Consider the following 576716-nt stretch of genomic DNA (forward strand, 5'->3'; position numbering starts at 1 on the left):
TGTACTGCTGGCTTGATTTTAGCAAGGCCAACATGGTTGCTGAAAATGGCAAAAGGTTTAAAGGCAAAGCAAAGGCGGTAGGTATTCCTCAGGATAGTCATTTCTCTAAAGAAGTTAAAACATGTCATAGCAACAGGAAATAAACATAAAAGGGTGATGCAGGCTGACTGGCCAAACATTGTTTAAAACCACAGAATTTTATTTTAAATTCTAGTGGAGGTCCCAAAATTACCCAATGTGTCAGGCTGAATTTTGGGATTTGTGTATAAAGTGGTGTATAATATTTGCTAGTAATCGAAAAGTGTTTTAGGACTAAATGTTTCACTCAGTGTAAACATCAAGTAGCTTTAATGAAGAGTTGGAACAAGCTGACAATTAATATATATGATGGTGCAAGGCAGTGTGGAATAAGATCAAAAGATAAAGGGGAAACAAAAAAGGGAAAAAGCAGTATATTAAGGAGTTCACACTTACGTATCATGGTATTAAAAACCAAATTTGACCCCATATTAGCCTATCAAACGTAGGCTGTTAAAGACAAATGATTCACAACAACTAAAATTACAATCAGCTCTTTATATGTCACCCACTGAGCACTGTAGCCTTTTTCCTCCCTCTTTCCCAACTCCCACCACACCCTCTTTCTCACACAGAATTTCACTTGGTCACATTGTCCTCCTCTCCTTTATTGTTTATTTTCTTCATCTTTTGCGGTTTTTACACCATGTACCACCCTTCTGTCTGTGTAAATACCAGTAAACAATGTTACAGCGTCTTTGTCAAACCTCTTTAACCCCACAGACATTTTGGTGAATTCATCACCACAAACATGCAACCTGGTTTTCAGTTTAAGTCAAGATTTCTATAGATAACATATATTTTAGGATGATCGTATCACACATAAAGCCATAAACAACTACATCTTGAATTGAATACTATACTATATTATGTTCATATGTTAGCATTATATATTTATGTGTTCTTAACAGACAAACACATACCCGAATATCAGCGTATGTGTGGTGGGAAAAAAAATGTTGAATCTAATTTTGAGCCTACTTACAGTAAAAGAACATTTAAGGGGAGGTGAGTGGTCAAGTTATAAATCAAGTTGTTTTTTCGCCTTCTCTATACTTCCTTCTTTCCCAGGTCATGGCGTCTGTAACTGTGGCTTCTGCCAGTGTGCACCAGACTGGCAGGGTGAGAGCTGTAACTGCTCCAGACGTACTGACACCTGTATGTCCAACCTGGGTCTGTTGTGCAGCGGAAGGGGCCAGTGTGTGTGCGGGGCCTGTGAGTGCACCCAGCCAGGTGCCTATGGGGCCACATGTGACAAGTGCCCCACCTGCCCTGACGCCTGCACCATGAAGAAGTCAGTCTGCACAGAGAGTTCTCATATGCAGTGTCCAGAAAGCAATTTGAAATGAGCTGATGGCCTGATGTATGTTTTTCTTCATATAGGGAGTGTGTGGAGTGCAAGCACTTCAAGAGGGGCAAGCTGTTTGATGATAACACCTGCTCTCGAATCTGCAAGGATGAGATTGTGCTTGTGGATGAATTAGGTGAGATATCCAGCTGACCAAGACTCCAGGCAGAAAAAAAATTCACTGAATGTTGGTACTACTTTCTGATAAGGCACCTGTTTGTAAGGGGTTTGCATCTAATGGCATGATTAATGGTTAATAAAAAATTTTATTATGCTTCATAGATCTGTGAAACGCCATAAATAAGAACAAGTTTTGGGTTGCCAGGTTGTGAAAAAATACTTTTAGTTCTTTGATCCGTCTTATATGGTAATAATGTAATTATAAATTTTGGTAAACCATGTCAATAAGCCATAATGTTTGCAATTATAAAATTTATATTTAATAAGTGCAGTTTCTCACTCAGCCAGTGCCATCGAGTCTGAAGCCATAAATGTAATAAGTGGCGAAGGTCTAGATGTTCTGAAAACCTTTCCAAGAAGGTAAGAGGTGGAACAGTCAAATGGAGCGATCTTCCTGATTTTTTTATTTTCATTAAAACAATCCAGTGTAACTTTTTCTGAACAGTAGTACAAAAAAGTCAGCAAACTGACTTAGTAATGTCAGTTACATAAAAATATCTATGTTTCCCTGTGTTAGTTAACTTTAGTCATGAGCTACTGGCCATACCAGACCAAGTAAGACTGTAGAAGTAATAAACAATATGTGATTTCTTATTTCAAATATCACATCCCTTTAAAGCTGGCTAAAATGTTAAAGCAAAAGTCATCATGCTGGAGGAGGATAAACACCAGCCAAAGAGGTTTTTCACAACTCTGCATCTCAAATGTTAATATGTTAGTGGCCTATAATGGATCTATGAAAGCAATTATTAAGCAATGACAAAAGCCAATAGTTACAACTTCTAAACCAGCTTACAGGTTGTCCTGCTGATTCGTTATCATTCAAAAATGCCTCCTAAATGATTACGTCAATGAAAAGAGTGTTAATAAAGTTTATGAAAGTTGCTCTTTGAACTTCAAGACAAGTTTTTATAGAATTACAAAACTCAGTTTACATGTCACAAACTAGACCAACAAATCTGTGTGTACATGTCTTGATTAATTGATTCATCCATTTTCTCTTATATTTTCATGCAGTGCTGCATGATGCAAATGCTGTGAACTGCACTTACAAAGATGAGGATGATTGCGTGGAGCGCTTCCAGTACTATGAGGACGCCAGTGGCAAATCAATCTTGTTTGTCGTCAAAGAGCCAGGTAAGAGAGATCCTGATCTAACAAACAAATATCTAAATCAATATTTTATATTTATTTAATAATAGCTCAAACAACTACGTGTAATGTAAACGTTTTCGCACTTAGTGATGAACCCAAAGGGGATTAGAGCCTATGCTATTGAGCATTTTATTGTCTTTCAGCATTCATTGTTTTGGTTTTACTGCCTCTTTCCTTTCTCATGAAAATTGTTTCAAGGCATTCTTTCAGCAGTAAAGTTCTGAATAACTTACTGTACACTACCTGAACTGAACAATACAAAGTGGCAAGGTGTGGATATTGGACATAACATTTGTTGGTGGCTACAAACACAACTCCAAATGAATGCTAATGCTACTCCATGTAAGCAATCAGGAAATTGTTAAGCGTTAGCCGTAACAATGTTATACAATGACAATATGTCAGTGTTGTGTTTACAGGTTGTTCTGCTGCTCCTAAGGAGCCCCAAAAAACATTTATACTACTTTAAGGAAAGTATCTTACTGTATACATGTGATTAAGATTATACTGAGGGAAGCCACAGTGACGAACAGTAAAAAGTAAAATCTACAAACGCCAATGCATCTCCACTCAACCAATATTAGTTCTAGCAAACTTCTGAAATCAGTGTGTTTTTCTTCACCCAAATACAAGCTGTCACTTCCCTACTGCATGCCCTTCATCTGCTTGTTAAATGGCCAAATAGAAAGAGTATGGGGCAGCAACACAGCCTTTAATGACCACCAGTGCCCGCAGAGAAAGTCTGTCCCTGGGTCTGCCTTTAATGAATGTGTGTGTTTAATTTAGGCACAACTGGGTAGCAGAGAAGTACACCAAAATTTGCCTTGAACACATTGCACCCCGCCGTGTCAAAGAGGGTCGTAAACAGCTGCCCAGGTCCTCTTGGAACCCGCTGACTCTACAAATCCTCAAGGGGCAAGCAGGAGAGGGAGAGAGAGAGGAGACTAAGTAAGCAAAAGAAAGGGATAGGGAACATTTAAAAAGGAAACATGAAGCTGTGTGAAGGAGAAAGAGAGGAGAGGAGGAGAAGATGGGATAATAAGCTTGCAGCACCAATCAACATAATATATGCATCAGAGGGGACAGTTGAAGAGCAGGAAATAGAGGAAAGCAGGAAAGAGGAAGAGGAGTCAAGCTTTGATGTCGGCTGTAAAAGTTCACCCTGTTTGCCCCACTACGTTTCCCAACAGTACTATGTATGTGCATGCAAAAACACTCTCACATACAGGCAAAATGGCTAGATATACAGACAAACATCTAGCCTACCAAACAAACAAGTACACACACAAATATGGACCAGATCTCACTTTGGCTACAAGTGTAAAGGTAAGGCATTTTTGTCAACAATGTGGAATTGTGCAACAATCAAAATCAAAGCGGCTATGATTAATATTTTTATATAAACAGCAGATCAGATCAGTACTTGTATGTGAAAAAGGTCACTCGTGGTGACAACCCTACATAGAATTACCACCCCTCAAAGCTCTAGAGAACTTAGCGACTTTCAGCTAATTGTTCAGGTTTTCCAGGCTAAAACTTTGCTGTTTTGCTTCACTCTCACCCCTCTTGTGTCTTTCTTCGGCCACAGCAGGTAGCTGTGCTCAAAAAACCCGCTGTAGGCCACCCTGCATCAAACGGCAGATGGGCAGTGTTATTGGCTAGCTGTTGAATATAGTGGAGCATCTAGCACCTAAAAGAGACAGATATTTCCCTCAGGATTTAAGGGCTGTCCACACCAAGAGTGATACTATAACGAAAACGATAATAATGTGAGCATCTACACTGATGAACAATAACATTCTGTAAACAGTGGCCCCAATAGGGAAAATGGAATTTGATGACCTGTTACTGCTGTACGTTGCTCAGAAAAGGATATGGGTTCAGGAGTTAGAAGAACCCATGTGTTACAAGAGTTGCACGTGAGAAATTTTTTTTCATACTTCAGTAAGGACTAAATTAACTTCAGAGATCCCATCAGCTCCAAAAACAGTATGTCTCAGGAAAAATGATGTTCTTTATTTTATTTTGACTGACTTTCAGTGTCATTCATCAAAATGCTCTGAAAATGATCCCAACGATATCATTCACCACTGTCGTTGTGTAGTTGTAGTGTTGACTCCGTTTGCATTAAAATGATTTTCAAAATGATATATGTAAAGTTATCTTTCTTGGTGTGGATGCACCTTTAGTGGGGGCAAAAGCTGACCTAAAAGAAGAGTGAATATTAGACTTACATTTATCAGGAGGCTAGGAACATGACTGCAAATTAATGTTGCTTAGTATCTGCTGGATGTGTAAATAGGCAACCAATTGCGATATCTACGTAAATGTAAAATATGTCAGTGTTGCGTTTACAGTTTGTTTCTGCTGCCCTCAAGTGGCATGAAATATGTGTTATAACAGTTTGAAATTTTTTAAGTTTAGGAACATTTCTGATCGGAATAAGATTTCCAACTAAGTGACTTAGTAAGAGGGGCTCAGACAAAACAAAATAAGATTTATATGAAATGATCCAAATGGTTGGAACTATGGTAGATGATGCTGACTGTGAAAATACTTTTCAGGGCCTTTACTTTCATTCTCCTAGTCTCACAAAGAAAGATTTCAGTTTAGAAAACATCCGTTTAGAATCAATTAAGACTGGCATCCACAAGCCAAACCAATCAGTGAACTAATAAGAGTGTTGAGATGATGTTGTGACTTGTTTCCTCTCAAAACTTCTGAACCTTGCAAACAACTATTTAATCTTGAAGTTGCAGACATAAAATGACGAGTGATTCAGCATTGCCTGGCCTGTTACCCCCCTCAAGTTTATTCAGAAACATATTTGATGGTTAAGTTTTCCAGAACAGCTTACGATGGGAAAAATGACTAAGGAGAGTACAACAAGTAAATGTTATTCCAGTCCATTAATGACTCTTTGAAAGAGAATACTGTCAGTCATCTATTGTACAGCCTTCCTAAAACTGTGTAACTCAAATTGCTGGTGAGTTTTGCCAGACCACAATGAGGGAAGGGAGATTTGTGGCCTGTGTGAGGTTGCTATTTTCCACTTCGGCCCATCCTCCTCTCTGCTCTTTGGTATTTAAAAGTCCCATTGCCTTCGGGTCACCACCGTTATGTTACTCATTCTCTAGCATCACTTCACACATCTGATAACCTTAATAAAGCACCTGTCATTCATGCTAGAAGGAACCACACCACCTGGTTTTATGCCAAATGCTACCAGCATGACAGGTGTGACTGTTCTCTGGAATCCAAAAGCACACTTCTGAATCTGAAAGGTCATAGCATATATAAGATGAGTGAGGCGCAACAAATGTAACATCACATCCTTGAGGAAACAGCTTTATAAAATCAGACTTCCTCTGGCCTGTAGCTCTTGGCCTATCTTCTCTTCTGTGTGCACAACTGTATCTCTTCCTCCTTCCATCCAGACTGCCCCAAGGGTCCAGACATTTTGGTGGTGCTTCTGTCGGTGGCAGGAGCCATCTTGTTCCTTGGCCTGGCAGCTCTGCTTATCTGGAAACTGCTGGTCACCATCCACGACAGACGAGAGTTTGCCAAATTTGAGGAAGAACGTGCTCGTGCCAAGTGGGACACGGTCAGTGAATATTGCACGAGGCGGCATGTGCCTGTAAATGCTCCGATCTGCTGTGTTTGTCCGGTACTAAGATAGAAATCAAGTTACAATCAGCATTCATTTAGACTGAGGCAGTGGTGCTACTAAATCCCCCTTCCTTGGACTCTTTTTTTAAACATGGCATGACACACACACGCTCAATCATTCCTGCATCTTCATACACACACACGCACACACAAAAGGCCACACGCAGTCTTTTGCTCTCGTTTTCTGAAGATGTTTTTTATTATTTTTGTGGCATGCTGTTACTCCCAGCAGAACAAAAGGCAGCCAACGGAAGGGCTGGGTTTAAATGAGCTAATGCTAATTAGCCTTTTACTGGTAATAGGCCTCTTTGTGGCCTCAAAAGCACACCCAAATCCCATAGCCCTGAAACCACAAAGAATCAGATGTAGTTTTAAGATGCTCACTGAGTAAACACACAAGGTTAGATTCTAGAAAAGGAGGGGTGTCATGTATAACCAATCATGTGGAGTTGCTATTTTAATTTTTTACTTTAATTTTCAACAATTCCTTAAGGACCAATGGAAGTGCCTTTTTAGAGCATGGCTAATTTATTTTGTGTCTGTGGAACTTAACTTACAGTATGTCTCTTTATGTGTACTTGACCAACAGGGACACAATCCTCTCTACAAAGGAGCCACATCTACCTTCACAAACATCACATACAGAGGAAAAGACTGATGCTACTGAACAAGGACGAAGATGAAATAATGGACATTTTTACTGTCCTCTGCGGGAAGGCACCAAATCATGTGCAGGCCTCTACTGTCACAAGACAATAATTAATAATTATTTGTATTTGTAAATATGTAGAAATCATTCTGTGGACACATTTTATCAGGGATTTGTCATAAACACCAACACTGATAAATAAGGTATTGTTTTAATTTTGTGTGATGGACAAAGAACTTGTGTTATGCAGGTTTACCCAAATCAAAAAAAAAATGATTATTTGTAACGTCTCTTTTCAGTCACCAATATTCTGGATAACCCACAGACCTTACGGCAGACGTCAGAGAAAGAACAAAAGGGCAGATATTGTTACGCAAAACAAACTTCACTTCCTGATCACAATGTTGGATTTCCTATTCGTGGTACTTAGTGGGCAGATAAGCTGTCTTTAATTCAGTATGGAGCCAAGTGCTGAAGATATGATGTGGTTTGGAGTAAACTGTCAAATTCCTGAAAACTGTTGCAGTTTCTTGTGTGGACTCCCATGTTGCATACAGTTTTTAAAACAGAACTTCATTCCATAATGGATAATTAAAGATATTCAAATGATTTTGGGAGCATTATTAGTGTTTGATACAATTATTTTAAACAAAAGAAAACATTACATTATTCTAAATGACATGTGTTTTTAAAGGTGCAATAGTGACTAATCATTTATGCTGTGTTTTTATTTTAAATGTTGAAAAATTATTTGATAATTTCAGGCTGAGCATCCTGAAACTCAACTTCACCAAGAAATATGTCAAAAGAGATAAGTTGTAGTTTCCTGCAATATGCATTGTTTTTACAGTCTGCAGTTACACTGTTACCTTTAATAAGTGTTTGTTACTCCATGTCAATATTTCATGTAGGCTACATTTTGCTGCCTGTTAAACATTGGCCTAGTCAGGATGCACATCACTCAACATGGGGTTTAATGGCAACAAGGATTTTCGAATGAATGACCAAATATAATCATTCCAAATTACATTACAAGAATGTACTAGACAAGATAGATTATGAATACTTGTTTAAAATGATTACAGTTAGATTTGTAGCTAATAAATGATTGTGCTGCTTCCTGATGAATTTCACTTAAGTGTGCAAGGCTTTTTGTCTGCAATGCTCTGCTTCCACCTCCTGGATTTTAACTGTATTGGTGGTTCTGCATAACCCCAAATTACATAAGACCAATTGGACGGAAGGTTGCATTTTAATGCAAATTTCAATCTATAACAGATGCAAAATTGCAATGCAAATCACAAAAGAGGGCAAAATTCAATATACTAAAAAGTTATTTAGTGATTTTGAAGTGGTATTGGTACTAAAATGTGGGAAAGAAGCTTGGCATTTAAATGTTATCCTGTGGGCAGAGGAACATATATATTAAAGCGTTTAGTGCAAGATGTATCATATATTCCTTTCCTTCCTACTAATAAATAGTAATGTCAAAATGAGTTTATGTGATTAGTTGACACTGGATGGACAATGTTATCTCACAAATACTTCATATATTAAAAATTTTGCTAGCAAATTATCCTAAATCCAGATATAGGAAAGGACATTTCAGATCCATGCATTTGATGTAGCATCATTAAAAAGTTGTACTGAACAGTGACACAAATACAATCCTTGATGCATTATATGACCATCCTGCATCAAGGCTTCATATACACGGGTGACTTGACACTTGCCACACCGAAGTTTACATGGGATTCTTTTGTTTCTGCAGGTCAGGTGAACTGGAGAGTCTATATAGCCTGCAGGTGTGAATCTGTTTTTGATTTAAAATATATTTTGTTACTGAGAGTAAATTGTATTGACAGTAAAATGAATTCAATTCATAGGCTACTGCTGTAACTACAGCATGCAGTGAGGCAACCCTTCACCAAGGATGACCCTTGCTATCTCCAAGTCTATTAGGGAGAAAAGCAAAAGAAAAGGAACAAACAAACTCCAAAAATGTTTAACACAACAACAAAGTTGGTTTAAAATAATAAACATTTATGAATTTATATAATTATTTGAATTGTATAAAACCTTCAGGAGTGGGTTTATGTTGGCCACAGGTGCAGTTTAAACTGCTGCTTCTGAGGACAGCAATGGGGTATTAAGAGAACATGTGATTTTGTTTCAGACAACAGAAGAATAAATCCGTCATAAACTTGAATCGCAGCTAAGCTAATGAAAGAGCAACAGACCCCAATGGTTGACGCACACAGGTGTTCTCACTTTTAGCCTCTTCTTGGGACTGTGTAGATGTTTACCGGCTGTGAATTCCTGACTCTCCTGGCTGACTGATCCGGCACCTTTCTAATACCCATGTTTTGTTAATTCTGTTAAAATGGGACAATTTCCATCTATACAATCATTTTCTGATTATGGAGACTTCAGCAAACTGCATCCACAGCTCCACCCAAATTTAACAGGCGAAGGCAATCAGCCTATCACTTCGTCAGTGCTGAACATGGTAATTCAACAGGTTCCAGTGGTGCAAACAGCCAGTGGGTGGCACTTATAATGTATCACAGTGAGACTGTGAGCTTGAGCCTCATGGAGAGGAGCAGAGATTTTCCATGGGGTTGAGTAAAAATAATTAACTGAACAATGCATATATAAATGAACATTTGAAGTAAATGTAAGTCAACATTCATTATGTGATGAGCATTAACTAATCACACATGGTGACTTCATTTCTTAATAGAGAGCTAAAAGAATTCATGGTACCCACTGCATAAATCCATGCATTAAATCATGAAGAATAAGAAGAAAAAGAAGACATACTTACTTAATTTTTCACACTGTTGTAATTATGCATTAAGCATACTTTAAATAACAACTCTTTAAAATATTGCACAAATACCCAGGATCATTATGAATGCAATAATACCTGGGACTTCTTGTGGCCCCTTTATGTCTGGGGCCCGGATAGTTACCAACCTTGCCTACAGTATGCTGTCTGCTTTTGGGTGGTTCTGACCTGAAGAGCTTACATTATCTGTTAAACAAGCGCTTAGGAAGCATCACATAAAGCGCTCCCTGGAGCCCCGTGCGGCCCTGCTGCAGGGGGCAATGATCTTTTATTAACAGTGAAAGAATGGAGGCTGAACTTCTCCCGGTGTAAACGCTACATCGCTCGATAATGACAGTAGAAAGACCGAGTGAAGCAGAAATGTAACAACACTTGTAAAGAAGCTCCAGAGCATTGACAGCTCCAGGTTTGCCCGTGCAGGGGCTTCAAGACGGACGAGGAAACCCCGAGGATCAGGGCCTCCTGTCCGGATGACACCAGCAGGAGCCAGCCTCACCGCTCTCCTTAGCTAGCATTAGCTAAGCTACCAAATGTCTTCCCTGTATTTGAAATAATTGCAAATGGAGAACTTAATTCGAACAACTTTATTTGAGGTGCGTGGGACTGGGAGTTGTTAAGGAGTTTGCTGTCGCCGGATGGACGGACAACATACTTTCTAGGACTGTGAGTGGCTGTGAAAACTGCGAAAGGTTCTCCAGGTGAGACTTATGTTGCAGCTAATGTTAACGTTAGCTTGCTAATACAGATAACTTAACGCTAGCTAGGCAAGGTAACCTACCATGTTGCCTTAGCTGTTATTTAGTCATCATAACGTACTAGCTAAAATTGATCACATTTATTACATTACTATAAATTGGTACTTGCCAGTGCACGCCTTTCTTTTCTAAAATGTTTGCAAGAGTTTGCATTTTGCAAGTAACGTTAAGTTAATAGCTTTTCCCAAATGCTAACTAGCTCATTAGCGTTAGCCGAGTTTGGCTTCAACGTTGGTCAACATCTTCTTGTCAGTCAATAACAACACCGTTGTTCCACCAACTGCCATGAAGTCAGTTTAGTTGAAACAGTTATTTAACTTAAATGAAGTTGAGCCTATCGTTTGTCATGAAAGCTGAGATGAAGCTACATAATCTTTCTTGCTAGGTAACGTTTGCTGGATGGTTTTGATATGCTTGTTGGGTAAAATTAACTCGCTAACGTTGGGTGTCTGGACAAAACTGTAATGTTTACTATTTGTTTGTGAAACGTTATTTAGTTTGGTTTTGAGTTACTGTCATCACTATGAAACATCGATCATGTGCTCTTCTATCGCTAGTTGATGGATACCTTGTCAGGTAGGAGTTTCTAATGGCAAAGGGAAGTCGCGCCCTGCCATTTCATATGGTTATAACCATTTAAAAGAAGGGGAGAACCTCAAAGATATATTTTTGGTCTCTCTGCCTTATTGTCTTTCAGATATAGCTGCTAAATTTGTATTTGGTGCAACTGGTGAAATGATGAACTTCACAGGAAATAATAGACATTAATGACCAACAGTATATATGTACCACAGTCTGTCAGCTTCAGCAGCTTTGTACTGCTAGTCCAGTTGTTTAAGTTAACCATAAAACTACTACTATAAAGTTTCTAAATTCTGCTAGGTGTCCGTCTTGCCTGTCAACTCTTGTTACTTCAAGAGGCAATGTAGGAGAATATTTCTGTGAAAGATTGTTTTTCTTTCTTTCACATAATGAAATTGTGATTAGTCATTGAAATTGGTTCCTCAGGAAAAGACAATAAGCTCAGAAATACAGCTACCAAAGAAAGTTTGCTTCATGTCAGTTTGAGCACTGGTTCACTTTGGACAGTGGCCTGTCAAATGTACTGATCCAACATAGGCCCAGGCTCCCAAGCAGGGTGCACAATTTATTTTTTTGTCCACCAGCCAGGTGGCTAGTGAATGTTCATAACATGCCAGCCATTCAGTAGAATACCACTGTTTTTTTCTGGCTGGTGTGTGAAGCAAATCTACCAGCCACTTGCATATTATACCAGTATTTGGCTAGTGGCTGGTGCAGCTGTGTTGAAAGGTATTAGATTGTGCTGATCAGACCTCAGAATTGACTAGATTGTTACCTGCCCCAATAAGAAATAATATTTTACATGCATTGTTAGTGGGTGCCAATGTGCCACTCCCTGCTTATTCGTGTGTGGCAATAACCCAACCCAGCTAGTCCACATAAGTAAAATAAATATTTTATTGTTTGTGTCTCTCTTTCTAGGCATGATGGAAGGACTTCATAGCCAGGCTATAAGCCTTGACCCCCGCAGGCAGGAACTGCTTGAGGCTCGCTTCACTGGAGGTGGTGTGACCAAGGTTGGCAGATCTTAATAGCATAATAGTTGTTTTGTTGCTCACAATGTTCAGCTTTTCTGCATACAGATTGCTCATGAAGGTGTTGCATGTTAGATACAATGTAATGAAAGTTCATTTGAATTTATCTTGTTGTTGAGACATTTTGTTTGGAAAACAAAATGGCTACTTTTTTTAGACCTGCTGAAATAAATGTGGAGATACAATAGAGTAGCTCCCAGTTTTCCTGCAGGCAAAACATCCCACAACCCGAGCAATCGGTCAGCTCTCTTATGTCAGCCCTTCGGTGTAGAAAAGCAGGGAAGTCTCCTCTATTTTCAGTATTGACTGATGCTCTGTGTTCAGGAGTTTGCCCCAGTGGAATGATCTTGTCTCCCTGAACTAAAGCTAAAACAAGCCAAGCTCTGTCTTGGCTGACATGGGAGCTGGCCAGCAGCTCTTTGTGTTAGAGGAGACTAGTGACACTGAAATAGCACTGCAGCTGAAGCTCACAGCATAGCCCGCGTGCTATACTGCAACCCTGCTGATGAACTGGGTATTACTGTTTGTAGGTGCGCATTTTAGAAAATGGCAACCCCTTAGAAAGCAATCGCTATCATTCATGCTCCGGCCTATAGTGTGCTCTGAAATAAATTGTCAGGCCTGCTCACTGTGGTATTAGAGTGTGAATGATTTAAGTCATTACAGTGAATATGTGCAGTGTACATGGTAAAATATTCTTGGTTGTTTGTGTGACCTTGAGCAGCAGAAAACCAGCAGGCCTTAAAAGCATTAGCCTTCTGCTCCAATTAGCCTGCTTTTTCTTCTCATCAGGCTGTATGGCTGGCCATGTATGGTATGCATGACACCAACAACTGATACTAATTATTACCACAATTAATTTTAAAGCTCTAACTTTTAGATGCATGTTAAATTATTATTATGAAATCATTACAAAAATATGATGCAAGGAGTGGAAAGAAAATAATGTCACGCATCAGTGTGAAAGGTTTTCAGATTTGAAGTAACTTGTATTACAATTATACACAAAGGTTGGTTATATATTGAATTTCAATGCCAATTAGTATAAGAAAGATAGATGTGTAAATCTGCATTGTGATTCAATTACATTTTATTTATATAATGCCAATTCATCTTAAAAGTTATCTCATTGCACCTTTCATATAGAGCAGGTCTAGACCGTACTTTTTGTAATATTATTTACGACCCAACAATTCCCACCGTGAGCAAGCACTTGGTGACAGAGGTAAGGAAAAACTCATTTTGATGTGAGTTTACTTGCATGAAAATGTCAGACCACAAGAGAGGCCACCATCCTTCATTGGTGTATATGTGTACACCTTCCCCATTTTAGTAAAGAACAGAATAAGTCATTTTTACTAGATATTGCCATGTAAATAATTTCCACTTCTAAATCACAATAGTCTACTTATAAGAGTAGCACATGACTAGTCAGTCAAGTCTAATGTGTGTGTTCTGTTTTCCAGAGTTCAGCCAACAGCGAATCATCCAACCAGTCACTGTGCAGTGCCGGATCACTCAGTGACAAGGAACTGGAGGTTGGTTGGGGGAGAGAGTCAATCAAAATTGCCTGGCTTTTAATTTGATTGTTAGTGATTTGGACAAGTGGCCAAGTATTTTCTATACAGTGGTGCAGGCTAAGGATACAGTGCAAGAGACACCATAAACACCAGAGGGCAATTCAGGTTATGTGAAAGGCATGTCTTGGGATTTGTGGAGAAAAATGGTGCAGCTGGAGGAACCCCACACAAACACATGGCAAACCGCTCACAGAAAGAACCAAGGAAAAGGGCAAAGCAATGAGCCAGCATGGCGAATTTCTAAATTTAGCTTTGCATAATTCAGAATAATACATAATAAAGTTTACAAAATACTGAACACAGAAAAAATGCTGCTGTTAATCTAATTACTTTATATTATTGTTATATTTTAGCAGAGAGTGCAGTTATTCCCATATAATTTAAAGGCTTAATTTAGTCAATTAAGTTTATTTACCATTATGTTAATGTGGTTAATGGAATAAACTTAATGGAGTAAAATCTAAGCTGTGCTGCTCTTCTGCTTATGTCAGACACCAGAGAAGAAGACCAATGACCAGAGAAGCAGGAAGAGAAAAGGAGACATTTATGACAGCAACAGCCAGGGTAAGTCCTTCCTCCTTAATGACAGAGCTCCTTTGTTGGCACTTTCCAATAGAAACCACTCCTTTTATTCAGAAATGTTCAGTTGCCCTGGGTTTCTCTCTCATCACTGCTTTGCTCTTGGCTCTAAATATTCTTGGCAGTGAATTTGGAAAAACTTAGTTGTAAAAATAAAATCTGGGATTCAAATCATATTATATGGCATTTCTTGGTTAGCCATTCTTATGCTTTAATGTAATTTAAATGTATATGCTTAAAAACATACAGATGCATCTAAAAAAAATTAGAACGTCGTGGAAAGGTTAATTTTCTTCCATAATTGAATGAAACTTTCATATATTTTATATTCATTACAGATGAAGTTAAATATTTCAAGCTTGTTTTAATCTTGATGATGACAGCTTACAGCTCATGTAAATTAAAACTCCAGTGTCTCAAAGGCTACGTTCAAACTGCAGGCCTTAATGCTCAATACTGATTTTTTTTTCCCAGATCCGATTTTTTTTGTTTGACAGTTCACATTATTGTTTAAATGTGGCCCATATCAGACTCCAGTGTGTACTGTCCGCGGCCTGAAAGTGACCCGCATGGGTCAAGAATAACATGACGTCACACACTGCACGCTGGTGTAGGCTACAGAAGTAAACAAGGAGCAACAGAGGACAGCTCTGGTTATCTCACAGGAGACTCCTGTTTTCATTGTCCTCTCACGGGTCACATTTCTCCCGAATTAAGTCTACAGCAGAACTGTGACAACAGCTGCTCTAGAGTGACGTCAAAGTCGCATCAATTCCCACCTGAGAGTCAAGACTCAGGTCTCATTTAAAAAGATCCTGTCTGTATTGGATTTGGACCATATATGAAAGTGGCCCAAATGTGAACTGGAAGAGATCAGATTCCATGTCACTGTTCAAAAGATCAGATCTGAGTCACATATGAGCAAAAAAATCAGATTTGGGTCACTGTGGCCTGCAGTCTGAATGTAGCCTAAATGTATTAGAATTTAAAATACAGAAATGTCGTCCAGAGAAGAGCTCTAATCAGCTAATTAACTTAAAACACCTGTGAAGGTTTCCTAAGCCTTTAATCTCTGTCTGGTTCTGGTCACAATAAACTTCTCCTTGATATTCAAATTGGTGACGCACCTGTAGTATAGGATCAAATGATTAAATGTTCTTACTTCTTATACCTGTCCTGTTTGTTTGTTTGTATTTAGGAAAAGGGAGAGGGCACAAAATAAGTGATTATTTTGAGGTGAGTACAAACTGACATCCTATGCCTTCTTTTTGCATTCTAGCCACTTTCCTGTGCATTATTTCAAAACACTCTCCACACTTTAGTGTTCTGTCTTCACCCTCATGTTCCGACTTTGCCAGTGTGGTCCTTCATCATATTCGTCTTAAATAACAACTCTGTCTCTTTCTTTCTGTCTTGTTTACACTCTGTCACCTGCCCTGTGACCAGTTTGCTGGTAGCAGTGGCTCTGGCACCAGTCCCGCCCGGGGCATCCCCATACTGGTGCGCTCCTCTCCACAGCACTCACTGTCTAATCCACTGGTGAGCACCAACATCCATCTCCATAGTGCTTCTCCTGCTTTAGCTGTCTTTCCTCAGTTGTCTTACTGTTGGTTACAGTGTTAAATTCATCTATTGGTTATGTGGGTCTTTGGCTATTTTCTCTTAACATCAGTTAATTAGACAAAGTTGGTGATGCATGGAGATCCCTAAGATTCAGTTTAGTCTATTTTGCCAAAGTCTAATTTATTTGGGGGTAAATAGACATGTGTTTGTCTAGATCAGTTCAACCAGTGGAAGTAACAAAACACTCCTTTACCCAGTGAGTTTTTAAAGATTTAGTTACTGAGATGTTTCCTTTTTAGTTTCAATTCAGTGGGAAGTGGAAACAAGTACAAAATGGAGTGAGTCTGATTGTGTGCGTTAGTTGTACTAGAAGGTTGGAAGGATCAAGTGAAAGAAACTGTAGCTAATGTTTTCAATGCTGGTGTTGTCATGTTTCCGGATGTTGTTTTGGTTGTAGGCAGATAGCAGTACAGGAGGACCATGTGTACATTATGTAAAATTGGTGCCTTGTAGTGGTTGTTGATGACAGTGTCATTTATTTAGTCACTGGAATAATGAAGCTTCTGTTTAAGAATTTCTTCACCTGCCATTGTCATTCATCTTGTGTTAAGATAACATCTTTCCTTCTCACATCTACAAAACCTTGTTCACCACCTACCAAATGGCATATAAACATAAAGTGACTGCAGGATTAGCTTGAATCTAAAGCTTGATTAGTTGAAATGTATGGCTTTCACAACTCACTTTCCGGTTCAAACTCTCTGCCCCAAACATATGTAACCATTTTAATTGTTATTGGGCATTCAGACAAGTTTGTAGGCTGATCAGACACCAAAACACTGACTGCGTAGCAGTTAGTACTATGAGACATGATTTTACAACTCAAGAAAGTCATCGCGGCAGGCATCATTTTGTACTTGGTTGCAACGTGTACAAGCTAAACAGTAGAATTTCCTTGTTCACTTTACAAAGTAATCAATTAGGAATGTGTGGTTGCATGTATTTGATTGGCCATGTGATTGGTTGCATGTATGTTGCCCATTGAAGTTACATTTTGTTGCAGCAACAACAATGACCCAAAAGTTTTCAGCCGCAGCTAAAAAATTAATGAGGGCTGCCGTTTTTCCCCACACAGTGCTAATGTGGTTCTAAACAGAGCTTTAATAATGGTTAATAGAACTATGAAATTTTAACATTGCCAAAGTGCTTATTTGAAAATATAACTAAATAACTGATTACTTAAATTTCAAAACGAATGCGTTACATTACTCATTACAACAAAAAACTAATCTGAATTCTCTTTGAAGTGCTACTTTGTAGCGTGTTACCCCCAACGCGGTTGGGTGGTGTTGTCAATCTCTAATTAGCATGATTACTTTGTGTGCAGAGATAGTAGTAATGTATTGTTTGAGTAGTCTATCAGTTGTATGTACCATAGTTTTTCAAGAATTCTCCTGGGAAACAGCAGGTTTGAATTTGGTTTATGAAAGACCAGCATAGTGAAAGAAATACAGATCTTACTAAGTGTGGCAATGTCATACCATTTTGTTGTTGTACTGCAAACTTACTGGAAATATTAACTTTTGGATGCAGTTTGTTTTTATTAGTAATAGACATTGTAAAATACATTTGTGAACTGGTAAGATTTAAAAATAAGAATGATAGACATGAAACAATATTTCTATCCAATTAGTGTAACATCAAATCCTGTAGATTTTTGTGTTCATTTACAGGAAAAAATATCTCCCCCTTCATATCTACACTATTTTTTCCTTTTATTTAAATATTTTTTCAACTATGTTGTAATCTCGCTATGCAGTATTATGTATTACATAATTTTTTAATTTTACCCCCCTGTGCCTGTCTCTTTTTCGGTCTCTCTGGGATGCAGTTTCAGCACGGCAGTCCTTCGTCCACAGGCTCAGCCCACACAGACTCTTCATCTTGCAGCTCTGTGAAAACAGCCCCCACACATTCCTGCTCACACAAAGCAATCCAGGTGACTGGCCGACTGACCTTAAACTCCACTTCACACCAACTTTCTACTTAAGCATATTTTCACTCACGGGCGGCGCGGTGATGCAGTGGTTAGCACTGTTGCCTCACAGCAAGAAGGTTATGGGTTCAAACCCCGGTTGTCCCGGCCTTTCTGTGTGGAATTTGCATGTTCTCCCCGTGTCAGCGTGGGTTCTCTCCGGGAAGTTCCTCCCACCATCCAAAGACATGCAGGCTAGGTTGATTGGTGTCTCTAAATTGCCCTTAGGTGTGAATGACGATGGATGGACATTGGGGTTCAGAGGGCAATTTGCATCTGGCTCAGCTCTGACATTTACTTTTTACAAGAAGCTTTGATTTTCTCTATACTGTAGCCGGTGTTTGATTTTATTATTGTTATTGTATGAGTAAGCACATCGTGAGCAATGTACAATCCTGAGTCAAATTCCTCGAATGTGTACACATACCTGGCAAATCTGATTCTGATTTTGTTTGTTTATTTTGCATGGTTGAAAAGTGGATTTTGTTATACAGTCTTCAGAATAATCTTCTTTAGAAAAAGTGTCATCTCAGCCCCCATTAGTTGAGTTTGACAAAACGTGTACGGATGGATGTAACTTCACACCTTGTTCTAAACGTGGATGTTAGAATTAAATGTCAAACTTTTAAAAGCCCTTCTACCCACACTGCAGTTTATCTGACATTACTTGCAACACACACCCAGCTACTTACACTAATTGGCCTACTTAAAGGTCAACATTTTGCATTTCATTTTACATCTAATATCCAAGACACCAACGTGTCTGATTTTTATCAATTTAAAGTGATGTTTTATTACTGAATGGCCCAAGGGGTGTCTGCATCATTTGAGTGGGATGAGATGTTAACTGTTGGCTTGTTGTTGTCTTTGCCCTCCTTCCTCAGTCAGAACTGACACTGCTGAAACTGACAGCACTGGAGAGGGACAAGAACTCTGACCTGGAGAAGAAAGAGGGGAGGATAGACGACCTGCTGAGGGTAAGATGAGTTCAGTTTGAATGTAGTTTGGAGCATTTTAAACATCTGAAAGGAGAAGGGAATGATGATGGAAGCTAGCTATTTTATTCCTCATAAAATGTTGTACTTTGAAATGCCTCAGAAATTTATATTTTAGTTGACTGACTAATGTCACACACAGTCAAGGATATGTCTAAATTTAAATGCATTTATTATTATTCACAAATGTCTGACTTGACAATCTTTATATATCATATCTTATCTTATCATTTATATCTTATTAAAGTGTGCCACCACTTGTCACAACAACCCCAGTATTAACCTGCACCAGTCTGGTTGCAGCTCATCATGAAGGATGTGCTCGTTAACTTTCAAATGCCATCGTTGCTTAACTTACATTTGGTGTAAATGTCAGCAAACCAAGCTGACACGCTGATAGTTGTTGCGTCGTGTCACGAAACTGCCTTGAATCCTTGATGTAATAAGAATTAGACGTCAAGAGTGATGATGTATGTTCTGGCAGGCTAACTGTGACTTGAGGCGGCAGGTAGATGAACAGCAGAAGATGCTGGAGCGCTACAAGGAACGGCTTAACAAGTGTGTGACCATGAGCAAGAAGCTCCTTATTGAGAAGGTAGGTGTACAAATATGTTTCGCTTGAGAGAGTCAGCTTGTCTTACTTTGTTAAAGTTAAATGGTAATTTGGTTTTAACAATGTGGAAACCAAAACTATTACCTTTTTTATTATTGAGCACTTGACTCATCCAACTTTTTACTAGTTAAGTGTTTCATGGTAATTACGGTGGACATCAACAGTACTGTTATGTTATTTACATCCTCCGAATAAAGCCAAGTGTGCACAATTTTCAATTAATCTCTTTTTTTAGTCAAAGCAAGAGAAGATGGCTTGCAGGGACAAGAGCATGCAGGACCGCCTGCGTCTGGGCCATTTCACCACCGTACGACATGGAGCCTCCTTCACTGAGCAGTGGACAGATGGATATGCCTTCCAGACCCTCATCAAGTCAGCATGCAAATAGGCACAAACATATGTTTGCATTTTGTCCGATCTGCATACCGGAATGTTCACACTAGATTTTTCTTGTGTTGTAGGCAGCAAGAGCGAGTCAACTTGCAGCGGGAGGACATTGAGAGGCAGAGAAAGCTGCTGGGAAAGAGGAAACCTCCCTCCATGGCTCAGACACCCCCACTCAGCCTTGAACAGAACAAACGAAAAAGCAGGAGCAATGGCCAGGAGAATGAAGCGTAAGATTACAAACAAGAAATAAATTACTTCACACATGTTTTACATAGACAAAGTATACACTATGGCAGAAATTAACACTGCAATGTATTGCTGCAGTTTTCTGAACTTAATTAGTTGTCCTGGCTGAGTGGCGTTAATGTAATTTCTTAACCACTTTTGGACTGTTTGTTTGGTCAGTTTTGTTGTTTTATCGTTTCATTCAAAAGCAATTATTCTAAAATATATCGTGATAGTAATAAATAGTAATATAGTGTTGATTTGGACACATGAAGCTTTATTTTAACAGTAGAATATCAAATTAACACAAAATCTGATTGTAAAATTGTAAGAATATTTAGTCAGACTTGACTATCTATAATAACCCTTGGTTCAAATTGTGTCTTTGGCATTTTATATGAAGTAAGTGTGTAGCTAATTTAGTTTTTCTCACAAGCTGACCTGTTTACATTGTTATAAATTACAAGCTACTGCTTTTGCTTTATCTCATGCAGGTTGTCACTGGCAGAATATCATGAGCAAGAGGAGATTTTCAAACTTCGAATTGGCTATCTAAAAAAGGTGCCAGTTTACCACTTAAAGTTTACCACTCTTTTTTGTTTTCTTGCTATTTGTTCCTGGGACCTGTTACTACCTAGTGGCCTATATACTTGGTACTGTTGTTACTTGTTCCTGTTAATCAAGGGTTGATGTAGATGACACATTTGTGTGATTGAATGCAGGAAGAAGCAGAGATCCAGGCAGAACTGGAGCATTTGGAGCGTGTAAGAAACCTGCACATTCGGGAGCTGAAGAGAATCCATAACGAGGACAGCTCGCAGTATGTATTATCTCAGCCTAATGTACAACACACAAGTTCTGCACTGTGCGTTTAATTTCAAACAATGCTGTTTGAAAAAGCCAAATGATTTAAGAAAGTGTTCTTCTACAGATTTAAAGACCACCCCACGCTCAACGACAGATATCTGCTGTTACATTTACTTGGAAGAGGTGGCTTTAGTGAAGTTTTTAAGGTAAGCATGTGCCAATTAGTTGGCTTCCATACATGGGAACCACTTTATAATCTTTTTTATTATTATTATTTATTATAACTATGCTGGGTCATTTTGAATAACATAAGGCAAGGGCACTTCACTTGTCAGGGTGGTATTGTAGTGAGACTTGCAACACTCTTCTATCCTGTAAATGGCTCCCACACATTCAGTGTAACTTTCTGTTTAGAGAAGGCTACTCCAACTTTGCGTGTTGATGTGTAATGTTTTGTTCTGTTTTGCAGGCTTTTGATTTGACAGAGCAAAGGTATGTGGCCATTAAAATTCATCAACTCAACAAGAACTGGAGAGAAGAAAAGAAGCAAAACTACCATAAGTAAGTTTGCCCCTCTGTTACATCGTGGACCTTCAGGCTTAAAACGGTCTTTGAATGTTCGTATTTGTGATGCTTTTAAAAAGTTACAAAATGGTCTTTTCAGACACGCCTGTAGAGAGTACAGAATCCACAAAGAACTTGACCACCCCAGAATAGTCAAACTCTATGACTATTTCTCACTCGACACAGACTCGTAAGTGAATCCTTCTACATAATACAAATATATAAGTTGTACGTGCCACGTTTAAGTGCTAAACATCACGTAGTGCTGAAAAGCAGGCAAAGTCTTTAAAGCGACTGTAATCGATATTTTTATAATAACAATGTATAAAATGACAATGTGAAGGGGGTTGCTGGTAGGGATGAACCTATAGAGAAATATCTGCAGCTGCAGTTATCTGTACTGAAAACTTCCCAAATGATCTGTTGTATTACCTCCTGTAGGTTCTGCACAGTGCTGGAGTACTGTGAAGGCAATGATCTGGACTTTTACTTGAAGCAGAATAAACTGATGACTGAGAAGGAGGGCCGCTCTATTGTTATGCAGATTGTCAACGCCCTCAAATACCTCAACCAGATTCGCCCACCCATCATCCACTATGACCTCAAGCCCGGTATTCTCACAGTTTTAGTTTGTCATGTTGTGACCCCCCTTTAGTTACAGAAGAGAGAAAAACTGCACTACTGTTGCAATCGGAACCAAATTTGGTAGTTACTAGTGCAGTGCCCATTCACAGAGGCTGATGTGACGCCTCCCTGCGCTTTTTGTTCAAAGGCTGTTTACAGTCATGTTTGCAATATTTACATTTGCTGTTTACTGCTCTGATCTTAGGTAACATCCTGTTGGTGAATGGCACAGCTTGTGGAGAGATTAAGATCACTGACTTCGGCCTGTCCAAGATCATGGACGATGACAGCTACAACTCTACAGATGGCATGGAGCTGACCTCACAAGGAGCAGGGACCTACTGGTACATAGAAGCACATTTCACTGTGTATAATAACCAAGCAACAAATATGGCTTCACAAGTTTTTAGCAGAGGAGCAGTCTTTTGAGTGAAATGTTGTAATGTGCAAACTGAATCTCCTCTTCTTTCAGAAAATTGTGTAAATGAGTACAGATGTTAAGAGAGTAAACCTATTTCAGTCTCATTGTGATTTTGTGGCTTACAGGTACCTGCCTCCTGAGTGCTTTGTGGTGGGCAAGGAGCCCCCCAAAATTTCCAACAAGGTGGATGTTTGGTCAGTAGGGGTCATCTTCTACCAATGCTTATATGGACGCAAGGTAACCACTAACCTGCATTCTTTCACGAGGATTTCTCTTTAAGTCCGTGTGAGGAAAAATGAAAGTAAGCTGTCTGTCTCGCTTTTGTATTTTTCCAGCCGTTCGGTCATAACCAGTCGCAGCAGGATATCCTTCAAGAAAACACCATATTAAAAGCCACTGATGTGCAGTTTCCCCCCAAACCTGTGGTCACCACAGAAGCAAAGGTGTGGTACTCATGTCTTGTCAGCTATAAACTGCACTGCACTGTTCCCATCAAACTTTATACATGTATACAGTATCGCTCACTCAATCACTCATGACATGGTATTCTCACTTGAGATACACTTCCTGCTCAAACAGGATGTTGGGGTTTAATACAATAGTAAGGGATCCTTTGAGGCTTTTTGATTTGATATAAGGGACAGAGGGGTAGTCCAGTATTGGGTCACAAGTAAAGCATCACTGTTGTCCAGAATTGTCAATTTATAGGGTCTGTAAGCACATAAAGTAGAGCTGCAACAATTAGTCAATGATACGATTAGTTGTAAACTATAAAATTAATCACCAAATATTTTTGATTCATTGTTCTGAGTAATTCTTTAAAGGGGGGGGGGAGGCAAAATTCTCTGATTCCAGTCTCTTAAATGTGAAAAATTTCTGTTTTTTGCTGCTCTATGCAAGTAAACTAATTATCTTCGAGTTGTTGACAAAACACGACATTTGAGGACATCATGGCTGACATTTTTCACCATTTTCTGACATTTTATGGACCAAACAAGATAATAGAGAAAATGATTTTCAGATTAATCAATAATGAAAATCATTAGCAGCCTTAATGTAGAGTGCCATAAGCAGCTAGTGATTTAAGGCTATCTGTTTAGATATATAGTGTTTGGAAGGAACTTGACCCAACATTTGTAATGGGCAGGGCACAAAAGTAAATCAAGAGTTTATTATGCAAATATGTGGAGGAAAAAAAGGTATGAGCAGAACAGCAAGTAGCCCAAGAAAGGGAAAAAAGTGGAAGTAGGTTCAGAAATAATCAGTCATTTTTGTCCCCCTTGTCCCTTCATAGGCATTCATTCGACGTTGCCTGGCTTATCACAAGGAGGACCGTGTGGATGTGCTACAGTTGGCCAGTGACCCCTTCCTAATGCCACACATTCGCAAAGCCCTGGGCAGCAGCACACCCCTGGCACCTCCTCTTCCCTCCACCTCCAGCTGCTACAGCAGCAGTGCCTCCGACTGAAGCAAGCTGAATGAAAGTGGAATTAAACCCCAGTGAGGACAAACCACAGAGACGTGGCTCACTTGATGAAACTTCTCCTTTGCTTTCTTGATTGCGGGAGAGTAGAGGGCATGATGGGATGTAGGGATCCTAAAAGAGTGGATGGAACCAAAATTGATGGATGACACCGTGATGTAGTTGTAAATGTGCCTACCACCATCATCCAAGTGGTAAAAATGAAGTGCCAGTCTCTGGCTGTGGGCTCAGTAGAACCCAAAGATTTGCCCATATGCATGCACTAACACTTTGGCTCATTTCAAGGGGCTTTTTTACATGATAAACCGAAAAAAGCACCTGAAAAATTGCACAACTGACCGGCCGAGATGTATGCATGTGTGGAAGGTCACCTGCCTACTGTGGAAGGTTTTGAAGAAGCGTTAGACATTTCATCGCATTCTCCTTGAAATGTGTCATCTATAACTATTTTGCAGAACTACAGTGGTCAGTTTATCCCTATAGGTTTGAACCTGGGACTTTTAAGAAGGGCTTCTACAAGTAATAAGGAACGACTGATGACCAAAGTTCAAGGCCTGCCTTGTTGATACGGCACTATGCGAGGTACATATGACTTGACACAGAAGAGGGATGATTCTGGAAAGAGTAACTGGTTTTGACCTATTTTAAATATTTTACTGGATAAGTGGAAGTCAGCTTATTATTTTAATTGTTAAGTCCATATTTTTCCATTAATCCGATCCCCTGTAATGTTTTTGTTAACCTGATAGGGGGGCTGACTATGAGTGAGTGTTGTAATGAGTTAAGATTCAACAGAAATACTTATGAAACCATTAAAAAAAATAATTTGGTTAACTGTGGTGTCTCAATTGATTTGGGGAAATCAGTGGTCAAATAATACAAAGATACTTTGAGGTGCACTGTTTTTTTGACCAAGAGTATTAATTTATGCCATTGTCATTAGTATACCATGAAGCATTAATACTTGTGTCAAATACATTGAATCTATAAGAAAGACTCTCCACACTAGACATTTTCACAGCAATAAATGTTTAAGTCAAACTCCACCATTAAAAGTATCCATATCTAAAATGGACAAAATCACATGATAGTGCAGAGTATAAACACAAACGCTCTGTATCAGTGTACCTCTAAATACAACAGTTTACCTGTAAAGTGTGTATGTAACTGGCAAATGTGATAACTGCATTCAAGGTTAATGAAATACTGACACTCTTCTGAATACTAAACCGTGTTAATGTATTAAAAATCCTACCTTGACCATAATTATCACATCATATTCTTACTGCCTCTGTAATTGGAATATTGAAAAACAATGTTATACAGTGATTTCAAAGGTGTGCAGTGTGATGAGAGCGCAAGGATACCTTGAACTTCATAAAGTGGTTACAACTGAATTTGGTTGAAGATATTTTTAAAATTACATTCTCGTCTGAAAGCTTTTCAGAAAAAGCCAGACAATTAGTGAAGCAGGTGATAAAATAAGCATGTAATTATTTTATTCTGCCTGCTTTAAGGGTTAGACGACAACCTGTACCTGTCTTCAGTGCTTCCACAGTGGGTCCACCATTAATGATTTCCCCCTTTGCAGCAAAATAGATACAAATGATCCCGTCTTTGTAACATGTAAAAACAGACAATGGGGACTGAAGATCTAGACATTTTTCCATGCTTTTTTTTTGTACTGAAAATACTTCCAAAATGGTGCAGACAACAATTTCTTTTCCTTTGGCCATGTAAGATTCAAACGAAATCCATTTATCAGAGGGGCAAATGACTATGCAAAACTCCGTATCATAAGGCATTGTTCAGCAGGTTTATCGGTTGTAGAACTGCGAGGTGACCCAGGCCAGTCCCCACTTCAGGTTGGTGAGCATAAACTTGAGCGCCTTGGTCCACTGCTCCTCAGAGTTGAACTGGGTTTTGATAGAGTAGGAGCCACCGCTGCCACCTGTGTCCTCGATCTTGCCTTTTTCCACATCCATCCTGAGATGTGGAGTAAAACATGAATTACAGTCATCAAATAAGGCCTCGGTGGAAGTACTGGTGTCAATATTATAATCTGGCATTATCTGGATAGGCACATTAGTGTACATACTAAACAACTCTTGATCTTGTGATTAGAGGCTGAAATGCTCATTACACCCAGCATACTGAAGGTTTTGCTATTAGGAACCTTAGAAGTAAGTAAAGTTTGTTCTGAGGGTGAAAATAGAGGGTGTTAAGTCATTTAAACTAAAAAGGGTTATTTCCCCTGTGGGCATGAATGTACTGACAAAATATTTTTGCAGTTTGCCAATAACGATTATGAAATACCTCTTGTGCTTAGCTGACGTTTGTGCTTTAAGGCAGAGAAATAGGAAGGTTCAGAGTCCAGGAATCATCAGTAGGAATCATCCTTTTGGGATGCATATCTTTATCATATGACATAATGGCAATCCAAGCAGTAATACTTAACATGTTCATCTAGATCAAAGCTTTGGACAGACCAGAAAATATGCACTAGAATATGAAGATATATAACTGTTTCCAAGGTTTGATGGCAGCTGTTTAAATCAGATTTCCCTCTAACTAATAGCCATATTACTATGTCCTGCAGTATGTGTACATACTGTATTACAGGGTTTTACTTAAGGTCTTACAGTGGTATACGAATAGTTAAATGAACATGAAAATGTAATATTATAATTATAACTTTGTTGGGACTCAGTAGAGAGTTAGTTTAGGCTGGCAGAGGTGAGTGCTGGAGGTACTGTGAGCTTTATAAGCCTAGTTACATAAGTAAGTGTATTAGTAAATGTTATACTGGGGGGCACGCTTTAATAATTCAAAGGGTTCTGGCCAAAGCTTTCCCAAATGTCCCTTATTTGCCTACACTAGCATAATCAAAGAAGACAATCCCCCACCCCCTCTAGAATAAGTTGAGGTCATTTGCATTCAGACTTCATGAATATTTACAGCTTCATCTTAAATTGCTGCGATGACACCTGGGATAATGAGCATAAAGAAGAATGTTCACACACTGCTGGTCTGCAGGGATCTGACCTGTATGGAAGGCAGAAGCCAGTGTCTCCTTTTTCCACCTCCTCTTTGAACTGCTGAACACAATCCAGGAAGGCCACCATGGCATGGTCAAATTTATTGTCCCAGAAGAACCTCAGGCCACCTGAGCAGTATAGAGGAAGTTCCTGGACAAACACAAGACAGAAAGAAAGACTGGGCTGGAGCCTGGGGGTGTATTAAAATAGTGATGTGGGACCAGGGCTGGAGAAGACTGCATGTATTACCTTGGACTTGTCTGTCAGTGACTCTAAGTATGAGTGGTTTCCATATGGGACAAGACGATATCTGAAGAGAAAAGAGGAGTTTAGTTTGAGCTTAATTTGATCTTGACTTCCGGAATAACAATACTAAAAAACTACACAATATTTGTAATAAAGCTTAAGAGATCCATTCATACTAAACAGCTGAGGTAAAATCAAACAAACAACAAAGCAACAGAAAGCATATGCTAAGATACAATAGCACTGAATAATCAAATCTAAATAACCACGAGATGGAGAACCAGGTAACAAAAACAACACCTGTAAACTACCAAAGAAGATGAATTAAAGTAGCCCTTATTAGTTCAAGGGCGTAAATGTGTAAGTGAGCAAAATACAAACCAAAGGTTATTATACTAAATATTTTTATGGACACACGACTAAATGAATATATGCGGATGTAGATTCAACTGAAAACACATTTTAAACTTTATAGTCAGCTAATTCAGTGCTGAATCCAAGTGTGTGTACCTCTGGAAGCGCAGCCCCATTTTGTTGGCCAGAGCGTGCAGCAGCAGCACCGTCTGCCCCCAGGCTGCGTTAATCTCATTCCACTCCACCGGGACGCTGGGTAGTCGACCCAGTCGGAAGTTGTTGATGGTACCAAACTGCCCACTGTGCCTAAACACAAACAAATGATTCTCAGCCAGTGAGGATTGTTTCTTTTTTACCTGGGGGCCTGTGTGAAATATCTGCTAAGTCAGAGTTGACTGGTCGACATTTTAAATTATTTATTAATAGCACACATTATTTGTGTGTGTATGTTTACCAGATGTGAAATGTGGCATTGAAGACATTGGTCTTTTTCAGGCGATCTAGCTGAATCTGGCAGTAACGCATCTGGTTGTCAACACTCTTTAGCTCATCATCCAGCTCCAGCTGTTGCCGTTTAAACTCGCTGTACTCCTTTTGGTACCTATTAGCACAAAGCAACAGAAAGACATGAGCCGTTAGCTGCCGCATCATTTACTATATAGCCCCGCCACCTGTTTACATCGCCCTCGCGTCACTCACTGTAGCTCCTCTGTGTCCAGCTGTTGAGAGTGGATCCTGCTCTGGTCCAGGTCCTGGGCCACAGCAGCCCTCTGCTCCTCTACTGTCTCAAGCTCCTGGACCAGAGCCTCCTCCTCCTCCTTCAGGTGCTGCAGCTCTGCCAGCAGGGTCTCCTCTCCCTCTACCTGCAGGTGTGAGAGCAGCTCCAGACACTGTCTGAAAACACATTACAGCATATGTTATTAAATACACAAACTGCTCATAGCAGACATTTGGATTCAGTCCTTTAACCTAACCAGGTTTGTAGCGAGTAACAAAAACCACAGGTTCTGTCTCTTGAAAATCTCTTTGATTGAAAAGCTCACTTGTAATTCTGGCATTCGTTCTCTGTGATGTTGAGTTGCGTGTCCAGGTGGTCCAGCAGGGTGTCAGTACATTCCTCGCACAACGGATGGTCCACGTCTGTCTGGCCTGACATGATGTCAAACAGGTCGCTGGTCACCTAGGTGGGACAGGATCAACGACAAAATTGTCACCTGGTCATGTCACTAAGTCCCACTTTAAGTCCCATCCCAACATAGATCACAACCTGAAGTTCAGCCAAATGAACTGTTCTGTCAACAGCCTACGTGTCTGCTATTCTTGTCAAAAAACACCATCAGAGTAAAGTGACACAATAGAATTTCAATTTTACCTTACCTTCAGTCTACGACTAAGATTTTCCATAGTGCCACCATCCGATGCTTCTCCAATCAGTGTGAAGCTATTGGCACTCTCTGTGGACATCATCCTGTAGGGGAAGTTTCAGCAGTTCAGTCAACTTTGTACGATATGTCTGTCCATGCATACCTCACTGGACAAAGGAACATGTCAACAAAGAGACAATTGACAGATATAAATTGTAGTCAGTATTCAGTTCCGTTTTCTGAATAAAAAGATGTGAGCGCTCACCGTGCAGGAGGGATGTATTTTCTCGACACTCCATCTTGCTTGTTTTCTACAAAGGTCTCCTGGAAAGAAGATGTCATTCTGAGACTCCAACATGCTTTGTAACAAAATATTTTCACATGCTGAAACGGAATAATGAATTGTTTTAGTCTTATGTCTTCTGAAAGTTTTGTCAGATTATATCGGGTTTTTCAAAACAGAATCAAAAAGAAGTTTGGTGTTGTCCCATCACATCAGTTTACTGTATATAGGTAAGGTACATACAGAAACATGATGTTTACAAGGAAAACACTGAGCACTGCAGGAACTTAAATTCCTCCCAGGATTTCTGTAGTTAAATAGGTATGGATTGTAGTTATTAATGTAGTTGTCATAGTGTCCCTCAGGTGAAAAAACTTTTTATTTTGTCAGGATCATTTTTTTCAAGTGTTGTTGTAATACTCATTTTGGCCACAAGAAGCTGAAGAGCAGCACTACCCCATGTTCTGAAAAGGACTATTAGCATTCATGTTGTCTTCCAGGTGAGTTTTAATGTCTCCATGCACTCTAAACACTTTTATTGTGTGTTAAAAATTTGTTTTGTTTTGTATTATGTCACGCTACACATCTGTCACGTCATTCTCTTGACCAGAAGTGTGTTTTAATCAGTGCTTCACCTGGAGGAAAAACATGAATCCTAACTTAGATAAGTAATCCATTCAAAACTTTTTTCCCCACCTGTTTCACAAATTAAAAATATTTTTTTTAGGAACTAAATTTTTTAATGACTCTCCTGGCAAAACCTGCACCCCGCACAGTTTTATCAAATAACTTTCATATGAGTAGATATAGTGGTTATACTCAACAAGAATGATGGGTTGCTGGTGAAAGTAGCTGCACAACACAACAGCCTACATGAATGCCAGTAACTTAAGAACCAGGATCAGCTTTATTTGCCAGGTATGTGTACTTGTATGAGGAATTTTAATCTAAACTATATACTGCTCACGATGTTCTTACTCATACAATCAATAATCAGACACAGACTACAGAACACACATATACTCACCATTAACCAAAACAACAACATTGTAGACAGATCGAGACAACAGTGCAATGAGCAGAGTGCGGGAGTAAATTATTATTCCCTATGTTGAAGGTGGATGTGATATATATACATACATACTTGTTGTCGCATTCAGTGTAATTGTGCTGTGTGTATCCTCCTGACATCCTACAGAAGGTCGTGAGAGCATCACAGTTGTAGACAACTAACAGTCGCATATATGTATGATGTATGTTTTCTGCTGTACCTAATTACCTCTGGTGCTGCCCCCCCCTCAGTGCTGTCAGCCTGTTTACTGGGGGTCACAGTGACCAACGGAGCTGAGGAGGACAGAGGGACATACAAGACTGAGCACTTTAAACGCCATTACACTAACATCTTCTAAACGTTGCGTACATTTCACAGCACCCATGGTTGGATCGTGTGGTTATACATACCAATAAGTTCCTGGATTGTGACCCGATCGAGCACATTGAAGGACGTGTCCAGTTTGAGTGGCTGACAGCACCGCTGACACACGAAACTGACCTGCATGGTTGTGCTCGACGACTTGGAGCCCTCCATTGCTAACTTAGCTACAAGAAGACACGTAAAGAAATAAAACCACGACGTAAACAGCTAAAACATTTGTTTTAAAGTCTAAAAGTTAACGCAACACAGTCTATAACGTTAGCTTGCTAACTAGATAGCTGTTTGGCTAAACTGCTAGCATTAGCCTTGCAGCTATCTTGTGCGTTACGTTCGTGAACGGCGTAAGATGGACTCACTGTCGCTTGTGAGGAACGAAAATTACTGTATAATAGGCCCGCTTTGCACACGTTGAAAATAAGAAATACTTCTAATCTATTTCGCGTGACTGCTCCATTTTGCACCTCGGGACTTCCTTATTGTTGTTTACGGCGGATGTGACGACAAATTAAAAGCTTGACAGTCACGTGGGAAAACCCCTCCAAAAGACCAGCTTGGAGGAAAAACATTAGTTTTACAACACAGAAAGACAGGAACGAATAATATATGACACTTGTGGGATTTTTCAGGCACATTTAAACTAGTGTTACGCCTCATTCTGTGACCTATCACACAAATTTTGGTAACAGCTTTAAAAATGCAGTATATGCTAATAAAAACATTCGAAGTGGCAGTATAGTTAAAAAATCTAGCTCAATCAGATCACAGAATCTGATAAGTCATAGAATTTGTTGTAACACCTGTTGATCTAAATTGTTGCATATTAGTGTACTGGCCCTTAATCCATCAGAGCAGCATTAGCTTTGTACATCTCATGCATATTCAGGAACTTATGCAATGGACCCACCAAAGATGAAAAACTAATTTAAGCTCTTTCTGCCACTTAATGTTTTTAAGTCTCCCAAAGTCCAGTTTTTAGGTTCTTGAAGATCTAAAAGAAGGTGATATGTGATTGATTGATCTTGCAGTTATTGCACTTTAAAATTAACCCTTTGAAAATTCCAATTAACATTTAATCTGAGCTTTACTGGTTGATCACTATAATCACTATATAATCAGACTGTGTACTGTATTTCAATTTGTTTCATGTTTTGTTGTGGCCTTATGTTATTTTAATACAGGCCTACAATTAATTAGGGCCCGAGCACGAAAGTGCAACGGCAGAAACATGGCAGAAACAGTGTCCTAGCACAAAGTGTAAGGAACCTATTGTTTTTGCTCTGATTTTTATTAGGGCCCGAGCACGAAAGTGCAAGGAACCTATTGTTTTTGCTCTTCTCCACGGGATACTAATTTTTCATGGTCTTAGGATACTCGAATCCTCACAAAATTTTCACACAGCTTAGTTCTGGTGGGAAATCCAATGTTCTGCAGTGACTGTCGGGCGTGGCCAGGGGGCTCAATAGCGCCACTAAACAAACACTATTGATTGACTAGATTTGGTGGGATTACTGCCTTTATTACAAAGAACACATTTCTGTTTCTGTTATGAGATATTCCTCAACAGGAAGTCAGCCATTTTGCACTTCCATCATTTTCAATTATTTAAACAGATGTTTGAGGCACTTCGGATGCTCAAAGAGCCACAAAACTTTGCAGCTACACTCAAACTGGTAATGTTTCAAACAAGAATGATAGTCGAACCCTCACGAGACTTAGCATGTTCGTCAGAAGGATTGTTTTGTATTAGCTGATATGGTTTGGGGGTGTGGTTGTGGAAAATTAACTCAATAGCGCCCCCTACAAAATTTCAACAAAGCAGCCCCTGCTGTACGTTTTAACTAGCTGTACGAACCTCAGGAGACTGATGTATCATCTCTAGACCTAAAAATAAGCCTTTTGGAGCCATACCCTAAACCCAACAGGAAGTCGGCCATTTTGAATTATTTTTGAAATGTTATCCATTTTAGACTCTCCGTACTTTAACAAACTCCTCCTAGAGCTTTAACCTGATCGACTTCAAATGTGGAGAGCGCCATCTTAAGAGACTTGCGATGTTAAATTGCAAAGCTTTTTTTGATAGCTCAAACGGCATGTCCAGGGTATGGTGTTGAATTTTGATGTTTCGCCATAAAAAAGAAAGTGGCATGTAAATGGCCTAGACACGGTCAGAGTTGTCCCAAACTTCACATGTCAACCGCTTAGAGACTTACATGTCAATGTCCGGTCACAGTGATAGTGCCAACTACTGGCATCAGGAAAGGACATGTTTCAAACTTTACCTCTTATGCCTCATTTATATTTATACCCCACATAGCGCATTAGGACAAAAATGTCCATAGTGACTTCACATGGCTAGGGATGTACCTCACAAAACTTGGCACGCATGTCAGAAGGGGTGTTCTTTGTTGTCTAATATGGTTGCGCTGCAAGGTTGTGAAAAAATGGCTCAATACGCCTCCTACAAAATTTCAATGAAGCAACCCTTGCCGTATGTTTTACGTAGCTGTACGAAATGTGGGGGGCCGATTTAAGATCTCTCTAACTCATACCCTAAAGTCATCAGGTAAAACTGTGTAAAACACAGTAATCAGATTACTCTCTAATTATTAGGTTAGTCTGTGTGAAACACAGTAATCAGATCACTCTCTAGTCATCAGGTTACACTGCTTGAAACACAGTAATCAGATTACTCTCGTTATCAGGTTACACTGTGTGAAACGTGGTAATCAGATTTCTCTCTAGTCATCAGGTTACAGTGCGTCAAACACAGTAATCAAATAACTCTTTAGTTATCATGTTTCATTGTGAAACTAGTAACCAGATTATTCTAGTCATCAGGTTACAATGTGTCAAACACAGTAATGGGATTACTCTCTCATTATCAGGTTACACTGTAAAATGTAGTAATCACATCACTCTCTCTAGTTAGGCTCTCAGGAATGTTGTTTTCACAGAAATTTCCTCTGACTCGGAATGATGGGGAAATGAAATGTCCATAGGTTGATGGATGTGGACCAGTCGCTGGTCTCTTCATTAGAACTTTGTTGAAGAGTATTATGAAAAAGATTTAAAACAAATTGGACTTTTGCGAGGATCAAACCCACAACTCCAAGAGTATGAGACTCGTGTTCTTCCCACTTTGTTCATTTATGTATCGCTGTGCCCCCCAAGCTTACACTTTCTGTATGTGGAGAAACCCAAACAACAGTAGGATGAAAGTACATTGTTAGACAGTTCTGTGCAGTAGATGTTTCACTCTCCGGCCCAGAAGGCGGCGCTGTGACACTAGATGCCGCAGTTAAAAATAAGTAGAAGAAGACGATAGTTGCGGGAAAACTGAAGCGGATGGCCCCTGAGTTAACTCCAAAATCTAAGAAAACAAGGTACATTTGGAAATATATGTATAAATATAATTTTACAACTAGTTATAGCCATTAGAAATGGTGATGTACTGATGTATTGGTCTGCCGAAGTTTCACGTCGATTGTCTTAATCTGAGAAGTCAGAAAGTCAGGAGGGCTGTGTTGGTTGTGGAAGTTAACCTCCCAAAACAAATCTTAGCAGCTGAGTCTGCATGATGTTTAGTTAGCTGCCAACTTAAGATACTTACACTAAACTCTGTTTTGTAACTGTACAATATCCTTACCAAACGTTGCCAATGTGTGTTAATGCTGACTGATCTCGGCGTAATATTAATCTTCATCTGCTTTAACGTTACTACCAGTGTTGATTATCAGTAACGTTATCAGCTAACGATATCCACAGATACGCTTACAAGACCCCTACTAAACATTTGCATTTATGAAGCTTATATTATCCTATTATAAATAATGTGTAGACATTATTAACGTAATGTGTTTCAGCAAGTAGGACGTAGTACTGTATAACTAGTTTATGAGCATAAGCCAGACACATAATAGCTGGCTACCTGGATAACAATACAATATGTGTGTACAATAGATGTGACATGACCAAAGTACACATAACTCATAATTTTACTGCAGCGGGTTGTCATAATCGCAAAGACATGACAAGGTCAGATTGAGTAATTCACCGTTCAGTCAACAATAGGACATATAACCGCAATAAAAAGACCAACGTCTATTATCAGCTTATATATTTAAGTATTGGTTCAGGTGTGTCATGTTGATGCCAGTCACATTACAGTGCTCTGTATAGTCATTTTTATTTTTTTAATTTAGACAGCAAAAACTTTCATCTCTGAATTAAGTTGTATTTCGTATAAGGATAGCTAAATAGTATAAAATCCCGACTCTACCAGTAACAGGCTCACTGTGTTTTGTTGTTGGTTGTTAAAGCCTGTAAAGTAGTGTATTGTTTACAACCTCTGTGTTTTCCTTTGTAGCTTTTTTCCAAACATCACCATGAAAACCCCAAACGCCACAGATATCAAAAGGGGGATTTCAGTCCTTTGGGAGACTCTGCAGTGTCCCATATGGTGAGTCATTCACACCAAGAAGTTGAAAAAGCAAAATCTGTTGCATCTACATTATTTTTAAGTTTGTTTGTCTACTTACTTCATACTGTCATTTACATCTAGCTTGGATTTAATGACTGCACCTGTGTCTACTAAGTGTGACCATCAGTTTTGCAAGTACATAACGTTTGATTATTCCTTATTTTGTTAAAGAAACTGATATTTTAGTTTGGTGTTTTTTTGCATGCACTCACAAACAGTATGTGTGTTTTTTTTTCTTTTTCTTTAGATTTTGTATGATGAAGCTTTTGGAAAACACCAAACAAAACAGGGTTAACTGTCCAGTGTGTAAAGCCAAGATAACTAAAAGGTTGGACAAAATCAATAAGATGATAAAATAACACTGATTTGTTGTTTTTACTTATACTTGCATAAGCATAAGTGTGTTTTTTCACTTATACAGGAGCTTACAGGAGAGCCCTGGGTTTCAGAGACTTGTAGTAGGATTGCAGGACATGATACAGGCATATGAACATGACACTGGCACAAACTGTAAGACTATATCACATCACAGACCTCTTAAAATTAGTTAAAATGAACTTACAGTACATCATCTAATAACATCACTTTTATGATTTCAGACTTAACTGGTATGCCCCAGCAAAACAGACAAGCAGGGTAAGACATTTGAACAGTAACATTTAAGTTTTCTGTCATCTGAAGTACCACAAATGCAAATTTATTCACAATAGTAGCTCCCTTTGAATTTTCACCTGTATTTTTCTCTACGAAGAGCCACAAATGCTGAAGCTACTAAAAACTGTCATGATGTGTCATCTGGAGAGACACCTGGCCTTTACTGGGACAATGCGGAAAACAATTATGATCTTCCAAGGTCTTGCTCCTCAACTGTAGCAGGTAAAATCTTGACGCCTTGTATGGTGATGCATCTTTTCATCTATTAAATTAATATCAAATTAATTGGCAGATTTACCCTTATTTAAACTGACTGTATGCGGTGGTAAATGCGGTACACATTATTCATATTAAAAGTGTGTTGTCTTCCAAAAGGTTAATTATTTGTCATTTCCCCATTCCTCTTTTAGCCCAGAATGGGTACGCAAGACTTATGGAGCTTGAAGACACAAGTCCTTTGACAACAGAAAATGAAGGCCTGGACAGTGGCCTTGGAGAGGCGCCGCCAACTTCTGACAAGAAAATGCACAGCCCTTCATCAATCCCAGACGAGACTGAACACAGACCTTTAAGAAAGTCCTTAAGGAAGAAACCGAAAAAGGATAATGACAAGATTCTTGACCACAAACAGAAGAAAAGTCTAGAGAAAGTCGCCGAGTGGCTCATGAAAGTTCCAACTGAAGGAAGTCTCGAGTTAGAGAAACCCAACGATGACGCCGAGGACTCTGACAGCTGTTCTTCCTCTTCAACAATAGATGTCAAGCAACACAATAGTGATGTGAATCCTAGGAGAGCGGATCGGGCCAAAGCCCTTGAGGAGCAGGTGTTCGGGGCCGTCTACAAACGAGAGCGAAGAGGGAACAGGAGCGTCTCTCTTCCGCTTAATGTATTTGTTGAACCACCAACAATTAAAAAAACCCAGACAGCTTCCAAAAGAAAGAAGAAAAACACTCTCACTCCTGCTAAATCCAGCTCTGGAGATAAAGATGAAAGTGACATGGAAGAAGAGCAACAAGTGATAGATGAAGTAAAGAACACCAGCAGTGACATTTTTAAAGAAGCAGAGGAAAATGGCGAAGATGAGATTCTGTGTCCCTCGTCTGATGTTAGACAACAGCAACCCGAAGGAAAGTCAAAGAAAAGGATGTGTGATACTCTGCAGCAGTTCGACAGCGATTTGCAAGAGCAAGCTAAGGCAAAGTCAGAAAGTACTGAGGAAAAGAAAAGTGACAAGAGGAAAGGTAAAAGCATAAGGTCACAAAAAGGCAAGCCTGCTAGAGCGCCAAAACCCCTTGTTTTGGTTGGAGTTCAAAATGAAGAAACTAAGACTAGACCAAGGTCAGAAGAAGTCCAAGTTCATATTGAGAATTACCCTAGCAGCGAGGACCAAGAAATCCCTGTCACAAGGAGCAACAGGAGAAGTAGAAGACTTCAACTCTTCGCAGAGGAAGTCCAGGAAGGACACAAGAAAGCAAATTTGAGAGGCGATATACCTGAAAAAGACAGAAATGCTGCAAAGCAATCTGAGGATGCCAAAGGTGGAACATTGGATAAGACGGCATCACCTAAGCATGGAAACATGACAAAGGGAGCTGAAAGAAATGGATGTATTTGTGATCAAGACTTAGGAGGAATAGAAAACATGGACTCTGGTGTGAGGACGTCTTATTTGAAATCAACAGAAAATGCTGAAGTGCCAAATGCTGAAACTGTGTCTGAAGCTAGCGCTGCTTGTTATGCCTCCGTGGTCCCAAATTCTACAAGTCCAACTGAAGCAGGTGTGCTAGATGCTACGCTTGAAAGTGACAGTCCAAAGAGTAATTTCCCAAACAATATTCAGCTGGAGACCTCCGCTTGTGAGACTAAATGCGCTGGAACAGAAAACGAGGAGGAAAAGAATGACAGCGAGGTGGACACAGAGCAACTGCTGTGGAGCTTCAAAGCCACTAAACGGAAATCCTTCCACCTGGGAGGTCCAAATGTGAAAAGGAGCCGTAGCGTAGATGAAGAAAACATGCAGGGTGCCAAAACAGAGGAGAACCAGCGCGTTTGTTCTGGTGTTGGATCTGCAAAAAATCAGATCCATAAAAAGACATCTAGAATCACAAACCAAGAGGCATTGAGAGACAATGAAAACTCATCTTGTAGTGATTTGATCTCCCCTTCCATCTCACCCGGCCTGACAAGAAAAAGATTTGTTGAGAAACCAGATCAAGTTGTGGTAGAAGCCTCGATCCCTGAGAGCAGTTGTTCAAGTCAGGACATTGCTGGTGGTCACTGCATCTCCAGGGATAGCATTAGCAGTGCCCTTACTCCAAATAAAGTCTCAAAGTGTGAAAGAGAAAGTCCTCATCTTTCTGTTGTGCCTCAGGTAGTAGATTCTGGGCTGCTCTTCACAGCCGTTGAACACGAGAAGCTAAATGCACCCTCAAAGTATTCTACAATCACAGAGAATCGCCTTGATTGTACCGTGAGAGACGCTGGCAGAGTGGAGGAGATGAGAGACAGCGTTTCAGCCGCCAGTGGGAAACACTCGGGCAACGCCGCCGAACAATCTTTAAACACAGAGTCTTCTTTAACCCCTGATGGCCTTGGAATACCAGTTGTACAAATCGTCCACGAGGCGAAATCGTACAGCGGCAGTAGCGGACAGCTCAGCGCCCATTCCTCCATCAAGAGCATGCCCAGGAAGAGGACAAGGGCCCAGAGGCTCGAATCCTCATCGGAGTCAGATTGCAGCGGAGAGGGATTACCGACATTGACTGAAATTTTTGGAATGTCAGCCCCTCCCTCTGCTGTTACCCAGGATCAGGGAGACTCCGGTGAAGCTAACAACAGATGTGGGGGCGTTAAAGCTGATGCGGCGGAACACTTGAGCCGTCCACCTGCGTGCCCCAGCCCTGAATGCATTGACAGCAGCCAAGCGTCTGTGGACTTGTTTGGCACGCCAGATGAATGTAAGTTCATTCTCAATAACCGAAATAGTTTGAGTTTTTTTGTTTGTTTGTTTGTTTTGGGGTTTTTTTTTGTTTGCAGCCTGCTGAGATTACGCAGTACAGTAAGTCTCCTCTTTTGTTACTAATCTGCCAAATATGTGCTTGCTCTGTTGTTTCCCACTGTTACAATGTGTGTGTCTGAGGGATGTGGGGGAGGAAACTCATTCTCAAGCAGTTAGACACAAAACAATTGGATTATCTTTTTCTCTCTGCAGGTGATGTTCCAGTAAATGACACCGGCGTTTCCATGGAATCGTCACAATTTTCAAGCGAAGTCCTTGTCACACAGGTAAATATGATTATGTTCTCAATTACTTTGTTTTTTTTATACATGGCTGTGAATAAATACTCCCTCTATTGTAGAAATAGAATATAAATGAAATGTAATTCTATTCTATGTAATAAATTGAACTCTGTCTGGTTGCTAACAGTGATGCACTGTCATGTTACGCCCCAGAGAGGGCAGCCACCACACTTACCCAAACCAAACTGTCAGCTGCAGGATGACAGACTACCTCGCTCAGTAAAAAATGTCCCCCTCAGCAGCTTTCTAAATTGCATTTCATTTACGTTGGAGGAAATGCTGCCTAGGAGATGATTCTTGTTTTCTACCTCATCCATCTTCCAGCCCTCTCACTTTTATCTGTCGACTATATTTGACTGGGAGTTAAAGTTTCACGCCCTTGGGTTTAGAAAGGGCCCCAGGATTGCACACATCTGAGAGTCCGGAAGTTTTTGCATTACTGTGAGGCGTGTTTGTGTGTCTGTATACATAATCAATGCACTTGGTGCTGCTAACTCAAAGGATGAAATTCAAAGTATTAGTCCAGTGAAGCATTGAAACGCACACTCACTTTTAAAAGAATGGACTCTGTTCTTCCAAACCAGCACCAGATGAAAAAGCTGTTTTCACTTCTTAAATATTATATAATCTCTTTCTCGCTCTCTTATTTTGCCATGCGTTCTCCTCACTAAGTGCTGTCTGGCTGCAAAAGCACACATTTTCTTCCAATAATGACCAGCTGGCTTCAACTGGTTCCTCCTCACTGATGGACAGTTGTTATTGTTTCCATATGTCAGTGCAAGAAACTAAATGGGCAGCCAGTATGTGTCCCCTATTTTTTTGTATTCTATTAAAGTGTATGACTCATTTGTGATTATATGTGTGTCTACTTTACTTGGTTGTCTTCCTCTTTCAGCAAAAGATAGCAATGCAGAAGGAGCTGGTGAGGTTGGAGAAGTTGATGGCTCTGGTGTCAGAGGTGCTTCAGGAGAAAGAAGAAAGTCCCACCAAAGAAGTTCCCTCAGAAACAAAGCAGAGCAGCAAAACCACAGGTGAGCAGATAAGAAATTTTGTTTTTGGCACGACTAGACAATTAAACTTAGTAAATGACTGTTTAAGCCAAAATTCACTGAATATTTTCAGATTTTATTACCGTAGTTTTACATGATGTTAAACTGAAAGTTTACCCAGTGTTCCAATTTAATATGAAGTGCAGGTCAAAGATGCTGGATTACTACCCTTTTCTTCTTCTTTGAGGAACATACCTCAATAACCCCAAACTGAAGTCTTTTCTTTTTAGTTCAGCTTATGTATTGGCTTGGTGAAAGTACTGAGAGCTGACGATTGTTTTGTATCCCCAGGCCCAGACACCCACAGACCCCTCCCGTGTGACCAGGGCACAGTCCAAGGATCAGACCTGTAAGTAAAGCTTTTCGTAATACTGGCTAGAAATTTTTTCTATGTAGACATTTTTACTCTCCTGATAAGATGTTCTTGTTCTCATAAATTAGTAATTTATTACTTTGAACTACAACATTTTTGAAAGAAAGAATAGTTTGACTGAATACATTCTGAATAGGTAATACATAAAACTGAAAATATAATAATATATCAACGCACAATAGCACAATATTGTTAGCATAAAAAAGTACAAAAATAGTACATACAATGGTACATCTGTGTGCTTCAGTTTGTTTAATTGCTTAATATCTTTTGCAAAACAAAATCCGACAGAAACAACAGGCATCACATACAACTATATTTCAAGCTACGAATGAATGCTGCCTGTCCAAATTCCCAACATGAAGTCATTGTTTGCAGTATGCAGGAAATAATTAAGAGCTGAAGATATCACAGCTAAGTGATTCCCAGGAACTGGACAGGTTGAAACCAGTTTTACATGGTAACCGTCTTCATTCCTACAGAGAAGATATTCTTGATGTTGGCAACTCTCTGTATTCATCTTACTGATAGTATCATTCAAAATGTTAGGGGGATTTGTCTACGTGCGACTTTAGATCTTTCCAGGCCTATCAGGGGCATCAGTGTTTATTTGGGTAATTGTCAGTGCCGAAAAAGTACATGTAACTTTAAAGCAATAGTTGGACTTTTGGGGAAATATGCTTCTTCATAATAGATGAAAAGATTGGCCATTAAATATAAAGCTGCATTCGGTTAGTTCAGCTTTTTAGAAGCAGCTAGCCTGATTGATAGAAAGTTGTTTTTTGGTCAGTAGACCAGTAAACCAGTCTGCCATGACAATCCTTAAAGTCCAGCCTGACGTCAATTACAAATCGAATGAAATAATATCTGCCTCAGCGTGTTGTATTTCTCCCCTCTAAGGATTGTATACATTATTAATACATTTCAGATTGAGCTATATTTCAATACCACCATATTAAGCAGAACAATAACTGGAGCAAGTGGCATGTAATTGGTCTCTTTCGGTCTTTGACTGAAGGAGAAAGTTAGCGTGTGTGTGTGTGTGTGTGTGTGTGTGTGTTGCTCGTCTTGTTCTCAGAGGGTGATGCATCTCAAGAGGACAGGCGGATAATCTCACTAATGAACCCAGAATCTGCTTATGCTGTGGAGAATAAAAAAGTCATTAGTGACTCCTTCTTATATGTCATTTAGAGCACTTAGAGGGAAACTTGTGTTGCCACAGTAATTTATCTCTACCGCTTGACTGCCCTCCCCCAACCTCTCGCCTTGCAGGGTTCTAAGTGCTGTCCTCCAGGCAAGAGAGAGGGAGAGATGGAAAAAGACAGCAGATGAAAACACAGAAGGCCTCAGATATACAAGTTCTGAATTAAAAAGCATATACTCCATGGGCATACTGGTGAAATTGGGCACTGGAGTATATGACGAGCGTTCAATGAGCCATTATCACTTTGGTACAGAGAATTGAAATGGAGGCACGCTGCCAGTTGTCAGTATTTCAGGAGTCTTTGAGTGAAGAAATGAACCCAAAAGAAAACAAAGGAAGACAACTTCCAAAACTTGAATCATATGAGATATGAAATAGCCTCTAATATACTAATAACAAAGGACATATTATGGATATTGAGTTTCTGTCAATACCGAGTTCAGTGCCGAGAGTGTAAGCATATTTGATTTGAAATGAAACATTTGACTGGGTTTAAATAGCTGCTATTCAGCAGGATAATTTATTCATTTGGATCTCCTGTAGCTACCACTACCATGGTAGCATCTACTCTTCCCGGGTTCACATAATGTAAAACAAAACAATGAATCAGTAACAATAAAACCCACATTATATCGAGTTAGTCGGTAAAATATTTGATACAGCTCAAAAATAAGAGTACCACTATAAACACCCTATACAGTGACTGAAAAATATAATAAATGAAATAATATAAAATTAATAAATAAATAAAAATGAAACTACACCAAGAAAGTTCCTTTTAATGATCATACAGTGGATAGAAAAAGTCTACAAACCCCTGTTAAAATGCCAGGTTCTTACGATGTAAAATAATGAGGAAAAGATAAATCATGTCAGAGATTTTTCCACCTATAATGTGAACAATTTAATAACAAACTGAAATCTTCGAGGGGGAAAAATGAAAAATAAAAACCTTACCGTAACCTGGTTGCATAAGTGTGCACACCCTCTTATAACTGGGGATGTGGCTGTGTTCAGAATTAACCAATCACATTCGAACTCAGGTTAACTAGAAGTCATTACACACCTGCCATCATTTAAAGTGACTCTGATTAATCACAAATAACATTCAGCTGTAAGATTTTCCTGATATTTTCTTAGTTGCATCTCTGAGAAAAAGCCATGGTCCGCAGAGAGCTTTCAAAGCATCAAAGAGATCTCATTGTTGAAAGACATAAGTCAGGAGACGGGTACAAAAGAATTTCCAAAGCATTAGATATCCATGGAACACAGTGAAGACAGTCATCATCAAGTGGAGAAAATATGGCACAACTGTGACTTTACCAAGAACTAGATGTCCCTCCAAAATTGACGAAAAGACGAAAAGAAAACTGGTCAGGGAGGCTTCCAAGAGGCCTACAGCAACATTAAAGGAACTGTAGGAATTTCTTGCAAGTACTGGCTGTGTGGTACATGTGACAACTATCTCCCGTATTCTTCATATGAATGGGGTAAGGTGGCAAGACGGAAGCCTTTTCTTACAAAGAAAAACATCCAAGCACAGCTGAAGTCTGCAAAAACAAACATCCCCCAAAAGCACGTGGGAAAATGTTTTATGGTCTGATGAAACCAAAGTAGAACTTTTTGGCCATAATTCCAAAAGGTATGTTTGGTGTAAAAACAGCACTGCACATCACCCAAGGAACACCATACCCACAGTGAAGCATGGTGGTGGCAGCATCATGCTTGGGACTGTTTTTCTTCAGCTGGAACCAGGGCCTTAGTCAGTGTGGAGGGAATTATGAACATTTCCAAATACCAGGCAGTTTTGGCACAAAACCTTCAGGCGGCGGTTAGAAAGCTGAAGATGAAGTGGAAGTTCACCTTTCAGCATGACAACGACCCAAAGCGCACATCCAGATCCACAAAAGCATGGCTTCACCAGAAGAAGATTAATGTTTAGGAATGGCCCAGCCAGAGCCCAGACCTGAATCCAATTGAACATCTGTGGGGTGATCTGAAGAGGGCTGTGCACAGGCGATGTCCTCGCAATCTGACAGATTTGGAGCGCCTTTGCAAAGAAGAGTGGCCAAATATTGCCACATCAAGATGTGCCATGCTAATAGACTCCTACCCAAACAGACTGCCTGCTGTAATAAAATCAAAAGGTGCTTCAACAAAATATTGGTCTAAGGGTGTGCACACTTGCAACCAGGTTATTTGAGGGTTTTTATTTTTCATTTTTCCCCCTCAAAGATTTCAATTTGTTTTTCAATTGAATTGTTAACATTATAGGTGACATTAAAGGTGGAAAAAGTTCTGACATGATTTATCTTTCATTATTTTACATCAGAAGAACCTGGCATTTTAACAGGGGTGTGTAGACTTTTTCTTTCTACTGTATAGTCGGATATTATGTGCCAAAGTGTGTCCAATTTGGAGAGGGGCCTGTGTTCTGTGCCGTTAGGCGTTTATCTTTTTAAAAAGAGTTTAACTTGTTAAACGTGTCTTTTAATAATAACCCTAAACATAGAGACAATACAACCCATTTTTCTTTTTACTGAATCATTGACTTGGCAAAGGATTTGCAACCATGGTGTATGTTGCCTTGACTACTTACTTTCTGCCCCTTACAGCAGGAGGCTGTATAAAAAGGGATACGATTTCTACACTGATATCTAATGTGGATGCAAACACCTTCAACTTACAGCTGAGTCAGCACTTTAATCATATAGTTATTGTTTTATTTTAGATTTTCTGCAGGAGCCACCACAACAGCAGTGTGTCACTGTCCTAATACTTATTGCCTGCACTGCACCATGTTTCAGTGCTCCACAGAAGTTAATGTACACGTCTCTGTCTTGCAGCAAAGCTGTGCCTGAAGCAGAACGAGAGCCGAGCACAGGACCGTCTGATGGCAAAGGGGCCCCCCAGCCCACCGCAGAGATGTGTAAGGATGCAATGTTGGACAGAATGTGACACATGCAAGAAAGTTTAACATGTGTAACTGTGTTTTTCTATGAAAGATTAAAAACATTTCAGTCATCCAGGAGCACATGAGCTGAAAGAAACATTTTTTTTTGATAATCTCATGATTCCACACTTGATCCTCCACAATGATTCCCCGAGTACATAAATGGAGGTCTATATATGGCAACTGCCTCACTGCTTCTCAAAATGTTTTTAACATGCCAGCAAAGATTAGTTTGACTGAGTTGAGGAGAGTTCTTTTGAACTGAGAATTGGGTCAGATTGGATTAGGTTTTGTCTGTATGTGACTCTTTTTATTTGTTTGTTTTCTCTCTCTCTCTCTCTCTTCAGCCATGCAGCGATCCACGCACAAAGGAAACAATGTAACAGGCACCGGAGCCTCCAAGACACTTAGTTCAAGTTCAGCAGTCAAAACTTTAAAGAATGATGGTTCACCATCAGATGCACAAGAAGACAAAGAAAATAACACTCCTCTAAGAGATAGAAGTAAAGCTAAGATGGTGCTAGTGACATCTGGGTTAGGCCCCAATGAACAGGTGGGCATTCACCCATTCAATCAATGAATGTGTTTATTTTAGTGCCTTTGCATGGTAGGATACATTAACCAATCAGATGTTGTTGCCTATAGATAATGGTGAAAAAGTTTGCCAAGCGAGTTGGTGTCCGTGTGGTTTCCCAGGTGACTCCAGAGGTGACCCATATTATAATGCACACAGGTGAGTATGCTCACGTAGAGGAAGCGTGAAGATATGACAATAATGTACTTTTAGTGAAGACTGTAACTAAGTGGTTGATATACAGTGAATCTATTAAATTGGCTATTGAAAATTCCACTTTTAATCTCCCAAGGTCCCGTTTTATATAATATATAATATTTTTTCTTGTGCAGGAACATTTGACTTTCCCCAAGTACATTTTCTTTTTACATGTAGTTGCAGCTTGTTTTGTGCGTCTTTTTAAAGCGCTCCTCAGAGATAAGCTCGCCGTTTCTGTCTCACCCACTCACTCTCTCCTCCATTCATCCGCTTGTTGCTAATTACCCTCTCTGATAGATTATTTTTAATTTCAGAGCTCGCTGTCTCCAAAGCACCACATTAACTGTCACTGTTTAAGAAGCCCTTTTTCTAATGGCAGCTGTTTCCCGGGTAACCAAAAAATGGGAACATCGGGCCTCTTGATCTTTGTGGTTAAAGGTTGGAAAGGAGCAGGAGGTGTCCCCTTCTCACCTTTAGCAGAAAATAATAATCATTTGAAATGAAGTTATGTTTGAGGTGCATCGATAACATGCACTTGACTTTTGCCTGGAATACAAATCAATAGATAATTAATATATTTCTTGACGGAAGAATGTCTGTGAGGGTATTCACTCTTTTAGTGTTCATTCCTAAATGGTTTGATGCCATTTAAAAGAACTGTTGATGCTTCAAAACCCCATTCCTACACAAGAGTACATTCTTGACGTTCTCTGTATTCATCCATCTGATCATTGAAAATGATGGGGTGATTTGTCAACACCCATGTTTTGATCTTTCTTGTCTTATCGTGGGCATTGATTTTGTATTTGTGGTAATGGCCACTGCCTACAAAGTACATGTAAACCGCTGTACCACTGTAAAGGTTGTTGGTGTGGAAAAGCACGTCATTCTTTACCTAAGTAATGAAAATGTAAAGGGTAACTTTGGTATTTTTAATTTAAGTCAATAATGGGGACAACTATTTTTTTTAAAAATTGGTCTAGTATTGAGCGAGCGCTCTACAGTTGCCAAACCAAAAAACCAAACCCTTTAAAATACCAAAGTCATACAATCACGAAAACTAACAGGCCGAGGCAGCGGTAGGCCAACAACTCCTGTCTCTGCGACCAAATTACTGATCAAGAGCGTCTGGTAACTTTGAACAGAGATATATCGCGGCTGTTTCTGGTTAAACAAAAAGGATCTTACTCTTTAAAATAAAAATAGAAGGAATCCTTCCCACAATGTTGACAGACACTTATAATAACAATCTGAGCCTGTCAGTGGCAAAAACAAGCACTTTAGTGGACGTACTTTGACGGCACCCAATTTCCCAGAGGAATTACATTGCTTCCCTGTCTTGCTTCAGCCGACTGTCTTGATCAATACTGAACCAATTTCAACAAAAATATTGTCCCCCATTAGTCACATCACATAGACATAAAAACATGGTAACATAGGGTTGAAAAATAGAGAAATTACCCTATAAGTAGCATAAATGATAACAGTAAAAAAGTAATTTCAGGGAAGAGTGGGCAGTAGTTACAGCTGTATAGTTTGTGCTTTATTTTGCATAGCATTAAAGCTTTCAGCGTGGTCTCTAAGAGGATGCATTTATTCTTTTCTACACATATTGTCTGTTTGTGTCTGCATACTACAAGATGTGTTCATTCTGTAAAATAAAAATGAGTATTTCCTAAAAGTAAGACACATGCTAAACAAGGATTGACCTCAAGGTTCTCAACCTCACAAACTAACTAACTAACTAACTAATGGACCATCTGTAATAGGAACCATTATACCTCATTTATCATCATTTCAACTCAAGGTGTGTTTATGTACGTACGTGTACTACTAGCACATGTTGTCACACATCTGTTTCTTTTCTTTTCTCTGACAGATGAACAACTGGTATGTGAGCGCACGCTGAAGTATTTCCTTGGCATTGCAGGCAGGAAGTGGGTGGTGAGCTTCCAGTGTAAGTCCTGACTCACTTTACTGTCAAGCTCCATCGCTGATGAGCTGCCAACAATTACTCTAAATACAAAACAGCATGATGTGGAGGCATAGGCTGGAATAAAAGGAGCGTTACATAATACAGTAGCCACCAGAATAGTGTTTGTGCTTCTGACAATAAGCTCATATGTTTCTTATTTCCTCTCCGCAGGGATATCAGAGTGCTTCAAACAAAAGAAGCTCTTAGATGAGGTACGCTCGCCGTTGATTTCCTGCTACATCTCTGTATGTCTCAATATTGAATTAAGGCTCCTGCGTGATGAATCTCTCCATGTGGTTCCCTGTGATACCTCATAAATTATTTGTCATCCATTTGCTTTAGCAATCCCTGCATCTGGGTCTGTGCTATGCAAGTATAATCCTTTGCCAGGCTTTGTTTAATATCTCCATTAATTTAAAACAATTGCTCCGTCGTCCATGCCAGTTTATAAGCATTTCTATGCATCGTATATTGTATGTATCAATGGACTCCACACAATTATAAGATGAACTCTGTCAAACTGAAGTGTGTTCAGTGTACTCTTAGGACCGTATTTGATCCTTAAAACAAATCAAATATTATTAGCTTTTTGAGGGTGAATAACTGCTTTATTACTTAAAAGCTTATAGCTACAGGAAAGGTGTTATACCATTGTGATTGAGGTTCACTTACTTAATTCACATATGCTGAGGTAATTTTGTTTTTTATTCTTCCCCAAACAGAGTCTCTATGAAGTTAAAGGTGATGTGGTGAATGGGCCAAACCACCAGGGCCCCATGAGAGCTCGCACCACTAAAGACAATAACGTGAGTCCCTTACACACTGAACAGGGTGGCAATTATACACTTGTTTATTTGATTTAAATAGCCTCCAAAGGTAAAAGCTAGTCAGTGAACTCCCCAAGGTTTCACTTTTGGAAGGTGTGCATGTAAAAAAAAAAAAAAAAAAAACTAAACAAGGAAACATGTTTTTTTTCTGTTGCCAGCTTGCGAGTACAATCTAAGCTACAATATTTTACCTTACAAACCCCAGAAAATGTTAGATACATTTAAATTTACATATAAAAGTATTTCTCAGCAACATTAAATATTCATGACTAAATTAGCAATCAAAGTTTAAGAAAAGATTATCCTTAAATATTATTTATTAAAAATTTATTTTAAATTAAAAATATGCTTCATCAAGACTGTGTGGGTGTGGTTTGATCTGATTTGACTCATGGCAGCCTGGAAACATGAGCAAACGGCCCCACAGGCGTTATCACAGAAGTGTGTGACGTCCCCTTTTTCCAGATGAGTTCTCCCACTTCAAACCAGTGAGAGTTACTCTGACAAAAACACATCTACAGAAATCTGTCATGTAAAATAACCAACGCTGAAAATGACGTTTTTATGTAGGGCCCCGTCGCTTATAGTGAAAAGCTGAGAGTTGAAGTTGTGAGACATCAACTAATTCATTGATTTAATGAAGTTAAATTCATACAAGTACTGATCCAATCAGCAAACATTTAAATGATGATGGGGTTACAGCGTCTACAGACTACAAGAAAATGTTTAAAATATTCATCTGAAGATTAATGAGATTGATATGCATCGAAGGGTTCTTGCAAGAGTCAAACCAGCGACAGTGCAGTTACATAGCAAAGTTTACTTGTTGAACTCTGGACCACGAGGATGCCCCCATTAAAGAGTAATTTAACAGTTGGTGAAGCAAACAGAGCAATACATACACAATCTAGTGAAGAGGGCCCTCTCTTTTTTTCACAATATAAATGCATTTAAACTGCTTGCTTTTCATTTTATTCACCCTTTGGCCCCACAGAGGCCTTTATTAGAACATCAGTCCATTCTACAAGATTATCATCACACTACATACTGTATATTATAGGTCTGAAGAGTGAGCCAATCACTCAGTCTGGTTTCAACACCTAAAACATGTCAACAACTGTCTTCTGTGTTACTAAAGAACTGACTGATTACAAAAAAAACAGTTTCAGTGAAAAAAAGAGAACCACAAATCAACACATTAACTGTTGCGATTATTGACAATTATTGCCACCTCTATTGTTTGTGAAGGCACATTGTCTGACCACAAAGAGTAGCCTCATTCTGTGAAGAAAATCAAACTAGGTGTCCCAATAACAAACAGCATTTGAACCTGTTTCTTCCTATTGCGCCAGCCTCTTAGCTCAGGCCGTGTTGTAAAAAGCTAATTGTAATTTTCCTCTTGGTGTAAGGCCAGGAGGACCGGTTCCGTTGCCACTGAGGGGGAAAATTAGAAATGGCTAGATGTCATGTTGGCCGTATCGCTGCCTTTGAAGAACCTCCGCTAATTGAATTAGCTAGTAATTTCAGGCTTATTTAAGTGGCTTCAGCACAGCACTGGGACTTTGATGGAGACAGACAGATTGTCCTGTTCATACTCACTCTCTGTCACCTGCGCCGCTGTGACAAACAGATGAAGTGCCAGGACTCGGGAGTCTGTCACCAGAATGTAGATTCCCAGAGAAATCAGTTGAAAAATACTCGTGGGGGGGGGGGGTTTGCATGTTATCACATCACGCACTTTAATACCTCCTGAAGGACATTAGGTGTTGTCTAAATTAAAAATCTGTAACAAACACTTTTTCATCTCACCAAGCACCTCTGGCTAATGATCATTATAGACGGACAGGAAGGTGTGAGAAATTAGTATTTCTCTCTCCAGCAGCTCGGACATTAATCTTTCAAACCCTTCCATCCAGCCACGCACTGTAGATGAGACTGTGATGTGAGTTGCACATTTCCTTTCTGTGGTTATTGTGGTTCAAGGAAACAATTTCACATTCCCATTTCAAGCGAGCTTATTGGCCCTGAGTGCAATAAAACAATGTGTCCCTGGTGTCGGGCCAGTCGTTTTTCTTTGCATGCTTAAAGCGTGATATTACCTCAGTGAAGGTGGCTCTGTTTGCTTTTTTCTGTTGGACTCATCCCTGAATTTACAGTATTACAGTGAGAGCTAAAACTGAACAAGGTCTTGAGGTTTATTTTATTACACAATAACAGAGGAATACATGTTATAAATTGTAAGATGTGCTTGATTTACTGTTTCGGCTCTCAGAAACATACTCAACTGGATTGTTACGGCTGCCCTTTTAACAGTATTATTGAAATTGTCCGAAGGTTAAATCCACTGAAATGTCCTCTTTCGTTTGAATGTGGACATTTTGCAGGACATCTGACCCTAGATTCTTTTATCCTTACTTTGTATGTTCTTTTTCTCTTCAGTTACTCATGAAGGGCTACAAGATCTGCTTCCAAGGGCCTTTTACAGACATGACTACAGGTAAATCACATCAACAATGTCACATGTTCAAGTAAAGACTAGAGAAGTTTTTTTCTATGTGAGAGCAAGGGCTGAAATGTAACATGCAAAGTAGATCAAGGAATTGCTGAAGTTTTGAGGGTGATGTTGTTTATTAATAAAATTTGGTTGTTAAAGAAATAGTTTGACAATTCGGGGAAATACGCTTATTTGCTTTGTGACAGTTAGATGAGAAGAGTCATCTTTACACTGGTCATGTCACACTGTTGCACTGCGTTTTTTTGTACGGATTACACAAACTAGGTAAAACATGTTGTAGTTGTGAGCTTAAGAGCTTGCGACTGATAGACTGAATTTGTCACCTTTGCACCAAGTCAGGCTAGCCGTTTCCAGTTGTTTTGCTAAGCTAAGCTAACCAGGTCCTGGCTGTAGCATCATATTGAGCATACAGACATAAGAGTAGTATCGATCTTCTCACCTAACTCTTGGCTAAAAAACAAAAAATGTTGAACTGTTACTGTCATTAAAATTGGGACCAAAATATGTTCTGGAGATAAAGTGTATTATGTGTATGCTATTTGCTCTGTAAGCGACAACACTGAGCGGTCTAGGGAGGGGTGTGAAATGCAGACTTTTTACTTTTTTAAGGGAGTTTCATCCAGGTGTTTCTCACTGTAAGACCTGAAACTTCCATTTTTTGAATACCACATAATGTATGTAATGAGTCTAGCTAAGACAACTCTGTAGGCTTAGACATACACAGCATTCAAACACCACAGGAATTGAAGAAGCTGCTGTTTGCACTGTTGAGTTTTCTCAATCAAGAATACTTAGCTCAACCCGCACTTCTTCAGTTTTATTGATGTCTGTGTTCTGTAGAACTCCCGCCTTGCTTTCAAGAGATAAAGATGGGGAAAATAACAATAAAAAAAGGGGGGGAGTTAAGGAGGCAGTTAAAGTGATTTGCACAGGGTTTGACTGACACAGCTCGAAACCTGTGCTGTCTTTTAAACCCTGTCATTTCGGTACTGGAGAACAATGACGAGTTTCCCGAGTGTGTGGGCGGATTCACTATAGACTTGGGAGGTTGCTATGGTGTCAGTTAGCTGCCTGGAGTTTTTTTTTATTATTATTATTTTTCGGAGAAGAAAGAGGAAATGAGCCTTCAGTCGTGGCCAAACTGCTTTTGCTGAATCTGAAACTGGTGTAAATACCCAGTTCTTTTTTTGCAGTTTCTGCACCAGCCTTGTTATTGAACGTTGATGCAAATGATTTAAACTGTTGATGACCTCCATTGAAGTTGTAGTTCAATGTAGAGAGGAGTTTAGTTGCCCTTCAAACAACATACTTTTTTTTTTGCTTTACCTCTCCAGCATGAATGAATTGACAAATAGATCGTGGGTGAAGGTCTCAGGGGGTACATTACTTAAAAATCCAAACGGCAGCATTCTTTGGTTTCCGTCTTCCTGGGGCTCTTAAAGTGCTCCTGCAGCATCCTCCTGCTGCCTGCCGGATCGATGAAGCTTTGCTAATGGCTCGACATCTGCTAGCTAGCGTGAGGACTTTCCTTAACATGTCACAAACATGAGGATGGAGTCTGTTTTCTTCACCCAGTGGGATTTCATCCATTATTTAATTGCTCCCATTTGTTTACATGTTAAATTATGAGGTTATATACAACTTGTACTGCAAGTTGAATAAAGTTTTCCTGACATGAGCGTCCTCACGTTAAAGGCAACAACTAAGTGAAGCTGTTGATTTAGATATTTTTTTAAGGTGTGTTTGGTGTCTGATATGAAGTGTTGAAATATGAACAGATGTTTTCCAAGCCATGTTAAATGTGTGTTGACTGATTGCGTGAGATGCACATATTGATTTGAGTGGAGACTTAAGTATTGACTTGCTTTCCATCCTTCCGATCAAAGGAAGTCTGAGCTTGAAATGAGTCTGCTCGGTATCCCCTTGGGGTTAAAGAGGTGAAAGTGGAGAGAATTGAATTAAGGTGTGACCAAGGATACTTTATCAGAAACCCAGTCCAAAAAACAGTCAGTAAACCTTTACAGCCAACTTGTGTGTGTGTGTGTGTTGTAGATGAAATGGAGTGGATGGTGGAGCTCTGTGGAGCAGCTGTAGTCAAAGATCCACTTCTCCTCGACAGTAAACAGGTAAGTGTGTAAGAGTGTCTAGTCTCTCCCATTTGAACAAAAAAATAAACTAGAAAAAAGTCAGTTATTTTGCACACACATTCAGAAATTATTTCTAGCGCCACCATCAGATCAATATGTCTAATACTTTGGTTGATGAACAAGTGCCTGCAAAACTAATGACATCCCTATCAGCCTCAGCTGTTCTTGTGTGTTGTGCTAACTTGAAAATGTTAGCATGCTAAACTAAGATGGTTAACATACGGTAGTGAACATTATACCTTCTTAACAATGTTAGCATTGTCTTTGTGAGCATATTAACATGCCACCGTTAGCATTGAGCTCAAAGTACAGCCTCACAGAGGCAAGGCAAGTTTATTTGTATAGCACATTTCAACTACGAGGCAATTCAAAGTGCTTTACACAAAGCATAAAAGCATTATAGGAAAATTTTTAAAAGGGTGAAATAGAAAATTAAAACAGGATAGTAAAAGTTACAGTGCAGTGTAAGATATGAATCTACAGCCTTAAATTTGATTTAATTAAAGGAAGTGGTAAAAAGAAAAGTCTTCAGTCTTAATTTAAAGGAACTGAGCGTTTCATCAGACCTGCAGTTTTCTGGGAGTTTGTTCCAGATATACAGAGCATAAAAACTGAATGCTGCTTCACCATGTTTAGTTTTGATCTTGGGACAGAAAGCAGACATGTCCCAAACGACCTAAGAGGTCTAGATGGTTCAGAACAAATGTATTTTGGCTCTAAACCATTCAGTGCTTTATAAACCAACCAATGTGGCTGCTTAAATTCAGGTCTGAGTCCGTGACTACGCCAAGATTTCTGGCTTTGGTCTGTAGTCTTTAAAATTACTGATCACTATGATGGGATCATAGTCCCCTGGTGATATGGTTATGTAAATCTGTGTGTTATCTGCATAATTATGGTAACATATTTTGTTGTTTTTCATAATCTGAGCCAGTAGTGTATCATGACTGTAGACTCCTAGTCTTGCTTTTGCAGTATATAATGTTTTAGTTTTAATGATTCCAGTTTGCTCAAGATTCCTGTGACTCATATTTATACCAATATCAGCAAACTGTTACCTGCAGGGACTATGTGGCAGTAAAATGTATGGCTCCCCTACTGAACAATTCTTTGACTCATAAAGCCACAGCCACCATAACAGTTCATGTCTGTCTCCTGGGTTTGATTTTTATTTTTGAAAATGGCTCATGAATGCAGTGTTTAGCAAATGGCACATTATAAATGAAAGAAACTGAGTAATGCTGAAAATCCCCAGATCAAATATCCACCACATCAACAATCCTTAAACCAGCAAGTGTCAGCTGACATAATAGATAATCTGACATGCAAAGGTGAAAATGGAATTTCTTTCCAATTTGGCTGGCTATAAGTATATATGTTATACATATTGCTAATTTTGTAATCAGGCATAATTTCTATCTTTTTGTTACACAGAAGTCCCATCAGCTGGTCATTGTACAGCCTGGATCAGAGTCGTCATCATCCACATCCAGCAGTGAGTCTGAAAATAAAATGTCATTTTCTCCATCTACTTTTATAATACTTTCAATCATATTAATTGTAGTTATTTTCACTCAAGCGCTCTCTCCGATTTACTTGCTGACACAGAGCACATACAGAGTTCATAAAGATTGGAATTAGACTGACAGCTGCAGCTGGAGCTGATTACATAATTCATACCTGGGTTCCCTCAAGGGTTCGAGCCTCACACAAGCATAAACCCACACAGGAATTGTGTGTGATGGACAATTTGCCAATAGATATTTACATTATAATGTAGTACTACATTCCATTGTTTAATCTTGATACTTGTTGTCTACATGTTCTCAATGCAAAAGCAACTTTCTTAAAAAACACAAGGTATTTTTTTGTAGAATAATTGACAAAAGCGTTCCTACCACCGTCTATTGTTGTTTGGTTTTTGTAAAAGGTTATCAACACTTACCAAAAACACCACAGTGATGTTATTTTTTTTATAAATTTAAGGCAAATTATCGAGGCAAATAGTAACATTTAATGAAGACTGCCTGCTCAAACTAGCTTGTAGGGCTGAACGATGACATCGTTTTCAAATCGAAATTGCAATTTGATAGAACGTGATTAGCTAATCCTGAAGACGGGGATTAAAATGTAGATTAATTATACATGCATCTGACCCGTTTTAACCTCTTAACATGCCGTCAGGTCCTGGCGGCAGCTTTCGGTATGTGCACACAACTGCTATGTTAACTTCATACTCATGATACACCGCTTGAAAGCTAAAATCCTCGTGATTTGTCCAATGCAAACCATTTCAAGATACAATCAGTGCTTCTGTCAGACCAACCAGTACAAGCAAAATTGAGGCGACTCATCTATGAAGCCTCATAGTAATCCACCAATCGATTATATTCCAACAAAAATGGTCTTGTTACGTTGTCAAAGGTGCAGATGATCCAATCCAGTAAAAATATTTAGTCCAAAATACATTATTCCATCAATAAATCCCCAGGGACTGCTGCCGCATCATTTCATATTTGCCGGCAGACGTGGCTCATATGTCATTATAACTGTAATAACGCCGATTTGAATGTAAACTACGATAGCTTGTATTCAAAACTAACATAGCCCAAGTAAAAAAATTTGTTCAGTTTTCCTTGATTTTTGTGCTTCTACCATTGTTAAGTAGGCTACGTAGTTAAATCGTTTCTTTTGTCTGTTTTAACTGTGTTTATTGGTGATATACGATCCGGAGTCTGCAAAGGGTGTTTTATTTTGAAATCGACCAGATTCTCTATGCTGTCCTGTATCTGACTTCCTGCCTGGTTCATCTGCTCTGTGCTGCTTGACGTGGCTTCAGTCAAAAATAGACTGGCTGTGTGTATCGAACAAATCTTCAATACTTCAATAAAAAAAAAACAAGCAAATTGAATCGCTAAATCTGGCAGAATCGGCCCTGCGATGGACTGGCGACCTGTCCAGGGTGTACCCCGCCTTTTGCCCGATGTCAGCTGGGATTGGCTCCAGCCCCCCGCGACCCTGTACGCAGGATAAGTGGTTGACAATGGATGGAATCTGGCAGATCGTTCAAACCTACTAGCTAGAATTCAAGTGTTGTTAAGTATAAGGGCTTATGCAAATGGTTATTTTCAAACTTGCTAATAGTTACTTAGTTTATTACAAACTTTAAAAAATGAATTTCTAATTTTTGTAAATTTGTTATTTTTGTAGTGTTTTCTATCATGAAACAAAAATGTAACTAAACATTTGTCATGATATGGTGACCAAAAATGGAAAAAAGAAGCAGGTTTTTAATAGCAGCTAACAATGTTACCTAACGCAGCTTGCTCGCCAGGCTAGCCAGCCAAATGTTGCAAGGTATCTTCATTAGCTTGTATCTGCTAATGTAAACTATTCTCTCTTAGTAAAGAACAAGATTGTGATTTAGAAAAGGTGGTTGAATTTAATTATGTTTAGAATGTCTCATTCTCACGCTAGTGAATATTAGCGAAAGCAACGTTTTTTGAATCGCTTGATGAAATTTGAGATGGATGAAGCTATTAAGAGGTCTAGCTCCAGGCTGGCATTAAAATTATTAGTTTTTCTAGACTGTTCTCACTCACTAAAATAAGAAACTCTTATCTTTTTACCTGTTTGTAACCGTATCCACATTATTAATTACCATTTCACAAAAATATCTTCACATTGTCAACAAGGTTATCACAATGTAGTTAGTTTTTTCTTGTGTTTGTTTGTTTTGAAAAGAGATATGGGCAAGGTCTTTGGCTAAAGTCAGTAAATATGTGAATACACTGGTAAACTAAGGATCTGTTTACTGTAATGGTGACTGGTTGATGGTTACATTTATTGTTTGATTTCTTATCTGAATTCGCTGTAGTGAATGCATGGTCCCCACAAGCACAGAAATTTTGGCTGGTGTGCGTGACTGTGCACCTGTCTGTCCTTTAGTACATGGATTTGAATGTGTTTGTGCCTGTGTGAGGACCAGTTGGAGGGTGACAGAACGGTGAAATGGCTGAAATGATGCTGCCAGCCAAAATGAGACAGTTTCCCAACAAGAGCGACGGGAGTGACGTGCCAGGCAAGCAAGTGTGAAGGAAGTTAGGCAGCAGAGAAATGGACAGGAGAAAATTTCAGGTGGGGGGGGGGGGATGTCAAAACAAGCTGGCCACAGAAGAGAGAGGCTGCCATCACACAAGGAGAGCTGACAGTTTGAAACAGAAAGGGAGCAAGTGGCTCTGAGTCCTGCCTTCTCCTGGCATCCTAATTTGCACTGCTGCATATTTAATGCAGCTTTTCCTCCTCCTGGCACTCATAGCCCACGTAAAAAAAAAAATATATATATATATATATTATGGAAATACTGTACATACATATGATTTTGTCATTTGTAAACTCCTATTATCTGCTCAACAGGTCTTTCTACACAAGCCACAGTTGTGACACGTGGTTGGCTGTTGGACACCGTGGCAACCTATACCCTTCAAAACTACAAGAAATACACAACATGAGTAACCAAGTGCATTAAATCCACAGCCATGCATTGTCTTCCATCTGTTTTTTTGATTAGCTTAAAGCTGTTTGTATTGTATGTGCATGGCATGATGTATATAAAGTTAACAGAAGATGCTTGAATTGAGTGTTTTCTTCTTTTTGTTTTTTAGCACTGGAATTAGCACACACAAATCTATCACCACTACCTACCATAACTATAAACTGTATATTAAAAAAGCCTGTAATCAACTAAATGCTAAAGACATGATGCAAAATGAGGGAGTGAGATAACTTGTCAGTGCATCGGGTACTTAATTATGGACATAATAATATCTATGAGCGTCTTAATTAAGATACTTAAAACTGTTTTTTGGGGGGTTGAATGAGGATCTATCTGAGGTAAGCTGCCTTTAAGACCAATTAAGGATATTAGTACAGTGGACCCTCACCATGCTCAGCATCATCCCAGAGGATTTCATAAAGAATCATTTAGAGTATTAATACTTGATGTCTCCTATCAGATTTAATGTATTTTAATAAGCTCTTGTCATCCCTGCTCTCCAGTGTTCCCACTGCTGTTTTATTGTGCTGTGATATGTTTGTAAGTCCATGGTGTATGCCAGGTTTCTGGTCAGAGGAGAAAGCCTGAGCCTGAGTTTTCTTTAATTATTGAACAGCAATTTTGTGGGAATAAAATGAGAGCGAAGATATGTACAGGAATGGGCAACATATTGGCACACAAATTACCCCTCTGTGTGTATAGTCTACACGCTTCCAGGTAACCTTGACAAGATAAAATGTACATGAAAGATTAGGCCATATTAACATATTGCTGTAGTAGAAGATAATTCAGCTGTTTGTGTGCAGTGGTTTGTAGGTAGAAAGTCTGACAAAGGTACAATCTTTACATTTTCTACTAAATTTTCTTCTTTGGGAAAATAAATTGAAATCCTTCCAGATTAAAATATGATGGTGTTGCTGTAAATCATGGATTGTTTTCATTGAGTAATTGTTCGGTCAATAAAATCTCCCCAAATTCCAAATTGATTTCTTCAGTGTGCTAGTTTTATCCTACCAACAGCCTAAAATCCAAAGATATTAGGTTTTCCATCAGAAACAATAAAGAAAAGCAGCAAATTCTCAGAATTGAGCTAGGTAATTTTTATTGAATATGTGTGAAAAGTGACTTAAACAGTTGGCTGATTATCAAAATAGTACATTTTCTGTTGACTAAGTATTCAACGAATTGTTACAGATCTAGTTGAAGTTTTAAGTGAAACCAGTTCTATAGTGTGGTTTTCATGTGCTCACAGTATATGGAATATGTGTTTTATAATGTCTAAATGTTAAATTAGACTGGGCTGCCACTTTGTTGAAAAGTACTAACCTGAGACACTTTCCATTTTAAGAGGCCAATGGGTGTGAAATATAACTTCTTCATCACCCACACTATGCTCAAAATGTACAGTGAAAAAAAGAAACACTAAAAAGACACATTGTAGGAGACTTAATGCAGTTTATCCATAAATAATTTAACTTTATGTGTAAAACAGTAATTTACATGATTCATTTATGTAGAAGGAATAATTACAGTATCTACAGGCTGATGCAGTTAATATTTACAGTAATGCAAGGGGTTAATTGTTTGATTACTTGCACTTAAAACGTGCTTGGATAATTTAGAGTGCACTTATATTACGTTGGCAATATTTTGGGAATAGAGGACTGTTATCGTCTTTTCGCTTGAACTGCACGCACCTTAAATCATCTCTGACATCTGTTTTTTGTTGTGGTGATTCACCACAGTCAGTCAGTGTGGAAATCCAAAACTGAACCCAAATACACGTAGATAAGCCTGTCTCTTGTAAAATAGTTTGAAACCTCAAATGTGGGAAAAGTACTTTCACATAATACTTATATTATGTTTATTACTTGCATGCTCATAACAAAGTGTGAAGTGTTTAGCTATTGAAGGGGGGAAACAAAAATAACTTTTCAGCGTCATTACATGCCCACTTTCTTTAATGCGTGACTGCTTCTGCTTGTAAAATATTAGTAAGAAATCAATGGCTGGCTATGAAGTTTTGAGAGACGTTATAAACTGGTCTTAAACTCAGCTTCACTGCCTCCTCATCCAACGCTCACTGCTTTCACGCTTGCCTCACCAGCTCCTATCACACTCATGCCCTTCCAGTAATATGAAGCTTAAGCTAACAGAGGGTTAGCTTAGCTTAAATACTGATGACAGAGGCTAGTCTGGCTCTGTCCAAAGATAAAAGACACTAATTTACTTTGTATTATTATTGTATATCTTATTTGCTAATTAATGAGCTATATAGGTGCTTGTAGGTGGATTTTGTCCCCTTTCTCTGTTTCTAGATTTTGTGCTCAGCTAAGCTAACTGGCTACAAGCTTCAAATTAAACAGTCTTTACAATGGTAACAAAATATCCCTAGCATCTCTAAATGTCAGTAATGAACAGATTACCTTATATCACATTTATTTAATCCATAAAAGCCTCTGGACAGAACCACGCTAGCTGTTTCCCCATCTTCAGTCTTTGTGTTACATTAAGCTAACCAGCTACTGGTGGTAGCTTCCAGTTTAATAATACAGATACAAGAGTGTATCAATCTTCTCATCTTCTCATCAGACCCTCAGTAAGAAAGCAAATTAGCGTATTTTCCAAAATATCAAACTATTCCTATAAGTTTCAAAATTCAATGCTTGTTTTATTCATAAATTCAGGTCTTCTCTCTCACATTCTTAAAAAACATTAGACCACAATAAGACAATGTTTTACATATGGAAAACATACCACCTTAATGTATGTTTCTACTTATATACCTCAGGGTGTGTTGGTTAGCTGCACAGTTGTGATTGTAATTTATTGCAATAACCAGAATTAATGTTGTGGGGAAATCGTATCTGCAGAACCATAAAAGTATTGAAACTGTGTAAATGAGTGAGTGTTTGAAGGGCAGCAATGTTGTAGAAAAACATATTGCTCCCGCAGCCACTCTCAATTTTTCTAGCAGAATGGGCTTGGAACAATTATGCCTCAAGGGCATGAGTCAACTTGAATGGCTGTACCCTATATCAACCCCATGTAGATGTTGGTTTGAAGGCCAAAGGGGTAATTATAACTTACTATGTTTTCTTATGGATTTTTTTTACTGCTGAAAGAGTTGGTCATTTTAAATACATCTGATAAAGAAAGGGAACTTTAAATGGAAAAAATGTGCCTCCACACACATTAACACACATTAGTTACAAGACTCCTTTAACTGCAGGTTTTTTAAATTTGAACTCCCAAATCATATTAAACATTTTAACTTCTGCAATTTGTTTCAGTGGCATCAGGTTGCAGGATACACACAAATCCAGTCTCAGTGACAACAAAAGATATCAAAAAGCAGGTGAAAACAGATAAAGAGCCCACACAAAACAGTAATGTCAGCACGGTTGATCCGAGGCCTTTTGAATGCCAGATGTGCGGTGCACACTGCCGAGCTGCAGCCAAGCGTGCATTCAGCTCAGTTACTCTGTATAGGAGCTGGGGTTACAGCATGATACGGAGCAGAGGCTCACAATGCAATCCTGTTTGCTTTGTTTTGTTGTACAATTAACGGAATGGTTTTAGCTTGTGTGTTTTGCACTCCATTGGTGAATCTTGGACAGTCGGATCCTGGTGACAAAAAGTTGATGTTTCAACGTGCAATAACCTGAACCCATGTCTAACAGTAATTGAGGCCAAGACTGTAGTGGCTTTCTGAGGCTGTACAGCAGTGCTTTGAGCTAAATGATAATGTTTACCAGTTATACCGTTTAGCATGTTCACCATCTTAGTTCAGCATGTTAGCGTGTTTGTTAATTAGCACTGAACACAAGGCACAGCTGAGGCTGAGGGGAATGTCATTGGTTGTGCAGGTATTTGGTCATTAACCAAAGTACTGGACAAATTAAAATGGTGACCCTATGGTGTCACTGGGAGAAAAGTTAAGGCATCACCAGTTATTCATCCTGAGTCTCTTCGTAATTGTGTGTACTAAATTTAATGGAAAACAATCCAGTAGTTGTCAAGACATGAACTTTGAGCTGCTTGTAGCAAAAGCTTAAAAGTCAGGTAATCACCACGGTCATTAGGAATCCATCCCATAGTTACAAAGAAATTTCACTTAAAAAAACAAAAATGTCAACCTAATGCTGAAGCTAGTGAAAAGCCCAAAGTACCATGAAAGTCAGTGGACTTCATCTTCTGTGAATAATGTATGTCTGTACAAGATTTCATAGTAATCCATCCAGAGGTTGTTGAGATATTTAAATCTGGACAAAAGTGGTGGATAGACTGACTGGCATTGCCAACCCCCGAAAATAACATGAAGTCAGAAGATTCAAATCAGAACTAGGTGGTCTGAAAAAAAAAATACAACACTGTCAATTTGTCAGTTTATTTATAGAATAGGAAATAACCAATTTAAGCACAATTTATTGGTCACACGGTGTAGTTTCTCTTTGGAAAGACAACTCTGTATTAGAGCCTCTTCAACAGTATAACTGAGTTATGGTTGTGTGTGTAGGTCTTTATGTGAAAAGTAGGTTGCTTGTTGGATGCCGGCAGTTGTTCATTCTTAATGCTTCGGTATGGACCGGGGTATCCTGCCGTGGATGATATTTCTGTTTAAACCTTTAACTGGGGAAATTAACACAAAACAATCTGCTTGGCCATCTGGAATTTTTCAGTGTGCTTGTTTGTTTATAAAGCTGCACATCTGTGTACGTGTATGCAAACATGTACAAACAGATTGGCATTTGTTTGAAGGCACTAATTTGCCCCCAAGCTAAATTTGGCATAAGCACAGTGATCGCTCCTGTTTTTCCACAATGACACAAAGACATGTGTTTGCTTGGGATTGTTCTGTACCTCATACAAGAGCTGAAGCAACAATCCAAAACAGTGTGATGAGAGAAACTGTGCAGAACCACTGGAAAGACCCAGCTGCGGTGTTGTCATTTCTCCTCTTATAATTTAAAATGCTATGCCAATTAATTGACAGAAAACAAATGTGCAACATTTTTGATAATCAATTAATTGTGTAAGTACTTTTTAGCCTCATTAGCAGTTTTCTAGAAGGCTGGCCGACAATGGCAAATCTGCAACAATGACCCAAATATTTCCATTAGGAGAAACTTGCTGCAGAAATGACGCAAATTCAAAAACACACGAAAATCCAAAACAAATACAATATCGGAAAGTGGTGCAAATAAATAAATGTGTTGCAGAAAGCTGAAACAAATACATTAGCAGCAAGCATGCTGCAAATACAGAAACAATGCAAAATCCAAAACACACAAACCGAAAAAAACACAAATGCAACAGAAAAATGTTTCATATCCAGTCAACGTAATGGAAGCCAAAGTGGAACAGCTTCATTTTAAACCTGAGAGCGAGAGACCAGACGTGTTTCTGCGTTCCAAATCACATACGTTTTCTTTTTACTTTTAGGATGTCTATTGAATGCAATAGGCTTTACATTTCACAGTACATAAATGAAGACATACTAGTTCAACATTAAGCCTTGAACTTTGACTGTCTTGCTCATACTCATGCTGCGCAGGGGATTGTGGGTCAGAATAACAAGAACAGCAGGTTTGCATATTGCCAAATGTGATCAGATGCAGTTGGATATCCTGATATTTTTGGCATATTGCATTTGACGTGCTGTGTACTTAGACATCTTTTTCTGGCATACTAAATAGCATGGTAGTATGGGTATTGAAATGGACCTTGTTTTTATGGATCGAAAATTTGTTTTGGCTTTCTGCAGCACATTTTATTCTTTGCAGCACATTTCCGTTTTGGATTTGTTTTGGATTTTTGCATCTGTTTTTGAGTTGGCACCCTTTCTCCTAATGGAAAACGTTGTAGTGCATTTGCCCTCATCGGCCACCATCACTCTAGGGTTAGTGGTGTCGGTCATTTGGTTGATAGGTCCAACACTTTGGTCCAGACTGAAATTATTGGATGAATTGGCATGAAATTTTCCATTTCTTTATAACCACATTCATGTAAAACTAATGAGCCTCAGATGAGCTTTTTTTAAAGTGTTAATCAACAATGTTAGCATGCTAAAACAATTAAGTAAGATGACTAAGGTAAATGTTATGCCTGCTGATCATCAGTACATTAAAATTGACACTCTGAACATATTAGTATGCTCACGTTTAGCTCATAATACCGCTGTGCTTCTGACATTTTATGGGTCAAAAGATTAACTGATTTATTTATAATGGAAATAGTTATTACTTGTAGCCCTACATTCCAACTCTTGGAGTATCTTGTCTTGATTGTGATGTGTCATAAGACTTATTTTTGGAGTCATCCCAGGTCAGCATTGCACAACATGGTGGAAAATGTCAAAACGGACCCCAATACAGTCGTTATTCTAAATCCAGAATTATGTGTATTTCTTACAAGAGCAAAAAAATAGTGTTACACCTGGAAAAACTAAAAAGATAAGTTGGTGCAAACTGTACTGGACACATGTTTGGTCAGAAGTTTGCTTTTGTTCAAACCTTATGATCGGGCAAAAGACTAAAATAAACCTCTGACTCTGACATTTTTGTCCATGTAAAAGACATCCCCACTGTCATTCTTCCAAATTGGTAAACGATTTTAATTCAGCTATTTTAGATGTTCGTGTGTCAGCTCTCTGCAGTCAAGGTGCTGTGACTAATGAGTGTACTTGTCCATGATGACCCTGACTACTCTCACACTTTGCTGCTGTGATCCTCATTAGTTGCTGGCCTGAAGCCTCCCAGAGTATTTTAACAGTATTTTGGTCGCACCCCTTGGGTTACAGCCAAAGGGTGCGACCACTGTCTACAAGTATCTCTTCAGCAAAGTCCTTAAAGCTGGGTCATGAACAAGGAAACTATCCAAAAAACAAAACCAACCAGTTTGGTTTCCTTGCTAGTAAGTCCATTCATACTGCCTCTAAAACTTTCTCCCTTGTAGAAAGAAGAGTGAATATGTTTGGAACAAGCTGTTTTTTAACAAGTCAGCCCTTCCAGTATGAGCTTTATTTACTCCTGGTTAAATTTGCAGGAGTTCCGCCATAGTAAAAATCCAATTTCAGAAACATCACCCTTTTTTATTTTTGTGTGTGTGCCATGTGCATGCTTGTATATGCCGCCGCATTTTTTTGTGTATGTGCTTTCCCTTGTCGTGACTCCACAAATTTGCCGCCTTCATTGTTGCGCAGAGAGAACGGAAGGAAAAGCCTTAGCCCTCATGAACGCAGGGCACATATATTTTTAATCTGCTCAATTTTACATACTGTTTAAATGGGTCCTGCATTTTTAATGACTCACTCTCTCCCGCTGACACGGCAACCATTATCCTGACATTGCGATTGTTTTGCTTGTATTTGGTGGTTGATGCTTGTTGCCAGCCTTATTTAATTTAATTCCCTTTCGTTGTGATGTTAAAAGCAGGGATTTGAGAAAAACTGAACTCATAGAGCAGAGCTGTCAGCCATCCTCCACCCTCCGAGTATTAGGGTGTAGTTTTATTGCTACTGACACTGTGCAAGCAGGAAGGGCATTAAAGATGCAGAAGGGTTGAGCCTCAGTGGTCACTGATCAGTGCTACTTTATGGAGGAATTAAAATGACAAATGGACCTCCTGCAAAGTGTGTTTGTATCAACATAATGGTGCATATAATAATTATAATGCTGGAAAAGCAATATATCCGGATAGATTCCTGTCTCGCTCAAAAGTGCATAAACAAACTTCCTTCCTTTATGAAACCATAATAAATTTTACATTTCACAATTACCATAATTGCATGTAAAATTTTCACATGACCGCATGTGGCTTGATTTTTTTTTACAAGTGCCGGACTCATCTTGCAAGGGACTTATAATACAGGTCAAAAACTGGATATGAAACCTGAAAGTTGTTGTGAGAGTTGATTGTTACTTCTCTGTAGCACATTAATTCACATTCCAGGTAAATGCTCTGTGATTAGATGATTAGATTGAAAAGCAGCAAGACAGAGAACCACTTGTCTAGTTGATGGTGGTGTCGTCCTCCTACCTGAGAGCAGTGATTTAATCCCGCTGAAGCTGTAACTGCTGAAGTATCCCTGAGGACGCTACTGAAGTACTAACCTGCATCCCAACTACAAAAAGTAGAATTTGCCCCTAGGAGAATAAAACATAAATGAATTAGGTGCATTCAAGTGCTATAATTTTAGAGATGATTCTGCACATTTTATGCATGAGTTACACGCTACAGTGCATTTGTTACATGTATAGAGACTTTTGTTTTGTTTTTACTTTTGTTAGGTTTGTGGTTACATCACCTTGAAACAAAGAATCTTCATTTCTACAGTACTCTTTAGTTACCTGATTTCTCCCCTTCGGATTTACAGTATCAACCACTTGAATTCACTCTGTGTGTTGTAATTTCTGAAAAGCCATATCTCCATTAGGGAACCTTTAGGTCTCATGTTCAGGTTCTTGTTCTTTGATTACTTTGATTTGTCAACACAACTTCCATTAGTATTGTAACATTCAGATTGAGGAATACATCTCTACTTGCTTAGCTGATATTTTCAGTCAAATGTCTGCATGCTGCCTCAAACTAAAACTCACCTAAGACAGGCAGAATCTTTAGCTATGCTGGCTCTAGAAATCATACAGATGACGTAGATGATGTAGACTGACCTTTGTGATCCCCTGACTTCTCTAGCAGCACCATGAGGTTGACATTGACAGTGTCTCAACAGCTGAGGCTAATTGGGAATTTCCTTCGTTTAGCAGGTATTTGGTTATAAACCAGCAGTTTGGACGAATTAAAATGTTGACACCTGATAAATGGGTTAGATTAAAAGTGAAAAGTTATTACTTAATTAATCATGTGGTGAACACAAATGTCTATCAAATTTCATGGCAATTCATCCAATAGTTGTCAAAATATTTCACTAAAATTGAAAAAACGTCAACCTCATCGTGGCACTAGAGGAAAAGTCAGGGGATTACCATGAGTCAGTAGGATTCATCCTCTGGGAACCATGAATATATAAATAAACAAATGTACAGTGAAAAAAAGAAACACTAAAAAGACACATTGTAGGAGCCTTAATGCAGTTTATCGATAAATAATTTAACTACTAAAACAGTAATTTACATGATTCATTTATGTAGAAGGAATAATTACAGTATCTACTTTTATTGCAATACATCCATTAGTTGTTGAGATATTTCAGTTTGGACCAAGTACCAGGTCATTGTTCAGCCGATGGTCAGGGCTCTGTAATTGCTGGCTGCTTAAGTAAGTTAATCTTCACTACACCAACCTCATCATTTCATATACCTACATGCCCCTCAGTTTATTGAATTGCTGTCTCACTTTCAAGAATAAAGTGATGTCACCCATTGAAAACTTTTCAAAAATTACTTCATATCTTGTGAGCTGCAAGTTGTTCTCTCTTCCAGCTTCCTCCTACATTTGCTCTTGTATTGAATCCACTCTGCTCCTCCGCTCCACCAAGGACTCATCATCAAGGAGTTGCATTATATTCTACTCATAATAAGTACCTCTGGCTAAGACTTGCTAAATGTGGACAACACTACAGCCTATTCTTGCTTATTTAAACTGATCACTACATCTCCCATAATCTCCCATAAATTTGAAGAGGACACATACAGAAAAGTACTTTAAGAAGAAGAGGAAGAAGACACGTTCAAAAGGGGAAAAATGCCACTTTCTGTTGAGGCCTTTTTGGAAGTTTGTTTTTCTCCCCCTGGGATGTTTTAAGTCGGACCTTGAACTTTGATTTTGATTAAAGACATAACCTGAGTTGCCTGTTGATAACCCGTGGACTAAAGAATATAAGTATTTTTGTTTTGTTTTTCAGATATATTGCATTGCTCCTCCCTAGCCTGCCCTGGTGACCTCATCACATTACAATACTATACTTACTTACAATACAACACATTACCTATACACATAAAGATAACATGTAAAGCTGGAGGTCCTTTGTGGTCTTTAGCAATGGGGAAAATGGAACATATATCAGAACATTGTCCATGTAGGAGTCCAATGGTCTTTTTTTCTCTGTGTGGTCTCACATCTTACACCCTCTGGGTGTTCATTTTTCCCCATACTTACTCACTTCAGCTGCTTTTCTTGCACCGATCCCCTCGACTAAATTGGAAGCATTTGACAGTGGCTGAAAAATTGTTGCTATTAATACACTAGAAACCTTTAGCTACTCTGTGTTGTTCCAAAGTATTACTTAGCCGTTGAGTGGAATGTCACTGAGCCAGGTGAGGACACGAGGGATAAGTGTTTGCCAAATATGTTTGCTCATTTCAGTTGGAGGCCACAGAGTTCACATTCTCTGTAGCATCAACAAATATTTCTTCCACCAAAGCAGAGGCTGAGGTCGCACCCAGCCTGCAAGCTTCTCTCCTAACTTTTCCTTCACAGGGCTGCAGCAGGTCTGTATCAGAGTTGTAAGTTGTAAGTAAGTTATGTCCGCACAGTGAGCCAGCCAACAGGCTTATTATTTCTACAGTAACAATAACAGAGAACATGACTTTGAATGTGGATAATAAACTAGTATTTCATTCACTACATTCAAAATTACACCACCCTACTGAGGATCATTATCCTTGAGTCTGACCAGCGATTATTAACTGCCACTAGCATGCGTGATCAAATTACTATGCAGGCGTTGTCATATACTGTATATATGCAGGATTGTTGCGACTCCATCTGTGTGGATGTCCTCTCCCCCCTGACTAGAGGCCTGCCCTGGTCTCGCCCCGGGCATGTGGTGCGACCTTGGGCTCCCTGCATGGCAACATGGCAGTGATGCTGTGAAATGTCACTTTAGCGTGAGCTCACAGAAGCAGCAAGTTGCTGCAGGCCCTTATCCATGGTGATGGGAAGCAAATGGAGTCACAGTAAAAGGTCAGACTACAAGCCTCATGAATACAGTCTGGAACAGCTGTATTCATTTTAAATTTGAGGGGAATATATTCATATTATATATGATTTTTCAGAATGCTGAACTGTATTTCTGTCAGTGCGAAAATAATGGTAGCATGATCATTTTGATTCCAATGGGCTACTGTTGGCTGTTTTTTCAAGAGCAAAGACAAGCAGAAAGTTAACCCTTCTGAAAAACCCTGTTGACAATACATTCTGTCACTATGCCAATTTAATAACGCAAATACGTGAATTTTGTAAGTTCCAATACAACATATACAATATATTACAGCTGGCTCCCTTTCAAAAACAATCGCTCAGATGATCCTCTGAACTGTGAAAGAGAATAGGTCAGGACTGATCACTCACAGAGAAAGAATACACTGCCAGCTACTGCGGTGTATTATGAGCCCATAGAGAAAGAAGACTTCTTTCCGAGGGGAAATATAGCTGTGTGTGGCATATGTGGCAATGAGACATTACATTAGATCCCCTGCAGCTTACATCCCAAGTCACTATGATGTAGTCAGTTTCTTAGGAATGGAAGAGACAGTAAGCATATATTCAATAAAATAGAAACCATTACCTGTCAAAGCATTACCTTTCATTCACACAGAGCAGTACAGTGCTTCCTCTGCATACTTGAAATCCATAACTTACATAACTTGTTGTGTTGATACATTTTTATTTCTTGATCTGTGTGACAAGCCAGTTGTCACCTTCATGTAGAGGCCAGTCAGTCCCATATTACTTTGACACACAAGGATGGCATTGTTGCTCTATGTTGGCTGGTCGGTCCATATTTTGTCAACAATTATTAGATAGGTTGACTTTGAAACTGAGTACAGAAATTCATTGTCCCCAGAGGATGATTTGTTATAACTTCAGATATTTCATCTAGCACCAGCATCAGGTTTTAATTTGTCCAAAACTCAACCTTAGCTGTAGCACATATACTATATAACTATAAAATATGTTCTATTTCTCTGCTGTCGATTCAGTGTAGGCATTTTTTTAAAGTAAAAAGTTATATCTTACCCAACAGAAGAAGCCGTTTCAAAGAGAAATGTTCTTGCCTGAGACAAAATGTTCAGAGCTGGAAACTACTGTGTTCTCTGGTCCAATGAAGTGAGATGTAGTGAGAAATATTCTTGCTAAGACAAAAGTATAATGAATCTAAGATTCCCCATTTATACACTTGACTTTTCTTAGCACAATAATTCAGGATCAAGGCCAAATAACATTCAAATGAATAAGTTACATTAACAATGTTTCACCGCTCAGCAGAGCAAGTTTTTTTATTTCATCATCACACACGTACAACATAACAGTCACCCCTTTTAGTCCCTTCGTGACTCTCCTCCCCACTGTGGATTATTAGAACAATATTAATTTCACAACACTTCAGTATTATGTGGCGGGTGATTATTCAGTTTTCAATATTAAAAGCACTTGTGGTTTAAGAAAATTAGTGTCATCTCAGCCCACGAGTTTTTTTTTTTTTCCTGGCCAGATTTTCTTTTCAATTTGTCATGTGACGTGGAACAGAAGAGGTCATTCCCTGGCATTTACAAATGACTTGGAACTGCGTGCATCGTATTGTGCTTCATTTACTTAAACATTTAAAAGAGAGAATAGCATTTCAAAACAGTAAACGACATAATAGAGTTCAAGACCAGCACTGTTCCTGCTGCTCCCTCCAAGGTAATTTTTCAAATGATTATTTTCTCCTTTAATATCTATACTCACTTTTCTATAACACTTTTTGTGTTTCATTTGCTAACCAGCCTGTTTGTGTCCCGGACCATTTTTGTCCACTTGTTCAAGTAAAAGCGTTAAAGAAAAAATAGCTACAATAGCCACAACAATGACCTCCCCGGATGAAAACATGGTCACAGAGAAAAATAACAAGGAGAGTTTAGCTAAAGATGGACAAACAGTTTCTCAAAGAACTCCACAGAATAGCATTCGTTCTTTTTCATTATTTTCATTAAATTGTCCTTTATGCAGTGCAAAGATCTGACAAGAATTCACCAATAAATTAAGTTCATGTACATCAGCACACATCGGTCAGGTTGCTGGTAGACTCTGGTCCTACATGAGCACGCAGCTTTTGGCCCGGTCCTTTCTAATGGCAGGTGGGTGCTCATGAATCTCAGTCCGGGGCGGCTGCTGGGAGACCCGCTTGAGGCCGCGACGTGAGCCAGCACGTTTGAGCTGAGGCCGATGGATGCGGGACACAGATGACAGGGTGGTGACATGGAAAACATCACGGACGCTGTTCTCTGAATACTTTGAGGTGCACTCTGCGTAGGCCACTGCACCGATCTGCTTTGCCAAATTAGTGCCCTGAAAACACAGAAAAATACAGAATGTGGGTCTGTTTCTGGTCACCTGACAAATGCAAGTCCAATATTCACTCTCCATTTAAGCTCTGTTTTTGGTCTCCACCAACTCGTGAGTGAAATATCTGGCTCTTTGAACATGCTCCACTATGTTCACCAGCTAGTTGCTAGCCTTGTCTGTTTGTCATGTGGTGTGGGGTAGCTGCTGCTGCTGCAAGAAAGGTTGATGAGAATACTGAGACTGAACCAAAACAGTACATTTATGGGTGGTAAAACCAAAACAATGAGCTTAACAACCTTAAAATGTTCCTCAAAGCAGAGGGGAAGTGCAGACACTAAGAGCAGCGCCTTATGTTGTGAGATCCGTTACTATAAAAAAGATTTGTGCAGCTTTAAAATTCAAACATTTATTTAGCCATATGCTTATGTTTGTAGTCCAAAAGCCGGTGACTCACCTAGAGAGCTGCTGAGAGATAGTACTTAAAGCTATGGCAATGGCACATTATGTATGTGTGTGGGAGAAACAGAAAGGCCGTGTGGTGGAAAAATGCTTTTTGCATTCTTAAATGTCCTTAAACCATGTTGAGCCTCTAATATACTGACAGATGCCTCATGTAATTCAATACAGTCTAAATTAAGCACAACATTACACTTGGTTTTTGAAAGCCATACAGTACTATGAGTGGATAAATGCAGTGGACTTTGCAACACAAGTTTATTATTATCACCATGTGTTACATGCTATTAGATTATCCTTCCAGTACCTTATCCTTTTGTGGACATCTGACCATTGGTCTTGGGCATGTAGTAAAAAATTTCCCTCTTAATAAAAGCCTACACTCTCAGAGGCATGATAGCTAGCTGGGGCATACATAAAGCTAAGATCCTCCACACAGCTATGAAATATTTAAGGTCTATCTGTGCAACTGTAAAACTTAAGCGTAAAAGCTCAGCTTATTCCCAGGAGTGTTTGGCACCATCTTAAATCTGGACTGGTTGAACTTACATGTATTGTGCATTCATTTTGCTTCCTTGTTCTCCAACAACACTGACTCTGTGCTTGGGTGTATTTTCTGATAATAAAGGGGGAACCTGGGCCTCATAACCAATCCTTCTTTACGTCTTAAAAATAGCTCTTCTACTCGGTTGCCTTCTGACTATCTCTGCTTAAAGTAGATAGGATAAGGACACGTTTTGTCAGTTTATTCATTCTTTCCTTTTGGAACGTGGATTCATCAACTTGTTTGGCAATGAAACATCTACACTGTGTGACAGCATAGGTGTTCAACCATCAGTCTTAGAGATATTCCATATTGAGGGAGTATCTAGCAGCAGGATGTTCCTCCTGTATGAAAAATATTCAAGACTTGAGCTACCAGGGAGGCTGCAATATTTTTGTAATAATGGAAATGTTCCAACACTTCAAGTCTCTATTTCGATGCCCTTAAGCCGATTACAGTAGTCGTCACACAGTTCATGTGTGGTTCATTCTGGTGAATGTACTTCCCCCTGGGGATCAAATCAAGTGGCTGAAATGTAAAGGTCCCTGTTTGTGGCTGTTTGCAGTGCAGCCCTTTGAATGGGGCCCATTAAGACAAGCTCTATGGCTCCACTTTGAAGTACAACTATTTTTAACCTTTCCTCTATATGTTCCATTTTATTTCCTATTATATTGATCTAGTCTGACCACGGTGGAGTCAATTGTTTGACCACAGAAGTACTGTGTCTATTTTTTTCAAGATTAAGGGCTCTCTTGTAAAATACTATAAAGCCAAGAGACACACGATTTACCAAGAATCTAGGTGTGATCTTCGACAGTGCTTTTAAATTTGAAAAACAGATTAGTTCTGTTGTAAAAGCCAGTTTCTTTCAGCTGAGATTGTTGGCTAAAATCAAGCCCTACCTGCCACGCAAAGACTTTGAAAGAGTAATCCATGTATTTATAACATCTTGACTAGACTGCTGTAATTCTTTGTATGTTGGAGTTGATCAGTCATCTCTGCATCGGTTACAATTAGTCCAGAATGCAGCAGCTCGATTTCTAAGTGGAACTAAAAAGCGTGAGCACATTACCCCTGTTTTAGCCTCGCTCCACTGGCTTCCTGTCCGCTTTAGGATTGATTTGAAGATTTTATTGCTTGTCTTTAAAATTTTCAGAACTTTTACATGTACACACTCCAGTCAAAGCACTGAGGTCAGCCAGTCAGATGCTCCTTGATGTCCCCAGATCCAGGTTAAAAACTAAAGATGACTGAGCCTTTTCAGTAGCTGCTCCTAATCTTTGGAATACTTTACCTGTTGAAATAAGAATTGCCCGGACTGCTGACACTTTCAGATCCTTGCTAAAGACCCATGTCTATTTATTGACCTTCAAACATAGTGTGTATATTTGTTGTATATTGTGAACCTGGAAAGCAATTTGGTCAACTAGGGTTGTTTTTATAACACTATATAAATAAACTTGAAACTTGAACTTGAACGATTCAGTCTCAGATGCACCAAAAGTGTTTTTCACTGTTGATTGTTCACACAGGCAAAAACAGGTAATTATGTAAAGTCAATTTTCAATGCAGCTAAATATGACAAATATAAGACATGCTTTTGGTGCCTTTGGGATGATTACTTTTAGTGTTCTTCAGTTAGGACTGCACTAGAAAGTATTCATCCAGCCAAACAAGGTAAAAAGGGGCCTCACAGTGAGGATTTCAATCAGAGCGGATGGGACAGAAAGAAAGAGTTTCAACTGCTGTTACAGTCTCAGGAAAACATTTGGTGTGATCAAAGGTTTCTGTTAATTTGGAGATAAATCACTTTATGCAGAAAAAACAATCTCAGATCTTGATGGACCAATTTTGAGGCCATTACTGACAGGAAAATGAGGGTGGTTACCTCTGCTTTGTCGGGGGTATGAGAAAATATTAATATGTTGACAAAAGGCTGCCAAGAAGTGGGAATTCAAATTTACATGAAAATAAGCTATTAAAATTCATGCATGCCACTGTTCATCGCTCCAAGACACAAACAAAACAATTGTATTATCGCACATCCTGCTGTTTGTCTCCTTCTTTGTTCAGTCCCATCTCTTTTATACTCCTTGTGTTTCCATATTTGTGGAAGTTATGATCTGAAGCAAATGTCATCTTCCGAATTCATTTTCAGAACTTTTGTTTGTGTGCACAAGGGAACAAAGTAATAGGTGTCATTTCTCTCGGATGATACAGTTAAATTTGTACGTAAATCAATAAATGAAAATTGCTGCAGCAGAAAATTGCAATGGACCATACATTTAAAACCATATGTCATGCATGTTCCAAATATTATAATGTTAAATAAATCAAATAAATGAATGCTCAATTATTCACATATGCAAAATTACTGTGGCGTAGTTCTGCTATGGTAGCAGGAACAGCAGTTGATGTCAAGCTAGGTTTGACAGTGTTGATGCTTGCAGATACTGGCTGGGCTTTTCATGGAAAAGAACACAACCAAGTAATTGACAAGATGAGTGGCATATTCTCTGCACTTCTCACCTGTTCGTGGGTGACGGGAATGAGTCTGTGTTTGGAAAGCTCTCTCATGACGTTGAGGTCCGTCCTCATGTCCAACTTGCAGCCGACCAGCACCACTTTGGCATTGGGGCAGAACTCCTGCGTCTCTCCCTGCCACTGTGTATCAACAGACAAACACATGAGTGCACAGGGCCATTACAAATCAAAACTGAAGATACTTAACGATGTGGTCAAAAGTATGTTGACACCAGAAAATTACCATCATATGTTGCTGTTGAGCATCTCATTTCAAAACCAGGGGAATTAAACTGCTGCTTTAAAAGCTTCCACCCTTCATTGTATGTTGTAGCATTAAGATTTGCCTTAAGTGCAAACCCTGGAAAAACCCAGTTATGTGGGGTATGTAGGGGTGTGAAAAAGTTTTTGGCCATATAGTGTAGCTTTCAAAGTCTATATTTATTTAACTTTGCATATGAAATCTATTTAACCTGGAAACAGTTTATTTCAAATTTCAATCAGGTCACAATTTATGATTAGGGTATCTGAACACTACCTGAAAATCTTGTTTTTGCTACACTTCTGTAGCAGTGATGTACAGGTGTACTCCAGGACCACTGTGACATCACTGGTGGGTGTGGTTATAGGTGCAACAGAGACATGCAACAGTTCTGTGTGGTCAGAGGTGAATGCCCATCCTAAAATGGGCATTTGACAAAACTATATTCAGACATAAAACCTGGCCAGGACAGATGAGAAACAAATACCAAAACAATATAGAAGCTTTGTTAGCTAAAGCACAAGCTCACAACAGCACGATGCTCATGGTCATGAATGCTGGAAGACAGACAGAGAGACAGAGGCAGACAATACTCATTACAGACCACTGACATGACTCAAACTATTAAATTCTTTCTCTCTATCGTTCTCTTTCTGTCTGCAACTCTAGTCATTATCTCCTCACACCATGGCACAGGCAACCACTTTGCACAGTTGCTCCATTTGTTCTCCCTTACAAAGAGATCTTTTCTCCTGGATGCCTGTGTCGCTGCTGTTACGGGCTCCAGTGTGTTGTGCTGTTGTGCAGAGTGAGCTGTTGCCTTTCAATAGGCCCCTCCACTGAACAGTGTGCAACTGGTGAATAGCAGCAATTTAGATGAGTCACAAAGGGCCCATGGGAAGAGCAGCTTATTGTTTGTGTTAATGTTAAGAATTGGTGAGAGTTTTGTCCCAGATAAAGAGTAGAATGCGGGCTGTCAGGTGGCTGTTGGATAACTTCAGCTGACAATTCAGTTTGAAAATATATGTGCAAACCAGGTAACTGCACTAAAAAAATCACATTTCAAAGCCACCAGGAAATGCTGTAGCTATGTTTGAATACACTGATGTCTTGTCCTCAGTTATATTTCTGGAAATTTAGATGGGAATGACCTGAGTCGGAGTTTACATTATATGGTTACACACATATTATACATGTTGGGTTTTTAAGGCTGATCCTTATATTTGTAGCCATGCTAGCATGAATTTTGTATACACATTCGTGGTTCCCAGACAGTGAATCATAATGACGTTGGTGGTTCTCTGACTTTTTAGCGCCAACATGAGGTTGACATTTATGGTTTTAAGTGAAATGCCTATTGAATAGGATTGCCATGAAATTTGGTACAGACATTCATGTTCCACTCAGGATTAATTGTAATAACTTTGGTAAACCCTTAACTTTATCTAGCACCACCATCAGGTAAAATTACCTTTTATTCAATACTTTGGTTTCTGACTAATTAGTCATTTTGAGCATGATAGCATGCTGACATTAGCGTTGCGCCCACGTACAGTCTCACAGAGCTGCTAGCATAGCTGTAGACTCTTGGTCTGGTTTAGACTATCTTAAAATGTGATTGTTTTTAGGAAAAATATAATTGAAATTATGGATTTAGTGATCTTCACCACAATTACATATTATACATGGCAGTGTGGAGGAGGATTTGAAATATGTGGACCATAAAGCAGCAGATGCAGGAATGCTGGCAGGTTGCTGGTCAGAAAGCTGAAAAGGTGAGAACATTTGGGTTTATGCTTTAAAAAAGGTGATAGCTGGATAGAGACTGGGATAACATCTTTTGGTGGATAATGCTAGATGAGAGAGATATACAGACAATCTAACATTGGAGATTTGAATGAGCACTTGAAGAGAAATTGGACTGAAGAGAACAAAACATACAAAAAGGAAATAGGGAAGTAATGAAGAGTCAAGGGGTCTTTCTGTGACTAAGCAATGCTGAGAAAGAATTGTCCCTCTAAAAGGAAAATTGGAGGGCACAAGAATTGGTTAGGCGGAAGGCTGTCAGAAATGGCAGAAGAAAGAGGGTTATGTACTGCAAGGGCACTATTTGAGAATAGAAGCTTGCAGATGAAAAATAAGCTAAAAACACATGCCAAAATAAATGCACCGAAGACATGATGGCACATTGCCATACTTATGCACTTAAAGTAGATGGGATAAGGATAAGTTCCTTTGTTTTGTCTTTTTTTTAATACAGTCAGGTTTTGTCTCTAAACTTTGAATAGAGTGACCCCTCAACATGTCACTTTGGCATCCCGCGCATGCATTGTGAGATCACTTCATTCACCACTATTACTCAGGAACGTCTACTAGGTCATCTAATAAGGTCAAAGTTCAAGTTAGTTCTCAAGTGGACCCACTGAAGGTGTGAGAATTTGTCCACCATAAAAGATATGTGTTTTCTCTTGTATTGATGATGTCATTGATGAGTGACGGCACCAACTGCAGGAATGTCTGTGTCTGTGTGTGTCAGCTATCCCTTAAAGCTGCTCTGTTTTCTGCTGTCCTGAAAAGAGACTAACTGTTCCTCTAAAACAGCCTCAGCTATGTTAGGAAAAAACTATTAAACAGATACATTCACACTTCTTTTAATGTGACACTGACCTTTTTCAGCACGCTGTCCAGTGTTTCAGGACGGCTAATGTCAAAGCAGATGAGTACTGCGTCAGAGTCAGGATAAGCCAACGGCCGCACATTGTCGTAGTAGGCTGAACCTGTGGGCGAAAAATAAACACAGTCATGACAAATGTTTCCAGGTAGATTATATGCTATTTAGTTTTAACTTTAACTTTTTTTTTATCACAAAGTGAGCCGTTACAGAGCACCTTCAGCAGTAATAACTATGATTAAATGTAATTACCATGAACTAAGCCACTCTGCAGATGACAATGAGTGGGTGTGATTCATTGCTTTCGAAGTGAACAGAAGGGCCTCGTTCACAACCCCTGGTCTGTGCGTCTGACAATCTTGAATAAGCCAATAGACAGACGTGTGACAATGATATAATGAATGGCTCACACAAAACGTCACCTGGTATTTCAGAGTGGCACGTTTTTTTGCCAGGGGCCCAGCCTGAATTGAGCATTGTGACCTGGGTAAGGGGACACATTCCTATCCAGAGGGGATAACATTCCCTCTCCATTTCCCTCATTGTCTCCAACACTACGTGCTTTTGTCACCACACACAGGGCTTTGGCAACTTCACAAAAATGTGTTGGACAGAAAATTCCCATATAACCCGACTGAATCTGAGTCGCTGCCACACACATAGCTCAAACACAAAAACACACTTCATAATGATTCCGTGTCTCATTTGTCGTGGTTTTTTCAGCCCAACGTTTAATTTGAAAAATACTGAAGGAGACTCTTATTTCACAGGGTTTTATCCTGTGTAGCTGGATTAATTGTTCATTTAACTGGTATATGTCAAATATATGTTAACCCCCCCCATCAAAATACCTCTTAGAACAGGTATGTGTTCAAATTTCAGTTGGCAAAAACGTTTATTTCATTTGCAATCATGTGTAGAGGATATATAAGTTTATTAATTTCACTTATGAGAAAGGTGAACAGTTCCAAATGACTGTGGATTTTGCAGACATGCTTGCTTAGACCAACTTTGCATATTTCATTTTAATCGTATGTACAGTATAAGTATGTCATATTAGAAAAGCTAAAGTTGCTGCCATTTGACTTTTTCTTAATACCTTATTTTTGTATTTTTGACCATGTTTTATCACACGTTTAACTGTGTGACTATTTACTTTCTGCTTGATGGCACAACGTTACAAAAGAGTCCAAGTTGTAAACAAATCCCCAGTTAAACTTTATTATTTATATAAAATGGTTTGGAGGTTAAAATAAAGATGAACACACCAAATATATCCAGCACAATTGTCCATGGCATTGCAAATACAGCATTCAACAATATACTGTTTGAGGTACTAATTCTTACACTGTTTTCACTCTCAAATGAGTGATTTGCAAGAAAATAACCTGTTCAAATTGGGGATTTGTTAACTTTAATTTGTTAATTTGTATGCATGAATGTATGAAATGACTTGTTCTTATGTCATTTATTTGTAGCTTTGGCAATATTGTTGTTATACATTCATGCCAATAAAGCTGAACAGCCTGTCTCGTGTTGTCTCCACATTTCGTAAGTTTCGTACTTAAATTAGAAAGTAAAAATGTTATCATATAAAACTCGTTTTTAATTTTGATTACACAACATCAACATACCTGGAAGGAAATATACAGGTACAGTACGTTTGCCCAAAAAAGCAGTTATATTTTACCCTAATTTATGTCATGCTGTACTAATCTGGCCTCCAAGCAAAACACGTGTTAGCGCACGTGTGTTTCTGTCAAGAATTTGAACACATACCTGTTCTGACAGAAAAATGTCAAAATAAAGGCCACAACCATTTTCCCCTCTCTCTCCGACTAATTCCTGCTCCTGGGTTTCACACATGCTGCAGTCCATTCTTACACACTATCTCACTTTCCCTTTTGTGTTTCAGCATTTTCTAGGTCCAGTTGAAGTCATAGAATATGAGGATGATTAATTCAATAAAAGGCGAAGGGGGCGGGGGAGAGTGGAAGTGTATCAGACAGTCGCCACAAACCACCCGTAGGTCTCCACAGCTTCCACACACACCCACAGGCATTAGTGAACTGACAGCTGTAGCTCAGCTTCACACTGTCAGCTCCACCGCTGCATCAGATGGCATGCTGTGATCAGCCATAGTGTTAAAAAGTCTTTTGTCTCCTCTACGAGTCTAGAAAGTTCAGAAAAAGCAGCCATTTTCCAACATTTCTTTTTGAATGTTAATGATAGTGTTTTTTCATTAGTTTAAGATGATGCCAGACATACAGGTCAAACAGACAAGAAAAAAATACCATAATGTCAAAATTAGTTAGGGCTCCTACAGTAAAAGCTCATTAAGTCTGTGTTTCTGCCTTCGTGTAAAACAATAACAGATCTTCCTCAGCCCACCTGAAGCCATGCAAACTGTATTTATGAAATACTGCTGGCCTAATCTGGGCAATAGAGTGGGACGCTGTAAAAGAAGTCATTTGCAGAGCTGCATAGTCAGCACTTTTGCAAGTACACCAGGCCTATGTAGGCTACAGCTATGCAGAGTAATGTCTTTTGGTCAGCTACTATCATTAGAACTCATGCAGACTATGGTAAAATACTTTAACAAATGATGTATTTACCCACACACCTAAAGTTATTACACGTACAGAGGCAACCAACATAAGATACAAGTTAGTTGTTTCCAATTTCCACATTTAAACATATGACTGATTGGCTCTTATGGCTGTGCACCAGCATGTCTCTAATTGGCTGAATGTCAAAGACAAGGACAGGACAACTAATAAATCAGAATATCAGAAAACAACAGCTTATTGCAGATATGTCAGTATCTGAATATATGTCGGCTGATAAGTAAGAAGAAATTGATCCAGAAATGCCAGAGAAATGTTTAATATAATTTAGAAACAGTGTCGCTGTGACATAGTTTTTGCTTGAGAGATTATTTATTTGAAACTGTGTCAGATCTTGATCATCAATTCTTCTTACCATTATGTGTATATAATATATCATCATCGGTTTAGGCAAAAGGGCTGGTTATAATAACAATTTAAAGGTGCCCTGGGGAGTTTCAACAAACATGCTTCATTTACATTTACATTTACCTATTTGGCAGACGCTTTTATCCAAAGCGACTTACATTTGAGGAACAATATACAAGCATTAATAAATGCTGACTGTATTTCCTTCCTCATAAAACACTTTCAGAGCTTCATTGGAAACCAGCAGTCTTTACATCTATGTTAACTAGCTAGCATTCGTCTTCTTCTGAGCCTTTGCCAGGACATTGCTGTATTTCCTGGCACATTACCAACAAAAATGTAAAGTTGTGGAATAGTTCAAAAACTGCATGCTTACACACATGCATGTGTGTCCCCGTGGGGACCAAGCGCTTTGACCATGTTTAGTAAGTAAAGGTAACTATCAAACCCTACAACAGATAAATGTCTTCATAAACACTACCCTTGTTTAGTTTTACATAACACAAACTAATGATACTTCATTTTACAGGCAGAGGAAAAAAATTAATTCAACCACACATTCAGATTATGCACAAAAAAACAAAGCTTTTGTTCAGAAGAAAATAAGAAACAATGACCAAACTAAACACCAGGCTTACGCCGACTCATGGTTTACTGTGCTGAGGGATTATTAAACAGCTATGCTGTCTACAGAGACATTAACTGATCAGATCCTCGACAGAGGCTCCTGGGTACAGACACACGTATTCGAGTCGAACATGGACTTTTACGCTGCGCAAATCCCTTGTTAAAGGCAAACGAAGTGGATGATTGCCACAACAAAAAAACAAAATGGTGACCCACACTTAAAAACATTGCTCCACAGCCCTAGTGGTCAAAAACTGCACAGGGCTTCTTTAAGGTGATTAATGTATTATTCTCAAGCAAGGAAACAAGGAAGAAATATAATTACTCACAGTGGTGAAATTCCAGTTCAAGCACTTTTTATATATTTTGTTGAGAGAAAAAGTTTAAAGTTCAATGAGGATAAAACATTTTCAGTGTTGTCAGAAAAAACCTCAGATCCAGGCAATTAAGTTTTTCCCAATCTTTCCCCAAGGCCTGAAAGGGTGAAAAAACAGCACAGCAGAATGCTGAACATTAACAATATGAAACATCCATTACGCTTTAATGTAATCTGAAAAAAAACCAAAACATTTTACACAACCTTATTCTACTCTTCTACAATTTCTCAAGCAGAAATAATGGAGGTGGAAATCTATTCTTCTTTATAAAAGTTAGGACACATAACAGAGTTATACAACATTACTGGTAAATTAGATCACATATGGTTTGATTTACAAGAACTGTCCAGGGTGCTGATCAGGTGGCGCACTCTGCAACTGTCACTGCATCAAAGAAATGCAATCTCCTGCAGGCAGGTAACCAGGGATCCGACTAATCAACAGAAACATCTCCCACTGTTAGTGCAGCTGTGTGGTACGCGCTCCTCAGTTTGCTTCCGCTTAGGACTGACCGTACATTACGACAACATGAGCTGTTTATTTAGCCGCCTGTCTATCTAGTTTAGCTGATTGCTTTTCTCTGGCGTGTTCAGTTTGTTGGTACTCCTTCTGCATTAATATAGTTGTTTGTTGTTCTGCCAAGTCCTCCTCTATTCAGTCTACCTACCCCTGCCAGAATAAACAAGCATCAAGACTCCCCTGAGATTCAAGTCCCTCTGCACTCAAACCCTTATCCTCCTCTCATCAGTGCTTCCAAATACAAACGACTTCCAAAGCCAGCTTTGAATAAAATACTTTAAATTAAGCTGTCAAAGGCTCTTGGTTTGTGTCATCAACCACCCCGACAACATCCAGGAGGTTGTACAGATAATACAAATGTTTCTAAAAGGAATAGTTATGTAATAGTACAACTTGGGAAATACCTTTATTTGCTTTCTTTCCTCAAGTTAGATGCAAAGATCGATACCACTCTCATATCTGCGGTTAAAGCAACTATAATCAATATTTTCATATTACAAATGGATCACATGTCTACTTGTAAGTGAAAGAGGTTGTTCATAGTGATGAACCCACAGAGAATTATCACCCAACTCTGCAGTTTTCCTCAGCTCTGCAGAGTGTTTCAGCCGCAGCAGGCAGCTGTCTACAAAAAAAGAATTTTAGAAAAAATTTCTAAGAAACCCACTGTACACTGCCTGCTGAGCGCCACACAGCAGTATATCAGTATTATGTTTACAGCTTCTTTTTGCTGCCCCCAAGTGGCCCAAAAGTCAGGGGAAACAGCTAGCCTGGCTCGAAGGAAAAAATCTGTCCACCTCTGAAGCTCAGTATTAACACATTTTACAGTGAATGACAGCTGTCGCTTTTGCTTTACTACTTGTGTCGGATTTAACAAGATAAGCACTTGCCTGTGTCACCAAGTGCTTGCTCATGGTGGGAATTGTTAAGTGTCTGTAAATAATATCACAGAGTACACTCTATATGAAAAGAGCTATGAGATAACTGTTGTGAATTGGTGCTATATAAATTGAACTGAATAAAATGTGTAATTAATAAACTTTAGAATTACTTGTACTGTATTGTATATGCATATTTTTGAACTTCAGAGAGAGCCAGTCTAGCTGTTTACCCCCATTTCCAGTATTAAACTAAGCTAATCACATCCTTGCTCTTGCTCCATACCTAATACACAGACAGACTAGAACAGACAGAAGTATTCCTTTAATGCTCCAGCTGATTTCATTAAAGGTCTATCTTGATGCCACTAAGGTTACAGCATCATTTCATATCTTATTCATATATTATATCTTATTATTAGATATGTTTTATACAGTATATTAAGTACTTCAAATGTAGGAAATCAAGAAATCATTCTTGCTGATAATTTAATTCAGGTGGATTTGTCCTTATAAAACTGGTATTAACATAATCTTGGGAAAAGGTAGTGCTTACTTGACTCTCTTGACACACACACACACACACACACACACACACACACACACACAGACTGCAAGCCTCAAGGTTTCATGATGTCAACTAATCTATGTTCAGCACTCGAGCAGCAGCTAATGTGTATTGATCTGTGTGCTTTTTTGATCCTCTCTGGGACCTGTAGTATGATGCCCTCAAGGGAAGATTTCTGCTGCTGTAGAAGCAGCACAAAGAAACTTCAGCCCATCTGTCTCTGTCAAGAACAAACTCAAAAAGACACTCAGCCACTAGAGTCCTGAATGTATTTAGCTTTCTCAAATGACAATTTGAGTCTTATTTAAAGCATTTTAGAACTCATTTATTTCAGTTTTTGAAATATTTACGGGGAAAAAAACAACAGGTCCTCATATCTAAACGTTAGACTCCCAAAACGACATATATGACCACTGACTTAATACACTGCGCAGACTACATGCGCTTATGTGTAGGAATATGGAAGTACTACGGTTGAGAAAATGCAGTTGCAAAATCCGCTTTGCTGCTGACCCTGTTCCTGGCAGTTCAATTTCTTAGCTTCTGTGCTGGTACCAAATATGTGTTAGTTGTGTGGCTGTTGCACAACCTTTGCCTTTGAAACAGTGATGCACAACAGTCGGGGAAACAGCAATACCATGCTGAGACTCGGCATGGGGTTGTCATGCTTTTGATGCTTCCAAAAAGCAGTGATTCCTTTTTTTCTCTTGTCTGTCTGGTTGCTCACAACAGCACACTGGTAAGCATGCACAGTCCATACCCATTGCACTGTGCTGCTTTTGACGGATACATCTTTTAGATTTAGTGGCTGATTAAAGAGGTTTGTCCTCCCTAAAAGACTCATGTAATGTTGTCTGAGTTATATCTTTTAAGAGAGCCACGCCATGTTTCTTACAGTAATGTGACACATGACACTGAGCTGCATTAGAGGAGTGGCCAGGTTAGTATATCCTGTCCCTGTAACATATGATCCCTTGAATGAGATCCTTTAAATTAGCTTCATGCACTTAAAAACACAAGTGGGCTTGAGTGCAGCACACACCATGTTACAAAGTGTTACGTTCCCACTGAACACATCATTTGAGAAGCTGAACTGACTGGATGATAAATCCAAATTTATCACACTGTGAATCTCTAAAGGCGTTCAGTGAAAACAGACAGCTCAAATTGGCCAGAATTTGTGACTGGTTAAACTATAATTAACAGACTTACATGTATTGATGTACTGAAAAATACATTTATCATTATAAATTGTGAAGTGACTATATGTATGTACATGACTATATGTATGAATGAATGAATAACCATGCATATGACTATGCCCAGCCTGCATGGGTCTACAAGACAACAGAAATGAATACAAGCCAGAATCAAAATACAGCCCATACATTGTCAAACGTGTTATAAAGATTCCAAAATTAATGACAAAACTTTTAAATCACAACCAAATATTTTACTGTATATTTATAATAATGGAGAAATATGAATGAATACAATTGTCCAACTTGCCTTCCTTTTGAAACCAAGTTATCAAACTTACATCAAAACCAAACAACTTTTATTTTCTATACACTAGAATCATCCGAGGAAGTACAATACAAAAGAAAATAATTATCCAGCACTAAGTGGATGCAGGCGAGGACTCATTCTACACTCGAGACACAAGTAACCAGAACAGATTCACATCATTTTCATACTCATCAAACCTTTCAGTGAACCTCATGGCTTGTGTGGAAGCGTCTGCATTTGTTATGTTTCTCCACTCATATATTCAGATTCTTTCTTTCATTTGTCCCCCGTCTATATATTCCAGACTGTACTGCAAGTTCAGCTTAGAGGAAAAAAAGCTTTTTATGAAATAAAGTTTCTTGATGAGCGACCTTTAATGAGCCCCACTGGGCAGGTTTCTTAATTACGAAATGAACAGAGGCATATTATCTATTCTATGTTAAATATGTAAATCTTGCCAGTGATTTTTTTAATACTCCGGAGATATTTTCTTTTTCCTCATTTTGTCTGAACTCATTATTAAACATCCACTGTTGTATTTTCGGAAACGTCTTTGGTTAGTCAAGCTCAGAGCTGTAAAGTGTCTGATAAGACTGCATGTCGTATCTTTCAGTATTCATGGTTCTGCATGATTCAGAATGAACACAAACACACCTTGAGATGTTTGCACAGAAAATCTGTATTAATCCTCTCTTATGACATTTTTGTCTGCCAACTTCCATCACGGCGCAGTAAAGTTCATTAATTTAAAAAAAATCCTGTTCGTCCCAGTCATGCCCTTCTGAAGAAATAGCGCCTTTTCTGGTATTTCCTCCAGGTCTAAGTCTCTGAAATACATCCGGAGAGGAAAATTTTATCCTGTTGATTAATGTATTTTTCTTACACCACCTTAACACATAAGTAATGCCACCCGCAGAGATGAAGCCTTACTGCTATATACATGCTGTGTAAAATGTGGGGATAACACAACTGTCTGGTACATAACAGAAGAGGAATCAGTCTGTACGTTCAGATGATTATCATAGAGTAATAGAGTCCACTCAGGAGACACACACACACAAACACACACACACTCAGCAGATAATCACTCAGTGTATATGCATAAACACTTTGAGGCACCGTGCAGAGCAGACACTGTGCTGCTGGGTCTCTCTCTGTACAGGTTTAACGCCTGATCTATTTTTGTTTGCCATGTGATTAAAACAAGCCACTGATTGAGCATGAGAGATTGAGAGATCAGATAATATACTGGATTTCTAATAATTGTTGATGAAAATTTTTTAATACAATTGGGGGACTGTTTGTTGTTTATTTGAGGTAATCAATAAGTGTCTTGTTGTTTCTTCTCAGGAGTGGAACTAAAACGTTAAAGTCAAAGGAGCACTCTACCAACTGTACGCATGAAGTTTACTAATTATGTAGGATACTTACTCAACCTGTGAAAGCAGTGTGTGATGTCTTCTGTGGCTTTAAAGGAGCTTAGTCAAGCCTGAAATACCACCACCAAATAAACAATTAATGTATTTAAGGTTATGCCAGCTCGGGGAGACATTGGCTTCAACCAGACCAGAAAGGTACGACAAAATATGCTACTCAATTGATCCAGTGTTTGTTTAGCTTGACCCTTAGGGACTAAAGCAAGTGTTTAACTTTCCGCACCTGCAAGTACGCCACGAACCGCTGGGGTCTGCGTGACAAAAAAGACATCATCAGAAGTTCTACGCGTAGGCTCTGTGCGGACACCCGTGCCCCCCAATTTTTGTGACCATGCAGACGAAGTCCACTAAGCTACCAGGGCACCAACTGATCTGCTGCGCATGTGTGGAACGAGTCCGCCAAGCTGACTCCAGAAAGTAGTATAAATAGAAGTAGTCCGCATCCATGGTTTCCGCAGCTGCCTGTGTACATGTCCGCTCCAAAGAATATTCAAGGCTTAAGTCTGAAAATCTTGAGCTCCTCTGATTTGATTTTATCTTGATTTCTTCTTTTGGTCTCTTGTGAGCCCCCAAACGTTGTGGAAATGCAATCCTAAATCATTGGACTACAGGAAAATGACATAATGATCATACATTCTGCATCTGTTAAGTGCAAAATGTCATTCTTCACCTTGAAAATAATAATAATAATAATAACTTAAGGGCCTGAAGGAGTCGGTAAAGAGGTGTGCTTTGAGATGCTTTTTGAAATAGCTCAAATAGCAGTTAGACAAACGTTTGCTTATGGAACTCGAGGTAACAGGTGGTCGTATATGAAGACTGTGAGATGTGGTTTAAAGCTCTGGGGAAAACTAGTGTGTGAAACTTATTGCACCTTGAGTTAGGAGTCTCTTTGTTACATTTGTGCATCTCATCGTGGAATTAGTATATTTCCCGATGCAGAATTGAACAAATAAATGGATTACAACAAACTGTTGTATTTTGGTATTTATTAAAGAGGTATTATGCTTTTTGGCTTTTTCCCTCTCCTTTATTGAGTTATATCTCTTTTTTGTGCATGTAACAGGTTTGCAAAGTGAAAAAGCCTAAAGTCCAGCCCAAAGGGAGTTCCCATCTCCCACAGAAAGCTCTGCTCTGAACCGCTTTAAAACAGCTCGTTTGTAGTCCAGCCCTTCACTTCTTTTACTTGAGACGTCACAATGAAAGCGTAATAAAGCTCGCCAAGCAGCTAGCGGGGTCAGGCACGCCCTCAAACCAAGCTAGTCTGAGCAGAGGCCCTTTGGCTCCACTCGCCTTTGTTTGGTTTTCCATTGTAGAAATGTTGCACCTGTACCTGCTTCCAGGTACTTTTTTGAGGGATACTAAAATGTAACGTGAAAACACAACAGACTCTTGATTGTTCAGAGAGAATCTTCACTATTCACTGCATCATCATTGCGTGCAACAGAGGCCAGCAACAGAAAGTTTTATATTTTACAGTTTTCGTATGTAATTTCATCACTAAATCCACTTCTGAGAAGTTTTGAGGTGAGAAATCAGCTGCGAATATTGACAGATAGTGATGGCGGAACAAAAATGTGCTTGAATATTTTCGGAGTTGAGGAGCTCCGCAAGTGGCTGCGGGGGAAGGCTGTGCCAACCCGCGGGAGGAGCGTGTGAGTCCGGCCAGCCGCCCGCTCACAGAGCCCTCTGCTCCCGCCGTCATACAGACCGCTGCAGCAACAACGCAGCTGGAAGGTTGTCATAACGCTTATCTGTCTTTACATTCTGAGGAATGTTTAAACTTATTGCCTTAAAAAATAGAAAGCTGTGTGGGTCGCTGGTGTGTGTGTCGCATTGAACATTACGATCTGGGTCACACTACCTTGTTTCTTACGACCCACCCTTCTCTGCTTCTGATTGGCTAGTAGTCCTTACCTGGGAACTGCGTATGTGCAACTCCCAACAAAGATTTTGTACAAGTAAGATGCATCACTCTGTAGCTCAAGAGCAGAGAACACATAGGGTGAAAAGAGGAGCTGTGCAGTATGAGAAAAATATGGTGTTTTTTGAAAATTAAACAATGTAAACCTGTTCTGGTACAACCCCTAAATAAGATTTTGAATCTAAAAATGAGCATAATACCACCTCTTTAAAGGAAGAAAGAAACACGGAAGTGCAAAAAGGATTCAGCTGGATCAGACGTCTACCACGTAGGGCAGTATCAGATGATATCTTGCCCCAAGCACGGGACAAACATAACATATAAAGTTCCCTCACACTGTGGCCTTGAAAACTCCACTTCCAATGGGAACGGAGAGGCATAACAATTTCACAGATGTGCATACACACACACAAACCATGGCATATAGTGGACAGTAAACTGCCAGAGAAGGTGACTATAAGCGCATAATGTTAGTTATATAATTATCAGCATAAATATAAGACAGATTTTCTGCCACCACACATCTGATCTATAGTGTATAGAACCACATTCATGCATAAGGGGCATTATATAGATGAATGCAGTATTTTAATGTCAAAATTTCTATTTTACAGGAGATTATTATTTCTCATTAATTATCTATTCTGTTAAACACATCAAACTCTATCATGTTTATCCTATTCTGACAGCAGTATTTTTTTTACAATGTAATTATGATATGTTAAACAGTAGCACTACATATGAAATGTCAAATAAACAATAGCATGCTTACTAAACTCAAGAGGATAAGTACTTAATTTAGCTCAAAGTCTGATTGAACTTTATTGTGAAATTAAACAGTGTCTCTTCTATGTTAAGATACATGCCACTGGAGTACACTGCGCTTGTTTTCATGCATACTCCTCTGCTTGAATACCAAACAACAGTCTGAAAAGCAGCGTGGAGGAATGAGCGAGAATGGTGCTGCCAATCGCATCAAGAGTCAAAGAGACTTTGCACAATTTGCTTGTCAACAATGTAACAACAGATTTAGATTTTCCATAACCCCCCCCCACACACACACACACACACACAAACACACACACATTTTCCATAAGTTTGATTTAAATCACTGATGAAAACAGCTGGACAGGTCTTTGGCGGGAATGTTCAGGTTACGATATTGTTGTTTGACCGGTTCACTAAACTGGTACTGAAATGTGTTTACTGAAAGTGTTGAATCAGCCACTTACAAAGGGTTATCAGGCTCTGACTTGAGTGTTTAAAGATTGTTTCATTTAGAGTGGGACTAGAAACAGAATACCAGGCTTTATTTCAGTGAAATATTCTACGTGATGTTTCTAATACAGTGGGCACAGAGGGAGAGCGCTGCCAGTGCGCAGGGTTTTGCCTGAAATCAGCAGTAATGCTGCAGGATTCCTTAAAATTAATGACAGAGTGAACAGACTGACATCTGGGCATCTCCCCTTCACATTAAACCTCCCAGTTCCTGTTGTGATTTTATATGCTGTCTGAGCAGCCTTATGTTTCTGTTCTGCAGCCCTAATTCTGAGGTTCAAACCCAGACAATACACGAACCTCTGATCCATTTGTCTTTTTTAGTGGAAGCAAACATTTTGATGAATGTAATTAATCCAGTCCCTGGCTGCGACATGGGTTTGTTTGTGATCAGTGAATCCATTTTCACCATTGTGGTGGACTGAAGCCATTTCCTAACAAAAGTATAGAAAACATAAAACCAGAACACACTAGAACAGTAAAAATTACAGTATATCACAAAGCAGTAGAAATAGGGTCACCAACATCCAGCCATCTCAATAATGGCTAAGGTGTTGCAGGTTGAATGGAGTGGTCATAGCTACGTCTTGCATTATAGATAAGGGACAGAGAGGGTCTTAAGTGGATGGATAAACCCCTTGAGTGCCCTCTGTGTGTGTTTTTGTGTCTAAACAAAGTGCGCTACAACATGTAATTACTTTTTTCCAGTAACGTAATGTAACATTTTTTTAGACCACTATAAAACATGATGAATGACATTCTGTTTCATTTAACCTCCTTTTTCTTCACAAATGTTAGCATTAGCAAGGGAGCTATTGCTAGCTGGAGACACGTCTTAGCAAACATGAAGAGTTTTGTTTTGGGTTTTTTGTGGGACTTTTGTTCTGAGTTTGTTATGTCTGTTGTCTTTTTTCACAGCCTAACTATTTCTATTCTAAGATTTGAAATATTATCAAAGGAATAATAAGGTTTTTTGAATTTCATGAAAATAAGGTTAAGCAGAAGCAAACACAGTGCCTTATCACCTCTACATTTCTGACAGATAAAACGAACAGTCTGAATGGACAGAAAAATACAGAAATTATTTTCTGTATGGATGATTGGCTCTGAGAGTACATGGAGTTTCTATCAATGTAACAAGCATGTTATACTCCACAGCTAAATTATACTGGACAAAATGGAACTCTTGGTATAAATAAATATATGAAAGATATGATATGATTTAGAGAGATGGTTATTTCTACATTGTAACACCACCAACACCCCACTTGCCCACTCTAAATGTGTATTACTGTACCTGTATTGTGTGAATGTGTGTCTATACATTATGTGCTGTGGTATATGTCAGGTTTGGTTGCTTATTGTCTGCTAAAAACTGAAAATTAAAACATGACACACATGACACAAGATGGTGACAAAACAGTATCCAAATCTCTGTATCTAAATGAAAATGTAAATGACACTGTTAGAACGTGGAAGATGAAGATGCTTAAACTTCCTGGTAGAGTTTAAATAAATAACTGAATATGTTTAAAACAAGAAGAATTTTAAATTATAAAATAAATACACTTGTCTGTATTTTGATGACACCAAAGAGCCTCATGCAAAAGTCATATCTAAAAGTTAGCCTTACAGTGTGCATGTTCATCCAGACTTGCTGTCTCTCTTGCTTAGTTACACATGCACCAGTAGCTGAGAGACAGATCGGGCATCCCCTGGGAATGAGAATGGAGACGCATCTAGGCCATTGATTTTCTATGTACCCTTGGACTTCTAATGGGGCTGCATGAGCAGAGGACAATCAGACCTGGATGACTGGGGCACTGGCTCACGTCATGAAAACCTCCTGACACTTATTTGGTCTACACTCAGCCTGCTTTCTCCCATACATGATTCTGAGCACTTAAATCCCAGCACTCCACTTTGACACCATATCCCACTGCCTGTCTTTATATATTTTCCCACTCCTCCAATCTCTCAGAGCACTTACTTATATGCTTATGGACACTCATACATACACACAAACATGCACAGCCCGGCACATGTTTAGTAGAAAAACCCAGTTCCCCCGCTATCTGCACTTCCCCCGCTATCTGCACTTCTATCCAAAAAAGCCTCTGATACGCTCCAACACTTTTTTCTCCACTTGTTTCTGTCATGGAGCCAGGTGCCACTCACACACAGATACTCGCTCACAACACATCTAGGTAGTGCTTTAAAGGAGCCGACATGTAATTGGGGTCATAAAAGCTGCTCATGAATGAGTGATGGATTGTTAAAGCAATCTCAGCCACAGACTCCATCGACCCGGGATGGATGGATAGATGCAACAGGGTCTTTAAACGGCTTCCAGCACCAGCAATGTTTGCACAGCATGTGACAGAAAGAGCAGCATATGCAAACTGAGTGTGTGCGCAAGCGAGCATCCGTGTGTTTAAAAGCTGAGATGTTCCTATTGACTTGTCAGGCCCTCAAGGAAGTATCACACAATTCAGGTAGCATGCCTATGAACAGGAAGCTGCCTGGAGACAGAGTTCAAGGGGGAAAAAACCTCAGTACATTCCTCTGTTGCTCACTGTTTCAAGGTGTGACACTACAGGTTGTTTTGTCGGCTCTTACCTGACACTCTCACATGCTCAGCTGTGAAACCTGAATGTTTTGGAGGCGTGTGTTTTCGTGGCAAGAGTATCCTGCAGGCAACAACAACAACAACCACTGCTTCTTGTCGTCAGCCAGCCAATGAGGGAAATAAATTAAACAGAAATGTAATTTGTATTTGCAGCAACAGCCAAATGCACTGGTTCTTTGTGACTCCAACCAAGATAACTGACAACTGACCTTCAAACTCTAATGTTCAAACCCTGTTATGTATGTTATCGCATCATGAACACAGTTGTTGTGGAGAACTTGCTAATCATTATGTAATTACAGATTGTTTTGGTGACTTTTGGCAGTGGAAACAAGCTATAAACACAACATTGATGTATTATCACCTGAGGTTGATATGGTAAACATAGTATATGGTAAACAGCTGCCTATTTACAAAACATGGCAACATTAGCATTTGTTTGTTTTAGCTCTGTTTAGCTCTCCTGATTCAAACATCTGCCTCTTTAGACGCTTAATGCTCCACTTTGTTCAAATCCACAGTTAAAATCTACAGTTTCTCATAACTTGTGAATCAGTTAAAAGCTACAGCATACCCACCGGCTCGTCATCCATTTAGAAATAACCTCACACTATGGCTCCCTTTCCGCACATTTTAAAATACTCAATCATTTCATTGTACAATATGCTCTGCACAAAAAATTGTTATTCCACCTATATACCTTCATGCTTGACAAGTCATTTACATGCGCACTCAAAGTTAGAAGGTGAGTCAGGACAAAGTTTAAGTTTAATAGTATTATATAATATGTAATTACCTTGGATTCAGGAAAAAAAGTGATTTTAGGGCATATTCATAATTACTACCAGATGATTAATTAAGAATGTAAAGGTCACCCCTGGAGTCTATGTATTAATCTAATTTATGACCTTTTTAAGCCTTACATTGGCAAATTGGTTGATAATTGAACCGATGGTTGTGAATAGCAAATTTCTTTGGGCTAAATTCAGAACCGCTCTGATTCTAACAAAGACAGAGGGCAATCAATGCAGGAGGAAAGCATATGGTTAAATAAATAAATAAGATCACACCGGGAGACTTAACAGAACCAGCGGCACACGGTCGGCCGCAAATCACCTCATTCTTGCATGCTGGATAAAGATCATTTGTTGCTACGTTGCAGGATGGTCAGCTTGAAACAGATCAATCGACGGCGAAATTATACTCTGCAGCAAGTCTTTTCTTTTTTTTTGTCACAGAGGAAATGAGAAAAGGACTGAGTGAAATTTGGAGGACAGACATGAAGACAGATTGAGAGAGAGACGAAGAAAGCGCAAAGGTAAGCTTATCAAGTGCAAGAGTGCTGAGAGGGCAGTGCCCCAGCACAGAGGGACTCCTGACCTTGACTTGTTGGAAACTGAGAGAGAAGAAGAGCCTGGTGATGGGTTGGCAGCCAGAGTGGATATTAGAAAGAATGAATGTGAGAGAGGAAAAGGAAAAAGTGCAGAGAAGGGCAAATCGAGAAATGAAAACTGAAATCAGATTTGAGTTTTTCATCATTTGGAGACCAAAGATCCCTCACTACACAACTGCTGTGTCATTATAAGCAACAATGCTTGAAATCTGAGACTAATTTGTTTTTTGTTCTTTGGTGAGTCTGCCTTTTTAAGGCTCCACAAGGCCCATCGCACATTAAAAGATTGCAGAAGCTTCTTACAAAGGAGAATTTGACTTATTACTTTAGCAATTTATTTTGAGCAAAAAATAAATGTTTCCCAACAGGCTTTTGATTTCAAATACACTTATTTTTCATCAGCATCAGCACCATACAACACAGAGCAGTACAGAAGGGAAACTTAAATGCAAATACAAAGTAAAGCAGTTCGATTTATGGTTTTTAGGAAGAAGTAATCTCAATCACCACTCACATCTTAGATTTGTGTGATTTGTGTGTTATGATCAAAAGCTCCAGAATAGCTTCCAAATGGACCTTGAGGTGAGGCTGGTGTGTCAAATGCTGTTTCCAAGGCCAAGGCAGCACTTTGAATATCGACTTGCACTGTTCTGATCTTAATCTTGCCACCGTGTCACATACAACACAGCATGAAGATGGCGGAAAGATTGACAGAAGAATAGAGGCTAACAGAGACATGCACAGAACAGGCCTGAGGGGGAAATTAGGTTTGGCAGGAAGTAAGTAAAAAGAGAAATCAAGTTTCACCTCTGATGCAGGGAGTCTCAAAACAAGTGTGTAAGGATGTGGAGGAAAGAGGCAAGAAGTTGACGAGGCAGTGGGTGGTGTAGTGAGATGAAGAATGAAGGAGACAGGGGGCAAGTGTTTGGTCACACAGCAAGTGCCTGATTAATTAAATCCACTGTTTGGTTATGCGCAATGAGAGGGCAGCTCAGAGGCTCGTTCTGGCACCTTGCCTAACACTCTCTCCTCAGTAAGACTGAACAACACTCAGCTGGCTCTTCTCATCTTATCTGTTATCCACACAGAAGCTTGGGCCTTATATCTTTGAATCTGTGATGAATTTGTGCTCTTTTATTATCTGTATTTGTGTCCTTTGGTGCACTGAAACCACTAACAACAAGTCTGCCTTGTTTAAAAGCACCTCCTTAATGAATTTGACATTCAGTTGGTCTGCCAGCAATATGAATCCAGCTTTCTCAATTTAATTATATATGTCTCAACATTAAATGTTATGATACTTGGTGATGAGAACACAACAGCTTTTTCTATAATTCTTGCTCAATGTCTGACATTCAACCACAGCCTCACTCCCACTGGTTACTCTTTCAAACTGCACACACTGCCTGGCTGTGTCTTAAGCATGTCTGCACATGCCTGTGAATACACACGCCAGTATAAGTACATACATACTCAAACAAAACTGTGCTTGCATAAGAAATAGCAAATGTAAGTAAGAACGGAAGTTAAAATCTCAAGGGTATTACAGCCACTGTTACAGCAGCACACACACAAAACCATGCTTGTAAGCATGTCAAGTGACTGTAATTCCACTATTCATTCATTTGTAAGAATAGACAGGTACCAGGGGGAATTGTGGTAATACTGATGTACCGTAGGTGCCAATGCTCCTGTCTCCTGAGACAGACCCAGAATAACTAGCAGGGACGCTGAAAGGCAACGCGCTCGTCTCCTCTCTAGTGCCTATAAAGAGCTGGAGAAAGCCAGCTCAGGTCAGACATGGATCACCTTCTATAATAACGATCATTCAAAGTCTAGTTTTTGATAGAAATACAATAAATATTAAATAATAGAAATAGTTTGTTACTTTGGGAAATGCGCTTATTTGCTTTTCTTTCAGAGAGTTAACTGAGATGTTTGACACTTGTGCATACAGTAAAAAGTACAGCCAAAAGCTAGTTAGCTTAGCCAAAAGGAAACGGTAAAATAGCTACCCTGGCTCTGTCTAAAGAAAATCCAGCTACCAGCTACTCTAAGGGTGTTTTCAGACAGAAAGTGAAGCAAATTTTCACCTTGCATTATTTGACGACTAAGACCTTTATTGTCTAAGTCGACTTAGCCGCTAGCTAGCATTCAATGGACACCTGTATAGGCAAGATGTACTAACTATATCTGTGGGAGTGTGCCTTTGTGTTTGCGATACGCTCTATTCTTTCTGTTCTTGTCTCTGTATGTTTAGGAAGTAGATTCAAAAAGCAATGGGATACACTTCAATGTGCTGCTCAGGTTAAAACATCTTCAACTCACAGAAACACGGAGTAAAGCTTACTGTACTATTTTTGGCTATATCTTGTGTCATGTAAAAACAACTACCACAAATTGTCTTTTACACTTGAGATTTTTTGTTATAATATTTAACAACAATATAACATGATAATTTCTGAGGTGCTGATTGGCAGATCTGTAACTTTAGGACAGAGCCAGGTTAGCTGTATCCCCTTGTTTCCAGTCTTTATGCTAAGCTAAGCTAACTGGCTGAGTATATTTTTCCAAAATCATAAACTACTCCTTTGAACCTTGGCACCAAGGTCCTTTCTTTACCATTATCTCTACAACTTTCAGTACAATTAGCATACTTTCTAAGATATAGTGAATGGTTATAAAAACAGTAACAACTCACTTACTACTGCCCTATAGATTAATAATAATAATAATAATAATAATAATAATAATAATAATAATAATAAACCCTTATTAAATCCTTATTAAAAGTAAAACCTAGTTTTCTTTCACAGTAGCACACGCTCAGATAGAAATAGATTTTTGTTAAACTTATTTACAAAGACGGTTTAGTGAAGCTTTTGCTAAGAAGAGAGCTTACATCTTAAAAGTTACAGATATTCACACCTGTGATCACTATGTCAACTATGTTCAATCTCTATTGTACACAATGAGATTCCATCAGTATGGAATGATAAAGTCCTGAATGGCACATGCTTCACACAAAAAGAGGAACTGGACTGTTTTGCGTGGTGGAGTAAATTACTCCAATGGATCTGGAATCCACAACACAACTAAGTGGGGGAAAGGTATATGTGTGTGTGTGTGTGTGTGTGTGTGTGTGTTTGTGTGTGTGTGTGTGTGTGTTCGTGTGTGTGTGAGAGAGAGAGAAACAACCAGCAATTTCAGAGGGTGTTGTTGATTAAACACAGTGACGTGGCCTCACCCACTGCAAACCAAGAGGCAACACCAGCCTCAGCAGCTGCAGCTCTTAATCTCCAGCTTGTCTAGCTGGTCTGTCTGTATGTCTGCCTGGGTGTAGGTTAATGGAACGCTGCGCATTTAAGCTGCTCTCTGTGGCTGTGTGAGAACAAGTTTTCAGGTGCTGTTATGTGTGGAAATGAAATGTCAAAGTCCCAGGTAGAAAGGTAGCTCACATCCAGCGAATGAAACAATCTGCCTGTTCCTCCAACTCTATTGAAGCAGCTGTTTTAGTGAGCTGCAAAACACTAACTTTGTGAGCCTAAAGAAATCTACATTATGACATCAGTCCTCACATATTAAAATTAAATTCACAGTTTTGCACAGCTGCCCCAAAGCCATATCAGCATTACCAGTGGACAACTCTATTCAAAAAAACTCAAACTAACGAAAGCAATGTGCCATGGTTTTGTTCATGGTGCCAAATTGTCACAAAGTAATGCATGCATCCAATTTTACAGTGTTCATAAGTGAGGAATATGCTGTGACAGTTGTTTATTTTCTCAGAGTTGATATAACTCTGAAGCAGCTAATGGTGACTCTACATCTAAGACAATTAAACTGGTTAAAAATATTTTAAAAATGTCACTCAGTAGGCTACTCCCAACAGATTATCCTGACACACTCTGGCTATGGTTGCTAATGTTCTTGGCCCACAGCCTGGATGTTGTTGAAGGCTCCAAGGAATCAGCTGTGTGCCAATCTGGAGCGCTGTTACAGTAACTTCTTCATGGTGGTGGTGATGATGCGGCTAGCCTCTCATCACATTGGCATGATAATTTCTGCCGCACAAAGGATAAAACCAAACCCAAACTCGTCTCACCTGAAGTGTCCCACATGTTGAGCTCGATCCTCTGTTTGTCGATCTCGAAGCTGGCTGTGTAATTCTCAAACACCGTGGGAACATAATTCTGAAAGGAGACATATGCGGCTAAAATTAGATCAAAGCTCAGAGGCCGTGTTGTGTACGTTCTGAGATCTAATTTAAATCAAGATAATGTAACACAGTAATTATTTCAGTCAGCTGTAGTGCAGATGATAGCACACTCATGAACATCAGAGACATATGAGTGTGTGTGTGTGTGTGTGTGTGTGTGTGTGTGGATAACAGATGAGGCCAATTCTGAGCTTTGACCTATTTCCAAATTTAGGTCAACAAGCTTTGATTTCATTAGTCTCAAGAGTTCAAGAGTTGCAACTGAAAAAACAAACTCTCCAAGTAATTTAGTCCATCACAACTGGTCTTCTTTTGGGCAACATCCCTGTATTGTAGCCTATTATTTACTGTGCTCCGACATACAGTAAGCACAGGCCAAACCGCAACATATAGGCCTATGTGAGGAAAATGACATGTGCTTGTACTTATTAATTGGAAATCTCAATTGATATTGTCCAAAATGTCTGCTGCTCACTGAACAGTGTGTGTTAGGCGCATTGTTGAATACTTAATTGTAACTGATAACTTCTGATTGATTATCTTATGTGTTGTATTATTTGTATGCCTTATAGATTAACTCGTCCAGCAGATTATTTTGTGAATAGCTTTGTCTTGATCAATATCATTAGACACTCCCATAGTCCCATATGAAAACATTATAATGGCTCATTCTTCGTCAGTCAGAACGTGGAAACACACAACCTAGACAGACGGGTGGTGATTCAGTGTGTTGCTTAGAGCCACTCACTGTTGCGGTAGATGCGGTCAAACTACTGATGTTTTACTATTTACAGACACGACTTCTCCCACACAGACCGGCAGTAACAGCTGCTGAAGCGCGCGCGATGCGCAAAAGCGCACAGAGCCCGTATTTCTGTAGCAAATGTGCACTGAAGGTGCACGAATCTGAAGCCTGAAAGAGTCTTGATTTAATCTAGTTGTGTTTTTTTTTTTTTTTTACATTTTAATAAGCCGCAAAGATTAAGCAAAATGCTATTATAAAAAAGATAAGCTTTTGGGCAGCATTCCGGTCTGATTTATGGTACGTTAATAAGAAACGAGCAACTCCTCATTAAATAAATACATATAAATAATTAACGCGTCATCAGTCAGTTCCCATAATTTAGGTGGAGCAGATTTTCGAGTTTTACTGGAGATTCCAGGCTGGATGGAGACTCGGTCGTGCCATATGGTTTCAGGGACTTTACGCGTGTGCTACACTCATCGCTCATGTGTTTATCTTTCTGAAATACTGTCTCTTACCTCTGGGTACGAGTCTTTGGCAAAGACGTGAAGGAGAGCCGTCTTGCCACACTGCGCGTCGCCGACCACCACTATCTTACAGCGAAGTAATCCCTTGCTCTCCATCGTGTTCCGAGTCTCACTGAGTGCTCCTGTTTCGGTGCCTCCTTGTCATTTAGCTCCGAACAAAGTAGAGTGTCGAAGAGCAGCTTTAAATGTAGTAAATGTTTCTCTCTATATATTTCTGTGAAGAAGAAAATCACTTCACATCCAAAACGGACAAAAACTTAAGCACCACAGTCTGATTTAGTTTCGGCTACATACTCTGCGCAATGCTGAGCTCCTCTGCTCCACCAGTGTAGAGAGGCGCACTGACAACACCTGCCAAGGAGTGTCTCTAACAGCTGGTTTCCTGTGATATCTTTCAGAATAAAGGTTTGCGAAGAACTAAACTTTATGTATCAAGATGGATACACCATGGGCGACATGGTAGATTAGAGGTTTCGCCCAATGCCTGCTATGTTATAAAAAACCTTTTAAACATATATTGAGGTTGCCTGATTGCAACAAAACAATCAATAGCAGAAAGGGTGGTGTGGCATAATAACCAACGCTAACCACAGAGCCAGGATTAAAGATAAAGTGTCTTTAAGAAACAGACTAACATGCTTTCAGGATTCAATAACTCTTCAGCTAGGTAGATTAGGTAGATAAGATAAATAACGTAACATTTATGTTGTATGTTATTACTTTGAAACCAAAACCCCAGTAGCCTACTTCCGGTCTTTGTAAATTAATTTAGGCCTACCACTTTTCGTAAGTCATCCTAAATTACAATGAATTTAAAAATGAACACAACAGAGAAAATCTGAGTGAAACCTTTAAGAAATTCTTGTAAAGTGTAGATCCCAGTGCTTTCATTACGGTCGCACAGTACAATGGGCTAGTCATCAATACTTCGTACATACAATGAGTTTTCCACACTTCGTTTTTCAAGCTGTCAAACTCTCTATACAGTGGACAGCTTTTAAAACTCCGTCATGTGATGTGACCCTGCACAGAATCTTGGATCCTGGCCAACTCATTCAACTAGGACTATTATTCACTTTATTATAGGCTACTGTCACAGACGGTGTAATACAGAGAAAACTGACTCTGCACAGTAGAACTAACGTCATGAAGTATTTTAGCTCCATCTTCTGGACAAACCGAAGTATTTTCCACAAGCTACATTGTAAGTGTAGGTGTAGTATGTCATTCAGTTGTTTATTTTATTATTTTACTTGATAATATACTTGATACTTGATACCACACACACAAAGCAAATTATTCAATTCCTTGCCCCTTTCACCTTTTTATTATTAAGTTAAATGTTTCTGCAATACTGTGTGTAAAATTAATCAGAACTAATTTATATAATAATCTGACTGTAATATTCCTGGCAATGTCAACAATATAATAATATATATAGTGCTGTATTCAAAATGTACTTAAAGTGTCAGAAGAAGAAGTACTCATTATGCAGCAGAATGGCTCCTCAGTCCTGTCCATGGCATAACAGTATACATATTATTGCATTGTACATTTAAGCATAATTTTAATTTGAGGCAGGACTAGATAGTTTAAATACTTAATATTCTTTTGGTTTGTTTAAGTCAAAACAATTCATCATATTTCATAGGACATCACAGATTTTGTGTGTAAAATCTTAATCTGCAAAGTAACCAGTGACTTAATGGCAGATAATAGCAGTGGAGTAAAAAGTAGAGTAAAAATATTATACACTGGAGGTGAAGTATAACGTAGCAGGAAATGGAAATAGTACCTCACCATTGTGCTTAAGTACAGTACTTACGTTTGTAAATGTGATAAAAAGGTAAATGGTGTCTAGGTTATTATAGCTGGAAGCTTTGAGGTGGTAATGTGGCAGACAGCAGCTGTAATGGGGTATAAAACCTCTGTTCACCAATAAGTGGTCACATTCAAAAACATCCTGAGAGAGAGTAAGAGAGAGAGTAAGAGAGCATATCATATGTGGCTTGAATATGTAAAGGATGTGAGAACACTTAAATTTCCATCAGACGAGAGTTATTTACCTTTTTTTCCTAACAACATGTTTTAGCAGCTGTGTGATGAGTGTGTTTGTGTGTTTACCAGAGTACATATGTATGCAGATGTACTCCTCTCTTTGAGTCTCTGTGCCAAATTCCTCTGAACTTGAAGAGGGGTGAAAGAAATTTAAAATGGCAAATTCTGACCTTACATGTGTCTTGATATAAAAAAAAAAACCCCATTCTCTATCTTTCTCACCATCATCCTTCCACTTCCTGTCTGACAGACTCAACCACCAAAACAAAATGTGAAAGCAGCTTCAGTTGCAGGGTGCAAGAATCTTTATGCACAGACTGTGTGTGGGCACATGTTGGGTGACTGAAACAGGTCACTGCCATTATGAAGGAAAGGACCTTAGCTATAAATATATCACTTGAGTGAGTCCTAACAACAATTTTCCAGGTGTGTCAGACTGTAAAGGCATTAAATACATCAAAATTCAACATACTTTTCTATTAGAATAATGGATTGCAATGTCTGCGATGGACTGGCGACCTGTCCAGGGTGTACCTCGCCTTTCGCCCAATGTCAGATGGGATAGGCTCCAGCCCCCAGCAAACCTGTACACAGGATAAGCGGTTGACGATGGATGGATGGAATGCAATGTCAGATTACATACTTTTGTGACTCTTATTCTAAAATGAAACTCTTGTATTTAATTATTTTGGGGGGAGTGAGGTTTATTTATCACGAATAACAAATAAATGTCACAGACTTAAATGGGCACATAAAGGGGGTAAACCCACCAAAATCCACTAAATACACATTATATATAACTTTTTAGACTTTAAATTGTTTTCTTATGATGGTAAACAACTGGAAACAATAATAATTTATCAGTATATACCAGATTATCATAATTTTAAATAACCTGTGAGCACTGAGTGGGAGATGAACTATATGCATTTCCTCCAGCAGCTGTGACCTTAAATAATCCCATTTCTTCCTCCCAGTGCTCCAGTGTCCAGGGTTTGAAGCTCCCCGAAACGCTCTGACTCTCATTTGGCCAACAAAACGGATCGGTCAGTTTTTCAGCTACGTCAAGCATCCCACAAACAGGTAGAGACACCCCGGAAGTTACAAGATTTGGAATTTAAATAAAATATTTTTTTATTATTATTATTATTATTCTTTTATGTTATAAAATCCCATCCGTGTTGATAATTCCAATATAATGCATGATACATTTTTGAGTACATCTGTAACTAGACAGAAACACGATCCACACAAGTATATGAAAATGAAAATTGGATCATTGCATTTTCATTTTTACTCAAATAACACACATGTGGAAAAGTATAATGCTCTTGTTGAATTACATTTTAAAATTTGCATGATAATTTGAATAAACTGCCATGAAAACTACCACTGAGTAGGCTAATTCTATGTCAATAAGCTACCTATGTGACATCTAATTTGATGTGAGGCTGACATCTGGTTATGCAGAATTTATGTGGCAGATTCAGATTAAACGTACTAAATAAATCTGATTTCTTAATTATATTATTGTTGAAAAGTAAATACACTAATAATATTAATAATAACTTTATTTGTAGCACTTTTCAATACAGGTGACAAAATGCTTTATAGTCAATGTAAAACATAATCAAGTTGACCTAAAATGAGCTAAAATAAGATAAGGACATACAGTGGTTTATAATAATCAATTTCTAGACACACAAAATCAAAATAAAATAAAATAAAAATTGGCTTCACACAGTAAAAAGCTTTTTTGTGTAAAACTAGCCCAGATTTCTGGGGTCAGGATGACCTCATGGCATTACTAAGACTGATATTGCTTATTTTGACAAATCATATCATATTGCAATTAAGTCACAGGCCAAAAGAATTTACGAACTCGCAAGAAGTTGACGTATTTTATTGTGAAAATCCAAACCGGAACTAATGTTTTAAATGTGTCTGACTTGACATTGGTCACTTGTTGAGCGGGGCGCACACACAGGAAACCACGCAGCAATAATCTCATTTTACAAAGGATACGACTGTCTTCGGGGACACCTCTTTTATTTTAACCAGAAATATTTGTTCCTTTTCCAAAAGAAACGCCCAAACAGGCTAAAGTATTGATCTGGACTGAAAACCTAGAGGGGGCGCATCACAAGTGCTTATCATGTCTGGCGAAGAGGCTCCAACTCAGCAACAGCAGCCTGAGCAGGAGAAGAAGCCCGACGACCCTCCGCCGGCTCCTTCTGACGCAGAGCAGGATCCAGGGAGCAGCCCTGCGGCAGCCCCCGAGAAGGTTCAGTCCTTCCGCGCTCTGGTGCTGACGGGCTACGGGGGCTATGACAAAGTCAAGCTGCAGTTGAAGACGCAGAGCGAGCCGCAGCTCAAGCCGGGAGAGGTCCTGGTGCGCGTCAAGGCGTGCGGGCTGAACTTCGCCGAGCTGCTGGGCAGACAGGGGTTGTACGAGCTGCTGCCCACCCCGCCTGTCACGATGGGGATGGAGGGCTCCGGGGTCATTGAAGCAGTCGGGGAGGATGTGAAGGACAGGAAAGTGAGTAAAAGGCTTGCCGAGTGCACTCACACACCCACAAAATGCCACTATGCACATGAATAATGTCAAAGTCACGCGCTGTAGAGCTACTAAGGATGTGGTGTTGATAGGTTACCTACATCAGCTGAGTTCACTGACAAGTGTTTCTTTAGAGAAAGTGTGAAATCCGCATCCTATTGGTCTTCAGTGGCACATGGGTTCTCCTTACTGGCCAAGAAATGCTAGTAATCTTTTTCAAACACTAAACCAGATTAGTCTCCCCACTTATTTTGTGAAAGTTGAAGAGAAATAGCCTACAGAAAACCTGTAAATTTGCCTTTGATGCCTTTGATGAAAACAACAGCCATCACTTCACTGTTGAAGAAAGTCTATTAAAGATATTGTGCTATTGTGCTATTTTGAAAAAAGTCCAGCCCAAAAGGAGTGCCCATCTCCCACAGATCTGCTCTGAACTGCCTGAAAACAGCTCGTTTGTTGTCCAGCCTTCCCTGTCATGCCTGTGAATAACAACACAGCAAAATATGCCTCATAATGCTCGCCTAGCGGCTAGTCCGACACGCCCTCAACAACACCGGTAGAAAAACACACTGAGCTGCAGCACACAGTGACAAGACGTCCGCCTGCTGCCTCCCCTCTCCCTTCCAAACATTAGTTACCCTCCTGGCAGTCAATGGACATAAAGTTGTTACTCTGATGTAGAGACAGAGCTCAGTTAAAACTTTATGTCTGAAAGATAGATTTGTTACAAATGAATAACTCACAACTATTGCTCCAGTCTATAGCCCCTTTTCCACTGCATGGTACCAGCTCGACTCGACTCACGTTAGTTTGGTTTTCCATTGTGGAAAGGTTGTACCTGTAGGCTACCTGCCTCTAGATAGCCTACTTTTTTTCTATCACCTCCGTCGAGGTTCCAAGCGAGTTGAGTCGTTCCAGGCAACTCGGAACTGGGAAATTTCCGACCTCCAACTAGAAAAACTAACCTAGAACGCCACTTCAAGTCGGATTTCCTACTTTCTAACTCGGAGAAAAAATATGTACCCGGACTTGACGAGTAGCAGCCGAATGACGTCACACAACAATAGCAACTCCCATGGAAGCACACATTGTAAATGGTAAACCATAAACGAAAAGGCAAGTAAAGTATTAAATTAAAATAATACACGCTAGTATCAAATAGTAAAACTGTATCATGTAAAATAATGTAGAAATATTTTGTCAATGTTATTAGGTAGCTGGTAACAAACAATCTCTGAAAGTCATCTCTACCCAAAAGTTATTCAAGAAAATGTTAAAAATGCCTAAACATTTGATAACTTTATGAAGTATAGGCTAATTTACAACGTTTCTTCTCTTTTAAGGATTACCACTTCAGTTCATTGTTTTCATTAAAACGTCTCTAATTTTAATGAACACCAAGGACAGAGGGTGAAACTGGGTGTACACTTGACAAAGAGTTTGTCACGGTCAGTCGCTGTGGTTGGAAGTCAGAGATTTCAACTTGGACATTTTCCAGTTCCGAACTGGAAAGCGGGGTCTGGAGTCTGGAAAGCGGCAATAAACTGGCCAAAGAAACATAAGTTTGTCATGGTCAGACATGTTTATTGTTTACATTTAGCGTCATGCACCACCATGCAACTGAAAGCTATGAGGTCGGAAGTCGGATATTTCAACTTGGAAATCTCCCAGTTTCGACCGTGGCATAAAATGTGACGTGAAAACACAGCAGACTGCTGATTGGTCAGAGAGAATCGTCACTATTCACTGCATCATTATTGCAGGCGCATGGACAGAGGCAGCAACAGAAAGTTTTATATTGTACAATTTTCATACATTATTTCATCACTAAATCCACTTCTGAGAAGTTTTCAGGTGAGAAATCAGCTGTGTAGATTTCCAATATTTACAGTTTCAGGAAAAGTGATGGTGAAACAAAAATGTGCTTGATAGTTTTTGGAATTGAGGTGCTTCGCAAGTGGCAGCGGGGGAAGCCTGCGCCAATCGCGGCCACACCAGTCAGTGGCAGCGAGTTGAGCTGGTACTGGTAATGGAAAAATGGCACAGTTGATAAGCTGGTGAGGGGAACATACAGCTGAACCAAAGCTGTGTTTACCGGCTTCTCACGACCTGCCCTTCTCTGCTTCTGATTGGCTAGTAGCGCATGTGTAACTCCCAACAATGATCATGTAGAGGTAAAATACATCACTCTATAGCTAAAACTAAGTCTTCAACACACAGGGTGAAAAGAGGAGCTACAGCAATGTGCAGTATGACAAAGAATATAGTGCTTTTTGAAAATGAAAATTCTGGTACAACCTCTAAATAAGATTATGAACCTGAAAATGAGCATAATATGACCTCTTTAATAAGTTCCTGTCATGCCTCAGGTCACAGTGGAAACAAGATTAGATGCATATGTGCTAACACCAAATAATTGATAAAACATAGTTATTTTTATATAAAACTCTCACAATTGCAGGGACCAATACGCTTTGCTAGAAAAAATACCTTTTAACAATTGATTAATTATGAAAAAAATTGCTTAATGCTTTTCTGTGGATTGACTCATTGAATCAATTGTTTCAGTTCTGTATCTAACAATGCCATCTATTTAAGGCACTTATATTTTAAAACATCTCAGTGGACCTATATGTTGTATACACAGAATGAGAAAGCAGAACCCCTTGATCAATAACCTCCATCAGTCTAATGCATTCATGTAATGTGGTCTCATTATAAAAAAAACAGTGAGCAGAGCTTTCTTGCTTCAAAACGTAACATTCTGCATTATGAATGGCAACAGTGTTTGATTTACTCTGTGCCCTTGAAGTGCTTTTACATTCTTCTCTTTGATAAGAGCTTTCCAGAGGTCGACTTTTAATCTGCCAAGTCTGTTGAAAAAGTGCAGAATATTCATATGCTGTGTGTTGTGCCTCCTTTAAAGCCATAAACCGATTCAAGAGCCTTTACTTTGGTTGTTTTTGTGCAATTTCTGCTTTTTGGGGGGTCTGAATAAAATTAAATCCAGCTTAAGTCAGCTTCAGATCTATTCAAAACCTAAGGTACAAGGTCGATCCTTTTACAACACAGGTTTGTATAACGAGATTAAGTTGTAGTTTCCTTTATTCTAATTACAAAAAGCAAACATTATATACAAAAATGATAAACACTAGATGGGTGGATAAATAACTAGTCATAGAAATAAGTACCTATTCCCTGCAGTTAAAGCACATTTTCCTAAGATACTGCAAGGCTGATCCCAGAGCAGCCAGATGCTAAAGGCTCCACTGGGTATGTGTTCTGCGTTTTTTATAACAGCATATCGAGGATAAAGCCATAGTGAGTCATTGCGAGCCTAAACCTCCACAACCTCTTGTCACAGCTTTTGCATAAACTCTCTAGTGCGATTTGGCACCCCTACTGTTTTAGAGCGTAATTCACCGAACAGCTAAACAAGGAAAAGCTCAACATCTGTCTTGCATCCTTTCAGCTCTTTTAGCTCACGCCAACGAATAAAAGCTAATCCGATATTTACTCTTGTCTGGTCTCTTGCTCGGTCACTCTTTCTTTTTCTCTTCCTTGCTTCCTTTGATGTCTTCTTCGGTCTCCTTGCAGGCAATGCCATGATATCCATACTGAGAATACAGAGCTTTTTCCTTAGAACTTATATTGTGTATATAGTATATACTTTTTCTTTTTTTTATAGCTAGCTTGCTTAAGAGTTTTGTTGATTTTGATTTTGTTGAGTTTTGTTGTGGTGCCTTAAAGCATTGCGCTGTTCTTGCGATAGATGTCCTAGCTGGGATATTATATAGTGCCATAACCAAGTGCTCCGGGTCAAGCAGTAATGACAGAGACGCCATTCACCCTCCTACAAGTCAGCATGCCATCAAAATGAATTTGAAGCTGTTATTTTAAGATAGAAATACTACGTTAATTTAATGTTTTTATATGTAAATCTACAACGGATGGCAATCCTCTCAATTCCATCATTTTCAATAATTTCTTATCTATGTTTTCATCCTTCCACTTGGTAAAGGACCTGAATAAGTTTACGTATGATCTGCTATTCTGGCCTCCTATCCCACCCTCCTCTCCATCCCTGACTCTGTTTTCGGAGAGCAGGAATCCTATAAGGGGAGTGGTGCGTTCCGACATCTCTTCTGTTTTTGGGGGAGAAGGAAGGAAGCAGCAAAACACAAGACACACGAGACGTGGGTGGGGCTGCAGTGGGATACACATGTTCACAGAGCAGTAGATAATATCATAAAGGGAACTGTTGTCAGAACGGGGCTGATCCTGTTTTGATCGAGTCGGTCTAGAGCAGCAAGGCTTCTCCAGACGAGGACAGGAGGGTGTGCCTGTTTCATAAGATACTTGGGAAGCAGACAGACCAGACCCCTCAGATTTATCTTGTGACCCTTGGAGGGGTTGGGAACCACTGGACTAAACTACCGAAGTGTATTTACAACTAGCTCCAACTCAAGCTACCACATTAAAATGCTGATGCTTACACACTGGTGCATCAGTAGTAATAATCCAGTAATGTGTAATGTAGTGTAAGTGACACACTTTACCATAATAGGTTTTGTAGTGAAATAAACAGTTTGTTTCCACGCTAACTTCACTGTCACGTCACTTTAAACATTTCAGTTACCTCAGTTCATGTCAGCTGTCCAGGAACTGAGCTCAGCCTTTTTTAGATTGGCTATCATGCGTTTTTTCGTTCATCCAGCATGCGTTTCACAAGACCGTGGGTTGAGAAATTTAATCAACTGAAAAAACAAGCATCTGAGGTGGAAGTTAAAGCATAAGAACTGCAGCTGTTGGAGTTATCTCACTACAACAGACATGTGCAAAATGTGTTTGTGTGTAAATATTTGTGTGTGTCATTTGTGTATTGTCATGGGTTTGTGTGCATCAGGAAGTGGGTGTGGCTCAGAGCTCTTGAGGCTCTTTTAACAGGAAGCAGTGCAGCATTTACAATCAGATCAGACTTCTTTCCTGTGCCCTTCACTTTTTTGGCTTTTTTCGCAACTCTCACATCTGTGTGGAAGCAAGCAACACACAACATTTCCAATAAGCCGCCTTCTCTGAGCTCGTATGAACAGGAGGTTTGATGTAATCTTGTTAAAAATACATGGACCGTGTTTGAGTCATGCGTGAGGAAGCCATGTCTCCAGAAATACATTTCTGGACTAAAGACTTAAAAAGATAAATTTAAAATAAAAAAAAACAAAATAAAAGCCAAAAAAACTGAGTGCATTTAATTAATAAAATTTTATCTCACAGCTTGCCTTTAGAAATAATCCATTTTCAATATGCAGCCAAAGCAATGTATTTTAGTATGACCTGAAACAATCAGTCAGTCAAAGGAAAATTAATCTTCTCAGTAATTTTTGAAGCAAAAATGAAAAATATTTGCAGGTTCCAGCTTCTCAAATGTTTAAAATGTTGCTCAGTGTTCAATGTTGTCCACTTGGCAATTTTAAAGGGCATTTAATAGGTATATAACAATCAGTCAAGAAATTATTCATCGATAATGAAAATAATAATTTATTGCAGCCATAATTTCAGTATGTAATGAACCTATTAAACATTTGAGTTTAGTTGCCTGCCAAATATCACAAGGTTACTACTGTAAAATCCTTCCTTCGTATAGATGAATGTGTATGTTGGCAGAGCACTAGTGTAGTAACTGGCCCTCATGTCATTCAACAGCAAGCATACATCAGACTGCCTGCTTGACCTAAATTTTTCCCATTTGACTGGATGCACAAGACAAGGGCAACGTGGCAGTGGCACAAGAAATTGAGCTCATGGAAGAGGCAGTTACTTCTCTCTTTCATCTTTACACAACATCTGTTTTATACTCTTCCCTTCGCAGTCTTGAAGAGTCAGTTGAAATCATGTTTTCACATTACCTCTAATGGCCATGCAGCTATTTTTGGTTTTATTTGTCCAGGTTTTGAGATATCTGTCTGAGATTTTTCCCTCCATCCTAGTACAACAGAGGTGATGGAAATTTTAATTTTATCTTTTCAACTGAAGAAATAGTAGAATAGAAATTGTGGATTATCCATCTAGCAAGGCTGAAGACTGTTTAAATATACTTTTTTCAATATTGCAAACACCACAAATAAAATTCCATTTGACCTCCACTGTGCTGGAGTGAAGACAGACATCTCACAGACAGATAGAAAACTCTCTGTGTGGCTAGATACCATAGAAGTAAGTGAGAAAATGTGTTTTACATATTTGCTGTTAAGGTGATGTCAAGAACTTAAGGACTTTAGGAAATAAACGTTGTGTTTTAGTTGGACAAACACATCATGACCACCAAGATCCTCTCAGTAACTTGGTAGCCCCCCTCCCCCCCACACACACACACTACCTCTCTTCCTCTGTCCTCCCTCAGGTCGGGGATCGTGTCATTGTGATTAGCCGCAGTGGCATGTGGCAGGAAGTGGTTGTGGTGACCGCTAACCACACCTTTCCCATGGCCGAGCAGATGAGCTTTGAGGAAGGGGCTGCTCTTCCTATTAACTACATGACGGCCTACATGATGCTGTTTGAGATGGCAAATTTGAGGCCGGGCAAGAGCGTTCTTATCCACATGGCAGCAGGTAAGACACATACAATGCAGGCTGAAAACCTAATGCACTAAGCTGCATCAGTGATCAAATGTTGAAATGCCCTTTCCCTAGGTGTTGTTTGAAAATATGACAGTATAATAATGAGACTCTCTCAAGTCGGTGAAATCTAACAAGTTAAACATGTCTCCAGTTTTGCTTCTGCTCACTTTTGCCTTTTTTGCTTTTGTCCCCTTGTCACTTCTAAAGAGTGTTTTTTTATGTGGCAAAGCATCTAAAGTGTTGCTTTTTTCCCCATAGGTTTTTGAAGAATCAGTGCCATTTAGTGCTGAAACCATTAACCAATTAATCAAATAGAAAAATGTCATGTGAGGAATAGGATTTGCCACTTTTTCTGTCTTATATGATTGAATTATCATTGAATTGAATATCTTTTCATTTCTGTTTGTTGGACTAAACAAGCAATGTGAAGACCTTAGGCTAATTGAAATTGGGATGGACATTTTTCTGTGTTTTTCATATATCAAACAATTAATAGGTTAAAAAAATACATCCACAGATCAATCAATAATTCAAATAATTGCTAGTCGCAGCCCTGTATTTATAATTAAAATGACTTATTAATCAAAACTGTAATTTTTAACACAATTCATCTCCTCAAACTAGATCAGTGATCTCCACCATGTTGTACGGTCGGATAGACACTCTCCCCGGTTATTTAATTGTGAAGTATCTCCCCTTGTCTCCTCGGTAACCTGTGAAGAGTCACACAGCTTGTTCACTCCAGGTCACTAATCACTTCTCTGAATGCAGTCGCATTTCAAGAATTATCAACCGAGAGACCAAAAGGTCATAGGTGAAGGTATAGTGTGTGTGTGTGTGTGTGTGTGTGTGTGTGTGTGTGTGTGTGTTTTATTCATAGAATGACAAACAGGATCATTATCAGGCATGGTTGCTTTGGCAACACCTGACATTGCAATAAGGGAGTCCAACACTGTAACAAGCAATTATGTCTTGTTTATTGTAGAGGATTGACTGTCCAGTATTGCAAAATTACAGCAGGATGGAAATAATTGATATCCACTTTTAAAAGGCCCTTCTTATTATGAGTGATGGGCTCCAATGTATGTATGTATGTGTGTGTGTATATATTTAATCAACATCCTTTACCTTTTTAAAAAGTCAATGGTTCTTCATGTCATCTCTAGCTTTTGTTTGTCTGAATTCAGGATGCTGCGGTAACTCAGATAGCTCATTATTTGTCAACCACTCTGGAGTCTAAGTGGTCAGTTACTGTCAGCATCCACCATCGCGGTCTAGTGCTCTCTTGCATCCCCCCTTTCAGAGGCTATGTTTCAGTGTTGAGTGGGCGGGTGTCTGTCAGCTGACCTGTATGAATCAGACACATGAGGCAAGGGTGAAGAAAAGGGCAGGAAGGATTACTGGTGAGCCTGCAGCCAACATTACGGAGAACCTTTCACTGTTAAACAGTACAATGCCATAGAGACCAGAAAGCACTGCTATTTCAGTTGTTTGTTCTTTGGTCTTCCAAGCTTTCAACCACCCTGAAATCACATCACCAGCCACTGTAGACGTGAGTGTAATGCCACTACTCAATCCGTCAAACCACAGGAAGTCTTTTCTACCAGAAACTATAAAACTGAATAACTACCCCCCACCCCACCCTTTGCATGAGGAACAGCTGAAATCAATATCATGTGCAATATTACTTTTCAATATCATTGCCAATGCTACTTTTCAATTTTAGTTAACTTATTTTACTAAATGTATCTTACTTTTCTTGTTGTTTTTTTTTAAATTAGGGACTGGTGTTAGAGTTTTGCTCGTTATACTTTATAGTTACAACTCTTCTGTTCTTATGTTATTGTAATATAGAGCAATCTCTGGCTAGGGTCAATTGATAGCAATAATTATCATGATAAATGTCAAATCATTATTTCTTTCAAATTTAAAGCCAGATTTTTTTTAAAACAAATATGCATGAGTAAAATTAAGTAAAATCTTTTTTCAATCCTGTTTCCTCAACAACATAAATATCTTAACAGAAAAATTAAGTGCTAATTTGTTCATGATTCAACTGAATTAAATCATACTTTTATTGAACATTTGTTATATTGTTATTGATGAAAATTACATCACGACAATTATCATTATTGTTTTATTGCCCAGCCCTATCTCTGGCACAAGAATTTCCTTTGGGATTAATGAAGTTCTATCTTTTTATATCTTACTGAATGAATCTGACCACAATCCCACCACTTTTAAAGTTGAATCTATTGTACAGGTTAACACCTTAAAATCCAGTTCTCCCTTATTCATTTCTAAATAAGAATAGCTCAAATGTTGAAAAACCATTGTATTATGACTGTCTGACAGTAACACACGCACTGTATATTCTGTGTCAGCTTGTTCCAACACTAAATTAGTGAGTGAAATATACCCATTTCTCATGGCTGCCATTCCATCAAATTGAAATATTTGTATTGTATGTGCATCATTTTATTCATATTTCCCCAAATTCAAGTGGATGTAACAGATATCTTTAGAAGGTTTGGTGTCTCCACTCAAATTTTAAAGAAATTCTGTGGGTTTTGAATGACTGAGGCACTGGTGGGGTTCAGCACTGGTGGGGTTCAGCACTGGCATTTCACAGGTTTTAGTGCAAAGTCAGACAAGGGTTTCACCTGCACCCCAACTGCAATCCACAAATATCACTATCGGAAGACATTTCAATCACAAATAATCTGGTAAAAATGGATCAAAACACTGACTGTTTCTTAAAAAAATCTAATTTGTGGGTGAGTTGATGTGCAGTCACTACAGATACTGTTGTCACAACACTGACTGTTAATAGCCTTGCATGTATAGTGCATAACTATACTCCTTTATGGTTTGTATGTCAGTTTTTTACAAAAGGACATGACAAAAAACTGTATTAAAAATAACTCCAGTCAAATCTGGATGCATCTTTTGGTGTTTGTGTAGTTGTGGCAGATCACCTGTTCATAGCTTATGTCTGACCTGTTGAACAGCATAGTAATGGAAATTGAAACCTTTGTCCTCAAGATCATTTTAGAAGAAATCTGAGTTGCGTTAAAGTCTGGATTTAGATAACAAAATAGTGTAACGATTAATAATATTTTTACAAATCTGCAAAACCCAGATAATTTTTGACAATAAAAAATATGGTTATATTCACTATATTCCACACCAACAGCAAAGCAAACACGTCCTTGGTGCTGGTATCATGAGTGATATTAGATCCTCTCTAGTATTTATTAGGTGCTTAATAAAGCACATATGAGTCAGCCAGGAAGTAGCTTTGTTCGCTGATTCTGTCTACTAGGTCAGCAGTGTGCTAACACAGAACTTATAGCCATTCATTGTTTGATGATTAAATCTCTGACTGTTTCAGAGAGGGATCACATGTAGGTTGAAAAGCTTTATTCTGAAAATAATAATAAATCCTAACCCTAACCCTATTCTCATTTCTCTCTGTGTTGCTTCTCTGCACATCTACAGGTGGCGTTGGTGTTGCTGCTACCCAGCTGTGTCAGACGGTGCCAGATGTGACCATTTTTGGCACGGCATCAGCCTCCAAACACGAGACCATTGCCCAAGGCGGGGTTACTCACCCAATCGACTACCGCACCAAAGACTACGCGGAAGAAATACGCAACATCAGCCCCAAGGGTGAGAAAACACTCACACATAGAACACTAATCTTTGCTATATATAGTATTTCAGTGTCTTTTTTGAATATCAAAAGCTTTTTATCTTTATTTTTCTGTCCCATCCAATCCCTCTTTTTATTCTGTTTCTCTGCAGGAGTGGACATTGTCCTTGACCCACTTGGCGGTTCAGACACCCAAAAAGGATTTAGTTTGTTAAAACCTCTGGGCACACTTATAGTCTTTGGTAAGACATTTGGAAAGAGAAAAACAAGTTTTAATGCATTTGTTGAATCTGCCTTAATGTATGAATTACTTAACTCTTAATTGTAATGATGCTGATTTGCATCTTTTTATCAATGTGAATGTTCTTGAAAGGTAGCTAACAGGTAGGAAAATACATTCATTCAAGTAAAAATGTAAGATATTGTACTTTACATGAATGTTTCCATTTCATGCTACTGTATACTTCTGCTCCACAACAGTGCAGAGGGAAATGGAGACCAGTTGCAACAGTGAAATTCTACTTATACATTAATGGATCAGTAATAATAATATACTGTAATAGGTACTTAAATAGCACATCTGTAGGGGCCATTTTTCTCCACTATGATTACTTTTACATTTGATACTTTAACTACATTTTGCCAATAATACTTGTGTACTATTAATATTTATGGCCAAAAATGTTTTCCAGATAAAAAAAAATTCATATTATTTGATATTGATAATTATCACGATAAATTTCAAATCATTATTTGTGAACTTTGCTCCTGAGTAAAATTTGAAGAAACCAGATGGTAAATTGTGGTTTTAAAGTATTCTCCATGGTCAGAACATGACAAACACTCCTCAACAAAATAAATATCTTAATAGAAAAATTAAGTGCAAATCCGTTCATGATTCTAATTAACTAAACAACATTTATTGAACATTTATTGAGGAAAATTTTAGGATCTAAAAACTTTCCTCATCACTGGCAGACAATCAGATACTTGGTGTGAGGTTAGACATAGTAGCCTACAACTCTCACACCTCCCAAAGAAATCTCATTTGAAATTAAAAAGGGAACAATATTATTCCACTGGAAAGAAAAGTGTGAATTATGTTTTTTCCTTTCTCTTTGTGAGGTCAAATTGGAATTCATTGGTTGCAATTTGATTTACATCTGTCGGTGCACAATGATTTCTTGTATACTAACTAAAAATATCATGAAAATAAGTAGATAGTACACACTGTTATAAGTATACTCAAAAAAACTAAATCCTGGTGCAAAAATTTAATTGGGAAACAGCTGAAAGACATCTTCATCATCTAATTTTCTACAAGACAGCTATTTAAAATAAATTATTTTCTGCATGATTTTTAATCTATTCCTTTGTCTGTTATTATAGGTGCGGCCAATTGTGTGACAGGCCAGAAGAAGAACCTATTGGCCATGGCAAAGACTTGGTACAACCAGCTCTCTCTCACTATGCTGAAACTGAAGCAGGCCAACAAGGGCATCTGTGGCTTCCACCTCGGCTACATCAATGATGACGAGCTCCTGAGCAGGACTATGTACAAGCTGCTGGAGCTCTACGGGCAGGGAAAGATCAAGCCCCGCATTGACTCATGCCATCACTTTGAGGAGGTACGTTTGATCGTGTTTTAAATAAAATGTGAAAGATTTACTACTTTTTAAGGCATGCATGATTGCACTGTTTGGGCTGAGGTGAAACAGCATCTGACTCCACTGCTCTTTGCTGTTCTTGTCAATTAAAGGCAAACAAAATATCTTTAAAAATAAAAATAAATAAACTTTTAGTGTCATAGTGTATCATATAGTGTAATCACTTGAATTAGATGAAAAGATTGATACCCCTCTCATGTCTGTAAGCTAGGCTACAGACAGAACACGGGTAGCTTAGCCTAGCATAGAGACTGGAAACAAGGGGACAAAGCTTGCCTAGATCTGTCCAAAAATAAAAATCCATCTTTCCATCACTCTAAAATTCACTATTAAACATGTTATATCTCCTTTGTTTAACCTGTAAAAAAACAAAGTGAAAAAAATGATAATTCACCATTTTATGGTGGATTATCTAGCAGAGTATTTCTTGGCAGGATGCAGCAGCTTCTGGAGTCTCCCTGCAACTGTCCCTTGCCAAGAAATAGTCTGACACATAAGCGAACCCCCCCATAAAACAACGTGTTGTTTTTATACTTTGGTTTTTGCACAGATTAAGCAAAGGAAAAATAACATATTACTTAGTAAGCTTTAAATGTGCTTGCAGGCAGATTTAGTTAACTTTGGACAAAGCCAGACTAGCGGTTTCCTCCTGTTTTCAGTCGTTATACTAAACTAAGCTAACCAGCTTCTGGCTCAAGCTACATATTTATCGTTCAGACATGAGAGTGGAATTGATCTTTTCATCTAACCCTTGGCAAGAAAGGTAATAAGAGTATTTCCCAACATGTCAAACTATTTCTTTAAGGTTTTGAGTTTTAAAAAGTACTTAATCTCAGCTGCAGGTATTCAGACGTGATGAGTGTAGATCCACTGTGGGACTACAGCCCAACTGAAGCTTCTTGTGCGTCCTCCTCACTCTGTGTACGGTAGATGAGGAAACTGCCATTCCCTCATCAGATTAGTTTGTGCTTAAGGTCCGTTGCTAGGTGACATCCACTACTTATGGGGGATATCTTTGTTTTGAGTTTCTCTGGCTGGCTTCAGGGACAAGCAGGAGTGTGATGCAAGACAATCCTGGCTGTGTTGCAAGCCGGAAACAGACAATAGCTGAGGCAGGAAATAATACCAATGGCAGATGGCAGCGATACATAGCATAGAAACCCATTGACATTAATCTTCCTTCTCATTTTGACCAGTATTAGCGTGTGCTCCTATAGGCACACAAAAATTGTCTTAAATAAATAATAAAATATAGTCTGTAGGAGATTATCTTTTATTTACCAAGAAAACAAATTCTGGTCATGCTGCTGTTTTTGATGGATTTGATTTATTTATGGTCAACAAGACACATAAAATCCAAGGGATAACACATATTTCCACCATGATCCTAAGATTTTAAAAAGCAAGACAGAAAAAAAAATTTTAAAGCACAAATGACATCACACTCAATTAGATAGTTTGTTATTGCTGTATTTTAGCATTTTGAAACAGATGTTTTTGAGTTAAGGAACCTGTTTTTGTTCACACTTTTCTTAAAGTGTTTTAGCGCCTTTTAGCTAATTTTGGGGGTTTTACATCCCACAACAGAGCTAAAAAGAGAGTGAATATTAGACTTATTTTCATCAGGTGGACACAAACACAACCATCTCTGCTCAATGTAAAAAGAAGCAACCGTTAAAGTTATAAACAATTTTATTTACCGCTTGTGTTGTGCTTCCCCCAAGTGGCTTAAAAATAAATAAATGCAGGTTTAAGCGTTTAGTGTGACACCTTCGACATGCCCATTAAAATTGTAACATTCTGTTGTTGCTGACTAAGAAAACTTCAGGGTTTTAGTGACGCACTTCATCAGAGATTTTTGGAGACGTTCAAATGACACCTGCACTATATTTTAGGAAGAAAAAGATTACCTATTGTGCACATCTGTTCTACTCCTGTCTTTTCTCAGGTGGCGGATGCCATGAGGCGCATGCACGAACGCCTAAACATCGGGAAAGTCATCCTTCTTCCTGAAGCTAAGAAGGAGGAAGAGAAGCCAAAGTCCGACCCTGAGCCGGTAGAAAATGTGGAAAAAACTAAAGCTGCCGCCAATGAGAACAAAGAAGAAGCTACAGAGGAACTTAAAGCAGAGAAAGATTGAGTAAGAGTGTTTATTTGAATGATATTTTCATGCACTTCCTCAGTAAGTTCCCTGTTGTTAAATTGTCAAAAAAAGGAAAGAAAAGATAAGAAAAGCAAGATGCCGTGAATTCTTTGACTGTGTCAATATTTACAAATGTTTATGAAGGTTTTGTTTTCCAATATGTCTATAGTGTAGCGTCTATGTTGGGATACTTGTGATTTAAATAAAAATAAACTGTATTCTGTCACATTATGTGAGGAATAATGTATTCTGATTACAGATGGTTGTTAAAAATGACATAGCAAAGGGGTATCTTAGGGTCCCCATGACAACAGCTCAACAACAGCTCATAATATTTGTAATGATAGCAAACCAAGGCCAGTATAGCTTTGTAGAAGCTAAAAGTAATGCATCAGATTGGTCAACACACCATGTCATGATTTAGATTACCCATCATGCATTTTAGCCAACATTATATATACTTAATTATATTGCAGCATGCAAAAGGAAAGCCTATATCAGAAATTTTCCCTGCAACTATTTGGGATATTATATTGTTATTCTTATTATTATATTATTATTAAAAATTAGTTAAAGATGGATATAGTAACTTTTTCAAGTGAGGACCATCTGTAGAGGTGCTATAAAATGTTATTCAGTGATACGCTTCATTTGTGTATGCTTTTTCCAAAACAAAGAACACAAAGGTTGAGCTAAATGAAACATTTCCATAAAAATGTTACTGGCAAGTTTATACATTAAAAATCAGTTTTATTCTTTCTTTGTTTTGTTATTCAAAATGTTTATATTTCACAGCTCTATTAATTTATTTGGGAGCTGATGTGAGGCACTTATTTTCTATTGTAAGAATAAGAGCATAATTGTGTAATTTGTAGAATTTTTATGCATTTAGGATAAAAAAGTACTCTGAGCTGCTTCATACAAACCGGCCATGGTTCTGTCTGAAAAAGATCTGTCTACAAACTAACCTGAAATTAATTTCCCAAAATTTTGTCTTTTTTAGTTTCAGGCATCATAGCTCAAATCAAAGTGATTTGAATGTAATCAGAATACATTACTGCATTTTGGTATTTCCTTGTTATAGATTATTAATTTGATGAAGTAATCCAAGCCTGTTTCATCAGTAAATATAAGTGTAGTGATCTTTAGTCAGGTTTCATGCATTGTGATGCACTACTCAAATTTAAGTGTAATTACGAGACGGAAGTGTGTTTGCACATCCTCTCCTCTTTGATGAATGTTGTTAGACCATTGTCTCTCTTTGGAAAGCCCAGGTCAGTATTGTATTGTAGTTGTAATTGTTGTATTTTTCTTGCATATTCGTGCCAACTTTCACCACTGCCATCAAGCCAACTGTGAATAACAATTAGTGGGACTTCCCTGCCTTGGCAATTACTCGTAGGTTTTCTTCCAAACGATGTCATGCTGAACTTGAGCTGAAACTGTTTGGCAAGCCATGTGGCGGCTGGTTTTCTCGCCTCGATTTTTGTCCTATGATTTAGCTGCTTTCTTAATTCCTACATTGCCTCTTCAAAATTAAAGTGATTAGTGCCAGGTTTACAGAGCATACAGAGAGTAAGTGTCTTAGTGATCCTTCCTGTATATACAGGGAGTAGGTTAAAAAGTTTTGAAGAAAAAATCATTTTATTAAGCTTCAGTGTTCTCCACAGTAATCATTTTATGTTTTTTTTTTTATGTATTGTTGACTGGATGATCTTAAATAATGGAGTTTGGGGTCAGTAATTCATAATGTTTTGTCCAGCTGTGGGTTAAATTCAGTACTGTGACACAGAAGACGCTACCAAAGCAAAAGGGAAAGTTTTCCCTCCCTCCACACCAGAGCACATTCCTCTCCCCACCCTCTCAGTCCTGCTTTCTGTCTCTCTCTGAAGCTGAACTCTCTCAAAACACCCTCCTTCTCCAGCATACATTGTTTTGATCTCTTAAAAAGCACTTGTAACAAAAGTAATGCTTTATGTTATTTAGATTAGTGACATGCTTTTATTTCTTTTGGCCACTTGGACAAGTATTGGCCAGGTTTCTATCTCTTAGTATGATGTAAGTTCTGGTGTGGATTGTGAGTGGGAACTGGAGTTGTCTCATTGTGATTATGTGAAGTTCATCTTGTTACAAAACATCCTGTGGGAGAGTTTTAACTCTAAACTAAAATTTGTTTTGGGTGTTTCTGTACTTATTTGTGAACCCACAAGCCTTATGTTTGCCTGCATGGTTGATGGAAATGTTACCAACATTGAGTTTCAATTTAACCACTGACCCAAATAGAGGATTTTGACAAATGAGTGTGTTGACAAGTAAGCAGATTGTTCTCCAGATTTGAAAGAGCAATTGGTGAAGATAAAACATGTAAAAACATATTGGAGCCTGCCAATTCTTCTTTGCAAATATGTCTGTAATGCTAAAAGATTTGCAGATTGCAGTGACTTCCAGAGAACATAGCAACAATACTACATTGTGCTTTGTAACCACTGACCTTCAAAAATGGTTGTCTAAAATGTGAGAAGTGTCATGTTTCTCATAATGATCTGACAGCAGTAAACTGATACAGTATTCATGCAGCCAGGGACATCTAGTGGTCGGTGAAGAATTGTGCCTTTGACAAAATAATACTAAATACTTTCTACAATGTTCCCTATGAACAAAATGTACTGTAGCCTTGTCAAATGTAAAACATCATGAAATAAGCTCGTTTACAGACACAAAAAGCTGAATAGAATTCCATACTAATTTCAAATGAACCTCCTCAGTTGGACAAATGTTTTATACATCAAAATAAGACATTACATTTTTTTTAATGGGGTCAGAGTCCTTCACGTAAAAAGAAAACCTTAAGCCATGTTAACACCATTCAAAACAATCACAGCCCATTCTGCTCTCAGAACATTCTGAGCTTATTCAAGCACACTTTATCCCCCATTCACGCTAAACATATGTACAATAACCATAATTTGCAACATTATAAATCTGATTATGACTAGTCTTTGTGCTGTTACTTAAAGATTTAATGTGTTATTATATTCATGATGGTGATGGAACAACTGCCTTTTTCATTTTTATACCCTACACACTTTTATGCCTTTTGTGTTATGGCACTCAACCTGTATGTTAATAAAGTGTTCCTCACAATGTTCCTCTAAGCTTGTGAATTACTAAACTGATAAAAGGGACCTGTTAAAGGGATAGTTTGGGTATTTTGTAGTAAGGCTGTGAGGTACCTGCAGTAAATGGCCACCAGCTTGACCCCAGTTGGTAGGGAAGCAGATCAATGGCCTGATGTGGATGGGGCAGCAGAAACGGTGCACAGCACATTTGGTCTTATGTGTAGGAATACAAAAGTTACATGTTAGTACAAAGAAACTGTCCGACACTTAAACTGATTTTTTTTAGTTTTAGGTGGGCCTTTTATATGTGGCTAAAATATGTTTTTCTGCTGCCTCTGCCCATTGCTCTGCATCCCTGGGTAGCCAAAAACACTTCAAATGCCCAAACTATTCCTTTAAATTTACGCCTAAGACTGGGTTTAGTCTAATCAACCTAAACGAAACCAAGAAAACAAACCAAAGGTGTGACCATACTGTAGTTAGTTACATTTAAATGTACCATTTGTAGTATATTTTATAATTCTTTGTTTGGCAGCCAGCAGGGGTCCTCATCTGATAATGTTTGAGGAGACACTGACAGCTGCTCAACAAACTAATGGACCATGCCAGTGTTTTTGCAAGTTATAAATCATTTACTAAACATCACTTAGTTTGTTACCATTTTACCAACACAACTAGCTATCAACATTATCTTTTGACCTGTTAATAAAACTGGTTTGGATTGCAGGTTATTGGCCTTACATTGTCCATCCAACCATCCATCCATCGTCAACCACTTATCCTGTGTACAGGGTCGCTGGGGGCTGGAGCCAATCCCAGTTGACATCGGGTGAAAGGCGATGTACACCCTTTTATTTAGGTTTTGTATATATAACAGTGTCTGTGTTGCCACTGTCAGTACATAAGAACTAGGTCTGGCCTATTCTGAGAAAATGGAGGCTCTTTGGCTTCACATCTGATTTCAACATGTCTGCTTAGGTCAAGCATCTCTGATTCAGCTTCCTGTTCTTCTGTCCAAGAAACCAAAACATGTGAGGAAGTTCCCGTGATCATGGGTGACTGATGTGGAATTTGGTGACCCGTGCTCTGTTTTTCAAACATGTTTTCAGCTAACCCAACATTTATTTGTAAATTCTCACGCAGCTAATTTGGTTATTTGAACACATTTTGAGGGTTGATATATTCATCATGGATGAGGCTGATTGATTTGTAACAGATGTCATGAAGTAGGTGTGTTGAGAACCCACCCAGCATGAACTGGGGCAAAATATTTGGGGGCATCTGGATCTCTTTTTACATATCTTCCGGCGTTGTTATTGGTGTTACATTAATTAAATCAGTTTTAGTGTCCAAATGACAGATTCTCATATCAATGTCAAATTAAAAGGAATTCAAAATCTTTTAGTTGAGTTTATAACTTTTTGCTCAGTTTCTGAAACTACTTTTGATTTGGTTCTTTTTTAGTGTAAAAACTTTTATACTGTTGTAGGCTTATATGTTGTTGTTTTTTATATTTTTATTGCAGGTTATTATTGGATACAGTCCACATTAGAACATAAAACATAACAGCGGCATAAAATCTTGAATGCATCAATGGGTGAGGTAAATAAAGAGCAATCCTCATGCTAGAAAACTAGAGAACAAACTAAGGGAAGAAAACTAGAAGAACAAAAAGAGAGAATTTAAAAATTAGATAAATAAACACATATAAAACTACTACATTAACAGGATTAATTTTGTCAGTCGTTCATCCTACGCCCTCACCCTCCCTCAGGCCTCTTTCACTGACTCTAACTCTTTCATTAGGAAAATTGAATTGTGATATTACACTATTACACTCTGTTATCCACGTTTGAGGAACGAGGCCCAGTATTTTTGTCTGAACATGTTAGTGTTTGTTGACTTTTTTTAAGAAGGACAATTTAAATGCCATAAACGCCTAAGAAATCCAGGGTTAACTATTTCTCTTTTTAGCACTTTTCAAAACAGAAAACATTTTTTGTTATTATAGGTGCCATTTCAGATTGCTATTCTACAAAGGATCACATTGATAAAGTGCAGTTTAGAATTAGATGATCATAAATGCAACTCAGTTTTCTTGCATTTGGAAAGATTGTCACAAGATAAATTAATATCCTTATTTAAAGTCTGTAGTATTGCAAACACTATGTGCAAAGGTCAAAAGTAGATTGTAATACATTGCAACAGTGTACTTCCACAGCATACATGTAAAGTACCGTACATGTGACTCAAACATCAATTTCAGCCTTTTTATATACAGTCTATAGTTTCATTTACATTTTTATCCAAAGCGACTTACAATTGCTATATATCTCAGAGGTCACACACCTCTGGAGCGACTAGGCATTAATTGTCTAGCTCAGATACACATTGGTGTCTTAGTGGATTCGAACCCGGGTGTCTCACACCAAAGGGTTTGTGTCTTATCCACCCCCCCATCACCACCCCATCACCACCCCTTTCTGTGTACAACTCAAAAGGGGCGGAGCCATGGTCAGTGGAAAGTCTCCCAGCTGGTACTCCTGAAACATTAATGGGTGCTCTGCCTCCAATACCTGTGTGATCAACATGATGGCGGCTAGAGTTACCTTTTAAATTAAGATGCAGGCAGACAAAAAGTTGTACATTATAAGAAGCACTCACATACAAGTCCTCTGCAGTCCAATCAAAAGCCATAAAAGATGAGGGGTACTGAACATAACATGAGCTGAGAGGCTGCGATGTTCTGATTCAGTAATAGCATAATGCTTGTTATCCCCTTTCTCTATCAGCATAGTATGTAACTCATGTCACTTATCTTACTAAGAGGTTGTCCAGCCCTTTGTACAGCAGATACTTAACACACGGTTGGGAAATTAGTGGATTACCCTTGGCTGTCTGCCAAAGAGTATTAGACTTGTAGCTGCAGCTGAATTAGGCCAACAGAAATGACTCAATTTATTTTTAGACGGACATTCCACCACACGGCAAAGTGACATACAGAACTAAAACACGTGTCTCTTCCACAGTGTAACACTCCAGACACACATGGAATCATGGCGTTGCATTTACTCTTTTTTTTCTTATCACCTATATTGTTGGTGTTCTTCCTGGATCTTGTGGTTGTTTTTACAATGGTCCAGTTTGAATATCCACAGGCTGTGACTGCCCTCTTCAGGTGTGCTCATTCTCTTGGGCTTGGGCAGTTGTTGGTATGTTGTCAACACAGTGGTGCAGGGTTCTAATTATACCTAGCTTGTGCTAGTAAATTATAGTGTCTTTGTGGGGGTTTCCTGTATACTCCAATTTGCAGGCGCCTGTCTTCTTAATGTGTAATGCACAGTCCAAGAAGACCAAACTGTTGTTGCTGAAATCCTCTTCCACAAAATTGATGGGTTTGATCTATGGGTCGTTCATATCTGTCTCAGTCCTTTTTCTCTTAAGGCGTTCATGGTTCTGCTTTCTACTTCTTCCATGTAGATGTTGCCCACAATAGGGGGTACTGGTGAGCACATTGCACAGTCATACTTCTGTCTTTCGTATATCCCGTTGTACTTGAAATTGTGTTCAGGCATGGCAGTCCATTGTGTTCATACTACCGTGCATAATCCTTTATCAGGAGGAAGGATAGGAATGTTTTGCTCAGTGTTGTCATAGCCTTCTTTTTCTGGATGGTGAGGTTGGAAGGGGGTGCCTTTGCGTTGGGATGCCAATACTTTCAGCCTAAGCTGCTTCTGTTTCTGTTGAGTTGTTTTTCCTTGTGGCTAGATCTGTTGCCGTGATAAAGACAACTACTGAGCTGCTATGGAGTGATGGTGAAGTTTAATACTGGACAGAACGTCTTGCTCTGGTTGGATAAGTTCCCTGTCTGACAGGTTCTTCACAGTGTGCAATCATCTTTCTTTTGCCTCCAGGTAAAAACTTACCTGGAGAATTCTAGATAATTCTACACTGCACAAAATAGAGGACAGATGGGTGAAGAACCTGTCAGACCTGTTGTACATATTTTAGACCAGGAGGACAGATGGTTCAAAAGAGGAGTGAAACAGGCCATTTACACCAGAGAGGCCATTGCTAAACAGAGGAGGAGGGCTAAGACAATACTTAGAAATTACGTGGATGCTTGACTTGACTTGAATAAATAAATAATAATAATAATCATTTCCTTTACTCCACTACATTTGGATCGGTTCCAAATGTAGCGGAGTAAAGGTAATGCTTTTATGATGCATTAAAACTAATCTGACAAGTACAATTGACTCAAAAAAGTTGCTTGAGTACATGTAACAGAGCAAATGTAACTCGTTACTACCGTCCTCTGTCTAGCAGTCAGTCAGAACTGAAGAAGCTTCTTGGATGAGAGGCAAAACATCTTCAGGTGTTTTCAACCAAGTCCAGCTGCCCTTGGTTTTAACCTACACTGGATCATTATGAAAGTGTTTACTGAGGTAATAAATCAGGTGAGAAGTCGGGTAATGTACTCATAAACTTACATACAATCTGACTTCTTTTCACCACCAGTGGAATTGCCCCCTGCTGACCACTAGAAAAACTACTGGTGACGAGCTTGACTGGTGAAACTTTCAAGGATGACAGTCTTGTTTCCCAGGCAGAAATAACTGTTGAACCTCTGGCTCCCCCATTGAATTCTAATGTCTTGGATGGGTGTCTCCTGGCCCGGGTCACACATCAGACATGTCCGGTGCTTCTCATTCTCTTAGGAAATCATCAAGAGCAAATCAGGTTTCACCTCATCTTGTCTCCCCTCACTTCTTGGACAGCTCTCGCTCAGATTGCAAAACCAAATCTCCTCCGCTCACTTTTATGTTATATTATTATATATAATAATATTTCAAATACACATTTCTTTAAATGAAGCTAGCTCTGTCTTTAGACAAAGTTTGTTGGTCAGTGACACAATCGCTTTCTGTTGCCACAAGATAGCAATGCACTAACAATGGACCACACCTAATTTTAAGACCACCACTCCCATGGGGGCAAGTACCCTACATTTGCTACCTACACAACCTGGGCACTGGGCATGAAAATTGTAACTGCAATGACTGGAAACTAGCAATGACACTTGTGTCTGCTGGGTGCAATAGTACATGAAGTTACTTTTTAAATTTTGAATGCAGGACTTTTATTTGTATTATTTTTACTATGTTATTTTGAGCTTTATTGTTACTTTACTTAGGCTAAGTAAAAGTACTTCTTCCACCACTGGCCATGTCTAAAACGTCAATCATAGGAATGTTACTCTCTTGGGACTTTTAATTTGACAGGTTTTGGCGGAAGTTCTGTGTTCACGCTGGCTGACTTGACAAAGTGGCTTTAAAAGGGAATACCCTCTGTGCCTTGGGGGGAGTCTCCTTTAAAAAGCCTTACCGCGTCACTGGGATGCGGTCGGCGGAGCCGGTCACCTCGCCTACCATCCCTGCCTGCATGCCCACCGCCGGTAGGCCTGATTTTTCGTCTTATTCCGCACAGGCTTTGTTTTTCTGTCGTTTTTTTGTCTTTGTATAATTTCACGGTTTGAATTTGACTTTGAACCTTTGCCGCTCGGACACACCCGGTCAGCCTAACGATTCCTGACAGAGCCGCGCTAATGACTTTCAGCGGTAACCTCTCATACAGAAATAGCGCTCCAGGGTTAAAATTAGATAGCCTAGCTTAGTGTGTAAACATGTGCTATTGAGTGCTATGCTCACTTGGCACTATGCTGTCGATGCAGCCAACCTGCAGATTGCAGGACATTAGAATACTGAGCACCAAACCAACTGGTCTTATGTTATTACTACGGTAGCCCTGAAAGGCAAGTGAGAAAATCAATTCTGGTGATCCGTTTTCTAAGTCTGATCTAAATTGTTTTTTCTTCTGTGTTAATGACGTAAGGCAGGTGGAAAAACATTTTGGTGTAATAATATATAATAATTAAATAATAATATTAATAATTTAAAAATAAATAAATTATTATTATTATATTTAAACATAATGTAAGAGCTAAACTCTTTATGTAAAGAAGGACAATTATTTGTTTGATGCTGTGTATTCTTTTGGCCCAAAGTGGTTTTGGTCGCATTAATCATATCAAGTTTCACTCTCCATAACTCCATTACTACTGTGGTCTGTATTTATACACTTTGTGTGTGTATATATTTAATATGGGGTTGTGCAAATAACCCATCACATCAAAAACTTGGTGTGGCTATTCTGGCATATGACCTTATATTAAAATCTTAAACATTTCAGGGCATGTAGTCCTTGTTCTTTTTCAATTATTATTACATTGCATGTTATTATTATTAATATTAATATGAATCAGTAAATATCTGCAATTTTGTACTATATATATATATATATATATATATATATATATATGTCTTAGTTATATAAGGGGTTTGTCAGCCTCATACACCCAGTGGCGGAAGAAGTACTCAGTCCCTTAACAATAAGTAGAGACGCAATGTAAAGTTAAAGTGAATCAACAAAGTGTACTTAAGCATCTACAGCAGAGTTATTATTATGCAGAACGTTATTATACCATTGTTTAATTTTTGCTCACTAACTGATGTGCACATAGCATTTAAATGTCATAGCAGGTGGAGTTAATTTGAACAAGTTATTCTGCTAGTGTAATCTATCACAACGCATGTTATTTATAGGACAGTCATGTGTTTTGTATGTGAAGTCTATATATCTATAACTATATAGGCCTGCTTTACAAAAGGAGAGAGCAGTAACTACAGAAAGTGAAGACTCTTTGCTAGACTGAGTTATTTAAGGTGCAAATTAATGTCTCTATTAACTATTGTCACAGACTTAAAATCTGAATATACAATTATCTACAAACAAAACCTGTTCTTGTGTTTCAACAGGGGTTTATAGATAAAACGCAGGGGAAACAAAAAGGCTGACAATCCTGTCCTGTCTAAACCTGTTCTTCCCTTTTTCAAGACTTCATAAAATTGGCTGGAGTGCAGCCGAAGTGCAGGCATTGCAGTATGATTTTTATTTCTGTTTTCTAGTTTACAAATTAGTTTACCCCAAAATAACAAATTTTATGCCATAATATTTTTATATAGTAAAACAGATGTCAAAAAGTATTAAGTATAAAATAGCATACCATGTAATTACAACATTATAGTAATTGTACAGTAGATTTACTTTTTAACCACTCTCACATCTCTCTCACCATTACTGGTTTGTCACATTACCAATCATATTTGTAGCATTTTTGGTAAATGTATGCTGTACGGCTCTCTCTCTTCACTCAAGTTATGGCATGCATGCAACAATGATAGAATTGTGCAACATAAACAGTATATCAGCTATTTAAATAGAGCTAGATCTGACATGTATAAATAGTCTGAGTGAGTTTTGTTCCCTCAATCTTACAGGAATGAAGGAATGTCTGTCTGAAGAACTGTGATGAGATTAGGAAGTGTCTGACTACGTGTCCAGTATCAGAGGTGACTGCTGTGATTTAAACAAAGACTATTTGATTTCCCAAAAATGAGCATGTGTGATGATGAACATCCTGTTTGTGTTCCTTTTGTTTCATTTAAACTCTGCTCCCCTCCTTTCCTCTTGTAAACATATGTTTCCCCTACAGCTTATGGCCTAATTAAGAGTATTTATACATTTTGATGTTTCCTGAGTGCAGTTGCTGCAGTTTAATTGAACCCCTTACACAGTGTGATGTCAAACTGGCATCCTGCATTAACATTTTTAGAGTAGGCTGCAATAAGAGTGCTCCTCTGAATCTCTTGTCCTTGACAAAGACAAAAAACATGCTGACATTTTTTCATTCCCCTATGTCCTTTTCTTAGAGAGGGACCACTTGCCATTTTCTCCACACATCAAAGATGACAGCATCATTGAACCTAACCAATTCAACGCCACAGCAACAGCGTTTCTTGGTGTTGTTCGACTTTGATGAGACCATCATCAATGAGAACAGTGATGACGCTGTGGTGCGTGCTCTACCAGCCAAACAGCTTCCTGACTGGCTGAAAAACAGCTACAGGGAGGGGCACTACAACGAACACATGCAGAAGGTCTTGGCTTACATGGCAGAGCAGGGCGTGTCTGGGGACTCCATCCGTTCAGCGGTGGAGAAGATCCCACCCACACCTGGCCTCCTGAACCTCCTCCAGTATCTGCAGAGCCACCAGCAGGACTTTGAGCTGGCGGTTGTCTCCGACGCGAACATGTACTTCATTGAGACGTGGCTGGAGCGTGCTGGGGTACGCCACCTTTTCCGGAAAATCTTTACAAACCCGGCCAGTTTTGATGCAACTGGCCGGCTTGTGCTGCTCCCTTTCCACTCCCACTCGTGCTCCCATTGTCCTGACAACATGTGCAAGCAGGTGATCCTTCGGGAGTATCTGGCGGGCCGGCGAAAGGAGCGTGGAGGTGCTCCCTTCCAGAAGGTATTCTATATCGGAGATGGGGCCAATGATATCTGTCCTTCTCTGGCCCTGGGGCCCCGGGACACAGCCTTCCCGAGGAGGGACTTCCCCATGCAGAGGCTGCTGCTGGAGATGCAAGAGTCCCAGGCGGCCAAGTTCAAGGCAAACATAGTTCCTTGGGTCAGTGGCGAGGACATAGTGGACTGCCTGAAGAAAATAATGGAGGAGAGATGAGGTGTGTGTGTGTGTGTGTGTGTGTGTGTGTGGTGAGTGGCAGAGTGAGAGAAAGACGGGGGCAAATATAGCGAAGTTGCACCAACCCCATTCCTGGTGAGCTGCACGATATGCATGATTTTACCCCAGCCACACTGTTTTTAGATAGATCGATAGAGACTCGTCAACATATATGGACACACAACACCAGCAAACAGAAGACATTAAACAGTGCACAGAAATACAATAGACATATTACAAACGTAGAAATACAGAAATTCACACCGTGAGCCATCAATCAGTTTGTGGTTTTGTACTGCAGTACAGCCTCCTTAACATCTACTTATTTTAAGGCTACTGTTTAAATTAATTTAAAATTCAAAACTCATACGGGCAAAAAGGATTTCTTAAACCAATTCACTTTACACCACTGAGCTCTGTATCGTCTGCCTGATGGTAACAACTCATTTTGAGAGTACAGAATATGGGTTGAAAGACTCTCTTTACCTGTTTAAGGTAAAGTATGCACTGGTCAGGCAAAGATAATCCTTTATCCTAAGAGAATTTAAAGGAATGGTTTGACATTTTTGGAAATACACTTATTAGCTGTCTTGTGAAGAGTAAGATAAGAAAATCAATGCCACTGTGATGTCTCTCTAGTTAATATGTAGTTGGAGCCACAAGGTTAGCTTAGCTCAGCATAAAGACTGGTAATGGGGGCCACAGCAAGTCTGGCTCTGTCCAAAGATATCCACAAAAAAAACTACCTATTATTTCTCCTTTTTGTTTAACCCATACAGACTGAGGTAGAAATTACGGTTTTATTGGGGGGTGCCGGACTTTTTCTTAGTTGGGAGCAGCCAACCGCTGGAGACTCCAGCCGCCTGTTGAACCAGCTGTGTGTAAGTTCAAATGTAGTCTAGTTATAGCATAAATTATTACTAAGTTGTGATTTATGCATTACTATACTATTAATATAACAATACTGTTTCAACACTGCCTGGTTTTACAGTTTGAATTAGTTTTTTGAGTTGAGAGCGAGTCGCATTTATGCAAATTCAGAGACAGTCCACTCCTGCTCTCCATAAAAAATGAATACGTTGACGGATGTCAAGTCAATGGATCCAGTGCATCTGCACCTTTTAGATATGACTTTACATCCAAGCTAGTTAGGTTGTGCCCTAAGCAATCATAGTGCAACCAATTTTAGTAGCTGATTCAGTTACTAACTAGTAGTTACCAAGCCTCTAGCATCGACTTTACAGACTAATTTAAAGGAGAACTTAAATACATAGTTGGTGCAATTCAGTGCAGAAGTCACTGCTAAGAAACAGTCTGGTACATAACCCACCATAAAAAGGAAAATTATCATTTTTTACCTCATTTTAGGTAGGTGAAAACCTTGGTTTTTGTATTTTAAAGACATAAGATATAATATGTTGATTAGTGAGCTCTAGAGGTGCTGAAAGGCAGCTTTTTTATATTTGGACAGAGCCAGGCTAGCTGTTTCTGCTTATCTTTATTCAGTCTTAGTGCTAAGCTAAGATAACTGGCAGCATATTTACAGTACAGACGTGAGAGTGGTATCTAACGCTAGCAAATAAGCGTATTTCCCAAACTGTCGAACAATCCTTTAATGCCGACCTGATATAAAAGCCTATTTCCATTTTAACTGACAGTTTTTAAGTGTGTATGCAGCATTAGAAGTTGACTCCCATTGGAATGCAAAATAAACAAGCTCACAGGTCAAGATTATATTGATCAATAATGGAGACATGCAGTATTGATGATGTTCTGGTTTTCGAGTATGACCATGCGCTTAACCATAGTTATGTCTAGTGAGTTCTGTAGTGAGCTAAATCCAATGCAGTTGGCTCATTTAACGCAACATCCTCTTCAATGTGAATGTAATTTACTTTACATGAATTTCTCAATGTAACGTACATTTTCAAGCAACCTTGAACATTTGTGTCACATGTACTGTAAGAAAGATTGTAGTGACCAGAACAGAATCAGAATCAGCTTTTATTGCCAGGTATGTGTACACATACAAGGAATTTGACTCTGGATTGTACATTGCTCATGATGTGCTTACTTATACAATAATACAATAATAAAATCAGACACAGGCTACAATATAGAGAACAGATATATACATATATACACACTATAAACAAAAACAATATAGACAGATTGAGACAATAGTGAGAGACAAGAGTGCAAAGGATGCAGGAGTAAATTATTATTACCATCCATCCATCCATCCATCTTCATCCACTTATCCGGGATTGGGTCGCGGGGAATTATTATTATTATTATTATTATTATTATTATGTACATGTCGGGGGTGGATGAGATATACATGTGCACATACATGTACACATGTACACAGTAGGATTGAGCATAGTGCAAAGGATGCTGGAATAAATAAGTATTATGTGTGGATATTATGAATTTGAGGTAGGTGGATTTGGTATACAGTATAGACTATATGAACAGTATGAACAGCTCTGAAATAGAGAACGAGAGAATGAATAATAAGTGGTAACCAGTAAACAGGTGTCTGACCAAGAACAACAGCTTACTATTCCACCCTAGGGGGTTTCTTCAAGACAGGCGTCTTTTTAAAACATTGCAGTCAAGGCCTCAATGACGGACACATAAGTAGGATAAGATGTTAAAGCACTACCTGTGACAAAAAGAGCACACGTGGTGTCAGGCAGGCACAAGGACAGCGTAGAACAGGTATATGGTGACAGATATTCTTTCCCAGTACCTGTGCTCTCTCCTCCACTCACTACTGATACCTAATCTAGCTCTTGATTATACAATGGTAATCTACACCAGCATGAGATCCAAAGGGAACGCTGTAGCCACATGCCTGCACTTTGGCCCAACATTATACCCTGTGACTCTGAAACAATGAAAAAAAGTGTAATGCAAAGTACCAATTATATTATATATATAGTTATTAGCTAGCACTCACTGCACTTGTACCTCATTAAAACTCCCAGTGAATATTAGTATTGATAAAAGGCTCTGTTTAGGTTGAGGAAGATATTTATTATCTGAACAGTCGAATACCTTCTTTATGTTTGATCCCAGTAAACTACAGTGTTGTGAGTGAATGATGATGAGGGCTTCAGCTTCTTTAGTATATTTGTATAATTAACTCAACATGTAACCTCATTTTGCCTCACTAAATCCATGACTGAGACAAAAAATATATTTAAAAGGAACATTAATATTCTGTTTAAATTCAGGAAATTGTTATGTCTTGTAAGTGAAAACCTTTTGTTTTTCCATTCTGCTTACGATAAGCTGTCGAAATTCTGATACTAATGGAACATTAGTGGCTACATTTATTGATTTTTGCAATCTATGGTATGCACACAAGTAAACACTGACTGATGTCTTGTTTAGTAACTTTAGGTCAGAGAATAATTAAGTGTATAATTTTGTATTTTAGATATTTCAAAAAAGGAATTCATATCCATATAGCCTACTGTAGATCTTCTTCATTCAATTACAGTTAACAGTAAGAAAGTTTGGGTGCTGGTGAAAAGCAGTAAAAACAGATAAATAATACGTTTGTTAATTGATGAAATTCTTCTAGCCTTAAAAAATAACATTATGCTGTAGAAGTGCTGGAAATTTCTTTTAAACCAGTATTTTAGTTTCTCAGGGAGTAGAGAAGAAAGTGTTAAAAGCTAACGTAATAATACATGTTTATAAAAACGCACTTTCAGATTTGCTGCTCTAAGAACAAAAGGTTCGTTACAAAAGTATAGATGTTTACAAGATGTAATCATCGCAGCTGGAGTTTGATCCTGGAATCCTTTAAGTTCAAAACCTAATCCATTAATGCTTTGTGATTAGGAGACTACCATTCTGTGAGTTCTGCTCCTTCTGATGCTAATGGTAGGGTATTTTAATTCACTTTAACTGTCAGTGTACCTGTAAAACTTCCATGGAGTTTTGTGCAATAATTAAATGCTGTTTACTTGATATGATATAAAGATATTTAAGGTTAAATGGAAAGGAAAGTTGGACATTTTACATTTTCAGGGATGTGCATTGACCCCACATCACCAAACTATAGTGTTTTTAATGAAACTTTAAAATGGTATTATGACTTCACAATAACCAAATAAAATGTCTTGTTAGGAGTCTGCTCATCTAATATGCTCTTTTTTTCATTTGTTGTGGTATGCTGTATTTTGGGAATGTGTGTGTGTGTGTTTAATCAAAATATGAATTATTTGTGTAATGCATCAGTGTAACAGGAATATAAAGCCATTATCCAATTAACCTGTTTCTGTTGAGTGCTTCACTGCCATTACCTGTAAACTAATACAATCTAGTATCTTAGGTATCAACTAGGCTCATCATAATTTATCAGCTGGTTTTGTAGAATCATATTGACTAAATAATCTCACCTTCATTTAATAGCTGTGTGAGATTTCAATCATATCACATGATCTACATCAGTTTTGCCCAGCTTTCACAGAAATTTGCATTTTTAGCACTTTAGATGAGCATAAAAACCTGAATATAAAATAAAGATATATTTTCTTTTATAAAAAACTATAAAAATAGAAATTTGAAAGGTTACATTCACTTGACAACTGGCCATATTTTAATATTTTAAAAGATGTATTTTTAAAATACTAATAACCAGATATTTTATATGAGAAATATATATTAGACCTGTAATGAATTGAGATAAGTCAGTCGACAACCAGTTATTTAAATAATTTCTTCAGGCAAATACAAAAAAAACAATCCCTAGTTGCTTTTCAATTGTTTTTTCACTGTTTTAGATCACTGTAGATACTGAGATGGATATTTCTCACAGTTTTTTGACATTTTATAGCCCAACTGATTAATCGTTTCTAATCAAGCACATTATGTGATATCATACAAAGATACAGTAGATGTGATTGTTTTGCCAGCAGTCGTTTCAATATCAAAACTGTGTTGTGGGAAAGGGTCAGTGTAATCTTAAAAATAGTTTTAGATGTGTCAGTTGAAGCTGAGTTTAAAGGAGCCTGATGTCATAAAAAAGAAGAGTTTTATTTAACTCTCAGTTGAAAGGACCATCCCTGAGCCAGTTTGTGCCAATCATTTTGGAAGGAAACAAATGGAGTAATACTGGTATGTATTTGTAGATGTCTGTGCTTTTAAGTTAATGTTTTGGGAGAGACAATGTCAAGTCGGTGCCGAAGAAATTAGAAGAGAATGGGGAAGTGATTTAGGGGAACGGACAGTGTGTCCTCTCAAAGTAGGTGACATGTTGATTTGGCAACGGAGGCAGAAGACGTGAAAGGAGGACAGAAGAGACCCTGAGTGAGAGGAGTCATCTAAACCACTTTCTCAACTTGCACGACATCAGACAGTGAAGAGAGAAGGCCAGGGTTAGAGGACAGTGGAAGAGAGTGTAGACAGAAGAGTGGAGGTGGCAGGGTCAGAGGAGAGAGAGTCAGACAGCACCACTGAGCTGTGATGAGATGAGAAGAAGTTTGAGATGAGTATGAATATATATCACGTGCCACAATCATGGCCATGATAGTGACCGGAGTAGAGTGCAAAGGGTGTAGAAAGGAGGCGGGTGGCTACATTAAAGGGGATCTACGCAAAGTCTGATAAATTGCCTGAAGTGATGTCGCTCAAGCATTGTGGGCAATGTAAGAGCCATGTTTTGACAAGAAAAAAGAATCTGTGGAGTAAAAAGAACTTGGTATGCAGTTATTATAACTAAGGTTCAGGAACAAGATTAAGCCTCTCTCTCTCTCTCTCTCACTAATCTAATCTTCTCTACCCCTTCATCCTTCCCATCTCAACACATCCGATCCTTCCTGAACCTTCTCACTATCCAAATAAACTACTTTTATGCCTCACAATTGTCGTGGTTTTAGTTAGAGAACTGCTGCATTGATTTTAATCCTTTTTTTAACTGTACATAGTAAGTTAGACGATGGTATAGGTTAGCAATGCTAAATGTAGTATTTCAGCCACGCTTTAAACATTTTATTAATTAACATTGAGTCCCATTAACTACATACCTTTTACCAACAGACAATAGTTTTTCCTAGTAATGCACTTGTACCACTTAAATGTGTTGTTTGTTTCTTTTAGTGGGTAACATCAACCTGGGACTGCAGATGAAAGGGGAAATCCAAAGTATTTCAGCAAACAATTCAGTACTGAGTAGACAGACTCAAGCAAATGAAAGTGAAAGGATATACTTTTAGCTCTTGGGGAATCTAAAAGCCCTTGAAATGAACTGTTAATAGCTCATGTCCACAATACGATCATTACTTGTGACAAAGGGTTGCAAAATTTGAGAGGTAAAGAAGTTGGTAGCCACCACAGAACTACTGCACACATCTCTTGACCAGAAGATGGCACCACGTCAACAACGTATCCCTATCAAAACTGCTCGGGAGTCTCCTGTGAGTAACAGACTTTTGTCAGTTCTAACAATATACCAAACTAACGGGGTAGTTGTGTTGCACTGGATTAATGAGAAAACCCATGTGACAACAACAGAATGAGGATTCCTTCGGCGTAAACAGTAGTGCCGATGTGAATTCATGAAAGGCCTCTCAGAGAAAATGACAGCAAAGGCTCAAGGCTGTGGTGATGGGGGTGACGTGGTGTTTGTGCGTGCTGCATGTCACCATCAGCATGTGAGTTTGAGATGCTGCTGAAGTCAGCCAAGTAATTTGTTGATTCAGCTTGTACAGAATGCAATCGTTTTTGTGTCCATTTCTCCTGCCTTAACCTTGTTTCTGCTTTTAACCCCTGTTTTATCTCTTCCCCTACACTGCCTTCAGTCTCTGTAGTTCGACTTCTGTCAGATCAAATAAACACATTCCACATGCCTGTCCTTGCATCGTGTATAATCTTTCCAACATTGTTCACCTCCACATCTTATTCCTTCTCTCTGATTTATTCTGTCACTCCATCCCTCGGGTGATTTCATGTCATTGTTGTTGTCTACCATTATATTTTCTGTTGTCAGTCCAGGACCCCTAATGATAACATCACCAGCAAATGCTGACTGTACAGTCACACTTGTAGCCAATTCTTACTTTGCTTTTGTTACTTATGCGTTGCCTTCTTTTTCCAATTTAATTTAGCCCTCGCTCTTTGGAAAACCTCTCTGTTAGCTCTGGAGATTTGCAACTCTCAGCTCAATCGATCCTACCAGAATTGATCCTTCAATTTAGGTCATATTGAGGCTGACGTTGTTAGGGAAAGTGTACATGCTGTGTCTGTGATTAAATAGGCAAAAGATAACTTGCTGTCCAACTCCGTTTTCAGTGACCTCCACAGGTAAGTGAATGGATTGAAAACCCAATTGACGTCAAACTGTGGAGAATGGTGACAAATCGTATTTGAGGTTCTCAAACTCGTCAATGACAGCCTCGCTGCCTCCTGTTGTACCTCCCTTTCATATCCACATGCCAGCTGATACAGCCCATCCCCCCACCAATAACAGAACACATTCAACTGTTAAAATGCTTTAAATTGGTAGTGCAGTCCGATGATTGCTTTTATGGATACCCTCATTGATTTTTCTCCATTCAATTACTCCTTCCGAGGTGAAAGATAACTCAGTTAAGGGACTTGGGCCTTGTAAGAGGTCACTCTAAATTAGGATGGGGACTTCCTCTGCCAAAACGCTATCAGGCTGATTACGTTTGTAAGTGTTTCCACTCCTCTGCATTTGATTCTTCTGCTGATAGTTTAAGAATACAACGCCAGACAAAAGTCAAGCTAATAGCTTGAAACAGTCAGTTAGCAACACATAGAGACGGAAAGGAGTTGGAAGCGTGGGCTGCCTGAGTTGAAGTTCGTCTATGTCCTTGAGATGAACATCGGTGGAGATAAAGATTGGTCATCAGAAACAGGAAAAAAAACCTATGCTTGAATTGTATCTGCATGTCCTTGAGGATGTTCAATGTCACAAAATAAGCCTGTCTGCATTGTGAAAGGCTTTCATTCTATTCATGAGTTATCTGCTGAAGATGTAGCAGTTCAGGAAACTGAACTGAGGCCATGCAGTTTCTGATATAACAGAAAACTGTATCTTGTGGGGCATGCAAATTGAATTATGTAGTTTAAAATGATCACAAATAAATGTAATGCAAAAGCAATCCATGGTGTTATCAAATGGGTACTCCAGCAACTTAGTACTGCACTTACATGAAGTTAAGGGACTTGCAACAGACAGATTTTAAAAAGTGTCAAAATTGAAGCAGCAGACACAGAGATATCCTTTGTTTTATTGTTGTCTTTTAATTTTCACTAATGCTATTGCTGGACTATAGTAAATGTATGTAAAAAGTCAAGTCCTAAATGATTGACACAGCCGATGCTAACTTTTCAGTAAGAAGATTAAAAAATCAAGAATTATGTTAATAACTTATATTTACATTTTACTTGGCCAAATGGGTAAAATGTAAATGCAAGTAATTAACATATTTTTTAAATTCTTCAGAAAGGATCCCTTTTATAGATAATATAATTTGGAATACTAATACCAAATAATAAGACCATAGTAGTGGAAACGTGGACTGTGTGTAATAGTGTAACTAACCAAAAAAGTCTCCACTCTGACCCTGTGTTTTGGGTGAGGAAATATTGTATTAGTAACAATCAAGAGAGACAAGAGAAAAATAATGATCCACTCCACAAGATCTGACCATTGGTCACTCATCTAAGCAAAACTGACATAAATCCCAATGGACGAAAAGCTGGCTATTGATAAGCAGATGGTCCCATTTAAGGGAAGAAAAAGACTGAATCAATACCTGCCAGCAAAACCAAAGACTTGGGACTACAAAATACTCATCTTGGCTGGCTCTGATGGTGTCTCACTCAACTTTGAAATCTATACAGGGAGAGTTGTAGAACCCCCTGAGCTGTTGGAGCAAGTGGGAGGTAGGATCGCAAGCAAAAGATGACCACCAAAGTCCCCTGCCCTGCTGTGGTAAAAGAATCCAACAAGAATATGGGTGGGGTGGATCTGCTTGACTCACTGATAACATTGTATCAGAACAAAATCAAATGAAAGAAGTGGTACTGACGGGTTTATTTGTGAGAACCAGAGAGAGTGTGAAGGCAATGGCATGAGAAAGATAAACAAAGCTTTATTCCTTCAAGTCATATATCGCTGAAGTGCAGAAAGGTCGTCCCAGTTCCACAACTGCTAGTAAATATGAGGAGAAGAGGAGAAAAGACCCGCTGCTCCAATTCCAGTCACTTATGTGCGCCTGGATGCCACAGCACACTGGATGATAATGGCTGAAAAGAAGGGGCAATGCAAAGTACTATGGTGCACAGTTACACCAAAAGCTGGAAATGTGATGTCCACCTCTGTTTCACATAAACCAGTAACTGCTTCCTGAGCTTTGACACAGAATAGAAAATAGGAGAAGAGAAACACTAATAACAAACAATAACTCACACAAACACACATACAGATCCCCGGAAATACCCGTCCACACAGGCTAACCCCTAAATATATATTTTCCCTCAAAAATAAAAATTCATGCCACAGAAGGTTATATCAGTAATGTGACCAGCTGACGTTTGTCAGATTCCTTCAGAAGAAAGTCTCTTATTTTCTTCCTTCATGCTTTACTTTAGATTATGAAACAGGTCAGATATTTGGTGTAAGGTGGTCACAAGCAGCAGATGTTAACACATTTTCATGTCTGGTGTAGACCGGAACTTAGAAGACAAAATGATGGAGTCAGAGCACTTTCCTTTTCCTCAAACGCTTAAGGTCTGGATCAAAAAACACTGGATCTTTTAATTCCCAAAAGGCAACTAGATAGCATCTTCCATTAGAGCCTCAGTGCCTGTTATCTGCCATACTCTTTTTAAACTTCACACTCCCTGTTTGTACACAGGCTCTTCATATCATCAGGGACTTTAAAGCTCCCACCAGAACTACAGATGACATTATACAGCAGTTTTTACAGGCTGAATAGTATTCTCCATGACGAGTAAACTGACCTTTATGAGTAAAATTCATGGGGTGCCCCTTTAAGGCAGCTTGTTGAGGACTTGATATAGTAGAAGGCAAAAAGCTCTTGACAAAACACAATTTACTGGCCCACGATTTGTATCCAAAGCCTGATGGAAGAAGATGAAACAAACTATTGGTGTCTGTTCAGTCTCAGACTCTGTCTGAAGACAACAGTGTGGTAAATATATGTGCTGTGTGACAACTCTGGTCTTTGCCCCTGACTCATGACCAACTCTTTCTACCGTTTGTGCAGCCAGAAGTAGAGGCAAATGGAGGAAACTTTGAAATAAACCTCAGCATTCTACTCAAAAAGATGTAGGAGCATCGACATGATTAACAACACATTTTTGACTAAGCTAATAATAAACCCACTCTGTGCATTGTTGATTTAGCAGCACCTGTGTGTGTGCCCTATCTGGAGTAGATAAATCTGCCATTTAAAGACAAAGTCCTCATTTGTCACTAGATAATCGTCCATAATGACAGATAGACAAAGACTAGGTCATAGGTCAAAGGAAATAGGTCATAACCTTAGAAAATATGTGGCTACAGAAGACTGTGGCTGTGCAATGTTTATACACAGCAGTAGAACTGGTATTTCCTACACCAGTGGTTCTCAAACTTTTTCACATCAGGGACCCCTAAACTAACACAAATTAGACCATGGACCCCCGTTTGATAAGATTTTGTCCCAGGGTCCCCTATCTGATAGGATTTTTCTTTTATATTTCTTTTTTTACAGAAAATATATGAAACCCATGACCAAAATATTCATACATTCAGTCACTGTCCTATGTATGGATAGAATTATAACAAAAATAAAGTATTCCCCTTTTTTGCTGGGGACCCCCTGGAACCACCTCAAGGACCCCTTGGGTTCCCCGGACCCCACTTTGAGAACCCCTCCCCTACACATCATCAAGACTTCTTTGGCATTCAACAGCAGATCCAAAAGGTGAAGTATGCAGTCAGGGTTGCAGTGAGAAACAAATGCAGGTGTGCCATTGATTAGAGGTCATAGATTGCATGCATTTGATCATGATATAAATAGTTTTCCTTAAAAAAAATTGCCTTTTATAACAATGTTAATAAGGAAAATGCCTCCTGATGCCTCCCTCTCTCTCTTTCTCTCTCTCTCACACACACACACACACACAAGCCCCTCCTTGCTTGGCACCAGCCCGTTTGTCTTCCTTCCCTCATACAATCAAGCCCTCTCCCTCTCCAATTCCAGTCTCCGGGATAAAAAGTCAATTTAACACTCAAATTAGTAAGAATTTCCGTCACTTTAAACTTTGACTACATTTTTGTGAGTGAACGTCAATATCATACTTTTTGGTGTAATTCGGCATCAGCACAGAAGTACCGTATCTTTCCGGTTGAGTTGTGAACGTTGATCCGTCTTTCTCGAGCGGAGCGGCGCCAGATGTGCGTCTGAAAAGGTGAGGATGCTGTGGTTTATATATGTCGGTCTACTGTTCATTGTCAAGGCGTGTTTGAAGAAAACTTACTCAAAGATTATACCATACGATTTGCCTGTTTTCCAGGTTAACTAGGATTAATTTTAACTAAGGTTAGGTTTGTAGGTTTATTAGCTGATTTAGCTAACGTTAGTTCAGTTAAAGATAATGTTACTAATGTTTGCTAACAGGGTCAGTTAACTTACTTAACTGCGAATTAACTTTGTCTATTATGTTTTACAGACATTTTAAATTACCGTAACATAACAAATGTACTTGATAATAACTGACAGGCATTCATAAACATTATTAATACATATTTTCGTCGAGGTTAAAATAAAAAAAACCCACAACGTTTTGCTCAACGTTAACGTTGCTAACATCCAAAATGATGCTGCTGACCCCCGTTTGTGGTTTTAAAGGTCTAGGGGGTTGAACGTATGTTGTGTTTATTAATCATTTAGTCTATAAAATGTCAGAAAAAAATTAAAAGCGCCATCATAATTTTCTGGAGCCCAACTTAGATGACGTTAACGTTAGCTCTTTCTTTCCAACCAGCAGTCCAAAACCCAAAGATACCTCATTCAATTAGCTAACATTAGCTAGCAAAGTTAACAATGACACAAAGAAGAATTGTGTAGAATAAACTACCTATGTTAAATAATCTAAATCCATTGCTGGCAATTAATTTGCTGTTCATTTAATCAACAATTCATACAGCTGGCTAAAGTTCTTTAAGCTTCATCGGGAACAAGTACAGCACAACATGTTATTTCATTTATCTGGGTCAGTGGCATGCTTTTCTATTTGGCATCTTTGATTTGAAGAAGATGTGCAAACTTTATATTTATGTTATTTTTTCAGCACTAAATGAGTTTTGTGATGTGAACGGAAGAACATACAGGGTTAAACTTAAATGTTCAGTTTCTCTTCTACAATGAAAAGCATTTTAGATTTCAAACTAACATTAGAGTCAAAGCTTTATGTGTTAAAACTTGAACAAAAAAATGATCATACCTGTGCTATTATAAATCACCAAACATCTGCTAATTAACAATTCTCCTGTCAAATATAAAAACTGAGAAATTTGATTAAACAGATGTTTGTTGCGTTATCTCTGTTTTCTTTGCAGGCACATGGGGTTTGAAATATCCCTGAATTCTGGCCGTGAAAACGAGAAGGATACGAAGGATAAAACAAAAAGAGGTAATAAGACTCACTTCAATATGCAAAATACATAGAATGATGATTGAAAGTGTTTTAATATATATATTTTTATTAATTTTTGTTAATTGTAGTAGTCGAGAAGAAGGAGGGGAGTAGCTGGTGCCGGTTAATGTAAAATAAGTGTTAGTACGTCCAGATATGCTTATTTATAGTCCCAAAAAGATTTAGCTATTTACACTAATATTACAGGAAATTGCAGAGGAGGCACAATAGTAAAATAAAATATGGTGAAATGTGAAGGTATAGACAAAATAGGCTTCTCATTGAAAAGTACTAATTACTACTCAAGGAGATAAAGGCACTAATTCTAATGCTGGGTGTTTACTGCTCTTTTTACCTGGATAGTTGATTTCTTATGCAAGCATGGCATACTTGTATGGCCTTCTTCAGCATGTCAGATAAGCTCTTCATGCTTAGAGGCTTGAGTCTAAATCATATTATGTTATACTGCATCTTCTGTGTGTGGTTTGACATCTTTGAGTAGATGGGCCCTGCACCCTGTGGGCTCCATGTGTCTGGATATACAGTGATGGGAGATGCTGAAGCCAAAGTTTGGGTAATTACACTCATTGTAGCATTTCCTGTGAGATTTTTTTTATTTAAATAAGTATGCCATGATGTATGTAACGTGGTGATTATCTGCCTGTTTTATTTTCGATTCGGTCTTCATTAATGCACATTGTCTAGCCCGACAATCCTGCCTTCAGCTTGTTTGTTGGTCTGGAGCACAGTTGTCTTTGAGTGATTGGGTCCCAGGCCCAACATTAAATTTGCTACTTCCTCAAGAGGCAAATCACAAGACTCAGATCTGCTAGTTTTTACCACAAAGGTGAAGTCGTAGCAAACTGATACTAAGCTGTGCTCCTATTTATGTATAGTAAGGGCAACACACAGATGTATGTCTAAACGCTCACACCATTTTTTTTATAAACAAGCCTACATACTGGCACTGTCAATGTAGATTGATGTGTGTCCCTGCATCAGCACAAAATGCCATTTTCTTCTGCTTGTACGACATGGTAGGTGTTGCATTTAAGGTGCTGGCCATATTGATTACACCAAACCTGGTTTGAAACCAGTCCAATCAGGGACCGTTTCATTCCCACCTCATTTCCGTTTTTTCCTCGTCAGCTTTCTAGCATGTAGAATGTCTCTAATCAAAAAAATGCCCCCCAAAATATGCTTTAAAAAAGAAAGTGTGGTGTCAGCAAACTACAACCTTTTTACAGTTGCCACTGAAGTTAATAGTGGTGTTTTAAACTCAAATTATAGATTTTGGGTGGAGCATCACTTGAAATGCTTTGAAGGAAACCACAGACCTTCGCGTTCACAGCTTGAAGCCTTCTTAGATAGGCATGTACAAGGCTGGCAAATAGTTCTTTTACTGGCACTGTAGGAAGCTGGAGGCTGTTGGTCTGGGGCTGGGAGACATCTGGGGAAAAATGCACTGAAACACCTTCGGGCATTCAATGTGGCACTAGCAACTTGTTGGAGCTGTTGCTACATTTTGAGACTAGGCAGGTTTCTTTTGTTTTGCAATGAATATGAATGGAGGTTTTATGTAGAGACATATCTGTGGGGTTTATTTTTTGTTCACATACAGTTACATTCAGTGGTTTCACACAAAAGAGTTGACAGCAGGCTCTGGTTTTGTGTATATATGTTTGTCAAGAGAATGGTGTGTTTGTTTATCAGAATAATCTGGCAACAAAAACTGAAAGGTAATCATCTTAACATGTGTTCAACTTATCCAACGAAGGTTAAAATCAAGGGCAACTGAACTTGGTTGATTTCAACCAAGTCTAGTTGCCCTTGATTTTAACCTTCGTTGGATAACTATGACCTGGATGACTGAGAATCTTCATAGACATGTGTTCAACTTATTATTCCATTTGTTGAGGGTGAGGCTTCTTTTCCCCTTCAGAATAAGTATGGTAAAGTTGGGGGATTGTTGCCTGGACCCTACCTAATGGTGTCAGCTAGGTTGGTGAGTAAAGTTGGAAGTAATGTTGAAAATGAGTCTTAGGCTTTTAAAAAATGCATTTGGCAGAAGTATATAACCTCCACGGTTGTGGCACAAAATACATACATTACGGGGAATCAAAATATCAAAGAATTGATTGGATGGCTTGTTAAGAACTAAAATGTATGATTTTATGGCTTGCAATTAAAGTTGCTTTACTCCATTACTGTGTAGCAGTATGATTTGTTGAGCTGATGAGCTGAGCTGAAAGTGGGCAGTGACGGAGGAGACTTGTGTTTGGGTGGTGATAGCTGTGCTGCTGGGCTACTACATAGTACATTACACAACATGGCCAGATGTGCAGTTTTAGAGGGCATGTGACTCTTAATGAGACAGTCACAACCTTTGTTTTCTTGACAGAGACATGAGGAAGCATGTTTACAGCAGCTGGACTTTGTTTCATGGGAGTTTATTTATTTATTTCTTGTTATTGGATACAATGTCACACTGGCTCAATTTGCCTATTATAAACAAAGTGTCAGTGATATAAATTTTCAGTGACTTGGCATCAATAAAATTGTGTTGAGCCCTGTATATGCATGTGTAAAATTGTCTTTGCACTTGTCACCAGACAAACAACATTTGAAAATCACTGGTATAGCCTATCAGGCATCATTGTTGTATTATCCAGGAGAGTCATGTGTTTATGTGTTTAGCAATATTGAAGACGATGTTGAAAGAAAACATTTAAATGGGAATACAGAATGGGTGAATGATATATAAAACAAAAATATCCACAATGTGTATGTAAATGTGCGTTGGGCAGATTCTCAGATCTCAATTTGTAATGATTAATCAAAACAAATTTGGGCAACAAATTGACAGTAATTTTCATTGTCCATTATTGTTTTCATTACTCTTGTTTAAAAAAGCTGGAACCAGCAATTGCTTTTTTTCTTGAACAGTTTAACATAAATATACAATTATTTAAATTATTACTGCCTAATTTTCTTGCCATTGATTAATCATTTCAGTCATAAAACAAATAACAGCCAAGCCTGTTTTATTTTTTCATGTGGTCATGCACACAGGGGGACAAAATAATGCCCTAAACTCTAAACGGTAAAACAAATGTTTTTTTAACATAACATTGACTTCATACAGTGACAGTCCCAAAACAAAGGTACTGTATCACTGGACCTTGTTTGCCTCAGTCAGTGTCTCCTGTCTATAGATGGATGTCAACTGCATGTTATTACAAGCGACTGTGCAGGAGCCTTGGTTGCTGCAATATACACTATCCTAAGAAGTGAACTCATGAACTAATACACTCACAGAAAACACACATGCAGACACAGTCTATCCCATAGAAGTGAGCTGAACCTTTTAGATTTCCTCTTGCATGAGTGACTCGTGAAAATGTGTGCAGAGTAGGTTTTGGGCAGATGGATGTCTGCAGGGGTTAAACGGGTAAAGTTAGGTACAGTATGAGGTGGTCTAGTTCACCAGAGGACAGACAGAGATTTTATCATCTAAATTCAGGTGAGGGAAAGAACAGTTTCTACAATACAAATTTCAAGCAAACCAGAGTGATTTCATTTTTTGCTTTTCATCTTTTTTGACAATAGTGCGTGTGTGTGTGTCTCTATATAGCCAGTTAGCTAGCCATCTAGTATGCTACTACCTCAGAGCATCTCTTTACCCCAGCCTTGTGTAGCTAATTACAGCACAAAGAAATGTCAGTAAGGAGCTGAGCCACATTTAAAGCTAATAGTTGTCCATATTGTAGTTGTGTTGTTCCGTCCATTAATTATAAAAATGCTGTTCTATGTCTACATTATTTATGAAAACCAATGACTGTGAAAGGAAAAACACATTTAAAACTGGGTGCTATTGTCACATATTTAGGTGTTGAAATGACTAGTAAGTACAACATGTTTTGGAATCTGTGCTTCAACCAACAGCCATCAAACCGGCTGCAGTGGCTGCATCATTTTCCTTCGGGGCAGTTCTGCCTGTCAAAATTACGTCCACAAAAAGTGCTTCTTTTAGCCACTGACAGACTCTTATACCAGGTGTCTAACAACATAATGAGTGACCCCGGTGACACCCTTTGTTTTTAACAGGAAACAGAAGTCTCACTCAAGGAAAGTTGTCGCTCTGAAATCTCATGAGAGCCGAGTTATTGCAGGAAATGCCAGTGGAAAGAAGGGAGAGGAGTTGTGTTGTGTACGTAGAGGAACTGCTAGCATGACTTTATTTCCCAAGTTACTAACTCTGACTCATGTTTCCAATGTCGTCTTCCTGCAGTACTTGATATTAATAATACTTATGTGACACTGAAGTAATTTAGCTGATTCCTCTTTTAATATTTGAGTTTTTCTAACACAGACACACACAAGATTTTATTTCTTAAACCAGATGAGAAAGTTTTTAGTTTATCTGAATGGTCAGACATAGTAATGACCTAATGTAAAATGTCTATTAGGGACTTTCGGTTAACAATAGCAATTATGGTTAGACATTCCATCATTGTCATTACTCTTCCCTTTGCTTACTAATGCCAAGGATGTGTTTAGACATGAGCTTTGGGGCACAGCTATTAAAAGAATCAAGGATAAACATGTTGTTTTTGTAAAGAAAAATTTGATAGCCATGTATACTGTAGGAAAGACAAAGTGCTCTGAGCTATAATACTTTGTGAATACAGCATACAGAGAGTGTGTGTGTTACTACTTACTCTTTTTTGTTTTTATCTCCACATATCTGACACTGTTAAGAAGGAAGGAAGTGTCCGTAAAGTAATTTCTTCTACTAAGTTTGGGGCATTTTACTGTAAGGAGGTATAAATTAATAATTAGTATTAATGTGAATGCTTTCTTTAAAGTTTTGCATAGAGTTAATCATTTCTGCTCTCTCCACAGCGGAGTAACAGGAGGTGTATGTTGCCTCTCACTGTAGTTTCCCTGCCACTACCATGAGTTGGAGTTTCCTGACTCGGCTGCTGGAAGAAATCCACAACCATTCTACATTTGTGGGCAAGATCTGGCTCACTGTGCTCATCGTGTTCCGCATTGTGCTGACAGCCGTGGGCGGTGAGTCCATCTATTACGATGAGCAGAGTAAGTTTGTCTGCAACACAGGCCAGCCGGGCTGTGAGAACGTCTGCTACGACGCCTTCGCTCCACTCTCACACGTCCGCTTCTGGGTTTTCCAAATCATTCTGGTGGCTACACCGTCGCTCATGTACCTGGGCTACGCTGTCAACAAGATTGCTCATACAGAGGAGCAGGGAGGCAGTGCAGGAGTGAGTGGATTTTCACGGAAGAAACTCAAGAATCTTCCAGGCAGAAAGCAGCACAGGGGCATTGAAGAGGCTGAGGATGAGGAGGAAGACCCCATGATCTATGATATGGCTGAGGGGGAGAGTGATGGCGGTGGAACAGCAAAAGAAAACAGCGGTGATGGACAAGCGAAGGTCAAGGTGCGCCATGATGGGCGCCAGCGTATCAAAGAAGATGGACTGATGAGGATTTATGTCCTTCAGCTCTTGGCCCGCTCCTTGCTGGAGGTGGCTTTCTTGTGTGGACAGTATGCCCTGTATGGGTTTGCTGTGCCCGCCACCTACGTGTGCTCAGACCTGCCCTGCCCTCACAGCGTGGACTGCTTTGTGTCACGGCCCACTGAGAAGACTATCTTTCTCCTCATCATGTACACAGTATCTCTGCTCTGTCTGACACTCAATATATGGGAGATGCTTCACCTGGGCATAGGGACCATCTGCGAGATTGTACGCTCCCGCCGGATGCAGCTCCATGACGATGAGCTGTACAGGCTGATGCGGAGACAAGGGGCCCTTAATGATGCAGGATCGAGCGGAGAGGATTACAGCAGCTACCCTTTTTCTTGGAACGCGCCATCAGCCCCACCCGGGTACAACATCGGCATCAAGCCTCTTCTGGTATCCACAGGACACCACAACCAACCACTACCCATCACAGATATCTCTAATGCCAAGAGGGCATGCCGGCAGAACCACGTGAACATTGCCCAAGAGGAGCGTCAGCAGTACACCAGTAATGATGAAAACATGTGCAGAGCAGGGATGGCAGATACCCCCAGAGGTGTTAATAAGGACATCCGTCAGCTTCAGAACAGGCTGGAGGCTGACAGTCAGGCCTACAGCCAGACACAGAGCCAGAGTAATAACCACAGCAAGCTTCACCGTGAACGTAAACACCGGCAGGCGTCCAAACAGCCCTCGAGCAAGGCAGACGCAGACAGAGGCAGCAGCAGTAGTAGCAGCAAATATGGAGTCATAAAGGGTTCTGAGTGGATCTGAAGTACAGTCGGTGACTTCTGTTTTTGTTAGTTTTAAACAATGCAAATCCTTCACAGACAGTATTTACCTTTGTGTGGCAATACCTTGTATGAACAAATGGACACGGCCTGGGTTTACATTCTTTTCAGTAGTTTTCACACCATTAATAGTTTTATGTGATGATTAGTGTCAGGGTCTACCTTGTACCAGTCTGCTGATAGCTGTCCAATGAGGATCAAACACTTTGTGCGTAGACAAGATCTGAAAACTTAAAGAGCCAAGGGATATAAATGGTACATGTTCATGCAGATATATTTCAGATTGTGACTCGAATTCAACATTTTGACATTTTGACAACATTAATCGATTAGTTGACGACAGAAAAATAATCTTCAATAATTTTGATAATTTATTGTAATTTTTTCAAGCAAAACTGATAAATATTCTGTTTTCTGTTCTCAAAATGTGCGGATTTGCTTTTCTGTTTTATATCAATGTAAACTGAATATCTTTGGGTTGGACTGTAACCCTAACCCTAATTTTCGTTGGACAAAAGTTATATTAGTATTCAGGTTTAAGTTGCCTTAAAACTTAACAGTGCAAGAAAGATTCTGTTACTAATATGTAAATAGCAACTTGTAAGAAATCCATTGAAGATAATCACTTAGTACATTTTGTTAAATAGCTTTTGCAGGAAGATGTTGGTGCTGTCTTTGATTCCCGGTAAATATGCAGAGGCCTCTCCACTGTAACCTAAGGTGCCTTACTTTTACAGTCAAAGTGCTGCTTCCTGTTAACTCTGCATCACGGTTAAGTGCAACTGTTAAATAAGTATTTTTTTTTCTACTAGTTAAGTTCTACTGTCTATGTGACTAGTTTCATTACCATCCAGAGGCCAAGCTTTGAACAGTTTTGTTGTTTCTGATAATACCACATTTATTTTTTATTTTCACTAAACCAGGTTTGATGTGGATTGGTTTTTCCAGCCATAAAGAAATAATGAGAGGCCTGTTCTAAGGAGTTCCTTGTCATTAATACATCTTTTTATTTGCAAATGTTCAAATTGAAATGTCATTAAGGCTAGTACTTTGCACTGTCCCTGTGTTTTTGTGGATAATATTTTTCTAAACAAAAAGGTTTGTTGGCATGTTTTGAATAAAGAATTCATATTCGTCTTGTGGTCTCTGTTTTACATTTAACAAGTTTGGTGTCATGGCAGTATAAATTCAAATCATTCACTTTATTAGTCTGTCATGATTAGGCTACACTTTTTGTTTTGCGGATGATAAGTACATATGATAGTCACTTTTATAAAGAACAACCTATGTTTCATTCTTCAACCATCTCTGTGCCTCAGAGGTAAGTCTGAATGGATCATACCATCGTTGTACAAGTCCAATTCAAGTCTCAAGTCAAGGACAAGCAAGTCCAAGTCTTAAACTTTGAGTTTCAAGTCCTAAACAAGTCAAAATGCGCTCTTAACACAATAAAAAGTTAAAAAATAAAACGATGTATTGAATGAAGCATTAGCCTGTACAGAGAGAAGGCAGAGGTGTAGTTTCACACAACAAATTTCATGAATTAAATTAAATGCTAATTATTTTGGTCAATATTGAGATCACAATTATTTAACAGGATTACTCATTGCCTTAGGAAACATAAAACTTTTGAAAAATAATACTTTCTTTTTAAAAACTAGGCTACTATGTAAACCTATGCATTACTCCAAACCCCCATACAAACCATGAAATAAGAAACAATAATCCAACATTATTAACTTTAAACAACATATACAGTGCAACAGCAGCACAGTTTCCCCCAAGTTGACAGATTTGGGTGATGGATGGGTCACTGGCACACTGTGTGCGTGTGTGTGTACGTGGAGGGGAGCAGAGCAGGTGAACTACTCGAGTTGACGAAGTTACGTTACAGAACGCTGAAATAAAACCGTGGTGTTTTGTCGAGAGATGTAGTGACAGAAACCAGCAGTGAGAAAATTATAAATCGCTATTACGTTAGAAGACGCAGACACAGTGGATATTTTACAAGAACCAAGAACCAGGTAAAGCAACACTGAACACACCTTTTATGGAGGAACGAGAGCCTCAGCTGTGAAGGAAATGGGTGCGCTGGATTTATAAAATAAAACGAGCGTAGTTGTGAAACGGCACCCGGCGCTATTATCGTTTTATCTTTATTAACTTGTTTTGATAATTGGTGAAAGCAGCTTCACGCAACAGCTGCAGCAGTATCTCTACACTGTTTCGACCTGACCTTTCTTTTCTCCGTGAGGTGGAGGAATTTAGAAAGTTGCGTGGGGCTGCGTCAGGCACCCAGCTGTTGTACATGGATTAACCTATGCGTTAAATTCCTCCAGACAGAGGGTCACGATCACGAACCGTTCACAGCCCGCCGGTAGTAGGCCTACTGGCTACACAACCCATTGTAGGTCCCCGGAGAGGGAGTAGGTCGCTGACCGCAGAGTTAGTAAGTGTTGGATCAGCTGGACGAAAATGACAGAGGCCTGATCAAATGTTTGTGTTTGTTCCCTTTCTAAACTGCAAAAGCATATATTTGTATATAAAATAAATTATGTCCATAAAATGGGGGGACGGTCTCTATATTGCCGCTACATCCTTTGTGCTGCATTTAGGCTACTGTCAGAATATAATGTACCACTCAATATTCCAGCAGAGCGCGTCTCATTGACTTTGAGAAAGAAGTACTTTGATGCTGGAGAGGATGACTGTAAGAGGCTGCCTGATAATCCGACTGAATTTCAATTTCGTTTCACATAATTGCAAAATTGCAAAACAATTACTCCGGACATATGGGCTGACACTCAGAGGTCTGTTGATGTGAAAAGCACGTGAAGGCAGCGTTTCACAGGACGTGACGTTGACGTTATGTTCACGTCTTCGCCAGTGTTTTTAAAAAAGCGGCGGTTGCTTCTCGGCCACCTTTTAGTTTATCAATAGAAACAATTTCTGAAACTTAGTTCTTCAGCACAGTAACAAAACGTAAGTAGGTAGTCCTTCTCTCTTTTTGCCGCGACGATGTTGAAAATGGTTTAACACACAATTAATTCTCATTAAGAACCAGCTAAATGTTTTGTTGCCCAGGCGTTGTGTATTTCTAGGAAAGCTAAGCTAGCTAAGGTCAGCTAACGCTAACTAGTCACAGCTACATTTGCTAACTAGGAAGGTGGTTAGGTTAATAATGCGTGTACTACGCTGTTTGGTAGTAAAACCAAAAACTACATGACATTTTCAAAACGTTGTTTTGACCTAACTTAAAATCTACCTCAATCTCACATTTGACAATAAACGAGATGACCTTCAACATGCAGGCACTAGAACTTGTATTAAGTTTTGCACACATCATTGTCCAAATAAGTTAAAATTAAGTTATTACATTTAAGAAATAAATAGTATTCGTACATCATGTGTTTATAGATAGATATAGCCATTAATATAGGAGATTTTATTTTAAGAATGCTTCCTGTCAAATGTTTAACTTATGCATTTAACATTTACAAACACATGTGCTTCTCTCTCTTAAGCAGGGTCCTGGTGTTTTTCTGTTAAGTTGAAAGCTCCTTTACTGCACCAGGATCATGCAGCACCGGCAGTATGCAAAGGAGCAAGGCCTTCTGGGCTCACTGTGTCCTGGACAGAAGAAGCTGGAGGGGAAGACTTTTTACCTGGACAGTGTGAAGAAACGCTCAACAGCTCTGCTTTTGGAGACCATATATCTTCTAGGAGGGGTAAGCTTGTGTGTAGATGAAGGCAGTATGCCTGTGGATCCTGATTAACAAATTAGCTTTTGATTGAGCATTTACCTGCTGTGACAGGTGTTTTTTTTTTCTTATTCTGAAGGGAGTTGAGAGTTTCCTTCACAAGGATGTGAGCTTTGTTGTGACTGGAAGCCAAGAGTGCCTGAAGGACATGAAGTGTACAGATTCCAAAGCAGGGGCAAAGGGGACGAGTGAAGAAACCCAGCGTCCTATAATGACGCGAGACAGTGACAAACAGCAACAAGCAACTCCAAGACCAGTGGTACTAAGCATCACCCACACATGTTTTAAAATCTTTTACAGCTAACAAGTGTGTAAAAATAAACATTATTACATATTTAACCTGAGTTTTGGCAATAGAAAGTCACAAAAGGATGAAAGTTTAATATAATTGACGTCAAATCAATTTTACCAAACAGCTAATTCTTTTAAATTAATATATATGGTCTGTAATTTTCTTTCCTAATTAATGTATTTTGACATTTGCTGAACCCCTTCTGTTTCAGTAAATGTTTTTGAATGAGTGAGAAAATACCTCCTGTATATATTTATTTATAGCTTATTGTATTTCTTGCTGTAGAATTCAAATAATGATACTTACTATTTAGTTCCCTGATACAAATTAATATTATTATTATACTAATGGTGTAAATTATGTATTTATATAAGAAATTTGGAAATTGCTACATATATAACTATTCACCAACTCATTTGCACAATATCCCAGTGGATTTTATAATGTATATAAGCTGTAATTAAATTTATGTGTCCTGTTTCTCTACAGGTTTGTGGCAGCCGTGGGAAGGCCCTGCTTGAAAAAGCCATGCGCAACAATGTAAGTCAGTCCAGCTAAAATATGGTTTATTGTGCAGACCTGTGGGCTTTATTTTATAGTTTCTGGGTATTGGTGATATACTGAAGACTGATGTGGTTTGTTATTTGGCTTGAATCTGATGATGTTTTGTAGGAACGACTGCAGAGGAACAGTGTTTTGTCCAATGCCCGATCATGGGGAGTGAAGATTTTGTATGCTGATGGTATCCTTTTGACCATGGTCATGAGAGATGAATTCCTCATCAAAATAATAACATTATTTGACATTTGATTTGGCTTGTATGTGTTCACATCTGTAGTGCATTGAATCTCTGCTCACAGCAGATGGCGCCATGTGAGCGTTTGTGTTTTGTTCTATGCTGCTGTGTCTACAGATACAAGCTAAAGAAGTTTGTTGTTAACTAGTAAAGAAATGTCATGTTCTTAATCACAGAACAGTGTGTGAAAGTCTTGTATTGTTCCTTAATGTGGTATCAGATGTCATTTTATATTTGAAACAGTTGACTCGTGAGAGCTTGAGTGCGATACATGAGAAGCCAGAGGTAAGATGTTTGGGCTGAATGTCTTTTCACCAGATAGCCAAATGTATCAGTTTTACAAAAATAAAGTGAGTACATCATTTATGAATGATTCTGGGGGGAAATCAGAATGGTTCTGAAATGAATAGGGTTTATGAAGGAAAAAAATACAAGTATACAACTATTGAAATTACTGTGATATGATGTACATCAACCGTTACTCTAAAATATTAATGCGTCTTATTTATTACTTTTTTTTAATACAGAGGACTTACACCAAACAACAAGGTGCTCATGTTGTCAAAGGTTAGTTTTTGTGTTTGTGCTGCTAATCTGTTAATTTCCAACAATACTGTATTTCTGTGATTGTAAAAGTTTTGTCTAATATAATTGTTTTTCTGTTCATCCTCACTTCTCCTGGTCTATAGCTGCAGCTTTGAGGTCGCCTTATCTTAAAATTGAAGACTCGAGCAGGTGAGTTTGGTCCCTCATTTAGTGCTCTTTGTTTGTTTTTATTATTTATTTTTTCATCTAGCAAGGGACAAGGGAATCCAAGAGTACAGTACACTTGGTTAAGATAAAAACTGCCTGTCCTTTCTCCCTCACAAATCTTTCTTTGAACCCCCACTTCCAAAACAAAGACTGCCGAATTTATTTTGTACTCATGGGGGCTTTGAAATTGTGAACACAGGGTTGGCATATAATCACCTTTTCAGTTTATATGGCAAACTTGTTAGCAAGCAATTGTGTATTTATACATCCAGTAGTTATGGAACAATTTAACTTTCAGTTGTATTGGTGTTTTGGCCACCTGTCTAATATTCACTCTCTTAGCTCTGTTTCCACCAACTTCTGTCTGTACGTTCACCAACCAATCTCTAACTATGTTGAGAGCGAGAGAGAGAGAGAAAGAGAGAGATTTTTTACAATGAGCTAAAATTCGCTGGAAAGCCGAGTGGCGCTACAGATTCGGATGGTAAATACAAGTGACCCCTTTCACATTCAAACATCATTTTCACATTGTCATTTGATACAAAGGGAAGGTTTTTAGGCCTGCCCAGGTTAAGCTTAATGATAGTGGAACAACAACGGGTGGCAGCGACCTGTCCCTTTATCTGCCTTTCCTACCCCACCGGGTGCTAGTTGTGGAGGTTTGCATTTCAGCCCAGATGCTTTTCTTAATTGAACCTGTTAAGGAGTCCCATCATGTAATGTGACAAGCCCCCCTTGTGAAGCCGCTCCCCTGGAGGCCAGAGCTCAAGCTGGTACGATTTCTATTCGATGAGGCTTTGCAAGCTCCATTGCCTGTTCCTGCAGGGGATCTCTATGTGCGAACAGGTCTTTTCATTTGCCCTCTCATTTAATTTAATTGAAGTGCTCTGGTTAATGCATAGGCCTTTGCTGCGAACAAATGAAACCCAAGACATCTGAAGCATTTGAATATTCTTAATGTGTATTTTCACATTCAGTTTTGCAAAGGCGTTTTCCATTTGAAAATAAAATAATGATAATAATCATTCTATTGTATCTGCTTTAAGATGTCTATTGCATTGTATTTTTTTTTTCATGCTTAAACATTTTTATTTAATTAACATTTTGTGTATTAAATGATGTTGTTTTGTTCTCTAACCAGGAAATACAAGCCCCTGCATATGCAGTCTTTGACCTTCCCCACTTTATCGTACTCGGGCAGATTTAGTCCCTTTGAATCTCCTCCTCCTCGGTTTGAAGTACAAATTGACCAAGGAGAAAATAAAACAAGGTTTGTTTAACTGGCATTATTTGAAGGATATAGACCATTGTCTTGCTAACACAGTGCTTGGGTTCAAGTTTATTTCCTGTGTTGCATTGATGGAACACAGTCAACAGGAAATAAATTGCAATCAAAAATGATCATAATTGGGGTTTGTCGTTTGTTAGGGAGAAGAAAAAGGTTGGAAGCAACATTCAGGACAAATCTCAAACGCCACTCAGCTGTAACCCTACACCTTGGCGGCCTCGCAAAAAGGACCTGTCTTACTGTGAATGCTGCCATCAACCCTTCACTAATCTGGAGGAGGTGGAACTCTTGTATTACTTTATTACTATTGGCATGGAAAATATTTTTTTGGCTTGTATGTAACTGTGACTTGTGGGTTTTGTTGGCCCTTGCAGCACTTGCAGTCTGATCAGCACCGTGCATTTGTGCTGGATCTCTCAAACTACACTGCGGTGGACCAACTTGTGGCAGAGATGCTTCCAGGATTCGACCCCAATCCACCTCAAAAGTCAGAAGAAACACTGAACCGGTGGGTTTTTATTTTTACCTAGCAATATCCTGATGTTGTGATTTCCTGTAATTTGCTTTTTCAGTGTACCACAATGGGATTTCCGTGTTTAAATAGAGGGTTTTAAGTATTGTCTCTGTTCTCCTTACAGACCACCATCTCCTTTGCCCATCCAAGATGTCTGTGAACTGGAGCCTCTTACTGATGTTGAGACGGAGCATGCTGTTCAGGCCCTGCAGACACAAGGATCAGTATTCATTGAGCACATCTCCAGCCCTACTAGGGGTCCTCTTTCTTCTGGACCAGCCAACCCATCACCAGACACTCCACCTGCTGACATCCAGCCTTTCATTACTAACCCAGACTGCCTGCTCCCTGGCAGCTATCATCGTGCTTCAAGTCCAGCCATGCCTGTTTTGGATGTTGAACCACAACCCTACGACCCAGTCAGCCAGCAGCCTGATACTCAACATGTCTCCCCCTCCCCTGACAGGCCATGTCCATCTCCCGACCCTTACTTCCTGCCTCCAGTCCTAAGCCCACAAGTCCCTTATCCCCCCTATATTATGGAGCCATACTGTCTGTACTCTGAGCCTCCTGTCCTCAGTCCTCAACATTACACTGCAGAGGAGGCTGTGGAAGGACTCATGTGTGAAATGGACACTGCAGTAAGTGTGTCTCAGTCTGTCCCAGCTGTCACAATTCCCATCTCCACCCCATTTATTCCTTCTGTAGCTTTGTCAAATGAAGAAGGAGTAAATGGATCAAACCAGGAAAGTCTTTTAGGATTTAGTGGGATCATATGTCCCACTAATGGTTTGCAGAGTTCTGCACTGTATCCACGTAGATCTCGTTCTCTCCCTCGACAGTCGGCGACAGCACCAAACCCCAAAAAGCGCTGCAGATCAGCCAGCCCCGAACACAGCCAGTATAAAAGGAGGAGGATTACGTCTAAATGTAGCTACAGTGGTAGCTGGACTAAACATGGGCATAACACTGCAAAACTAGAAAGTGACATTATGGCAAAACCTGAGGATTGTTTATTATGTGACAAGATCTCTTGTCAGATAATACAGTCTTTTCCTTACCCAAAGGATTCTTCAACGTGCAGTGTAGAAACACTTTGTGTAAATCAGACTTTTACCACGTTTTGTGTTCCTACTGCACAGAATTTCACTCGGGCGCCAAATCAATTGGACATTTTGCCACTCTTCTCAAAAGCAAAGATTTTTGATCCTCCATTTCACTTCCCCAATAATAAATCTCATAGTACGTTTTCCAGTCAAGACTCTCAACGTTCACTATCCCACTCCACCTCAGTGTGCATCGAGTCGGCCCTCATCCCTGACTTAGCCACGCTCTCTCCATCATCATCAGACTCTGACTGGGACTGTGACCTGCTGTCACGGCTGGGACCGGCCTTGGACGCTCCCCTGTCGCCCACCGTGCAGAGCTATGAGCTCGACAAGGAACTCCTCCACAGGCCGTGCACCTGGATGCACGACACCAGCTATGAGTCACGTCTACACAACGCCCTTCAGCCGTCAACCCCAACGACCTCACTGTGTGGGGAAGAAATGGACCCCTCAGCGTTTTCCAGGACTGTAGTACAGATTGTTGAAGTTCAGCACTGATGATTATTTTCTAGACCATTTTCAAAAACTGGAAGCCATGTAAGGCACCTGGAGAACAGTCTTTGACTTTGTAGCTGCATATCCCACCCTAAGAAACAGTAGGATGCACTTAAACTCATCAAAATAAGTCAATGAAAGTTGATAAATATTTAAAACTTAGTGTAATAACTAATATGTGATATTAAGCTGTTTTAGAGATGCAGATTGTTATTTTACTTTAATTATTTTGTTGTAGTAGATGTTACTTGCATCTTCCCACAAATTTGAAGAGCATCTATTATGATTTTTCCTCTCAACCCCTAATCCTCCTTGTGCACAGGACCCCTAAGCAATATTCTGTGTGTCGTGCTGACTGCAGTCTTTCAGCAGCTATGTCCGGAACACGTGGCGGTATTGAGAATTTAATGAGGCTTTTCTGAAGGGGGCATTACTCAATTACTGTAAGTGCTGCTGCATCTGGATCAGATCCCACTTGCACCGGCATTGATGATGCGTTGGTAGAGTGTAGGACTCTCGCAACCTGTGAGACAGAAAACTGTCCGATGAATGTCAAATGGCCTTTCCTGCCTTTTGAAGGTGAGCCAAAGAACTGGCTTTGTGAAGGAGAGACAACTGCTTCACAGTGTGCTGCAGCCACAGGGAGGTTTATCAGCTCACTTGTCAGTTTCTGCAGTGTTGGGTCACCTAACATTGAAAACGTGTCATTGCTCCTCATAAGTCAAAGCCCCACGTTGTCAAAAAATTGCACCTGAATATCTTACATGGACTTTTAAAACAAATGCAGAAAGCCGCAAGAAACACCACTTGATGGATGATGAATAGTCCTCTTAGGAAAATGTAAAGTCAATTCTTGTACGGTGTTTTTTAAATAAATGCTTTTAACCATTAACATTTCCTGCGGTGTAGTTTAGAAAAAGTTGCTTTTTGGGTAAAACAAAAACTGTTGCTGTATGCTGAAGGTAATTTTTCCCGCTGTCTTTAATAAATACTGACTCTGCATGTGGGCTAAGGGAGAGCTAAATGGGGAGGGAAGGGTGAGGCAAGGGCAACAGTGGGTCGATGTGTCCTGTTAGGCTCATCAGCCCAGCTGACGAAAACAATATTTGATATCTAATCTCCAAGCCTTGTTATGTAACCCTTCACTACCCGGATTTGTTGGAATGAAAGGGATTCTTTAGTAGAAGTGGCCCTCGCCAAAACTGCAGTAGCTTGTCACTAAAGAAGAGAACACAATCCCACCCTTTAACTTACTACATAACCACTAAAAAGTTTCCTATGTAGATTTTTTAAATTAATGTGGGGATTGTGTTTTGTGAGGCTAGTTCGGGGGGTGGAGGGTTCAAGTTCAAGTGAGATACACAGCCTAAAATTCTAAATGTTCTGGTAGTACTACCATCAACAGGCTCCCATTTCAGAAGTTTGTGTGTGGAGTTGATGTCTGACTTCCTCGACAGATGGAGTTGTCATGATTTCTCCAAGCTCTTTAAGTTCTTTAAGTATGCTCTTTCACTGGACCAAATGCAGCACAAAGGTTAAGGCTTGTCTTAAATCTGTTAAAATAGTCAGGACAAAATAAGCAACAGTCTACTTTTATAGTTTGGAAAACAGCATCCTCGGGTATAATGTTCTAAGATTTTACCAGTCAAAAACTCACCTGATCGGCCTTTTCAGTGCGATTTGACTGATGGGAACTCAACCCACTAACTTATCAGATTCTGATTCAAATGTTAAATTCTAATTGGTGCACTAAAGTATGTGAAACGGTGCTTTTGAATTTGAGACACGACCACCTTATCGAGAAGAGCACAGAGGAAAAACAAAATATAGGAAGCTGATTTAAGGAAATTTGTTTTCAGGGCCTTTAACAGTGGTTGACCTCTCATGACCTCAGTGTGGACAAGCTGTGAGCAGCTTAGCCAGAGAGTGATTTAGCCCTTCTAGAGGTCTGAAAAATATCCTGTATTTCAAAAGAACAAAAATCAGTAAAGCCAAAAGCAGGTTTGATTTTGGGGTTAGTATAGTTTTTTTTATTCCTTTTTGTAACCTAATCATCTTGTGACCCTTAAATTTTATCCCGGGACTACTTTTTTTAGGGTCCAGAACACTGATCTTCAGTTAGGCATCAAATGAGAAAAAAACAATAGCCTGCCCTTAGGGCAAAATGTGACCTCAAAACAAGCTTAAAAAATATTAGGCTATTAAAAAGAAAAAAGCTGATTAAATCACCAAATCAAATGCTTTTAGAACGTGCATTATTAATTAGAAACTTATTTTCCATTAAGGAATAACATCTATCTTAATGCTGAGAGAAATACAATATTGTATGATTTACAGTTTATTAGATGTAGATGTAGCTATCAGGTGTTACCCTTGGGTCCCCGGACCTGGGTTTTGGACCCATCAGGTCTCATTAAAAGAGCGTGGGTGGGCCAGTCAAGCCCCACGTGCTGCTTGTTTCCATGCTTTTCGCGCAGCCTCATTTATTGCACCAACCGAGCCCAGTAACGTTGAGGCCGAAAGGCGAGGGTGTGTGATCGCGCCGCGGAGCTCTGTGACACCGACACCCACCCAGCATGCTGCTGGAGCCGAGCAGAGGAGCCTCCTTTGTTTGCGTTTAACTGGCGCGGAGAGGGAGGTGAGAGATGCGAACCCCGCTGCTCTGTTTCTCTTCACTGTCAACAACACTCCCGCCGCAGCTCCGCGCACGCCTCTTTTCAGTTCATTTAACGGCGCTGCACCGAGAGGAAATCACTAGGACTATGTGAGCATCATGCTCCCTGTGAGATGCCTGCTGTTCGCTGCAGTGTGTGCACGGTGCGCCGTGACAGGTAAGAGGCTCTGCTTTTACCTCACGATTTAGTTAATTACAGGCAAGCCATGCTCAGTGATGCATCAGAGTTTTGGTCAATTATTTCTTCCACTTAACCCGCACCCTCTGAGAACAAGGACCGTGTTGCCTCGGTGTCAGCAAAGCAGATCACCATCAGATGTTTAATCCCACTGCAGAAAATACATTTAGAGCTCTAATACGCCTCATCTGTCATCAGGCCCGGGCGCTGATCCGCCTCTTGTGTCCTCTGCAGGTCTGAGGGAATGGGTGAGTTTGGAGGGAAGGCTGCCTCCTGCAGAGGAGGTCGTTCAGCCCAAGAGGCTGCTGCAACAGATCCACTCCCAGGAGGAGCTGCTCCACAGCCACCTGGACACCCGGGTCAAGAGCAACGCAGCGGGGGTGCAGGTGGGTTTAGACTTCTAAAGTTTATATAGCCTACAGCAGTTGATCAGTGTCTCCCCTAGTAATGCATCCTTTGTGAGAATGTGTAGGACTGAAGAGTAAACCTCAATTAAGGGAGCATTGTTACATTACGTTTATTCATTTAACTGACGCTTTTATCCAAAGCGACTTACAATTGCTATATATATCAGAGGGGGTATATAGAGGGGTTAAGTGTCTTGCTCAAGGACACATTGGTGGATGTTTCACAGTGGGGAATTGAACCCGGGTCTCTCACACCAAAGGCATGTGTCTTATCATCAAAGAATGGCTGGGTTCCTCCAAACATTACATTTACAAAAGCTGACACTTTTATCCAAAAGGACATACAATTTACATGTCAGAGGTCGCACGCTTCTGGAGTAACTAGGGGTTAAGTGTCTTATCCATTGCGCGATCACCACCCCAGTAAATAAAATGAGATTATGATCGATAACATTCAACTGTCCAACATCTTCTCTAAGAACATTTTAATGAATGATTTGAGAATAAAATTAAATATACTCTTTTTACACCCTTGTATTCATGCTGGGCTGTTACTTCCATATTAAATGTCAATGTTTTAGTATTCCTTTAACTGTATCCTTCAAAGATGCATACTGTTGTAGTGCAGCAAGGACCTATAGTATAGCCAAATATCAAGTGTACAGTGTGCCTCCCATTTTTCCAACGTAATTTTTCCCCCCACCCTGTAACTTAATAAATGTGTTGAAAAAGGAAAACGGAGAGGAAAGATGTTATATATTCAAACAAGTGCCATAACAGATTATTTCTAAAACTGTAACCATCATCTGCTCCCATCACCTGATTCACCCCTGTTTGTCGTCTCTCTTGAGGTCATGTGTCTGTCACTCCAACTCCACCCTGTGACCCCCAAGCTGCCTCCTCCTTTCAGTCCATTAGATAATATTTCACACCGCTACCTGTGCTCTCTCGTTACCTTCACTATGAACAGTGTCTGTCAGTCGGCAGCTGGTCGGTCAGTGGATATGACACAGGTCTGACCTTGAGCTACCCTCTGTGGTCAGCATCTCATTATGTCTTTGCTTTTTTTTGTTTTCCTTGGAGAAGTCTGAGTGCTGCCACACTTCAGAAAGTGGCTTTAGATGTAGAGTTGGTAGAATTGGCAGAGTCCTTTCAGAGTCCCTCTAATAGCTGTACAAACTACACATTTAAAAGGAAATTAATCCCAGCAGCCATGGTAAGCTTTGGTGTGAATTGGACATAGAAAGTATTTAGCTGTATATAGATTCTCATGTGACCCACCCAACGTGCCTTAGCTTTAAGGTAATCTGTCAACAACAGCCTGATCTGTGCCTGGTGCTGCAAGTACTGTGAACTTTTCAGTCTGTTTCCTCTTTGAAATCGAACACTGATGTTCAGACCAAAGGGCCAAAAAACAACAAAATTAAAGCTCACGCCAACAAATAAAAGCCAGTCTGATATTTAGGCTACTCTTGTCCGGTCTCTTGCTCAGTCTCTTTCTTTTTCTCTTCCATGCTTCCTCAGACGTCTTCCTTTGTCTCTTTGCAGCCTCTACCATTATATCCATACTGAGAATACCGAGCTAGCTTATTACAAAGAACTTACATTGCACATAATGAACTTTTAACTTTTTCTTTTAACAAACATTGTTCGTGCACAGGACTCCATAGCCCCAATTTGCATCCACCTCCTTTTTTCATAGTATTTATGAATGTTGCCTCCCGCGAGGTACATGCAGTTCTCGAGAACTTGGCACAGCTTGACACAGAGTGGCAATGATGCCATTCACCCTATTACAAGTCAGCTGTTATTTTAAGATAAAATTACTACATAATGTTTCTTTTAAATGTGGAGTGGGTAATTTAGGAAGTACTGTACTGTTTTGGTGCGCTGGGCTGTTCCGATTGGTTGCAGTAAAACCAACCTGTCGGCAGGGGTAGTCCTTTGCCACAGTACTTTGCTTTGAAACCACCTTAGAACCTTAACTATCACTTACAGGGTTTATTATTGATGAATATTTCATCAAAATATCAGTGGTTTTGCTGGATATAATAAATAAAAAATGCTGTTGCTATAATCACTTTTTATATATAGAAATGGATAAAATTACAAAACAGTTAAACTGAGTATTTCATCATCTTTCAGCTTATTGTTTTGTTTTTGCGACACGCAGCTTTACTGTTTTGATTCACTCTCACCATTTCTAGCAAGAAGAAGCTGTTTTAAGTGAAAAGGCTCTGATAAACCTACAGTACAGTATCTGCCAAGCAGCAGGTGGACACAGTTAGCAACTAACTGGTGAACAAAGCTGCACGTTTAGCCACTCAAGAGATAGATATTTCCCTTAGGAGTTGGTGGCGACCAAACCAGAGTTAAAAGTAGAATTAATATTGGAAATACATCTGTCTGGCTTCCAGAAATATAACTACAAAGGAATGCTAATGTTTCTCCGCATCTCCTCTGGTGTAAATGGGTAAGTTGTTTGTAACAAGTAACCATCTCAACTTTAAAAAGTGCACATACGTCATTTAATGCAGGTTTTCAGTGTGTGTTTTACTAGAGATACAATGAGATGGTCTTTCTCGTGACCTCAAAAGCAAAATTGAAGATGATCACACTTATGCTCATTTAACAGGATGTGCAGCTGTAAACTAAGATTAAAGTCAATCTCTTTCTTAAAACAACCAGGGTTTAAAATTTTTGGTTAATTAGCCTGTTTTGTTTTTAATAACCTGTCAATGTTTTATCCTTTTTAAAATGTCAACAAAGAATAACTGTCCAACATAAATCACCAGAGCTAGCTTGCTTCTTCCCAACAGCAATAAGCTTATACAGGAAATATTTTGTTTTTATACCAAGACTTTAGTAACTAATTTTTTTTTTAATTGTCAACCTATCCTGTTAAAAGCTAATCAAACCTATCAAAATGTGATATTTGGGATATGATGTTAAAATGAAAATGCAATCACATATCTTTACAGTCTGGTGCAGCTTTCTTATCTCTGCTCACAGGGACTGCTGTGGGCTTTTTTTTTATTGTGCATATGGACCCAGTGGAGGTTCAGATTGATACTAAGTGGTTTGCAGAGAGTGCATGGTAATACTAATGAGATCTGCCTTGCAGCTGGCCAGTAAGTGTGGATGAGAGCCACCGCAGCGCTCTGTCTTCTAATGCGGATGGGACTCACCTTCGAGTAAGGTTAGACGGAGCTGATGAGCCCCAACACCCAGTTTTATCCAGAAAGCCTCAGGGATGGATGAGGCTGTCTAACCTTCAGGGAGAGGATACTAGAGGAGGACGCCCCTTTAATATCTGAGTCTTTGTTGCTTCTGTCTCTGTGCACACTTAAATGATTTCATACTGACATCCATAAATCTTCTTCCCTCCTCCACTCTCTTTATCATGTTCTGTCCCTCTCTGAGAGCATGAAACACTTGGCAAATGAGTGATTCATTAATTTGAGTTGGTGTCTGGGGAACACATAATGCAGGGATATGAATTAGAGAATAGAGAGGCATGGTTTATTCATCTAAAAGTAAGCCTAAAAGTAAGCTTTAGACATCTAAGCCCTTATTTATGCTTGGTTTCTGTTCTACCGCACATCATTGGAAGTCTTTATGCCTTCCTTGCAGACAAAGCCGCAAGATATAAATTAGCATTACCATACCACAAAAATTAGACATATCGACATTTTCCATATTGTAATTTGACTACTGCTTCTTCTGTCTAATCTGTACATGTGGCAAGGAAAAACATTTTGCTGTTTCTTGTTTAGTGTAATGGAAAGTAGATTTTTAAGATCGCAGTTTGATTGACGTCTGATAGCTCAAGTATTGTATCGTTAATACCCCATTTATCTCTGGCATTAAAATGCAATCTGTATCTGGATTAGGAAAATGCATGTTAATGCAGGTATGAATACATGCAAAGAGCAGTGGGATCAGAATGCGATCAGATCAGCCAGACCAAATTTTAAGAAAAAGATCAGCCCAAATTGAAAGGTCACCTACTGTAATTCTGCCTCTTCCTGCTAGCATAAGCAAGCCAGGCTTAAGATTTGGTAATGAATGAAGCTTGTGGCATTTCTTTCCTTGACCTGAGATGCACTAAGTCTGCCAGCCCTGTCAAAGTAAAGTAATTTGCTATTATTGATATCCGATCACAGTTGATTAGATGGCATTATTCAGATAATTCAGAGAGCCGTTATCTATATATATATATAAAAAGTGTCATCCTCAAGCTCGGGTCCTCTACGAGAGGCCTGGGAGTTTGAGGGTTCTGCGCAGTATCTTAGCTGTTGCTGTTCAACACGATGTCTGGTTGGTTAGCTATTACCAGTTTGTCAGTCTGGATCTTGAAGTCCCACAGGTGACTTGTGCAGTTGGCTTTGAGTTGGCTTCCAGACTTGTTTTCCACAGCCCCATTGAGTTCTTGATGAAGGCTATTGGTGTCCTGTTGATCTTGTACATTTCCAAGCATTCCAGTATCCATGTATGTGGCATTGAGTCGTAGACTTTCTTGTAGTCAATCCAGGCGGTGCCCAGATTGGTCTGCCTGGTCTTGCAGTCTCGAGTGACTGCTCTATCAACCAGTAGCTGGTGCTTGGCTCCCCTGGTATTAGTGCCCATTCCCTTCTGGGCCCTGTCCATGTATTGAGCCATGTGCCTACTCATCTTAACCGCTATGAAGCCTGACAGGAGCTTCCATGTTGTGCAGTGGCAGGTTATTGGCCGGTAGTTGGATGGGATTGTTCCCTTCTGGGGATCCTTCATGATCAGGACTGTCCGTCCTTGGGTTAACCATTCTGGGTGAGTCCCATCCATCAGCAGTTGGTTCATTTGATCTGCCAGGCGTTCATGGAGTGCAATTAGTTTCTTCAGCCAGTAGGTGTGGATCACGTCAGGGCCTGGTGCTGTCCAGCTCTTCATACCTGCCACTCTTTCTTGGATGTCTGCCGTTGTAATGGTTACTGGATCTTGTTCTGGGAGATTGCTGTGATCTGTTCTTAGATCCACTAGCCACTGAGCATTGGTGTTGTGGGATGCCTCTTTCTCCCATATGTTCTTCCAGTACTGTTCAGATCCCTGGGTGGATCTGATCTTGTGTTATTACCCTGCCACTGAGAGTACACTTTGGATGGTTCGGTGGAGAACATCCGGTTTATTCTCTTGGCTTCTCCAGTATGGCTGGTATGGCTCTTGTATTTGCGGTTTCACTCATGCCTGAGGTAGGCTGGTAGAATTAAGGACCTTGCCTATCGGTATGTCAGGGTATGTTACACCCAGCCCTGACCGGGAATCGAACCCACGATCACCTGTACCAAGTGGCATTAACCAATGACCTATCCAGGAACTCTCGTGTGTGTACGTGTACGTGTACTCTCTCACTATAGCGCATACTGTATAGTTTGAATCAAGACACAACATAACAAACTTGAAAACTGCTCAATTAAGGCCATTGATTTCTAATGATTACACTGAACAATTGACACAAGTGAACAATATTGGTGTCCACTTTTCCTATAAACTACTATTAACAGACACCTTTAGTTTCTCTCTCTCTCTTGAGTTTTTGTTGCTACGTAAATCAGTATGTTAATAGTAAATTAATAAATTGTAAATGTATATCTCATTCCTGTGGGGTTTTTTTGTTTGTTTGTTTTTTTTTTTTCTTCTCTCTCTTCTCCAAACTTCTCCTCCCTCCCTCAGCCTGTTCATCTGGCCCAGAGCAGCTTCCTGGTGGAGGCCTACGGCACATCCTTCATCCTTGACCTGGAACTCAACCAGTAAGTCAACACATGCCTGCATAGCATTCACACAACCACACCACACAGGTGCAAAACAATGTTCAGTACATTATTACAGCAGTCACTGACATGACCGTACTTGCATGCACACTTCTACTACCTATCTTCATCTGCGCTCCCACTCACCTACAGTATTGTACTGTATGTCCTGTATGTGGCATTATACGCACTGGCTGTGAGCTAAACAACACTGACAATGTATACTTATATACCCTCCTCCTCTTCTCACCTGACACACATTTTGCTGTACTGTAGAGCATTTATGTAATACTTTTCACATTTATAATAAATTAATCTTCACTCACATTTTGGTTTTACTTATGAATCAGTCATTTGTTGATGTAGACTCATGCAAGTATGGAATTTAGGTTCAAACTAAATGTTAAAAGGATTATTGTTCGTCTCAATTTTTTTGTTTTCTCTCCAGCAACCTTCTGTCTACAGACTATGTGGAGCGTCACTATGACGAGAACGGGCAGCTGTTGCAGAATATGGTAAGAATATCTTATCGAGATAGTTTGACATTTTTCAAAGAAATGAGAAGACCATTATCAGTCATGTGTGCACACTAAATATGACTCTAATAGACTGTCTCAATTTGGAGACTTCCGTCACTAAACTTACATGCGGTACACTGCGTGAACTTACTTCAATTAAATTTGATTAAATATTAATAAAAATAAATGTACTTTTGTGATCACAACCGCTGCAGCTTCCTTCGCCACCATTTTTACAAGTTTGAAAATAAGTTGGTGGTCCCTCCCCTTCCGCTACGTCTGCGAAGGGGAGGGACCCCCAAGTCAGTGTGCGTTCCACACTCGACTTTATGAGCGTTCCCTCCGGGTACTCCATAGTGCAATGCATTTTGCCATACTTTTCAGTGTGAATGAACTGAAAATAGTAAGTGTAAGTATGGAAGGGTGCGAATTGAGACACACTAAAAGGCTAGCAGATGAAAATATCTGAAAATATCTTTCTGTCAGTATAATGAGGAGACAAAATATTACAGGCCATATTTTCTCCCTCTAAATTTTCACTTGAACAGTGTTCATTCAGCTGTAGCCAACCGGGTTGACGCCTGGTGCACGAGTAAATAATTACCGTAATGTGGAGGATGTGAACTCTGGTGATGTACACAACATGCAAGGAAAGGAGGCACTTAGATATTTGGTCCCATTTCAAATACAGTGAGGCAGACAAAAACAGAGTGCGTAATTATATCGGACGGCAAGCAATGTGGTTACAAGATTTTTTGAAAAAAACACTACGAACTTGAAGCGCATATCAAGGCTAACCACCGGGAATTGAGACCAGTTAATGTCTCCTTTGCAATAAAAATGAGAACAAAGCTAACATTCAAATTTTACAGAACATTTTATCTATATGTGACTAAAATGATAAACATCTCTATTTTAGTTAGAGCAGATTGACAAAAATGCTAATCAAAATTATACAAATGAGTTAGAAAAGACTAAAATGATGGTTAATGACTAAAACTAGAATAAAATACTTTTGATTTTCTTTCTTGATTTTTTTTTTTTTTTTTTTTTTTTTTTTTGACTAAAATCAGACTAAAATACCCAAACATTTAGTCAACTAAAACTTGATTTTAAAAAAATTGTATACAGTGGACTCAATATGACAAAAACTAACAAGGACATTTGACACAGGACTAAGGCTAAATTTTAAAATTAACACTAATGCTAAGTGAAGTTGTAGCTTCATATTTATACAGAGTTGAGACTGGTATTGATCTTCCCATGTAACTCATGACAAGAAAATGTTGGCATGCTCCTTTCTATCAGACTTTACTAGAAGTCAGTGAGCTTGTTCTCCATCACAGCCAATTTGATATAAAATTGATTCTGTGCCAGTGCCTACAGGAGTGTAGCTTTTATGTCCAGTGTGTATTAGAAGATGTTTCCAAAGGCTGTATTCCCTCTGAGTGAAACTGAACAGAATAAATAACCAATAACAGCAGCACTTATTTATCTTACCCTTCATTCATGTGTTTTGCTTCCTACTTTGGTTTCTTCAACACATCATGTCTTCGGAAATGTGTCCAACAGCTGCAGTTTTACACTTTGATTGAATTGTCGATGCTGCCCTCTCTGACATGCATTTATACATTCGAGCAAACCGCCCTATAGTGATGTGGTGGTGGATCTAGTTTGTTTACACTCTGTCTCAAACAGGCAATAAAAGCAGACAGCTTGACTCTCACCACCATCTAGTCTCTTTTTGTCTGTATCCTCTGCTTTATTTCAGTCACTGTCCCTCCCCTCTTTCTGTGCTTGTCTCGCTATCGCTCCCTCTCTTTCACTCTCTGCCAGAGACCACCTGACCAATCAGTAGATGGTTGCTATGGGTACCAGCAGTCAGTAGCAGCAGTGCGGGTATATTTTGTTGTGTCGTGAGGGGAATTAAAATCATGTCCATTTCCAGAACCAACTTAACCAAATCTAACAACCACCCTCTGCCCTGACCTTTGGAACCAGATGTGTAATGTTGGAACTATCATTGAGTTAGAGATTTATTTGCATGGGATAAAATCAAACAAATGACAAAAATACATTAAACAATATGGAATGTTGTGTGCAGGGAAAGGAAAAAGTCCCAGATGGATTTATTCATTATCTCTCTATGTTATAAAAAAATAAAATAATAATCACATTATCAAAGATATATATGTAGATTATGTAACAAAAAACATGAAAACTCAAATATAAAACATGAGTGAAGTATGTACTATATGTTCTCTGAGACTTGAGGGAAGATGTCATTTTGAGAAAAAGAGCTCCATAAATTAGTAAGATGCCACCAAAGAGCACAGTTCTTTTAACTGTAAAATGGCCAACTCAGATTTATTTCTTGGTTAAAATTCTTTAATAACCAAATTAAAGGATCCTTGTGAAAAAATATTATAAACCAATGTACTGAATCCGTATTCCCAAATATTGATAAAGGTGTTGTTGGCTTAAAACATCTGGCATGCTAACCTGTACATGTTTGCAGTATGTCCTTTTTCCACTTAAAATAATGAAGTTGGAGCTGATGTTAGGGGCAACCAGGAAGATGCTATTGGACACATTTGGCAAGTCATTTATATAATAAGTTAGAAATAATAGTACCCCAAGAATGGATCCTTGGGGCGTACCATAGGTAATCACATGATGTGAGAATGGCAATTCTTTAATCTAACAGATAGTTCTGCGTTGGAAGTATTCATTTTTAACGATAAATACACACATAAATACATAAAATACACAAAAGGATTTTAATGCAATTTATTTATTCAATAAAGTGTCCTTATTCTCTGTGTCAAAAGTTTTAGAAATATTGCACAAATAAATTGATTAATATCAAAGGCTATAGATATTTTGTCCATCAGGTAAAGCAAACTACATAGTATGTGGAACGGGTTTTACAGAGTCCATACAGGTGTCTATAAAGAATAGAGAGAAGAAGTTAGATTAATAGTCTAGAATTCAGTAGAAGGGGAAAACTAAATCAATCAATTGTAAAATCTTTAGTTTATGTAGTTGTTACGACTGAATGATATATAGTATCTAATTCTTGGGATGAGTAGTTGTATCTTATTGGCTTGGATGTACCATTTATACTATGACTATGAAATGGTTTGCAGACATCAGTAAACATTATATACCGTATTATATTTGTATGTCTGAACTGCCACAGGAAGTATAAACTTATGTAAGTACCTGCACATTTTATGATGCACATGCAAACACCTACATGCACCTATGGAGAAATTACACAATAGACTGCACAAATTGCTTATATCGACGTTTCCTTTTGTGCATGCAAGACTAAGAACCTGGTGTGTGCATGCAGCCCCCTTCCCCCGCTACGACCACCATCTCCATGTTGATTTATTTAGTTTTATTGAAGTGCCAATAAAAAGGCTTCTGCCTTTATGTGTCACTTTTTTATTGGTCCCTCTGGATCCATGCAATTGCATTGAACTGGTGACTGGCTCGTTCGGATTGAATCTCAATGGCACACAACTAAAAGAGTAATTAAAGTAGGGATGAGGATAAAATTTAGATGAGCTGGTTTATATATCTTAAATATATTAATGTTTTCCCTATATAGTTTCACTGTTAAGTTATTCAGTCTTGGGCTGCCATAGAGGTTTTATCATGTGAAAAACTCTTTGGGGGGAGATGAATACAATGCAAACAAGGTTTTTTTTTGTTGGTTTGTTTTTTAGTTCTTCTGGTTAAAATTGCTTTCTTGAATGCTAGACTTTCCATTTTTGTTGCAAGATTACCCTTACCTGTTTCCCTTTTTACCAAAAAAAATCACCAAAAAGTAGAACGTGAACATGTAATACTGCACGAGGGACAATGGGAGTTGTTCACCCACTGCCAGATGCTGCTGCTAGCCGTGACCAAGCTAGCATGAAACGAGCTTCCATATATTTGGCAGAAAATATCAAAGAAGCTCTTGCAGTCCTTTTTAACAAGCAATAAAGCAAGTTTCTAGAGTTTCCAGAATCAACCCAATTGGCCTCCAATCAGATTCCCAAGCCGCTAGGGGGATGACAACTTTACCAAGCTGGTAGTCACCTACAGGGCGCACTGCAAACAACAGAAAGAGAAAGATTCTGCGAGGGCCTACAACTAGGGTTGCCATCTTCAGTGTGGATAAATAAGGGACACCTTGCCAGCCGCCCCAGGCCCGGGGGACACAAATCAGGCAGGAGGTCCATCATCTTCCCCAGTTAGATTTTGAGTGTCAGATACTTCTTGCATCCTGGCAGATCACAGAGAAAAAGAAAATAAAAACTCATTTGGGATTTAACATGCTTCTCTTACTCACTGAGGAAGTCTAATATTCCTTACTGATGCGTTTGTTCTATCTTGTCTCACTTTGTCTTCCTTAGACTTTACATTAGCTGCTCTTGTTTTTCTATCTTTCCTCTGATCCTCTCAGCTAGAAAGTCTAGACATCACGTAAACTCCAGCTTTTCTAATTCAGTTAGATTTTATAATGTCAAATTGAATCCTCTCGTCTCTGTGGGACGTAACAGTTTATTTGCCTCCATTTGTGCCTGCAAGCACTTTTTATTTCATTGCTATAGTCACTCACTTCTAATATAATGTCCTGCTTACCTGTCCCTGTCCTCCCAGCCCTGATAATATTTCACCATCAATCTACAATTTCTCATACAACATGGTTTATTTAAATGTCAGTGACCATTATTTAAAGCGTATGCATCTCCTATGAAAAGCGCACTCAGTCCTTCAAAGTCAGTGTGTGTCTGCTGTAATAGGCAATTTGATTTCCTCCATTTAGCCATGTAATCCTAACTTTTATTTATTTATTATTGTGCCCTGGACAAGTGCTGCGGGCTATCTCACTGTTCAGTATGAATGATTAAAGTCCAGAATCTAAGTAAGCTCTTATACTGGGACTAAATTTAAGTGCTTATTATTTCTAGTTAATAGTCAGACTCTATGTGGTTCCACAGCTTTGAACTGATGCCTGAAATAATAAAGTGATGTAGAACTGATGATGTAGAAATAACATTTTGATGTAGAACTTAAGATTTTCAAAGTAGTAGACTTAATTAAGCTGCTACTTATTATTAGCCAAACAAGCAGCATGGCTCTAGTGATGCCAATGTCGGTCCATCACCAAAATATCTGTTTATTAAATTATTTGTCTAATACTTTGGTCAAATTCCTTCAAAACTAATGAGCTTCCCACCAACCTCAGCTGTGCTATGTGTTTTTGCTAATTAGCAAATGTTAGCATGATAACAAACTACATTAAAATGGTGATTTTGGAAAACATTATACCTGCTAAACGTTTGCATGTTAGCATTGTCATTGTGAGCACATTAGCACGCAGATGTTAGCATTTAGCTCAAAGCCCTGATATGGCTATAAACCCATAGTCTTATAGTCATAGTCTTTATTTTAGCCAGTTTTTATTATAACTTAGGTTGTTTGTTAATTTGGATTTAGTGTATTTCTACTTATAACTATATATAATATAATGCATTAACACCCCTTCCCCCAAGTTTCATCAAAAGCAAATCAGCACTGTGTCCTGAGATCTGAGACATCATGTCTGACCGATGGAAAGACTCAACTTCATCTTCATCTTTCTCTCAAGGCTGTGTGTGACTGATGTGAGGTGGGATGAGGGAGCCATAGTTGACAGACCTCCAAGTCAGCCATTGATTTCTCATCAATAGGAACCTGTCTGGCTATGTGTGATTTAGTCCACCTTGAAGCAAATACAGTATGAGTCCATTTGTAATGGGAAATATGTTTTTGCGAGATCGTACTTGACTTGACAGATGTCTCAGAGTTTTTTCAGGTTTAAGTTGAAGCTCAGAGTAAAGGTTGATGATGCATAAAGAACAGAAGCTCCACGTTGCCTCTTTTCTTTTGGATCTATTGACCGTGCCAGACAACCGCAGGCTCAGGTGGCAGACATGACTTAGAGGGGTTCATTACAAACACCTGAAACTGACCCTCTCTTTCACACACACACACACACACAGACACACACACACACACACACACACACTCATGCATATGCATATACACTCTCTGAAGTAGCTACAAACACAGACCCATAACTATAATCTCCATCCACTTAGATGAAGACTCCTTTATTATATAAAAATCCACTCCTGAGTGTAATTCTAACTGCCATGCACAGTTTAGTTTCTTCTCAACAATTTTTGTTTTGTTAAACACATGCACGTGCTGCTTGAGTGACAGTGGCATGCCTTCTCTCTAATTGTCGTAATGCGATCATTGCTGCTCCGTGAGAGGCAGTGTGGAAACACTATATTCAAAACATGATCATCCAGTTGGAGCCTTTCAGGGGATTATGAATAATCTGGTGAAGGTATCTGGAAGCCAGGTGTACAGCTAACACCTTACAGCAGTTCTGCCAATCTGAAAGTGTCAGCTGGCACACTCATCCTATATTAAAGGGGCACTTCACAGATTTTACATGTCAAAGTGAATTTACTAGTCAACCTTTATAGTTGAGCTTTTCAGAACTGTTTTATAATGTCTTCTATAGGTTTTGGTTGAGTCATGTAAGCATATAATTTAACATATCTCAATATAATCTTTTTTATTTGTGTATCCTTAACTATGTAGTATATGGAGATTCATTTATCTTACAGATAGCTGACTTCCCCCTGTTTTGGAATATAAAAATTGCCCTACTAACAGGTTAGTTTTCAGTTACAACCCATTTGTTTTCAGATTTAAAAATACATTGACCTCTACAAGAAAACATTATAGTCAGGTTTTTGTATAATGTAGGGATACAGTCATTGTTTGAGATCCAGTATCCTTCATGCAAGTTGGAGTACCTGAATGAGTCCTTGGTTACAGACACTGTAACCTTGAGGTTGCAGTAACCTTGCTGCAGAAAACTGAAATGGTTGCTATTATGTGGTTTGCTGCCAAGTTTACTCTTTAAATCAAAACAATAGGTTTTCAAGTGAAAGTTTAGCACATTTTGAAGGAAAAATCTGAATTTAATTCATGTTGTTTACTTAAACTTCATAGTCCATCAATAAGTTTCTCTCATTTGACCCTTGGCCTTGTTGCACTCGAATTGCTCTCTCCATCGCTCACAAACACACACACATGCACTGTATGCACACAGCTTTTCCTTGGTGAAACTCATCTCCGCTGCAGCCTGTGTAGGTGTAGGTTTTCCCGGCCACTGAGTCATACAGTAGTCACTGATATCCTTCAGTTGACCCACCAGGTTGGCTGTAGGCCCTAGACTGACAGTAAATACCTGCCCTGTGCTTATTTAGGAGGCCAGGAGATCAGCAGAAGCGAGGGGTTCACAGTCAGTGTCTGTTTCATTTTCTGAAATTTGATGTTACTTTATGAGTGTCTCAGTATAATATACAATTTGTTTCCAGGGAGGAGAGCACTGCTACTATCATGGGGGTGTGCGGGGGCTGCCGGGCTCCTGGGCTGCTCTGTCCACCTGTCACGGCCTGCAGTGAGTCGAATACTTTGATTAAAGGTCACTTCATCTGTAATGTAGACTCAGTCAGGACCCAACGTTTGGTGTCTGTATGTAATTCAAATGTTCAAATACTTGCTGTAAGTTTGCCTAAAGTAAAACACTACTAAAATAGCTAAGGCACTAAATCACATTTGAAAGCTCAGTGTAAATTTTCTAAAATATCCTTTTCAGATTTGCTTAGCTTAGTTTAGTATAAAGACTGGCAACAGGGAAACACCTAGCCTGGCTCTGTCATGGTCTAGTGCTCACTAAACTATTGCATTTGGTTTGTTTATTCTGTACAGAAAGCCAAGAAATGTCTTGGCTAGCTGTTTCGCCCTATTTCTGGTATTTGTGCTAAGCTAACTGGCTGCCCACTGCTTCATATTTACAGTAGAGACGTGAACTCTAACTATTCCTTTTAACATACAATAAAATACATATACTACAGCAAGGTTTCAAAATGTATTTTACAAAACATGATGATAGAGGCCTAATCAAAAGGGGAAGAAATGCCCTTGAAAGATATAAACATATTTGATAATTATAAAGATCTTTCATGCTATTTTGCATTTAGGTGGTATGAATCATTTTGTTCATGTGAGTGTGAAAAAAAAGTACCTAAAAATACAGAAGGGGATACCACTAGAAGTTGGCAACCAATGATTTGTTGACAATACGGCTGCCATCCGACACAAACATGTCCAGGCATACTGTAACATGCAGCTGTTGTTTGTTTGTTTGTTTGTTTGTTCCAGCGGGATGTTTTCTGATGGGAACTTCTCCTATGGGATTGAACCTGTTGGCAGCGGTGAGGTGAGTCAGGACTTTAAACACACACATATCAAGTTTCTTGGCATCAAACGAAGGCAGCAACAAGGTTGTGTGAAAAAGTTCTCGCAAAACTGGCAACAAACGTTCAAAATATGTTGAAATCTTTACAGTGAGTCCACAGTCTCACTGTCTCTTTCTGTCTCCATATCACACAATACCTTTAGTCCAGACGGTGGTACTCTATCTCTAAGTTACTGTATGAAAAGTATTGAGTTGATACACAATCCACCACCACTGCCACATTTCTCCTCTCTCATATCAAAGTGAGACAGGAGGGAGAGAGAAGAAATATAAAATAACAAAATGTTTAAGAGGCCTTTTAGATATTACAAAAATACTTTGATTTGATTTTAGAATAGATCTAATATTAAAAAGAAGTAAACATATAACAGATTGGCCGAATGGAGTGGGTGAAAGTGTTTAGTGTGGAAGATGCTGAGCTTTTTTCCCCATTAAGGCCCACAGTAATCGAAGTACAGCTCAATTACATAGACTGGAGAGATGGATCAATGGCCTCCCTGCTCCTCTTAAAGCTCCCTCACTCTTCTTCCCTCTCCTCAGCTATCCATCTCAAATGGGTCATATTCATAAAGTATTTATCCCCAGCTCAAGTGTACCACAGTGTCTAGCAGTGTTATTGCCATTATGACAGCCCACTGATTGATTAATAATGCATTGGAGCACTTTCCTTCCCGCTGATTCATCTCTACCTCAGAGGACACGGCAGCACTTTTTCACACAGAAAAGCTGTGGAGTAAATTTGAGGATGAGAAGTTGTCATTTGATGGCTGCATCATTTGGAAATCATGAGGGGGGTGTCATCACTCATATAGAGCTGCATTTTGTGCAATTTAATCTAAGATTATAACCATGATTTGTTCTATATGTTCACGGTTGAGTGGTCAAAGCCTGATGCACTTTAAAGGGCAATGTCAAATTTCCTTCAGACCTCATCTTGCTGCTGTCTGCCATGAAGGTGAAATTTTACTTTAGTGTAACTTTTATTCCACATTTGTTTATTATAGAGATTATTTTGTGTTTAAATTGATTGATTTGATTTAGATTGTTTGTTTGACCTATGTAACTTTTTCACTTCTCCTGCCTGGAATAGTGAACAACAATATCTGGCTCTCCTGTGGATCCGCTGTAGTTATTTTTCTGCCATTAAAAATCACTGCAGAAAAAAAGAGAATGCAAAGAGACATAGTGATGTGATTCCCTGTCTGCTTTGGTCTGAGTAGGGATTGCTTTTGACTCGAGGTGAAGTTGTACTTAAATTTAATATTTTCATGTCTGGAATTCTCATTCCTGCTCAGGCAGACGTGAACAATGAACCCAAAACTGTCTCTTGTGTGAACCCTTAATAGTTAAAATCTTCAGGAAAATAAGACTATTCAGGAAATTAAAGTTGCCTTGAGTTGTTCTGAGGAAAAAAATAGACTTAACTGTCCCGCCTCTCTCTCTTTGTCTCTCACTCCTTGTTATGGTTTTTCTTGACGCCTCTCAGGAGCAGAATGACCACATTGTGTATCGCATGCCGGACATCGACCTCTTTCCACCTCCCTGTCCAGGTAGGACCATCAGCTTACACAGAAACCCCTCGCAGTTACTTTCCACAGAACAGAAAGCATTTCAGGCCTTCTGGTGTGATGATAAAAGTTTGATGGACACAGAATCTCTGGTCTGCCCTCTAATTTCTAAATCCTAAGTCTAGTGACACAATACCTGCTGCAGAAATCCAGCTATAATACAAGTTATTTACTTTTATGACATCTCAAACTTGATTTAGATTAAATTTTGTGATGTGATACATATTTGGCCTGTGTTTTGCTGTTAAAAGATGCGATTAATAGCCTGTTTGTGGGTGCTGTAGTTGAAACCTAGTTTAGTGAAACCCGGTAGGATGCAGTTTGTCCCTGATAAACCCAGAGGCTGCTTGCCGTTACTTGTTTGCAGACTACATGTTCAGCCTCGTCCTTGACATTGGATGATCTAAAACAATCAAATGTTCTGTAATGCAAGTCAGCTTTTTGGCTGCTTTTTTCTCTCTCACACACACACACACTGCAGTGTACAGTGTCCTCCTCAAGTTGTCCCGCTGTCCTCCTTGCCCTTGCTAAATGTCTCATTTGGCTGCCTCTTCTCCGCCTCTCCTCTTTGTCCTAACACTTGTCTGCCTCTCTGGACTACCCCCTCACCCCACCCCCCTGTTATCCAACCCCTGCCGTTCCTCCCTCCCTCCCTCCCTCCTCAGCCCTCTCTCCCTTCCCATTTGGCCAGTTATACTCTGTGCAATATTGATTTCTCCTACAGATCAGTGGACTAAAATACATGGTTACATCCATCCCTGGCCTGATGACTAGCCACTTTTCTCTCTTCCTTACTCTGCGTGTGTGTGTGTGTGTGTGTGTGTGTTTTTCCCAGGATGCACCGTGAACAGCACAGAGCCCGAGGGGCAGACAGACGTCCACAGTGGTGGAGACGGCGAGCTGAAGGATGGAGACGACTGGTCTGACCAGGAGAAGACCGTCTTTACAGAAGGCCTGAGGCGCTCAAAAAGACAAGTCAGTGTTTCAGACCGTCTCTGAGTCTCTTTCTTTCTCAACACACACCTCCATGTACGCTCACAGATGGCCTGGCCAGCAACATGTCACATGGGTTGCTGCAAGTGTCACCATGAGGGCAACATCAGAGTTAAGATATGCAAACACGAATACTATTTTACGGGGAAGTCTGTTATATGATGCCAAATGTACACACATGCTGATAGCTTATCTCAGCTTTGATGCTAATAAAAATAGAATCCCACGATAAGTAAAAATTACTCGAGTGAGGCCACTTGATTAAGTTTGTATTGGACTTGGAAGAGACATTTCTAATGGAAAGTCTGCATCATAAGCACAAAGTGTGAAGTTTCAGCCATTTTTGGTCTAATGACAGAAATGCTCTGCCTCTGCTGCATCAGTTTTGACAGTTTGGTTTTTAGGTAAGCCTATGTCAATGTTTACTAAAATATAAAGCTGCTTTCAACTGAGATATTTCTGTTTATGTCTGCACTCTTCTCACTGATTTTAAATAGGCAGGGCTCAGCTGAAAAAGGTTAATGTCACGTATCAGAATTTTGCAACATTTAAATCAAAATGTCATGACAGTTTTTGGGTTGTTTGCGTATTTCCCCAGATCAGTTTAATGAGATCAAATTATTACTACACAGTACTGATTAAGCAGAATTGCTCTCCTTTTTTTAGTGTTAAAATCTTACTAAATAATATTTTTATTACTAAAGATATTCGCTTTTAAGCTTGGACTGTCATTTATTTAGTCATGAATATTTTACCAAGAAAAAGGCAACTTTTCAGAGTCTTTAGTAGGGTTTTTTTTTTTCTTGCTCCTGAAGTAATCGGACACAGTTGCTGCAATTCTTCTTTTCGGATGCCGAGCGCATTTTCTGCTTAATGAATGAAAGAGTGTTGCTGTCCAAGTTGCCCTCTCAAGGACAAAGACTAGAGTTTCGCCAGTATCAGCATGTGTGTGCGCTCAGTGTGAGTAATGGTTTCACCTGCTGAGTTTGTGTGCGTCTGTTTGTCCTGTGTGAAGGTGGTTATGACAGTGGACTGAAACGTCGGGCTGTGTGGGTTTTATTTGTTGTTGTTTTTTTTTCCCCTCCAGGTGCGGCGAGGCCAGCGCACCGTCCAGACTGAGACCAAGTACATCGAGCTGATGGTGGTAAACGACCACGAACTGGTAAGTGTGAAAGCACTGATGTGTTTTCTTGGACTTCAAATCTGTAACTGCTGCACGAAGGCAATAAGAAGATGTGAGCGTGACTCTCATTAAAATGAGGATTTAATATGTTGGTGCTCTGTTGATAAGACTTTCTAATCAGCACAGGAAGAAAGATGAAAGGCTCTAACGCAGTATTTTTCTCCTCTTGGCAGTTCGTGCAGCTCCGTCGGTCGACCACTCAGACCAAGAACTTTGCCAAAGCGGTGGTTAACATGGCCGATGCGGTGAGTGGAAATATTGTTGAGGAGTTGACGATGAGCCCTCCTCTTCCTATGATGTATTTTATTTAGCCATGGCACCCCTTCATAGAGGATCTATTGTAGGAAGTCTCTTGAGATTACTCAGGACAATTGCCACATTTCAGAGCTTTTCCCTGCAGATGAAACTTTCCTGAGTGGGACAGCTGCCATCCCTTATTCATAAAAGCTGTTTTACAGTCTGATATTATTTTTTAACCATCTCAGGGTTGGTCTCAGACTGTATTGTTCTGTGTATCAGAATTTCTGTTAGGTCCAGTGACTCTGACTGATAAAATTGTAAATATTTGCTATTATCTCTTGTATCCTCATCATGGGGCTTTTAATTTGGATGATTTTTGTTCATTAATTTAACATCAGATTGATCAGAAACACAGTGTGGACATGTTAATGTTATAAATGACACGGTTGATTTGTAATGGAATATCTACAGAGGTGTACTGAGGCCCGTTATCAGCAACCATCAGCCCTGTGTTCTAATGGCACGTTGTGTTTGCTAATCCAAGTTTATCATTTTAAAAAGCTAATTTATGATTAGAAACCCCTTTTGCTTGCCTTTGGTGTGGGAGACCTGGGTTCAACTCCCACTGTTCCCATTGTGTCCCTGAGCAAGACACTTAACCCTAGTTGCTCCAGAGGCGTGCGACCTCTGACATGTATAGCAATTAAGTAAGTCGCTTTGGATAAAAGCGTCAGCTAAATTAATAAATGTAAATGGTAGCGCAGAATAAAAACTGTTGCTGTGCTGATTAAAGAAGCAATATAACTAGCCTTCTTTAGACTAGTTGAAGATCATTAATGGTCAGAAACAAAAAACTTTCTTCTGAAACTCGTCAGTCTGTTCTTGTTCTGAGAAATGAAGGCTATTCCATATGAGAAATTGCAAAGAAACACAAGATCTCAGACAAAGCTACTCCCTGTACAGAACAGCGCAAACTGGCTCCAACCAGAACAGAAAAAGGAGTGGGAGGCCCCGGTGCACAACTGAGCAAAACGGACAAATACAAAGGAGGGTCTAGTTTGAGAAATAGACGCCTTACAGGTCCTCAACTGTCAGCATCATTAAATGGTTTCTCTGCAGCTCTGCCTAGAAGGCCAGCGTCCCGGAATCGCCTTTTCATTGTTGACGTTGAAACTGGTGTTTTCCCGGTACTATTTAATGATGCTGGTTAGAGCCAGTTTGTACTGTATGTATGTATGTATGTATGTATGTATGATTGTATGAATGAATGAATAAATTAATTAAGTGACCTTTTTGTGAATGTATGATCGGATGTGGTTACCTTTCAAAACAGCCAAATGAAGTGCAAATCAGTGTGCTCGTGTCCCACGAGTGTGGCATCAGAATGGGAAGCCCTTCACTGACTGGGGACATACAGTGATGCTGGTTTCCATGGCACTGCTGTCTTCCCTCTCCCACTCCACATCTAAAGTAGACTGATGCAACGGTCTCCATTATCTCCAACATTTTTTTCAAATTATCCTTGATGGTAATGTGTCTGGAGTTCCACCTCTCTCTTCTCCTCCTCTAAATCCCCACCTGGGGATTTGGAGGTTGTGTTCTTCTAAAAGGATGCAGTTTTCTTTGTCATTATTCCACATAAATCATAAGTTAAACAGATGAGAGTCCTCTCATCTCAGCTCCCCTGTCCTTTAGAAGAAGACTGTTGCAACCATCCCTTAAGATCTGAATTTTTCCCACAAACAGAAAACACTTTTTGTAGATTATTCTTACTCTGTTCCCATGTAGAAACGGACCTAAATCAAAAACTGTGCGTCATCTGGAGAATTTTATCCCTGAATTTCTCTTTGATTTTACAGCCGTTTTGAGGCCATTCAGAGTACCATTATTCTCCAAGCAGACATTCAGATTTTCATTGATCTGGACTTTCGGATCTTTATTACATTCACTTGTTGGTCGCATGTTTAACCTGCAGTCCTGGATCTTGTTTATTGGCAAATACCAGGCAACAGGATAGAAGATGAATTTTCTGTAGCGTAACCCTTGCTCGGGATTTCCTTTTGATGAATCCAGATCTACAAGGAGCAGCTCAACACTCGCATCGTCTTGGTGGCCATGGAAACCTGGTCTGCTGAAAACAGGGTCTCCGTGGGCGATGACGCCTTGCTCACCCTGCGCGACTTCATGAAGTACAGGAAGGAGAGCATCAAGGAACGCTGCGACGCTGCTCACCTCTTCTCGTGGGTGCAACCTCCTGATTTAACTTGGTGCTACTTGCATTTTCCTCCTCCCCCTGCTTTTTCCTTCTCCTCCTCTTCTTCCTCACACTGTATAAATCAGAGAGACCGGATACAAATCGGATGTTTCTCCTCCTTCACCTCCTTCACCTTTTACCTATTGCTCTTCCATCTTCTCCTCCTCTTCTTTCATCTTTTTCTCCTCTTCCTCCTCCTTTACTTCTTCTCCTTCTCTTGTTCCACATTCCCCTTCTTCCTCTTGTCTTCCTCCTCCTCCTTTACCTCTCCCATCTTTTCATCCTCCTTTCTTGTCGTCTTCCTTTTCCTCCTCCTCTTTCTCCTTCTCCTTCTGCTCTTCCTTCTCTTCCTCGTCATCCACCTCGTCCACATTCCCTCCTCCTCCTCCTTCTCCTTCTCCTTCTTCTGCTTCTTCACCTTCTCCTTCACCACCACTGCCTTCTTCTTCTGCTTCTTCACCTTCTCCTTCACCACCACTGCCTTCTTCTTCTGCTTCTTCTTCTTCTACTTCACGGCTGTTATAGTAACAGTCCCCCTGTCTTTACAGTGGGAGGACGTTCATGAGCAGCCGCAGCGAGGCAGCCTACATTGGGGGCATCTGCTCACTCACCAGGGGTGGAGGCATCAATGAGGTGAGACTTGTGTCTCTCACACTGTTTAAATCAGAGAGACCGGCTACAAATCGGGGATGTTTTTCCATGAGCTTCATAAAAATTGTGTAGTTATTGAAAATTAATTGTTCTCAGGAGTGTGTAATTCAAGGCAGTTGTTGTCGTTAACTGGATTATGTGTGTGTCTTCAGTTTGGCAGTGTGGGCCCCATGGCCATCACGTTGTGTCAGAGTCTTGGCCAGAACATTGGCATGCTGAGGAACAAAGAGCGACCGGCTGCAGGTAAGACGAACATACACTGGTTGGAGAGCTTCAAGATTCGTGGAAGGACAATCGCTTGTGTCATGATTCAGAAACGTAGAGGTGTAGCTAAAAAGGCAATTTGTCATACAAAAAAAGCTTTTTACTTTAAAAACTGTTGTCCACTGTTCATACTTATAGTTTTGTTTTATTCTTTTAATGATTCCTTACTGCAATATTTGGTTATTTCTGCAAAGTTGTCTCAGATTAAATTCAAAATGTTATGTCCTATTAAAATGTCCCTTTGAAAATGACTTTTTCAAACTAAAGTAGTGTAAACCATTTATACAACACTGACTTGATTTTTCACTGAGAACTCCTCTGCCACACTAACAGCTCCCTCTGGTGGTGAGGACGCAGCAGTGCACAGCAGAGTTTTAAAAAGTTGCTCAAAAATGTTTTGCTGTGCACAGTCACATCATAGCCTGTTCTTGACCACAGAAATGTTTTGTATGTGTTTGTGTATGTGTGTGTTAAGAAGACTGCAGGTGTCCAGACCCATGGCTGGGCTGTATCATGGAGGATACTGGGTATGCACTTAATGTACAATAAATTTATTAGTGACCTGGAATATGTTAAAACTAGGACATTCTCAACTAAAACAGGAATCTGTGGACACGCAGATGGACATATTCCTATCCAGCCAGCGGTCTACGAAGTAATAATGTATAAAATGTGGTTTTTGAAAGTCCTCCTCTTTATTTGGGCAAATTATTAACAGTTTGGGTTCACGGATTATCATATTTTATTCTTAATTTTTAAAGCAACTTTTGAGCAATGCAAACTCTCTAAGCAAATGTGGCAGTGAGTGATTTCTGTGTTGTGTTTTGTTTTTGTCTTAGTTACTACCTGCCCAGGAAGTTCTCTCGCTGCAGTATAGATGAGTACCTGCGCTTCCTCCAACAGGGAGGAGGCAGCTGTCTCTTCAACAAGCCCACCAAGGTGAGAGATACTCGTTCACTCGTAACTTTTTTATTATTACATGATAAACAATCAAAGAAAATCTACTTACTGTAGAGACCTTTTCAGTTTTGAATGCATACCTACAGGTATTTCAAAGTCAAAAACAATCTCCTGAATAACAGAGACATTGTCTGTGTATAAATACCAAATTTCAATTGTTTTAAATGAGTTAGCCCTGAGCCCTGAACCTTCACAGACTTTACTGACGTCACTTGGAAAGTGATTGAGTGCAAGAGGCTGCAAGGGCTCAAAATGCTGTAAACGGGAATGGGACAGCACTTTGACACTTTATTACGTTACCTTGACGATGCTGAAAAAACGTTGCACGCTTTTTTTATTTTATGTTTTTGCCTGATTTTTAAGTCCTGCAGGCTCTTGCCCTACAGAGTGGAGGAGAGGTAAATGTCAATATATATTTGTCAATAATCAATACACTATTGTTGGTCAAAACAGCATCATTAAGCAAAAACTAAAATAAATAGTTGAATAAACTAAGTGTGTAATAAGGTGGTTGCTTTCCTCCGATTTCATGTGTTTTATGTCAATTCTAACAATGTTAACATCAGCGTTGGCATCGATGCTTGTTTGTTTACCATTTTTCTTCTTCTCTTATAACGTGGATTTGCAAGGATTTTTCTCTCGCTTCTGGGCTTCCCTTGGTGTAACCCCTGTGTTTCACGTCATACCGCTATGAACTGTGGACAATTCCCTCAGGCAAAGTCTGCAGAAATTCAGAATTACGAAAGTGTCTAAAAAGGGCTCAAAATGTCCGCGAGAGAGCCCTTGTACACTTGGCGATTTGACAGCGGGACAGCCCTTAAGCCCTCACGGACTTCCCGAGAACTTGCTTCAAAGTCTGAGTCTGTGAGAGTGGACTTTGGGATTGGGCCTTGGACTCTATAGTTACCTTACATATTTTCTTTTTCCTCTAGTTGTTAGACCCACCAGAGTGTGGGAATGGATTTGTGGAGCTGGGAGAGGAATGTGACTGTGGGTCACTAGTGGTGAGTACATTTCAGTAAACTAATTTCTTGCAGCTTGCAGCGAGTTTAAGGAATCACCCATTCAGCCGTAAGCGTGGTTGGAAAAGACTTAAAGTAACGACCGGCTTTGCATAAAATGTTTGTCATCCTGTCAGCAGGCTGCGCACAATATGCAAAGTGTGAAAGGTGGCATGAAAAGGACCCGTCACATATTCACCCATCTGTCCAGAACATTTCAATTCAAATGGAACTGCAGATATTATCAGTTTATATTAAAAATACATTTTGGCTTATAGGAAACACTTTTAAATTAGTAAACAAGCTAAACTGGGAACTCTACTGGGTACTATATATAGCGCAGGACTTCCTCACATTGTGTCAGATGCTGCATGAAGTGTAGTCAGTGATGTGACTTCAGGATGTCATGAAAGCCTTGAGGCAAAACACGTTGACACTAATGAACTACAGATGTACTGTAAACAATCTCTGACCCACAGGAGTGTGCACGGAGTGGAGCCAACTGCTGTAAGAAGTGTACTCTTACCCACAATGCCATGTGCAGCAACGGGCTCTGCTGCAGGGACTGCAAGGTGAGCTGCTTTTATACACACTTTAACTGGATGCTTCGTCACTGTTTATTACAGCCCTGACGTTCTCTTTTACTCCCTCTTGCTTACTTGCTTCTCTTTCGCCGCCTGCTTTCTTCGTCTCACTCTGTTTTCCGTCTCCTTCCATGGTTGTTTTTTGACAGTACGAACTGAGAGGGGCAACGTGCCGCGACGCCGTTAACGACTGTGACATTCCTGAGACCTGCACAGGAGACTCCAGCCAGGTAAAAGAAGCCCCGACAAATCTGTACATTCATCAAGACGCTTAAAAAGGAATTCAGACACTTGAAACCCAATGGACAGATAATGTTCTCTCTCTTTTGCAGTGTCCTCATAATGTCCACAAACTGGATGGCTACATGTGTGATGCTGGACAGGTAAAGTCAGGCTGCTTGATAAATATTTGTTACTGCTTCTCTTGTTGCATTTAATAAAACATGTCTCTTTCTGTTTGTCCTCTCTTCACCATTTTTTCCACCCTCCTCCTCTTCTCCTCTTCCTCAGGGCCGTTGTTATGGAGGTCGGTGTAAGACCAGAGATGGCCAGTGCAGGACTCTGTGGGGCTACAGTAGGTTTGGATTGGATATTGAGCTTTATTTCTCCATGTCGCATGGCGCTCTGATGGTTAAAATAGGATTTTTTTTAGTATGCCATTTGGTATACTTAATAACTTGCATAGTGAAAGCCAAAGTCATCCACTGAATGTTTTATATTTTCTGAAAATAGCTTTGTAAGGATTAAAGCAAAGCCGTGGGTTGAATGCATTAAGTGAAATACTCTGTTCTGTCTTCTCAGACTCAGCTGACAGGTTCTGCTATGAAAAGCTGAACTCTGAGGGCACAGAGAAAGGAAACTGTGGCCCGGACTCCAGTGGTCAGGGATGGGTGCAGTGCAACAAGCAGTGAGTGAACAGCATGGCCTCATAAAATACATGTTGATAGCGCATATACACACAATTTTAATCGAAAAACTAACTCAATGGAGGATGCTGCAGAGAAAACCTGAATTCACACTCCACTGTTTGTGTTATAAAATCTCATATAAGTCTGACTTGTTTTGTTATTCTTAAATTGTTTTCTTATTTTCCTCCCTCGTGTCCTTCAGGGACGTTCTGTGTGGTTTGCTTCTGTGCACCAATCTGACAGCTAGACCGAGTTTTGGCGAACTACAGGGGAAGCTCACCAGTCTGACAATCCACCATCAGAACAGATACATGGACTGCAGGTGAGACAGCTTTTCTCTCTGGCAGCTTGATGGGTTTGGACCACAACTGAACAATTAATAAATACAGAGAGAGAGATGCATAATCAAAAGTTGGGTTCACTACATGCACAAGACATGGCAGAATTTTCAATTTCTGCATTTTTGTATTTTTTTTTTTTTGGTGGTCAAACACACAAACAACATATACGAGTATATGTTTGCTTGTGTATATGAGAAGGACATATATGAGTCCTTCCAGTCTAAGGTTGATGGGAGAAAAATGGTATCAAACTTAGAGAAAGCACCAATGTAGGAAGGATAATCAATACTTGAACCGAACAGATAGCAGGCGCTCCTAATGCCACAATGTCCACAAGTAAAGGGAATGAATTCCACAAAAACTCAAGGTTCCCTGTGGAGTTTTTGACTTCTAGTGGCGCTTTGGACCTGTTTTTTCTATGAGTGGGTCCCTGTTTTGTTTATCATGGGCATGAGGACGCATATGTAAAAATTTGTTTTGCAACTGTTCTACGAGTAAGCAAACGCACTCGACACATTTGGTGAGTAACACCGAATGTAAAAATAACTCCCCAGAGCACCTTTTTATCTTCCACAGGAAAAACACCCATATTATAGTGACAACAGAAATAAAAACAACACCAAGACATATCGTCCGAACAACAGTCTGCTCTAACTCTAACTCTTCAAACTAAACATGAGCATGCAGCGAATATGCTACTTAATGTTTTGTTTTTGAAAATGTAGCCACTATAATAAAGACTTTATTCACAGTACTTGAATGAAGCAGTTTACCTTGAGTTTTATGGTGCCATCAGCATATTTAGATGTATACAAGATTATGTGAGAGAAAGATATATGGCATACATTAATGAGCTGAGGAATTGATCTGTATTTAACATCTGTCAAAATATAGAAAGTGGAAATAAATAAAAGTTAATGTCGGGTTCTAGTTGCATTTTAGAGTTGAGATAATCCCCAGGAAGCAGAATAACCATGTTTTAATGTGACCATATGACCTGCAGGGGTGGCCATGCAGTGCTGGATGACGGCTTGGATCTGGGCTACGTGGAGGATGGGACGCCATGTGGTCCAAACATGATGTGTTTGGAGCGTCGGTGCCTCCCTGTCACCACATTCAACCTCAGCACCTGCCCGGGCTCCTCGTCCTCACGAATCTGCTCCCACCACGGAGTGAGTTGTCTAGTCCCACCTCAAGATTTCATTATTTGTTTGTTTGGTGGAGCTTGATGGCGCTACAATATGAAAGTATAACTGGTGGAGAAAAAAAAACATTTAGGGTATTGCTCCATCCCGCAGACTTGCAGTAACGAGGTGAAGTGTATCTGCGATCCAGACTACACTGGGACAGACTGTAGTGTGTTTGACCCCATTCCCATCCCCACCCCGCCAGAGGGCCCAGAGAAACACAGAGGTAACCGCACTGAGCAGTTTGCCTCCACATATTCCTTCCAGTGGCTTCTCACCTCTGTGAAATAACCTGCTGAGACAGAAAATATGTTGATATGTTCACGGATAACTACAGTATCTCACTACAAGCTAAAATACACCCACTGCTCTCCCCCTACGCTCACTGGCTGACTACTTCACTCCCACAGGTCCCAGTGGTACCAATATCATAATAGGTTCGGTTGCTGGTGCAATTCTGGTGGCAGCGATAGTCCTGGGGGGAACTGGCTGGGGATTTAAGTAAGAGCTCTGGCATGCCTCCATCTGTGTGTGCCTGCTGTGTTCCTCTGTCAGCTAAGACACATGCCTGCGGCTAGCTGCTGAATGCTCCTCTGCTTGCTGTCTGATGCATACTCACAACCAGAGACCATGTGGGGTTTATTATTATTATTATTCAAGCTGGTGAACGTGCGGTAGATGATTTTGCTCCTGCAGGGTTTGTTAGAAGAAGGTAGCATGAATGGTGGTATTTACAAACCCTCATTAGACCTTTTAAGTATGGTAGGAGATTTGATGAAATCTACATCATGGCATGAGATTACTGGCAGGAGTGTCACCACTTTGTAATATGCAACGGTAAATATAAAACGGTAGCACTTTGTTTAGTAGGCTGTAGATGCTAAATGTGTATAATTTGTAAAGAGCTAAACACTGAACTAGTGCTGCAACAGTTAGCCAAAACTTCTTACATTAAATATTCATATTGTCTTCTATGATAGTAAACTATATATCTTTGAGTTTGGGACTGTCAGACAGATCTGAAAATGTGACGTCCATCACAAAGGTTTGGGGACTTGCAGTGGGCATTTTTTACTATTTGCTGGCATTTTATGGACTAAATGATTAATCAAGAAAATAACCAGTAGATGAAAATAATCAGTAGTAGCAGCCCTTTTTATGTAATTTTTCACAACAACAAAAATGCCAATAACTTTGGGTTTTGGACAGATGTTTCATTGGTCTCTGGGAAATTGAGAATAGTCTTCCTCACTATGTTTGGAAATTTAATAGACTCAGTTTTTCACTGAGGCAAAAAAAACTATAATCAACCACATTCCTTGTGTAAAGAAGTTTGTATCCTGTGAGTTCTTTAAAGAGGAACTCTTTAAACTGATTTCAGACCTCAAAGTCTGTTTGCACTTCTCTTGGAGTGCTACTGCATGTGCAAAAAACAGTTGTATAAAGTCTTTTGTAGCTCCAGAGGGATCTGCACCAAATCTGATAAATTGCCACAAGTGATATGCTTCAGTCAGTTGGGTTTAAAAATTAATAAAAATCTGTAGACCTCTGTAGGCCACTTCTTATTTCTCATTGAGGCTTGAGGCTACATTGGCCACTACTGGCATAACGCATCTGAATCTGTAAACAAAATATATTAATTTAGAATCCATCCCTCGTGAGTCTGACAGAGTTTGGAGTGCAATGCTAAATCAATGGAGTACTCTTTCAAATTTGACACTAATGTTTGAATGCAGTGAACGATCAAAAATCCAAAAATGTATCAACAAGCTTTTTCCATGTTCCTCTACTCATGGCTGTATTTGACTCCGGGTCTTCTTTCTGTAGTTTTTGTTCACATGCTACAATGCCGTCTTGCCTCAAGTTAACTTTGTTGCGGTATGCCTGCAGGATGCAAAACAAACGAAAATGCTTGTCTCAGACTGTAATCTTTTGCTTTAATCTCATAACTGTATCTTGTACAAAATCTGCCCAAATCTGCCTTGATAGACACTATAGCTACAAGCTTCTCTGTAGAAGAGTTTATTTTCCTAATAACAAAAGATAAAGATGCAAGTTTCAGATGCCTGTTTAATGCTTCATTTTTAAGGCCTTGGGTTATTTGCATGTTCCTTTTTCCACATCGCTTCTTGCTCACATGAAACCCCAGTTTGATAGTCTTACCTGTCGTTCTACTTCACTTGTTCTGTCTTTTTTTTTTTTTTTTCCTCCATCTTGTTCCTGCCTCACTGCGAATCCAGAAACATCCGAAGAGGAAGGTACGATCCCACCTTTCAGTCCTGATCCCAACACCAAAACATTATCAGAGTCTTGAATCAGCCGTTCGTTATGTCAACATAATGCCATGTGTTTTATAAGAATCCTCTCTGAGCACCTATCATCATATCTCTAAGCTCACACACACATAACAGTCAACTGCTTCTACGGCCTTATTTTTCATCTTTCACACATTTTGTATCTTGTATTTATTTGTATAGGCACAAGTATATAGCATGAACCAATGCCACATACCGCAGCATTTATATAGCTTATGCTAGTTTGCAATTCCTTTCCATAGATGGGCCTTTTAAAATACACAAAATGTCATTCAACGCAATTATAATTGTATTTCTATGGACAGTATTAGGAAACATAAATGTCTATAATCTGTAATCCTAGTTTGCTTCATTATTATTTGTACTGTATGTCCCCTCACAAACTTGGCTGCCATTTCTAAAATCTGCAGTATCGACTTTGTAATGTTCATTTCGTAAGACTTTAAATAATAAAAGGTGAAGCCTTCTTTTAATTTTTAGTTTGAGGTTATTTTTCTTATTCTTTTATGATCCATTTGCATTACAGCAATTAGTCAATTAATCGATTTATAATGGGCTCTAGGAAACAGTGATGGGAAACTGTTACCTGATGTTTTATAGTCCAAACAATCGATTAATTGAAGATGATGAAAATAATCATCCTCGTTTTAATTCAGCTTGTTGATTCTATCTGATTCCTCAGTGTTTTTCTCTTCCCCCACCCCACCTCTCTTTCCTCCCTTCCTTATCTTCTCATCTTCTTTCTACACTTCATTGCTCTTCTCTTTTCAGATCTTCGGGTGTCTGAGTCGTATCTCTTCGCTGTCCTGTCTACCTTAACACTGTGTGTCCAGTCTGTTCTGAGGAGACAAAACAAAGATGTCTTCCACTTACGAGCCCTCAGACCTTTCCTCTTTTCTTCTCTGATTTTTATTGGTATTCTCCTCCTGGAAAGTCGAATCATTACTTCTTATTGGTTTGGAAGCCCTGAGGAGACGTTCTCACCAGATCTGACTGGCTGTCAGGGATCACCTGATTTCAAATGTCCAAGTAGATGACAGACAGACACACACAGACACACACAGACACAGACAGACAGACAGACAGACAGACAGAGACAGACAGACACAGACAGACAGACAGACAGACACAGAGACACAGAGACACAGACAGACAGACAGACAGACACAGACAGACAGACAGACAGACACACACACAGGCCCTTAACTCAAGTGTGTTCACTCAACCTTTCCAGGTTTCTTTTCCCTTCCACTGGTTACAGCTGTTCTTCTGCCATATCGACTGTTACTCTGCTTGTGATTTCATAGAAGGAGGCCATGTACTTCTCCTCATCTGGACTTATTTGGGGGAAGGCTTCTGTTAATACACATATTTAACCTCGTGGAGAACACAACCACCTCCTTTTAGTGGTGTGACTGCAATAGAAGTGTATAAATATCACCAAATAGTGAATGTTTCATCTGTCTGGATGAGGATTATTTTTGTCTGCTTGGCCTTTACATTCCACAGTTATAGCCATGCTTTCTCCTTGTAAGCTGCATTTCATTATCAAACAGTAATCCATTGTCAATCAACGCTTCAACATAATATGCTTTAATGTACGAATGTATAGTTCAGGAGTGCAAGGAAGTTTGTTGTGTTTCTGTGCTGATGACATCCAAGTACTTTGTACTTTCCTGCAGCCAAGCACATGAACACACTGAATGTTTTATCCTGCTGTATGATATGTAATTCATGTACAAACAATATGCATACACGTATGCTGAACATAGGTGCTGATGTACATATAGTGTATCATAAGGATGTCTCATTTAGACAGCAGTGACTCACTGCCGCTCTGAGTGGAAGCACAAGTTTGGAGAGAGAAGACTCTTCCTGCCTCTCAGCGTAAAACTGCTCATTTTGAAGGTTTAACTAGCAAGAGAGGATTGAAATCTTCACAGTTTGTACCTTTCAGGATAAGTCTGAGCTCCTCTTGTTGGCAAATTGCCTGATCATTTGGGCCACAGAGATGATGTGTGAGTATTGTATGTTTCGTACATGCCTCTTGAGAGAATTTCAAGTTTCAAGCTGCAAAATGATGAACTAGATCACAGGTTTCAAAGCTTATATTTAACACAGGTTCTCCCTCAGTTCAACATATACACACTAATTATAATTTGGCTGAGGTAATAGTAGAAATGGCAAAAAGATTTCAAAAATGCTTTATCTCTAAATGGCTTCAGATCATTTAATTCTGACTGAACAGATCCATATAATAAGCAATAAATATGTACATATGAAAAAAAAAAAGTCTGTTCAAGGTGAAAAACAAACACAACAAGTATCAAAAATTTTCTCCCTTTACAAAGAGACTCCAATTCGGCAGCTTCTACTTGCTTCACCCTCTCCTTTTAAATCAGGTTTAGAAGATGTCCTCCTGTGGTTGTTATTATATACAAAGACTGCTTGGGAAGCTTCGTTTCACCAATAACAATGACGTACTGCTATAGCACACATGCCAGAAGAGATGATCCAAGTTACACTGCCAGTCAAGATACAGTAGCATTAAAGGAATGTGTTGACATTTTGAGCCACAGGAATCCATCTAGTGAGGATCTCTGCCTCTAAAATTAAGTTAATCGACTAAACCGCTCAATGACGTTCCTAATGACTGCAGTTAGTAATTTGGTTTTTGAAGACAAGATGCTAACTTTAGTTTGACTTGAAACAGCAGGTGAGGTTAAAGGTGCAAATGTTCAAATGTTTATCAGCACAGACTACATTGTTAAATGTCATCGCATCCCTTTAATCATACTTGAACTCCTTATCCTGTATACGCACCGTATAAAATCTAATACTCAAGGACAGACTTGGCTGAAAGCTCAGGTCACACCTTGTTTACTGCCACTGTTTTTGATCACAAATTGTAGTTGGACTCATCAAAGGATTTTGGCACCATTAACACATGGAAGTCAACATTGTTTGGTCCTACCGGACGGTAACAGTTTTAGCTTTCTATGTAAATACTCGTATTACTGTATATTAGAATACATATTAAAACAAACATATCTGAATAACAGTGACTGTGTTTTCAATTGGACCTGTGTGTGTGTGTGTGTGTGTGTGTGTGTGTGTAATCCAGTTTTAAGACAGTAGTTCTGCAGGATGTTCTTTTCTTTTTCTGATACTTGTTCAACTATTTTGCTAACAAATTCATTGTTCTTCAGTAGTAGCTGTCCTTGAAATGATTCGTTACGTCACAACACCTGCCTGCAGTAGATTGATTGTCTTAATGACGGACTCAGTCAGTCCACCACTTAAATCCAAACTCAAATATCTCAACAACTATCGGATGGATTAGGATGAATTTTATACAGACATAATTTCATGGTCCACAGATGAATAACTTTGGTGATCTCCTAACTTTTCATCTAGTGTCATCAACAGGTCATAATTTGTCAAACCAAATACTTTTATAGTCTTAGGTTTATAACCAAATTCCTGCAAAATGAATGACATTGCCATCAGCCCATTAGCACCTGTTAGCATCTTGCACATCTTCTATTAAGATTGCTGATGAAAAACAATCCTGTTTGCATAATTCATTAACATTTGAATAATTTCCCTGTTTACATTACTAGCACTCATTATGATATTTGTCACAGATGACTACAAAAATTAATGTTGAAATGATCCTTTTGTAATGTAATAACTAACCTGGTGATGTTATAACATCAAACTTAATCACGATGCCATATGAAAAGTGTATGTATTGAGAATGGTTTGGTAAAGTGTGTGTGTGTGTGTGTGTGCGTGTATAGAAGAAGCAATAAGGAAAATTATTTGTAAAAATGTTAGTTTATTGCAGGTATGAAACATTGATAACATCAATTGTAAATGTATCCCAGGATTAACAACATTAGAGTCTAATTTTATTCATTAAATTTCAGTAAATTATGTTTACATCTGAAAGAGCTATGCTTAGGAATCCATGATACTATAATAATAATATATATGCAGTATAGCAGTGATGGTGAAGTGTTAATTTGAAACTGATTTGTAGTTCTTCCTACTTTATTGATTTGTAAATATTTTGAAATATTTGCTGGAAGTCGGTAATATTTCTACAGTTTGGTGGTTTGTTGAGGACTGGTCTCTCACATACAGGTCTGAGAGAAAGAGACAACATTTCTCTTTCAGTCAGTACAGTCCAACATTTGATGCACTCAACAGGTGCAAAACAAACAAATGTGTTACTACAAGTACCTACTAAATGTATACTTGGCCATATATGGACATACAGGTGCTGGTCATATAATTAGAATATCATCAAAAATTTGATTTAAGTTAATTCCATTCAAAAAGTGAAACTTGTATAATGTATACATTCATTCCACACAGACTGATATATTTCAAGTGTTCATTCCTTTTAATTTTAATTATTATGACTGAGAACTAATGAAAACCACAAAATCAGTATCTCAGAAAATTAGAATATTGTGAAAAGGTTCAATATTGAAGACACCTGGTGCCACACTCTAATCAGCTAATTAACTCAAAACACCTGCAAAGGCCTTTAAATGGTCTCTCAGTCTAGTTCTGTAGGCTACACAATCATGGGGAGACTGCTGACTTGACAGCTGTCCATAAGACGACCATTGACACCTTGCACAAGGAGGGCAAGACACAAAAGGTCATTACTAAAGAGGCTGGCTGTTCACAGAGCTCTGTGTCCAAGCAAATTAATAGAGAGGCGAAGGGAAGGAAAAGATGTGGTAGAAAAAAGTGTACAAGCAATAGGGATAACTGCACCCTGGAGAGGATTGTGAAACAAAACCCATTCAAAAATGTGGGGGAGATTCACAAAGAGTGGACTGCAGCTGGAGTCAGTGCTTCAAGAACCACCACGCACAGACGTATGCAAGACATGGGTTTCAGCTGTCGCATTCCTTGTGTCAAGCCACTCTTGAACAAGACACAGCGTCAGAAGCGTCTCGCCTGGGCTAAAGACAAAAAGGACTGGACTGCTGCAGAGTGGTCCAAAGTTATGTTCTCTGATGAAAGTATATTTTGCATTTCCTTTGGAAATCAAGGTCCCAGAGTCTGGAGGAAGAGAGGAGAGGCACAGAATCCACGTTGCTTGAAGTCCAGTGTAAAGTTTCCACAGTCAGTGATGGTTTGGGGTGCCATGTCATCTGCTGGTGTTGGTCCACTGTGTTTTCTGAGGTCAAGGTCAACGCAGCCGTCTACCAGGAAGTTTTAGAGCACTTCATGCTTCCTGCTGCTGACCAACTTTATGGAGATGCAGATTTCATTTTCCAACAGGACTTGGCACCTGCACACAGTGCCAAAGCTACCAGTACCTGGTTTAAGGACCATGGTATCCCTGTTCTTAATTGGCCAGCAAACTCGGCTGACCTTAACCCTATAGAAAATCTATGGGGTATTGTAAAGAGGAAGATGCGATACGCCAGACCCAACAATGCAGAAGAGCTGAAGGCCACTATCAGAGCAACCTGGGCTCTCATAACACCTGAGCAGTGTCACAGACTGATCGACTCCATGCCATGCTGCATTGCTGCAGTAATTCAGGCAAAAGGAGCCCCAATTAAGTATTGAGTGCTGTACATGCTCATACTTTTCATGTTCATACTTTTCAGTTGGCCAACATTTCTAAAAATCCTTTTTTTGTATTGGTCTTAAGTAATATTCTAATTTTCGGAGATACTTAATTTGGGATTTCTATTAGTTGTCAGTTTTAATCATCACAATTGAATGAAATAAACATTTGAAATATATCAGTCTGTGTGTAATGAATGAATATAATATCCAAGTTTCACTTTTTGAATGGAATTACTGAAATAAATCAACTTTTTGATGATATTCTAATTATATGACCAACACCTGTATTAGTAAAAGCAATTTCACTTTCAGCTCTCTTCAGATATTTGACTCCCCAGAGTCTCCTTTGCCCTTTGGCTGCCTCCAGTCAGCGTAGATTGACTCTTCGTAGTCTCCCATCCCTTCAAACTCAACATCGGGAGACTCTGAGGCCAAAAGTGCAGCTTCCTCTGGTCCTAGAAAATCCTTAAAAAAACAACAATTTCAGTTATTTGTGATGATAAGGTTTCCATAAATGTTTTACACAGATTGCAAACAAACGTCACACTTTTAGTAGGCTTTAGCTACATAAGGAAATAGAAATTATATTTTTTAAGGATTTCTTTTAACGTGGCCATTTAAGTTGTTTTTATTCCAACATTAACTAACAATAACTTAACATGCTTGTTAAATAAACTACAATTGTTGTTTAGATGTTCTAGTTTTTTTTGTAATCTCACCTCATCATCCAACTCTAAGTACCTCTCTGCAAATGTCAGCATCTGCTTTTGAGCGACAGTCTGGTTGAAGTGTTTGAGAGCTTCCTGTTTACACAGACAGATGAAGACATGACAAAAGTATCAGAAGAACAGATTCATTATCTCAAATCAAATAATATGATTAATGATGGAACCTTCATGTACGTATAATAAACAATTAGATCAAATTGCCAGTTGTTCCTTTATGATGGTGCAACTGGCAGATAAGGCCTTTGTCAAAAAAAGGACAAATTCTCTGTAGTTAATCAGATTGTTATTTTGAAAGTAGTTTTTTTCACATAAAACCGAATATTTGCTTAAACGTATTTTGGTATTGATTTATGTATTTCTGTGTCCGTATTTACAGTGTATTTCCACAGATAGTTGAGACATTAGTGATATCTGGACATAGTTCTCCTCTTACCATCCTGGGTGTGAAGTGGTCAGGCTGAAGGCCCCACTGTTCACGGTAGGCTTCATAATACAGCAGATTCTGCTTCATGACCTGGTCTTCAGGTTCAAACAGGAAGTAGCTATGTGCACAGGGCACCGCACTGCAGCCCTCGTTCACTGATCAGAGAAAAAACCCCATCAGATAGTGTTAAGGAATAAGGATAAGGAATATTATTCAGTGATTCAAAGCTCAGTTGCTGACGAGCTGACAGCAAACTTACTCCTATAATAGGCGTACTGGAGGTAGTGGTAAATAGTGGCCACAAATCTTTCCACAAAATAACCACCAACATTAGGCTGCAAGTTTTCCTCACACTTCAGTTTGCACTTTAATATGTCAATGTAGACATCTGTGGGAAAGCAGAGCAGATATCATTTAATAAGATATTATTTATTTAGTAAAAAGTACATTAGTATTATCAGCAAAATAACTTGATATGTTGTAAAATGTCCTTTGTGACTGATTTATCTATATGACATTATTAGATTGTTAATACTGATGCATCGGTGTGTAAGCAGCATTTTACTGTTGTAGCTGTTCAAGATGGAGCTGGTTTTAACAACTGCACATACATTTAGTTTAGGTAGGCTAGTCCAGTGGTTCCCCAACATTAGGGTCAGGACCCTTCAAAGGGTCACATAACAAATCTGAGGTGTCGAGAGAGAATTGAGAGGAGAGGAAAGAAGTATTCAGTCATTTAAACTAAAGCACTGGAAACGTTCAGAGGGGAAATGTCTCTTTTCGTAGAGATCTAAAACATTACAAGGAGCCCCAACTAGACACTGCGTTTTTATAAGGGGACTCCAGCCAAAAATGCAACCACTGGTTTAATGCTGGTTTGTGCTTGTAGAAACTTATCATGTGTGTTTTTTATGTTAAATTTTAATCTAAAAATTTACTAGTAACGTTATCTGTCAGATAAAAGTATAAAGTGGAAATACTCGAGGAAAAATTACATAAGTTAAGTACCTAAAAATTGTACTTAAGTACAGTAGTTAGTTTCCACCACTGACGAGGAATATACAGAACAAATTGGACCATGAGGACCGAGGTGTCATCCAAAATCTTCCTGAAAATGAAGCAATTAGGACAAGTTTTCTTCTTAAATCCCAGTTTTACTCAGTTTGTGGTGTCTTTTGGATGCTCAGTCGTTTTAACGGTTCTCTGTGGTACTCTGGCCATTTTTAAACACTGAATACTAACCTACAATGAACGCATAGAAGTCACTGTCTGGTGAACGTGGAGTGATCCCTTCACAGTCGGCCTGACAGAGGTCATGCTCTTGGAGGTAGAGCCTGAGAGCTTCCTCCATGTGTTCAACACTGCTGCTGTAGTCACCTGAATTGATGAGTTTCACTCCTCTCAGGAAGGGAGCCTAGAAAGGACTGATACTGTCAGAGGAGCACAAAGACATGATAGAAACAGCTGGTAGGAGATGAATGGTACGATGGGAATAGTTGACGTTGTCATTCATTTGGTGCCTAGTGTGGGAGTGAGATGTCTTTTGCACTTTAATATTTCTATTGATTCAGTAGAAGCTGTGTATTCAAGCTGTGTAGCTAGGTTGTCCTCACCTCATATGGTCGTTCTTCGTGGTCGGTGAGGTAGCCACTCAGGTCGTATTGGCTCTTGTACTCCTCCATGAGTTGGCGCATCTCCTGGTCCTCAGGGTTCTTCTGGAGGTAGGTATAGGCACATGGGACAGCCCTCTGCAGGTCATTCAGCTGGGAGAAAAACACTGAATTACCTCAGACTAGTGACACATACTTTGGTCTTTGGTTTCTCCTGTCCTACAACCTAAACTGGGCAGGACACTATCGGTAAACTGTCAAATATAGGAGCCAATAAACACTACAAACACACTCTACCCCAGTGGTTGGAATTTGGTTGGAATTAATCATGCAGACGTTTGCATCATAGCAACACACATTTCAAACATTTAAACAATGTTTTCTATTTGTTAATGGGTATTTGGGGGAATTTTGCCTTTGCTAGTTTTAAGTATAGAGGGATTGAAGAAAGACTAGGTGAGTCCTAAGCTCTGAAGCCTGCCAACTGAGTCAACAGGACAAATTTTATACAGCATTTTTAGAATGCACCCAGTTGAATTCATTGCTCATTTTGCTGGTGATCCTTGGACCCAGCTTTTTTAATATCCACTGTTTTAATACTGCATAACACAACAGTAAATGTCATGCACTATATGTTCATGCTAAGATGGTGCATATAGGCTACAATAAATACTTCATAGACTTGAAAACTTGAGCCCTTTTTAAAGTTGAACATCTTTCAGGGGTGGTAATTAAGACATGGCTGTGCTGGTATAAGGTGTCCTGGTGTGTCTCACCTTGGAGTGTGCAAAGTGCAGGTATCTGTAGGGAGATCTTCTGCTGAAGTCCTCCAGGATCTCTCTGCCGGGCGGAGGGAGTTGCAGCGCAGGGAAATGCGCCCTGCACTTCTTCTGACAGGACGCTCTCATCATAACGTGCCAGTAGACGCGGAGATCCCGGTTTCTTGTGTATGACGGTTCTTCGTGTTTGCTACTATTACAGTGCAGCGTGCAGTATCTCACGCTGTCTTTAAGAAGCCGGTGCAAACGCAAACTCAGCTCCAAATATTTGATCGACTCCGTCCACTTCTCTGCTGCGTAATGGTCCAAAGCCGATCCATAGGCAGTGGTGAGGGGCATGAGCTCCTCTTTGGGGAAATTTCTGAAATGATAGTTTTCGTATTGCGCGGCTGTCATAAAAATAATGTTCAAACAAAGCAAGTTCAACAACGCCTCTCCCTTTGTGCAAAATGTAACCATGATAAGATAAATTCCCACATATCCGTCTGCGTTTTCTCCTGCTGTTAACTTTTCCTGGGTCTGTGTGGTGGTCTGCTGAAGTGCTTAGGGGTCTGTGGGAATTCCGTGATTGGACCTTTCAGTAGTTACCGTCTCGGGTTTCTCACGGCTGTGTTTCGTTATTTGGGACAAGAACAGACGTGCGTAAAAGTGGCCACTTGTACTGTTATCGTTATGGTGTTGCCCAGTGCTCACTCCCATAAGTTTTATTTCACCATAAATGTGATGAATAAAACTGCATGATATGAGATGTATAAAGCTAAGTCCCATAGTTATGAATGAAAGGTCTTCTCCGGGGTTTGGGGATATAATAATAAGGTGTTGTGTGTTCTGTATCTGATTAGAGGGCTGTAGGGAAAAGCTTGGAAAACGGCTCCGGCATATTTTATTTTCAGCAGTTCTTGTTCTACCCAGTTTGGGATTATTAGACCTATAGCCTAGTTGTTCTTTCATAAGTCTTACACTGAGCCGTCTTAAGGTTGTTGGACAGGAATTTCTCTTGCAGATTAGACTTTTTTTTTTCACTTTGGAGGACTTGTCGCTGTTTTAGAGCGCTGCTTCAAACGTTCGCAGCATTAATGAAAAAGCTGAAAATTTGGGGGCTCTCGGGCCACTTTACGGCTCTGAGAGGCTGATCCAGAGAGGCGGGTCTGTCTGCGGTCTGCAGCTGTTCAGCGATGCTGAAGAGTCAAGCCGTTTCTTTCAAAATAAAAACGGAAATTTTGACCATTTTGAATATTTCATTTTTACCGAAAACACACTGATTTTATTCTGAAGGTGGAACAATGTGGAAATAATGTGCTTCATGTAGGCTACATAAACGTCCTTATTTTGTGTCCTTCCAGCTACAAAACCTTTGTTTTCCTTTTTAAAGGAAGTAGTGCTCTTTTCCTATTGTGGTTGGCTTGACACAGGCGCTTCCCACCCGTAAACTCCGACATTCCTTCCCTCTGGTGAAAAGTCCTCACTGCAACCTGGAGATTGTCCACGTTTACAGCATTCAGACACCGCTGCTCTGCTCCACATCTGCAGCCTCGGCCCTCTGCGCGCATAGGATTGTAGGCCTCCAAATTTATCCATTTAGTGGCTATTATTCAGTTAGGCTATTTGACGTGATTTTGTAAAGATGTTTGCCTGCTGCGTTGCTTTTTTCCTCCTCACTGCGTGGTCTTCGGCGGTGTGTAATCCCAGCCCTGTGGTAGGAGATGTAGTCGTGGACAGATACTTCATCCCCAAAGTCTGTGCCAGAGAATCGAAAACTGGTGATTATGTCCGCTATCACTACAACGCCACATTTGTCGACGGGAAAACATTTGATTCGAGGTAAGGCATTCATTTTAATATCTGAAATACTGAATGCATTCCTTTTGTTTTGCTCTCTTTGCTTGCAAAGTTGATAATTGTGCTGCAGAGGCCATAAAACCAGATTCAAAGTTTGGTTAGGCAGAAGTTGCAATGGCATTTCAGAAAGGATCTAGGGCTTCTTGTGAAAAACGTTTGCAATAGTTTAAGAAACGCATGCGCGCGCTCTACAGATGTAGACCTTTCTTTCTCCAGAGTTTACATCCTCTAAAGTTGACCTACTTCTGACATTTCCTTTGTCTTTGTTACCCTTTTGGTTTTCCTTCACAGCCATCAGAAAGGAGACGCCAAGGTGGGCCTGCTCGGGGAGGGCCGACTCATCGCTGGCATTGATAAAGGCCTGCAGGGCATGTGTGTGAATGAGCGCAGGACAATCACCGTCCCTCCTAACCTGGCCTATGGAAGCACCGGTGCAGGTAAATGAAAATGTTTTTATGGTGAATTGTTCTGCACCAGTGGGAGGTCGAAGATACAGCACAGCAGATTTCCCAGAGCAATCAGCAGTTACTTTGTGAGATTTACCCCCCAGCCTCCCAGCGGGTCCAGGTTATCTATGTGGCAGTTACTTTTATTTGTTTAGCCTAATTATAGATGTTTGAGAATATATGCCACTAAAGCATGTATTGTGCCTTAATTGTCTTATAGAGGGGCCCTGTCAAAATGTAGTTTTAATATCTTTTATTAAAATTCTGGTTTCTGGGGCCCAGCAGGGAACCACAGCTCTTTTTTTTGCACCTGGCCCCCTGCTTAGAGGATATTGCAGTTTGGCAAATTTTTCATTGCATCAGGGTTGAGGTCCATGTGAAATGAAAAATAACTGCAAAATAAATACCAACAAGTGTTTACAGCCATGTTCTGTGAGTGGTGCTTTGAACTAAATGTTAACATTAGCATGCGAACAATGGCAATGCTAATATGTTGATGCTAAGCAGGTAGGCTATAATGTTTTCCATGTTCACCATCTTGGGTTAACATATTAATATTGGCTATTTAGCACTAAAAACTAAAACAGCCAAGGTTGAAAGTAAAGTTGTTTGTTTCACAAGTATTTAGTCAGAAAGTATTAGACAATTTCGACCTGATGATAAAGTAAGATGAGAAAAGGATCACCAAAATGACATTTTGTCCTGAAGGGGACATGAACAAGTGTTAAATGGCAACTCATCAGTATGTCCACCATGTCCACCGCATGGTGGTGCTAGAGAAAAAGTCAGTAGGATTTATCACCTGGGAACCATGAATGTCTTTATCAAATTTTGTGTAAACCCATCCATTGATCAATATTTTACAGGATAAATGAATAGAATCACTTTTAATAACCAGGTATGTGTACACACATGAGGAATTTGACCTCCTGGTGGTGTCATAGAAAAAGGCAGGGGATCCACTAAAGTCACTAGGATTCATCCTCTTGCCACCATTAGTGCTTGTACCAAAGTTCATGGCTATCCATCTAACAGTTGTGCAGATATTTCAGTCTGGACGAAAGTGGTGGACCGGCTAAGCGACAAACAGACCAACACTGCCATCCTTGCCATGCCATGTACATTAATTGGTTACTTGAAGGCATGAAAAAATAAAACAATTGGAGCTCATTTAAGGAAACAAGTTGATTTAAATGTTCAGTGTGTAGGTTTTAGTGGCATCTGGTGGTGAGGGTTTCAAATTACAACCAACGACTCAGTCAGTGCTCACTCCTCCCTTTGGAAGCGCGTAGGCTGACACACTATCTCGGCTCTTGTGCTTAATAATACATGTGGTCCTCTATTTGTCCAAATTTCACTTATCTTCTTACTTTTAACAAACCAGATGACTACTACTACTACTTCTTCAACGTAGTGACAAAACACAGTCTGTAAAAGCGGTTTGATCATTTCAGCTACTGTAGAAACACTGCTGATCAACATGGCAACTTCCATGTAAGTGGAGACCTGCGGTGTTTGTAGATAAAAATGGCTCATTCTAAGGAAACGAAAACATAACAGTTCATTATGTAAGAGGTTTATATACCACTGAAAACATAGTTATTAGTTAACATATTATATGGCATTTCTGTCAATAGATCCTCCTAAATATTATACACTGGACCTTCAAGGAGTAATTTCACAGAGGCTTTCAATTAAGATGGGTGTGAATTAGTGTGCAGATTTTCAAAACAGAGAAGACAGATGCCTTTGCTGTGTAAGCTCTAACCTTTGTCTCTCTTTTACAGGCGATGTGGTTCCTCCAGATGCCACCCTGGTGTTTGACGTCCATCTGCTGGATGTGTGGAACAAAGCCGACCTGGTTGTCACCAAAACCATCAGCACTCCCAAAGACTGCCGACGCTCTGTGATGCGCACCGACTTTGTGCGCTACCATTTCAACGGCACTCTGCTCGATGGCACCGTCTTCGACTCCAGGTGAAATTCTGGCTTGGACGACTTGTTGACGTATGGTGGAGAGGTCTCCTGTCCAAAGTGCTCAGAGTGCTGACTTTTTCATGAAACGATACAGAAAGTGATTAGCAAATGTAGCCCTAAAAATAGTAAATAAACCAGTCTGGGAAGAGGTCTTAGTTCGATGCTAAATCTCATTCTTATTTCCAGGTTGTGAAACAAAGCCCAGACCAAATGATAGCTCTTTTCTGTTTGTACTGTGTCATCCAGGTATGTTGTGTGTTTGACTTTGCGCTTGTATGAGCCCTACGTAGCTACACCAGGAAGCAGACCCATGACTCCTTAGTGGGTGAGGGTTGGCTGATCAAGGGCATGGATGAGGGCCTGCTGGGCATGTGCGTGGGAGAGATAAGAAACATCGTCATTCCACCCTTCAAAGCCTACGGAGAAAAAGGATCAGGTAAGCTCAAACGACCATGAGTAAATGACGGACTTGGTGTTTGTGTTTTGTATTCGAACCCTGCTTCTCCAAACACAGGAATCAACATCAATAAAATGCATATACACAAATCATACTAATAGAACTTTCTATCCCCCTTTGGAGTTTTTTTATTTACCACTAGTAGCGCCATGGAGCAATGTTTTTAGGAGGGGGTCCCCATTTGTTTACTTGTATGAGAACACACATGTAAGTAAACATGATAAAAAGCAATGAGGAAATACATTCACCAAGTTTGTTAGGCCTCAAGGATATTCACTGTGCGTTTTGCTGAGAAACTGAAAATGTAAGCATACACATTTTTTTTATTTACAAGAAAACTCCAGAGGGTACCTTTTAAGGTAGGAAAATGGTAAAACCTTTTCAGGCTAAAGATAAGCAAAATAAAGTCATTGATTGAGAAACATAAGTGCTTTTTCACTAATTTAGTGATTATAATTGTCTTATATTTAATAACATAGAAATAAGCCAAGATTCAACAAGAAATTTACACCCTCTGCTCACCAGGCACAGAGGTTCCCTCCCAGGCAACGCTGGTGTTTGATGTCCTGTTGGTGGACATTCATAACCCGAAGGATAACCTCACCATCGAGAGCCAGGTGGTGCCTGAGTCGTGTACACGCAAGTCTGTGGTTGGAGACTACACCCGGTACCACTACAACGGTACCTTCCTGAACGGAGTCACCTTTGACACCAGGTGAGCTCAGTTACCAGTTATATTGGAATTCATCCTGTTGTGTCTGTTTTCCTGTTGTGTTGTGTTTATAATGTGTTTATTTTTTTGGCAGATAGAAAACTTTATCCTTGAGCACTATGACTGTAAAAACACAATCCAGTTTTTAAAGCTTCTCTAAATGTCAACCCATCACATCAGTATATAATTCTAATTTAAAAAAAAAATTTATATTGAACTGTGCTCGTCTGTTACTGCCACCAGCTACCAGAGGAATAGCACATACAACACCTACATCGGGATGGGGTATGTGATTGCGGGGATGGACCAGGCCCTGCTGGGAGTCTGCATTGGGGAGAGGAGGAGGGTCATCATCCCTCCACACCTGGCGTATGGAGAGCAAGGAGCAGGTAAGTTACTGTAATTTTTACTGCCACCTGCAGTAAGATGACTGCCCCGATTGATTAATAATTTGAGTTGATAATAACTGTTGGTTCATTGTTCCACATATGCATCGACATGGAGCATGTTTGGGTCTGTAAGTGGTTGAAACAGGATGTTGGGGCGGGATATAACATGAGGATCACAATCATCGAAGAATGTAAACCAAAAGGATGAAAAACCCTTTCAGTGTTTAGAACCTGCTTGTACTTCAGTACACAGTGAAGTAATTGTAAAAAAACCAGAAAGAAAAAGTAATGGGATTTATACATGTACATATAAATATATAAAAAAGAGGGTTTTTCTTTAGTAGTAAATATTTATCAGAAGAAAATTAATTAATCATTGCTTCATTAATCAAAAAATGCTGGTTATACATTCTGAAATTGAGTTTTGCTGCTTTATTGTGTTTTATATTAGAGTATTAATTCTTCAGACAGACATTAATTCAGTCGGACAAAACACACAATTCACTTGGAGTTCTGGGAAATAAAAAAATTTTATTTAACAGACTAAGAAATCAGGTAACCTAATCATAGCAAGCCACATACTTTCATGGTCACTGAATAAAAAGACTGAATGAAAAAGGCCAAGAACAGATCTCACTGTAGGCCCTCTACTGAACTTGGAGTCCAGATACATCTGAATATGAGCAGAAAACTTCCCAACATTGTTGAGTTACAATGAAAATGAAATGATTATGCGTTTTCTGTCCAGGTGACGTCATCCCTCCTTCTGCTGTGCTGGTGTTTGACATTCATGTCATCGACTTCCACAACCCCAATGACACAGTGGAGGTCCAGATCACTTACAGACCCGAGGTGTGTAACGAGACCACCGGTGTGAACGACCTTGTACGCTACCACTACAACTGCACGCTGATGGACGGCACGCCGCTCTTCTCCTCGTGAGTCACCCAGACATCCCATATTTTAAACACTGATATTGTGCAATATACATAAACATACATTACATCCCCACTGCAATGTGTCCAATAATCCAGAAACGACAATGAGAACCTTCAGGATGCAGTGCTGGGGGCTGACAAGGTGATTGATGGGCTGGACGAGGGCTTGCGTGGCATGTGCGTAGGGGAGAAGAGGGTGATAACGGTGCCGCCTCACCTCGGCCATGGAGAGAAAGGAGGTGAGACTTCTGCTTTGCCTTGTAAGACTAAGAAACAAGAAACACTAAACACACTGTACTCTTCTTTATCAGGACATTGGAGGCTTCAAAGAAACAGCTCATCTGATTCATGAGCCTTTGAATCTGAATAGTTTTTTTTTTTGTTGAGGTACTTCGATGTCAGATTTTCATGAGAAGATTTTGACGTCTATTTGCTATAATGTATGAAGAATGTATAAATATCACAATTTAAGTGTTATTTAAAAAAACAACAAAAAAAACATTTTGAACCCTGACAGTCTTCTCAAAAGTCCAGCGCTACATTTGTAAATATTATTTGATCTTTATTTTGTTCCTTACAGTTATAAAATAAGTGATCATTCAAAACTGAAAACAGTAATGCACAGAGCTCCTAAAAATTATAGCTGTGTCTGAATAGTTGTAGTTTATTACACCTACCGTTCTCAGAATAGAAAAATTATAAACAAGCTACAGCCCAGGCAATAAATAAAAAGGTATATACAAAGATATATGTTTCACAAATACTCTCGTTTGAACAGTGTTTTTCTTACTTTTGCTCCATCAGCCACCGGTGTGCCAGGCAGTGCTGTGTTGGTCTTTGACGTTGAACTGGTGAGCTTTGAGAAGGGAGTGCCGCCTGGTTACCTGTTTGTGTGGCTCCAGGACAGTCCTGCAGACCTCTTCAAAGCCCTGGATATGAACAAGAACGAAGAGGTGCCCCATGAGGAGGTACGTTACTTAAAACTTATTCATTATTTACATTATATTATTGGATCATTTGTTATATTACTAATGTTTTCATGTGCAAGTGGCATTTTACCATAAGAGGCTAATTATACAACAATTATATAATAATTACAACAAATATTTTACAAGATGAATAAGTTTTTTGTATGCAAAATAATAATTTTGCAATGTAACTATTAACTACTAAGTCATACCCAGAAATGTAGTGGAGAAAAACTGCAATATGTCCCTCTGAAATGTAGTAAAAGAAAAGTATAAAGTAGGATTTAAAGTAAGTAACATTTAAATACATAAAATCAAATTTGTATTTACAACAGTACTTGAGTAAAATTGGTGGTGCCAATGATTAAACCCATTAGGATTTGATTCCTCACTTTGGCCCCATCTGGTGGTAACATCAAGAATGACACTGCTGGTTGTTTCACAGAATAATTTCAAGTTTGAGATTCAAAGTGTATTCTTGACCTTGGAAACAGCAATTGACACAATAATCTCACCACTACATCCATTTAGTAGCTGTTCTGAAGCTTTCGATGCTCAGTCATGGAAATGTTCAAATATTAATTTCTGAGCCCTATAAGGAAGCCAACATTCCCGAGATGTTGAAAGTCATTCAAGAGTGTACTGTCGGATATTGCAACACAGGCAGCAAATGTAAAGGCACCAGTGGATTCATAGATACATCAGTGATGCAGCCTGTGAGAGAACAGAAAACATTCTTGATAAAACTGGTTCAAAATCTTATTTAGGGGTTGTACCAAAACGGGTTTAAATGGTTTCATTTTCAAAAAACACCATATTTTGTCATACTGCACATTGCTGCAGGTCCTCTTTTCACCCTGTGTGTTGAACGCTTCATTTTGTTGGGACTTGCACGTAGTTCCTTCCTAGTTAAGGAAAAGCCAATCAGAAGCAGATTAGGGTGGGTCCTGAAAAGCCAGTAAACATGGCTTCGGATCAGCTGTATATCCCCTTACCAGCTTAGCAACATGGACTGGAGCAAGAGTTTCAGAGTGGTGAGTTATTCATTTGTAACAAATGTATCTTTCAGACATAAAGTTTTAACTGAGCTCTGTCTCTACATCACAGTAACAACTTTATGTCCATTGACTGCCTGGAGGGTAACTAATGTTTGGAAGGGAGAGGGGAGGTAGCAGGCGGACGTCTTGTCGCTGTGTGCTGCAGCTCAGTGTTTTTCCACCTGTGTTTTTGAGGGCGTGTCTGACTAGGCGCTTGGCGAGCATTATGAGGCGTATTTCGCTGTGACGTCACAGCAAAGCGGAAGAAAAGGCTGGACTAAAAATGAGCTATTTTCAGGCGGTTCGGAGCAGGATTTTCTGTGGGAGATAGGAACTCCCTTTGGGGTGGACTGGGTTTTTCCACTTTGCAAACGTATTACATACACAAAAAAGATATATAACTTAATAAACGAGAGGGAAAAAGCCAAAAAGTATAATTTGGCCTTTAAATAATGCCTGTATACATGCAGAGTTTTTATTACAGTATTTTCCTTAATGCGAAAAGTCTATTGTAACCTTCTACGACTTGATCGGTGATGCTCTTTTCTCTTTTAATTTCAGTTCGGGGAGTTCATCAAGCTACAGGTGGCAGAAGGAAAAGGTCGCATAAAGCCGGGAATGATCATGGAGCATGTTATTGACGACATGTTCAACAACCAGGACCGGAATAAAGACGGAGTGATCACGCCCAACGAACTCAAGCTGAAGGTAGAAGAGGACAAGGAAAGGGAAGCAGCAAGGCACGAGGAGTTGTGAAAAGGGCAGCTTTCATTCTCTCTCAGGGATAAACCCCAACACCTTAAAAACAAGCAACGAGAGACATTTTCCATTACAGCATCATGGTTTAATTCTTTATGTATCACATTGGACAGTCTTTTTTTAAACAACAAGAAAATAGTGCAGAGTAGGGTCTTTTTGTGAAGTTCTGTGTTGAATGTGTTTATGATAGTTTTGATAGGATTTCAGAAAACCAAACAAGCACCTTTATTTATCCCTGAAAGTCACATCCATTAAAATGTTTAAAAGAAAATATTTTTTGTTGTTGACAAGAAAAATGTGAGGAATAAAAAAATCTATTCCTGAATTGATTTTGCTTTGACATTTCTTCCCCCTCCCAACTCTCCAAACGTGCACACTAAATTGGTGGAATGCTCTTTTAAGCCAGACACCCTGTTGTGAGATCACCTTTAAAAATTAGTAACTGCACGTCAATGAACTGTTGGTTTTAGCTAATACTATCCGATAAAAACACTCAGTTTCTGGGTTATTTTTATCACCAGTATGTGGCATACTGTGCGAGGGTGTCTGGCACTAACATGACTTTGAGACACTTTGCACAGAAATTCTTTCATATACCTTTTAAGAGCAGCTTTAAAAAAAAAAAAAAAAAGACCTGGAAAACAAGGTCTTGGCTAAAGAATAGCCTCTGCCAGGGGAATTTAATCATTGGAAATCAACAGGTTTTTAGCAGTAGCATTTTCAGTGACTCATTTTGCTGTTACAGTGTTTAGGGTTTTTTATTTAGGGTCAAAGTAGTGACTTATTAGAACTATTTTAAAAAGCAGGTAGAAATAATGTATAATATCTGAAAATCTCAACATGTCGTACACCTGCATACTAAAAAAACGCATATGATATGTTTATGATGATATTGGTGGAAAACTATTGGTTACTGCTATAAACTTATTAATATAGGTATTATTAATACTGATGCATCTCAAATAGAATTTATAAGCTGCAACATGATTCACTGCCATCTATTAATCTCATGACCATATTACTGACATAAGACTACGTTGCAAAATGATTATTAGCATACAGAGATCAAATTTTTTATAGAATCCCATAGGACTTGCATGACAATCATTATTTTCCTGAAACATGCTGCTTTTTACCAGGAGAAAATCATATGATAAATAAAATGGCATATTTAAAAAGGAGAACTATAACCTCTAGCTGAGAAAAGCACACTCACAAGTTAGCACACATTCATCTTTTCTTCTAGTGTAACAACAGCACCTACAGTAAAGTGCAAACTAGCTCAAAGCTAAGTCCCAATTTATAGCAGCCAGAGTGTTTCAGATGAAAGACAAAACACCCATTAGGAACACATTCTGCTATACTGTAGCATTGTGTTTGATACTGGCATTAACGTGTTTGTCTTCACTGTCACAGGTTAAAAAAAAGAATTACAAAAAGCTGACCTAAATGGCTTCAAATTAGCTGCACCCTGCAAGTAAACTGTTGATTCAGGTGTACAGTATGTGCAGACATGAGCATCAAGTATTTGGAGTATACATAGAGGTAATATACAGTACACACATAACAAACAGTGTCAGTATGAAGTAGAAGACTTGGAAGATAGAGACATTTAAAAAAGTCTTCGCTCATACGTTACCTTAATGTAAAAGATCTTTAAAAGCATACTGTAAAACAACAAAGTAAAAATTTTTTTTTACTTCGTTTGTACTAAAAAGGAGTAAAAAATAAAATTAGAAATACACGGTGTAATTGTTAATATTAACATTTTTAAAAGGTTGCTGATTTGTTTTCAGGGGGAGGGCTGCTGTTATGTACTTCATGCATTTGAAATAGGACAATAATAATTGTCCCTTCACTAAGGTGGCACATTGCTACAACGTTGCTACGGTTTCTATCAAGATACCTTGTGGATTCCCTCACACAAATTAAAACAGCAGGGAGAAATACTTTTTACTCCAAACTAAGCCCTCTAATATTCTGTGAAGTTGCTGGCATAAATTCCAGATTTTTCTAAACTAAGCTGCAAATGAATGACCTAATTTAGATCTTTTACCCCTTGGAATTTGGTCAGATGGCTTTGAAGCACAGCAGAAAAATACAAGTCAAAACACAGAGAGTGTAAACATTAAAAGTGTGATTTGCACGATTAACCACTCCAGGAGTGGAAAAGTCCCGTTTCAAGGTCTGCATTGAGGTAAGTGATGAGGTGTCCAGCATGCATCTGCGTGTATGTTGGCATAAACTGTCCAGTTCCTCCTTGTGCGTCTTACTTGTTGTCTCTTGATGAGGTAATGTATCTGAGGATGGCGTTTGGGACGTCCATCGTCTCGTCCGTCACCAGTACGATGTCAAATGAGTTGATGTACGAGTCTTTTCTCTCTTCCACCTGAGAGACACAGGACTCAGAGTTAGGACTCAATCTTTAAAACTCAATGTGTTAAAATTAGGTAATCCCAGGATAACACTATACATTAGTCTGACCTGGTCGTTAAGGAAGCCGATAGTGAGGATGTTCTTGTGCCCGGACACCCCGTCAGCCATGGTCAGGTCTCCCAAAGAGTCTCCCAGGAGAAGCACGTTGGGGCGACCCTGCAGCTCTGTGAGGCCAGCGGCATGTGACAGAGCACCTTCCCTCTTGTTGTAGGTGTGGATCAGTTGGCCTTTGAAGGCTGTCAGAACCCCCTTATTAACAAGACAATGTTCAGTGTTAATAATTAGACTTTCATACTTTTACTTAAAGGTCCAGTGTGTAATATTTAGACGGATCTATTGACAGAAATGTAATATAATTTATATAACTATGTTTTTTAGTGGTGTATAAAGAATTAACATAATGAACCGTTATGTTTTTATTACCTTAGAATGAGCCATGTCTATCTACATACACCGTGGGTCCTCTTACATGGTTGTCGCCATGTTGCAGGAGAACGACTTCACAACTCGGGAATGGGACCATCCAAGGAACATGTGAATGCACTGTGAGAAGCTGGTTGCAATTTGCAACCCTCATCACTAGATGCCAGTAAAACTCACATTCTGAACCTTTAAGTAAAAGTTCCTTTTTGGAAAAAATGCTGCTGCATTATGCATTATCCTGTATGGCAGCTTTGCATGATTCAAAGTTCAAAGTCTTATACTGCCTCTTCATGTAGGCCTTCATTTCAGCGTCTGTCAAGCTGTAGATGCTCCTGTCTCTTTAAGGCCCCCCTCTCAAAGCCCACTGTCTTGTGATTGGCCAAGACCAGAAGCATATTAACAGGCTGTTGTTGTACCGACTGAGCGTTGCTGTGCTGAGCACATGACCACATATGGAACACCGCCCCGTCTGGCTCGTATTACGTACAAGGAGCAGTTGGTATAAAACGCAGTTCAAAACAGAGCATTCAGAACAGGAGGAAATCTGAGGTTTTTGCTCACAGGGATTTCTTTTAAATACTTTAACCTCGTTATTTGAAGCTTTGACCATGTTTAACATCAACATCCAACATTATAACATTGTAGATAAGTCATAAAATGTGGAAAAGCATAATAGGTCTCCTTTAATGTGTTTGTAGCATTTTACTGCTGTTTATTTTTAAGATTGAGCTCATTTTAACTTGTATAGTTCCTTTCTAGTCTTCCAACCACACAAAGCGCTTGTGTTTTTGTACTGTATATTTCAGTAAAGTCAGTTTACCATTTCTGGCTCAATGATGAGGCATTTGGAAATGGCAAGGTCATACCTATTTACTTAAGATTTGCTTAAACTCTTATTTTTTACCTTTTTGCAAAATGAACCAACACAAAGAGAAAGATCTTGGGTAGATAATAAATATGAAACACAATTTAAATAATACTCCAAACCTCTCTAAACTAAAAAGAACATATTTATGTTTTAAAAATAAATAGTCAGATATCTTCTCAGCTATCTAAATATTATGCAGGAGCAAGGACGTTTATGCAGTGATGCAGATGGTATGAAATCCCCGTAAAGCCCAGTGTGGTCAAACTCACAGTTTGGTCAAAGTCCATGTAGTTGGAGATGATGTGGACATTGGGATGGAAGACGAGGTTCTGTCGAATCACCTCCTCCAGGACATCTCCAACACCGGCCGAGAAGATCAACAGAGGGACCTGTTGCTCCGCCAGACGGTCAAAAAACACTTTGTAGCCGCCCCTAAAGAAATCACACACACCACTGATCAGAATGGTGCAATCTGTTTAGCATGAATGTTATTTTAATAAAGTTATTGTAATGTTTTCATTTCAGATTACCTCAGATTTTTCAGTTTTCTTTTTGTGTGACAGTGGAATAAACTTACTGATGTAGCTTTATACAGCATATGGTTACAATCACATAGCTATAGCAAAATTTAAAACTTCCAAAAAATACATAACAGGTATTTGATCAATTATTTTTTCTCTGTAGAACCAGGGTCTTGGTTATTGGTGTGTACCTGAGCATAGCGCTGGATTCCTTGACAGCCCGGGCCAACATGTCTTTCCTGATCCTCTGCTGAATCAGCAGCTTGTGGACTTTAGTCCACCTGTGTTGAGCAGCACAAGACAAATTAACAGGATTGGGCTTGAAACACTTTTCTATTGTCCTTCCAGGAAGTGGAGCTTCAAATACTGACAGTATAAAATACTAAAACATATTTTAAAATAAAATGTAATTGTTTATATGAGTATGTTTGTTTCTTACCACTCCACCATGTGAGGCAGCTTTTCTTCTGCAGTCCTTCTAGGATCAATCTCTATGGGATAGTAGGTGTTCAACAGCTCCCTCATCTACAGTGGACCAACACAACATACTGAGCATTTACTGTATTTAAGACCACCTGCAGGGGATGTTTCAGCATGTACTTGCTGTTCTGTATTCCAATTATGCAGAATCACAAACCAACAAACATGAGTTTATCTAGCAGGTCTAATAAATGACCTTATGACTGTAGCACATTCACCTTTTTAGTGCACTCTTCACTGATCAACAACCGGTTATCCAGGATGTCTGACAGAAGCAAGGAAAAAAAGATCACCGACATTCAGACAGTCAATTCATAAATTATTTGGATCTAATAATGCAAATGTTAAGACTCTACCACATCATATAAGAGTCAGTTATCTGTAGCCTGTGAGCTTACTGTGCGTGGTGGGCACTCTCTTGCCGTTGTGGGCAAATCTGGTCAGTGTCATATCGAAGTCTGAGATTACCTGAGGAAATATGACAATAAAGAACTGAACAATAATACTCTATCACACAGCAAACACTACTTTTGCATTTTTGTATTTATTCATAAAGAAATAAAAGGACATATGATCAGTAATCTGTCCTCCTGTGAGGGCTAAGATTTTGATGATGGAGCAGGAGTCAAATCTAATTTATATTCTCACTCCTGATGTTCACTCACCTGCAAGCTGCCTGCACCTTCTCGCTGCATGGCGTGGATTGTCTCCTCCACTCTGCTGCGCTCTCTCATCACTACCGAGCACTTGGTCAGCCCTGGGATCTGAGCAGAAAAGAGTTTAGTCTGACAACGCATATATATATACAGACAGTCAGAAGGAAGGCAAGGGAGCAGAAAATGAGGAGGGCAAATGCAGATTTCAGGGAGGCTATACTGGAATACGTTACATGCAGTTACAAATGAAACTTCCACTGTCTTTATTCAGGGGAGCTTTCTCACCTCAGGCTTGGTCAGCTGGTGCCATATTGCCAGGACAGTCCGCACCGGTGTGTAGATCCAGGGGACATGGTATATCTGCATGTATAACCAAGGAGAAAACTCATTTAGGTAATGCTTACAGGTCCAGAATTTAGGTCAAAAGAATTTCCTTGGACATGACTGGTCATTTGGTATTTTAGGGAGAATATAGACAGTGTGCAATTGTTCCACTAAATTAATTCACAGTGTAACTCAGGGGAGTCTTTTAGGCAGCTTAGCGGGATTTGCTTGCAGGCAAGCATATAATTCCAGGGCTCTCAAGTCTCACACATTCACCGTGAGACACACACAATTTTCTCACACTGAGAAGTAAGTTAAGAGATAACGTCCCCGAAGTTGTCCCGCTATATTCAATGGACGATCATTTTTGTGCTGGGTTCATAGCTTTCTCTGTAGCCTACTAAATTCCAGAGCCGTTAAGCCGATCAGAAATTAAAATGTGTTGTTTTCGGGTGAACTCCGTGATCCCGCTGTAAGCTCGTTCGTTTCCAGGGAAGCATTAAGCATTCTGATTTTACAATTCAGCCAAATGCGTGATAAATTTTTATCGAAGATGCAGTCAAAAACTCTGCAACCTCTTTGGTGAGCTAAGTAACTTAGGCCTATTCATATCCTTTAAAAAACTAAAAGTACCAATACCTCACTGTAAAAATACTCTGCAAGTACTGCATTGAAAAAGTTAAACAATAGTATGTAAGTAGGCTATAAGCAGGAAAATGTAGAAGTAGCCTATTAAAAATAAAAGTAGCCTACTTAAAGCAGAAAGAAAAAAGTCCCATATGACTGTAACTATTATATATTATATCACTAGATTATTATTACTCATGCATTAATGTAGCTGGTTGAGGTTGAACTATTTTGTATCAGACTGCAATTAACGCTTATTTTTATTATGTATTAATCGTACAATATTTCCCTTTGAGATGTGGTGAAGCACTTTTTTTTCATTTGAACTCAAGTTCAGTACAAATACTTTGTGTACTTAAGCACAGTAGCCTACTACTTTGTTACTGTCCATCACTGGACTTAGCTTTGGCTAACTGAAACGAAGGAAAGGAGATGTTTTTCAATATTTTGGCTCTGGAGGGAAAGCTATCATCCATCAAAATGGTGAAAATGGCTGGCCTTTAGCCACAGTGCTTCAAGTGGGAGTCCCCTACCCCTGTAATCAAGGCATTAAAATGTGCAACAATCAATTGCAACACAAAACACCATTCATAAGATGAAATGTGTACACACACAGCTTGGCATACATGCATTGGGCAAGTTCTGCCATCCAACTGTAGGACTATGTGTACAGCACTGCTACACACATAGCCAAATTTCTTTTTAGTTTTGATACATTTATATTTTTGAAATACAAGTTTATATATAAATAGTATTTTATCAGATTTACCAATTGTTATTCCATTTATTCGTGCCAATTATGAACTATAGGTAAAATTTAACTGCTAGTAAAAACTTGAGAGAATTGGCTGGGGCTTTTGATAAAACTTGAGAGCCCTGTAATTCAATATATGGAGAATAAAGTTTCCAATGAATAAATATTCACTTGTGTTGAAATTGAGCTGTTCGTTAAAGTAAATTCCTGTTTTCCTTATAATTAGTTCCAACCTACATATACATACATACATACACACACACATATACATATACACACACACACACACACACATATATGCAGTGTATATATGTATATATGTATATAATACACATATACACGCACACACATATATACAGTGTATATATGTATATGTATATACACATATACACGCACACACATACATACATATATACAGTGTATACATATATACAGTGTATATATGTATGTGTATAATACACATATACACACACATATATACACACACACACACATATATGTTTTTATATATATGTTAATTTAAGACCTATATATATATATATATAGGTCTTAAATTAGGCCTAGTGTTAATTTGTTACGTTACAGCCAACTAACGTTGTAGCTACAGTGTAACGTTGTAGCTAACAATAACAGTTAGCTAACGTTAACTAAATAACAACAGACAAAAGTAACTTAGCTTAATTAGGTACACGAGTGTAGTCATTTCACACTATATTCGCTATAAAAAGTGCCCTATATTTGAATCAACAAAGCTCGTACTTCGTTTTTTTTTTTTTTTTTTTAACCAAACTTGAACTGACTGGCTAACGTTACTAACTTCGTGTTTACGACTGCAATGGTTACCATTACGTAACTAACGTAACTTACCATTTTTTAGACGGAGAACTGGCCGTAACAGCGAGGAGTTATTGGGAACAACCGTTAAAAGGTCATACTGTTAAAAATCAAGCTGTATGTATCTGAAAAAATACAGTAATTAAATAATGTAAGACATTATAGAACACTGGTGCTTCGAATGATTTGTTTGTTGTTGACATAGGTTGTTAACTGTATGTTGCACCCGATTCATTCCCCCGGTAACTGCCATGTAACAAACATAAAGGTTCCGCCGCACCTTACTTCCGCCGCACTTTAGTTCCTCCTTCACGGAGTGTATCCCCCCCCCACACATCAACTACAGCTGCGCCCTTGAATTAAATTGAAAACACTACAGTTTTTTAGCTGATTAGCACAGAAACATGAGCGAATTTGGTGCAAGTCTTTTCCTACTGTGAGCAGGGAATGGTCAGATGACGCATAAAACACGTCTTAAAACTAAATGGTTATATACTTGTTTTGATCAAAATGATTGCTAGGGAAAATTAAGTAGTTGCTTGACATTGGTAGGGACAAATGTATACTAAATTCTACACCCTTGGACACTACATTACAGTAAATCCATTCCATTGAATTAAATTAGATTACATAACTTTATATTAAACATGAAATGACAGTTCACAACATTAAATCCATTAGATTAAAGTACATTACATTAAATTCATTAGATTACATTACATTAAAGATTTTAAAGCTACATGGGGCTTTATTCCCAAAGAGTCTCATTTTAGCATTGAAGGTCCTCTTAAATGGTAGAGGTTAATGGTATTTACTCCTAAGATAAAATAAAGGGAGGGGTTTACCCTGTTATATGGTTAACATCATATTTCAGAATTAATTTGGTCATGTCCACGGTGACAGATTGACAAGTGACATGTTTGTCAGTGAGTGTGAAATAAAATATTCATCAATAAGCATTAAAAGGAATTGAATAGGATTAACTTGCTATATTAAAGCTATTACATCACATTAAATCAATTTCAAAACCATTACATTAGATGAGAAACCATTTAATGCAATACATTACCGGCTTTCAGGCACACCAATAATAAAGCTTTGAAAGACATATGATTTTAAAGCTTCACACCAATTAGCCTTTTTGATAGTTTATATATATATTCTCAGGATAGCACTTAGAATAAAGCTGCAATAAGTTACATGTTAGTGGCTATTTATATAAATCTATGCCCAACTTCCATAAAGTAATAACATTCATCTAACTAACATTCATCGTCTATGTTATTTCTTAAAGTGTAATGTGATATACAGGTATATTGCTTAATTTAAATGTTTTATTGTTAAACATTTGTACATCTAGACCACTGATATCAACTTGTATGGCTTTGGCAACTAACTTGTGGGGGTTTCCCTGCCATAACAAAGATGCATATTTGTAGATAGATAGATAGAAATAACAACAAACATATTTTATAATTTATTGCAAATGTTTGGACAATTGCAGCTCTTGTACATACAAATGGAATGACACAATATGTAAAACATTACATGTGGCTGTATGAAATCTTCAAACACAAACTCAAATGTGATATTGATATACTAAAGCCAATCACTAAAACCTGCCTATGTCTGTTACATTTTGCAGTAATCCTGTGGTTTCTCATGTAAAGTACTGACATGAGAATATTGGCTTAAAACAAATTCTCGAAAATTTAACAACCTCCACATAGAACTGATCCAATTATTTTCATTTGTCAATTAATACTGCTCACATTATGTACAGTATGTTAGTGGGAAAACATTAGGCACACAAAGCCTTTTTAGATTATTTCTAAACTATTTGGCTGGGGTTAGTACTCGCAACTTTAACAGTAATGGAGAAATACACCGAGCGCAGCAACTGGTCCACACAACACTGCATTTAGAGTCTGAAGATTGTAGTCAAAAAAGCAACACTGTGCAATGTTCAAGTTAACATTCAAAGTCATTTAGTGCAGGAAATACAATTAATTCAACTGTATTAATCAGGGGCAGTTGGGATTTTATGGCACAGGTGGCAACATGGAGAGAACAAAGCTCAAAAACAGACTCCTGTTTAATGCGTTTCACACATTTCATGGTCTTTCCACAGTGCAATGTCAGCATCTAAACATGAGCTCTAATTCACAAAGTAAGAAGCAGAGCAAATTCTGCCAGAAGCACAGAGGCAGAGCAAAACCAAATAAATCCATTAAACCAACCAGAAATAGAGCTTATTTTCCCAATATTTGCTTTGCTCAATACTTGATTCTCGCTAAATAAATTCAGATAAATGATTGTCTATTTCACTACGTACACACTTTATCCGATCACCATTTAAATATTTCAATCCCTTCAGTGCAAAAAGTTAAAACCAGGGTGGAAAATGGAGGTAGAAGAGAAAGTAGATGCGAGTAGCAAGAGGAGTCAAAAGTTAAAGCTGATACCTCTTTTCTTCTCCACGCTGATAATATATAATTTTCTTCTAACTTACACTTCACAATAAATGTAGACATCATTTACTTTGTTAGGTTTACATCTCAACACCAGATTTCACAGTAAAGTGTAACTGGTGACTGTCATACTTGTATTCTAACTTGCACCACAACATAAGCTGACATCATTTAGGTGTTAACACAGACCACATACAAAAAGCTAAGCTAAGTTGTTAAGCAATGACATCAACAATCTCTTCAGAAAATGCCACATCAATCACAGTATAATTTACTAGCAGTATAAGGCATAAGATAACATAAGGCCAACATGATTATGTAAGACTTGATCATTTAGTAGCCTAAATAATTATTTCCTGCAAACCATCCCTGCGTGAACCTATGCAGACATTTCACATTAACTAAGCCAAAAAATAAAATTAAAGTTTTGCAGCAACAGCAAGGCCTTTTTATAAAAAATTAAGTGCTAGCTAGACGAGGCAGAATGTCACATTTGTGCAGCTTTTGAGCTCAGCATTCGATTTGAGACTGCAGCTGTCTGCGCAGGGTGAGGGTGCGCCGATGGAGCTGCTGCATCTGTTGCATGCGCTCTCGCTGGTGAGCCAGGTTCTGGGGCATGGGGTAGCGCTGGCAGCCGCGGAGGTACTGGTACGGGATGCGAACGTGGCAGGCTGCGGCTCGACAGCGTGGCTGAGGTAAGGGTGGCAGCAGCAACCAGCGCTTCCTCTCAGCACAAAAACGGTAGGCCTCTTTGCGGTACTGCTTGTCCATGTTGTTGCTGTTCCTCCACCCACCAATGATGAATACGTCTTCACCCAGGTAGCAAACAGCAGCGCCTTCCATGCTGAGGACCTCTGGAGGGAGGCTGTCAAGGAGGTCGTCAGGGATGTTTCTGCTTATTTTCTGCTGAGCATCCTTAGCTGTTACTTTGTAGCTCTTGGCGCAACAGGAAGCTGTGTGGTAGAAGTTGGTAGATGCAACGGCCATTTGAAAACTGCAGTAATTATCGATGAGCGGTAAGGAGTCCACTTCCTGCCACTTTTGACTCTCTGTATCGTAGCAAGTGGTCACAGTGCTCAGTCCATCCTCACTGTCCAAGTCTACGGGGGTCCTGGCCATCACGTACACGTAGCGGTCCTCAATGCTCACTGTTTTCACATCTCGTAGTATCTTTGGTGCCGGGTCAAGATTTTGCCACTCGTCCTCCTCAGGCTCGTACACAGTAACATCCTTAAAGCCTGGACTGAAGTTGCCATGACCGCCGATGCTGTAGAGGATGTCTTTGACACATGTGAGGCCGAAAGAGTGCTTGCGGGTGGTCAGGCTGCTGACCTGCTCCCATGTGTTGAGGTTGGGGTTGTAGCGTTCCACCGTCTTGGCAAAGCTCGGCTCCATGGAGCCCGCCACATAAACATGGCTGTCAGTGGCTGCAATGGCATGTCCGTCAAGGTGGTTATGAATGTGTGGCAGGTTGACCCAACGGTCCTCTGCAACAAAGTAGCCCACACACTCACTCAGATAGTCTCCGCCTTCTGAAACACCACCCACTACCATGATTACATCCATGTTCTGGCCAAAACGTGGCTGGAGTGCTGCCCTGTAGGAGGCACAGGGCTCTACGTCAGCTGACTTGAGGCTCTCAAGGCGAACAGCATGGGCCTCGAGGGCTTCAGACACCAGCTGTCGACAAGCTGCACTGTTTGCCACTAAGGGCTCCTTTCTCACCACCCGCGTCAGGTAGGTAGGAGCAATCTGAGGCAGCCTTAGAAGCTTGAACAGCTCCTCAAATTGCTTCTCTCGCTCCTCTGTGTTTTGGTGCACCCATTTTACGATGGCCTCAAACAACTCCTGTTCCGAATCTACAGTGATCTCTGAGTCTGACAGCCAGTCCCGCACCAGGTGAAATGGCAGAGTGTAGAATTCCTCGTTGTGGATAACTTTGTGGAAGTTTCTCCTAATGGTCTTGGCAGCTCCGTTGGCCAGCTGGTCCAGGGTGTACATGTGGGCGAGGCTGTGCACAGCCACACAGTTGGACAAGCTCAAATTCTTAATCAGAAACTCTCCACAGAAGGACTTCAGCTGCACCAATAGGAACCTGTGTGAACATTATCAGAAAGTTTTGACAGATGTAATAAGCTTTATGTAACATGGATTCCCAGGAGAAACCAAGACACCCTGTCTGCTAGGAAGCCTTTTATGTATGTAGTGGTTTTCCTTTGAATTGTGTTTTTTAAAGATAATTATTTGGGGGTTTTTTCCGACCTTTTTCGATTAGAGAGGCAGACAGGAAACACGGGAGAAAGCTGGCTGGAATCGAACTGGTGTCCAGTTGGCTACCAGTGTGTTCTCCTTCTTTTGAATTTTTGTACTGGCGAGAAATATTGCCAAGGTATTTCTTGCACTTATCTAACCTTTAATACAGGTCTGTAGAGTTTTTACTTGGCTTGCAAAGAATATCAGTTGTTGTTTCTTAAGTGCTTGTTAAGCCCAACTACCAAACAGCATGGGGCCAACTCAACCAATCTTTGAAATCAGCGTTCGGCTTAAAATTTAACAAACATCTCATTACAATTACAATTTTGTTGCAGATAGCTTCCTTAAGTGCTACTTGTTGCAGCTAACTGGCTGGGTTTTTCATATACACAGGTCACCTCAAACTGCTTCTAAAATATACTATTAAAATACTGTTATATATAATGGGGATCGATGAATAGTTTAAAATAGGCCTTTTTCACAGCAGAAAATCACAGGTGTCACCAATAATATTAATAATGGCTCTGTTCAAGTGCCAGTAAGCCATGACCCTGAAACTAAAGCAGTTACAGGGAATTCAGCTATCATTAAAGTTATAATTAACACCTGTGCTTTTCAAACTGTCAAACATTCAATTTCTAGTTTTCAAAACAAAATATTATACAAAATATTTGTTTTCAGTTATTCTGGCGGATTAGACCTTTGCTTTGACCAGGTTGAAGATGGGTGTAGCTATGATGGGAATTACATGAGGTCACCAGTTTCCATGTTTTAACAAATAGTGAAGGTGTAACAGCAGGAGTTGTCAGTCAAGCACATCCTGTAAACCCTAAACAGTCCTAAAAATAGGTTTAATCAGGTAAGAGTGAAAATACCTGCATGGGCGTACCAGGGCTGTGTAAAGACTTTAGCAATAAACAAACATAATGAGTAATGTGTAAACTTCAGCCACATCTTTTCCCAGCAGGCTCATTCTGGTAATAGCATATGTAATTCAAGACTGTGTTAAGCCATATTTGAGCGAAACGATTAGCCAATTGACCAAAAATTATTAAATTGGCAACTATTTTGATTATCAAACAAGTATGCAATTTATTAAGCAAAAATTAACTGGTTCCAGCTTATCCAATGTGAGTATTTGTTGGCTTTCTTAGTCTTATAGGATATCAACATAAATATCTATCTGCTGGTATAATGAGCAGACAGGTGTGGCTCACTTAATCCCTAGAAACATAGACCTGTACAATCACTGCCCAACACTTCCTTGTATTTAAGCAAGGGGGAAAACAATGCTCTTTTTCAGATTAAATATATGGTTTGAAAAATACCTGTCAGCAAGTTCCAACACTTCATGTACATTGGCGCTGGTTACCCTGATCTCTCCTGTGTACATAAACTGCATGACTCGCTCCACTGTTTCTGGGTCTGGTCCGGTTGTGGAGCTCCATTCTTTCAGCTCCACTCGCCCTGACACAGACTCTGAAAACTGTCCGCCGAGCAGCAGCGTGAAGTACTGCGACGCCGCGGATAAAACGGAGCGGTGGGCGCTTATGGTTTGGACCCTCTCCTCCCCAGAGACCCCGATGGAGCTGAAGATCAGAGTCGCGTCGCAGAACAGCCCCGTCTTCCTCTGCTCGTTCTGCCGCCGGGAGAGCTCGGAGCAGTAGGCCGAGCAGGTGAACTCCTCGGCCTCCTCAGGTTCCCAGTCACCTGTTCGCACTACCGGCGCGCCGCTGCTCCGGCCACGGTCCTCCGGCCCTTGTGCTGCCGCTGCCATACCGCAGCGGGATAGACTCGGAGGCAAACGCAAGCACTGAACTATCTTCGGGAAGACCTCATAGGCATATACAACACACGCAAATAAACATTCAAACACGGACATGCATGCGCAGCGTCCGCAGCCGTGGTCCGAAAACAGGAGTGCTCGCTTCCGTGTTTTATTCCAAATGTAACCTCAGCATTTTTTTTTTTTGATGTAGTGCCAATGGGAGGCTTGCGGATTCAAGCTAGTACCTCTGCTCACACACGAGACCCATACCCCTACCGCAAATACAGAAAAGTCCGAGGTGTTGACAATGTTTTCATTCTATGACGCATTAACACGTCTTATTTAGCGATATGTAACTTTGTTTAACGCGAAGCACCGTTTTCGCGCATGCGGGTTGCGAATAATCTAACTGCTGGTGAAGTTCACTGGGGCTTATGCATCCTGTGGTTAGGTTTACATCAGTTTAATAACTGACACGTTAACCTGCCTGCTGGCAAGCGTAATATTAAATGTCTGTTATTAATGTTTATACTTTGTATAGTCGCAGCTAGCTTTCCCCCGTTTTACTATTATACTGCAGGCTGTAATACCGTATTAATAAGGAAAGAAATAAAGGCATTTGTCGTTGTGCACAAATTTTATTGACCTCGTTTTGCATGTGGGTGCAACAAAAACGTTAGAAGAGAAGCACAGAAAACTGTTTTAATGGATTTAGACTATTACTGTGTTGTGTGGTGTCAGCTAATTTTAGCCTCTACCTCTTCAGACAAAATGTACATTTTCGATTGGACTTTTGTCTTGAGTTCACCCTCCTTTAGAAGTCAGTAGTGAAGAGTGCCACATAGTTAATATTTATGCCACACACAACAGTTATTAAAAAGTTGGTAATACATGAATACAGATGAATAAAATGTATACTTTCAGTAAACTAAATTTATAACTTTTACCTTTATTTTGGGCAGTTTCAGGCTCTAACGTACATTAAGTCTCCATTTGTCCACTTGAATTAACATTTTCCTTCTTTGTTTGACCCTGGAGCCATAGACCCAGTTCATTAGCAACTTTTTTTTGCACTTTAGTTCTTTGAAATCAGTGTTCTGCTAAAGTTCTCTCGCATCAAGCATCTCTCACATCAATTGTACAAAAGGGCAATTCTTTTAAACCTTTATGTTGATGGAAAAGGGGGTTGCGGACACCTTCCTTTAATCAAGTACAGTTAAAACCCCGTCAGTTTGTTTCTGGCTCATCCCCTCTGGTCATAGATCATACACAGATTTTGACATTATACTCTTCAGTCAAAATGAAAAGTAAGACAATAAGTTCTTTATTATACTACTATATGACAGCATGTTACAAAAAAACCCAACATTTTTTCCACAGTTAAATATAAACAGCAAAACAAAGATCAAACAGCAGGCCATACAGCGGGCAATTACAAAGCGTTTTGGTTGGTGTCAAGTATTTAGTGAAAGTTTAACAGACCCGACACCTGTATTATGTGCAATCATTTCCCCAAGTAAAGCAAACCGCTTTCATGGTCCCTCGCCAAAAGATGCTTTCAAACACTCACAGGGCTCATTCATGAAACATGTTTGTCCCCTTTTGATGCTTCTACATTTTCCTGTTGTCTGACAGTTATTCAGAATAGCAACACAGAGACCTGACAGCTCAAAACTGCATCTAATTTACAGAAGCTGATGAATTTCAACCACTCGTTTAGAACCAGGGTTGTTGTAGGAAAGGCAATAGTGGAGTGAGACTTAAATCATTGTGTTCCTTCATTGCATTCCTTTATCCCATTACAATACCTCTTTTTCAAAACATAAGATCTGGGTAAGCTCTGTAACGTCAACCACCGGACCCTGCTTTATTTTACTTTTAATAAAGACAACAAATTCATAAAAATAACTTTGGTTTCTCTTGAGATGACAAAGATCTTTCTCAGTGGGAGTGAAACTTGGACAAGGAATTCAAAAACAGATTTTAGATAGATTCGCTAGTGTTGAAACCAAGGTGCAATACTCTGAAAGCCAAAAAGTAGACTTAAGCACACTTTCTTGTGGCATAAAACAGGCAAATGTTGATTAAAACAAAATCATTTTCTCTAAGAAGTATTAAAAAGACATGATAACTGTATTTCGGAGCTTGAACAAATCGGCAGCCGTTACCGCAGATGAACTAATCAGACTCCGTAATGCAGGAGTCCAACTACACAAAGCAGGGTTCTTTGCATTTTTTTTTTCCCCCCCAAAGTACCAATTAATTTTGTGCTTCTGCAGCTGCTGCAGTTTACATTGGTTTGGCTCTTCATTGAAAACTAAATAACTTACATCTCAGACTTTAAATAATTTGTCAAAAAACGAAATCTGAAAATATACGTCCCCCTTTTTTCTCCGTAAAAACTAGATCAAAAAACCTCTACCCAGATCCCTCAGTCAGACAGTACTTTCACTTTCCAGAATCATCCTGCCCAGTTTGACCAAGGCAGCTGTGGTCACAACCGTCAACCACAACAGTCACATCTGGAAGTGCAACCCATTCTGTGATGTGGGAATTACATGGACATATGTTCTGGGAGCACATAAGAGATGTCATCCCAGGGGTGGCGATACAAACCCTGTTTCAGCCTCTTCTGGTCCAGGTAATGTCCTAATGTTAAGACAGACACAAGTTAGATGTCTTAATATATTAATACTTGGAAAGTTAGTGTCATGGCCCTATCTACATGGGACTCACCAATAAAGCCCATACTACGGCCGAGGACAAAGATCCCATTTAGTGCACCGATCTCCACAAACTCGTCAGCCTCATCTCTGGAACCAGTTCAACATTGATGTGAGAAACAATAGTGGTCAGTGTGCCATCCGCACAGAAAGCAACAATCCAGACAATGCACTCTTGGCAGTACTTCAAAATTTGTATTGGTGATAAAATGCATCCGTGGATACTGGATTGACACTTCCACCTCAGTTTCTCCATGGCATTGCAGTTTGATATTCTTACCGTGTGAAGCCACCACACGTTCTAAGCAGGTCCACAAAGGCAACACCAATAAAACCATCTACATTGAGGATCAGGTTGGGTTTCTGAGAATAAGAAAGAGAAATGAATTGATCTAAATGTCAGAGGAATATCAGTAAGCCAGCCAAACTGAACATAAAGGAAAAGGTTATGCACACTAATGTGTCACATTAAAATGTTGTGTGTTTGTCAGTCAAATCTTATTTGTGTCTTCATATGTTTTGCATCTCTACCTTGGAGGTGGTGATCTTCTCAACGTCTAGGGCATAGTCGAGCAGCTGGGTGGAGGTGAAATGCTGCTTAACAAAGTCCTTCAGGATCTGCACCCGCATGTCTGGGTTGTTAATCTGAAACGGAGATATAACATGTATCAACTTACAGCGTTTGTTTCAATGAATTAATCAAACAAAACAAAAATAAGTTCTAAACGGTAAGGTAATGCTTTCATTTTAGTTTGAAAGTAAAGAAGAATTATCCATTAGGTATATTCTTAGCAACTCTATAATACAATTTAAAAATACCACATTTATGGATCTCGATTATATAACTTGAGGTAGTGTGAAAAGCTGCCTACTGATTTGACCCTGTGGCCGATGCCCATTATCAGCTTGCCATCCTTCTTCATCTTGTTGACAAACTCCATAGGCAGCATGCCACTGTCGAATGCCTTGCTGAACTGCTTCGCAGCTGCATCCAGAGCTCCTCCAAAACGATCCCCCTGGAATTTATGAATAAATCATATTTCAGTACAAAAAATACTTGGCCAGATTAAACAATCTGGCCAAAGCAGGTAGTAATTAGTAAAAGATAAGAGAGACGTGGAGATGAGAGCATTTCTGTTATTTGTGCTAGCTCAAGATGCTGGCACAGTGTTTGTGTGTGAGCAGTACTGACGATAGTGAGCAGCCCAGAGGTCAGGCTTGAGATAAGGTCCTTGCCAGCACGAGCACAGACGATGGTGTTGTGTGCACCAGAGACGGCAGGCCCGTGATCAGCAGTCACCATCAGGCACATCTCAATGAACTGGCAGGCATAGCGTGGCAACCTAGACAGAAACACAGTAACGCTTATTCCACCAGGAAAAATAAAAATAATCGAATGTAGTAACTGATTAATACCAGTTGTCATCCTAACCTGCGTTGGAACCAAAGCAAGCCCAGCACTCCTCCTAAACCCATCTCCTCTTTAAAGACCTCAGTGATGGGCATGCCAGCGTAGATGAGCTCCTGACCTCGCTCGTCACAGATGCTCGTCATGAATGAGGCTGGCTTACGGATCAGGCCCAACTCCTGGAGGAAGTCCAGTGCAGAGGAAAACAAATTTAAGATGGGTTCTAACACACAGGCAATGAAAATGTTTGTACAGTGTGAAGCAGAGATCAGTGTCGGCCTATGTCAGCTGATAGGTAACAAGAAATTGCAGTACACAAACGCAGCTGATACAGGTGCTGGTCATATAATTAGAATATCATCAAAAAGTTGATTTATTTCAGTAATTCCATTCAAAAAGTGAAACTTATAACTGACAACTAATGAAAACCCCAAAATCAGTATCACAGAAAATTAGAATATTGTGAAAAGGTTCAATATTGAAGACACCTGGTGCCACACTCTAATCAGCTAATTAACTCAAAACACCTGCAAAGGCCTTTAAATGGTCTCTCAGTCTAGTTCTGTAGGCTACACAATCATGGGGAGACTGCTGACTTGTCCGCTATCCAAAAGACGACCATTGACACCTTGCACAAGGAGGGCAAGACACAAAAGGTCATTGCTAAAGAGGCTGACTGTTCACAGAGCTCTGTGTCCAAGCACATTAATAGAGAGGCGAAGGGAAGGAAAAGATGTGGTTAAAAAAAAAAAAAAAAAAAAAAAAAAAAAGTGTACAAGCAATAGGGATAACCGCACCCTGGAGAGGATTGTGAAACAAAACCCATTCAAAAATGTGGGGGAGATTCACAAAGAGTGGACTGCAGCTGGAGTCAGTGCTTCAAGAACCACCACGCACAGACGTATGCAAGACATGGGTTTCAGCTGTCGCATTCCTTGTGTCAAGCCACTCTTGAACAAGACACAGCGTCAGAAGCGTCTCACCTGGGCTAAAGACAAAAAGGACTGGACTGCTGCTGAGTGGTCCAAAGTTATGTTCTCTGATGAAAGTAAAATTTGCATTTCCTTTGGAAATCAAGGTCCCAGAGTCTGGAGGAAGAGAGGAGAGGCACAGAATCCACGTTGCTTGAAGTCCAGTGTAAAGTTTCCACAGTCAGTGATGGTTTGGGGTGCCATGTCATCTGCTGGTGTTGGTCCACTGTGTTCTCTGAGGTCCAAAGTCAACGCAGTCGTCTACCAGGAAGTTTTAGAGCACTTCATGCTTCCTGCTGTTGACCAACTTTATGGAGATGCAGATTTCATTTCCCAACAGGACTTGGCACCTGCACACAGTGCCAAAACTACCAGTACCTGGTTTAAGGACCATGGTATCCCTGTTCTTAATTGGCCAGCAAACTCGCCTGACCTTAACCCTATAGAAAATCTATGGGGTATTGTGAAGAGGACGATGCGATACGCCAGACCCAACAATGCAGAAGAGCTGAAGGCCACTATCAGAGCAACCTGGGCTCTCATAACACCTGAGCAGTGCCACAGACTGATCGACTCCATGCCACGCCGCATTGCTGCAGTAATTCAGGCAAAAGGAGCCCCAAATAAGTATTGAGTGCTGTACCTGCTCATACTTTTCATGTTCATACTTTTCAGTTGGCCAACATTTCTAAAAATCCTTTTTTTTGTATTGGTCTTAAGTAATATTCAAATTTTCGGAGACACTGAATTTGGGATTTTCATTAGTTGTCAGTTTTAATCAATCACAATTAAATGAAATAAACATTTGAAATATCTCAGTCTGTGTGTAATGAATGAATACCCAAGTTTCACTTTTTGAAAGGAATTACTGAAATAAATCAACTTTGATGATATTCTAATTATATGACCAGCACCTGTATATTGAAGCCAATAGAAACAGTGGCAACAATGCATATTTTGTCCATCAGAGAACACTGACAAGTTGGTTTTTCCAAGTGCCTCGCTCATTACATATGCAGGTATGTACATGTTTGTTTATGCTGTGTGTCTATCATAAAAAAGGAATACTGGCCAATATAGACAGTTAACAAGCTTAATAATCCAATATGCGTCAGCCACACATTTTAATAATCAAAATAAAATACATTTCCATTATTATAATATAATAATATTATATAAAATAATATAAAAAATGCTGGAGTTGTTCCTATAGGAGTAATGATGAAAGTTCTTACCCTGGCCCAAGAGTAATCCATAGGCACTGTTGGGGGTGGAACCTCCTGGGCAGGAACGATTGTACCATTGGACACCAGTTCATCATAAACTGTCCTGTTACAGCCCCCCCCGAAATACACACACACACTCTCAGCGAAAAACTCTAAAAGCATTTCCATGACAAACTCTGGTACGATCGTGTAATGAATTTCTCACTTGATGACGTTGCCCAGTTCATCAAAGCTCTTTGGTACATAAGCTCCAGCATCCCTCAGAGCCTGGTTTTTGGCTACTGCTGTTTCTGAAGCCTGGTTGGCACAGGCCCCTGCATGGCCAAACTGAACCTGAGGATGGCAAGGTTACAGAAAAAGTATTCCCAAATAACAACAATAGGCAAATCCAAGGCAACAAAAACACAGCCACCGAACCTCTGATGCAAACATGGTGGCGCAGGTTCCAATACACCAGCACACCACAGGTTTGGTTATCCTGCCCTCTGTGATGCCCTGGCAGATCTTGTACTCCTCAGTGCCTCCAATCTAGGTTGTCAGAGTAAAAGATGTTAAAATTTACCCACAGATTAGATTTTCAGATTAAGACTAGTGTTGTTACAGGTGAATTCATATGTATTTAATGAAACTAAACACCTCTCCCAGCATCACTATCATCTTGATCCCCGGAGTGTCCTGGTAACGAAGGATGTGGTCCATGAAAGTGGAGCCCGGATATCTGAACAAAGAGGACCAAAACACAAGGACTTATGTTTATGTGGGGCAGGGATACATCATCTAAAAATCAGAAACTAATAGTTACACAACAGGCTTCAAAGGACAACTGTCTTTAATTCTAAAGCAAATAATTTTCAAATAACTTTGCGTACCTGTCTCCTCCGATGGCCACACCTTCATACACACCGTCTGTGGTGCGGGAGATGATGTTGTTCAGTTCGTTGGACATGCCCCCAGAGCGCGACACATATGCCACGCTGCCGGGACGATAAAGTTTGGAAGCCAGGATGTTGTCCAGCATGCCTCCGGTGTTGCCGATCTTAAAACAGCCAGGCTTGATGCCACCAACCTGGGAGACGGAAAATAATGGGTATTAAATTAATTTGTGTGTGCCAGTTGAAATTTATTTTATTCATACAAACATTTATGATTATACTCTCACAATGACCACTTCACAATCTACTGCAGTACTTAAAAGGCACTGTGGGTGTGATCTGGCTGCATACCGTAGCGGGGCCAATGATAGTGACGCCTTTCTCATCAGCCATCTTAATTATCTTCCTTGTCTGAGCTTCAGGGATGCCCTCAGCTATGATGGCAATAGTGTGGATCTGAAAACACAATTAGACAAGAGGGGTGATATTCATGTCTGGCTGAATCTCGCATGTTTATGCAGTGATGTACGAGGCTTTTATGTAAAGATAATTTTACAGTATTACCTGTGGGTACTGCATGGCCTCCACGGTGCTGTCGAAGGCCGAGCGCAGGGAAGCAAAGCTGATCAGGACGTCCACCTCGGGGTGCTTCTTCATGGCGTCGGCCATGTTCTTGTAGACCGGCAGCAGGATCTCTTTGTGGCCCCAGTAGAACTTCTGCTTGTGATCCCCACTGGGAAATGTAAAAGAAGTAGAACATAAATAGCGACATTTTATTTTTACTTCACCAGAATGTCAGAATTTGTACACTCAAAAGATACACACATTTAATTGAGTTGAAATGACAAAATATGAGACTTGACATAAGAACTCACAACTAAAAAAGTCAATGTGAATGTTTGTTACATTATCCTCCATCGTTTGAGGAAAAATACACATTTCCTTCTGTGCACCACTGTAGTTATTTACACCTCGACAAAATGGTCAGTGTAATTTTCTTATTAGCATCATTGATCTGAAATGCGACAACTACACACAATGACAAGACCACACAATATCAGCAGCGAAACATATTTAGGACAATCGGTTGTAACACCGTAGACATGTTTGAGTATCAAATTTGTAATCTAATTTCAGACAAATTTGAGATGCTGGGGAACGTACGTGAAGGGGTAGACCATGGCTGCCACAGAGGGTTCCTCCCGAGAGCATACGTAGTCAAAGTCCATCATGCCTTGCACGGCACGTGTCTGCATGCCCCAGACCATGGCCTTGGTATGCTTTCTGAAGAGTGTGGTGGCTTTGGCTGAAGAAAAGAATAGGCAGAGAGAGAAGAGAGTTAAGTCAAGAGTTGAAAGCAGAAATAAAAATAATCACAGGCGGGGGGGGGGGGTGTCAGGCTTAGGAAAACAGCAGGAATTGGGATGTAATAAGCTGAGTACAGAGAGACCTCACTCTGAGGACAGAGATGCAGGAGGTAGAGAAAATAACATGATGGACTTTGTAGTAAAAATGTCACCAAAGCAAACACTTCTACAAAAGGAAGGTTGTGTTTGTCTTTGTTGATGCAGTTTGCCTGGGCATTATGTTATCGTCATTTTTCCACACATTGACATTACAACTTAATTTGCAGGTTTTTTCACAAATGTCATTGTAATTCAGGCACCACACATCTCTTTTTAGCCGACAAATGCTGCTGTTGCATTCAAACTAGAAAGTCCATTATTTTATCTACCTCCAGATCACACTGTTAAAGGATTAAATTTGGATTTTCGCAATGTTAAAATGGCACCAGTGGTTGTGGTACAATGTTGAGAAATTGTTACGTTTCCAACAGTAGCTTTACATCCCTCGTTTCTAAATGAAAATTATTTACTGTATGTTTGTTAAAGTAGTTGTGTGATCTTAGAGATGCCCATTACCCAGTGGGAATACCAAGTAAGCTTGTCTAAAAAACACAACCTCACAAGTGTTGATGACATCGCTGTTGATTAGTAATTTAATTAATACATTTCGCCACAGCAAGGAGTGCAAGAAAAATGTCCAGACTGATCTGAGGCAGAGTAAGGAGGACACAACTCTGAATACGCTCTGCAAAAAGATCTGAAGAGTCTCAAGTGTTCTGTTTTGAATGCTGAATGTAATGTTAGTATAAAATGAGCTTTGAATTTTTGTTAAATTAATCACCATCTCGAAACACGTTTTGTTTCAGTCCTCCCAAGTCTCTCCTCCCTGTCCAGGCTCACTGCCCTCTGTTGTTCTTTGATCCAAAGGAAGCTGTGCACACAGTTATCAATTGTTCAGCACTATCACTGACCCTCTCACAGAGGGCTACAGAGTTTACAGGGTTTCTGCGGATTTCACATTCAAGTTAAAAATAAGAATTTTGATAGAATGTAATTTTATGTGATGATCATTCCGACCAGTAGAGACAATATTGCCTTTTTTATTATTATTATAATATAACCCATTATTAGCTTCCCACCTACTGTAGCTATCAGTAGTGACAGTTTTTGTTACAGATTTGATTGTGCTGATTGAAACTCCACAAAAATATTTAAGACTTTTTTTTTTTTTTTTTTGAGGAAACGGAAGTCAGTACTTCTTCAGACTTTTCAAGATCTGCAGACCCCCTGGTTTTAGGATGAAGCTGATCTGAATGATTCACTAGTGTCAATTTGGATGGAAATGCTTGCTCAGCAATTGTCTGCAGACACAGAACAGCAATGTATAAGTGCGCTACCATAAAATGCGTACCAGAAGGACAGACTGGAAGGTAAAATGAGAAGGCAGGGGGAAGTGGACAGAGGGCAGAGAGGGCAGGAAGACAGGTTTTTCACACCCTTCCATACCTCCGTTGCAGCCTGAAGAGGCATGCGCTGCTGTGACCCCACAGGACGGGAACACAAAATACGTCAAAATGAGCACAAAAACAAGGGGGGAGGGGGGAGAAAAGAATGAGTGCAACTGTATCTTATTCATTGAACAGACATGCAAACTGCATTCGGTCAACCGTGTCTCTGAAAACACTCCATAAATAGCACACCAAAGAAAAGACCATGCAAAGCTCAGCTGCTATAGAACATGCCTTTACTGAGCTGCTGTGAAAAGCAATCTTAAAAAGTATAGGTCAGACAGTCGCAGTCTCATCTCAACATATCCTGTGCTGAACATTTGACTTGTAACTGTAATGTTACAACTATCCCTGCACAACACACATCTCAGTCTATAGATGACAACTTTTCTCAGTATTAGAAAACTGATGATCTGTTCACTTTGTGGGTAATCTACAATTGTTTCTACAGTTTTTATGTATTGCAAGGACGAATATAATGTACCCACTGGACTACTGAGGTGAAGCAATCATGTACGCGTCACACACAAGACACTCCTTTCTACCAAGATTAGAGTGAGGGGTAAGAAGAAGAAAAAAATGGGCAAACCGGTGTAGAGTGTATGGGCAGTAGAGCGCAGTGTGAGCATGGCACACCTATCACGTACCTTTCCAATCGCCTGTGACCACATTCTTCAGAGGCCACATTATAGAATGAAGAGAGTCTTAGAGAAACAAGCATGAAAAAAGGTGATTGGACAGTTTGTGCAGCAAAACAAGAAGAGGAGGAAGGAGAGATAGAAAGAAAATTAAAATGCAGAATAGCAGTGACGCATTTGCGGGGAGAAATGCAGGGACGTAAGGATAAGAGAAATGAAAAAGCAGAAGTGTATGAGTACATATGGAGTCTTGCTAATAAGTGGAAGTGGAGAGGTGAGTGCTACTGTGTTAGTTACCTGCTGGAAGACCTGCTTTAGACTTTTTTGCAGGGGTGACATCATTAGACGTCCTGGTTTCAGAGAACGAAGCGGTCCTTGTTGTAGCTGGAGTCTGGTGCAGAACATACAGAGAAACAAACATTGTATTATTCAAAGCCTCATAGAAGCTTCCACTGAGAAGGTAGCGTGGAACTGCATTTTTGACAAGAAAATTATTATTAGAATTATTACTAGATATTGCTCAGACAATTTAGAGTTGTCCTTTGCTTTTAGTAACGTTTGTTCCCAAGACAAAATGTCAAAAGCCTCAACACCCATATGGAGCATAAGCAAATAATAAGCAAATCAGCTATCATTTTCATTAACCCAAGTGAAAACATCACCCCGTGTCTATGGGGTGGTTATGGAGCAGCGGATAAGATGCATGCCTTTGCTGTGGGAGACCTGGGTTCAACTCCCCACTGTGACACATCCAGCAATGTGTCCCTGAGCAAGACACTTAACCCCTAGTTTCTCCAGAGGCGTGCAACCTATGACATATATAACAATTGTAAGTCGCTTTGGCGTCAGCTAAATGTTTTATGCACTTTGTAGGAAATTGTGGTTTTCAAAGAAAACATTCCAAATGACATCTAGCTGACATGGAGGACCACAGCTAACTACTCAAAATCCTGTAATGCTATACAACAGAGCTACTCAAAACTTCTAAAGACCAAACCTTTAATAGTGTTTGAACATGCATGGCTAAACTGTATCACAAGTAAGCAAATGACCTTAAACATGCAACAGCTTCTGCTACATGTGAACAAAAGCTGCACATATTTGTGCAATCTCTAACGTTAAAACGTTACACAGCAATAATCCTTTTTTAACTCACAAACAGTAAAATTAGTTGGATTTCCGTGAGGACATTTCAAAATTTCAATTTCCATTAACTCACTGGGTAATGTTAACATAAAAATGTGGTGCAAAACAACATCTGTAATGTGTTACTGAATGAAAATACCACTGCACTGTTGCTGGCATTGAGGAGGAAGTTGGCGGTATGTGCGTCCATCGGGGGCTGGTTAGGGATTGGCCGGTGGCCCAGAGCCATTCCAACAATGGCTGTCATATGGGTCTCGGTACCAAACACATGGATAGGAATACCTGTCGTCTTCCCTAGAGAAAAAGTAAAAGAGTTAAGAGTAAAACAACTCAAACACCAATTTAACTTGCAAAAAAAAAAAACAACAACTTTAACTGGCATTCATGCTCTCATATCACCTATGCATGCACTCAAAAATATTATCCCTCTTTCTGGTCATTGTTGTCCAATACATAATACGAAAATTGCTTGACACCAAAGATTTCCAAAATAACAAATGACATAACATAGTCATAGTCTAATTCCTTTGTTCTGACTGACTTTGTGCTCTTCCCTGTGAACCTTAGCTTCATCTCACTCACCTACTTCCCCCATCACCCTTAGCCCTTCCTGGTAGTTGGGCCCGCCACGTCGAACAAAGATGGTGACCTCGTGCTCCTTCAAAGGACCTTGGAAGTCTTTGATGGCCCTGACAATGCCCTGAGGAGAAAATCAAGCAAGTCAGCTAACTGGATCACATACCATGGATTCTTCAAAATTATCTGCATAGGTGTGTCGGCTGGTCAGAGTGGCTGAGCAGTGTTGTTTAAATTAACACCATCGAATATGTCCATATCATAAAGCAAGATGCCAAATCTCAATCTCATTTGCTTCAAAAAAGGACTAAGGAACTTTTTATCTGTGCGTTCATTTTAACTTCCACTGAGTCTCTACATGTAAATTAGTATCATCAGTATTTTTGTATGGGGAATGCTTCAAACACAATACTTAACCTCATCTGATGTGTAACTTATTAAAATGTTAGGTATTATTTGTGAGTTGTGGTGCTGAATTAACCAGAGGAAAACAGAAAACGTACCTTTAATAGGTAACAAAGTTGGTTACAGGTCATAGCCGAGTTTCTGTCCTCTTTAAATTGGACGGCTTTAAAGGTAAGCCAAACTCTAACTAGACACTGTCTAAATGCCTCAACAAGGAAGGAAGCTGCAGAATCTCAAACTGACTAGCTTTCCTTCAATAGCTTCAGGAAACAAAATATTGTGTTGAGAGTTGGTTTGTAAATTTAAAAAAAAAAATAAATAAATAAAAAAAATCACACTATAGTAAACATTTAGAGTTGATTGTTAATGTTTTTCACCTTAAATGTGGCTGCTACATTAGTGAAATTGGCAATACTTCCTCCGATGATCAGCACCTTCCCTGTGGGATACAGAGAGAGGAGGTAATATGTTCATGACTGAAATTTGAAACCCCAGTAATATATTGTTGGTGAAATCCTTGAAATCCATTGCTGGCAACATACACATCATAAACGGTGGGTTTGTGACAGGCTAAAACAAGAAAAAAAAAAAAAAGAAGTAGGCCACATAGAGGAATGATCCAACACTGACTTCTATGCTTAAAAGCAAACTTGGCATAAGAAATTTGTACTTTATCTGATACGGTCAAGATTGTTTTCCATAAGCGTGTCCGGTAACTCCCTCCCTGACTACGTTGCCCTTTGGCCTACTTTTTAAACTCTATTAAGTGCAGTTGAAACACGCCTTAATGAAGCGCTGGCTAAACTAACCTTGAGGATGTTTCTCCCGTGTCATGAGAGAGAGGATGGTTTTAGCGTAGTCGTAGGTCTGCTGTTCACTGGGTGCGCCGGAGTACTCGCCATAGTTGGCCAGTTCATCCACCCCACCAAGGTCACAGATGGTGTCGCTAAAGAAAAGGGAAGATAAACATTGAAGTACTGCGCCCTGATTCTACTTGGTGCTTTTAGTTTTAATTAAGTGTGCTGTGGCGGCTTCTTGGTAACATTCAGTATTACTCGCCAAAACGCAATATGTACATCCTTGAGGTCTAACAAATGTGTTGAATTTAGAACATGTCCTTCCTCAGAAAACAACTGGAAAGACGATTTTTAAGATGTATTGTAAGTCCTGCTTTGTTTCAGTCTTCCTTTAAAATTAAAAATTTCTGTTTGTCAAACTTGCTTTGCATCAGTGTCTACCATGTGAGTCAAAGAAACAACAAGCTAACAAGCTTTTACATTTCAAGCAATAGACCACCACAAGTGGTACAGAATTTTAAATCTCACATCCACCAATGCACTTTGAATAGCTTCTGTTAGCTAAAAAGGTTCAATATAAATAAATAAAATTGCATACCTGTAGACTACTGAAGCCCCTCCTCCAGCCACCATGGTCCAGATCCTGCCACGAGGGTTCAGCAGGGTCAGCTTCAGACTGGCACCACTCTTTGCATCCAGATCAGCTATGTACGCCTCCTACCATGTAATAATCATATCCTGGTTATACATTCTGGTCAGTGAGAGCACAAAGCCAAGGATAGAGGCTTAAAATGAGATTCAAGCTACTTGTTCACTTCAGTTGCCGATTAATGCGAGTATCAGTAAATGTATGTTCAAGGTGCCATTTTAAAGCGTGGGCTGGGACTACATTTGGTATATTTGTTCTCAGAGGCAAAAATAACATGAAAAGACTGAATATATAAAAAAAATAATAATAGTATAAAAGGTGTGCAGACTAAAAAAAAAAAGTTACTACTCTAAAACAGTGAACTTCGCCTATGATTAAGCTGCAGAAAAGACCCATTTTCTTAAACATGCTGCAGTATTATAACCCAATCACACACATAAAAACCTGCTGATCTGTCCTTCAGAACTCACCTCTGGATATGCTTCTCTGCCAAAGGGCGGTGGAAACTCCACATCACCCCATTTTGCCTTGCAGATATAATCTGCTGTGGCATCAATCTTGGCTGCCATGTCAAGGACGTACACTCCATCTTGGGTGACGACTGGTAAAAAGTAAAAGTCGTGTTACCCATTAATTTGACATTTTAAAACTTCTCTTCAAATAAAGATGTTACAGAAGAGTATGTGTCAGTGGTAAATTTGATCATTAATGTACACAAGTAACTTGTTTCCATAAATTAATGATGAATCCCAGCAAAGCACGTCATTCATTCTCTTGAACTGATAAACAAATGGATCTGAAGAATGACTGTGGATGCTAAAGTAAAAAAATAAATATAAATATGCACAGTTGAGATGCACGTTTAGAAAAACATACCTAGAGGGTTGATTTCAAGATAGGTGAAGTAGAGATCCTCATATAAGTTGAAGAGGCCCACTATAAAACTGGCCAGGACTCTTCAAGAAGGGAAAAAAGTAGATAAGCAATAGATTAAAATCACCATACAAGAGAGGACAATGACAACAATTCTTACTAGAAAATTATATGAAAATATTCTAATTATTTTCACAGATATTAGGGGTGGGAATCACCAGAGGCCCCACGATACGATCTTATCACGATATTTATGTTGCGATTCGATTTTATTGCGATTTTAAATATATTGAGATATATTGCAATTTATTACCTTTTTGTTCATATCACTTTTTCAGTCCTCTATATGGTCCTGTTAAGTTTTCTAGTGGACTAAAAAAAAAGCAATGGATTTTATTATAGTACCAAAAAGTTAAGAGTCCCATCTGCAATTTATATAATAAATCATTGATACTTGGCGTCCGTGTATCGATACAGTATTGCCATGGCAAATATCACGATACTATGCTATATCGATTCCCCCCCCCCCACCCCTAACAGATATTGCGATTCCGATATGAATCACAAATGTTTTCTCTGAGAAAAAAACCAAACTACTATCTATTAATTGTTCAGGCCAAGCAAACAGTAACAAATAAAAATCCACCACAACCAGAACACACCACCGGTTTCTACTGACAGTAATAGTTGGGACAACTATACAATATAAAAACATGGCTGGTTATGACTGTATTGTATTTGCAACAATTACTGGCTAAACACAAGAGGGGGAGGCACCTCTTATCAAAGTCTCTCTGAAGTGAAGCTGAATAAGCAGTCCATGACACAGAATATCAGGGACTGATTCTTAATCCAGTATTTTTTATTATAAATAAATAATATAATAAATCAAACTGCCATCACAAAATTTCTTTAGTATCACATTATAAAGGTGCCCTCCAACCCCTGTCACATACAGAACGGACACTAGATGACCTCCTGGTTGGGTTTGATGGACAAAATTATTTAGATACAGTATACTTTTTTTCATTAGAGACCTAAAATCACTCAGTTATATAGTGTTTTATCTATTGGCATACACATTAACATACAGGTAAAAAAAAAAAAACAACAAGTCTTGTCTTATTTTCAACTAAGTTTTTTTTAGCTGCTGTAACTCTTTCTGTGTGGATAAAAATAAATAATGTGTCCGTACTCTTTCTTATCATCAGGAACATGTGTGAGGAGCTGCTCTGTGACCTGGTCCTCACTCAGCGTGTCATCCACTGCGATCATCAGCTTCTGGGCCTTGGCGTCCACGTCACCCACCTCCACTCCTCCCTCGTGGTGGAAAAGTACATGGTCGCCCTCACGTGTGGCATAAATACACACATAAAACTCCTCCTCCTGGGTTCAGTCGAGGGTTAGGACAAATACAAGGATATGTAAACACATTTTAGTTTGCAGACAGCCGATAGCGCATCATCCTTTACAAAAGGCTGACAAGCACACAGTTACACACAGTTGCCTTTTTGAGCAAACTGACCTTCACACAGGCACATATTCTCACACATTCGTGGGTGATAACCACATCACACACACATACTGCAATTAGTCACCCTCAGTTTGTGCAATTCACAAAACTGTGAGGAAATCAACCAAATAATCACATGCACACTGCCTAAATAGAAAACACACTAAATAACTTTTGTATCAAGACCTTTGATGTTTCACTGATCTGCTGAGTGGCTTCATAATTTGTTTCCTTGGTTAATGTGGGGACTGGCAGTGATGGGTTGGCTCAGCAGGGCTCAACTAAGACTGTATGTATGACTTAAGGCTACACAAATAAACCCAAACTGACTTTCAAACAGGATGTGGAATGACAACACACAAGAAACTGGCATTCGTTACCTGTGTGTGTGGAACAAAAGGCTCAATGAGGAAGTTCTTCAGCACACCCTTTGCCTTTCCCACCTATTCAAGACACAAGACACAACTGATATTACAAACCAGTAGCATGCCTAACCTTGTTATAGACTTGAAAGTGAATAGTACCCAAACTAGAAAAAAAAAAGGTAACAACTTTTTGTTTAACTAGGAAAAAACAAAATAAAATTAACACAGTATGATGTTTTTTTTTTTTTTTTTTTTAAATCATAAAGCATATTAAATAGCATATGATATTAAAAACAGCTAACTGTGTGGCTGGTGTGTAAATTCCCTTACTAATGTACTGGAAGTATAGTAACTGCAGGTTTAAAATGCAGCAGAGCATGTACAGTGTGTATGCATGTATGGAGGACCAGAATAGACCACCCTCCTCCACTGCAGTACATGACCTCTGACCTGGCAGATCTAAAGATAAGCCCGTGGTACTGGACACAGCAACCTTCGTCACACAACAGGTGGACAAAGGATGCATTCTCTTCAGATGCCGTACAAGCCACAATGTGGCAGTCATGTGGTTTACTACCTGTATGGGACTGTTAAGACGGCAATGTTATCTTTATTTACGACATATTTGGTCTGAAGAAAAAATAAATCTCACTGAGGAGCAGGGACCATGTGCTTCATACATTATGATGCAATGAATTTCCATTATTTAAATTAGTTTTTATAACACCACATATACTATCAATGTTGTTAGTGATAGCCGATATCTGGCATTTTGCACTAGCGGGGCTGATATAGCATTCTAAACGATAGCTGATCTAATCTAAAACCATTACTGGCTTGCGTTAAATATATACTGTTATACTGAAGAGAATAATGCAGTTGAATGCCGTCACTTCTGACAAACTGTACCCCACTCTCCCTTAAACACCAGTCACTTTCTGAAATCTACAGTGTAACCCAATGTACAGAATCTCACAAAAGTGAGTAAACATCTCCCATTTTTGTCTCCCATCTTCTCATGTGACAACATTGTAGAAACAACACTTTGTTACAATGTAAAGTAGTGAGTGTACAGCTTGTATAACAGTGTAAATTTGCTGTCCCCTCAAAATAACACATCACACAGCCATTAATGTCTAAACCACTGGCAACAAAAGTGAGTATACCCCTAAGTGAAAATGTAAAATGGATATATAAATAGAATTATATTATTTATGTTTGTTTTTATATCAGCCGTCAGTCGCCCTGCTCTCTAAGTAATGACATTGGCTATTGAAAATCCCACCGCAAAACACAAAAAAGGCAGGGGAGGGAGCAAGAAAGTAAATACAGAAAGAAGGTGCTATGTTTTGGACCAGTGCATATTTCTGCGACAGAAACATTGCTTATTAACTTAACATGAAAAAACAGCACAGGTGTCATTTGCTCGTAACGAACAAATGAACCGCTCCAGACTTCGTGCGGGACCAGACCAAGACCATCTCCGCTCAAGTGTCTTGGTTTTGTACCGCACCACAATTTGACCGCTTTCACATCAACCCAAACAAACCGTACTAACCGGGCAAACGTTAACAGAACCAAACTGTTAGGCTTGAAAGCACTCCAAGACAGACAGAGATTCCAGTCAACTCACAGTGGCATCTCTCATGAGGCGGGTTTTGAGCCACTCTCGGACACCCTGCAGGTCCAGGTCAATGCCCACCAGCCCGAGCTTCCCACGCCGCTTGATGAGTTGATCTGGCTTTACCACCAGACGCTACAGGGGAAGACAAATCAGCCACGTATTAAAACAAAAGCCACAGATTTGCACCAATACTGGTGTGACAAACAAAACACCAGGCTAAAACGTGATATTGTTAGAGAATTTCCCCACTTCAAAAGTTTTTACAAGCTTTACTTGTGCAGGTTTTAGTTTCCACACACACACACACACACACACACACACACAGCTCATGCAAAAGGAGGATATATTCTCGTTTCAGCTGCATATGAATGGCTAGAGAACTGCTGAGCCATTAGTTCACCCTAGTTTAGTTCAAAATATTAAACTGCCTCAGAGATGTGTGGTACCTGCTTGTGCTACTAAAACAATTTTGGTGTATCTTTTGATGCACCCCTTCAAAAGTCTACCATAGCCATCTTTGTAAATTACTAAGATTGCTCAAGCCTACGTATGGTTGTGCCAGGCTGCAAGAAAATACAACTTCTCTAACATCACAAGTTGAATACTTTGCTCTTGCTAGTCTAGTGCTAATTTCTATTTTCCCAAGTACACACAAAATCATAGCAAGTCACCCAGTGCATCTAAATATGTAGTTCACATGCCACTGTGACATTAATGACATAATGTCCTGCACAGCGTTTCCGTGACGTGCAGTAAGTCATTAGCCTCATGATTTCATTATTCCTATGCCGGCTGAGGAAACAACCTAAAACCATGACGGACTAGTAGAAGGCCCTTGAGGTGTTTTGCAGCAAGCCCTTACCTCTGTGAGCAGCCATGGATGCTCCTGTGTGAGGCGGTCCCAGTCAGTCTCAGCGGTGACACTGGCATAGCGGAAGCGGTTCTGCACGGGCGCTGAGGTGCAGACATACTTATACAAGAACTCTTTTCCTGTCTGCTCTGAAATGGCTTTCGCCGACATGGCAGTGCCGGATAGCACAGGACCTTTAGGAGAGGGAGGCCAACAGTTTACTTCACAACATCATTGTATGTAAATACTACTATGTGCAAAACTAAAGGAACAACTAAGCACAGATTTTGAGCAAATAAAAATTCTGATTTTCAATCAAGATGGGGGCTACCATTGAGTCCTGATGGAAATGTATGCACACAGCATGATGTCATTTAATGTACTTTGTTACATTATTTCAAGGATGTTATCAAAACATTATTGTAGTCTGTATGCCAGTCAAAAAATCTGAAATTCCTGGAAAATAAATCCAGGTTTTGTGCACATGCAATGTGGGACTTTGGGTAGAAGCGATGAATTAAATGGGCTATAACTAAATAAAGTTAAAAAGAGTAATGTTTTAAAAAGTCAGAATGACTAAACTTAATCTAATGGCTTAGGCCTACATGTTTTATTAAATCCAAGTTAAAGCTTTTTGATGCCTTGCAACACTTATCTGTGTTTGAGATTTCCATAATGACAAATCCTTTGCTACAAACTGTGATTAAACTTAGATAAACGTGTTTGTCTGGGTTAGGGGCAATCATTTGGGCATAAAATAAAAACTAACAAAATTCATCCGTCCCTTTCCATTTGTTTTGCTGTCATTCATCTAAAAGAATAATTTCTCTGTTTAAGATAAAAGCTAGCCACTGTGGGGAAAAAAAGATAAACAGTAATACAGCTGAGTTTTGAGGTTATTATATTACCAAGGACAGCACAATTACTCTTTGTTCCAAACCTTGAAACCTGGGATAAACTCTCCTACTATTGTGCATCTCCATCCAAACACATGAATTAAAAAGTTATCAAGACCTGCCATTTAACATGTTTGGGAATGTCACAACAATAAGATGAGCCTACACAAAGAAAACAGGTTGCAAAGACGGTATCATTCCTGTTTCAAATCCTGTTTCTCTTGTCAGACCCTGCTCAGCCAACTCATCACTGGTACCTCAACGAAAAACAAAGCAAGCACAAGCATTTATAAGTCTTTGCGCCTTTGGCCTTGTGTCTAAAGTGAACAGCTCTAATTTAGGGACACAACTCTGAAGGCAGGTGTGTGGAACAGCCCAAACTGGTCTATAAAGGACCAATACCACCAACATCAACACCACCACAAACTAAACAATGACCAGCAGTGAGGCTTGATAACATGCATGCTATCTCCTCTGCCTTACTGATAACATTTTATGGTGGTATCATTTCAGCTTCTGAAACGCAAGCAATGGCTTTGTGGTAGCAGCTCCTGCGTCAGCTGCAGCACTTCAATACGGTCTCTCAGTTTGCAAGAGGTCTGCGATATCTAACCGGGGGGGGGGGGGGGGGCTATGGTTTAGCTTAGCGGGCTATCTTGTCATGTTTTTAGAGGCAGATGTCCCAGTATTTAGCTTGCCATAATCCACAGGTCCAGTCTATTGTTTGAAGCCATCAAGCCGTGAAATTAGTGCCACTGTACAGGCTCCTGAGATTACAGACACTGGATTTGAAGGCAGCAGCATCACAAGGGGGGCCAGCAAAGGGGGTACTGCTTCAGACACAGCTGACGCTTGATGAGTTTAGCAGCAGATCTAGCATTACTTTTCCCAGTGCACACTGCCGTGCTGCATCACGTACGTGAGGGTGAACGAAGCTCCTGTTCCAGCTACCACACCCACATCCACAGGCTGTAGCCTTAACTAGCTAGTCAAGCAAGTTCAATAACTTTAGTTTTGCTCGCTGTGTGTAAATAAAGAGCAACTTCCTGGAGGGGTGATGCAACGGGCAGATGTAACGTTAAGGTTATAGAAAAACCCACAGAGTGAGACACGAGGAAAACAAGCTTGCCAAGGCAGGGAGACTCTGTTTGCGGATGATGTAAGGTTAAGTTAGCCTGCGTTTGTGATTAATATGAGCTCTGCTTTTTTTCTCCGCTCAGGGAAGAGTCAGTTCAATCATCTGAGTTTTGCGCATAAGCTCCATTTCAAGAGCTAAGACAAATATTGTTGTACCTTTTCTGCATCTGGTAGGATGACCGTGACTACAGTTTTTTTTCTCTTTTCCACACAAACCTCACACCATCTCACATCCGCTAACCTGAAGTCCTGACAGACTGGCTAACTGCTGTAGCCTCCCACTGGTGCAGACAGCCCCTTAGCTAACTGGTAACCAGAGAAGCTAACTAGCGACTGTATTTTAAAAAATAATAATAATTGAGCAGAAACAGTTACCTTATCAATGAAAGTTGCACCCCCTCGAAAGTACAGGAAACGTTTCTTGGTCAAATATGACACAGCTGAAGAGTCGCTCTATGTTATACCGGAATGTGCTCCTGCCAGTTGCCACCTCACTCTCGTCCTGTCGCACCATAATCTGGCGACCGATTACACGTTGAAGGCGGCGCCTGATTGGCTTAAACATGGTCACGTGGTGATGTCAGTCACGCCCACAGCTTTATAATAAGAAGCTACCTACAATAAATCACCATTAAACTGTACAAATTTAAAATAATCCATGGTCAAAAATGACTTTTAAAGATATACCCAATTTCAGGGAAGAACGCAGGAAAGCTAATTCTTGTGCACACAATCCTGTTCATTTCCAGGCGAAACATTACTCTTGTTTAAAGTTTCAAGGTAAATTTGATCAGAAAGGAATCTGACAGTGGTAGCAGATGTAATACCACAGTCTAAAAATACTCTAGTCCTTTACTTAATTTTTCAGTTCAGTTGTATTATTAGAAAAAATGTATTAAAATGAATGTACCCACAATTAAGAATGGCCTTTTAGAGCGATATATTGTTGGATTATATAATAAGTGTGAAGCAGAATTTGTTTTCACTGGAGCCAATTTAAACTAGTTTACTTCTACCATTTGTGCTGACCATGTTTACCGTATGATTTTAATCTGAAAAGTAATTATATGGCTGTCAAACAAATGTAGTGTAAAAAAAAAAAAAAAAAAGTGAAACATCTTCCTCTGAAATGTAATGATGTAGCCGTTTAAAGTAGCATAAAATGTAAATACTGAAGAATACTCAAGTACAGTACTTAAATGTACTTTGTTCCTTACTAATGGAATCTGGAAAAAAACGACAAATTATTCCAGAAATAAATTTGAGAAAAGTCCATCATTACAGTAAAAGACGAGCCTTTAATTTCGCAATAAGAAAAAGCATGTCCTGTTAATACCATGACATGTTTTAAAAATTATACATAGATCAGTGACAGAACTATTAACAATAGAATCTTCCAACCTACTATCAGTGCCCCTTTAAAACAGGTGGAACAAGTAGGGGAAGGGCTGTTCTGACCAAACGTGCATGACAAGTGCAGGTGGATGCCAGCTAGCTGTGACTGATGGGGACATGAAGCCAAATTTAAATTTTAAAGGTTTTCCTGCAAAAGAGCACAAAAAAAACCACCACACACACACACACAACATGCTATGCAAGTGTTACTGTTGCCTTTTGCAAATAGTATGTATCTTGCTCTGAAGCTTTTGATGTAGGTTTAACTGTAAGAGGTTAATTGATCTGCTCATTCTGGTAAGGCACCACTTGAATGGGACAGCAGGACAGACCGCAGCACAGATGTGTAGCCGGTGCATTCAACAGAAGAAAATCTGTAGGTGTATGTATGCTGATTTTGGCCTGTTTCACGAAGAAAATACTTTCACAGTCTGAGTGCAAAGAGGATGATGTGGAAAACATATACAAATGAGTCTCTTTCAAAAAAAATATAAGGAAGACAATGAACACTGGCATTCTGCTGTATACAGTCTGGAATATACAGTACAATAAATATAAATAGACCGAGGGAAGACTGAAGTAGACAAATTTATGGACACAAACGATTTACATTCGAGTGAAATATACAATGCAGGATGGAGAAAAGGAGAAGAAACAAAAACCCTGCAAGTCAATTCTATATTTGGCAAGTGAGCCACTAAAACCTGGACACACTCGCAAGAGACCAGCATTGTCCTTAACGGGCTGTCCTGAGGTCAGTTTTGACATTGAACTCCCACAGTATGTCAACTCTTGCTCTATAGAGACATGCTGTCCCAGGTGAACCTAAAAAACTTGCACCACGTTATGTCTTCTAAAACTAAATCAACCATGATGCTCATATTTCCAAAACGCATTTCTTACTACTGATCATCTTTATGAAGGTTGAGGCAGTTTTACAAGATTAGATTTTCTTTAATATCACTTTGATTTGGCAAATAGGGGGCATGCTCCGATCAGCTAATCCAAGCCTCTTAAAAAAAGATTTCTTAAGCACTTCTTTATTTACAATGTTAAATCCTATCTAAAGCTTCCGTATTATCCTTTCCCATGTTTGTTAGCATCAAAGTAAGGAGAAATTTAGGAGTGAATGCAAGAATCAAAAACCTCTTATAAAAGAAAAGTGAGGAGATTTTGCAAGACACTCAGGAGAAAGAGCATCAGGTGGTGACTGTGGGTCCAACTTCATTTTGTCCACTGCAGGGATGCGTTTTCCCGCATGCCTCCTTTGCTTTAGCCAAATTGGAAAAAGAAATTTCCAGGTCCAGAATCTTGAAAATAAAAGAAAAAAGAAAAATTAAGTTAGTTAATAGAAAGCATATTCTCTGACCTTAAGTGCGTCATTAAACTGGAAAAATAAAACACACCTGGGCTGGAATCAAAACTGTATCCTCCACCATGGCCACCAAAGAAAGCCCTGAAGATGTTGTTTGCATCAAAATCTAGAGAAATAGCAAAAGGCAGATATGTAAAAGGGATTAGCTGGTGATAGCGATCTTCAGGATGAACAAGATGGGTAAAAAGATGACGTAACTTGCTAAAGAGAATGGGAATGAATCAAGACATACTGTACTCACATTGTATAACTTGTGTATCTACAATACATACTTTGATAGGTGGTACAAATTCAACAGGTGCGCTACTGAGGCACCTGGGATTTATTGGTGCTCAATGACTTCAGCGTATTGCGTAAGTAAAAAATGTATGTCATTACGAATGAGTGAATACTCAGCTGAAACAAGTAACTGCTACAGATAACGTAGTATGAGTTTCACTATAGTAAAATATCTATTTACTAATAAACGATAAATATAGCAAATTTTCTAAAACAATTCTGGTGCAGTTCTGCAATTAGTTTTCTAATACATATAGCAATTCTGATCAAACCATATATCAATTTCAGGCTCAGATACGGATAGTTCACTCAGAAGATACAAATAATGGTGTTCTCGCTCATACATGTCACACTGAGTTATTAATTTATGTGGGATCCATGTTGCTAAGTTTGAATATTCACCTTCAAAAACTTCAAATTTGTAGACACATTATGATGTTCTGTGTACAGTACTGTGGCCTCTTTTATAGACACCATTTTATATCCATATTGTAAATAATCTGTGAATCAGTTTTGGTAGCATCTGAATGTGTCCTTTAGTAGTTGCTGTAGCTGAGTGATGAACTTGTCATTGACAATAGATGACAATGAAGCAGTTGAAATGAGATGAAAGAAAACTGAATTCCTAGGGACATACCAGTGTTTTGACAATCGTTTGGAGTGCAACATTTCTAAAATTTATATCAGTACAGACATGTTTTCTTTAATTCCACTAATGATCAGCAGCATGTTTAATGTAAATCTAGCCAAAGAAATGCAAAAAAAAAAAAAAAAAAAAAAAAAATCTAAAATAGGAACACACCTCTACCATCAAAGCCGCCATCATCATCCAAGTCGTGTCCATTGTCATAGCGGATCTTCTTCTTTGGGTCGGAGAGCACAGTGAAGGCCTCACCCACCTCCTTGAATTTCTTTTCCTCCTCCTTTTGCACCTCTGGAGTGGCAGCGCTGTGGCGGTCTGCAAGACGATCACACAATACAACAAAGGCTTCCACATAAATAACATCAAATACGATCAGATTCGGTATCCTGCAAGTCTGTGTAAAGACCGAGAGGGCTACCTGGGTGGTGCATGAGGGCCCGTTTGCGATAGGCCTTTTTGATCTCGTCCTCGGTGGCGTTCTTGCCGACACCCAGCACCTTGTAGTAATCTTTCCTCTTGCTCTTCTTCAGCTCCAGCTGTGCTGTCTTCAGCAGATGCTTGTGATCTAGAGGGATTAAATCGAGGAAAAAAACAAACAACAAAAAAACACATGCGAGTGTGTGAAAATCAATAATACCAACAAGTATAGCAGGTAAAAATGCAAAAAAAATGAAAGGAGAAAACAGTCAGCAGCTTACCTGATGTTTTCTCTGTCTGGTAAACTTTTTCATAGTCCCGTACAGCCTCCTCATACTGCTCTGTGTTCATGTAACTACGGGACACACACGACATCACTCAAAAGCTGCAAAATGCTGAACGACCAAACACCCAAATGAGGACAAATGTGCCATATTGACTGTATAGCATACCACTGAGCTCTTCTTAAGTAGGCCTTGATGTAAGTGTCGTCTAATTTGATTGCACTGGTGCAGTCTTCAATGGCTTGATTAAGTTTCTTCAGCTGTTGATGAGGAAGAAGTTAATTACAGTGAAGTGATTGAAGACAAAGAGCTGGAGGAGCCCACAAATAATCAGTAACAGTTTCCATTACATTCCAGACTCTCCAACCCTGTGGTAGAAAACAGTACACAACATAAGTCCATTTGCTGCCTTTTACCTTTGCTCCTGCTGTGGCTCTGTTGCAGTAGAGTTTAGCGTTGGTCTTGATGTTGTTGGGGTCTATCAACAGGGCCTCAGTATACAGCTGGTAGGCAGCTTCATAGTTGTTGTTCTTAAATGCCTGGTTGCCCTCCTCTTTCTTGGCTTTTAAGGCTTTGGCATTCTGATGTAGGAAGAGACCAAATCCTCACATTTCTTTTAAAATATTAATCTACACTTGCAGTGAAATGTACAATATTCTAAATATTTCCGCATGCCTTACACCATGAATTTACTGTATTAAGCTGCCTCATCATGTATGTGAACTCTAGGAAGACACATTTTTCAGTCCATTTGTTTTAGCAGTTTTAGCAGCCCTGCAACTACAAATGTGCTGCACTGCGCTAAAATATAAATGTCTAACATTTTAGGTTCATTTGCTTTTTTCGTACACATTTGTCTTACATAAGAGATTTCAAAATATGTGCTGCTTTTATCACAGTTGGTCAACTACACGTCTGTTTTTTTTTTCCCCCTTCCAATTAAATGAGGAGGAAAGAGACAGAAAGACAATCTTACCCTGCACGCTAGCCGGGCCTTCTCATGGTCAGGTGCCATGCGCAGAGCCTGGACAAAGAACTGCACAGCTTTATCGATGCAGTCCTCGTAGTAGAGACACAGGCCTCGTACGTACAGTGCGTCTGCGTTTGTGGAATCCAGCCGCAGGATATCACTGAAATAGATCGTTTTGTTAAAAGATCTGCTGGGGGAATCTGAAATAAAAGCCACTCTTCTTAGTGGAAAGCGACTAAAGCAGACCCTGTACTCATATTTAAAATCTTTTGTGAATCCAAGAAGCTTGCACTAATAATGACAGGAGAAAAAAAACTGCATCACTGTTACAAAATAATCATATGCCATGAACACTATAGCCCCTTTTCCACTGCAAAGTACCAGCTCGACTTGCCTCGCCTTTGTTTGGTTTTCCATTGTAGAAAACATCCGTCGAGGTTCCAAGCGAGCTGAGGCGATACTAAAATGTGATGTGAAAACACAGCAGACTGCTGATTGGTCAGAGAGAATCGTCACTATTCACTGCATCATCATTATGCACGCCTGACAGAGGCCAGCAACAGAAATCCAGTTGCCCTTGACTTTAACCTTCTTTGGATAACTATTTTAACTTAACATTTTAACTTAAATCAAGAGACAGCAATGTGTGGGTCACTGGTGTGTGTGTGTCGCATTGAACATTATGTCGCGGCTGTTGTGTGTAGCGTCGCTATGATGACCAGCTACATTGAGGGGTACTATCTCTGGGTACCATCTGCAGTGGAAAACAGAGCACGGCCAAACTGAGTCAAGTCGAGTCGGTACTGGTAATGGAAAAGCGCCATAACATCAGCTGCTCCTACCTTGCTACAGACTGGGCTTCTGGATAGCGTCCCAGCAGAGCCAGACACTCAGCCTTGAGGATTTTGAAGCGGTGGCAGGCAGAAGCCACAGCTAAGGCCCGGTCCATGCAGAACACCACCTGGATCAGGATGATATTTTTTTTAAAAATGCAGAAAATGTTGCATTTCCAGTCAAACATGCCGTTCAAACAGAAGGTTTGTGCAAATAGGGCCGTCAACTACTTAAACTCTTCCACTGACTGGTGCTTATTACAAACCAAAGCATATTCAGAAATTATATTGTGATGCCACGGATATTGCTTAAACTATCCAGTTAGATGGGGCAGTAGTGTTTGTGAGAAAAGAGAATGGGTGTAAAGTACCTTTCTGAAATCCCGCTTTTCAAAGCCAAAACCCGCCATTCGTTCGAACTCAAGTAGAGTCGCTGCAGTCTTATTCTAAAAAACAACAATCATCTATCAGCACTTTATTTATAGTGGTAACAGTCTGAGTTGCATGATTCAGCCTTTGGCTCTAGTATGTAATTCGATTCTATGCATTTTAAGTTCAGGTGATCTCCACCTCCTGCTGGGCCTCTCTGTTGCTGGGCTCCAGCTCCAAAACCTTCTGAAAGCAGCGACTAGCTGCCATGGCGTTTCCTAAAGACAGGTGGCACTTGCCCTCACGCAGATGACCCTGTGGGACAGCAGGGACACATTTCCTTTTCAGGACTGTCTACATAGTACTCTCAATATGCAACTGCTTTGAGGCAGTAAGTGTTGTGCAAAACTGAGAATGAAGACAATGTTCTAGATGCAAGAGTTTGTTCAAACTGACCTTCATGAAACAGTCATCCAGCCGCACAGCCTGCTGGGAATCTTCTAGGGCCTCTCGAAAGCGACTGAGCATCATGAGGGTGGCTGCCCTGTTGCCATAATAACTGGCATTATTGGGACATGCATCTTGAGATGAAAAATGAAAAATCTGTGTCACACAGGCAAACTGAGATGCGGGTACTTATTACAGATAAGCATTTCACAACAGGAGAGTATGAACTAACTAAGATTGGTCAATGGGTGCTTGGTACATCCACGAAATCACTGCAAAAACATAATTCCAGCTGGGCTGCACAATTAATCGAAATCACTATATGGACAATTTAGTGCAATATCCAATTGCAGGAGCTGCATTTTTTTTGTAAAATAATTGCTGCAGAGATGTCCCAGCCAACAAATCTAGTTCTCCAGATGAAAGAAAACATGTGTTTTTGAACCTCAACAAATATCACATTATGATTTTAATAGTTTTTACAAGTAGAGTAGCTAGTAGTAATCTCACCAATGGCCTTAGTATAGTAGTTGAAAGCCTCTGAGTAATCCTTCTGGCTGTAGAATGCATTTCCTTGTTCTTTGAAGCCTTCTGCCTGGCTAGAGAGAGGAGAAACAGAAACCAAAGTCAAGGTGGAGCAAGTACTGGAAAAAGGAGAAACAGAAACTTAAGTCAAGGTGGAGCAAGAACTTTATGAAGACAACAAAAATGAGCAGATACAATAAAACACAAACTATTGAGCCAGCCCTCCACAAGTTCTTAAAGACTCATCAACTCACTCCAGCTAGCTTGTTATAAAAATAACTCAAGCGGGATCATATATTAACATATATTTTTATGTTATTTTGTGAGAATGAAAGAATTCATTGTCATCAAACCAGACCAGCTGCCTTGCTAGCACCCATTTGTGTGCATCAGAGAGTTTTCTTGCAAATGAAGCAGTGCTGGTGTCTGAAAGGACTTGACTGTGTTGTGTGTTACACCTGGAACTGGGACAGCAGATCAGGGTACACACAGTCCTGATGGCCCCAGTACTAAACATAGCAGTGAAATTCACCTTCTGCAGTCCAGTAAAAAGTGCCAAGTGTTAAAGGATACATCAACGCTGATTCGTCTAAGGAGGAAGCTACTGCTGTGCTGCTCTCACATTTTACAATTCAGGCCAAAGCCCAATCAGTGACATCGTGGTAAGTGTTTTCCCATCAGCCAAAAAGAGCAGCTTTAACATCAGTAGCTCAGTTTGGGTGCAGATAAGAAGAAGAAAACCTGAGCCTTGCCCGTGCAGCAAGAATTTAGTTTTGATTTAGGGTCCAATTGTAATTTCCACAGGCTAAAATTTAGGCATGGTACCCAAGACCATAACTGACGCAAAAAAAACCCCAAAACCATGCAAACAATGATGACATTCTATTGCTGTGATAAGCTAATTACAGCTGATAGTGTTGGCCCATATTCTGAATGTAAAAGTTAGGCTACACAACTGCTAAAATCAGGATTGGATTAGCTTTTTAAAATTGCAAATTTGAGCATTCTTAAACATTATTTAATAAGAGCAAATGAAGGGCTGCAACATTTTTTTTATATATATAAAAAAAAGAATTCATCATTAAAAAGTTCTGATTTCTTTGCATGACTCTGGTTTGTTGTGCATGTCACTTGCCACAGTCATGGCAAAGAGCACATTAATGTGTAAAATTTATAATTCGTAAAACTGTATGCTGCCAAGTTTGAAACAACAGCGCCGTCTTGTCAAATCAAATTTGTCCTCATATTGAATATAAAATTAAAAGATATGTAGGTTAATTTAAGATGAACAGAGGATTGTAATACTTGTGATCTAATGCTTGCATTTCCTATATATGGTAACAGGTTTTCTTGGTTTAATAAGAAGCATTTTGCACAAAGTTGTGGCCATTCATGTCTGTGAATTAATTAAATTGCACAGCAGAACATATATCTACTATCTACATCTGCCTTCAGTATGCAAGTGTACAGCTCTGACAGCCCAGCTGTGTCTCTTGAAGTACTGAACAGGGAAAGCACTTTGCGTCAAACGTCACATCGAATAAACCCAATGATGAAGAGGCACCACCAAAGAGATCATTTGTATTAAAAGCCTGACAGATCATTGTCATTTGGAAATACTTTTGCATTTGTATCCTCTGATGTCTAATATTCATTGGTAATGTTCATAAACACTGTAATTATGCACATAAAGATGTATCTGTTTGTTTATTAGAACAAAATGTGTTATTTCTAATTTGGAGTGAAGTAAACATTCTATGCAGGACAGATCAGATACATCACAGGACACCAATACAAATGCAAAGTGTGTTGTCAGTGATGATGATTCATCCCTACAGGTAAATTAATGTGCGCTAACCAGACGCCATCACTGTTAATTTATGGTTAACTATTGAAATCTTTGGTGTCCTATCATGACATCTTCCTTTTTTCATAATTGAAACTGTCTTGGATGTTTCTAGAAGTTACTAAAGTTAGATCATCACTGTAACTTTATCTGATGGTTTGAATACCAAGTCTTGCTGAAGCTATCTGGCTGCCTTGTATGGAAATTTCTAGAAAGATGAAAGCACTCACAGTTACAAACTTTAACGAGCGTCCAGCACGAACATTTAGTTATTCTTCATTTCCCGTGTTAAGATTTACAACTGTGTCCGTACAAAGAGGTTCATTACAGTGAGTCCTAAAGGACAATAACGTTAGTGCTGCGATTTCTATAAGTTAGCTGAGCATGTGTCAAGACGCGCTAATTCACTTGGTTGGCTTGGTTCTCTTTACGGGGATGAAGTTAATTTAAAAAAAAAAAACCACAATTTGCTGTCTATTTCCAACCATCGAATCTATGATAACAGCAATGGCTGACATGTATGGAAACCATTAAAATTTAAGATTTAGCTAAATGTGGCATTTAGCTAAATTACCCCCCCCCCAAGCAAGCTAGCATGGTTAGCTTGTCCCCGGGCTGCTTTCCAAGGCTTGTCAGATAACGGCAGTTGAATTCAGCCAAGAAATCTTTGGTTATTTCCACATTATACACGCAGCACAATGAAACACGGCGGACAATTATGTGTTTACCGTTCCAGGTCATCAGGATTGCGGATTTGGGGTTCTGTGTCCACCGGCACGTCGATGTCAACAGCTGCCATTTTTTCTGGAAAGGACGAACATGAACCGACGTCATTTCCGGGAGCTTTCCCCCCCTTTCTTTCGGTTTTGAGGTCATAAAAAACTAGGCCATATAACATAGTTTATGTAACTGCGGGATTTTTATTATATGAATAGTTTTGTTGAATGTTCTAAATCCAAGATATTTTGCATTTTATTGTATTAATGTAACTGAGACTAAAATTCACATTTCAAACTTATATTAGCTTTTCAAAACAAAGGTTGCAAAAAACACAAAAACACTAACGTGCTCCTGTTATAACCAACTTTATCCTACGCCTGAGATTGTGTTCCTCTGCCCTAAACTTGTATTTATTTCTCAATGAACTCAGAGCTCACCCTGACCTCCAAATAGACACATGCATGTGAAGCGGCAGGCTCAGTGAGGTCAGGCCGCTGCTACCGGGGAATGATTGATTAACAGTTGGACATACTGTGGCTGATTTTGGATTTATACAAAAAGCACTCCCACATATGATGTGTTTCAGTGTTTTCATACCACGAGATGGCACTAGAGTATCATGAAGTAGGCTATAAGGAATACTTTATGCTTGGGGGACACAAGGCAGTGACTTTGTGTTTTGTGTTATTTAATCCCTAATTAAGCACCATATAGTTTTGAGTCTGGCTAAATCATTGACATGAAGTATCACTTTGTTTGTGTTTATGTTGGTGGTCATCAGTAGTTCAGTGTTATAATAATATATAATTTTATATTGTATATTATACTTGATGATAAGGTATTTTTAATTTGCTAATGATATTCACTTTGAGTGATTTGATATAAGAACAGTATCATTTATTGATAATGCAAGTTATTAGAGTGTGTGTCTTTGGTCCACAACTATATTCATACATGAAGCCTACATTCACCATAAATATCTAAAGAATGGTAAAAGAGACTCATATTTGCATAAGAAGAAAGAAACTTCCACAACTGTGTAAAAAAACAGTACTATTTATAAGTTAGAACAGAATACAGTATTGACATTTTTAAGCACATAATAATTTACATTATTGCAATTGATGCACAGTTACAATAGTCATTAATTTTACCAGATGACACTTCAAAAATACATATTGCTTAGGATCATTCAGCACAATCAAGTGGGAGGGGATTTCTAAAGTGACAGAATATTGTTTTTTAATACAACTCTAAGAAAAATAACAAGTTACATAAAGACGTCAAAGACACATTTAAAAAGTTGTGAATAAATCATTTACATGTTTGGGGAACAGCACACATCACTGTTTCTTCATATTGCACGAACAGCATCACGCTGTTGCAAAATTAACTAACTAATTAACTAACAAACTTATTTATCTAACCATCACCTGAAGAGCTTTTTATAATGGCTCATGTCAAAGAAATACAAGTTTTAAATGTTATAGCTTTAAATTAAACCATCTCATTGTGTGCAGTACATGTAGGCGGTCTACATATAGTGAGACATTCTTGGCATCATATAAGGGTGGTTGTTGATTGTCACATCATTACACAGAGGGTAAGAGAGAAAGACACAGACAGAGAAACAATGAATGTGTTTATTAATCTAAAACAAATTATAAAGAAAAAGCATCTACAGGTGCTGGTCATATAATTAGAATATCATCAAAAAGTTGATTTATTTCAGTAAGTCCATTCAAAAAGTGAAACTTGTGTAATGTATACATTCATTCCACACAGACTGATATATTTCAAGTGTTCATTCCTTTTTAATTTTGATGATTATAACTGACAACTAAACCCCCAAATCAGTATCACAGAAAATTAGAATATTGTGAAAAGGTTCAATATTGAAGACACCTGGTGCCACACTCTAATCAGCTAATTAACTCAAAACACCTGCAAAGGCCTTTAAATGGTCTCTCAGTCTAGTTCTGTAGGCTACACAATCATGGGGAAGACTGCTGACTTGACAGCTGTCCAAAAGATGACCACTGACACCTTGCACAAGGAGGGCAAGACACAAAAGGTCATTGCTAAAAAGGCTGGCTGTTCACAGAGCTCTGTGTCCAAGCACATTAATTGAGAGGCGAAGGAAAGGAAAAGATGTGGTAGAAAAAAGCGTACAAGCAATAGGGATAACCGCACCCTGGAGAGGATTGTGAAACAAAACCCATTCAAAAATGTGGGGGAGATTCACAAAGAGTGGACTGCAGCTGGAGTCAGTGTTTCAAGAACCACCACGCACAGACGTATGCAGGACATGGGTTTCAGCTGTCGCATTCCTTGTGTCAAGCCACTCTTGAACAAGACACAGCGTCAGAAGCGTCTCACCTGGGCTAAAGACAAAAAGGACTGGACTGCTGCTGAGTGGTCCAAAGTTATGTTCTCTGATGAAAGTAAATTTTGCATTTCCTTTGGAAATCAAGGTCCCAGAGTCTGGAGGAAGAGAGGAGAGGCACAGAATCCACGTTGCTTGAAGTCCAGTGTAAAGTTTCCACAGTCAGTGATGGTTTGGGGTGCCATGTCATCTGCTGGTGTTGGTCCACTGTGTTCTCTGAGGTCCAAGGTCAACGCAGCCGTCTACCAGGAAGTTTTAGCACTTCATGCTTCCTGCTGCTGACCAACTTTATAGAGATGCAGATTTCATTTTCCAACAGGACTTGGCACCTGCACACAGTGCCAAAGCTACCAGTACCTGGTTTAAGGACCATGGTATCCCTGTTCTTAATTGGCCAGCAAACTCGCCTGACCTTAACCCTATAGAAAATCTATGGGGTATTGTGAAGAGGACGATGCGATACGCCAGACCCAACAATGCAGAAGAGCTGAAGGCCACTATCAGAGCAACCTGGGCTCTCATAACACCTGAGCAGTGCCACAGACTGATCGACTCCATGCCACGCCGCATTGCTGCAGTAATTCAGGCAAAAGGAGCCCCAACTAAGTACTGAGTGCTGTACATGCTCATACTTTTCATGTTCATGCTTTTCAGTTGGCCAACATTTCTAAAAATCCTGTTTTTGTATTGGTCTTGTATTGGTCTTAATCATCACAATTAAATGACAAACATTTGAAATATATCAGTCTGTGTGTAATGAATGAATATAATATCCAAGTTTCACTTTTTGAATGGAATTACTGAAATGATGATATTCTAATCATATGACCAGCACCTGTATATGTGCTGTAAAGACACATTTGTTCAGATGCAATACCCCCAGCCTTTGTCTTTTCATAGATGGAGATCAATTATATGAAAGTAGCCAGTTTCACGGGGGAATAACACAATCTGGATTTTACTGATTCAGATTTAGTTATGAAAGTTAAAGCTGGAATGAGATGTTGTACTTGTTCTCCCAGAGTACAACTAGACAGCTCTCAAAGTGAAAGAAATTTGTCAACAAACACTTAGTAACATTTACACAGCCTAGTGTATTAGTCTATTATTGTCTTATAAATAACTAAAAGATGCTTGTCATTATGGCTTCCAGAGGGGTACAGACCCCAGGGAACATGCACTCAACAATTTGTTGAGGGGAAACAGCTGAGCGATGGTCCTTCAGTTTTTTAAGGGGGTGGTCAGTCAGCAGTGAAATCTCAATCCACATCTGTGTATTCTGCATACTGTTCTTATGACTTGAACCTTCCAAATTTGACATGCTGATATGCTGGCCTCGCAGTCGGTTCATAGTGTCCTGGTGTCCCTCACTGGGTCCCATGCTTTGTTCTCACAGGCCAAGATACACTTTTCTGGTAGTCCAGCTTTGACTAGGTCCACTCTACTGTCAGGCCTCTAGGCTAGCTTGGCACATTGCTAGTAAGGAGAGAAGATAATAGGTGCATGTGTGGCCCTCAGAGGTCCTGGGGCAGGCCTAAAGAGCGTGGGGCTGATCAGTGGACCATGGATAAAGGCCGTGGGACCCGGCGGCAGCCGTAGTGCCAAGGGTCCGGAAGCCATGGTGCACAAGGCAGCTGGATTGAGGGGGCTGGTCAGGAACCCTGCCGGCAGGGTCTTGGATAGCTGTTTCTGCAGGGCCAGTTTAGTCTGAAACCAAAGACAAGAGACATTGTCGAAACAATATGTCTAAAGCTATGCTAGCAGTTCTGTGAAGCTGTATGTTCACGTACCGTGTGCTTAGAGTTAAATAATAAAATCAGCATGCTAACAAGTTCACAATGACAATGCTAATAAGCAGATGTTTAGCAGGTATGATAACCATCTTAGTTTAGCATGTTCACATGCTAAGATTTGCTAATTAACGATAGATGCAAAGTACAGATAAGGTGCATGGGAATATAATTAGTTTTGTAGGTCATATTTGGTCATAAATCAAAAAAAATTAGAATTTTGACCTGATGTTGGCACTAGGCAGAAAGTTAGATGATCACTACAGTTATTAGAATTGTCTGGGTATCATCAACTTAGGGTAACAAACTTTAATAAGCTTCATTCTGAGGCCTCTAAAATTATGTTAAAACAAGGCACTCATTTTGAAATAGCACAGACTTTTCACATAACAAATTGAGTCACTTATGTATTTGTATCAACCACTTGGCAGCCTTCAGACTTGCAAATATGTTGACAGGTGCCAAGCAGAGCTCACCTTTTGCATCTACTGAGTATGCAGTATGTATTGTATATGTTCTTTCATGACCATGTGCGATGTGGACAAAAATAAATGTAGTTTAATGTGTGTGTGTGTGTGTATGTGTGTGAGTGATTGTGTTTGACAAATTCTTACCGCTAAGACAGCACTGGGCTGTACTTTATTATAAGGAGTGAACTTCACCTTGACAGGCTTCCCAGCCAAACGCTCTTTGTGTCTCCTGCTATTCATGTGCTAAAAGGCGGCAGGGATATAAAGAACAGTGATTCAGTCAGGACAGCTCACTAGTAAGCCAAAGAGTAAACAAATTGAGTAGTTTTCCTTGTGGAATACAAAGGTTTTGCCATTTTTAGTTTTCATATAGTGGTCAGTGGTTTTTACAGTAGTAATATTTGCCAAATTAGGATAAACACCTGCTTTAGCTGTGTCTCTGAGTTGACAGACACCTGGCACATTTCACAGTGAAAAGGCTGGCTGGATACACCCACGACCGCTCTGGTCTTGCTGCCCATTCGCTGTTTAATTCGGCACATGGGCCTGGGTGATGATGTCACCTTGATCCTGCGTTGTGGCTGGCTGCTGGATGGGCCATCAAGCATCTGTTTGTGCTTGGACCCTATTTCATTCCAAACAAAGAGGACGACCATGTGTCAGAATCATGGTTAACATAAAAAATGGTTGTGACATTTTTAGGTCAAATGTTAATTGAAGCAATATCAGTAGCATTGCAGTACATACCACTACAGTGAGCTTCCAACTGGGAGCTAGAATTGACCGTCACTTTGCACGTGGGACAGTGGAGATGTTTTTTGTTGCTTTTGGTCTCCTTAGCCTCGTCCACCTTCACCACCTCCTCCTCACCTCCCGTGAAGCTCCCCTGAGGGCCACAATGTGTGGCCGAACTGGTGGCCGGGCTGCACCCTTTCCCAGGTGGACTGTCTGAAGGTAGATCAAAAAGCTGGGGGCCAGGGGAGATTTGTGGGGACAGCTGAGGAGAACGGAGCAAGATGGAGTCTGTGGATGAGGGCTGTGAGGAAAGAGTGGGCACTAGCAAGCTTCCCTGGCTGCTCTCTGGCTGCTGCTGTGCAGGTTGGGAAGTACTTGGGCCTGTGGATGGATGGATAAAAATAGATGAGCCCAATAACACTCGGTATAACAATATGATATTTATCTTGGCGCTTTATCCAGATAAGAATAAACATTTGTTAATCCAAAATCTAATGTTACTTTTATATAAACAATGAATTTGAGAGCACCCATTGTCATCCCCAAAACACTGTATAGGATTATAGCTGCTTCAATGTCACGCAGCTTGTGAAGTCAGAATAATTTTGGATCTTCAGAACTAATTTACTAATGATAAAACATTAAGGTTATATGACAACATTATGATAACAAACAAACGACATAGAGTTGAAAGAATGCAAACAAATGATGAATACCAGATATAAATGCAAAGGATGTGATTGTCAGTGATTTACAGTGATTACAGCATATCCAGTGGCAGACCGCAGTTTAAGTAATGAATATTCTATAATAATAATAATAATCCTTATTTGTAGAGCACTTTTCAAAAACAAGTTACAAAGTGCTTTAACAAGTGTAAAGACAATAATATCCAAGAGACAATAATACAAAAAACATGTCATATATCTATGTGATCTATGTCATATATCCCCTCTGATATCTGTCTTCTCAGTTCCTCATATACATACAATATATACACAATAGTTTATGACGTACTAAAATATAGTTGTAATTGGATATAAAGACATTCTTAAGTATTTAACAGTGTACATATTTGTCAACAATTATAACTTCTCCTATGAGGACTAACTTATATTAATACAACTGTGTTACTATATTGTCATTCATTATGAGTGCCCACAGGAGGATATATGGTTGCTGAAAAACACATTAATAAAACACCTACAACATTATAATGTAAGCTACTAAAACTTGATGTACTAGTTACAATATGAGAGGGAAAAAGTAAACACAGTTGTATAATACATTGATATTTATTCATTTAGTTTACGCTTTTATTCAAAGTGACTTACAATTGCTATTTATGTCTGGGGTCGCACGCCTCTGGAGCAACTAGGTGTTAAGTGTCTTGCACAGGGACAAATTGGTGGATGTGTCAGAGTGGGGAGTTGAACCCAGGTCTCCCGGACCACACCAAAGGCATGTATCTTATCCACTGCCCCATCACCACCCCATAATACCACAACCACCATCAATGTATAAAAGTATTTCCTTTTCGTATTCTCATCTACTTAATTTTCTTTCTTCTGTGTTTTCTCTCTTTTCTTCTGCCTTCTCAATCATTTCTCCTTTGTCTCCTTGTCTATCTGTCATTTGTTCTCTCCCTCTGTCACCATCAATCAACCATGGCAACCGCCGAATGTAACAAGCTTATCATTGTGTGGTTAGAGGGAAATTGATAGGTGCTGGAAGAAAATGGGAGGGGGGAGATCAATAATGAAAAGCAAAGCTTTTCAGAGTACAGAAAGGAAGATGGTGACATTTGTGTCGGGAAGAATGAGAAGGTGAGTGACAAATGACTGGGGGTAAAAGAAAGCAAAGTTGCTACGCGTACAGCAGCTATTTTGTTGGCAATGTTGTTGAAAAACCAATACCTATAACATTAAGAATATGGATCCAGGCTTGAAGCTACCAATAAGGACAGTCATGTCCTGTATTTTGTCTGGAAATTTGGGAATTTTTAACAAAGCGACAATAGAAAGTTACACATGGTGGGTTTTATAGGCAGATTTGAGTGTTTTTTGGCACAATAACAAGTAAAACTAGATCATGTGCACAAGGACAGTGAAGGCATACCATCGCATATCTTCATTTTTGCGCATATAATTGCAGCACTCTGCACCAAATGGTTGGGTAAAGTGCAATATAAAGTGGGTGGCCATCAGTTTATACACTGGAACACTTAAACAACACAATGTAACTCCAAGTCAATCACACTCCTGTGAAATCAAACTGTCCACATAGGAAGCAACACTGATTGACAATCAATTTCACATGCTGTTGTGCAAATAGAAAAGACAACAGGTAGAAGTTATAGGCAATTAGCAAGACACCCCCAAATAAAGGAGTGGTACTGCAGTTGGTGACCACAGACCACTTCTCAGTTCCTATGCTTCCTGGCTGATGTTTTGGTCACTTTTGAATGCTGGCGGTGCTTTCACTCTAGCGGTAGCATGACACGGAGTCTACAACCCACACAAGTGGCTCAAGTAGTGCAGCTCATCCAGGACGGCACATCAATGCGAGCTGTGGCAAGAAGGTTTGCTGTGTCTGTCAGCGTAGTGTCCAGAGCATGGAGGCGCTACCAGGAGACAGGCCAGTACATCAGGAGACGTGGAGGAGGCCGTAGGAGGGCAACAACCCAGCAGCAGGATCTGCTACCTCCGCCTTTGTGCAAGGAGGAGCAGGAGGAGCACTGCCAGAGCCCTGCAAAATGACCTCCAGCAGGCCACAAATGTGCATGTGTCTGCTCAAACGGTCAGAAACAGACTCCATGAGGGTGGTATGAGGGCCCGACGTCCACAGGTGGGGGTTGTGCTTACAGCCCAACACTGTGCAGGACGTTTGGCATTTGCCAGAGAACACCAAGATTGGCAAATTCGCCACTGGCGCCCTGTGCTCTTCACAGATGAAAGCAGGGCACATGAGACAGACGTGACAGAGTCTGGAGACGCCGTGGAGAACGTTCTGCTACCTGCAACATCCTCCAGCATGACCGGTTTGGCGGTGGGTCAGTAATGGTGTGGGGTGGCATTTCTTTGGGGGGCCGTACAGCCCTCCATGTGCTCGCCAGAGGTAGCCTGACTGCCATTAGTTACCGATCCTCAGACCCCTTGTGAGACCGTATGCTGGTGCGGTTGGCCCTGGGTTCATCCTAATGCAAGACAATGCTAGACCTCATGTGGCTGGAGTGCGTCAGCAGTTCCTGCAAGAGGAAGGCATTGATTCTATGGACTGGCCCACCCGTTCCCCAGACCTGAATCCAATTGAGCACATCTGGGACATCATGTTTCGCTCCATCCACCAACGCCACGTTGCACCATAGACTGTCCAGGAGTTGGCGGATGCTTTAGCCCAGGTCTGGGAGGAGATCCCTTAGGAGACCATCTGCCACCTCATCAGGAGCATGCCCAGGCGTTGTAGGGAGGTCATACAGGCACGTGGAGGCCACACACACTACATTTTGACTTGTTTTAAGGTGTGGTTTAGTGTGGTTTTCCACTTTGATTTTGAGTGTGACTCCAAATCCAGACCTCCATGGGTTGATAAATTTATTTCCATTGATAATTTTTGTGTGATTTTGTTGTCAGCACATTCAACTATGTAAAGAAAGGAGTATTTAATGACATTATTTCATTCATTCAGATCTAGGATGTGTTATTTTAGTGTTCCCTTTATTTTTTTGAGCAGTGTACTTATTAAAGGCCTGCTTATTTGCCACTACTGACTCAAAACTCTAATTAAGCTACACTATTTTGCCAAAAGTTTTAGGACATCCCTCCGCATCATTGAATTCAGGTGTTCCAATCACATCTTTGGCAATAGGTGTATAATATCAAGTACCTACGCATGCAGACTGCTTCTACAAACATTTACAATAATTCCATTGGTGAAATTTCCTCACTACTGAATATTCCACGGTTAACTGTTAGTGGTATTATAACAAAGTGGAAGCGATTGGAAACAACAGAAACTCAGCCACGAAGTGGTAGGCCACATAAAATAACAGAGCGGAGTCAGCGCATGCTGAGGCGCAGAGTCAATATCTACAGACCTCCAAATGTCAGGTGGCCTTCAGTTTAGCTCAAGAACAGTGTGTAGAGAACTTCATGAAATGGCCCAGCAGCTGCATCCAAGCCTTACATCACCAAGTGCAATGCAAAGCATCAGATGTAGTGGTGTAAAGCATGTCGCCACTGGACACTAGAGCAGTGGAGACGTGTTCTCTGGAGTGACGAGTCACGCTTCTCTGTCTGGCAATCCAATGGACGAGTCTGGGTTTGGTGGTTACCAGGAGAACAGTACTCGCCTGACTGCATTGTGCCAAGTGTAAGGTTCGGTGGAGGGGTTATTATGGTGTGGGGTTGTTTTTCAGGGGTCGATGTCATTAACCTTAATGTGCATGTAAAGGCAGGCAATCCAAAACTATTGGCAAGATAGTGTATATTTCAACATCTACACAGGTATGAATCTTCAAAAAAACTGCAGTTAGAAAGATATTTGCTTACATTTCTGTGCATCTGCGATGCTATTTTTTGCTACTAGCATTAGCCACTGCTAATGCCTCCTGTACAACTGTGCTCAGCAATTTGTGCTGGTCTTCTCTGCCTCAGGGTCTCCATTCTTTTAATCTTCTGCTGTTTAGTTTGATTTTGACAAGAAAACATGTAGGCACACACGACACCTCAACTTCTGGCCCATTTTCTACACCCTTTGAAATGTCCATTTTTAAAGTGACAACACATTTCATAATAGGAACAGGGAGCTGTAAGTGGGAGTTGTGTTGAGCCACTGTTGATTTAAAACCAAAAATCTAAATTATAAGGAAGTAACATAACTACATCCATCCTCAGATAGCATCTCTTTTTAAGAGCTTTAGGGCATCTCATCTTGGAGAATGTCTTAGCCTGATGGGAGTAATTGCCTATCTGACAGAGCCAATGATAGCAGGACAGGTAATAGCTGGTAATTAGCCAGCTGAGTGGCAGCTACCAAGCCTTAGTGCTTACGTCTCTCCAATTCCCACTAATTACTCAGAGGATGGAGAGAGGGGCGCCTTTAAAAAAAGCCAGACTTGTACCTGTTATATCTTTCAAATGCGAGTATGTGGGCACCGTTCCTCCTCCCATCTTCCCCTTCTCTCTGTCTCTGTCTTTTCCTGTTGTGGATGAACTGTGTCCGTTCTTCTGCCGGTTCCTCTGGGTCTCCAAGGCCTTTAGCTTGCGAGCATGTTTGTGACCTTTGTAGTGGGCCTCTGCCTGGGTCTGACCATGACACACACACACACACACACACACACACACACACACACACACGAGCAGAACAAACAGGAGAAAGTCAGTGTAGAGTATATGAACAGAAATAATTACATGATTAAATTAGAGAAGGCCAGCATGGAATCAGTAAACTGTAATATTTCCATCTGTTCCGTCTATTTGGCTTCAAATGCTCCCGTGGAGTTAGGGAGATGCGATTGAGCATTTGACTCGGAGGAAGAGTCACATCACCGTGTTGGTCATCATTGTCATGGTTGTGCACAAATGAGTATCATTTGGACTCATGGCATCTCATGACCATCCTCTGAGCTCACTGGCTCATCTAGCCACTGATTTGTTCTGACACAAAATGGCCTGAGTTTGCCAACCTGCAACACAAAATGACCTATCTGCCTTCCTCTGTGAGAGAAAACACATTTGTGGGCAGCGCGACAACAGATGCACGCAGATTTGGGATCCTAAAATGGCTCTGCATGGCTGTAGATAAAGCATGATGTACTCTACAAAGGGAGATCAGCTTCCAGCAAGTAGAAGCACACCAACAGTGAAACAGCACCACAGAAGCATGGTAATCCACACACACACACAATATTTCCACACAGCACATCAAATCTATACATTTTAAATTAGCTACTTAGCTTCAGGAAACAGAGTAAAGCTTTTTGTTAATTATTTCATTATACATCTCCAGATATCTTCGTGTTCATTTTTCAATAACATTTTCTAGGACAATTAAGCAAACTCCATCTGCTGATCAAGACCTGAGTGGCAGTTAAAAGCAAGCGAATCTTAGGTTTGTCATTCAATACTGAACTACAACAGTGCACTAAATAGACTGTAGATCTCTGCGAGGCCTGGTATTACCAATTGGCGTATGAATAACACGCCTTGTCTTAAGTAATTTAACGTGTTATCTCAATGCCTTTTTTGCTTGCCATTTTACACCACTGGAGGCCGGTGTTTATGTCCCATATGAAACCAAAAGTCAACGCTGACTTATTTTAATTTGTTAACTTAACGTACATAGGTAACTTGACTGGCAAAACTAATGTACTTACCTACCGGCCGGTCAAGAGGAGCGAGAAGTCAGCAGTCAATTGTGGTTTAAAACAAGAGCAGTCAATACAATAGGTTTTTACTTTAATTTTCAAATTGTGAATTACTGGAACCACGGGAGGTCCTTAAGCATACAGTCATAAATGTGTACAAACATTGTTAGGCTGATGGGTCCGGTAGTATGTGAGATTAGCTGCAGACAGATACACACACGAACACATACACACGACCAAACACATGATCCCTTCGAGGCTTACGCCTAATGGGAGATACTAAAAATGTTAACAGATGAAGAAATACATTAGTGTAAATAGACCTTGTTCACAGCAGACATTTTGAATTTTCATAGTAGGAATAGCACAGATAAATAGTGGCTCTGTTCAATGTTCAAATGCATGAACAATACCAGGACTCTGAAGCATTATTTTGATTATTTACAGCTTTGCTTTCCTACTGTGACATGTCAGAGTATCTTCTGTGAAAAACAGAAGATACTCTACTCTCGGAAAGTTCGAATAGCTTCAGCAACTTGAGCAAACTATCCATGACATCAAATGTACAGAACAAGGAGAAGTTGAAGGATACGTCTGGTGACATTCTATATTTTTCTTACTGCCAATAACTCCCATTAAAACACCAAAACAAACAATTGATCTTACTAGCAAGTATTGTCTGTGTAGCCAAAGCGTAAAGCCTAATTTGACGATTATTGTTTGAAAATAATACAAACATTTGAATGTTCCTTCATTGCAAAGCACATGGGCAATGTAATTTTTTAAAATTCAGTTTCACATACATCGTGTAGGCAATTAAACTCACTAGAGCACCAAATGTGTATTAATCTGCCACTGAAAATAGTCCCTAACAAATGGTTTATTTATTCCTGTTTAAATAACATGCTAAAATGCCACAGTCTTCTTTTCATGGGATTTGTCAACAATAAGAAAAATATTAAACATAACCAGCCTAATCCTTTAAGAGCACACATTTTCGCAGCACTAGTGCCTTTCTGTATATGAAAGACACAAGTACACACCCTAAATCAACAGAGTCTGAGTTTGGAACAGTGTAACAAGACTTCAAGTATCTAGCTTCACATGAGGCAGTTCGATAATTTGTCATTGCTCAAATTATCTGTACAAGTTTCCAGGCACACACTGTACACAGTGCAGCCTCTGAGCACAGTGTGCAGAGCCAATCTGTTAGTGACTGTGTGCGTAGAGTAGTGGGGTACAATTCTGCCCATCAACACTTTGCATAAAGCTTGGGCTGCTACACAAACAGAAAGGGTACCACCGTGGGTCAAAGTGTCTGGTGGGGAATACAGGGCTGAGCAAAGGGTGTACGACCCCTTTGGCTACGTTGAATGTCAGTGCACACTGACCATTCAGCGTGATTTTCAACTGAGCCAGAGGGAGGAATCTGCCCCCATCTGCATACCAGCATACTATCTGGCATGCCAGCATAGTATGAGTTCACTATGTTCCACCATAGTAACTTACAGAGAGAATAACATATACAACATGTAGAATAAAACAAAGATCTTCTGTTAGACACCTGAAGGAGACTTTCAGGACCTCGACTCAAGAAGCTTTAAGCCTTCTCACACCACTGATGCCTGAACCCTTCATACACAGTGAGCAACAACTATCCTTCACAAAAGGGCAGCAACATTAGAATATTATGTGTGATACTTCAGGCTTAAATCTTTCATGCTTTTTTCAGTGCGTTTAGCAGCCATAAAGGAATAATTAGAAAAGTTACAAGTCTATTCTTTTTATATGCACATCGCTTGTGTAATATACAGGTGCTGGTCATATAATTAGAATATCATTCAAAAAGTGAAACTTGTATAATGTATACATTCATTCTACACAGACTGATATATTTCAAGTGTTCATTACTTTTAATTTTGATGATTATAACTGACAACTAATGAAAACCCCAAAATCAGTATCTCAGAAAATTTGAATATTGTGAAAAGGTTCAATATTGAAGACACCTGGTGCCACACTCTAATCAGCTAATTCACTCAAAACACCTGCAAAGGCCTTTAAATGGTCTCTCAGTCTAGTTCTGTAGGCTACACAATCATGGAGAAGACTACTGACTTGACAGTTGTCCAAAAGATGACCATTGACACCTTGCACAAGGAGGGCAAGACACAAAAGGTCATTGCTAAAGAGGCTGGCTGTTCACAGAGCTCTGTGTCCAAGCACATTAACCCTATAGAAAATCTATGGGGTATTGTGAAGAGGAAGATGCGATACGCCAGACCCAACAATGCAGTAGAGCTGAAGGCCACTATCAGAGCAACCTGGGCTCTCATAACACCTGAGCAGTGCCACAGACTGATCGACTCCATGCCACGCCGCATTGCTGCAGTAATTCAGGCAAAAGGAGCCCCAACTAAGTACTGAGTGCTGTACCTGCTCATACTTTTCAAGTTCATAATTTTCAGTTGGCCAACATTTCTAAAAATCCTGTTTTTGTATTGGTCTTAAGTAATATTCTAATTTTCAGAGATACTGAATTTGGGATTTTTATTAGTTGCCAGTTTTAATCATCACAATTAAATGAAATAAACATTAGAAATATATCAGTCTGTGTGTAATGAATGAATATAATATCCAAGTTTCACTTTTTGAATGGAATTACTGAAACAACTTTTTGATGATATTCTAATTATATCACCAGCACCTGTATATGTGTGTTAAAGATCTCATTTTCACAGTCATCCATCTTGTCTTCATACTGAACAAAGAGCTCCAGCTTTCCATTATTTAGGGACATTATATAGTCTATTGTAGAAGCAAAGAATGGCCACAATATTTTTTTATTTAATGAGCAACTAAATATCAAATTGTGAAATTTAACCACTATTGAAGAATTAACATTGACATTTAATTACCACTGAATTTAAGGCACTGAAATATTAAACCTTGGAAACCATCTGTATTTATGTGGTTTGAATGCCATGCCAGTCTTTCGGTCCACCACTTTGGTCTGGACTGAAATACCTTGTCAGCTATAAACATGTCATGTAATTTCGGACAGACATTCATGTAGAAGGAATCCTAATGACTTTGGTGATAATGACCGCCATATATCTTCATCACAGCCATGAAAACATGGATATTGTTTTATATAACAACTAATATTCAGCATGATAGCCTACTGTTAAATCATGTTAAAATGTTAGCTTTGGTTAAACTTACATATTAATTTAAATAATAATAGGATTCATAATTGTGTTGAACTATGGATGGCAAGCTGAAACTGAGTTTTCCAATAAAAAAAAAAATCAATGACTGTGATAATGAAACCAACTATATGTACTACCCAAGCAGTGGGTATAAAATATGAAAAGACTCTAAATATTCAGAACTATTCCTTTAGTCAATTTTCTTTGTCAAGTGCAAATTCCAGCCCTGGTGGGACCTGGTACCTGCCTGTAACCTGGCATCCAACTCCTGGGTCAAACAGCACTCTCAGCTCAGCTGCAGGTAACACAGAGAGGAGGAGGAGACAGCCTGTTAGAAAACAGACTCCTGACAATATCGCTGTATGACCAAATGTACAGAGCAGAGAGAAAATGACGACATAAGGGTTGTATGATGTGCTCGCGCCAGTGTCTTGCTTCCTTCAAGTTTTAAAACTGACAAAACGAAGAGTCATTGTCATTCCGGCAGGTTACTCCTAACAATATAAATGCAAATATGTATAAACGAAGTCCATAGGAATGGGAGCCAAATGAATATGAATAGGGAGGTGTGATAGGGAGAACAAAGCAACAGAACTGACTGGTTTACTTTTAAGAACCCAGTGGCCGAGTAGAAAAACGGAAGCCGAATAGAAATATATCGTTACTGATGAGACTGATAAAGAATGTCCTGCTTCAAGATTGATTTTAGACCCATAGGATGCAAAAATATGATATGTGATGCAAATGTGTGGACGCTTCACTGCAAAAATAATCAAAAGATGAACTTTAGATGACAGTTCATGAGACAATAAGTCATGTTTGTGTTTTGAAGTATGAACGTTGTTTAGAAAAGCCTACTCTCAGCAAACATCAAGAGGGTCAGAGGGTCTCACAGTGAGTGAGATAATGTTGATTCAACACTCCCTTCACTTTCTTATATAAAAACTAGAGCTGATTTCCTGCAGTGAATTAAAAAGATATATCAGACCTTTCTTTGGGCTTTTGTTTTATCCTGTTTATTAGATGAAAGCTCAAGGAAAGAAACCAAAACTTTTTCCTCTGTGATATGAGAAAGCATTGAACAAGAGTGACTGTAGACTTACAGTGGAGTTGAAGCGCAGGTGACAGATGTTACAGGAGATGATGGGTTTCTTCTTGGGTGGAGCCACGCCAAAGGTGTGGTTGATCACTGCCTTCTGCACCGGGTCCATCTACAAGGTGAAAACAGACAAAAACACACATACATAAACAGGTTAGTCCTGCTTCATGCTCCCTCTAATAGACATTACAGTATAATAAGGATGAAGTTGGCGATACCTTTTGGTTTCAGAGAGTAGTGCAAACAGGCAATTTCAGTAAAGCAGTAACCCTACAATGACACAAATGCCATAAGGAAAAATGACATGTAACATTTTAGGGGCATCCTGTAGCATTAAAGGTCTAAGACCCAGTTCAGGTCTGGCCTTTAGGATCTTCGTTCCCAGTCACCCCTCCTCTCTACATTACTATTGCTCCTATTTTACTACTGTCCTTATCTCCTGCCATCTCTCCATGATCAAAGAATAGCAACAATATTAACAAAAAAGACTTAAAAACTTAAATGATGAGGGTGTTTGTGACGTTGTCCTCTTCAGAAAATGTATTTGTCACAATTTTAACTTTTAACCCACACACTCACTAATATGCATAACATTTTCAGTGGTGAGAAAATGTGACTTAAATCATTTATTTCATTATTCAATGAAAGTATAAAAGAAAAAAGTGTTTGAGATACTAACAAATTTCCTTACCATCAATAAAATGGAATTTAGTACAAAACCCTGTTCTATAACAGATACATTTTTTTTTAACATTAATAACATTTTAAGCAAATAGCTTTCTGTCCCTGTTAGGACATGTTTTATTGTGTTTTTGGGTCGAATTACTTAAATACAGTGCATTTAAATTTGTTGTCATGCTGTGTTCTTAGTATCATTGACTTTTATCATCTTTTTATCTTTCACTTGATTATGAGGCCCAGAATGAGCACACATATCCAAACTTTTAATCATTATTAATATTCTCCACACTACCTCATCCTCTTTCAGATCAGTGATGAACAACCTGTCAGTGCTGATTTGAGTGATTTTTTATTGTGATTTAATGAAATACTGCACGTTGTGATCTTGATGCCGGGGTAGAAAAGCAATCGAATGCTACAACACAAAAATGAAAAGAAAAAAAATAATTAAATAAAAATCTGTTATCTGGGGCTGTTGCAAGACATGTATAAGCACAGTCAATCATTTCATTCGATCCAAATGAAATGACTGGCTGGTCTGCCTGCCTGTCTTCCTGCGCGCACTCTGCCCGTACGATCGCTGTACATGAAAATGTGTTTTGGAGGAGTGTCTTTGGAGGGAGACTTGGAAGCGAGGTTGGGATTTTTTCAGTTGGATACCTTCAAAATCTAGCTCACCTACCATAGCTTTAAACATGGATTTAATTGGTGAAGGGAGATTTGTCGTCATAAGCCAAAAATTAATGCTACATAATGCTAAGGTTTTGAAGAATTACATTTATTTTAAAATAATAAATACTGAAGACAGTTCTGAATTCACACTTTTTAAATAACGCTATTTCATTTTTTTTTTTTTATCCCTATGGTGCAGCTGTGTTAGTCAAGTCATATTTTTAGCATTAGGTGTCAGTCAGGAATCCCTTCCCAGCCACCCACATGCCTGATACATTTAGCACGTTCCTCAGATGTGTGTAATTAAGGGTTAAAGCTAAATGTAGACTATGAAAGTCTTACACTTCATTATTTAGAGCCAGACCAAACATATATGTGTCTGTGTGTGTGTTTGAGAGAAGTGTTATATTTGGGATGTCTGAATTATATTTTTACCACTGATCAGAGCCAAGTAATATTTAGAATCTGCCAATGCAGTCCTGATGCAATATTTATAGTTTCCTACATAACATGGCCACAAAGTGCACGTTTATAAAAGACATCATTGATGGTTCAACAGTTCTACTTCCTTTAATAGATTACCTTTGTTAAACAAAATAAAAAGACAGAGGTTAGACTTACAAACAATCACAATAAAGCAAAAAATTTGAATAACCTTTAAAATAATATTGTCCGTTTCCTCTATGCCAGAGGTCACTAATTGGATCGCGGTCTGGATCCGGACCCAGCTGCCGTCCTCTCTGGACCCCGACGTACATCTGATTTATTATCGAGAATTACTACCTCATGACGGAGCGTTTCTATTTTAACCCGCGCAGCATTTACTGTACTGGTTTAGCAGCGCAGGAAACTCACTGACCAATTGCATGTGTTCCAATCGTGTCCTGTGATGCTCCTCAGCCAATCAAACCTGTGCATTCTGATAAGCATTGAGAGCCGAGTCCGCAAGTGAGATACACAGAAGAAGAGAGGAGATGACAGAGAAGAGAGACTGCACATGGCTTTTTATCAAGAATGTACAGATTCTTACACGGGCAGTTCAAAACCAGAATATCTCATATATCTCCAGTCCTTGCCACAGCTCATGTTTCTCACTGAACATGAGAATGTAGGAAAGCGGTAGTCTACTATATAAGAGGGAATGAAAGAGAAGGCCACGACCCGACCCCGGATAAGCAGATGAAGATGGATGGATGGATGAAAGAGAAGATGAGTTATTAAAGCTGTTCATTTGTTAAGATGTGTTGAGTGTTTATTCTAAAATTGGTTGGGACTACAATCACTTCAAGCTACACTTCTGAAACTGTGCACTTTATTTTAGTTTACTTAAATTTAGAGTTTATTATTAGAGTAGTTATTTACCATCTCTCCAGTTTGATGTGAAAACTGAAAGGAAATGTTGTTGAAATATTATTTGATTTGACAGTCAGTCGTTGACTAAAAACATGTTGATACATCTATACGTTATGACACTGAATGATAACGCAGGTTAGTCGATATGATATTCCGGACCTTTGCTTCGGGAAATTTTCAGTAACTGGACCTCTTTGAATTTATACTCTTTGCTAATGTTAGTGTTCTAGTCATCCAGTCAATATTAACAAGCTACAGAACTTTAATCAACCAAGTAAGTGAGCTTAACTGACAAGACAGTGAGTTGTTCTGTTCTAATGTGTCATTTGGACTTAATTTGTTTGAAGCCACAACACATGTCATGTGATGTTTAAAATGCTAATAATAATAGCTTTATTTGTATACGTATGTTTGACTCCAAGTGGACCTGACTGCAAATGACACACTTGGGTCAAGTCTGATTTATTATTTAGTTTAAGGGGTTGAGTGCAGGATTAAAATATTGTGATCTCAGATTTTAATACAAGATTTCTTTACATCTCTGGGTATTTTTAATAGTGATCTTGTAAAGAGATGACAGAAAACAAGTCTGTACTCAAACCAGAGACATTGCAGTTCATGGTCAGCACTTTAAACCCCCAAGCCACACAGAGGACCCCATTTCAGTTTAGTTTGATGTAAAACACTCATTAATCTTTCCTTAAGATTCTGTTTGGGGCTGGAATCACTTTTTGAGTGCCCATTGTAGCTTAATGTGTGATGTGTGTACATGAAAAATGTGATATGGATTCTTACCGAGTTGAAATTGGGAAAGAGGCTGAGCGGCGAGGAGCTGTTGACCCTGAGCGGCAGGAAGTGCTCCAGCTGGGCATGAGTCTGGGGCTGGAGGGGTCGACCTGGCAGAGACAGGGAGCCCAGGAGTGGGTGGACCTGGCTCTGGGAGAGGGCACCTACAGGAGAAAAGATCACATTTGAGTAAACACATCATTGCGACAACTGTTTTCTTTAACTACTCCTTCATCCTGTTCAGATTCTCTATCTTAAACACGTGTGAATTTGCAGGGAGATAAATCGCCCTTATACACACGCAAGAGGGTAAAGACAGAGTTTAGCACACCGCATATGACATCAACACCCATTCCCACAGTGACTGATTCACTCAGTAAAGCTTTAATGACTTCAGTAATGGCAGGGGATAAATGATGAGAGGCTTTGTGTGGCCTTTTCCCGCTTTACAAGTCCATAGTTTATCTTGACAAATGTCTCTGGCCTTTAAACACAACACTAGTGTGTGTAATTGTGTGGTTTTGTTCTTCCTCAGATCCTGCAAATTAGTCAATCAATATAAAGAGAAAAGAATTGCAAGGGGCTTTTAAGACAAAAAGCAAATAAAGACTATACTTGCTTTTGGTGCTCTCCAATTTTCTGTCTTCTCGCATACATTACTTTACCTCTATAGTGTTTGTTTTGATGCATCCCACAGCAATTTCACCAACACATTTTGCTCTGAAATCTCCTTTCACATGACCTCTCATCTTATCACGCTTCATTTTGGTTGGCCTAAATGCTTTCAGACTGCTCATGCTTTAAAGAGCACACCGGCACTGACCTTTGTCTAGACCCAAAGTAAACAGTAGCGCGCTCACATTAAAATACGTCAGTGTCTTACATAAGTATGGTAATTGCAGAAGGTTTGTAATGCCTGAATGCTGAAAGTCCTGAGGTTTGTTAAGTTAAAAGGTCATGTGTAAAATGACATGGTAAGTAAGCAGTGGATCTGGATTGAATTTATATGTGGTTGTTGTGTTTGTTTTGATGATGTAAAGGCTGTTCCTTTAGATATTTAGCAACAGGAATAGTAACATTGAAGCAAAAATTTGTGTGGCATGAAAACTTGGGCTTCTTTAGTGCAAGGAAACCAGATGTTCTTGGCGATAATTCCACTTGCAATTTCAAGTTATAACTATCCAATATCTTATTTAAATAATATAAATTCATGTACACCATGTACTTGTAACATACACTCCCCTATCATTTTAGAGTCCTGTACATAACTGTTTGTATATTCTGTATGTATACACTCATCTATGCAATGCGAAGCACCTTTCCATATCAATACATGACAATACACAGTATCTGCTACACTTGCACTATTATTGTATATATTTTTCACATTTAGTGTATAGTTCTAGTTTTTAGTTTAAGTTAATTTTCTCTAAATTTGAGGTATTTCTTTTTATGATTCTATTTACTTATTTAGCCCCCCCCCCCCCCACACACACCTCTCTCTCTCTCTCTCACACACACACACACACACTCAACTGATATTAAAGGAAAACTTGCAGTGTGTTGATTTTCATGATTTTCAATGTATTACAGTAAGTTGTTTTGCAATGGGTTGTGGTAAAATTAAATAGCTGCTTTTCTCTCTCTTGTTTGTGGTTTCTTATAGTTTCCAGAATTTTACTGTTGAAACTCCTTTTAGGAAACAAATGTTTGATCAAAATATCTTGAACAAAATGTGGGATGGGAAAACCAGGCACACTGCAAATAGCTGTCTTTTCTCTTTTCCAATACAATATCAAGTATTTTTCTTCCATTTGAAAGACAGAGCTTGACTTGGTAGGGATTTAATGTTTGATGATTGAGGGTGGAAGGGAGGTTTGGCCTTGACGGGACGGAAAATGCCAAGAGGAGTCTGATGAGACCGCTGAAGAGAGAGCACTGGCTGGTAGGAGGAACGTTCTGCATAGAAGACATGAATGAAATTGACTGATGAAGCCAGAAGGATTAGCATACCAGATGACAACTGGATGATGGAGAGAGATGACTCACTAACTTTAGATTTTGGAAAGATATGCAAGGAATCCACACTGTACATTTAACCTTACTGAGAAATGAATCTCTTTCTGTGAAGAAATAAATTTTCCTTACATGAATTTCAAAGACAAGAGAAGAATTCAATACATTGGTATATGCTGACGTTTGCAGCATATACCACCAAAACATGGATTATGAATAAGTGTACTGTTCATGAACACCTGGAGATTTTCTCTAAATACTGCAGACAGTGAGTACAGTCAGTGTTAAAGTTGAAGTCTAATTATGTTATCATAAAACTGAAAAGCACAGCAACAAGAAAAGCAATTTTCTGCTTCGTTCACCTCTGGATTTCAGGTTTTATCTCTGGGGATGAGGCAGGTTTGAAAGTCCTTGAGCATTAGCATATTTGTACAAATCTGGTCCCACATTCAAAAAGGTTCTTAAAGCCTGAGCAAAGCAGAGAGACATGATAGCAGAGGAAGGGGAAGCGAAAAGAAAAACAACCGCTGCAGATTCAAAACACGCTCAAAGAAATTTTATGAACAGTACCTGCAGAGGGAATACTTAATACAGGCACATAGTTTTAGCAATCATATAAAAAGAGGTTAGAGAGAGATAAAAGATGTTCAATTGTTCAATGCAGGTGACCCGGGATTTACTTTAGGCGACAACGAATAGAGCAGGCACAGTGGATGTAACACACCACAGCATCTGTCTTTTTTATCTTCACCTTTTTTCTGACAGTGAAAATGGCAAAAGATAAAAAGCCTGCTGTAATTTGTTTTAAACTGTAAAAAATTGTTTGATTTTTAGCATTTTTAACGTTCACCATGTTAGCACACAAACTAACATTAGCTAATTAGCACTGAATACAAAGGATAGCTAAGGCTGATAGGAATGTGATTAGTTTTGAAGGTATTTGGTCTTAAACCAAACAATTGGGGAAATCAAAATGTTCACCTAATTATGGATCAAGATGAAAGTTGAGGAATCACCAAAGTTATTACAGTTCATCCTGTGGGGGACATGAATGTCTGTACCAGATTTTATGTTGATACCTAACCTCATGGTGGCCCTACAGGAAAAGTCAGGGGATCAACAGAGTCATTAGGCTTCATCATCTGGGCACCATGAATGTCTGTACAAAATGTCATCAGTTGTTGAGATATTTTCAGCCTGGATGGAAGTGGAGGACTGACTGACCAACTGTCACTGCCATAGAGCCACACTGCCAGCCAGGTTAAAATGTATTTACAATAAGAATAAAAAAAATTGTGGATCAATCAAATTTTAATTTTACGTTCTGGGAATCGAATCACTAAAAAGATGAATAACTAAAATAACTGCTGCACACCAGTGAGGGATTAACCTCAGGCCAGCACTACATCACAATCTCAAACCAGACAGACACAAAACTGAACAAACTGAAACTGCCTGTCTGGAACGCTGAATAGCAAACACAAAGAAAAGGGAATTTCTATCTGATTCAAAGCCAGAAATTGGCAGTTATATTTCTACACTACAGAGAATATGACCAAAAAAACAGACAATCACCACAATCAAAATACAGAGAAAGGACAAACAAGTCTTGGCTACCAAAAAAAGACTACAGGTAGGTTTAAAACTCCAATGTTGAGCGAAAGACAGAGATGCGAGAAATGATTAATGTATGGAGAAATCTTGCCTCAATAATCTGTAACCTTTGAGTAAAAAACAGGACTGCATGTTGGGGGACAGCTAATGCTAAAATGAACTCCGAATCAACCTAATAAAGCCAAGTTGTTATATCTTAATCTTTATCAAACATAGCTGTCTTTTAGCAGTTTATTCTGTTTATTCAGTGATTTACAGGCACTCCAACCATGTACTATTTAGATTAGAATTTCAAATGAGTTGAGGGATTAAAGATGATTATTACTGTTTATTTGATCCTGCATGTGTCGTGTGCACCACAAATCTCCCTGGAAAAGACACGCATACACAAAAACACACTGAAATAACATGTGTTTACTCATTTGATTTGTTTTTGATGAATTCCAATTTCATCTAAGTGCTCCACCAGGACCGGATCCCAATAGTTTATTGAATTGCGTTACACTAAATAGAGAGCGAATGACAGAGTAGTGAGAAATGAGAGACAGAGTTAGAGAGAGAGAGACTGAACCATGGGCTGATGAGTTTTTTACCCTCTGCTAGGCCGATGTGCTTAATCTGCCTTTCAGTATGACTTTTGGGGACATTGATTCCCTCTCCTACACAAATCTGAAATTGATCTCATTAATCTCCTACGCATACATTCACAAAACACGATGTTTAATTAACTGAATTTTGAGCTGAAAAATCTAGAATCTGTGAGAGCATCATCAGGCAACAAGAAGAACATGCTTCTGACAGGACTGTCCCTTTCAAGCTACCCGTCTCGACTGCATCCAAAAAGTGTCACAAAAGCTTCCAGATAGACTAAAGCATGTGTTAGCCAGCAGGCCTTGATTAGTTTTTATAAATAGTCACTCATCACTTTGAGAACTTCATGAACTCGAACTCATGAACTCAATTACTGTACCCATAACCTAAAATGAAAAGGTTGAGTAGAGGGATTTAGTAAACCATTTATAGGAAATAACCTCACATACAAGGGGGGGTGGGTCAGCAAAACTACCACACATGCAGTGTTGGGCAGTAATGCTGTAATACTATTACTTTTCCCAGCAACTAGTAGTGTAAGGGATTACTGTTTCCAAAACAGTAATAATATTACAGTTATTAATCAAAGTCACAATGCGTTACTGCGTTACCAGAACGCGATTTGCATTGTTGTCCTTGACTCGTATGCACGATTGTGCGGCACATCACTGGCAGTTCAAGTCGAGAAGCTTATGTTATGCAAGTCGGCTGCTAGCCAAAAATAGACAAAGAGGGACATAAGTGTTCTTTTGACAAGTATTGCCATTATTGTGAGCTTGTCACATTCAAAGACGCAAAAAACACTCATGTCCGTTGTAAGCTTTGTGCAACTAGCAGAAAGTTTTTAACCATGAAAAATTTTAAAATCTAAATTTATTGAAGCATCAGCAAAAGCAGCACAGCAATGTGAAACTTGTAGAAGCACCGGGTCGACAGTGGCGTTAAGCAACGTTTTATGTTTTGTAAAAACACTGAGTACTGCTCTTATAAATTAATGTGCAGAAAAATATTAGTTCAAAAGTCAGGAGTGACTTGCTTTATTTTTTTTATTTCAGCCAGTGGCATTAAGAAATGTTATATGTTTTGTAAAAAAAAAAAACCCCAACATACTCCTTGCTGTTCTTATGAATATGCTATTAGTTAAAAAGTCAGGAGAGATTTGCTTTGTTTTTTATTTATTATTTTTAAATATAGAATATACATAGCCTATACTGTATAGCATTATCTGGTTTGAGAGGCTGCAGTGTTTTCATTTTGGATAAATGTTGACTAAGGTTAATTATTGTTCCACTAAAGAGGATTCAATTCTAAAATGTGCTGACTAAACAAGTTGTCCATCACATTTTAGGAAGTGGCGGGTCGGGGGGTAGTGAAAGTAATATAGTAACTAACACGTAAGTAAATACTTTTAATACTTTGTATTATTATTGTTTTTTAAAGGAGTAATATGTAAAAAGTAACTTATTACAATCCCAACACTGCACACATGGTACACATATGAACTGGTTGAAAATATGCTGATTAATTTCAAAGGGAAAAAAAAATCTTCAATATACATTTGAGGACTACAAGATACTTGAATAAAGAAACAGCATTGTTCTGATAGCAGAGTATAGAGCTATCTTAATTTGTCCGAGAGTTATAAGTAGGTAAACTAGTTAGCTGGACATGCTAACGATTGTGGGACATATGCACAGTTCAATCTATTACACTTTTACTTTTGGTAGGGAATAGTAAATTGAGTGGGTAGTTGTGTTTGTGTCACTTGTGAGTTTCCTCTTCCTTCTACTATGAAAGTAATTCACATTTTAAAACAAGCCGTTTCCTGCCTGCTAATCCGTATTCACTTTCTTTTTCTATGCTTCGTGGGGGCTGGGAGTGTAGGTCACAGCCGCCAAACCTTCCCATATTGAGAAGGGATAAAAGATTATGAGCTGGAGAAATTATAGCACCTTGAAAAAAACTGGGGGGAAAGCTTAATCTCTATTATTTCCAGGATTAGTCTCTGGGTGACTCAACATCACAGCAATCATAGAGGGGAAGGAAATGGCATCTTTTCATGATGGGTGGAAAAAGGGGGGTGTGAGAGGCTTTCATGGCGGCAAATCAGAGCGAAAGCATCAGAGGAAAGGCTGCTTTGGCTCCTTTCACGGTGAATGCATTTCCCGGGATCATCTGTCTGAGCCTGGCTCTGTGTCTTCAGTCTGAACCAACATGGCGGTATTGAGGCACGCTCTCATTTCAGATACCTACCAACATCCCCCGATGAGCTTCCTGTGTTTGGTGCTTTGTGACACTGAAAACCGAATCATTGCAGTGTCTTCATTTCACTGAATTTAATGGGAAAAAAATTAAAAAAATTTTGCTATGATATTACCATCAAATGATGTTTAATGAATTATGCACCTCTGGAGGCTGATTTAAGCATGAGGACAAATTCAGACAGAGTTGCAGAGACCACAGACATTGTGGTGCAATCGTAATCTATAGCAAGACAAAATGCAGATGGAAAATACAGATTATTTTGCTATATATATTAGAGCTTTGATTCTCTGTCCAAACTCTCTGTCTCTCAGGCTTGGATCAACAAGTTTCACTGTATTAACTTTAAACAAAACAAAATGTATGAAACAAGGTAGTGTTTAGCCTATTGTTGCTAACATCAACTTTTCATAAGAACAGGGTTTTGTGAAACAACAAACTAATGTAATGTACACTAATGTAGTTAAGTTGACAAATTAAGAGGTAACCCATAAAGTAACACTTAGGGGGCTTTCACACCTACCTCGTTTGGTCCGGACTTTCGGGCTTTTCAGTTTGGTCCGAACCAAAATTGCAGGTGTGAAACCTCCCATAGACCACAGTCCGAAATTTGGTCAGGCAAAAAGGGCTAGTCTTGGTGTGGGTCAAACGTTAAAGTACAGGTTTAGCAGGGAGGTGCGAGAAGCTAAACGACTGTACTCAGACAGACTAAAGAACCAGTTCTCTGCAAACGACGCCACTTCTGTCTGGAGGGGGTTCAGACAGATCACAAACTATAAACCCAAAGTCCTCCACTCCATAAACGATTCTCGCCTGGCAAATGAGCTGAACAAGTTCTACTGCCACTTTGAGAGTCAATCGGACACCATCCCATGTGACTCCTCCGCTCAGTTTCCCTCCCCTCCTCTCTCCATCACAGAGAGGGAAGTCAACGGTCTTTTCAGGAGGCAGAAACCCCGCAAAGCAGCTGGGCCGGACTCTGTCTCCCCATCCACCCTGAAGCACTGTGCTGATCAGCTGTCTCCGGTGTTCACAGACATGCCATGTGCCAGCCTGCCTCAAAGCCTTCACAATCATCCCTGTCCCCAAGAAACCAAGGACCACTGGACTAAACAACTACAGACCTGTCGCCCTGACCTCTGTGGTTATGAAGTCCTTTGAACGCCTTGTGTTGTCCCACCTAAAATTCATTACAGACCCACTCCTGGACCCCCTGCAGTTCGCCTACAGAGCCAACAGGTCTGTAGATGATGCAGTAAACATGGCCCTTCACTACATCCTCCAGCACCTGGACTCCCCAGGAACCTATGCCAGGATGCAGTTTGTGGATTTCAGCTCGGCTTTCAATACCATCATCCCGGCCCTGATGCAGGACAAGCTCTCTCACCTGAACGTGCCAGGTGGATCACAGACTTCCTGACGGACAGGAAGCAGCACGTGAAGCTGGGAAAACATGTCTCTGACTCCAGGACCATCAGCACCGGTTCCCCTCAAGGCTGCGTTCTTTCCCCCCTTCTCTTCTCCCTGTACACCAACAGCTGCACCTCCAGTCACCAGTCTGTCAAGCTCCTGAAGTTTGCGGATGACACCGCCCTCATTGGGCTCATCTCAGGTGGGGATGAGTCCGCCTACAGGTGGGAGATTGACCATCTGGTGACCTGGTGCAGCCAGAACAGTCTGGAGCTCAATGCTCTGAAGACCATGGATATGGTCGTGGACTTCAGAAAGAGCACAGCCCCACCCTCCCCCATCATCCTGTGTGACTCCCCAATCACCACTGTGGACTCCTTCCGCTTCCTGGGCACCATCATCTCCCAGGACCTCAAGTGGGAACTGAACATCACCTCACTCACCAAGAAAATCCAGCAGAGGATGTACTTCCTGCGGCAGCTGAAGAAGTTTAGCCTGCCAAAGACAATGATGGTGCACTTCTACACCGCCATCATTGAGTCCATCCTCACCTCCTCCATCATCATCTGGTACGCTGCTGCCACTGCCAGGGACAAGGGCAGGCTGCAGCGTATCATTCGCTCTGCAGAGAAGGTGATTGGCTGCAATCTTCCTTCTCTTCTGGATCTGTACTCCTCGAGGACTCTGAGGCGAGCAGGAAAGATTGCAGCTGACTCCTCCCACACCGGACAGAAACTGTTTCAGACTCTCCCCTCTGGCAGGAGGCTCCGGTCAATCAGGACCAAAACCTCTCGCCACAAAAACAGTTTCTTCCCGTCTGCAACTAGCCTCATTAACAAGGCCCGGGTCCCCCGCTGACATTCCCCTCTTGCAAATGACACAAATGTCTCTGCACATGTAAATACTGTTCTCACATCTCGTCTCGTGTCGGGCACAGACCTGGCACGTTGTACATATGTGTTGTTGATTGCTGATCTTTGTTGTTGTACATTTTTATGTTGTCAGTTTATATATTTATATGTACACAATATTCTCTTCCGTTGCGTTACTTCTGCACAGCACAGACCCAGAATAATGCACATGTATATATCTGCAACGTTGTTCTTCCATTCCATATTTATATATTTCTACGTTTATTTATGTTGACTGTATGTTTGTCTACATGTAGCACCTTATCACCACAGCAAATTCCTCGTATGTGTAAAACACTACTTGGCAATAAAGCTCCTTCTGATTCTGAAGTATAGCGAGACGCAGCCCACACAGGACGCAAGTGTGTCAAGTAAAGTCCTTTAGTGCAGTCGCAGAATTGCAGTGTGAAACCAAACCAAAACTAACCGAATGTATCAAAATGTATCGAAACATGAACTTTGGTTCGGAGCTTGGTGCGGACTTTCAGGTGTGAAAGCCCCCTTAATCATCAAATTTGGAGATGGTTTTCATTGGACAGTGATGATATGATTTCTGGAAATTTTGGACAATTTATATCTTTTCTTAAAAAATAAACTGCCAAATTTTTTCCCCCCTTTTCCTTTGTGTTTAATGTTACTTTATTGTTTTTGTGATATTGCTTCTAAATTGTGTTGATCTCACTCATCCAAGGACTAGGGTGGGTTGAAGAAGGGGTGAATGACAGTGTGTTTGCTTCAGTATTTGAATGTAATGCATTCTTCACCTGATGTCCCAAGATCTTGTGAGCAAAAATATAAAACCAACGGTCAACTGATGGTTGTAATGTCACAAAAAAGGCAGAGTTATTTAATAAAAACAAGAAATTTTAATAAAAAGTTGCAGTTACAGTGGAATGTAGATTTTTGCTGCTCGTGAAATGCTCCAGTGGTTATGCGCCTGGTAAAAAAAGCTATATTTGTAACGCAATAAACCATCAAAACCATCATCAGATAGATTATAATGCAACTGAATATCTTTTAATACACCTGTAATGCAATTGTAACTCTAAATTTGATGAAAATAAACTAATATGCAACAATGCATACAATTTCTTTTAAATATACCATTCTGGCAGTATTTACTGTTAAAATGTTGACTTTTATCTTTAAAACACTATTTCTGTCTGTACAACCACTTTCCAAATAACATAAAGCTTCCAAAACATTGAAATATTGATAAAAACAGTGAATATTCGTCATCATTCCTGTGACCAAAAGCACTCCCATGCTTTACAGGCGTGTAACTTGAGAACGAAACATCCCACAGTGATGGGAGGGGGGACATCAATCAATCCGGATTGAGCAGACCTTTCATTTGATACCCTGGACATCCTCTCTGCAGAAAAAGGCGAGAGAAGGCATGCACAGCTCCCAAGGTTATGCGCCATAAACAAGATGGCGCCCGGCGACATTTTTAGCAACAAAGTAGCAACTTTTTGTACTGAAAACGGCGATAACGTAAGTCAAAAGTAAGTCAGCGGTTGTAAAGATCGCGTGCTGCCCCCGGTACCGGGGTGACTGGCCGGTTGACGAGAAGTGAAACTGACAGGCCTGTTGGCTTTATGAAAAGTTGAACAACAAAAGGCACCGATACTGCTAACGTTAAACAGCAGCGAGCCAAACCCAAACCTTCATTATATTCTACCAGTTTTCTTCAGCCTTAAAGCTTCTGCTGTTGACGACGTTTCTCTGTCTCTGTCACAGGGCGAGTGTCCGACTATGTTTAGAACGATTAGCAGCGCGGCGGGGGGTTACGGTAATTTGTTGTCTTAAACGTTACTGGCACACTGTTCATATATCATTTTTCTGATTCCACATAGGCCCATCTGTTTTTAGGAGCACATGGGAGAGCCCAGTGTGGGCGTGGATAATGAGCAGAGTGCAGCCTACACAGAGAAGAGAGTGTCACACACACTTTATGTTTTATTAAATCGCACACTTTTGCGGTTATGTAATCGCACGTGATGACATTGCCATTGTGATTAGATTAATTGTACAGCTCTAATAAAAACATCTATTATATAAGACACAATGAGTATTTTGGGTACTTGGAATATAGCAGCTGATAATATCTTTAGTAACACTGCAATCACAGCATTAGAAAACAAACTAGAAGGGTGCACTCGGAAGAATACAGATCTCCACCAGGTGTGTCTGGGGGCATGTGGGTTGCGAACAGGGGTGCAGGGCAGTCTGTGCGTCCAGCATGTATGCATGAGGGTAGTGGAATGAAGGGGCGAAGGTTTTATGAATATTATAGTGTAGTATGGTAGAGACTGTCTTATATAGTATGCAACATTTTTAAATAAATATTTTTGTATTATATAGTCACACTTTTCTTTACGATGCAAAGATAGTGTAATAGTACTGTTACCCAGCGTCCTGGGTTTTCTTAACTGTGTAAACTTAATAAGGAAGCATTAAATGAAATATACATATCGGGTAGGGAATTAATCTGCAGATGCTCCAGTTATAGATGAGACCAAACCTTTCTACGGGTGTCAGTTTTGGCGCCACGACAAAGGCCAACATGTGCCCTGCAACAGACTTTTTTGCCTAGCCAATTGCTGGAAATGCCTTTTGCTATGTTGTGGCTCTTGAGCATACAGTCCACACATTCACACACTAGACCAAATGCATGATCCCCTCCAGGTTTACGCATGGCGGAGATTATTAACACCATGTAAAAATTACTTTAATATACTGTTATTACAGCTGACATCTACATTACAAATTGAGCTGTTTTTCTATTGGCACAACTGAGCTGCTTTGATGCACAACATAAAGTCACTACTGCACAGTGTATTCTATAGGCGCAGATCAGAAAATCCCATTCACTATCTTTAACTAACAGTAGCCTAATCTTTCTATATGCAGAATAGCATTCAGTCATAACAAATGGTTTAATCAAATAGGCAGGATTAAGCGCTGAGGAATGTGGAACTGAAATGCTAAGAAGTGTCTTCTGACAGGGTTTTGCTGTTAAGCCTGCAAAACACATCGTCAAATAATGAAAACTGAATGGTATGTTTTCTACTCCATAACAGCATGAAGCACACAGCTTTCTGAGTCATAAAACAGAAGTGGTTAGTGCACTGCGCTTTAGCAGTAATGATGATGCCATTCATTGCTTACACAACAGACAGAGATCTAGGCATTTATGATGAGATCTGGAGGATGAATTAGCATCCATTAAAGCTGCAACTGACAGCTCTGCTTAGCTCCCTCCGCTGGAAACAAAACGGTGGAGAGTGAAGGCCTAATTTCCATGATGGCTTAAAAAGCTGCCCCCGCCTTGCACTGTGTGGTCTTTCAATAAATCATCTTTATTGTGACAAAGTACATTTAGGCCACAACTGGCAGCCAACAGGCAAATTCACCCACTGGCTGTCACTGTCTATTTAAACTCACACAGCCGCAGCTGGCAGAGCCAACGGCTTCATGAGAATTTCTACCTGCGGGGCACCACGAAGCCCATATCAGGCTCCCCGCGGAAATCTGTCCTACTTTCAACTGGAGCACTGTGGGCCCATTTTCACCCCAGGGTTCACAAACTGAATTTGTTCAAGGTGAAATCCAGGACTAGTGTCCTCTGATTAAAAAATAAATCACTGCATACTGTGATTACCTTGCAAAAGACAGAAGCTACAGCAGCTTTTAATGGCCACACAGGAGAATTAAATTAAAACAATCAAGAGTCAAAATTTATAATGTTTCCACAGTCTCTTCATCCACACTGCTGGCACATTGCAGCTATCAAATGTAATGCATGTCTCTTAAAGCAGAACTTTACAGGAGCATGTCTATTTGCTCTGACATTTTATTTACATTATTCCCACAATATTTCAACACACATTTAGTCTAATGTTAATGCAGGCACCAAATTATATTCACTGCCCATTATGAAAGTAATATTCCTGGTATGTTCTGGTGAGTCGTCATTTGAGTTCCTTGTCGAGAAGACTTTTGAAAACAGGTTAACACAAAAATGTTATTTCATGCACATGATGTACTCTGGCGTTAACGGTTTTGATTGTGATAAGTCCTTGCACCGTGGCCATAAAAGACAAACAAACACTAAGAGATAACGTTGATCTTCTGGGAAATGTGTGCAGCAGCCCAGATAGAGCAGCGTTTGTTGTTGTGCTTTGTCTCCTTTACCGACCCTCTGCCCTTCCATAGCATTCTGCACGTCTGTATCAAGCACACTTAAAATAAACTGCCACCATCTGCTTGAATTGAGATAAGCCTGAGTTTAATCAGAGCCACTGAAAGGCAGTCAGCAGATGTGCAGCACATACTTATTGATATTTAAAGTCTGTCGCAGCTTTATCCGCCCCATGAACTTAGTAATTAGCAGCTTTCTGTCTCGATGCTTCTCTCTGGCTGTCTGCCTGGTAGAGTGAATTTGAAGGATCGTACATTAGCGGCTTCAGAGATGAGAATCACAGAATCTCTGATTACTGGTGCTTCTTGAAAGATGTTTTCATTAAGGATGACAAGTTAAATGAGCAAATTTATTACAGAGGTCAGAAAGAGCTCATCTAGGGTGTAGCCTGTTTGTTAAGGAAAAGTTCACCAAACCTGAAATTCTGTGGAATAATGCTGCACAACTAGTCAAGTGACTGTTAGCTAAACCCTACGCCAGAACAGTGATAGGTTACTAAGCTGTGACTGGACTAACTATGCACAGCAGTCATGACTTTGGCTTTCTCCACATGGTTAAGTGGTGTGCATGGGGCTGTAGTGATATTCAGCAATTAAAAAGTTTGGAGAACCGTCTTGCTTTTTTTTTCCAAAACAAAAACAGGAGCGTGTCAGGAATTGATTAAACAGTTTCTTTATCTGCTCTTTCCATAGACTGTATAATACATGGAAGTAGTGTTCATGACCTCACTCACAGGTTTCGTTGCCGTTAAGGTGGAGCTGAGGCAGGTCAATTTAGGCTTGGTTGCTGAACCACCTAGCGGCTAGTCACCTGAGAGGGCATCCACCTGTCATTCAAAGCAGCCTGCCCTTAATTATGCAATTAGCTTAGCTTATCATTAACTAGCTACATTCATTTGTGGGGTTAAAGGTTATGTTAAAGAAAAAAACCCTATTCACGATGGTACATCCACTGTGTAACGTTAATATTCCCCCACTGTGTGAAAGCCAGTCTTTGGATGCTATCCTAATGTGAAAACTAGGGTTGGACTGATAGGCGATACCATCGTCCATCAATGATGGCTGACAGACATCACAACGTTGAGCCGGCATTGTGATTGTAAAACCCCCGCCCCCCCCTCAAATTTTCACATTATACCACCCTGTGAAAGCAGGTTTTAATGACCACGAACATTTTTATTATTGTTTTTAAGTATGCTTTGCACCTGCCTCGGAATTCTCTTCTCCCCACACTCTGACACACACCTACACCTTAGGTAAACACCCCGGCTTGCCCCGCCTCTCTCTCCCCTCCGTCTGCTCCATTTTCTCCATCAGCAGTATGTTTTACAAAGTCGCCTAAAAGACTGTCATCCTTTTTCTGTATATTTCCACCCGCGATCCATTATCACAGCAGCAGGTGAGCCGCACGTCAGCTTATTAATGACGTAGCCTATCAAACAACTGAAACCAACGTCTGCACCCTGTGTGTTCACCGTTGCTTTACCTGGTCCGTGCGTAAAATATCCACCGCAGCTTAATGTAAGTTAATAGTCTACCAGTTGTTTTTGGTATATGATTATCATACATATATTTGGACTAACTTGCTTTAGACACCAAAACACAAGAACATTGTTGCTTCCATATTTTCATCTTCAAGACCCCTTTTACAAGGTTAAAATACATACAACATACTGTATTTCAGCGGCTGACATTCAATCATCTCTGAAACATCTTATCCTATTGATACTTAGTCAGTAGTCAATAGTTAGTATGACTGTTCACTACATGAAATGCTAGAAGAATTTTTTTTTTTTATCCTACTAATAGTATCATGTTGGTTAAAACACCTATCTCAAGGAAAAGGCGCAAGGCTGCTTGAGCCAACCAAATCATGCATACATCTTGACAGTGTATTACATGAATCCTAATAAAGAGCACAGCACATGAATTTGCAGTCAACGTTTTTAGGCAATGTCATGTCTCCTGGCAGCTGCATATTTCAGCAGGTTTGCATTTTCTGCTTGATTTTCGAGGCATGTCGCTGGATTTAGAAGCACAATATTTTCATTCAAGTCAGCATTTCTGCAAATACCAAAACGTGAATGCATTTTGCTGACAGAAAATGTAGTTTGAGTGTGTGTGTGTGTGTGTATCTCAGTGTGTGTGCACGTTCATGTGCGTGTATCTTAAACTGATGCATGTGCAACATTTGAGCCTCTTAAGAGTTTCTGTAACCTCAACCGTTTGTTATCACTCCAAAAAGAAACAGAAAAAGTCCTCAGTCAGCAGCGGTCATGTACAGTGGCCAGCAAGAGGTAGTAATAGTGCAAAGCCAACTTCATGCATGTCAAAAATTAGAAATAATGGAAGAAAGAAATGGAGCAGTTTTTGAGTAACCATTGCATTTTTACTCACAGTTTATGTAGACAGTGGGGTTCAAACAGAGCCACGGGCTAACATTCCCTGTTTGAAGGACATGTACATTATCAGGGCCACTATTCTCAAATGTCAATTCCCCAAAGGTTAGATGGGCACGTGTGGCTCATGTATCTGAAACACAAAATCTGTGATTACGTGCAAACTTAGGCCCGATGGTGACAGTTTAAATTGTGTTGCTAGATAAAAGGTGAGGATGACACTAAAATAATTTTTAGAACATGACAATGTAACCAGCAGAAAATATCCTCCTCCCAACATCAGGGAGTAGCAATCCCTCTGTTACAAACTGCAAGTGCTTTGCCCTTCACACCACAAGGAGACACAAACTGGTGGTTCAGTACCTGTGAGTACCTCCCACATTATAAATAGAGGGTTGGGCTGGACCGGACTTCCTTTTTCTTTGTCTTCAAACAATTGCCTTTCCCGGAGAGCATGTAGATGTTTACCGTGTATGTTTTGATGAATATTCACTGTAAGTAGCAGTTTCTTTATATTAATTATGATATTGATATTATTTCTTTATTGACATGAAGGGTAATAGTTAAACTATTTATTTGTTTAATATAATGTATAAAATATTTGACTTATGTTGGTCTAATCTTGGCATATTTGATACTTTAATGAGCAAATGTTTAATATGATTTCAAGACTCAATACATTACTTATTTGGACATATGTCAACTTGTATCCTTTGTTATTTAGAACCATGGCAATCATCACAAGATACGACATGGAAAGACTGAAACCGTGCTCTGGATAAATAAAGAGAATTACCGCAATAACAAATGGCAAGACTCAAAGAATATAATCTTGCTATCTATATAGCACAAATTGCTTCACCTGTTCATTGAGTGGGATAGCTCACAGCTCCCCCACATAGATACAATACAGTATGTGCCAACTCTTGTGCAGAGAATTTGAAGAAACGTATACAGGACAGAAACTATGCAATTAATAACACAAATGACATGTGAATATAAATCTGGGGAAGTCTGTGTGTACAGTTCTTTGTTCTTCAGTACTCTCCTAGTTAGTGGAAACATGATTGAACAGGTAGTATTGTTCACTCTGGCTGTTAACACAGAAGAGTGCCTCAGACACCCCATCTTGCATCTCGAATGAATGGGGATGATTGTTTGTTCAAGTTTATCCTTCCTTCTGTTTCTAACTCCATGCTGTGCTGCCATCTTTATTGTTTTTTACCAGTTTATTCAGCCCAACATTAATGCTGACTCTCCAGCACAACACAACTAAGGCGCACAACTGGTAAAGTATGTTATGCCGTCTTTTGCAGTCCTTTGTTGAGAGCCCTTACTCTGTGTTCAGAGCGAATTTTAGTGGTGGTGTAATTGCATACTAAGTCAGTGGAAAGACGCAAGTGGATGCGAATTTGCCTGAGGTGGCACAGTTATGCGAAGACGTGTCTATGCGAGTTGAAAATGTTCCAACTTCAGTAAAAAATGTTTGTATGTCCCAGGACTTTATGAATATGCTTCATAAATGTACAAAGACTGGGGGAAAAGGAGAGACTAAAGGGAAATTACACACGATTGATGCATCTGTTGCTACTAGGTAGCTTACAGCTAACGTCAGAGCAGTTAGTACCATTGGCTGTTTTGGGAGAATAAACACAAATTTGTTTGCTTTCTGTCTGAACACACTTGTTCCCATAGCCATCAACTTGGCTGCTGATCTTTACAGCAGCTAGTTTACAGGTGTTTCTGTGTTATTCTATCAAGTCATTAATCCTTGCCCACACACTAAAACCTCATTTAATATTCCTTATTACTGATTCTTATTTAACAAAGTGCTCTCTAAGTGACATTTTTCAGTTGTTTAAAACTTTAAATGACTTTAATTCGCTACTAAGTAAATGGCGGTCACGTTGATCATACGTCTGTTCAGGTATTCAGGTATTAACCAACCAGTCACATGTATAACATCAGTGAGTGGTGCAGTTTCACAGAAAAATGTCATATAAATATGGTTTCAGTGACTCATCGATCAAGTTGAAGGGGGTGAAAAAGGTCCCTTAGATTATGAAAGAACAGTACACAATCATCTCTCTTCTACATTACTTCTGCAGTGTGAAACGTGTCAGGTTTGATTTGCATCCCCAGGTTTTAGTAAGGCTGTACTGTTTTTACCTCTTTACCCTTAATGGTGACACATTAATAGTTTCTTGAGGCTGCATGAGCTGTTGGCAAATCCAAAATGTAACAAATCCATGGCATGTGTCTAAACCATTAAAATGACTTAATGTAGTTGGTTTTGGCATGCAGCTCAATTCCCAAGATACATTTGGAAACATTTTGCCCTCATTTTGATGCAGGATGTGAGTCAAACATTTACAACTAGAAGTTTGATGTGATTTTGAAGAGAAAATCACTGCATGAATCTTAATCATCTAACAGCTTTTGATGTTTTTAAACTCAATTATGCTTTTTAAAAAAAAATGTTTTTAAACTCAATTATGCCACTATCAAACTGCTTATTACGGATAAAGCAGCTCACATACAATATATTATAATATAATTATTATAATATATTATGTTATAATACAAACATAACCAGCTCTCTAAGTGTGAGATGTACACCACATCATATTAACTGTGCAGATCCAAATCAGAAAATAAAGTAAATATTTTCTCAAGATAACCTCCATCATATGATAAATCAGATTTTATTGACATCAGCAATTATAAATGTTAAGACAATTTAAGACTAAAGATGCCAATCAAAACTGTGTCTTCTGAACATCTTCATCACAACTTCATCATGGTGACTTAGATGTACAATGATATCATGTGCATAAACTGTATTTATTATTATTAACCACCAGGGACGTAAAATGCATGTCTGTGAGTGTGTGTATACTTGTAATTATCACATTGGGGGGACAGTTATCTGTTAATACAGTCCCACTGCATGGATAAAACGCAGAGCACCGTAAGGGTTAATACTAAATTTTAGAATAAGATTAGGGTTCAGCATATAGCACATGGTTTGAATTGGGGTAAGCAATCAGGGAATGTGCGTCAATGCAATGTTCTCTTACTGTAAATGACAGAAACAACTCTGTGTGTGTGTGTGTGTGTGAACTCCCACAGTCATTACCAGTCAGGCTAATCAAACTCACACTGTCAACACTACAATGACTGATTGGGACTGTCAGTCTTTGTTAGCAGGCTTGAGGTAAAGGAGGGCACGTTTTGATACCAGCATCTACAGCACCAGCATCGACATAAGATTTAGAATAACACACACACACACAATTTTACAGGATGCCACATTTTTCCATTCAGATTGTATGCACACTATGTTGAAATTAGTTCCTGAAAATAAAAATAAAAATTGTGAAATGACCATGAAGATGTTCTAATGTAAAAACATTTAAGAAAGTGCAAGATGAAAGTAAAGGTGGTAGATGGGGAAACCATCAATTTTAAGCATCAATTCACAATTGATGCAAAAATGTTAGCAATTATTTCTCTTGTTAACCGTTGACCCAACTTCAACCCAAACTTTAACCATAACTACTTTTAGAAAAGTAGTTTGTAGATTTATGTGGGATGTTTTTTGACAAGAAATTTGCTGTCTAATTTGTTTCATTAGAATGTGAAGCAACCCAACACTTTGTGTTATTATCACATATTGTAACTCTTTTGTAATGGAGGAATTTGGTGTTTACAAATGCATTATAATATTGTGAGACCCTGGGCCCTATTTTAATCGTGCAAGCACCATGACAAACACAAAGCAGTAGGTCTTGGACGCACAGACTGTGAGGGCATCTCCAAGTGCGTCTGCTACTTTGGTCAATTTATATGTGGCAGAGCAAAGTGCAAAAGGGGTTGAATGAAGGTGAATAGAGAGAGGATGGGGTGATTGATAAATATTCTCTCAGTCAGTTGTATCACTGGTCTCATAGCTTGGAAACAGCTTTGCCAATCATAGTGAAGCACAACAACCGTTGCTCAACAAATAAAGAATCAGACAGGCTGAGTGCTGGGGCAGGAATACTGAATGTGGACCCAAATGCAGGACACCAGAGCAACACTTGTCTTTTGTAACAGAAGTCCAAACTAAACGGTGCAAAATCCAAACAGGCCGATATAATCCAAATCACGGGGAAACAGAGCACAAGGCAGAACACTCAACATAGACGGGAAGATGGCCAGACGGGTCCCCACAGTAGTGGATCACAGTGGAGCTGGCCGGGCAGGAAACAGGCAGGCAAACAGGCTGGTGGAAGCTCACTAGTTGGTTGTTGGTAGGCCGAGGAGCAAAGGCTCGGGTGTCAAGAAAGCTTATGGCCCAAATAGGTGTCTCTTAGCCATGGTTTAGTAGAAACCTTCCTACGAGCCAGCGACAAAATTACCTCTTTGTGACAGTCATTGTCAGATCCCCTCCACATGGCCTTGAGCTCCACCAGTTCACGAAATAAATCAACCAGTTCATCTGAAGTAAGATGGCGCTGCTCAGGCCAGCCGTAGTATTTTTACGTAGTAGTTTGTTAACTTTGCATTCTGCTGTGACACCCGGAGCCCTTTCACCAGGGAAGAGCTCAAACATCAGGGGAACAACACCAGCAGATTTAATTCTGACTTTTCTCGTGTCATCAGTGGAATTATATTAATTATTGGAATTATCATTCTGGTCAAGGCTTCACTCTCTGTTGTTCATGCGTTGAGATGCCGGAGGAGGGGGAGGAGGTCCGGTACGCTGGTGAGTCTACACCGAAGAGGACGCTGTACGCCGCTACCGGGAATATTTCTCTCCAATGTGCGCTCACTGTGCAATAAACTGGACGAAATTTAGCTACTGGTGGGGAAAAACAGAGGCTTCATCTTCTGTTCTGTGCTTCACAGAGATGTGGCTGTGTGGTTCAATATCAGACTCCACGCTGCAGCTGGCTGGCTTCCAGGTCTACAGAGCGGACCGCGACACGGAACCCTCCGGCAAAACAAAAGGTGAAGGTGTCTGTTTTTACATTAACAGTGACTGGTGTAATGATGTGACAGTGATTCAGCAGCACTGTTCTCATGACCTGGAATATTTCCTGATACACTATAAACCATTTTACTGTCCCGCGAGTATGCTAGCTACTTTCTGCTCGGTGTTTACATTCCACCGCAGGCCACGGCGCACTGCGCAAGCTGGCCTACCAGATACTTTGGGTACAGCAGACATTCCCGGACTCTTCAGTTATTGTTCTTGGTGACTTAAACAAAGGAAACCTCAGCCATGAACTCCCCAAATACAGACAGTACATAAAGTGTCCAACCAGAGAAGAGAACATTTTGGATCACTGCTACACCACAGTAAGCAGTGCCTATCACGCCGTCCCCAGCGCTCCACTGGGTCACTCTGACCACGTCACGGTCTACCTGATACCTGCATACAGACAGAAACTAAAACTCTGTAAACCTGTAGTGAGGACATCAAAGAAATGGGCCAGTGAAGCTGTAGAGGATCTTCAGGCGTGTTTGACTGCACTGACTGGGATGTTTTCAGGACTGCTACCAACAATCTGGATGAGTATACAGAGGCTGTGATGTCCTACATCAGCTTCTGTGCGGACAGCTGTACACCAACACGCATCAGGGTGAGTAATAACAATGACAAACCTTGGTTCACAGCTAAAATCAGACAACTGAGGTTGGAAAAGGAAAAGACATTAAGGAGTGGCGACCGGGCCAGGTTTAAGGAGTCAAAGTACAGGTTTAGCAAGGCGGTGCGAGATGCTAAAAAGCTGTACGCAGAGAGACTACAACACCAGTTCTTAAGAAATGACTCTGCTTCTGTCTGGAGAGGCTTCAGACAGATCAACAGCTACAAACCTAAATTCCCCCACTCCATAAAGACTCAGGGGTATTCAATTAAAATTCAAAGATGTCCAGTTACTGAAAATTTCCCGAAGCAAAGGTCCGGAACATCATAACGACTAACCTGCGTTATCATTCAGTGTCATAACGTATAGATGTATCAACATGTTTTTAGTCAACGACTGACTGTCAAATCAAATAATATTTCTGTCGCCCTGAAATCTGTGGTTATGAAGTCTTTGAGCACTTTGTGTTGTCACACCTAAAATCCATCACAGACCCACTCCTGGACCCCCTGCAGTTTGCCTACAGAGCCAACAGGTCTGTAGTAAACATGGCCCTTCATGTTTTTAAACTCAATTATGCCACTATCAAACTGCTTATTACGGATAAAGCAGCTCACATAACCAGCTCTCTAAGTGTGAGATGTACACCACATCATATTAACTGTGCAGATCCAAATCAGAAAATAAAGTAAATATTTTCTCAAGATAACCTCCATCTCAATATGATAAGCTGGGAAAACATTTCTCTCTGACTCCAGGACCATTAGTACCGGATACCCTCAAGGCTGCATTCTATCTCCTCTGCTCTTCTCCCTGTACACCAACAGCTGCACCTCCAGTCACCAGTTTGTCAAGCTCCTGAAGTTTGCGGATGATACCACCCTCATTGGGCTCATCTCTTGGGGGGATGAGTCCGCCTATAGGTGGGAGATTGACCATCTGGTGACCTGGTGCAGCCAGAACAGTCTGGAGCTCAACGCTCTGAAAACAGTGGAGATGATCGTAGATTTTAGTAAGAGCCCTGCCCCACCCTCCCCCATCATCCTGTGTGACTCCCCAGTCGCCACTGTGGACTCCTTCCGCTTCCTGGGGACCATCATCTCCCAGGACCTCAAGTGGGAACTGAACATCACCTCCTCCCTCACCAAGAAGGCCCAGCAGAGGATGTATGTCCTGCAGCAGTTGAAGAAGTTCAGCCTGCCAAAGACAATGATGGTGCACTTCTACACCGCCATCAGTCCTTCCTCACCTCCTCCATCACCATCTGGTACGCTGCTGCCACCGTCAGGGACAAGGGCAGGCTGCAGCGTATCATTCGGTCTGCAGAGAAGGTGTGCAGGAAAGATTGTGGCTGACCCCTCCCACCCTGGAGACAAACTGTTTCAGACACTCCCCTCTGGCCAGAGGCTGTGGTCTATCAGGACCAAAACCTCTTGCCACAAGAACAGTTTCTTTCCAATTAAAGTGGGCTTCCTCAACAAGGCCCGCGTCCCCACTGTAAATGACTCTCATGACAGACATAAGAAAGACAGACAGGAAACAGAGTTAGACAAAAACACCAAACATCAAAATTACAAAATAAAACAGGAAGTAAAGCTACCGAGTATACACGGATATAAGTAACTAAATACAACAGAGAACAAGGAAGCAATGATCAACTAACAAAATCTAAGAACACAGAGGCAAAGAGTAAAACAGAAATGGACATTAACAAAATCACAGAAAAACACCACAATAAAACCCAAGATCATGACAGAATCGTCTTTTCCAAGTAATCATAATGTCTGGATGGTACAGAGAGGCATCATGTGAACGCACAGCATCACATATGTGCAGCTAGACACAGATGGTTTGGGGTTTTTAACAGTTAATTGGTGCAATTACTATAGAAACAAATAATAAAAAGTAGTTTGGTGGAGCAGTTTATTTGATCGATCCAACGCTATTTCAGTCAAAATACTGTTATTACTCATATCTTAAAATATGACATACCAACGTTTGCTATGTAATGCGTTTCAAGAATAAATCAAAATACTGCTGGCGGGTGGGGGAAGTTGGAAAGGAGGTTGTGACGCACCCTTTAAAGAGCTGTGCACAACAGATCCATTATTATAGTTAAATGCAGACTGAATCACAGATGTTCCTACGTTAGCCACATTAAAAGCTATTTTTTGGTGCCAATTTAAATGCATGTACTGGCTGGAGAGTGTTTCATTTAAAATTAGTTTACATTGACATTTTAAGCATTATTGCCTTATTTCTTTGAATTTGCTCCAAGTATTTAGTTTGTTGTTGTTTACAAAATCCCCCAAAGTGGCAGATGAGACATTGCACCAAAAACAGACGTGGTTCTCAGACGTCTATTTTCAGCACAATGTCATAAGATGACATTTTCCACCAAAATATCAACTCGCTTTGCACTACCTGTTTTGAATGGACCTCCCACTTTATTGCTCCTCTCTTCCCACCTGTGCACTGTGTACTCTGCACAGAGCACCAAAATACCACACAGACGGGCAAAGCAAATCTTAAAGTCAGGAAAAAAACGATCGTTCGGTGCGCTGGTCATTGCGCCACCATGACAACAGGGCCCCCTGTTTTCACATACGTACAAGTTTGTATATTCACCGACACAAATAAGAAATCAATGTCAGCATATTATACTTTATCTACATTGAACTTGCAAACTTCCACTCTCCACACTTTCGATGGGTTTTTAGATACTGCTGTGGCACAAATAAATTGAAATGCTCCCACAGACACAAGGCACTGAGTCAAAGTACAGTAGCCTAATTAAATTTGCACTCATCAGTATTACAATTAAAACCATACTGTGTATAGTCATTATCTTTCAATTCGAACAACGAGTCATTAACACAGCTGGATACCATGTTCAAGCCCCATGAGGAAAAATGCTGGTCCCATCTAAACTGACTCCTCAAACATTTTGAAAAACTTTCACATAACATAAGGAAACAAGGACTTGCTTTCTCTATCTCTCTCCATCCCCACAGAACACAGATTAAGACATCATAGCTCATATGATGAGTCGTACTATCACACTTGATTTGCCTGACTCTAATGTTATAGTTTCCTAATAAATGATTTAGAGTAAAATTAAAGTGAGTGTGAATATTTCAGTGAGAAAATTTCTGTCACATAGTTAATAGTTGAAATGTTGCCAACTGACTAAGATAGCGCTATAGGGAGAGGAGATTTTATTCCAAGAAGGGCAAAAAAGGACTGTTTGAACAAAAATGTCCTACTGGTAGCTATTGAGTGAAACAATGTGTAAAACTGTCTATATGTAAAGATCCCCTACACTCAAAAATGTGTTTTTTTGATTCCAGATTTTCAGATTTCTGAAATGAGAACCGAGTAAAACAGAAATGGACATTAACAAAATCACAGAAAAACACCACAATAAAACCCAAGATCATGACAGAATCGTCTTTTCCAAGTAATCATAATGTCTGGATGGTACAGAGAGGCATCATGTGAACGCACAGCATCACATATGTGCAGCTAGACACAGATGGTTTGGGGTTTTTAACAGTTAATTGGTGCAATTACTATAGAAACAAATAATAAAAAGTAGTTTGGTGGAGCAGTTTATTTGATCGATCCAACGCTATTTCAGTCAAAATACTGTTATTACTCATATCTTAAAATATGACATACCAACGTTTGCTATGTAATGCGTTTCAAGAATAAATCAAAATACTGCTGGCGGGTGGGGGAAGTTGGAAAGGAGGTTGTGACGCACCCTTTAAAGAGCTGTGCACAACAGATCCATTATTATAGTTAAATGCAAACCGAGGACATTTCTGGTTTGGTGGTCAGTATGTCGTTATAACTAACGTTACTATATATGAAAGAAAAAAGGGGACAATTTCGGTTTTAAAATCTATCAAATATAACTCTTCTGAATGAAATCAAGTAATTTTGAGGCAGAATCTACCTTTCAGTCAATAAGTAGAAGCTGCAATAATTTTCTGGAAAGTGAAATACTGCATTTTATGAGTTGTTTTGGCCATTTAAAGGTATTTCAACAGGTAAAAGGACTGGATTGCTTGGTACACAGCAAGTTAAATAATGTAGAGTCATAAGGATAATTGCAAAAGAGATAATGTCTTTATTTTATATATAACTCAGCAGTAAGTCATGTTAATTATAAGCTATACTCCGTTTTCCAAATACAAACAAGGATATTAGACATATGCCTACCAAACATATAATCTATCGGCAGCATCCGGCTTCTATTATTCCTTATAATCACGTGATGTCAGCACCTTAAACAGTATGATTAACACACAGTTAAAAATGGGGACATTTCCAGGGACAGCTCCAGACGGGGACAGGCCACCAAAACCAGGGACTGTCCCCGGAAAACTGGTCACCCTAATGTTTATGTCCTCTGAAATTTCAGACCTCGACTTTACTGACTTAAATATGTGTGAAGTTTGTCACTGGAGAGGTGTTTTCACATTTTTCTATTGAAGGAGGAGATGTTTCAAATGTATCCCGGGCAAGCTAGATTTGGAACAAATTCAAAGGCCAATCGCTGTCTGGCAAATGCCACCGGCCAAGAAACCTGAAACCTCCAGCACAGAGTGGACTTGTCAGTACAGAGTGAGAATTTACACTAGCTAGTGAAAGTTTGACATGACATGCTGAACTCACTGTAACATTGTAGCAGGTGTTTCCCAACCACTAACGTTGTGTTAGCCTCTGTTAGTTAAGCTAACAAATAATAAATAAAAGATGCTAACTACATTTACCATTCTGACACATACCAGTGCTCCACTGGTTCTGCCCTCGCCATATCAGGTTCTCTTAGCACTATGCGATACTCACCTATTCCTGTTCTCGCCTGCCTGCTATTCTCTGTCACCGGAATCAGAGGAGGGAAAAGCTTGGGCCTTTCATGCAGCCGTGTGCATAAAGTTGCAAGCCTGATACACACGCCAACATATGAACGGGAAGTATCAGCACCTATTATTTTCCAACAAGCAAAGGTCTAGAGGGGAACTTTAACTTGTATGTTAATACAAATATTTAACCACTTTGGACAGATTTTAGACCACAGTACAAAGCACATAACAGAAAGCAGTCGTTGAGTTAATTTGTAACCTGCAGTAGGTTATTTTAAGCTGATCAGACAACTATCATTTGTTGTAATTTAAAGCAATTCTGTTGTGTTTTTAACCTCTTAAATGAGGTGTTTGTGAGTGGGTGGTAGAATGGATTGCAGGGTTTTATTTGTATGATAATGCACAGCAGGGCCTTTGCACAAGCACAGATAGGATTTTAGTCAAGTACAGACTTGTTTCCCAAGCTTTAAAAAGGAATGCAGAGGTGTCACAATTGAAGCCAGTGTCACACTTTAGAATTCATTCTAATCGCAACATATTTCCTGTATTACTTTTTTAAATTAACATATGGCCATTTTCCAGCATTGGTTAGATGACAGTAGAGAACAACAGAAAAGACGTAGGTGGGCGGACACAAGGCAGATGACTCAACTCAAAACTTAAGGAAACAATATGTCCTAAAGCTCTGGAATTAACATGGGCAGCACAGTGGTGCAGTGGTTAGTATTGTCACCTCACAGCAAGAAGGTCATGGGTTTAAACCCCGGTTGCCCCGGCCTTTCTGTGTGGAGTTTACATGTTTCCCCGAGTCTGCGTGGGTTCTCACCGGGTGCTCCAGCTTCCTCCCACCGTCCAAAGACATGCGGCCTAGGCAGCTGAAGAAGTTCAGGCCTAGGTTGATTGGTGACCCTAAATTGTCCTTGGGTTTGAGTGTGAGCGTGAGTGGTTGTTTGTCTATGTGTGGCCCTGCAATTGACTGCCGTCCAGGGTGTACCCTGCCTTTTTTTTATTGTTTTACCTATTTCTGCCAAAGGTTTATGCTACACTTGTCCTGTGTTTTGTTGTGTGACCTGGTTAGCTTCATCATATCAGTTCTGTATCATGTTTTCTACTTTATTATAGAGCAAATTTTATGGTTTTTGAAAAGACCTACAAATCTACCATACATACCATACACCAAGTATATGGCAATCACATCTTAGGTGTCCACTGGAAGATGTTGATTTCCAATTGTGGTGCAATTTTGCTGTTCACCTCAAACCAGTCAGCATGTCTTAGTATAAGTGACTGCAATTTGCATCACTGACGTCATGACGTATAATACACAGAAACAGAGCTCTTAATGTGTGTTATTATGCTTTTGTGTTACTGGTGTGCTGTATTATAAAGGTTTTATGCAATGTATTAATGCAAAGCACTGGCAACAGAATGCCAACATTGCTATTGTAACTCCTCCAGTTTCTGCTGGGCTAAATCTAATGTTATGTCTACTAATTTTAAACAAAAGACGTAGAGAAAGATAAGACTTTCAGAGAAATGTGTTCTTTATTATAGGATTTTTACACATCAGCGTATCTCTTGCATGTCACACAGAACAGAGAATGAGATTTATATACATAGGCTGCCACTGCAGCCTCAAAGCGAAGCTCTTGACGAGTGGTGGAGGGGTGGGGACAGCTGCAGCATGGCCACCAGGCGAAACTCTACAGTTATCTCCTCTCCAACTGTTTCCCTTTGATCTCTCTAATCTGCCATTTAAAGAAGAAGGCATCCAGAGCTCCCACACAGAAACTTCTTAGCATTTCTATCCAGGCACACACGGCACAAAGTGTATGCGTTGTAGTGCTTTACGTTAACACTGCGAGATGAGAAATGACGCTTGTCATCTTTATCATAAAGACAATAAGAATTTTTGCCTCAAACATATATCTAGTGCTTTAACTAATGATTATTTTCATTACAGATTAATCTGCTGATTATTTGCTCAATCTATGAAATGTTTATTGTTATGTATAATCAACTGTAGAAAACCCAAAGATAATCAATTTAAAGTGATATAAAACTGAAAAAAGCTGAAAATTCTGACATTTAAGAAGCTGTTATCAGCAACTTTTGGCATTTTTGCTCGAAAGGTGACTGAAAAGATTAATGTATTGTCAGAATACATGCTGGTTAATTTTCTGCTAATTGATTAATTGACTTATTGTTTCAGCTCTACATATATCCATATATCTCTTGTTTACTCTTTTCATTTGCATCCATTTATCTAGAAGTCAAAGTGAGACTGGTAAACTGTCTATATGTACTTCCAGCGTGTGCTGTTAAAATGAAGAGTTTAACTTGGAGAAACTAATGTGGTTCTAAATTTAATAAGCCTAAATGCAATCAGCATTTTGCTCCCTTAGCTGCAAAAAACAAACACAAATGACTAAAAATCCCCACACTGCCTTTATCTTTAACAGGCTCCAATTATACAAGCTAATCTGGGCATATTTCCCTAGGGAGGCAAAGAAATAATTGCCAGCAATCTGCGCAGTGATATCAGCATTCTTGTGTGGCTTTAAAATGACTTGACACATCTGGGAGCGAGTGTTGTATTGGTCTGAACTCCGCACTTGGCTTCATCAAAAGGGGTCAATTAAAAAAACCAACGACAAAAAAACACAGGGGACTCATTTTGGATGCAGAGGAACTGAAAGAGGGCAGATGGTAGGCAGGAGACTGAGCCTGCCCTTGAGCAATGATATAAAGTCATTGTTGTAAAACATTGACAGGCGACTCATGCATTTAGGCACATAGATGCACACAAACACCACATCTCAAGACAAATAAAACCTCATCAAACTTCAGCTGCTTGTGAGGCTATTGTTGCATTTTACATAAATAAGTAGTAGTGACATACACATGTACTGTAAGAATCAACAAACAGTCTTACCAAACAGCATCTCCACGTGCTTTGTGATTCCTCTGCCACTCTTTTCTGTGTTTGACTTTATTCTTCTCCTGCCAGTTTATCTCCCATCAGGGAAGTTGAACAAAAACCAACAAAGTGCCTCCTCGCAAATAACCTTCTCCGTCTCTCTACTGTGTCTATCTTTCCTCCACTTTGATTCTCTGAACCGAGGTGAAATGGCAGTCCTTTCTCGGTCAGTGACACATCTTGGCTGCAATCCAAACCGCCGCAGCGAAAGAACGATGCATATGTGCTTCAATTAAAAGCTCTGCGCTCTACTGATCACGCTGCCCTTTATGAGACGGAGGAGAGAGAAGGGGCGAGGCGGATTTCTGAAGCAGCGGAGAAGGAAAACAGGCTGAGAGGGTGATGGTGAGAGTGTGAAGAGCAAGTGTGTATTCTTCTGTGTGTGAGTATGTAAGAGAGAGTGAAAGAGCGAATGAGTGAGTGAGAAGGGGGGGGGGGGAGCTGGCAGAGGACTAGCTCTTAACAACATGAACATCCCACCTCTCTTCCCCTTCTTCTTTTTATTCTACTTCTTCTTCTTCCCAGCACCACTTTCTATTCAGGGTTCACACCTGCATGCTCCCTTAAGGACACTCAAATGTAATTTCCTTCCTGGCATTACTTGACAACAATAGTCATCATTTATCAATCTGTTTCTCTCCTGCTTACAGTCCTGCTTAAAATGCAGCCGCTGTATGTTGTTCTACTGAGTTGCCAACATTGTGCCTGCAAGGGAAAAACGCTTCCAATCCAAAAGATACACCTTATATGTTGATGTCCTCAGTATAGCAGATATTGTTGCTGCAGTCCAGCATTTGTGATGATTGATTACAAGGTTATTTGATTAGAATCAATTATTTCTACACTCCTGTTTACACTTCCATTAGGTGGAGTGTGCAGGGATTTCAATCAAAATACCTGAGTCACTCATGCAGCACAAAGTCATTATTCTTTTTACCACCACTTCAGTGTGCTTGTTGTAATTGCTGTAATACTTAACCTTTTCATGCACATCATAGCTGAAAAGTGACCCAACTTGAGTTTTTACTTTCTATATCTTTGCAAAAAACATTTTCCTTTCTTATTCTTTGAATCAAAATCATTTTTGTATCAGTATCGTTGTAATGCACAATGGGTAAAAATTGACTCACATTCAGTCCCTATGTTATTTCATGGATTTACATTATCTTTAAAATAAATGTATTTTTTCATTTAATATTCCTGATATTTATTAAATATCTTGTTTTTGATCCACCACAAATCATTTATTTTCCTTTCTTGCTTTATGAACAAACATGGGTTTTGTGTTTCTACATCATTTTACACACTTGGGTCAAAAATGACCGATACATATTCACTAGTGGTGGTTCTCTGGTACTATGCTCTGGATGTTGCCACCCGCAATGCCAACACTAACTTCACTGCACAACACCCTGATTACACTGGTGGTGTGACCATTGCACGGCAGCTATTCATCAATGAGCTGGACAAAGAGCTTGTCATGCAACATATGAAGAGGCGCATGGGGGTTGTGTCCCATCTCCAAAAGCATGTTACAGAGGCAATGGGAAGATGTGTGCAAGGAGCACAAACATGTCATTTGTAAGCCATGTAAGCACTGAGATGACAATTTAATTTATTTCAATAATTTTATTTTCTGTTATAGGTCAGTGATATGTGTATGTTTTATGTGAGAAATGAACATTTCAAATATTAAATGTATTAGTGTTTAGTCCAAATCACTGCTAAAATAATTATTTCAGCTAAATTATCAATTTAGTATGTCTTTATTTTTATTTTTTTTAAATCACACTTGCATACATGGGTCGTTTGAAATATTTGTGTAATATTTAGGTAGAATTTTCAAACTATGTTACTTCATAAAGTAAGAAAAGAAAATGAAAATAATGATTTGTGGTGGTCAAAAAGAAGATATTTAATGAACACTTGAAATGTCTATGTTAAAATAAATTGATTTCAAAAGATACAGGAAAGAAACACTCAGCAATGCATGAAATAACATAGGATATGAATATGTCATTTTTAACCCATGTGTACAGTTTTACATAAAACCTTGTTTTTATGCTCTGAAGCATAACGCTATACTATATTATTATATCTTATTGAGCTCCACACACTATCATTTCTAAATATTTAGATTTTACACGTTGTAATATCTGTCAAAACAGCTCTGATGAACAATGAGGGGCTGAAGTGGCTATAGTGTTAAGGTGGAACAGGAAGTCTAGCCACAAAAGGGAAAGATACATTTAAATATTGAAAGCAATATTTGCTGAACAATGACCACTGTGGCCACCAGGAATAATTACAGTTTAATTATAAAGGGTAAAACACAGTGCAACAGTGTCATAAGCAGAGAAGAGTCATAAAGTCAGCAAACTGACTGTCCCATGACGATTTCCATCTATGGTTTGCTAACTTTAGCCACAAGCTACTGGTCATACCCAAACAAGTGAGGGCGTTGCAGCAAAAGTGTTTTGTTTAAATGATGCAATGTGCATTATTGCATATATATTGTAGCTTTTTTAACTGTAAAAGAAACATGTATTACTTGGGAAAATACAAACATATGCATTAATCTATATTAAAGTATTATTAATGGTTAAAATGTGTATCTTATTATTTTATACATTCCTAAACTGTGATTTGCATTTCAGGTCAGTTAAGCTACTTGTTAAGACAAGACCACACAGGTACATCTTACTGTCTAAAGGGGCTAAAGGAACCTGATCACGTCCTTCTTGCTAATAGTAAGTTTTTTTTGAAAACAGTGACCGTGAATTAGAATAGATCCTACATCATGTTTGAGAGGCAGTTACATACATGTATGTCTCACCAGTCAATAGCCAACACACAGAAACCATACAACCAATACAACAACAATAAGAATTAGGAATTTCTTTAAACAAGATTGATCTTTGTATAGTATATGTGCCATTTATGAAAAAATTAACAACATTTTGCTAAGTGCAGGTTGAAAAAGGGTGGAAGTAATAAGGAAAGACTACATGTAGCCATGCAAATATATTCCATTTCTTATGAAAAGGCATAGTTAATTTGCACCAGTATTTTGATTTATTATCAGAAGACCCCAATCTTCCAAAAAAGAAAAACATAATTCATGCCGTAGAGGGTTAACACTCTGTAACGAGTCAGAAAAATCTAAATTATGGAAGTTTAGCTGATTGATAGTGCAGCTTTTTCCCTACGCAAGGCTAATTTAAACTATTTGAGATTAAGCAAATAACAATGTGTAGCTCTAGCAGAGTGTTTATTTTAATGAGCAGGTGGGAAAGATTATTATTTTCATAATGGCTTGCTCATTTTCCTGACTAATCTTTCCATGATTACTCTATTGACACACTGCAGAGCAGAGTTTGAATCTGGGTTCTGTATTGCCATGTCGTGCTCCACCATGATGCTAACAGGACATTTTATAGCCGAATAAAGCATTTTACGGCTTTTTGTGTGTTTATATTTTCCTCGAATTGCTCTTTCAGTCGCAATGAATTATCCACATTAATGGTTTGACATTACCATAAGGAATTTTCTGATGCATGATGAGAATTTGTACCAGATATAGTTTGCACAGTTTACTTGTACAGTTGCAATGTTGTTCAGGGGTTGTTTTTCAATCATTTACAGTAGAAAAGAAAATGCCTGCCTTTGTAGCAGTTAACTGACAACTCAAGGCTTCACTGGGCTAGTGCTTGCTCTTGGTGGGAATTATTGGGCTTCTGTCACTTCTGGTGTGAGAACGCTAAGCGCGCTTGTGCTGCCGCTTCACGCTGCTACCTGTTTGTCTGCTGTTGTTACGTTTGTTCTTTCTGGATATGTTTTTCTCTGATTCAACCCTCTTGGATTATTCACTGGACTATTTTCACACCCTCAAAACTTTTTGGATAACTGACCTGGTTGTCTCCGTGATCCTGTCACACAGATCGGCTGCGAGCCCTCTCCATTACCATCCTTTCATCCCTCTCGACATCTGATGCTGTGAGTCTCCGCTCTCTTTGTCATTTTGTCTTTTGTGGTGTCAGTCCTTGGTATGGTTGGGTAGCCTTCCCTTCTGTGGATTGTGGATTCCGACACGGTTCTGGCTAACGCAGTGAAAACGATAAACTGTTGCAGGTTTTGTTTTTTGGTCTTTTTTGGTTTTTGCTGTTTGTTGATGAAGTTAATCAAAGTATTTTTCCCGAGATGGCTTTGCAATTTTCCGCTGCTCATCTCAGAACATTAAAAAGGATCTTTCCGCCTGGCTCCTGACACTTACAAACGGTGTGAACAACTTGAGGTTTTACAACACAGCTGGATAAAAGACATAGGCCTATCAACTTAGGAAATTTAAGATCGCTGCGTCTTGATCCTGACCTCGGAATCTGCAGACGTGCATCTCCAGACTTGCGATGTGCGCTGCTGAACACCCGTTCTCTAACTGATAAAGCATCAGTATTGAATGACATAATCATTGACACTAACCTGGACATGCTATTTTTGACGGAAACCTGGCAGGTGCCTAACGACTTTTTGAACTTGAACCTCTTAACGCCACCTGGATACATCTTTTTTTCTCAACTGCGTCTTCATTGTAGAGGTGGAGGGCTGGCTGTAGTTTGCCGTGAGACTATTAAAATATCCAAGATTGAGTTCCACGATGTTACAACATTTGAATACCTAGCGCTGAAAATGACTGGCCAAACGTCACTGGCTGTAATTTAAATTTACCGACCTCCAAAATGTCCCTCTGACTTTTTCTCTGATATTAGTGAGTTACTTACTCTTGTCTGTGGATGTCATTCATCTGTTGTTTTGCTTGGTGATTTTAATATACATGAAAACACTGCACAATGCAAAGAATTGATGTCTGTGTTGGACTGTTTCAACTTGATTCAACATCTAACTTTTGCTACTCACTCCAGAGGTCATATATTGGATCTCATATGTACATCTGGCTTGAACAATATTCTTGTTAATGGCTCTGATTTTGCATTTTCAGATCACAAACTCATAAACTTCAGTTGTAGTTTTCCAATATCTATATCTCCTCAGAAGAAAATGCTGACTTATCGTAAACTCAATTCTGTTAATTCAACTTCTTTCTTTGCTTCGATAAGGGCTTCTACTTTATCAGAATGTCTACTGTCTAACTGTCCATCAGAAATCTGCTTTATCTACAATAATGCTCTGTCTCAAACACTTGAGATGCATGCTCCTGTTAAAACTAGACTGGTTCCATCTACACATACCTCACCCTGGTTCACTCCTGAACTTCGAATGATGAAAACTGAGGGTCGCTGCCTAGAAAGACTATACAGGAAAACTGGACTCATTGTGCACTCTTTGGCTCTTAAAGAACATTTGCTCAACTACTGTACAGACCTTAACAATGCAAGATCCTCTTATTTCTCCTCTACTATTAGGAATTCCACGTGCAGACCCAAATCACTCTTTGCTACGGTAAACAAACTCACAAATCCACCACAACATGTTATGTCAGGCTCTGAGGAGCTTGTAAATAGCTTCTCTAAATTCTTTTCAGACAAACTGATGTCAATCACTTATTCCATCACCAAAAACACTCATACAAGTGACTCAAACTTAATGTTATCTGGTCCAGCTCAGTCATCAAACTCTCTACTTTTACTCTGACTACTCCTGCTGCCATAAATGATCTAATTGTGAAGTCAAATTCTACATCCTGCCGGCTCGATCCTACACCTACTGTTTTGCTTAAGATGTGTGTCCTTGAGGTTGCACCATTCATAACACGTGATAAACTGTAGTTTAGCTTCTGCCATTGTCCCAGCAGAATTAAAAACAGCTGCGGTGACCCCCATTCTTAAAAAAACTGGCCTTGATCATCTAAACATGGACAATTACAGACCAATATCCAATTTAACATTTTTAAGCAAAATCCTTGAAAAGGTTGTTGCTTCGCAATTGCGATCTTTTTTGGATATAAATGGTCTTTTTGAACCTTTTCAGTCATGTTTTTCGCCCATCTCAGAACTGAAACTGCTCTTCTGCGTGTGGTTAATGACAATCTTTTGTCCATGGATTCAGGGTTGATAAACATCTTGATGCTCCTTGATCTAAGCGCTGCTTTTGACACAGTCTGCCATAAACTATTTATTTCTCGGCTTTCTGATATCAGCATCACTGGTTCCGCTCTTTCCTGGCTTATTTCCTATATCAGCGACAAAGTATTATATCAGCATACAAGGTCATAATTCTGCCACTATTTCACTTACACAGGGTGTTCCTCAAGGTTCGGTTCTTGGTCCTCTATTGTTCATCATCTATATAAACCCACTTGGTAACATCATACGCAGGCATGGACTTCAATTCCATTGCTATGCTGATGACAAATTTATTTCAACACCAGCTCCGATAGGCCATCCCTGCCTGACTCACTCACTGCATGTATCAGGGACATCAAGCATTGGATGTCCCTTAACTTACTCAAATTAAATGACAATAAAACTGAGATATTAGTGATCGGCTCTGCTGCCTCAGTCAAAAGGATGGACCAGTCCTTCTATATTGATGGTTTCCATATTAAGCCTTCATCACTGACTCGTAACCTTGGTGTCTTATTCGACTCAACTCTATCTTTTGGCTGTCATATTTCTTCTCTTGTTAAAAACTCTCTTTCATCTTCGGAATATTGCTCGTCTAAGATCTTCTCTCACTTTAGCTGACGCTGAAATCTTAATCCATGCATTAATCACATCACGTCTGGATTATTGCAATGCTTTATTTCTTGGTCTTCCCAAAAAACGTATTGCAAGATTACAGTACATTCAAAACTCAGCAGCAAGAGTTCTCACCTCCACCAGGCGTTCTGCTCACATTACTCTGGTGCTTCATGACCTTCACTGGCTACCCGTGGCATCACGTATCCACTTTAAGGTATTGCTTCTAACATTTAAGGCATTAAATGGTCTTGCACCCCCATATTTGTCTGATCTACTTTTCACCTACCGACCTGCACGGTCTCTCAGATCAACTGAACTTGGTTTATTGTCCATCCCTCGTTTCCGGTTGTCTACATTGGGTGGAAGGTCATTTAGTGTTAATGCTCCAAAATTATGGAATTTACTGCCCCTTTCACTTCGAAATATTTCATCTGTGGCTACATTCAAGACACAGTTAAAAACATATCTATTTAACATGTATTTCGTTTAAATGTGACTATATGTATCCTATGTGATTGTAAGTTGTGTGTTAGTGTGTAAATGTTACCATGTAAAGCGACCTTGAGCTCTGGAAAGGCGCTATATAAATAAAACTTCTTCTTCTTCTGGCTCATTACTCAAAATCAGATACATTATTATGTGAAGTCCTTTCATTATCTAATAGGCAGTAGTGGAAAGTACATTTATTCAAGTTTTTAAATACAAGTTTGACTTTATTTATTTATTATTTTTATTATTATTATACTTAGTCCACTACACAAAAATTTTACACCACTAAATTCAGTTTGACAACTATTCCAACTAGTTAATAATACTTAGATTAAGAATAAATGCACACGGAGTACCCTTTGTGGACTTTAGGGGTTAAGGTGCTGACCATGAATGGAAACGTTCCTGGTTCAAGTCCAGCTGGGGATCCTTGTTGCATTTTGTTCTCTACCTCTCTCCCCTCATCTCTCTACTGTCAGTTCTCTAATAAAGGCATAAAATTGCCAAAAATAAATAATTTACATAAATTGGTCAGATTACAATGCATTATCATACATAAAAACCACTTCACCATTAATAATAATCTAAGTAACCATTATACGGAATGGCACCTTTTAGAGTCTAAATATTTAAAGTATGTTTTAAGCATAGGACTTTTACTTATGTTTGCTGTGTGGTATTACAAATGTAAATTTAGTAAAGTTTCTGAGTACTTCTTACAGCTACTAACAGCTGTCAGGTAAACAATTTTCACTATGGACAAGTTCTTCAATATTAATCCCCCTTTATGGAGTATACTTAAGCTTCACTGCTATGTGCATGTAGTTGCTGAAGAGGAGGAGAGAAGAGTTTCAGAGTATCTAAAAACTTGACTTATTCCAAAACACGTAGCTGGGTATTTGTAGAGGCAACACAGGGGCTTATATGCAGCGCTGGAGGGGGGCTGGCCTTCAATGCATTGTTATTCATTCCACAGTTGCTTTAATCACTTCAAATAAACACAATTATTCTCACAGTCTGTACCCTGAAACCCTGGCCTCCAATGTCACATACAAGACACACACACACACACAGCTTGTGTCCGCCCTGTATGCTTCTTGCTGGCTCCTTGTCCACTTGAATAAGTGTGGTGTGGAAGCACAGCACTGACACATCCTGACAGTTTTACACTTGATTTCGGGCTGCTGCAATGAAAGTGCAGGGAGACGGCCTCAAGCAGAATGGTTGTGTGTCGGCTACACACGGCATGCTTTCATCTAGCCGTTGGACCTACTTAACATTGCTGTGTATACCTCTGTTTACCTATATAGACTGTGTGTGTGTGTGTGTATTATTGACACGCCATGTTACTTATGGAAATCACTGACTTGGTGAAGGTTGTGAGGGAAGGACATGGAGACAAAAACAAGACAGTCTCTTTGCTTTCTACCAAATAGAAAAACGTTTTCTGCATTTTAACAGTACTGCCGCCCGTGGCATACATGTGTAGTTTTAATAATAACTACACTTCTTATAAGAACTATATACTAATATTTAATTATTTTAACTTGCCAAACAACAATCTCAAAAAGTGACACTTTCACTTCCAAGATAAATCCAGCCTTCAGCATGTTTGTTATCATGTATTCAAACATATTTGCTGACTCTTAATGACTCATGTTCTCACAAACAAAACCCCAATGCACTGCCATCTAGAATACCAAAAAGGAACTATTTACTTGTTTTATTTGGTCTAAAATCCAGGTACAGCACCCTGGCTAACTTTTGAGATTTCCTTGACCTGTACTGTAGATTACACAGCCATAGGAAACACTGGAAAACTGGTGTCTGCCTTAGCACTATCAGACCCTAAGGGTTTTGGTGCCATATCTGCCAGTCATTGAGTCAAAGAAAATTGGGAAATGGCGAACAAGCCAACATCAAACCCTTTATTCTGCCTCTCAGTCTCTAGCTTACTCTCCTTCCTGCAGGCCTTCAGACTGTGCAGAATGGCCACTGATGACAGATCAAGTGACATCTTAAAATTGGCTGCTTTTGCTAAGCTGCCTCTGCTGTACAAAATGAGGCCAAGCAGCACAAAACTCAAGATGATGTCCTATTTCACAGATCACACCGTATATTTCAGCATGCGTGTCTGTGTGTGCATATATGTGCCTGCAGACATTTCGTTTCATGGTTGTTTTTTTGATACCATGTATGTACTGTATGTTGGTATACAGGAGAAGAAAGCATTCAACCTTGAGAAAAGCACTAAGCCGAGCCAATCTGCAGAGCAACTCAATTTGAGGAATTTTGAGATTTTCCATTAGTGAGGGGAAGCTTCGATCCCGAAAGAAGAAAGGCTTCATTTTCCCTTTCATAGGGAAAAGTGTTATAAACGGTGCAGGAAATGTTGTAGGTCACCTCTCTGACCAATATCATTTTCAGGTTTGATTTAGGATGTGCATTTGAACAGTCTTACTTTGACAAATCAAATCACAGAAGACTGGAAATCCAAGTACAGTCACATTGGGTTACTCTGAAATTTAGATTTTTAGCCAGAGGTGTTAGTAGTGCAAATACACGAGTATAGAGCAGTATACCAATCGTATAACTACCTAAAAATAGCCAAAGATACGTATCAGTGCACATCTTCCAGAGTAAGCCTGCAGGGAATAATATTACAGTCTTTCTTGTAATCTGTGGTGTTAACTGCACACAGGAGACTTTTGTTTCCTAACTTTATCCTTTAAGGCAATTCCTCCTTAAAGGCAACATAAAAAAATCCCAAAACACAGCACAAAGCCTGGGGAGAAGCGCTGCCTTAAAAACAAGCTCGGGCGACAAATGTCCCTTCGCTTACTGTCACCCCAAATTGCAAACACAATTACAAATATTAAGCAAATATGAAAATTGCTTCACAACGATGACACTGACAACAGTTAGGAGCATAAAGGGAGGAGCTATTAGACATGCTGACACAATGACCTGTAGCAATACATTGAGGTCGTTCCCGACCCGATTAGATTGCATATAAAGTTGGACCTGGCTCAATGCTGGTCCTGGGTCTCGCCTCAGAACTAGGAATGGGGCGGGCGTGTGAAAACCTCCACTGTCAGCCTGGGGAGGATGTAAACTGAAGCCCAACCAGTATGAGTCACATGATCCCTCACTGTCTTCCTACCTGTAAATACTGCCTTTCATGTTTGATGGGGCCAAGCTGGCAGCACCTCCACCAGGAACTGCACCCTGGTCTCTGCATTGGTGGCCAACTGTTTCTTCCCCTGCACCACTATGTTATGACAGCGAGGAACAAGAGTTTTTTGTTTGTTCCGTTAGGCTGCAGCACTGATGGATTTTAAAATGTATTTTGCTGTTGAAGCCTTAATGACTGTTGTGAGTGTGAGGGATGCTAATTTCCACATCAATTTCATCATTTAACACTATTAGAGAGCAAGATTCCCCTGCCTGCTTTTTATTATCCCACAGTGTACGAGCATTGAATGACAGGGCATTAAGTTGGGACTCACACATTGCTGGTATGATTATTAATGTAAAACTTAAATTAATAGCCGAGTCCCAAACAGCCGCCTGCCTCCTTTACTGGCCTGGTGTGGGGACACATTTTAACAAATAAATGCCTGCCTTAATTAAACGCCTGGTCTGTTTTTTATAGAAGTTCTTTGGATGTATAAAACCTCTTAATCCCCGCGGGGTCACCGCTTTACCTGCTTCTAAGCTGCTTAGATCCTTAATATAAATAGGCTATTAATGTTAAAAGGTATGATCAATATGTCAATATGGACATGCTGAACATCGTTAGATCGGTTAGATTCTCCACAATACCACTGTTAAGTTCATTTAACGGAAACAACAAGACCCAAAGTCTAATTCTTCTAGATTTACCAGTGTAACCTGCGTGGATACAAGAGACGAAAAGGGGGAAAAAGTGCTGACTCATGTTAACTTTGAAGTGCTCGTTAAGTCCCCTCATTAAGCCGAATGTGTCCGTTCCTTGATTATTTATCTTCCTTTAGTCTGTAAGGGTCCACCGATCAAAAGAATCAAAACAGCTTTTCAGAAAAATTTATCCAAGTTGTGAATCCTGTCATGTGAAGTCCATCACTCTCTGTCTGCTAACTTCTCTCATCCTGCACCGTGTTGTTGTCGTGAGGTTACGGCCTTCAAAATAAAAGCGCATAAGCCGTCTGTTGGAGCTAGATCAAACTAATGACGTGTTTTCATATTATTTATTATTTGTGCAAAAACAATTAAAGGCCTGTCCCATATGGACGCCTGTCCCAAATGAAGGCAGGGTCAATTCAGGGTACATTCATTTGAGCAAATAAAAGCCCTGGCTATTATTCAATGTTTTATGGTACTTAAAGGTGCAGTGTGTAATATTTCTGAGGATCTAATGTCAGAAATACACAGCTATCCATAATATCCATAACTGTGTTTACAGTGGCATACATAAACCTTACATAATTAACATTTATGTTTTTATTATCTTAGAATGAGCCATTTCTATCTACATAACCCCTTCAATGGACGTCGCCATGTTGCACCGCCAATTTTCTACAGGCAATAAGTTTAGCATTGGAGCAATTTTTTTAATCTATTAGATGGTGGGTGAGGACATAAGACAATATTTGAAAGTATAGTTATGGTGTTTGGTTAGCTTAGTTGGTAAAGTGCAGGACTCTCACTGAGAAGGTTGTGTGTTTGATTCCACATTGGAACATTTTTTATTCTCTCTTGGACAAATTGATTCTGCAGCGACATTTCACATGAAAACGTGCTGCAGTGTATGCATTCCGGTGTTTGATCCTCATCCATCAACCTACGGACGCCTTTTCATTTCCTTATTATCTCCAGGCAGAGAACATTTAGAGGAATCACATTTTCTGATGGCCTTTTCAGAAGTGTGTGTCAAGCAGGCTAGACTCATTCTAATGTCATTCAGAATTTTTCAAAGTAATAGCTCCCAATTCAACTCGAAATAAAGCATTGCGGCAAAAAAGCTTCTCGTGCTTTTATTTTGCAGGTAAAACCACTAAAGAGGAAGTGATTATGTGAGTAACTGTTGCTATCAGGACTGAGATGTATTTCAGCAGCGCTATCAAAGTTTTTTTTTTTTTTTGCTGCTATCAAAGCACCATAATCTGGCAGCGGGCCAGATATTATGGCTGGCAGGGCAGTTTTGGCGAGATCCATAATCACAGAGAGAATAAATGTATTTCCCTTGTCAATGTCTGTATAAATTTCATGTATTATGTGGTTTATAATAGACTGTGGTGCAGAAACAGTGACAGTGTTTCACACTCTTAGCTTACATTTTACATGTCATCTGTCAGTGACCATGTTGCAATAACATATGGTTTTACTAAATAATTAAGTAAATATAATTTCTTAATCTACCAAAAAATTTTTTGACTCTCTGCTGTCTCAGAAGAAGACACCTTTTGTGCTGTGTCAGCCACCGTAGCTGTTCTATGCTCTTTGAAAGGGTAGTGGGCAGAGGTAGACTGGACAGTTGGTTGCAATTCGCAACCTTACTGCTAGATGTCACACTGAACCATTAAAGGGAAAATTGTTTCTGTGCACTGAAATCTCCTCCACAACTTGAAATTGGCCGTTTTTGCCAGAGGTCCCAAAACAAAATGGTTGGCAACCATTGGTTTAATCTTTAACAATGCATTGTATTTTATAAACATTATCATATTTTGTTAATATTAAATATTAATCTGAAAAGTAACTAGTAACTGCTGTCAGATTAATGTAATAGAGTAAAAAGTACAATATTGTCATCTGAAATATAGTGAAGTAGAACATATACTGCATAATATAAAAATAGGACAGTACAAGTACCTTAAAACTGTCCTTAGTTATTTAGACTTAGCTTATTCAGACATGAAACTGACATGTTAAATTGCTGTCAGATTGGGATGCATGTCAGTGCTTGTATCTTTATTTCAAAATGAATTGGAAAAAAAACATCCATTTTATGTGTGTGCAGATTATGCACATATCAGAAATGGCACTTCATGACAGTCTATACACATGACACAAACACGCATTATACCAAGAATTTGAAAAGCATAACCCCTGAACTGAAACAACTCCACAGTGCTCCAGAAGCTTAGTATGGAGTGCAGGAAGTGGAAAGCGCTTTGGTTCGTTCCCTTTTCAAACGGCGCCCAGTGAGAAGCATCCCCTTAAAATCTCTTTTCATTTAAACAAATCACTTCATGAGACTAAATAAAAGCAATGTGAGCTGAGCTGTGGGAAGGGAATGGATATTATTAGGCTGGTTTCATTGCAGCACAGACTGAATTATACTAACAGTCACCTTAATTGACTTGGCTCATCCTCCTTTTCTCCTCTCTACTGTGAAATAGGCAACAGGGAGAGTAGGCTTGTGAGACATCTTTTAAAACCTGGCATTTGTGTGACTTTGTGTGCAAGAATCTTCCTTCCTATTTGTTTACCTGCCAAAATTTAAGAGAAGATCTGCTTGGCTGCCTGAAAACTGTTGTTGGATCCAGTCATAGTAATGTTGTTTTGACAAAATTATCTTGTTTATCAGCCACCACATTAAGGGATGCTTAGTGCTTCAGTTCACCCATTCATTTCTGTTGGTTTGATATGAAACTTCATGTTTTTTTATTGGTTTCTGATAAACTAGCAGGCACACAGATAAAAAATAAAATTTAAGGTATCAAATAGACTAGAGAATTTTTAAACTTAAACCTGACAGATTAGATATTCTCAAGAAACAAAAGCAAAAGATAGTTATTCAGCTGTAAATATAACCTGAAACGATTAGTAAATAAATTGTTCTGTACGATTGATAAAAAAAAAAAATACACAATTGTTTTGACAATTGATTGACCATATAAATTATTTTTCAAGCAAAGATGCTGAACATTCTGGTTATAGCTATACCATTATGGTTATACCATTTTTCATTATTTTCTCACATTTTTATAGACGATATCAATAACTTGAGAAGGTAATTAGGAGATTAATCAATAATAAAAAAAGAAATACATCAGTTGCCGGCCAAAATATGAAAAAAGCAGTACAGGACACTGGCAAAATTAAAACAGTCTGCATCTTGAAAAGGATAGCTTTAAAGACAAAAGGGGTCAAACGCTGTGGGGTTCATTTAGCTGGTTCAAACATGGCAGGTGTGAAGTCACCCTGTGCCCTGTGTGAGGTAACGTGAGGCCTTTCACCCTGAGGAACAGACACAAGCTGCCCATGAGTGCGTCTCATCTTATCAATCAATTAGTGGATGAGATATGGCTCTGACAGCGTGGCCGACAGGAGGTCGGGTGTTTTAACTCTGTCAGTACTGAGGCTGTACACGTATAATCTCAACACGTGGAACATTAGGAAAAGCATGCAATGCAATGAATGTTAAATGATACATTTTTGCAATGCTTTTCATCAAAATGCAAGCAAATAAAAAAACAGGTGCAGTAGTGGTTATTACTGCTGGATGTCTAAATAAGTCTTTGTTTGCAGAATGCAGAAAAGTAAATTCTGTATATGTAATATTGTAGCGTGTTCATTATGGTAGGAAAGCTTTTCCTACACAATTTTCCACTTGTTTTAGAAAAATGTGTCAGTAAGGGAAGCAGTCGCTCCCTGCTGTCTTGTCAGCAAACTGGAGCAGAATAGAGGTCATATTCAAAAGGCCATACACACTTTCTCAATTTGATGTGGCACTGCAAGACACTAATCTCATTCTCTAGATAAAAAAATCTCTTCAGTCAAATAAATATGCCAAAACAGTCTAAATGATGTGCTACAGCCATCCACAATCAGACATAAGCTGTGACCCAATTCCATACTACAAACTTAATCTGAGCAGGTTTTGAGTATGTACTGTGTTTACAAGGAAAAACTGCGAAAATAAAGTATGCTTAAAACAGTCGGTATGCAGGCAACAAATGCTTGATTTTTGAGTGTGCTATTGATGGGCATTGTTGTCCCACAATGCAGTGCACAAAGAAAATAGAGAAATAAAGATTTTTTTCCAGTTGTTCAAAGCTCAACACATAACCCACCTATAGTATAGCAGTCGGTTGCAGAGATTGCTGCTGAGTAACCTGGTTTCATCAACTGTTAATCTTTACTTTTAGGTTTAGTTAAGCCGGCAGCGTGAACTAACTAACTTGATGACGTCTCTACTGATAAACAATCTGTCTTTATTATAACTTCGCTGTATCAAGTGTGTGTTTTTTATTTTGTTCATTTTTGTTTATTCATATTGTCAGCCAGTTTAGAATGGTTAATGCCCACTGCAGCTCAAATCTTGGCTGTGTCTGTATTAAGTGCACTATATTTACTGTCTGCTATTTAATTTCAGCATTAGAAATCTAGATATTTATACGGAAATAAAGTAGTGTAAATGGCATGTACTCTACCTTCCGTTACCAATCCCACAATGCAATGCGACACATGCAAAAATTACAGTTGCGAAATTACACCTGGTGTCAGCAATGATGCAAAACGACAATGTTTAAAAAAGTGTCTGAAATCTCAATCTACTGCTCACAATTAAGTCTATATGGGGTAGTGAGGGATTTCGGACACAGCTTTTTTCTCCCTCTGTAAGACTGGGGAGGATGTAGCCATGTAGCCATGTGTCTCCTCCTATACGGAGTCACCAGTTGCTCATTTTCTTCTGCTAGAACGCTGTTACATTCATGCCAAAACGGTGGCCATTGACCCAGATTTCCATAAATATTATTGTAGCTAACATCAGAGCGCCTCATAAGAGTCAGGAACCACAAGTTAGTTGCTGGATACTGGAATGTCAAAAATGCATTTGGTAGACAGAGCCCAAAAACGGGGACCACGCAAACACCAAATCTGTTCTTTTGCTCTGGATCAGTCTCACACTTTTAAGTATGAATGATGATCTGAAAAGGCTATTATCTGACACAGAAAAAGTCAATAGCATTCTGATGAGGTTGAAGTGAGGGAGAAATTAACAATGGATATAATATTCATTTAATTTCATGTGCTGTGTTATAATAGTACAGCGAAATATGTGTGGTAAGCCTACAGAGAGCGACAGCCTCATAAATCAACATTAAAAAGGGCCATCTTATTGGCCAGTTGTTCGTCCAAGGCTTTTTTCTGGAGTGATGATTGATCAAGCTGGTCAGCGTGGCGAAGTGACACAGGTGGTGGCGAGTGAGGGTGATTAATGGCCCCTCGTCAAAACAGGTGCGCAGAAAATGCAAGGCTATGGTTAGAGGCTCTTAAGGAATAGCAAATATATACTGAATGCATAACACCTCCTCATGGTTTGCAGATGTGGACATTTAGAGAGAGTATGCTGCAAGTCAAAATAAATAAACACTTGACTAAACAAGGTATGTCAGGTATCAGGGTACAGTTTCCAAGTCTGCTGTTTTGCCAGAAACACCCAGCAGCACAACTTCTACTTGAAAGCTGGTATTTGCAGAACTTGCAGAGTCAGTGTCAAAGAGTAACAAAGTGCGGCGGCTCCAAAACATATATTTTTGCTTTTTTTAATGTAGCATTTAGTTGCAAAATCTACTGTCTATGCAGCGGACCCACCACCTGCACTGTGACATTTAACATCCCTTATAATGTTAGAAGGTATTGGGCAAATCTTGATTTCACACTCCAGCACCAAGAAGCATGAAGCTGAGAAACAAAGCAACATTACATTCCTACCACTTGTAAACAAACCCACTATGGAGGAAAAAATTGATTAAAAGACAAAATAATAGAACCACTGAAAATACAACAGCCCTGCAGTAAATAAGTAAAGGTTCATAATGTTCTGTTTTTGGACAGACTGTAAGAGTTGTTGATTAAACTATGGACATTTTGAGCCAGTTTGTAATGTTGTCAAGCAAATACAAGGTTATGAGTCTTTTAGTCAATGTTGGTGAGTTGTTGAGTTGAGTGGGTCTACATGTTGTTCCTCTCTAGTGTTACTTTGTAAGGATTTTCAGGTGTTTTATGTTTAACATTGCAATGAGACTTAAGCAACAACAATAGAAATATCAGCTTGAGATCACAGCCGGAAAGCACAGGTGTATTTAATAACGTAAATTATGGCTCTGTTCCATTTAGGTGCTCCAGTTCCAGGGCTCTGGTATTGCATATGATGTCTCACTGGCATGGCATACTGGGACACTTATATGTCATTAATGTGATTAGTTATACCTGTGCTTCTCCTGCTATGACAAGTCAAAATGTGCGGTGGGAAAAGTGCACTCATACAGGGACCACCTGGCCTCTTTCTGTCTCTGTAAGTTGTCTTCATTTGCCTTGAAAGTAAGTTAGAAATCACACAGTCTTCATCAGCAGCAAAGCACTATGGATGAAATCATGACAGCTACTGAGCTTGTCTGTCAACAGAAAACTTCATCCACTGAGCTTAACACCATGTAATGTGGTATAAAACTCAGAAAAAGCTAGTAAGTGTGCCTTGAATTGGAATCCTTAATACAGTGGGTGCACAAAGCCCAGTCAGTCACACAAGCACATACAGCACAAACAGCATCAGAAACAATCACAGACATCTCTAAAAAGGTCTAAAATTAAAAGTTGAAATCTATACAATGACCAATACATTTTGTTGAGAGTCCTTTGTTATTCATTCAATCTATATGGCGTAAAGTTTTGCAAAGTAGTCCTCCCAAGTTCAGCTTTTACTCCTGAGGTGTCTATAGTCAGTCCGGGTGATCTATTCAGATGAACAGTATTTTTAAATTTGAGAAGAGACGTGATAAACTGAGGCAGCTTGAGTGAGTGCCAGCCTACATTTGAACTTAACAATTCTAATAATCTATAGTAAATCAGCAGGCAACTCAACTGTTGCACAGGTAAATGAAATAAGAAATGAGAAAACAAAATCAGTGCACCCTACCTGTGCTGACAACCTTTACCAGTCGGCGCAGCCTCCTCTGGTGGGTCTTCCCTCTGCTGTGGATCTGGGCCTGGGCGCTTGAGTTCAGCTGTATGTGGCACACCTGGCACATAGTGGCACTGCTGCTGCCTTGACGCCGCTCTCGTTTGGCCCTGTGCCCTGCCACCACCTTCCTCTCCTCCTCATCTTCCTCCTCTTCTTCCTCCTCCTGTCCCTGCTGGCTCTTGGGAGGAGGGCTGCTGTCCAGCCAATTGGGGCTCTTTGGACGCTTCATATCTGGAGAAAGAAAGGCCATTAATCATAGCTGTTGATAGAAAATGGAGCAGTGCTGCAACACATTTCATTCAAAATGTGTGGCATGTATGTTGTTAAAGACTCCACAGGGGGGCAACAGAGCAGCATGACTCCATCCAGAGCAGAGTAGGACTGGTCTCTTTGGTGTGATTCAAACTGCAATTATATGTCCACCACCATTATAATGCTTCATATTTCATTGCACCAAACAGAGATATTTCATAGGCAGACAAAGGGTTATAATTTGGATTTATCTACATCCTTTGAAAAGAGCGTTCAATGTCAGCATGTACAAATTTCTTTCTTCAACATCTCATTAAAGGGCTTGAATTAAGGGCACAGTATACTTCTTCTGAATGTATAAACACGCTTGACTTCTGACAGCACGTCACATAAAGCGCTTCTTTTCTAGTATAACCCGGCCCTTGGACATCCACTATCTGAAAGGAATGGCATATCTCTGGCACACATCAGAGCATTACAACAGAGACATTTACAGTCTGTAGATAAGTATCTTGTTCCAGCTTCTCTCTATTTATCAGGTAACAAAAGCTGAGTCCCGGGGTACACAATGCGACATGCTTCTTTGCGAGAGCACACAGCCTTAATACCTGTAATGGCTGAGTGATTGTGGCAGACTGACAGCATAAATCAAGCTGCAGCTGAATGCAAGCTCTGCCATGAATGTGGAAATGTCACCCAAAGTCTAACTGAACTCTTTGCTTTGGTGCTGCTCATATGATAATGGCATCAATTAGTCCTCCTGGTGTTGGACATTTTATCCTCTGCCTCGTTGAATGCACACACACACACACACACACACACACACACACACACACACCAAACAGAAACCATCATTTGTAAAATCTCTGCTGTTCTAAAAATTCAATTTGACTGGCGGAGAGATGAAAGTGGAATGGAAATGTGCTCACTGGAATTCAATCAGCCTTCAACCAGCAACACGGACTTCAAAGCAGCAGCCCATCACCATGATTATTTGAATGATGTTTTACTGCAGGCTGGCAGTGCATAGGGACATGAGTAACTGCTGGGGAAGATGTTGATGCGTTTCAACACAACCAGGTGTTCGCCGCGACCTTGACCACAACAAACACATGTTTAAAACACACAAAGTCTGAAAAAAGGCCCATCACCATTTGAAATGTTGATTAATGTATCTGACAAGTCACAAAATTTTGATACTGAACATGTCAGTAAAATGTTCACTGAACACGTATTTCATTAGTTTTCTGCCAAAATATCTGAAATTGCAATACAATATCTGCTTGTAGCGACTACAGCTTTATTAAACAATTATAGTTATATTTAGGAAACAAAAGCAGTTTGGTTAAGAAGGGAAAGATCATGGTCCACAGTGACTTAAAGCAAGAGCCACAACTTCTTTATAACATTTAACCGAGACCACGATTGTTTCCTAATCTTAACCAAAGTGTTTTTGTTGCCTAAACCTATTAGAAGGGACTCAAGATGTAAACCCTGCTTTCTGGCGTGTGCTTTGCAGTGCTTCATTTGCTCAAAACGAAAAGATGCCTCTGGACGCAACTGGAAAACCAATATAGTAATTTATATACATAATTTTTTAGAGACAGGGTTGGGGGGAAAAAAGGCAACCCACTCTCCAGAAGAAAACATCAAACACTTGAAAAACAGTTTCTTATTTTATTACAAGGCTAGTATATAACATCTCGGCTCAGCTGTGATTTCTCTGGGTGCCAGTAACACCTTGCAAGGCTAGTGCTGGTGTAACAAATAAAAATCAAATCCGGGGTTTGCAGAATCATCCAATAATGATTTCTTCTTCTGATGAGTGGGTTGAAAACAGTGGAGGAAATGCAACGGGTTCCAAATATAAGCTATGAGCATACGTAAAATGGCAAAGGAGAATTACTCAGACAAATGTGAATAATATTTGAATGACTAGACTCCTGGCATAAATCCATAGATTTATTCATTACATTATTCAAGTCCCACACATTCATTCCATTTAGGAGCACTTGTGTTCATAAATTCATTGGTGGCCCTGGATTGTCATAATTTCCCATGAAGTTCTACGGTTAGTACCAAAGGCAATGGCTGTCTGATGGTGAGGTAAGCAATGAAAATACAGTGTACATGTAAACTTGGTCAATTTTTTTTTTTTTTTGCTGCTGGGAATCCTGAGCTTCTCTAACCTGGGAGTGAGCTGACCACCATCTACTGAAGGTAATACACTGAATATTACCTCAAACAACTTCACCTCAAAATACCAGAACTATCCCTTTACCTGGGCCAATACTTTTTTTGTCCCACCTCATTACTCTTATTACTTACTTTTTATCACCCCATACCAATAAATGCAGGCACATGTAATTTTTCATTAAGCATGACATATTAATTGTTTTCCTACCGAAACAAGCTGCAGACAGCAGGAATATGCTGTGTTTATGTCTCATTTATGTCAGATGGCTGCTGGATAAGAGCTCTTGCCTCCAAAGTCTTTTGTCAGTAAATGGTCTGTCGTCTCAGAACAGTATTGATGAGTAGACAGCAGACAGGGTCAGTCAGAGGGAGGCGTGGGCTGTCTAAATCACTTTAAGGTGGTTTGCATCGATGAGGTCCCTCTATTCAGGGATAAAATGGACGCTAAAACTACCGGAAGTCAGTTTACTCATCTTTTGAGGATGTCCTGTTTTGTCTCCGTTTAGTGCGTTTTGGGATTATGGCAAATTACCTGTTGAAATAACCACAGCATATTAACAAAGATGTTTTTGATAAAACAATGTTGATTATTATGTACTGTCCTCTATAAATAAATTTAAAAAAAACTAAATGAATCCCATGATTTTCTAGATTGACCAGAATCTGTATTCCTCTGAAACAGTATTTAGACATAAAAGTCAATTTTTGCCCTTTCTCAAGTCACATGATAACAATGCAAACTCAATTTGCTGTTAAAGACAGTGAGATGTGGTTTTGGAAAAAGTGAGCCTTGCATTAAAATAATTTTGTCAAAGTATTTAGACAATCCGGAAGGGAAACTCTAAGACATACTGCAGCATGTAAATACATTTACAACAAATATATCAGAATACTAAAATACTACAATATATATATAGTATTTTACACAGTTTCTTGGGTCTGTTGAATGAGAAACCACTATCAAACCATGTAACAGGTGTTACAATATCTTGCCAGCAGTATACAGTATGACTATCTGTGAATATATTACCCTATATCTTCAAGTGTACTGTACCGATCAGCCATAACATTATATCATACCACAGGTCAAGTGAATAACACTTATTATGTCTTTACTATGGCACCTGTCAGTTAGTTAGATATATTAGGCAGCAAGTGAAAAAAAATGTGTGTTAGAAGCTGGAAAAATGGGCAAGTGTATGGATTTGAGCTACTTGGGCCTAATTGTGATGGGTAGACGACTTGGTCAGGGCATCTCCAAAACTGCAGCTCTTGTGGGATGTTCCCAGTCTGATGATGTTTGTACCTATAAAAGTGGTCCAAGGAAGGAAAAGCAATGAACTGGCAGCAAGACTCACTAAAGCACATGGTGATCGAAGGCTGGTCTGCATGGTCCGATCCAACAGACGAGCTACTATATGTTAAATTGCTGAAGACGTTAATGCTGGTTCTGATAGAAAGGTGTTAGAACACACAGTGCATCGCAGTTTGTTGTATATGTGGCTGCATAGTCGCAGACCAGTTAGGGTGCCCATGCTGACTGATGTTTGCAAATGATAATCTTCTCCTAATCATTAATTCATTAACAACCCCCTTGATGGTTATTTATGTAATCGTTGAATGTTCATGCTCTTCAGGCTGCTGGATTAAAGTACCAGAGCTGTTATTATTCCAAGTCAAACACTGTTCAGATGCTCGTCTTGACAAATGTCTGATACTGTACAATGATGGCACTAGTCGAGGTGTAAACCCTCCATCACACTGGAACCACCCAAGCTGCTCCCCTCACTCATCTTTATGTGGTCAGCTGGAGTTGGCACCTGACAGCCCCATTACAAAACAACTTTAAACAGGTTGCCGGCTGGCCAGCAGCATGCTGGTTTCTGTTGGCACCACAGCCAGGACTGGCTTCTGAGTGGGCAGCTGGAACAGCCCAATCCCCTGCGACAGACAAAATGGCTAAAGTTATTGGTGCTGCACAGAACAAACTGTGGCACCTGCAGCTGAAAGTGGATTTAGTTCATAAAACCACTGCAGCAATTTTTTATTGCAATCTATTAACTTTGAATTTTCACCAGTGTTGCAGGTGTAATGCAAAGTATTTAGATTAACATAACGTCCTTCAAAATGGTTTGGAGGGGAATTATAGTGTCACACAGGAATTTATGTGTTTTTTTCCCTTTAGAATGAACACTCTTGCACTCCAGAAAACCATAAACTGACTTTATGAAAAGAGCTGCAGTATTTAAAACCAAGAGGATGGAACATGCAAAATAATGACCACATAATGCGCAAATGTTCAAAATAATGATCCAAAAATTTGCGTTAATGTAACACATCAAGTTAGACGCAGAGACTTTCTAGATGATGTAACACGTAGTCGATCACTTGTACTCTTTACGACTGAAGAGAGAACAAGTGTTTTTGTTCTTTCAATTGTAATAGTAAACAAAACAAGTCAGTGTTGTCACCATTTTGCTGGTGATTTCATCATTATCTGCAAGCATCAGACCGCATACACTTTTTTTTTGTTTAACGTCTGCATAAATCACAGCAGACTGTGTCTGCAATTTCTAATCTTGTTAATGAGCCAAATTATTTATTGAGATTTAATGTTGATATTAACATGGAAAGTGAAAAACAAACCAAATCAATGTTGCACACAGTAATGTTGTGATAGAAAAAAAGTGACAGAAATGATAAAATACTAAATTTCATCAAGCCGATTTACCAATAACTAGCATCAACTAAAGATATGATGATGAACATGTAGTTGGCGGCCCGTACAGTACCAACATCGACCAAAAGTACACAGTATGATTAAATACACACAGAACACACAGAAATTAATTTGAGAAGGAAAAAGGGTATGTTACATAATGTTGTGTTACTGAGTTCCAACTATTAACTAACAAGATTAGACAGCACCATGTATTTATGAGCAAATTAAAACTACAGGTCAGATTTCCAGCAATTCATGATGAAGCTGAACAAAACCTAAAAACTACACTGTACTGTAGCTGCTCCATTAATTAATTTGTGGGTCACACGACTAATTTTACAGAGGACCCAACAAGTAGTAAGAGGCAGGTGTTAGTCTTCAAAATTAATAAAACTGAAATTGGATTTAATTAGAATTTAAACAGCCCCAAGCTTCGATCCTTTGAAGTGAGTATGTACAACAGGTACCACTTTCCACTCTATTTGTCATGTACTTTCTGAAATAGGTGTTGGACATGTTCAGTCTAAGTTAAGTTTGGTTATTTTCAATTCAAAAAGTGAAAATAATTCCATTCTGTGCAGGTGAAACCTTATAGTCATTTAAAGAACAGGAAAAAGAGCGGTGGATCCCATAAAATAAATTAAACAACATTTATGAAGACTGAATGAGGGGGATAAACATACAAATATTGACATGACTCATAAAGAAATTAGGACTTAATGAGGTGTGATAGTGAGCAAATGAGCAGCAGGACTGACGCACTATAAATATCTAAATACTACCAGCAAAAGATACACAGATAAGTGCATGAGTGTACATGCCCCTCACAAAGTTAATGTATTTTGCTACTGCTATATCACATGCGAATCAATAGCTTGCAGAAAGTCTCTGAACATCTTGTTCTGATTTTTTATGTACAGTAAAGTAGTATGAGTTACTTACTGGTAGTGTTATCCATGCAGGAGACATTCCCTCAGACTACAGACCCTGTGGTTGGAGATAAATCCCAGCGAGTCGGCAGCAGGATCTCTGTGTAGCATTGGAACTATTTTGTTTGTCCAACACAGAAAGCTCTGAGAGGAGCTCAAGCATCAGAAACTAGGTACCTTTCTCTATAATGATCTCCTGTGTCTGTTATGCTGTATCTGTTATGCTGTCCTCTTAGCAATGAAGCTATCTGGCCCCAGCAGCTCTTTAAATACCAGCACTCATCAGCCTGTCTGTCTGTTGGTCCAGGATGAGGAAAGACTACATGAGAGCCAAGGATATAAACCCCAGGTCATGAAAGTTGCTTTATGTCTCTCTCTCGCTCTCTGACCTGATGCCACTTATAACAGTTGAAATCATAAATCAACATGAGACAAGGTACTAGGAGATGTGCGTTTGCGTAAACAGATACAGTAAGCATGAGAAAACTTCTTATTCATAATGTGTAAAAAAAAACAAAAAATTATATTAATATCTATGTATCTATCTTAAAGATTCAGCAGGTGAAATAAATGAATAGGGTCTGTAGAATGAAAATGATTAACATATAAGAATTATTGGCCAAAGGATAGGACAGAAATTTTAATACTAATTGTACGTAACAACAAGTTTTTCAAGTTATTGCAAAACATGTTCAATAGACACTGATTTCTTGCGTCCAACCCCTGACCTCACAATTCCACCACAGCACCAGGAAGATCACTAAGTGCTATTATCACAACTCTGCAGACGTGCATCTGCTTCAAAGGATTTCAACTTCATCCTTTCTGTAGTTTGAATATATTCTTGTCCCCAGCCAAACAAAAAAAGAGATTAAAAAATCATCTTTCTGTCTCACACACAATTTTTTCTGCTAACAGCATGCTAAACATATTTGCTTTATGCAGCTGCATGGAAATGACCTGTCAACCTCGTAAACCACTCTATCAAGGGACTCACTTGGATAGCTACAGTGTAATGTTTTCCATATGGATACCTACATAAATGAAGAATTGTTAATTTTGCTCTTTGACATGTATATGGTTCTTTACCAGTCCCTGGCCAGGCCAATGTTTGGGTAATAGTCATAGGACTGCCAAAACTGTAACTATATCTACGGCACAGTTTTTGTATCCTGACTGATTTGGTAGGCTTGTGCAAAGAGGATTATTTCAAGATTGTCTTTAAACACTAGAGCCCAACCGATTTATAGTTATGCAGATATTATCAGCCGATGTAAGCTACTTGCAGATAAATCGGCATCACCACTTATAACAACCGATTTATGACTATTAGAAAAGAAACAGAGACGGATCCTTCCCTCATGTCATAAGTGCTGCATAGTTTGCCCACTAGAAGGTGATCTGCAGCTCCTCTGTTCAAAACACAGCAGCACCAAAGAATAAAACAATCAGCTGACCAGAGTCTACCACAGCATGTTGAAACAGCTATAAAGAGTAGCTCCAGGTCCATGTAAGCATGTTAGCATACTGATGTTAGCATTTAGCTCAAAGCACTGCTGTGCCTTCATACAGCCTCACAGAGCTTCTAGCATGTCTGTAGACTCTCGGTCTTGTTTCTATAGAGAATAACATAGCTTTAGTCTAAGCATTAAGTCTTTATGTCTTATGCTATGGTTTAGAAAAGCTGAGATAGTGTGTAAAATCTTCATGAAAAGAAAACAAGAAGTTTAGTCACTACCTAAGATGACCCTGTAAAGGCTACCACTACTTCTTTATCATTGTTTCTATTAAAGTGTTCTTAATGTTAATCTGGCAATACGAGATGGTGGATAGAGGCAGAGATAGACTGAAAGTTAGCTATGAAACTGGCCATCTATTCAGCCTGTTTCTAGCAAGCTGCTCTGCCCATCTGTATGACGTGCTGCCTGCCTTGATGTGCTCTGGTTTCACACCGGGGGCAAACTTGTTTATCACCAAGCTTTGACAAATGAGGGGCTGCTGCAAGAGAAGCTTTGGCACTGTGGAGCACAAGAGTTGGAATAATGCGCTTTCAAAAAGTTTTGAAAATATCAGGTTTTCTTCAGGAACATTCAAATTTACAATTATCGCAAAATTAACAGCTGATCTAAAGAGATCGGAAGAGCTTTTTTAAAAAACATCTTGTTCCATTTTTAAATCACATAATTACAATAAAATCACTTGTCATCGTGAGGATCATTTTCTGAAGGTGACACAGTAAAGTATGGCACTTCTCTATATATAGCTGCACTTAATTCCTTGCAACTGTATATCTATTACACTACAAAGGCTAAGTGGCTATGTAAGGTTTTTTTGGTTCCTTAACTGTACACTCTGCCCGTTTGTCTCTAGACAGTCAGTGTTGAAGCCACAATAATCATACACAACTACAAGGTGGCCTAAGAATATATTTCAAAGAACGAAGTCTTTGCTAAGACAGAAGAAATCCAACACATCCTAGGCTATTAATCCACCTGAACATGTGAACTTCCGCAGCTCTTTCTGGTCTGCGATCTAGGAAACTTCCTGGAACGAGCATGTCTAATCCAGATGTGTTATAATGTGGACCGAGGCCTCCGGCATTTATTTGCATGGCAGCTGTTATTGGGACGCTTCGGTATAGACATATGCTCTTTTAAAAATGGCATCCACACACTAAGGTCAAGATGAGTTTCCTCACCGCAACAGCTGTCATCACTGTTCCATTACGTCGACAACAAACGACAGCAGTTAATGTGCTCGGCCTGACATGGAATAAGTGGACGGTGGAGGAATATGAGTAATGACCTAAGTATCTAATAGTCACTACATATGATACAGTTACTGAGTGATAAGTGATTGTGTCTAAGTGCAATACATTTAGATGATTTTTTACCCCACACAAAATGCCAACATCTTCAGGTTTTTTTTGTCTTAACAGTCAAAATGAATATTGAACTGAACGACAGGTGGACTACAATTACTGTTAGGTTGCTAGGGAACCCTGCATGCAGGGAAAATATGAACTGAACCTTTTCCACACAAATTGCACCTCTTAATTATACTGTAATTTGTGCAGAGAAGGCAGAGAAATGGACAAAAAGCCACATTTTATGGAAATGGTGGATGAGGAAATGCAGACTGTAAAAGCACAATGAGGTACAGGAGGATGAGGGATGAGGGTGAGAACCAGAGAGGCAGTCCAAACAGGAAAACCGATCTGACACAGGAGGAAGCAAAATCAGACAAGCAATGGTCCAAAACAGGCAGGTAACAAGTCTCAGGAACAATGGGACAGAACAGAAAACAGTCACTAGAGAGCAAGGCATGTACGATATAGCAACTTGACTTAATGAACTGGCATGGAACAAAGGAAATGAACTGGTATATGGTAAGTGGCTGATGAGTGGATGAGATGCAAGTGGGGAGATGGATGGAGAAGCTCAGGTGACTACAGGGCTGATGAGTAGGTACAGGTGTGTAAATCAGTGGGGCAGTCAGGTGATGAGGAAAGGAGGAAAAGTCAGACGACCTGTGGTGGATGCTTGGAGAATGGCACTGAAGAAACTAGGAAAAGAGAACTGTGGCTGGAGAGAAGGGACAGGGAGACAGAGCGTGCAAGAATTGCATCCACGTTTCCCTCACTTGTGTCACCCACTGGGGATGCATGGAGAGACGAACGGAAACCATGAGAGGAGAGAAAAAATAAGGAAATATGTTTTTAGAGACATAAGGCGTCCTTTCCTCTGAATTGTCACGTGAAGCAACGTCCATTTCTGATGATGGTGGCAGCTGATCATAGCTTGATCAGTTGTTCAAAGCTGTCAGTTGGTTCCAACAACCGGAGATACTTTTGATGGTGTGTTTGTGTCTGCACACACGAGCACTGTGCTGATAAATACTGATACTAATAAAGTCTCACAGTTTTCACCACAGATCAGCATATTTTCTCTATAGCTGTTACCTGTTTACCAAACACCTGCACACCTGCATTCTGTATTTACAGGTGCTGGTCATATAATTAGAATATCATCAAAAAGTTGATTTATTTCAGTAATTCCATTCAAAAAGTGAAACTTGTATAATGTATACATTCATTCCACACAGACTGATATATTTCAAGTGTTCATTACTTTTAATTTTGATGATTATAACTGACAACTAATGAAAACCCCAAAATCAGTATCTCAGAAAATTAGAATATTGTGAAAAGGTTCAATATTGAAGACACCTGGTGCCACACTCTAATCAGCTAATTAACTCAAAACACCTGCAAAGGCCTTTAAATAGTCTCTAAGTCTAGTTCTGTAGGGCAAGACACAAAAGGTCATTGCTAAAGAGGCTGACTGTTCACAGAGCTCTGTGTCCAAGCAGATTACTAGAGAGGCGAAGGGAAGGAAAAGATGTGGTAGAAAAAAAGTGTACAAACAATATGGATAACCGTACCCTGGAGAGGATTGTGAAACAAAACCCATTCAAAAATGTGGGGGAGATTCACAAAGAGTGGACTGCAGCTGTAGTCAGTGCTTCAAGAACCACCACGCCACTCTTGAACAAGACACAGCGTCAGAAGCGTCTCACCTGGGCTAAAGACAAAAAGGACTGGACTGCTGCTGAGTGGTCCAAAGTTATGTTCTCTGATGAAAGTAAATTTTGCATTTCCTTTGGAAATCAAGGTCCCAGAGTCTGGAGGAAGACAGGAGAGGCACAGAATCCACGTTGCTTGAAGTCCAGTGTAAAGTTTCCACAGTCAGTGATGGTTTGGGGTGCCATGTCATCTGCTGGTGTTGGTCCACTGTGTTTTCTGAGGTCCAAAGTCAACGCAGCCGTCTACCAGGAAGTTTTAGAGCACTTCATGCTTCCTGCTGCTGACCAACTTTATGGAGATGCAGATTTCATTTTCCAACAGGACTTGGCACCTGCACACAGTGCCAAAGCTACCAGTACCTGGTTTAAGGACCATGGTATCCCTGTTCTTAATTGGCCAGCAAACTCGGCTGACCTTAACCCTATAGAAAATCTATGGGGTATTGTAAAGAGGAAGATGCGATACGCCAGACTCAACAATGCAGAAGAGCTGAAGGCCACTATCAGAGCAACCTGGGCTCTCATAACACCTGAGTAGTGCCACAGACTGATCGACTCCATGCCACGCCGCATTGCTGCAGTAATTCAGGCAAAAGGAGCCCCAACTAAGTACTGAGTGCTGTACATGCTCATACTTTTCATGTTCATACTTTTCAGTTGGTCAACATTTCTAAAAATCCTGTTTTTGTATTGGTCTTAAGTAATATTCTAATTTACTGAGGTACTGAATTTGGGATTTTTCATTAGTTGTCAGTTTTAATCATCACAATTGAAAATGAAATGAAATAAACATTTGAAATATATCAGTCTGTGTGTAATGAATGAATACCCAAGTTTCACTTTTTGAATGGAATTACTGAAATAAATCAACTTTTTGATGATATTCTAATTATATGACCAGCACCTGTATACTGTGTCCTGCTCAGAGGCACATGATCATTTCTACTGGCACAATGTTTATATTATTTATTTATGTGCATCTGTATTTATTGTCATTGTGAATTCATTATTGAATAACTCAGTATATGATTATGGTGTGTTTTGAACATTATAATTTATTAGGCTAAATGTTTTAGTGGAAACTGAAATGATGTAGCCTAACTCATGAAAGCTGAAGCGTAGTTGTAGGCTTTGCCTTTATTTCATCTTCTGATATCTATCTACACTACAACACATTTTATATGCAAGTCACATCACTCGTCACCGATCGATCACTGTGTTACATCATATCAGTCCAACGCTTTTGTAGCGCAGCAGCGCTTTCATTCTTACATTTCTTCAGCTGATTTTACTCGCAGTGTATTAGGCTACATTTTATTGTCATCTATTTGAACTAAACTCAGGAATGATCAGCCTCACATGTGACTGAATTGAAATGACAATGGATGATGTAAAAAGTGTTTCTTGATGACAGACTCTCTGACTCCCTCTGACTTTAATTGTCTCCTTAATAAAATGTGATCTTTCTAATAAATTCACTACTAATTTCTCCAAGGAAGATTAAATCAAGGGCAACTGGACTTGGTTGAAGACACCTGAAGATGTTTCGCCTCTAGTCCCAAGAGGCTCCAAGTATCTTCAACTAAGTCCAGTTCGACTGGACCTAGGGCTGGGTGATTAATTAAATTTATTAGATAGATATAGATTTATTATTTTGGTTATTTAATCCTGTTAATATTTTCTCCACTGTGTGTGTTCATGTACTTTCCCCTTAAAAACACACTACCACGTGTAGTCACATGACTCTGCCCATCAAGTCCTGCTCAGCTCCCAGACCAAAGCACACACATTGCACTGCCCTTAAAAAACCTAACTACATTTTTCTTTTAAAACGGCACCTATCCCGCAGACGTCCTTTGAAGAATAAGGAGAGGAATATAGCCTAGCCTTGATCGCGCAGCATGCCAGTAAAAATCAGTGTGAAATTTTAGTAGCTGAGGTCATTTATTCAGCAGCGGCAATGCAATGAATATAGGGGAACATTTCTGTGTTGTGCAAAGACTGGCGCTGCACTTCCAAGGTCCGCCATGTGCTTTCCATCTTGTTAATTATGTTATAAATTCACATTTAGATCATCAAATTTTTGATATTTGTGAATCAAAAAATATTTCACCTTTAATAGTTGAGCACAGTTACAGTACAACCCTTTTCAGTAAAATTTGAGGGCAAAATAATCATTCATTAATTGTAATCACTGCATCTACTTTATAACATCTTTAATGTTAATGCATATGGTTTTCATAAGTTTACAAAAAGGCTTGGCTGCTATTTTTTTATATGTTTATGCAAACAAGAAGAGCACAGTGCAATTCATTTTATTTGTGGTTTTCAATGTAAAACTTGGTGAAATCATTTCAGTGTGTGTATTGGTACTTTCTGAACATTTTCAACACAATTCAACAGTACCCCGATAATACTGATGACTGATAATTTTGGTCACTATAATCATGATTTTAATACCGTTTTATCTCTACAATTTGTGGTCAGTTAAGTCTATGCAAAAGCAGTAAAGTTGATCAACAGAAAATGAATGTGTTCATCTATTATTTTAATAATCAAATAGTCACTTTTGGAAGAAAAAATGGCAATACTTTCTAATAAATTCACTAGTTGGCTAGTTGTGCCTTCCTCGATATGAAGATTTGCTGCTTTTCTTTGTCCTATGTGATAGTAAATTGAAAATCTTCTGGGCTTTTGAGTGTTGGTTAGACAAACCAAGAATCTGAAGATGATAAATTACAAATTGTAAAAATTGTAATGCGCGTTTTTCCACTAATTTCTCTCATTTCAGAGACAAAAGAATTCATGATGGTCATGAACGGCCGACTTTTCTTAGTCGTGTGAACATGTTTCTTTCTGCGGTGCATTTAAAATAAGGATGACAAAGAACTCTTTATCACAAAAAGGAGCCCAAGGAGAAGCATGACTCACCTGGAGGACTCAATGAAGCATAAAAGCACACAACTGAAATACACACACACACACACACACACACACACAGAAACACGGGTGAAAAACACGTAGAAAAACACACACCATGACTCTCAGAGCAACACACAACACACTATTCAATGTGGAGTATGTATACCATAATGACACTGTGTTGGCATACATATTGTAATCCCACAGCATGAGTGGTATTTTGTGTGTCAGATCTCTATGACAAGGTCATTTGCAAATGTTCCACTCATATATTGCAGTGATTCACTCTGTTAGGTAAGTGAGTGGGAGCTGTTAAGAGAGCGCATATTTTTAGTCTCTACATTTCCCTTGGACTCAACTGGTTCTGGGAACATAGGGGTGGGGGTTGGGGGTGTATATATGTGCATATGATTGTGCGTAACATTGAAGGCAGTGACACAATTTTTTAGACCATGCACTCTAGGCTATTCTGTAAGTCAAACAACCCCAAAATAATTTTAAACTAGAACATCTGCTGACAACTTTTGACCTGGTAAATGAAAATAAGGCAATTTGTGTGTTTATATGATGAAACATTTCCATAGTAAACAACAGAAAATGTTTTAGTGTACCAGATGTAATGGTGACTCACACTCAAAGCCAGACTATTTAGCAAAACATATAAATACATATGAAACTAATGGCAACTCAACATGCTGTGGAGCCCCAGCAGCATGGGTAATTCATGAAAATGCACAACCATGTAGATACACACATATGCACTCTCCCCTCTGGGGTAGCTTGGCCAGGTTCCCAACAAATGTCTGTACTGGTTTGGCATCCATCTTGTACACACATCACAGCTATCACCAGATAACACACACACACACACACACACACACACACGCGTGCTCTATAGCAGGAGATTAGATCCAATGTTAAACAAAGAGGGAGAGCAAGTTTCTGACATGCCAGCTCTTTAATTAGACAACTGGTATCCGAGGACACACACACAGAGTAAATTTCAGAAGAACTACAGTATGCCTAAAGAACAATAAGCAAATAAACTGTGTCAAACACACACACACACACACACACACACACACACACACACACTCATAAACCTGCTCTAGCTAAGTGTTTGTAATCCAAGTTGTTGAAGCAGCCAATCAGCTGTCACCTTCTCTGATGTGCTGGGAGGCTCCACAGGACCAGACAGCCCTGCACGCCACCTCTTTGGCTAAGTATTGTACTATATTTGCCAATACAGGCTACTCAACCAATCCAACAGGCTTACTGAATATGAAAATCCATTAGATTATCACTAGGCAAATGAATAATACAATTTTTATACTGTTTTCTTTAAAAGTAAATTCAAATTAACTTTTAGTGATGTTACACATGAATCCTGATGTGCGATTTTGGTGTTGGGGAATTTTCTCACGCTTTATACCAAATTCATATGGCATTATTCTAGCGTGTTATTACAGACCACTATTGGTATCAATAGTGTGAACATGACAGGTATTTCAAAGCTGTTTTAAAACACAGGTGACATACAAAAAAGCACTTACACCATGACATCAATTCAAACAAAGTGCAAAAAATGCATCCCACCTAAAGCTTTTATATCGACAACTTTGATGCAGTGGTCTCATGGAGGGGATGGGATTTCACGGTCAAACTAAAGGTTAGGCAGCCAGTATGCTACTACAGAAGTGCTTGTCGTATGGTCAAACAGTTTCGGAAATCCCCTTTCCCTACACCGTTCATCGGAGAAAAGGGGGCTGTGTGCAACCCTTTCTGTATTTTTCCGAAGCCATCACACCTACTTCACTTCACACCATGACTGGTCAGCTGCCTTGTGGTTGGGAACCACTGATTTTGATGATGGCTAGGTTTCAGTAGTGGAAGCCATACCACCATATATTATCCACATTACACAGAGAATTAAAAGTCCACTACATCTAGTAATCCAATGGAACAAAGCAGTATAAGCAGTATGGACAAAAAATCCTTTAATAAGGGAAGGACGCACACATTATGAATTAGATTTGATGAGATTCTTGCAGCTGTCATCGTGTTTATGTGGAGGATTACATGAAGCCTTTGTGTGGTGATGCAAGAGGTGCAGGTGGTGACCACACGCAAACTGTATGTCAAAATTTAACAAATGAATGGGGTGAGGTAGCAAAGCTCCTCTTCTGTACTTCAGAAGGTAAGACCTTGTTCTCAGCAATAGACTCAAAGATTCGTCAGAAGGAGCGGGATGCGTTTCTGAGTGATCACTTCTAACATGTGTGGGGGTAAAACCTGCTTTATAGCTACTGTTCACAGAAGCGTAAAGCTTGGAAGCCTGTTATTAGTTACTAGTTAGTGTTTAATGTGAAAATTTACAAGTGTACTTTATTTTATTTATTGTGTTTTATGACTTTTAGTTTTTGAAGATCAACTGAGTATGTTGTTAAGCACAAGAAATAATTCCTGATCCGTTCCCCAAGAGTCAACCACCACAAAACAATTCTCTACCTGTAAGAAACACTGGTAAACCATAATTGGATTTAGTAGGATGTTCTCAATATCAAATAATAATTATCTTGCAAGTGCTATAACATAAAACAATGAATTACAAAACAGCATCTTTTCAATTGTGAAAATATTGCCACTATTTTGGTGAATGCAATTGCTTTGGTGAGGGAACAAGAAGCAATCTAAACATAGGCCACATTTTGGCACAAACTGTTTAATAATCAGAGAAACCCAGTGGCCATGCCCGTTTAAATACATCCCTGTCCTTGCACTTAATCTTCTTACAGCACAAACCGCGACACATTCACTTAAAGGTAGTTCTGTGCTCCGCATAAACACCGCTGAGGTAAACCACAGTCAGGAATGACTAAATGTAATCTCCTTCCCCCAGGTGGAGTCTCTTAAACTAAAGTGTCTTCTAGCATATGGCCAGGCAGAAAGGCTGGATTTCCTGTCACATGAAAACATAATGGGCAATTTTAGTTTCATTTATGATGTTTTTACTGTTTAAGGACATGATAATACATGTTTTAGCTCATTTATTATAAACATTATACACTGTAAACCTAAAAGTAAACCAAAATGTTAATTTCTGAACGTGCACCATGCCTTTGTTTGATTGTCAAAGCTACAGTACCTTATCACTATAGTGTGTTTTAGTACTGTAAGTGCAGTTTTTTGTGTAAATTCTGCTCAGTAGCACAGTTTTGACAAAACACAAGGTTACATCGTGGTACAAGGTTATTTTCATAGCATGCAGAAATAAATGGAAATCAATAAATTTTTTGGAAACCAATGGCTTCTTGTAAGGAAGGAAATACACAAAATATGTAACTGTTTGGCATTCTTTAAAATATTCTTGGGATGTATTTTACAGAAAATTGGCTAAAACATGCAAAAATACTGATCTGACCAGGTCACTTGGTATCATTTTTAGGGTTGGGCTGCCAACGGCTGATAGTCATCGACCACTGAGACCTCTACCGTCGTAACCTAACCTGGATTTCAAAAAGGTAAACGCCTACCAAACCCAAAGCAAAATGCTACACCGATATTGAAGAAATACTTACTAATCGTTACATTGTTATTAAGGCTTTTTTTCACCATGTCTCGCCCTGCACATTTAACTATTTCATGTTTCGGAAAAATAGAATATCCATCATTCATACATACAAATAAAAGTATAAAAGAATTGTCCATAGCAAGGTTTCACTGTGGACATCGCCTTCTGCAAATATGGTAGACCTCCCCAATCCATCTTTCACAACACGTATCCTTTCACTGAAAATATTACACAGATGATTCAATACCACATTTGCCTGCCATGTTTTTTTTTACCCAATGACAGGACATAAACACCTCCATTGTGGCTAAAACCCTTGATAAGCATCCAGCTAAAAAAGGAGCAATATATAAGTAAAGTAAAATACAGTAGGTAGACGGACAGAAACACAAGACAGAAGAAGATGGAAAATAAATTATAAGTAAAAATCAGGTTAGGACAAGTGGGAGAAGTGGGACATTGGGGGGAAATTTGGAAGGACAGTTTTTTTTTTTTTTTTATCTGGAGGGAGGGACTGCGCTCCTACCAAGGGCAACAGCAATTGTGGGCATCTGTCATCAGCCATCTGGGAGAGCCCTAAGGCTGCTGTGGGGACCAAAGCAAATTTGACCTGTTCATGAATGACAGCAGTGTAATGGAACACTAAGAGTGCCTATAGTCACATGCAAATAGAGGAAAAAAGCATGAAAAAATGGAAAATTCCTTGATTTTCAAAATTATAAAATGCTAAAAATCTAATAGGTAAATACAATGGATGCAAAAATATGCCACATCATTCAATACAAGACTTTCTATTTAATGCATAAATAATATTTATTTTTTTCACTGGGGTATATACAGTATATCTGTTCTGCGACACGTGCGTGCTAGTGGAAACAATAGAGAGAGCTGTAGGGCTTATATGCGCTGCACAGTGCCAGAAACAGTAATGAAGGCGATGAAAAGGACACAACGTCGTGAACATTTGTCATAAATGGGGAGATGTTGTAGCGGCAGGCGAAAGCAGCAGAGCAGAGGAAAAGGTGAGCAGCAGCGAATAAAGGCTGCAGCTAAAGCTCCCGTATGTGTGTTTACCGATTACTGGAAAAGTGAAGGTGGTTGTCGCGTTGTAGATAGGGATGCACCAAACAAGTATTTTGCCTATTCTTTTTTTTTTTTAACCATTGCATAAATTAAATAGTCAAAATGTGCATTTTACTCTGTTTCTCCCACAGGATTTGGAGAGACTATGGGGGGTGGGTCTGAGTCCCGAGAGGGTCCAGTAAAGTAAATTACATGTGTACATTTACTTTTAATGGACACATGTAATATGTTTTATACTTTCTGTGATTAATCTTATTTCTATAGTGTATAAACACTTTGAAAACCGTATGTTGTCCCGTGTATCCTCGTGCGTAATTCATCAAGTCCGACCCAATTTGATAAATAATGTTGCATGTGGTTCTCCTATCGCGCCACATGAAGACTTCATAGCCTCTCTTCAGGTAGGACTCTCTGCAACACTTGTCTCTGAAAATTCTTGTAATGACAGTTTGTTTATTTTTGTATTTGGATTGTTGATGTGTTTTATAAGGGAATTTATTATGGTTTTGGGAGGTTTGGTATATTTGAGTGTGTTTTTAGTTTGTTATATTTGGCTTATTTGAATTGTTTGGCCTTTATATATTTATGAAATGTAAGGTTTGGATTTGGGATTAGTTGTTTTTTTTTTCCTGTAATTTACGCGCTATTGGCACTTGCCCAGGGACAGCAGATAGAAATTAGCTTTTAGCTATTTCTGGAACAGTACATATATTGTGCATTGTCCCTATTAAATAAATACATAAATTGAATAAAATGACAGGATAAAGTCTCAAACCTGCCTGTCAGCTCGCACTGGTCCGTTTCAGTGGATTTACCATGCTCGAATTCATGTGTACCTCAGATTTAGATGCGGCTACCTTAATCGCCTTCTCATAAACGAGTGACAGACTCAAAGCGGTACAGACCATTTTTTGCCTTTTCTAAGAAGTCAGCCACAGATTAAGTGGATGTGCTAGGAGACAATTCAGAACAGTGTCTGCAAACGGTGATTTTTGCGTCTTTCGCAGACATTTTAAAATGCTTCCACACATTCTGACATGTCAACGTAATTGTTCGGTAAAATGATGAATGAAACGAAAGTGCTTGTTTTGCTATTTTTGGCCAATTAATTTCTGTGCATCCCTAGTTGTAGATGATTGTCTGGCTATTTGACAAAGCATTCCAGTACAATACATCCGCTCAATACAGCATCTTTGTATGTGTTTAATAGAAAGAGGATTGTCTGTGTTTTTGACGGTCGTGATTTCTTAATACCCTGGTATACCGTAATACTGTGATACCTCCCAAGCCTAAGAGGAAGTGATGACATGAGACAGTCTTCCTAGCCAGAATCGTACAGGAAATGTCGAGTCTACGGTAGCCAGCAGGAGTTTTAGACAGGTGTGAAAAAATGCTGTAAAGTAAGAATGCTTCAAAGATAGACATGTTAATAAATTATATCTACTAACAAAATACAAAGAGAATAAAAGAAGCAAAATCAAATCAATATTTGGTGTGACCTTTGCCTTCAAAACAGCATCAATTCTTCTAGGTACACTTGCACATAGGTTTTGAAATAACTCGGCAGGTAGGTTGGCCGAAACACCTTGGCTACCCACAGTTGTTCTGTGGAATTAGGCAGCTTCAGTTGCTTCTCTCTCTTCATGTAATCCCAGGCGGACTTGTTCACGTTGAGATCAGGGCTTAAAGCAAGACATTTTTCTGTGCCTGAAATGCGTTCAGGGGTTACGACAAAGATGGAGGATAAGGGGCAGGAGCGTAAAAGCGCGTTGAAAAGCAGTGGGCATAGTGGCTTAGATTACGGGTGTGACAATACACTTAGCTCACAAGACATGAGGATTTATGATACTGGGTTCACAAGAACAAGACAATAAGATAATTGTACACTGTTTTGATCAAATAAAATTGAATGTGGGGGGTCTGGACGTCCTCCCCCTGAAATTTTGAGCATTAAACACTTAATTTCCTGCATTCTGGTAAAATTCAATGCTTGAAGTGGAACAAGGGCTGGGTGATATGGCGAAAATGTTATCATGATAAAAAAATTCCTAGCATTGGATATAGATAATTATCACAATAAATGTCAAATCACTCAAGTTTAAAGGCTGGTTTTTGCTCCCGAGTGAAGAAACCAGATGGTTAATTGTGGTTTTAAACTTTTCTTTCAGGTCAGAACAAACACTTGTTGCCAAAGGGCAGAACATTCAAAACAATTATGAGTAACATTAGGTCAAATCTGTTTTCAGTCCCTTTTCCTCAACAAAATAAATATCTAAACAGAAAAATGAAGTGCTGATTTGTCTACGATTCAAATGAATTAAATTAAATTAAATGCCCCACCCTACTGGTACTCCTCATTTACATGTTGCCTTGTGTTTCGGCTTGTATCAGGGCTAATGTTAGGGTATTCATTATAATTTCAGATAATACCCTAGTTTATACATCTTACCACTAGTATAATATTAATTCCAGGACAGCAGTTTCATTTGTGTGGGCTGTTTCCATTCATTTAATCCGTGTAATAAAAATTATCTACATGGTCGTCAGTTTCAAATTAGTTAATTCTAAGTACTACTAACTCTTCAATAATTATTCATCCAGAACAATGACTTCAACATTTCTAAAGTTTGCTGTAGCGCATCAAACTTTTAGATTAGCAGGCAGGCGAGAACGGAAACACGTGAGAGTTACATAATGCCCAGAGAACCTGACAAGGAGAGGGCAGGTGCTGGTACGCAAGAAAAGTCCGGTACTGGTACCGCCGGTGAGCCATTTGCATTGCCAATAATCAAAACTGACACTGCTTACCCAAGAAGCCGTAGCCTATCGATGGATTATATTCCGACAAAACTGTCCATGACATGTTGGCAAAGGTCCAGATGATCCAAAAGTAAAACATTTAGTCCAAAATGCATTTTTATATCAATAAATACACACGGACTGCTGCTACATCGTTTAACTACCGCTAGCATGTAAACAAAAAAGCCGGTACACCTTTTGAATGACACCTTAATTGACCCAATAGAAACTTCGATGCCCTGTCCAGGGCCTACAATAGCCAATAGAACAATACAACAGAACCAAGATGGCGCCGCAGACGGCCGCCTCGGGATTATGCTCCATAGTGCTTTTCGTGTTTTTGTTTATTAACGCTGTTTTCTGCTGTCCCTCTCTGGCAACTTTTACCAGAGAAGAGCTCTTAAACATTGGACTTATAACTGCTCATACTATTCCACCGCTCTTTATTGACCCTGGAACTTTCCCAGAGTTACTAGTTGGAGGAGCGGCAGCTCTGTTTGGGATCCTTCGGAAACGGCGCAGTAGTGCGCTCCCATCAATCCACCTGGCGAATGCCCGCTCTCTGGCCAACAAAATGGACGAACTACTGCTCCTCAACAGAACTAACTCGGACTTCTGCAGAACTGCTGCCCTCTGTTTCACCGAATCCTGGCTCACCGACCGATCCCGGACAGCGCACTTCCTCTACCGGGATTTAATCTCATCCGCACGGATCGCGAAAGAGAGCTCACGGGAAAAACACGGGGAGGCAGACTCTGTTTCTATATTAACGAATGTTGGTGCAAAACATGTGACAGTGTTGAAGAAATCATGCAGCCCTGACCTAGAGACATTATTTATAAACTGTAAACCGTTTTATTCACCGCGGGAGTTTTCCTCGTTTGTTCTGGTCGCTGTTTACATTCCACCTCAGGCTTGTGTTAGTGAGACGTTAATACACCTGGCCGACCAGATAACTAACGTGGAGAAAAAACACCCAGACTCCCTGCTCATTGTTCTTGGGGACTTTAACAAAGCAAACCTCAGTCATGAACTTCCAAACTACAGACAGCATATTAAGTGTCCCACCAGGGACACTAACACACTGGACCACTGCTACACAACATTAAAGGACGCCTATCGCTCTGTTCCCCGTGCAGCCTTGGGACTCTCTGATCACTGTCTGGTTCATCTTATCCCGACACACAGACAAAAACTGAAATCTGCTAAACCTGTTGTAAAGATGGACCAACGAGTCAAAGACGAACTAACTGACACTGTGACATCCATCTTTGTGAGGACATGTGTGCCGACTAAAACCTTCCGCACATACAACAACCAAAAACCCTTCAGAAGTGGGAACAGAGTCCTGTACAACCAGGCCAGGAACACTGACTAAAGAGTGCAAGGCGTGCAAAGAGATGCTACGCTGAAAAGCTAAATAACAGCTTTGCAGACAACGACCCTGCGTCAGTGTGGAGAAGCCTACGGACACTCACAAACTACAAGAGACCATCCCCCAACACGGCTTGTACTCAACGACTGGCAGACAATCTGAATGGTTTCTACTGTAGGTCTGAAAAGCCCAGAGTAACACCTCTCCCCCACTCCAACGCCATCTTCAAACAGTCACCTCATCCCCCTCTGACCTCTCACCTGCACTCAAGATCTGTGAAGAGGACGTGAGCCACCTCTTCCAAAGGCAGAAGATCAGGAAGGCTCCTGGCCCCAACGGTGTGTCTCCATCCTGCCTGAAAATCTGTGCAGACCAGCTGGCCCCCATCTTCACTCAGATCTTCAACAAATCACTGGAGCTGTGTGAAGTTCCCTCCTGCTTCAAACGCTCCACAGTCATCCCGGTCCCAAAAAAACCCTCCATCTCTGGATTAAATGACTACAGGCCCGTCGCCCTGACATCTGTAGTCATGAAGTCCTTTGAAAGACTGGTGTTGGCCCACCTGAAGGACATTACAGGCCCCCTGCTGGACCCCCTGCAGTTTGCCTACAGGGTGAGTGAATGATGCTGTCAACTTGGGTCAAAACTGTGGAGATGATTGAGAACTTCAGGAGGAGCCCCCCCCACTCTGCCCCCCATCACCATACTCAGCCCTGTGTCTGCTGTGGAATCCTTCAGGTTTCTGGGTTACACTATATCACAGGACCTGAAGTGGGAGGGCAACACTGACACCATCATCAAGAAGGCCCAGCAGAGGACGTACTTCCTGCGTCAGCTCAGGAAGCTCAACCTGCCTAAGGACCTGCTGATCCAGTTCTCCACAGCCATCATCCAGTCTGTTCTCTGCACCTCCATCACTGTCTGGTTTGGATCAGCCACAAAAAGGGCAGGGACAGACTACAATCAGGACTGCAGAAAAGATCATCGGTGCCAACCTGCCCTCCATTCAGGACTTATACATTTCCAGAGTCAGGAAACGGGCAGGAAACATCACTGCAGATCCATCTCACCCCGGACACAACCTGTTGCAGCTCCTCCCCTCCGGTAGGTGCTACAGAGCACTGTACGCCAAAACCAACAGACACATAAGAAGTTTCTTCCCACAAGCCATCACTCTGATGAACAGCTGATTTCTGACTCACAGTGTCAGGAACAATTCCTGTGCAATAACCCAGTAACTCTGTCTCTAATCAGCCACCTGTTTACTGGTTTACTGGCACTTATTATTTACTTATTCACCATTCTCTATTTCAGTGCCTACCTCAGGTCATAGGTCTTGTTTATTTTTTCCAGCATCCTTTGCACTATGCTCCATCAAACTGTGTACATTTATGTGTACCTGTATATCATATCCACCTTCAACATGTACATAATGAGAATAATAGTTTACTCTTGCATCACTGCACTATTTGTCAATATGTCTATATTGTTTAGTTCATAGTGTGTATATTAGTGTTGTCTATATTGTAGTTTGTGTCTGATTTTATTTTATTATTATTTTATTATTGTGTTATGGTATTTTTGTACGAGTAAGCACATCATGAGCAATGTACAATCCTGAGTCAAATTCCTCGTATGTGTACACATACCTGGCAATAAAGCTGATTCTGATAAGTGACCACGTAGTCAGGAAGTGCCAGTCACCTTTCTTTTGTGCAGATACAGATTGTGCTGAGGACTGGCGCTTACACACACACAATTCCGGTGCTGTGCCGGAGAACTTTAAGCCCTGCAGCCCTTCCAGGACTCCTTTTTCTTCTTCACACTGAAGAGAGTTCTAAATGACTTTCGCTGTGTGTTTGGGTCATTGTCATGCTGCACAATAAATTTGGGGCCAATAAGATGCTTCCCTGATGGTAATTGGCATGATGAATAAGTACCTGTCTGTACTTCCCATTATTGAGAAGAAAATTTATTCTGACCAAATCCCTAAATCCGGTTGCAGAAATGCAGCCCCAAACTTGCAATGAACCTCCATCATGCTTCACTGTTGCCTGCAGACACTCATTTTTGTACCACTCTCCAGCCCTTCTGCAAACAACCTGCCTTCTGCTGCAGCAAAATATTTCAAATATTGACTTATCAGTCCAGAGCACATGCCTTCACTTTTCTGCACCCCAGTTCCTGTAGTTGAGGTGGTTTACCTTGTTTCATCTTGTTTCATCAAGCATCTGATGATATGCCTACAAAATCCCTGACTTCTTGCAAGTATACCAAGAACTGATGCTGTTTTGAAGGCAAAGTGTGCTCACACCAAATACTGATTTGATTTAGGCATGTCTATGTTTGAAGGCATCCTTACTTTAAAGCATTTTTTCCAAACCTAGCCTAAAACTCTTGCAATCCAAAGTCATTTTGTGCTAAATAAATAAGCTTTTGATGACCAACCTTGACAAAGCAACTAACATGTCAGCATATGCTTTAAGTTAACTAAATATGGCCAGTTTCAAAGATCTTCCAGACAGGCTGAGGGACATGAAAATGTGGTGAGGGAGTGCTGATTATAACAAAATGGATTAGTTGAGACAACTGTGCTGTTCTCCTTCTCTGACAGGGAGATGTGGGCTGTTGAAGGGATCGGCCTGTAGTCAGCTTGACCTAAATTATCTTTAATAGTTTTAGATAAATTAATGTGAGAATTCATACAGTATGTGGTGTAAGTTGGTGAAAAACCAAGCTATTATTATTTACCATGCCATCCATCCTGTGTATGACAAGGAAATAAACATACTGGCTGCTTGGAGAATTCAGCAGATGTTATATTATATCTTCAAGATTAAATGTAAAGCATCCTAAGGAACATTTTGGTAGACAGTAATGGATTGGAAACCTCACTGTGATTTATTCAACATCATATTTGATTTGACTTGCTTAGCATTGCTGCCAAGAACAGACATTTCTTTTACTGAGTAACTTCCCTTCTTAAAAACATGCACGTACAAGGCTAGGAGTGTAGCTGACTCAACAACTAGGCAAATCTCTAATGTTTCTCTAATTGAGTGCTTTTCAAAATACAAAATGTGTCGGATAGGTATGAAAATGTATTCCCTGTTATTTCAGACCTGGTTGCTGAGCCAAATTTAAACTGTTTACAGATTTGTTCTTCTTAGGTGCAGTATAATCACATTGCACTTTGTTCACTCACTGTACATTTGTACTATATACTATTATATTGTAAAAAAATATGGTAAATGGACTATACTTATACTGTGCCTTTCAAGTCTTCTGACCCCATTCACACACTGAGTCTACCATGCAAGGTGTCAACTGCTCATCTAATCATTTAAAGAAAGTTATCATTCACACACACTCACACTGATGGCACAGCCTTTGGGAGCAATTTGAGGTTCGGTATCTTGCCCAAAGACACATGCGGACTGGAGGAAGCTGGGGATCAAACCACTGATCTTCCAATTAGCGGGACACCCGCTTTACCTCCAAGCCAAAGCTGTATAGGTTACAGCCTCTTTTAGGACAATGATGTGTTTTTACGTACATAGATTGTTTTAGGAGTGTTTTTGTCATTTCAGATCTCCTAGTTGTAGGTGGAGCTCTCGTCTTTGTCTGTGTCTATCAACTGCTTTTTGTTTGTTGCCTGACAAAGACCTTGAAGGTCGAAATGTCTCCTCATAAAATTTTTGGAGCTTGAAATATTCAATATGTAGACCAGCTAATTTTTTGTCTTTGTCATATACTCGTACTCACAGTTGAGTGTGCACACTATTCACATTCTTTGCAATAGACCTGTGTTGTGTTGGAGCTCTACATCTCAAATGACTTTCAGAAGTATCTTTTTGGAACAAAAGCAGAGTCAAGTGCTGTTTATGGCGTCAAAGGTTTCAGTTTCTTCCCAGGCTCTATCTGCTGTCTGGCTGAACAACTCCATCTCCTAAAGTATATCTTGTTTATAGATGTTCCACCTTTAACTTATAACTACTCCAGACATCAGTTTACCAAATGTCTATTTTGGAACTATTAAGGTAGTGGGTTGTTGGGTCGATTATTACACTCAATAATTCAAATTCTGAAAAAAACTTTGAATTCAGACTTCAATGATAACATCCCTTGGAGCTATCTGAGGAATTTCAGCCACGGACTCTACTGCAACAGACACATGGGTGTGAACACATGCTTACATTTGGAGGGGACCCCAGGGCAGAGCAGGGTAAAGCCACTTTCTGCTTGTTTTCCCTATGGGCTTTGTGCTCCTGACAGCTCTCAGATCAGTAACAGCATGACACCGATAATACAGACTGAACCTGGGACTTTTGACATCTCACCTTATCTAAATATGCCTCCGGCTGTGAGTTAATTTTTAGCCTTGGCTCCAACTTACATTCTCACAGTTGCTAGAACTAGAAATGCTAAATATGTTTATGCTAACTGATGGCAAGCCAAGTAGAAAATCCTTCCATTTGGAGGGCAAACGTATGCTTTCCATGTGGAGTGAGCAAGAGGTGGGATGAGGAAAGCATGGAGGCAGGGATGACTAAAGAGGATGACTAAGAGATGTGTTCAGGGTGGTTTTCCATGTCAGTTGTCTAGCCCATGTCTAGCACATCGCTTGATAAATATAGATTGTGGAATTAGTAGTGAGACCCTTCTGTAACTGCTCTTTATAAATGGCATCAAGGGAGCAAAGAATAAGTGATCGATTATATTCTTTTATATATATATATATATATATATATATATATACACACATATACACACACACATATACATACATACATACACACATTTTTTTTTTTTTTTTTTGCCACTATCAAGGCACCATAATCTGGCAACGGGTAGATATCATTGTTGGCAGGCAGTTTTGGCGAGGGTCCATAATCACAGAGAGAATGAATGTGTTTCCCTTAACAATGTTTGTATAAATTTCATGTTTTATGTGGTTTATATTGGACTGTGGTGCAGAAACAGTGACAGTGTTTCACACTCTTGGCTTACATTTTCCATGTCATCTGTCAGTGGCCAAGTCGCAATAACATATGGTTTTACTAAATAATGAAATAATTGAGTAAATAATTCTTTCTTAATAAATAGACCTAAAGAAATCTCATTTCTTGACTGGCTACTCTCTGCTGTATCAGAAGAGACACCTTTTGTGCTGTGTCAGCCACCGTAGCTTACGGGGTAGTGGCAGACTGGACAGATGGTTGCGATTCACAACCCTCACCACTAGATGCCACTAAATCTTACACACTGAACCTTTAAGTGTGCCTAATAAAACACTTAAATGTGTTATTATTTATTAGCTAAGAACTTCCTATGTCAGCCTGATTGTCTTTAACTTCAGAACAGGAATAGAACTGATTTTTATTTATATATCTCTAAACACTGTTTCTAGAACAGCAATAGTAAGGTTTACAACAGATACTGGAAACATATTACTGGAAACAGATCTAAAAGGTAAATAAAATAAATCATACTCCCGATAGCAAACTACTGAGTGAAGTTTAGGAAGAATGAAGAACTCAGACATCAGTCTGTATCAGTACTTTCTCCTGTCCTCCTCCTCCCTCTGCTGCTGATGTGATTTACTGCCTGCAGGTAATGTTACAGCTGGTAGAGAGAGGTGGTTTGTCTCAGCCAGCAGCTCAGTTTACAAGATTTTTTTTAAATACGTGACAAACTAAGCTAAACAGTTACTACTTACAGACAGCTTTCATTTTAGCTTTTTTGTAACAATTCACTATTAGCTGAGCTAGAACTCTGAGTTTGTGTAAAACCAAAACACAACAGCAGTGGATGCGAGAGAGAGAGTTTATGCTTGTTGAACATATGTATTGGTAAAGTACAGGCTTTTTGCCATGGTTTTATTTCACCTACTTACAGTAACAAACATAGTTGTTTTCATCTTGAGTAATTTTTGAGCTATCTTAACTTTACTGTCTCTACTGCAGAACATGAAGAGGGTCCTGTAACCTGGTGTAGTTTGAGAGAAAAAAGAAAGAACAGCCAATGCTTATGCTGGTGATAACAGACATCCTAAGAAAGAAAGAAAGAACTACATTATAGAAAAGTTACAAAAATGTTTGTGTATGCTGTCAATTACAGTTCTTTAATTTTGCATTTCCAGCACCTTCTGCTCAAATGTGAGGATTTGTTTCTGTTCTTTGTCCTTTATGATGATAGTTACTGAAGGTTTAAAGAGAGGTACTGGTGCTGAACTACAGTAACAGATCTCATACTGTAAATAAAAAACATTGTTGGAAAGGTTTGATGTCTGCACTGAAAGCATGAATTTAAAACAATGTGGACAGTCCCAAATAAACTCTGTGGCAGCAGACATCAGTAGTAGTACTAGACTTCTAATGTGTACGGTAGGTTATACTATAAAAGATCTATGTTATTATGTTGATTATTGCCTGCCTGCATTAGTAATTATCTAGCCTCACTTTTTATTAAATTACTTCTCACTTCAATGAGAACTGCTGAGGTATCTAATCAAATGGTTAAGAAATCCAATGGTGTTTTATTTTTGGAGCAAATCAACCCAAACGTTGACAGATGAATGCAGATAAGATCACTGTTCTTTCTCGCTCCCATTCCCCTAATCATCCATCCTCCAAGTTCTTATCTGTGCTGACTCCTACCGACAGGCTGAAAGGCTAAATTGGATTGACTTTTAATTAGGCTCACTCCCTTGGTATAATGGGTTTAATTGCCTGAATTATCTCACTGGTTCCTTAAGGTGGTAGGGCAAGGAGAAGCTCCTGGATAGCTTTTTGAACAAATAAACCAGTATGACTGTCAGTTAGAATCACATACTTATAATTAACTTATAAAAGCCCCGCCCCCCTTAGTTACTGTTGCTAAGTCCGACAAACTGTCGGCACTGCCACTGTCTATTACTGCATCAGTCTAGTTGTAAGGTAAAAAGTGAAAATACTCCCAACATGTTTTACATGAAATCCTGAAAAGTAATTATGCAGTGTGTGCAGGAGTATTTTCACTTTCTACCTTGTACTAAGGAGCCTGAAGTTTTTGAAAAGTGGAGTGTTTGCTGCTCTGATGTAAATCTAGTTTAAACACAGAAGAATGTGAACACCTCCAAACCATCCTGTAGGTAAAGGTGCGTTCCCACTGAAAGCGAATGCAGTTTTGTGGGCGGCTTGATTACATACAAAGTCAATTCAAAGACGCGAATTCCTGCGAATTTTCTCCAGGTTTGTCGCGCAATTCGCTGGTTCGCGCAAGTTCAAATTTTTCAACTTGGGCGAGAAATTCGCTTGACGCGATGTTGTAAAAGCCTATCAGTGGTGAGATTGTCCAAACGTCACTGGCAGCTTCGGAGCATTGTTTGGAGAAGAACAGGCGAGCGGTGTAATGTCAATCCACTGGCCGACGGGGAGCTGCTAAAGAACGGGGAAGTGGATGGGGAGTAGCGCTGCAGCTTTCAGACAAATAAACCCCCGTAGTGCGTCTGGAATCTGCTCTGACAACTACGCCGTTTACTAGCAGGAGTAGCTCAGAGTGAACTACTTTTATTAAATTAGCTTTTTACTTTAGTTTTTGGAATTACAACCTGATTTATCTTCACTCACGCTTCTCAGCAGCTAGCTTCTGTGCACATCTGGTTCCACTTTTGTTGTTAGCGTCGGATGGCACCAGAGTTCTGCTGGACTGCTACTTCATTTTTATATAAAAACCAGACAAAGCTGGACATTACTTGGAGAAAAGAAACCGAGAAAGTTGAACTACCTGGTGAGTTTAGAAAATGTGTGTCTGTCACTTTATTCCAGCTGTGGTTGTACTTTACTGTGAACAGGTTAGCATAGCATAGCCCTGATCGATCCGAACTCCATTCAGAAAACACGTATTTTAAAAGTTGTCTTCCTGCTGACTTGCTGACAGACAAAGTATGAATTCATATGTCTAACAAAACGGCATCATAGTGTAGTTATTTCAGCATCAGTTTGATCCGTTTATGGCAACTAAATCACAGCAAATGGTTTACTCTGGGTTCATATAGCTGTAGTATCCGTGGGCTGTGTTTATTCGCTTAAAACGCTTATGTGTGAACACTCAAAATGTCCAGCGGTCAAACTCGCGCAAGTAAAGCGGGGCGAATATTAAATTCACTTTCGGTGTGAACGCAGCTTTAGCGATGAAAGAAGAATGATCTGCACAGAGTAATTATCAATCCAAGTAGGTGGTATTTATTGTGACGTTGCAAACTCTGAGGTCTCAGAGCTGATCGAATGCACATGTAGTAAATAGGTGAGTCTATACAATGTAAACCACACAAGACCTTCTTAGAGGTCACAATAAATGACACCTCCTACAGGGCTTCAAAACTATTCAGTGTGCAGATAATTCTTTGTTTTTCACAGCAGAATAACTTCTCAGTGAATGTCACATTTGTCTTTCAAAGAAATTTCAAAATAGAACAGTATGTGACATCAACCTTGTATTTTTTACTTTCTACTAACATGCAAATTGTTAACCTATTGCTTACCTTATGTTACCCATAAGTAGATGTGGGCGATATGATGCTATACTGCACACCTGTGGAATTGTGTCCACCGGTAATGATTCGTCAATACCATTTCCACTGCGGGAGCTATCCCTTAGTGTCTCTGCTATAATAATTTGATTAATTGGTAATTTGATTTGGGCAGCAGGACTGCTTACTACATTCTCACATGATGTAAATACAGAGTTGTTTTTGTTTGATTGAAAAGTCCCCAAAAAAAATAATGGAATGTGATGTAGTATGGTTATTTAAACCATTTCTTAATTGAATTAACAGAACAATTACTGTATCATGAAATAAAATTACACTACCTTGAAGATTTTGGCCATATTACCCACCCCTGTCCTGAACAGTGTTCATCTAACCCCGGAGTTAAATGCTCCACAGGGAATAGAGTAGCAGCAGACTTGAGACAGACATTTCCACTACTATACACAGGTAGAAAGAAAATGCTAAACTGAACAAATCATCAGGCCTTGTTACCCAATAGGGCCTTTATACAACAATAAGTTATCGTAATGAACATGAGAATGATGTTGTTGAGATAAAAAAAAGTTATTTTAGTCAGATGGCCGATGATCATAACTTGTTCATAATAGTCCAGAGGCTTCACCATCAGCTCCCTGTGATTCAGTCATGACTGAAACAGACAGCACCAAGCAGCACAGCCAAGCTATAATGGCCTCCTTCAATTAATGACCGTTTAATTTGGCCTGCTTGACTGGTCTTTTGTGTTCAGCAGTAATAGCCATTAGAGGGAATAGAACACACCATTTAATGGAGGCTGAAAGAGCAAAATTATTTCAGAATAACAGACTGCATGACAAATTGCATGCAAAGCAAAGCTATTTGATCCAAGGAAAACCGAAATGGTTTCAAAATGGCCAAGGTGCTCCTTATCTTGGCAAAAATCTTTCAGCTGTACTGTGTGACTGGCATCTAGTTTTACTATTGGGCTATCTGTTAAGTAGGCATGCGACAATGCAGCTTGTCTCATGATCAACTTATAAAATGGAGCAAAAACATACATATACAGAATACCTTGAGGATTTCTGTTCATGTCCATTATATGACATTTTCTCTGTGGCCATGTCAAAGTCATGCATCCTCTCAGCTGCACACGCAGGTAACACAGACAACATACACACAGACACACACATATACGAGGGCGCACACACCTATACAAACTACACACACACACAAACATTTTCACACTGCTGCCTGATGTGCTGAATCTGTACCTGTAATACAGCCACAGGGGAACGTAGACGTAATGGACCGTACGACAATTCGACTTCCCACACAGCCATCAAGACGTCTGTCCTTCCCTTGGTCCTTAAGAAGGGGACTCAGTCTGTAACTGTACAACAGTTACATTCATTTGGCTCTTTTTGCTGACACCTAGAAGTCAGAGTGGGTGTCTACGCATAAACCTTTTTTTTTCCCAGTGAAGTTCAAATGTGATATGCAAAATACTAAGGCTGCAACTAATGATTATTTATGTATTCGACTAATCTGTTAATTATTTATTCGATTAGTCGACTAGTCAAGATTATTTTCATCACCCCCTAACCCTAATTAAACTATTTAACTAATTAAATATCTTTCAAGTGAATTACTGATTTCCAACACACAGCCTAACTAGCTAACGTTACCATTAAGCGAACATGAATGAGGTTTACTATTCAGAATGAACACTAGTATCAACATCAGGAGGAAACCAAAGAAGCAAGACAGCGTAGACTATTCCTATAAGTCACCGATTTACTATTGCACTTAGCAAACACGTTAACACAACTAAAAGAGCATTCTCTTAGCCAGCACCATCCATGACAACCTTAAAACCAAGAATGTTAAGGAGAGGCTGCTCCAAGATAACAGCCTCAGCTTTATCACCAAAAACAATAAGCTCACAATCTGATTTATTGCCAAGTTTAAAATGTTTATGCTTTTTAACAAAGATTTTTATTTTGGAACTATATAAAAATAAAAGAACGTTAAAAGTAAGTACTATAACCACAACTGTAAGTTACACTAACAATGTAATGTCTATTTAGAATAATAAAGCAACAGCCCCCTTTCATAATATTTCTGTAGTTATTTTTCCAAAGTGCTTATAAGTTTTATAAGTGGAAAATGTTCTGTAGGCTACATCACAAGACAGATGTTTCTTGATTTACTTTAAAATGTTAAACCATTACTCAGATTGTAAAGATAGAATAACAGCAGTACGAACATTAAAACTATCTTAAAAGCCATGTTTCCACCTAATTGTCATGCAAATTTTAAGCATACTTTTGAAATGTTGCAAAAAAGAAAATGCAAAGAAACTGCGAAATATGCACATTTCCATCACATGGTTTTGCGCAAATAAACCAGGCGACGGCAAGACGTCAGTAGTTGATGTTACACATGGCTGTAATAAACAATACATAAAGGTTCCAAACCAGAAACAAAACCACTCACATGAACCTGATGGCCATTGATCTTAGAAAAATGGAGCGAGGTCCTCATAAATGTGTTTCAAGCAGGCACGTTGCTACCAGCCATGTCTCCGCACTTTATGGGAATATCCCATGTTATGCCGAGTTTTGCATGCCTGCTGAGAATCGCATGCACCTCCAAATTATGCTTTTAAACCCTGTAATATCCTTTGTGGGTATAATGCCTACGCATGTAGGCATTATACTTAAGCGTCGGCGTCTCCGTCATTCTGCAATTACACCCACGAACGCTACTCGGCAGTAGCGCTACAGCGTCCACTGTGTTGACTTTTGCCGGCTGAGCATGCTAACTTCAGGTTTAGTGCTCCGCTAACGTAAATGGGGGTAAAATTGTATACATGCGGCTGGTGTAGCCTTTTCAAATGTTACTGACCGAATGGATCACATTCTGATGAAACGAAACGAGTCATTTTGCTCTGGTTGCAACGGTCAAATATATTGATTCACTGTGTTACAGCCGCCGTTTTGGCCGCTAGTAAACGTTACTTCAAAGTGCGGTGTACTTCCGGTCTACTCAGAGGCATTGCGATGCTACCCAGCTGACCCAATCACAGAGCTTACGGTCCGCGTCGACTCGACGTGTAGTTACATTTTGGAGGAGGTGCAAGTCAGCCGACGGCGTAGCCTCTGCGTAGCCCCGTAGCCTACACCGTTGATTTGACGCAGAAGTATAAATTGCATTTAAGTGGGACCAGAGGGCTCTGTGGGCATAACTGGCCTGGCGGCTGGCACCGCTAGCCTTGCGGGCGCTTGTGGAGCTTCTCAACCCCGAAAATGTTTAAGCACATTTTGGATTTGCCATTAACTTTCGTAAAACTACCAATATTCAAGTACTACACAGTTGATTTCTTGCCTCAAAACCTCTCAAAAGTGTATTTAGGGATGAAATAGCTTACAAAACTTGTAAAAACGTTCTGCTGTTAGCCTCTTTCTCCGTTGCTTTCCAAATCTCGCATGAATGCTTCTTCGTGAGTAGTCTTACAGTTAAGCGATACTGCCCCTAACAAAGGAAACCTCAGCCAAGAACTCAAAATACAGACCGTTCATAAAGTGTCAGAGAGGAGAACACTTTGGATCATTGTTACACCACAGTTAGCAGTGCCTATCACGCCTTCACACGCGTTCCACTGGGACACTCTGATCATGTCATGGTGCTACTGATTCCTGCTTACAGACAGAAATTAAAACTCTGTAAACCTGTAGTGAGGACATCAAAGAAATGGACCAGTGAAGCTGTAGAGGATCTTCAGGCGTGTTTGACTGCACTGACTGGGATGTTTTCAGGACTGCTACCAACAATCTGGATGAGTATACAGAGGCTGTGACGTCCTATATCAGCTTCTGTGAGGACAGCTGCATTCCAACGCGCACCAGGGTGAATTATAACAATGACAAACCCTGGTTCACAGCTAAACTCGGAAAGCTGATGTTGGAAAAGGAAAAGGCATTTAGGAGTGGCGACCGGGCCAGGTTTAAGGAGTCAAAGTACAGGTTTAGCAAGGCGGTGCAAGATGCTAAACAGCTGTACGCAGAGAGACTACAACACCAGTTCTCTAAAAATGACTCTGCTTCTGTCTGGAGAGGCTTCAGACAGATCACCAGCTACAAACCTAAATTCCCCCACTCCATGAATGACTCACGCCTTGCCAACGAGTTGAACGAGTTTTACTGTTGCTTTGAAAGACAATGGGACAGACATGACACCATCCCCTGTCACACCACTGATCGACCACAGTCCACCATCTCATCCCCCACCTCCTCCCCCTCTCTTACCATCCTGGAGAGGGACGTCAACAGACTGTTCAGGAGGTAGAAACCGCGCAAGGCAGCTGGGCCAGACTCTGTCTCCCCCTCCACTCTGAAGTACTGTGCTGATCAGCTGTCTCCGGTGTTCACAGACATTTTTAACACCTCACAGACATGCCATGTGCCAGCCTGCTTCAAAGCCTTCACCATCATCCCTGTCCCCAAAAAACCAAGGACCACAGGACTAAATGACTACAGACCTGTCGCCCTGACCGCTGTGGTAATGAAGTCTTTTGAGCGCCTTGTGTTGTCCCACCTTAAATCCATCACAAACCCTCTCCTGGATACCCCTGCAGTTTGCCTACAGAGTCAACAGGTCTGTAGATGATGCAGTTAACATGGCCCTTCACTTCATCCTCAGGCACCTGGACTCCTACGCCAGGATCCTGTTTGTGGATTTTAGCTCTGCTTTCAATACCATCATCCCGGCCCTGCTACATTACAAGCTCTCCCAGCTGAACGTGCCTGACTCCACCTGCAGGTGGATCACAGACTTCCTGACAGACAGGAAGCAGCACATGAAGATGGTAAAACATGTCTCTGACTCCAGGACCATCAGCACTGGTTCTCCTCAGGGCTGCGTTCTTCCCCCCCCCCTTCTCTTCTCCCTGTATACAAACAGCTGCACCTCCAGTCACCAGTCTGTCAAGCTCCTGAAGTTTGTGGACACTTCATTTCAAATCATGCACGAACCTGGCACATATTTGTTGTTAATCGTTGTTGTTATTTTTATATTGTCAGTTTATATGTTTATGTTCACAATATCCTCTTCCGTTGCAATACCTTTGCATGACACAAACCAGAGTAATGCACATGTAAATATCTGCCATGTTGTTCTTTCGCTGCAAATAGTCGTAGTATTTTTCTCTATTCTTCTATTATTCTTAAATAACTTGCATTTGTTTATTCCATATTTATATATTTCTACATCTATTTATGTCATCTGTATGTTTGTCTGCATGTAGCACCTTATCACCAAAGCAAATTCCTTGTATGTGTAAAACACTACTTCAAATAAAGCTCATCCTGATTCTAGCATTCCATGTAGTGCATTGCAGTCAGAAATGAACAACCAGAAATGTTCTTAATACGAAGATTGCAAACTGTCCCTTAAACGGCGAGAGTGTCTGTATGCGTTAAGTTAAGGGTTACTGTATCTTTGTGCATGTGTATCTTTACTGACAGGTTTTTCTCCAGGTAGATTCAGATTCCTTCACACAGGTTCAGCAGGGGACACTTACGGTTTTATGTTTTTCTCAACAGGGAAGCTGAAGATCCATCCTCAGGGGAGATGATTCATGCCGTCAATGTAGCGAAACATGAGCTGTGAGAGCTACTTACAGAAGGTGTAACCAAACACTTAACTTACAGACAGACAGCCGTCTCTCTTTAGTTTATTACAGCCCAGTATTGAACTGCTTGTGTTGTCATTACATGTCAACTATTGATCTTTGTGGGCATTTTGACATTTTTGCAGCACCTTGAAGGATTGTTTTTCTGCCCTTGGCTCCAGCTGATGGACATTTGTTAGGGGGGAATGGGTAGAGGGTCGAGGAGGTGGCTTTGCCCCGTCTTCGCTCCTAAGCAGCCAAATAAAGATTACAGTGATAAGTCCAGAGGCAGGTTTAAGCTGCCACTGTGTGAAGGAGACTGTCATCTGACTTGTAATGACATAGCCCGGGAAACATTACATCTTTGATGGGAGACTTATGCAGAAATCCATTTCAGAGTTTCTAAGGTGAGGCAAGCTCAGAGGAGGAGGTTTGGGAAGAGCAATCTGTTGTGAGTCCGTTGTAATAAAATGTACGCTGCACATTTACTGGTGGAAGCGGGTGACCATGGTTTGTAATTTCAACAACACTCCATGTGAAAATTTCATTAATGAGATTTTTTTTTCTAGATTAGTGTTTTGTCTAAACATTTCTTGTCTTTATTGTCACTTTTGCCATGCTACTATCAGACATCTGCAGAGGAAATGTGTGTTGACAACACAGGTAGGGGGTGCAACAGTAAAGTACTGGGTAGAAAATGGCTGCACTGCTGTGAAAGTGGGACCACAGCATTGGCTTTAACAGTCTTGATCATATACACCCTTTTTCTCTCACTTATATTTTCTAACATTCTTCTCTGTATGCTGTTTATCCAATGACAACAAAATAATTAGTCAATTAATCGATAGACAGAAGGAATGAAAGAATTGGCAACTATTTGGGTAATTGATTAAGATACCAACCATGTTTCTACCTTCTCAAAGGTGAGAATTTTCTGTTGTACATCATTTTAAATTGAATATCTTTGGGTTTGAGACATCACCACCTTGGGCTCTGGGAAATTGCAGTAGTTTTATATACCAAATTATTAAACAATGAATTGAGAAAAGCAAAGGCATAATGCATTTAAACATTCAACATTATTCATTTTGTAAGTTAAAGCTTGTTCAAAATATGCTGCCTTTAAGAAGACATTCACAAGACTTATAATAAGCATATAATCCTAAATTTTAGGTTAACACAAGTAAAACATCAAAATTCTGGTTTCCACCTGAGAATTAGGCTACATGATAAATGGGTATTAATGAAGATGTAATTTGAAATTAGAGAAATTAAACCTGGGATACATCCAGCAGGCTGAGGCTGTGTGAGAGAGGAGTATCTGAGGCTGCATCCTAGTGGTGGACAATCCACTCTGACTGATTTAAGACCCATGGTCCTAGATACCACAGAGCTGGATGTAAACTCCATCTGTTCCTTTAAGAGGCTGGAAACAATCCTGCCATAAGCAATATCTGTAGAAAAACAATTTACTGCACCAGAGGTAAATTACCTCAACCATGATGATGTATTTGTACTGCAATGCTGTTCTTGAATGTAGCCCATCTTCTGGGACACCCAACATTCACACAGCTACAGTGAAAAACACCTTCATAAATTATCCTAACTAAGACTTTGCATGTTTTAATGTTACATATATTTTCTGAAAAAGACAGCTACAACATCACAGGGTGCAATACTAGGAGAAAGGTACACAGTATTGCAATGACAAGTTCATTTTACATTTGCCTGATGTATTTATTGTGTAGTATTATGTAATTATTGCAGTATTTGTTATTAATTAAAGAGGCAAGTTTGAGTCAGGTTTGAGTTACGCTGACAACTGTGTATATGTTAAAACATTGGCTTTAGTTTAAAATATTAAACAGTAGCCATATAAGCAACTGTTCTGTAAATTTTAACATGCTATTCCGCTTAACTAAAATTGTCAGCTCAGTTTTTGAGATCATCATAGAGGCTAAATCAGGTTTATTTTCTCTTACAAAAACAATATTTTACAACTTGTATTTACAAATTGGCTTGTTAATTGTGTCTCTGTGTGTAAAAAAGTGTAATTTTCTGTAAAGCACTAGATGTGTGCTACTGGAACTGTATTAAAACTATTTATTCAGCGCTACTGACCTGTGATTGTCATGTAGTCTGCTCCCAGTAATTTGGTTTGCATTATTCAAGATGTAAAGGAAGGGTTATTACAGAGACAAAATAAGAGGCTATGTTTGATAAATACACTTGACATGTCTGCTGGAGTTTCTGAGCACAGCATTCAGTTAGATTATTAGATTAGATTTGTTAGCCTTGTACAACATTCCCAATTTATTATTCCTACAGGGACTTTAGCGGCATGTTTGTTATCTCAACACATTAAACTGGACTTCTTTTATCTGATTACACTCTTTTAAATTTATAATATCATTACAATATTTCAAGTTAGCATACAAAGATATATCTCTGTGACTAAGTTCAGTCCAGTTAATGGGATTATCACTCTTTATCCTATTGTTTCCATGTATTACACCTATGATAATGTACTTCTGTTGTTGGACTCAACAGTGAGTTTTTTGTATTTTTCTCAGTGTCAGTGTTGGGACGATTTCATTTGTGTGGTTGTGTATTGTTCTGGTTTAATTGCATTGTATCTTGCCAACTATCCAGGGGCTCTTCAGATAAAAAAAGATTTGTGTGCCAGTTGGCTTTCATGGATAGCAATGCATTAGTCAAACTTGAATCCATTTAGTGCAACATTAATAACACACACATTAGGAATGCCACACCCCATGGCGGCTAAATAGTATTTGGGAGTCCCAATGGGATATCTTCTTATTGTCTGTTTAACACAGAGAAAACACAGCTCTGGGCAATTACTGGCCATTTTACCACCCTGACACTAGGCCTGAGAGCGACAAGAGAAATGACAAATAGTATTCGTCAGACGTCATCAAAAAACGTTGTGTGCGAATGTTCAACCCTTGGTGGACTTTATCAGCAGGAGCCACGAGTCCATTGACAGTGAAAGGCTGGAGCTCAAGCTGCTCCCATCCCAATCTCGTTCCACATGATTATTCTCAATTTCACAGCCGATGGTTTTTACTGAGACAGACGGCAGCAGCCAAATGCCAAAGTACATAGGAGAACGCTCCGAGGTGGGAGAGAAGGTTAGGGAGGGAGGGAAAAAAAGATATGCTGGTCACTCAACTTCATCACCAGCGCTGGAGATAGAAGTAATCTGTGAATCTGACCTATTGCGAGGTGCAGGATGGTGAAGGAGATCTCGGGTCTGATAGTGCAACAACCTGAATTGGTAGAAGTAAAAGAAACAAGGGTTAAGCCACAATTCATAACTCCAATTAAGTTCTTTTTTACAGGTCGATAGTTTAATTTAACTGTGAATCTAAAACATTTGAACTCAAACCATTACAGACAGCCCTGAAGATAACTGTGGTAACCTATCCTCCCACCATAACAGAGATTATGATGCACTGAAGGTTATATCAAGTCAACCGTCACACACACTGCAGTTAAAAATAATCAGAGCAACACGTCCACTGAAAGCTGTCCCCAACGAATGCATTATTTACTTTTGTTTTCTTTTTCCAAACTTCACATAATCTAATTGACTAGCAGATATGCACTATATAAACAAACCAGCAAAGTGATGCATTCAACTAAATGGCTATGCTGATTGGACAAATTATTTTACATGTCTCTTCCTGGGGTTGCTTATTGTTAACAATGCAATTGTTGAGTTATGAGTTCTTCAAAAGTGGTATTTTATGATTGTTATTTTCTGTTTACAGCTTCAAATTAAAATAAATTTATATGCCTTTAAGAATACGTTTTTTTCCATAAAGCACTAGGTGGCCTTGCACCACAATTTCTTGTACCTGCTTAAAAAAAAGCTACGAATTTACTTGATCTCTCAGGCAAGGTTATTATAGTTTTCATTATTTTTTATTTCCTTTTGACTTTTTGTTTTCAGTTTAGTTTTAATTAGTTTTTAAGGTGGGCTTGCTAGTTTAGTTTTTATTTTTTGAAAAGGCTTAGTTTTAGTCTTTGTCGCTGCATGATGCCAAGCTCATTTCAGTTTAGTTTTTTCACAAAACATTAAAATACAAGTACATCATTAGAAAGAGTGCAGATTTGTGAAAAGGGACACCTTTTTTAAAGCTATCTGAAGCTTGTATGTAGGCGCCCAAACACTAAGCAAATATTTGAAGTACTAACACATTGTATAACTAAATACTACAAATAAAGGAAGCACATGCAATCTACAGGATAATTTCTAGCCTACATACAGAAAACCCTAAGAGCTAAACTACCCTAATCCTACTACCCAGTGGTCCCAAGAAATTCATTACGTCTATAGCTCCATCATTCTTGGTTAAATAGGTGAAATACAATAAACAGAGGTGAAATACAATTGATAGACAGCTAAGAAATTGGAAGATAGAGTAGGGCCCTTGGAGGCCCCCCTTGGAGCCACAAACAACAGGTCCCTAGCACCCTGAAGGCAAGTATGACTGAAAAGCAGTTTTATTAAAGTCTTTATTAAAACAATGTTGGTAGGGGTGACGTCACAATGACTACATCCACACATAGGCCCAGCCAGACCAACTGTCCCGCAAAATCAGTTCTTCCGGCTTCATATCCACTCAAAATGTAGGCTTATTAGGTCCTATAAAATAAATAAACAAAAACTAAGGACATTAACTCTTTCATTTTAGTTTTAGTTAGTTTTGCAAACCTACAATACAGTTTTAGTTAGTCATCGTTTTTTTGTAAAGCTTGTTTTCATTTTTATTTCAGTTAACAACGATGTTTTTTCACATGTAGTTTTCGTTATTCGTCTTCCTTAACGATAATAACCTTGCTCTCAGGGAATCTGCAATGTTCTTGTGAAACTAGATTTTGTATTCTCCTATTCTCTGAATTTGCCTTTTTAAGGAGTTGAGATGTGCTCACACAGTCACCTCTCAAAACAATTTCCTATTGCCTTTCAGTACTGTATGTATTTTGCATGCCTGTTTCCATAACATTTTTAATTTAAGGTATATTTAACATAAGCCACAGTGATTTTACCCTGTGAATGAGATATGCTATATAAATAGTCGGCATTGCCTTTCTTTAGGAAGCTTGTTTTGTGAATTTGAGTCTTCATGCTGCTTGGAGTTTGGCAAAGCTGTGAATACACCTAAGAGCCTGACAGAATCACACAAGGTACAAAAAACAACAACTACGAACTCCCCTAGTCTCACACAGGGGGAGGGCTAGTGAAAATTACAGCATCACTCTGGAGAGTGGGCAGTAGGAGGTGCGGGATTTGATGAATCAAGGACCTTTTGTTCACAGCAAAAATGACTGCTTGCATGCAGTTGGAAAGAACATCTCTTCGGCAATGTTTGTCAGGCAGGCGGGCGTCATTTGGAGCCATTTAGGTTTGAAGCTGACGAAGAGGGGGACAGAGGAGAGCAAGGTCATTTAAAGAGGATGCAGAAGAAGATGATGTGGCCAGTGCTGGGCGTTTAAATGGGTCTACTCTGCTTGAATTGAGTAGCAGCTGAGTACGCCATGGCAACACTCACAGTAATGACTGTGTGTGAGACACACATCTATAGGAAGAAACACAGACTGAAGTGAAATATGACAAGCAAGGTTGACGCGTGTTTCCATATATTGAGTGATGTAGGTGAGTATGCATAGGTGTATAGTTGAGACTAAGTCGATAGGTCAATCAATAGAAAATGAGTCATATTTCAATAATCAATTAAGTGTTTAAGTATTTTTTGCAAAATGCAAAATATTTATTGATCTCAGCCTCTGAAAGGTGAATATTTGCTGTTTGTTTTACTCTTGGTGATGGTAAAGTGAATGCCTTTTGGTTTTGGACTGTTGGTCGGAGAAAACACTCAATACAATGGCATTTTTCACTATTTTCTCACATTTTAAAGACCAAACTATCAATATATTGATCCAGAAAATAAATACCATTCTAGGTTCACACCATTTCTTCTTGGGAGGACATTACAATATATTTGTAGCTTTCATCAAAAAGCAATTTACACCGCCCCCACCCCCAACTCCAACAACACTTATGTACCATAAAACGCATTACACTGATCATTTAAATAAGATGGGTGTGAAGAAAAAACATTTTTAAAAAGGTTAGAATGGATACATACACATACATATCATCCAATGGGGCACCATAGATGGCCATGTGTCTTCAGGCCAATTCCATTCCCAAGCTGGCACCGTATTTGGTCCATAAACAAGAGAAGTGCAAGTCGAAACACGTTAAAATCTGACAATAAAGTTGCTCTTTATACAAGTGTTCATGTAGTTTTGACCTCTTCAGACTTTCTGTTCTCCATGCACCTTGGAAGTAAAGCTTGATTTATACTCCTGCATAGGGTCTGCATTTATACTTGTGCGTCGGTGTCTCCGTCACTCTGCAATTACACCACCAAACACTAGTAAGCAGTAGCACTACAGCATCCACTGTGTTGACATTTGTCGGCAGAGCAGGCTAACTTCCGGTTTAGCCCTCTGCTACCGTGAATGGGGGTAAAATTGTATAAATGCGGCTGGTGTAGCCTTTTCAAATATTATTGACCGAATGGATCACATTCTGATAGTGAAACAAGTAATTTCGCTCGGGTTGTGACGGTCAAATATATTGATCCACCGTGTTACAGCCGCTGTTTTGGCCGCTAGTAAAAGTTACTTCAAAGCACCGGCCTCTTCCTGTCGGCTCGGAGGCATTGCGAGGCTACCCAGCCGACCAATCACAGTGCTTAAGGTCCGCGTCGCCTCGACGTGTAGTTCCATTTTTCAGAAGGTGCACGTCAGGCTAAGGCGTAGGTGACATAGGGTAGGGGGCTACGCCGTCGATTTGACGCAGAAGTATAAATTGCACTCCCACAAGGGAGTAGGATCAAAGCGCCAACCCAAACGATTAACACGCTCTACCACCTGAGCTACAGCCCTGTAAGACATTTAAAAAAGAACTGGTAGAGGACTAAGGATATTTGATGGGCTCTTTAAAAAGCAAAGATGACACTGCCTCACAAGGAAAGAAAGAAACACTGAAAACAGAATGGTAGGATATTTGTAAATGGACACTATAGTAAAGGTTGTCTCTTGTTTTCTATCTCTGACCCTACATCTTTTTTCCAACTCCCTCCACAAAGTACCTGAGGTGTCTGATACAGGTAAGCACACACACAGGACTACATGAACACGCCTTGACTGAGACTTTTGTGGGCAGAGCAAAAAGATCCTTGAAGGCTTAAATAATTACTCCATTCATTAACAAAACAACATTTGACATTCATAAACTGGAAGACTTCAGGACATTATCTTATAAAAAAATAAGGCAGAGCTTGTACAACTAACAACGATAAATCTGTAATGTATTTTAACTTAAAGACATTAACCGTTACAGGCAGGGTAACTTAACAACTTAAAAGAGTAAAATTCTCTGGCAGGAAGGTTCCTCAAACATTTACAAGTTGGTTCAAGAACTAAAGCCTTTAACCACATTATTTTTGTTTTAAAGTAGCTACAGCTGTATCGCAACGTGCAATGAAAAAATATTCCGTTGATATCAGAAAAGTGAAAGACACACTTTCGTCTTTACGGGATTAATGACGGATATTAAAGTGATTTCTCGTCCGTGTTGAAACAGTTTTAGCCTAAATAACTGGATTTTCAACACAGACAGACACACATTGTAGAAACATTTAGTCGACAGACATGAGAGGTCCACATGCGTGCGAAAAGACGCACAAACAGAGAAACAGCTTCGACACGTAAAAATGAAAAACGTTTCCCTACCGGTGTAAGACGGTTTCACGGCTCCTCCGTTGCTGCTGTCCATTTCCAGTCGTCACAGCTCGAGCTCAGATGCAGGCTTTCCAGTCCCGCGAGCGAGTCAAGAAAAGATAAACCACGCGGGCAATGTGTGCTCGCTGTTCCACTGCCGCCTGCGCGACCGTACCAAATCCTCCACGCGCGGAGGATGACAGAGAGGGAGACAACAAATGAAATCAATCGTTTGCTAACAACGGCAGCACTGTATGAACCTGTTTGAAAGGTAACATTTAAAAAACTACACTTGCTTTAACCGACATCACTAACTTTGGAAAGCCACACAAAGGACGCCTGGGTGTAGAACTGTAGCCTTCAGGGCTGCAGTTAAGTCACAGCAGTGATGTGAGTAGAAATGTAGAGGATAATGCAGCATTTCCAAGGGTGTTAAAGTTAAATTCAATTTGTTATGCTCTATATACATAAGGAGATCCTGGATGTCCTTAACAAGGCTGCTGGTAGAAGACATAGCAAACATGAGTCATAACAGGCTCCCAGTAGTAGAGCCTGGCAATACCAAAATTCATAGGGCAATTGGTTGTTCAAAAAATCAGATAATGATGGATTTAACCAAGAGGTATTCCTATAATATATATATATACACACACACACACATAATAAACAAACACATTGAGTGCAATTAACCTGTCACTGCTCTCTTATGAACAAACTATTTAATGCAAATGCTCTGTATTTGTATAGCACCTTTCTAGTCTTTGTGACCACTCAAAGTGCTTTTACACTACATTGCATTCACCACTCACACACATTCATAAAACTGACTGTGAAACAGAAACTAACATTCATACACTGGTGGAATTAGGGCAATTTGGGGACACTTCGACATGCAGCCTGGAGGAACCAGGGATTGAACCCCTGACCTTTTGATTAACAGGCAATCCGCTCTATCTCCTGAGCCACAGCCACCCCTTAATGCTGTCACTGTTTCTATACTACCTGAAAACATTCAGTATATTGGGTATTTCTGTACTGCAATTAAAAAAGAAAAGCTAAAAGCTATGAGCTAATATCAGCCAATTTTGTCAGGCCGATTTGGGCTCTACTAAATAGTGTAACAACGGAGCACATCTGCAATTGCACAATAGATAATCTGCTTCTTGTTTACACCGGCTTGTGCATGCCCAGTGTACATGAATGGCCACTTGATGTACATTTTTAGTCGCTTTAATATAGATGGAGATATATTCTGATACGCAGCTAAAACACTGGTGTGGACAGAGTTTTAGTAGTAGTGTGGATGTAGCCCCAGGCTTCCTCCCCATAATTAGTAAACTGGTCTTTATATGTCAAATCTGTGGAGCCCACCTTTAAAATGTGCCTGCTTTTGTTGTCCTATAACTAAAGTCTAAAGAAAAGATTTTAGTGTTGCTCGTTTTGTCCAATGAAAGTAGCCTACATTTTTGCACAACCTTAAATATTAACTTTGGTATTTATCAACATGGACCCTTTTTCCCCATGTTTTTGTGTCTATAACTAATTGGGAGAACATTTTTTGAAATTGGTCCAGTATTGAGCAAGACTGTCGGCCACAGCGAGACAGGGCTGCAACATAATCCTTGTGGGAAATTGAGCCCCGTCAAAGTACGTCCACAAAAGTGCTTGTTTTTGCCACTGACCAGCTCAGATTGTACTTATAAGTGTCTGACACCATTGTGGAAAGGATCCTTACGGAGATAAACAATTTTTTAAAAAGTGAGATCTTTTTTGTTTAACCAGAAACAGTCACTATATCGCTCTCATCAAAGGCACCAAACTCCCTTAACAAAAATAATAACTTTACCTCTTTGGGATACCGCTGCCTCGATAGGTTCGGTTGCGTTATTGTGTGACACTGGTGTTTTAAAAACATCAAAGTCACACAATTACACAAACAAACTAACCAATCAAGGTCAGATCTCCCGTGTTTAGGTAGGTAAAATAAAAAAACTGTTTTTATCAATGGAGTCTGGTGGTTTTGACAAGAGCGCTATAGTGACTGTTTCTGATTCAACAAAAATGATCTAACTCTTGAAAAAAAGCTCTAGATCTGTAGAGATCTTTTTCACAAAGTTATCAGACAATTCGTACTTTGACGGGGCGCAATTGGGCCTACCTGTTTAGAATTACTCTGCAGCCCTGTTTCGATGCTGCAGACTGCAGTACACTTGCTCAATACTGGACCAATTTCAAAAAATGTTGTCCCCCATTAGTCAGGTAAGGAAAATAAGGACCAGATTGACAAATACAGGAGCTATCATTAAAGGTCTCCTACTGGCATTTTTACAGCCTTGAAACAATGCTAATGTGTATCCATAAACAGTTATTTAAACCCTTCTACCACATAATATCCACTTGGAGTGAGAGAAATTATTTAGGGGGTCAAAGGAAAACGTTGTATCACACATGTCAAATCTTCTCCACCTTTAGGTCCTCTTTGTATGCTGGAAGGCCTATCACCAGCCATCATTCCCTACCTAATCCCACCCACTTTAGACCCCATCATTAACATTGTTGGGCTATGTTCAAAAGCAGATTCCTGCAGATGAACTCGGGAGCACATTGACACGGGCATTTGCCAGCATGCACTGCGGCCAACCTGGTGGTGTGCGTTCGGTACAGCTGTCAGCCGGCCAATAATGGATGCACGGTGGAAACATACTTGGAGTTTAAACTATGTCCTTCTCATTCAGGTCCTTTGGCACCCTGCTTGACCCCGCCACAAGGCAGCCACCCTAAAAATAAAAAGTGCACATGTGCTTGTGTGCACATACAAGCAGAGACAAGGGTGTACAATATCACAGCTCATCAAATGATCCTGATCTCTCTGCTTGAGTGCGAGTGTGGACACACAGAAAAAAACGACACATAGCCAGATCAAACAGGATACTCCCACAATAGTAGAATCTGTTGTTAAGGTTGGATGAGGATATAGGGTGTATTCGGTTGTTCCATTTCCATGAAGCTCGAGTCCAGTCAACATGTTCCCAGCATCAAAGTTAATACCAGCGCTTGGCTCCATAATCATATTGAGTGCTTTCATTAAAGGACATTTTTATTCCTCTGGTCCCAGAATTATTGAGAAACCCGGTTGCTTCTCAGGGGAGAGCATGTTTCAGTTTAACCTGGTCACTATGGCAACGTTAAAAAAAAATGTATTCACTTTTTTCTTTTGACTTAAACGTTTGATTGAGATGGCACTTGAAGGGTACGAGTGGTTCATTTAAAAAGATGGAGCGAGAATGTGGAAGAGAAGAATAGCACTATTGTGAAAGCCATGGAGCCGGATAATGACTGCAGCTCACTGCTTGGAAGAGTGTAACTCTCAGCAGTGAAGAGTATTTGAGTGTAATAATCAACTTCTGCCTCAATTTGACATAAACTAGCTCTAGTGATTAGTCCACTGCAGCGCCTGCAATAAGAACAATTTTGATCACATATTATTATTTTTATATAAATGATAGACTCCTATGTCGTCTATAAATTTATGGTGAGACAGAAAAAATGTCAGGAATCTTTGTCAACCATTATTTTAACGTTTTGTTGGAAGGAAAAATATATTTTTGGTAAATTTGTTTATATATATTTGTTTTACTTTCCAATAAAAATACAAATTACACTTGAGCTGTTAACTTGTTCTTTATTTGCTTTCATGGTTTGTTATTCTGTTTCATTACTTAAGAAATTAAAATTAAGCAGTCTAAGGAAGAGGAAAAAAACACAATTACTCGTAGTCTGGCTAAATGATTGACAATAAATGACGAAAGATTCTCAGAAAAGTGACATGATGAAAATGGTACAAGATCACAATGCATTCTGGGTAAGACCCTTGTTCTTGAGGGTCAACGTCATTTAAGTCCACTTGGGTATTCTCAGTAATGGAATGGGGCTCAAGATGGCGCTGATTCCCTGAAGAGGAAGTGCCAAAGGGAGGAGAATAAGAGCTACAGGAATTCACTTCGGGAGTCATTCAGATTATTATTATTTCTTTTGTTTTGGGTTTGTGAGTCACTATTATGCAGGCAGATACAATTCAGAACCCAGGAGAGTCACAGCAGCAACATTTTGGCTATTGTTATTTCTCTTCTATCTTAGAGTTTTGATGGCCTTGTTGGTAGTAAAAGTCATGAACAGCATTCATGGACCAAATGAAAATGATGACAACCTCACAGTGTGAGCCAAGTATAAATGCTTCAATAGATTTTTAAATAATACAAATATACCTTCTTCCTTTGTCCTCTTGATCATGGGAGGGATGTGAGGCTGCAAAAAATCTCCCCCTTATCAGCTGTGCTGTTGTGTTCTGTGGATGTTAAACTTTGTGAAAAAAATGAACAATGCTAACATGGCAAATGAAAAAGTATTATTGAGAGTGATTCCTGAAGTTCTGATAAACCCAGCATGGGCAAATACAATATAATGCAAGAGATGAATATAAAAAAAATCACTATCCTTCCAACGACTGTTGTGCTTACTCTGGTTTCTTCCTCACTAGCATCCTCTCCTGTGGCAACTCATTTAGATGTTTCATTTTAGATAAGAGACCATTATTGTACCACATCACACATACTATCTCTATCAGCAGAAATCTCCAACCACAGAATGCAATCCAGATACCGTGTCCCTGTGCCCTTGGTATTTAATGACATTTCTTTCGGTCCAGGAAGATAGAATGAATCCATCAGAGCGAGGCATTTAGAAATGTCTGACTGTTTTCTGACTGTTTGAACTGGGCCAGTGGTTTCTCAAGCAAAAACACATTTACAGCAATAACACTAATCTGAAAACCCTTGTTGTTATGACAACCACACCATGCTAAAGCTAGGTTTTGGCCATTTTACCCGTTTCATTTGTTGCACAAATAAAAGAAACAAATAATGTGGCGAACACGTAAAAGGTTTATTTTCAGGGCACATTTCCTATATTCTGCAAATCCCCTGCTCTAAACAGTCAATTTCAGTCAGGCTCTTGCACCATTATTATTCACAGAGGCCACATATTAAATTAGTTTCTTTTTTGACAGAACACATCTTGATTGACAGCTCAACAAATGAGAAATCATTTACTGTGAACAGAGCGGCCGCCTGCTTTTGGCAGAGATGCTGCCTGTCTCTGAGGCGAGTGTGTGTGTGTTTGTTCAACTGGCTTTAAAAGTGGATTTAATGGTCGGTCTGAGGCATCAAAACGACAATAGCAGGGCTGTCAGCCTAAAAGGCAGTTTGCAACATTTCCGGTGTAAAAATCTTTACATAGTTTTTATTATATGTTTATGTGTAGAGTCGGCTACAAACAGAATGCAAAGAAACCTTCAAGCAAACATATTCCTTCATTAGTGCTTCATGTCTCTGCTTAAAACACTCAATTAAAATTCAGATGAAATCTTATGCTTGACTTCTTGTTTGGATTTGCTCGTTGGGGGTAGAAATAATTCAGTGACACATAAAACACAAACTTATCATCCAATGGAAGTGTTTTTAAAGTTAGACTGTAACTTTTGCTGAACATCAGCCATCAGAAGATATTGCTAAAACATATGTAACAGTAGCACAAGCAAAGAAGAGTCATCAAGTCAGTGGACACACTCAATAGTCTCAGTTACACATCAATAACTATCTACTATCTAATTTTTTGTAAGTTTAGCTAACATTAGCTACTGGTCATACCGGACCAAGAAAGGTTGTATCAGTAAAATCCCTGACTGTATGAGGAAGTGCATTTTTGGATTGGATTGGATTAATTGGAGAAAAGAGCTGGCAAAGCCACTAACCAACCTTTGTGGTGGCATAGGGCCCCGTGGCCAGCAGAGGGCCTCCTACAGTCACTACTTGCTAGTGGTGGAAGAAATTCACTGCAAAAAGAAACATAAAATAATAAAAAATTAAATTAAATACAGTTCTCTAGATTACACATCATAATAAGCATATTGGTTATTTAATTTAGTTATTCATTATGGAAAATCAGTTGCCCTGGTGGTATATTTAGATAATCTGCACTGAACATCTTAGTTTAGCCTTAGTTAGCCGTGCTGGTATTAACAGTGCAAACAATATACTTGCTAACATTCTAATGCACTAAATGCGACTTCACAACTTTTGCTAACTGCATTTTGGAGTAGTATTAGTACTCTAACATAGTATAGGATTAAATTGTTGTTATTTTTATAGGGACATGGGTCTTTTTCAATTTACAGCCATTAGCTTATCTAGCTACATATTAACTATCTAACATTATCTATGAAGCTGTGCTGTTCACAACTGGTATTATAAAGCATTTAACTGAACAAATCCACATATGCATAATTTGCCCTCTTCACTGAAGGGCTAACAATAACGTACTCTTACCATTCCCTTTCCAGGAGCATTTTAAAGAACGTGGTTGGAAGACAGGTGGTGTAGCGTTACAATGATAACCTTCTGCATTTAAAAATTTAAGTCTTGTTGAAAAACAAGAGATGTCATTTCTGTGCCATTGTGAGAATGCAGGACAGTCAAGGGGGCCTCCAACAAAATTTCGATTTAACCGCGAAGGTCTGGGGCCAGCTCTGGTGAAGAATGTGTTATTTCTTCTCTCAAAATTTACATGAAGTGCATTTCCATCCAAGTCAAAATATTGCAAAAAAAAAACCTTTTTATGTGTTTATGTTTTGGTGGGGTGGAGAAGTTGGTAAATCGATAAAAGTGCAACAGAAAGCTACTTAGTGAATGCATCACAGTATACATGGTGCATGTGACTTGTGACGAAAAATGACAATGGACGAAAACATCAGATCTGTGCAGAGTGACATAGTAGTAACAACTACATGAAACAAACACAAATGCCATGTTACCATCATGCTTTCCACACGTTTTTTCCATCAACTGGCACCTTCTTCTTCTGCAGTGGTTCAATTACACCTGAATGGAGAACTTACACGCCGAAATATATATCTCAAACCCAACTCATAGTCGCATGACAGCAGTGGATGGAATTTAGCTTTAATTTGGGGTCCAAGTGGGCTGGGAACATGCGAATGCAAGGCATTGCTGTTCCCAGTACCAGCGGAGCTGGGAACCCTATTGTAATCGTTTTGGTTTTTATTACTATTATTCTTCCTTACATTTTCGCCTAATTCCGACTGCAGCCTAGATGGACGAAGTGCTACAGACGCGAAACTCACAGGGTAGGTTCAATTCAATTCAATTTATATAGCGGCAAATCACAACAACAGTTATCTCACAGCGCTTTTCATAAAAGAGCAGGTCTAGACCGTACTCTGTGATGTTATTTACAGAAGCCCAACAATTCCCACCAAGAGCAAGCACTAGGCGACAGAGGCAAGGAAAAACTTCCTTTTAAGAGGCAGAAACCTCGAGCAGAACCATGGCTCAGGGTGGGCGGCCATCTGCCTCAACCGGTTGGGGGTGAAGGGGAGAGAGAGAGAGAGAGAGCGAGAGCGAGAGGGCAGGAGAGGAACAGAGAGAAAAAGAGAATGGATGGAAGGAGAGAGAGGGGAGGGAGGCAGCCTACACAATATACACTCACAGAGGTACAGACAGTAAAGGTGCTATAGACTAAATGAAAAATGGTATAGATATGTATAGTAGTGTTAATGATAACAATCGTAATGTTAATGATTATAATAACAATAGGACTAGTAACAATAATTGTTGTAGCAGAGGGTGTCGAGCAGGAACACGGGGGCAGCAGGTGACCCGCAGCCACAGATCCAGAGTCCACAGCTCCAGAGCCAGAAACACCTGCAGGAAGTGATAGGAGGAGAGAGGAGAGAGACGAGAAAGCACAAGACTACCGGAAAGGGGAGAAGTTGTGTTAGTAACATGCAATAATGGGATGAGGTTGCATACAGAGGGAGAGAAAGTAGAGGAGAGAGGAGCTCAGTGCATCATAGGAAATCCCCCAGCAGTCTAGGCCTATAGCAGCATAACTAAGGGATGGTTCAGGACTCACCTGAGCCAGCCCTAACTATAAGCTTTATCAAAGAGGAAAGTCTTAAGGTTACTCTTAAATGTGGAGATGGTGTCTGCCTCCTGAACCCAAACTGGAACCTGGTTCCACAGGAGAGAATCTTGATAGCTGGACGCTCTGGCTCCTAGTCTACCTTTAGAGACTCTAGGAACCACAAGTAACCCTGCATTCTGGGAGCGCAGTGCTCTGGTGGGGTAGTAAGGTACTATGAGCTCTTAAGATAAGATGGTGCCTGACCATTAAGAGCTTTGTAGGTAAGAAGAATGATTTTAAATTCTATTCTGGATTTTGCAGAGAAGCTAAAACAGGAGAAATATGATCTCTTTTCCTGGTTCCTGTCAGAACACGTGCTGCAGCATTGTGGATCAGCTGAAGAGTCTTAATGGACTTTTTCGAGCAGCCTGATAATAAGGAATTGCAGTAATCCAGCCTATTTTCTGCATCACTTTTAGACAGGATATTCCTGATTTTCACAATATTACGTAGGTGAAAAAAGGCGGTCCTTAAAATTTGCTTAATGTGAGACTTAAACGACATGTCCTGATCAAATATAACTCCAAGATTCCTCACAGTGGTGCTGGAGGCCAGGGCGATGCCATCAAGGGAAACTATATCTTTAGATAATGCGTCACGGAGGTGCTTGGGCCCCAGAACAATAACAACATAACACAATAACAGAACGTTTAACATTAGAAAATTACAGGTCATCCAGGTTTTAATATTCTGAAGGCACATTTGAACTTTAGCTAACTGATTAGTTTCATCTGGCTTGATCGATAGATATAACTGAGTATCATCTGCATAACAATGAAAGTTTATGGAATATTTCCTGATAATATTGTCTAAGGGAAGCATATATAAAGTGAAGAGGATTGGTCCGAGCACAGATCCTAGAGGAACTCCACGACTAACTTTGCCGTGCACGGAGGACTCATCGTTTACATGTACAAACTGAAATCGATCTGATAAATAGGACCTAAACCAGCGGTTCCTTTAATGCCAATGAAATGTTCCAGTCTCTGCATGGTATCAAATGCAGCACTAAGATCTAATAAAACCAGTATAGAGACAAGTCCTTTGTCTGATGCAATAAGGAGGTCGTTAGTAATTTTCACCAGTGCTGTCTCTGTGATATGATGAGCTCTAAATCCTGACTGAAAATCCTCAAATAAACTATTGCTCTGTAGAAAGTCACACAGCTGTTCAGCAACTGCTTTCTCCAGGACCTTAGAGAGAAATGGAAGGTTAGATATAGGTCTATAGTTGGTTAAAACATCCAGATCAAGTGTGGGCTTTTTCAGAAGAGGTTTAATTACAGCTACTTTAAAGTACTGTGGTACATAACCTCTTGATAAAGATAGGTTGATCATAATAATAATCATAATAATCATATCTAGTATAGAAGTGCGGACTAAGGGTAAAACTTCTTCTTGGTGATAGACAGGTGTTCAAATACTTATTTGCAGCTGTATCATACAAATAAATAGAATAAAAAAATAGTTAAAAAATCATACATTGTGATTTCTGGATTTTATTTTTAGGTTATGTCTCTCACAGTGGACATGCACCTATGATGACAATTTCAGACCCCTCCATGAATTCGAAGTGGGAGAACTTGCAAAATAGCAGGGTGTTCAAATACTTATTTTCCTCACTGCGCGCGCACACACACACACACACACACCTCTAGGGGGTGCTACAAGCAAGGTCCAAAGTTTCGCACTTTCATATCGCTGTAACTCCCGCATACGAAGGCGGATATCAAAAACCTTATATCCACGCGTTCGGGGGATCGAGCTGAATCTCCTGGTATAGGCTATTTTTGCTACATCGCGAAAACTGGAAAACCTATTTTAATTAACTCCGCAAGTCCGATCGACACCAAACTTGGTACGGATAATCTCTGGACCAAGCTGAGGAAAGTTTGTAGAGGAAATTTTGATCCGACACAAAATGTCCCAATTATATGCTAAATAATATTTGAAATTATGTCATATCTTCGCTTTGGAATGGCCAATCGACACCAAATTTGGAGCAATAATGTGGGACGCCCCCCTGAGGGCCTGTGCAAACTTTGGTGCAACTAGCCACTAGGTGGCGCTTTTTAACCTGAAAAAACCATATCTATAACCACAAGTCACATTGACATGAAACTTGAGCCGAATTGTTCAGCATGGTCCCCTCACTACAGGCACCAAAGTTTACCCAAATATGCCCACAGGTGGCACTGTTATTGCAGATTAAACACGTGAAAAAAAATCCCATTGACTTACATGCATTTTATATCTCCAAAACCCCAAGTCCCATTGATACATTTGTTCCCCATGTGGCCCTGATTACACCTGAAAAGTTTGGTGCAATTCGGCTTATAGGTGACGCTATAATCGAGGTTCAAATACCGTGGGAAAATCCCATTCATTTCAATGGGATTTTGAACAAAAGTACATTTTGCCTCATAATGACGCGCCATTGCACGTTTGGGGGATACTGCTGATTCGGTGGTATAAGACACGCCTCTGTGTGATGACGTTTTCATTTCACTACATCGTGAAAACTGAAAAACCTATTTTAATGAACTCCTCCGAAGCCGCAAGTCCAATCGGCACCAAACTTGGCTCGGATAATCTCTGGACAAAGCTGATGAAAGTTTGTAGAGTAAATTTTGAAAGTTGAATCAACACCTCTCTAAAAGAGTTTCAGCAACAACTGAACATAACAACCTTCATGCAGGGAGGATGTATTGCATTTTTGCACTAGACTGCACTTGTTCTAGCACCTAATAAAATGACATATGTGTGTTCACAGAATTTTCACTATTTGTACTTAGCATTTCTGAAAGCTTAACAGACTCAGAACGACTTCTTTGCATGGATGCCATTTAATACATTATACAGTATACAGCTTTAACTAATACACTTAAAACCTCAAAGTGCTTAAAGCACCTCTATTAAAAGGTCACTGTTCACCCCAACAAAGTGAACTGCAGCATTAACCCCGCTTTAAAATGAGCTCTGGAATAATAATCAGGTGAGCACAAATGAAGCATGGCAGCATTTTTTTTTTCTCACCTTGCCAGTAATGAGTTTTTGAGTAGTCCACTTTCACATATGCACACAACCAAAATACTAAGACATACTGAATGTCTTCAAGCCTTTAAATCGTGGGTAAGAGTTTGTCCTTTACTTAACTTAAACATGTTAATATTTTAAGTTTGATATTCGATCATTAAAATAGTTGCAGATAAATTTTCCATCCATCCATCCATCGTCAACTGCTTATCCTGCGTACAGGGTCGCAGGGGGGGCTGGAGCCATCCCAGCTGACTATGGGCGAAAGGCGGGGTACACCTTGGACAGGCCGCCTGTCCATCGCAGGGCCACACATAGACACACAACCGCTCGCACTCACATCCACACCTAAGGACGATTTCCGAGACACCAATTAACCTAGCCTGCATGTCTTTGGATGGTGGGAGGAAGCCAGAGAACCCACGCGGACACGGGGAGAACATGCAAACTCCACACAGAAAGGCCGGGGCAAACGGGGTTTGAACCCACGACCTTCTTGCTGTGAGGCGACAGTGCTAACCAATGCACACGGCGCCGCCCGCAGATTAATTGTAGTTTTTAAAATGTATTTTAATTATTTAATCTACTAATTGTGTCAGCTGAATTAATGTTTTTTTCTACATACTTTTATCAGGAAATATTGACCACATGTAAATTAATAACCACACATGCACACAAGATTAACCCATTTGTGACAAGGCTTTAAGTGTAATGCTGCCATCTAGTGGTTGGAACTGTTTGCAGTTTCTGTTGTCTGATTATTTCTGCTGGCTGCACATTTTAGACTTCTTATGATTTGAAATCTGCATCGCAGAACTGGAGGCCAAAAATCACGTTCAGACATTTGTTAGTAAGTGGATTCCTAATTAAGGATCTGGTCCCAGCATTTGCCCAAGCTCTGATCAGAGAGAATAAACAAAACTTTAGAACAACAGACAGTAAGGTCTTTGTTCCAGGTCAGTACATTCATTTGAAGCAAAAAAGCTGCTGTTATTTGTACAAAATGCTGGACTGTGTTAAAGCCTCTTTGTGTTCCTGGGAGAAATGTGAGAGGCAGGATGACAAGATGAAGACTAGCCTTGAGGAGAAGGCAGGGACACACCTGGACATAGCTTGTGTGATCATTATATAGAGTCAAACGTATGTATTTAGCAAAACAATAGATCGTCCTTTTCAAAGATGAGCGTGATCAGTCTGGAGCAATTCTGGTGATGAATCGCACCTTGTGGCAGCCATATTTTGTATAAACACACATGCTTTATATTTTTCTTCTTTTACAAAATGTCTTCCGATTAGGGAAGAAAGTGAAAAGAAAATGTGAGACAGTTAATCTTGTTGTTACGAAATACTTACTACCTTGCATTGCTGTATGCACACTCATAGCTTTACATACTAAACATGCATACTAGTAAACTACACTTACTGACACTTGCATCAGCATGTCATATGAAGAATTTAAAAGGCCACATTGACCCAAATATAAGTCCTGATTATACTGTAAGATGAACCCCTGAACACTCGTTTAGATTTTTGATAACACTTTTTAAATCATCAAGCTTAAATAGAAATACTAGTTAGGAAATCAATAAAAAAGAAATCTTTTAAAATAATGGTATTTTCCAATTCAAATGTATCATCCAAAAGAGAATAATGACATAAATCTTGAGTCAATAAGAAAGACTGCTGAGTGCGCATACATAATAACATAATCTCTGCTTCTTCAAATGTAATTCCAAGGGGGGAAAAAACAACAATGTCTTATATTTGGGCCAACACGGTCTCTTGTAAATCTAAAAACCTTTTTTTTTTTGTAGCCATGGACGCTGTACTGCTTCTTCCACCAAATCAGGCCAGAAAGGTTTGAACCCACCAGGCAGCCAAACTGCACTGGCAACAGACTTACAATCACAAGCGCAAATAATCATCGGAAATGTCCTCCAATGCCATACCGTTCCACTGCAAAACAACTCAAAACAAAATTAATCTTGAATGTTATTTATTACTTCTTCTTTTTTTAAATTTACAAGTTATTTTCACATTTCTCTTAAAAAAGGCTAACAACTCTCTGGTGTTACATATATCAGTACACAATGAATGCAAGCAACTGCATTTTGTTGCACAGTCCAGAAACATCCTCAGACGTGTAGCCTATTAAATCATGATCTGCTTGAAAAAGAAAAGTCTAGAGCTTTCCTTATAACTGTGTAATATCCAGGTCTGTAAAAAGAATATAATGCTGGGATCTAAATTGCAATAAGACAAAAACTTTTAAGATTGATGGCTCTGTCATTTGCAGTTTCAGCATTAGTAGTTGGGTATTTGTTTCTTTCATAATGATGATCAATGTAGAGGGAAACTGCCAATATACATGTATGTGTATTTATTATACACATACATAAAGACACACACTCAAACACATAGGGGAAAATGGCAAACAACCTCAGCATCACCCATCAAAAAAGATTATTTAAGACAGAATTCAATCAACTGAGACAGAGGCTGAAGATGAGGGAGGTAGATAGATACACGGGGGGTAGGGAGACAGAAGAGAAGTAGGGAGGGATCTTGGTAATTCCCTCTAGCTTATGATTCTTTTAAAAAAAAAGTTCCTTAAATCAAAGAGGGTCCAGATAATCTCATCTGTAATCTCAGTTTAAGTGCAGGGGTGGCGAGTGGCTCTGCCCTCTCCTGCCTCTCGGTTTTAGCTACGTGCTGTCCTTTAAACGATGTTCAGGGCTCGCTTACTAAGTTCATTGTTTTGTACTTGCTAATTGCCTCCGCCGCAGCACCGGCTGCTGCGGCCCTGAGGAGCAGCTTCTTGTAGATCGACTCCTGTCCTGGTCCGGCCCCCTTGTCCAGCTCCACCCTGAGGATCGTTCTTCGGTAGCTTCTTTGCTACAGGGACAGGATCACAGATGTTTAAATATTGCTAATTTAGAGCGAGTAGAGTTTTGAGTTGCAAGATACAAAACAAAGGTTACAATGGTCTATTCAATTAAACCTTTGTCACTCAACATTTTCTATGGAGTCCAGCAGGTGTCACAATGAAAAACAAAGTGAACTAATTAATAATAATAATTAATTAATTTGTTGGAACAACCTAATATCTTAATGGTTAAGACCTATAATATACAACCATTGCTGCATGTTATAAGTGAAATAGTAAAAAAAATTGTGTTTTCTAATTAATGAAAAGTTATTATAGCCGTAATAACTGAAGTTGCAAACTTCAAACTGGTTACTGGTCTCTCCAGAGAATTCGGTTGAAGCTCTCTCTTGCAGGTCTAATCAGGAGTGATGTAGTTTCTTTTGATTTTGACGAAGCAACGTGGATATCTGTCCGATTTAGCCCGTTAAACAAAGTTTGGTTATCACTGACAACAATTGTCAACTTTGCCACGGAAATAAAGGTGTGGTAAAGTAAAGTGTTGCCTGAGATTTGACTCAACAGAAAAGCACTTACCAATAGCCATGAAAATTTCATTGACATTCATGGCAGTCTTGGCTGAAGTCTCCATGAAGAGTAGACTGTTGTCATCAGCGTATGCTTGTGCCTCCTAAGAACACAATTCAGATATTTAGGATAATATTAGACATTTACAGCAATGACAAGAATATCTGAAATCATTTGCTGAACATGCAAAAGTGATTTATATTTTCATACCTGAAGTTCCACAGCTCTCTTGTTTGCGATGTCTGCCTTGTTTCCAGCCAAGGCAATCACTATGTTGGGACTGGCTTGTCTCTGAAGCTCCTTCACCCAGTTTTTCGCTCGTACAAAGGTATCCTAATCGAGAAACAAACTTTATTCATACGGATCTCACTCAAGTACGTATATTTACATGGCAACTATATTTAGCCTTGGTGGAACATTTTACCCTATGTACACAGAGGCTGATCAACACTTGAAGCTGAAGATATGACCTCAAAACACCCACATATCACCAACATGTCTACTTTTAGACTACATTGGAGTGTCTTGTATCCTCAAGTTATTCTTGCAGTACTGCTCTACGTTGTAACACCGCAATATGCTTCCCTTAGATATTCTACAATACAAAATTACCTCGTTTTCAACATAGTTTTGTTAAAAACTTCTGAATTTTGTTGTCTTTTACTGTCTTAAACAATAATACAGAAAACCTTTAAAGTACAACTAAAAGTAAAAGTAACAAAGTCACTACTTAAACAACAACCTATCTAAGTTCATCATGTTGCTACTAACTGATAAGTCCCCCATTGTTGTCCTAAAGGTGAAACCTACTGTGTTGGTAATGTCATAGACCACGATGGCCGCCTGAGCGCCTCTGTAGTACATTGGAGCCAGGCTGTGGTAGCGCTCTTGACCAGCTGTGTCCCAGATCTCAAACTTCACAGTGGTGTCGTCCAGACAGACAGTCTGTGTGAGGAAGGCAGCTGAGAAAGACAATGAAGATCAGGGTAACAGTAATGTATCGGGGTCCATCTTCCCTGTTCATGTATGCAGTGAGTGAATGCTTAGCAGCTGTATCTCACTTCAGATCAGCTTGGACAAAAACTCCATGGCTCACAAAAGGTATCAGTGTCAATCTGTGGCTGTTAGACCTGCTGAGGTGTGGAATCTGACTCAGATCATTAAATGAAACATGCCACCATTTTTGAGCAATGAAGTTCCATCTTGACCTTGGGAACAGCATGTGCAAAAATATAACCTCAATTTGAAGATCAACATGTGGTTGAAAGCTTTAAAAAAAAAAAAAAAAAAAAAAAAAAGGTAGTAAGAAGATCTTTAACCTGAGATTGCTTTTTCTCACGTGCCACTTTTTTCTTTTAATGAAAAAGGCATTTTAAAGACAGAAATCTGAGTTGTTGTTTTTTTATTTATTTACATTTTTTTAATTTAATATTTACATTTCATAACAGTCTGTAGTGGCAATAAAGCATAGACCTTTCTAACATTAGTGCACTGTTGTATTTATTGAACTAGAAATGGAACAAAGCCCCTAACATGGAAAATGCTTGTCCAATGCTTTACATTTATTGATTTAGCTGACGCTTTTATCCAAAACAACTTACAATTGCTATACATGTCAGAGGTCGCACGCCTCTGGAGCAACAACACAACAAAGTCATATGTCTTAACCACAGTTCCATTACCACCCCATGCTTTATTTAATGAACTAATAATGAACTTTAATGAACCTACAATGGGGTTACATATCGAACATCAATCCTTTATTGGTACTGACCAAAATGTGTGTGTAACACAAACTATCTACAACGGTCAAATAAGAAAAACTGGCAGAGACAGTTTTGTCAAATCTGTAATCTTTGGTGGTGATGTCGCAGTGGATAAAAATACCTTCAACTTGGGTTTGATTTCCACTGCGACACATCTACCAATGTGTCCCTGTACAAGATACTTAGCCCCTAGTTGCTCCTCAGGCATGCAAACTCTAACGCATATAGTAATTCGCTTCGAATAAAAGCGTCAGCTAAATGACTAAATGTAAATCTCCTTTATAGTATTGATACCTTTCAATCAATATTTATCCCTCAAGTACACACAATCTACTTACTGAGACACTCTAACCCCCCTTTTAACAAAATTCACTTCTTAAAAAAATCTAGAAACATGTTTTTGTCGCTTACCTCCAATGGTGCTCTCCTGGAATTCATGGAACTGGCCTTTGACAAACCGCAGCACTAAGCTGGACTTGCCCACCGCCGATTCCCCCAACAGAACCAGTTTGAACTGGCAGATTTTGTTTGCCACTGTGGCACCATTAGGCCTTGTTGATCCTCCACCGCGCCCAGCCATTGACAGAGACGGAGACTTGTTATGGATGAGATGGGCTAAAACTAAACCTTAGAGGTGTAAAGATGAGAGCCGAGTCTGGACACACAGGCACTGATGGTGAGCGAGGTCAGAAACCGAACACCCAGTGGGAAGAGCCTGATCGTGATCACAGTGGTGAAGTGACTCGTGAACCGGTCTACATTAAATTAAAAAAAAGGGGTGAAAAAACAAAACAAAAAAACAATCAATGGATCTACCTCTGAGAACGCTTACACTAAACAAAATTATGCATTAACAAAGTTGTTTTTTTTTACTGTTGCAGATCTACATTTATATCAATATCTGATTTGATCAAAAGAACCTATCTCATATCTTGAAAAATTATTTTTCACCATCTATTAATCACCTGGATACTTTGTCAGATAATAAATCATGACAAAGAGAGGCTACTCATTTAGTATAAAATCATTATATGATTATGTTATATAATCATTTCAGTAATCTTTCAAGAAAAACATTACCTACTTCCAGCTTCTTAAATGTGAGGATGTGCTGCTTTTTTTTGTTTCATATATGAAACTAAAAATAGGTTAACTGTAAATCCATGTTGTTTTGCACTGATGGTTGGTCTGAAAAATGTCACTTTGGGGAATCAGAATGAGCATTTTCCACAATTTTATGAAATTTTATGATGAAAAAGGTTGGATAAATCAATTGAGAAAATAATCTGCAGACTAATTGATAGTGGAAAAATTTGCAGCCCCATTCATTTTTATTTCATTATAGTTGTTTTTAGTTCATTCTGATATTTACCCAAGAACATTTATTTCATGTCACTTGTCATGACCTTGTAGTTGTCAGCAGGCACCAAAATACCTAACACTATTTACGATAAGACGTTATTAGTTATATTAACGTTACGACGAAATGTTTATGAACGGACAGACACTTTAAAAGGTTTCACAGCTGATCGCGACACACATTTCTTAAATTGCCTCGACAGTTTTAAACTGTCATCTTTTGGACTCATTTATGAACAAAGTGTAGCGAATAGATAAGATATATTTATTTTAATTTCAAACACAACAATGACATCCTCCAAACAAACTAATTAAGTTACATCACAGAACCGGCTTAACCTGCTGATCTTAACTTTTACCGTATAACCCAAAAACAGAACCAGCTGTAAGTTAGCTGCGAGGCTAAAGCTCATCTAACGACGAGAGCAATGCTAACGTCAACTAACACGAAAAAACGGCAAAAGGAAACAAATAACACGTCAGCGTCCTTACCAACAACGACAATGAATATTCACTCCGTCCTGTGAATAGTAAGTGATAACAGTGTTGTTCCTCGTTAACAACGTTTTCTCTTAAAACACTTTCAGGTTCAGTAAAATATACGCTTCCGCCTTGAGTAACAAAAACACTTCCTGGTTTCGTCATATGATGCAATGTCACAACCAATCAGATGGCCGAAGAGTGGGCTGTCAGAGGAGAGCCAATCAACTGTTAAAATATTTGACAACATTGTTGAAGCTAAACATTCATGCCAATAAAGCATTTATTGGCAAAGCACAGGGCCGGTGTTCTGACGATATATGCTACCTTGTCGAAAAATGCTACCATAGCGCAAAAAAATGCTACTCTTTACCAATCCCATAAAGTTATAGTATTATGACATCGTCTGTTTTTTTTTATTACATTGTAATATAATTTCAGGGGTAGACTAATATCCCCTATCAAATTAATGCTCCCACTACAGAATCATTTTATTTTGCACCACTGCTCACTCCATGTGTACTGTAAGGAGATGGGGGACATGTTGAAATACTATATTATGCCATCTTTATTTAACATATCAGGGGTAGCGTATTCTGATAGACTAATAGTGATTTTTTGTTTTGATATTGCTGATATAGCCACTGTCTCGACGGCATGCCCAACAGCAAGGTTGCACAGATTTATGGGCGTGGAAACAGACCACGCTTGTGGGTCATACGCATGCGCAGAACCGCTAAGTAGCACATCTCGATAGGTAGCATAAATCGACAGAATACAGGTGCACCTCGCGCTGTGAGTCCAGACAGTTGTGACGAGTCGTTTTGTAGTTTTGCAATATAAACATCTAATACCTGAGGCGCAGCCGCTTGCTCTGTTTGGGACTGTGAGCTGCTGAAGTTAACGTGTGTGGATTTGTGGAGAGTGTTTTCCAGTTGGTTTCGGTTTCACATGCAACATGCAGTTTGTGCACTGTGTCGGTCAAACGGTCTAAAGGGGATCATTCCAGCGGAGCAATAACGTAATGCAAAGCAGAGTATAGGACAGGTAGAATTAAAAAATATTATGAGTTATAATTAAGTAATGACGTGAGTCTCTTTTTATTACGTCTCTTAATATTACAACTTTTTTTTCGACATGTCACAGAACACAGATATGTGGGAGATTCTGAATGTGCACTGCAGAAACTTTTGAACACGAGCAGAAAACCTGCTTTTAAAGCTATTAAAGTCCAGGAATATATAACTTTAATTAAAATGAACTTATTTGAGGTAAAAAGGTGCCACATGCTCAACCCCTGAATCGTGCTTGCAGGTGTGCTGACTCAGCAGGGATTTTATTAAATTATAAAAGTTGATCTACAGGAGAAATATAGGCTGTTTAAAAGCAATAGCTACAGAATGTCTGAAAGCCTTACTGCATTTTATTCTATAGCCTACATTTATTATTTTGAATTGTCACCTGCTGCCTGTTGACAAGTATGCGGATCACACTTAGGCTATTCATTATTTGCTATGATTAGTGACGTGGCTTTTCATCTATGCTAAAATTGTGAGTTTGGCTGCTGAACGTTTAAAACAATTCTTGAGGATAGGGGAGCGATGGCCCCAATCCCTGAGGTGGACTTTTTAGGGTTGGGCATGGGGGGGCGCCAATTTAAAATCTCACCTATAGCGCGCTAACATTAGGTGCGTTTGACTTCATGCAGCGCTGCGCAGCGCTGACTTAACGTTATGCATGCTGGACTTAATAAAATAAGGCATGCTGGTTAGAAATTGTGTCCCACTTTCGCCGGCGCTGCAAAACGTCACCATGTCACATGACATTAAAACCTCACGGGAGCAAGGCGGCTGCAAGCGCCGAGTGCAGCTACACCAACTTGGAACCACACTTTTGCCTGGTCTCCCAGCGTTTTACTTTTCATCAATCATTGATCTCAGCTCACAGTAAGCTCATGCAGGTAGAATGTGTCCAAATTGACGGCGCCATTTTAAATCTTCATTTTTGCTTTTTTATGGTTATAGTTTTATACTTTATTTTGGTTTTATCAATGTATTTGCCTGATTAATTAATTTGCTGCTTGGACTATGTAATGTATGTTTGACAGATGCAATGATGATGCAGTGCCACTGTTTGTGAACTGTTAATTGAAAAAGAAGAGCAAAAAAAAATAAAAAATCTTTTTATGGATTATCATCATCTCTATATCATAACAGGAATAAACTGAAAGAAGCTGAAGAATGTCCCTCACAAGCCTGTCTTTTCAAGAACAGGGTCAGGTATTTAATCAGCCAAATAATTAAAATCACCTGTTTGGGTGTACCATGTGCAGGGCCTTTAATGTTTTGGGGGTTTGGAGACTAAAAATATCATGTGACCCAATCTGTGGTAGTCTTCAGCCTTCGTTGTGCTATGTGTTCAGTTAAAATGCTGGACTTACGCAAAAACTGCAATCAGTGGTTGGCCCCGGACTCTCAATGATGGCTGATGGCTATCAAGCTCCTCTCCTGTGGAACCAGGTTCCAGTTTGGGTTCAGGAGGCAGACACCATCTCCACATTTAAGAGTAGGCTTAAGACTTTCCTCTTTGATAAAGCTTATAGTTAGGGCTGGCTCAGGTAGTCCTGAACCATCCCTTAGTTATGCTGCTATAGGCCTAGACTGCCGGGGGATTTCCCATGATGCACTGAGCTCCTCTCTCCTCTACTTTCTCTCCCTCTGTATGCAACCTCATCCCATTATTGCATGTTACTAACACAACTTCTCCCCTTTCTGGTAGTCTTGTGCTTTCTCGTCTCCTCTCTCCTATCACTTCCTGCAGGTTTTCTGGCTCTGGAGCTGTGGAGTCTGGAGCTGTGGCTGCGGGTCACCTGCTGCCCCCGTGTTCCTGCTCGACACCCTCTGCTGCAACGACTATTGTTGCTAGTCTTATTGTTATTATTGTTATTATAATCATTAACATTACGATGGTTACCATTAACACTATTATAAATATCTGTACCATTTTTCATTTAGTCTATAGCAACATTACCTTCACTGTGTGTACCTCTGTGTGTATATTGTGTAGGCTGCCTCCCTCCCCTCTCTCTCTCTCCTTACATCTCTCTCTCTCTCTCCTTACATCTCTCTCTCTCTCACCCCAACCGGTCGAGGCAGATGGCCGCCCACCCTGAGCCATGGTTCTGCTCGAGGTTTCTGCCTCTTAAAAGGAAGTTTTTCCTTGCCTCTGTCGCCTAGTGCTTGCTCTTGGTGGGAACTGTTGGGCTTCTGTAAATAACATCACAGAGTACGGTCTAGACCTGCTCTTTTATGAAAAGCGCTGTGAGATAACTGTTGTTGTGATTTGGCGCTATATAAATAAAATTGAATTGAATTGAATTGATTGGTGTGTGTGTGTGTGTGTTTGTGTGTGAGAGCGTTTAGAATTCAAGGTAACTTGCAGATACAACTAGCTTAAGGATTTCCGCAATCTGTGTTTAAATCATCCTCACAAAACATCAGAGCCTAATGTGGCGCAAGGGTTAGGGTTTAAGTCAAGTCTCAGGTGAACCAAAAATAAATAAATAAAACAGGAAGTAAAGGCTGGGGGAGTTGCTCAGTGTTGGCAGAGTCAAAAGTTTGTCTGACTGTGAAGCAGGATTGTATTAGTTGTTGAAGTTGCTTGACTTTTATTGGCCAGAACAAAAGTATTTCCTGTCTATTTTTCCCCCCAGAATACCACACCAACAATTAGATTAGTGTTGTTTTGGAAAACCATCAGAAATGTATTAAATAAGTGATGCATAAGAAGTGACAAAAAGGACAAACATTGCAAATGGTTGATCTTTATTATGACTATACTAATGCAACACATGAGAGTCGATTATTCAGTCGCTGGAAGATGTGTTGCATGACGTTCATTTATCCGCTGCACAGATTACGACTGCAGCAAGTGGCAGATATACCACAAAGATTTGGTATCATGCACTCATTTGCTTCCATGCAACCCTGGAAGAAGCTTCCAGGTGTGAAAACATGAGAAAATACATGGATTATCAAACACCTTCTACAAGTTTCAGATGAAAGTATTGACTGAATTGGTCCAGGCAAGGACGTAATATTGAAACATACACACAAACAAAATTCAATACACACACAAACAGGACCTATACACATGCATTGTATGGAGAGATGTCAGAGTGAGGGGCTGCAACATACTGTAGATGGGTAGTTCAGGGCCTTGCTCAAGGGCACCTTTGGCAGTGCCCAGGAGGTGAACTGGCCTCTCTCTAGCCACCAGCACACACTCCATATGACTGGTCTGGGCTTGCCTTGAAACGGCGACCCACCAGTTCCCAAAGCCGAGCCTCGACGGACTGAGCTCCATTATTAACCCATAATTACTCACGGAATCCAGCAGAAAGGGTGGCTTTGGCACAGACATGATTTAAACCGTGGCATTTCTCCACAGGGTTTACACATTGCTTCAGGCCTCCACAGTAACACGTCAAGGCTTCACCTGGAAGAAAAGTGTTCAACCATTGTATACAAACTAGTGCTGCATTTTTGCCACCACAAATAAATTGTCCTTCAGCTCTAAAATCTGCTCAAAACAGACACACTGGAAACATAATAATTTAAATAAAAAGTCTTGTGCCACCGGGCTGAATTTGAGGAGGATATCATTCCATTTGGGTCAAACACACTGCAGGTTTGTTGTGTTTCCTGTACATGAACTCACCCTGGCTGACAACCAACAATACCAGAAGAGCAAGAATCACAGTCTTCATTTTTTTTTTATGATGTCTCGTGTTTGTACACCGATCTCTGTATGAATGTAGCGAAGGAGTAAAGGTGTGAGAAATCAAGAAGTCATATTTAGCCAGGAGCACATCATAATCCACATATTAAAAAAATGTAAATCCCACCTAGTAAATTGTCCTACTGGAGTTTTGATGCCACAAATGCATGCTGCCAGACTGCCTGCTTCTTTTTTATCTGGACTTGCTGAGGAAGTGATACAAATCCAGTGTATCATTAACTCTAAAATTGTCTGCTTGGTTTTACTCAAAAACACATTTGATTTATCAAGGGCAGACATGAATGCTAGGAAAACACACTATGATGACCCAACAGATTTAAAAGGGGAAAATATAAATATTTTGTATTCAGTACTTAAATAAAAACAAAAACAAGTGACTCAATGCTAATGCTACATTTAAATGGTCTGAGCATATTTTTCATGCATTAAGACCTCTGTAAAGCACACTCTGACACATTGACCTTACACCTAGAAATAGTTTCCCAACAAGTGGAATTTGGCACACTACCATTTGGAGAGCAGTATGCAATACTGACATAGAACCAAATCACTTGTGCTGTGCTTGACAGATTGACTTTTGGCTCTGATTGTTTTATTCCTCCTCATTTTATTATGACAACAACAGATCACACAAAAATGAGAAAAAGAATAGAAAACAGAGGGGTGAAATATATTCCATTAATACATCAACAAATCATGTAGGCCTAGACGGGAGTTTTAAGAAATTGTGTAAAAGGAGGATTTCGATTTAGCCAGCCTGAAAAACTGAGACAGGAACATTCAAAACTTGTGAGGGAAGCATTATAATAAAAACACCACTTCAATCTTTACCAATGATGAGCCAGAGTTTAGATGTATTCTGTGAACATAGCTCCACAGTATTGTAAACAAATGCATGCTCTTTCTACAGGTAAAACTTAATATTTATTCTTTCTTCTTCAACTAAATACTAGTAGATACTCATCTCATGAACAGACCCTGATGTAATTTCTCCAAGTGAACAGTAGATGTCGACACATTCCAAGTAAACAGACCACAACGTTTTGACAATTAAACAGGGGCCCGTTTCAGAAAGCAGGTTCAACAAACTGAATGAAAACCTGAACTCTGGGTTGACGAACTCTGAGCTGTCAAACTCAGAGTTTCCGGTTTCAGAACAGGTATTTAAAATTAGTTTAGTCAACCCTGAGTATGTTGAACCTGATGGAAGCGCGTGCGTGGGGATGAAAAAAAGCCATCATCAATGGAGCTCCGATGATACGATTCACCATGGCAACGGGTGATAACGCGGACCATGATTGGCTCTAAACGAAGCAGTGGAGGAAGGATCGATACGTTAACAATATTACATTTTATACAGCATTGCTTATTCATCATTTACCAGACTGGAAATTCCTTAATGAATGAGTGCTGGAATTCTCCTACAGCCTGTTATTCATTTTAAATAGCTACAGGCCTGTTTATTCAGCTGTAACCTGACGGGACTAAATGCCGGTGGCAATAACTGAAGATGAAATATTAATCGAACAGATTAGACACAGGGCTTATGTAGCTTCCCTCCAGTTTAAATCACGAACACAAGGCGTTCCTTTGGTTACAGGCCTTTATTCCGACATTCACGACGTCAAGCATGCCGTGAGAACTAGACAAATAAAATACTCAAATCATAAAATGAGTATAATAAAACACAGAGCATTCTCATAGAGAATAATCATTAAACACATCTTTCACAAACACAAAATAACTTACAAAACCATCCCTTTGCAGACTAAAAGCTGTAAAACCTGCATATAATTAGCTTACTTGACATTCGGATGGACGATGCAATCATGTTATTATCACGTGAAACTCGGCTAATATATTAGCTGTAGTTAGCCTTTCCGACAATATAAACACAACCTAAAACCGTACAAATATCCTTGCATACCTCAATGGCCGCGTTAACTCCAGAAAAACACTTTTAATCACTGTAGACCTTGCTTACATGATGGAATATCATACACCTTAGTTATTTTGGTAAAAACAGCATGTAACCACATGTAAAGTTATTGTAGCTAGAAGTGGGTTACTCATAGCCGGACTAAATCAGGTCTATAGTAAACCTAGATGGTGAAATGAGGGATATTGCTTGCTGGGAGCCTAAATGTCCTCATGACTACCAACACATCCTCTGATAGGCTAAATGAATAGAAGTAGTAGTAATAAAGAGCAATGTGTTTCAAATGTTGCTGTTTGTTTCAATTTGTATGACTCCTTTCAATTCAGTTTTATTTACATAGTGCCAATTCAGTAATCTCCTAGCGCTTTTCATATAGAGCACAGGCCTGTACCACGAAGCAGGATTTGAGCTTATCCAGGTAACTTTAGGGTTAACCCTGGGTTTTCATTATCACGACGGTGGTTGACTTCTTACTGGGTAGAACGCCATGGTAGCCTACCTTATGCTGAACGGCTAACCTGCTCCGGAGCAGGTTATGTTCCAGATAAGAGATCAACTCTATTAAAAATGCCGCCTACTGAAGATTCACTCTCTTGGAAAAAGACACCGTAGGTGATCCCACAGACTGTTTTATAGGCTGCTTTTATGTTTGTTTTGGTGATGTGGAGAAACTTTTGGATAGCGACATCATCCTACAGAGACTGAAAGCCTTGTAAGCTACTATTGCTAGGCCTACAGGGTTCTAGGCTAAACCTGCTTAGGCTACGGCTTTAAAATGTTTTTGGGGTTTTTTGTTCCCCAGTGTGTCCTATATGAAACACGGTGAACATCAAGTTGGATGAGATGTGTAAATTGTGTGGGGGTGGTGATGGCCCAATGGATAAGACTATGCCTTTGGTGTGAGACCTGGGTTCAATCCCCCACTGTGACCATCCACCATTGTCATTGACACTTGGCCCCTAGTTGCTCCAGAAGCGTGCGACCTGACATGTATAGCAATTGTGAGTCGCTTTAGATAAGTGTCAGCTAAAAGAGAATGCAAGTTAACTTGCGTGTTAACTGACCTATGTAGTTATATTAACCCAAACCATGATCTCTTAAACTTAACAAAGTAGTATTGTGCCTAAACCTGACCACATTGCAACGTTTCACAACTTAACATGCCATTTTGAAAGTCTCACTGGATGTTGCATATTCATTTCTGACTGGTTATCTGCTGCAAACACCGCCTCTTATGTAAACGTGCTCACGGCTGCATGGGGAAATCCTGGGTTGTCTTACAGAGTTGATAACCAACTTCGTGGGACCGCTTATCACAACTGTAGGGTTAGTGAAGCCAGATAACAGATCCTGGGCATGTTTAACTCGCTTTGTGGTCAGGCCCCAGGTGTAAAGGTGGGCAACGTGGATCATGGTAGTGCTCTGACATGTAGGCCTAATCAGGACAATGTGGAGCTCTATAGAGGGGTGTGTGTATATATCTATATATATTGAGAGAGACTTTTTTAACAAATAAAAAACTAAAAAATTGGGCGTGCAAAATTATTCAGCCCCTTTATTTTCAGTGCAGCAAACTCTCTCCAGAAGTTCAGTGAGGATCTCTGAATGATCCAATGTTGACCTAAATGACTAATGATGATAAATAGAATCCATCTGTGTGAAATCAAGTCTCCGTATAAATGCACCTGCTCTGTGATAGTCTCAGAGGTCCATTTAAAGCGCAGAGAGCATCATGAAGAACAAGGAACACGCCAGGCAGGTCCAAGATACTGTTGTGGAGAAAATTTTGGATACAAAAAGATTTCCCAAGCTTTAAACATCCCAAGGAGCACTGTGCAAGCGATAATACTGAAATGGAAGGAGTATCAGACCACTGCAAATCTACGAAGACCCGGCCATCCCTCTAAACTTTCAGCTCATACAAATAGAAGACTGATCAGAGATGCAGCCTAGAGGCCCATGATCACTCTGGATGAACTGCAGAGATCTACAGCTGAGGTGGGAGACTCTGTCCATAGGACATCAATCAGTCGGATACTGCACAAATCTGGCCTTTATGGAAGAGTGACAAGAAGAAAGCCATTTCTTAAAGATATCCATAAAAAGTCTTGTTTAAAGTTTGCCACAAGCCACCTGGGAGACACACCAAACATGTGGAAGAAGGTGCTCTGGTCAGATGAAACCAAAATCGAACTTTTAGGCAACAATGCAAAACGTATGTTTGGCGTAAAAGCAACACAGCTCATCACCCTGAACACACCATCCCCGCTGTCAAACATGGTGGTGGCAGCATCATGGTTTGGGCCTGCTTTTCTTCAGCAGGGACAGGGAAGATGGTTAAAATTGATGGGAGGATGGATGGAGCCAAATACAGGACCATTCTGGAAGAAAACCTGATGGAGTCTGCAAAAGACCTGAGACTGGGATGGAGATTTGTCTTCCACCAGGACAATGATCCAAAACATCAAGCAAAATCTACACTGGAATGGTTCACAAATAAACATATCCAGGTGTTAGAATGGCCAAGTCAAAGTCCAGACCTGAATCTGTGGAAAGAACTGAAAACTGCTGTTCACAAATGCTCTCCATCCAACCTCACTGAGCTCGAGCTGTTTTGCAAGGAGGAATGGGCAAAAATTTCAGTCTCTCGATGTGCAAAACTGATAGACGTACCCCAAGCGACTTACAGCTGTAATCACAGCAAAAGCTGGCGCTACAAAGTATTAATGTAAGGGGGCTGAATAATTTTGCACGCCCAATTTTTTTAGTTTTTTAAGTTTGAAATATCCAATAGATTTCGTTCCACTTCATGATTGTGTCCCACTTGTTGTTGGTTCTTCACAAAAAATTTGTTATCTTTATGTTTGAAGCCTGCAATGTGGCAAAAGGTCAAAGTTCAAGGGGGCCGAATACTTTCGCAAGGCACTGTGTGTATATATATATTTTATTTTTACAGACTTGTGTGCAGAGGTGTGAAAACATGAAGATTGTGATTCTTGCTGTTTGTATTGGCTGTCAGCCAGAGTGAGTTAACCTGCCAACATGCAGTCTTTATTACCTAAACTTAAAAATTATATTGCAGTTAGTTTCATTAGGAAGGTGACAAAGATGTGTGGTTTTGTTCCCCCCCAGATGAAGCCTTGAAGTGTTACTGTGGAGGCCTACAGGAGTGTACAAAGTGGCAACCTGCCCACTCTACTATTTATGTGCCTGTAAGTAGCCTACTTTAGTCTTAACTGGGCATGAGCTGCAGTAAAAAACTGTCCCAAGAAAGTGAAGTCTTTCCACTAGGAAAACAATCTCCTAATCTTCCGCTCTTTCCATGTTTTCACAGCCAGCTCCAAGGGTTGCATGAAAACAATTGACTGTGTGAAATGAGAACTTATTGCTGTGGCAGTGATCTGTGCAACAAATATCATGACTTACTAATGCATCCCCTGATGAATGAATATCTTTCATGTAGTAATAAAGAGCAATGTGTTTCAAATGTTGCTGTTAATTTGTATGACTCTTCAGTTATGTAGTGCCAATTCAGTTCTCATCGCACTTTTCATATAACGCACAGGCCTGTACTAAGCAGGATTTGAGCTTATCCAGCAACTTCAGGGTTTACCCTGGGGTTTCAGTAGCACGACGGTGGTTCGCCTCTTACTGGGGTAGATTGCCATGGTCAGGGCTGGACTGGGACAAATTGGCCTGGTCGGACATCCCTCACAAATACACCATCCTTGCTTTTAAGGGCTTGGATCAGGGGTTTGACAAACATTTGGCCCATGAGACTTGACACTGCACAAATAGTGGGGCCGTGACGAACATTTTAATAGGCTTAGTGTTGGGGGGGTAATTGACCAAATAGTTAGGGGTCCCCTCCAGAAGACTTAAAACACTTAATTTCCTGCATTCTGGTGATTTTTTTTCTGCACCAATTCATCAAGGAAATGTCCTTTTTATATAAAAGGAAACACAACTCAAAATATAGTGCTGTAAGGCTCTCAGCATTCTGTATTGCTGTCAAATGTTTCTCATTTTATTTCATCCCTGAGTCAACACACATGCAGGTATGACATAACCTAAAGTCTTTAAATGTGCACGTGGCTCCTTTTCACCTCAATGAATGACTCGCTTTAATTCAGTTATAAACCTGTGAAAACACCTTTAATAGCTCCTATGTTTCAGCAGCTTTTCTGCACATTAAAAATATCTCACTTATCTGTATTCTGACATTTGCCAAATAACAATTTGAGATATTACAAGATCCTGTCCCACTGCTGTGCATTACCCTGCGTTATTCATCTGCTGATATGGTGTTAGGCTGCTACCCCCTTTAGACCGTCTGACAGAGGCACTCGGTCTGGGACGAGCTCACTGCTTTTCATCAGAGGTAGAAAACCAAAACTGAAAACACCTGTGATCAGACAAACATCACCACATATTCACTTCAGCACCTCTGATAAAGTGCAGCTTACAGCCGCTTCAGAGGGAATTAAACATCCTGGAGCAGAGACAGTCAAACAGAGCAAAGTGTTTCTGAGCGAGGGGGATAGGTGTGTCAGTCATGTAAAATTATTGCAATCTTGAGGGATGTTTAATTTTTAAGTCTCAGTCATGTTAAGCGCAAAGGAAGTTGTCATGTTTTGCCTGGAAACTCCGCCCACTAGGAGCAGCTCTTTAACTGAAAACGTTACCGAGGGCGCCTTTTTCTTTTTTCGGCCGGTTGAATTCACCTGGCTGGACTGCTCTTCAGAGTAAAGGCAATACTACTCTGTCATGTTGGTCAGAAACAGAGGTGGTTAGGCATATCATTTTGACTGAGTAGAGATTTTTATCTACCAGTAACATCGAGCAACACAAATTAGTCAAGGTCAAAACGATACCACTCGTTAGCGTTAGCCTTGCTAAAGCCCTTCAATGTTTAGAGAGCTCTCCAGAAGGTAAAAGGTAGTTAAATGAAATGAATGTCAGCATTACAGATATTCCTGTTAGACGCAGTACGTTCACTGAGCTGAAGTTTTTAAGGACCAGCAAAAACAAACATGAACAGTTGAGTTAATGGTAATGTTAAGTTAATGTTACCACTCGTTAGCTATGCTAATGAGGGTGACTTGTATTTTAAGTGTATTAATAAATCACACAATGTGCAGTGTGTGCTTTTATAGTTTGAACATTCATGTAACAGGTAACGTAGACTAACCATGTTCCGTACACAGCGATATTCTGAACAGATGACCTTTTCCTTCCGATCGCTGAATAAATACTTCCAGGTTATACATAAACTATATATGTCATCATTTCTCTCTCTTTTATCCCTGACCAAGAAAGAGAACCCCCCACAGTTTGTTCCAGAGAGATTTCAGTAAGTTTGCTAGGCGCCTGCAAATGGAGGGTGGGCAAGCTGCAGCCCAGATATTAGCTTTAGGTGGGGAGATAACTACAGCAGTGAAAATGTTCATTTCAATTGGATTAATGCTTCTCACCGTAATAGTCTTTATGAAATGATTGTTATCACAAGTCAATAAATATATTACCTTTTGTTGAGTAACTGCGTTGAAATGGGAATTTTTAAACGTCAATTCCAGACAATGGCCGCTTGGCGCCACACTCGCACTGAGACAGGCAGCAGAGACGCAACACGTCTGTCAACACAGACGGTGTTTCATGCGCCTGCCTGCTGTGGTGATTATATTTATAATATTTTAACATTTAAAATAATTCTTTAATAAATCAACGAACTATAACTGAATTGATTGTGATGTTATTTCATAGCCAACATTTCATAAAAAAATTATTATGATACTGTTAAAAACAATGATAGGATCTTCACACATAACTTCATGTTATTATTTAACTTAATAAAATGTCATACATCAAATGATTGTTTATAAATTTTTATTCAGTTTTAGGTGTAACATACCGTATTTTCATTTCAAAGGAAAATAAGAAAAGCAAGACAAGGGAAAGTAAGAAAATGGCAGGCAAGAAAAAGCAGTACACAAGAGGTGCTGGAAAAGGCAGTTGAGGAAGTGAGCAGGAGCAAGCTTGAGGCAGACGTCCAAAAAGTATGGCATTCCACATACCACCCTGCAGGACTACAAAAAGGAAAAAATAGACACACAACCCTCATCCTAATTTGGCCCTGACACCTGCAGAAGAAGAAGCACTGATTTCATTTATATTTTGGATGGCGGATCACGGCTTCCCAGTCACCAGATCTCTGGTTAAAGTGCTGGCTAGTGGCATTATTAGAGAGTGGCAGAGCTGACAGCACAACTGTTAATCTGGAGAAGGGGCCAAGTGATGTCTGGTGGTCCAGATTTAGGGCCCGCCATCCAGAACTAACCTCCCCGACAGCAGATTCCCTGGACAGAGCCAGAGTTCATGGTGCAACTCCAGAAGCCATTGGAGGTTTCTTTGATCTCTACAAAGCCTTATTCGTCCGTCACAGTTTGTAGGACAAGCCCCATCTAGTCTTCAACTGTGACGAAACTGGCTTTGGAGACAAGCCTAGGTCCAGGGAGAAGGTGCTCTGCCAGACTGGGAGGAAGCATGTCTACCAGCAGCAGCAGACCACCAGGGAGCACATTACAGTGCACTGCTGCGTGAGTGTAGCCGGGGAAAGCATTCCACCCTTCATCATCTACACTGGCTGCCTCACAAGTAATTCCTATAGGCTGGATGGGCCTCCCAACGCCTTCTATGGGATCCAGGAGAAGGGGTACATGGACTCCGAGCTATTCCTCAAATGGCTCTGGCATTTTGTGCAGTATGCTCCGGAGGACAGACCTCTCATTCTAATCATGGACCAACACGAGACACATGTCCCAAAAAATTTAATAATGTACTGCAGGGAAAAAGAAATCGAAATTCTCTGTCTTTAATCCCCTCAAGACCGCTTTCTCCACCATGGCTTCCAGGATGGGTCTAGTGCGAGGGGATCTAGTGGAAACAGTTTTCTTCTCTGCTGAGGAATGTCTACCCCACTGCTGTCACTGCCCAAAATATAAAGGCTGGGTTCCCCAAGGCAGGCATCTTTCCTATGTCCAGGGGGGCTGTGGACACAACCCAGGTAATTTTAACATTAATACAATGATAGAGGATAAATTAAGTTACTTGCGTTTCTTTGTGGTATGCTAATGAGTTTTAAATATGCTTTACTTACTTAGGTGGTGAGAGTGCTCCCATCTGCAGTCACTCCCTCAGCCACGCCATCCATCCCTCCCGCCACTCCCTCAGCCACACCATCCAGTGCACTTGCTACTCACACTCACACAACCAGCGATCCACCTACTGACACACAGACATCAGCCACTTCCTCCACCACTCCAACACCTTGCCCCACTTGTAAAATGGTCAGTCCACAAAATTACCTGGTGGCAGCAGGAGTCATTCCAGAAAGTCTGGCTAATGTACACATGAGCCCAGCCTTGGACAGGAAAGAGAAGGTAAGGCGTCGCCTTCCGCTGCCAGCCCGTGTCATCACCAGTGAGGAGTACGTTCACCTGCTAGAGGAGAAAGAAGAGAAAGCGCAAGGAAGATATGGCAATGAAGAAGGAGGAAAAAAGACAAGCACAGGAGGCCAAAAGGCAGAAGAAACAGGCACCACCTCCAACTGAGGAAGATGGGGAACACTGCGCTGTCTGCAGTAGAGTGGTCCCACCTGGCTCAGGAGATGGGGCCATTGATGAATGGGTGTGACCTTTGCCAACTGTGGTCCCACTTCAAGTGCGCTGGGGTGGAGGAAGTGCCAGACAGAGTGACTTTGTCATAAATGTTGTCTGTCCACATAAAACACACACACACAGTGTGTAAATAGTGCACACACAAAATGAACCCATCCTACTGCTGATATACGGAAAATTTCTAGTTGTAATTTTTAATCAGTTTAGTGTTACTTGTAAATAGTTGTAAATGGTGTGCACACACGTGTTACAACACTCGCGCGCTCAAACACGGAAGTTAGTATCCTAGTCATTTAATTTTTAAGTTCATGGTTTGCACATTAGTGACTTTCAATTATTACATTTTTTTTTAACAAATGCAAATTGTTTCCCCTACTTCTTGTTCTTCAGAAAGATATGGTAACGTTGTTGACTAACGTTTCACATGGTTCATGCTTAACTCACGTGCCTTAATTAATATCATGACACAATCATGCCTAACTCGCATGGTCGTCTAGCTTATTAACCAGTAAAGTTAGCCTAATTAACCTAGGTTTTAACAAAAATAAATGTACTCATCTTTCTTACAGATTTCAATAGTATACTCTTCCGTTAAAACAAACAGCTCAAAAATGATCCGTTTAAAGTCAATTTGGGCAGTTGAAATTAAGGTATGCGCTCTGTACGGAACACCGTTAACGTCTGTGAGCATCCAAGCACAGGCGGAGGAGGTTCTTTCGGCCACTTTTCTCAAATACTATTGGTCCAAAAGACATCAATCAAAGAATAGACAGTCCAATAGGTATTCCCCCAGAGAATGAACACACAAACATGCTCGTCTGGCTCTCACCAACAGAGGAGTGGCCGTTGACGTGCGGTGAAAGGCGAAAAGTGTACGGCACATGATTAGTCTACGTAATCATTGACCTGCAGAGGACTATTAAGAACAAAGGTGTAACAGTTAGCTTAATGTAGTCTTAGTCTGCAGACTGCTGCACAATGAAATTCAACATGTGCTTAATGTCATACTTATCAGTGATGTTAAGCATCATTCTAGAAATGTAACGTTAATGTTAAAAGTTCAGACTTAACTTTGACCACATTCTTAACTTATTCTTTATAAGGTTATGTTAGGCTAGTCCAGGCTAAAGTGTAACTGCAGATTTTTTTATGACAGTGCACATGCTCTGTGCTTACAAATTAGAAAGCAGCACTTGATAAAGTCAGTAAAGTGAATGTTCTGTGCTTTCTTAATTTAGTTTAGTGAAAGGTAAACTGCTCATCACATCAGCACTTATTTACAATACATAGATATTCCTCCAACGTCCTCAGTATCTTTATCTCCAGTAACTCCATGTAGAGGAGGTGCATTAATGTTACTCTGATTAGAGCGATTCTTACTTTATCCTTAATTTTTTTTACAACATTTTCTGTTGGAATTAAATCTTTGATGTGCTGCCTGAGATTTAAATTGGCAATAAAAGTAATCTCAAATAAAGTTTGATTTCAAATGTTTTATATTTAAGTATTGTGATGAATAAAGGATGAATGCAGAGTATTACTCAAATACCTTTTTATCATTTTAATTTTAAACTTGGGTACGCTGTGTCACAAACAGGATGCTTCACCAGCTAGTAGAAATAATATGTATATATCTTTTTCTGGATAGGTATTTGGTGTTCCTCCAGTTGAGATCTCCGCTTTGTACCTTAGGCCATGTGGTAAATGGTGAGTAATATACAGTGTTTCCTATATGTTCATTTATTTGTGGTGGCCCACCACAATATCAATGCTGACCGCCACATATTGATTTATTTTTTATTAGGCCTATTTAAAATCGTATTTGATTGCAGAGTGCCATAGCGCATTCGGGCAGCACTTCTTCTCACTCCTTCCTCTCTCTCACTCCCCTGTCCCTTACTTTCTCGCTCTCTCTCCCTCATGAACACCGCTGCACAAATCTGTCCAACACAACGCTGTTAATGTCGAAAGACCCAGTTAAAAAAAGTTATTAGCAAGCATGTAAGGGGCCTAGCTAATAAGGAGAGCCAAGTTAATATTAGAATGCAGCTGGATTTTCGAGGCTAGCAATGCTGTAGCTGGTAGTCAACACCGACTGTCATTCTGTGGGAAACACTGGACATGTTTAAACTAGATTGTCAAGACTTTCAAAAGATCCTGGGTATTTTCTTGCTGCAGTCTTTAGTAAAAACTAATGCAGTCTAATACACTCCTGTAATTAATCCTGCTGTCTTGAAGGTTATAGGGTGCAGTATTTGTTGTCACAGACCACAAATTCTACTAATTCTGTCTGTAGTTTTGTTTTAACATTAATTCAGTATTTTGGTTATGTTTGGTAATGAAGGTACAAAAGAAATATTTTGTTTATATGATGACATTTTTAAGGACTCTCAACTCCATGACTTGTTCTGCTTATTCCCCCTGATTTAGGATGATAACATTTGATGTTTGGCGGGAATGCATACTCAAGGGGCTGTGTGTATCTCAATGAGGACCCGGGAAAAATAAGCGAGAGAATACACTGTGAGTATAATTATTATGGTTCAGTACTTTTTAGATTGACGTCACCTCTGCAATACCATTAATGCCACCATTGATCTTACAGTGCAGTGTCATGCTTATTTTAGCCACTTTCACAGTTAACTTTGTACGTACTGTTAGTATTTACTGTTCTTTTTGTATGCAGTGTTTTCATAAATCTGATCACTTCAGTATTTTCAGAAAGCGAGCTAGCTTAGCCTGTTGGCTACTAAAATGAAGAAAAGCAGTGTGGCTTATGAGGAGTGCTGTCAGCTGTATGGAGTTTTGCTCAGTCTCTGTGTTTAAGTTCTCACTCAAACCGATGCTGAGAAAAGGGCAAAATGGTCAGTTAACAGTAGGAAGGAAGCAGTCACCACTACCAGTCGGTCCAGGGTGTGTAGCAGGTATTTTCACTATGTGAGGCCATGGAGAGGGGTGGGGACTCTTAATGGTAAATAATTATTTTCTAAAACCCATTCTGATTTTCCATTATATCCTTCATACATATGACCGTGAAGTTGGCATTAAATTTAATTGAAAGTGAAATTATCTGAATAATCTGAAATTCGGTTTGAATTACTTTTTGATGAATTGTCCAGCTCTAAAAGTAATAGATTACAACTGTTTCTCTGCAAAATGTTAAAATTTGTCACCAAATATATATACCCAAGCAAAGTCTGAGAAAATAATAGATTAACTGATAATGACAGAATTGTTAGTTGCTGACCTCTTGATATTCCATTTAATAGACGCTGTCAAATTCATAAACATTCACTGACAGATCCCGTGTAGTTGCATAAAATACAGTGAACTTTATACGAAACATTAGTATTGCTTTGGTACTGGCTACATTTCCTAATGCCAAGCTGTTCCCATGTCAAAGTTCATGAATGCTAATGTAGACTGTTGGTATATTGTGCAACTACATATCTATGGAAACTCTTAAATGGGTAAAAGTGATAAAAAAACAACAACAACAACACAAGACTTCAGTAACTGGAGACTGTTAAGACATAAAAAACTCCAAACAGGAGCAAAACATTTTTTTAACATAAACTTATAATAGCAATCTGTTCACTTAACACAACACCTGGTACCCTTTTGCTGCTAAGGTAAATAAACAATTTCAATCAGTTATCACTTAATGCAGATAGTGTGATGTTTTCAGTGCATAATAGGCTTAAGGTTTAAGTGATTTTTTTATTTCCTCTCATATGGCTTCTTTTGTGACTGTACATTCTGCAGACAGAAGACAAAGACCTGAACCAAGGTGCCATTGACGAGACCATGGTGGGAATATGTTAAATGCCACTACACTGGTACTGCATGATATGGACAACGTTGCCTTAGCTGCTGCTACCCTCCTGAACTTAAGTACTCTTTCAAAGTGCTCCAGAATGTTGTGATGGAGCTGGACGGCAACACACTGTCAAAGAAAGCCCAGGGACTCAAAAACAAACTATAAGTGAGCCGTTGACATTTTAGGCAACCTGGATACAACAGTTTGCCTTTCTTCTTGGAACATGGACCCTTGCTGCTTTTTTTCATTGGACTGGACTTTTGACACTTATGCAACTCACTTACACTGCCTTTATGTATGGATTTGTTTACTGCAAGTGTAGTGTATTTTTTCTCAGCAGATTATTTCTCTCAGGGCCATGTGTGGCAAAATATATCTTTGATTTTATGTCAGCTTTGTCAGATGTGTCAGAGCTCCCAACAGTTTCCCCTATATTAAAATGTGGAGGTGATTTTGTTTTTTTGCACATTCGTAACTGAAAATATAGTAGTGGTGGGAAAGCAATTACTCCTTAATTTTATTACTCTTTAATTTGAGAACCCTTGCAGTTAACGGAGCACATCAACTTTCCAAGCACTGGATTTACATTTACCAGAGTGTAATGATTTCATTACATTTGTCTTTTTTGTTGAGAGGTTGTAAATATAGTTGATGTATTGTGCACTTTTTTGCATAATTTTGCAAGACATTTCTGCATTAATCTGGCTGTTGTATTATTCCCTATTGATGCTGGTTTTATGTCATTCAGAAGGTGTTTTAATGACCAACGGTGTTGCCTCAAGTTATTGCAGAATGTTTACAATGCACTCTTGATAACTTGGCTACCAAGTGTCTATGTATGGAAAAAGATGCTTTGTTCTAATGTGAGAATGGTTTGTATATGTATGCATTTATTTGTGTATACATTGCATTGAATTGATTGAAGTATAGTTAGTAACTCTATTTTACTACAATACAGTTTCACAAGAAATGTTTTTGTGTATGGCTCATTTGTTCTGAAAATGTTGCAGGAATAAAACTGTAGATAAGATTAAAAAGAAATCGGCGTATAGAAGTACTTTCAGCATGCAGACTTTATACACAAAGTTTGCATTACAAATAACTTTGAATGAACATAATCAAATCATGTTGGTTTTACATATAAGAGTTTTACATATATGAACACTAAGTTGAAATTAATCATTTCGACTAAAAATAAATATGTGCGACCGATGTACATATTATTTTTATGTAAGTTCAACAGAATGTTTTTTCCAGTGTACTGGGTGAAATGTTCAACCCACCAGCAACATTTTGTTTCCAAGGTTTAAAGTTTTAGCTGTACAAACACTTTAGCAGAGAAAAATAAGTGTCACGGGATCCAAATAAAATGCAGAATTTGGACTCATTATGGTCTGACTCTGTCACATGAGGATTTGAACCCTGGAACTTCAGATCTCCAGAGTTGGTAACTTACCAACTGAGCTACTGGTGAGAGGCTGTTTCAACTCACCTTCTCACAAGTTGAGGTAGTGACATTACATGTGCCAGACCTGGATAATTTTGTCAATTTACACTTAAAATGCTTACAACAGTCAAAATTCTGAAAAAAATTACACATCATTCTGCTGGTTTTGGGTGTGTTGTCAAGAAAATGTGCTGTACTGTACAAGTTATAGCAAGACACTGAAGATCACTGCAGACTCACTGTTTGACTGATCAAAAAACCCTTTGAAACACTTTTTTAAGGGGCGGATTGGCCACCTGGCAATTCTGGCATATGCCAGAGGGGCCAGACTATTTGTTTCGGGGTGGTATGCCGAATTCTGCCTGCCTGCCGAGAATTGCATGTACTTTGCGGGTGATAACAGTCATTTATGCTTAGAAAAGAGGTGGATGCAAATATCGGCAAGTAGCCTACAAAATTTGATCTGCCGAATTATGCATCCACCTCTTTAGGTCCTTTTCAGACACTTTGCTGTGCTCATTGATCAAACGGTGTTATCACCACATATAGTTACCATATATTTAATGGTACTTCTAAGTGTATTAAAATATTAAAGACTCTAAACGTTCATAAAATATATACTTAGAAGAATCTAAGAATCATTTAACACCACTGATGGACCCCACAAAGAATATTATAGTGTTTAAAAGCAGTAGCCTATTTGGAGGTGCATGCAATTCTTGGCAGGCAGGCAAAACTCGGCATAACACCTGTCAGATTGATATTAATATCAGTGTTTCCCACACAACAGCTTTACTTGGGCGGGCGTTGAGCACGGACCAGGTAAAGCAACAGCGAACACTTTGGTGTAGGTGCAACTGGGTACAATGTTGGTTTTGGTTTCGATTGGCTTCCTCATTAACAAGCCTCCTCCACGCACCCGCTGGTGAAATCGGTATCGTGGGTGAAAATTGCGAGTGCTGTGTCATTTCGGCCACTTCATAAAACAGCCCACTGCTGATGGAGAAAGTCAAGAGGGCCGACAAATACTGTACAGGGAAAGAGAAAAAGAAAGGTTGGGCAAGCCGCTGTGTTTGCAGCAGAGGTGTGAAGGCAAGGAGAGCAGAATTAAGGCTAGTGAGTAATATTTTTATTCATGTGTATTACAATGTTGAGAGCAGTGTATGAGAAAACATTTTTCTACAATGTTCTATAGGCTACTGTGTTCATGGATGTTGCTGGAATCGGTACAGACAGAAAGCACTGGTCTTCTTGTAGGCTAGTGCTGGGAGGAAGGATGCTACTGTAGGCCTAGCACAGACAGGGAGTGTGGTACATGTAGGAAGAAAACAGTCACACAAAAATGTTCGAGTTGTAATTGACTCTGCAGTAGAGAAAGACATCAACAGCAGACAAACAGACAGAGAGCACAGACTCTACAACATACTCAGATGGACAGCCATTGTTTTAACTGCATGTGCAAATTTGTTGTGTGCTCTTAAAAAACTATTGAGCATTGTGTGCCAGTCACATACATAAAATGTTACAAATTTGTTACCACTGGTGTCATTTACAATATGGTCGCTGGGGACATGTCCCCATCACTTTTTGAAAGCGAAATTGGTTAAAATATGTTCTGAAAAATAGCTTGAACCAAGAAATGTTAAATCACAAGTGAAAATGCTTTGTTTATTTGCACAATAAGAAAACATGCAATGCAATTTAAATATAGAAGAAACAAATGTGCATTGTCCAAGGAAATTACAGGTTCAGTGTGTAAGTTCTAGTGACATCTAGTGGTGAAGGTTGCGAATTGCAATACATGTTTTCCACCGGGGCAGTAAAATGTGAAGTTTAGCTGCTGATCTGAACTTCCCTGCTGTTACCGTTTCATTACCAATAATATTAATCAGCTGTTTGTCTCAGGAAGGTAACGGCGCATTTCTGTCCACGTAACAAAGACATAACAGAGGCTGGAGAAGAACTACATGAAGTTACAATCCATCTACATATTTTTTCTACCAGCGCAGTAAAAGACTTTGAATTGGTCCAGGAAATTTCCTTGATGTCTTCTTAGCTGAACAGTACACTGAAGGAGCAGCGTATACTTACAGGATATAGCATGAATGATGACGTTGCCGCAGAAAGTAACTGAATCATAGCAGGTCTCCACAGGACTTAAACATTCCCTCTGGCCTCCACAGTTACACCTCAAGGCCAAGGCCTCACCTACAAAAAAGAAAACAAACTATGTCCAAAAGTTGTATTGAAACTAGCCCTGCACTTTCACTGCCACAAATGATTGTCTTACAATCTGCTCTGACACATTTCTACAGGCATTCTACATAACAGTAGTCTATTTGAGGATTTTCAGTCAGCATTACGAGTGCATCATAGCACAGAGACAGAACTGGTGAAAATTACAAATTATATTGTTACTACATCAGACAAAGGACTTGTCTCTGTTCTTGTACGTTCTTGTTCGATCTTAGTGCTGTATTCGACACCACTGACCACCACATCCTATTACAGAGACTCAAATATTTAATTGGCATAAATGGAACCGCACTAAGTTGGTTTATTTATCAGATCGATGTCAGTTTGTACATGTTAATTAGGAATCCTCCACACAAGCTAAAGTTAGTCACAAGGTCACAAGTTCCATAAGGTTCTGTGCTTGGACCAATTCACTATATATGCTTCCTTTAGGCAATCTTATTAAGAAACACTCAAACAGACATAATAAGGGGTGTGGTTATCTCAGCTGGTAGAGTGCGCACGCCATTTACAAGGCTGAGTCCTTACTGCAGTGTCCCCAGTTCGAATCCAGCCTGCGACCCTTTGCTGTGTGTCACCCTCTATCTCTCTTCCTCTTTCCTCTCTATCCACTGTCCTATCTAATAAAGGCAAACACGCCTAAGTATCTATATAACCAAACAATAAAAGACTTGTGCCATCATTCCATTTTGGTCAAACAGACTGCAGGTTCATTGTGTTTCTTGTACAATAACTCACTCTGGCTGACAACCAACGATACCAGAATAGTAAGAATCACAGCCTTCATGTTTTCATGATGTCTTGTGTCTGTACACAAATCTCTATTTTAATAAAGAAAAGGTGGAAAAGTGTGAGAAATCAAATGCCATATTTAGCTGCGAGCACTGTCATAATTCACATATTAAAAAACTTAAAGATATCCAAACTTGTAAATTGTCCTACTGGAGATGGCAGTCCGTTGTGCTGCAAGGCTGACAGCTTCCATTTTATCTGGACTTGTTAAGCAATCAATGCAAATCCGGTGTGTCATTAACTATAACATTTCTATCACAAACAGAGTGACTGGTCAAAGTCAGACATGGATGCTTGGAAATGACCCCACTGAATCACCAGGGGAAATGACCAATATTTCATATTTCTAAACGCCTGACTCAGTGCTAATGCACTGTACGCCATTTGAAGTTGAGAGGTAGAAAAAGTCATAATCCCGCAAGAGGAAATTCAGTGCTTATAGTTTAACATGGAAATGCACGTTCACCTGCTGCCTTGAAAATGCAAGAAAATACAGGACTAATCTGTAGTGCACAATTAGTTGATTATGGCCATGCTTCGACATTGTAGTAGTTTAAAAAAGAAAGTTTTTCTCAAACTCAAAAGATGCAGCAACATTTTTTTTTCTCTTGCTCCCATCCCCGCACACTCGCCTTTTTATTCAACTGATAACCTACATAACTAAGTTCAATAAATAAATACATATCTGTCAAAAGTCTCAAATAGTCAACACAATAAATTAATGTTTAACTTTTGAAAGCTCATACACTTGAGTCCAACATCCAAAACTTGTCAGAGCAATTTGAGTTAAAAAGAAGAAGTATACATAGCTAAATGGGGCTGTAATGATTTACAGCAAGTAAGCTGTAAATGTATTTTTGCTGCATGATGACATCTTGTGCAATTGCACTAACACTTAGAAATGCTGTAGTTTTTCCAACAAATTACATTTGGCACACATACCATTTGGAGAGCTGCAATGCTGAAATACCACCAAACCAGTGCTTTGCTTGAGAAATTGTGACTTTTGTGGGCTCTGATTTTTTTTTATCCCTCTTTGTTTTCTTATATTAACAACAACAGAACACACAAAAATGAAAAAAGATCTTCTAATACAAGAAAAGTTTAGCTTGAAGATTCATTCAATAAAAAAAGTAGCCTAATTTAAATCAGGATCCAATAAAAGAATTTTAACATTTTTTTGGATCCTCCGAGCACCCGGTCCGTACTCTGAATTCTTATCTAAATTTGCCGAGTTTTTGCCAACTTTAGTCCTTAAAACGGACAAAGTTATTATTGTAGGGGATTTTAATATTCATGTGGACATTTGAGAATGACAGCTTTAGTACTGCGTTTATTTCTCTGTTAGATTTAATTGGCTTCTCTCAGGGCGTTCATAAACCGACTCACTGTTTTAACCACACCCTCGACCTTGTTCTGGTGTATGGTATTGAAATTGAACATTTAATAGAGTTCCCACAGAATCCCTTTTTTACCACTGTTAACTTTTGAGTTTGTATTGCTGATACTAACTAATAGATATTAACGATGCGATTCCATCAGCTCTAAATTCATTATCAAGTCACAAAGTAATGGAGGATGCTAATTTCAGTCCTTTCCAAATCGATCATCTTGTTGATAGTACTGCAGGCTCGCTGGGAATGACACTCGACTCTGTTGCCCCTCTAAAAAAGAAAATAATAAAACAAGGACTGTTAGCTCCATGGTATAATACTGAAACTAACAAATTAAAGCAAAGATCGCAGAAATTTGAGAGAAATTGCCACCAAACTGGAAAATTCTCGTTTAATTTGTCAAGATAGTCTTAAAACCTATAGGAAGGCTCTCCATAATGCCAGAGCAGCGTACTACTCGTCATTAATAGAGGAAAATAGGAACAACCCAAAGTTTCTTTTCAGCACTGTAGCCTGGCTGACAGAGAGTCACAGCTCTATAGAGCCAAGTATTCCCATAGCTCTCAGTAGTTACGACTTCATGAGCTTCTTTAATGATAAAATTCTAACTATTAGAAACAAAATTCACCAAGACCTGCCCTCAACTGGCACCGACTTATCTCCAAACTCAGGAACCTTAAAAACAGCTGTAAAACCAGATGTATGTTTCGACTGCTTTGCTTCCCTCAATCTTTACCAACTAACTTCAGTAATTTCTTCATCTAAACCATCAACCTGCCTCTTAGACCCCATCCCGACTAGGCTGCTTAAAGTAGTTTTACCCTTAGTCAACACTTCTATACAAGATATGATCAATCTATCTTTATCAACAGGTTATGTACCACAGTACTTTAAAGTAGCTGTAATTAAACCTCTTCTGAACTCGATCCGGATGTTTTAGCCAACTGCTGTGTGACTTTCTACAGAGCAATAGTTTATTTGAGAATTTGAATTTAGAGTTCATCACTGCACAGAGACAGCAGTGGTGAAAATGACTAATGACCTCCTAATTACATGAGACAAAGGACTTGTCTCTGTACTGGTTTTATTAGATCTTAGTGCTTAGTGATTTCATATCCTATTACAGAGACTGGAACATTTCATTGGCATTAAAGGAACCGCTCTAAGCTGGTTTAAGTCCTATTTATCGTATCGATTTCAGTTTGTACATCTTAACGATGAGTCCTCCGTGCACGTCAAAGTTAGTCATGGAGTTCCACAAGGATCTGTGCTCGGACCAATCCTCTTCACTTTATATATGCTTCCTTTAGGCAATATTATCAGGAAACACTCCATAAACCTTCATTGTTAAGCAGATGATACTCAGTTATATCTATCGATCAAGCCAGATGAAACTAATCAGTTAGCTAAATTTCAAATGTGCCTTCAGGATGCTAAAACCTGGATGACCTGTAATTTTCTAATGTTAAACTCAGATAAAACTGAAGTTATTGTTCTGGGGCCCAAGCACCTCTGTGAATCTTGATGTCTTCCCTTTCCCATAGTCTTGTGCTTTCTCGTCCCTCTCCTCTCTCCTCCTATCACTTCCTGCAGTTGTTTCTGGCTCTGGAGCTGTGGAGTCTGGATCTGTGGTTGCGAGTCACCTGCTGCCCCCATGATCCAGCTTGACAACCTCTGCTACAATTATTGTTACTAGTCCTATTGTTATTATTGTTATTATAATCATTAACATTACGATTATTACCATTAACTTATATATGTAATATATATCTGAACCATTTTTCATTCAGTCTATAGCAACATTACCTTTACTGTCTGTACCTCTGTGTGTATATTGTGTAGGCTGCCTCCCTCCCCTCTCTCTCTCCTTCCATCCCTCTCTCTCTGTCTCTCTGTCCCTCTCTTGCCCTCTCTCTCTTTCTCTTTCTCTCTCTCACCCCCAACCGGTCGAGGCAGATGGCCGCCCACCCTGAGTCATGGTTCTGCTAGAGGTTTCTGCCTCTTAAAAGGAAGTTTACACTACTTCAGTCCAAACCAAAAGATGAGCCTGAGTCTAGATGTATTCTGTGAACCTGGCTCCACATTACTGTAAACAAATGACACTCTGGTCTCTGCATGTAAAACTTCTTATTTATTCTTCACCTGAAAATGTAAAACTTTTTAAATATGGGTTTGACGAATCAACCTTGTGTTGGATTAGAATTTTGCTGGATTATATTTCATTTCTAAATGTGATTATACAATACATATACACTCATAGAAATGCAAACACTCAGTTTTATCTGTTGCTATCCTCAGTATGTTTTTGCTTGTTGGTACGTCCCCATAGGGGTTTAGGGAGTAATTATAGATGTAAAGTAACGAAAGCAAGGCGATGGGAGACACCTGATGAAATATTAACAGCACGTTTTATTCAGAACAAAGGCAAACAAAATCACAGGAGTCATTACTCTGCAAAATGTCAAAACCAACAGGAAAAAACGGTACACATACTGCCCCCCCAGCACAGTCTGCCGCCGGCCGGCAGAACGAAGGAATGAGAGAGCAATCCATGGAGGCACAGCCTCCTTTATTCTGTAGCTGAGTGAGCACAGGTGGGTAAAAGTTATGTCAAGTCAAGTAAAATTTATTTAAAGTGTAAAATCACCAGCTGTGTGGTCCCAGTCCCAGAAAACAGAGAGACACAAAGTTTGCAGAATTGGATAAATAAAATACTAATAAAACATAAGACAACACATTAAAATGTATAAAAATTCTTAAAATACCCTAGCCCAAATTATAAGCCTTCTCACAAATATGCAGTCAAACTTTTTATTAGCTATAAGTATGATACGATCTTATGTAGTAAGATGTCATCACTAATATATAAAAGTAAAAGTAGCCTGCTCATTATGCAGAATGTCCCATCTCATATAATATTAATAGGTTATAATTATTGATACATTAATGTGTACATCACTTTGATACTGCAGCTGGTGAAGGTGGGGTTAGTGCATCACTTTTTGCTACACTGAAATTTTGAAATTGCCCCTAGAGTCTTATCTTATCTCAACCTATATAAATAAGTTCAAATTTATCAAGTTCAAATTCAAGGAACTAAAGTTATCAAATAAATGTAGTGGAGTAGATAAAGTGCAAATACCTCAGAATCATACTGATCAACAGTACTTGAGTAAATGTAAATACCGGTAGTACCATTCTATCACTGAAGAGACTGGGGCTGCAAATCAGCTTTAGTGAGAAGCTCTTTATAAATTACATCTATTGGATTACTTCTTGTGTAACAATTAAGGTGCATTCAAATGTGTCCTAATGTCCTCTGTTTGTTTGTCTTATCTTCTTAGAGAGAGTGTGGGCTGTGTTAGGAACTGTTGTTGTTGGCCTGTCACTGAGCCATTGTATCTTTGACTATTCTGAAACAGGACACTGACGAACCAAATAAGTTGTTATGTGTACCGCACTGGTCCCAGGTGGAGCTGTACTGTATACACCTACGTAAATGAATAGATCTGTATATGAAACCTGTAACCTCATATTCTGTTCAAGGTTTCTGCCTCTTAAAAGGAAGTTTTTCCTTGCCTGTGTCGCCAAGTGCTCAAGGTGGAAATTGTTAGGTCTCTGTAAAATAATAGCACAAAGAGTACGGTCTAGACCTGCTGCATATTTAAAGCGCAATGAGATAACTGTTGTTGTGAATTGGCGCTATATAAATAAAACTGAATTGAATTGAAAGAAGGAGTCATACAAATTGAAACAGCAACATTTGAAACACATTGCTCTTTATTAGTACATTACATGACAAAAGAATATTCATTCATCAGAGGATGTGTTGGTAGTCATGATGACATTTATCTGTTGCACAGATCACCCCTGCAGCAAGAGGCAGTTGATACACCTGAAAGATTCAACTTTGCGCAGTCACTTGCTTTCATGCAACCCTTGAAGTAGCTGGGAGCTGTGAAAACATGAAAAGAAAGGAAAGACTATTAGGAGAAGTATTTTTGCGGCTATTCACTTTATTGTGACCATCGTCTTTCACTGCTGCTCAGGCCCAGTGAAGACTAAGGCACTTACTGGATCCAGCAGTAAAGATGACACCGGCACAGACATCGCTTGAAGGTGGGCAGGTCTCCACACGGTCTGGACAGCGGCGCAGGCCTCCACAGTAACACTGCAAGGCTTCACCTGAAAAAAAACCCATCTTGTTCACCATCCTAATCAAACTAACTCTGCAATGTCATTTTTAATTTAGGTAAAAAAGACTGCATGTTGGCAGGTTAACTCACTCTGGCTGACAGCCAAAAATACAAACAGAGCAAGAATCACAATCTTCATGTTTTCACAATGTCACGCCTCTGCACACAAGTCACTGTATAGCAAAAAGAAAAGAGTGAGAACATCAGACACCACATTGTCCTAATTAAATGTCAGATCACTTCTATAATCCTAATGTTGCCCCCCTTGTATACTGAATGTACCCATTTGTGACATGAAGTCAGGCGCTGCTGAGTTAAACTAAATAAAAGGTGAGATACAATCTGGATACTTGATGCATTTTAATGTAAGGTGTAAAGGGGGATATCTCACCTGAATGAACCTGATGAATTGTCCTGCTGGAGTGTTGACACAATCGGGTTGATACCCTGGCTTCCTTTTTATCCTCTCTTATTGTGCCACCTTTGCCTGACTGTTGCATATTCAGTGTAATCTGAACTGAAATTGTAATCTGGGATTTTTTCTCATAGTGACACAATGCATGGAAAACACGCTCTTACACCATTGGATGACTTAGAGTGTGTACACTTCAGGTATTTCAGATCATTAACCAGAGAGAGTGACACCATAACCACACAAACAAGACATATCAAGACTATTACTAATGATACTGTTCCTAATATTGTTAACTTTTTGTAATAAGACCTAACCTGGTCTAAGCAACAAAGCTGCTGAGTGTGAAATGAAAGTGTGATATAATATTGAGATGTTTTCCCACGTTTGTTTTCCACCAGATGATCTCTAAATATAAACAATGAGCTCTTTGACCTGTTTAATTGCAAAATCAACTGTTGTAGGAATCATAAAAACTCCCGTCATAAGAAGAAAACATGACAATGTTGTAACAGGCTGTACTTTATGTGCCTGTTTTCTGAAGCTGTGTTGTTGACATGAAGGACCTGTTGAAACTGAGCCAGATGACACACTCAAAATAAACATGAATCATGAATGTTTGCTGGAGTTTACTTCTGTGTGTGTGTGTGTGTTCTGAATGAAAAAAATATAAATAAAATATATGATGTAAATAAATATATCTTCTGCTAAATTTCTTGTCTGAGCAGACTTGTCTACAAGTACATGGAAGATACTGTATGTTCATTTATATAATCTGACTGAGAGTCAAGATAAAAAAGGGATAAACCGGCATTCACCAAAACTCATTGAATTCACAGCCACTAATGAGAGCATGTGCATGTGAACAACAGCAAGTGCATGTGGGGTTACTAATTTAATTAAAAGTTTGTTTAGAGCTGCGTTTAACATTTTAAATGCTCAAAAAGCTTGTGGATGAATCCTAAAAGAAACAAACAAATTTACCAGGAGCTAGTCAAAATGTGAATGCTGATTTGACATATAAACTCTTATGTCCTATGATTCGTGGCTTTACTTTATATCTTTAAGAATGCTAAAGTGATATGTGAACAAAAACATTATGTGGTCAGATGGCAGCATTACACACACACTTTTCTCTCACTTTCATTCACATTATTGTAAACAAATGGACACTCTTTGGTCTCTGCAGGTAAAACTTCTCATTCATTCTTTTTTCTTCACCTGGAATCTGGTGGATATTGGTATCATGAATGGAACCTGATGTAATTTCTCAAAGCGTACAGTACATGTAGACACATTCCAAGTAAACACACAACACAGACAACAACTCAGCTGGTGTAGGCCATGTAAAAACCATAAGTGTGATGATTGGTGAATTATAAGAAAGCTAAAGTCATATGTGAACAAGATTATGTGGACAGATGACAGCATTACACACACACTTTTCTCTAGTTTAGCTTTTTTTAAGAAATATAGTTTTTTTACTATAATATTTTATCAATTTTATCAATGTACTTATTTATGTATGTGCTTCTCAGACTGCTGCAATAAAATGCAATGATGATGCATTGCTAATGTCTGTAAAATGTTTATTACAAAAGAAGAAATGAAAATTGAAAAAAACACAAGTTTGAATGGATGCTCATTATCACAAGTCCTTCATTATCACCATCATAATTATAACTACATGATTAAATGAAATCTACTAAACCAAGTTTTCTCTTCAATGAGTTTTCTCTTCTAACACTCAGTATCTCATTTACCACAAGATGGTGCAATGTGATGTAGAAAGAGAAATCTCAGCAGAAGCAGTGTGTGATCAGCAGTCCTAAGATTCTTCCCCAGTAATAAACTGAAAGAAGCTGATACACAAAATGTGCACATACATTAGGTGCTGGAAACTACTTGAGTTCACTGGACTGCACTAATAAAACTGATAAAATAGGATACGATAAGATATCCATCCATCCATCCATCCATCCATCCATCGTCAACCTCTTATCCTGCGTATGGGGGGGGGGGGGGGGGGGGGGGGGCAATCCCAGCCGACATTGGGCGAAAGGCGGGGTACACCCTGGACAGGTCACCAGTCCATCGCAGGGCCACACATAGACAAACAACCAATCGCGCTCACACCTAAGGACAATTTAGGGTCACCAATCAACCTAGGCCGCATGTCTTTGGATGGTGGGAGGAAGCCGGAGAGAAATCACACAGAACCCACATTGCTAACCACTGCACCACCATGCTGCCCCTACGATAAGATATACCTTTATTAATTCTCCATAGGGCAAATTGAGGAAGGTGAATGTGAGGGGCACCTGGTGGCCTAGTGGATGAGGTTATACCCCTGTCCAGTAACTGCGGGTAACTGTAGCAACAAGTAAAACCATCTGTCCATCAAGAAACTAACTAACTAACTGAAAAAGCACTTTCTATGAGACATACTAAACAACCTCCAAAAATGTGAAGAATAGGCTATTCCTGAGCAGCGTAGTCTTGCATGGCCAGACCTATCTTTACATTTTGTTTTAGCGCTGTGCCAGCCCTTTAGAAACCGGTATGAGCAGAGTGGCGAATAACTGACACAGACTGAGCAAGTGGATAGCCTGTATCTGCTGTGCCTGGGGCAGATCATGAGCAGATGAAGTAGATAGAAACATTAGAAACCTAGTATTCAGAGCAGACTCAAGCCTGATATTTTTGCTGACAGGGATTACATTGCAACTTCAACAATGTCTAATATGAACATCCAACGATGTAACATTATATATGACAGAAAATAAGGGAAAGTATAAAATTTCCCCTTTAAAATTACCTGTGTGGGTGTGTACCATGATGTGCAGAGGGGTGAGGGGGCAGGATGGGTGGACACAGTTTATTTGAGGATTTTCTGTCAGCCTTAAGAGTACATATTAGTCATTTTTATCTGACTGATATAATTTTGTACATGTTAATGATGAATCTGTACTCAAGTTAAAGTTAGTCACAGGGTCACAGGTTCTACAAGGTTCTGTCCTTGAACATTCAAACACACATACTATTATTTTACATCTCTATGTTGAGTGTTGGAAATAAAAAGACTTTGGTTTTGAGGAGAATATCAATACATTTTGGTCAAACAGACTGCAGGTTCATTGTGTTTCCTGTACATCAACTCACAATGGCTGACAACCTACCATACCAGAATAGCAAGAATCACATGTCTGTAAACCAATGTCTATTTCATTGAAGCTAAGGTAGAAAATTATGAAAAATACCATATTTAGCTGGGAGCAAGGTCATAATCCACATATTAAAAATCTTAAACATATCCCACCTTGCAAATTGTCCTGTGGCAGCGTGGTGTGTTGTTAAGCAATCAATGCAAATACAGTGTGCAATTAATTACATTTTTTTTACTCACAAACAGAGTGGTGATCAAAATCAGACATGCTTTGAAATACATAATGCCCTCATGATTCACCAGTGGAAAACTCAAATATATTTGCAGGAAACTATGATCCGCTCACCCGCTACCAGACCACTCACCTGGATTCACATCCCTAGCCATTCATGTGCCAGCCCTGCACGTTCCTCAATTGTTTCTTGTTGTGTACAAACCAGTGTGGATTTGTGCATTTTATATCAAATAATTTGGAGACTCAAATTTCCTTCTCTCTCCCTCAGAGAGATAGGGGGGGAGTGAGATATCAACTCTCAATAGACGGCTGAAGAGACCCCAAAGGAAGAGGTGAAAGGTTTGCTTTCCCTAAGTGCTGTTTCTGGGCAGTTCAATCATAAAACGTGCCACCTCTGGTGCAGCAGCCAGATAAGGCTCGATGCCTGACTGTTAAAATGACAAAGAAACACTAACCAGAAAGACACAGCCTATCAGAACTCTTTTGGAAAGAGGGCAGGAAACCATAAACTGCCCCCCACACACGTAACCATGGCAACAGACCTCCCTCTTTGTTTAATTACCTCACATGAAAGGATATTCTCCTCCCCGTGCAACAGGCTAAGGCAGGCTGAGGACCCACAGTAAGGCAAATCAAGGCATTCTGTGATCAGTGATGTCCAATAGTCTGTTAATCCATTATCTTTAGTCCTTAAAACTCCTAGACAAATTTAACCGAGTTAGTATCATCTAACTGCTTTCATTAGTTCTCTTCAGCCCTATGAATCAAATTCTCCCCACAATAGAACTCCACATTCTCATTGTTTAGCCATTGTTTATTTCTTTGATGTATATTTAACCGCATTTATATCCACCTTTAGTTATTTAATAAATTTCACCGTAACCACAGGAATTGTGTGTGTGTATTGTCTCCCTCCGAGTCCCTGTCACGAGAATTTACCCTTTGATATGAGACTTGAGATTACGAACCAGCGGTATCGATGACCCGGGATAACGACCCCACTGAGGTTAAATAGCTGAGTTTCCCTGCCAGTCAGTCAGAACTGAAGAAGTCCTTTGGATGAGGGACGAAACGTCTTCCAGTATCTTCAACCAAGTCCAGTTGCCCTTGATTTTAACCTTCGTTGGATAACTATGACCTGGATGACTGAGAATCTTCATAGACAGTTTTTCCAACAAATTACATTTGGCACACATACCATTTGGAAAGCTGCAATGCTGAAATACCATCAAACCAGTGCTTTGCTTGAGGAATTGTGACTTTTATGGGCTCTGATTATTTTATCCCTCTTTGTTTTCTTATATTAACAACAACAGATCACACAAAAATGAAAAAAGATCTTCTGATACAAGAAAAGTTTTACTTGAAGATTCATTCAATAAAAAAAACCTGAATGAAAATGATCAGATAAACAAGGCAAAATTGTGATGGGGAGTTTGAAATTAAAGCATAACAATAGAAAACAGACAAAAAAATAAGTAGCCTAATTTAAATCAGGATCCAATAAAGAATTTTAACATTTTTTTGGATCCTTGTGTGTACTGAGCACCCGGTCTGTATTCTTATCTGAATTTGCAGAGTTTTTGCCAACTTTAGTCCTTAAAATGGACAAAGTTATTATTATAGGGGATTTTAATATTCATGTGGATGTTGAGAATGACAGCTTTAGTACTACGTTTATTTCTCTGTTAGATTCAATTGGCTTCTCTCAGGGCGTTCATAAACTGACTCACTGTTTTAACCACACCCTCGACCTTGTTCTGGTGTATGGTATTGAAATTGAACATTTAATAGAGTTCCCACAGAATCCCTTTTTTACCACTGTTTGATAACTTTTGAGTTTGTATTGCTGATACTATCTAATAGATATTAACGGTGCGATTCCATCAGCTCTAAATTCATTATCAAGTCACAAAGTAACGAAGGATGCTAATTTCAGTCCTTTCCAAATCGATCATCTTGTTGATAATACTGCAGGCTCGCTGGGAATGACACTCGACTCTGTTGCCCCTCTAAAAAAGAAAATAATAAAACAAGGACTGTTAGCTCCATGGTATAATACTGAAACTAACAAATTAAAGCAAAGATCGCAGAAACTTGAGAGAAATTGCCACCAAACTGGAAAATTCTCGTTTAATTTGTCAAGATAGTCTTAAAACCTATAGGAAGGCCCTCCATAATGCCAGAGCAGCGTACTACTTGTCATTAATAGAGGAAAATAGGAACAACCCCAGGTTTCTTTTCAGCACTGTAGCCTGGCTGACAGAGAGTCACAGCTCTATTGAGCCAAGTATTCCCATAGCTCTCAGTAGTTACGACTTCATGAGCTTCTTTAATGATAAAATTCTAACTATTAGAAACAAAATTCACCAAGACCTGCCCTCAACTGGCACTGACTTATCTCCAAACTCAGGAACCTTAGAAACAGCTGTAAAACCAGATGTATGTTTAGACTGCTTTGCTTCCCTCAATCTTTACCAACTAACTTCAGTAATTTCTTCATCTAAACCATCAACCTGCCTCTTAGACCCCATCCCAGTTGCTTAAAGTAGTTTTACCCTTAGTCAACACTTCTCTACTAGATATGATCAATCTATCTTTATCAACAGGCTATGTACCCCAGTACTTTAAAGTAGCTGTAATTAAACCTCTTCTGAAAAAGCCCAACCTTGATCCAGATGTTTTCCATTTCTCTCTAAGATCCTTGAGAAAGCAGTCACCAAAGAGCTGTGTGACTTTCTACACGTATACAGCCATGTCAATATAAATATTTGATTTCTTACCTACAACTGTCCAACTGTGCAGCAATATTGTTAAATTCACAGCAATTGTTCAATAAATGGTTCAAGCTTACACTAAAAAGGCTTCAGACACTTTATCCTCTTGAATCAACATGTCGAAGTAAAGGCTTGTCAATGAGCGAGGTTTATGTGGGTCAAGAAATTCTTGCTTTTTCAGATGTCTAACATAACTTGCAGGACTTTTAAATTAAATCAAAATGTCTGTATATTTATTGTTTTTGTGTTTATTTTAAATAGGATTTTACTTTAATTTTGCAACTTTACTATTTACAAGACAGGGACTTCTTTGAATCAATTAGTAATCGTGAATCTGGGAAACAAAAATCACCGGTTTCCAGGAAAAGGAGTGTTGGGTATGAGTCTACAGCCTCTATTGTTTGAAGGAGGAAGTTGGCAACATTTTTCCTGCATTAATGAAATGTCACGTTAGCATGGGCACTTCTGAGCATCATTGCAGAATGTGGGAGTGTTTCTTTTGTGAGGGTGTTATTTATATTTCACTCACAGTGAGCAGGTTCCACTACATTGTCATATCTCTGACAGCCAATGGCAAACAAATGCCTGTGTCTATTTTGGACACTCTTTTCATTGCTGAAACAATAGCATGCCCAAACAACAGAGAGCATGCTTTACAAATCTATAGTTTGCCAGTAAGATTACGTTACTCAGTTATGGAACTACAGACTGAACTGTTATTTCTTATGTTAAAACCTTTAGAAGAATTTAAATTACCTCAATTTTTTACTGTAAAAAGATATGCATTTTTATAAATGTAATATGATCTGTCCGGTGTCTGCTATGCAAGACTATAGGAACCCAAACAAAGTTGGATGCCTCAGTAATAAAGAACTACAGGCCCATATGAAATCTTCCCTTTTTTGGAAAGGTTGAAAAGGTTGTTTTTCAGCATCTTCTTTTATTCATTTCATGGTTTTGGTATAACTGGACCTCAGTGATGAGGGATTTGACACGGCTGACAATAAGATGCTGCTCAAAAGGTCATGGGCCACATCCGGCCCGCCAAAGCTTTCCATCAGGCCCACAGAATGGCTACAAGTATTTGCAGTATTACAAAATGATAGGTGAAGAGCTGCACACCTCCACCTTTTCAGCCAGGTAACGTTTACTAACTCCTGTCATTTTTGCTGTGCCCGGACTTGCGTCTTATGCAGAATAAAGTCAGTTCATGACTGCTCACATAATTATGGAAAAAGCCCAATTATTGCCTGATAATAGTTTCTTTAGCTGCCACAGACTTCTGTGACCTGTGATAAAACCTGCATTTGCTGTTACCACCGATAACTACAGGTGTCACATGCACAATAATGTTGCAAATACATAATAGCATACTGTATAAAAATGTTAATTGTCATCTCATTTAAATCAGGCTATTTGAATAAATTACCTTTTCTGTTGTTTTTGTTTGTATCTCATTTTGTTTTTATTATTATTCTTGTTATTTGAATGTATTTTTTACTGTATATCTATGTCCCCTACAAGCACTCTGTATTTCCTTGTATGTGAAGGGTGTAAATACACTTGCTTTGCCTTTCCTTGTTTCTGTGGCAATCATGTTCCATGCTGTTAACAAAGGTAAAAGTGGTCAAACAGGTGTCTACAATCAGGTTACATGATCTTTTGTGAGCAATGTTTTCTTGTTGTCATAGTTTGCTCATAAGACAAGATCAAACTCAGATTTATTTATAGCACCTGTTTAAAATAACCCAGTTTTGTGCCAAAGTGATTTACAGCAACATAATTGAGCAGAAAAAATTTAATCCCCATTGCCCTGCAGAACCCAGCGGAACATCAGAATAAACAGGCCAAACACGGACAGTCACCAGCCCTGTCTGCCATTTTCATGGCATGATTTTGGAGTGACACAAGATGTTTTGTTTGGGGACAAGCCAGGCTTTTTTGGAGATTATCGCAGCCCACTGGAAGTAGGAGTTCTGACCAGTTGGTAGCATTCTGCATCCAGCATTCATCGTGGCCCTCTATCACCAGCCAGCAACCAGCCTGTTTGCATCCAGACTGCACCTCAGCTTGCACATGACTTTGCGCCTCTAAAATATTGACAGCATGCTTTATTGCCATTAATCTCTATATTTCTCTTATCATCATGGATCACGCGGAGCGTCAGACTTCATCCAGCCAGAGGGAACAATCACTGACTGTCCGCAGCGGGCCGGTCTCTCCGCGACCTCCTGGCCCTGTATGCTCCACCACCCCACTCCCTCTCCGGTATGGGTTGTGATTGTCTTGCATTAGGAGGAACCCAGGGCCAACCGCAGCAGCATATGGTCTCACAGGGGGTCTGAGGATCTCATCTCGGTACCTAATGGCTGTCAGGTTACCTCTGGTGAGCACATGGAGGGCTGTGCGGTCCCCCAAAGAAATGCCACCCCACACCATTACTGACCCACCGCCAAACCGGTCATGCTGGAGGATGTTGTAGGCAGCAGAACGTTCTCCACGGCGTCTCCAGAGTCATGTCTGTCACATGTGCTCAGTTGGAACCTGCTGTCATCTGTGAAGAGCACAGGGCGCCAGTGGCGAATTTGCCAATCTTGGTGTTCTCTGGCAAATGCCAAACGTCCTGCACAGTGTTGGGCTGTAAGCACAACCCCCACCTGTGGACGTCGGGCCCTCATACCACCCTCATGGAGTCTGTTTCTGACCGTTTGAGCAGACACATGCACATTTGTGGCCTGCTGGAGGTCATTTTGCAGGGCTCTGGCAGTGCTCCTCCTGCTCCTCCTTGCACAAAGGTAGCGGTCCTGCTGCTGGGTTGTTTCCCTCCTACGGCCTCCTCCACGTCTCCTGATGTACTGGTCTGCTACCACTAGAGTGAAAGCGCCACCAGCATTCAAAAGTGACCAAAACATCAGCCAGGAAGCATAGGAACTTAGAAGTGGTCTGTGGTCACCACCTGCAGAACCACTCCTTAATTTGGGGGTGTCTTGCTAATTGCCTATAATTTCCACCTGTTCTATTTTACGGATTGTTGACAGGTGGTGAAGCTGTGGTGTGATTTCGAAGGTGAGGTCTTACTGACTAGTGGTAATGTCTTCTGTGGCACTAAAGTTCTGTTGATTGTTGGCCAGGTCTCACTGACTGTTTCTAAAGTTGTGTTGATTGTGGATATATTTGATGTTGCTGGTACTATATCTAAATAAATACTATATATAGCTGAACCATCACATTTCTTTATCCACCTATATGTACACGTCTTGCCTCTATTTAAAACATACATATTGTGAAGATTATGTAATGATGTCTAATTAAGTCAGCACATCTGGACAGTTTTGTTTAGTGTTTCTATTAAAGGTTCAGAGTGTACGTAGCGCATCGGGGTGTGAGGACGCCGCGTTGCATATTCTGGAGCTCTGGCAGTGCGGCTGTGAATTTGCTACGCGCTGCGGACGCTGCATGAAGGTGTTATATGTCACTTCCTGTGTCCCCTTTTGTGGCGCTACATAGCACTTGGAGCTATGAATATAAATTAATATTGGCGTGTAGATGTGTTTGGGGTGGGGCAGTTATCAAGCACGATAGCACAACTTTTCATCATCAATGCCTTTAGAAGGCACAGCAGAAATTTGAAGTCGATCGGATTAAATCCCTAGGAGGAGTTTGTTAAAGTACGGAGTGTGTAAATCATCCAAAAATGGCAGTAAAATTCAAAATGGCCGACTTCCTGTTGGGTTTAGGGCATCGCTCCAAGAGGCTTTTTGGTACGTCTGGACATGATACATGTTCCACAGAAATTTCATACATGTAGATGAAATGTGCGGCGGGGGGCTAATTTTTTCCAATTTTCTAGGTGGCGCTAGCGAGTAATTTTGCCATGCCCATGCGCGAAACCCATAAAATACAAAATTTTTCACCACTTCCGACATGTGTGCAAATTTGGTGAGTTTTTGAGTATGTTTAGGCTCCCAAAATTGAGCTTACTTTGCAGAAAAAATAAAAAAAAATTAAAATTAAAGCTGCAAGCAGCGTTGGGCGGGCCCTCGCACTTGTAGTGCGTCCGGGTGTGAGCCAGCCGTGTTGCATATTCTGGAGCTCTGCCGGTGCGGCTGTGAATTTGCTACGCGGTTCGGACGCTGCATGAAAGTGTTATACCTCACTTGCTGTGTCCCCTTAGTGGCACTACATAGCACTTGGCACTATGAATATAAATCGGTATTGGTGTGTAGATGTCTACGGGGTGGGAGAGTTATCAAGCATGTAAAGTTTTGTTCAGATGTGAGCATGTACACTGAAGTTACAACAACTTCCTGTGTCATGGCGAAGAGTTGATCTTTGACGCCACACCACGGACACGCCCATTGACGAAAACTTAACAGATAGCACAACTTTTCATCATCAATGCCTTTAGAAGGCACATCAGAAATTTGAAGTCGATCGGATTAAATCCCTAGGAGGAGTTTGTTAAAGTACGGAGTGTGTAAATCATTCAAAAATGGCAGTAAAATTCAAAATGGCCGACTTCCTGTTGGTTTTAGGGCATCGCTCCAAGAGGCTTTTTGGTACGTCTGGACATGATACACGTACCACAGAAATTTCATACATGTAGGTGAAACATGCGGCGGGGGCTGCTTCGTTAAAGGTCACTTCCTGTTGCCAGCAGGTGGCGCTATGACTGTCTCATCCTATGTCTGCAGTGGGTCTGCCCTGACCCACTTCTGACATGTGTGCAAAGTTTGGTGAGTTTTCGAGTATGTTTAGGCCCCCAAAATTGAGCTTACTTTGCAGGAAAAAAAATAATAATTAAAATTAGATCAGATCAGATGTTGCCACCTCCATACGTTGTCTCCAAGCCACTAATCTTTTTGTCATTAGAGACACACATGGCAAGTACTGCCCTTTTGACTGAGAAACCCCAGGAAAGAAATGACAGACGGGGGAGAGAACATGCATTGTGCTATGACCTATGACCTGAGGACTGTTTCCCCATTTCACATACCAGTTGCTGGGAAAGGACAAAATGGGAAAAAGACTCAAATTAACTGTCCCAAGAAGTTTTTATTTCCATCAGCAGCCTCTTCCTGACTCAGGAGAAGCAACAGTGACACCTCCAAATCCCCAGCCCAGACCGACGGGAGGGACACACCCACTGGGACTCAGAACTGTTTGCAGAAGAACTACCTAATGCAAAGACACGGCAACAGAGGGAAGAAAAGCTGCCGAACACCCCAGACACAACAACGCAAATCGACACAGAAGAAAGTGCAACAGATGTGGAGGTTATGGGCACATATCACGACTGTGTCCCACCCGTGAGTTCAGCCAACAAGAAGAACAAAGTCCAGAGGAATTCTGGTCACACACATCACCAGGAGCCTCACTGTCCAGTTTCCAGGGTTTCCAGTTAACAAAAGACATAGGATGAAGTGGAGGCAGGTCAGAGCAGTGAGCAGCATGTTCACAAGGTACACCACTGATGAGAGTGATAAACCAGTATTTACATAAAGACCCTAGTCTGATTTCAGGAGAAGAAGGCCCATCGATCAAATCCAAAGTATTCCATAATGCTCCTAGAACATATATTTTTCATTCCTGTCACATTTTGAAATAGCCATCAAACCTATTTACATGTAGACACAGATATTTCACACACATTTATTTTTTAGAAAAAAAAAAGAAAAAAGAAAATGCCAGTTGTGAAATGTTCTTCTGATACCATGCAACTCCTCCATTCTGCCTGTAGAGACAAGGGGGGTGGTACATTTTTCAAGACCTTAGAGGAATAAATAAATGACTTTATTCGGTAAAGCTAATGTCATGGGGTCTAACAGCCCATGTTGATTTTCTGTGGTTGATTCAGCAAAATGCCCATTGAAGCATTCCTGGTTTCATCCTGACTCAAGGTTCGTTTTTTGTTTCCACATTTGGCAATGGGTTGTAATTATAATTTTATATTTGTGTGTTTCTCCCAAACCAGGGAAATTGTCAAAGTGACACAGTGTCACTATTAGCTTCTTGGCAGAAAACTGTCATAAGGGTTTTTTTCAAATGATAAGGTGAATTTTGTTTCCAAAAGGGGTGCGTTTTTTATTGGGTTTTTAATTTGGATCGCAAATCAGGTACAGGAAATCCAGGAATTTCCAAAGACCACAATACTAAATTCTTTTGGCTCTAGCAGGCTAGTGCGATTCCTGGAGTATCATTTTTTCTTTGTGGAGATATCCACCCCAGACATGGGGAAACAGCTGGCCACTGACTGATTTATTTTTTGTTTTTGATACAGACACATTTTTCACTGACTTAAAAGCATTTTGCTGCTTGACTCAGCTAAATATTTCCCATCTTTTTAACTTTAACTCTGCTTTGTGTTTTTTTTAGATGGAGTCAGTGGGGCAGCTATGTGCATGTGTTTCTGTGTTTTCTTTGTCACCTCTAGGAACAAGACAGCACATCCAGTATGCATTAAATGGTCCTTTCTCTTCTACAGGTCCTGCCCACAAAGATTTTCTGACCAATCTGTTTTGCATTCTGTTCTCACCTGCCTTCTACTGCTGTATGCAGATGGTAGGACCATACAGGTTTCTAAGGACCCGGTGATGCTGCCCTGCTTTATCCAAACTGCAGATGCTTTTCTACTGTATTTTTTTCCCCTTTAAAGATGTTTCCTAACATTGACACATGGTTCTTAACCATGTATCAAAAGGGAGGAGAAATATTGTAAATATTATGGTCTGCACCAAGATTTTTTTGGGGGTTTCTAATTCTTTCTGTGTGTTGTGTTGAAAATTTTGTGTTGAAAATTGTTGAAACTAATTTTGAACTAATGACCGCTCACACATAGGCATGAGAGTCCTTATAGGAATGAGTAACAATTTTCTTTCCCTCAAACTGGTTTAACGTTGACAAGCCTGGATGCCGCCACATTTAAGACACTGTTGTGTGTTTAACCGTGTTCTGAAGGTTTATTGTCTCCTAAGAGTCTGGAGCAACAGTTTCTCTCCACAACATCCAGACAGGCAGAGAAAGCAGTGAGACCATCACCAGACATTCAAGATCACCTCAGGTGATACAGACAACTTCAACTGGAAGTCCCCTCCCAGAAGAGCTGAGAGAAACATGTGAACCCGTACATCCCAACACGAGACAACCTGAGAGATGAAGATGGATGGAAAACTTCTGCTGCAAGACATTCTGCTGAAAGACAACGGCTGCAGTGTTCACCATCGTCCTGGTCAGCACGAGTACTTCAACTCTGGTCACTAGCCCAACAAGATGACAGACGTTTCCCTACAAATCTAGGAGCTCTCAACAAACAGACTCCAATAGTACTTATATAACCACAACACCCACACAGATTATTGGTTCATTTGCCAGTCAAACTGATGTCATTTACACTGATTTTCTACATGGACTGTTTCACACAAGAAAACATCTTCATATCCACTGAACATGCAAGAAGAAGATGCAGAGGGGACATGGGACATTGGCATGTTACCAATGCAGGAGGAAGAGGACAGAAGAAGAGGGATCCACAATAACCACAAATGAACCATGTAATCAAGGGAAAGACAATGACTATGTTTTCGGGAGTAGTTCTGTTTTTTGAAGTACAAAGATCATCTGTTGGTAGATTTGTTTTGTTTATTTTTCCATGTTTTTAATTATTGTTTTTGATTGTTTATTTCTTTTTAGTGTTATTGTTGTGATTTTGTATGCAGGTTTTCTTATGCATATTGTATCATTTTAGTTTCTATGTTTTCTTTCCAACAAATAGGTAAATGACCAATTCTGGCCCACAGGGTATTATGATCATGCATTTTTATTTTAACCCCTGTATTAAGTGTTTTTCTGAAATCATTCTACATTTTTTAAAACTTGCCCAACACATTTAGGTCAGCCTTAATGTACAGATGATATAGGTTTTTACGAATCTAGTCCTTCATGTTTTTTATTGTTTTCTTTTACTTTTCTGTTTCTAATTCATTGTTTTAACTATTCATCATCTAATCTAACATCTAATGTTCTCATTATTTGTATCACAGGGTTTTTATTCCTAAGCAAAAGGTTGTCTGATTTACAATAAACATCTGCTGGCATGTGGGTGAGAGTTTTAACATAGACCAATCAAGAGACAGAGAAACATCTGATGCCACATACATTTGCATTTCCTTTCTTAGCTCAGGAAGAGTTTTTGAGTGTATGCTAATACTCTGCCATTTGTTCATCCTTCATCTACCATTTGCTGGCTGTTGTTTACTTTGTACTTAAGGAGAGGAAATGCTGAGTTCGGGAGAGTAACCGTGCGTTTCTGCCTCTTAAAAAAGTTTTTCCTTGCCTCTATCGCCTAGTGAGGGGTGGTGATGGCGCATAGATAAGATGCAGTGAGAAATCCACCATGTGTCCCTGAGCAAGACACTTAACCCCTAGTTGCTCCAGAGGCATGCGACCTCTTATATGTATAGCAATCGTAAGTCGCTTTGGATAAAAGCGTCAGCTAAATGTAGTGCTTGCTCTTGGTGGGAACTGTTGGGTTTCTGTAAGAGTATGGTCTAGACTTGCAGTTTTATGAAAAGCGCTATGAGATAACTGTTGTTGTGATTTGGCGCTTTATAAATAAAATTGTAAATGTTCCCGCTTCCTTCAGTTTATTACTGGTGAAGAATCATAGGACTGCTGATCACATACTGGTTCTGAGTATTCTCTTTCTACATCACATTGCACCACCTTGTGGTAGATGAGATGCTGAAATTAGTGTTACAAGAGAAAACTCACTGTGTGTATTTCACTGTGTGTTGGTTTAGAACATTTCAAAACACATTGCTGGATAATTTGCAGCCATTGAAAAGGATGTTTTTTCCCCAATTTCCCTCATTAGTGGCTGTGAATTCAATGAGTTTTTGGTGAATGCTGGTTTATCCCTTTTTTTATTTGGGCTGATCTGTCTTGGCTCTAAATGTATAATGTAAATGAACGTACACTATCTTCCATGTAGATGAGTCTGCTCAGACAAGATCAGGAATGTTAACGATTTATATCTATATTTTAAGGTATTTTATTTAAGGTATATATATTTATTTAAGAAGCTTATTTTTTTCCATCAAACATTCATGATTCATGCTTATTTTGAGTGTGTCCACTGGCTCAGTTTCAACAGGTCCTTCATGTCAAAAACATAGCTTCAAAAAACAGGCACATAAAGTACAACCTGTTACAACATTTTCACATTTTCTTCTTATGACGAGTGTTTTGATGATTCTTACAGCAGTTGATTTTGCAATAAAACAAGTCATTGAACTCACTGTTTATTTAGAGATCATCTGGTGGAAAACAAAAGTGGGAACCAATATTACATCACACTTTTAAATCATACTCAGCAGCTTTGTTACTCAGACCAGCTTAGGTCTTATTAAAAAAAAGTTAACAGTATTAGAAACAGTATTATTAGTGATAACAGTCTTGATATGTCTTGTTTGTGTGGTTATGGTGTTTAATGATTTGAAATTCCTGCAGTGTACTTCCTGTAAGTCAGTGTAAGAGCGTGTTTTCCGGGCATTGTGTCTGATATTCATTAGTCACTGTCAGAAAAAATCCCAGATGACAATTTCAAAAGTTCAGATTACACTGAATATGTAAACAGTCAGGTAAAAGATGAGCAACAAGAGAGGATAAAAAGGACGCCAGGGTATCAACTCGATTGTGTCAACGCTCCAGCAGGATAATTCATCAGCTTCATTCAGGTGAGATATCCCTCTTTGCACCTTACATTAAAATGCGTCACGTATACCGATTGGATCTAGATATGATTTTAACCTGATTACATTTACATCTGGTATTAACATGTGTCTCCAGAAAACCCCATTGAACTATGTTTTTTTTCATAATGCTTGCTTCTTTCTGGTATTTTAGAAGTTTATATTTAGTTTAACTCATCTGCGCGTGACTTGACATTCACAAACAGTTCAGCTCACCAAAAATATAAGCATGTTTTAATGCCAGGTGTAAAGGCGGGAAACATGTGGATTATAGAAGTGCTCTGACATGTAATTAGGACAATGTGGTGTCTGATGTTCTCACTCTTTTCCTTTTGCTATACAGTGACTTGTGTGCAGAGGCGTGACATTGTGAAAACATGAAGATTGTGATTCTTGCTCTGTTTGTATTTTTGGCTGTCAGCCAGAGTGAGTTAACCTGCCAACATGCAGTCTTTTTTTTACCTAAATTTAAAATAATACTGCAGAGTTAGTTTAATTAGGATGGTGAACAAGATGGGGTTTTTTTATTTCAGGTGAAGCCTTGAAGTGTTACTGTGGAGGCCTGCGCCGCTGTCCAGACCGTGTGGAGACCTGCCCACCTTCAAGCGATGTCTGTGCCGGTGTCATCTTTACTGCTGGATCCAGTAAGTGCCTTAGTCTTCACTGGGCCTGAGCAGCAGTGAAAGGCGATGGTCACAGTAACCCCGTAACGCTGATTGTCGCAAATTCACATCACACCTTTTCCTTTCATAATGCAGCTGAGATAGCGTATGAATTCCCCAATGAATATTTTTGCATATTTGATACGTATCTGGGAACCTTTTGCAAGCACTGGTTTCTCTTATGCCTGTTGTTGCTGATTTGCATCATACCACTGAAACTATATATTTTCTTTGTCCTATAGACAAACAATTTCCACTTAATTTAACATCAGCTTGAAAGCAAATGAAAACAGAAATATTTATTTCATTATTGTAAATAAATTTAGGCGTCACTGGAATAAAGTGAACAGTCTCTAATAACAAAAAGAAAACAATACTTTGCCTAATAATCTTTCACTTGTTTCCATGTTTTCACAGCTCCCAGCTACTTCAAGGGTTGCATGAAAGCAAGTGACTGCGCAAAGTTGAATCTTTCAGGTGTATCAACTGCCTCTTGCTGCAGGGGTGATCTGTGCAACAGATAAATGTCATCATGACTACCAACACATCCTCTGATGAATGAATATTCTTCTGTCATGTAATGTACTAATAAAGAGCAATGTGTTTCAAATGTTGCTGTTTCAATTTGTATAACTCCTTCTTTCAATTCAATTTTATTTATATAGCGCCAATTCACAACAGTTATCTCATTGCGCATTTAATATGCAGCAGGTCTAGACCGTACACTTATTTTACAGAGACCTAACAATTTCCACCTTGAGCACTCGGCAACACATGCAAGGAAAAACGTCCTTTTAAGAGGCAGAAACCTTGAACAGAATATGATGTTACAGGTTTCATATACAGATCTATTCATTTACGTAGGTGTATACAGTACAGCTCCACCTGGGACCAGTGCGGTACACATAACAACTTAATTGGTTCGTCAGTGTCCTGTTTCAGAATAGTCAAAGATACAATGGCTCAGTGACAGGCCAACAACAACAGTTCCTAACACAGCCCACACTCTCTCTAAGAAGATAAGACAAACAAACAGAGGACATTAGGACACATTTGAATGCACCTTAATTGTTACACAAGAAGTAATCCAATAGATGTAATTTATAAAGAGCTTCTCACTAAAGCTGATTTGCAGCCCCAGTCTCTTCAGTGATAGAATGGTACTACCGGTATTTACATTTACTCAAGTACTGTTAATCAGTATGATTCTGAGGTATTTGCACTTTATCTACTCCACTACATTTATTTCATAACTTTAGTTCCTTGAATTTAAACTTGATAAATTTGAACTTATTTCTATAGGTTGAGATAAGATAAGACTCTAGGGGCAATTTCAAAATTTCAGTGTAGCATAAAGTGATGCACTAACCCCACCTTCACCAGCTGCAGTATCAAAGTGATGTACACATTAATGTATCAATAATTATAACCCATTAATATTATATGAGATGGGACATTCTGCATAATGAGCAGGCTACTTTTACTTTTATATATTAGTGATGACATCTTGGTACTTATAGCTAAAAAGTTTGACTGCATATTTGTGAGAAGGCTTATAATTTGGTCTAGAGTATTTTAGGTAATTTTTATACATTTAATTGTCTAATTTTTTTTACTGTGTTTATTATTAGTTTTATAATTTTGTATTTTATTGTTGTTTTTTAATGTGTTGTCTTATGTTTTATCAGCATTTTTTTTAATCCAATTCTGCAAACTTTGTGTCTCTCTGTTTTCTGGGACTGGGACCACACAGCTGGTGATTTTACACTTTAAATAAATTTTACTTGACTCGACATAACTTTTACCCACCTGTGCTCACTCAGCTACAGAATAAAGGAGGCTGTGCCTCCATGGATTGCTCTCTCATTCCTTTGTTCTGCCGGCCGGCGGCAGACTGTGCTGGGGGGGCAGTATGTGTACCGGTTTTTCCTGTTGGTTTTGACATTTTGCGGAGTAATGACTCCTGTGATTTTGTTTGCCTTTGTTCTGAATAAAACGTGCAGTTAATTTTTCATCAGGTTACTCCCTAAATCAGGACGTAGCAACAAGCAAAAACATACTGAGGATAGCAACTGATAAAACTGAGTGTTTGCATTTCTATGAGTGTATATGTGTATATGTATTGTATAATCACATTTAGAAATGAAATATAATCCAGCAAAATTCTAATCCAACACTAGATTGATTCGTCAAACCCATATTTAAAAAGTTTTACATTTTCAGGTGAAGAATAAATAAGAAGTTTTACATGCAGAGATCAGAGTGTCATTTGTTTACAGTAATGTGGAGCCAGGTTCACAGAATACATCTAGACTCAGGCTCATCTTTTGGTTTGGACTGAAGTAGTGTTTTGTTTATTGCAAAGGATGGCTATAATGTCTCCCTTTGTGAATTCCTCAGCTTTGGACTCTCAGTCAGATATCTGGCATGAACCCAAAAGCAGACAAGCAGGCAGGCAAGCAGGCAAAGCAAGCAGGTAGCAGGTTTCTCAAAAAACAGATGGGCCTTTTGTTTGGCTGGTGTGTCTCGAGACATAAAGCAAATGACGCAATGCTCTAGCGGGAACTGGATATCAGCCTCTTGCTTAATGGCAGGTTGTGCTTTAGGTCAGGTGGCTTATCAGGAATGAGCAGCAAATGTGTCTAGGTGCCCAACCCGGAAGCAGCGGAGCAACTCCACTAGTTGTAAAAACTCCCTTCAACACAATTCACTTCAATTCAATTCAATTTTATTTCTATAGCACCAAATCACAACAACAGTTATCTCTAAATATAAACAGTGAGTTCAATGACTTGTTTTATTGCAAAATCAACTGCTGTAAGAATCATCAAAACACTTGTCATAAGAAAGAAATGTGAAAATGTTGTAACAGGTTGTACTTTATGTGCCTGTTTTCTGAAGCTATGTTTTTGACATGAAGGACCTGTTGAAACTGAGCCAGTGGACACACTCAAAATAAACATGAATCATGAATGTTTGATGGAGTTTACTTCTGTGTGTGAGTGAAACGCTGAATGAAAAAAATAAGCTTCTTGAATAAATAAATATACTGAAAATAAAATACCTTAAAATATAGATATATATACAGTACCAAAAACTCATTGAATTCACAGCCACTAATGAGGGAAAAAACAGCTCCAAATCCTCATTTTTTGTACATCCAGCTGACTGCACCGCCAGTGCTTTTGGGGTTACTAATTTAATTAAAAGTATTCACAAATTTTAAATGTTGAACGCTGCTTGTGGTTCAGTCAAAAACAAATTTAACAGGAGCTAGACACAACGTGAATGCTGATTTGTCATAACCTCTTAAATCATCTAACGACCAATCTTCCGCTTGAATACCTTCAAACTTAGATCAAACATGCAGCTCATGCAGCTCTTTAAACCGTTGATATGAATCTTGATTTGCAGCTCTTTGTTTTAGGTATTCAGTCACAAATAAGAGAATATTTGAAGGGATGTGTTTGTAATTGTCTACAGTAAAACATATTTCAAGTTTTGTTATGAAGTAGAAGTACTGCATATTTACAGTATATGTTACAGTGCTCCCTGAGGTTGTACTACTGCACGGTCCAGACTTGAACTGCCAACTTTGGATATGGGATGCGGACGCGCTATCAAGAAGGCTAAAACCCATGGGCACCAACATTGGTCGCTAGTGCAACAGTTGTACTTCAAGTAGAAGGGTGTTCTAAAAATGCTGGGAAAAGATGATTTTGATTTAGCCAGCATGAGAAACTGAGACCAGAGAAGCATAATAGTCAGCATTTGTGAAAAAATAAAACATTACTTAAAACACTGAGGACCCTGATGCTTGATGTATTTTGTGGACATTGCTCCACATTATTGTAAACAAATGGAAGCTCTTTGGTCTCTGCAGTTTAAACTTCTCATTCATTTTCAACTGTAAACTGGTGGATATTGGTATAATGAACAGATCCTGATATAATTTCCCCAAGCTTTCAGTAGATGTAGACATATTCCAAGTAAATGGACATTTATCTATTTTTTATTTTATTTTATGTTAATTGCAATAGAAGAAATGAAAAACATCCTTTTCAATGGCTGCAAATTATCCAGCAATGTGTTTTGAAATGTTCTAAACCAACACACAGTGAAATACACACAGTGAGTTTTCTCTTGTAACACTAATTTCAGCATCTCATCTACCACAAGGTGGTGCAATGTGATGTAGAAAGAGAATACTCAGAACCAGTATGTGATCAGCAGTCCTATGATTCCCCTTCGAGGGATCTCGAACTGCGTCGGTTACGACACTATGGGAACGCCTCTAGGCGTAGCAGGTCTGAATGTGAATGAAATCACTCCAATCCTATTGGTTTGTTGCTAGAACGGTAAGGTGTGACGGAATAACCGGAGGAGTATAAAGCACACCTGTACACACTCATCATTAGCTTTTTTCTATTCAGCAGGCGCTCTGTATGTTGTTTGAAGAAAGCTCCAGTCCTACAAGCAGTGAATGTTACCTGAAGAAGAAGTCTACCAGCATGTCCGGCAACCAGAAATACAGAAGGTGTGTTTTTCCTTGCCCTCGGTACATCACGGATGGAGATTCTCATGAGATGTGTGTCTCATGTTTGGGGATGGAGCATGCCCGGGCAGCTCTCGTGGCGGCTGCATGCGGCCCATTGTGAAGCCCTTTCCGTGCGGGTACTGAGGTCCCGCATGGCTCTCTTTTCCAAGGATGGCCGGATGTGTTCTCCCTGTGGCGCAGGCCCTGCAGCCGCTGAGGCGGCCCGGCGGCTTCACTCATGGGGTTCACAGCGTGATCTGTCGGAGGATTTCGGGACGGCTGAGGCTTTTTCCCGACCTTCATCCGCTGGCTCCGATGCTTCCTTTCCTCGTTCGGGAGCCCGTTTCTTGACTTCTCCCGCTCGCGGTTTGGATCCGGAGACGCTGCAGCAATCCGACTCCGAGGAGGTGGACGTGCTCAGCGTAGTGGTCGATGACTTCCGGGTGTCAGGGCAGCGTCATCAGGCGGCGCCCGACTATGACGAGCTGCTGGAGGTGGTGACTAGAACCGTGGCTAAGCTCAATATCGACTGGCCACAGGAGGAGCAGACACCACAGGCTTGTGGTAAGCTTGATGAAAGGTTTCTTAAGCACCACGCGCCACCTCCATGCCGGTCTCTGCCATTCTTTCCTGATTTACATGATGAACTGAGTAAATCATGGGGAAGACCCTTCTCTACATGGCTTTCCACACCCCGATCATTGAACTACAGTAATGTGATGGGGGTTATGGACCGTGGTTATGGGAGGATGCCTCGGGTGGAGGATGCGCTTGCGAGCTATCTCTCCCCTTGACTTGCGTCCTCCCTGGAGAAGCCGGCGTTACCATCCAAACCGTGTCGCACCACATCCACGCTCGTGGGGAAGGCGTACATGGCAGCGGGCCAGGCAGGTGCAAGCTTGCACACCATGGCGGTGCTTCAAGCCTACCAAGCCGACCTGCTACAGGAGATGGTTCAGAGGGGGGGTCCCTCTGAGGAAGATCTGGCGGAACTTCGCAGAACCACGGACCTGTCTCTCTGGGCCACCAAGGAAACGGCCCGCTCCATTGGCCGGTCCATGTCGGTTCTGGTGGCCACAGAGCGTCACCTATGGCTCAACCTCGCAGGCATATCTGAGAAGGATAAGAGCTTCTTCCTCGATGCACCGGTGAGCACGGCGGGCCTCTTCAGTGACGCGGTGGACTCGGTGGTGGATCGGTTCCAGCACGTTAAAGCGCAGGGCGAAGCGTTCCGCCAGTACCTCCCTCGCCGGTCTGCACAAAAGGCAGCTGAGGCTGCCGGGCGTAGGTCCCTTCCCTCTACGAGCTCCTACCGAGAGGAGAGGAAGCAGAGTGTTGCTTCTCGGGGGCCCCCCCGAGGAGCTGGGGCAGCGAGGCGGCACTCTCAACCTTAGCCTTCTGAGAGACGTGATCTGAGGACCGTCATCCAGTCCCAACGGAGCTCAGGGAAGAGGTCCTGAAGACCGGGGTAGGGGAGTCTTTTCTCCGCCGTGGCAACGGGTGATGTTATCCCGCCGTTTACACGTTCGGGACGCACCTGCCACCATCGAGTCCACGCCGTACTGCCTGCCCCGAGGGTCTGCAGTCAGGCGGCGTCCAGACTCACTCACCGTGGATCTTTGGCGGCTCTCCCCTGCCGTTCTGGGGCTTCAGGGGTCCACCAGAAGATCACACGAGACACCGACCACCAGCCCCGAGGGGCTGGTTCCGTTGGCAGACTTTGCAGAGGCTTGGCGGAGCCTGACGAACATTTCTCCGTGGGTCCTGCGCACTGCCATAGATGGGTATCGACTACAGTTCAAAACCCGCCCTCCAAAATTCAACGGGGTGGTTTGGACTGTGGTCCGCCCGGAGCAAGGTCCGGCGTTGGGACAGGAAGTTCTTACTCTGCTGAGGAAAGGGTGCCGTGGAACGTGTCTCCCCCCCAGACAGAAACGCCGGCTTCTACAGCCGGTACTTCATAGTCCCCAAGAAGGACGGAGGGCTGCGCCCTATTTTGGATCTGCGCGTTTTAAACCGGTCTCTGAGGAGATTCAGGTTCAAGATGCTCACCATTCCCGCCATCGTGACGCACATCCAATCCGAGGATTGGTTCGTCACGATAGATCTAAAGGACGCCTATTTCCACGTCTCCATCCGTCCTTCTCACAGGAAGTTCCTGAGGTTCGCCTTCGGGGGTGTGGCTTACCAGTATCGGGTTCTTCCATTCAACCTGGCACTTTCCCATCGCACATTCACCAAGTGCATGGATGCAGCACTGGCCCCGCTGAGGCTCCAGGGCAACCGGATTTTCAACTACATCGATGACTGGCTCATCCTAGCCCAGTCTCGAGAGTTGGCGGTTCGGCATCGAGATGTCGTTCTGGCTCATCTGCTGCGTTTAGGCCTGAGGCTCAACGCAAAGAAGAGTGTGCTGGCGCCCACCCAACGGACTACGTTCTTAGGGGTAGTATGGGATTCGACAACGATGCAGTACAGTACCTAGAGGCGGGTCTAACAGCCGGAGCAGTCGAGACCCTCCTTAGCTCCAGGGCCCCGTCCACACAGAGGATGTACGGCCTGAAATGGAGTGTTTTCTCCACTTGGTGTAGGGAGCGGTCGGTGGACCCTGTTACCTGCCTGGTTCCTCCAGGACCAGTTCTCTGCTGGTCTTTCCCCTTCCACCCTCAAGGTGTACGTGGCAGCTATTTCATCTTTCCACACCCCTCTGAGGGAGGGGTCTTTGGGGAAACTTCCCTTGGTTGTACGTTTCCTCCGTGGTGCCCGGAGGATGAGACCTGCGACTCGGTCCAAGGTTCCCACTTGGGATCTGGCGGTGGTTCTTGGGAGTTGGCCCCCTTCGAACTGAGGCTAGCTGAGGCTAAGCACTTGACCCTCAAGATGGCCTTTCTCCTTGCTATCACCTCTCTGAGGAGGGTGGGGGATCCCCAAGCGCTTTCGGTTTCCCCGCAAAGCCTGGAGTTTGCCCCGGGGAATATTAGGGCTATTCTGCACCCTCACCCAGGATACATCCCTAAAGTGCCTTCTTGTGCGGCAGGGTCCACAGTGCTGCAGGCATTTCATCCTCCACCTCATGTGACGGCGGAGGACGGGAGACTTCATCTGCTCTGCCCTGTCAGAGCACTGAGTATTTACACTCTGAGGTCCTCCCGTTGGAGGAAGGCTGACCAGCTGCTAGTGTGTTTTGGGTCCCCCAGGGCTGGGCTCCCTGCATCCAAACATACTATTAGCAACTGGATTGTTCAGACTATTTCCCTGGCCTATCAGGTGCACGGTTTGCCTTCACCTGTGGCTGTGAGGGCTCATTCTACCAGAGGCATGGCGGCCTCTCGAGCCCTCCTTTCCGGGGCCTCTTTGCAGTATTTTTGTTTAGCGGCTGGCTGGGCCACTCCGCACACATTCATTCGGTTTTACAGTCTTGACCTTCCTTCGGCACCCGGCACTCGTGCGCTCTCCTCTTAGTCGTGCCACTTTATTGCACACTGGGGCAGGCGGGGTTTTCGGCACGGTTTAGTGGGTATCTCGTTCCCATAGTGTCGTAACTGACGCAGTGTCTCGTTCCCCTTCTCGGGGAACCTGGGTTACATATGTAACCCGAGACGTTCCCCGAGAAGGGGAACGAGACACTGCGTCGGCCCGCCACACCTCTCTCCCTGCCTGAAGCGCCTGCTTCATAGTTTAAGTTAATGATGAGTGTGTACAGGTGTGCTTTATACTCCTCCAGTTATTCCATCACACCTTACCGTTCTAGCAACAAATCAATAGGATTGGAGTGATTTCATTCACGTTCAGACCTGCTACGCCTAGAGGCGTTCCCATAGTGTCGTAACCGATGCAGGAACCAGGGTTACATACGTAACCCGAGACGTTCTTCACCAGTAATAAACTGAAGGAAGCAGAACATTTACAATTTTATTTATATAGCGCCAAATCACAACAACAGTTATCTCATAGCGCTTTTCATAAAACAGCAGGTCTAGATCATACTGTGTAATATTATTTACAGAAACCCAACAATTCTCACCAAGAAAAAGCAGTATAGAGGCAAGGAAAAACTTCCTTTTAAGAGGCAGAAACCTCGAGCAGAACCATGGCTCAGGGTGGGTGGCCATCTGCCTCGACCGATTAGGGGGGAGAGAGAGAGAGAGAGAGAGAGAGAGAGTCTTAAAGCAGGAGAGGGATTGGGGATGGTTGGGGGGGGTAGGAGGGAGCAGTTTACACACAGAGGTACAGACAGTAAAGATAATGTTGGTACAGACTGAATGAATAATGGTATAGATATTTATGGTAATGTTAATGATAATGATAACAACAATAACAGCAATGATAGGACTAGTAACAATAATTGTAGCAGAGGGTGTCGAGCTGGAACATGGGGGCAGCAGGTGACTCGCAACCACAGATCCAGACTCCAGAGCTCCAGAGCCAGAAACACCTGCAGGAAGTGATAGGAGGAGAGAGGAGAGGGACGAGAAAGCACAAGACTACGGGAAAGGAAAGAAGTCGAGTTCGTAACATGCATTAATGAGATGAGGTTGCATACAGAGGGAGAGAAAGTAGAGGAGAGAGGAGCTGAGTGCATCATGGGAAGTCCCCCGGCAGTCTAGGCCTATAGCAGCATAACTAAGGGATGGTTCAGGACTCACCTGAGCCAGCCCTAAATATAAGCTTTATCAAAGAGGAAAGTCTTAAGCCTAGTCTTAAATGTGGAGATGGTGAACCCAAACGCTTTGTAGGTTAGAAGGAGGATTTTAAATTTTATTCTGGATTTTAAAGGAAGTCAAAGAGAAGAGAAGAGCAGAGAAGCTAAGACAGGAAAAATATGATCTCTCTTCCTGGTTCCTGTTAGAAAAAGTGCGGCAGCACTCTGGATCAGCTGAAGAGCCTTAATGGACTTTATTGAGCAGTCTGATAATAAAGAATTGCAGTAATCCAGCCTAGAAGTAACAAATGCATGGACTAGTTTTTCTGCATCATTTTTAGACAGGATGTTCCTGATTTTTGCAATATTACGTAGGTGAAAAAAAGGCAGTCCTTGAAATTTTTCTTAATGTGAGAGTTAAAGGACATGTTCTGATCAAAGATAACTCCGAGATTCCTCACGGTGGTGCAGAAGGCCAGGGCGATGCCATCCAGAGTAACTATATTTTTACGGAGGGCCTTCCTATAAGTTTTAAAGAGGTGGTATTATGCTTTTTGGCTTTTTCCCTCTCCTTTATTGACTTATACATCTTTTTGTGCATGTAATAGGTTTGCAAAGTGAAAAAGCCACCCCAAAGGGAGTTCCCATCTCCCACAGAAAACACTGCTCTTAACTGCCTGAAAACAGCTTGTTTGTAGTCCAGCCCTTTCCCTTTCATCCCTGTGACGGCACAGTGTGGTATAAACTTGCCCCTTGCCCATTGATTGTACAGCTGGAGCGACAAAGCATTTGAAACCTTTTAGGTCCATTCCTGTTCATTTCTCTGTGTCTACTAGAGCACAACATTGTTTACAAGTTAAACTTTAAAATGTACAAAATTTTCTTCTTAGTCTCTCAAATTCCTTTGGGAAACACTGCACACTACATGAGAGAATATTCATTTATCAGAGGATGAGTTGGTAGTCATAATGACCTCTGTTGCACAGATCACTGCTGCAACAAGAGACCTTCAAAATATGTAAATGTAATCAGGTTAAAATCATATCTAGATACAACCTAGATACTTGACGCATTTTAATGTAAGGTGTAAAGAGGGATATCTCCTGATTGAACCTGATGAATTGTCCTACTGGAGCGTTGATACAATCAGGTGGATACCCTGGCTTCCTTTTGATCCTCTCTTGTTGCGCAAGTTTTACTTGACTGTTGCGTACAGTGAAATCTGAACTTTTGACAGTGTAATCTGGATTCTTTTCTCACAGTAACAAATGAAAGTCCGACATGGATGCCTGGAAAACACACCTGTGGCCTACACCACTGACGTTCAGAAAATACACTGCAAGTCAGATCATTAAAGCTAGAGAGCAACACCATAGCCCACAGACAGGTCATACTGCATCAAGTATCAATAATACTGTTTTGTTAACCTTTTGTAATAAGACCTAACACAAAGCTGCCAAGTGTGATTTGAAAGTAGCAAAATCAACTGTTATAATAATATAAATAAATAATCATCAAAACTCCCATTTTAAGTAGAAAACATGACAATGTTGTAACAGGTTATACTTTATGTACTTTATGTGAAATGTACGTTAAAATATAGATATACATTCTATAAGTTGGTTATCATTCCAGAGGCGGATATAACTGCTGCAAAATATCTTGTCTGAGCACACTCATCTACAAATACATGGAATATACTGTATGTTCATTTATATAATCGGATTGAGAGTCAAGACAGATCAGCCCAAATAGAAAAAGGGATAAACCAGCGTTCACTAAAAACTCATTGAATTCACAACCACTAATGAGAGAAATAACAGCTGCAAATCCTCTCTTCTTTTTTTTTTTTAGTAAAGAAAGCTGAATGGTGACTTTCTGTGTTTCTCTTTCTGATTTTATTCAACTTTCTTCTTCACAGTGAATGAATAAATGTAACTTTTTGTACATCTAGTGGCTGCACAGCAAGTGCATTTAGGGTTATGTTAAGTATTCACTCATTTTAAATGTTGAACGTAGCTCTAAAAGCTTGTGGATGAATACTAAAAAAGAAATTGAACAGGAGCTAGACACAACATGAATGCTGATTCAACATAACCTCTTAAATCATCTAATGACCAATATTCCTCTAAAATACCTTAAAAGTTGGATCAAACACAGGGCTCATGCATCTCTTTCAAATGGTTGATCTTATTTTCCATTTGCTGCAATTAGGAGTGATTGCACCAATTATTGATTAATGTAGTTTTTTGCTGGTCCTACAGCTCTTTTGTTTTAGGTTTTCAGTCACAAAGAAAAGAACATTTGAGGGCATGTGTTTTTAATCATCTACAGTAAAACATCAGAACAACATATTTCAAGTTTTGTTATAAAGGAGAAGTATATATACTTTACTTTTTCACTTCATACTTTCAGCTACATAATCGTAAACGAGCAAAACAAATGTGTGTGCTGTCAAACTGAATGTAACTCAAAGTTTAGAAGGCCAGCTAAACCTGGAGAACAGTAACCAAAGAATTTATCTTCTCCAAGTGTCAGAACAACAACCTGTTAAACAAAAATGAAAGCATTACCTCGAAGGACAACTTATCAGCTGAATATACTTATTTATAAGTAAATAATTTAATTTATCGGCAGCTATGTCATGTTTCTAGAACTGTAAATCCTTGAGAGAGTGTTATTGTAGAGAGAGAAGTTAAACCTGGTATTCAACAGCGCAATCTTTAATGACTTGGTGAGGAAAACAGGAAATGTATTAAAATCTCCTGAAGGATCTTCAGAAGAGCATACAATTGGAGATGTTCAGTGGAATTATAAATAAAAAATGCTGAACTGAAAAAAAGACATTTAAATTCAAGCTTCAAATTCAATTTAAAACAATAAACAATCAATGTTGTGTGATGCACATAGTCTGTTCCTTATATGCAAGGTCATTTTTGGCCCTTGGTATATTAAAACATCCAACCGCTCTGACCTATTTGCCTTACAAATACAGTATATCTGTGTACACAGTCAACAGGTTGTCATGTAGAATGCTTACACATTGATTTGGAAACCTTTTCCTTAGGAAAAAGAATAAACAACTTTACCATGCAAGAAGGTAACAGGTATTATCAACTGCAAATTGCTCTGAGGTTGTTGGATAAAATATACAGTATATACTTAAACCCACTGCTGTGGAAATTTTTTGTATTTTTTAAAGACACACTTTAGTAAAGCAAGGAATATGCACGAATGTCATGCTTTTGCATAGAAATGGTGTAAATTGCGTGGAGTTTCACAAATATGAGAGCCCAGGAATTAAGAGGGAAAATACAGCACACAATGACAATCTCCAGCAGAGTCTCTTTTTAAACAAGAAGATGCATGTCAATAACTTTTAATAATGTTTCTGTTTTTTTCTTTTTTCCAGTTGCAGTGAATGCAGTGAGTCTGAGCCCTGAAACCTGTGCAGTTTAATCTGTGAGGTCCAGACACCACGACTGTTCTGTGCTCTGAGTCTGGACGCCAATGCTTGACCTTTGTGATGATGTGCTCTCACTGTCCCTGCTTTCCGTAGAGCCCCCTTTTCCCAGCAGGCACTCCAGACTGGTGTGTTCTATGGCAGATGGGTCGCAGAGTGTAAGGTGGGGCTCGAGAGCATGCAATTGCGGTGATCCTGAATCCAGGGAGGATCCAAGAGGGTGGTCCGGCAACAGGGGTGGAGAAGCAGACACTGGGTGGATTGAGGGGTGCGAGTCTTCCATTTGGAAGATGGAGGTGTAAGAACTGGATGATGAGTCCAGCAGGCTGTGTGTGGATGTACTTGTAGGGGCACTGGACAAAAGACAAGCGTATTCATCACTATCACTGGGAGGCCGCAGGCACAAAGTGGGCTGGGACTGGCTGATGGCGGTCAGACTAGTACTGAGAGGTCTGTTGTCAGAGACTTCATGCCCAGCATGAGGTGCAAGGCCTGGACTTCTTCCACCCTGGAAGCCTGGGCTGACACTAAGAAGATTTGGGCTGGTCCACTGATGTGTGGTCACGCTCTCAGAGCCATGACACGGGCCTAATCGAGGTGCAGAGTTTACAGAGACGGGCGGACTGGAGGATTGAGGCCATAGGTGTGTCTCTGTTTGGGTTTCAGCAGCCCCACTGCAGCTCCGATGGCCAGTGGGTGGGACACTTTGGTGGATGTGACCGTCATGGCTCCCAGGATCGTTGTGAAGGTGGCAGGTTGAGGCTAAGTTAAAGGACATGCCTGTGTTGGGGGCTGTGGGAGGGCTGGACACCATTTGGACGCCATACGGGTATGAAGTGAGGGAGGCTTTGTAGTGATGCACAGACACGTGGGCCTGGAGGAGATGCATCAGGTGGTGCAGGCCCCTGGTGAGCTCCGATACTTCCTGGTTTAGGGTTCCCATCTGGGTAGAGAGAGCACACAGTGTAGTCAGAACATTAAAAAGACCTATCCTACCTTGCATATTCTATTATTACATTTAGCAAACGTGGTAAATTAAAGTAAAGCTTGTTGTAGTTAACCCAATTAAGTCCCCAGCACAGAGATTAGACAAATTAATCAGATTCTATCTTTAAGGTTTAATCTCAGACTCATATCCAGATATAATTCACTGATGGCCTCCCAAAAGAGAACCAAACAATTTTTGATCCCCTCTACGACTCTAAAAAAAGTCTTCTTATGCAGTAGTGAAATTCAGGGGGACACAGACTGGGGTAACTGACGCAAATACAGAAGAAAGTAGAAAATTAAGAACAAGAGAGTGAAATATGAGGGTAAGGGGGGCATATAAGGGCCATAAGTAGAGCTAGGCTGTCATCAAAATGTTTTTTTTTTTCTCCCTTAGATTGCCGAGTCAGGACTCCCGACTATCCTCTGCATTGCAGGAGTGCCCTGCTGATTAATTAATATCAACTTCAGACAGCACCTACCTGGGTCCATCTGGATCCTCTCGCTGCACCTGCTTTCCCTCTTTTTACAGTCAAATTAAGATGTGCAGGGACAGACAAAAAGTGAGTCCACTTGATCTCACTGTATGTTTCAACCTGTAAATCTACAACCCTAGCCGATAATTACATAAGAAGCCAAAAATGTATCTATGAGAAAAGTTTATGAGTTTCTGCTTGATTTGTTGGTCTGCACAGGAACTCATTTTATTTTTGAAATAGCATGCAGGTTATAATTTCTAATCACAGATTCATTAATGCTTCCGGTTTCTCATGTTCAGTCTCCCACAATACTTAAGACAGAATGCAGAGCAAAGTTGATTTGGATCTGCGAGAACTTCAACCTAAGGCTACATTATCATTGGTTCAATCAGTTTTAATTTATGCTGAGGGGCTGTTCCTTACCTTGTTGTTGAGTTGACTGATGCTCTGTCTGACTTCCTCCGTCTCCAGCAGCAGAGTCGCATTAGCCTGAGTGGAGTCTGGACAAACGAGGAGGAGAAAACGTTAACTGACTTAGAAGCACACAACTCAGGCACACCAGCGAGAGTATTTATCAGCATTAATAGGAAACAAAATTATTATGTGACTCCAGAGGATGTCAAATTACATAGACAGTATGTGCAAGTACTGTATTTATCAATATATACATGCATGCATGTATGTACATTATCTATCAGGGGTTGGACACAATATTCATGTGATGTTTTCCTGACACTGTGTAGTTGATATTAACTGAATGGGTAATTCAGTAGCAGGTTAAATTGCTTCCACAATATTATGTGTCAGAGCTATTGCAATGGAATGTGTTAATGATATAATGTCAGCCATATATGCAGTGTCTCGCAACTCTGTGGAATCAGTGAGGCACAAACTAGGAAAAAGGAAAACAAAATGCAGGCAATCCTCTGGGAGGCGCTGTTGGATCGCCAGAACAACCAAATGAATCAGGAAGTCCATCCTAAACCAAAGTTTTTAGAAACACTTTTGGCATTATACAAGCTGTATTGTACATACATTGTTACTGTGTGCTGCTGTTTTGCATCTCTGCAATCAGTCCTCATTATAGTAAAGTAAATTAGATGGACTTTAACTGAACTGAATAAGATGTTCATCTCAGTCTGATCATCAGTGAAAGCTCAGGTCAGATAATCAGCTTTGACCCCAGTTGTCCTTTAACATATCCTCTGACTCTTTGAATGCCTGGCTGTCATTTCACTCCCCTGTGCTCTCATATTTCCCCAGAAGGAGGCAAGGTACCACTGTTGTAGCCACTGTTTGAACTCCCGAGTTCACCTCAAGCCATCTGGCACCCAGGTGACCCTCGCAGCTGGTGGTGGTTTGGCTTACCTTGGGTGCTGCCTCCTGTGCTGGCTCTAGGCCCGGTGTGCTCCACGTTGAAATGGAACGTGTGGCCATTGTCTTCGATGCCGTCCACGACCCTGGCAGGCGGGGGTGAAGAGGAGGGAAGCTGGAGTTAATGTAACAGTATAGCTTTTTCAATTATCATTGGAGCCAGTAGATGACCCAAGAATGTGCCATGAGAGCTGCTGCTGGCACAGTCCCATGTGGGTTTGAACATGAGGAGAAGAGCCCAGTCTGGAGGGGCGGACATCTGAGCCCTCTGAACCAGCACTTACCCATATCTAGGACTTACTGGATGACTTAGGGATCCATTATGAATACTGATGGTTGGGGCTGGAGGATAAGGTGCTGTGGTAATGAAATGCAGTGACATCTGTTGAGATATGCAACTCAAGTACAATCCCTTTACATTAAGTAGATGGTGCAGGTTTCTGAAGCATGACTTTAGGTGTCCAGTACTGAAACACATTCTATGGCTGCCATAACTAGGGTGAATATATTAACATAACGTGGTCAACCAAATTAGATGTCTATCAGGTTGAAACTATATATATATATATATAAATATATATATATATATATATAAACCTTTATTTAAACAGGAAATGTCCCATTGAGACACAGTCTCTTTTATAAGGGAGTCCTGTATAAACTGGGTATCTAAGAAAGATATGAAGTAGTGGGAAAGGCAAATTAGACTATAACAAACACATAAAAAGAGGCATCAATGCCCATGGTATATTGGTGTGGTTAATGAAGCAAAGCATTGTGAAATGGTTTAAAAGTGGACATAAAGTCTCTATGCTTTAAAATCTGGTGGGAAACCACTGTGTTTCAGAAGAAGATAAAACATTATCATGTTGCTACTCATTACACTTGCAGACTAAAAAGAAATATTTTTCAAGTAATGAGATGCAAAGAAGAATAATCATAGAAACTTTCCACTGTAATGCAATTCAATACAATCTTGAGCCTACGTTGGACTGCACGTTAAAGGTGAAGACTTTCCTCTATCACAGGGGTTTTCATATTCTGAGACTGTGGGCCTCCCCCCAAACAAATCTTGGAAAACGTGTTCGGTTTCGCTCAATTCCTGGATGCCAATGTGATCATGATTATGTTATTTGATCCCATAGACACTCAACAATGAGCCAAGATAGCCTGATCTCTGTAACTCAATCACACATTTTAACCTCCTTTTGATAACTAATGTAATGACTTTTCACTGCCATTCACTGAGCCTCCCCTGAAACAGTTTGGAATCACCCCAGGGAGGCCTGCCTCTGCTCTATCATATACTATACAGTATGTAACAGATGGGGGAAATTACTAGAAACACTGTCCCATATAATGAAATGTAATATAGCACCACCACAAAGTACAGATTCAAACTGCATTAGCAAATTGAATCAACAGTGAATGAACAGTGCTGTCAACACAAACTAGACATTTTAGTACATTGTTATTATATTACACTGCATTGCGTTACTTTTCTGTTTTACTCAAAAACGTCATTAAGACTTAAGAGAAAGTTTAGCTTGCTTTCTGCTTGTGTTTTGAAAACTGAATTTGAGGATAGCTCTCACAATACCTCGGACTGAGATCTGGGGGTCCGAAGCAGGTGACAGTTGGGATGAGCAGCTTTGAAGGCTTTTGCTCAGCCCCTGACTCTTCCTGGGTTGACGTTGAGGCAGAGGTGGCTGCAGGGGTGCTGTGCTCTTTTTTCGATGGTGGCTGAGGGGATGAGCTCGGCCCGTGGAGACCACGGCTGAGATTTGGTGAACGGCAACGTCGCAGGGCGTTGAACTGCCTCAACTCATCCCCCAGGAGGTTCCCCAGGGACGTGCGGCGAACGGGGCTGCTGAAGCTGGGCAGCTGGAGATTGCGACGGGAGCGGGTAGCTGGGGAGAGGTGGAAGGAGTTGTCAGAGTCATCACCCTGTGTTTCCACAATAGAGGGGAGCCTGGAGTCCTAAAAAACAGGAAATACAATGTGCAGCATTAATAACTGTGTACTTTCTAACGTGCCTGAGCACTAATACAATTTGAAAATACTGGAATTATAATTACATGAATATTGCAGTATTTGGAAATATTGGAATCATGTTACATTTTTTAATTTTTTTTAAAAGCCACTCATAATACCTTTCCATCTTAAACATTTCACAAGTAATCTGGAACATAATAACACTTTGTATTTTAAATGGTGCTGATAAAGAGCAATTATTATGTCATTTAGATTTTAATGAGTTACAGCGCTCTATGTTCCAAATTAATCAACCTGTAGGGGAAGTCATTGCACAAACCCTCCCACAACCGCCCTGCGACAGTATGACCCATAAAAGGGACATATTATATTACCTTGAAACACCAGACACACCAGGAAAAAACAGGAATATATGCATATATATATGCATATGCACCTAGTCTAATACAATTTAAAAACAGACTTTGTGAGTGCATTATATCTTATAACTATGTTAAGGAAACCATGTATTATGGAAAAGGGAATAATGACACATCTGAGAGAAGAAGAGGACTGAATTCGAACTGAACTCACATGGGAAAGCCTTGGTGACCTTGAAAACCTGCCGAGGCCCTGCAGGAATAAAAAGAAACAGGGGTTACAGAAGACAGCCTTAGGACAAAAGGTATCTAAAATGTAAACTTTATTTAACCTTGAAATATTCAAATGAACCCTCGCAATGACATCTTTGGAAATTAAAGGGCCCCTGTGCATTGTTAACACCCATGTTTACTAGCTTGCAGTCATGGCCTTCCCCATCTTTATTGGCGCTTTGCAGCATATTTTGGCGTGTTACCACCACCTGTTAACCAGCAGAACAGTGTAACACCACTGGCAGTTCCACAGTGCTACTAGAGATCAAAAACTCCACAGGGAAATTTTTATTAATTTTGGCAACGTCATTTACAAAACTGTGTAAAATTCAGATTTGTTATGTACTGTTTATCCACAGGAACTCTTTTCCCTTTTGCCACTATCTAAATGACCTTGGCCAGCGGTAAAGCCTTTGCTACACAAGCTGAATCGTGTAACCGATCCTTTTCCTACCCTCAAGTGCAGAGGGATTCCAGCGAAGGTTTGTCTTTCTGCTGGGGTATAGAGAAATTGCTAGCAATTCAGCATAATCACCAGCGGGATGGCAAATGAAACTGTGGTAGTGTGAAGGCTTCCCTCATGTGAAAAATGTGCTTCTGACAACATGGCTTAATGTGACAACACAAGCCACAGTCTGCCGCTCTACCAGTATAGTGTCAGTAATGCTCTTTAATGCAAGAAGCTAATTCACTGAAGATAGATAGATAGATTTAATCCTTCATTGAAGCACAATATTGAACTTAAAATCATCACCACCTTAAAGGCAATTAAAGCAAAAATATAACTAGCTGAGGGAACAAATCTGTGAGTCTAATCATGGCAGAAAAACTAACCCTGGAGCAACATGGTATGATTAACTAGCCAGCCAGAAACATTGGTGCCAAATGACGTTAAATGAACATCAATATCAATTAATGTTGCCACAAGTGTCTCACATAGAAAAGTGGGTTTTCAGTGACTTAATTGTAGGGGCTTTTTTTCAGTCACTCACAAGTGTGCCATCTTTTATCTTTTAATAAGAACAGACCTTGTTACAATATGGTATCCATGTGCACACAAGACCGGGTTATGAAGGGTTACTTTTCTCACTGTTTACATGGTCAATTCAGTCACTGGAATCACAAATATAAGAGTTTCACATGCTAGCAGAGTGAATAGAGTTTGTTAGGGTTTTGTGTAATGTGTCACCTGTCCTTCAAATCCAGAATACATTTTGTTTGATCTGCTACAAGAGTCTAGAAAGTCTAGAAAACACCAACCCAGAATCAGTAAAAGAGGGCAAACTCTGGGGGATGTAAACATGATGACGTGACTTGTAGATTCACAAAACTACTAAATTACTATAATTATTATAATAAAAGCTTGACTGAGTAAATGCTTTGCTTTGTTTGTTCCCACAGATTTATTCAGAAACTGGTGTTGGTGGTTAATTTGGGACAAAAACCACCTGGCACAGTTGATGAAAAGTACAGAAAGGAGATGACAAAAATAAATGTCACCTCCTCTCTGTACTTTTTCAGCCCACTCCTGGTTGTTGTTGTTATCAAATCCAACATGTCAAAAACACTGAGCTCACCATCTCTCTAACTTTCAAAAAAACATCTTTTTTTTTTTTTGCACACTGGTTACCAGTGGCTGCCTTTATCAACTTTGTTAAACTGTCATATGAGGCATCAGAGGGTTAGCATCCCAATAACTCCTGACCGACCAAGTTGTTCTTCACACACCATGACTACTGACTTCTTAACTCTCCCTGTGGCGACACGGTCATTATAATCCAACACATTTTGACTCAGTTGTGGCTCCCTGGTGGTTGAATGACCTTCCCGCTCTGCCCAGGAGTGCACAGTCACGCTTTATATCTGAAAACTTACCTCCTTTCAAAAACAAGCCATGCTCCTAGCTCTTCGACAGATGCGTACATGATCAAAATGGACCTTAAACCTGCAATAACTGATATTTTTTGGCCAATTGAGGGCAGCAGAAAAAAGTTAGGATAGCGTGAACTTGTTAGCAAAGAGTTATTTAAATCCTACGGAAGCCATAAGCGGCCATCCATTCAAATATTTATTTTATTCCGTTTTCCCGTGATAACGGGATAATTTTTTCGTGTTCTTGAGATAACAAACCATAGCTGAATACAGGGGTCAGTGGGTGAGTTTCTTGATGATAATTTCAGATAGATTATTATTATCACTGGTTAGCTCAGTTGGTAGAGCACAGGGCTCCCGCTCTCAATGATTTTTTTTCTTCTTTTATAATGTAAATGTAAACGTTTAATGTGTGTTTTTTATTATCCTCTTCAATAAAGTTGTTATGAAGAGATTCAGAGGAATCCAATCACACATTTCCCAACGGCTATTTAGGTTCGGAAATGGCCGTCAGGAAATGTGTAACATTAAATGGACTCCCCTGAATGAGAAGCGCAGGAATTTCTTCTGCCTGTGAATGATGGGGAAATGAAAAGTCCATAGGTTGATGGATGTGGACCAATCGGCGGGATGCACACAGTCCAGCAACAGTCTCTTCATAACAACTTTATTGAAGAGGATAATGAAAGAGAAAAAACAAGTTGGTCTACTGTGAGGTTCAAACTAACAATCCTGCAACTATGAGTCCTATGCTAACAGCTGAGCTAACCAGTGACATTAAAACACTGAAATTACCGTAGAGAAACATTACTGCCGACCTCATGTTAAACTACTGTTTTGTTATCTCGAGATCACGAGAAAATAATCCCGTTATCACGGAGTAAAAAAATTATTTGAATGGATGGCCGTTTGGGCTTCTGTAAAATACCCTTCAGTGTGGATGCAATATTAGCATTCGTGCTGAGCAGGTAGTGTACAGTGTGTTTTTAGAGCTTTCTCACTTTCTCACTCACAGATTTATGCTGTTTTTTGCATAATTAAAAAAGCTGGTAATCAAAAGGTTTAAACTTATTTGACAGTTTTGATTTTCAAAACTGCTAAAATGCAGGCTTAAAGGTTAACTTGAAAGCAGGATAAATGTAAATATATATATATATACACAGACACTTTTGTCCCTGTCTCTCTCCACCAGGAAACTACTGAAAAGAATTTAACTGACACCACTGCAATAACAGTTAAAATTAAATTATAGCGTTGACAAAAAAAAACAAATTTTCCATCTGGCAGTTTGGGTTTTTCCCTTTTAGGCAAGATAAAGTGCTCCCTTTAGGATACCTAGTACTGTAATAGGCATTCCTACAATCTGTTTCTTTGGCAGTATTTCATTATAATTGACTGATTGCAGTACAGTCAGCATACAATTCTCGAGTATCTCTCGAGTGTAAAAGGACCTCCCATCCTTCAAAAACCACCCACTGTGAGGATGTGGATGAAACTATTATGACTGTATATATGTGTGTGTGTGTGTGTGTATGTCAGGAGTCTGTGGGAGTCCTAGCACTGCTTCATCCTGTCAGGGGGGCGCCGGTGCCCTGGCTTTGTGCTTGAGCTAAACTCTGAGCAGATGGTATGAGAGAAGTAGTGAGCTAGTACTTGTAATCAGCCACGCCCTAGAGAAGCCTGCTTAAATCAGAATTAAAGACTGTAATAACTCGTACTTGTACATACTTGTAATGTATGTTTCTGGCATCTATGTACCAAACATATCTTCTTTTTTCACAGAGATTGCATGCTGGTTAAGCTTTTCTGTCACATAAGCATGGGTTATAAGCTGCCAAATTTTACCTATGATGTCTCTTTATGGAATCAAACTCCTCAAACATAATCATTCTGTTTTTGAAGCCCTCATTAATACAGTTTTCCCTCAGCATGACTGACAGAAAGACATCCGGCAATTAACACAGCCAGCAGAGATGTCCTGTCTTTCATGTTCCAAACCAAACGGGGGTGGGGGGGACGAACAAACAAAACAAAATAAATAAACTAATGAGCAACAAAAACTTCATACAATGGGAAAGGTCTGTGAAACTAAGATAGAATGCTTGAAGCAAATACAAAATGCTTGAGACAGACAATAAGGATGATTGGGAAAGTCCTTGGGGAGCTTTAGTTAGTTTTGTCAGTCACACATCAAAGACATCTTGGCATTCATTTGTTTTGATCTTACGGTTCAACAAAATGCCACACAAAATAGCCACTGAACTTTGCCGCACTGTGTCTTTAATTAATGAAATTATTCCATGATTGGGGTTTCAAGAGGCATCAAGAGATTATATAACAACAATGACTGAAAACATGGCTAAATATGATACATCAACAGGTGCATTTTCCCCACAGATGGAGGATTATCTTGCTTCACGTAATGCTTTCTTAAATAACTATTAAGGGGTAACAGGCAGTACTGAGAGGAGGTCAGTCTCTGGGTGTAATGTCATCCTGCTGTGCTTTGGGTTGGCGACAGGGAAACGATACGGCGGCTTGACAGTGGCACCCACGCGTGGTAATTGGTGTGACAATCAAGCCACCAACAGCACTTTGGTTGCTGTGGTAGAACAAGTGTCAAGGACAGAGACAAAGGCACCTTAGGGGGCACAAATGTGTTGGTATGTTGTGTCCTCTATTCCAAAGAGAGACAAATGAAGGGGGTAACTGTGAGGTTGTAGAGTCTGCTGAGGTGCAATGTAAAAAAATAATAATTATAAACAATACTACAACAATGGCCACTTTTTACATGTTAAAACTGTCATCTGAATGTGTATAAGCAAGTAACAAAACCACCCCAGAAAAGGAAAAATCTACCCTACATATAAAAAGAATAATAAGATGTCTGGATCCATTTTTAGTCAGTAAACAGGATCAATAGATAAATGTATAATAAGAGAACATTTTTACGCTACCATACATGAAAAATAAAGATTTGGTGTTAGCCCCCTTAAATAAAAGAGCAACTGCCTTTCTTGCCACTTCTTGACTCTTTTGCATCATCAAGAGGTTTAAAAGCCATCCTAGATGTGTAAAAAAAAAATTCTCCACTAACAACAGCCTCAGCTGAAGGAAGAATGCAATGAAATCAGACATATTTAAGTTACCTATCACCACCACTCTCCTCGCCTCTCCATCTACATTTACTGTATATCTACACATGTGGGTATGACACTGGATATAAGGCTTGTGGGTAGGTAGGCTCAGGTTTAAGCATACTGAGTGACTGTCACAGGTTGACAACTGTGAGAAAAGGAACACTAATGATACATTTAATCAACACCACATTTAAGTGTGCGAGGGTGTGTATTGTACCTCGCTCTGGCTGCCCTCACGCAGGTTGTAGGTGAGGTTGTTGTGAATGTCTGAGGCGAACACACTGGCATACTCAGGGTAGAGTCCCAGGACGTCTTTCAGGCCACGCACACTGATATACTGGAGGTCACAGTAGGTCAACGCCTTCACGTCAGCATTGGTCTTGATAACTTGGTCTGTTCCAGGCAGGTCAGACCCAATCAGGTCCCCTTTTCCTAAAATGAAAACAATAAATATTCACTTTCTTGATCCACATTATACTGTTGTACACCTTAAACATGATGCAAGTCACATGACCACACAAGACAAACCTAATATTGCTAGCACCGTGGTGTCTTTTAGCACCTCCAGAGACCCAGAGCAGACGAAGTAGTTGGCATGCAGCGCGTCCCCCTGACGAATGAGGTACTCCCCAGGGACGCAGAAGGAGGTTTTTATATGGAGGGAGAGCGAGCGCAGACAGCCTCGACTGGCCCCCGTAAAGACCGGCAGCTGGAGGATGTCCTTATTCAGCTGCATGGCGATGTCGGCCCGCAGCTCATCAGGGAAGTCATGCAGGAGCTGTGGATGTGTGACAGATGAAATGAGGTGCGACACTGACTGATAGTGACTGATACTTAGGGAATGGATTGTGTTGCCACCAGTTATCCTTTTTTGAATTTCAATAGGATGACAACTGATAGTGTACAGGCGGCCATGTGTTTACAGCTGCAGGGAGTTGTGAATGGATTGTAGAACAGCTTTCAGTGCTCAAATTCCATCTAAACATTGCCCTGAAGTTTCTTTAGGGCAGCCAGCACAATGTACAAAAGTATTACATGTCCACAACAATGAAAGGGACTCCTACCTCGTTGGCATCTATACCATTGTTGACAGACCATGTCGTCTGGAAGTACTCCAGCATGCGTTGTTTGAGCTGCTGGGGCAGATGGTGGACACGGATGAAGTCCTTCAGGTCCTTCATGCGTGTGTGGTAGAGAGAACGCCGCGAGTACATACGCTGGATGATGGCCGTCACGTTACCAAACACCAGTGCGTGCATCAGAGCTGTGTGAGAGATGGAAACAGACAGTAATTGTTAATATAAAGGCTGAATATTTGTTTTTCAAGATAAAAATATATTTTTAGGTTAATTTCTAGGTTATTACAATTTGAATGGGTTAAATTGCAAGAAAAGAAAAATGTACTTTTTAAGGTGACTTTTTTTTTTCACTGCTTTCAAGCGGTATCGATGACCCGAGATAACGACCCCACTGAGGTTAAATAGCTGAGTTTCCCTGCCAATAGCTGAGTTTCCCTGCCAGTCAGTCAGAACTGAAGAAGTCCTTTGGATAAGGGACGAAACGTCTTCCAGTAGCTTCAACCTAGTCCAGTTGCCCTTCATTTTAACCTTCGTTGGATAACTATGACCTGGATGACTGAGAATCTTCATAGACATCTTGCTTTCAAACACTTTTTCTGCTATAAAATAAAAATATAGTTTTATATTGATCACTACCCAGTCATCTTCACTTGTTACTGTTTATTTGATCTAAACAGAGACCACAGTAATTTACAGCTTTGGTTATATCACTGTTCTGACAAGCAGTCTGAATTAAAAACAAACTCACAATAATAATCTCCTGGGTTGTTGCACTAATAATTGCCATCTCAGCTAAAATAATTTGTTTATTGGTATATAAAGATGGCAACAAACTGTGTCTTAAAGGCCAGCCAAACCATCCAACCTAGTTCCTGCTGAATTTCTTGCACTGGCATGCCGAACAGAGGCACTGTTATGCCAGGACGCCAGAGGGAGAATGTTCCCTGGTGTCAGACATACCGCCGACAAGCATGGTGCAGATGGAGAAGATCTTCTCGGCATTGGTGTTGGCACAGACATTGCCAAAGCCCACACTGGTCAGGCTGCTGAGGGTAAAGTAAAGGGCAGCGATGTAGGAGCTGCGCACCGTCGGGCCGCCCACTGTGCTGTTGATGTAAGGCGTTTCCAGACGTTTGCCCAGTTCATGGAGCCAACCTTGAAGGAGGAGGCAGAGGATGAGATAACCGTGTTCAAAGGTTATGGTTCATGTTATGTTTATGGCTGTGTGGCCTCTGTCAACCTGGTCTAAGAGAGACAAAAGTGTATATTTGGGTCTGTGTGGGCATGTTTGTGTGTGTCAGAAAGAGATTTACAGCAGTGAAGGCTGGCATGTCAATGCGGGACACGGTAGAATCATAATGACTCCTCCAAGGATAAATAAGGCAGAGTGTTAATTATAAATTATTACCTAACCTCCCTATTGACACATATACTATACTGACAAAAGATGCACAATTACCCACACTGAATTGGACCAGGTGTCTCATTTTGCAGTACTCTTCAGTATGTCACAGTATGTGTGTTACTATTTATGGTTGTTGAAAAAATCATATATGGCTGTTAAGCTGCTATTCTTTAATCTGATACAGGCTAAACATCTGTCAGTTTTTGATTATGGGTTTTATTGTTCTCCATGTTGAACCACTTTCAAACAGTGACACAAACAAGACATTAGGCCGCTGCTTCTTAGCAGCCATTTTTCATCTTTTTATCTGGTTTCAGACAGTCCTCATTAGAGCCCCAGAGTATGGTGTTCGCCACCATCTCACTACTCAGCAGAGCTAGACATCCCAATAGGTGTGCCATGACTATTTATAGCTTAGTGAGGAGACAACAAATGTCTACTCACTGTATTGGCAAAATCTAGTCTATGGTCTTGTTTGTTGGACTATTTAAACAAGGAAACAACTGGCTGACATAGCATCTATGGTAACCGATTCAAGTAGTCAAGTAGGTAGTCAGCACTGTGCCTTTAATAACATATTATTTTTATTTCCTGTAAGTGAAAACAATGAATAAGTGATGGCACATGGTAAAACTCTGTTGGAACTATTACTTTATCCTTTCCAGATAAAAGGAAATATTGCACCAAACCTGACCTTCAAACTTTCACTTCAACAAGGCTTCAGTGAGACTTACCAATGTGCCAGGTCCCATTGTTCTCCATCTCCATGTGTCCAATCATGTACCAGATGCAGGCCATCCAATGTGCGAGCAGGGCAAACACCGACATTAGTAAGGTCAGCACCATGGAGCTGTACTGAGAGTAGCGTTCCAGTTTCTGAAGCAGACGAAGGAGGCGCAGCAGGCGCACAGTCTTGAGCAGGTGAACCAAGGAGGTCTGAAATGCAGAGGCCAATATGCGGGGGCATAGTGACAGAGAATAGAAGGGAGAAAGTGAATCCCTCTGCCCTGTTGTATCTTGACACACTCTGAGTGTATATACACTGCATATACACAGCTGAACATCACAGCTTGAACAAGCTTTGTTCAAACAAATTTGTTTGTCACTATTTTGGGAGTAATCGTCACACAGGCAGGCAGTAGCAGCCTTTTACAATGCAAGGCACCAATACATTTTAGGAGAAATTGGTATGTATATATTTGCTGCTTGTATCAGCAGTCGCAGAGGGCAGTGGAAAAAAAAGAAGACCGAACATATTAGTGTCCAGTTGTACTCACCACTGAGATGTGGACGGCATACAGCAGATCAATAGGCAGGGCAGCCACAAGGTCCACAAAGAACCAGGTGGTGGCGTAATGAATGCAAATGGAGCGCGAGTCATACACCACCTGCCCTGACTGGCTCACATAGGTGGTGCGGAAGTTCAGGATGATGTCTGCAAATACAGAGGCTGAAGGTAAGTGTTATCTGCCAGTTGTTAAAGATAGTATAGTGTTTGACTGTTAAAATGAAATGGAAAAATGGAAAAGTGAGGAAAGATGTGTCACAAGCTCAGATTCCATCACATGGTTCACTTGTGTGTGATGCTTACTTTAGACCACACCATGATGTTTGTCTTTCACACTTTTGAAAATATAGAATAGCAACATGTTAATGTAAACTTAAAATAATAATATAAATGACAAGAAATTAAATATGCATAAGGAGCTAAAGCTAAAGCTTGGCCAAACCAAGGGGAAGATATGAAACAGCCGGGATATGTCATTGTTTAAGGCATCCATCATGGATCAGTGAGTATGCTAGACTGATCATCTAACCTCAGTGTCGGAATATGACAAACACATGACAGACACAAAACCTGATTTGTCATCCAAGCTGTTGATATTTGCTGAGGTGATGTCTTATCACTCGGGACAAATTTCAGTTATGAGAAGTTACAAGAATATGATAGATAATGATAGTGACAAAATGAAACTAACAGGATTTTCGTAATTTAGAAGCACACACAGCAATGTGCAGACCAGTGTTAGCTGTAAAATCCTCCTCCTCTCTATTTCCTAACTTTTTTCTTATTCTTTATTTTGAATGCTTTTTGAGGTTTCTATTTGTTTTATATGCAATTTATCAACTGGCAACGTGACGTCACAAGAGACAAAGTGTTAGGAATGTGGTTTTTGTGTTCATGTCTTTCCTGTTTAAGTCTGTTTTTGGTTCTGTGTATCTCTGTGTAGTCTTGTTCAGTTAGTTCCTAGTCCTGTACATTAGTTAATATCTTTTGTGTTTACTCCTGGTCTTGTGTTCCCTGTTCAGTCTTGTGTATTCTTGGTTATTCACTCTGACCCATGTCTGCTTGTCTAACTGTTCTCTCTGTTACCCCCTATTGTCTCTGCCTGCCTGCCTCTCTGTTTTCCTGCTGTCTCTCTATCTCCCTTGTTAGCCTCATGTCTGTCACCTGTGTTGCTCCCGCCCTGCTCGTTATCCCTGGTATATATGTGTGGTCTTTCTGTTCAGCCCTTGTCCGGTCATTGTTCGAGTTACCCCCTGTCTGTTGTGTGGATACGCGCCATCGTCTGCCTTGCTCGTCTTGTCACCTTGTTTCCTTTGGAGTTTGGATTTCTGTTGGGATTATCTTGTTTTTTTGGACTCTGCTACCAGCCACTCTGTCAGTAAGTGTGCTCGCCTTTTGTTTGTTTTCCCTCAATAAACCCCCGTTGAACTCTACCTCCTCTGCCTTGCGTCCTGCGTTTGGGTCCTCCAACCTGCCTTACCACCACTTACCGTAACACAAAGTCTGGGGAGTGACAAGAGACAAGAGAATGAGCTTTCAAAACCAAGCAGAATAAAATGGTTTCTCCATAGCATGGTTGGTGGGGTCCCTCTTCTTGCCAAGTTGAGGGACTAAGCAATCTAATATGAACTCCAAAGTAAACCACTCTTTATCCATCCATCCATGTCCTCCAGACAGACATGTCTTCCTGGGGAAATTTGAATTGGACTCTTGCAACACATTCTCACTCCCAACCTGTCACATATAGACGCTTGGTCAAGACCCCTTGGCATTGTTTTCTCACTGGGTACCATTTTTGCATGTGCAGTGCTCAGTAAAACATCCATTTGGACTTTCAAAATAAAACATGTGGCATGTGAAATAGTTGCAAATTGGTTAGGTTTAGGAAAAGATCATGATTTGGGTTAAAATAAGTACATTAGTTGCGTATGTTGAAAGTTAGATTACTTAGTTGATTAAAAATAATCAACATTGACTATTGGTTTCACACAGTCTTTTAATAATATAAATACAAAAATACACACTGAGTCACCAGTCAGTCTGTGGTTTTGTACTGCAGTACATCCTCCTTAACATCTGCTTATTTTAAGGTTACTGTTTAAAATGCCAACTGATGTAGGCACAAAGGAGTTCTTAAACCGATTCAATTTGTACAGTTGAGCTCTGTATCATCTGCCTTATGGTAACCGCTCATAAGTAGAGTACAGAATATGGGATGGAGCTCTTTACCTATTTAAGTACCCATCGGTCAGAGAAAAAGATTGAGTTGGAATCGAATGCAATAACTTTGATTTTGATGATACAGGGAGGATCCCAAAACATACAGTAATCTGATTACACTCTCCTGATAAAATAAAAACATAATTTTTTGTTCAACTTCATGGTTGGTGCTTATGTTTAACCACCGGACTGTGCTCACCAACTTATTTATATTATCAAAATAACCTCCTCTGTTGTTTTTCCCCATTTAAAATGAGGTGATTTATGATGAACCAAACAACAAATTCCATTACTTCTGAATGACAGATATTTGTATTATGCCTATAAAGTAAACACAGCAGAATCGTTTGAATTATGTGAGTGCCTGGATGAGCCCTCATTGTGTACAGTGTAAAAGAACAGGTAAGCTGACACATCCTTGTGGAGATCTTCATGAGTTTTTAGCTGAGACAGACTAATAACTGTACAGCTGACATCCAGTTGTCCATGTTTCTGAATTAAAAAGGAAGCTAAAATCAATGAAAAGCAGCTGAGCACAAACTCTACTGTCCTCAAGATGTTTTCTAGCCAAGTACATAATGGCCGTAATAGTACTGATGTGAGAGCACCTGGTCTAAAATCATGTTTTCAGTTGGCTGGGCTTTCATAGGGACAGGAATAATTACAGCGTGTTTACAAAGAGCTGGAACACATGATGAAGCATGTTGAGGTTGAGCCACCACAATTCATCCCTTGGGTGCTTCCCTATGGAGGTTAACCAGGCATTATCAACTGGGAGGAGTCCCTGGGAGAGACTCAGGACATCCTGAAGGGACTACAAAACCAGGCTTGCCTAACTAGGGGGACTTTCAGGGAAAAATTATGCCTGGGTTGCTTTTATTGCCCTGTTGCCATAGCTGGAAAGAGTTGCAAAAAATGGATAGATGTTGGATAAGAATCCAGACTTAACTTGGGCCTGAAAATTAATGGATGGAATTGGCTTGAGGATGGTCCTACCGAGTATTTAGTTGAGCCACAGCACAAGAACTTTTACTGGGTAAAATCAGGAAGGCATGTCTTTCACAGTAACTTCTAAACCTGATGATACACGGGGGTAACTTTTTGAGCAATGTTGCTGGGCAATCTTCCTGGTGGCAATGTGACTGTTTTGAACGGATAGCGGCAGGTGGGGCGGGTGGCGGAATGATGGGGGAAGGGGATTACGGTACTAATTTTTACTCATTACCATTGATGGCTAAATTGCCCAGCACCAATTGCTCTAAAAGTTGCTCTGTTTATCATCAGCTTCACTCACCTATAATGAAGAGGAATTCCACTACAATGTCAGTGGTGACAGTGGAGCGTGCATCTGTGGTGGTATCATCATGTGGAGTGAAGCTGACGTTGTAGGGCACGGTGACAGCCACGTAGAAAGTGGCTATAAGAATTAACCAGTCCCACAGGGCTTTGGACACACTGTAGTGGAGCAGAATGAAGCGAGACTTCTGCACTGCTGCCACTTTGTACTCTGGTATCGAAGGCTTTTCAATGATGCTCTGTAAGAGAACAGGTAGAATATGTGCAGAAGTGCAACAATATCTTGGTAAAAAACAGTCATTCATATATATTTTTATACACACACACATACACTAACATTCTCTTGAATTTCAAGCTTACATTAATAAACACACAAAGCCCATTAGAGAAGCTGCATATATGAATAACTTGATAACCAGATGGTCACGAGGTGGAGTGCTGTGAAAATAAATGATAATCAGATGGGCATGGCAGTGCCAAGATTTTGGAGAAACGGACAATAAAAACCTCTTGTGCTCTGACTGCTGATGATTCAGTACAGTAGGCAGCTCAAGTGAAACAGATATGGTAATGCTGCTTGTTATCTCTTCTTGACAGCTTCCTTTAGAGAATGATAAACCTTTTAAATGGCCATGCATTAACAACACACAATGGCAGAGATAGTACTGTGGTCAACGAGGGGGAAACTTATTACCAACAGTGACACCTGATAATTTCATACATGACTTAGTCTTGGCTTGACTTCATCCTTCCAAATGCCATTTGTGCTTTATGTCTCAGGTGAGACTGCACAATGGAAGCTGAGCTATTACAAGGAAATGAGGGGAACTAGGAACATCAGCTGCTTATATTTTTGAAGGTCCTGCTTATTCATTCCGATCATTTCATTTTTATTGAGAAAATCCAATTGTATAAAGTATGAATTGCTTTTGCTGATGAGGTGGGGAGTCCATTTGGAACATAATGAGTCTGCAGCTCTCCAAACGGGGCCATGCACTTGGCAGATAATAACCACGTTTTGGAGACAGGAGTAGAAGCTATTGCATTTGACAGTGGTGAGGGGGAAACAGAAAGGCAAGATAAACGAGCAGTAATCCCTCCAAGAACAATGTGGCCACTTTGTAAACAGGTGTGGGCAAGCAACAAAGAGGCTGGTTAATGAAGACTTAACCTGAGAAGGGCTCTGAAGCTGCCTCGTTGACTTGAAAGGAACACAGATGCTGTGCTTTCAGACCAAAAGCGAAGCGAGCGCTTGTGGCGACGGCCTTCGCGTGATTTGAAAATTTCCAACTCGAGCGCATTTTCGCGGGTTCTAATCGCCTTCTCACGTTGTGTTTGAACACTTGCAGCAAATGTACTCGTGAGGAAAGTGTCACAAGGATTAAATTTGCGTTTAGTCTGAAAGCACTATCATGGATTATTTGAAAAGTAACTGGGAGACAACTGACAACCTTTTCTTGTCCTTCAAAAAGAAAAGAAATGCTAAATGACACACTGTGTGAATGAAAGAAAGGAAACATATAACATTTCAAATTGTTCCCAGTGAAACAACTTTCAAAACTGAACTGATCATGGCTGCTTGACACTGGATAAAAAATACAAATAAAAAAGTAAGTTATCACAGTATCCATCAGTAGGTGGGTTTTCATGACATTTGTAACCACAGTGGAAAATCAAGAAGATCTTGCTGACTGCCATCAACAGCTGTTGGACTTTAATGATATTTCTAGCTATGTCATCCAAAGCTGGACAGTTTAATTTAATTTCGTCACAGAGGTCAGGACGCCCACCTGACCTTTGGCACTTGAGGCAGACAGCTGAGGACATTCAAATGATTAGAAAAGAAAAGCCTGGCACTGCGTGGACACGTGGGACTGCATGTCACACAGCTACAGCTGCTCTTCGCGCTTCATTAACTCAGGCTGCAGCTCAGCGCTGTTCCAACTACATCTCCCAGCATGCTTTGGGCTTTAGCAATGATAACAGTCTGTCCTTAATGGGGAAGAGGATACACATGGCTTACCATGTGATGACCCCAAAATACTACTTAATTTTTTTTCAAGTGATTTCTCTTCACAGTGGGAGTACAACGCAATAAAAGTATGTCACATAATCACAAGCACAAGTGAGAAAATACTAGTCAACCACATTCAACAGTCTTTTTGTCTTTTATAGTCCTCTTTTCTTCCCAGAGAAGACTTTACATTTCATCTCTATTGTTTAACACTGTTGTGACTTTGAATTTAATATTGAGATGTGCAGTAACTGGTACCAAAACAAAAAAAATATTATGTTTCTGAGCGTATATGCCTTCCTAACATTTCACTCATTCTATCATGTTTCTGTCAGCAGCAGTAACTTCCCTCTGAATTGATATGATGATATTACGTTTTGTGGAGAGGCAATTTTATGAAATGTACCATCTGAGAAGTGCATGGAGCAACGGTCCATTGAAATTGTGTGTAATAAAAAAACTGATGCCTACACTGGAAAATGTCAGTTTTGGGATAGGTCAACCATATTATTATGATACAACTTGTGAATTTTGGTTCCTTATTAACACTTACTGATATGATGTGGTGAACTTCACAGATATGTAAATATTAAGGGTAGACGTACGGGAAAGCCCATGACTATAAACAAGCAAACACTAACATGTTTAGTCTCGAGTCTGTTGCATTTCAATATTGCTGTGAATCTCATTCCCATGCAAACTGCATTGTACAGGTGCTGGTCATATAATTAGAATATCATCAGAAAGTTGATTTATTTCAGTAATTCCATTCAAAAAGTGAAACTTGTATAATGTATACATTCATTACACACAGACTGATATATTTCAAGTGTTCATTCCTTTTAATTTTGATGATTATAACTGACAACTAATGAAAACCCCACAATCAGTATCTCAGAAAATTAGAATACTGTGAAAAGGTTCAATATTGAAGACACCTGGTGCCACACTCTAATAAGCCAATTAACTCAAAACACCTGCAAAGGCCTTTAAATGGTCTCTCAGTCTAGTTCTGTAGGCTACACAATCATGGGGAGACTGCTGACTTGACAGCTGTCCAAAAGACGACCACTGACACCTTGCACAAGGAGGGCAAGACACAAAAGGTCATTGCTAAAGAGGCTGGCTGTTCACAGAGCTCTGTGTCCAAGCACATTAATAGAGAGGCGAAGGGAAGGAAAAGATGTTGTAGAAAAAAAGTGTACAAGCAATAGGGATAACCGCACCCTGGAGAGGATTGTGAAACAAAACCCATTCAAAAATGGCGGAGATTCACAAAGAGTGGACTGCAGCTGTAGTCAGTGCTTCAAGATCCACCACGCACAGACGTATGCAAGACATGGGTTTCAGCTGTCGCATTCCTTGTGTCAAGCCACTCTTGAACAAGACAGAAGCGTCTCGCCTGGGCTAAAGACAAAAAGGACTGGACTGCTGCTGAGTGGTCCAAAGTTATGTTCTCTGATGAAAGTAAATTTTGCATTTCCTTTGGAAATCAAGGTCCCAGAGTCTGGAAGAAATGAGGAGAGGCACAGAATCCACGTTACTTGAAGTCCAGTGTAAAGTTTCCACAGTCAGTGATGGTTTGGGGTGCCATGTCATCTGCTGGTGTTGGTCCACTGTGTTTTCTGAGGTCCAAGGTCAACGCAGCCGTCTACCAGGAAGTTTTAGAGCACTTCATGCTTCCTGCTGCTGACCAACTTTATGGAGATGCAGATTTCATTTCCCAACAGGACTTGGCACCTGCACAGTGCCAAAGCTACCAGTACCTGGTTTAAGGACCATGGTATCCCTGTTCTTAATTGGCCAGCAAACTCGCCTGACCTTAACCCTACAGAAAATCTATGGGGTATTGTGAAGAGGAAGATGCGATACGCCAGACTCAACAATGCAGAAGAGCTGAAGGCCACTATCAGAGCAACCTGGGCTCTCATAACACCTGAGCAGTGCCACAGACTGATCGACTCCATGCCACGCCGCATTGCTGCAGTAATTCAGGCAAAAGGAGCCCCAACTAAGTATTGAGTGCTGTACATGCTCATACTTTTCATGTTCATACTTTTCAGTTGGCCAACATTTCTAAAAATCCTGTTTTTGTATTGGTCTTAAGTAATGTTCTAATTTTCGGGGGATACTGAATTTGGAATTTTCATTAGTTGTCAGTTTTAATCATCACAATTAAATGAAATAAACATTTGAAATATATCAGTCTGTGTGTAATGAATGAATATAATATCCAAGTTTCACTTTTTGAATGGAATTACTGAAATAAATCAACTTTTTGATGATATTCTAATTATATGACCTGCACCTGTATCTGTTTAACATTGGGTACGTGTTTGCAATATCTATAAAGGTTTTCCAAATTCACTGATAGAATCACAAGACACAGTCCAATGAGCTGTCAGAGATCCAGAAAAACAAAACAATACCTTGCAGAATACGTATGTATAGATCAAAATTCTAACCTGTAGATGTTTTTGCTACAAAAACTCGATAGTTGCCTACAATTTAATATGCTACTACATCATCACAGACCTGTTCTGAATACGTTCTACTTCTGGAAATGACTGTTTACTGTCGTACTGTATTCTACAATCAGTCCCTAAGGTTACAATTAAATTAGGCAAAAGTGCTGTCTTGTATTATTGTCTTCTGTATGGAATTCACCGAAGTGACTCAATTGTTGAAAATGTTGTTTTCTCTTAACTACAACATCTTTTGCAACTTTTGTCCCCTTGTGAGGATGCACTTGGCACAGAAAGGAAAATTGTAATCTCAGAGGGAATTAATAAACACTTTAAAATGGTAATTAACTAATGGGGAAACAGTGGTGGTTACAGAAAAAGTGTCATTGTATGCATGTGTGAAAAAGGAGAGCGAATGAGAGGCAGAGAGCAGGCTGCGTGAACACATTAACTCTGATTGTTAAATTTAATATTCCTAGATTTCTTTATTTCTCTGTGTGAGACAGACAAAGAGAAACTGTGTTCCTGTGAAAATACAGTCTCGTGCTGAGAGTGCTGGAATAACATTTGAATGATAAATATTGTGCTAAGTGTTGTGCCATATGTTTGTTTCTGCCCTCCTCAGAGGGCAATACATCATTTACTGTTTGTTGTATGTATGTGGATGTTTTTGCGGATATGTTTGAATGATACAAGTGAAATGTCCAATAGGCATTTTGCGTACCAGCAATGAGGAAGGGAAGCTCGAAAATTAGTGTCAGGTAAGGGCCATACAATTAAAATGGAGGTACTTTGAAAAAGAGTGCTTCTCAGTGGTAAAATGTTATTAGGCTTCTCAGTTTTAGTGGTAAAATGAATAAGTGCTTTAGTGTCAGGCACCTAAAAGGTAAATGAATCTCTCCTAAAAAAAGGTTTTTCCATTTTCACATGCTAACATCAGCATCCTGAATCACACATGTCTCAGAGGCTTTCAACATTTTTCTAAATTGCTTTTAGGCCCCTGGGATGAAACGCCACATTGTGAAGGACAGGTTTGAGAACAGACCCAGTTGGTAACTGAGCCTCTACGGTCAGGAGAGCGGGATTATCTCAAAACGGTGCTCCGCTAGAAATTGCTCCCGTTTGTGCCTGAGTGCAGATCAGGAGCTCGCTCTCATGAATAACATTTACTTCAGAGTGTAGAACGACTTTATTGTTCAAACCCTATGACTTCCTTTGTTCTGTAAACTAAGACAAGTGGAAATGAAACAGACCATATCTGGGGTCTATTTCACCACAACAGTGCCTCTTAAGGCACTTGAAACACAAACACACTTAAAAGACAGATGAAGGCAAGCAATTGCACGGACAAAATGACTACTTATCTGAAAAGTGTTGAAAAACTTCAATGTCAATATGGAATGAGCCTATTTTATCCAACTTCCCTACATTATCCAACTGGTTGTACATACATACTGTTTGGATTACATGGATACATTTGGATCTATGGGTAAATTTAAGGAAACATGCTGATGACATAATGGCCTATATCCTGGGGATCCTATTGGTAAGGTGTTAACATATCCAGACATTTCCCTCTAAAAAAGGTGATGATGATGGTGATGCATCCACCTCACTATCAGTGACAAACATCCTGTGCCTCCCAGAAACCACAGCTGCCACAGTGACCTTGCTATTTGTCCCTTTAAAGCCACCAAACAACAGCTTACATGCAGAGAAAATGCAACAGAAGTGAGAATAAAACCATTCAGGAGACTTAAAATAGCAAAACCCATTTAATGAATTTTCCACTGAGATAAGCCAGACTCTGAGAATCTGGGTCAAGACTTCCCTCATATTGTCTTCCTAAAAACTCATCTTTTAGATGCAAGATTAATAATTCAAGCTTGAGAGTGAGGACACCGCTTCTTTCAAGAAACTCCTGACTGTTTATTTTCTTAGAGGGTATGTTATAAAAGTACCATCACAGCCAGCCAATAGGTATGTGAGAGTGGTACTCACGCCACCCAAGTTGACCTCTCCTTTTCCTCCCCTCGAGAACTGGCTGGTCAGGTGGTACAACATGGTGCGTCCACGCTTCCTGGCCTCGCTGAAGTGAGAGCTGCTCTTCCTCCTGCGCCGCTTGTCCTCTGAACCTGTTACACAGTCACTCAGGTCAAGCGCATGCCACTTAGATCACAAGGTTGTGTCACAAGATATCTGAACACAGAACACCTGTTGAGAATATATTGTGTTATTTAATGCAATGCCTTTACTCTGGCAGGTTTTTATGCTGCATAATGTTTCCTGTTACACAGGTTAGACAAAATCACAACCACTGATATGAACTTCACTTTCATTCCATTGCATTCTAACAAAATGACTCTTTTTCCCCTGGCACGGTGCTTGGTATTTGCGTCAGACTGTGTCCAGGTTCCACTTGAAGGCACACCGCAGGCCAAATCAAACTCCCCATTGGAAAAACACTGTCTGAGTTCAGTGAACAAATACATGCCTAAACAAAATTGCCGGGTAGAATGTGACAGTGATGAACAAGAGTGCACGTGGAAAATTAAAGCCAGGGGCCAGAGGATGGCCCGCTCGTAAATCATGCTCATAGTAGGCAAATACGAGAGGTTTTTGAAAACAGGACTTGCAGCCTACCCTCCGTCTTACTGTTGTGGTTGCTCCTTCCATAGGTGTCAGTGATGTCCTTGAATGAGAAGAGGAAGAGGACCATTTCTCCCTTCTCGTTCTTTATGGGCACGATGTCTAACAGACACCAGAAGGCCGCACCTGGAATAAAAAAAAGAAGAATTTTTTTCCCCCGTTCCTCATTTGGTGAATGGATGTCTCAACAGACACATCCAGGCCTGTGATTTCCCCACATCATGTCAGTTGTCTCACCATGTCTCCACGGCTGAGACATAGTAAGACAAGTATGGCATAGCCTTTCTTAAAATACACCTCAAACTAGATATGGATCATGTTCGGGAGGACTGTGCACAAAGGGAAAGAGCAAGTGAGAAGGTTGGTTATAACAAGTCAGGCAGGGAAGGAGCACCATAGATCCAAGACCTTGCCATAACCCAGTATGCTCATTAGCAACACTGCAGAAACTGTGCTCTGCCACCAAACAGATGTTTCACATTTCTACAGTGTCCCTAATGTGCTTGTGTGTGTGTGTGTGCACGTTTTTGTGTGTGTTAGGCATAAACAAGGAGAGAGAGAGAGAGAGGAAGAAAAGCAGTGTAGATGGTGGTGTTTTAGCACAAGGCTGTGGGTGTAAATACAACATGAGAGAATCTATTTGTGTGTTTTGTGCTTGCAAGCAGCAAGCACACACCAGAGTCATCTGTGTGTGTGTCTACTGAATTCCTTTAGTGTTTGAATTTATCATGAAAATCCTGCTAATACTGTACCCGTCATAAATATCTGCTAGCTGGATTACAGCTTTAAAATGTGATTGCTTTGTTCTCTTTTCCGTTTCTATCCTGCTTTTCTCTGAAATGGCATTATATTATTTTCAGGCACATTGTTGTAGTGGCACTGTCTTACTGTTGCTTACTTACTGTAAAAAAAAAAAAAAAAGAAGACCACAAGAAAAAGCTTCATTCAGCTGCAGTACAGATTTGGTAATCTATCTGCGTAATTAGCTGTTCACACACTTTGAGGGTGCAGGTTCGGGTCTATGTTGAGGGGACATAATCCAGTGTGCCAGTCAGAGAGGCTTAAACTGTGTTGTATGTTCTCTGTTCATGCATGACATTGTTATGAGCCCAAGACTTTGTCAGAAGGATTAGCGATAAGTCAGAAGGACAGCATTTAATTTAGTATTTAAGCAACTGTAATAAACACACACAGACACACACACACACACACACACACACACACACACAGTATGTAGCTACAGTACTTAAAGAAAGTGTGACTGGCTTTGGAAATATGCATTCTGACTGACTTTAAGCTTGTTATCCCAGCACACACGATTACTCTTTCTAGCACCTTTTGCACTCAAGTTGAAAGAATCACCAAGATGTGACTGACTGCAAATTTTCACTCAATTTGATGGTTTTGTATTAATAATAATGAGCCCCAACTCTGCAAAAAAACCAGAAAAAAAGAAGAAGAAGGATATATTGCACTGCTGACCTGCTGTATTTGAAATTCTACATCACTGGGGAGATTCATAATTCAACAAAATGTTCAGCTCTCATCTAAAAATAAATGTGCTCTTCATGATGTGGAGAACAAAAAAAATGAACAGATGATCACAGCCTGATCAAAACAGAACAGGATCTAGGAAGAAAGAAAATCAAGTCTCATCATTTCCCCAGTTAATAGAGGAGTTTGATCAAATGAACAAAAGACAGGAATGTTAATTGTCAGATAACCTTTTTACTTCTAAATGAAACAAACTACAGTGCTGAAATCTAAAAGTTATGCAGAAACAGGGTGTCTCCTTCCCATCCTCTTTACCAAGCACCCACCATTCTTCTTGTAGAAGTGGACCTCGGCCTGGTACTCCTCTCTGCCCTCCAGAGCCTTCTCCATCTGCTGGGCCACATGCTCGCTGGTGTCAGCCCCGTACAGGAAGCGGCAGCTGCAGTTCTTCTGCATCACCTCAGTCCTCGTGAACCCCGTCAGTTCACAGAAGCCGTCTGAGCAGTAGACGATGGGGTAGCCTCGGTGGCCCTGGGCGTTACCCAACAGGAAATTACTGTCTGTGAGGGAGCGGGGCATGAAAAGGTGTTAGAAGAAGTGGAGCACCATGGAGGCAGAAAACAAAAGTTTAAAAAATGAGTTGCTCAAGGCCAATGTGAAGAAGCGGAAACTGAGACATTTTTGACTTTGTCGTTGATTAGCTAACACATAAGGAACAGTCGGGTGCATCTTGTTTTACTTTGGTGCAAATTTGTTCTTTGCTCTAGAATCAAAGTTTGTTTAGTTCTTTGAACTCAAAGCTTTGTAGGTTTAGTTCGACACTACTTTACAAGTTCAAAGCAAACACAAATCATGCTGGTGTAGACTCCATTTTGGCCTTAATTAATTTCCCCGGGCCGTCATCATCTGATTTCTGTTGGTGATGGCAGTCAGGCCTACTGATGTGGGTGGTCAAAGGAATCAGCGACCTGGGCTGCAGACTGCAAGATATAAAAATAGCTGACTGGGGTTTGAAAAGAGCACAACGGTTAGTAATTGATTCCCACGTCACTCTTGGGTTAATTTACTGAATGATGTGAACCCATTAAGGACCAGCCAGCAGAATTTAAAAAAATGTCTCCAGGGAACATCGTTCCTGCTCAGATTTAGAAAATCTAGGCCAATCAATGATTTTTATAATTGTGGGGTTTCTAAAGCCTGTTCATAAAACGGATATAATTGTCCATACAGCCAATGGGAAGCTGTGACATTTCAGGGTGCCAGGAACCGGTCCCCAATGTATTGTTTCTGTGTCATCGCTACCGGCTACAGGTGTGCTGGAAGCTGCAGTGATGTTGACAGGTAGCCTACACGTCCTGCGCCTCTGGTGCATTAAAATCCGAGGGAGGCAGTGAAGTTACACCCCCCCCCCGGTTATGCTAAATTATGAACAACAAATCCGTGTTAAAATAGGCCTATAGAAATCCTGCATTCAGGGAACTCCTACACACACACACACACACACACACACACACACACAGAGAGCAAAGACAGTGGTCAGCAGAGCAGAGAGACTCAAGATTACTGTAGGCCCAAGTGAGTGCAATAAAACCTTCAGGAGTAAAAGGTCAATTTAAGGTTAGTAGTATCGATTAAATCCTAACGATTCCCAAACACGAGTTTAATGCTACAATTTGTCAAAAAACACATTTTAATGAGCAACCCATTTAATTTCCCTGAGCACAACTCAAATGACCACATGTGGGCCCCAGGGACTCACTATATAGAGGACCTATCAACATCGCTGAAGCTGTCAAAATTGATGGTAGTGGTTCACGTTCTAATTTGCTCAAACATTGGTGGCATCTTTGACATCTCTAGTCTAGTTAATGTACCTTTAATCCTGATTTTTTTGACGATTCATGTGTTTATTGTTGGACAGTACCTAAACATCTTTGCTTTGTTCCTTGCCATGCTTTCAGCACCATGGACAGCTGCCCAGCAACAGGCCTTTATTGTACCATGTGCCGTTTTCTTGCTGTAGTTTGTTTATTATGTCTGCAGGACATAAACACCAGCCCTCTGCTCTGCATACCTACATACATATTCATCTTGGTAATAGTTTGACGTCACACATTCCGCTTGGTTGCTAGACGCATCTGACCTTGATGAGCTCAAGCGGGTACTTGCTGCAGTGTGGCTTCTTTGTTAGACAAACAGTTTGACTGTCTGTCTGCCAGAGCTACCTAAAAAGGAGCTTTGAAATACAGTACATTATAGGCCATGCCTGTTAAGTTCTTCTCTTTAACATTTCAAAACAGAATACATGGCAGCATACTCAGTGGTACTAAAACAAGATAAAAACAAATTGAGGGACTTCCGGTGACTTTATTATTTTTGCAGTATTTGATAAATGGAACATAACCTATACAGAAAATAAAACTCTGCACCTCTCTATAGAAACGTTATGAGCTTTGGAAATGCATTATACAGTACTTTTATTTAGTACATTAGCTGCAGATCCAGCAGGGATACTATAAAACAGATAATCCCCACCTTTTTAGTCCAGCGTACTCCCACAGCCCTATCAAATGGGCTCAAGTACCCCTTCATTGTGCCCTTTAACTTTATGTAAAAATATTTCATCAGAGTGGATGTGATGGGTCCATGGCAGCACATGTGAATCCATGCAAGACATAGTCACCCTGGAATGGTCTTCTTCTATATTTTTAGTCAGTTCAGTCAAGTTTGCATTCATACTACTACCACTTGTAGTGACAGAAGCTGGAAATTTAAGATGTTTATCCATTTTAACTTAGCTTGCTAACCAGTTTTTATAATTACACTTAGTGTTAAGGTATAGGAAACTCAGAAACTGTGCAGTGGACCTATTGTAACTGGAAGGTTACTTGTTTTTGTGAATAAATGTGATAAAAAATCATCACACTGATTAGTAAACTTATTTGCATATGTGGAGATACTTCATATATTTTTTCATCAAATCATAATTCCTCTATTTCCCTCCACAGTCTTTCCACACACACTCCATTTACTGCAGAAATAGCTCATGGGGTACAGATATATGCATATTTAAGGACATGTTTGTGCCAATATATTTGCTGATTCTTTGCAAAAGTCTGTACTGAGGCTTCAGACTATACTCCACAGTAGCAAACTTGCGACTGCCTTACTGAAAACATCAGACTCCAGATTTTCTGAATACAAATCAGAAAGGCAGGTCTGAATTCTCCTGATTCCATGGAGCAAGCCTAAGAAGTATTAAGCAGCTGCTATACCACGTTCCACAATCTAGCACTCTAATTGGCCAGACTAAGCAGAAAGCAGTCCATAGGGGATGTCTTTTCTGAGCGGTGACAACCTTTCTTGGGTGTGCAGTGAGCAGCAACTAAACTGTCACTGTGGAATTATAGAAAGAGACAGGCATTAGTCGGATCCATCAACAGGCAGAGGAAGTTGTTACTGTTGCTGTTCCCCATATTTTAACATGGAGAAACTGAGATATTTCTGTTGTGTAGCCTGCTGCAGATCTTTGTGTTCATGGGTTTCACGAAGAGTGACCGATAACTGTTGCTTTTTAACACATATAACCTTTTTTTCGCGTATAAAGTCACAACTCCGAAGACAAACTGCTCTGGATATCTGTCTCTGCCTTTTCACATCTAAAATAATAAATTGCCTGAAACAATGGCTGAACACTGCTGGAAAAAACAACCCTGCCCTCTTTTTCATGTTCTATAAATTTTCAACACCCCAACTCAGTGAGCCAGCAAGTGTTAGAGAGCAACGGCATTCATCTCTGGTTTATGTAATGTTACCCAAGAATAGGTGCATCTCTACTCAGCATCCCTAAATCGGTCCTCGAAATAGGTCAAGGGCAGTTGTAGTCATAAATCACTTTGTAATGATGTATATATACCAAGAGCCACAAGGAGAAAAAAAACTTTTATGCTGTGTTTGGAGTTATTTAAACTGTGCTGCTTTACACTATGAATTAGATTAATAATTGGAGTAATCTGCATGATTCAGAGTTCAGAGTAGTTGTATTCAACTTAGGATGTTTGATTCTTGGCACTTGATATTTAAATCAAGTGTTTTTAGCTTGAGTAAAATGCAAGCTAAGCTAATCGGCTGCTTGCTCCAGCTACATCTTTACCATGCATACATATCTTCTTTTTTGAACTTTCAAAAAGAAAGCAAATAAATGTATTTCCCAAAATGTCAAACTATTTCTTTAAGATAGTGACGCATGTCCTCTTCCTGAGCGGATAATTTTATATCCTGGAAAGAAGCCTTTAGTAAGTTGCCTTTGAGAACACATTTCTCTTCATTCACTTCAGCTTCTACAATTACATACTTATTTCCTCTCTGGTAACTTTGTAAACAAGCAATCCAGATAAACAGTTTCTGTATGTGTGTGTGTGTGTGTGTAAGATTGGGACAATGCCTCAATTCTTAGGCTGTAATCCTCTCAGGGATATTGCTTTGAGTGGCCGCTCTGCTGCACCAGCTTCCTTAATTACACATCTGTGCTGACTCGCTACAATTGTAATCTGACATGATGACGCTACATGCTACAGCTAACGACAAGCAGCCTCCATCATGTCCATGTCGACACAAGTTCTCCGGGGTATAAAAGACAGATGAAGCCCAAGAGGCTTGGCCACTGCCTCACCAGCTAATTACCACCCAGCAGCATGTAATTACTTATTGGGGCAGATGAGTGAGAGTGCAAGGAAAAGTGGACTTGCAGGGGGAAAGGTCACTGGTTTGGTAAAGAAGCATGAGACACTTGCTTGTATATTTTGATTAATAAAACAATTTTCTAGGTTTTAGAGTGACATACACAATTATAGTGATTATTTAGAGCTTGTTTGAGAAAATTATCTTTGCTGTGTGATCTGAATCCTAAAAAAGCTAAAAGGACAGCATTTATGCAGTCCTTTATGCCTTTATTCTAAGAATGGTGCAAAGTGCTTTACAAAGCCTCACACCCACTCACACCTACATTCACACATTGAAGGCTGCCACACAAGGTGCAGACCTGCACATCACAAGCAGATTTAGATTTCAGTGTCATATACCTAGGAAAAGCCAGAGATCAAACCACCAATCCTGCGATTACTGAATGATCTCAGACTTTGACGATGCCGTGTCACTGCCTGGATCCAACTCAGCACATGTAAACTATATACCAGGAGCTTCAAAAGAAGCAGCAGAGGAAGCCACACAATAGCTTCAGCTATCCACTGGCCTTTGTTTGCAGTGCTTTGCAGCTGCCTATTAAGACCCGTTTGGGCGACAGTGAGCTCCATAAGGATCAATGTGACAGTCCTCACTGTCTCCCCTTTGGTTCTTTGGTCGCCTTTAAATGGAAAAGTGTTTAGGGGGCAATAAATCCAGTTCTTATCTCTGCCTGCAGCTGCCCTGTGGTTACGCTGCCCCACAAGGCGAGCACTACTGTCAGTGTGAAAACACCGCTGGGGAGGTCGCGTGAAGGAGCTGAAGGAAGTAGGGACGGGTGTAAAGGACAGGCGTGTACACTGTAACAAGATACAAGGAAGATTTATTTATCATTTTACAACAGGGTTGAGTAAGTTGTAAGTAAATAATAATAAAAAGTCAAAGAAATGAATAAAAACTATTTTACATGGTGCTGAGGATGAACTGAGGAGTCTCACAGCCTTGGGGAAGAAGCTCTGAAAATCTGGTGGATTCTATCTCTTGCCAGGCGGCAGCAGGGTGAACAGGCTGTGGCTGGGCTGGGTACTGTCTTTTAGTGTCCTTTGGGCTCTGTGCAGGCCCCTCACCTCACCGACATCACTAATGCTCAGCAGGTGGGTACCAATGAACTTCTGAGCGGTTTTAATCACCGCACAGTCGAAGGTGCAAGCAGGAAACTGGATGGTCCAGGTTTGAGCCTGAGTGACAACACACATCTGCCCTGTTGAAGCGGCCTGGAACAAAATACAGCTCCAGTGGTGCTGATCTTTAACTTCACCCTGACCCTTGACCTTTCAGGGATCAGTAGACAAACATAAAGACACATATATAAAATCTACATGCGAACACATGATAAACGCCAAGTCCAGGCACTCAAATACACAGCGACAAACGCACACATGCACACAAATCCTTGGGGAACAGTGATGCTGACATTGCCATGAGCCAAATGCTGTGCTGTGCAGTGCCAAAGGTTACTGACTTAACCTGTTGTGACATTTTGCCTATACAAGAGGGACCCTATGCTGCAAATGAGCACTTTTCTCAGTCCAGGAACTGCTGAATTAAAACCCACTTAAAATTGCTGTCAGTTTTGTAAAAAGGTTATTTCCTAAGGTCATCAAAGCCCAATCAATATTTATGAGCAGGAACAACTTGCTCAGAGCCACAAACTGGAGAAATTACACTAAAACCCCCTGATGGCATGGAAATGCTCTATTTCTTTGTCCAGTTTACATGTAGTTATGCTTTGCACAAATGCACAGAGTGGTGTTATTATACAGTCTGAGTAATTATATGGACATGCTGCAAAATAAATGTAATAGGATAATGATGTTTACATAAATAAATGTCTGAAATAAATTTTACTTTTTGTAAAAATCATTCTAGGCAAGGGGCTAAGTTCAAATGGCAATGATTTTGGACAGTGTTTGACTGCATAGCTGCTCAGTCAGCAGTGCTACTTTCTATTGTTTTCATTAAATGTTTTAAGCGTATCTGACTACACAAGTACTGAAATAATTGTTTTAGATATTTTAAGGATAATGAATGTTATATATGATGTGTACATTATGAGTTGGTGTTAGAAAAGCTTATTTTCCATGAAAAAGTTATTATTATTATAATTTTTTTTTTTAAATGGACGTGTTGGAGTGACACATTAGATAAAGATTTTGGACAATGTTTGACTGTGTGGCTGCTCAGTCAGCAGTACTGCTTACCTTGGTTTTGCTGATCTCCAGTAAAAACACTTTTTTATGACACCATATTGTACATTCAGTGAAAATACGTGACTTGCATCATGTTTTACCCATTTTAAGGCTGTATATGGTTTGTTTTTCGTGAACAAGGTAAATCACGTCACGATATCAGGGCTTTACTTTATGCCTGTATTGAATACTGAACAATGCAAAATAATCGTAGTTATCAGCTTTATTCTATACATTTGCTGCTTATCTGTGAAAATGGGCTAAATCATACACACCAGTGCAGTGTGTCGTACTGTATGCCTGACTGGTAACACTTTAAATTCATGTCTTGCACCTGGAGGAATTTCAGATTTAACAAAGTATTCGTAGATGCCCTGCAGACATGTTATAAGACACTTTCACATGCCTGAAACTGTGTGCTGTAAGGTGAGCACGCAGAAACATTCCTCCTTCAACAGATGAATGTGGAGACTAGTCTTGTAGTGTCAAACACACCAAGGTCAAACATCCAAGCAAAGTAACAAGAAATAAAACACCTTTTTGAGTGAAGGGGGACATTTAGGTAGGAAGCATTAGAACTATATACAGAGCCAAATTATTTTCAGGCAAAAACGGAAAACCACCGTTAGCTGCAGCAAGCTGAAAGCAGTTTGATGTGAAAAGGGATCGCAGCTGCACGACCCACAATGCCACTTGTTTTAAGATGCGCCTTTCCAACAACAGGAGACCAGCTGCATACTAAAGTCCTTAATTGGAAAGCAAGTTCAAGTGTTGTTTTTTTTCGCAGGCCATCTTTTTCTCAGAGACCATCAAGAGCATCATCCATGTCAAGTGGCGGGACCCTGTCGCCCCGGCAACAGGAAGGAAGCTATTCTGAGCGCTGGGCACTCTGCCACTCCTCTGGCCTTATGGTGGCTTTGAGAACGGCTTGGAAGCGGCAAAACCTGGCATGGAGTTGCAAAGACGCGTACCCTGCTGCTACCAACACTCTTTTATCTCGGCCTCCTGTTGCTCTAAATGGTCATTATTTTGTTATTTATTCACAAGCATGCAGGAGAGAGAATAAACACAGACATAACAAGGTCGCCATGAATGCTAATTCTGTTGATGGTAAGGACTGAAATGCCACAACATGTGAAAGAGGAAGAGTCCTGTGACACGTCACTCAAAAGAGAACTACATGTTTGTAGGCATTACTCTTAATAATGAATAAATGTAACAACAAGAAAAGGAAAATGGCAGATCAGGAAGATCTGGCTTGTGCATTTAAGGTAATTGATAAATTAATAGTATTAATTTATTCTAATACTGCATTGAAAAAATGGTGTAGCAAATTAGAGAAGACATTAAGCCTGAAAGGGAAGTAGCCTATCTCCCCCTCTTGACGTTCAACCAGAGAGCAACCCTCTGGAGCTAGCAGGGAGTCCATGTTCAGCTCAAGGACTCTTCAGCTGGGCAGATGCAACATGGGGGCACGACCCCAGATCCTCCAGCTGAACTGGGTACTACCCACATCATCTCTAGATGCAATGTTTGTGTCTTCTCATCTCATAAACTTCTTAATTTGTATTTTACAGTGTGAAGACTCTAGATGGGCTTTAAACTCCCGAGAGATCTTCTAATGCCTCATTAGATTGCCTGACTCACCACTGAAAGCTGTAATTGCATACCCTACACATCAGTTACACAGTAATGTCACTGTCAATGTCATGAACTGAGACCCAGCACGGAGAACAACTGCGAGCCAGCCGCTCATTCAGGCTGCTGCGACTAGCAGAGGGAGGACAGGCTGAATCGACAAGCGAACAAAACACAGACTTCCCCACGGTATCTGTTTACAACGAGTCGCAACCTCCCCTGAGGTAGCACAAGGTACAAAACAAGAGACACAAGCCAAGCAGAAACGGCAGTGCTGCCCAACGGCTGTGGTGGCTAGTTTGGAGCTAACTGTGTGAAACAAATGTGAAAAGACAACATGATTTCTGAAGGTCATTTTTTTTCTCTGCTCGTGTCCTTCTGTAAAACAAACTTTTCTCCACAACCACCAGCAGATGTGGCTTTTTTTGGTTCAGATACAGAGCCCCAGAGACTGACCTGATAGAAGCTGTATCTTGTTGATATTCCAAGTTCAAGCAGGTGATGAAAAGAAATTAATTTGTTTGTGGCAGTGGCTCTCTCCCAGAGAAAACACCAAGCTGCAACCAGCAAGCCATTCTTATTTACTGTGATGACAGCCATCCGTTAACTGTCAAAAGACCTTTAATTATTCATTTTTTTGAAGTATTTTTTGTCTTCATTAGAGACAGGAAGTGAGGGGAGATGTCATATTAAATGTCCTTAAACTCGAACCAGGGACGTTGCAATTACATGGGCAGCAACACAAACTTCTAGGACACCTGGATACTTTATACTCATTTTGAAACAAGGGTAAGTTGTGTGAAAACCTACAAGCATCAAAACAACTCATCCCGACATTGTTCGTGTACTTACGGGTGCCATCGAAGCGCGTAGCAATAGTATCCAGGAAAGTGTTCTGTGGGGCCAGGAGGCCCTTCATCACCGGCATCTTGACCCAGATGTGGGACGGCCAACAACTGCCTGGAGGTCACACCATCCCAGCGGCACAACAGGTGGCTTCCAGGGGCTCTCAGCAGGTGCGAGAGGAGACTTTGAGGTTGACAGTCCAGTGCCGGTGGCGGGCACACACATTTACAGCAAAAGCGGCCCCCTCTTTTCCAAGCGATGCCTCTCCCATAGACAATAGTGCAGTCTGGGAAGACTAAAAGAGCTCACTCCAACAATGCAGGTTTCAGGTGTGTAATCCCAGATAAGTAGAAATGAAGAGTTGCAATCACCGGCAGCTGCTCAGTAAGGAGGGATCAAGTCCAGGTGACGCTGAGATCCAAGGAGCTTCAGATCAGTCAGCCCAGCTGTTGCCTGTCTGCACCTTTCAGTCCACTGCGCTTATAAAGAGGACCTATAAAGAGGAAGAATCTGCAAGACAAAAATGAAATGTGTCTACACCTCTGTCGGGATGCTGTGGCAGAGCAGTTGCATCTTCTTGAGCTTTCTCTCTTCCTCGCTACTCTCTCTCGCTACTGCTCCCATCCACTCCTGTGAGATCCCGACCAATGAGATGCTGGTATCATCTGTGGGGACCTGTTTTCATCTGCGGTGTGGGTGGGGTGGGGGGGAGGAGGATCCTTTTTAAGCAGCTGACAGCACCATTACACCCCATAGTGCTACTATCAGCACATGGCTTTTGTGTGCATGTCCACAAATCAAGGAAAGATGGATTACCTGCATGTTGCTCAATGCAGGCTATTGTATTCCGTTGGACTGTGTGCCATTGGGCTGTTATGTTATGGGAGCCTGACTCAAGGGACATTGTGAAAGTGAGAGGGGTAAAGAACTATTCAGATTCTAACATATATACACTTTTCTAAGTAAAAGCGCTGAGAGAGCTATAAGGACTGTGGGTTTAAAATACCATTCCTAGAGTGTTGTGGTTTCAAACTTGTCTCTTCTGGATGGAGCTGGCCACTGTTGCCCTCCCAGCCCCTCCAGCATCCTCATCAGAGAATTACGGCCCTGGGATAAAAGCCGTTAAGAGCGGATTAAAAGGATAAGTCTGGAGATGTTTTTCATGAGGATTTGATGCTTAACACACCAAAGTAACGTTGTGTCTTAACTCACTTTGACCCAAGCAAACACACAGCTTAGTTGATGAGGGAAATACCTCTAGATAGTGATGCTGCTTCACAGGAACAACTGTTTATCTTTTTAACAGTCATCTCATTAAATATTACATTAATCGGGGAAATATGATCCTACAATTATTTTAATTCATGTAACCATCATTAAATATTAATTATTGTAGGAATCTGATAACTAGGGGACAATAAAGACAATAAGATGTTTTCAGTAGTTGGAAGGGTCTGAGTTTTACTGAATTGTGGGGTAGAATTGTTTCTTTTTTTGTCACTGTGATTTATGTGGAGCTTGAGTATGGAACAATGGCGCTATAGGTAGTATAGATTTACCCAGAAGCTACAAGATATCCTACAACGATATATCATTTTGAAGCTTTTCGTTATACTGTTCAGCACCCTCAACTCCATATTCAAATTAGCATGACATTAGCAAGATAAATTGTTTTGTCTGTTACAGGAACATATAAAGTAACCAATGTGACATCATGGCTTTGGAACTAGAATATTTTTAGTCTTTCTATGCCTGTCAAAAATTAAAAACCAAAAACTTCACAATGTAGCTCCATACATCAAGTATAACTTTATGCAAATTGGGAGTCGAGTAAACAAAAGGAATCGAAATATACAAGTTTCTTGTGGAGGCGTTGGTAATCTTGAGCTGATTCAGCAGCTATGTGGGCATTTCCTCAAGCCAGAAATTAAGTTTGTTATCTTTAGGGTAAGAAATTATTTGGATTTTGAACTTGACCGACTTTCCTGCAGATCTCCGAGGAATAACCATGATGATAATGACTCTTGTTTTACACAGTATGCATGAAGCATGAGTGTGTGCGTGTGGGGGGGCATCCAGCAGGTGAGCTGCATTTGGAAAAAGGTTGAAAAAAAGACAACCAGTGAAAGTAAAAGGCTGGCCCTCAGACTGTAAGAAAGTATTGTTCCCCCTCTCAGATCCTATTCCAGCCCTGGCAGCCCTTCACTTCTATCTATTTTTAATGGCTTCTAATTATGCTTTCTTCATGTAGTCTACCCATCTGTACTGGTCATTTATAAAGAGGCTTATCCATTAAACATGCTCACAATCTACTCCACAGTCTAATACCAGAGTGACGCACAGACAGCCAGGTGAAATATTATATCAACTACATTCCCCAGAATTCTCAGCTCTGCGGGGACAGCTGGTATTTAACCAGATTTTTATTTTAGAGATGAGATTAAAATATTCTCGATTTAAAATTGGTAAATTCTATTTGTTAATATTTACAAAAAGAACTCCTATTTACCATTATTAACTTCAATGAAAATCCACAGCCCTAATCCTGACTTAAACTGTAAGATAGATAAGCTATGGCCGGCATCATTCACTCAACATGCAACATCCCTTCTCTCAATTAAATACACCCCCTCTTCCCTCAGTAAACCCGTTGAGAAATCAGGCCTGTCATTCTTAAATCTTGGCTGTTTGCATTGAATTAACTTGTGATTGAGCAGATGTGCCCAGAAGCTTTGTGTGTTTATGTTTATGTGTGTAAATCCTCAAGGCATGCGAGGGTGACAGATACAGGAAGAGACACACCATCTCACTAAAAGCCAACCAGAGCAAATCTGTAATGAACGAATGAAAACATGGTGAAAGCATGGATAACAATCATGCTTTATTTACCCACCACGCCGTCATTATATTGCACTCAGGAACCACACTCATCATGCACGATGCAATTAAAACTTTCAGCACCAATAGGGCTTTCAGAAAATCCCCATCTATTCAAAGTTTGTCTCAGTTGTCGTCGTGGTTGATCTGGAGAATTCTGAAGAACTGCTACAGTATCATGACTTGGAATAAATTAATTCACACAGTATGCACAAAAAATATAACATTCTCTATGAGTAGATACTTCACCTCTTATATAAAATAAATATAATTTAGTCAGAAACTTCTAATTTGACGCCTGTGGACTTTTAGGGTCTTTAAATATGTGTTGGACATCTTTTGTCAATTTTAAAACAAGAAAGACAAAGTACTTTATATAACAGCTAGGAGAAGCAATCATTTTCACTCTCTGTTGTTAACAGAAATACACTGATTCACTTCTTGGTGGTTAGATGAGAAGATTAATATCACTCTCTCATGTGTCTCTATTAAATATGACACTAGCCAGCAACTGGTTAGCTTAGCTTAAATAATAGAAATGGAGGAAACAGCTAACCTGGTTCTATCATATTCCTACCAGCACCTCTAAAGCTCACAAATTAACATATTATATTGGGTTTATTTGATAAGTGTAAATCCAAATATTTCACCATTTTATGGGTGGCTTCGTGCCTGACTATTTCTTGGCTAGGGGCATTTACTTCCTGGATTCTTAGCTGGTTGCCTGGCAACGTGGTAAAACCAGCACCAGTTGTTTTTACATTTTTTTGTACTGGTTAAACAAACATGATATAATGTGCTATTTAGAGAGCTCTAAATATGCTGGTAGGCTGCTGTCTCCGAGAGTGGTTTCAATCTCATCATCAAACCTAACTCTCTGCCAGAAAGCAGATTAGTGTATTTCCCAAAATGTCAAACTATTTCTTTACGCTTTAGCACCAGCTGAGTAATACAAGGTTGACACTGGTTGGGTGTCTTACTCAAGGGCACTGGAACAGGGAAGCCATTTTCAGGTATCTACTGTTAAACTGTTTAAAACCTCCTGAGAGGAAAACATCTGAACCTCTCAGTCACCATCTCATAAAAAACTCCATTTGGTCTGGGCTTCATTGAGGTAAGTGTATTATCATTTGACTCCTGTTTCGGTGTGATCACACTATGAGGCCCAAATAAAGCGAGAGCGGCGTCAAATCTCTGCTGAAATGGGACGTTACTAAAAATATTAGCCCACTTTGAGAACGGGGAGACCTGCGGGAGAGATGGCGTGCCATGCGACACATGAGAGTAACAAGAATGGACTTCTCCAGCATTCAGCTGCTTATTTTCTTCAGCTTGCACAACATAATCAATCAATCAAGAAAATATGACCTCTCTACTCCATTTACACTTACTGTTGCTTACACTCTTGTTTGCCTGTGTTTATGTACTCTGACTTAGAATGAGAGGCCAGTTAATTAGCTGAAGGCCCTAACTGTCAGTCATGTTAGTTATGACCAAGAATCCACAGTTTTAGTTAAGACAACAGGAGACCGTTGTTGACCGAGATAAACCTGTAGTAAATTGCTCACCTGAAGTAGGCAGCATGAGGAACAGCTACTGTATGTGCGAGTTTTACATATAGGACTATCCCCCTCTAGTGGTGACAAGAAAGTCCTGGCATCGGGAGCCTATGCACCATCTGACTGGAGAGAGAAGTCCTCGGCCTGACAGTGAAGATGAAATGCAGGCAGGCGCTGCAAACTAACCCCCTGCATGCTGCCTGCTGGCCAACACTGCATTATCTGAATATAGTAATTTAAAAAGGGAGACAATACTGAGATTAAATAAAATAAAATATGATTGATGACACAATTAACTGAAACTACACATTGCTGATCTTACCCTTAAGGTAAAAGATTGGGGGGGGGGGGGGTGTTCTTCTCTGTTGCATTTCAGCCCCACTCCATGATTTGGGCATACAGAAGGGATTTATTTGTAGATATAACTATCGCCAAATGTTGCTTCAACCTTCACGGGTGACTGCACTTTTGGGACGATTCAATAACACCAGATGGTATCAATGCAAACATTTTAGAAGCATTAGTGAGGGGAATTTTCTAGATGTTATTTTCCTTTTTTGCCAGCTTTCTTCTCAAGAATATCACCTCAGCAGTAATAAAACAAAACAAAACCTTTTAAAAAACAAACAAACAAAAAAACAAGTTTCCCATCCATACCAAAGAATGATTCTTTGGTGCAGTATTTTAACTTTAAATTTTCATGGAAGCCCGATGAGGTCCTGAAACATTTCATTAAACAAAACTACAAGTTTAAAGAGTTTACTTTAATAAAATTATAAATATGGTCGAGAAAATAAAATCAAGCAAAAGATATTCTGAAAATGAAGGATGTTGTGTTTTTGTGTTTAACAGTTCCAAAAGGCACAATTCATCAACTTATTCAGAAGCAGTTGATAAAAAACATTTCAGTCAGTCAGCTGTCACCACAGTCCACAAGCTTAGTCTCCTTGTTCATAACGGGAGGTTTCAGGAAATGGTTTTTCCCAGAAGGAAGTCGGCGTATTCTTTTCTCCGCAGCACTCGGTGCATTTTGAAGGTGTTGGGTGAGGTGTTCGAGAAGGCCATCATGTGCTTGCGAAGTTCTTTGAACGCACCCTCTGCCACCAGCTGCACCCTCATTGGTCCGATGCTGCCTTTTATACGGAAAGACTTGTAGACAGCGGAGTCCTGCTGCAGACAGATGTCCAGCTAGATGGGAGGACAGGAGGTGGCACACAGAAAAGAGAATAAAGATTCACTTCATGATAAAGAAAAAACATGGCATCTGTCAGCTAGCTTTGTCTTACCTTGTATCGTTGTTTTTCTGTGAGGTTTCTCACACCTTTCAGCTCTATGAAGACCTGGTAATGGGGATCTGAGCCACCTATGGAATCTCCTACAGCACCACAGTAAAGATTCGTTATAGTGCAAACTGAACCTGACTAACCATTCAGAGGTGAGGGGGACAAGCGAGACGTCATACCCATTATGCCACTCTCTGCGCAGCAGTAGTCGACCAGCTGAGCTCCTGGCCACTGAGCAACGGCTTTCTTCAGAGCATCCAGGAACAACGTCTCGGACACCTTCTCCCCTCGTACGCTCAACATCTGACCCCGTCTGATAGAAGCCAGAGGGAAGCATGGAAGAAATATTTCGCTATCCTGCATACTTCTAAAATCTAGATACAGTACATTGTATGCAGTGTGAGATGATATGCAGTATGTTAACAAACAAAACACTGTGTTAAAATGTACCTGTACTGAAACTCAATGATGGGACACTGGTTGTGGAATCCAACTACTTTCACAATGTCTCCAATGCGATATCTGTAACACGGCAAAAACCATTGTCATTATGGAGCCTGAGCATGAATCTTGATATTACATAGCATTGTCAGACCTGAGACGCTGCTCATTTTATCTTGATAAGAGTGCAGTCAAGTGAAACCACATCACAATGCCGATGACACAAAGCAATTATCGAATGTAATTTCTCACTTTATGTTGCCTATAATTCGACAAAGTCGAAGTCGAACCCTGTGACCACTTATGCGACAAGTAACAACAAGAAATATACCAACATTGGCCTATATCAGACCTGAAGAGTCCTGAAGCGTTTGTGATAACAAGCTCATAGTTCTGTCCCTCCTTCACCTCCTCCATCAGCAGAGTGTGAGGCATCTCCTCCTCCAGGCTGCTCTCTGGCAGGAACTCGCAAAACATTGAGCGGGGACATAGCAGGTAGCGTCTGTTTGGCTCCTGAGGCCACAGGTTCACCCCTATTAGACCTGCAGGGGCCCATGCATACAAATTAGAGATAATACAACTAACCATAGATGAGTTTCTTACTTGGAAAGGAGCACCTCAGAAACATTTTATTGGGATTCATTTATAACTGGTATTGCCTTTAATTTACTTAAGTACTCTTCAATTACTACTGATTACTCTACAAAAACTGAAACATAACATGTTACCAGTACCTAAAGTTAACATCTTTGTTCAAAAGACAACAAAAGCATTTATGGAGCTGTAACACCGAAATGTATTTTCATTTCATACTGTAAATGGTGATAAAAGACTTTGGGCCACTCGACCACCTGAACTTTGTCATTTAGAGCAGTTGTTCACACGGTGGCGTCTGGGATCAGATGTGTTCCCCTGCAGGTTCCTACCTTCAGTAGCAGCGTAGAACGGCGAATAGAAAGGCACTCCCTGGCAGTAGTTCTCCCTCAACATTTCCCCATAAATCTGATTGGAGCCCGAGTCCACCGCCAGCACCAGGTGGAGGTGAGGCCACAGGCGCTTGGCGATCCCACGGAAGCCGTCCTGGAAGTGGGCCCGGAGCTGAGCGGCCCTCTCTGGGTCTGGCTTCATCCGAGCCTCAAGCCTGGACCTCACTCCGGGCTCCAGAGCCAGAGCGCTGCTGACCTTCCCTCGTTCAATGTCCTCCACAAGCTCCTGCCAGCGATCCTATGGGACGGGGAGGAGATCTGGGGAAATTACTTTTCTAATCCTTAGTTCATCAAACTAATTAGAAGAGCTTTTCTTATGGACAATGGGAGCCTGACACCTGAACCAGTGGGGCTCAGGCCAGACATGCATGACTTACACAGCACTAAGGTACTTTTCCACATCAAACAACTTTTAAGGACTTAAGATACAGTAAATTTTTGATTAAAAACATGTATTTTCTGGTTCCTTTCATTTTAATTTTCATGCTTTTTACTCCTCCAATCACATAATGTATTGAATAGCATGATGCAAAAAAGAAAAGTGTGTTAACATGACCTACAGACACTATGTGTATAATAAATCATGACGTGAGCTATACTGCACCTGTAAAGCACTGAAAGCATAGAAGACTGTGGAAGCAAAGTTGGACTCTAGTGTTCCCACACTGGGATCTTTGAGAGCAAACAGGAGATGCAGGTAGAGTGTGTCCTTCTCACTGGGAACCTGAAAGGGGCAACAGATGACAATACAATCTATTGAAAAACTGATCAAAAATGGTAGATAATTAATAAAATCTGCATGAAAGTTATAGAACAAGAACAGCATCAACAAGACAAAGAAGTGAAACTCTTGCTGGTCATATTGTAAATTGTACCTCAAAGGCAGGTGCCGGGGTTGTATAGAGGTTCAACATGTGGCGGGAGGAGGCTGGTGTGGAGGAGTTTGGTCCAATGGGAATACCAGCCTCAGAATGGCGAAATGTAGGTGAGTAGAAGAACTTGGTGGTGCGCTGGAGGCTGTCAGTCGCAGGGAACGCTCTTTGCATGGCATCCAAACACACAGTCACTCCCTGGTGGAGACACATAAATGAATATTGTTATTAACATAGTTTTATATGCACATTATCACGGCACAGGCTACAACCGGGCCAACACATCGACATCGTCATCAAGCTACACCTGTATGAAGAACTCATTGTTGGTGTCCTTGGTGCTGAGCAGCATGGCGCTGGGTCCTGATGTCCCCGAGGTCATGGCCAGGATCAGCGGCTTCTCCGTGATGATCACCTTCTCTTCTCCTGCTGCAACGCGTCCAATGAGCTCACGGTAGTGCTCATACGTGGTGATGGGGTGGCGTGCTCGGAAGCCATTGCTGTCTGAAATAATCGAAAACAGTTTAAAGGCCTCTGTTTCTGAGTTTTACTGCAATTATACTGTTTATTGTTGTCTTTTTGAGAAGAATAAAGAATAAGCTGCAGGTGTCATATTTATGTAAGTTTGGAGTCTGATAAGGAAATAAAATGGGAACTACAAGTGAGGTACACAAATAAGGTTTTTATTTCAAAAGGCATCATGTTTCTTTGTATTTTTCTTATTGTCCAGGCACCAGAAATCCATGCATTATTGTAAAACTATAAATCATGTATACTACAGGAATGGCAGCTGTATAAGAAAGAAGAGTGCAGATAAAACCACAAACTATACTGTTAATAATATAGAAAAAGTTCACTAAAATAAAGGAGTATTTTATTGATTCTTCTATTTCTGCAGTGATGCTGTCATTTACGGCCATAGCTACCATTAGGGATACAGAAACTGTCTCGGTTTTGTCTCAGGGAAACTGCAAGCTTTAACAACCTAAAAAGTTTACATCTTACAATTACACACCGTAGTTATTTTTAAGCAAAATAGGTCTTTATATTTATCCACCTGAATTCTATCATAATAATAGCATTGTGAAGAGGGATTTGAAACAAAACTTAGATCTTGATAGACAGAAAATCTAGTTTTGATTAACTGGTTGTAGTATAAGTATTTTTTCCATGTAAAAATATGAAACATTCCCTTGTTTAAGCGTCACAAATGTGAAAATTGGATTTTCTGCATTTGCGTCAAGTGATTTGAAGACAAGTCTTCAGGAAGTTGTGATGGGACCTTATGAGGGGGGAGCTGCTCAGTAAAATCCTGGTTACGGCCCTGCTGTCATACAACACATAACGTTACAACACACAGCAAGACAGAGGACAAATCAGTGTGTCAGAGCAGGTTTTAGTACCTCAACAGGGCTAAGTTACACATGTCCACACGTTAAAAAATGCTCATTAACACCATATTATTGTTTTCTTACCTTTAATTGAGCTGAAGTCATACTGACTTCCATAAAATGTGTCTGCGTTTTTCTGCAGGCGCTTCAGCAGAGTCTCCTCCTGGACTTGCTTCACATTGAGAGTATCGGCTTCAAGTTTCTTTCTCTGCCGCCTGCTCAGCCAGCCCACTCCCTTCACCACCAGATACTGACTGAGCAGACTGCTTAAAGTCCGGTGGTGACCTTTCTTTTTAGATCGTATGTCCCTCCAAACCAGCGCCACCCCGGCCAAAGAGCAGACACCGATCGCGGCGGGCAGAGGAGGCGGCATCGCTGCGGAGAAGAGCCGGTGTTACACAAGGAGCATGAGGTAGCTGAGCCAGGTGAGGGCGCTGTTGGCCAACATTAAACCGTTAATTGTTTCGCAAACTAACTATACACTGTTTTTCCGTCAGACTACCTTTACAGCGACCCTTTCCATCATTTCACACATTCAGCTACATCATATTGAAGCCACTTAACTTACCTGGAGTTGGTCCAATGATGGCGACAACGACCGATAAAACCACAAATAAAAGCGGCACAGCAACGCGAAACCAAGAGAACGCCATCTAGAGCTAACAATGTGACCTAATGTTTCTGAGGGGTTAACTGTTCACACGAATAGTAAAGTTTAAGCTCCATTTATGTGACAACAGATTGGTCTGAAGTTTTCCTTTCGCATCCGTTTTAGCTACTTCCGTGTTTGGGTGGCAGGCTGTCACGCTGATTGGCTCACTACAGGATGACGTACGTGTGTCTGATTTACATGTTATAATTAATTCCCAGGCGCTAAAATTACTCTTTTGTTCCTGTATGCATGTATAAACTGTATGTTACTGTACAATCCCAAGTCAATAAAGACTTTCACACTTAAAGAAAAAAAACACATTTAATTTTTATTGCTTACGCACACACACATACATACATATACGTCTATATGTTTGTTGAGACAGTTCAATAAATAAAGAAAAAAAAACTAAAATATTTGTCCTGAAATGATTATATTACACCTGATTGTGGTTGATGTCTGTAAATAATATAATAATATTATTATTTATTCTGATTTCTCTGTTAGAGAGATTATTTAGTTTACCCACAAAAATATTGAGAATAAAAGTAAATAATCCTACATAGTTTATAATTTAATAAGCACATACTTATTTTATAATTACTTTTATGCAGTATGTAAACAAAATTTGTTTGAGCTTATGTTGCACTGGAAATATACAGAAATTATTAGCATGATTTATATATTGGGTACATAATTTCTTAAGTCTGTGATTACTAACTTGAAAAGCAATGTGAGCATCAGAGCAGTGACATTAATTGTTGCACAACATCCTGAGCTGCAGAACATGTAAAGAGTCCCTCTGGCTGTACATTAGTCCACAGAAACCCCTTCATCAGCTCTCCTCCTCAGAACCTGCACAAAGATCAGTGAAAATACTGAAATCTTAAATGTGCTGGAGATTTTCAATCAGAGAGGTCTGCAGTGTGCTCACCTGCTTCATCTCCATGGTGACAGCTGATAATGAAAGAGCACAGGGAATTATGTGGCGCACATGAAATGTTAAATACATGATCAAGCTTATTTTAGATACATCTTTTTTTGGACTAACCTGCCCAGTAAGAGGAGGGTAACACCAAGGGTCCATCGACAGATGCACCGTGGAGCAGCTCAGCCAGCCACAAGACCTCAGCTGGGTTGTCAACAAAAAACTCTTCTGGTTCGTCCACACACAGCTCGACTTCTGCCACAGTCAGCAGAAACACGTTGTATCCTCTTGATTTCGAGCCAAAAATACCACAAATACCACTATTCATGTCTTGATTTGCCCTATTAGCTTGTACATTTTTTTGTCTCAATGTAGCAAGGCACGTTTAACAATACATAATGGAGTGTGGATGAAAGTTTAACAGCTGTAATTCTAGATCTCTGTACTGTATGTTTTTATCTTTCTATCTTTTATCTTTATTATCATTTATTGTATATTCCAAGAAACAGTTAGTAGGATATCATACAAGATGGGGAGTACTAAGTGAAACAAATTTTTCATTTCAGCTGACCAGAGACTTTATCGTCCTCCTCCTCCTCGTCATCGTCCTCCTCCTCCTCCTCTTTGGACCAGGCTGTGGTTGTTTCAATTGCAACACTACAGTCAGACATGGAGGATGTGAGGCTGTTGTTCTGGAGTCTGTGTGCTAAGCGTGTTGTGTCACAGATGTAGGCCTCTTTGTAAAACTGACAGGCTGCAGAGCGACACAGAAAAAGAAAAACACATTTTTGGACTCTGATTATGTAAGAACTTGGTTTTAAAATACCCATACTATTCAATTTTTGCCTTGGCTGATGATGATAATAACAGACTTAATGAGCTTTTAACAATGACATAGTTTGGTTAAAAAAGAATATTCATTAAATCATTGTAAAGAATCAGTTCTCACAGGACAAAAGTCATATTAGACTGTTAAATTACTTTACAGTACTTATTTAAGGGAACAAATCAAAACCAGTTGTGCCGAGTGATGACAAACAAACTGGCTTGTTGACTGGACACTAAAATTGGAGTTATACTAACTCACAGACATGTTCTAGAAAAGAAAGGTCATGAGATTGCTGACCCTGCATGTCTTCCAGCTGTTGGATGTAGCCGACTGCATCTCTGGTGTTGATGTGGAACCGGTGATTGTCGCTGAGGTGCCTCAGGACGTGTTTGGAGTGGAGGGCTGACGGAGTGTAATACACCAGCTTAGGGAGGCACAGGGAGCCCACGGCAGCAATTTCAAACTTGCTGCCCTGGACAGCAAGACAGCGGTATAATCAAACAGAAGTGCTACAGGAAAAATTGGTGTTGTATAAGTGGCATTATGCAAGTTTATTTAAATATGCGTGTCTTTAGGACCAACCTGGAAAGTGAAGCGGTCAATATCCGTCCAGGAAAAATCATACAATTGGCAGTGCTTCCCTTCCACCTCCTTAAGAAAAATATATCAGTATACATTCTTAATACATGCAAATTCAGGATTAAATTGATTAAGAAAGTCTATAAACCCTTCAAGAATGAAAGTGTATATCCAAAAATGCATTCTGTCCCACCTGAGATATATGGACTCCTTTCAATGCCACACCAAGAAGAATCGAACATCTCTCTTTTTTCTCCTGCACATACAATAACAGATGAAGAAGCTCATATAGCAGATGTTGCAGGACAAAGTGATATTCTCGTAAATAAAGAGTCGAGAGGGGCCATGATGAGGCCAAACAGATAATACTCTGTAATAGTCTTTTCCTGTGCCAATCATTAGAGCAAATGTTAGTGTTTTATGCACCACAGGGCTTATTATAAATGTGTCATTCCTACAAGTTTCCCCCAAAATTTACACCAATCGTTTCTGAGATACTGTGTTCGATGGATGGTCATAGGCTGAAGAAGCTTCTGTGGAGTACAGTTACAGTATTCTGGGGTTTTTCTTTGGTTAATGTAGCATCGAGTCTGTGTGTGACTGACCTGTCTCATCCTGTAGAAGGTGACTGGTCCATCCTGCAGGCAGCTGGCCTCTTTTATAAACTGCAAGACGGCTTGGCTACGTGACACACCTCTCAGCTCAGAGTGTAACACAGGGCAGTGCTGGAGCAGGAAGTCTCGTCCTCGTCGCTTTATCAGCTGAGGACACAAGCATGTTACAGTACATACACACACACACACACACACACACACACACATACATATGTTTTTATGATTTCCAAGATTAGGTCCAAATGGTCAGACTTTTCTTATTTTTTCTTTACCCAAGAGGGGAAGTAATCTTCAGGAAGAAAGTAATGTCTGTGTTTTCTCTCTGGTCTTGTTTCTTCTCCTTCCTCCTCTCCATCATTCCCCTCTCTCTGCTCCAGATCTCCGACTTCAGCTTGAAGCGCAGAAGCAGCAAGCTGGAAGAACAAAGCTTCCTGATGGAAGCTCTGGGAAAGCAGCACCTTCTGCCTCAGCTCGGCGTAGTAGAGCTGCTGCACTTTGCTGCTCCTTAAACCACCATATATATATATATTGTATTAAATATTTATTTAACCAGGGCACTTAAGAACAACTTCTTATTTAAGGATGGCCTGGCCTGACGGACAGCATTAGTGTCTTGAGGGGAGGGGAGAGTGGACACAAGTTTAGACAGACATTAAGTGATAAGGAAAAGGCAAGGCAATAACATACAGAAGCAAGACGATAAAGAAAGAAGGTACCAATAGAGCAGGGATATAAACAATGCAGTGTAGCAGACAGAATCTTAGAAGCTTAGAGCCACTCTCTGCAGTAATCTTAAAAGATAAGGCCTTAGCATAATTTAAGACTGTTCTGAAAAGGCACAATAAATTATTATTGTTGCTTTTAGAGGATGTGCTTGCATGTCTCTTTGGAAATGTCCATGACATTGTTCTTAGAAGGTGTTGGTTTATATATGTGCAGACAGATGAATATTCTTCAGACACAGATGCTGATGGGGGATCAACTTACATAAGTAGTCGCCCACTCTCTACATAATACTGCACTCTCAGAAATAAGATGAATGGGACCTGGAAATACAGAATAAAGATTTAATCAGAGTCAAAGAAAAATATTGCTTAAAACAAACAGAAAAAAATGTACCTGATGTGCATTCAGTTTTAGGATAATAAGTCTTTCCCTGAACAATAATGGGACAAATTGTAATTTGTATAGAACTCCTGAGATAAAAGTAAACATTATTACATTATGTAAGTTCAAGAATTCACTGAGGAACACTGCCACCTGCAAATTAGGGGTAACAAGGTAAATTGTCTGAGACTGCAGAGCTTAAATAGTAAAAAGGAAAAAACTCACTGCTAAGGATCCTCTGCTCCATCTTTTCCCAAAGTACTTGCTCAGTTTTTGCTCCAAATCAAGAAAGACATATTCATTATCTGAGGAACAAATTGAACATATTAAATCAGCATACAGGACATGGCAATTTGTTCAGCCAATCTGTGCCCGGGGTTTTCTTTAACTCCACTTCATTACCAGCAGCCTCCCTAAATCGCAGCATCCCGCAATAAATGAATTCAAAACATTTTCTCTTCAACTCCCACGCAGACACTGACTGACCTCTGAGAACAGCCAGACCGAGGACTTGAAGTTCACTGACACCCAGCTGCTTCAACACACTATTCAGCACCTCGTGGCCTCTAGCTCTCACCTAAAAAACACATACACACACACACCAAGAAAAAGTACATGAGAGTACATGGCACATTCAGCGTTCCATCCTGTGAGCTTTGGCTTCACACTGACATATTATTTTGGCTTTGTGGTATCAGCATTTTGTTTATTATTGGGTATCAGACAGTTGACAGATGATGGAGATCCCTCCCCGAAAACAGATTCTGTAAAACTTGCAATACATTGTCTTTCATTATTTTATTATCATTTATGTACTGTATATGCTATTGTATTGTTGAAATAAGTTTGTCAAAGTTTGTCCTGTGTTTAATTATTCTCAAATTAACTGTTCGAATATGTACATTTAAAAATATAAAATGATCACATTAAAGCATGCTTAAATGTGTAATACTGGTACATCAACAACAGCTATATAAAATTTGTGTCATGTGATCTGTTGCCATGAAAGAAAGCCCAGGTAATGTCAAATTGACTCTAAGGTCTACTTATTTCTCCAATTCCACAGGATGCACTGGAATCAAACATTAAATAATATAAAAAGGACACTGCGGCCACTCACCCTGACAGTACAGTCCAGGTGCTGCTTGTTTGGTATAAGGACGCACACATGTCGCTTCTGCGTCGTCCTCATGGTCACAAAAGCTTCAGTTCCTCTCAAGCCCCCCATATATCCTCCTCCTGTCCTCCCTCATGCCGGCCAAAACACGTCAGCGTCCACCCCTTGACTTCTGACTCTTGTTGATGACCAGAGAATGTTTGGTATTTTTGCTTAAAAATGACTAAAACAACGATGGAAGAAGTTGCCAATTGATTTTCTGTCTATGATTAATCAACTTGTAGTTTCAGCTCTACTGTGGTTCATACTTTACTTTCAGATTCTTATTGCAGAGAGGTGTTTGTAGCATCTATTTGGACTACTACCCACTGTACCCAAGGTAAACTAAACTTTTTTTTGCTTTTTATTTTCATTTGATGGATCTACACACCTTTCACTAAATGGAATATTTAAAAAAATTATATATATATATTTTTGTAATATATATATATATATATATAATCATATTATTATCATCTCTCTCTCTATATATACACACACACACACACACATCTCTCTCTGTCTATATATATATATATATATACATATATAATTAATTATCATCTATATCTATATCTATATATAATTATCATCTATATCTATATATATATAATTAATTATCATCTATATATATATATATATATATATACATATACATACACACACACACACACATACATACACACACACACACATCTCTCTCTCTGTCTATATATATATATATATATATATATATATATATATATATATATATATATATAGATATATGTCTGTCTCTATCTAGATATAAATAATTGATACCCACATTTACTACCCCATCAAAAATAAATAAAAGACAGGCAAGAGACCATTGTTAATCTATCATTAATTTATTTAAAAACAAAATCTAATAATGCCAATTGTGCTTTGCTCGAAGAAAGCAATAACAGAACAGGTGACATTTTTTGTTTTTTTTAGTAGCTGGTGATTTTTCATATAGTAACCACAAGTTCTCTGCTTGTGTTTTTTTAAGTTTCAATCTACAGTGTTCTTTTGGATTTCCACACAAAATAACCAGTTAACATGCACAAAAAAACAACAAAAACACAACCAAAGAACACTGCAGTGCTTTAAAAAGGCACCTGCTCCCCAGATACAGGCTTCTTTTTTTAACCTACAAAGTTACATAGTTGTAGAGGGATGTTATTAATGCAGCTTCAGTAGCGACGAGTCTCAACAATCCCCGTGAGCAGTTCATAAAAACTGTACCATATCTGTACTGACTTAATTGAGTATTATACAATATCACATTGACCTTTTTTTCTGGCTACAGATGAGATACATTCAAGAGGTAACAAATTTCACTTTGTCGCCTACACAATTATCTTTCTCTGCAACATGATTCACACACTTAGACTGTAAAATACAATTTTCAGGTTAAGTAGAATTCACATTGAAGTGTCGATGATTAAAGGCGACCAGAGGAAACATGCAGTACAGTACATAGAGTGGTTTTATCTTGGCGGAGGGTTCCCTCTCAGTGTGGGGACTTTGAAAGATTATGGGCTCAGAAATGCTTTGAATGTCAAGATGCTCCCTCTGCACTTGAGCGTGGACTATTTTTTGGGCACTCTGATCACACTCCCATTTAAATAACTTACTTTTCTCTTCTTCAACTTGCTATGGGTGTCCAATAAGCAACCTTTTCCATTCGTCATTTTGTACGGAGATTTGGAAAAACTGCATGAAAATATGCATGTTTAAAATATAAAGCTGATTGTTGAGGAAAAAGGCATTTAAATGAGTTAAGTAAGACTGTACGAGTTGTAGAACACTGTCAACAAGTCATTCAGTATATTCATTTAAATGTGTATTATCAGACACCTGATTCCCACTTACTTTATTGCCCTGGCAGATCAAGAATGCCTATTTCTAACATTCACACTGTCTTCACATGATCAATCTGGGATTTCTGTTAGTGTCCCCTCTAATAATGCCGACAATTCATCAAACTTACTCTGCCCTTTCCAAACACACCCTTTCTTTTTCATACACCAACATTAACATGGATGTTGTACATTTATGTTCACGTTCAATGCAAAATGTCCTCAGATATAGAATTACACACATAAGACAAGACCTAAATATTGAGTCCTGTTGTGTTATTTCACAATAAAAATTAAAACTGGTAAACTTTCTGCACATATACAAGGACTGAGCTGTGAGGTTTCACTATCAGGTCTTAATTTCATTCATGTTTTACTTTGGTAGTCTTGGTATGTTTTTCATGATGAACACATTCTGTTACTAAAGTTTTTATTCCCAACCTGTCTGATTTTTGAAATTTTTTTGACACTTGCATTTTAGAACAAAAAAATGTAAAACTATCAGGATCAGCTTTCTGGTAGTTTAAAATGTATTTATAGTACTTTTTAGATATAGTTATTTTTTGTTTCAGTGGTGCTAAAAATGTAAAGTGAAGCATTGCTATATACATGAAAAATAAAGAATAGGTAAACCTGACAGTTAACGACTATTATTTCGTTTTCAGAAACATCACTACGCCTCACGTCTTCTCCTTTCTTCAAGAGTTTGTTGACAGTACAACAGAGACACAATCATGTTCTCGCAAATAGCCAACTTTTACAGATGTGACCTTTTGTTCAGATGGATTACAAAGTGGATATGTACCATTTATTTTTACCACACTGCGGAGTTCCTCTGCCGTGCGAATGCCCAACCATTGGAGCAAAATTGCTCTTTCAGCAGTGATGCCGTAACGGCTTTTATACAATATGTTTATAATACAGGAAAAAAAATGGTGGTTATCCCAAATCTCTGCTTTCCCTGAAAAGGCATGACCAAAGAGGTTCTGAGCTTGTTGCGTTTGAACTTAAGTGGATGTGATGGCTGGTATTAAGTATTTGAAGCGCTGTGCTGTGACATTCATTGAAAAGTAAAAAAGGTGTTGCACAAACACAGAGATCAAAGTCACATTTCATCAAATCTCATGACAAAAAGTGAGTAACTGAAAGCACTTAGATATTAGTGGTTTGAATGCACTTAATTGTAGATACTTGTGATTTTAGGCTTCAACTGCACCAGACTTTCATCAGGTACATTTTGTGTTCAACTGATTTGCTGCTTATTTTTTTATATCTTAAACCAGTAAATGTGCAGTGCAACTGACCAACGCTGTCCTATTCTGACATTAAAGATTTGTAAATAACAATTTAGATACGTAAGCAATCTTTCAATCTTATGTTCAGACATTATTACATTTGAAGACACCTGAGTGCATATGTTTAAATGCACTATAAATGAGAGACATTGTTCATGTGGCCCATGTACAGGAATTTGTTAGTCATTAGCCTTTCATCAAACTACATTTTAACATGTTTCCTACTATGATAGTGGAGCACACTGAATACAGCAGTGTTACAAACGAGCAGAAAGAGTTAACATTAAAATGCCTTTGTTGTTGGTAATCTTTACCATTATTGTCTATGCATATTTTGTTGCTTGTATAGATGAAAAGGCAGCTTGCTTTGTTCGGATTGCTGTAAAAGTGATTCTTATTTACTAACCTGCTTGAGTATATTTTTCTGATAGTTTAAAATGTTAATCATTTTAAAACCTCATGACTTCACCACAAAGTTCACCAAGAGAGGATGATTCGCAGGAGGTACCTCTCCAAAGAACGATACATGTGTGTTATCAGCTGCACAGTTCTAAGACAGAGATCCATCGACTAGAAAAAAAACAAAGGGAAGACTGGCTTCAAGTCTCTTCCGGCTAACAATTAGCGGCTGTTACGTGAAGGCACTTCCTGGTAAAGCTTTCCACAGAGTAGCACCTGGGATTGTTTAGAAGTAACCAGTAGAAGCCCTTTATTGGAAGGAGCCTGGGGTCTGAGCTGGGCTGAATGGTGTCTCGGTCACAGCAGGGTAAAACCCAAGATGTACTGCAGGAGTTTGTTCCGATTGGCCTGAGGTAGAAAGGTGCTGCTCAGCTCCAGAGTTGTCAACCGGTTCTCTCTCCTCTCCTTCAGGACCTACAGAACATCACAACACCGGAGTAACATCTTAACACCACCCAAACCCTATCTTAACACTATACTGTATTGTGTTCATAAACTTAAAATTTACAATAAACACACAATTTAAACACACTCTTACCCCGAGCTCTTTGAATGTCCTCACTGTGTTCTTAACCAAGTAATGAGTTGCACTTTCACCTGGGAAAGAAAACAAACAAAGACTATACTAATTAAACACACTCATGACTGACTTTTTTATTTTAGAAATTTCTCTAGTTAATCTTCTATTTTGTATAAGTCAAGTTTGTCTTGGACTTGTGTCCATGCAGCATAAATCTGAGAGCATATTTATTCCAGGAACTGCTGGGGTTCAATAATGACTTTTCATTAATATCAAAGGATATTATACGGAATAATTAAACAGTGCCCTTTGTTTTTTTATTCCAAAAAAATAAGCCTTGATGATGGACATGAAACACCTCTGCAAGTGTACCGAATGTGGGGAAATACTGCAGTATTACCATAAGCAGCCACTCCTCTTTCTGTGCGGGTGAGCAGGTATCTGAAGAGCCTCTGGGTGTATTCGGATTCAGCCATGGGCTTACTCAGACTGTGGACGAATATCGCAGCCCCGCTGTAGGCTTCCAGCACAGGGCTGACAAGTCGCTGTAGGAAGACAAAGAACTCCTGGTGCTCTGCAGTGAGACTCACCTGATTGACAAAAACAGGGAGAGAAAGTGAACGACTGGAAAACTTTTCTAGAAGTTGGTGCCATGGTGGTGGTTCTGATGGATTTAATAAATTGTGCTTTTAATACTAAACTAGACCTTTAGGTAGCGATCTCTCTGCTCCTCTCCAAAGTCACTGTCCTCATCCTCCTCGTCGCTTCTCCAGGAAAGAGGCTCAGGAAACTTTTTTGGCCAAGGTTCCTCTGTGGGACTTGGACTCAGTTCCTCCTGGTCCTCCTGACACACACAAACAAAACCACACAAATAAGACAATCTGGGCCACCACAGTCCCACCACATATTACACATACGACTATTACAATGATTGTTAACAGTGCTTCCCAATATATTCACCGAGTCAACTTCCAGCATTAGTCACAGTGGATACTTTCATTTTTGTCCATCACCAATGAGGTTTCTATCTGTAAACTGACCTCAGCTACGTAGAGAACTCCGTACTGGATCAGCCGGGTCACTGCATCGTGAAAAACCTGGTAAATAGTCTGACAGGGCTGTGGGACAGAGACGAGGAGAGGGAGAGACAATGTGAAACATGAAAAAAACAAGTGGGTGTATTTAAAATCTGGTTCAATACCCAACAGCATCAACAGAACCAACACCCAAACTTTACACAACAGCTGATCTGAGATTCTGAAGGCTAAGATCAGTAGTCCAGACTACTACTACTACTATCAGAACTACTGTGATCATCAGTTAGAGACATTTTACATCAATTAATCAGTCAGGATAGATGTGTGATGACATTAGGTCTGATGAAGATCTAACATTGATATGGGCTGTTCATAATAAAGGATTTTCAAATTTCACTTCAGATACTGCAAAAAAGCAAATAGAGACATGAAGGTGTTTTGTTTGACAACTTAGGGAAGTCCTTCCAAAATGTACTCTTGCTACTTGGTGGACTCATTTTGTTTTCAGTGCAGTTTAGAAAGATGGCAACAATTGGCAGGACTTACTGGTGCAACAGCCACCTCATTGATAAGGAAGTGGGAGAGCCCAGCAGCCTTGCGGATGAGTCTCTCCTGACTAAGAGGAAGGCTACTGGGACCACCGGGCTGGTGATCGGACTCGGATTCTGCGACCAGCTCTCGCTGCAGTGACAGGATGCTGCAGGCTGCAGACAAATCATAAAGAAATGTCTTCAACATTTACGCCTGGGAAAACTAGCAACTAACTGATGGAATTTAAACATTTATCAACAACACACCCATGAGCAGGTATCCAAACCACCTGCTAAGCTTTTATTTATAGATACAGTATGAATCTTAGGAGAGGACTGTAGCTAAATTACAAAGATCAGTGATGAACCAGAGTGAGCACTGAACAAAAGAGCAACCTCTTGGCTCAACATACCAATAATTGCATCAGAAATGAAGACGTGAAAAAGGCAATTGCTGTAGAAGTTGAGCTCGAACAGTGCTGGTACAGTTTGACTGGGTGAGATGGTGAACTCTCCATTGCGATTTGCACTGCTGGTCACATTGACACAGTTTCCAAGGAGGTGGAGGGCACGCATGACCACATCCTCTGAGTTCCCCGAAAAGCCCAGATCAAAGTCCCGTGACAGGATCTCCTCCTTCATGTTGAAGAAGTCTTCTACCAGCTTGGACAACACCACCCCCTGGAGCAAAGTGGAAGAAAAATACAAGCAATTTGAAAAAAGGAAACATGGATCATGTCCAGAAATTGGTGACGAATCAAAACAAAGATTCAGTACAACAAAATGCAAGTCCTCTTGAGAATGTTTTATGACGCGCTGGCCAATTCCTCTGCACAGAAAGACAATTTCAGTAATTATTTTCTGTTGTTACTGTTACATCAGAGTGCCTGCAGAGGGCAGAGGCCCACTGCTAATGAACAGAGGTGGGTAGAGAGGGGATGCAGGAAGAGCGAGATCTCTAACAGAGAGAGACACTCATTACTGCCATGCAGAGGTATGTGACATTTGTATCACCTTGGTGTATGGGAGGGAGCATGGTGGGCAAGAGGTGAATTAATAGAGAAAATCTGAGGAACAGAAGGGTGAGGGGAAAAAAGAGGCACCCTCTATAGTGGCTACAGAGAGCACATGAAAGACTTACCTGTCTGTGTCTGTACAGCAGCAGACAGGCTACAATGTGAGTAGACATGATTGCTGATGACTTATTCGCCGCTGTGAGGGAAGATACAAAGAGGATATAATGAGCAACAGATTGACAAAAAGACTTCTGGAATTGGCCAGTAACAGCAACATGAGTATATATTTATTATACTAAATTTCCTATCTCTTTAGTAAGACTAACCATATGTTGTAACTCATATTTGAAAAATTTTGCATATTGTCATAAAATAAATTCACATCATATAAAAAAATATAGTGTGCCAGGTTTGTCCTGGGTAAGACATTTTCTTTGAACAAACACAGGGTTAAAAATATTCCAGAGTTGATTATCTTGATAACACATCAGACAGAGAAATGTAGTGTGTGTGTGTGTGTGTGTGTCTGTGTGTGTATGCTGGTGTGTACACATGTATTAGGACAAGGGGTTACTAGTGGTCATCTTTGGCATAGTTCAAGTTCAGGAGTGTAAAACATGTGTGGGCACTGGTACTGCATTCCTCCCCTCTTCTCTTCTCTTCTCTATCCTCCCCTTCCTCCTATTGGCTGAAAACAACATGCCATCCAGCTGGAGGCTTTGTGATTGGCTGAGTAAAAAGCAAATGGGCCTAGCATAGGAGAATGCAGCTGAATGAGCTGGGGAGAACCGGTTTCTGCAGTGTTACCCCAGGGCAAAAAGCCCTGAGCGATGTGAAGCGGATGGACTGATGCTGTGCTGTGTTGGATTTCAATTAATAAAGGCAGTATGATGGATAGCATTTCACATGTGCTGCCTTAGCTCCAGCAAGCAGGTGGACCTTTAACGAAGGATGAAAAGGAGATGCATGTGAAGAAGAAGATAAAAGAGGAATGCCTGATAAAGCAGCAAATATGTGCTCCAGTATCTTTAAAAAATGAGATGCGATAGGCTAAACAGTGCTATATGATATTTAACTAAATGCGGTCAGGTGACTTGTGACCTCTGTCACAAGTCAGTCTTCCTTGATTTCTTTCTATGCAAACAAAAACAAGCTAAAAATTCAAAGATTTAAGTTGCATTGCGGCTTTAGGTCACAAACTGGAGATTCTTGGTGAGGCTGATAACATAAATATTGTATAGTTAAGGTGTAGTAAGTCTACTGGCTGTGAATGAGTGAGTTTCTTACTGAAGAGGACATGCTTGGCCAGGTTGTTAATAAGTTGCCGTCTTAAGATGTCGTCGGGCAGCTGCTCTCCCTCCTGCCCTTCAAACAGCTGAGCCTCGGGTCTGGAATAATAATAACATGAAAACATGCAGGTTGATGGTTGTTTTATTATGTCAGCTTTATATGACATGTATCCTTTAATAAGGTGGTTTACATGTCAAAGCAAACAAAACACAAATTCATTTCACTAATTTGTTTCCTTCTCTCTTGTTGAACAGGTGTTTACAATATGTAAAAGATGCTGCTGCAAAACCAACGTAAGTACTAAATGATTTAAACCACCAATGTTTTAATATTTAGATGATAGCTTAGACTCAGAAAAACATGGCATGACTCTAAATACCTAAAATGCTTGAGCCTGCCCTGCATCCTACTTTTCTGCACTTTATCTTTATTCTGCAAACACTTTGTGTTTAAAATAGACACTAATCTGAACTGAAGTAAAGTTAATATCTTACCAATTATGTTTATTAATTTACCATTACCCTCCTGAACCTGTGGCTGTTCCTGCCCACTTTTACTTCCTCTGTTTATTTCCAGGCTTACGGCATAGTAATTACATGTCTCAGCCAACCACGCCATATATTTCAAAGATGGATATACAACTGTTTAGCATGTAAATGTTACTATACATGCTGTTTAAAATAGTATTTACAATTTATGTCCAGAGGGTTTTCAGTCAGCTCTGCTGGCAAGTGTTCTGAACTTGTGACTCCGCAACAGCTGGGATGATACACTGAATGACTGTATCAGTTTTATTATAAAGGGACAGCGCTTAACTGAACCCTGCCAGTGCAAACTGAAGCGCTGTGCTCAGATGTCAGATAACAGTCTCTGCTGTGAGGTAGCAGGAGGGAGAAGTCAGGTTTGTGGCATGAGGGTTCATAGTATCACAGGTGGGACTGTGAGACTGCTGGGTTATGCACGTGTACCGGTCTGATTGTCAGAGTAGAGAGTGTGTGCTTGCCCTTACTGTGCAGATATAATGGTGGGTGTCAAAGCGTGTTCCAGGGACACTGGTGGAGGAATATGGCGACTTCTCTGGGTGTCCAGGTACTCCTACATTTGTCGCACAAAAGGTTCATTACAAATATGAACTCAGACAGAAAACCACAGTGATGACTGAATGCTGGCTACAAACTTTTAGTATTTTCCCTAGTTATTAATGATTTGTTTGAGAAACCAAAGGAAACAACGATCTTTCATTGTAAGATTCCTTTTGAAGCTTTGCAACACCTTTAGCACTTTAAAGAGTCACACCAGTTATAATAGTAGCGTCTCTATACCAACCTCCACATGTGGACATAACAGCTGTATTTGTATAAAAGCTGATGTAAATCTGCAATCAGTCACCTTTAGGGAGAAGGGCTGGTTGAAGTCAACTCGAACACAACCGTAGTTCTTCCTCAGCATCCTGAACACTCCACATGCAATTCCCCACAAACTTTCATTCTTCTTAGGTTTACCCTGGTGGAATTGGGGAATCCAGATGGTTAACAATAATAATCATCATAACATATACTATATGAATACACACTTAAAATTTATTAAAAGTTATCTAACCTACTAATAAACTAAACCTTTTCTCACTTCCCTGATTTTTTTAATGAGGAAGACTTTGTAAAGGTATACACAAACAACAGACATCATTCAAGCACTTACCAGCTGCTCGCTATTGTAGTTGCCCTCAATAATACGATCATAAGAGATGCCAACTGGGACCACTAGTACGTCTGGGATGGACCCAGTGCACAGTGTGTCTACCACGATGGACAGCATGCCTGCACGCGCTGTGGACGGCTTACCGCTGCGGGAGCGGGTACCCTCCAGGTAGACCTCCAAAAACTGTTGCTGACGCAACAACTCCTCGGTATACTGAAGGAAGGTTGGTGAAACAGAGTAAATGTTCATGTGAGAATAGTGTGATAAAATTAATGACAAATGTGCAAACACTGTGTGTAAATCACACAACACTTTTGATGAAAATGCAATTTGCGGGAAAGTCTTTGACATTCTAAAATACAACACTGACTCCATTACAAGGTGGAAGTCAAGTAAAGTGAAGCCTATGCAGCTGCTGTACATACAGCCTGAATACAAGTTAAAATGAATGGTGGTCACTAACAGTCTGACCCCCAAACACACAGCAGGGAACTGGGCATGTGCCAAGGCAGCCATGTTGTGTAACGGTATCCATCTAAGCACCATATGTACAGTGCACAGCTGTGTCTCACTATGTAGACACTTCTAAGAAGAGGAGCTTTGTCCCGAAATGGACTCTCGCTGTGGCATTTAGAGTAAGCTGTGAAAAGGACAGAGACTCAGGTTCGGCTTTCACAGGAGCAGCAAATTAGAACAGCATATGGCTTTTTTATGCTTGTACTTCTGCCTGTGAAGGACTTCAGAAAGTTACAATTTATGTGAGCAACACAGGCATATCAGATTGAAATCTTATTTTATACCAAATTAAAGTATTACATGGTGCACTTTCCACAGTTATGGTGGCAAATTTGTATACTCCGTTTAGTGGGATGTGTGGTAAAATATAGGTGATAAAATGTAGATCATCATTTCCAACAGTTTCTCATATGTTCAGCTGATAATCTTATTTTAGGGGTAGAATACACAGCCCTTGTTGCTTCATTAGTCTTAACTTTCTTACACAAACTCCAAAAATACAAATTAACAGCAATTTTCAACTCTGATAGACTGGTAAAAATTAGGTAAATCCACTAAGCAGCAGAACTATTTTGTAGAAAGCTCATTTAGAGCCTTCACGCTACAAGTAGCTTATGATGACAAAGCATAAATATTAACATTAGTAGCCATTCACATTACTTCTTCTTCCAGTTTTCTTAATTAGTAGAAGCTTGGTGAGGCACATTATCCAAATACTAGAGCTGAACAAAAGCTTCCGATTCCAGTTTTAATCATCTTCTAATTTCTCAGTCAGTCAAAGTCTATTAAAAAAGCTTTTGCACCAGTGACTTTCTTGTGATGCAAATTGCACACGTCAGGGTGAAAAGAAATTCCAACCAGCGTCACAGCTGGAAAGACCTAAATGATTTACCAATGCAATAACATCTTACATTGACTTACACTGCATAAAAAAGGCTCACAAACAGTATGTCAACCATTTTACAGACACTTTTTGTGATATTTGAAAAGCAAAACAATCCATCACTAACATTATTATGTTCACAATTTTACATGATTGATTTTTTGACAGATTTTTTAAATTTTACAATTTTAATAATAAACCATCAGGTTACATTACTACTCTTCATGTGATACTATGCCATTAATGATAATCTGTCTAAGTATGGGTTGGATTTGGTCAGTACAGTCAAGAACAGCAGCATATCTCAGCCAAATACCTCCTTACTTTTACAGCAGACGTTTACAGAAGTTACTTAGACACTACTACAGGATAACAACGGGTAAAATGCTATAACACGTTAAATTGAGCTGTAGACTTATTGTACAGTATACCTGAAAATGAAGACTAGAAAAAGAAAAAGATGGCCTAACATTATGTAACCAAGGCATTTAACTCTCCATCACTTGGGAATGAAAAGAGCACACAGAACAGAAAAGCATGAAGACAACCTGCAGTTAGATAATAAATCATGCTAAGGAAAACACACACACACACACACACACACACACACACACACACTCTCTATTTAGGAACAATGTGTTAAACCAGCCTTTACCGTAGAAGATAAATAGACTCTTGGGACTTACTGCATGTAACAGTGATCTGTACAAAATGTCTTTCTTCCCATCCCCCGTCTCCTCCATTCTCCTTCGTATGAAGAATCCTCCAAGTTTACGGATAAGGGTGCTGAAAACAAATAATCAATAATGATCAATCGGCTGCCACACTAAACTTTATACATGGCAGCAGTGGTGTGCTTATCCTTTTTAGTTGGTCTGCACCAACACTATCAAATATACTGTTGTCAACAAATGTAATTTTCTAAATTGTGATAGTCCAGTAATTACTAGAGGGCAATAATGGGTATTGTGATGTCATTGTGATTAAGGGGTATCACTGTACTGTAATGATTCCTCTTTTTTTTTTTTTTTTTTTTTTTAAATGTGATTATTGTGATTATTCAAGTGTTGCTGACAGCTGCACATAATGGTTTCCCTGCAATTTGGAATAGTATGCATCCTATTCCTTTCTTTACCTATAGATTTTAATTAGCTTTTGTGCTGAACCAGTCAGTTGTATACATGTATGTCTATAACATTATTTTCGATAACTTCAGTTTTTTAAGAAAAGATGAGCTAGGTTGATACTTCTGGGGGCAATATCATAAGCACACATGTACCATAGCAGATCAGTTGTAGAACCTCAAATACTATAAGGCTGGCTGCCTAGCTATTTACAGAATACTCTATCTAAAAATCAGTGTCAATCATAAGTCTCACTCTTCAGTTCAGCTTTAATTTCCTTTCTTGTGATATCAAACTGAGCTTGTGTGTTTTAACTTACAGAGAGCAGAAATATACCTTATTGCCAGATCAAACTTGACATGAGGCTTTGTGGGGTTTTTACCTGAGGATAGGAATGCTTAGATTGTTTCCAGCAGCAATGTGTGGGGCTTTGATGTTGTGACAGAAGAGGATCAACGTGATGAGCAGGTAGTCGATGTGGGATTTGTGAACAGGGAGGAAGACCATGGGCACATTTTGCTGAAAAGAGAAGACACATATCATTTTAAAATAAAAAGATGATTTCTCAGTGCAGATGGGACAAGACTCCAGTTTTAAAAACTGACAATGGATATGAGAGACCAAACCTTTCTGTGTCTTCTAATTTGATTGAATTTCTCCAGTGAATACACTATACATTTACCATGTATCCATCAAAAATGTTTTGTCATGGTCAATATCTACAACTGCACTGATAATAAAAACACATAATAAAACAAAAAAATAAACACATAGCCAAGAGTAAGTTAGATTGCTGTAAGACAATGTGTTTATCTATCACAAATATGTGTATCAGATCATGTAGTGACAGCATAATCCATGTTCTTTCTGTGTGCAGTTGCTGCTGACCTCTGTAGCAGCTTTCTTGACCATTTCCAGCTGGCCCTTGTGGATCTGGATGCTCCAGAAGAAACCATTAAAGAGCCTCAGGAGAACCCACCCTGTCAGCCTGAACAAAAAATACAAGTGAAAATGTGGAACAGAAACCAAAACTTAAGCTGAGTCCATTTTAGTGGTAACATAATTACTACAGTACAATGAAATAGCCATGCAATATCAATCAATCAAAAACTAAAAAGCAACTTAGGTGACATTAATAAACAGTACATACCTAATAAAAGCTGGGGAAATGTTGGCCACCATCTCCTGAAGGAAGGCCCGGGCTTTCTGCTTCACTTTACTGACAGCTTTGTGCTCCTGGCCAGGCTGGCAGGCTGCAGTGTCCAAATCTGTGGCTACATTCACAATAGCACTCTCCACACTATGATGGGCAAAAGCATAGCACAAACATGAGGTTGCACCATCTAACCTATGGATGCCATCATTCAAAAGGTTTGAGTGCTACATTTCTTCAGTCAAAATTTCACTTAATCTGGTCTCTTTTGTACACTTAATCCCCACATGTCATTAGTGTTTCCACTCCCTTATTTATACTGTAACTATTTATACTGTTTATTATGTTGGTCTATTCTGTACACACGGCATCTATTTCATGTCTGTCTGTCCTTGGAGAGGGATCCCTTCTCTGTTGCTTTTCCTGATGTTTCTTCCTCCCCCCATTTGAAGGGTTTCTTTGAGGGAGTGTTTCCTCATCTGCATCAAAGGTCAAGGGATAGAGGGGGTTGTATGTTGAACAGATTGTAAACCCCCCGGAGGCAAATTTGTGATCTGTGATATTAGGCTATATAAATAAAACTGACTTGACTGTATTATTTAATAATACTAATGTTGCACAGGTTTGGAGTTTTATTCCCGCAGGAGCCACTACATACTCTCATGATGCTCAGTTGCACTGTGATGGCACATTCCAATAAAAGGCTCACGTTACATTAAATCTTACCTGCTGTTGTTGAGCACATTGTCCACTACATTCCTGGTGAACATGTCCTTGTTGACGTCTCTCTCCATGACAAACAGCACATAACTCAGCCTGCGTGCCAGCCAGCCCCGCTGTCTGCGTGAGCACACACAGACACTAATGTACACACAGAAACATGTACACAAATATACTGTATGCATGGCTGCTCTGAAGATGCATTAACATATTTTGAATAGAATATGTGATTTACATATCTGTAGATAATAACATTTAATCAAAATCTATCACTCATAAATACAGTCACACACACAATAAATGGTATATTTTAATTGTTGTGTTAAAAGACAGTCAGACTGTTAAAACAAAAGCTGTGCGCCGACTGGCATACTTCACAGTGTTTTCCCAAGGATTTTTTTCAGGGGGGATGGTGGACGCCATGGAACTACTAGTGTCGCAGAGCGGGCATGTTACGGATATGTGGTGTCCTTGTACACGTGGTGCACTAATTTGACTGATTTTCCATTAATTTACCAGAGATCAGCTGTGGCAGATAAACACACAGCTTTCTCAACAACAACAAAGGTCAGTACTGCTCCACCTTGCTGAGCTTATATATGAGACAAGTCCATAGACAGTATAAAACATTTATGTAGTGTCTGTGACATCCCCTATAGATTTCTAAATAGCCGATGTGAAGCTCAAAGTGGCCACGGACAGCTCCGGCCGTCGCCATCTTGGTAGTGCCTGACTTTGGCTAACCTGCCTGTTGTGGGCCGAATGACGCCTGGTTGCTGAAACCACCTAGCGGCTAGTCACCTGTGACGGTATACATCTGTATACATCTACATAACTTTAAGCCTTAATATAATTTAAACAGGTGGATTATATAAAAAATAACCTCATGTACAGTTTTAATGAATGGGGAAATTAGCTACAGAGACCAAAACTGTTTTTTGTACCAGGCTGTAAACATGTTAATTTCTACTGTAAAGTTGGGCATTTTAACATGGTGCTATGAGGATTGACCCGCTTTTGGAGCCAGCCTCAAGTTACCACTCGATGAAATGCAGTTTTTGTCATTTTAGGTTGGCTTCATTTTTCAGCACCGGAGATTGCTGCTTGGACAAGACTGATTTTCTTGTCCAGACAAAACTAATAATACTAACTTGTCCAAATTGACTTCAGCCCATCTTGGCTATGGGATGTCTATATCTACACTCTAATACAATGCAGAATAAAAACTCGATTAACCTGTGCAAATTGCACATTCTAGACTTCACAGAAACAAACTGCATACAACAAGATTTATACTAAGCTCATGTTTATATTATTTGGGGTTGAGGTATTAAGGTGTCTTACTGCTTAGATCAGTGCATGTGCCCGATGTCCACAGAAAAACACTTTAAATGATTCCTCTGCCTGCCTTTCCACTGTTTTACAGCTTGGTCCTCTTGACCTAAAGCCATTTATCATACACAGGTTGTTAGGAAGGCTAGTACCGGGCTGCACTGTATTCACTGTACTAAAACAGTTTCTGGTCCTGTTGCAATCAAATTTCTGAGTCATCAGATGCAAAAGCACCATGTGAAAAGCCAACGAGCTCAACATTTAATTTGAGGAGTTGAATATGTTCCTGTTGCGAAGCCAATGAACTGCACAGAGCAAAATCCTGTGGAAGGTAGTGCTGAACAATTTGGGGAAAAAATATAATTGCAATTTTTCTGCCAGATATTGCGATTATGATTCGATTTGCAATTATTATTTTCTAAAAGTTCAATATTCATTGCTAGTCTATTTTTGACTGAAGCCACGACAAGCAGCACAGAGCAGATGAACCAGGCAGGAAGTCAGACACAGAACAGCGGAAAGAATCCGGTCAATTTTCAAAATAAAAACACCCTGTGCAGACTCCTGGTTGTATGTCAACAATAAACACAGTTAAAACAATTTAACAATATAACCTACTTAACCATAGTAGAAGCACAAAAAGCACGGACAACTGAACAAATTAACAAAATCTGAACAAGTCAGCAAAATCAGGCAGGCAAAACACTTTTTAAGGCGAACAAAACCATGGCACAGCCGCTGCCTTGTGTCGGTTCGGTCTACGCCATAATCCCACCTTTTCCTCCAGTTTTGTTTATTGTAAAATGTACACGCCCTGTGCCCACTCCATAGGAGAAGCATGCCGCTTGTGATTGGCGAGCAGATCGGTCACACAACGACAAAATGGAATGAATTTTTAACTGCATGACTGCTTAAAACGGGTCAGATGCGCTGCATGATTAACCTACATTTTAATCGCCGTCTTCACGATTAGCTAATTGCGTTCTTTCAAATTGCAATTTCGATTTGAAAACAATTAATAGTTCAGCCCTAGTGGAAGGGATACCATAATAGAGTAGATTTCACTTTCTTTACCTAGTGTGGGTCTCATTGATGTAGATGACGTTGCGCAGTCCCAGAGATGGAATACTGGGGTTGAAAAGTCTCTCCTGGGACACAAACAAAAAGGTTTATGGTTATTGTGAAGAAGAAGATATGGATTTGAACGGTCAAGATAACCTTTATCCTACTACGAGCCTTAGAGACAGTGATGATAAAAACATTTTTGCAAGCAATGCAGACTGGATTCCAGATAAGAAATCGTTAAAGAGCTGAACAAGCTGGAGCCACTAGTGTCATCTTGAGATACTGTGTCACACCAACCTAAATGTTACACAAACTCAGTCTGATCTGATTTTGCTTGTTATTTATACAGTAGTTCTTAAGCCTGTGCTGGAAGAACTTGTCTTTCTGTTGCCATTTCATTGGTTCATCTCAAATCATTGTCTTGTCACCACTGCTGCAGGCAAACTTACTCCCTTTGCAGCAACTTTAAGTTGTGTTTCACACATGGTTTTGAAGGAAATGTGTTTAAAATACCCTATCCCAAGGCATTCTACGCCCTAGGCAACAAATATTGCCAGTTGCTGTAGCATCTTTAAAAAAACAAAACAAGTTAGACTTTCACTCTGATCATGTAAATATTGTGGGGACAGACAGACATTTGCAAATCAGGCAGTTATGAGATGACGAGACCAACATGCATGTTAAATCGTTTTGGCAGGTGCTGTATACTGCATACTGCTACTTTTCTTTTTAGTTATAAGCATTTAAATTATAACAAATAACACCCTGGACCTGACTAATGATGACATTTAACTACCTGTGGTGTAACTTACCCAGCTCTGTGGTGTACAAGAGTGACAGCAACGGCCAACGAAGGGCCTCTTTCTGTTCAGCAGGCCCTCCTTCCACGTGCTGGCAACACAGCGCAGGACTGAGGGGCTGGTGCTGCGGTCCTTGAAACCCATCCACACGCAAACAATCATTTAAGTTAAAAAGGTACTAAATATCACATATAAAAAGATTTTAAGGTATAACAGCATAACAAAGATGAAATCATTGATCTCCGTGTGTGGCTCACCGAGTCATCATTGGGATGTTTCCAGCGGTTACACCACTGTTCTCCATTGTTGACCTGCAGCAACAAGCCATCTGACACCTCCATTTTCTCTGCTGTCCTTTCCTCTCCCTCCAGATCACACACCACTAGCTGGCAAGCTGTAAAGACATAGAGGTATCATAAGGTTATATTTTAATTTACCTTACGTTAGACAATATTTTAATAAATTTTTTGTGTGGGACCACAAGTTGGTCAGATCATACTTCAAATAGTCCACATTGAGGGACTATTTGCAAATGTCTGAAAGTCTAACTGGTCCCAGTCAAGGAAGGAGAAGAACAGCTAGTGAGGAAAACAATCAACAACCCAACATCCCTGACCTAAACCCCACACATGTGGACAGACTGGAATAAGAAGAACAATAATAAAGATGGAACAGTTTAAAGATTTAAAACAATATATAAGACATAATAAATAACTCTTATAGGTACTTGCATAAAAGATGATAAGTGTAAGAAGAAAACAATTTTCTGCCCTTACACACATGGGCATCTTAAAAAGAAACTACTGACACGTAAAAAGGCAGATTAAAACTGAATTGGAATCTCGAACTCCTACTGTACTTGCTAGACTACTTATTCTAAACAAGGTCAGTGTGAAAATAACAAGGTGCTCAATTAATAAAGAGAATTTAAGAGTAGCAGATACATATTTAGCTTAGAAGAAGAAGATATACTTTATTAATCCCACTCACACACAACCCCAGCAGTTGGGGGTTCAAGCTTGCTCAAGGCCACCTTTGGCAGTGTCCAGGAGATGAACTGGCACCTCTCATGTTACCAGTCCACACTCTCAAACCAGCGACCCTCCAGGTTCAAAGTCAAGTCCTTACAGACTGAGCTACTGCCTCCCTCAGATATAAATATATAGTATATATATTCTTTGAATATAAAGAAATGTTAGGTTAATCTTTTTAGACTAAGTGAAAATAAATTGTGCAACAACAGGATTGCTTCATATTTGTAGAATACAAAGACAATATTGGTACTGTAATATATATATATATATATATATATATATACACACACACACACACATATCTCTTGCGATCTCTCCACATGCTGCAACATCTGCCCCTGCTCAGCATTTTGAGTGCACTGAGCGTGAACCAGATCTCACGATCTTCAACAGGAAAGTCAAAGAAACTACTAACTAAAAAAAAAAGTAGGCCCATTCCACATGATGCATCACCCTGAAAGTATGAGTTGGGTTCACTTAACAATTATTTGCTCCAGTCAGATTTTTTGAGTAATGTCAGGGTTACATTGTTTAATTGGTCCCTAGACACTTAAGATACATTTCATGAGCTGGTCTACTGTGTTTCAAATAACTGACAACAATCCACAGCAAAAGGTGTTGTGCATTACACGCCCAAACATCTGAGACTGAACGACCTTTGGGAACAACCAGGTGACAGTCCTGCTAAGAGAAAAGTCTATTATGCAAATCAAATGGCTGGATTTATTTACATTGGTTTTACTTTACTCCATTCCAATATCATCTAATCATTCTTTTAAGTCTATTTTTTACATGTTTACTTCTGATAGTGAGCCATTTTAAATACTGGTATGCTTCCAGAGAGGGTGTGTGCTGAACACCTACAAGTCTCCTACAATTGGAGTATGGTTATTGCGAAATAAAGGTACTTATAAAGTACTGAACTGCACAACCTCAGCTACTTAAAACAATGATGGATGAAATTTACTAAATGAAATGGAGTTCAAAATAGGACTAATACAGGGAGAGGCTATAGGCATTGTTAATATCTCTCTGAAATGACACTATATTATCTAAACACTTAAGAGTTTTTTAAGCTTTATTTGTTTTAAATGTTGTATAATTGGCTGATATTTTCGGATGACGTTCGGAAGATTAAAACACTGTGAAATACAATTTCAAGCCATTTTGTGATCTGAAATGACCACATAAACATCACCCATCTATCTTGTTAACAGTTTATTACAACGTAGGTGTGTAGCATCTGGGCCCCAAATACCTACAAAGACAATAAACATTGCCCCAGTCTGCCTGTCCCCAATTGTTTTCTGTCTGAGAAAACAAAATGAGCAGGTGAATGAGGTGGTCACTCCAGTGGGACATGCTTGGCTTGGTTTGTTGTCCCCACATTCTCAACATTTCAGCGCTGTTTGAAAGACAGTTGTCTGAAGTGCTGTTCAGTAAAGTCAAACGGAAGCAACCAGCCATTAACAACACATCCTCTAATTTGGATGATAAACAGTGATGTTTACCAATGAAGTGTTTTTCTGACACAAAGTGCAAATGGAGCAATAAACCACAGCCAGTGCCTCTCATTAGTTAGAAAATGAGTTAGTGAGTCAGTTTATGAATGAAAGCTTTCACACAAAACATGGAAAAAGATGTGTGTCACTTAAGGGACAGAGTAGATCCATCTTTCTGTGAAAGACTGAGGGAGATAGCAGACACGCAGGCCTCTTTGCAAAAACCTTCCTGCCTTACTAGTTTTCAGCAGTCAACGAATGCACTTTGAGCCATTTTGTCCTGTTGTGATGGTACAAGGTGGTAGGCACACTGATGAGGGAAACCGGGTTTTTAAAAGGGTCAATGGCCGAGAGTACTTCACTCGATGGGGTGACTTTGTTGGAAGCAAAACAAAGAAGTTGAAGAATGAGGAGCTGTGGATATTAGGTAACAAGTGAAGCTATCCACAATGAAACATTGAAGTTTCCATGCAAGTAAATATATTGACTAATGTATAAAGGAGCTATATTGTCAATTTTTGTCTTCAACTTGAAAAAAATACATCCTTTTGTAATATCTTAATCATATCCACATATAAGAAGCATAAACATTCAGATAATATATAGTGCTACTTTGAATGTACCAGGAAGCACACACCAACATACAATATTTATCAGCCCAGGCAGGCATGGATCTTGGATCTTTACAGACAGCCATATTAAGTAAACAGCGAATTTGGTCATGTTTTGGATTATTTTATTCTGTTAGTAATTTTACAATTAAGAAACACATACTAAGCATGGCAAAACCACAATCTCCTCCTCATCAAATTGCAACGTTGCTGAACAAAAAAACACTACTCATTTTTAAGATATTATCATCTCATCTCCCATTAATCACATTTTATTTATCCGTTTATCGTCAAAAACAAAAAAACACCTGTTCATAAACATTGGACTAGGTTAATCCGTCTCACACACTCCGAGCTGTCTGCAATAATCAGGTCAAACAGGAGAAGTCTCTGTGTGACAGATGGTGAGCTAGCCGTGCAGACAACAATGGCACAAACCAGGCAGCCTGATGATGTCTGGCTCGGCTTACAAAGTAACGCCGTTTTGTTTGGCTAACGCTGCAACCTCCTCATAATACCTGGTTAAATAGCTCCAATTGCTCAATTTTTAGGTTCGTGTGACGTTATTAAACGATGACTTGTGCAGTTTCTCTGACCGTCTCCCGGCACATCGCATGGCATGCTGCCGAGCCTCATGAGGCAAACCTGACGTTAGGGCTTAACGGACTCGCCGTACCTAGTAACGTTAGCATGGAGTCCATTTAGCCCGATACGTTAATGAGCACGCGGTTAATGTTAAATTAATTAATGTCACGGGAACATACGTGGCAAACCGAGGTTAGACGTAAAACCCCATACTGCAAAAGGTCCACTTGACTTCAATGTCAACGTAAAGTTAACCGGCTAACGTGAGGTTATGCCACTAAAATTCGCCATAATGTGATTTAGCTTTTACCGGCCCCACATGGTTCAACGACGTCGTATAAGCCAACATTACAACGTTACTGTTTCCATGACAGTACCACACGCGCGGCATTAGTAAACAGTGAACTTACTTCAATGTTTGCGATGCGAGCTAGCACTAGCACGCTAACCAGGCTCGCGAGAACGAAATTCCACTTACCTTCAATGTTGTGTTACGCTGACTCATATCTCAAAAATTAAGTCGTCGACAAAACTGCAGCCAGCCGTTGTTTGGGTCCTTTAGTGCCCTTGTGTCTCCCACAACAAGTAAGAAGACCGGACGGCACAGGTCTGTCAAACAGAAATGTGTCACAGGAGGTAGGAGCGCTGTTGTTTTGGTACAGCGGCGAACAGCGAGCGGTGTCTTTCTTTCAGCAGCCAACAGAGGGCAGCACTGCGCCAATCTGATCTGACCATACTGCATTTTTTTCCTGCTACTCACTCATATCAACTTCGACACTGGAATGATGTTTCGAACTGTTTTTCTTTTGTGATATCAGGTATATCTATATCTATGGCTGCCTGTGTTTCAATCACGTTGTAGCGCTTTTATTTTGAAGGCCTGTTTTATTTGTGATTAAAAACTGTTTCAACTGTAGTTACTGCACACAGCAAATACATTAACATAAAAACTACCTTTACTACAAATTACAGTTTTGGAAACATGGATGTAGCGCGTCCTCCAGTGGTCGGATCTTTATAACACGTTTTATTGGAGCGTACCACTGTGCGATGATGGGGGACTCGATCAATATTACACTCAGTGTGACCTCTAAGGCACAGTTAACTATAGAGATAGCATAAAATATTCCGCTTGTAGACGACATTTCAATACCCACTATCTGTACTCAATTGGTAGATGATTCACGATATTGTTATCCTGCCACAGTTGAGTCACCCATGATGATAGGTATAATGGTAGGGGCTCAGGCTTTCTATTTCCTTCGTTTCTATCAAGCCAGCGGCAGCCATGAGGTACGGTAGACATTTGACATTTAAATATGTGTTTGTATTGTAGGCAGAAAACGTATAGAGGTTTGTAATTGTTTGTTCAAACAATATGTAGGAGTGAGACTCTGTTCTGCTTTGGGGAAACGCGTCTATTTCTACCAGAAGGCATGCTCTTATGGACTATGTTGGAGAGCTAAGTTAACTGACATGTCACAACATGTTAGTGAAACACCACAGGATCTTAGCGGCGGCGAATCAGCTGGCAGCAGTACTGTATTTTAGTGAGTTTGTCAATACTTGTCGAACAAACAACCAATAATGTCATTAAAATTAAACAAACTAAGTTAGCTGTAATAATTAAAAATAATATTTGTGAGGTGCTGTTTTCCTGCGTGTCGGTGAGCCCTTTCGTTCGTTCTTGAAACTGGCCAATGTGCTTTAAAAATAGGATGTAGCATAACAACTGCAAATGTGAAGTGACGACCTTTTTCACAAGATATCACCGGTAACATGCCTAACAGCACTTAGGCATGTGGGTGTGATTGTTAATTAAATGCCAGGCGGCCAGTTGGCAATAATACAAGAATAAAGATTTGTGGCAGTCGTTTACCTTGAATTGGGAATTATGGGAATACTTTTGTGTTTTGTATGTTTGTTTTTTTTGTTCCTTTACTGTAAACCAGGCAGTGCCAATTAAATAACGTTACATGTGACATGTAAATTTATGAACGTGTATTTAGCTATAAAATTATGATAGTTTTAAGGACAAATAGAAACCTGGATCATGCCTAAAGTAGTATTTTGCTGTGGATTGAGAATTTCAGTCAAAACAAAACTACATAGACCTCCAATGCTGAGAGTGATGCATATTATGTAATGAAGATGTAAATAAAATGATATACTACTACTTACTGTAATGCGAGTTTCTAAAAATTTTAAGTTCAAAGAATGTGAATCTGAAAGGCTTCCTGGCACTATAAAGTATCTCACATCCTGCAAAATGTACCTTGGTTTTTCCAGCATGCTCAGGCTCCAGAAGCGCTTGGCGTCCAGCGTCTTGCGCTGTGGCAAGAAGAAAGTGTGGCTGGACCCAAATGAAACCAATGAGATTGCCAACGCAAATTCTCGTGAGTCGTTCACTTTGCATCAGAACGTTCTCTCTCTGTAAATGTGTGTGTGGTCTGGTCCCCATAGGCCAACATGTTTTATTGCATTGTATTTTTACCAAAGGCCAGCAGATCCGAAAACTGGTGAAGGATGGACTGATTATCAGAAAACCTGTAACTGTTCATTCCCGCGCGCGCTGCCGCAAGAACACCTTGGCACGCCGCAAGGGACGTCATATGGGCTATGGTGGGTAATTGATTTACAAGTGATGTCCCTTTCCTTTTCCATATTTCTTAAAACATCACTTTAATTTGCTTTCACAGATTCTACACTGAATCATAAGGTAGCATTATGTAGGTTGTTGTTGTCTGTGTGCAGGTTTTTGAGGAATTAATTGAATCCTGCAAATGGCAGTAGTTTGGTAGTTAAGATATGAACTTTAGACACAGTGCCATTTTATTTTTTTATAGTGGATTTATTTTTCTCTTGTCCAGGTAAGAGAAAGGGTACAGCCAATGCTCGTATGCCAGAGAAGTTGTCATGGATGCGGCGCATGAGAATCCTCCGCCGTCTCCTCCGTCGCTACAGGGAGTCTAAGAAAATTGACAGGCACATGTAAGTGTGAATTTTGGCGCGCATTGCTGGTGAGTAAGCCAGATTTAATTCCAGTTTCAGGAAGAGGCATCTTGCTTTGAGACACTGAGGCATTTTCTGTTTCTTCCAGGTACCACAGTCTCTATCTGAAGGCAAAGGGTAATGTCTTCAAAAACAAACGCATCCTGATGGAGCACATCCACAAACTGAAGGCAGATAAGGCTCGCAAGAAGCTTCTAGCGTAAGTAGCGCTTTTGTTTTTTTTTTCATTCATTTATTTATATAATAATTTCTGCCTTAGCTAAAACCATTTTAAGCTTTTGGTTATTCTGTAGAAGTCCATGCATAATGAAATGTTTTCCATTAATTCACTGTGTTGTCAGATTTAATTTTCTTCTGTCTCCACCTCCCTTTACCCCACCCAGTGACCAGGCTGAAGCTCGCCGCTCAAAGACAAAGGAAGCCCGTAAACGCAGAGAAGAGCGTCTCCTTGCCAAGAAAGAAGAGATCATGAAGAACTTGTCAAAGGAGGAGGAAACCGCAAAGAAGTGAATCTAAAATTAATGTATTTTTCTTCTCAGATTCCCCTTTTTCTTGTTAATAAATTTGGATATTTGATGGGTGATCATTGTCGACTGCCTGATGTGAGTTATGGACATGGTTTTAAAAAATGACATGAGGTAGAGTACAGGAGCACTGTTGATGTTGTCAATCATGTAGTGTAGTGATCTCACTTCAAATCAGTAACTTCTTCTATTTCAGAGACGGTACATATTTTTGGGTTGGTGTTCAACAGTCCAACAGGTGGCAGCAGAGTATCAGTATCAAATTCCTCCATAACATCACGTCTACATTCAATTCAGTCATCCAGTTTAAAACACTAAAAGATCACCGAGCTTCTACAGTAGGAATTTATTGCAGGAGTGTTGGCCCTTTCAAAAACATCCATATATGTAATGGTTACTACTTTGCTCAAGCAAGGACTTTTTGAAGTTTTAATTATTTTTTTATTTTGGACCTGCACTTTCTACCTATCAACCATTATTTTAATTCAACAGCTCCACCTTTCAGAGACGGCAACAAGCCAGTTTGAGGCCCTATGAATGGCGGTAGTGGGGCCCTGGGTGTGCCCACTGTGGCAATAGGGAGGGGTGGTGCTGGTGTAAGCAGTGCATGACGTCGACGCACGTTAACCCATCACCATGCTGACTTCTTAAAGCTTATTTGTCAGTGTTCTGTATTTGCACTACCCGCTTTTGGTTGTTTATTTATACAGATGATTGAGTACTGCAGCGTCTGCCTGACACTGTCCAGACATGATCTTACACAATTGTGTCAAATAGGAATTCTTCAAATGCCTCGACGCCTGTTGTAGGTCTTCCTCTGCCTCTGGCTTTGTGCTTCTTAGTCTTTATTTATGTGCGTGTGTCAGTGATTCATCTCGTCCATGACTTATCAATTTGTCCACTTAACTGTTTGTGAGCAATCATGCTATCAGTCACACTGAATTCAGCTCGTGCTGATTGCAGTGGACACTAGTGCAAAACCTCAGTGAGCGGTGAAAAAGAACACAGCAAACCTTGGCTTTTAAGTGCGAACAATTAACTTCTTCTTGTCACTGAGTATCCCATGCTGACATGCAGATGAACCCAAACATTTATGATTAGCAGCTCAGGTTTTATTAAATGCTTAAGCTGTTAATAAATAATTTTCCTTCATAAATAATTTTCATCGGCTTCACGTTTCCTGAAGGCAAGTAACAAAGCCACAGATGCCTAAACTATAACTAGACGATATCACACCTTCATACAAACCGTGCTGCATCTTACACCCACTGTCAGCCACATCAGGCCTGTGCTGCTGACGCTCCAGTCATCCAGTCATTTTCACTTTTTGCTCAGGCTTTGAAGGATTCCTTCTGTTATACTCCCTGGAGAAGGTGTGACTGAAGTGTTTGCAGATGCAGCCGTCGCTAACCAGGACAGAGAAGAAAGAGAATTAGCAGGAGTCAGAAGCAGATCATATTCAGCAATTCCGATCATATGTGAATGGTGTTTTAGCAACCTGAACTGGAACAACTGTTTGCTTAAAAGTCTGATGGCATATGGATACATCTAGAATCTGGAAACACATGACTTTTTAGACTTTATGTTGAACCTCCTTAATTTTCTCCCTCAGGAGACTTCTCTTCCTGTTCACTGGCAGATGTTTTCCTGTTTTAAGCCTGGGTTGCAGTAGCTTCTCTTTGTGGATCCTGTACCATCATGCATAAACAATAGGACACCCAAGCGTTAGAGGCTGGCAGTGAAGAACCCTCATATTTAAAATCTGGGTTTCAAAGGCCTTGAGGAGCTGGAATGAAGGCTTACACAGCATAATGCATCTGCTTACCTTGATATCCTGATTTAATTTGGATGTAGCTTAACACTTTTTAAATGTAGGCCTATGTAATGAAATGGATCTGCAATATATATAGAGAGAGAATGTGACACAAAACCATCCACATAAATAAACGAGATCTACGGAGAGATGTCATAGGGATTGCTGAAGGAGAAAACAGTCTTTGTGCAGCGAGGCCATTTTGTAGCCCGGTTAATGTATTTCTTCATTACCAGGAGGCACTCCTATTTCCTGAAGCGTGAGCCTTAATGGGATTAGATAAGGAGAGGAATATGAGATCAAATGAAGCAGCGCTCTTTATTACAGTTGGCCTTCAACCCAGGCAAAACAAATGGTGCACACTCAAGGGTTCAGGAGATCTTTAACAGCAATTGAGACGAGGAGATGGGAGTAATTAAAGGGGGGTTATTTTTAAATATAAAAACAGTTATCTAACATCTAAACAAATTACCCTGCACTTGCCAGTCTGATGATCCCCTTTTACAGTGTGTGTTGGGCTGTCTCTCCCCTATTTTGGTTACCACCCAACATATACAAAATGTTATCAGGTATCATGAGACCTTTTTGTAATCACGGGACGGATTGCTAAACGTCAAGTGAAATGTGCATGAGATCCGGCTGTAATCCTCACCTGACGACATTGTCACTTGTTTATAAATTAACATAATTAACCTCCTCCCGCCCAGTCAGTCTTATCTGCCACACAATCACTCATGTTGTCATTTTCTCTTTCCTCACATGTTCACTCACCTCTATTACCTAATTGCTTTGTATATAGCAATATAGCATATGTGATATATATGTAGAGGTATAATATCATCAGAAGGCATGGGAAGGATTCAGGAGGTTTAATTCTCTCTGTCATGTTGGTCTCTTTCAAGGGATGATTGGAAGAGGGATTAATAGTTCTTTGTGAAACAGATCACAGATATATTGTCTAGATAAATGCCTCAGTCTACTGAAAACCAGGTCTTGTGCTTTTGACTTTCATGCTGCGTCACACTCTTCTAGTCTTATCTACACCCAGACACCGCAAAGTACTAAAACGCATCTAAAATAAAATAAATTACAGTTGATCTTGAGTTGTTTGTGTGCTGTCTCAAACGAGGGCACTACTGATTATCTTATATATAGATACTTCATGATAGATTATGTATTAGTCAGCTGCTGCTCTTGAAAAGTGTTTCACAGTTGCAGCTTCCTGGTGACTGTCATTGCTTTTATTTGCTTTTGTATTATTGAAACAGAACATAAAACCATCCAGTAAGCAGTTATACAATAATTTAAATGTATTTTATTGTGAAATTATCAAATACATAATTGGTATTATAAAGGATTGAATGTTCTGTATTCCTGTATGGTTACAAGCCTCATGTTCTCATTTAAATCAGATCACTTGAAACATATACCACATTTCATTGACAAATCATTTATAGGCTATATTTATTCCCTTCAGTTTGGAAAAAAATGAAATATTGCTATCTTGAAAACAGCTTCTGAAAAGTTTTGTACAAGAACAGTTATGCCAAAGTTTGTATATTTAGTGTATTTATTACCCCTGCCGTCAGTGCTACACTGAGCTCTGACACAATGTGAACACCGCAGATACTGGAGTTACTGATCTGAGAATGGATAGCTAATGTGTGGTTTGCAGATAAATTACTTGTCAGCCTCTAATTAACTGAACACTATTCACACAATGAATCATTAGTTAAACTTGTTTTGTCTGTTTGCCAGAAAACACATTTTTGTACTGGTCTTCTACAACATGAGTGTGTTGCTTTGGTCTAGGATGACATGTGGTTACTGAGTACCCAGGTGTTCAGTGACATGTCAGAATGCATGACGTGGTGCAGACTGGACTGTAATCCAATATGAGATTTGATGTACATGCGATAAAGATAATGCTTTGGGACATACTTTTTGCTGTTTTGACAGAACAAAGAGTTAGTGATGATTTTAACCAGTTGTTGTTTTTTTCTGTGTGTGTCTTATATTATTGTAACTGTCACCGGCTAAAATAGCAGCTTATTCAAAGCAAACAGTGACATTGCAGTCAACAAATACTGTATGCTTCTACTACACACATTGACTTAACTGTGCATTAGGGGTGGCATTAGCTCAGTCCGTAGGGGCCTTGGCTTGGCTTCAAGTCCAGCACAGACCACTGCTGAAGGTCCCCTTGATCAAGGCCCTGAACTGCTCCCCGAGCGCTGCACAATAGCTACCCACTCACTGTTCCTTATTAGAACGGGTTACATGCAGAGAACAAATTTTTAATGGGTAGTACTATGTATAATTGTATGTGACAAATAAAGTTATAGTTTTTTTCCCTTCCCAGTTTTCCGGTGATCTGGTAGCTTTCTGATGTTTTTGGAAAATGTTGTTAAAAATCCATCCACCACCCATGATTGAATAAAAAAATACAATGTCTCTTGGGCTACATCTGCTTTCATGTGATTTTTTTTTTAATGAATCACGGTAATTTGGGTCAATATTCAATATTCTTCAAAGCACTCTTCTGGTTTGCCAGGTATATTTGTTTGGATGCACCCTGGCTGTCCCATTCAGAGTGACATGGCCCTCTGTCTCTGCTCAGTCTCATTTCAAATCTCATTTCACTCCTAAAATACTGTTAAAGTGGTTCAAATACAGTTGTCAGTTAAGATTAAGAAAAAGCACCGCCACAGCTTACAGTAAGAGCAGACAGAGCTTAACAGCAAACAAGCGAAATGGATCAATACATAATGAATAAATGAGTCAGCTATGCTCATTCATCAATAAGTAATTAAAATTCTAAATGAATCAGTTTTCTGCTGCATGATCAGATGATGATTCATTTTGTCATTTTTTGCAAGAAGTGTGTGAAAAGGAGTTAACATATTCAGTGTTTGTTGAAAAATGCAGAAGGAATGAAATATTTTACAGTGATTTTATTCTCCCCCTCCAACAACGACCAACACATACTCATGACGTTTACCCCTCTAAATGATAGCATCCTTAAATCTAGAAAATTCTTTTCTCACTGTCTTCATCGTTCTCCTCTCTCTAGTTAGTGTATTTTCTTTTCTTCTCCCTGTCCTCTTCTACCCCTCTTTCTTAAAAGCTTGCGCTTTCCTTTGTAAAATCATACCAGGCAAGGCAAGACTTATTGCCAATTCTTTCCCCGTCTTGCTGATTCTTCAGTATGCTGAAAATTCTGCCTTTTCATCTTTCTATTTGTCATAACAGAGTTGTTGACTTGGGTGACGAGAGAAAAAACTAGCTTCAGCTGATAGCAAGCAAAGCATCTTTAGCAAAACAGAACAGCCTCAATTATCCTCTAATCCCTGCGCCTTGAGGACACAAACCCCATAGTATGTGACACACTTCAAATTTAATAGATTAGTTTTGCCTATCCTCTTCTTACCAGGACAGGACAATTTAGAGAGTCCTTTGTGGGAATGTGGCTAAATTGAGGATTTGGCTGAATTGAGCCTTTCTTGAGGAAAACAATAGACTGGTGGACTGTGAAGTGTGTCTGCATATATATATTTATAAATAGGCAGAGAAAAGAGCTGAGGCAGAGTAGCTAAAAAATTAATATCTTCAGATCCACAATTGTAGAGTAATATGCGCCATGGGGAGAGAGAGAGCAAAGAAAATCTGTCCTGTGGATTTCAAATCCTTTTCTTAGCGACCTAATGGATTTTGAAGTTCGCTTTTAAGATTTTAGAGCATGCTGGATTTGCAAACCATTAAAGGGCAGGGAGGGTTGAGGTTGGGGAGGTGAAGCGTAAAGAGGAGCCTGTCTTGTGGCAACACACTCTCCGATAAGGTATGCCTAAGAGGAACAATATGTGAGCAAAGAAGTTCAGTCTTGAGTTGATCTCAGTGTCTATGTGTTATCCTACAAAGCCAAAACACAGTACTATTTAGTAAAAACGGAGGCCTTTTGATCTTTGTTCTATATAAAATATTATTACGCCTCTTTCTGAGAAAATAGCATAAAACTCCAAACACAGCCAGAGAAAGCAGTTGCACAATCAGTTGTGTGACTTCCTACATAGTAATAATTTATTTGAGGATTTTTTCCGTCAGGATTTAGAGTGCATCATGGCACAGAGACAGCACTGGTGAAAATTTCAAATGGCCTTATACTTGCATTAGACTAAGGACTTTTCTCTGTACTTGTCTTGTTAGATCTTAGTACCGCATTCAACACCATTGACCATCATATCCTATTACAGAGACCTGAATATTTAATTGGCATCACAGGAACAGCTCTTATCTGGTTTAAGTCCTATTTATCAGATTTAAGTCAGTATGTACTTGTTAACAATGAATCCTCCACGCACACAAAAGTTAGTCATGGAGTTCCACGAGGTTCTATGCTTGGTCCAGTCCTATTCACCTTATACTGTATATGCTCCCTTTAGGCAATATTGTCAGGAAACGCTCTATAAACTTTCATTGTTATGCAGATGATACTCACTTAAACCTATTAAAGTCAGATGAAATCCGTTGGCTAAACTACAAGCATACAACTCAAACAAAGTTATTGTACGTGGCCACAAACACATCCCAGACACATTATCTAAATCAGGGGTCGGCAAATAAGTCTGGCATCGGGCCAAATTTCTTTCAAGCCGGTATATGGCGGGCCAGAAAAAAATCTAACAATTTCAGCTCATGTGCATGTTGAGCTCAGTTGGTACTGTGCGGGACTCCCATTTGGTGGGTTGTAAGGTCAATTCCAACTTACTGCGGATATTTTTTTGTCCCTTGTTGAGAAATTGAAAAGAAGGACACTTTTGCACATGCTCACAGTAAAGCATGTGTGTTAGTGTGCGCGCGTTCCGGAGTTTGATCCACATTCATAAACCTATGGACACTTAATTTCATTCCCCTGAGGAAATTCAGGGGAATCCAATCACATGTTTACTGACAGCTTTTTCCAAGGTGTGTCAAGCAAGCCAGAGACTCTTTTGAATGTCCCTCAGGACTCTTCAAAGGAAAAGCTCTTAATAAACTCGACATAAAGCTTTGCTGCAAAAAACGTTCTCACGCACAATCTCTTAAGAGGAAGTGATTGTTTGAGTAACTGTATCTGTCATGACTGAGATCTATTTCAGCACCCTTATCAATTTTTTTATTTATTTATTACATTCTGCTATCAAAGCGATTTGGCCACTGCAAAGCTGCCTGTTGCCGATCACTGATCTAAATATTACTTTGGATGGCATTGCCTTGGCCTCCAGCACCACTGTGACAAATCTTGCGGTTGATCAGGACATGTCCTTTAACTTCCACATAAAACAAACTTCTTTAAAACTTAGTACTTCAGTACACATAAAGTAGGCAGTAGCTAAATTCAAACACGATGATTAAGCTGGTCATGCTAAAGCCTAGCATAGCATAGCAGAGTAGCAGTAATTGTCATGCAGTTTTCAAGCCTAGGGGAATTCATGTTCATGCTCACAGGGAAGGTTTTAATATGTATTAATGTATTTAGGCTAAACTTATTAAATTAGGCTATATATTAAGATTTTAGTTCCTAATTCAAACAGATAGGAAAGCTAACAACACATTTCTTCATTGCTATGCACTTTCCACCACTCTTGAGATTGTCCATACGTTTTAGGTGTCAAGCTGTATTTTCCGTTTTATTTGTTTTTTTAAGATATTAAGATATTACAGCTTAAGCTAACTTGCCTTAAAACTCCAAACCCTTTGCTCTCAACTTTACTGTTTCTCTGTTTCTATAGTGTAATCTTTGTCTTTGTAGGGAAATGTAGGCCTACATAAAGTCTTCACAATCATGATTATGTTGGCTGTACACTACAGTATATTATCTTCTTAGGGTGTACAGTATTGTGTGCCAAATGGAGTAAATTTATAACAACAAATCACTAAGTAACTAGGAAACCAAGACACTTACACAACAAACCAAATGATTAGGGAGATAGGAACTGTCATTTAGCTTAATGTAGAGATGAATCACCAGAAGTCCTGCAGGCAAGCTTTAACATTAAAGTAATTGGCATTTTTAAACCTTCTTGATCAAAGTGATGGATAAAAGCAAGGTGAGCCATTTATACATATTAAAAACACTCCTGAAGACCTTGTTCCTCAATTGTGCTGCTTGACCTCCTATGATTTTCCATTTGCAGCAGAGTCAAGAGGCCAACAATAACATCAAAGCTACATAATGTGAAAAGGTTAAAGATGAAGAGAAAAACATAAAAGTGGTCTTACTGTTGAAAGAGTGTGTTGTGAAGTGCTGTGGAGTTTAATCCTATTGCAGTTATGGAGTGAAAGCACTGCGAGCAGGTGTGGAGGTGGGGTGGATCTGCAAGACTGGAACTTTGTGTTGCGTTTTCATAAGGTGTCATGGGCAATATTCAGAGAAACATCTGTGATAACCAGTGAAACAGCCATCTGGCACACCAGCCAACGTCTTACGTAGACACCTCAGTTTTAGTTATTAGTATAAGGTACAGTGATTACAACCAATATAGTGATACTTTGACTCCCAATCCCATAATATCCTTCTTTTTTTTTTGCATTACGTGTTGAAGATGTAACTTCACTGTCATGATTTATATCACTGACTGTGGTCTACTGTACTATGAAGAGCTGGGAACGGTCAGTTCAAGGTTATGAGCCCATTGACTGGATTGGCTCTGATTTGTTGTACACATGCTTCTTATAAGTATACAAGTGCTTGTTGTCATTATCACTGAGGAGCAATCAACCTAAAAGAACATTAATCCAAGCAATGGTGGAAAACAACTTTAAAGATGACATTGTAGACAAATTAGCAATTCCATCAATCACATGATTTAAAGGGTCATGTGGTCATTGGGACTGTACACAGTCTATAAAAATGTCCCAAATATCCTCTGATATCTCTAATGATTACAGCTAAAGAGCTAATTTGGTTGCGACACACACACCTATTTCCAGTTTCCCAAAATAAAATAAGGTAGCCTGATAGGATTTTCTAATATCACTGTGTGTTATTTTAAATGATGCGTTTGTTCCCCAAAAAACGCCGCCAAAATCTTGCCATTCTGGAAGTGTCAAATATTTATTTATAATTATACAGTAATGTTATTTTACCGCGTTAATACCTCAGTTTGAGCTGTGCTTCCGACTGAAAACCAAGACGCATGAAGAATTTCCTTTTAGATTATTTAATCCTGCAGAGTGTTATTCTGTCTCTATCCTGTGGATTGACTCTTCTTTAATCTGTTAGACAATGACTTTTATGATTGAACGATGATTTTGGAAACGGTTCAGATGACAACGGTTTGAGGCTTATCCATCCTCATAAATAAAATTCTTTTTATCTCTTTCTTTGTGTGAGAATAAACAGTAAATCACCCAGGGCCTCCCCTGAAACACTTATTCTGCAGAAGCAAAGAAGCATATGCGATTCCTCAAATCTATCATTCCCAGTGTAGCATGCTTCAAAGATAGCTTTCATGTGTCAACCCCTGGGGGTCTATTTTCTCTGTCCTGTTCAACCTCTAAGATCAACTCACAGGATATGCGCTGACTTTTCACTATTCAGGCTCGAAGCCCTGGAACTCAGTGTGCCATCTTTTACTTCTGGACTCTGTGGTGCTCGTTCCTGTCATTGAGAGTGTGTTTGTGCGAGCAGCATCCTGAAAAAACGGAGGTAGCCTCGGCGGCAGGAGATGAGACCATGCATTAAACATGCCATCTACGTGTACCTCCTTCATTTTTAATGGTCCAGTTGGCCAGGGTTCTGGAAGAATGTAAACATGACTGGAACTGTAGGATGGTGACAACATAAGACAGGGAGGAAAAGAAACCTACAATTGACTTGTGATAAATAAAATGTTGTTGCTGGAGCATGAGGTGCTAAATCTCTATGTTTTAAGGAGTTCACCGAGTTGTTTGATAAATTAATGGTTCCTCTGAGTTGGCAATAGACATGAAACTGTGAGTTGGTTGAATCCATTGAAAAGCAAAATTAAACTCATTTCATACACATCATTCCAACAATATTCACAATCTATTAGGTTTAAGAGTCTTGCAGATTAAAAATTAAACAACCTGGTGATCACATCCATTTAAAGCAATAGCTGAACAATGCCTTGCAGTTCTTTCCCTCAGTTTACCTCAGAGACTTCGTAAGCAGATAGATTACAGCTACAACTGGCAGCTGTTTTCAGCAAAAAAGTGGTAGGCTACGGTAGCACTGTATGCTAACTGCTCAGCACAAAATGACCGACAAATAAAAGTTGTTAGAAAGACCAAAAATGGCTAAAATGAGAGTGTTTATTGGATTTAACATTCTTCAGGTGGCCACAAACACAACTCCAAATTAATGCTAACATTGCTCTTTTGAATGTGTATAGGCAACTGTCTGCTAAATATAGCATGCCAATAGCTAGGTTTCCATCCATCCAAACAGAAACGAAAAAATTGGCAAAAGAAAACTTGAATTAATGTGCCACCATCCACTGCCCTTATTAGGAGTTGGGTTGTCCTGATAAAGACTGGTGTTAATTTTCCAGTCAGGTGCCAATAAGCCATTGCAGAAGATGAGGGCGCTACAAAATAACACAAACTAGAAAATGCGATGGGAATATAGCATAAATGTTTGTTTCATGTGTTAATTTGAGGAAGGTTACAGTCTCCACATTGCTACACACAGATGTTTTTGCCTGCCGCCATATTTCGTCTCTTCACTGAAGCGGAGCTTCAAAGTGTGCAATCCAATGCACACTTTGCAATGAGTTAAATTTAAAGTGTTGGCGCTTGGGCCACTCTATTGCTTTGATATACTGCCGCTGCACTAATAATTTGCAAGCACTGCCGCTGCTCATATTTCATAAACTCCAACCTAAGAATCCACCTGTCGGCCCCATGTTACCCTAAAGTGGGAATTTATTATCATCACACCCTAGACCCTAGTTGACACTAGATATCAACTAGATATTTGGGGCATAGACACTAGATATCAACTCTGTATGTAGTCACATAATAAATAATGTTCCATGTGAGCCGACTGACAGAACTGTATACAAAGTGTGAAAGATTTTCATATTTCAAGCCTTTAATATCCTCTCACGTACAGTGATAAAACAGACAGTGAGGAAGTGAGGGATAGGAGATTATTTTTATTTGCGTGCGTTTGATGCAGGGGTCTGTAAGGTGTTTTTTCCTTTTGTCTGCCAAGCACCAGAAAGCTTTATTTTCCTGTGACAGTGCGTTCCTTTCCTTCTGCCTGCCTATATAATTAAGTGCTATTTTGAGCACGGATTTTCTTCCAGAATTTGCATTTTTGCTATATTCCTGCTGCCTGTTAGCGCCCTTGTGCTGCGGTCTTAACCCCTACTGTGAGTCTGTCCAGCAGCTGCTGCTCAGCAAAGAAGTGTGTGACTATTTTAAAGGACAGGGAGGGATTGTGTAACATATCATACATTTAATGAGCCATTTTACTTATTTTAATAAGTCATTTTCTGGAACGGGCATGATATGCTCAGGAATAGTCTCTTTGATACTCCCGGTTAGGATTTGTTGCCCCAAAAGAAACACTTCAGTGTCTTGTCGTGATGTTGATGAATGTAGCGTGATAGAAGAGTGAAAGTGATTTGCCAAGGGAGAGACAGTTACTCAGCCTTGCATTCTCTGCTTATCACAGCCTTTTGAGCCACAGAAAGAGAATTTCAGAGAAGGATTTCAACTTCCTCTGCTCATTGTCGTAAAAGAGACAGAGAGAGAGAGGTCAGTGGTACAGTAAGTGGAGAGCACCATGCCATCTTAAGCACCAAAGTCAGCATTTTATAAAATGTACGAATAGCTTGATGTACTGCCAGTTGCACACATTTATGTCTGTCTCTCTCTCTCTGCTGAGACATAAATCACATTTGATCCAATTTGATAACAGAACTGGGTCATAATTTGAGAAATGTTCCTCACACCACAGCAGGGACACGCACAACACACACACACACACACACACACACAAAGACACTCTTTGCCATCTTAGTCTATGGCCTGCCAGCAGCTCCTACACTGCCAATTAATTTTATTGGGAGTTAATCATATTATTTATGGTCATTAAGAACAAGAAGTCCTCTCAGGCTCTGCACTGTCAACTCTGAAATATCTCAGTGTAATTCTGTGGCTGTGAAGGGAGACGTTTTCGGTTTGGATTCAATAGCTTATGAATGTAGGTGTGAAATTATACATATAATATAAGGTTATAGTGCAGACTTTCAGCTTTAAATTAATGCTTTTAAAGGCAAAAGGTGGGTGGATAAAAAAATGGGACGATTAAATGAGTTTTCTTTATAGTGTTTTTTTGCCATGCTCTATGGATGGCAATGTTGGTCCAAATTAAAATAAAACAATAAATAAATTAAAAAAACACAAAATGAAACAACAATTGGATGGACTGCAATGAAATTTGGCACAGATGTCCATTTCTTCCTTAGGATGAATTTTAGTATCTCTGGCAATCCCCTGACTTTTCATTTAGTGCCACTATCAGGTTAAAATTGTGTCCAGTTGGCCTACTTTGGTTTATGACCAAGTTCCTGCAAAGCTAATGCCATTTTCAGCCCCAGCTTTGCGTTCTTTTTTGCTAATTAGCAAATGTTAGCATGTTAACCTTTGCTGAACATGGAAAACAAACAAACCTGCTAAACATTAGCATGTTAGCATGGTCACTGTGAGCGTAGTAGCATGCTGATGTTAGCATTTTGCTCAAAGCACCGCTATGCCAAAGTACCGCCTCACAGAGCTGCTAGCATGGCTGTAAATGTCCACAATACCTATGGTTCTGTTAACAAAATGTGGTTGTGGCATTAGTCAGACCTTTGCCAGATGCTCTGTGTGTAGTAACATACTTAATTGTGGCGGGCCTTCACCGTGAGGTCACTCACAAACTGATTAACGGTGAAATGTGTTGCCCGATCTTCCTGTCATTTATCATCCACTAAAGAAAATGTGTGGTTGACAGCATTCCTAATTAATGTCAGGGTCATTGTCTGATTGACTGGACAGAACATAGTTTGACCATATGAGGGATGGACAGTCTTGATTAGGGTTAAAAAAAAAAAATAGCACGGAAGCAGGACACAGATAATCAAGCTACTCCAGTTAGTAGACTACTGTGAGCCTCCAGCCTTCTAGTATGTGCCCACGCCAGACTGATCTTAGCAATGTATAGATTATATTGTGGTGGAAAGTCACTAAGTGCACTCAAGTACTGTTGACTACTTGAGTACAATGTGTACTTTACTTGAGTATTTCTATTTTATACTACTATCCCACTACATTTCAGAGGGGCATACTGTACCACATTATTCTATTATCATACTACCACATTATTTCACAGAAATGGTTGTTATACATAACATAGAAGTTTATAAAATATGATGCAATATGAAGTAACAGAAATGAGCTCCACTGCGGTCAACTACAACATTAAAGTACTTTATACATGTTAATGCATTAATAATAGTGACATGATATAATAACATAACAATGAGTTTTCTGCTTAAGAAGTACTTTTACTTTAAGTACATCTTGTTAATATTTCTGTATCTTTACTTAAGCCAACTTTTAAATGCAGGGTATTTGTAATTATGTATTAGTATTTTTATAGTTTGGTACTGCAGCTTTTACTTATGTACAGTAAAAATCTGAATACTTCTTTCAACATCAGTTTTATAGTAATTCACAGTTTAATTATGTTGTCATTTTAACATTGCAGCATGTTTTGGAAAATGAAGTGCTCTTTTCATGATCATCCAAGCTAATCACTAGCGACTTTTGAGGAGACACACTTTCAAAATGAATATTCATTAATCCAGACTTGTAATAGTAGCACTAAATTAAAGCTGTAATGCATTGCCTTTAATGCCATGAGCTCTTTGCAAATCAAACCTTCATTTCACCCTGCTCAGCCTTTTTGACAGAGAAACCAAAGCACACAACTGAAGAACAAAGTATGAATTATATTTCAAATAAAAGAGCACACAATTTGACAGTTCATCTGACTTTATTGAGAGATGTGAGACGCAGCTAGCCATGCAGAGAACTAGCCTGGTAGTGTGCATTAAGGTGAGAAAGGGAATTCACCTGGTTAATACTGATCCTGAGCCAATCTTGGTTCTAGTCAGGTGAAGGTAATGTTTAGGATTAGTATGGTGCAGACTGATCCCAGATGGACACTTTGTAAAAGCTGCAATACTCCCAAAGCTGGAGTCAAAATTCAAATCTTTGCAAATGCACAGGTATGCACTGACATGTGTGTGGTTATGCTGGAATAATATTAAATAAAGTGAGTGACTAGAACTGTTGTGCATAGTATTTGAAAAGATTTGTGCTGACAGGGCTAGATATTAATTGAGCAAAAGGGATGCATACACTAATAAGTGGGACAATAATCTCCTGTAATTTGTAACTGTGAAGTTAATGCCCTTAGTTGGCTCCTGAATAGCTGCAAACCTCTTGGTCAGAGTGCTATTCAGAGCCAATATATACAGTATCTTTATAAGGCTATTTACAAATACTGTCATGTTTTTATTTACATTTATTGCTGCAACAAAGGCAGTTTGTCACTGCCTTATGGTTTATAATGACAGAGCAATAAATCAAATGGTGTGCAGTGATTTTGCCTCACATTAAGTAACAGCAACAATAACAGTCCCTCAGAGTTACTTAAAAGTGATCACGTGTGCTGGGAGAAACATTAGCCATTCATCAAAAATACATTTTTGACAGCTGTTGTTTGGTACATGAAACTCTGAGAGACTGAAAGTTGGAGAGTTTTCATCACTTTCTTTTTTGACAAATAACACTGAGTTTGGTTTTTTTTAATCATCATCCTGAATTACAGTATTTCTTTCCTTTGCTTCTCCACGCCAAAAGCAAGTAGATCAGAAAAGTCAAGACAGCACACCATCCTCATTGTTGTGGTACTCAACCAGATATGACAGCGAAGATTATACGGACATTTCATACAGATAAACAATGCAGAGAATATAATGACAGGAAGCGGATTCTAGTGGTGGATTTTAGAGTTACATGGAACAGAGTGAACTATAAAATCTATGTGCGTTAGTGTGTGTAAAGAGAATGTGATTGAAGGGCATACTGAGAAAGAAGCTCCCAGAGGTGCACGGAAAGCATTTGTCACATCAGAGCTGTGAAGAGCACAAATGTACCGTAATCTAATCACTGGAGAGCAGTATGAAATACAGAAACCCCTGTGTGTGTGTGTGTGTGTGTGTGTGTGTGTGTGTGTGTGTGTGTGTGTGTGTGTGTGTGTGTGTGTGTGGACTTTCATTTGACCAAAATGTAGCAGAGAAGACTGTTTTTAATTTTTACATACACGTAATGTAATACCTGAATCATTTTCTAATCGGAACAGGAGTGACACATATGCACATTGTGAATCCATATTGCAACAGCAGACATGTGCGCATAGTGAGCAGCAGTCTGCACACATGTAACTGGATCGTCATGGTTTATACCCTTAGTTGAATATACTAAACCAGATCTGTTTAAGGGTTTGAAATAACTAACCAAAAAATGTTTGCACAAGCCACTACAATAAACAGCTATACTCTTTCACAGTCTTTTATGTCTTGTTTTCTCTACACAAACAGTGAAATGAAGACAATTTGCACACAAAGTCGCTCACACTTCGCAGGCCTTGACATCATAGTAAGGTAGTCCTCTCCCATTTTTGCAGACAGGTGGCCAATGGCAATGGCTAGTGAGGTAGCCAGACTTCCTGCACACTATCCTCTTCAAAATGATGCTACATTTCTGTTGTGAGTGTGTATAACACTTCACAAAGTAAATGTTGTGCTACAAGAAAAGTAGCTCTAAATAACTCTGAAGAAGCCCCGCCCCCCATCCTCTCCTTAAAGTCAAAATCTGCAGTAAAAAGCAAAGTTGTGGGTCGACGTCCACTCAAGCTGCTAATTCGCTGCCACTTTTCGGAGGGGATGGAGGTGGTTGGTTGGCGGTCAGTGAGGTGTTGGGCAAACACTCCTGAGTATTCCTCCGTCATAGTGAACTTCTTTATCAAACTGAGGGTCAAGGAGAAGTGCGCTGCCATCATATTTCTAGCAGATACTTCACAGGGACCAAGCCTCTCTTCTTCCCGCTGCTCAGCCGGAGGAAACCGTCAATCTCCTCGTTCTTCCCCACGCAGATCTGCAGAGGGAGAGTGGGGGGGGGGGGGGGGGGGGTATGGAGCAGGAGGAGGGGCAAGTGACATTCAGTTATGTGAGAGAGTTAGACTAAGGCAAAAAGTGAGCTGTACTGGAAGCCATAACATGCTGTCCTCTGTAATCTCAGCAGTTTTCTGCATGAATTTACATACACTTATTCAGTGTGTTTGACAGAAAGAAAAAATGTGTGTATTTTATGTGTGTGTTCACCTGGGCCTCTTTCACGGTCATCTGGCCTTTGTCTCGGTTGCCTTGGAAACCATCTGTGACCTTCCACACCCGCTCGCCAGGACGGACCCGCTGCACAAAGTTGGCCGGAAATAATCCCACCTTGTCTCTGCTTTTCCCCTGGTAAAAACACGCACACGCATGCACACACACAAAGATATATATAGAAGTTTTCTGTCTGTGTGTAATTGTAAATTTCCTGTACTACAAAAATCAGTTGTGCTGGCTTCCCCTGGTTTGAGTTAAATTCCTCCTCTATGGAATAAATCAAAAAAGCAACTCTTGCATCTGCCCGCTTACATTTCAACACAAACAGCAAACCCAACACAGGCAGCTTCCACTACAGATCTCGACAGTCTTTACCTGAGCAATTAGATCGTTTTGTGTTTTCATCTTTGTTTACTTGACCAGATGCCTAAATATGCATCACATATGAATCCCAGTCACACACTGGAATTTGAATAAACTCAATGAGCAAGCATTGAAAGAAAATTAGTGTTTTTGTTCCCTAATTAGCAGCATCAGTACTAGACCAAAGGATCTGTATTTGTGGAGCCCTAATCCCCCTCTGTTCTCTTCAGAGACTTTGGCACACAGGTGTGCTCACCCATTTTTCTCATGTCCATATGTTGACATTTAGCAAAGGCATGTTTACACTAAAATGACATTTTTCTGTAAATCAATGTGGTTTGCATGGGTGAAAATTACTCAATATTGTAAAGTACTGTGTTTTGTATAATTGCACCATTTTACATGTATTTACATGAATTTTCATGTAAATATTGTACCAAATTCAAGTGTTGCCTCACTATAAGCATTCGAATGTAAACTGGACCGTCAGAGAAGAACAACGATTTTTGTTTTGTTTTGTCATGTAATCAGATTGGAACACAGGTTGCAGCAAAGAAAATCTCTAGGTAACTTAAAGTGTGTGTTATGGTTTATGTAAATACCTGTCTGTCCTTTGGCAGGTGAAGGTTAAGATCTTCAGCTGCCTCATTAAAATACGGACTGCATTATGTCTTCTCCCTCTTTCTCTTCATGCTAACTAGCTCTGCTAACACCCACACCTGCTGTCCTTCAAGCAGATCCGCCATCTCTTTAGTGTTACAGTCCCTGAGCAGCTCTGCTTTGAATAGAACTTCAACTAATCCCACGACTGTCTTACTGAAGTCTATATGTGTGTGTTATTGTGGTATCAATCTGGAGATCTGTAGTGATAATATTTTATTCACCTGAGCACTGGCTTATTATAAAGATAGAGATAGACAGAGAGAAATGTGACAATTTTTAAATGGTCACAGCACTTCTTTCATAGCTCACCTTCCACCAGTCCTCGTTGGAGTCATCTGTGACTTGAACTCTATCACCAGGCCTGGAGGAAAAACAGACAATTAAAGAGGTGGTATTATGCTCATTTTCGGGTTCAAAATCCTATTTACAAGAACAGGATTTACATGGTTTAATTTTCAAAAAAAACACCATATTTTTTGTCATACTGCACATTGCTGCAGCTCCTCTTTTCACCCTGTGTTGAAGGCTTTGTTTTAGCTCTGGAGTGATACATCTCGTCTCTAAATGATCTTTGTTGGGAGTTGCACATGCGCATTTCCTAGTTAAGGACTACTAGCCAATCAGAAGCAGAGAAGGGCAGGTCAGCGAAAAAACATTAAACAGCTTCGATTCAGCTGTAGGCCACATGTTGCCAACCAGGTTGGCAATTTGGACTGGAGCAAGAGTTTCAGAGTGGTGAGTTATTAATTTGTAACAAATGTATCTTTCATCCATAAAGTTTTAACTGAGCTCTGTCTCTACATTACAGTAACAACTTCATGTCCATTGACTGCCTGGAGGGTAGCTAGTGTTTGGAAGGGAGAGGAGAGGTGTGCTGCAGTTTTTGAGGGCGTGTTGGACTAGCCGCTCGGCGAGCATTATGACACGTATTTTCATTGTGACATCACAAGAAAGGGAAGTAAAGGCTGGACTACAAACGAGCTGTTTTCAGGCAGTTCAGAGCAGAGTTTTCTGTGGGAGATGGGAACTCCCTTTGGGGTGGACTTTAGGCTTTTTCACTTTGCAAACCTAGTACATACGCAAAAAAGATATATAACTCAATAAAGGAGAGGGAAAAAGCCATAAACCATAATACCACCTCTTTAAGCAAAGTGATCGATAAGAAAATATATTTTTTTATATATTCATCATCATTTGCAAATTACACCATGTAACATTTCGGGAAATATGCTAGTTTAGCATAAAGAATGGAAGCAAGGGGAAACAGCTAGCCTGACTCTATATCTTGATTGTTTAATCTGTTCAACAACAACAAAAAATAAATAAAATTGATAACAAGTTTCATACTGGAGCCCGGCCAGCTATATGCTAAGCTAACTGCTGCCTCTAGCTTCCTATCAAGTGTTCAGACATGAGAGTGGTGTCTGTCTTTTCAATAACTCTCGACACAAAAGTGATTAATATACCAAAACTATTACTTCAACAGAAACATTTTATAGTCACAAGAAGTGAGTCAAACGGTCAATGCTATGGTTGGCATCCTTTAAGTAGCAATTTGATAGTTTTATATCAAGTCATGCTTTAATTAAATTTTAGTCTCACATAGAAGTTGATGATTAGCCTACATTGGTCAGGTATCACTGCATAGCGGATGTCCCCAAATGCCTGTTTTCTAGCTTCTTTTGTGTTTTATCTATAGTATTGTAAATGTCACCATGCAAATTCTTTCTGAGGAAACTGGACGGCTTTGTCCATGTTAAGAAATGCCATGTGTCTTGTCTTCTTGCACAGACAGATCCTCCAGATTAGTAGTGGGTGTCATACCACACTCAGCAGTTTCCTACACCTACCAACATACAAAGACACTTTTTTTTTTATGTCACACACTCAACGCAGCTGTTTGTCCTTCCAGATTTCCAAGCATGCTCCCCCCTCCCAAACCGAACCTTGCAACCCCCTACAATCATCCCGCTGACGAGGCAGATGGCGTGTGAATGTTAGTATATTTTGGCCAGGTACACACTTCCTCCCCTTTCACCAGATTACTCTCATGTACAAGCACAGTACAGTATACAAAAGAAATTGGACTGACTGTAGTTCCAAATCATTCTTCTCTTGAGGGAGAAACTTGTAGAGAGCCACATAGGTGTGGATGGAGTGAACCTCTACTCTCTTTGGAGTCTGACAAAAACAGAAAAAAAGAGACAGATGAAGATAGTTATATGTAGTTTCCTCATGTGGAAGTCTGAAACTGAGAGAAAAGGATGAAGCGTTTGAGGGGGGTCGGCAGAGTGCATTTTCACCAAGAAAAAATAAGCGGAAAGAAGAGTATAACGCTGACTACACACCTTGAGGCTGACCCTGTCTTCTGAATCAGCCTTCTCGCTTTCAGGAGGGGTGAGCACTGGAGAGACAGACACATAAACACAAAGAGAGAGGGAGAGGGAAAAGAAAAAGGGAAAGAAAGTGTGTAAGAAAAAATGGTCACGTGTAAAACAAGAAAAAGAGGAAGAAAAAAAAGGGAGGGACACAAAGAGGGGTCTTGTCACATTGCGGCAAACAGAAGGAAGGCCAAAGCCAAGGTCATTTGCTGTAAAGTGGCAGCAGTACAAACAGAGATAATCCCTTCTCCTGGGACTGAAGACAGGGAGGTTAAAGCAATGTAGAGAGAACACCCACACCACCTCTATAGCGTACTGTATCTAGGCTTGTTATTACATGATCCACTGATCGTTATTTTGCATAATCATTAGATTCCACTACACGTTGATCCATCCATCCATCCATCCATCGTCAACTGCTTATCCTGTGTACAGGGTCGCGGGGGGGCTGGAGCCTATCCCAGCTGACATTGGGCGAAAGGCGGGGTACACCCTGGACAGGTCGCCAGTCCATCGCAGGGCCACACATAGACAGACAACCCCTCACGCTCACATTCACACGGACTACATGTTGATATTTTAGTCATAAAATAAAGAAATACATGCCTGTCCCTTCAGAACTGACTGAAGTCGAAATATTTTTTTGTCTATTTTTATATGAGGAAAAGTGTATTTATAAACTTTTTTGCCTGAGCTGAGTAGATATAGCGTAGGAAACACGTATCGTTTGAGAGAAATAAACCGTCTACCTAAGCAAAGGGTTCCAATTACAGGAAAAAAAAAAAAAACCCAACAACAACACACAACAACAGCATGGAATCAAAGTGCTTGGCTGTCTAGATCTCACTGCTATTACGAGAGTAATATATAGTATACGAGAACATTTTTCTTGCTTTCGGAAGCAAGACCTAGGAGGTGCCGGTACCGGTCTCTTCATTGATTTTGAATCTCTACTACAGGTGCAGAAGTGTGTTTAGCAGTTCTGGGAAAGGTTTTGCTGCAGATCATTTACAGACTTTGCTGCTTAATTTTGTATTTTCAAACCTGGTTTAGAGTTGTACAATGTAATCAACCCAAATTGACCTGTCATGTAATAATCGCTACATCGTTATTTATTCGACCAGCATGTTTCCACCGCTATTTGTTCCAAAATAGCGGTGGATTTCTAAACAAAAGCAGTTAGTGTAAAACCTTTTCAGTGATATTGTGGATGTTTTGTTCAATTTGCTGCCTCCATCCAGCTTTTCTAATTAGCTAAACTGCATAATAATGCTTAAATGGAAATGTGTGCCCCATTGTGTTTCTCTGTTGCATGTTAACTTTGGAAATTAAACCAAGCGTCCTTCTACATGAATTGTCTGTCTTTAATCACTTTTTTCCTTACATTAGATATTACATTAAATCACATTTACTCATTTGGCAGACGTTTTTATCCAAAGCGACTTACAATTGAGAAACAACATACAAGCATCAACAAAGCATCAAATACAGCACGAGATCTACAACTGACAATACTTACTAGTAAGTGCAATAAATACTAGTAAGAATACATATTGAATCAATGGGGTAAATACCTAGGGAAAGAAGTAAGAATTAACAAAAAAGTGCAATCAATACAAGATAATTGTAAGGGGATAGAAGAAGAGCACAGAAAGAGGTTGTTAGCAGGTTAGGAGTTAGAGGTGTTATAAGAGGAAGTGTTCTCGGAAGAGAGGAGTTTTCAAGAGCTTCTTGAAGTTAGAGAGGGATGCCCCTGCTCTGATGGCATGTGATAGCTTGTTCCACCATCGTGGTGTCACAGATGAGAACAGCCGGGACTGGGATTGTAAGTATAACTAATGTGTCTGCTGGTTGCCCAGCAATCTCACAGTGATTATAAGAATCCTCCTATAAAAACTTGGTAAGCTGGCGGTAGCTCCATATTTGCTGTACAGACATGAGTGGTACCAAACTCAAACTTTTATTCCATGGCAAGACAGCAAATAAGTGCTTCTCTCCAAAATGTTGAACTATTTCTTTATTAGAGAAACCAGAAGAAGAACACTTTCAACATGAATGGTAAACATCAGGTTTTTGTACCAGTCCCTCAGACTCAAAAAGCGAAGACGTTGCTCCAGATCCCTCAGTTTGCTTTGATGTTCAGCAATAATAATAATAGTGAAACGATCGATTATGAGAAGATCAATACCATCTAATGTCTGTTTGCAAATGGTTAGCTTACCACAAACACTGGAAACAGGGACAAAGGTAGCATGGATCTGTACAAAGGTAACAAAAACCACCTACCTAAAAATACACCTAATAGCACCTCTAAAGTACTTCAAATTAACACTTTTAGCGTGAGCACTTTGGGTTTTGTACAGATTATTCAAATGAGATATATGTAATGTGTGATCTTTAGAGGCTTTACTAGGTGGATTTCGTAACCTTTGGACACAGATTTACAGCTTTATAGCTTGGGGGGGGGGGAGCAAACAAGCATTTCTTTTTTAAATATTCAACTATTCCTTGTGAGTATTTATCTTGCCAAACTGTTACCATGTCGACAAACATCTGATTATCGGTTAAAAATTGAAAGGAAATATTTGACTTACTTCCTGGGATGTGTTCCTCTTCAGCTATTGGCTGGTTTTCTAGCTTGTCTTGAAGTTCTTCTGCCTGTAATAAAGAAAGGGTTGCAGCCAGCAAAGTCAACAATATTGTTGGTATGATTTATGGCAACATGAATTTATATGATCGACTGGGGTTGTATGTGTATTTTATGTGTTTTTATACCTCATGACATGGTGACTCTGAGATACTGCTGAAGCTGGAGCGGCTCATCTGAGCCAGTGATGTCCCATAGCGCAATGCCTCATACACAGGGTCAACAATGCCATTATCCGCCTCTACACACAGCCAGACAAGACGGAAAGCAGCAACACATGTGCAATATTATAGCTGACACTATACTGACCCCCCCCCCCCCCACCCCACACACACACACACACACACACACACACACACACACACACACACAGCCTGTCGGGCATCAAGGACCGAAGGCCACAGACATGGTGATTACTCATCCTGAGATTACAGTTGTTTGGTGCTGTGAGAAATCTGCCAGTGTTTCCATCACTCACCCTGGGCAGCAGGAGCCTCTCTGACCACACCCAGCGCATCAGTGCTTAGCAGAGGAGAGCTGAAGTTTCTCTTGAAAGCTCCTGTCTAACAGAGCGGCAGAGAGATGGGGAGGCAGGAGAGGAAGGACAGGGGAAGGAGAAGTGTTACTCTAGGTGGAAAAAAGACAAAGGGCAGATGTGGTATTTTGCTGTAAGACAATACCTGCGTGGTTTTATACAGGGAAGGTGGGGCTACAGTATGTGCGATAGAAAGAGTATCTGAAGATAAGATCAGTCTTGTGTTCTTTAAGTTTTGTGGCTCAACTGAAATCTCCAACTTTGACACTGATACATGGTGCCAAACACAAACACGTAACATCTAAGTATACACCATGTACATACACACTAAAAAAAGAAATTAGTGCAACAGAGGTACGCAGGGGAAAGCTAGTACAAGACCCCTCTTTGTGTACATATCTTCAATACTTTCACAGCCAACACATTGAAGGTTATTCAGCTACAGTATCTGTGCATGTATACTAATGTAGGATTAAAGTACAGTGAGGGAAATCAGTTTGACAGAAAAAAAGAGTCTCAACAAATACCATTGATATACTTTTCCATCCTGTCACATGTACTGTAGGTTAGATCAGCTAAAATGATCTATGCCTGCATAACTATTATTGCCCACTGATAGTGGCAATAATACCCTCACCATTAGTTTTAACAGGGAGCTTCTGAAGAAATGTCCCCCAACACTGCTGTATGCCTAATGGAGTATGACTAAACTTTATTCTCATCTGCCTTCAAGCAAATGTATCCACCTGGTCTGCTCATTGAAGTCTGTCACTGTCAAACTGGAGATCAACCGGTACAGATCTGCTACTGTACAACTTTGATATCTGATTGTGTTTCTTTATTTAGCTACAGTACATGACTCATCAGTCTAAGAGATACAATTACAAAGTCCTGCTTTTGTTAGAAGCTGTGATGAATCTGTTCCATCACCTCCAAATAGAAGCAGTTTACAAAGATAGTATATCAGCTTTATTCAATCTCTGGATCTCTTTTCATTTGGCTTACATTAAGTGATATATGGTAAGAAACAACATATCAGAAAATTTTCTTTAATCCTCTGCCATCCTGTGGTTCATTAAGTGGTTCAACTACCTTCAGTGTATATACAATTAAATAGTCCACATGCATTCACTGTGTTATGATGCATCAAGTGAGAGATCATTGAACATTTTCTATCTTTGTGTCTGAAAGTCAAAGTAAAGGAACATATTTATACATGTACACGATTTGACAGATGTAAACTTTCTGAAAAATACAGAAGTCATGTAAAAGTCGAACATTGCTTTAAGCTTTTGGGGGAGCGCGATAGCTGCTTTCAGGACTGACAGACAACAATTTGCCCAGAATCTCCTCTTTATCTCCTCGCTCACAGAACACAAACTTCACCTCTACACTGAAATAACTGCATGTACATAAGTAAACAGTGTGATTTTGTTGTTGTTATATCTATTCTTAACTAATAATGAAATTAAGATATAGACTAAAATACCCCATAACACCTCTTGCAAATTAAAATTACAAACACATGTAATAAAATAATATTTTTATCTATTTTTACCCATTTAGAAAGCACACAGTTGCTCACATAAATGTGTAGCGTAGAGCTGCAAATTATTATTATTTTTAAATCGATCAATCTGCAGATTATTGTATTGATAAACTGATTAACCGATTGGTCTATGAATTGTCCAACCAACATTCTAAAATCCAAAGCAATGATATGTATAGGAGAGAGGCAGCAGGTATTATCAAATAATTTCAAATAATTATTGACAATTTGATTAATCAACTAATCGTTGCAGCTCTAGTGTACAGATGTCTAGCTATGTTTCCTGTTTGCCTTGATTGCTCATGTGTCTCACCTGTGACTAATTACCCGGCCTGTTTGTGTCTGTGTGGTGTGTCCCAGTTGTGTTCAGTCTTTGTCGTGTTGTAGTCTAATGTTGAGTTTTCTGCCTTGTGCTCCATTTCCCCCTGGATTTCCGGATTGTTCCTCTGCTCTTGGATTACTCTGCCTTAGTTGGACTTTACCCCTGTATGTGGATTACCTTGCCTTTCGTTTGGACATTTCTGTAAGTGACTGTTTCTGTTAAATAAACCTGTAAACTGATCCAGCCTTGCTAGTGTCTGCATTTTGGGTCCATGCCTCAAATTCCCTGCCGTTGCACTCAGCCTTTCTGACACCCTTTCACATCTAGTAGCCAAATTCTACCCCTACAATCACATACCAACATATCAGCAATGGTGATTGTTCACTGGAGCATGACCGGACAGTCTTGGGAGACAAGCTGAAATTTCACACTGTTCAGCTGAGATCCACAGAAGGCAAAACTGGACTGACGACACTAACACAAATTTGCGTGTGTGTGTAAGTAAAGCTGTCCTGCAGAAGCAATTCTTTTGTGCAGTGCTCAGCAGGCATATTTCTTTAATCAAACTGTAATACATCTTTAAGTTTTATTAACATCGATTAGCTAAATGTTGTCATGAATCCAAAGTACTGGAGGTATTTTAAAGCAATTTGTCATATGGGTGCACTCAGCAAATGGGCTGAGAGCGAGCCAGAGGAACCGCAGTCATCGATATTCTTTTTTTTTTTTGTTAATTACACTACTTACTACTTTGTTTTTACTGCAGTGACCAGTGGTGGTATTCGGATCTTTTAATCAAGTGAAAGTGTGTGTGTGTGTGTGTGTGTGTGTGTGTGTGTGTGTGTGTGTGTGTATACACAGTCAAAATTAAATAAAAGTTAGGTACTTGGTTTGCAGAATTACAATTACTAGTGTTTCAATATTACGTGGTATATTATAGGCTTATTACGTACTGTAAGCAGCATTTAAATGATGTAGATGTAGCTCATTTTAACCATTTTATGATGATTGACTTTCTCCAACAAAATCTCCATCTTACTTATGAATTAGTTACGGAGTTGTAAGAGTCTTTTTCTAACAAATACTGACTTCTGTCTATTATTTCAACCTGTAGAAATCAACTTGTATCAAGAATTATCTAAAGATAAGTGAGAATCCTCAGATGAAGCTTTCTCTGAAGTTTTTGCCACAAAGGAAGTGTTGTTTTAAGAAAACAAAACTTTGTCTGATAGACTAAAAAGTTAGTTTTGAAGTGTGTGTGTGGAGTAACTGTAGCTCAGCCTCACACATAAATGTAGTAGAGTACAAAGTGCAATATTTCTCTCTGAAATGTAGAGGAGTAAAAGACACAAAATAAAAAATACCTGAAAAGGGTATTTGAGAACAGTACTGTCCTCAGTACCTTCCACCACTATGAAGGTGTAAGCTCAATTCAGTACTTTCACAGATATAGATATTCACACTAAGATGGCCGGCTCCTCCTGCTCTGTCTGGCCTCAAGTCATCCCAAGAGTCTGACTGGCTTCCCTACTCAGAAAATCAAGTTCTCCCCACCAATCCCATTCCTTACATTAATAATAATACTAATAAACTAATTTGAACACTTCTTTATCAACAACAAGACATTGCTGCCCAAAATCTGCTCTGCTCTGTTTTTTACTACATTCATGAAGACCAGCCAATGGTTAAAAATCACCCAAGCAACAAATGCAATATAAAATACATTTTCACAAGCTATCACACAGACTAGGTTTGGATGACGCACTTTGGTTGTCAGTGAACCCTGGACCTTAACTTAGGTTATATATGAAATAACCTCCAACTCCATCCAGTTTCAGTAAAATGCCTAATCCTTGCTTTGATGAGTGCGCAGTGATCAAAAAGGACACTGCCGAAGGCTTGGCGAGAGCCTGACGTGTCATATCCTCGAGGGATTGTGTGCGCCTCAAAAACACTGAATTTCACACTGAATTAGCCAGACCAGCTGGTATAGGGAGATATTGATTTTCCAACATAGTTGAGAGGGGAGGAAATAAATGTAGCATCTAGACAAGAGAGGAAAACAGGATGGTGTTATGTGAGAAGAGCAGCACATGCAGGGAGGAAGGACAAAAAGGCTGAGTGAAAAAATGTTGGGACCCGGCCACTGAACTTCATCAGTATCATCCTCTTCAGTTTTTGTTCATCTTATGGCAATTTTATCCCGCTGCTACCCTTTCACATGTTTCCTATTGTGTTAGTCTGCTTTGCAAAGCCCTGGTCAATCCACATTCTATTTATAACCTCTACCTTTTTTGTCTCTGCTGGTTTGAAAAGGGCTTTATCCTCTTTTAACAAGACGGGGGCTTTGAGGCTAAGCATATTAGCAGGACTAAAGGCTACGCCAGCTGACTTAGAGAGACAATTACTGCATCCAGATGCTGTTGAATTCTGCTGACACAATGCATTCTGGGTTAGTCTCTGGCCTACAGAGTACTCGTGCTTTTCCAGTCAATTTTACAAATACTCAGAACATAAAAATGGAATTAACTATGCAAGAAACATTTTTCCCATGGTAAGCTGGGCTACTGGGAGATAACTGCAGCAATGGAACAAAGCAATACAGGAATATTATTAATTAATTCAAAGCCACCCTCAACAGTGATTAAGCATTTTATGCTAATGAGTTTTGTCCTTTCATGGGTAGCAATGTTTACTTTCAGGGACAAGTGACATGAGAAAATACTAATGTATGTAACTAATGAAACTACAATAATAAAGCTTTAGGGAATAGTAAAAATGTCACTTTTTAAATAAGGTAGCTGAGAAAAAATAAAAAGCTCAGTCAAGATGCATTTGATTAAAATATTAAGACTGATAACAATATAATAATGTTGTTTGTTACACATATTTCCCTGTGACCCACTGGCCAGGTGGGAAATCCAGCTACTTTAAATGAGATTTTGGAAGAGCATCTCAGAGTTTCACACCCCTGTTAATACCAGATGACCACATATCCCTGGGTGTCATCTCTCTGCCAGACACTTAGAGAAACTTTGTGTTACTTTATATTTTATTTGGGCAGCAAGGTGTTACTGTTCGCTTCATAAAAAGGTGCATAGTGTGTGGTAGTGAGACTTAATGATCGTTGTTCTGAAGTGTTCTTACCTTGCCATTGCAGGGCTGCTGGGAGAGCTCCGATGAGCACCAGAGGTGGGCTGCCAGCTTACAGGCTTTACAACGCAGCCCCTGCTTGGAGTTCCCTGGACAGCAAACAATTCACTTTAGACTGAAGGCTGCTGTCAATATTTCTGTTATCAGCAACAGGTTAAGGCCAAAATGGCTTGTTGCCACACTGCGTTATCTGTCCCAAGTGAGTGTATCTATTGTATAATATGATCTGATTATTACAAATGCTACATTTCTGCCAGTTTTTTATTAACAGTAATCACAAGCCACATTCTCTAGCTTTGGGTCAATTTTCATTTCAACATTTAAAAGACTTGTTTAAATCCCCAGAAAACCTTTACAACTGCATTTTGAATTTTTATTGCTCTGAGCAAATTATGTGTAGACATGTGGAACCCACACCGGAAATACTCAATGGACTGGCCTGCATGTCACAAGGTGCAGTACACTCACTCACTCATCGTCACACGTTTATCCTGTGTAGGGTTGGGGAGGTTGGATTTATTTATTTAATTCTCTCATGGGATTGGGCCAGGACAGAAGTATTTTTGTAGGAGTGGGAGGGGACAGGAGTGAAAATCCACTTCCATGTCACCGTCTAAATGGATATGCTCATATCAGGTCCTACATTTCCTATACAATGTCCTACACTTCATATATCAGGTCCTACAACAGATTCTGAATCGGGTGCAGTTTCCCTGGTGTCTGTTTGCTAAAGCATGTAAAACTGTTACAGAATAACAACCTGGACTAGAGATGAAATAAACTGTAAAACTCCCAGAAGAGTAAACAAGATTGGACCCCAGAGGTTGTTGTCAATTTTCATTGGGACAATTTTCTGCTCAAGAAATAAACCCACTGCAGAAGGCTCACAGTGACATTTGTGGATTTGTGGACTGAGTTATAACTCTTAATCCCCTGAAAACCACAAATAGAAGTTATTTCATTATTTTGGGTAAAGTGAAGTGCAGAATTCCAAGTGGAAAAACTTCAGCAACTAAAAAAAAATACATGTATGGCTAAATATACCACAAGTGGTAAGTGAGAAAATGTGTGTTTTTTGTGATTTGGGTGAAGTGACCCTTTTAAGCACCTTGATTCAGCCAGGTACAGTAGATTGACCATACTCTGATTAAGAAACCTAGCATTAAGCATACTGGCCAGTTAATTTTTGCATTGTGGGGGATTTTCACCTCTTGGAACGCATAGTGAACTTCACTGATCCTGGTTAAACTTCAGAGAGATCTGTCCAATATGGCTGCATATTCCCCATGAATGCAATGTTTAAAGCAAGTTAAAGTAACTGACACAACTGACTTACCTTGGATCATGTGTTTGCATCGCTGGCAGCTGGTAGGCCTACGGAAGACGTGCTCCTGGAAACAGTGAGTCTTGACCGGCTGGGCCTGAGACTTTAGCTGGTTTTTGGAGGCCACGGAGAGCGAAGGACTGACCGAAGGTGAGCGTGATGACAGTGAGGGGTTGGGACTGATAGACGGAGAATGGGAGGGAGAGCGCTCATAGACCAGGGAGGACTCAGAGAAAGGGGGAGGAGATTGCAGGGGTGGAGGTGTGGTGATGAGGGCGGATGTAGGGCGAGATTCGCCATTACTACGCTGGAAAAAGTTGTCTACACTCTTGCTGCGCATGACAGATTTGAAGGACAGGGAGCGTTTCAACCGCTGCAACTGAAAGAAAGAAAAACAGACAAAAAGAGGATGTGTAGGCGTCAAATTACAACCCGTTCCAAGAGAACTGTGTATTTATTTAACTAAACTAACTTAACTAAAAACAGCAAAACGCATTAGGCATGAAAGAAGTCTTTGGGACCCCAAAAACCTGTTCTATCAGCTACTCACTGAAAACTGGTTTTCAATATAAACAACATTTTATACAAAAGCTTCATCAGTTTTTGTTATTTTACTTGCAAGACTTCTATGTGTTTTTGCTCTCACTGGTTTGTGGGCTAGGCTCAGGCAGAGAAAACGGATGCTTTTGATACACCAATCGCTACATTTTGATTAAACCACACCCACACAGGGCTCATGGGGCAGATTAGCAAGGTCTTTGTGTTATACTTAATAATCAATAAATAAATATGTTGTTTTGTCGATAGATATACTAAGATAGATCCTGATTTGAAATTGTCAGGGGTTTTTAAGTCTTCAAGTGTTGACTGATTACAACTTGAGAACCTAAAGGACCCACGCTTTACTTTGATTGTGATATTATATGCAGCAATGGATGAAATTTGAAAGCAGGAACAATACAAATGGCTATTGAAATGACAAAAAAATTAGGGCCCAGCTCGAGGGGGTATGCAGTAAAGAGTTTGTCTGTTAAGCAGCAGTCTGTTAGCTCTGCCCTCTGACTGTCCTTGCCCTGCCAGGCTGACTTCTGATTCTCCATCTTCAGCTTTTGCCCTGCTTTTTTCAAATTTGCCATCCCTTGTGAATCCATGCAAGTCAATACCACTTAAAATTCACATTTGATTAGTTTTATTGAGCGGCCTGCACCTTTGCATTTTATGCAGTCAGTGATGCACAGCAAACACTGTGTTTATCTTTGACTCTGCCTGCCTCCATTTCCCACATGCTTTGCCATCCAGTGCTTTTGGCCACGATAAAGGGGAATTGATAATGACAAACAATTACTGGGATGATGGGATCCAATATATGGAAATAATAACTGCTGTGCACTCTTACATCAAGAGAATGGCCAGGAGAATAAGGGCAAGAATGTAATAGGTCCCTGAGACTGAAGAGTACCTCACTTTACACAGAGCTCATTAGCTGTCTATGTTCGCAACAAGGACATTGTTTTGATAACCAGAGTTCTTCTTCAGTTGTATAGACTTTTTTTTTATTCTGCATTTTGTTTTATTAAAATGTTTCTGCTTGTAGTGGTGTAGCAAAGGTAAGACATTTTACCTTTTCTACAAAGACCCAGAAGCTATTCTTATGCACTTTTATGTGTGAGATGGTAGCATCCTCGTCACGTCTACTGCACCTTTAAGCAGGGTGCTGCTTTAAAAGCCACCACATCGCCCATCTCACTCCTTCGCAGAAAATTTCGATCAATAGCATCGAGCAGGCTCCTCTTTTTCTTCTTTAAGCTACAGATTCACAGATGCCAATTAGTTTGAGTGATGAAAAGAGTCCTCTCTGTTGACTCATTAGAGAGTGCCTCTCATAAATGTTTTCTACAGGGAGCTGAGACCATGCTTTCCTTAATGGCCTTTTCTTGGCTCGACCGGTGGCCCATTCAGTAATGGATGTTCCCCTCAATTGGATTTTTAACTTGTCTGACTTTGTTAATCTTTGGTGTGGTAAGGCCCGGTCTTTGCTCCAGTTCCAGGTGGAAAGGAACAATTTCTTTTAGACACAAACTAGGCAACACGTGACTGATAATCAATAGCTTAATATATCTTCCTGAGCTTTTACAAAGATTAAAGAGACAAAGAAACAAACAGGACTCGCCTAAAGATAAGAATAAAAACTATTTTAATGCCAAAAGTTGTTTTACAGGGTTAAATAATCATGAAGATTATCCTTTCATTTTGTCATGAACCACTGCTTCAATATTTACTCTGGAATCTATATCGCCAACAGACATGCATTGATGAAAGCAATAAATAATTTTTGAACGAATAAAATGTGAGTGGGTGGTTTTATGATATACAGTTCATCAGCGGATCTTTTATTCAGCAGTTTCTGTATCTAAACTATCCCATTTATCCTATCCTACAAAGTTTAAAGGGGACCCATTATGCATTTCCGTATTATCTGGCATATCTATAATGTTACAATGTCAGATGTTCATATTAAATGTGGCCAAGGCTTCAAATAATGAGGTAAAAGCATTTAATAGAATTCCCTTAGATTTCCTCCTGTTCTAAATGCTTTTTTCTACTAACCATATATGAAAAACCATTTATGGCCATTTGCTCCAGTCACAGAATGCTGGCCATGCCCACAAAGAAACTTGCAGCGCAGATCCCCTTTAAGCTTAAGCACTGTCAAATAAATGGCTCACAGAATCTGTTTTCTCAAAATTCAATGTAGTTTCTGCAGCTTGGCAACTGCTCTGGGCACTTTCACAGTTCAGCATTAGGTCACACTGAAGTACACTGGCCGGAAGTATGCAGACAACCCTGTCCATTTGTGTAAGTTTTGTCAGGGGCCGTTTTTAAGGTTTTGGTTATCCCTGTTACTTCCAATTAAGGAAAATATTCACGCTAGGGCTGCTTAATTTTTCCTCAATTATTTTGGTCATAATTGAAATCACAATTATTAACTTGATTACTGATTGACTTAGTAAACATCAAGCATTTATTGAACCTTTAAAAATGTTTCAGTTATTTTGATTATGCGTTATCTCAATTCATTTTTTTCATGTGACGTCAGGTTACAAGGGCAAAAAAGACATTTTCCACTGCTCGCCAACTAGGGAGCAAGTAACACACTGTTTGTTACTTTTGTGTTTCCAAAATGCCGCTAGCTGTTGTGCTCTCAGATGCACTAATCGACATGGAGACAAGCCTGAGCTATGTTTCTACAGAATTCTGTCCGATTAAGAAAACCTTGGCAGCAGTGTAAGGTGAGGGATTCTCAAGGTAAACCTATACATGACCGCAGTCAAGCTCTGGCAGGTACCTGGTGATTTTTAATGGCAGAAATACGCCAGATTGCTTGCAGTTTGTGTCCATCTCTTGATATCCATATCTCACCATGTCTTTTTCTTGAGTTGAGAGGTGATCTAAATAATTGTGGGAAGGGAAACTGCTTTTGCTACGTCTCTACAGGAAGTCTGGTGTGAGCCACGGTCCTGGTCTGTTGTTCTGCCCTCCCGGTCACCGCGCATATCACAAAAACTATGAATTAGCCCCATGAAATAAGAAATAGTAATTGAATTTTATTCACTTTAAACTGCATCTTAGAGAGGATGACAGCGTGCGCGCAGAGCAGGAGACAGGTGAACTACTTGAGTTGACAACAACTCGTTACGTTGCATAATGCTGAAATTCAACTGTGCTGTTCCATCAGGAGATGCAGTTACTTAAACTAAAGGTGAGAAAAGTATAAATCCAGTAAGGGGACACAGTGAATATTTTACAAGCACATACCAGGTAAAGCAAGACTTAACACTCCAGGTTTAGTATAAGCACAACAAATATATAAATTGTAAAGTTATGAGTAGAGGGAAAGTACGCAAACGTTACGTCTTCTAATGTGCTCTAATACTGAGCACTGTAGTTTGCAAGTACTGCATAACAGTCACATATTCAACCAGTTCCATAAGGGCTCCGGTGGGCTCATTCTGATTGGCTAAACAAGTATGTGCAAGTTTCAGTGTGGTGAAGCCTACAGAGCCTACAATGCCTGTTAAGAGGGATCTGATCATTAAAACCTGTGGTATTTAACATATTTAGGCAAGTTTGTTAAGAGACAGTCTAACTGGGAGCTGCAGGGCATCACGCTGCACACGCACCACTGTACGCTGCTGATTATCTCCTATTATTCTTATTATATATATGTGTGTTTGTTAAAATGGTTTTGAGTGCGTTCATAAGCATGAACAAAATGAACCAGCTTCACTCTGCTGTCATATATCCCTTAATATGCTCCCCTGAAATAAGAACAGTTAGCAGTTTGCTAATGAATGCAAATCTCTATGGCACTCTTGTGTCTCTAAGATTTTGAATAGTCTATTTATGGATCACAGAACTGGGGACCCATCATACTTTGAACTACTGACAGCAATTAGCTCATCACAGTGCGGGTAGTGTAGCGTACTAGAACAGACAGTGGTTTGAGGAAGGAGATGAAGCAAAGAATAAGAAACAGGGATAAGAGCATAGTGAGAGAAGAGACTGACTGAACACACCACCACCACCAACCCCCCTGTCTTTGAAAGCCAAACAATGCAACAGGGCTATTCTGTTCACCCCTCTGACAGACCAGTGGAGAGAGGGAGAGAGCAGATGTCTCAGCCTTGTTCTTCAGCAGTTTAGAAATTAGTACAGAGTGCAGAGATGTTTGGTGAAGGCTTCTATAAATAGTCTGTTGTGAGGAATGCCTGGATAAATTAATGATTAAGAAGGGGGGGGGGGGGGGGGCGGTAGTATTCACACAAGATGCCTGTGAAGCCGAAAAGTCATCATGCTGCCACTACAATGCAGGTGTAGGTTGTTGTTTTTTTCTCCTTTAAACACACAACACATTATCCAGAGTAAAGGAACTGTTAATCATAAACAAAACCATTTCTTAGCCAATAGTTCTACATATTGACATATCTTAACATCTAATACTTCCATAATAATGTTTTGTTTGTATGTCTTGAAACACAAGGGATGACTGTATTCGTGCCATGCTGAAAAGCAATCTTCAGGAAAGAGGATTCAACTTTGTAAAACTAAACACGTTTCCCTCACTATGCGTGTAGCTGCACAACTACACAGCAAGCCAAAAACTCTTTTTCAATAAAAGGTTGAAGACAGCGGATTGCCTTCCAAGTTTATACAGTTTAATAACAGCTATACCAAAAAGGTAGTGTAAAAAAAATTATAGCACTGTAAAAAGGAAACAGGACTCACAAAAGGTAGTTAGTTACACTGTCCCTCATGCCAAGAAGAAACAAAGTACCACCAGAGAAACATCAACCCAAGTTCCCAAGAGTAAAAGTAAAGAGTAAAATGCACAACAATAGTTAATTTACTTAGAAACTTGTTGTATTAGCAACACGTTAGCATTTACTCAAGTACTGAATATAAGTACAAATTTGATGTACTTGAGTATTTTTGTACAGGTACAGCTGAAACGATTAGTCTATTGACAGAAGTAATTGGCAACAGGGATGTCACAATACCAAAAATGTAGTAGTCGATACTGATACTAGTAAAATTTCATGATTCGATACCAATTCTATACCACAGTAAGAAACAAAAATCAAAACTATAAATCCCATATACCTCAACATACACTCTTTTAATAAAAAACATAATTAAATATTTGAACATTACAAAAAACAACTTGCAGCTGTTAAAATTGTGAGGATGTCCAGGACAGATGAGGTGATTTGATGTCAATATATACACATAAATGAGCAAGCTATTGAAATTAGAACCTTGCACTGTGCATATCTAATTATTACTCAATTTTCGTTACTTTTCTTTACAATCTCACCGGTGTGAAATGTTTAAGGGTGGTCACTTTTGAAATTGGCAGTGGTTTGAGATTTTTATACGAAAAACAAAAAAGCTATGGATGACTGAAATGGATTGTATTGGACTTTTAAGACAGTCCCTAACTCCGCTATAGTATACAGTAATATACAGACTCAATTTGTAGCGCTGCAAACTGCATCATTAGCTTTGGTGATTTCCACGTGATCAAAACTGTGAAACGTCTGCCTTAATTAGCTCTCCAACATATCACAAGACTGGGAGAAATCGAGTCTTTGACATGGAACTACTGAATTTCCGCGAAATACAGTCACCACGTTTCCACACACAACTCTTTTATCTTTTCGACAAGTCGAGGCGGAGTTGTCGCTGAAGCTGCACTTGTCGCTATCTTCCACGTGCTGGATCTATGGTACCTGGCAAAACGAGTACAGACATTTTTCAAAATTTTGTTATCGACTTGGTACTAAAGTATCGGTTCTCTTGATATCCCTAATTGGCAACCATTTTGATCGTCAGTCCTATACAGTAGAACAACAGCTCAAAATGAGCTCCATTTCAACCAACTACAACAATAAAATCCCGCTTTTACATTAATGCAGGACTAATAATATTCAAATTAAAGAACAGTCACAGGGGACACGGGAGCACTTCCACTTTCAATACATTTAAGTACATTTCCCAAATTATACTTTTACATAAGTAACATTTTCAGTGCAGTCATTTTATTTGTAACAGTATTTTTATAGGGTGGTATTAGTACTTTTACTTAAGTATACGATCTGAACACTTCATCCACCACTGCACTTTTCTTTATAGAAATAATAAAAGAATAACAATCCCATCACTACATGTCTGCAAGTAGTTTCAGCTGCCGTACTGTTGGCACATCTCGTCTGGTGGTCTGGTCTTGTCAAGGAATCAGTCCTGGGTGAGCTGGGTGCATAAAAATGATTACATCTGGTTTATTAGCCTAGTTTGGATAAGAAATGCTTGTTTTATTCTTGGCACCAGTAGCATCCTTGAACAGTGCCCAGACTGCCTTTGTGTCCTTTGGGCACAGCCATTACACAGCAGTATACTGGACTATGTGTTGAAATGTAAACTCGTAACGGTCTATTGATTGATGAAACATGAATAGATCAATTACATTGTCAGATCTGAAATTCATGACGCTAATTCCTATTAATATATTAATTAATCTAATATGTGCAGGGATTGGTACATGTTTATCCCATATTTCTAAATGTTTGTTGTATTACTACCTCACTGAAAAGTTTAGATGACAGTATGTAAACTAATGCTGCTGCAGCGCTGTTCATAGGGCTTGGAACAAATTGATACTTCCTAGGACAGTGCAAATCTGTTATTACATTACTTCTATCCATCTCTACGTATTAAAGGGATTTTAAGGATTTCAAGTAGCATCCCAATGGATTCTGATGAATTCACACCATCCAAAAAGCAACAAAAATCATATTCAGGTGTAATGACATTACATTTGTATAATATTTCATCTGATCTTTTATAGACATATGGCTCCCTTGATTTCAATTGTATTACTTAGCAAATTACATGTCATGTCAAAACTTTACAACTCAAGAAAATATAGAGTGAGGTAATTACAAACTCAGAGGTTGGAAGACAAAGCTAAAATAAGGCTTTTATTTTAAGAATTTTTCTAGATGGGAAAGGGAACCTGAAGTGAACCAGAGGTGTCTCTGGTGACCTTTTATACTATATGCTAATATCTTGGTGTGAATCAAGGTAAATTATTCTCCTATCCCCCCTCTCATGTCAAATTTACAGCTCTGTGTGTGGCTCCCAAATATCTGTCTGTTGTTTGAAGGATTGTTTCTCAGTTTCATCCATGAGCGTCTTGCTGGCAAATACTTCACCAGCTCAAAAGCTGTCTGCCTGAGTGTGCAGCAAATCCAGTCATTTAAAAGGCTTAAAGGCACAAGGAACTTTTGCATTTAGCATTAGGTGACTGCCACAGCAGTTCTTTGATTTCCACTCAGTGGTGAAAGATTAACACTCATTGGGGTGCTCTTATATTTATTATCTTAGATTTAACACACACACACTGAGATTCAATTGTAATCTTTTTGATTAAATACTTGGGAATTCCAAAGGTTTTGTTACACAGTCCCACACCAAGTCTTTGTGAGTCAATTCAAATAAAGTAGTACAGAGAAACAATAAGCTGTGCAGGACAAGATCATAACAGTAATATTCAAAGCAAAACCTTCTTTATTGACTGGATAAATGAGGGACACATGTAAAAAGGAGAAATTCATCTATGCAGAGGACAAATTATTCAGTTAATAAACCAAAGTCAAACTTGGAGAGAAAGTCAAGTAAAAGTGTTTTCAACTTGATTAAATGAGTTACATCATTGTTCTCTTTATGAACGATCATCTGTTAAGTATTTAATCAGTCTTGCAGTCAAAGGTGTACTTTTTTAGGGTATTTTTCAAGGTGAGTCTGCCATTCAGAGCTGAAGATCAAAACAATCCATTATAAAACTTGTATTTTTCCCCCACTCCATTACATCAACAGCTTTGCCTTTTTAGAGAAAAAGTAACATCAGAAGTCTCTAAAACAGCAGCCTAAGGTCAGTACAAAAGAAAGGACTAAATAACGTCCACACTTATTCCCAACTGACTCCGCTCTTACCCTGACACTGCACATGGGACTCTGCTAGATCAGCAGCATTTTAGAACTCAATCAAGGACAATAATTCAGTGACTTCATCATTAATTAAAACAGTGCTGGGTCAACATTGTATACTAGCAAGAGCAACAATGACACAGTAAAGTACGAAGAGTCGGTTTATCAGTTTGCATTGATTCATGGATGTAACAGCACCGATGTCATATTCTTTGTGTATACTCTTTGTCTATATTTCTGTCTTTATGAATATCCATATCTGTCTTTCTCCAACCCTTCATCTGTTTTCTGTGCAGACTATCACTTGTTTCAAAGGTCACCAGTACAAGTCAATCATTCTGGCAGGAGAAACACAAACATATCATGGTCTGTCAGAAATTAGGCGAGTGACTGATGTATTCTTCTGCTAACAGTCATAGATCTGAACATACGCTACATTTTCAGAAATGTCATCTACACAGTGTAACCATATGAATGCTACAGCCACATGCTGGTGCACATCAGAAAAGCTCTGCAGCTGAATTTACTCATTAAAGATGTTCAGTTACCTACTTAAACAAGGATTCATTAGTTAACCAAGAGAAAATTAAATGTCACCACTGTCAAAACTACCAATTTGAATAAAACTGTATCATCTTCCAATTTACAACTACACATTTATATGGTAATTTGTTTCATGAACTGTAAAAGTGAAGAATTCGCCTGTTTTCATGTTTCATGTACAACAAGTCATTCTAAGAATAAAAAACTCAAGATAGAGAGGTGTGAAATGGAGAAGTCTTGATCAACAAAGAATGTCTACTGTAATTTGGTTTAACTGACTGAACTGGCCACCATAGTCTTGCATAATGTTCAGAAGTTAAAAGAAACATGTCTATTCAAGGTCACTCGCCTCTTACTTTTGAGTCTTGCTTCTTAATTTGGCATTCTCTTATCTTTCATCTCATATTTCCTGCTTTTCTCCTCATACTTGAACTTCACTTTTCTTTTTCGCTCTATTTGTCTCATTCCTAGCAGGACATGTCTTATCCTTTCAAGCACTCAGGCAAACATCACTGGCCGGCCATTCAGAGATATGGAGAAAGACAACGTAGGAAAGGAAGGAGGAATGGGAGAAGAGAGGGACAAAGAGAAAGATGAGGAGAGCTAAAGTGAAGGTGGAAAAAGACATGGTTTTTGGTTTCACGTAAATGTAAAATAGAAAAGAGAAAGGAAACACATACTCTAAGAAGAAGAAGAGAGCAGGAAATAAATTGCATGAGGAGGAGAAAAAAGGGGATGACAAGGAAGTTAGTGAGAAGAACAGCAGAAGGAGAGCTATGAGAAAGTGAGTGTGAAGGGCAAAGTCGGAGAGAAACCGCTGCCATTATTTCACCTCATAAAAACGTCATTGTGTTGGCTGAGAACGTGATGGGCTGTGTGAAGACCCTGCGGACTTGGGGAAAACAGCACCACCTTGCATTATCAGCATTTACGCCCACTGTCTTTTGTGAATATTAAACTTTATGTAGCTGCTGGTTCAGAGCATAGCTCTCGTTTCCTCTACTAATAAACATCAAGTTTCAAGGAATAGTTCGACATTCTGGGAAATTTGCTTATTCGCTTTCTTAAAAAGGGTAGATGAGAATATCAATACCACTATCTTGTAAGTTAAAAATCCACCTCCTATGACCTCTAAAAAGGACAATAATTAAGACATTTTATACAATTTGTTTAATCCATACAAACAGAGATGGCTAAAAATGAGTATTCCCCATTTAATGGGGATTATGCGCCAGATTATTTCTTGGCCCAGATTGGTAACTTTCCTGGAGTCTCTGCTGGTTACCTGGCAAATAGTCTGGCACACAAAACAACACCTCCAACACTTGCATTAGGAGGAACCCAGGGCCAACCGCAGCAGCATATGGTCTCACAAGTGGTCTGAGGATCTCATCTCGGTACCTAATGGCTGTCAGGTTACCTCTGGCGAGCACATGGAGGGCTGTGCGGCCCCCCAAAGAAATGCCACCCCACACCATTACTGACCCACCGCCAACCGGTCATGCTGGAGGATGTTGTAGGCAGCAGAACGTTCTCCACGGCGTCTCCAGACTCTGTCACGTCTGTCACATGTGCTCAGTGTGAACCTGCTTTCATCTGTGAAGAGCACAGGGCGCCAGTGGCGAATTTGTCAATCTTGGTGTTCTCTGGCAAATGCCAAACGTCCTGCACAGTGTTGGGCTGTAAGCACAACCCCCACCTGACGTCGGGCCCTCATACCACCCTCATGGAGTCTGTTTCTGACCGTTTGAGCAGACACATGCACATTTGTGGCCTGCTGGAGGTCATTTTGCAGGGCTCTGGCAGTGCTCCTCCTGCTCCTCCTTGCACAAAGGCGGAGGTAGCAGATCCTGCTGCTGGGTTGTTGCCCTCCTACGGCCTCCTCCACATCTCCTGATGTACTGGCCTGTCTCTTGGTAGCGCCTCCATGCTCTAGTCACTACGCTGACAGACGCAGCAAACCTTCTTGCCACAGCTCGCATTGATGTGCCATCCTGGATGAGCTGCACTACCTGAGCCACTTGTGTGGTTTGTAGACTCCGTGTCATGCTACCGCTAGAGTGAAAGCACCGCCAGCATTCAAAAGTGACCAAAAAAGCCAGGAAGCATAGGAACTGAGAAGTGGTCTGTGGTCACCACCTGCAGAACCACTCCTTTATTGGGGGTGTCTTGCTAATTGCCTATAATTTCCACCTGTTGTCTATTCCATTTGCACAACAGCATGTGATTGTCAATCAGTGTTGCTTCCTAAGTGGACAGTTTGATTTCACAAGAGTGTGATTGACTTGGAGTTAATATTGTGGTGTTTAAGTGTTCCTTTTATTTTTTTGAGCAGTGTAATTAGTGAGCTTTAGAGGTCTAAGTAGGTGGATTTTGTGACTTTTGGACAGAGGCAGGCTAGTTATTTCCCCCCCGATTTACAGTCTTTATGCTAAGATAAACAGCTGCTGGCTGTACCTTCATATTAAGTGCACAGACATCAGAGCGATATCAATCTTCTCATCAAACTCTTGGCAAGAAAGCGAATGCACGTGTTTCCCAAAATGTCAAGCTATTCCTTTAATCATCGCTTTGTCTTTCCAAACTCCTAACTTTTCTCGTCATCGACTACCGTACCTCACTCATTGAAAGCCATTTGAATGGCATGTGCTCCAAGTGATTAGAGAGGAATAATATTTTTAGAGCAATCACCTTGCCCGTAGGTGGAGGAGGTGGACTAACTATTCATTCTCTGTCACAGCACTCTAGAAAGCTGGTAGGCCCACTTAGCACTGTAATAAATACTCTGAGAGCCGAGGGATGGTGGAGATAGAGGGAATGAGAGTGGTAGATGACAGAGGGAGAGCCGATGAAGAGATGCAGAGAGAGACAGTAAGAGGAACTGAGAAAGAGTAAGAAACAGAGGCAGAAGAGGAAAAGCAAAAGGTGGAAATTGTTCTGAAATAAATAGAGCAATGCGCAGAAGTGAAAAGATTGAGAGCAACAGAAAGACAGCTCTAGAGATACCCTCGAGCTGCTAACTCTAAAAGAGACCCCAGTCGTAACACACATTTAATCTTTCCCTTCGCTTTCCTCTTCATTCTTCTTCTGTGGGGATGCGGAGCGGTCGCGGCTGCCAGCAGGGGTTTGGCAGACACAGAGCTCCACGGCTGATGCAGCTCGGAGGATTGCTTCCTCCCAGTTCTGTTTTGTCTTCACGGCCATTTGTGTGAATTATGACCCAGCCCCTAGCAAGACATTACAAACATGTGCTAGCTGATAGGCTCATAAATTCACGCAGCATCTCAACGGCCACCATGCACTGTGTTGTCTGTAGTCAAATAGAAACAACAAGAGGCCCGTCCTGCCAGGATTGTTCCAGGTCCCTGTGGCTATGACCAACAGAAGTGTTGTTTAATGAGGTTTATTCTGATTGCTGCTGCAATGAAGGCCATTCTTGTAGCTCATTTGAAAATGTTGAAAACATTAAATGAGACGCAGGTGATTTAGGTCTTTGTGTCTCTAAACAGTCTGTTTGTAGTTCAGCACTATATGTCAAGAAAGACCAACAACAAGTTTGTTTGATTATTCATAAACATACACACACACACACCTAATGAAGAGATGCAGAGTAAACATCTAAAAACAATTAAACTTTCAATAAATGTTTTTAAAAGTGCGTGAATGAATCCAAAATTGTAACCCTAACCCTGGATCTTCAGTGCGCATGTGTAGGCATAGCGTGTGTGTGTCGGAAGAGGAACACTTGCTGAAAAGACGGAGCTGAGTTGTCCGCACCTCGCGGGACTTTCGGATAATTTATCACCGTTGATGAACCACACAAAGAATATTTTATTATTTTTAAATAGCTGGCTTCTTGAAATAGACTCGCGACATGCATGTAGTTCTCAGCAGCCCCGCAATCGCCGTGCACAAAAACACACAAAAAAAAAACACATGATTCGACTATAGGCAGGGGACAGCCCTAATATATATAAAATACTATAAGAACTGGCCTGAGGTTCATATACACCTCTGGATTACCAACAAAGCAGTCAAGTACCCTGGGGCCCAAGAATGCCAGGTGCCTCAATTGCTTCAGGAAAACCATGTTATGAAAAAGTTACAAGCCTTAAAAAAATAAAAATAAAAAAATAATCAGACAACAGAAAGAATAATACTAACAACAGGTAACAATAATGAAACAAGACCAAACTGCTAAGAACAGACACAAATAGCAATGGAGTATAAAGAATTTACAATAGTCCTGAATTCTGCTAAAGACTACAGATCCATTCAGTTCAATTCCTTTTGCAAACCATCTCTGTGCAAGCATTGGAGACAGTAGATAGAGGTCTTGTCAACTGAGGGAAAAAAACAGCAAGACGACTATATAAAAACTGCAACAATTAGTTGATCGAAGGAAAATTAACTGTCAACTATTTTGATCGATTAAATGTTGCAGTGGTTTATTTAAGCAAACTGTCAAACATTTGCTGTTCATCTTCTTAAATGTAAAGATTTGCTGCTATTCTTTGTCATTTATGATAGTAAATGCCCGGTTAAAATACTAGCAGAGCAAGCATAGAAAAAGTGTCTATTGCACAGAGATGGGGAGGAATGTGAAACTAATAGGGGACCAGCAGCTAATTTGTGACCCAGGGGCCCCATGACAGATTAATCCCCCAATGCCTCAACCACGTTTGCCATCCTGTGTCTTCAGATTGTCCCATTAGGTTTTCCAAGAGAAAGGATGCAAGGCCCCCAAAAGGTACAGGTTCATAAGTATCTCCTTGGACGCTGTACCTCCCACATTTACTGCAACACTGTTTTCTTGAGTTTGCTATGTCTGTGGATTCACTACACATGCCACAGAAAGCACACACGCGCACCTTAGTGTAATCTATGCCCTCTAACTTTGAGGTCAGGGTAGTTACAAGAATTAAAGCGGCTTATAGTCCTTATGCAACACCTGCACCAGCATTCAAATTAGCTTAGTTAGACATTTCCATGAAAAACACTGAAATTACAGACAGAGCAGACGGTTAAATGAGTCCAAAGCATTTACAAAGATAACAATTTAGTTTAAACCATTTGCATAGCCAGTTATCTGTTCGAATTCAAAACATTCCCCATGTTTACACAGGTGTCTAAATTACCTTTGATTCAGGCTGGCTGGGCACGGTAGCATGTGTTCGGTGAAGGTCTCGGTTTTGTGGTTCGTTCTCCTTCTCGCTGATTTCCGTCATCTCGGCTCAGAAAATGCTCTTCCAACAGCAAACCTGACACAAATTGATAAGTCCACGGTGGCAAAGGAAATGGGGGAGCTATGCCCACAGAGGTTTAAACATTGCTACAGTTTCTCATCCGAAGAGGTAGAGCTAGTTTTAACTGTCAAGTCATCTTTCATGGGGACCATCCATCTGGGAATTTGCTTTAAGTATAATACGGTATTCCGTCGAAAAGGTGCTTCTTGTTTTCTGGTTTAAACTGGTGCCGAAAAGACCGATAATGATATATTCGGCGGAAGCAAATATGCAGTAGCCGCCGCCAGTAGGTTTATCCACTTTTCTCCGCTGCCTGGCTCCTCTCTCATCCACCGGCCAGTTTTCCTCCCCTCGCGCGCACACACGCGCTCTTACAACAACTTTGATTTCGCCGTTACAACGTCCTCGCCTCGATCCGATTGGTCCAGACTCCTCAAAATATGCCAAAGGGACCGGTGGAGCGCGCCTGGATTGGCTGAGAGATGATGACGCTTGAAGAAATGGGTAGGTATAAGATGCAATATCGAATTCTACAGGATTTAACTTGTTTGTAATCCCGCATGCTGTTTACATCTTTAATTTCCGGTATATAATATTATAATAATAGGATTCACATCAACAATGTGTATTGTAAAGATGGGTAACAAATGGAAGAAGAATAAACAACAACAAAGTGTTGCACCTTGGCTGGGGTTGTACAAGTCTCTTCAGTGGAAGGATGAAGGATAATCTCTCATTTGATGTTTTGATGAAGGTGGTGTTCCTGTAGAGGAAGAAGTAATCTTTAACTTAAAAGTAAAAGCAACAATACCGCAGTGTAAAAATACTCTGTTACAAGGAAAAGTCCTGCATTCAAAACCTTACTTGAGCAAAAGTAGGCCTACATAAGTATTGGCATCAAGATATACTTAAAGTAGATACTAGCTTAATGTAAACGCACTCATTATGCAGAAAATGCACATTTCAGAATACTATTTATTAGTGGAGTATGATTATTGATTGCATTAATTTCAGCTGCCTTATTCTATAATAATACATCAGCATAAATTAATTTAGATTTATATGTTGTGTTATAATCTGAATCTGCAAAGATATTAATGCTGTCAAATAAATCTAGTGAAGTAAAATGTATAGCCTAGCATAAAATGGAGTATGAAATGAAGTACTTCAAAACTGTGGTTTTAGGTGGGGACAAAAATTAAGTAAAGTACTTGAGTAAATATACTTAGTTACATTTCATCACTAGTGATGAATAATTGGAAGCTACTCCTGTAGCCTACTGTACTTGAACACAATTTGAGGTATTTGTATTTTACTTGAGTGATTCCATTATAAGCAACTTCTCTACCACTACATTTAAAAGAGAAATATCATATCATTTACTATTTATTTGACACCTATGGTGACTTTAATGAAAGTTTTTAATACAAAACATAGGATCATCATTATAACATATGACATGTTGTTAGAGATTAAACTACTCAGCAGTGTATTATGTAGTTACAATATGCTGCAACTTTACCAACTAGTACAAGTAAAATGTTAGTTTTACATTAATGTATCAGGAACAATAATCCAGAAATATGATATATAACAATATTACAAGATATTTGTTCACTTCGTCCACCACTGAAAGCATCTGCATTCATTATGTTTCGCCACTCATTTATTCGGGTTTGTCCTTTAATTTACCATATGAAACTCTTGGAGTTGCTTTAATGATTTTAAAACCCATGTACTCACAGCAACTGAAATCAAAAGATCACTGATGCGCACAATGAGTTGTATGCAGGCCAATAATCTTATCTTAATGTCCATCAGCAAGAAAACAATAGCACAAAGATATAAGAAGAAGCTCCTGCTGCCCCTCTTGGTATGGTAAAAAAAACCCAAAAAACATAGACCCTCACAGGTGCATGCTGGTCCTGTACCTGTTTAACTACATCAACCTGAGGTAATGTTTACCACCTAATTCTTACAAAAGAAATAACTAGCAAAAGAAAATGTTATCTCAAATTAGTATGAACATTACAAGCTAACAGTGTTGGGGTGTAACACAATCATTTAGAGCCAGTGATGACCAGACACACACAGCAGTCTATAGAGAGCACCAGCAGTCAAGCATGGGTGGCTGATTCAGCACCAAGGACAGCTCCTCTCTGCCCTCCTGCCTCTGTGTGTCTCAGTAATCATCAGCCTTCCCTACATATAAAACTGCAGGCTTTCATACCAAATTATGATTGTTGTTGACTGAAATGGCACTGACATTCATCTGTGAGATCTATCTGTCTGTCTATCTTTCTATCTATCTATCTATCTATGCAACTACATTGTTTCTTTTCTGGTAAGAGAGGAATATTCTCTCAGAGGCAGAGTAGGTCTGTACACCATGTCCCAGTTTTTTAATGGCAGTTGTCTGAAACAATCATGGCTGGCCTTGAGCAGCTTGACAATGAACTGAAAACCCCTTCCATGCACCAATGAAACAATATTGTGTTGTGGTGCAGCAGGTAATTATGTAAATGATAGACTATATTATTTGATCATAAATGCATGGAAAAACTGATAAGGACTTCTCAAGGGCTTCTCAGTGTAATTGAGTGCCAGAGACAGAGCTAGTATTTGCTTTAAAACTCTGCTATGAATTGATGGTTTGACCTTACTGTATACTGTAGTGCTGCATATCTACATCTATAGCCTATATAATTCCATATTATCACAGCTCTCACCCAATAGTTATTTACAAATACAGTTTTTGTTTGCATATCACAGATCTGATTTGTGTCCATTTTGAATGCAAATCTTATTAGTCATACCACTCAAAGTTTAAGTGATTATCTGTATTTTTATTGGATCTCAATACCCACATGACTATTTATGTATTATGTTTCAGAACTGCTGGCCACTGAAAATCTTAAAACAAAAAAAACCACAGCATCAATCTTTCAAAACAAAACACAAATAAAAAGAAGAAGAACAGTCGTATTCTTTGCTTTCCTGTCATGTCGGAGGTCTAGCTGGTACCCATTTTGCAGCATCATATTTTATTAACTGCTCTGGGGAACTTTTTTCGCTCTACTTACAATAAACTACCCTCTATCCACTCACTCTCTCTCTGTCTCTTTTGCATACACATAAAAATACACACATATATACTCAAACAGACACTCATTTGACATCACATGCAAGTCTGTATGAAGTGCAGAACTTTAAAAGAATTTAATTGAAACAGAAACAAACACTGTCACTTCCACACAAGACTTGTAAAGGATACATTAATGGAAATGTGAAAGACTGAGAAAAGACAGCATATATTGGTTATAAGTTATATATAAAACACTTTGCTTTATCTGTCTGGTACCTCCAGTCTTATTTTTTCCCCTGCAGCTTCAGGTGTCTTCCTGCATTTCCACATCTGTCACCTAAAATATACGTTGCACCATTCACTGCACACATCTACAGTACAATAACATGCATTTTTTTGTGTGTGTGTGTGTGTGTGTGTATGTTTGCACTGCATGCATGTAAAGTGGAGCTGCAAGGAGCAAGCGAGGGGGATTAGGGTCCCGTCTCTGGAAGGCACACAACCTGATATGACTTTATTTAATCTCCTCATCCACTTAAATTAGCATAACCCCATTCTCTCTATGCTTCCTGTCCGTCTATCCTCTCTTCTTCTCCTCTCTCATTTTAACCCCCCCCATTCGCTCGTTATCACTCGTCATCTATGCCAGCTTTGTTTCTCATCTACTTCCACTGGAAAAGGAGCCATCTCACAGCAGGCAGTCTAGTGAGACAGCTTACGTCAGCTGTTTCTCGGCGCAGGATGGCCAGAGATTTTAGTTTTTTCTTTGGGAGGCTTTGGTTAGGCTCTGCTTGGTTCGTGGTTTATCTGGAGTCTGACAGGTTCCCATGTGGTGCTATTTGGCCACAATTCAATATTAGAGAAAGTACTGGTACTTAGATGTGTGGTGTTTTGTTAAATTTATGCTGTAACAGCAAATAAATTGATGGCTCTCTGCCATTATATCAATGGACGATGTGTGTACATATACTGTATGATTCACCACTATAATAACCATTAAACTATAACACAAAACAAACCATAACACCCATTGAGTGGGTTGCTTGCATGCTGCAGCACAACCAAATGCGACATGCTACTTCATTGTGTGCACTCTGAAAGAGACATCTTGGCCATATTAGATAATTATACTGGGACATGACCTTGCTATTGCAAATGTTATCTCTTTATCATGTTATCCTCAAGTATGTACACGTCTATAACCCAGGGCTCAGAGATCTTCCGTGTATGGTGCCAACATATTTTATTAAACAGCATTCATCTGGGTAACATGCAGTCGTACCAAAGGCATTCATCCACTGCTGACCAATATAAATATGGTATTGGCCTCTTAAACGTAAAATAGAAAGTCATGTATAAATGTAATATAATATGGTCAAAGGAAATAACTGTGGAAATAAAGGGTATAAGTGAATAAGTAATGGTCATTATTTCCATGTCCTGAGACTGAAACATCTACAGTAATGGTGGCTCACAAGCCGTTCCAACACTTTTTTAGTGGCTATCAAGGATGACTGGACATATGGATAAATGCTTTTGTCTATACATGAAAAGCGAATATCACAAAGAAAACATTAAAAATCTGAACACTAGCTGTAAACAAAGGATTGAATTAATGAAATAAATCATCACTATCCTAACTTAATCACTATAAATGCAATACAAAACGATCCATTAAACGCTCAAACAAATCCATATAATATTAACCAGATAGAAAAAAACAGGGGGGAGTCCTTATTTGAATTGACATTGGTTGTTTCTTTGTTCAACCCTCTAATGGCTTATAGAGAAAATAGACTGACACGCCTAAAGAGAGGAGTGTGTAACAAGTAGTTGCAGTCTGCAGGGTTAGGATCATTGCAGAAAATAAACTCCGTGGCAAAAAACCTTTGTGATCTTTTTTGTTCAGCATGATAGTCATCACAAATGAACACCACTTTCATGATTTTTGAAGTCTAAATCACAATATTTGCAATATAATTTATAAGAAAACTGTACCACAGTCGCATGACTTAAATGTCATCACCATTAAGCTTCCAACATGTAATTTGATTTCACGTGCTTACCTCTTCTACAAAAGCGTTTCCCCTTAGTGTGACCTGATGTAGCTAGTGGTCATGGCTGTGTCAATTGCCAGTCTCAACAACACTGAGCGTGCGCTGGTCTATGCCCAGCTGGGAAGGTCACTGAGGACAGTCGCCACATGTTACCGGGTTGTGAAGCTGGATGTAAATCTCTTTCCTCCCAAGTGAGCCTCAGAGCAGTCAGGGCCATCATGATTTGAACTTTATGACTGGGGTCTAGACGGAAAGGTATGCGATCCTAAAGTTGTGGCTGGTTTATGATGAGATTGTGAACAAATATGTTAAATGTGTGGTGCTCAGGTATATGTACTTAGAGTGCTGTCATTGTCCACAAGAAAAGCTGGTATCTTTTTGCCTTTACACAATGTTGAGTGATGAAAATAACAATGTTAGTGTGGCTCAATAGGGTTCAAGAGCAATGTGACTTTAACAATTCGTGAGAATTCGAATACATGGGGAAAACAAGAAAAACTACTCATACTTGTTGTTTCATGATGACAAAAAATCTTTAAGTCAGCTATAAGCCTACTAGTTGAAAAAAGTGTGTTATTTTACTTTTCTATTTAAATGAGAAATCTTAATTTAAACTCTTTGATATAATGAACATCCACAGATCCCTGCTGTATCTGGGTCAAACAGTAACCTACTAATTCCTGATAGGAGACAAATCTCTTTCATGATGTAACAAGCAAACGTTTGCTCATGTGCGAAACTGCCTTGTTTTTTATTTATCACTTTGAAGGGTTTTTCACTGTTAACCTACTCCTTATGGAATATATGGCCCACTTCTCTCTGCATGGTTTTGTTTTGTATGTGTGTGGTGGGTCTACGTTGCTTTTTATATTTATATATATATATATATATATATACATACATATACATATATGTATATATTTTGATGTGTGCTTCTCTATTTTCATGACAAGAAAGAAAAGATTTACACTGTGTCAGAATGTGTTGACAATGTGAAAACGGAGTCCCCACTGTACAGCTGATGTTAGACTCTTTCCACCACGTTAGCTGCGAATTATGAAATATATAAAGGTGTGAGATATCACAAAAAGTACTGCACAAGCATGGCTTTCAGGTTGATAGGAAAACAAGAAGTGAGGCGAGAGTTTGGTGCACGAGAGACAAAAAGAGTGAAGACAGAACAATAAATCAAACAGACAGGTCTTGAGGACTGATATCATTCAAATGCATGAAAGTTTCGTCGTTTTTTTAATCAGCCAAAACCACCAAAATAAAAGAAAGCGCCTTCAGATATTACTATAAACAGTTCACTTACCTTGAACACACAGGAATGGAAGACAAGGCGTGAGTGTTACACTTGAACAACAGATGCTGTGAGATAAATCAATCATATGAAGCAGAAGCAAACACTGAGGCAGAGTGACAGGAGAAGCCCATACTTTAAACTCATTTTAACAAAATGAAATTATTATAACTCAACAACAAGAAATGAAATTGTCTGACCGTAACCTGATTCTGGTAAAATGATTCTGACCTGATTATAGTAAGAAAACATTACGTGCTGCCTCACAAACTAAATAACACGCATCATTAGGTACTCAGTGAGCAGTCCCAGTAAGACGAATATAATATAATGTACCAACAGAACATGTGGTCCCCTCATATAGTGCTGAGAGTAAGATACACTTTCTCTTATTTAGTCTTATACTCTTATAATTTAGATTCACCCCCCAAATTGAGGGTGCTGTTTAATGGGAAATTGTGCCTCTTGAGATGCAGCTTAACATAAGAGTCTACAAATGTTCAAATGTTCATGCAGTAGTATGCTTTAGTAGTAGTGGTGATTTGAGCAAAATTCTAACATGTTCACGATGACATTGCTAACATGCTGATGTTAAGCAGGTTTAATATTTAGGCAACTATCTTTACTATTACCGTTTCTCAGTAAGTACAGCCTTGGCTGAAAGGAATGTCATTTACTTAGCAAGTATTTGGTCAAGACATTTGACCTGATGGTGGCGCTGGTGATGAAAAGTCAGGGGATAAAAGTTATTACAATTCGTCCTTAGGGCCGATATGTCATGGCAATCCATCTCATAGTAGATGAGATATTTCAACGTAAACAAACCTCATAGGGGCGTCAGGGAACACCAAAGTCATTAAGATTCATCTTCTGCGAACCATGTATGTCTGTACAAAATCTCATGGTAATCCATCCAACAGTTGTTGAGATATTTCACTGAAAACCAACCTCATGGTGGCGCTAGAACAAGGCAGGGGATTACCAAAGTCATTAAGATTCATCCTCTGGGAACCATGAAAGATTGCACAAAATCTCATTGTAATCCATCTATAGTTGAAATATTTCAGTCTGGACTGACAGACAGACCGACATGGCCACTCCATGCCGCTAGCATGACTAAAAATAGTGTCAGGTAACCTGTCAAACCACTAGCTTTGGTATCTACCTTGCAAAAAGCAAGATAGTGCCTGTGTTAATGTCATAAACAGGTGGAAAGTACAGTTTTGGAGTAATTATATTTTACTTGACTGTTTCCATTTTCTGTTACTTTGCTACATTTCAGAGAGATATATAGATTTTTACCTGTACAGATAAAGATTTGCAGATTTTGACACAAATGACACAGAACGCAAGATTTATTTAGCACCAAAGTCAACAAACGTGACAGCTATATTTAGCTCCAGAGGCAGATCTACTGTGCCAAGTGTGTCTGTTCACAGGTTGTCGGCATGTGATGATGAACAGTCAAAATTACAGCCACTCTGACTCTCATTTTGGATAATACAACAGCAACCTCCATTTACAGTCTGAAGAGATTTTGTGAATCTCTTTGACCCAAAGGCATTCTCACATTTTACTCTTAAATATGTCTATGGCTGCTTCAAATTAACTTACTGTATGTGCACATGTGATATGTTTATGATTTGTGGGGGTATGTGTGGATTTACATTTGTTGGCAAGTGAGAAGCAGCGTGAGAAAGAAAAGACCAGTTGTCATTAGTTTGACAGTTTATTATACTGGAACAGCAAAAACTTTTGGTACTTAATTATTTTGATCACTGCCACATTACCCCCTTATTCTTGTGGGAAGGAGATGTGTTTTCTATGTTTATGTTCATTTAATTTTTTTCAATCCCTCAACCTTGGAATGTTTGTAATTTAGATTAATTAACCACTGAGTTTTAACAACGCAAAATGTTTTGACTCCCTCACTTTCAGGATAATGTCAGGTCAATGCCAGTGATTAGTTATAGCCCCGTACTGATGGTTTTGTATGTTTTAGCCAAGTCCAAGGTAACCAAAAACATACCATGAGTTTTTAGATTGAAATCGACTGGTTTTACACTAGGATTTGGTTTAGCACTTGGATACACCAATAATCCCTGCTGCAAATCGACATATGACACAACAACATAAAAATAAATATTGACGAAATATTTATAAATTATCTATATATGTCAAATACAATGGGGATATACAGAGTAGAGTAAGTTTGAAGTTGAAAAAGTTACATTTAAATAGGTTGTTATAATAAAATATAAGATAAAATCAAGATAGAATAAAATGGATAAAGCAGGAGAATACCAATTAAAGCACAGCAACAGCACAGTGTGAGATATGAATAAATAGCCCCAGATTTATTTAATAAAAGGCAGTGGCAAACAGAAAGCTCTTAATCCTTGATTTAAAAGAGCAATGTAGTTAGTATAATAATTAATAGTTTATATGCTAAAATTCATTTAACATATTGTTTGAGATAACGTTCACGCCTAACAGAGGATATATAAGAACTTATTCTAGTGCAGGAAAGATTGGGGTCCACTAATATGCCCTTAAAGAGTACAACATTTTTAAATCAATTTTAGCATAATAGTTCATTTTAAGATATTAGACAAGTGTTACAGCAGAACTTAAATCCCCTTAACAGACTTTTGGGAGATGACATGCCATGAAGATCCATAAATTCTCCATAAACCCATGATGGAGCAACACACTCACAGTACATCCCTACAAGTGTCTACAGGAGTAATACAGTGACATTTCTTCAGAGAGCTACATTGGAAAAAATTAATTAATTGGATTATCAGCAGCAGTGCTTCTGTGTGTGAGAGAGAGCAGGAGAGATGGAAAGAGAGAGGGACAGGCAGAGAGGATGGGCAGGTGGCCAGAATGACATAGGGGTTTGTGTTGGACATGCCAAAAGGGGTTGGCACTGCCATTTGCTGACTCACACCACAACCCCACAGGGATTATAAGGACAATAGACTTCTATTTCTTTTTAATGAGCGCTACAGATAGCGCAAATGCCAGACACATCATCATGTAGAAATACAGCTACTGACAGAAGAAACAAGTGAAGGACACAGGCCAAGTGACCTACTCGAGTACAGATACTAAAGCCCTTCAGTTTAAACTACTGCCCACAATAATGTTTGGTTTAGGTGGTGCACGCAATGGAGGGACACCTCATTGCCACAGCTGAGGGAATATACTGTATATCTTGTGATTTGTCACGTTACTTTTGACATGAAGTAACTGCTCGTTGAACTTGCCCTTGAAGAGGTGAAAAACAGATTTCCTGCTCAGAAATCAGAGGAGAATGACTAGACCAATAAAGCACAAAATGATGGATGTCCTCCTGGCTTATGCTTTTACCACCAGAGCCCACTGTATGCCAGGGAAGTGGCTCATCCAGGGTGGGCATTTCTAGGAAATGACAAGCAGTGAATGAAATGACCTGACAGGACTAAAAACCTATTTTATATTTTTGATTAAAAACATCTTATCATGAGGTCCACATGCCTGTTTTTTCCCCAAAGATGGAGCAGATGGAGTTAGCCCAGCTTATCAGTATAAGGCCATGAGGTGTAGATAAAATCCCAGGAAAAACAAAGTATGTGGACCTAAGCTGTACGTGAGATTAAAACCGCAATTTCCAATGTATGTAAATTATACAACACAAGTTTACAATGTGTAATTTAGTTTGTCTGGATTTATTTTTATCTGCCAAATCAATATATCTCCATGGTTCTCAATACTTGCCATGATTCTGCAAAGTAGAAGAAAAAAAAACCTTTCACATTAACACGAACATTACCAGTCATCCATGTAAGTGTCCATTTGTATCACATGCTTGAGCTACATTCTTCATTTTAAACAACTCTTGCAGTGGTTTTAATTCCAAAATGTTTCACATAACATGGAAATTCAAGTGAAATGATTAGTGTTGACACACCATAGCCATAGGTGTACCTTCACTTCCTTCAATTTTGCTGATGTTTCGCAAGCAATACACTTTTACAGCCACTTACTTCAGTTTGCCTCAGCATAACTCTAAAGCTTGATACAGTTAGGGAAACTTGCCTTAGCGCAGCATTTTAAGGAGACCTGCAAAGCCACAAAACCATAAAGTTTTCCTATAAAGCACGTAAGGACATGAAAGAAAAAGTATGACTTTGCTTCTTGTTTTTTCCATTTCAACCAAAATTTATTTTAATACTGTAATATCAGAATAAAAATGAAAATGACTGAAAACTACTGTTTTGTTTGGTGTTTCCTGTTTTATTTAGGTAATTGTCTGTATCTGGTGTTCGTTTAGTGCTTGTTTCCTGTCTGCTCTGATTACTTGATGTGTGTGTGTATGTGTTAGTATATACTGTCCGTGATTATTTTTTGTCTTTGTCAGTCTGTCTTCATTCATGGCTTGTGCATCTGCTTGCAACCCATCTGCATGTTCGATTGGTGTTCTTATACTTGCCTGCTATTGTCTACTTGGATTATTTGCTTTTCAGTTGTCAGTGGATTTTGGAATCTTTACCTTGCTTTGGTGGATTACTTTGCATTTGTTTGGGAACTGCTTCTGTTGATTTCTTGGACATTAGTGTAAGTTTGTACTTTTTGGTTAATAAATTCTGAAGAACAGAACTTGCTAAGTGTCTTGTGTTTGGGCCCAAATCCTGATTTTCCTGGCTTTGCACTTGGGGGTCCGGCACTTCCTCCAAGGAATAAATTCAATAGCAACTAATGGTCCATGGTTCAGTTGCAGGAACTTGTAGTAAATCGAAAAGTGGATTAAATTTAATTTCAGTCTCAGCGTATTCAGCTGTGGTTGCATTTGTTGTTGGAAGAAATATTATTCGGTGCCTGATGCTGATCTTGATGCTGAGCATTTCTATCAGTTTAGTAAAACCAAGAACTTAGAAATTAAACACTGAATTTGCTAAGACAGCAACCTTCAAGCAAAGGTAAAATGTTACCGCCTTCATGTTGTAAGCTGCTGCCTTACTCCAGAGAGCGTAGCTGGAGTTTGTCTGTGGCTCTCTTGCTATAATAATATCCTTAGTTCAGGATGTAGCACTCTCAGGCTGAAAATACATCTGCACTCTCTTCTCCTCACTCCTTCTTTTGCCTTTATTCTTACTTCCTCTTCGTTTCACCCCTTTCTCTCCCCACTTTGCCTCTCAAAGCTAACTGTGTGCAGCTATAAAGCTTAACTTACTGGCAAATGACTGCCTCCTCTTGCTTGCTTATCTACAGGATAAGCTGGGAGGTTATTTCCAAGCTTTACAGCTCATCAACAGTCATGAACCACAGCCTTTCCTTATGTGCTGAAGGGGAGATGGCAATTAGCTGAAGTCACTGTCACTGAAATGTAATAAATCTGTACACCACAGTGATGAGATTGTAACACACACTATCTAGTGAAAGAGATGATCATGGCTTTATCTTATTATTGCCAACTTGTACCATTACCTCTTCAACCCATGAGGACAAAAAGAGTTAAAGCAAATCTTATGTAGTAATTTTATCTTTAAAAAACTACAAATAACTGGGTTCAGCAGCCTCTATGGACATAAAGTTCAATAATGGCAGAGATGAAGAGATAAGAGAGGATGTTGATGGAGGAAGCTAAGAAGAGAAAATGAGAGTGACCAAGCAAGAGGCTGTCAGACGTTGGCGAGAGCATCTTTATTTACAACAGCGGTGAATTACACTCCGAGTTACACCATCAAGGATAAAGCCGAGATAGCAGAAAAATAAAGTTAGGAATGACCTGATGAAAAGGAGTTGAAAATTTACATTAATGATGGGACAAGAATTGATACTGGACCTTTGTGTACTACAAGATGGAACTTGAGAATCAGCTGCACATGAAATTTGGCCAGAATTATTGTCTCTACTGCCATAGAAGATTTTACAGGAGTGGGAAGTTACTAAAGACTAGTAAGAGACGTGACAAATAAAAATGGACAGACTAGCTATTGCAATGATAACCACTGGCAGGTTGTGGCTGGTTTTAAGATTGAGTTTAAAAAGGATAACACAGAGGAAGTAACACTAAGAGTCTACAGCCAATCTAGCAGCCCTCTAAGGCTGTAGTCTGCATTGAGCTAAATGTTCACTGTCTTAGTTTAGCCTGTAAGCTTGCCAACATTTGCTAATCAGCTCTAAACACAAACTGTAGCTTAGGCTGATGGGAATTTGATCTGTTTTGCAGGTATCTCATAAAACAAAGTCTTGGGCAAATTGGAATTTTAACCTGATTAAGAAAGAGTGTTGAAGTTAAATTAAACTGTGGGGATAAAATTTGAAAATTTACTTGACTTTTAATTATTGTTTTCTAGAGCACATGCGAGAAAGTAATGAAAAAAGGACTTAAAGTAGAGGAAATCATTTTTTAAAAAAGCAGTATTTATGTCAGCCTGCCAGATCTGAAACTGCTCAGTAACATCACAGAGACCTGCAGTCTGCCTCAGGCATTTGTTTGAGAAACGATGAAAGAGGAAGTACAGGATGAAAGAATGAGGGGGAAAAGGAATAATATGAATATATTCCAAGCAGTAAGAGTGAGTCTAAAGCCATGGCAGAAAGTTTGAGTGGCGGGGTCGACAATAGAGAAATTAGACGTGCTGAAGAAAAGGGCGGATCAGCAGATTCAAAAGGTTGACAGAGAGTCAAGGAGCTGTAGAACTGAGGAGAGGTGCCTCAGGCTTTCTTTTATTTTCAAATTTGACAAATTGGTTGGAAAAGCCAGGGAGAAATGAGTACATTGACTGTAATGAAGTGATTGCTAATAGCAGAGTGTGTGCATCTAAATGGAATTCAGCAGCCCATAATTTTTTTATTATGTGAATTACTGATTCAGTTTGGAGATCTTCAGTTGGAAGATCTTTCAATCACCATCTTAGAATTGGGGTGTCCATTGGCAGGAACACTGTAGAAGGCTTGGTCTTTATTGCAACGTCCGTGTTTAAGGTCAGGAGAAACTGAGTATGTGGTAGTAGGTGAAATACATACTCAGTGTACAAAATATTGCGTATCAGTGATCATTAGTGTTAATAAGAGAAGCCAAAACATTTCTCTATTGGCTTCTCTTATTAACACTAATGTTTTGTTTGGGATCCTGGAGACCCCCCCCCCCTTTTAAAAACATACCTAGCACTGTTTTATCACTGTGATAAAGTCAGTAAATGGCACTGACATATAATTGTTCATATATAACATAAAAAACACACCATGGATGGAGACAAAATCCTTATTAATGCTTTGAGGTCATATGTATATTTAAAGGGGAACATTTGGATGCTGCATATATTATTTCCCACAGACCCTAAACAATGAGGAAGTAAAGCCAATGTCAAGAAATAAAAAATCACAAAGACAAATATTTAAAAAGCAAATACATTTTTTCAAAAGCTGAGTGCTGCAGCTCAAATGCCAGAAGACGTGTGATGTGTTTTTTACAAGTACAGGTAAAATCACAATGGCAATGATGACATTCAAGCAACCTCCTGCAATGACGCATTTAGCTGAATATGACACTTTTCAGCGTCCATCCTTAGGGCAAGTTAGTACATATACAGTACAAAGGGTTAGAAGAGGTCCCTCAGGGGCCCTTCAGCTGGGCTCTTGGGACACTAACAGGAATGAGAAGCCCACTACGCAGCTAAGCAGCTGCCCTAAGCAAGCTGCTGCCTATAAAAGAGCACATAGTTGAGCCATTTGAGTGTCACGCTTCTCTTCGAAGCAATTGACTCCATAATAAGAGATTGTTTTTAATATAAAGACACTCCATTCATTTGTGTCAGCTAAGCAGTTTAGCAGGGCTTCACAGAAAAAAACTGTCCAGTAAGCAGAACTGGAGAAAAATGAGGCAATGGGTCAGAAGATCAGCTTACTGGGAGCCTCCTTAGGTTTTATGTATTGTGTCACTTGGGACATGAAGGGTGAAAAAGGTTAGAATATATTTATTTTCTTTCTGTCTATACAGGAATATACTCTATTGATTTACTACTATGAAGTGTGCTGGTATTTTATCTTCACTTCTAAGCTTCTATGGATTGAAAAGGACCAGCCATTACCCTCTAAACAGGAAATCTGAAGGGTCACAAGATCATTAATAGAAACAAAATATGTACCTGTCTCTACCTGGTTTTTCTTTCCTGTAGTATTCGCTTGACACACATTATTTTTAATTTATTCATTTTTGCCTCTGAGGTTGGCTTGTTATCTCACGTTGCTTAGAAACTTACATATGAAAATGCTGACTACTAGACCTCCTTTAACGTTGAGCCACATTTGTAGGAGCATTTGTACTGCTCAACTGCTTTTCACTGAGATGACATTATCTCCACCCTGTTGATTCTTAGTCCAAGTATGCAGAGATGTCCTCTGGATAAAGCACTGAGCAGTTGAGTTTGAATAATAATAAATTTTTTGTTTCATAGGCGACAGCATCCCTGTGACCATCCTTGTTTTGTGGATCTTTGGTGGTTTGCTTTTTCAGTACCATGGTTCTCTCCCCCTGGTTGCATCATGATTTCGCAAATCTTTTTCTGTAATACCTCTAAATAAAGGCGTGAAATATCATTTAACCTCTACCCATTACTTCTGGAAGTGTGTTTAAAAAAAATCAGTAATTTTGTTAACAGTGATTGAGCAGCCTAATCCACTACTGCCACCTAGTGTAGCTTTTTTAATGGAGCAGATGACAATAAGATCAGCAAAAAATGTATTTACTTCACATCTCTATCCATTCCTTCAAAATGCAAGTTAGGAAGTGACATGATCAACAATGTATAATCATTAAATATATTTACAGATTATTACTTTTACTTGATATGGAAAGTAGATGTTACTATATGCAATGGAATGCAACTAAGTACATCTATTCAATGTGTATATGATAATGAATATAATGCATTGCTGTAGATAAAACTACCCAACAGTATATAAAGTAGTTAAAATTAACAAACCTTAAACAACTACAGCAGTAATAATTAATGCAGCAGTAATAATCCAAAAACACCATATAAAACACTGATAGGGCCCTTTACTTTCGATTCTTTAAGTACATTTTGCTGATAACACTTAGGCCTACATACTTTTACTTAAGTAAAGGATCTGAATACTTCTTCCACCACTGACTTAAAGAGATACACTGCTACCGTCTTTCTACTGATCTTGCCCTTTTATCTTGCCTGACATTAACCTAAAATACAGAAATGTGACAGGGATATTTTCTCCAGAAGTGAAATGTTTAATTCAAGCTTCAACAAACTTCTACAATTAAAAAATTATCAGC

The 576716-nt window shown here is 39.7% G+C and overlaps 25 protein-coding genes and 2 long non-coding RNA genes across 50 annotated transcripts in view; 11 read left to right on the forward strand and 16 right to left on the reverse strand.

Moving 5' to 3' along the window:
* Positions 1 to 8212, forward strand: part of LOC119916149 (integrin beta-3-like) — an 18834-nt gene extending 10622 nt beyond the window's left edge. Inside the window, exons 11-15 of the mRNA XM_038736051.1 lie at positions 1150 to 1372; positions 1462 to 1562; positions 2624 to 2743; positions 6199 to 6365; positions 7020 to 8212. Coding sequence (XP_038591979.1) covers positions 1150 to 1372; positions 1462 to 1562; positions 2624 to 2743; positions 6199 to 6365; positions 7020 to 7088 — 680 coding nt within the window. The 3' untranslated portion in view covers positions 7089 to 8212. The remainder of the gene's footprint in view (positions 1 to 1149; positions 1373 to 1461; positions 1563 to 2623; positions 2744 to 6198; positions 6366 to 7019) is intronic.
* Positions 8213 to 10111: 1899 nt separating this feature from the next.
* LOC119916151 (serine/threonine-protein kinase tousled-like 2) lies at positions 10112 to 25011 on the forward strand. 3 transcript variants are annotated; one of them, XM_038736053.1, is made up of 21 exons: positions 10112 to 10628; positions 12189 to 12283; positions 13768 to 13839; positions 14373 to 14445; positions 15659 to 15696; positions 15907 to 15999; positions 17915 to 18022; positions 18943 to 19035; positions 19538 to 19648; positions 19902 to 20038; positions 20128 to 20280; positions 20773 to 20839; positions 21001 to 21098; positions 21210 to 21291; positions 21555 to 21646; positions 21750 to 21839; positions 22091 to 22260; positions 22479 to 22617; positions 22820 to 22931; positions 23030 to 23137; positions 23989 to 25011. In XM_038736053.1, exons 2-21 carry the CDS (start codon positions 12191 to 12193, stop codon positions 24160 to 24162), a joined length of 2103 nt encoding a protein of 700 aa, XP_038591981.1. In that variant the 5' UTR covers positions 10112 to 10628; positions 12189 to 12190; the 3' UTR covers positions 24163 to 25011. The 3 variants fall into 3 exon arrangements, with proteins under 3 accessions (XP_038591981.1, XP_038591982.1, XP_038591983.1); XM_038736054.1 differs by having other exon boundaries at positions 10112 to 10593; XM_038736055.1 differs by lacking the exon at positions 15907 to 15999 and having other exon boundaries at positions 10113 to 10628.
* A 68-nt stretch (positions 25012 to 25079) lies between these two features.
* Positions 25080 to 31397, reverse strand: becn1 (beclin 1, autophagy related). Its single transcript, XM_038736056.1, has 12 exons — positions 31254 to 31397; positions 30924 to 31061; positions 30742 to 30806; positions 29445 to 29503; positions 29193 to 29283; positions 28859 to 28995; positions 28515 to 28709; positions 28270 to 28416; positions 27972 to 28121; positions 27465 to 27525; positions 27223 to 27365; positions 25080 to 26163 (listed from the first exon to the last, which is right to left on the reverse strand). The coding sequence occupies exons 2-12, from the start codon at positions 31048 to 31050 to the stop codon at positions 25995 to 25997; spliced, it is 1344 nt and encodes a 447-aa protein (XP_038591984.1). The 5' UTR covers positions 31051 to 31061; positions 31254 to 31397; the 3' UTR covers positions 25080 to 25994.
* Positions 31398 to 34191: 2794 nt separating this feature from the next.
* Positions 34192 to 57781, forward strand: LOC119916150 (breast cancer type 1 susceptibility protein homolog). Its single transcript, XM_038736052.1, has 21 exons — positions 34192 to 34280; positions 35264 to 35356; positions 35459 to 35512; positions 35625 to 35705; positions 35799 to 35887; positions 35977 to 36013; positions 36129 to 36253; positions 36442 to 38988; positions 39243 to 39316; positions 40227 to 40362; positions 40672 to 40729; positions 44804 to 44886; positions 45258 to 45463; positions 45556 to 45643; positions 47562 to 47639; positions 47829 to 47869; positions 48380 to 48463; positions 50924 to 50981; positions 53052 to 53125; positions 54581 to 54641; positions 57563 to 57781. Exons 1-21 carry the CDS (start codon positions 34243 to 34245, stop codon positions 57655 to 57657), a joined length of 4200 nt encoding a protein of 1399 aa, XP_038591980.1. The 5' UTR covers positions 34192 to 34242; the 3' UTR covers positions 57658 to 57781.
* A 12131-nt stretch (positions 57782 to 69912) lies between these two features.
* Positions 69913 to 99382, reverse strand: LOC119916474 (rho-related GTP-binding protein RhoN-like). The gene is made up of 5 exons (XM_038736506.1): positions 99043 to 99382; positions 97666 to 97753; positions 77444 to 77553; positions 74521 to 74655; positions 69913 to 70994 (listed from the first exon to the last, which is right to left on the reverse strand). Exons 1-5 carry the CDS (start codon positions 99145 to 99147, stop codon positions 70740 to 70742), a joined length of 693 nt encoding a protein of 230 aa, XP_038592434.1. The 5' UTR covers positions 99148 to 99382; the 3' UTR covers positions 69913 to 70739.
* A 3685-nt stretch (positions 99383 to 103067) lies between these two features.
* On the forward strand, positions 103068 to 120892 carry LOC119915778 (synaptic vesicle membrane protein VAT-1 homolog). Its single transcript, XM_038735515.1, has 6 exons — positions 103068 to 103648; positions 110067 to 110274; positions 113785 to 113955; positions 114091 to 114180; positions 115328 to 115566; positions 117554 to 120892. The coding sequence occupies exons 1-6, from the start codon at positions 103265 to 103267 to the stop codon at positions 117743 to 117745; spliced, it is 1284 nt and encodes a 427-aa protein (XP_038591443.1). The 5' UTR covers positions 103068 to 103264; the 3' UTR covers positions 117746 to 120892.
* A 5266-nt stretch (positions 120893 to 126158) lies between these two features.
* LOC119916387 (probable phosphatase phospho1) lies at positions 126159 to 131619 on the forward strand. Of its 3 annotated transcripts, none has more exons than XM_038736383.1 (3): positions 126159 to 126325; positions 128268 to 128339; positions 128700 to 131619. In XM_038736383.1, exon 3 carries the CDS (start codon positions 128736 to 128738, stop codon positions 129513 to 129515), a length of 780 nt encoding a protein of 259 aa, XP_038592311.1. In that variant the 5' UTR covers positions 126159 to 126325; positions 128268 to 128339; positions 128700 to 128735; the 3' UTR covers positions 129516 to 131619. The 3 variants fall into 3 exon arrangements, with proteins under 3 accessions (XP_038592311.1, XP_038592313.1, XP_038592312.1); XM_038736384.1 differs by lacking the exon at positions 126159 to 126325 and adding an exon at positions 127324 to 127869; XM_038736385.1 differs by lacking the exon at positions 128268 to 128339.
* A 9139-nt stretch (positions 131620 to 140758) lies between these two features.
* Positions 140759 to 149684, forward strand: LOC119916228 (gap junction gamma-1 protein-like). 2 transcript variants are annotated; one of them, XM_038736162.1, is made up of 4 exons: positions 140759 to 140981; positions 142132 to 142205; positions 142711 to 142782; positions 147114 to 149684. In XM_038736162.1, exon 4 carries the CDS (start codon positions 147167 to 147169, stop codon positions 148529 to 148531), a length of 1365 nt encoding a protein of 454 aa, XP_038592090.1. In that variant the 5' UTR covers positions 140759 to 140981; positions 142132 to 142205; positions 142711 to 142782; positions 147114 to 147166; the 3' UTR covers positions 148532 to 149684. The 2 variants fall into 2 exon arrangements, with proteins under 2 accessions (XP_038592090.1, XP_038592089.1); XM_038736161.1 differs by lacking the exon at positions 142711 to 142782.
* Positions 149685 to 151426: 1742 nt separating this feature from the next.
* On the forward strand, positions 151427 to 158448 carry dbf4b (DBF4 zinc finger B). Of its 2 annotated transcripts, none has more exons than XM_038735481.1 (12): positions 151427 to 151530; positions 152076 to 152276; positions 152389 to 152568; positions 153091 to 153141; positions 153274 to 153343; positions 153618 to 153682; positions 153925 to 153964; positions 154087 to 154132; positions 155292 to 155420; positions 155579 to 155717; positions 155813 to 155946; positions 156077 to 158448. In XM_038735481.1, exons 2-12 carry the CDS (start codon positions 152127 to 152129, stop codon positions 157557 to 157559), a joined length of 2487 nt encoding a protein of 828 aa, XP_038591409.1. In that variant the 5' UTR covers positions 151427 to 151530; positions 152076 to 152126; the 3' UTR covers positions 157560 to 158448. The 2 variants fall into 2 exon arrangements, with proteins under 2 accessions (XP_038591409.1, XP_038591410.1); XM_038735482.1 differs by having other exon boundaries at positions 151455 to 151530; positions 152073 to 152276.
* Positions 158449 to 160042: 1594 nt separating this feature from the next.
* adam11 (ADAM metallopeptidase domain 11) lies at positions 160043 to 193015 on the forward strand. Of its 6 annotated transcripts, XM_038735493.1 has the most exons (27): positions 160044 to 160387; positions 160607 to 160794; positions 166525 to 166601; positions 167050 to 167116; positions 174562 to 174644; positions 175409 to 175466; positions 176992 to 177055; positions 177909 to 178048; positions 179154 to 179228; positions 179423 to 179494; positions 181563 to 181729; positions 182292 to 182376; positions 182547 to 182637; positions 183134 to 183185; positions 183498 to 183597; positions 184551 to 184622; positions 185099 to 185191; positions 185353 to 185433; positions 185536 to 185586; positions 185714 to 185777; positions 186005 to 186110; positions 186314 to 186433; positions 187456 to 187624; positions 187751 to 187865; positions 188050 to 188140; positions 189880 to 189897; positions 190726 to 190860. In XM_038735493.1, exons 1-27 carry the CDS (start codon positions 160330 to 160332, stop codon positions 190739 to 190741), a joined length of 2373 nt encoding a protein of 790 aa, XP_038591421.1. In that variant the 5' UTR covers positions 160044 to 160329; the 3' UTR covers positions 190742 to 190860. The 6 variants fall into 6 exon arrangements, with proteins under 6 accessions (XP_038591417.1, XP_038591418.1, XP_038591419.1 ...); XM_038735489.1 differs by lacking the exon at positions 188050 to 188140 and having other exon boundaries at positions 160043 to 160387; positions 190726 to 193015; XM_038735490.1 differs by lacking the exon at positions 188050 to 188140 and having other exon boundaries at positions 160043 to 160387; positions 183137 to 183185; positions 190726 to 193015.
* Positions 193016 to 195771: 2756 nt separating this feature from the next.
* Positions 195772 to 200364, reverse strand: LOC119915770 (endoplasmic reticulum protein SC65-like). Its single transcript, XM_038735497.1, has 7 exons — positions 199097 to 200364; positions 198324 to 198473; positions 197953 to 198124; positions 196970 to 197098; positions 196720 to 196865; positions 196278 to 196361; positions 195772 to 196023 (listed from the first exon to the last, which is right to left on the reverse strand). The coding sequence occupies exons 1-7, from the start codon at positions 199556 to 199558 to the stop codon at positions 195877 to 195879; spliced, it is 1290 nt and encodes a 429-aa protein (XP_038591425.1). The 5' UTR covers positions 199559 to 200364; the 3' UTR covers positions 195772 to 195876.
* Positions 200365 to 200547: 183 nt separating this feature from the next.
* On the forward strand, positions 200548 to 208825 carry fkbp10b (FKBP prolyl isomerase 10b). The gene is made up of 10 exons (XM_038735496.1): positions 200548 to 200920; positions 201230 to 201375; positions 203172 to 203361; positions 203652 to 203797; positions 204344 to 204533; positions 204774 to 204919; positions 205668 to 205857; positions 205954 to 206096; positions 206662 to 206825; positions 208424 to 208825. Exons 1-10 carry the CDS (start codon positions 200724 to 200726, stop codon positions 208616 to 208618), a joined length of 1707 nt encoding a protein of 568 aa, XP_038591424.1. The 5' UTR covers positions 200548 to 200723; the 3' UTR covers positions 208619 to 208825.
* A 407-nt stretch (positions 208826 to 209232) lies between these two features.
* LOC119915771 (7-methylguanosine phosphate-specific 5'-nucleotidase-like) lies at positions 209233 to 222715 on the reverse strand. 3 transcript variants are annotated; one of them, XM_038735500.1, is made up of 10 exons: positions 222597 to 222715; positions 214291 to 214365; positions 214015 to 214113; positions 213748 to 213817; positions 213568 to 213614; positions 213309 to 213394; positions 213061 to 213150; positions 212618 to 212780; positions 211106 to 211306; positions 209233 to 211010 (listed from the first exon to the last, which is right to left on the reverse strand). In XM_038735500.1, the coding sequence occupies exons 3-10, from the start codon at positions 214081 to 214083 to the stop codon at positions 210891 to 210893; spliced, it is 846 nt and encodes a 281-aa protein (XP_038591428.1). In that variant the 5' UTR covers positions 214084 to 214113; positions 214291 to 214365; positions 222597 to 222715; the 3' UTR covers positions 209233 to 210890. The 3 variants fall into 3 exon arrangements, with proteins under 3 accessions (XP_038591428.1, XP_038591427.1, XP_038591426.1); XM_038735499.1 differs by lacking the exon at positions 222597 to 222715 and adding an exon at positions 216578 to 216794; XM_038735498.1 differs by lacking the exon at positions 222597 to 222715 and having other exon boundaries at positions 214291 to 214371.
* klhl11 (kelch-like family member 11) lies at positions 218009 to 223567 on the reverse strand. The gene is made up of 2 exons (XM_038735495.1): positions 222597 to 223567; positions 218009 to 221110 (listed from the first exon to the last, which is right to left on the reverse strand). The coding sequence occupies exons 1-2, from the start codon at positions 223148 to 223150 to the stop codon at positions 219526 to 219528; spliced, it is 2139 nt and encodes a 712-aa protein (XP_038591423.1). The 5' UTR covers positions 223151 to 223567; the 3' UTR covers positions 218009 to 219525.
* A 770-nt stretch (positions 223568 to 224337) lies between these two features.
* Positions 224338 to 245090, reverse strand: aclyb (ATP citrate lyase b). Of its 6 annotated transcripts, none has more exons than XM_038735484.1 (30): positions 244935 to 245090; positions 242539 to 242720; positions 241686 to 241808; positions 240068 to 240130; positions 239370 to 239560; positions 238178 to 238257; positions 237772 to 237902; positions 237251 to 237369; positions 236665 to 236801; positions 236233 to 236294; positions 235457 to 235574; positions 235014 to 235168; positions 234026 to 234119; positions 233089 to 233118; positions 231401 to 231542; positions 230801 to 230969; positions 230588 to 230692; positions 230234 to 230430; positions 230001 to 230082; positions 229782 to 229892; positions 229570 to 229697; positions 229374 to 229467; positions 227192 to 227346; positions 226952 to 227102; positions 226632 to 226775; positions 226291 to 226404; positions 226040 to 226122; positions 225773 to 225849; positions 225584 to 225685; positions 224338 to 225526 (listed from the first exon to the last, which is right to left on the reverse strand). In XM_038735484.1, exons 2-29 carry the CDS (start codon positions 242695 to 242697, stop codon positions 225591 to 225593), a joined length of 3309 nt encoding a protein of 1102 aa, XP_038591412.1. In that variant the 5' UTR covers positions 242698 to 242720; positions 244935 to 245090; the 3' UTR covers positions 224338 to 225526; positions 225584 to 225590. The 6 variants fall into 6 exon arrangements, with proteins under 6 accessions (XP_038591412.1, XP_038591416.1, XP_038591413.1 ...); XM_038735488.1 differs by adding an exon at positions 233738 to 233794 and having other exon boundaries at positions 224338 to 225685; XM_038735485.1 differs by having other exon boundaries at positions 224338 to 225685; positions 233089 to 233115.
* A 747-nt stretch (positions 245091 to 245837) lies between these two features.
* On the reverse strand, positions 245838 to 254806 carry LOC119915981 (dnaJ homolog subfamily C member 7-like). The gene is made up of 14 exons (XM_038735798.1): positions 254671 to 254806; positions 252082 to 252170; positions 251581 to 251705; positions 251326 to 251439; positions 251127 to 251201; positions 250765 to 250883; positions 249929 to 250082; positions 249369 to 249533; positions 249121 to 249212; positions 248950 to 249023; positions 248670 to 248816; positions 248411 to 248566; positions 247361 to 247435; positions 245838 to 247264 (listed from the first exon to the last, which is right to left on the reverse strand). Exons 1-14 carry the CDS (start codon positions 254739 to 254741, stop codon positions 247227 to 247229), a joined length of 1494 nt encoding a protein of 497 aa, XP_038591726.1. The 5' UTR covers positions 254742 to 254806; the 3' UTR covers positions 245838 to 247226.
* A 2982-nt stretch (positions 254807 to 257788) lies between these two features.
* On the reverse strand, positions 257789 to 321486 carry LOC119916340 (zinc finger protein 385B-like). 2 transcript variants are annotated; one of them, XM_038736323.1, is made up of 8 exons: positions 321206 to 321486; positions 274223 to 274377; positions 270726 to 270833; positions 265166 to 265349; positions 260056 to 260424; positions 259731 to 259933; positions 259453 to 259551; positions 257789 to 258755 (listed from the first exon to the last, which is right to left on the reverse strand). In XM_038736323.1, exons 1-8 carry the CDS (start codon positions 321477 to 321479, stop codon positions 258525 to 258527), a joined length of 1623 nt encoding a protein of 540 aa, XP_038592251.1. In that variant the 5' UTR covers positions 321480 to 321486; the 3' UTR covers positions 257789 to 258524. The 2 variants fall into 2 exon arrangements, with proteins under 2 accessions (XP_038592251.1, XP_038592252.1); XM_038736324.1 differs by lacking the exon at positions 321206 to 321486 and adding an exon at positions 274879 to 274998.
* Positions 321487 to 360719: 39233 nt separating this feature from the next.
* LOC119916341 lies at positions 360720 to 365948 on the reverse strand. Its single transcript, XR_005447090.1, has 2 exons — positions 365700 to 365948; positions 360720 to 361156 (listed from the first exon to the last, which is right to left on the reverse strand). It is a non-coding gene; the product is annotated as an uncharacterized LOC119916341 (long non-coding RNA).
* Positions 365949 to 378741: 12793 nt separating this feature from the next.
* On the reverse strand, positions 378742 to 383990 carry LOC119915848 (ras-related protein Rab-5C-like). Its single transcript, XM_038735613.1, has 6 exons — positions 383834 to 383990; positions 382394 to 382737; positions 381027 to 381178; positions 380427 to 380549; positions 380226 to 380319; positions 378742 to 379657 (listed from the first exon to the last, which is right to left on the reverse strand). Exons 2-6 carry the CDS (start codon positions 382560 to 382562, stop codon positions 379530 to 379532), a joined length of 666 nt encoding a protein of 221 aa, XP_038591541.1. The 5' UTR covers positions 382563 to 382737; positions 383834 to 383990; the 3' UTR covers positions 378742 to 379529.
* A 9502-nt stretch (positions 383991 to 393492) lies between these two features.
* Positions 393493 to 394047, forward strand: LOC119915679. Its single transcript, XR_005446981.1, has 2 exons — positions 393493 to 393584; positions 393693 to 394047. It is a non-coding gene; the product is annotated as an uncharacterized LOC119915679 (long non-coding RNA).
* A 46560-nt stretch (positions 394048 to 440607) lies between these two features.
* Positions 440608 to 478203, reverse strand: LOC119916084 (potassium voltage-gated channel subfamily H member 4-like). Its single transcript, XM_038735958.1, has 16 exons — positions 477593 to 478203; positions 468500 to 468733; positions 466674 to 466805; positions 466032 to 466165; positions 459550 to 459790; positions 456025 to 456182; positions 455482 to 455683; positions 454303 to 454497; positions 453328 to 453527; positions 452792 to 453041; positions 452481 to 452695; positions 447193 to 447231; positions 446225 to 446604; positions 444619 to 444710; positions 443674 to 443750; positions 440608 to 442727 (listed from the first exon to the last, which is right to left on the reverse strand). The coding sequence occupies exons 1-16, from the start codon at positions 477666 to 477668 to the stop codon at positions 441777 to 441779; spliced, it is 3576 nt and encodes a 1191-aa protein (XP_038591886.1). The 5' UTR covers positions 477669 to 478203; the 3' UTR covers positions 440608 to 441776.
* A 4562-nt stretch (positions 478204 to 482765) lies between these two features.
* On the reverse strand, positions 482766 to 487779 carry ghdc (GH3 domain containing). Of its 2 annotated transcripts, none has more exons than XM_038735959.1 (11): positions 487564 to 487779; positions 487080 to 487370; positions 485912 to 486108; positions 485608 to 485802; positions 485337 to 485456; positions 484673 to 484970; positions 484099 to 484288; positions 483756 to 483827; positions 483485 to 483618; positions 483309 to 483397; positions 482766 to 483210 (listed from the first exon to the last, which is right to left on the reverse strand). In XM_038735959.1, exons 1-11 carry the CDS (start codon positions 487646 to 487648, stop codon positions 482989 to 482991), a joined length of 1893 nt encoding a protein of 630 aa, XP_038591887.1. In that variant the 5' UTR covers positions 487649 to 487779; the 3' UTR covers positions 482766 to 482988. The 2 variants fall into 2 exon arrangements, with proteins under 2 accessions (XP_038591887.1, XP_038591888.1); XM_038735960.1 differs by having other exon boundaries at positions 487080 to 487429; positions 487564 to 487697.
* Positions 487780 to 487934: 155 nt separating this feature from the next.
* Positions 487935 to 492896, reverse strand: LOC119916086 (FERM domain-containing protein 6-like). 2 transcript variants are annotated; one of them, XM_038735962.1, is made up of 13 exons: positions 492825 to 492896; positions 492191 to 492281; positions 491930 to 492009; positions 491585 to 491643; positions 490870 to 491101; positions 490589 to 490744; positions 490177 to 490239; positions 489987 to 490055; positions 489702 to 489876; positions 489147 to 489329; positions 488699 to 488830; positions 488582 to 488604; positions 487935 to 488502 (listed from the first exon to the last, which is right to left on the reverse strand). In XM_038735962.1, exons 1-13 carry the CDS (start codon positions 492894 to 492896, stop codon positions 488461 to 488463), a joined length of 1377 nt encoding a protein of 458 aa, XP_038591890.1. In that variant the 3' UTR covers positions 487935 to 488460. The 2 variants fall into 2 exon arrangements, with proteins under 2 accessions (XP_038591890.1, XP_038591889.1); XM_038735961.1 differs by having other exon boundaries at positions 487935 to 488604.
* Positions 492897 to 493710: 814 nt separating this feature from the next.
* gpam (glycerol-3-phosphate acyltransferase, mitochondrial) lies at positions 493711 to 514697 on the reverse strand. 2 transcript variants are annotated; one of them, XM_038736513.1, is made up of 21 exons: positions 514374 to 514697; positions 510421 to 510557; positions 510176 to 510307; positions 509373 to 509446; positions 506973 to 507086; positions 506244 to 506393; positions 505982 to 506081; positions 505476 to 505612; positions 504656 to 504755; positions 502571 to 502783; positions 502262 to 502375; positions 501882 to 501967; positions 500870 to 500970; positions 499708 to 499778; positions 498980 to 499247; positions 498583 to 498740; positions 498040 to 498117; positions 497706 to 497843; positions 497400 to 497589; positions 497018 to 497076; positions 493711 to 496893 (listed from the first exon to the last, which is right to left on the reverse strand). In XM_038736513.1, the coding sequence occupies exons 2-21, from the start codon at positions 510502 to 510504 to the stop codon at positions 496777 to 496779; spliced, it is 2484 nt and encodes an 827-aa protein (XP_038592441.1). In that variant the 5' UTR covers positions 510505 to 510557; positions 514374 to 514697; the 3' UTR covers positions 493711 to 496776. The 2 variants fall into 2 exon arrangements, with proteins under 2 accessions (XP_038592441.1, XP_038592443.1); XM_038736515.1 differs by having other exon boundaries at positions 510176 to 510295; positions 514374 to 514696.
* A 371-nt stretch (positions 514698 to 515068) lies between these two features.
* LOC119916482 (60S ribosomal protein L19-like) lies at positions 515069 to 517490 on the forward strand. Of its 2 annotated transcripts, none has more exons than XM_038736517.1 (6): positions 515069 to 515188; positions 516185 to 516291; positions 516395 to 516517; positions 516766 to 516886; positions 516996 to 517106; positions 517291 to 517490. In XM_038736517.1, exons 1-6 carry the CDS (start codon positions 515184 to 515186, stop codon positions 517415 to 517417), a joined length of 594 nt encoding a protein of 197 aa, XP_038592445.1. In that variant the 5' UTR covers positions 515069 to 515183; the 3' UTR covers positions 517418 to 517490. The 2 variants fall into 2 exon arrangements, with proteins under 2 accessions (XP_038592445.1, XP_038592444.1); XM_038736516.1 differs by lacking the exon at positions 515069 to 515188 and adding an exon at positions 515357 to 515445.
* A 14606-nt stretch (positions 517491 to 532096) lies between these two features.
* On the reverse strand, positions 532097 to 561343 carry LOC119915577 (SH3 and cysteine-rich domain-containing protein 2-like). The gene is made up of 11 exons (XM_038735157.1): positions 560860 to 561343; positions 546644 to 547010; positions 545302 to 545396; positions 540227 to 540311; positions 539877 to 539989; positions 539696 to 539759; positions 537069 to 537124; positions 536813 to 536901; positions 535030 to 535081; positions 533689 to 533826; positions 532097 to 533461 (listed from the first exon to the last, which is right to left on the reverse strand). Exons 1-11 carry the CDS (start codon positions 560947 to 560949, stop codon positions 533363 to 533365), a joined length of 1248 nt encoding a protein of 415 aa, XP_038591085.1. The 5' UTR covers positions 560950 to 561343; the 3' UTR covers positions 532097 to 533362.
* Positions 561344 to 576131: 14788 nt separating this feature from the next.
* Positions 576132 to 576716, reverse strand: part of med1 (mediator complex subunit 1) — a 12147-nt gene continuing 11562 nt past the window's right edge. The window contains exon 16 of the mRNA XM_038735158.1: positions 576132 to 576716. This exon is cut by the window's right edge and continues 4417 nt beyond it. The gene's annotated coding sequence lies outside the window, so the exon portion shown is untranslated.

The sequence above is a fragment of the Micropterus salmoides genome, unplaced genomic scaffold, assembly GCF_014851395.1.
Source record: "Micropterus salmoides isolate LMB-PRFRI ecotype aquatic unplaced genomic scaffold, ASM1485139v1 Ms_hic_scaffold_21, whole genome shotgun sequence".
In the NCBI taxonomy this organism is placed as follows: Eukaryota; Metazoa; Chordata; class Actinopteri; order Centrarchiformes; family Centrarchidae; genus Micropterus; species Micropterus salmoides.

Bases quoted from the DNA above. Each gene is read 5' to 3' on its own strand.
- LOC119916151 (XM_038736053.1), top strand. From the start codon at position 12,191: ATGATGGAAGGACTTCATAGCCAGGCTATAAGCCTTGACCCCCGCAGG. The intron at 19,649-19,901 runs GTAGGTGTACAA...CTCTTTTTTTAG, and splicing joins AGAAGCTCCTTATTGAGAAG to TCAAAGCAAGAGAAGATGGC. The intron at 22,618-22,819 runs GTACATAGAAGC...TGTGGCTTACAG, and splicing joins CAAGGAGCAGGGACCTACTG to GTACCTGCCTCCTGAGTGCT.
- becn1 (XM_038736056.1), bottom strand. From the start codon at position 31,050: ATGGAGGGCTCCAAGTCGTCGAGCACAACCATGCAGGTCAGTTTCGTG. The intron at 30,807-30,923 runs GTATGTATAACC...TGTCCTCCTCAG, and splicing joins CACAATCCAGGAACTTATTG to CTCCGTTGGTCACTGTGACC. The intron at 28,122-28,269 runs GTAAACATACAC...GTTTGTGTTTAG, and splicing joins AATGCCACATTTCACATCTG to GCACAGTGGGCAGTTTGGTA.
- LOC119916150 (XM_038736052.1), top strand. From the start codon at position 34,243: ATGGCCCCTGAGTTAACTCCAAAATCTAAGAAAACAAG. The intron at 35,888-35,976 runs GTAAGACTATAT...TTATGATTTCAG, and splicing joins ACATGACACTGGCACAAACT to ACTTAACTGGTATGCCCCAG. The intron at 36,254-36,441 runs GTAAAATCTTGA...TTCCTCTTTTAG, and splicing joins TTGCTCCTCAACTGTAGCAG to CCCAGAATGGGTACGCAAGA.
- LOC119916474 (XM_038736506.1), bottom strand. From the start codon at position 99,147: ATGGAGAGCAAGGGATTACTTCGCTGTAAGATAGTGGTGGTCGGCGAC. The intron at 97,754-99,042 runs GTAAGAGACAGT...GTCTCCTTTCAG, and splicing joins CCAAAGACTCGTACCCAGAG to AATTATGTTCCCACGGTGTT. The intron at 77,554-97,665 runs GTGAGACGAGTT...TTTCGCCCACAG, and splicing joins CAACATGTGGGACACTTCAG to GTTCAGCCTACTACGACAAT.
- LOC119915778 (XM_038735515.1), top strand. From the start codon at position 103,265: ATGTCTGGCGAAGAGGCTCCAACTCAGCAACAGCAGCCTGAGCAGGAG. The intron at 103,649-110,066 runs GTGAGTAAAAGG...GTCCTCCCTCAG, and splicing joins AGGATGTGAAGGACAGGAAA to GTCGGGGATCGTGTCATTGT. The intron at 113,956-114,090 runs GTGAGAAAACAC...GTTTCTCTGCAG, and splicing joins ACGCAACATCAGCCCCAAGG to GAGTGGACATTGTCCTTGAC.
- LOC119916387 (XM_038736383.1), top strand. From the start codon at position 128,736: ATGACAGCATCATTGAACCTAACCAATTCAACGCCACAGCAACAGCGT.
- LOC119916228 (XM_038736162.1), top strand. From the start codon at position 147,167: ATGAGTTGGAGTTTCCTGACTCGGCTGCTGGAAGAAATCCACAACCAT.
- dbf4b (XM_038735481.1), top strand. From the start codon at position 152,127: ATGCAGCACCGGCAGTATGCAAAGGAGCAAGGCCTTCTGGGCTCACTG. The intron at 153,142-153,273 runs GTAAGTCAGTCC...GATGTTTTGTAG, and splicing joins AAAAAGCCATGCGCAACAAT to GAACGACTGCAGAGGAACAG. The intron at 155,421-155,578 runs GTTTGTTTAACT...GTCGTTTGTTAG, and splicing joins CAAGGAGAAAATAAAACAAG to GGAGAAGAAAAAGGTTGGAA.
- adam11 (XM_038735489.1), top strand. From the start codon at position 160,330: ATGCTCCCTGTGAGATGCCTGCTGTTCGCTGCAGTGTGTGCACGGTGC. The intron at 185,192-185,352 runs GTGAGCTGCTTT...GTTTTTTGACAG, and splicing joins TCTGCTGCAGGGACTGCAAG to TACGAACTGAGAGGGGCAAC. The intron at 185,778-186,004 runs GTAGGTTTGGAT...CTGTCTTCTCAG, and splicing joins CAGGACTCTGTGGGGCTACA to ACTCAGCTGACAGGTTCTGC.
- LOC119915770 (XM_038735497.1), bottom strand. From the start codon at position 199,558: ATGGTTACATTTTGCACAAAGGGAGAGGCGTTGTTGAACTTGCTTTGT. The intron at 197,099-197,952 runs GTTAGTATTCAG...GCTTTCCCACAG, and splicing joins CTTCTATGCGTTCATTGTAG to ATGTCTACATTGACATATTA. The intron at 196,362-196,719 runs GTAAGAGGAGAA...CTGTGTAAACAG, and splicing joins ACCACTTCACACCCAGGATG to GAAGCTCTCAAACACTTCAA.
- fkbp10b (XM_038735496.1), top strand. From the start codon at position 200,724: ATGTTTGCCTGCTGCGTTGCTTTTTTCCTCCTCACTGCGTGGTCTTCG. The intron at 200,921-201,229 runs GTAAGGCATTCA...TTTCCTTCACAG, and splicing joins GGGAAAACATTTGATTCGAG to CCATCAGAAAGGAGACGCCA. The intron at 203,362-203,651 runs GTGAAATTCTGG...AGCCCTACGTAG, and splicing joins GGCACCGTCTTCGACTCCAG to CTACACCAGGAAGCAGACCC.
- LOC119915771 (XM_038735498.1), bottom strand. From the start codon at position 214,371: ATGCAGATATACCATGTCCCCTGGATCTACACACCGGTGCGGACTGTC. The intron at 213,395-213,567 runs GTGAATGTGCTA...GGTCCACTGTAG, and splicing joins GTGAAGAGTGCACTAAAAAG to ATGAGGGAGCTGTTGAACAC. The intron at 212,781-213,060 runs GTACACACCAAT...TGATTTCTTTAG, and splicing joins GAATCCAGCGCTATGCTCAG to GGGCGGCTACAAAGTGTTTT.
- klhl11 (XM_038735495.1), bottom strand. From the start codon at position 223,150: ATGTCCGTGTTTGAATGTTTATTTGCGTGTGTTGTATATGCCTATGAG. The intron at 221,111-222,596 runs GTATTTTTCAAA...ATGTTCACACAG, and splicing joins GTGTTGGAACTTGCTGACAG to GTTCCTATTGGTGCAGCTGA.
- aclyb (XM_038735488.1), bottom strand. From the start codon at position 242,697: ATGTCGGCGAAAGCCATTTCAGAGCAGACAGGAAAAGAGTTCTTGTAT. The intron at 235,169-235,456 runs GTGAGTGAGATG...CTTTTTCTCTAG, and splicing joins AAGGGTGATGGGGGAAGTAG to GGAAGACGACAGGTATTCCT. The intron at 233,119-233,737 runs GTACGTGATAGG...GTGGGGTCACAG, and splicing joins GGTCACAGGCGATTGGAAAG to CAGCGCATGCCTCTTCAGGC.
- LOC119915981 (XM_038735798.1), bottom strand. From the start codon at position 254,741: ATGGCAGCTGTTGACATCGACGTGCCGGTGGACACAGAACCCCAAATC. The intron at 251,706-252,081 runs GTGAGATTACTA...TTTCATCTCAAG, and splicing joins CTACTATACTAAGGCCATTG to ATGCATGTCCCAATAATGCC. The intron at 250,884-251,126 runs GTACTTTACACC...ATCCTGATCCAG, and splicing joins AAAAGCGGGATTTCAGAAAG to GTGGTGTTCTGCATGGACCG.
- LOC119916340 (XM_038736323.1), bottom strand. From the start codon at position 321,479: ATGAAGCGTCCAAAGAGCCCCAATTGGCTGGACAGCAGCCCTCCTCCC. The intron at 270,834-274,222 runs GTAAGAATCCAT...TTCACCTTGTAG, and splicing joins TCTTTCCCAATTTCAACTCG to ATGGACCCGGTGCAGAAGGC. The intron at 259,934-260,055 runs GTATGTACTGCA...GGAATGAAATAG, and splicing joins GTTGGAAGCTCACTGTAGTG to GGTCCAAGCACAAACAGATG.
- LOC119915848 (XM_038735613.1), bottom strand. From the start codon at position 382,562: ATGGCTGGGCGCGGTGGAGGATCAACAAGGCCTAATGGTGCCACAGTG. The intron at 380,550-381,026 runs GTAGGTTTCACC...TTTCTCGATTAG, and splicing joins TCTATGACATTACCAACACA to GATACCTTTGTACGAGCGAA. The intron at 379,658-380,225 runs GTAAGTGCTTTT...CTGTCCCTGTAG, and splicing joins TGAAATTTTCATGGCTATTG to CAAAGAAGCTACCGAAGAAC.
- LOC119916084 (XM_038735958.1), bottom strand. From the start codon at position 477,668: ATGCCGGTGATGAAGGGCCTCCTGGCCCCACAGAACACTTTCCTGGAT. The intron at 466,806-468,499 runs GTGGGTGCTTGG...TTTTTATTCCAG, and splicing joins CCACTTCTACAAGAAGAATG to GTGCGGCCTTCTGGTGTCTG. The intron at 446,605-447,192 runs GTGAGTTCAGTT...CCTGTTTTTTAG, and splicing joins GGTCACCAAGGCTTTCCCAT to GACTCCAGGCTCCCCTCTAT.
- ghdc (XM_038735959.1), bottom strand. From the start codon at position 487,648: ATGGCGTTCTCTTGGTTTCGCGTTGCTGTGCCGCTTTTATTTGTGGTT. The intron at 483,828-484,098 runs GTCTGATATAGG...GCCGTGTTACAG, and splicing joins AACGCTTCAGGACTCTTCAG to ATATCGCATTGGAGACATTG. The intron at 483,398-483,484 runs GTATGACGTCTC...GTGGTGCTGTAG, and splicing joins CGCAGAGAGTGGCATAATGG to GAGATTCCATAGGTGGCTCA.
- LOC119916086 (XM_038735961.1), bottom strand. From the start codon at position 492,896: ATGAGGACGACGCAGAAGCGACATGTGTGCGTCCTTATACCAAACAAG. The intron at 488,831-489,146 runs GTCAGCTGAAAT...TGACTGTGGCAG, and splicing joins GGAGGACGATAAAGTCTCTG to AAGTCGAGCTGTGTGTGGAC. The intron at 488,605-488,698 runs GTTAGTCCAAAA...TTTCATTATCAG, and splicing joins ACCCTCCTCTTACTGGGCAG to CTGTCACCATGGAGATGAAG.
- gpam (XM_038736513.1), bottom strand. From the start codon at position 510,504: ATGGAGGTGTCAGATGGCTTGTTGCTGCAGGTCAACAATGGAGAACAG. The intron at 504,756-505,475 runs GTAAAAACCCCA...ATTTGTTTTCAG, and splicing joins CTAAGCATTCCTATCCTCAG to CACCCTTATCCGTAAACTTG. The intron at 500,971-501,881 runs GTAAGGGCAAGC...TTATTATTCCAG, and splicing joins CCCACCATTATATCTGCACA to ACCCGAGGCTCAGCTGTTTG.
- LOC119916482 (XM_038736516.1), top strand. From the start codon at position 515,372: ATGTCACAACATGTTAGTGAAACACCACAGGATCTTAGCGGCGGCGAA. The intron at 516,292-516,394 runs GTGAGTCGTTCA...TTTTTACCAAAG, and splicing joins GATTGCCAACGCAAATTCTC to GCCAGCAGATCCGAAAACTG. The intron at 516,887-516,995 runs GTAAGTGTGAAT...TGTTTCTTCCAG, and splicing joins AAGAAAATTGACAGGCACAT to GTACCACAGTCTCTATCTGA.
- LOC119915577 (XM_038735157.1), bottom strand. From the start codon at position 560,949: ATGACGGAAATCAGCGAGAAGGAGAACGAACCACAAAACCGAGACCTT. The intron at 539,760-539,876 runs GTATAAAAACAC...TCTTTATTACAG, and splicing joins CAGAGTCACCATGTCATGAG to GCAGAAGAACTTCAAGACAA. The intron at 537,125-539,695 runs GTAAGTCAAATA...CTGTCTCTCCAG, and splicing joins AGAGGAACACATCCCAGGAA to TGCTCACCCCTCCTGAAAGC.